The sequence below is a fragment of the Natator depressus genome, chromosome 11 (assembly GCF_965152275.1).
Source record: "Natator depressus isolate rNatDep1 chromosome 11, rNatDep2.hap1, whole genome shotgun sequence".
Lineage (NCBI taxonomy): Eukaryota > Metazoa > Chordata > Testudines > Cheloniidae > Natator > Natator depressus.
The window spans coordinates 31,318,181-31,800,589 of record NC_134244.1 but is presented as its reverse complement, the minus strand read 5'-3'; the positions used below and the strand labels follow the sequence as shown (position 1 = coordinate 31,800,589).

Genomic DNA, 482,409 nt, shown 5'->3' with positions numbered 1-482,409 from the left:
ATTTGTTTTATTCTTTTCTTGATTTTCAAATTTCCCTGCTCTCTAGTCACCCAGCATTTCCACTTTATATCATTAATACAAACACCGACAAACAGAGTGTTTGTCTTTATTATCTTCTTCACTTCTGAAGGTTAGTGAAAAGATGTGCAAAGCTATTGAGTGAGAGAACCACAAGAAGAGGATTTCAGTTACTAGCTTTAAAACAACGTAGACCTAGTTTAATGATTTACTTTCCTATACAGCACATTAGCACATGCAGTGATATGGACAGACAAATTACATGATCAAAACAGTGTAGCTGAAATCTTAGGGTAACAACCCAAACAAAATATGTGTTAGAGGGACATGTGATCATATATACTAAGCCAGTGTTAGACAAGCCCATCCCAAGCATCTGTGGTCCAAAGGAGTCCAAATCCCATCTGGGGTGCCTTTTTTTTTTTTTTAAAAATGAGCCATGGCTACGCACATTAATAGGCACCTTGCCACAGTCTCAGAGGACACAGAACCTGGGCTCTTCATCACCTAGCTCTCAGGCCTCTAGCACTTGAGCTAAAAAGAAAGTCTTTGATATGTAAGTAGCAGGCTGTCTTAGTCACTAAAACCTAAACTTGCTCGCACGCACTAAATCAGTGTATTACACTACTCTCACACTATTTTCAACTATGCCATCCTTAGACCAATATTATGAGATCGTCTAATAGCCTTGTCCTTCAAAAGTAAACAGTCCTGTGTGTTCCACATTACCCTTTATAGCCAACCAAAGAATGCCTCATTCACCATTGTCTTGTGCAGTCATTTACATCCCTGCTCAATGGGTGTAAAACATTCCCAAGATTAGAACTGTGGCATTTTATGGTCACTTAGCCTATGTGTAAATGGCTACACAAACCATGCGGTGCTGGTGAGTCAGGCACAGAAAATCTCGATCTGAGCCTTAACCAGACCAGACCCAGGACAACCCTTTTCAAACAGTCAGATCTCATATCAAACTCTGCTGCTTAGGGTGACGATAAGCTAGCCCTGAGCTGAAAAACAACCTCCAAACCCCATCAAATATCAGGAAATTAAAATGTTTGTGGTTTCCTATTGGCTGACCTCAGAAACAGGGTTGTTCATTTTTTCAATTTTTACAAGCTTATGTTGGAAATCCAGTGGGAAGCCACTTTTTGTATTTTTTTTTTAATTAAATGGGTATTTCTAGCGTTTTGTTTTATAAAGATAGATAAGCTGGTCCCATGCTTTGGTGTTATAGTCTGGTCCAACAAGGATTTTGATTCTGGTTTCCCTTTGTTGTTCTTAGTGTGACTGACTAGGAGTAGTCCAAGAAAGAATACATCTAGTGATTCTAGATAAACAATGGATTATTTCATACAGACTAATAAATCATTCAGAAAAAAACAACCCATCCCATTATTGGTAGTTGTTTCATGCTAACCATTAAAACAGATCACCAGGAACCTCAGTCTGCTTTGCTATTTGCTATACAGTATCTGGTTCAACATGACCTGCTGTCAGTTACTTTAGAAACTTTGGGCGCAATTCTGTCCTTGCAGGCATGGCTGGGATCCCACTGATTTCAGTAGATGCATGCTGGAGGCAGCAGAGTCTATTGGAAAAAGCAGCAGTCTATCTTCTAAATCCCAAGGTCACATACAATAAGCCAATGGTAGAGTTAGCGATAGAATTTCTGTATCAATCACATAAGGACACGATGCCTTTTTTTAAGGTGGTTTATTGGTCTGATGGTCACTGAATAGAAAAGAAAAATCAATTGGGGATCCACTTCAAAGTCACTTAACTTCTGTGTCCCACTTTTCCCATCTGTAAAATATAAAGATCTATGGCTGCAAAGTGCTATATAAATGCTAAGTATTATTAAAGGGCAGAATTTGACATTGTGTCTTAGACTCTTGCATATAAAGAAGAGAAAACGGCTATTATATCTGCTTTGGATTTAGTCATCCTGTCTGAGTACCCCACCATATTTTCTTCTAATTTAGTTCTCTGTGAAATGCTGTGGTGAAAAGATAGGTTGTATAATAAGTACTGAAGGTACAATGGTGAGATTATTCATAATTTATATCTTGGCTTTTTTAGTTCTTTTCTTGCAGACAAGCACAGCTGCTCTAGTGGGTTCCAGAGGGTACCTCTGTGATAACATGGGCCTATCCCATTCAGAGCTCTGTAAATCAGAAACAGGTCTTTAGAAATGGATCTTAGAAATGGCCAGAGCAAGTTGAAGCACACTGGTATAATATACTCTCATCCATTGAGAGGAGATTATACCTTCCTCATAGAGTATATCATTGACTAGAACAGAGGATGCTAGGGAGTCACAGTATTGCCAACCTCAGGCTTTCGAAAATTGTGAGTTTGGCTTAAAAATCAAAGTTTAAAAGTAATGTTACTTTTGGGTTCTTTTTGTCTTCTGGTTTCATAGGCTTTAGAGTTCCCATCAGTGATCCTGTCACAGTGATGGTTCTATATGTTACTATCTCAGAGATAGCTCATATTCATATAAATCCAGTGAAATACCAGCAGATGAAAGAAAATTAATAAGGGACCATATTTTCTGCTTTTAGACTGGGACACCTACATTCCAGTTCAAAGATATGCCTTCGCCAGAGAGTGGTGCAGTCTAATGTTCTGAAAACAAGACTAAGAACCAGAAACAACTCATTTCTGGTCTTGGCTCTGACAACAACTTCTTCCCTGACCCTGGCAAGTCATGTAGCCTTTCTGCTCTCAGTTTACCTATCTGCAAAATGAGGTTAATAATAATTGCTACACACCTATCTACATCAGTGAAAATGTGAGGATTAATCAGTGAGGGCTGAGTTCTGCTGCCTTTACTTATGTTGAATACTGCCATTGAAATCAACGATAAAACTCACTGTGTCAAGAGTGGCAGAATCTTTCCCTGAAAGTTTTAAAGGGCTAACAGGGGATGTTTATTTGGTGAGAGCTAATTAAAATTGCCTAATGCTTCAGCACTACTGGTTGATAAAAGTTTAAATAAAAAAGAAATCAAATTGTTCATATGTGCAATCAAAACATACACTCATAAGTATAAACCAGTGTCTGATAACAAAACACTTTACATCTTAAAGGCCCTGCACAGGCATAAACTGATTAGTCCTCAGAGCACTCCAATGAGGTAAAAAAGTCAGTATTATAATGACCATTTTACCGATGGAGAAAGAAAGAGAGAATCAATAGCAGAATCAGGATCGACACTTGATAGCTTCCCCATCACCTCCTGTTTAGTCCAGTAGGCCATTCTGCCTCTCGCTGGCTGAAGCAGCAAACAAGTCTGATTAAACCCAATCAGAATGCACCTGTTCAATAGCCCTGTGGTATGTAGCTGTCACTGCACCGACCTGCATCAACATTTTTTTTTTTTTTTTTTTTTACTGGACTGTGACTTTATAACAAGATATACTACAGTACCTGCTTGGTAGCATATAATTAACTACTTGAATGCCTGAGAATTGCAAATGCTTACAGAATTGCTCACTGGTCAAGTCAAACCATTCCTGCATGTGGGAAAAGGAACATTAAAAAAAGTCCTTTTATGAACATTGTGATCATTGTGAGAGCTGACAAGTTGTCCGTGGCCTAGAAACTCTGCCTGGGACTTAATGAAGGCCTTGAAATTACTGAAAAATGACACCATCAAAAGAAATTACATAGAAAAATTAATCAAAATCCTTTTTTAACGTATTTGGTGGAGACACCTTTATCTAGACCTTGCTTCTAACAACCTGCTCAGATATGTTTGAGTTAAATAGTTGTTTATATCCATTAGTGAATGAGGATTGTTAGAAGTGTAGATATATCCAAAGTACTCCGCAAATACCTGATTAATAGCTATAGAATCCATAATGACAGCACTGTCAAGAGCCTGAATGTCCTCAATAAATCTCCTCTCATCTGCCTTTTTTGGTTGCTGGGAGGAGTCAACTTGATTTATTCCCTGGTTCACATATTTCCACTTTATTATTATACCTTTGAGAATGCAGCTTTTTAATGGTTGGAGTTTAATTCTGGTCTAGTTTGCAACAAGTAACCTAAGACAAAATGTCCTCATAGAAAATAGGCTAAGTCTCCCAGATTGGCCAGACTTTTTGCTGCGTTCCTTTAATTCTCCCTTTTTCAGCAGCAGGTCTCCTCTTCTCATTCTGGAAACTACTCGTATTCCTCCTTGCCCTGGTCACCTGAGAGCTGATAGGCTTAGGGCACTGCCCTCCAACCTGTTAGGTAGAGGCAGCAGCTTCTCTAAGGCTGCTGTGTGCCGCATAGGAGAGTTTATCAGTCCCGATTAGGTTTGGAGTCTGTCTTTTGGAGGGTGGTGCCAGCACAAGTCTTAAAAATGGAGGGCCTCTCTGCTCAGCCTACACATGAACAGTTTCACGACACTGTTCTTAAAAAGGGCACTCAGTGCCCTTTTTTAAGCAGAATTCCTCAACACACATGTGTGCAGAATGTTGTGAAATGGCTGCTTCCCATCATCCCAGAGCATAAAGTCATTAAGTGATTCATGGAGATATAGTTCTGTGTATTGATAGACATATGACCAAATCCATAGAGCTTCTGCCTACCAGCAACTACTACTGGAATCAATGAGGGTTGCTGGAAATTAATGTTATTCAGAACTTGTCCCATTCTTTGCAAAGTGCTTTGAGATCCTTTGGGATGAATTAATGAAGATATCACTAATGTATATCCAGAAGCTCAGGTGCTCCTGCAGCGATGCAGTCAGAATCAGCAGTCTAGATACGCATTTCACTTTTGGAATGTCGTTCAGGAGCTTGGGGAGTAGGAATCTTGTGGTTGCTTTTAAACCTGACTGCCCGACACAACAGAATGACACACAGCTACCGTTTTCCCTGCACCACCGTTAAGTCCCACTGTTTTCTTGAAGCATAAATGATTACCCAGTGTGGAGTAAAAGCTTTAAATAACAACCTTAATGTAAGAAAAAAAAAGGAACCAAGAACTGTACTTAGACTGGAAGTGAATTTGTTCCGTAATAAACTTCTAAAATAAAGGTTTTAGTGAAAAGCAGACCATTGTTTTAGATGTACAATTCATGTAAAATCCATTAACAAATCATTTCAGGGACTGGTGGGAGATTGAAATAATTTAGAATAAAACATTTCCATGATCACTAGCTGAGAATGGCAAAGTGCAAATTAAGAACAGTTAATATCACAGAAATGCAATTCTTTTTTGGGAACTCTAACCCCAAAGCTTAGCTTTGTGCAATTATGCTTAATAATAATAATAATACAACCTCATTTGTCTCAAACAAAATCCCTCAAATGGATGCTTCATGGTTTGTTTTAAACACACACTGGGCAATCTGGTTTAGAAAACATAGCGCTTAGCTGACTGGTTAAGTTCATCCTGAATGAATGAATCCAAACATTGCTATGATGATGATTACATCATATTACATTCCGAGTGCCATAATGTGGTGTTCATAACGTGGTGGGTGTTGACACAGAGCAAATACAGATGAGATGCTCAGTACCACAAACATTTGAGCCACCACTAATGAACTAGAAATGATTCAATATAAAGTGGAAAATCCTGCACTGTTTTGCATTGGCAGTGCTAGGGAACTTGCAGAAAGATTCTTCCCAAGCATGTTCATGTAGGAGCTGGGAAGAATATGCACCTAGAACTCCACTGAAGGTCAACTAAGTTGTCTGGTGGTTTCACATAACCCCAAGGAGGGAAGGTCTTCCAGCCTGTGTGTGTGTGTGACCACACTCCCAGACCACATGTCTGGGAAACAATTATGTCGTCACAAACTGAGGTTTACCAGTGATTTTGCAAAGGTGCAAATACATTTTTAATCCTATTTTAAATGGCCTTGGCAACAAATAGGGGACAAGAGAAATAAGTACAGAAGCAGAAGTTTCTAAATAGATGATTCTTGTACTGTTTGGAAAGAGATGTCAGCAGCTTTTTAACAGCATTATGAACATTTCACCAGGAAGCACAGCAAGCAAACCAAAATCAGACTTTTAGATATGAAAATGTATAATTATCCATACAGCAGAAACCTCAGTGAAGCAGAGGTATTGTACACTCATCAAAAGAACTGAGAACTCCCAATAATTTAACTTTTGTATAAGACTTAATTCTCTCCAGGCAGCTGTTTGATTGGTGCACATGAACTCCACAAAAGAAAAAAAATCTTTTCAATGTTCTGCAAACAGCAACAACTTTGTGGTGTAGGTGGAAATAGGCATCATGAAATTTTATAATCACTGGGGGGAGAGGAGTTATTTCTAAAATTGCAGCACTGTCCAACAGTTGTAAACTAATTAAGTATTGGAGTACTTTCCCAGCTCTACCAGCAGCTTACAAGACTCTGCAAAAAAGTTGTAGTGTCCTGTAACATCTGATAGCATCTTAAAATTCACTCAAGTTTTTGCCTTTGCACCAAGCAGTCAGTTCTCCTGTAATATCTTTCTATTGTTCTTCTGAATGTTAGTTCTTTTTTATTTTTTAAATAGTGTGTGACAAAATGGCTTATAACATGAGGCTTGTAAATAAATAAAAAGATTTTCTTGTGGTTTCCCTCTAATTCAGTTAGCAGACTGAATATCAAGCACACTCGTTAAATTCTTCCAGATCCCACTCTTTCAGATTAACATGCTTCAGACTAATGACTGAAATCCTGTTTTCTCTCTCTGTAGAATAGTACCATAAAGAAATATGAACTTCATGCTGCTCGGTCCCCGCAGTTATCAGTTCTGTTGATGGCTCCTCATACCAGTGTGTTGACCATTGAATCATAGAAGTGTAGGACTGGAAGGGACCTAAATTGGTCATCTAGTCCAGTCCCCTGCACTCAAGGCAGGACTACTTAATAACTATACCATTCTTGACAGGTGTTTGTCTGACCTGTTCTTTAAAACCCTCCAATGACGGAGATTCCACAACCTCCCTGGACAATTTGTTCCACTGTTTAACTACTCTGACAGTTACGAAGTTTTTCCTAATGTCCAACCTAAATCTCCCTTGCTTCAATTTAAGCCTACTGCTTCTTGTTCTATCCTCAGAGTTTAATGAGAACAATTTTTCACTCTCATCCTTGAAACAAGCTTTTATGTACTTGAAAACTGTTATCAGGTCCCCCCTCAGTTGTCTCTTCTCCAGACTAAACAAACCCATTTTTTAAAAATCGTTCCTTATAGATCATATTTTCTAGACTTTTAATCATTTTTGTTGCTCTTCTCTGGACTTTCTCCAGCTTGTACACATCTTTCCTGATATATGGCACCCAGAACTGGACACAGTTCTCCTGCTGAGGCCTTGTCAGTGCCAAGTGGAAGAATTACTTCTCATGTCTTGCTTACAACACTCCTGCTAATACATCCCAGAATGACGTTCGCTTTTTTTTTCCAACAGTGTTACACATAGAAATATAGGGCTTGAATGGATCGGATGTCATCTAGTCCACCCTCCCTTGCTGAGGCATGAGTAAATATACCTAGACCATCCCTGACAGATGGTTGTCTAACCTTTTCTTAAAATCCTTCCAAGACAGGAATTCTACAACCTTCTTAGGTAACCTACACATGGGCCACATTTACTACAGTCCTGTTCTATATAAGCGGTGATTATTTTCTTACCAATGGTGGTGGATTATTTTAAGTAGGTAGAACTCAAGTTTCTCACCAGATTCTAATAGTTGTCAGGAAGGTGACACTGTGAGTGGAAAATATTTGACAATGTTCATAATTTTGAATTCTTAAATGCAGTAATTTCTATCCAGTTCCAAAGACTAAGAGAGGAATGAGAGGTAGGTCAGTGGAGAAGTAGAAGACATTGAACCCCTCATCTGAAAGAAGAAAGTCTAATACATAGCACTATAAATTATTGATTCTGGATGAAAACATTATAAGCCTGACATTCATTGATATGTAATATTTATAAGCTGAGAACATTCCTACTCCCACTTCATTTCAGAAAGAACATTTGGGAGGAGGGAATATTTCTACTTTTATCGTGGGCAGCCTCATTTGCTCTCAACATCAGACACCACCTTCATGCCCACACTGCACAAAGATTCCACTCTACTTTGAACTCTTCTTTTCTATCCAGACTCACATTTCAGACATTCCCAGATGTCCCATAGTTATTTCAAATTCCCCACACCAAAAACATGTCTTTTCCTCACCACTTGTTGATAACTGCACTAATTTATCCAGGACCACAACTCAGTTTAATTTTTTATTTCTCTTTCATTCATTGCTCACATCCAAACTCATTCCCAGCTGTTTTTGCTCCATCCCCATAAGAGTTCTAGAACCCATTAGTCTCTTTTACAATTGCTAAAATCATGGTCCTAAATTTTCAAACCTGACTAGATTTTACATAGTTCCCTGCATAATCTCTGACATGGGTTGGGGCAACACCCAAGAAAGGCCCAAGGTAACTCTGTGGTGAAGACAAATCCTAGGTTTGGAACAGCTCCCATCTAAGTGGAAGAAAAGCATTCTTCCTCTCCTTTGCAAAATCTATCCTTAAAACTCATGTTTTGTCTAGCCTTCCACGGACACTTGTTTATATGTAACTATTCCAATCAGACTAACTCCTTAGGGCAGGCATGGACATAAAACTGTATGCACAACTGTCACCTTATGTCCCTTAAATTTGGCTCTTGTCCATAATAAGCATTTCCCATGCAGACAGGACCACAGACCTGAAAGTGGTATCTTTTGTGGCCTTTTTAGTAAGAATCTCAAAATGGGAACCCTTCCTTGATTACCTCTCTAGACCCTTTGGCAGGACAGCATCAGACCCAGCCTACTGGTATCAGTTGTCTCTTCATTCTCCCCCACGTTGTCTCCCTAAGGGCCATCAGTAATACCTCAAACTATCCTTTGAATTGCCCCCTTCTTACTTATTCCACAAAAGTTATTTCCACATATGAATCCTCTGAAAGAGATGTGTATGTCTCTTACTCAGTTTCCACTGCATATCTTCTAAATCCATTCAGGATTATATTTGCTGCTTTGAATAAAGTTTTGGCTCCTGTTTCTCTTGTATCACGTTTACAATTTAATGCTGTGGAAGGTGTATACAAAAATGATAATTTCCCAGCTTCTTGGTGGCATTGAATTTCCAAATTTGCATCCCACTTCCCAAGGCTATCTGCTCTTTGTTCTAGTTAAGTATGCTTTTTCCATTTTTATTGTCCTCCCTGGAGATGTCAACCTGAATGCACCATTGTGAGCTTGATTCTCTTTAAAGGAATGCAGCTCATAATTGTGCACCTGACATTTTGAAACCAGACTGAAAGTCTAACTGGATCACAAAGATCAGTGTGCCAAAACGGAACAATCTAGCCCAATCATCATCTCTTTTCAACTCTCCCCACCAAGTCTCAAACAGTGTATGAAGGGAATTAGCCAACTAAGAGTTCATTTTAATTGGTATTACACCAAGACAAGACAACAATGTGTAAAGTACACAAGATCAATAAAAAACAAAAGTAAATGAACATAATGATATCTGTGCTATGGCACAGAAGAACCAGGCCTGGAGGGATTTCCTTGGTCTCTTGCTTCTGAACTCAACTGAACTCAGTCTCAGCAGAGGGGCAGAGTCACTTCAGCACACTACCGCTCAGTACTCAAGTGGCTTCCTCCATAGTCTTTCTTGGAGCACCACCTTTCTTGGATTCTGAGAAAAGAACACCATGGACTGTAGCCATCTGCAGAGGAAACATCTAGCTTCAGAAAGCAAAATTGTAAACTAAATCATAAATCCTCCCCTCAACAAGCAAATGATAAAATCCAAGCTAAAAAGATACAGACTGTAGGGGGTGGGAGATCGTGAAATATCTTGTTAATACTTCCTAATAAAAGTAAGTGCCACCTTTTAAGTTCTTTTATTATGTAGGTTAGGCTCTCAACACAGTATAGCACTGAGATATTATTATTTATTAGATATTTGTACAGAGCCCATCACCACACATTTAGATGTTTACAGTCAATTTTTTAAACAGACAATACATACAAACATATGAGTAACCCGTAGGCATGGTTTAGTGGAATTACCACCTTTTGGGCGGAACCTATATTCTCTGCACCCAAGAGTTGTAAATTGCTATGATGACAGTTAATTAACAGCCTGCTAAATGATCTGTTTGGAGGTGGCTCCTAATAACAATAGACTAAAAATGGAATAAATTAAGACATTCTGCATTAAAAATAGATCTTTTTGGAAACAGAAGGCACCGTCTGCAGACATGGGAGACAAATTGTGCCCATGATTATACGTATGCAACCATACGGTAATCTGTGAGGGGGATGGGCTCCAGAGCTGTCAGAGTTTGGCCTATAACTTGTTATTAATTTTGTTGGGAATTTTTCATTCACTAACACAGAGTCAGCGGTGTTCTAGGAGACAGAGTCAGGAGAACTGGATTCTATCTATTCGCTTGCTGTGTGATTCAGTTCACCTTTCTGTGCCGCAATTACCCCAACAGTGAAATGGGGATACTTGTAAAGCACTTTGAGCTCTATAAAGTGAAACAATGGCAAATGAATATTATAATAAACGCATAGAAGAAGGTTAATAGCATCAATAGCATGGGACAAATGCATAAAATTTATTACTGTTTTTTACACAAGAATTGTAAACGGAGCAAGTGGAATATGGGCCAGGTGGTCAGCTTGCTGGATGAAATTTCTGTGAAGTAAAAGAAGGGGCTTAAATCTATTCCAACTTTTTTTCTGGCAGAAACGCAATAAAACTGTGAAATATCCTGGATTCACTGAACAGAGAAAGTAAAAACACTAGGCTAGAGGAAAAAACAAGGGAGCCAAGTGCATAATTTCATGCTTTGGTATACCAGCTTGACAAATAATAAACGTATGAACGATAGAAAACTGGGAAAATGGCCAAAATGGTGTGAGATATTTAAACTTCTTACAACATGCAGTTAGAATTCATATTTGTTGTACTTATTTTTGTATATTACACACAGAAAATAAAAAATGAGCAAGGAAAAACTTTCCATGGATGAGACTTCCACATTTATTTTTCTTCCATGTGCACAGAAAATGGCAGTGAAGTATCCTATGAAAGAGGCAGGGAATGAGAAAAGTGTAGATATACGGACTGTACTTTGTGCTTCAAAATTACACTATTCATTTCAAAACCAAAAATGATATATTTTTAAATTTATAACAGTTCCTTGTTATTTTCTTTTTTTGTTTAAAGATGTCAGCTTTCCAAATCTGTTTTCAAATGACACACTGCATAACAAATGATGGCATTTTTAACCAATGTGGCGTTTCCATATTTACACCAATGAAAGAAATTTACAAGACGTAATAGCATACAATCCAACATTTAGTAATAGCAATAAAACAAGAAGGGCATCCATTTTATTTTTCTGTACAAACTATCATGACAAGACTTTTATTCACATTTTAAAAATCGGCTTTAATTTTATCTGACCTACACATTTTCCAAATTCATTTTACTCAATTCTCAAACCTTTCATCACATCGCCCACACCTTCACCAGACTACAGGAACTACAAGTAATTAGATCTAATGTCTAAACAGAGCAAGAAGTTCTCCCTTCCAATTTCTCTCTCACCTTCCTGATAAGTCCTTGAAAAATGCTCCTCCTTGTTCCTCCGTTCACTTCACTTTTACATTTCACCATCCAAACAGCAAACAGGCCATTCCATTTCTTCCCAAGCAAGATTAGAAGCTATAGCATCCCTCTGTGTGACTTTCTGATGCTACACCCAAGAATCAGGTGACCCTGGGTATTGTTCTGCTCTGTAAGAGGGCCGCCTAGTGGAATAGAAGTCTACGTAATTTGTGGTTGATTTCAGTCCATATTGAGTCATGTAATCTGTAGAAGCTGGAAAATGAACTCGATCATCAAAATAGGGGTCTTCATAGCTATGTGGGGACTGCAAATATAATCTGTATGCATCATAGTTCTTTCTGTTGGAGTCATCTTGACTGTAGTACAACTGCTGATGCTGTTGACAAAATAGACAAATAAATTATTTTTTAAAAATGAGATTTTAAGGGAAAAATATTTGAGTTTCTTTTTCTACCTTTGGGTAAGTTTTCAGAGTTGTTTGTATAATCGGCTTTATTGCATAGATGTAGCTATATATTATCCCAGGGGTTGGCAGCGAGCTGATTTTTACAGGTCAGCAGCGGGCTGAGCAGGGCCAGCAGCCAGGACCCCGGCTGGCAGGAGCCGGCGGACAGAATGCCAGACCGGTGGCGGGCTGAGCTGCTCAGCCCACTGCTGGTCTGGGGTTCTGTCCACCGGCCCCGCTCAGCCCGCTGCCAGCCTGGGTGAACAGAACCCTCGGCTGAGCGAGGCTGGCGGCTGGGACCCCGGCTGGCAGGAGCCGGTGGAACTCCAGACTGGTAGCGGGTGAGCTGCTGCCAGTCTGGGGTTCTGTCCGCCACCCCGCTGATGGTCTGGGGTTCCAGCCGCTGGCCCCCTGCCAGCCGGGGTTCAGGCCTCCAGCCCTGCTCACCCCTCCTGCCGGCCTGGGGTACCGGCAGCCAGCCCAGGGCTCTGCTCCTGGCCTGGGCCCAGCGTTCTGCAGCCCTTGTCAAAAATTACACAATTAGCTTAAAAACTTGAAAACTTAAAAACTTAGTTTGTATATTACAGTAATCGTTAAAAAATGTAGAATGTTAATAAATACATAGGTTTGATTAAACAAAGTAGTTGTACTTATGTGTCTGAGCTTAATTTGTGCTTTCGATGATTTACCTTCTAAAAAAATCTCGCATGTCTCGCACCCCCCAGGGGGTGCATGCACCCCAGGTTAAGAACCACTGCACTAAACTGATAAGATCTGCATTTTAATTTAATTTTAAATGAAGCTTCTTAAACAGTTTAAAAACCTTGTTTACTTTACATACAACAATAGTTTAGTTATATAATATAGACTTATAGAGAGAGACCTTCTAAAAACGTTAGAATGTATTACTGGCACGCAAAACCTTAAATTAGAGTGAATACATGAAGACTCGTCACACCACTTCTGAAAGGTTGCCGACCCCTGTATTATCCATTCAAGCAATGGAGTGGTGTGGCTACATCTTTGCATACTGATCTCTAAAACGTTACTCTTTTAAGCCACTATGATTTTTCAGACCCATAATTCTCAGTGGATGCAGTTCCACCAATTGGGTCAGTATCCCACAGAAGACACTTTTTTTTTTTTAAACGAGCGTGAAGTCTAACCAAAGGTTAGATGAGAAATTGGAAAAAATTCTTTCCCCCCGCATCTACTCTACACCCTCCACAACTGCAACTACACCCACTGGGAATCACAGGTCTGTGGGGGGAAAGAAGTAGACACAGCCATATTTACTATCAAACATCCAGATAACAAAAGTATCTTTAGACTGCATGGATTATAACTCTCCCTTCAGAAACTACAAAAAATGCAAATCAGGAGATGGGTCTCACAGCCAGCCACAACGAGAATAGATGAATAATTAAAGTCAAGGGATTAAAAAAAGGAAATGCAGAGGCAATAAACTGTTAAGTTATTTCCAGATACAATAACATTCTCTAAAACACCATTTATTAGAAGTGCTTTCTGCAAAGCATATGTATAACATGCAACGGTATACTCTCCTTTTAGTTCTATTAAAATAAGCAATACTATCATTACACGTGGAGCCTTGCTATCAGTATTCTTTTAAAATGAGATTTCAAAAGTTACCTGTAGCCGTCTATTTTGTTCTCTTGCTGGTGAGGAATAGGAACTGATGTAAATTGGTGAAGGTTTGCTGGACCCTGTAAAAAAATATAGTATTTTATCATTTAATGTCCGTCAATGTCTTTAGTTTTTACAGTACCTATAACAAATGAAAGTGGCACTTGTATATTTAGAAACTTTCACATCCTGCTAGTCCCTCACTGTGTTGAAATCAGTGGAACTGTTTTACAAGGGCCTGACATGGTCTACTATATCAAGATATTGTCATTACTCTCATGACATCTGAAGTATTAATGACATTGGCTAAACCGTGCACCTTGCAAATTATTATTTTTTTTTAAATAAAATCTACAAGCTTTCCTTCTAATTTATTTCCATGGCACTGGGATTGAAGCTTTCCTTATGCTGAACATGAAGGCAGAGTCCGTTGGAACATATTTAAGGTTACAGCTGGGAAATTTTTTTGTTTTCTGTGGCTACTTTAATAGATTTCCCTCCGTAAGTCTGAGGTGGAGAGAGATTAGGCGCCTGACCAGAGAGATAGGAGAAGCATGAGTATTTTCTGCTCTCCATTTATATCTATAAACAACTTAGAGTGAGGAATCTATGCCAGCTAGGAACTGAACCAAGATTTATGGGTCCAAAAGGAGAAGGTTTACTAGTTGGGGTAAAGGAGAATCTGTCAGCAGCAGCAGAACCTTAATCTTCTTCCTAGGGTGTTGCCACTAGAGGGCAAAATCATTACCCTGTGTGAAAATGAAAAATGAATCATCATAAAGAGTAGCAATAATTGAACAGTGGCAGTAAAATGACTCCCTTGGACTTGTACTCTGAGGGCTTGTACTCAGGACTTCTGATTGTAAAACATGAGCCTTTACTGCCTGAACTAAAAGATCAGGTAATTATCTAAACGCAGGAACAGACTCAAATAATCCTTTATATGTTTTAGCCACTACAGGGAACAAAACATCATGGTGTTAATGTGGGCTACAACAAGTTAAGTGAGAGCAGAAGTTTTGAGCTCAAGATAGACTGGAAGCCACGAATTTCTCAATTCTAATCTTTGCTCTGCCATCAACTCCACCTGTTGCTTTGAACAAATTACCTGACGATTAGCTTATACCTTAGATTCCCTTTATGTAAAATGGTGATATACCATCTATCATCTACCTCACAGGGGTGTTGTGGAGATAAATTAGTTAAAGTTTATAAATCAATTTACTATCATCTAAGTGCCATTTAAGTGTTAATTATTATGGTTAATGTACATTTTTGAGCACTCACAAAAGGGTGTTTTACCCACATAAAGATACAAACCGTGGTCACCATCTACAGTGTGTGATATTTTATCTATGAAGTTTAAGAAGCTACAAAAATAAGAATGTGAAATAAATAAGGTAATTTTCAGAAGGGGGCCTATACAGATTATTTTTGTAGTCACCTTTTCCTTCACTCTGCTAACCTTCTTTTAAAAAACTAATATACTATTTCAAAAGGAACAAACCCCATACCTATAACAAATTAGTTTGTTGATGCTGGAAAAAAAACAAACCAAAACAAAACAAGAACAAAAATAGTTATGTGATGTGTCTATGCAAAAAATGTTACTTTACAACAATGCGAGCAGGACAAATAAATCTCACAATATATGTTTTAACAGGCATTTCTTTAGAAAAGAAAATTGCATTTGCAATGTAGCATTCCTGATGTAAAACACCCATTTACTGCCATAGTAACCATACATCATTCGTAAACAGTAGTGTGAAATCACAGCTTAAAAGAAAACAGCACAAATGAGATCTGTCCCTCCGCAGCAGTTAAATTGCCCCAGGATTTTTGTTTTGTTTAATAAACCAGCTTTTTAAACAGGGAATTTGTGTTTTTGCCTGTTCACTCTGCCTTACTTGGGGAGCATAATAACGTGTAAGACAGCTGAGATCAGGGAGAATATGAAGTCTTGCATATTTCCCCCCCTAATATTTATGAATAAAGCCATAAAATAAAAATTAATATTCAACAACATGGTTTGATAATAAATGTTTACTTTGGTGTAATCAAAGATCACTTTTAAATGGGAAGTACCACACATTTTATTACTCACTGAACCACAACCTTTCCACATTTTTAAAGACAAACATGTAACCTGATCTCTTCTTTTTCGAGTAAATTGGGCATTTCTAAGAGAAACGGCAAAAAATAACCAAAACAAAAACCCCATTTCTGACACACACAGTAAAATTAATAATTAAAAATGAACACAAAAACAATGTAAAAAGTGAAGAAGCTTAAGTAATTGAAGCTTGGGGCAGCTGAGATGTCAAGATACATGCCAGGTTTTACTTATAAAAATTCCTTTGCAGCACAATATTTAAGTTGGCTTCAAATTTTATTACATTGATGCATTGTTTTTAAAACAACAAATGCAAAACAAAACAGTATAAAATGGTCATATCTGGGAGGAAAGTGATTTGCTCAAGGAATCAATGGTGAACAACTGACATAGCATCATTGTTCAAGACAATTTTGTTGCTGCTGAAGAATGCAACGAAAATAGTCCAATCACTAGTTTTTAACTGCACACACTACATTGTCCCAGGCCGAATGTGGACTACATAGAGTATTTTAGAAGCATTTTGTTTAGAATAAATCTAACTGGTCTCTTACCAGTATATATGTCTTTATGCGTAACGACATCACCTTGGCTATTGTAATACTGCATAGAAGGTTGTGTCCTATTGTATTCAGAACGAGGTTCTCTGATTCCTAACAGTGCTGGCGATGAAGATGTGCTGCCAACTGATGAAAAGGAGGTAAGAGAAAGAAAGAGCATCAGTGTTTGAAAAAACCTTAGGGAAATGAGAGTGATAGTTGGAAATATGACAATGAGTTTGGTTATAGAATTATCACCACTCTCAAAAATATTGTCTGTACGAGTGAGGCCAAATGTCTTCAACATCCCAAGAATCATAAGAACATATGAACGACCATACTGCATCAGACCAATGGTGCATCTAGCCCAGTACCCTATCTTCTGTCTGTGGCCAATGCCAGATGCTTCAGAGGGAATCAACAGAACAGGGCAATCATCAGCTTCTGGCAGTTAGATGCTTAGGACACCCAGAGCATGGGGTTGCATCCCATATCATCTTGGCTGATAGCCATTGATGGACCAATCCTCCAGGAACTTATCTAATTCTTTTTTAAAACCAGTTATACTTTTGGCCTTCACAACATCCCCTGGCAATGAGTTCCACAGGTAGATTGTGCATTGTGTGAAGAAGTACTTCCTTTTGTTTGTTTTAAACCTGCTACCTATTAATATCACTGGGTGACCTCTGGATCTTGTGTTATGTGAAGGGGTAGAAAATACTTATTAACTTTCTCCACACCATTCATGATTTTGTAGACCTCTATCATATGCCCCCTTTTTTTCAAGCTGAAAAGTCCCAGTCTTATTAATCGATCCTCACATGGAAGCTATTCCATACCCCTAATAATTTTTGTTGCCCTTTTCTGAACCTTTTCCAATTTCAATATATCTTTTTTGATATGGGGTGACCACATCTGCATGAGTATTCAAGGTGTAGGTGTACCAAGAATTTATATAGTGACCTTATGATATTTTCTCTTATCTCTCCCTTGCCTAATGGTTTCTAACATTTTTAGATTTTTTGACTGCTGCTGCACATTGAGTGGATGTTTTCAGAGAACTATCCACAATGACTCCAAGATCTTTCTTGAGTGGTAACAGCTAATTTAGACCCCATCATTTTATATGTATAGTTGGAGTACGTTTTCAAAGGTGCATCACTTTGCATTTATCAACAGTGAATTTCACCTGCCATTTTGTTGCCCAGTCATCTAGTTTTGAGAGATCCTTTTACTCCTTGCAGTCTGCTTTCGACTTAATTATCCAGAGTAATTTTATGTCATCTGCAAATTTTGCCACCTCACTATTTACCCCTTTTTCCAGATCACTGATGAATATGTTGAACAGCACTGGTTCCATACAGATCATTGGGGAACACCGCTATTTACCTCTCTACATTCTAAAAACTGACCATTTATTCCTACCGTTTCCTGTCTTTTCCTGTCATGAGAGGACCTTCCTTCTTATCTCACGACTGCTTTCTTTGCTTAAGAGCCTTTGGTGAGGGACCTTGTCAAAGGCTTTCTGAAAGTCAAAGTACATTATATCCACTGGATCACCCCTGTTTGTTCACTCCTTCAAAAAATTATAACAGATTGATGAGGCTTCATTTCCCTTTACAAAAGCTGTGTGGACTCTTCCCCAACAAACTGTGTTCATTTATGTATCTGGTAATTTTGTTCTTTACTATGGTGTCAACCTGGTCAATTTGCCTGCTACTGAAGTTAGGCTTACTGGCCTGTAATTGCTAGGATTGCTTCTGGAACCTTTTTAAAAATTTGCATCTAATTAATTATCTTCCAGTCATCTGGTACAGAAGCTGATTTAAGTAATAGGTTACATATCACAGTTAGTAGTTCTGCAACTTCATATCTGAGTGCTTTCAGAACTCTTGGGTGAAAACCACCTGGTCTGGGTGACTTATTACTGTTTATCAATTTGGTCAAAAACCTCTTCTAAAGATGCCTCTATCTGGGACAGTTCCATAGATTTGTTACACAAAAAAAATAGCTCAGGTGTAGGAATCTCCCTCACATCCTCTGCATTTAGCTTCTCTGCAATAACCTTGTCTTCTTTGAGTGCCCTTTAGCACCTTGATTGTCCAGTGGCCTCGATGATTGTTTAGCAGGTTTCCTGCTTCTGAGGTACTTAAAAATGTTTTTGCTGTTAAGTTTTTGTGTCTTTTGCTAGTTGCTCTTCAAATTCTTTTTTGACTTACCTAATTATACTTTTATGCTTGACTTGCAAGAATTTATGCTCCTTTCTATTTTCCTCAGCAGGATTTAACTTCCAATTTTTAAATGCTCCCTGTTTGCCTTTAACTGCTTCTTTTACTGGGTTGTTTAGCCAAGGTGGCACTTTTTTGGTCCTCTTATTATATTTTTTAATTTGGGGTATACATTTAAGATAAGCCTGTTAGGCTGTTCTAAAAAAGTTTCCACGCAGCTTACAGGCATTTCACTCTTGTGACTGTACCTTTTAATTTCCATTTAACTAGCTTCCTCATTTTTGTGTAGTTCCCCTGTCTGAAGTTAAATGCTACTGTGAAGGGGTTCTTTGGGATTTTCCCTCCCACAAGGATGTCAAATTTAATTACTTTACGGTTGCTACTACTGAGTGGTACAGCTATATGCACCTCTTGGACCAGATCCTGTGCTCCATTCAGGACTAAATCAAGGATTGCTCTCCCCTTGCGGGTTCCAGGACTAGCTGCTCCAAGAAGCAATCATTAATGCTGTCTTGAAACTTTATCTCAGCATCCTGTCCTGAGGTGACATGTACCCAGTCAATACAGGGATAGTTGAAATCCCCCATTATTATTGAGTTTTCTATTTTTGTAGCCTCTCTGATCTCCTGGAGAATTCATAATCATCATCACCATCCTAGTCAGGTGGTCAATACTATATTCCTACTGCTATACTCTATTATTCAAGCATGAAATTTCTATCCATAGAGATTCTATTGTACAATTTGATTCATTTAAGATTTTTTACTATATTTGACTCTATACTTTCTTTTACATATAGTGCCACTCCCCAATCAGCATGATCTACTCTGTCATTCCTATATATTTTGCACACTGGTATTACTGTGTCCCATTCATTCTTGTTGTTCCACCAAGTTTCTGTGATGTCTATTATATCAATATCCTCATTTAATACCAGGCATTCAAATTTACGCATCTTAATATTTAGACTCCTTGCATTTGTATACAAGCACTTATAAAATTTGTCACTTTTTAGTTGTCTACCATTATGTGACGCAATTGAATAGGGACTCTTTCATTTGACTGTTTCTCTTCAGTTCCTACCTGTACTTTATCTACTTCTATCTTCTCTTCTTTACTAGGATATAGAGTATCCCCATTAATAGAACCTCCCATATGAGATGTTTCTGTCCAAATTGTGTGCTCCTCCGCATCTGTCGGCTTTCCACCAGCCCCTTAGTTTAAAAACTCCTCTATGACCCTTTTTAATTTTACATGCCAGCAATCTGGTTCTGCTTTGGTTTAGGTAGAGCCCAACTTTCCAGTATAGGCACCTCCTTCACTAAAAGGTTTCCCAGATACTAATAAACCTAACCCCCTTCTCCCTATACCATTGTCTCATCCATGCATTGTGACCTTGTTGTTCTGCCTGTCTAACTGGCCCTGTGTGTGGAACTGGAAGCATTTCAGAGAATGCTACCGTGTGGGTCCTGGACTTCAGTGTCTTACCTAGCAGCCTAAATTTGGCCTCCAGGAACTCTCCTCCCCAGCACAGCACATATGCCTGTCTAGATGTCTTGAGAGAGTCACAACCTTCACATTTGGCAGGTAATTCACTAAGCAGTTCTCCTGGTCATCAGACATCCAGCTAACTATATTTCTAATGATCAAATCTCCCATTACTATTACCAGTCCCTTCCTAATAACTGAGATTCATGTCTCCTAACAACAAAAGTTTTGGAGAGTCTGTTTGAATTCATTGGTATGTGTAAAGCACTTTGAAGGAAGTATTATTATAGTATATAAATATTATATGCATAAATCATACTGTGTTTTGTTTTGTAACAAAATATAAAAGAAAAACCTTAATTCCAATGCACTGGTCTGAAAAGCAAGACTGATAAGTAACCCAAGGGCTAAAAACTGTAATATCACTGAAAGTAAGGTAAGGTAGGCACATTCAAAAGTACCCTGAAGTTCTAAAAGAGACATACTAGATCCACCTCAAGTGGAAAAGCCCTTCAGCCAACCTGTCCACAAAGAGGGAAAGGTTCATTAACTGACCTGACTGAATGATAGGTGACATTTGCTGATTTGTTGTAGACAAGGAGGGATGTGATTTGAATCTGTCTCGTTCTAATGTTGATACTGGTGTAATAAAATGATTCTGATTCCATCCATCCTGTGGAGTGGGAAAAGGAGTATGTCAAAATGAATTACATTTCATTAAAATAAATGATTCAGAATCATTGTGAAGTTGTTTCCAGATGAATGCTAATTTTGTCAGAACCATACTTGTAATTTACCTTTTTATAAATGCTACGGAGGTCTCGGTATTGCCATAATGTATTCAATACCTGAGCTGCTGCCTTGACCACTTTCAATGATGATCTAAGAAGATAAAGAATATTAGATTATTATACAGGATTGTCTCTTGTAAAGAAAGTGCACTTACACATTACAGCTTGAAACACTATGGGAAATGGGCTGGGTAGTCTCAGCCTAAGGCCCAGTGAACAGATTCCCATGTCACAAAAATTCCACTACTGCAATTAACAGTCATATTGGCAGTCTCAGCAAAGAGGCTGTATAGGATGGTAAGACACAGCTTTACACTTCCCTTCAGGTGAGCCTTGAAACACCTGAAAAGGCAGCATGTGTATGTCTACACCACAAAGAAAAAGCAGTGGCTAGCTTGGGCTCGTGAGGCTTGGGCAGTGGGGCCGTTTCATTGCTTTGTAGACTTCTGGCCTTCCCCTGGAGCCAGGCCTCAAAGTCCCAGAGCTCAGGTTCCAGCCCGAGCCCAGAAGTCTACACAGCAATGAAACAGCCCACAGCCCGAGCCCGAATCAGTTGGCCATGGGTTTTTCTTTGTTGTGTAGATATACCCTATGGGATAGTCAGGACTGCTAGTATCTCTGGTGTACATGTTTGTGAACAAACTCTTTCTCCAGGGCTGTCAATCCAGCACGCTTCATGAAAGCATATGCTATAGAAAATAAAATTAAAATATATCATAATAAATCATTTACACTCCTGCCTTTAAAGCAATCATCCAATACAAATATAAAGATTATTGTAGGAACGGCTGGTAGCCTGTCGCTTCCCATTATAAGATCCTGTTTTCGGTTTCTTATAACTTTGCAACACTCTACCACTTGGACTGAAATGTTCTGTGTCTGCCTCAGGCTATTTATTTATTTATTTATAATTTTCAGCAGTTTCCAGGAACAAGTCAAGGAAAAAATACACTTTTGCCATGTTAAAAAATTCTGGGGACTTTTTCTTTGACAAACAATAGCGCCCCCATGCATTGGAGCAGGAACTTGAAATATGGAAGGGGTACCCTTTGTATCAGGGATATGCCTTTTGCTGTCCCTGTAAAAATCTACCTCAGTTTAGCCAAGTTATAAACCTTGGAAAAAAACAAATCACAGTTCCCACATGCTCAGTAGAGACTTAGATTTTAGCAGCTAAATTCTCCAAAGATTTCATCTTCACTGAGCATGCTCCATCCCCTCATAGCTTCTAGTGCTGACAGGATTGTGCATGCATCATCCGCACAGAGTGACTAGAGGGGGATGGGAGAGAGAAACCATGACTGGTTGCTGGGATGGTGGAGGGAAAAAACACAGATTAGCTGGACAAGGAGGCTGAGACGAGGGACCAGTAGGGGTGAGGAACAGGGGCAGGAAACAGAGAAGACAGATCTGACAAGAAACAGCTACTTAACTAAAAGAATGAGGAGTACCTGTGGCACCTTAGAGACTAACAAATTTATTTGAGCATAAGCTTTCGTGGGCTAAAACCCACTTCATCGGATGCATGCAATGGAAAATACAGTAGGAAGATACAGATACACACACAGAGAAGATGAAAAAATGGGTGTTGCTATACACACTATAATGAGAGTGATCAATTCAGGTGAGCTATTATCAGCAGGAGAAAAAACCCTTTTGTAGTGATAATCAGGATGGCCCATTTCCAATAGTTGACAAGAAGGTGAGAGTAACAGTAGGGGGGAGAAATAAGCATGGGGAAATAGTTTTACTTTGTGTACTGACCCATCCACTCCCAGTCTTTATTCAAGCCAAGTTTAATGGTGTCCAGTTTGCAAATTAATTCCAATTCAGCAGTCTCTCGTTGGAGTCTGTTTTTGAAGTTTTTTTGTTGTAATATTGCAACTCTTAGGTCGGTAATCGAGTAACCAGGGAGACTGAACTCTGACGGGTTTTTGAATGTTATAATTCTTGACATGTGATTTGTGTCCATTTATTCTTTTATGTAGAGACTGTCCGGTTTGGCCAATGTACATGGCAGAGGGGCACTGCTGGCACATGACTGCATATATCACATTGGTAGATGTGCAGGTGAACGAGCCTCTGATAGTGTGGCTGATGTGATTAGGCCCTATGATGGTGTCCCCTGAATAGATATGTGGACATAGTTGGCAACGGGCTTTGTTGCAAGGATAGGTTCCTGGGTTAGTGTTTTTGTTGTGTGGTGTGTGGTTGCTGGTGAGTATTTGCTTCAGGTTGGGGGGCTGTCTGTAGGCAAGGACCGGCCTGTCTCCCAAGATCTGTGAGAGTGAGGGATCATCCTTCAGGATAGGTTGTAGACCCTGGATGATGTGCTGGAGAGGTTTTAGTTGGGGGCTGAAGGTGATGGCTAGTGGCGTTCTGTTACTTTCTTTGTTGGGCCTGTCCTGTAGTAGGTGACTTCTGGGTATTCTTCTGGCTCTGTCAATCTCTTTCTTCACTTCAGCAGGTGGGTATTGTAGTTGTAAGAACGCTTGATAGAGATCTTGTAGGTGTTTGTCTCTGTCTGAGGGGTTGGAGCAAATGCGGTTGTATCGCAGAGCTTGGCTGTAGACAATGGAGTGTGTGGTGTGGTCTGGATGAAAGCTGGAGGCATGTAGATAGGCATAGTGGTCAGTAGGTTTCCGGTATAGGGTGGTGTTTATGTGACCATTAGCACTGTAGTGTCTAGGAAGTGGATCTCTTGTGTGGACTGGTCCAGGCGGAAGTTGATGGTGGGATGGAAATTGTTGAACTCATGGTGGAATTCCTCAAGGGCTTCTTTTCATGGGTCCAGATGATAAAGATGTCATCAACGTAGTGCAAGCAGAGTCGGGACATTAGGGGACGAAAGCTGAGGAAGCGTTGTTCTAAGTCAGCCATAAAAATGTTGGCATACTGTGGGGCCATGCGGGTACCCATAGCAGTGGAAATTGGCCATCCTGATTATGACTACAAAAGGTTTTTTTCTCCTGTTGATAATAGCTCACCTTCATTGATCACTTTCATTATAGTGTGTATAGCAACACCCATTTTTTCCATGTTCTCTGTGTGTATATATATATATATCTATCTTCCTACTGTATTTTCCACTGCATGCATCCAATGAAGTGGGTTTTAGCCCACAAAAGCTTATGCTCAAATAAATTTGTTAGTCTCTAAGGTGCCATAAGTACTCCTTGTTCTTTTTGCTGATACAGACAAACACAACTACCACTCTGAAACCAGTTACTTAACTGCGGTTCTTTGAGGTGTGATGCAGATGTGAATTCCACTTAGGTGTGTGCACGGCCCAATGCAACAGAGTGACAATTTTGCCTAGCAGTATCTGTAGAACGGGATCATACGCACCTTGTGGCTGTAGCCTCCCCTGGCTATATAAGTCAGTGCTGCCCCAACCCCACTCAGATGCACTTTCAGTGAGCTAAGTGCAAGTCCCAATGACTGAAGGTGCAGCAGGCACCCCAAGATGTCATGGATAGAAGCTAGTGTTGGTTGAATTCTATGAGCCAATGACCACACCGAAAACCGCTTCCATTTAGCTGAATAGGCCATTCTGATAGAAGATTTTCTATTGTTAAGTTGGGCCTGTTCAACTATCGTCAAACACTGCTCTTCCTCCTCATTTAGCCACGTAGCAACTACCCCAAGAGATGTAGGGAACTGAATGCAATGTGTGACTATGATTCTTTGTGAGCAGGTCAGGATGGAGAAGATGGGGTATGGGAGACTGAACTGACAATGTGGAAAAGTCAGAGAACCAGCGCTACCTCATCCACGCCAGGACTGATCTGCTTTCAGCTTGAGGATGATATGTGGGATGATTGGGTTTGGGGGAAAAGCATACAGGCAAGCCAAATGCCAGCTGAGATGAAAAGCATCGGACAGGGAGCCCAGACTGAGGCTCCCTTGAGAGAAGAACAGGTGACGTTTCCTGTTGTCCCTTGTAGCAAACAGGTCGATTGTCAGAATGCCCCAAGCTGCGAAGATGACCCAGATAATGCCTGTTTTCATTAGTGACTCAGGGAAAAATTCCTGCTGAGATGGTCCATGAGATGATTTAGGACTCTGGGCAACTGGTCAGCTATTGGTTAGTGATCTCTGTAATGGGCTTCACTCACCACTGTGGCACCTCCTGATGGCTGTCTTGGGAATTAGCTCTGCATGTTAATGCGCCCTCTTTGGGTGGTGCCTTGCTGCTATCACTCCTGCTCTAGGACCCACGTCTCTCCAAGGACTGCAGCGTCCTCTTCAGCGACACACACTGTGCTCCCCCTTCCGGGGACCTGTAGTCTGCTGTTCAGCCATTTCCCTCAGTGGCTACTGCAGTGAATTGTCTGGTCACTTCCTCATGGCCCCAGCATCCTCTTTGCCTTGCCTCAGGGCGTCAGCCTGCAAACCTCAGCAGCCAGCCAAGGAGCTCTCTCACTCCCTCAGTCCCTGCTAGCAGCACTGCTCTGTCCAGGGTGCTGGCAGTCCTCTCAGCCCTCCAGAGACACAATCCTTTCTCCCTGGGCTCCCAGCAGAGAACTGCCAGCCTCTGCCCTGCAGCTCCCTTTTTATATGGGCTTGCTTGGCCCTGATTGGCTGCTCTCTTCATTCCTTCTCTAATTGGCTGCCTCCAGTGCAGTCTCCCTAGGTCTGCTTTTAACCTGTGCCAGTGAGGGGCAGCTGCCCCATCACCACTCTCCTTGATGTAGAACTGCCACAACCTGATTGCCTCGTGGGACAGAATCCTGGAACACATTCCCCCTTGCTTGTTCACATAATGCATTGTGGTGGTATCATTGTAACCACTGAGCCCAATATGGTCCAGGAAAGCATGACATGCATTGTAGAAGGCCTGAAGCTCCAGCAAATTGATAAGGACTCCTGCTCCAACCACAGAGCTTGAACTTTCATAAGCGCAGGTGTGCTGCCCAACCTATCAGGGAGGCATCAGTGACAGCAGACCTGGTTCACAAGTGCAAGAGGGAATGCCCTGGCAAATGTTCTCTGGACACATCCACCACGGCAAGGAGTCCAGGACCAGTTGAGAAAGATGAACCAATCTGTCTAGGGGGTGAAGAGTCGGATGGTAAACCATCCTGATCCACATTTGGAGAGGGGTGAAGGTTCAACTTTGCAAACTAGACCATCTGGATGCAAGCTATACTAAGGGTACTAATTAACTATATACAACTAGAAAAGTCACTAAAAATAGAGGGATTGCAAGGTGAAAATCACACAGAGCTGTGACTCCAGCAGGGGCAGAAGTAGTAACAGAGGGAGGTCAGGGTGGCATTGCCTCTGTGACAAAGGTCCTCCTCTACCTTGGTGGGTCTTGTGCTTATTGGCAGATTTACTCGTCTTGGAGCTTCATGGCAGCCCTCAGCTTGGCCGTTTTTATGAACCCACAGTCCAGGTCGACTCCTCCTGTGTCTGACCAGGAGTTGGGAGGTTTTGGGGGGAACCTGGGCCTGCCCTCTACTCTGGGTTCCAGCCCAGGGCCCCGTGGAATGCAGCTGTCTAGAGTGTCACCTGGAACAGCTGTGCGACAGCTACAACTCCGTGGGCTATTTCCCCATGGCCTCCCCGCAACACCTTCTTTATCCTCACCATAAGACCTTCCTCCTGGTGTCTGATAATGCTTGTACACCTCAGTCCTCCAACAGTATGCATTCTCACTCTCAGCTCCTAATGCCTCTTGCTCCCAGCTCCTTACACGCACACCACAAACTGAAGTGAGCTCCTTTTTAAAACCCGGGTGCCCTGATTAGCCTGCCTTAATTGATTCTAGCAGCTTCTTGATTGGCTGCAGGTGTTCTAATCAGCCTGTCTGTCTTAATTGTCTCCAGAAGGTTCCTGATTGTTCTAGAACCTTCCCTGTTATCTTACCCAGGGAAAAGGGACCTACTTAACCTGGGGCTAATATATCTGCCTTCTATTACTCTCCTGAAGCCATCTGGCCCGACCCTGTCACACCTCATATAGCTAAAGGAGGTGCTACGGCATAAAGGCCTCCCCTCTATGGGTTCTGAAAGGTAAAATTTCCAGCTCTGGTGCGCACACACCTAAGTGGAATACAGAGCTGCACCTACTTGAAGAAGAAGGAGCTGAGATTTAGGGGGGAGAACTGTGACTAACTGGTCAAAAAGACTGGGATAAGGAGCCAGGAGACTGAGATTGGATGAGAAACCTGGGCAGATAGATTGGGACTGGGTGTCAGTGGGGAGGGAGGAGGAATGTGAGCTGTAGAGTGGACAAGAAGCCCAGAGTAGGGAACAGGGACTGACTGGTCAAGGAGACTGGGACTGGGATAAGAAGCCATGAGAATGGGTAGGCAAGGGGACTGGGACAGGGCAAGGAGATAATGGTTAGGTAGAGACAAGATTGGGACAGGTTGGAGAGGATGGGACAGAAGGGGTCAAGCATGGAGGAAATGGTAGTGTCTGTGCCCACTAGATCACTGTCTCCTCCACAACCTGGACTGGAAACCAAGATCTGTGAGTCTCAATTCCTCTACTTTCAGCAAATATATATGAAACCCATAGGCAAAATGTCCCATACCCCTCTAGTGCTTGTAATTCGGCGTGCAGGATGGAACATCTCTGGAAATAAATCAGGTTGGTGTGGTAAAGGAGGCTCTTGTCTTTAGGATCCCTGCATCATTTGTTCCACAAATTGGAAGGTGTGTCATGAATGAGGCAGGAGACTGCTACAACAGATAGGAGGGCCTCATGGTAATAGCAGCTGAATGCTGCCCTGAAGAATTGGATGTTATCACTCCCTCTGCCACAGAGTTTCCATGTGATACTAGTAAGGTCATTTAATTCAAATTTTTCACAGTTGGTCATTACTTAGGCACCCCTCATTTTCTGGCTGCCCAACTTGATACCCTTGGAGTCTGATTTACAGATGTACTGTGTGCTCACAATTGCAACTAAAGGTAATGGGAGCTGGGCTTTGAGCATATAAAGTGCTATGTAATCGTAAATACTCTGAATAATTAGGCTGTAAGCATCTCATATTGGGCACCCAAAATTAGTGGATACTGTTGACCTTAATCTCTCTATGCTTTAGGTCCTCAGCTGTAAAAAGAGGATAATACCCCTTCATCTCACAGGATTATTATGAAAATAAAATTAATTAATTATTGGGAAGCACTCAGATATTACAGTGATGAGCACCATAGAAAAGCCCATGAAGAAATTAAGAATTCTTATTTCAGAGCAGGATTTGGGTAGTGTGCAGTAAGACCTAGAACCAAACACTGAACGATAAGGAGAAAACAAAATATTGAAGAGCTGCTCATTAAGTGAGCAACCTCCATGCTGTGCATGGATTGAGACAGAGGTCCTGTGGAAAAAATAATATGTGATCATATATAATTAAATACTTTATCATAATGTTATGCACAAGGGGGCCAGATTAGGGTTCCAAAGGCAATCTTAATTCTGGCATTTCCTAACTTCTAAGTGCCTGACTTTTCAATCTTAATAATGTTTTATTAACTTGTGTGTGTGTGTTTAATATTCATAACAGCATTTTCAGATACTTTTATCTTATAGGTCCAATTAATCTGACTATAATATATTACTGTACATCCCCTCGAAGCTTTATATGGAGAATACTGTACAAACGAAATGACTGGCAAGTACTATATGGAAATAATACAGTTTGCAGCTGTGGGAGACTACTTGTCTTATCAGCAAACCTGAACCGAAGGAACAAGTCCCTTTTCTGCAGGAAATTCACTTTAAAAGTTTTGTTTTCTTGTTTTTATCTGAAATGGATTAAAGAAACATTTTACTAGCAAATCTAGCTGCCTACTTGCCTGTCACCCCTTCCTTTTGTTATGTTCACCAGTTTTTCTATTCCTCCTGTGTCAGCCAAAGCTTTGGCATTTTCCATGTTTTTACTGGTGACCTCATGCAAAGCACAGCAGATTGCTGCTACAGTCTCATCAGACAATATGCTTGGGCCATTGCCTCCTGGAAGGCGATTCACCAGATCTCGCATAGCGTATTTACCTACAAAAAAACATAAACCAAGTTAGGAAATGTACTTTGCAATTTACATTTGAAACATAAGCACTCTGACAAGAAATATATAAGTCTAAAAGCAACAATGAGGAAAGTAGAATAAAAAATCAACACTAAGTGGAAAACTGAAATAATTCCGATTGCACACAGAGGCAAGAGACACTATAGTGTAATTTGCTAAATGAAAAATACATTGCATTTGTCTTCTGGATTAGCAAAAGCCTGATAAAAAATATTATGACCATATGCCAATGTACACAGACATACACTGATCTGTGAGCTTATTTATTTTAGTTAAGGATGTTTAGCAGAGCTGTTTTATAGCAAGAGATAAGCAATGTTACAAAAAGATTACTTAAGCATCTTTCAAACAACTTAAATTTTATAGAAATGTGTAAGATGTTACACTTGTGCATATTCCAATCTTCTTTAGGCAGGACTTGAATTTATAGGTGGTTATTGCATGATCACAGTTCATTGCTTCTGATTGTGATAGTTTAAAAACAATTGAATAAAGGAATAAAAAGGTTGAGAAAATGTTGGAACTTGCTATCACTTACTCTTTCCCGTAATTCAAGCCATACCTTAGTTGCTGACAGATATTATGATTATTTGAAACTCTTTATGCCTTTAGGTGGACACAAACCACCACTTTACCAGAAAATGGCACAAATAAAACTTTAAAGATGTTAATGTACACTGTAGGATATCTGCTGACGCATCCATATAGGAAGAGACTCAATAACGAATTTGGCTAAATAAAGTGGGATACAAGGCACAACTTGGCCTTAACACTGGATAGCTTAGAAACAGGAATTATTGATGGGAAGTAGAATTGCTACAGGAAAAATGACATTATTTCTCATCACTGGGGGAGCGGTGCTCATACTAAGGCTTCCTTTTAGAGAGGTGTGCAAAAGTCTTTCAGTAGTTTTGGAGGAATTACCAGACATTCTGTTCACCTCATTTATCACCCGTAAAAGATTAGATCTCAGCTCTTTCAGATTTCAATTACCAACTGACAAACAGGAATAATCACTTTGCAAACAAAGGAAATTAACTAAAGCTAAAGTAAATATATTTTTTTTGTTTAGCCTGCTTTGATAACTGAATGGCTATTAATGGATTTTTATTGAAGACATATATTTATATATAATTGTGAATAATGGATAGATGGGATAAATTTTACATAAAGGTATTAACTTTGTATTTACATAATGTGTCAGCGGAGAAATTCTGATCCTTAACCACAGAAGAAATGCTTCTGAAAGTACCTTCTTTTTAAGCATACTAGAAAACTGCAATATTTTTTAAAACCAGACAACTTGGGATATATTGGTACTGGGACCCCACCAGCCTTTGAGGGAGCTAACCAAAAGGTGAAAGTGGTGGCACCTTTGGTGTAGTACCTGCTAGGGTGTGGAACTCAATCTACCTTGACATTTGCTGGAGTGTTTATATCCCCACATTTAAAAACAAACAGATTTTTCCTCAAGGTTTTTATCTTAAAAAAACCCCTATATATAATCCTATTATTTCCATGATTAGACACTTTCTCCTCTTTCCTTGGTTGGATCTTTCTATCTACTTTTTGGAAGATTGTGATTATTATATTGTTTGTAGATATGTGCAAAACATTAGGTACACACATTTTCCAACTATAACAGGTCTATTTTAAAGTGAAACTTAATTTTTGCAAATATGGTTTTCAGAGCAAAAACATGCCAAACCTCATTGTTGTTAAACAAATATTTCTTCACATACAAATTTAGGAAATGCAGAATTATGTAAAACAAGGTGGCAGAAGTATATTACAAAATTCCAATTTTGATTTTATTTATTTAGATTGGATTTTATTTATTTAGATTGGAAAAAAAATTTAACTCTGGGGTCCACGTACAAGACTTAAAATTCCCAGTAGAATAATTATATTAGTCCAGTTAAATCTAGGTACGTCTATTCTGCAAAAAAAGACCTGTGACATCGAGTCTCAGAGCTCAGGTCAGCTGATTCAGGCTTGTGCTATGGAGTCAAAAATAGCAGAGTAGATGTTCAGGCTTGAGTCTGAACTCTAAGACCTGGCAAGAAAGGCGGGTCTCAGAGCCCCGGCTCCAGTCCAAGTCTGTGCATCTACATTGCTGTTTTTAGGCCATTGTGTGAGCCGCCCCATAAGCCTCAGTCAGTTGACCTGAGCTCTGAGACTTGGGGCCACAGGCCTTTTTTTGCAGTATAGATGTACCCTCCATTGCCATTTTGCAGTATAGATGTACCCACTATCATGGTCAAACCACACAAAAACATTATCCCATACCAATCAATACCCCATCCCCTTCTCAAAATTCTGTAGAAAACTAGATCAGTTTTGCAGCATGTCCAGAGGCTTAACAAATCCAGGCTCTGGTGGACAGAAGAGGGGGCCCATTCCAGAGTTGAACAGCCTCAGGAAGAATACTATGCCAGTATCTCTCTTTCCTACACTTAGAAAGATCCAGCTGGGTATCATCTGGATGCTACAGACATTGGAGCACACATCTTATTGCCTTCTTGTTCGCCTCATAGACATTGAGCAAGAGAGGGGAAAGAATAGAACCCTGCAGTACCTCCACACAATAAAGTCTCAGGGTGCATAAATGATAGCCCACAATCACCTGCTGGGTGCTCCAATGTAAAAAGGAGTAAAAACACTTAAAAAGGGGCTCCCATCTACTCCTGCCAAAACTTAGAGCCTTTTGATGCCTTATGATCAGCTGTATAGTATGATCAACTATATTTGACTGAAGACAACGTATAGGTCTAATAAAATCAACACAAACTCTATTTGTTCACTGTCAAGGTTCCTTCCTCACTCTGAACTCTAGGGTACAGATGTGGGGACCTGCATGAAAAGCCCCCTAAGCTTATTTTTACCAGCTTAGGTTAAAACTTCCCCAAGGTACAAACTATTTTACCTTTTGTCCCTGGACCTTATTGCTGCCACCACCAAGCGTCTAACAAATATAACAGGGAAAGAGCCCACTTGGAAACGTCTTTCCCCCCAAAATTCCCCCAAGCCCTACACCCCCTTGCATAGGTGAGGATTTTTAACAAACCTTCCCCAGGAAAGGGGGTGTAGGGCTTGGGCGGATTTTATCTCTAGAAGAGCAGCCCTGTCAATTACATATATATGTATACTTATACTGGAGCTGGTTTCTGGTGGAGTTGGGATTTTTATGGCAGGAGAAACAAAACAAAACAAATCTGATATTGTCAGAATAAAGCACTTATTTGTGTGTTGAGATATGAACTGTTAAATCCCTTTATGATACAGCACCTTGTAGCCCTTTGACAAAGTTACTAGTCAGCTTCAAGAAAGGGGAGTGGTATTTCTCATCATGTTCTACAATGAAACTTCCTGTCTGATTTAGTTTGAATTTAAGCAACTTCTTTCTGCTGTAAGGGGACTGGCTGCACAGGTTGACTAAAGACAAACAAATAAGACAATGTTGCTCCAAAAAGCTGTTTCTCCCAAGAAGATTAAAATGTATGTGACTCTAATGATGTGATATGATAAAAGGGACTACACAACTAGATCACATGGTGTATTCTCATCCTAAAATAAGTTTTCTCCCTACAAGCACTCAAGGAAAGATTGCCTTGTGCTGCTATCCCTGCATACTTAAGTATAGTTACGTATACTTACCAATTAGCTCTTTATTGCGAACATCTAAAGCCATATTCCTTAAGGCAGTTGCCACAGAAGAAACAACTCTATCATTATCCATTCTCAGAAGTTCCACGAGGATTGGAAGCCCTTTTTCTTTTCTGACAGCAGCTCGAATATATGCTGCAAACTATTACATAAAACTCAATTACTTACATACCTACCATTTTAAAACAGCACCAATATTATCTTTTACTGTATTACAATTCATACATATTTTAGTGGGACAGTTCCAAAGGCAGACACAAGACGTGGGTGCCCAGTTCCCATTACTTGGCGCTGGGAGTTAGGCCTGCCCTCTGGGCCACTGAAAATGTTCTCATTGTAGAACAATGTTTAAATATATGAATTAATAAAAGAAATGTACTGACAAAGGAGATTAAATCTATTAGAGAGGGAACAGTGTTTCAGGAAAAAGATTGATTAAAAAAGTCAGTCGCAAAAGCGTGAAAATCCCAAATGATATCGGTTAGCTATTTTTGTATAGCAAAGAAAGCAACTAATATTTTTATCTTTATGACAAATACATAAAAGTGATTAAAAAGAGATGTCATGTGCTGCCTTTGTAATGCACCATATATGAGGGCCACAAGCAGGAGTGCACAGTTGGCATATAGCAGCAAATAATAAAAATACTGCCTTGCTCTTGTTAATAACCAATTAGGTATGAACTACCATCATTTACTGTAATACCCATGTTCTGATACTTGGGAAGAGGTGGGACTTGCATCTATTATTTTGTACATTTTTAGTTGACATTGATCTTCAATTTTTGGCAGTCATTTTCCACCACAATTCAGTGTTCAAAGTTTTTTTTGGCACATGTATTCAATGGGAAAAACCTACACATTTTCATTTTTTTTCTAAATAGTGGTAACTGAATTTAATGCCATTCCCAATAAGCCACCCATTTTCTGCTGCTTGCTCTTCATTGCCTTTCACTGTGAAAGTGAAAAGGAGCAGAATGGAGAGGAGTGTAAGGGAATTGAGACCAAGAGAAGTGTACAAAGTTTTCTCTTTCTCATCTTTACCAATGTTTTCCCCCTCACATATTTTATTGGTAAATTTATTTAAAAATGAAAACCAGAAGAACTTTATATTTTTATATTTTGTATGACAACTACGAATACTATTAATGAAATAATGGATGTGGTACAGTTGGAGATTTAAGCCAATGCCCAGCAATCTTGAGCTCCTGAATGCCAAACCCAGGATTGTCATTAACATCATAAGTGGTTGTGGACAAATAGTTTAACTTCTTTCCCTCAGATTATACTTCTGTAAAATGACAATAGATTTGCTTATCTATTTCATAAGACAGTTGTGATTATTAGACAATTTTTGTAAGAGTTTAACAAGGGCTACAAAAATACAAAATATCAAACTACATGTTGTTGTTTCTCTAGACAATAGAATATCAAGGACAAACAGAATATGAAAATAATTAGATTAAAAAAACTGAACAAAATGGAATCTCCCTAAATTAATCGTAATTCCAAGTATGTGTGTCCACATCACAAAGACATCTTGAAATTTGGCACGTTTGGCTCTGTGTTCAGACAGGCATGGGACAGGAATTATGGAACTGCCAGAGGCACTGCCAGGGTGCCTGAATGCACTGTGCTTGACTCTAGTTTATGCTTTGACATTTCCTTTGCTTTTCTAAACTGAGGTCAGGCAAGTATTAAGGAAGTGATGCATTTGGAGCAGGATGCGGAGGATCCTCCATTTCCACTGACTTCAATGTGAGTTTAGGAAAATGCCCACATCAGAGGAGCCACTGAGCATCTCTCAGGACTTTGGGTTTCATGGAGAAACATAGGAGGGGTGCACTGTAGGACCACTAACAACACTGATTAATGGAGAAACACCATATGCACTTTAGGAAATGGCAACCCCTGCTCAGGTGTCATGATGTTGTTAAAGGAGAACAGTTAATTGAAATACAAGTGTAGTAGGAGAGGTGGAAATTCATTTGCCACAGGATTATGGGATGGGTTTAATAGAATACCTTCCAGTTGCCTGCAGAAAGATTCTGGAGAGATCCTGCAGAGCCCTCTAAAGTAGCTGGGTTGGAGCTTTCTGCTAGAAGTGTTAGATATGGTTTTACTACAGATGGGTGCCACAGCATTTCCACACCCTTAGGAGACTTTGAAAATCCTGGTATAGGGCCAACTCCATCCCACTGAGAAAGAAACACACATTAACTGTAAGTATATTGGTTTAAGCAAAATTGAAATCAACTCTTTATATCATAATTTAAAATACTGGATATAGTCACCATATTATTGGATATGGTCAGTTTTCTCCCGGACACAGTGTTTTACTATTGGAAAAACAATACTTGATGTTTTTATAATAGAAGAAAAATACAAACCTGATCTTCATGTGAAGTTCGTTTTTTCTTCTTCTTTTTTTTCCCCCAGCAGCTTGGCTCTGAATCTTTGCTGGGTGATTCTTTCCCTAACAAGTCATCCAATTCATTTATACCCAGCAGACGTGCCTGAGGTACCTCCAATTCTAGGCGATAGGACAAGTTTCTCAGTGTGCACACACAGTTCTCCACTGTCTGGAAACCAAAGTATGGAGATATCCTGTAATTAATATACTTTCACAAATGGTGAAACAGCATATAAAACAAATCAAGTACAGGTGAAAATATTTTTGGAGCACAGGACCGGGGAACAAGAACTCCCAAATTCTAATTGTCAGTCTCACAATGGCTCTCTCTATGGCTCTGGGTAAATTATAGTGTCTCTGCTTGTTTTCTCAACTATAAAATTAGTGATAATAGGGGCCTACCTCTCAGAGGTGGTATGAGGATTAATTAGGCATTTATTAAAAAGGATTAATTAGGCATTTATTAAAAAGTGTTTTCAAGAGAAAAAGCATGGTAACGGCTAATTATTATTTCCCCTCAATGGGTGCTTCATCATTGTGAGAATTAAACACACAGAATAAATAAATTTGTGTTCCACAACAGAATTTGATTTTGTGAATAAATAAATGTAGGGGTGGAAAAGGTTTTGTAAAAATAAGTAGAGCTCAAGAGTTTTGTGGCTGACTTGCACCATCCAAAACAAAAACGGCACATCAGACAACTAGTCTGATACCTAGAAATTACTTAGTTAAAATAAGCACACACCTTGCTGTCATAATCTGATGTGTTCACACATGTATGGATCACATATAGCAAAGAATCAACCAGCCCTTCACAAGACCTCATCTGCTTCCTTGCCTCTTCTCCTGCAGAGCTTAGATTCCTAAAGTGTTAAAATGCAATAAGAATGTCAATCAAAATACTCTGTATTTATGTATGGTATTCACTGTCATACATATATACAAGTAATGGTCTAATCAAATCATTTGCAGAAGGAAAGTCTTTTTATATAGTTGGTTGATAATCTACTTTGGGAAATTACAAGCAAATATGCCATTTGGCTCAATCTGGTGTGTTTCAAACACACACGAGACATTGTTCTTCAGAAAGTCTCTTTATGACTCAAGAGTAAAGCAGTAGTTGGCAGGGATAGGTTAGCGGTATTCCAGTATGTGAAACGGACACCACCAAATCCAGGGAAATCCCCCTGCTTCTATCGTAGCACTGTATACCAACTGTGTAGGTTAAAGCAGTGGTTTTCAAACGGAGTCGCAACCCAGTATTGGGTCGTGCAATGTAAGGCACTAGGACATGGCGGCCAGCAGCAAGTCTGGCTCCTGGGGGTGGGGGTGGGAAGACAGGGCTCCCTGTGCTGCCCCCGCCCTGAGCACTGGCTCTGCACTCCCATTGGCTGGTTCCTGGCCAGTGGAAGCTGAGGCGTGGCCGGGGGGGGCAGGGCTTGCAGGCGAGAGCCCTGCGGAGCCACTTGCGCACCTCTGCCTAGGAGCTGGACCTGTTGCTGGCCGCTTCCATGGTGCCAGGACAGGCAGGAAGCCTGCCTTAGAAACCCTTGCTGCACTGCTGACAGGGAGCCACCCAAGCTAAGCCTGTGCCCCAACCCCATGCCCCAATCCCCAGCCCTGAGCCCCCCACAAACCTAGAGCTCCTTCCTGCACCCCAAAACCCTCATCCCCAGCCCTACCCCAGAGCCTGCACCCCCAGCCCAGAGCTCTGACCCCCTCCCACACCCTGAACTCCTCATTCCAGACCCCACCCCACAGCCCTCACCTCTGCCCCAGCCCTGAGCCGCCCCCACACCCAAACCCCTCATCCCCAGCTCCATTGGGTCATGGGCATCAACAATTTTCTTCAACTGGGTGGCTGAAAAAAAGTTTGAAAACCACTGGATTAAAGGAACAAAGTCAACTTGAAATCTCATCAATTAAAAATAATAATAAAAAAAAAGTAGTCTATGTACTGCATGTGGCCCCTAAATTCCCTGCCATTTTTTGTGGTTTTATGTTTTCCTATTTTTAAAAGGGCTCTTTTTTTTTCTTACTGCTGTTTGAAACACCTGCTTAAACAAGAGATGAAACAGTGAATTGACTATACATAAAGTGTCAAATGCAGAAGGTAAATGGATAAAAAAATAGAAAAAAGAAAAAAAATATTTGTCTCTAATTGCTTTCGTTTATAGTAATCTCATGTATTACTTGTAACAATAGCAGGTAAAAAAAATTAATTCAATAGAACAATTTTTAACTTGATAGTGTCTATTTAATTTTTGTACATTGTTTGCTGTCAGTAATGTTTAAAATATTCAATCTAACAAAGTACTCCTAGTTTTCTTACTTAGGTTTTTCATTAAAAATAAATGTCTCTAAATAGTTGCATTTGCTTCAGAATTCAAATGTATTTTTCATCAAAATTAAGTTTTATATTTTATATAATCTTATTAGTGATGTGAATATTATCACATGATTTCTGTAGAGATGACTTTACTCAAGCTAATTCAATGTTTGAAAGAATAAGTTTAATGGACAGTACCCTCAGTATCAAGACAGTGGTGACTGATTAATAATGAAAAGATTAGCTATGAGCACAAAAACAATAGAAGCTTAATCCTTACCAAGTAGCAGCATTCATACATTCATAAAATAGTACCTCTGAGCTCCTAAGTTTGTATTTATGCTCTTTTCCTACTAATTGGCATGCGAGGAAGAACTAAGAGGGTTAAAAAGGATGTAACAACTATATTATTTAAGAATTTGCAATTTAAAAGGAATTTGAATAAATTGTTGTATAACTTGATTACTATGTTAACAGAGATCTTGAACATGGTGATTTACCTCAGGCATCCTGTAGTATTGCGCAGAACTAGAGAAGTCTGGAATTTAATTTTATGATCATCATCAAAGGAAGAATTATTCCATCCAGAATGTGGAACTATTACAGTGTTAGTTAGTGTTGATAGAGCATCTCGAATGATTGTCATCTTTACTGCATCACATGAGGACAAGTTCCAGAGAACTCCTAAAAAGGGAATTCCATTGTACTATTTAATGTCAAAAGATAACTTGTAACTTTGATTACAGTGAACAAATATAAACCAATAGTAACCACAAAATATCTATCTTCTTAAACATAGGGGAAAACTAATTTACCTATATACAACAAAAAGAAATATAGTGGATTAATTCTGCAATGCAACCTATATACTCCACATATGACCAACAGGTTGTCTGCAAAGTTGCCCTTAAAAGATTTATTTTACAGGCTGGGGAGACAAATCCCAAACTGTGGGATATGTTTTCCCCAACATTCCTCAGTCTGGCTGATCCATCAGGGAGCATGCCTGTAATTTCAGATCAGCAGAGTACCAATTAAACTTTCTGATGGAACAGACAGAACATGCAGTTATTATCACAATGGACCTAATGTTGGGTAAGCTGGTGGGTCCCTGGGGTGGGTGCGGGGGATGAGCGTGAGAGAGCAGGTGCACAAGTGAATGCAATATACTTTTCACATCAAGGAAAAAAGAACCTTAGAGAAACTCCCTCTATTGATTTGATGTGGTACAAAAGAAAGATTCACTGAGCAGGACAGAGCCCTGTTTCTGTTACCTGACAGGAGAGGGAAAAGTCCCCATCACATTCTAGAAGCCAGGAGGAAGATACTCCTGTGCTTCTTTAGTAACAATACAGAGACACCCAGAGTCCCAACATAGTTGCCAAATATTCCTACATGTTCCCCAGAGATATATACACCACAATCCTGAGACTTGTACCTCCAACTGCTAAACCCTTACACATCTCAACAACCAACCAAACTAGCAACTCCTCTCAGACAAAAATCTTCCCCGCACTCTCCACAAAATTACAAGCACCAACTCATACTTCTTTTTTTGGGGGGGGGGCAGAGAAAATGCTGTAAAGTTGGCAGAGGATGAGAAAGAACAGTGGTGGCCAACTGTGTAGAAAATTAACTTAGTACTAGGGTTCTAAGCAAAGTGGCATGCTGCATATATTTGCCACCCTGGAGATGCCATCTTGAGTGCAGAATCTAAGTTTTCAATTTTAAAAAATTGAATCTGTGAAGTAAACTGATCTGAGCTCACCTTAAGATGTTAACTCTGAAACTCAGTGATGATAACTTAAATGTCAACGTTAACTATTTCACTATTGACCAGAACATGTAAGAAAAGAGACTACAAAGGTCTGTACAATTTACTGTGAATTACATCTCATTTTGGAGTCAAGAATGAATATTGCTTAGGAGAATACTACCACTTTTCTTTTTTGCTGCAGTCATGAAAGAACTAAGCCCAAAGAGCCCAGCAGACTCCAAGGGTGTATATGAACCCAACAGGAGAAGCCAAGCCCTTGGAGTCCAGCAGAGCATACATGATGATATTTTGATCATCTCCACAATACACTGTAAGTGGTGTTTCATTTTGTGTCTCAAGTGTGTGGACCTTTGAAGAATATCACTTCTCCACATGCTCTGATATCCATATTTGACTTCTGGTTAATACTTGCATTTGGATAGTAGGTAAATATGTATGCAAGTTAGGTGCTCCTCTGCTTTTAGCAACATGCCAATACAACCTTTACTATTACAAAAGCTGACCTTCGCTACTCAGGGTTAAATTGAAATAATCCTAGACACAGGAGTAAATCCACTTATTCCTGTTCATAAAGACAAACACTTGGAATCAGATTTGCCAAATTCCATTCAGTGTACAAATAATTTACAGTAAAAGTTTTAAAACTGTATTTAAGCTTAGGTCATGGGTATTTGTTTTAGAACACAATTTACACCCAACATTATTTAAGATGCAATGTTCTGGTCAACTCCACTTCATCTAAGATGACTTATGGATTGGGACAGAAGTCTTAGGTTGCTTTCATTTCTGCTATTTGAAAAGAAATGGTCATTCTGTACTCAAACAAATGAAAGACTTTTTTTTTGTGTTAGACTCTATACAAAAAACATGCAGACAGCAACTTTATCGTCAGGAAGGGTGTTCCAAAAGTTGCATATCTAGTACCAAACTTCACCATAGAAAACAAAGAATCAAAACATACTAGATATAATTTAACAAACAATTTCTTGGCATCAAAGGGAATTGGAAAGAAACCAGTAATTTATTCCTTCCCCTCTTTAGCAAGGTTATAATAATGAAATAATATTATGAATAATAATTATAATAATATGAAATAATATTCTGCTGTACTAAGCACTTTGTTGGTGCTGCTGTAGTGGTTACACTCGACCAGCGCTGTATGAAAAATAATCATAAGAAAAAGCATTAGGAAGAGGCTGGTCAATTCTACTTATCCCTTTGCAGTGAAAAAATTTCTGGGACCAGCTAATGAAATTAATAATATCTGTGCACTCACTACCTCATTTAAAAAGTAATAAAGCACATCCCCTTCATCTTCACTGAAGGGATGACACTTGATGGGTCATAAAAAATGCTATTAAGAAAGTAGTAAACAGAAAAGACATCCACCCTAAGGGACAACAAGACAGATGAGAAGGCAGAGAATAGAAGAGTTATATCCTTTCATAACAGCTATACAACAAACAAGATAAAGTACATGCTCCTAGATTCTAATATGGCACAGACCCTTTTAATAGCAACAGCAATTACTTTCAATCATTTCAAGACAAAAGTTTTAAGAAAGAAGCAGAGTAAAGTTTATTCTTGTTACCAATACTATTTTGCACTTTTCTAATTCCGTTCGCTGTCAAAGTTCTACAGCTATTATAATCCTTACAGTACCCTCTTGAAAAAGGCAAGAATTACCAACCCCAGTTTTCAAGGAGTTAAGGTGGTGAGGGACTCATACAGGGCAGTTCAGGTTAAATTTTTCAAAAGTGGTTTCTGATTTTGGGTGACCAATTTGAGACCCCAAGCAACTCATTTTCAGGAATGCTGAGATCCATAACTCCAGCTGAATGCTGCTGGCCACCCAAAAATTGAGAGCCAGAAAATTTTTGTCAAGTATCAGGGAGTAGCTGTGTGAGTCTGTATCCACAAAAACAACAAGGAGTTAGTCTTTAAGGTACCACCGGACTCCTTGTTGTTTTAGAAAAATTTTGAAGCTTTTAAATTAAGCGTCTTTCCCAAGGCTGCAGAGCAATTCAGTGTGGCAGGAGCAGAGTTGAAATAAATTAATAGCCCTGTTTTGAAACAATTAGATTGGGGTGGGCAAACTGTGGCCCTGGGACCACAACCGGCCCCTCAGATGTTTTAATCTGGCCCTCAAGCTCCCGCCAGGAAGTGGGGTCCAGGGCTTGCCCTGCTCCATGTGTGTTGTGCCTCCGAGCGGCTCCCGGAAGCAGTGGCATGTCCCTCCTCCAGCTCCTATGCATAGGGACTGCCCCCGCCCCAAGCTCCACCTCTGCAGCTCCCATTGGCCAGGAACCTCATTTCTGGCCCCACCCCAGAGCCCTCACCCTCTAACCCCCAATTTCATGAGCATTAATGGCCCGCCATACAATTTCCATACCCAGATGTGGCCCTCAGGCCAAAAAATTTGCCCCTCCCTGCATTAGATTATATTCCTCCTCCTCATGAGTAAAGTAAATTAGGGTGACAGGCATGCCAAAGTAGAGAACAAAAAAGCTTCAAAACAAACAACTTCAGCCTAAACTTTCTCCCCAAACTTGGCAGTTCCCAGGGTTTGCCCTTGAGGACCTTTGCTGTCACAGCTTTTGTTGGAGCTAACAAGATCCACCTATTATGTGCGTCAACAGAAATTATTTTAGTTTTTATACTTATCCAGGGACCGATAGCTTGCCACCCTGCTACAGACATATAGTTTATAAAAAACGAAACCAAATCTGAAACCAAATCTAAGGAAAGACAGATGTATACACACATATTTGAGATCAGTTGGATTGATATAGTTTAGTAGATAATTTAAGCAGTATCTAGTCCACTGCATTTTTATCATATTTTTTTCCCCCACCAGGGAACACAGCTTGAAAATTCATCTAACTTCTCAGTTTGTATTCATCCAACTTCTCAGTTAGTATTCATCCTTCACCTGATGATTTTGTAATTTACTCTTCATGTATCATATTTCACTACTTATAGAGCAGAATAGAAGTGTACAAACCTCCAGAGAAAGTTATTAAACAGCATTTCCTCAATAGTCCATTACAACTATTATAAATGACATGATTAATTTTTCAATTTGACCAAACCCTTAAAACATTGTTAATTCTCCATTCATTATACAAACATTTCTGGTCACAGAGAAACGAGAAAGAACAAAACCTTCTGGGCATGCAGCAAAGCCCATCTTTTTCAAGGCTGTTGAGTAGGGGTTGGTGAAGGCAGATATATTTATGGGCAGTCCTCTGTTTTATGTTGTGATTTTCAATTATGAGATACTCAGTTGGGGCACTGGATGCATTCCTACACTGGCTTCCCATTGAACAATTGAGATTTTTCAAAAGCTTCTAATTCAGCAAATTTGAGTGGATTTTCACAGGAATGGCAAAAGGCAGATCCCTGAAACAAAGGCCACACCCTCTGCCAAATTTAAGGTTCCTGTTCCAAAGCACGTCTCAAATGTCTCAAAAAAACAACAAGAAAACAACAAAAAACCAAACCCCAAACCCACAAAATGGTTGCCAGTTGGAAGAAGAAATTGATGATTGAGCCTGGTATTTTCTTTTATGTGGTTTTGTTTATTTACAAGGAACGTACAAAGTCCTGCTGCTCCGAATGCAGGAGGAACTAAAAACAAAAGCAGTAGTTTCTTAGCTTACAAGCCCAAACTTCTTTCAGCCAGCAATCCCCACTCAGATGCTTTCTCTAGGTGTCTCTCGGGACCACATTGGGCCTATAGGTTGCTGTTTGGCTTTCTTGCTCTGCCTTTGAGTCTCTCAGCTCGCTTCTCAATTGTCATTGCAGCTGTCATTGTGGTGTCCCCGTGCTGAAGGGCAAGAGCAACCTTGGCAAACAGATCCAGGCATGTGGACTTTCACATCCAAAAGTTCTGCAACCACCGTTCAGTGTCCCAAACCCGCATTACAATGTGATCCCACCAGTCATGGGCCCAGAAGTGGCTCTCTGGCATCTGAAACTGCTCCATGAATGCCACCAATACCTTGAATTGTTTTTCACTGTGTCCCTTAGCAGCCTGTGTTGGAAGAAATCATCTCCCCCATTGTGTGGTTTTCCCTGTAGCTCTGCAAATATAGAACTGTGCATCCTGTATTTGCAACTTTCATGAGACTAATGCAGAGGTCTGCAGGCTCCATGCTTCTGTTAGATGGTGGACATCAAAAAGTGCCAGGCAGATTTGTGGGACTTTTTAAAGAAGCACAAAAATTATGGTATATGGATGGCATTATGGGATGGAGAAGGTTGCATGCTGGGAACTTGACCCCTAGCCTCAGGAGATCCCAGGGCAAGTCATTCTATCCCACAACACATTGCAAAAATTTCCCAAAAGGCACTGCAATGGACAGTGGTGCATGCCACACTGGGATACCTACCTATGGTGCACTGCACTTTGCACTGTGCAGCTGATTCTGTTGAAAAGCGCAGCTGATCCTGTCCACCTATCTTATCTATTTAAGTAGATAAACCCACTTATCTATTTAAGTAGATAAACCCCAGCTACTAGGGTGTAAATACTGCCCTGCTACTCCCAGTCTTTCCCTGTCTCTCTGGGATTCTGAAGAGAGGGGCACTATTGGGAGGAAGGAAAAAGGTGCCATGAGAGTGGGAGAGTCCAAGTGGAGAGGCAGAGACAGCTCATGGTATGGGGATGAGGCCATAGAAATGAAGCCAGAGGACTCCCCATCTCACAGTGTGGCTAGGTCTTGGATTACCTCAATCTGGCCCTGGGCTGTTGGTGTAAAGAGTCAGCCTCCTGCTGCCTTGTCCATATTTGAGCTACTGAAGTAGTGTGGGACGTATGCCTTCAGTTTGTGGAGTCTGAACTGTTCTTGAAGTCAGAAGAGGAGAAGGGGGCAAAGAATAGAGACAGAAAAGAAAAAAAAATCAGATTTAGAGAACTCAGCAAAACAGTGAAATACAGAGAATAAAGGATGGGTCATGTCTCAGCATTGGCAGCAGTGGGGGATTTAAGACAAGTAATGGAGCTGTGATGGGGGAAGAAACTCATTAGTGTGAAGAAATGAAGAAAAAATTCAGGAGAATGGGGAGGCCAGTAAAGTGGAACTGAAAAATAGAATCTCAGAATATTTCCCTTAGTTACATGAACAGCAGCCCTCTGCGAAATACCAAAAATATATAAAATGCAATATGAAAAGCAACAAAAAATAGCATTTTTCTATTCAGATATCAATGGTGTGTGTCCTTCTCATCCCCTGTCAACTTAGGCTAAAGGTTTTAACCATAGTTTCTAAAATGGTGTGAACACACTTTGTCCCTCACTATACTTGCAAGGACAAAATGTGTTCAGCAATCTGTTGTCAGCAACAGATGCTTTTTGTACAGGAGGTAAGATTTAACTGTATTATTTATAATTTACACATTTTTAGCTTTGTTTATACTAGGAAAATTACCTATTGCTGACAAAAGGTGCCTGCAGTAGTTGCAAGCTGAGTTGGTTTTTAGTGATTTAAATACAAACACAGACGAAAAGAAGCTCATACCAGCACAGTTTCAGAAACCATCAGTGAAACCTAAAACCGAAGTTTCGTAGTGGAGTCAAGGTTTATGACAAATGTAGAAAAAATCTTCGAGGTTTTTCTGTTCCTTTTAAAAGATATATTGTGACAGGGTCAGACCAGATGGCTACAGGAGAGTAATAGAAGGCAGATATATTAGCCCCAGGTTAAGTAGGTCCCTTTTCCCTGGGTAAGGTAACAGGGAAGGTTCCAGAACAATCAGGAACCTTCTGGAGACAATTAAGACAGGCTGATTAGAACACCTCCAGCCAATCAAGAAGCTGCTAGAATCAATTAAGGCAGGCTAATCAGGGCACCTGGGTTTAAAAAGGAGCTCACTTCAGTTTGTGGTGCGTATGAGGAGCTGGGAGCAAGAGGTGCTAGGAGCTGAGAGTGAGAACGTGTACTGTTGGAGGACTGAGGAGTACAAGCATTGTCAGACGCCAGGAGGAAGGTCCTATGGTGAGGATAAAGAAGGTGCTGGGAGGAGGCCATGGGGAAGTAGCCCAGAGAGTTGTAGCTATTGCACAGCTGTTCCAGGAGGCACTCTAGACAGCTGCATTCCACAGGGCCCTGGGCTGGAACCCGGAGTAGAGGGTGGGCCCCCAAACCTCCCAACTCCTGGTCAGACACAGGAGGAGTTGACCTGGACTGTGGGTTCAGAAAAACGGCCAAACTGAGGGCCGCCGTGAAGCTCCAAGGTGAGCAAATCCGCCAATAAGCACAAGACTCACCAAGCTAGAGGAGGAACTTTGTCACAATATATATTTTTAAAACTAAAGATATGTTGGAGAGTTGATTTGTTTTAAATGCAACCGGCAAAGGATTGATTAAATATGGGCTTGTGCACTTTTGCCTTCTTTATGGTGTAATAAGAATATCAGAGGGTGTTTTAATTTTTCCCTTTTTTATTTTTGGAAATATACAGAATGTCCACTCCTGTCTTCCTCTGTTCTGCTTGAGGACTACAAAATGCATGGAGTCTTGTCTGCCATATTTTTGGCAGAAGCTTACAACCATTGAAGCTTTCACTGTGATAATGGCAGGAATGGATAATGGATGAAAACTCTAATGTAGATGAAGTTTCTGCAAACACCATGTGGTCTAATCCTGCCCAGAGCAGAATTCAACAGCAAGCTAATGATATTAGCTACAGGAGCCTTTTCTGCACTAGAACTTCCATTGTTACGGTCTTTGGAAGAGCTGCATTGGTGTTAGCAACAAGGGGAATTTTTTGCCAAAATTTTGCTACTGTAGCCTCAGAGGGTGTATATTATTAGGGCCACTGAACAGTGAAGTCAGGATGGCTTAGAGCAGTGGTTCTCAACCCGTGGTCCAATCAGCACATGGCTGTGGCCCACGTGACATCCACAGGGTCATACAGGTAGTATTGGATGAAGCCCAGAATGGTAAATAGGTTGAAAAACACTGACTTAGAGACTGGATTTGGGCATTTCTATCTGAAATGAAGACTGACAAATCTTGAGATTGTGTAGGCAGAAGTTTAGAACAGGACAGAAAAAACCCACATAGAATTTCTCAGGGAGAACCTGCAGAAAAACTCCCTTTCTCTCCAACTGGAAAGAAATAGGCAGATAGCTCTTCTAGGATACTAGCTAAACAGTTGAGCAAAACTACAATGGATCCGAGTCTGGAAGGAATCTGATTGTACACTTGGAGCTGATCATGTTCCTTTCCTGGTATGTGAAGAGGAGGCCCCCGGACTCCAACACACGATATGAGATTTTCACCCACAGAAATGAAGCAGAAAGTATCAATCCTGGGCCAGCAGAAAGAGGTCTGCTTATTGGGACACTCTCTCTAACAGGATGAAAAGCATCCTCTAGATCAAAGGGACTTCCTGCAAGAAGAAGATGAGAACTAATGAAATTCCTCATTCTGGGAAGTAAAACTAAAGTGAGAGGATGATGATGACTACACAGAGGAGCAAGGAAACTGGGGAAGAAGGATCCTTAAGGGATTCAGTGTTCTAATATCACATTACCTTTCTGGAGGTTTAGAGACCTTTGTACTTAACTGACAGACCTTTCCTTACAAAGACAAACTTTGAGATCCCAATTATGGTGCCGCTTGTGGCACAAACTGACAGTGGAAACATACGTGGATCTTCCCACGTGTAGTGATATAACAAGAAGAGACTCTGAGGATGATTCAGCTCAGAAGAATGTGGCAAAAGGATGAAAACCCAATGACAATTACTGTGACCTCAAGCCTTGTGCAATGAGACCCACTTTCTGTTGGAAATGTCACTACAGCTATGATAATACGGGAAGATAAGGCCTTGGCATCAACCACGAGGAATGGAAAAATGGGCATTTCCATGCCATGGAATGGTGGCTAATGGGCTATGTACACTTGTTCCCATTTCTCAGAAGCCACATCCTGGATGACAGAGTGCAGCACTGAAGCCACTCCAGGGAGTTTGTAGGAGGGAGAAAGAATAAAATCAGCATGGCTCAGGAAAGGTCGCATTGCCAATGCCAACACTGCTCCTGCATCTGTGTTCAGACAGAAAAACTGACCATGGATACCACTACCCAGGTCTTGGTGTGGATTTGCAGAGACTTGTGGCCTGCATTTCCTCATCATAGAAAGCCTTGGTGGGGGTACCATCAAGTGAGAGAGGTGTCTACTGGTAGAATCTCTCCGAAAACAGGTGGGAGAACTACAGGAAGAGCTGGCTAGACTGAGCACATGAGAAATTCACTGAAAACATCCATACAGAGAACTCCAAGGCTGAGGAAGTAATCCAGCTGGAGGGGACTGTAGTAGCACTACCGGGGAGGAAATGGCTTCTTCAGAGGGAGGAGGCTGGCTGATGGTTACTTCTGGCAGCAGGCCGTGCTCCACTTCTGTTCTCAACCCACCATCCATAGAGAGAAAAAAATGGTATGCTGCCCTGTCAATGAGAGATGAGGAATCTTTCCCAAAGGTGGAAGAGGAGAAGCCATGTACCATCAGTGCTGGGAACATTATGGCCACCACTCTCAAGAGGAAACAAAGGGTGGTGGTGGTGATCGATGACTCCCTTCCAAGGATAACATAGGGATCCAGTGCTGGCCTGACCTGGTATCCTAGGAAGTTTGCTGCCTGCCAAGAGTCTTTATCTGACACATTATGGAAGGATTGGTGAGGATCATCCGACCCAGTGACTACTACCCTATACTGCTCATCCATGTGGGAACTAACGATACTGCGAGGTATGACCCTGAGCAGATCAGAAGTGACTCCAGGTCTCTGTGAATGAGGGTGGAGGAGTTGGGGGAGCAGGTGGTGTTCTCATCTATCCTTCCAGTCAAGGGTAAGGTCCCAGCCAGAGACAGACACATTCTGGAGGTGAATGCATGGTTGCACAGATGGTGTCACCAAGACTTCAGCATCCTCAGCCATGGGATGCTGTTCTAAGAAGAAGGACTGCTGAGCAAAGATGGAGGTCCGCTGATAAAGGAAGGGGAAGAATATCTTCAGATACAGCCTGGGTAACTTAGTGAGGTGGACTTTAAACTAGTTTGGTGGGGGCAGGAGACAAAAGCCCACAGATAAGTCCAAAACATGGAAATCTGGGTGAAGGATCCGAATCTGGGCAGCAATCATAACAGGGACAAAGAAAAGACAAGAGGGAACACACAGGGGAAATCTAATGAACATCTTAGATATCTGTATACTATTGCAAGACATATGGGGAATAAACAGGAAGAACTAGAAATACTAGTGAATAATCACAATTACAATATAGTTGGCATCTCAGAAAATTGGTGGTAGAACTCACTTGACTGGAATATTGGTACAGAAGAACACAGATTGTTCAGGAAGGACAGGCAGGGAAAAGAGGGAGATGGCATTGTCTTGCATATCAAAGATGTATACACTTGCACTGAGGTTGAGATAGAAGTGGGAGGCAGATGTGTTGAAAGTCTCTGGGTAAAGATAAAAGGGGTAAAAACAAGGGGTTACTACAGACCACCTAACAAGGAAGAAGAGATGGATGAGGCTTTTATTAAACAACTAAAAATCATCCAAAACACAGGACTTAGTGATGAAGGGGGACTTCAAACTAGCTAGACATCTACTGGAAAAATAATACAGCAGGGTGCAGATTATCCAACAAATTCTTGGAATACACTGGAGACAACTTTTTATTACAGAAGGTGGAAAAAGGGACTAGGGGAGAGACTGTTCTAGATTTGATTATGACAAATAGGGAGGAACTGGTTGAAAATTTCAAAGTGGAAGGCAGTTTGGGCGAAAGTGATCATGAAATGATAGAGCTAATGATTCTAAGGAATGGTAGGAGGGAAAACAGCAAAATATAGACAATGGACTTCAAGACGGCAGACTTTAGCAAAATCAAAGAATTGGTAGGTGAGATCCCATGTAAAGTAAATCTAAGGGAAAAAAGTTCAGGAGAGTGGGCAGTTTTTTGAGATTTTAATTGGAGCATAAGAGCAAATTATCCCAATGTGTAGGAAAGAGAGGAAGTCTGGTAAGAGAACACCCTTGCTACACCAGGAAAAAAGTGGAAACTACATCAAATTAGGAAGGCTGAATATAACAAACAACGCAAGCATGTACAGACAAAATTAAAGAGGCCAAGGCACACCATGAGATTGAACTAGGTTGAGACATAAAGGGCAACAAGAAAGCCTTTTACAAATACATGAGAAGCAAGAGGAATACCAAGGACAGGGCAGGCCCATTACTTGATGAGAAGGGAAAGACAGTAACAAAATACACAGCAATGGCCAAAGTATTAAATGACTTTTTGGTTTCAGTTTTCACCAAAAATGTTAGTAGTGATTGGATGGCTAACCTAGTGAACATCTCTGTAAAAAGGTTGGATCTGAAGCTCAAATAGGAAAAAGAGTTACTTAGACAAGTTAGGTGTCTTCAAGTTGACAGGTCCTGATGAAATACATCCCAGAATACTTAAGGAACAGGCTAAAAAGATCTCTAAGCCATTAACAATTATTTTTGAGACTCGTGGAGGATGGGACAGATCCCAGAGGACTGGAAAAGGGGCTGAGGTCCCTATCTATAAAAAAGGGAATAAAAACATCCCTTGGAATTATAGACCAATCGGCTTAATTTCGGTACCCTTGAAATAATGGAGTAAATAATCAAGCAATCTATTTGTAAGCACCTAGAAGAAAATAAGGTGATAAGTAACAGTCAACATGGATTTGTCAAGCACAAGTCAAACCAACCTAATATCTAGAGCCCTACCAAATTCACAGTCCAGTTTGGTCAATTTCATGGTCATAGGATTTAAAAAAAAAAATAGTAAATTTCCTTATTTCAGCTATTTAAATCTGAAATTTCACAGTGTTGTAGGGGTTCTGGCCAAAAAAGGAGCTGGGGGTGGCACAAGGTTATTGTAGAGGGGGTGCAGTACTGCTACCCTTACTTCTGCACTGCCGCTGGTGGTGACACTGCCTTCAGAGCTGAGCAGCTGGAGAGTGGTGGCTGCTGAGGGCCCAGCTCTGAAGGCAGAGCCACTGCCAGCAGCAGCGCAGAAGTAAGGACATCAAGATATGGTACTGTCACCCTTCTGTGCTGCACTAGCAGGGCGCTGCCTTCAGAGCTGGGTGCCCAGTCAACAGTCGCCACTCTCCAGCTACCGAGCTCTGAAGGCAGTGCAGAAATAAGGGAGGCAATACCGCAACCACCCCTAATATAACTTTGTGACACCCCTTGCAACTCCCTTTTGGGCAGGACCCCCAATTTGAGAAATGCTGGTCTCCCCCGTGAAATCTATATAATATGGGGCAAAATCACACAAAAGAGTGTCAGTGACGTGTTTTTCATGGCTGTGAATTTGGTAGGGCCCTACTAATATCCTTCTCTGATGGGGGGGAAGCAGTAGATGTGATCTTTCTTGACTTTAATAATGCTTTTGATACTGTCTGACATGACCTTCTCATAAACAAACTAGAGAAATATAGCCTAGATCAGAGGTGAGCAAACTACGGCCCGCGGGCCACATCCAGCCCATGGGACCATCCTGCCCGGCCCCTGAGCTCCCGTGGAGGCTAGCCCCCGGCCCCTCCCCCACAGCAGCGCTGCCGCACTGCGCTGCCAGCGCTCTGGCCCGCCGCTCCTGCTGGGCAGCGCGGGCAGCATGGCTGTGAGCTCCTGCTGCTCTGAGCAGCCTGGTAAGGGAGCGGGGGGGTTGGATAAGGGGCAGGGGGTCCCTGAGGGCAGTCAGGGGACAGAGAGCAGGGGGCGGTTGGATGGGGCAGAGGTTCGGGGGGAGGCAGTCAGGGGATGGGGTCCCCAGTGGGTGATTGGGGTGGGGGGGTCCCAGGAGGGGGTGGTCAGGGGACAAGGAGCCAGGGGGTTGCCTGGGACGGGGGTTCTGAGGGGGGCAGTCAGGGGGTGGGAAGTGGGAGGGGACAGATAGGGGCAGGGGCCAGGCTGTTTGGGGAGGCACAGCCTTCCCTACCTGGCCCTCCATACAGTTTTGCAACCCTGATGTGACCCCCGGGCCAAAAAGTTTGCCCACCCCGGCCTAGATGAACCTAGTATCAGCTGTGTGCACAAGTGTTTGGAAAAGCATATTCAGTGAGTAGTTATCAATGGTTCATAATCAAGCTGGAAGGTCATGTCTAGTGGGGTCCCGCAAGGATCTGTCCTGGGTCTGGTTCTATTCAATATCTTCATAAATGATTTGGACAATGGTATAGGGAGTACACTTATAAATTTGTAGAGGATACCAAGCTGGGAGTGGTTGCAAGCACTTTGGAGGACAGGATTAGAATTAAAAATGATCTTGACAAACTGGGAAAATGGTCTGAAATAACTGGTCTGAAATTCAATAAGGACAAAGGCAAAGTACTATACTTAGGAAGGAATAATCAATTGCACAAATGCAAAATGGGAAATGACTGACTGGGAAGGACTACTGGGGGATAAGGATCTGGGGGTTATAGTGGTTCTCATACTAAATATGAGCCAACAAGGTCAGGAAGTCAGACTAGATGACCATAACGGTCCCTTCTGACCTAAATATCTATGAATCTATGAATGTAATACCGCTGCAAAAAAAGCAAACATCATTCTGTGATGTATTAGCAGGAGTGCAATAAGCAAGACATGAGAAGTAATTCTTCCACTGTACTCAGCACTGATAAGGCCTCAGCTGGAATACCATGTCCAGTTCTGGGCACCACATTTCAGGAAAGATGTGGACAAACTGCAGAAAATCCAGAGTTAAGCAGTAAAAATGACTGAAGGTCTAGAAAACATGACCTATGAGGAAAGATTAAAATATTGGGTTTGTTTAGTCTGGAGAAGACTGAAGGGGGATATGATAACAGTCTTCAAGAACATAAAAGGTTGTTATAAAGAGGAGGGTGATAAATTTTTTATCCTTAACCATGGATGACAGGACAAGATGTAATGGGTTTAAATTGCAGCAAGGGATGTTTAGGTTAGACCTTAGGAAAAACAAATTACCTAGGGAGATTATGGAATCTCTGTCACTGGAGATATTTAAGAACAGGTTAGACAAATACCTGTCAGGGATGGTTTAAATAATACTTAGTCCTGCCTCAGTGCAGGGGACTGGACTAGATGATCTATCAAGGTCCCTTCCAATCCTACATTTCTATGACTCTATAATTCTGCTGAGTTCTTGAGGATTAAATATTGGTTGTGGAGTGTCTCCACTCATGTTGTAATGTGCCTTGGGAGGGAGAGAAGGACTATTTGGGCTTTTTGCAGGGGTCAGAATTTGGCTTAGGATCTTTAATGATAAAAGGAGAAAGGGAACAGATCCAGGTAATATATCACCATTTTCTCGAGTATGGTATGAGTGTGAAATGGATGTATTCACCATCAACTACTCCCTGCAAAACTTCTTTGTAATTTATTAATTTATATCTCAGATGTAATTAATAACATATTGTAGTGTTCTATACATCATATTTGCATAAATAAAGGTAAATTACAGCTCTGTGGACAAATGCCAGACAATACTACATCAGTGTTTAAAAGGTGTCTAGATCCTATCATAGTTTATAAAGAAAGGGCCAGATATTTACTTCTCATAACATTCTCCAGGATTTCTCTGGATCACTCCTTTTCAAAGAGCAACATCTCCAACAAACACTGTTTTAAAAGCATAATGATTTCAGACAGTTTGATGTTTTCTCACTTGCAATCATCAGTACTGGAAATGAAGGTTACTCAACTGTCTGGTAACAAATCAATGACATTTCTTCTGGGTTCAATACTCTCCTGCTTTTCATCCATGCATTTAAGACATCTCAGACATGCATTTCACAATGTTACTGGGACTTCAGACATCAAGTAAAAATAAAATTGAAACCAAAAGTATCTTTTGATTTAAAAAAATATTACCATAGCAATTGATAATTGTGAATTGTTAACAGAAAAATTCATTACGGTCATAGATTTCTACCAAGTCTTAACTCTTCAAATATAACAAAGAATACACAAGAATGTTCTCAAATGATAAGAAATGGTTGTGATTCATACTTGAGAGTTTTTACAAAACCTTTGGAAACATAATCAGGCCCAGCTTCTTTCAAAGGTAAAGATGCAACATAAAATGCAGGAATTTAACTGAATTGTATGGAGGAGTGTGGGAGCTTTTTAACCTATGGTTTACTAAATTAGTTAGAAAATAAAGCATTCAGTGAAATGTAGTAATAAATTAGATGAGGAGACAGAGTTTAAAAAAGTTATTTCAGTGAACCACAGTAGAATGAAACAACTATACAAGAATATTCATTCCTACTTTTTTTGGTCTGTCAGGCATAGAAATTCAGAAAATAACGTGCAGTTTGGGAGTGTTCTGGGATCCCAACCTTTTGTAGTTCCCTAGGCGGTGTCAGTCGCAAACACCACCTTGTTGAACATGTATCCAGTTATGTACTTTAGACCTTTCCCTTTGGTTTTGGACTTTGTTACTATAATACAGATTTTTGTGACTTCTAGAAAACACTACTAAAATGTGCTCGACTGGGCTACACTTGAAGACCATTTGAAAACTACAACTGTTGAAGAAGGAGGTTACTTACCTTATACAGTAACTGGAGTTCTTAGAGATGTGTCCCCCTATGGGTGCTTGATGTCAGGAAGTATGCACACCTGTGTGCTCTTGACTGAAGCTTTTAATTAGCAGTGTCTTCAGGGCCATGCCTGCGCCCTAGACATCCTCATACTCTGGTATGAGGGTATATGGGCAGTGGAATGGGAGGGCAGACCTGCCACCACTCCCATCTCTTTTCAACCACAAAAATGTGGTAAAACGATTACGAGGCAGATGGGAAGGAGGGTAGGTAGTAGAGCACCCAAAGGAGGACACAGCTTAAAGAACTCCAGTTACTGTACAAGGTAAGTAATCTCTCCTTCTTTGAGCAGTGCCCCTATGAGTGCTCCACATTAAGAGATTCCTGAGCAGTATCTCAGTTACGGAGGACGGTGTCGAGTAGGCAGATTCAGTACAGACCATAGAACAGTATCATCAAAAGCCACATCATATCTGTTTAATGGGATTAGGCACAGGGGTATTGTAAAATGGGACCCTACCCCTACCCTAAGTTATTCCTGTGGGATGGGAAACAACCAGTCTTTCATGACCCCCAATGTTATCAAGAGGAAGAGTCTGGGTGTAGTTTCCCACCTGTGAGAAGGTAAGACACTAGTAATTTTAGGGGACTTTCTTCCCCTGGATCTACCTAGTGAGGTTACACCAGCAGGACCTTGCCTACTAGGTCCTTAGAACACTCTGGAATTGGGTTTAAGGCTGCAACCAAATTACCAATTACCCTCCCTTTTGAGGGACATCACAGCTGCTTGTGAGATCCTGGGACTGAGTTTCAAAAGTGGAGACTATGGTGAAGGAGCTTCCAAATTGCCTCGCCCTTTCGTCACAGTACCTCCTCCCCAGTTGCTCCTCTTACCCACGTCAGATGTGTCTATGAGGTGGGGTGCTTCCAACCAGTTACTAGATAAGAGTTAACATACTCTTAACTGGGGTAGTAGCTATATCTTGAACTGAACTGTTTAAAATGGGGCACACACAAAATAGCAGATCAAAATCAAAGAGTTATCTTTCCCAGGAACAGCCTAAAAACAGGAGAAAATTTGTTAGCCAGCTTCAAAATATACTAAGCAGGTCAAAGGTTTTAAATATACTAAAGCAATCCTTATACTCTGTAGGTATACATACAACCCCCTCCATCCTTTAAACAGTAAGTCTCTTTCTCCCCAGTAGGTGTGGGTGAGTGAAGACCCACCTCCTAAGTGGGTGAATGCACTTGCTGAATACTCATTGGGGGAGTAGTCTGCTCACCGACCTGACAGTCCAGTGTCAAAAATGGGGAGAAAAAGAGAAAAGAAAAAAATATGTCCTCTTCTGACCTTAGGACTACCCGGCCTGCTGCAAGGTGGGGTTGCCTTTGTCTGGTGCACAGCTCATGCACATCTTTGCCTTGGGACTGGACTGGGAAAGCCTCCACAGATCTGGCTGCAGTTACCCCACAGGACTCTCCAGCCTCTCCCTGGCTCAGAGGCTGCTAGGAACTCCCCAGGCCGATTCTATTTACAACTCCCTGCCTGGCTGGTCTCAGAGCAGTATGGGGAGAGGGGTTACTGGGATCCCACAGCTTGGCCTCCTCCCACCTACTCCATTTACTCTCCCTAGCTAGGGTCTCTGTGACTGTCTCTCATTCCCTTTACAGCATGTCTCAGACACTCCCTATAGGCCCATCCTGTTTCTAGTACTGTTGTTCATGCCCCTTTATGGGGTCCTGCTTGGCTTGGTCTGTCACTGCTTCACAGTGGATTTTCCGCTTTCTGTACTGACCGTCTCTACTGTACTGTTCTGAGCTTGCTGGCTCTCACACACGTGTTGTTGTGTCTTTAGGCAGCTCCCCTCTGGCCTCTCACACTGCACTTCCCCTCCTGGCTTCTGGCCACAGCTCCTCACCCTCTCTGGTGCTGCTCTCTCTGTCTTTCCCACAGCACACACAGAGTCCGGGACAAAACACTACAATTAACACACCTTCAAAATCCACCAACCATTCACAGCCTCATAAAATACCAGTACTACTGCCCCTTTACAAACAAGCAAACATCCCCCACCTCCTGTCCCCAACAATCCATCACCCAAATGAATCAGACTACATAAAGTAGAAGTCTCAATTTATGATTTCTGTCACCCTCTTCATTCACTGACAGCCATCTCTCCCAGGCAGAAGCAGGGCTTCCTATCACAGTAATAATACGGGATAAGTAGAAGGGACTCAGTTTGTTGATGTTGCTACTGGCTGGCTCCCCTCTTGAGAAATTTTACACTAGTTCTCAGATTTGAATTGTCAGTTCATGGCAGAGCTCTCTTAGTGGATAAGTCAGTAATTATTAAAAACTGCATCTGGATTCTAATATATATAATCTGGATTTTGTACTCTTATGGATATTTTTCTACTGTATAAGACCCAAAAGCTCCTGAAATTCACAGGATAGCCCAACCTAGTGAGAGGTAAGTAAATTAAAATAGAATAGATTAGCCTGCCATTTCCAGGTGTCTAAGAAAGTATCTACACACATACTGTCTATGTGTGGGGAACTTGAGGACAGAAAGAGGAATTTCTGAGTATGATCAGCAGAGCCCCACCTGATATAGTTAATGCCTATTATGGAGGTTAAGCTGGAATGAGTCAAAGACTACACTTAGGAATAGTTGTTGCAGAATGCCTAATAAAATGTACTGCACTTACCAAAGAAGCACAACCCCCCTCCCCACCCAACTGACTAGCCTCTTTGACTGCAGAGCTTAAAAGGGCACCAAAGCAATGGGTCAGCAGCAATGGAGGCTGCATTCAGCTAGATCAAGACCTTTGTCACTCCTGCACTAAATGTTTCTGAATATTTTGAGGTTATTTTAAAAATAATTTATTTTCATATTTTGATTATTATAAATGATTTTGTACATTACTTATTTTATTTAATACATGTTACTATTTGATTAACCTAAAATTGATAAGGAAGTGATCAACAGCAGGCAAATGTAGTACTGAATACAACTGATAGAAGGATGGTCACATCACTCAATATTCAATTTACTTTTGAAAAAACAGAAAAACAACTAAGGCTGCTATATACATTTGAATAAAATTATATGTACTGCTTTAAAGATAAAGTGCTTAGGGCTAAAGTTATTTTGAAGTGCCACTTAACTATTTAAGATGAATACATCAAACTGTTTTATGAACAATAGCCATTTAACTAATATTTAAAAAAAACTAGTTTTTACCCATTGTCAAATACAAATTAAGGCCTTGATCCTGCAAATTCCTGCATGCAGGCAAGCCCTCGTACTCATGTACAATCCCAAACAAGTAAAAAATAAATAAAATAAAATAATAATAATAAAAAAAAAACCAAACCCCCACACCTCTGTATTTGTACTGCTTACGACTGACCCATGGCTCACAGGAGGTGGGGGAGAACATGGATAGGGTTACCTATCATACGTCCGAGTTTTCCTGGACAAAGGCTTTCTTCAGTCTCTGTTCTGTGTCTGGGGGAGATTTTAAATAGCAACAGGAAATGTCCAGGGGTTTTGCAGAGCAGACAAGGTGCAGCTCAGAAAGAGCCCTGATTTGTCTGCTCCCTGATTGAGGCCGTTATCCCCTTGCAGAGAACAGTGTGGGAAAGGGACTGGCCCAGGTCATACAGATGGGAAAGTCAGGAATAGAGAGCCTGATCTCCTGACCCAAGCTCTTCGCATTCTCCTGCAGGCTGGCCCAATGCCACGATACGAAGAGATTGCATTCTCGTATACCCCACTGAGCAATGACTCATTCTGAATTTGAGTGAATGAGCTTCCAAAGTGGAAGCAATTAATGTGGAAAGAGACACCAGATAATTAAGAAAACTTGTGTTCTTCCCAAAGTTTATCAGTGATATTTATCCTGAAAAACCTCAAGTTAATTCAAAATTCCATTCAAATGTAGATAAACCCAGAGAATGCCAATTTCTGTACTGTCAGCCTAACTCATAAGAGTCCACTAAATTCAAACCAAGCCCTGTCCTCACGACATCAACCCAGAGCCTCCACAGCCTGTCCCCTGCCCTCATGCTGACCTTCCCTACTGCCCCTTTAGCCTGGCCATTTGCTTTAATCCTCACCCTCGTCTTCCCATTCCCTTCTCTCCCCCATTTTCCTTCCAGCCCTTCTAGCAGAGCTGGAGCCTGCTCAGAATGAGCCCTGCCCCAGGACCCTCAGACCTAGTGGCCCACTCACCATTGGCTCCAGTCTCATGCAGAACCTGTTACTGAGTAACTCACCATAGACATCTGTTCCTTCTTGTGAGGGTTGAATACAGAGACCTCACACCCCTTGTGTTCACAGCAATTTCCTTCCCATTTCTTTGTGCCACAGGCTGAGAAGGGAGCAGGTTTTCAATTAACAGAGTCCAAGAAATTGGGACTCCGTCTTCCCAGGCCACCAGGTACCAGTATATGCCTGCTACTTTCTGAACGCTCCTCCAACTAAACTCCTAATGACTTTGGCTAACAGTAAACAGAGTGATTACAGGAAGATAAAGCTGAGACCCAAGAATCTTAGTGGACAGCCCTGTCCCTTCCACCTTGCCCTCTGAAACACCATCGTTAGTAAATACTAACCCTTTTAGTCCTCTTTTCCTTTTTGTATGTTAAATTCATTCACACATTAATTATTCTCAAAAAAATCTTTATGGTATTAGCAAAGAGTGTGTTTGAATAGTAAGGCCAGAGTGTTGGTTTATAACCTACGAGTGACCTGTATTCAGGAACTGTGTGTGATTGAGTGTTGAGCTGTATCTAATTATCCTCAGCATCTTCAGATGTGGGAATCCAGGTGTCCAGGGAAAAGACACCCTCAAACTACAAAAATGTCTACAGAAGTATGTAATAAACAAAACTGGGTGATTGATAAGGGATAATTTTTATGGCAGATGTTTTCTGTAATAGATGAAATAATGGCCCATTGAAAGATGTTTTTAACTCATTAAAAACTGTCCGTTTTTACAGCTCTTAGAAATAATGACCAGATTAGAGATTCCTTTTTACTCATCAATTAGGTAAACTGAGCACCATAAAAGAAATTTAATCAGTAATGTCAAAAACAAAGAATACATAGTGAAATTAATTATGGGGAAAAAATTTCTCTCCAAAAAGGAGTTTGTGTCTCATACCCTATAAAAAGAACAAAGGGCTTGAAAACTAGGTTGGGGAGTGAAAACTGCCATCTGTGAAAACTTACCAGTTATAGAGGGGAGACAGAAAGAGGCCAAGTCTTTACCTGACACCAAGAGTGATGTCTCTCTTCTTTCAGTATTCTGTATAGTACTATACTAATCTCTGATTGATAATATTTGATTAAATAATTCCATTTGAGCCTGTTATTTGACAGTCTTGAATTGTTATTAAATTCAAACATGCAACACCGACCTGAACCTGCTGATTCAGCACTATCGATCCATCCCTGTGTGATGCTTTCTCAGGGTGCCCAGAACCAGGAGCCAGTGTTACCCCTCTGCCTCAGGCAGAAAGAGTTTTGCTGGAGTTTAAACTGTGTGCCAGCTCCCTGACACACCAGTCTGTCTGCCTCCTCAGCACACTCCTTGAGACTCTGCTGGTCTTAAAAATGCCTTGCAGGTAACATTCAGGTCATCCCAGTTCCCAATCCCCCATGAAGAACGTTCCTCCTCAGCATCGAACCCATCACTGACCCCGTTTAAAATGCTTACTACTCTTAAAACAACATGATGTATTGAGCTTAAATAGTCAGTATAACTTTAGCCTGCAACATTATACATAAAGTATCTAGGGCCTTTTGAGGTCAGACAGAGCTTGAAGAAGAGCTCTGTGCAAGCTCAAAAGATTGTTTCATTTACCAACAGAAGTTGGTCCTATGATAGACATTATTTCACTCCCCACCCCGTCTCTCCATTTCTATAATTGTTATTTGTTATCTAATTAGTCTTTCAAGGTAAATACGTATCAAAGTAATTTCCAATTCCTTGTGTACTGATGAAATCTAGAACCTCCACAAAGCAGTTTATCAGAAACCCACACCACCTTTTTTGTTTACGTTAGCAAAAATGGCGAGGAATACAATAGTAGCAGAAATATCATGGTGAAAAGATCCTTAGATATCACTTGCAAAATCACCTTTTTCTTTCACTTCCTTGCTCCTGGAAAGTTTGCTGATATTCATTTCATTGTTTGCAAACTTCACTTTATTTTGTTTTTTATTAACTGTTGATGCTTAAAAATGAATCCCAGAGACTATAGATTGATTTAGAATCAATAACCGCTCCTAAGCGTATACTAATTCTTATTGCTCTAGCTTTTGTAACAGCATTAAAAGTATGCATTATAAATGAAATACACCTTGAAAATCATAGTGCTCATATCTAGTTTTGAATTAGTGTTGTAGTTTAGGTAAATGATGTTACTAATTTTTCCACCATAGGGTATTTAAATCACATGCAGTGGTTATGGTTTTGTCCCATTTTGAAGGCTCAAGAAAGGTCTGATATCCTTGAATTGTTTAATTCTTTATGGGGAGACTGTGACAGAGACACTTGTCTCTTGTGAGTGTCTCCTGTTAGCTGGGTGCGATGCTGCAGGTTCTTGTCTGCCAAGTGCTGCCCGTAGGTTGTTGACCTTACTAGATGGGTCTTCAGTGGCTCAGCCCTCCAGCCAAGTCATGCAGTCTAAAATGAATGAACTCCTTCTGGGGTAGCAAAGAGTTCAACACACTGTCTGCCATCTCCAGGGCCTTCACCCCATCTCTGGGCCCCTTTAAGTCCTGCCTTTCACTTGGGTTTTCCAACAGAGCTTTGTCCTTCCCAGGCCTTAGACCACTTTGCTCTTAGGCTGATTGGGGAGTGGGGGGCGGGGGAAGGCCCTGGGCCCGGTCCCTACCTGGAGTCCCAGCCCAGGGACCCTGCACACAGCAGCCATGTACTGCTTCCTTTAGTTTACTGCTGCTGTTCCCTGGGCCTTTTCCCAGGTGGCCTCTTTCTCTTCACCCTGACTTCAGGGCTGAAGTTCTCAAATCCTCTTCCTCCTCCCTGCATGCAAGTACCTCCAGAACATGTCTTCTCATTCTCTTCCTGAGCTCCTGGACCAGCAACAAGCACCCCATACCTACTCAGACCTGTATCTCCTTCTAGCAGAGCCTGCTGGGCCCTGATTGTCTGTGTCTATGCTGCCTCTCTAGGTAGGCCTCGAGGACTTACCTTCACTGCTCCTTTCCTGAGGCAGGGTGTGGTAGGACCCAGGGAGCCTCCAGCAGGGGGCCATGATGGCCTCGTACACCCCATCACAGAGATATATTAATGTGGCACAGAACATGCATATTTATTCCTAGGTTTTACTATTTTTCAGTATGCCCATGAGTCCTACCAATGATTTGAACATAGATGTACAAAACAGTTAAGTTTACATTGATACAGCAAACTTCCAGACCTCCAACAAAAATCTTTAATAAGGCTGATAACAGAAAATTTAACAATACTGCCAAAAACCTAAGTGTCTTAACTATCTCTAACACAGTAAAATTCCTTTGTATGAACATGCAAGTTTCTATATCCAGTTTGATGCCAAACCTTCCGTACGGTTACCTAGTTTAACAAAAAAGGAGACTTTTAAAATTAATTTTGAAAGAATGTTTGCATCTGAAGAACAGATGTTAATGTCTGAATGATCTGAAAGATCATAATGTCTGAATGATCTCCTGCAATGTCCCTCAATTTTAAGCATTCTGCAGAAAAATCTCTCCTTGGATATTTGTTTCAGTAAAATAATTGTTTTGATTAATTGATATCTTTATCAACTTTGCTACCACTATTTTAGGAATATTACTGTGCAATGTGTGCTTCAAACAAAACTCACACAATTTTCATAAACAACTCTGCACTAATATGAATAATGGGCTACTTTGGAACTCGTAGGAAGGATCCTTACACATCAACACAAAAGCAGATTCTGTATTTAGTTCTGGATATGGTTTCTATCTCCAAGTTTTTCTGCCTTTTCAATCACCTTATTGTATCACTTAATATTGTTTTTAAATAATGGCAGGTTCCAGTTATTCAACATTCAGCAATTTCTCCCCAGATCAGGTTGTTTTCCTGCGAGAAATTTTCTTTTCCTGAAATTTCAAGTTTTCAGAATTCAGATTTTAAAAATTTTGGATATGTTCTAGAAACTATTTGCACAGTCAAAGGCTTGCCTTTATCAGTGTGCCAAAAATCATAAGCCAATACCTCCTAGTGAAGAAAAAAAATCCAAACAGATAAAAAACATTCACTCTACATAATTCTTAAGTTTATCTGGAATAATAAGAAAATTTGCATCTATCCCATACCATAAGAAATGACACTGGAGAGTAGGATTTCATAACCAATTATGCTAGAACATATGTGCTGTAGTTAAAGACAGTAAACCACTGGCGATAGGAATCCTTTTAAAAAAAGGGAACAAACATAATTAGTGCTGAGAGATTGCTAATGAGACTGAATTTATTTGATGGAAAAAAACCAAGAAAACCCTTTTACGCATATGAAAAAATGCACACTTGTACTTCATTACAGAATGAAGGAAAGTGTTAAACTGAGAGGCACAGTATAATAAGAAATGTGATGAACACTTTGAAGCACTAATTAACAATGCTGGGATTTATCTGAAATTTAAGAGAGATCATAGCATTACCCAGTAGACCTGTACTACAGACATTTTTCAACATGTATCATGCTATGTGTAGGCAAGAATATATTGATGAGGCACTGCTAGGGTGTGGTTTGCCATCTATAGCTCTGTATTTCTAGGTTTTGCAATTGTTAACTGAATAATTGAAATTATTGGATATTTTTGCTTGAGCACTTTACATTATTTTTTTAATATACTGATACTTTTCAAAATGTCATAAAAAAATCTCTGACCTTCTACAGTCTATACGGTGGGTTTTTCAAAAGTGCTTAGCATTGATATAACTCTGCTCTAACTGAAGTCAATGCCATTAACTTCCACAGGGGCAGAATTAGCCCAACACTCAGCACTTTTGAAAATCCCACTTGTAGTTTTTTAAAAAAAGGAGCCTGAAGAATCTATGAGACTCAAGGTCACCTTTCTTAAAGCATCCACTTGAAATTAATTAAAACTGAAATGAATAGATTTATTTGAAAATTCTATTTTTACTCACAAATTACATGCTGTAATTTTGTGAAAGATTATAGTGTATTCTTCATACAAAATAAGATTGAATTCCTTCTATGACTGAAAATCTGAACCCATCCTTAACTTTGCAGTTCAGATGTATCCAGCACATATCTGATACAACATGACACACAAGCTGAACTCATTTTAGTTTAAGAATAATTAAATAACCTGTCTCCACTGGTAGAAAAAGCTCCTAAATCTGAAGGATAAGGAGTTTATATAGCTTAGGATATTTTTATTACCAGTTAACATGAAGCCCTATCAAGTTGTTATTGTATTTTGCAGGTATTTTAAATTGAACATTAAAATTTTAAATGGAAGAAAAAAATTGCATAGAAACAGAAGGGCTGTCAAATAGCAGAAACAAAAGCAGTTAAAGGAAAGTGAAACCTCTGTGGCTTTCTTATGCTCTTCTAATGTCTTTAACTCCATAAAATCAGCACGTAAATCATCTTTACATAAATAATAAATCATGTGTGTTTATTTTTTACTTGGCAATTTGTGCTGACAAAAATGGAGCTCCTTTGTATGATGTGACCACAAGATGCTGTGATTTATTAAATGTACAACCAGGTGTACTTACTTTCCATTTAGTGCATATAATGAAGTGAATATTTGTAGGAACATAACATTTTTAAAATAATTTCACTAGACTGCAAATGGAACATTTTGTCATATATCAAGCAATTTCTCAGAACATCTTTTTCCATGACAGTACTACATATTACAAAAGAGATATGCAGTCCAAAGTTTAGCTTCACATTCTGATTTGAACAATTGAATTGGTTACACAAAAGGCCAAGAGCCCTCTGATGCACACTGGACAACTAAATTTTTAAGCTGTCATAGAAATACACATCTAAGCAACTAGATTTAAGGCAATTAAATACCTCTGGATTTATGAATAGAGTGATGATTTAGACAACTGCGTTCTATTTTAGACAATGGAAGCTGATTTTTTAAAAACTAGATGCAAGAGAGTTTAAATTTTCATTGTTTAATTGCTCCAAAACAACTGATGCTTATTATCTCTCATGATATATTTAGAAGTGCACTGGCATATTGATAAGCATAATACATTTCCAGATGTAGTTGGCAAAAGTTGGAACATCTGTAGCTGAGACTCTAGAGCTACAGTATATACACCATAGTCAATCAGTTAAATAACTTACCATAGCTGTTGGTTAAGGTAACATTTCAACAACCTTTCACATCATTTTGCTGAATGCTTTATGTTTGTTTCACACACTGAACGCTAATGCTGTGTAAGTGTTATATGTGTTGAACACATTTTAACACTTACAGCCGCTTAGTGTATTTCAAATTGCATTTAATCACAGAAACAAATGTCTATAATAGTATGCCTCTACATATATTCAAGTATCTACCAATACAATTATAATATTTCTATAAGATTATCTTTAAGTATAAAATATAACTACTGTGGTACTGACAACAATAAACATCAGCAAGGAAGTGCTATATACTAAAAAAGCTAAATAATTCAGAATATCTAAACACTACGTCAAACAAGGAACCGGAATACCAAAATACATGCTTACTTCTGGGTCCATTTTTGGAATTCTACAAGATCAAGTTTAAAATAGTTGTCAGTAGAATCCTAAAAATGTAACAAGATCAACAATAGAGCTTAATACAGCAACAGTCACATGCAGGAATCGAGGACTGCATCTATGGATCAAATGTATCCACAAATTGGATGTTTAGTTATTCTACATTTTTCACAATGTATCTGTGGGTATATACAACTCATATTTAAGTAAGTGACAATAATCACAATGAAATGATCTAGATTGATATATTGACCAAATTAGTAATGCACAAAGAAAATTCTAATAGATATCCTGCAATGTTAGCATGCATTTTCCAGCCAAATAACTTAGCTTCAACTGCCACAGAGAAATATAATTTACTTCACCACATGCTATTTCCTTTCCAAAACATACCTGTTACGAGCTCTCTTATTTCTGCATCAATAGATTTTCTTAACAATCTCAAAAGGGCAGATATCCCACCAACATTCTTCATTGCTATTTTATTTTCGTCAGTCGACTTTCCATAAACGAGGTTTCTCAGTGCGCCACAAGCGTTCTTCTGAACTTCAAGGACTCTGTGATCCAAAAGGTCAACCAGATGCTTGATTCCTCCTAACCTACATACCTAGAAAATAATACTCAATATTAGTTCAAATTAATGGTTAAATAAGTTTCATTCTGTGCATAAAATGAAAAAAAATATATAAAGAAAATAAAAAATATCTTTCTATTCCAAGAAGAAATGCTGTTGTACATGGGGACTTATCAGTATAACACTCATATTTTATTGCACAGCTAAGTGTTTACTGGCACTTCCATTATACACAACTATTTTTAGACATTTATAAAGCAATTATTATTGAAATCTTTACATACTGTTTGCAAGTTACAATCCGTACCACAGTACTTCCCACATCTAAGAATACCTCTATAAGGAATTCCAAGAGTACCACAGTAATGCTAGAGAAGCAAAATTATAGAGTTTTAATACCAGCTATATAACTTCATTTCAATAAGAGTTTTGGCATAGAAAAGGTTCCTTCTTACAAGCAAGATTTAGTTGACAAAAATGTATTAAATAAATAACTACATAAAATAATAACTATAGTAGGAAAACCTTCATACCTGTTACTTAAAGAAAAACAGAAGAGAAAACTTAGGGTTAAATCTGGCTCAAAACAAGATTAATAGCATTGTTTACATAATAAATAATAAATTCTAATTAAAGCAATCTTTAAAAATCCCTCAGCACTGTTTGCAAGGCAAATATTGCAGCATTGTATTAGCATATGAGAACCAGAAAACGAAATTTACAAAGAGCAAAAATGAAATTGACTAGCCTCTTGTCTCTATTCAAGTTTCCCCTCATCAATTAGGACCTGAAACTGCTCCAACTATCCTTTATGAATTTGGTCAGCCTATTATAGATGGTAAAGTCGTACATGACCATCAGTGCCTGGCAGATTGAAACCCAGAACCAGAGGGAGGCCAGTGAGTGCTCTTTCCTCCCAAAGAGGTCTATCCTTTTAGCCTCCTTCTCATTAGATGTAGACCTGGCCTGTCACTGTCATCACCAGTGAGTCAAGGGCCAGGTCAAAGAAAATGTATCCTGATCACTTAATGAGCACAAATTAACTCTTCTCTGTTCACTTGAACCCCAGAGCTATGGTGGCCAGCATCTGCTAGAGTGTGTTGGCTGATTCAAGGATGGCCTCGTTAATTGGTAGAGCCACCCTGCTTGGGCCTGTGCTGTGCAGAATGTCCAGCAGTCTATATGGAGCCTCCTGGATATCTTCCAGAGGAATATAAAGGGTCTCCACCACAGATTTAACCAGATGTTGGAAGGCATTGAGTCATCTGGGCATGGTGGGGAAGCTTCACGCAGAGAGCATGGCTCTGGCTCTACCCCATCCTATCTTGGTAAGGGATTTGGCAATGGGTTTTGCACTGAGACTCGTACCAGCTGGCATCCCAGGCAGACCTCCCTCAACTGCTTTGTCATCCACAGAAATGACTTACAAATACTGAACCTGGAAGGAATATGGGCTTCCCCCAGGCGGAACACAGGGAGCGTGTGGGGTGTGAGCAGGATCACTAGCATACACAAGGGGGAGTCTCAGTGACAGCACCACACCCCAAAATACACTAATCTAAACTATAAACTAACCATTCCTAACTATTTACAGGAAAAAGGCCAAAGAGTTCCAGTGAGCACTGAGGCTCCATCCCAGACCACAAGTGGTGACAGAGAACTGAGATTGCGGCAGTACAGCAGCCCCTTTATACCCTCAGTGAATAGCACAAGGAGAGCAGGGGTGCATGTGTGGACCAAACAGATACTTCTCGGAAGAATTCTCTGGAACTGAGTGCATGGAGAACATGAGCTACTTAAAATGCACTACATATAAATTGCACTCCACATAGGGACAAACACTCAAAAAGATTGAAAATTTAATGAAAAGTTTTAGTATGTTGATTTATCCCAAGAGATTAACACAGTTCCGAAAAATACACAGTATTAGGGTCTAGCCAAATCTATCAAATGGAAATTTTTAAGATGGAACCTTATATGTCAAATTATCTAAGGGTGGTGCTTAGATTGCAAGATGATAGGAGTCTTTTATATACACACCCCTAAAATAAGCCGAAAAGGTTCAGAATGAATTCTGAAATGTAAAACCATCAGTAATATAATTCAAATTTTGTAACTGATCAGCTCAACTCTTCTTATGTAGAAAAAAAATAAATGAACGGCTGGTGAATTTGGACTTTTTTTTTATTCAGCTGTTTAACAAAAAAGTCTGTTTTTAAAATAATGCCCTAAAGTCAATCAATCCTTACTGTAATCTAGTTTACTATTGTTGGGGTTACTGTGCAATTGACAGTCTGGTATATACTTGTTTGTACTTCCACAACACAATATAGAGCTACCCTGCAAACTGGCACGACATATATGTATCACACTTACATATAGTGACACTATTATGAAACTGAAATAACAGTGATGAGGTATTAATCTATTATATGAAGTCATTACTATGTCAGCAATCTCTAATACTGTATCTGCAGTATACAAAAAGAAAAGGAGTACTAGTGGCACCTTAGAGACTAACCAATTTATTAGTCTCTAAGGTGCCACTAGTCCTCCTTTTCTTTTTGCGAATACAGACTAACACGGCTGCTACTCTGAAACCTGCAGTATACAAGAGATTGAATCAGTGCTTACAGTTATTTATATAACAAGATTCCTGTTGCTAGAACCTTGTCTCTTCTAAATGCTGTACTGCACCAAGCACACTGTCAATACCCAAATTATCTATTTATTTTGTATCCGTTACAAGTCTTTTTTACTTCTGCTCCTTTTGATGCAAAGAGCAACATTACAAAACATTATAGTTTTAGCTCCATCCAAGTAAGGCAAGAACATTCAGAGCAAAGATTTTTTTTTCCCCATTCTTAAATCTCCCTATTGTGCTTCCAACAATACAGCGCATGTGGTAACAAAATCTGAACACATGAGATTTCAATGACATCTAGACACATCAAAGTGAGTTAAGAAAAGAGTGATGATGGTTTTACGTCCATTTCCATGCCTTAGTCATAACTTGATTGAATGCTGTTTTGGGTATTTAATGTAAAATGAAATCTGAATCAAAAATCCATTCACAAGACCTTTTCACTGAACAACCATCCATCTATTCAAAGAACTATTCTAAACAAAACTATAACAATTGTCATTAATACCAATGGGCACTTTCTTTTCTAAATGAAAAAAAGAAAAAAACCCCAAACCCCCAAATAACAGTTCATGAAATGAAGTATCAGTAATTTAAAGTATTCAAAGAAAAATGCAAGTTGTTGATAGATGTTCTTTAAACATGTTCACTGCTTAATCGTTCTGTTTAGTTTCACAGGCAATTTAAATAGTAAAGATTGGTTCATTGTAGATAAGTAATTTGCATACCTTCATATGTTGCAGCAATGCAAGCATTTTAGTTCATTTTGCAAGGCTTTTAATACCCTTGATATTCTAGTAAATTAATCTGATCCTTATAATAGTGATAAAATAATGAGTCTAAATAATGAAAGATTCAAAGTTAAGGGAGCTTTAGATAAGGCTTTACTGATTTGGGTGGTAAAAGTAATTATGGGCCCTCTCCGATCCAAAATAGCCTCTTGGCTGCTTATCTCTGATTTGAAGGGGGCATTCTCCTCATTCATAGCTCCTTCCCAGGAGTCACAGACTCCATCAAGCTTCCTCAAGTTGAGTAAATTTCCATCCAGCATCCTAATTTAAGGGACAATTTCTCCTTGGCTGATTCAATGTTAGCCAGTCAGGGAAGAACTGATAAAGGCCTCATTGAAGCAGTCTCTTTTGAAAGATTTGAACACACTTCTCTCTCCTACTAGAGGCTGGCACAAACAAGTTATTTCAGCTCTAGTGCTACAGAAATTCCTAAGGGCTGCTTTGTCCCAGTGGAGTCTGAAGGGAAAGGAATGATGGATCCAGTATGTGGATCTCATTTGTGAGATTTTTCTTTTCTCAGAGTAGTTCTACAAACCCACAGCATGGAGCTGGAAGGACTGGGGTATTTTTGCCTTTTCATAAAGGGGACAAATATTTGTCCTTTTCTCTTGGATAGGCTGACCTAATAAATTCAGTCTTTGGCACCAAAAAATCATGGAGCAGGCCTTATGTGAATGGCTTTAATATATATATAATAATATTGACTTGGTTACTATATAAAGTTAAAAATATACATATATCACAAATATTCAGTGCTAACTGGAATTAAATAAACAAGCAGGAACTCAGCTTAATATGTATATGTGAATTGATACTACAGTCACGTTCAATAACTTTTTTCCTTTCCATTAAAAAATTATCTTAATTATGTATGCATTTAAAATAGGAGAAACAAAAACCAAACATTAAAAAGGCTACTTTTTATCATTTAAACATCAACCCAATAAAGACAAAATTGAAGCACTGTGTAACAAAAACAAAGACTTCATACAGATCAGTGAATGCAGATAAACACTATCCCAGAAATCCTTAAATATGTAGTCCTGCACCTCATATGAAGCAGTCTCACCAAAAGGAGTCAGATCGTCTATAAACTTCTCTATTTCACACTGCCAGCACAAACCCTAGCACAGAAACAGTCCCAAGATTTTAAAAAGTAAAAGTAAAAATAAAAATATATTTTAGCTGAGGGGATCCAAGAGCCATAAGCCAAAATACAGAATTCAACTACAAACTACACTTCTGAAACCTATTAAGGAAGGCATTACCTTCACCTACTACCTAAGGTCAACATTGTTACTATTACTAGTGCAACAGGATTGTGCTGGGGAGCAAGATATTTCACATTTCCCTGCCATGGCTACATCACAGGACTGGAGCACAACTTCTCTGGGCCTCCTACTGACCCTCAGGTGGTTGAGAGCTTGACTCTGCACTCCCCATGATGCACCATCCAGTATAATCTGTGACAGACAATAAATTGCTGCAGATTACTTCACTTCGACCTCCAGAGCAAGGTGAATGAAATTAGGGATTGAATTGCAACTCAGTCACAATTTAGTCCCTGGTCTGCTCCTGGGGCAGCGCACCTATGCACTCTCATTTCCTCGGAGCTAGTGGTAAATCCACAATCTAAGTCTTTATAATTATAAATCTAGTCAAAGAATATTATTACTTTATGCCCACAAATTTCTAATAATTGGACACAGTCAGAGGAAGTGGGTCCAAAACCCTAACAAAAGATTAATTTGGCTTGATCCCACACCCATTTTTCAAGTAAATGGTAAAACTCCCATTGACTGCAGGGAGAACAGGACTGAGCCTTTGATCTGCAGTGTAAGTTTTATTAAAGTTTATTTGCTGTTTTCAGACATATATGCTATAGAGAATTTTGAGCTGTCTCTCATGTAAATCAGTATTTATACTTAATCCTAGTGAAATAGGAATCCAATGCAAATATGATGAAACACAGGTGCAGGGGTCTGTGCCAGTTTCTTTACATGTGTGGGGCAAATAGATTCATAGATTCCAAGGCCAGAAGGAACCACTGTGATCATCTAGTCCGACCACCTATATAACACAGGCCATAGAACTTCCCCCAAATAATTCGTAGAGCATGTCTTTTAGAAACACAGCCAATCTCGATTTAAAAATTGTCAGTGATGGAGAATCCATCACAACCCTTGGTAAATTGTTCCAATGGTTAATTATCCTCACCGTTAAAAAATGTATGCCTCTTTTCCAGCATTATAAATGTCTTGTAAAGAGGTCAGTGTGTCTATTTCTTAGTAAGATTTGAAGTATTTTTCTCCTTAATATAATGAAGTCTTTTGATATTAGAAAAATTGCACAGTAACAACAATTATGGAAATTTTTAAATAAATGAAGAAAATTAAAAAGGAACTGTAATAGGACTGTTGTCTCCAACCTAGGTTTGGGGGCAATCCTCCTGTAAATCAGGGACCAAAAGAAGACCAGTCTCCACTTCCTTCAATGCAGTCCAAATAGGAACACAGTAAGAAAGTCTCTTCAGATTCATCTGGATGAGAACAGCTTCTCTGGGCAAGCAGGGAGACAAGTTCCACAGCTCTTCTGTGTCTCTGTTCTCTTCCCTTACTAGGAAGCCACTAGCTCTGTTCCCTCCCAAGTAGGAAAGAGACAGAACTTGTTTCTCCCTGTAAGGCCCCCAGGACCTCTAGAAATCTCAGAAATTGTATGGTTTCCCTGTTTGGGGGACACAGCTGTCAGCTCAACCTCTCAGTAGCCTAATAGATCAAAAGTGTTTGTTCCTATACCCCCTACTCCCTTCTCTCACCACCATAAGCACAATTCCATTTTACACACGAGAAATTAAAATGAAAAAGATCATCCTGCGCTCAAACACAGAACAGTAAAATACCTGGAGGAAATAGTACAGAACACAGAAAATTAATCTCAGTTGGGGATGTCAGGGGCTATCTTTCACTCCAATTTACAAGGAGAGGAATTTACAAGATTCTAAGTGAAATCAATTGCTGTCCACGAAGAAGAGCATTTTGTGATCTCATACAGTACAATAAATACTGCTGCTTCTTGTAATTTTCAATACTCTTTGAGGAGTATTGAAATTTACAAGAAGTTCAGGGCTCTCAAATCACACAAGTTAGCACATCACAGGAGGTGCTTAGCAACTTGCATGATTTGGATCTTTACCTCTACTGACAGATACAAGAAAAATAAAGTGCTGTCATCAAACGGAGTATTTTATCCACATAAGTCAGTTGCTTGCTGATATTTAAGAGTACATTTTTGGTACTTCTGGGTTCTGTTTCCAGGCTTTGCCACAGCCTTGCTTAGATGAGCCCGGGGTAAGTCACTTAATTTATCTGTTTCACTAATACTTTTAATGAATGTAAAGACACAATGAGATTATTGAAAGAAAAGTGCTATATAAATTAAACACAAACCAAATTTAGTGACAGCTAAGATTTCATCAGGACTCATCCACCCACCTAAATGGTTGAAAGCATGAAAATAAGTAGTCAAGGCAAATATCTCCTATTCTCCTTACCACTTTCACATCACCTATGACACTGTTGATAACAGACTCCAGTTTGCTCTGCTGCATTAAACCTTGATGATGACCACATGTTCTCTCATATCAACAGATCAACACATCTGACTGTCACAGATGTCACATCTCTACTGTCACTGGCCATTGTCGGAAGACAGGGTACTGGGCTAGATGGATCTTTGGTCTGACCCAGTATAGCCGTTCTTATGTTTACATAGCCCATTCATTTGGAAAGTTATTCTGCTTTAACATTGCTGTGGTTGTCAGTAAGCTTCTTCATGACAGAGTGAGTTGGATGAAGTGAGATATCTATTGCATTCCAGTATGTGTTGGAGATGGAGGTGAATGCTTCATGGAGTGTATTAGCAATTGTGTTGGAGGCAACATGGACATGACAAGGAACCCAGGAGACATTTAGTTTATTTCAGCACTTTCAAGGATTTGGATAGGTGGGCTGGGTCCCTAGCGCAATCCTGCCTTTAACAAACAGAAAAATATGTTTAGTCAATTTCCCTATTCCATCAAGCACTGTAAACTAAAACTCCCCAAGAGGCACTGCACCATGACATGGAAATGCAGTTTAATGTTGAAAGTACTCAAGGCTAAACTTTTTCTAGTTGACCCCTCACCCTCCTTTTTTTGCGCAAAATCAAAATTATCCTGTGGAAAATTGACATTTTGCAGAAACTACATTTTCTGTCAATAAATAATTCTCATGTAAAATTCCTAACCAACTGTTGTCAAGATCACATTATTTTTAGCAATAACAACCTGTCAGCTGCAGAGAACTTCTATGAGTGAATTTGTGTCACCATTCACTTCTTGAAAGATAGACTCAGACTCAGACTTTAAGGCTAGAAGGGACCATCATGATGATCTAGTCTGACCTCCTGCACATTGCAGGCCACAGAACCTCACTCACCCACCCCTGTAATAGGCCCATAACCTTTTGCTGAGTTATTGGAGTCCTCAAATCATGATTTAAAGACTTCAAGTTACAGAGAATCTACCATTTACACTAGTTTAAAACTGCACATGACTTGTGGCCCATTCTGCAGAAGAAGGCAAAAAACCCCATGGTCTCTGCTAATCTGACCCAGGAAAAATTCCTTCTCGACCCCAAAAAAGGATAATCAGTTAGACTCTGAGCATGTGGGCAAGACCCACTAGCCAGACACCCGGAAAAGAATTCTCTGTAGTAAGTCAGAGCCCTCTCCATCTAGTGTCCCTCACTGGCTGTTGGAGATACTTGCTATTAGCAGTCGAATATTGGCTACGTGCCATTGTAGGAAATCATGACATGCCCTCCATAAACTTATCAAACTCAGTCTTGAAGCCAGGTAGGTTTTTTGCCTCCACTATTCCCCTTGGAAGGCTGTTCCAGAACTTCACTCCTCTGATGGTTAGAAACTAGGGCCTGTTGATTCATTGCAGTTAACTCACACGATTAACTAAAAAAAAATTAATCGTGTTTAATCACAGTTTTAATCGCACTGTTAAACAACAGAATACCAATTGAAATTTATTAAATATTTTGGATGATTTTGTACATTTTTGAATATATTTATTTTAGTTACAACACAGAATACAAAGTGCTCACTTTATATATTTTTGATTACAAATATTTGTACTGTAAAAATAATAAAAGAAATAGTATTCTTCAATTCACCTAATGCACTCAAGTGCAATCTCTATTGTGAAAGTGCAATTTACAAATATAGATTTGTTTTGTTACATAACTGCACTCCAAAACAAAATAATGTAAAACTTTAGAGCCTACAAGTCCACTTAGTCCTACTTCTTATTCAGCCAATCGCTAAAACAAACAAGTGTGTTTACATTTAGAGGAGATAATGCTGCCCGCTTCTTATTTACAATGTCACCTGAAAGTTAGAACTGGCTTTTGCATGACACTTTTGTAGCTGGCATTGCAAGGTATTTACGTGCCAGATATGCTAAACATTTGCGTGCCCCCTCATGCTTCAGCCACCATTCCAGAGAACATGCTTCCATGCTGATGACGCTCGTTAAAAAAATGCATTAAATAAATTTGTGACTGAACTCCGTGGAGGAGAATTGTATGTCTCCTGCTCTGTTCTACCTACATTCTGCCATATATTTCATGTTATAGCAGTCTCGGATGTTGACCCAGCACATGCTGTTCATTTTAAAAACACCTACACCGCAGATTTGACAAAACTCAAAGGTACCAATGTGAGATTTCTAAAGATAGCTACAGCACACGGGGTCTGAGAGGGTTAGAAGTTAAAAGAGCAACACTCCAACATGGAAACTACAGAATCCAAACAACCAAAAAAGAAAATCAACTTTCTGCTGGTGGCATCTGACTAAGATGATGAAAATAAACATGAGTCAGTCCCCACTACTTTGGACTGTTATCAAGCAAAACCCATCATCAGCATGGACGCATGTCTTCTGGAATGGTGGCTGAAGCATGAAGGGACATATGAATCTTTAGCACATTGGGCACGTAAATATCTTGTGATGCTGGCTACAACAGTGCCATGTGAATGTCCGTTCTCACATTCAGGTGACACTGTAAACAAGAAGCGGGTAGCATTATCTCCTGCAAATGTAAACAAACTTGTTTGTCTGAGTGACTGGCTAAACAAGAAGTAGGAATGAGTGTACTTATAGGCTCTAAAGTTTTCCATAGTTTTATTTTTTAATGCAGTTATTTTTTGTACATAATTATACATTTGTAAGTTCAACTTTCATGATAACGAGATTGCACTACAGTACTTGCACTAGATGAATTGAAAAATAGTATTTCTTTTATCATTTTTACAGTGCAAATATTTGTAATCAAAATAAATATAAAGTGAGCACTCTACACTTTGTATGCTGTGTTGTAATTGAAATCAATATATTTGAAAATGTAGAAAACATCCACAAATATTTAAATAAATGGTATTTTATTATTGTTTAACAGTGTGATTAATCGCACAATTAATCGCACAGCCCTATTACAAACCTTTGTCTAATTTCAAGCCTAAACTTGTTGATGAAGTTTATATCCATTTGTTCTGTGTCAACATTGGTGCTTAAATTAAATAATTTAACTCCCACCCCTCCCTGGTACTTATCCCTCTGATGTATTGGTAGAAAGCAGTCCTATCTCCCCTCAACCTTCTTTTGGTTAGGCTAAACAAACCAAGCTTTTCTAAGTCTCCTGTCATAAGATAAGTTTTTCATTCCTCTGATCATCCTTGTAGCCCTCCTCTGTGCCCATTCCAGTTTGAATTCATATTTCTTAAACATGGGAGACCAGAACTGCACACAGTATTCCAGATGAGGTCTCACCAGTGCCTTATATAATGGTACTAATACTTCCTTGTCTCTACTGGAAATACCTCACCTGATGCATCCTTGGACTGCATTAGTCTTTTTCACAGCTGCATCACACTGGCGGCTCAGAGTCATCCTGTGATCAACCAATACACCTAAGTCTTTCTTCTCCTCTGTCACTTCCAACTGATACGTCCCAGGCTTATAGCAAAAATTCTTGTTAGTCCCTAAGTGTATGACCTTGCACTTTTCGCTATTAAATTTCATCCTATTTCTATCACTCCAGTTTTCAAGGTCATCCAGATCTTCTTGAATGATATTCCGGTCCTTCTCCGTATTGGTAATACCTCCCAACTTTGTGTCATCCACAAATTTTATCAACCCTCTCCCACTTTTTATACCAAGGTCATTAAATGTTAAATAAGATAGGTCCCATGACCAATCCCTGAGGAACTTGACTTGTAACCTCCCTCCAGCCTGACAGTTCACCTTTCAGTATGACCTGTTGTAGTCTCCCCTTTAACTGGTTCCTTATCCACCATTCAATTCTCATATTAATCCCCATCTTCTTCAATTTAACTAATTTCCCATGTGGAACTGTATCAAATTCCTTACTGAAATCCAGGCAGATTAGCTCTACTGCATTTCCTTTGTCAAAAAAATCAGTTATCTTCTCAAAGAAGGAGATCAGGTTGGTCACTGTCTACCTTTTGTAAAACCATATTTATTTTATCCCAAATACCGTTTACCTCTATGTCCTTAACTACTTTCTCTTTCAAAATTTGTTCCAAGACCTAGTATACAACTGAGGTCAAACTAACAGTTCTGTAGTTTCCTGGATCACTTTTCTCCCCTCTCTCAAAAAAAGGTACTACAGTAGCAATTCTCCAGTCACAGGGTACGACCCCTAATTTTACAGATTCAATAAATATCCTTGCTATTGGGCTTGCAATTTTATTTGCCAGTTCCTTTAATATTCTTGAATGGAGATTATCTGGGGCCCCCGAGTTAGTCCCGTTAAGATGACTTCCACCTTGATGTGCTAATTTTTACTTCCATATCCTCATTTCCATTAGCCACTCTACCACTATCCCAACATTCCTCATTACCTTCATTAGAAACTGAGGCAAAAAAATTGTTTAGGTGTTGGGCCATTCCTAGATTAGCTTTAATCTCCACCCCATCCTCAGTGTTTAGTACTTCTTTTTTCCTTGTTTTCTTTTTTATGTATATGACTAAAGAACCTTTTACTATTGGTTTTAAATCTCCTTTGCAAGGTCCAACTCTGCTTGGCTTTTGGCAGTTCTCACTTTATCCCTACACTTTCTGACCTCCAAGAGGTAGCTTTCTTTGCTGATCCCTCCCATCTTCCATTCCTTGTAGGCTTTCTGCTTTCTCTTAATAACATGTTTAAGATGCTTGCTCATCCAGCTTGGTGTGCAACCCTTCCCTATGAATTTTTCCCCTTTGTTTGGGTTGCAGACTTCTGATAGCTTCTGCAACTTTGATTGAAAGTAATTCCATGCATCCTCCACATTTAGATCCTTGAATTCTTCAGTCCAGTCCACTCCCTTCCCTAACTAATTCCCTTAATTTTTTTTAAAGTTTGCCCTTTTGAAATCAAGGTCCCTAATTGCAGATCTATTTTTGTTTATCCTTTCATTTAGTTTAAACTGAATTAGCTCATGATTACTCTCCTACAACCAGCTCTTCTATGAGGTCTTCATTACTCACCAATACCAAATCTAAAATGGTATTGCTTCTTATTGGTTCAGTGACTATGTGGTGAAGAAATCTGTTCGCTATCACATCCAGGAAAATCTGGGTTCTACTATTAATAGCAGCACTTGTCCTCCAATCAATATCTGGGAAGCTAAAGTCTCCCATAATCACACAATTTCCGGTACCATTTATTTAATTAAAAACATTCAAGAAGTCTCTCTCTATACCCAAATTGGATCCTGGGGGTCTGCAGCATACCCCAGGTATTATTCCAGGGGAACCTCTAGTAGCTTTCTTCCCCTAAGTGATTTTGACCCAAACAGACTATTTTATCTATTCCCTCACTTCTAATTTCTTTACAGTCTACATCATTATTAATATACAATGCTACTCGATCACTTTACCTTTATTTCTGTCTTTTCTGAACAGCATATATTCTTCAATACCTGTACTCCAGTCTACTACTATTCTACTATGTTTTGTTATCCCTATAACAGCTTGTTTCACTTCCTGTACCAATAGTTTTAGTTCCTCCATTTTGTTACCCAGGCTCCTTGTACTGGTATAAAAACATCATAGTTGTTTCTGCTTGCCTTCACCCAGATTCTGGTACATTCATTCCACTGCCAGTGTCACATACCAGACTGTTAGCTTCATTGGTATTGTCATTATCTTTCCTCTGGATGTCCATTCTCCTACCCATTGCTGTTCCTTTCTCCATTGCTGTATTCTTTCTTTCTGGATTTTCCTCCTGGTCATGTTAGAATTAGGCGTGGAGATTACATGAGCATCTTCCAGCCATCTCCCTTGAGTTCCTAGTTTAAAGCTCTTTTAATCAGTTGAGCCAACCTCCATCCCAGAAACCTATTTCCCTCCCTATTCAGGTGGAGTCCATCACATGAGAACAGTCCTCTGTTCATGAATGCCTCCCAGTGATAGAACACCCCAAAGCCCTCCTTATAGCATTGATGCCTGAGCCATCCGTTGATCATCATAATCTTGTCTCACCTTCGTTCTCCTCCTATAGGGATAGACAGAATCCCATTGAAGATCACCTGAGCCTCCATTTCTTTAAGCATCTTCCCCAGCCTGGCATAGTCTCCCTTGATGCATTCCAGCAAGAATCTAGCAGTATCATTTGTTTCCACATGAAGGACCATCAGTGGATTCTTTCCTGCTCCCATTAGGATTCTCTTCAGCTTCAGGTCCTACTGGCAGACCACACACTCTTCTGGATCAGCTCTGGTGACAGGCCTCTCTGTTCTTTTTAGTAGGGAGTCACCAATCATGTAGACCTGCCTCTTCCTGGTGTTTGTGTGATTCTTTGACCTACCTCCTGTTCTTTCTAACTGTAAGTCCTCGTCTTTTGTTCTCCCATGCAATCTTCTGTGAGTCATCTTGTATCTTCCTGAAAGATGCTACAAGATCTCCCGAACTTCTGGAAATTTAAGAAAGGCAGGAGCAACTGCAGTAACAGGATGAATACCTGCAATCCACCAGCAGGCCTGACTACTATGTTGACTCTTCCCTGACAGTCAGGGCCAGCATTAAATGACAAAAAATTATGATTTTTGCTAACGCATGATTGAAGTAGTGTCAATATTTAATACACTGGCCCCATCTTATACTCTGCCATTGTAAATTATAACTTATTCCAAAAGGCCTTGAACCACCAACTCTACTGAAAATATTGCATAAACCCACACTAACGCAGTGTGGCTCCACCTCAAACAAGCTTATGAATCTGCTACTGTCTGAGTTAATGACCATCATCCTTTAGCTCAGAAAGTAGAGGATCATGTTTTTAAAACCGGTCCTGGGGCCGGTTTTGTTCAATATCTTCATAAATGATCTGGAGGATGGTGTGGATTGCACTCTCAGCAAATTTGCAGATGATACTAAACTGGGAGGAGTGGTAGATACGCTGGAGGGGAGGGATAGGATACAGAAGGACCTAGACAAATTGGAGGATTGGGCCAAAAGAAATCTGATGAGGTTCAATAAGGATAAGTGCAGGGTCCTGCACTTAGGATGGAAGAATCCAATGCACCGCTACAGACTAGGGACCGAATGGCTAGGCAGCAGTTCTGCGGAAAAGGACCTAGGGGTGACAGTGGACGAGAAGCTGGATATGAGTCAACAGTGTGCCCTTGTTGCCAAGAAGGCCAATGGCATTTTGGGATGTATAAGTAGGGGCATAGCGAGCAGATCGAGGGACGTGATCGTTCCCCTCTATTCGACACTGGTGAGGCCTCATCTGGAGTACTGTGTCCAGTTTTGGGCCCCACACTACAAGAAGGATGTGGATAAATTGGAGAGAGTCCAGCGAAGGGCAACAAAAATGATTAGGGGTCTAGAGCACATGACTTATGAAGAGAGGCTGAGGGAGCTGGGATTGTTTACTCTGCAGAAGAGAAGAATGAGGGGGGATTTGATAGCTGCTTTCAACTACCTGAAAGGGGGTTCCAAAGAGGATGGCTCTAGACTGTTCTCAATGGTAGCAGATGACAGAACGAGGAGTAATGGTCTCAAGTTGCAATGGGGGAGGTTTAGATTGGATATTAGGAAAAACTTTTTCACTAAGAGGGTGGTGAAACACTGGAATGCGTTACCTAGGGAGGTGGTAGAATCTCCTTCCTTAGAGGTTTTTAAGGTCAGGCTTGACAAAGCCCTGGCTGGGATGATTTAACTGGGAATTGGTCCTGCTTCGAGCAGGGGGTTGGACTAGATGACCTTCTGGGGTCCCTTCCAACCCTGATATTCTATGATTCTATGATTCTATGATTCTAAATCCTCAGGTCCATGGTTCAGTCCCCTGCAGATGATCTGATTAGGGATGCATTACATATCATCTAGCCATGAGAGGGGGACAAGAAGCCACACTGTGTCAGCCTGGGTTATAAACTCCTCATGCCAGTGATGCTTGTTCTGAGCTTCAGGTAGTTTGCAGAAATTCAAATCTTCATGTGAGTCTGCCAGAATTAAACCTAGGATTCATGAAGCTAAAATTTTGAACCTCTTGTGCTTTGGTTGAAGGACTAAGTAAGGTCTGTTAACTTGGAGACAGTAGCAGTCTCGAACTTGTATATATGGTGCAGACATTTTGTGTAAGTGTGGGTTACACTCTGCTCCTATCTGGGGAAGCTTGTCCCATGCTTCAGGTGTCCATAGCTGTTCACTCCACATATGTAGCTCCCTGAAGAGTGAATCTGGAATCTCTGGATCTGAAAGAACAAACTACTGATGCTTTAACTGAAGTACTAGATCCAGGAGAATAAAGGGAGGAGCAAACTCATAAGCTACTACTTATGGTGTAGCCCTCAGAAGGACAAATCCATACAGTGTTAGGATGAGTTACAACTGCATCTTCTGAAGTCCTTTGGTGATTTGTTAAGCAGTATGTCTGATACACCACACGATTTTAAACTTTTTATCATTGTGTGGACATAGCTCCTATGCTACCATACCTTATATCCTTAGTAACACCGTATCAACATAACTTATATTAACATTTAAAACAGTAACTTTTTCAATATTAACTAATTAACTCCATTAAAAAATATTGCAACTTTTATCAAACATTCTTCCCAACTGGTCATTGCGAAGAATCACACACACTTAATTTCATATCTTGGACTACCATAGTATGTTTTCAAAAGGGGTCAGAAGAAACCATTAGACACTGGACATTCTTTTTTGTCACACAGTGCATTTCAAAATAGCAATATCTAACCTGTTTTTTTTTAAATAATGTCAAGCATTTCATGAACAACAATGAGCACTTAAAATTAGTTTTCTAACTCCAAACAAGAGATCGTATAGAACGTTTTCATCTCTTAAAATGAAAATCTGGGAGCAAATTTAACTATGAGAGTGCAAGTGCTCCATCATAACATGAAGTATTATTATTGATAATAAAACACTAAAAATTGAGTGAAGGGAGATCAAGGATCTCTACTAAAAGAGAGAATAGGACAAAAAACAAGGAAATACCAGATGTGCTCCCATATAATTTGCTGGTTGGGTTATTAGCTCCATCTCCATTTTTTCACCTAAATATTTAAAACGATGGCCAATAGCCCTTATATGTACAAAGTTTATATAAATTCTAGACATTAACTATGTTCTTCCATTTACCTATATCTTCCCTCCATATCACACTTGATAAACCCTGTCCATAGGTCCATAAATATTCAAGGTTGTTTTGATTAGTGCTTCATTGTACACCACAACTTTTGCTTAAAATGCTTGCATCAAAAAAGAGTGGAAGGCCTATGTAGATTTTTTTTGGAACCACTTAATCATCAGTAGTAGTTCTTTAAATGCTGATTTCATTAAGCCTACGTTTAAGAAATAATATAAGATTTGACATCAGGTTAAATACTAATAATACAATTTTGCTGGATTACCCTCTTTCAATGATTTTCACTTGATATTAAGAGAGAAGTGTTAATATATCTACAATTCTCAGAATTAACATGCCTCTAGTACAAACACATGCTTAAAAGCATCTAGACCAGGGGTTCTCACACTGGGGGTTGGGACCCCTCAGGGGGTCGCAAGATTATTACACGAGGGGGGTCACGAGCTGTCAGCCTCCACCCTAAACCCTGCTTTGCCTCCAGCATTTATAACGGTGTTATATATATATAAAGAAGTGTTTTTAGTTTATAAGAGGGGGGTGGCACTCAGAGGCTTGCTATGTGAAAGGGGTCACCAGTACTGAAGTTTGAGAACCACTGATCTAGATCCAAATGTTACAGTCACCTTTTGTGATCAAAATAAAAGGGAAAAGTGTGCTTGCTCTTTGTTTGCAGTTCTTTACGAAACAGAAAAAAAAAATATCAACACTGTACCTCAATTTTTACTTTGTTATCTCCAAAGCACAGGTGCTGAAGGTAGGCTGCTGCATTTGCTTGAACTGATGGGAACTGGTGCTGAAGCATGTGAATGACTTCAGGCAATTCTGGATCCCGCCATGCAAACTCCCTTCATTAGATAAACAAATTCAAGGGAAGGTGTTAGTTTATACGTACGTTTTACTCCCTATAGTTACTGGAGAGTCTTAGCAGTTTTCTAAAATATTTGCTGCCCTGAAGTATCAAAAGTAAAAGAGCAAACTAAATGTGTGGAAATGGTTCATTATTCCATTCCACCTTTCAGTTTTCCTATCAGTGGAGAAGCCTTTATATTCTTTATTCATCACAGCAAAAATATTATAAATGTCCATATTGCCTTCTTCAGTTAGATTGCTACTACAGATTGTATAGCTGGAGTGAAATATATGTACTTTAACTCTACTTACTGAATCACTGAAATCTATGTAAACCTCCTGAGCTTTAAAAAGAGAGTGGGGGAGGAAAGGAGAGGATGACCCATATGAAGATACCTAGTTCTTATTAATTTAATTCAGCAGAGGACAGGTGTAACTGAACATTTTTTTTCTGAACATTTAACACATTTTTACTGTTTTATAGTCAGTCAACTTGGACAAAAACAGGACTGATACGAGTGGCATTGTCAACCATATCAAAATAAAGTACCACGAGGCTGTAGCAGTTTGAAATGTCCAGTCACTGTGGACTTATAACTCGTTTTATTGTAACTGTTTCACCAAGGACACAGTTATTTTAGGTAGCCAAAAATCTGGCAAGTCATTAGACACAACCATGACATTTATAGCTTTAGGAACTGATTCAGTGATATTTGTTGGGCTATTTTCTCTTTCTAAAGAATTTTAAACAAAACAGTACAGAGAGCTTACTCTTGCTGAAAATCCAAATAAGTGAAGCAACTAAAGTTCCAAGAACAGAATGATAATGTTGTTCCAAAGTAATCCTTTCAAGCAGTTAAGACTCAGAATGTGACATATAATTCTATCAATTTGGTTGTTGACCTTCTAAATATCCTCTTTTAAAAGACACAAATTATGTAAGTTTGGGCTCAAATTTTAAATATTGCCTATATTAAGAAAGATGTGAACAAAAGCTAATAATAATTTATATTTTTAATTGCTATTTTATATTTCAAATTTCAATGGAAACAGTTGTTTGGATTCAAACATTTTGCGGCAGTAGAGGTTGCAGCAGTATGGTAGTACATATGAACCAGCAGTTAAAACGGACTAAACACAAGGTAAAACTGTTTCATTGTGAAAGCAAATTATAATGCAGAAAGCAAAGAAATAGTTCTAGTGGTGAAAAGTAAATTAGATTTTTTAAAGGTCTGTTTTAATAATAAAAGGATTTATTATTAACAATGGTATGGAATTTTAGGAGTGCTTTTTTTTGTAGGTTCTACACAAAACAGTAATACTGCACTTTTATTGGCTCAGCAGTAGTACTTAGCAAACAAACACTATTCCTAGAGCTACACTTATTCTTGCTGACATCATTAAGACAAGACTACAAGTGAGCCAGTTAAATTAAATGAACTGTCTCCATTAGAAACACAAGAACTATATCAAGATTCCCCAAATGGAAAAAATGACAAAACTGATGGAAAAAGATATTTCATTTTCAAGATTTAGGGATGTGATTGGATATACTAACCCCACACTGAGTCAACAAGGGTTAATGAGCTACAGTGGGCCCACTCAGCCCTGCCCTGCTATACCTGCACTTACTGTCACATAATGACGGGCCAGTTAAAAAGGGAAGAGGACAGCCCGGTAGGTACACTGACCAGGGAGAACAGGACCAGACAGGAACCTCCACAGAGACTCCTGACTGTCAGAGCCCTCTGGAAGAAGATAAGCCTGACACAGGCCTATTGCTTTTGGTTTTGTGACTATTCATTTTCTTTACTACAAAAAGACTATTAGGCTGTCTGTGCTGCCTCGGATAGCCCTGAGGGGCCTAATGCGACTGTTGCAGGGAAACCGTGTCCAGTCGGGGTGTCAGGAACTAAGTCAGTCAACTCTGTGGACTTTTGCATCATACTTGAGTTTGCCCTGTAGTTTGTCCCCCAAGAACCAGCGGTCACACAGGAGCCTTCCAAACAATGGAGTGTAACATAAACCATGTTTGTTAGTCTCTTTTAAAAACAGGGGTGTCTAAAACTTGTCAACCTTGCCATTGTAGCCTGACTATAACAGAGCAGATTTTTGGTTGTCCTCATTTTTAAATGGAGACAGGCCCATGGATTTTACAGGCTGCAATTTAAGATGCTCCATTTTAAATGGATTTTATAGAAGAACCAAAAGTGTGAAAGGTGTTTTAAAGACAGAGAGGGAATCTGGTAGCTGCCTCAATTACCTCACAATCCAAGGGCCAGATTATAATTTCCAGAGGTCACTCCACCAGATTAAAGATAAAATAGAAACAAACTGTACTGTAAAGCTCTCTTGGCTTTATCTAGCCACATGTCTGATAACCTTTAAAATGAAACAAGTGGCTATATGATGATAAAGATGTCATCCCCTAGCTGTTGGAGTAACATGCACATGCTGTTAATGTCTCTTTAAAACATTTTAAAGTCAGTTAGTGAATATTACAATTTTTATAAAAAAAAATCGAGATCAGGCATTGGAGATAACAAACAAATCAGGTGCATTTCTTGTTTTAATGATGAAACAATGAAGATGGGACTGACTACACTCAAGACAGCTTTATCTGTACCTACACACCTAATTGTTCACAAATATAAAGTAGGGTAGGCTACAATTTTTTTCAGAAGCATCGTTAACAGTGGGTGATAGTCTGTGAATAATGTCAGATATTGGACATAACAGAATAAATTTTCCTCAGTCCAGAGTCATAATAAGCAACTATTGTTGACTAAACTGCAAGAATAGAATCATGAAGAACCAGAGGAGTAATTCTGAAAATAGTATATTTCTTAAAAATAAAGAGAGTTTAGCATAAATTTTAAAGAGTTTCTTTAATATGGTTCTGAAACTCAGTCTGTGGGCTGCACTTTCAATAAGTGTGGTTGCTTCTACAATTTATATTATATATACACATTACTATAAAATGTTTTACAGAGAACATTTCAGATAATCAAACTAGTCATAATAGTTTAAAAACCATCAGACTATGAAATTATCATATTATACATAACATACTACAAAACATGAAAACATGATTCTTGATTTAGGCAGTTTCCACAATATGCATCCAATGAAGTGAGCTGTACCTCACGAAAGCTCGTGCTCAAATAAATTGGTTAGTCTCTAAGGTGCCACAAGTACTCCTTTTCTTTTTGAGGTTAATATTAGTTCTTTCTAACTAGATCTTCAATTGAATGCTCTCATTACTTTATATTTTATGGAATATTTATAACGCTGTTAAATTGCTAACAGTCAAGATACTACAGCATAGCAAATTTTAAGACATAAAACCTAACTTGTGCAATACTTTTTACCTTAAGAGGGGTCTGGCTGTCACAGGGAAAGACAAGATCTGGATAATGGATAAGAGATGGGAATTTTACACAGCATAAGAATTCTTCTTATGTTTCCCAAAGCATTTATTGCTCAGTGTACTGTAGCTCAGACTCCATTTTATATTTTGAATAATACAGTATTACAAGGCCATGGAGAAAGATGGTAATTAGCTTCCTATGAATACTGTGTCTACAACTTGTACAACAAATATACTAATGAGACAAAGAAAAAGATTTCTCACAGTCTCCCTCTTTTGTTCTAATATACAGATTAGAGAATAATGCATACCATTTCTTTATTTTCACCAAAATGAGTCTATGGGCTTGTCTACTCTTTGAAATTTACCAATATAATTATTCTGGAATAGCTATTTCAGTAAACTTTCAAGTGTAGACAAGCCCTTTGTCTTTCTGATACTTCTGAAGACCTGGTTCAGTCACCTTTACTCTGAAGAAACAGTACCTTACTCCTCAAATAGATCTTTTAAATCAGTGATACTCAGACCTCAGTGGTTCAGAAGCCAAATTAGCAATCACCATTACCCAAAAGAGCCACAGCAGTGTGAATTCATTGTTTCATTTACCATTTTATAGCTATACCTCTTCATTTACTATTTTATAGCTATAACTATATATTATTCTCACAGCAAAATGACTGACCAAGTATTCTACAATTGGTTAATAACATAGTAAAAGCATCCCAATTGGTTAATAATTAAATCACACAGCGTTTTAATATCATGTGCTGCAAAGAGCCACAGCAGACACATCAAAGAGCCACTTGCCCTCACAAAGAGTCACTTGTCTGAGTACAACTGTTGTAAATCAATATTTAGTATGTGGATCAAGCTAATGGGCTACATGTTAAAAATGCACCAGTGGCTAGATATCACAAACATGGCTTGTTAAAGTCTGTAGCACTATTAAGTTGACCCAAAGAAGTGGTCTGAAAGTTTACTAATAGGGGCCAAATCCCATTTGTTCTATGGGCAAGTAGGCCCATTACTGTCTACAGGACTACTTGAATAAGTAACGCCAGAAAAGCGGTCTCCATTTCCACTGTAAATGCATTTGTGCTCTGTTAATAGGAAGCAACTTTTTTCTATCTTTGCAAAATGGGACACTTCTGAAGATTTCCACGCAGCGTCCCGTGTAACGAAAGCTGTTCATAAATAGAATGATCTAGTATATTTAGATATGTACTTACTCATTTTCAAAACCTGGCAAACATGTGTGACAATTTAATTAAAAATACTCAATAAAACCAAATGAAACCTTCCAAGTTCACAAATGTTCCTCAAAGTATATGAAATTTCCTTTTAGACATCCTAAAATAAACTTGGAAGAGAATTACAATAATTGTTAACACAAATGTATGCAACAGTCAACTACTGTAGCAAAGTAAAAGCAAAGCACTTACTGGTTTAATTTCTGAATAATTTTATAAACTGTTACTCATTAAACCTAAATTAATCACAATGATCTGTATAAGACAGAAGTGAAAAATGCACTACTAAGTGTTTCTATTTAATCAAGGAACAATTTTAGAATCAGGTAATTCTTGCAATGGTACATGATTCTTGAAAGCTCAGTTGGACTTGCCTAGGATCTTTCTGTATGCTGTCTATGGATGGAGATCTTGTTGTACCATCATCTGCTGGCGTTGCATGTTGTAGCCTGTTATAACTGGACTCTGACAGTCGGTACTGCATTGACCTGTAGGGTTCCGCATAGGCAGCTGTTGTGTTCAGGGGATAATTATTTCTTTGGTATGCAAGTGTGCTACGCTGACTGGATGACCTTTGCAGATTTCCAACACCTAGTGTAAAATCAATATTAAAATATGCTAGATACCTTTTATAGACATTTGTTATGAGACAATTCTTGGTTTAAATAAAAAGCAAGCAAAATTAAAGTTGAAGTGAGACTGAAATATCCAGAGCTCTAAAAAGCTATCATTGGATAGGGCCCCAGCACCTCTCATATGATGAATCCTTACAGAAAAAGTTCCAAGTAAAGTTATTGTGGGATCGGGCCCAAGTTATTTCTAAATAAGATTAAGAGTTTCAGTATTTAATGTAGTAAGTACTACATGTGTCAAATATATTAGCAGTAAACCAGGAACTGAAGAGGAACCTGGTTACAAATAGAACAGCTTCAGAAGTGTTTAATAACATTCGATTGTATGCATCTATAGTACTGAAGAAAGAAAAATGGGAAACAAAACAAGAAGCTCTCCTGATATTAATGCCACTCCTTTTCATAAATTAGATGCAAGTCTGTCCTGCTTGCTTGGGCAAAATATTAATTGGGGATTGAATTAGATTTAAAGATTCTTTCAAGGCACTAATCTCAAATAGTTCAGAAAAACAAAAATGGGTCACTCGTGTGTGAAATGAGGTATGAATATGAACCTTTCTGATTAGAGTGTGTTCTTATGGTATTTTCTGCTCTTCTTAAAAAAACATAAGGATATTAACTGAACTAGAACTTTATTTTTCAGTTTCCCAATTGAGCTAAAACTTTGACAAACTTTACCTGGTTCAATTTTGCTTACATGAGTTTAGTTGTGGCAAGTGGGACAGGGAAACTGCAAAACTTGTGCCTGATTCATAGTACTCTGAATGCATCAGCTGGTGCAAAATTATTAACTAGCAATTTAAAAGGTTTAAAAACATTATTATAGGTATTGTGAACTGTTGCTCTGAAGACTTACACAGTAAAACCTTCCTAATTCAGTCTAATGATTGGGAGACCTATTGCAAACTACTAAATTGTGCAAATTAGTAAGTGAACAAGAGATCTAAAACCAGAATAATGCATCACAAATGTACCATACCTTTTCCTTTTATTTGAGAATTTCAGTTTTGCTGCAATTATTTATGACAGTACTTCAAAGTATGTCATTGTATATTCTGTCATATAGCATACAAAAGTAATTAGATTTTAATATTGGATCTTACAATATAGCATTCCAGTATTAAATCTTTGCGAAGTTGGGTGAGACCACGTGTTTTATGGTGCAAGATGTGAATTAGTGCAGTGCAATTTAGCAGGGTTCTACTGTATTGGTAAAACAGGAAAAAGTAAGAGGAAGGATATGATAAATATGGGTCAACAGCGTAACACTGTTGCAAAAAAAGCGACCGTCATTCTGGGATATAGTAGCAGGAGTATTGTAAGCAAGACATGGGAAGTAATTCTTCCACTCTACTCCATGTTGATAAGGCCTCAGCCAGACTATTGTGTCCAGTTCTGGGCACCACATTTCAGGAGAGATGTGGACAAACTGGAGAAAGTTAGAGGAGAGCAACAAAAACGATTTAAGGGCTAGAAAACATGACCTATGAAGAGAGATTGAAAAAAATTGGGTTTGTTTACTCTGGAGAAGAGAAGACTGAGTGGGGATATGCTAACAGCTTTCAAGTACATAAAACACTGTGACAAAGAAGAGGGTGAATAATTGTTCTAATTAACCTCTGAGGATAGGACAAGAAACAATGGGTTTAAATTGCAGCAAGGGAGGTTTAGGTTGGACATTAGGAAAAACTTCTTAACTGTCAGGGTAGTTAAGCACTGGAAAAAATTGCTCAAGAAGGTTGTGGAATCTCGGTCATTGGAGGTTTTAAAGAACAGGTCAGACAAACACCTGTCCAGAATGCTCTAGTTATTAAGTAGTGCAGGGAACAGGACTAGATGACCTACTGAGGCCCCTTCCAGAACTACACTTCCATGATTGGCTAGTGAGGGTTTAAACCAAGAAATACTGGCAGAACTACATAGGTTGTAAATTATTGGCCAATATGTCTTCAAAGAACTACAAAACCCACTCAAGGGGGAAGAATGCAGAAAAATTGTAATGCTTCAGTATGCTATAACATATAAATAGGAGACTGGAAAAGACAACGATCTTCTAAGCACTGGAAAAAAACAAAACAAAACACCCAATGTACAATCATGTGGCATATTCCTACCAGAACAACACTCAGTGCTTAATAGATAACTAAATAATAAATAATAATTTTTTTAAAAAACCTCCAAGTTCTCTACCATTATGTCCAGGAGAAAATCCACCCCAAATTTAGCATTCAGTTTAATCCTGTGAACATATACAAGAATACTATTGTATCCTGAAGTGTCACCAGTCTTAAGAGAAACAAAAATAAAGTAGACTCATAAAATGACATCAGTAATGAACCTTGTAATGGTGATATTTCATTTGATTAGAACAAATATTTCAAACAATTTGTTTTCAGAAATTTGGCAGGAGATATGAACAGCAGTTTTAGTCTATAAAATTTGAAAAACAAAAGTTTTTGTCTAGCTCTATCTCGGAAAACAGTGAGACACATGTATGCGTATGCACAAGGTCCGACATATGTAGATACTTTTTAATATTACTGTTAATGTTTGCCACCACATACAAATTTTATAATTCAGTGGGGGAGGTACATATCAAGTCTTGTCTGTATGCAAAGGACCGATCTTTATTTTGAGTTTATGACGTATATTACACTGAAAAGATTTTGAGTCTAGCTCAGGGGTTCCCAAACTTGGTTTGCGGCTTGTTCAGGGTAAGCCCCGGCGGGCCCCGAGACGTTTTGTTTACCCGAGCGTCTGCAGGTATGGCCGCTTGCAGCTCACAGGGGCCGCAGTTCGCTGTTCCCAGCCTGTGGGAGCTGTGAGAAGCAGCGCGGGCTGGGCCACTGCTTCCCGTAGCCCCCATTGGACGAGAACGGCAAACGGTGGCCACTGAGAGCTACAAGCAGTGGTACCTGCAGACGCTCAGGTAAACAAAGCATCTCAGGGACCGCCAGGGGCTTACCCTGAACAAGCCGCAAACCAAGTTTGGGAACCCCTGGTCTAGCTCAAAACTGACTTATCAGCATATAATCTTGAGTACTTGCTATAGGCATCACAAAAGAATAAAGAGCATTTTAAACTATTCTGTTTCTTACTCCTATCTGCCATTATTGTGCAAGTCTTTCAGATTTAGGTCTCTTCCTCTTCTTCACTGATTTATGGCTTCTATTCTATTATTTTAAATTAGCAACACATATCTATCATGCATACTGACAGCGTGGCAACAATTTACATTCTCTCAAGTCGAAAACAAATATGAAAATCAAGGAAGATTTTTGGAGCAAATCATCTTAATGTGTGAAACTCTGAAAAACCTCAATTCTATACCTACCTGACCCAGTTCGATATAGTGCTGTCTGGGACCCTTGGTGTAGCTCAACTGCTCCATGATTTGGACTGCGGTACACGGGACTGTAATAGGTTCTCCCTTCATATATGGGGGTGATATGTAGGTCAGGAGATATAGCTGAACGTAATTCTTGCCCAAGCTGACTGTTCTGACTAGCATACGAACTCCTCAAGCCTAGAAGCAAGAAAAAGGTAAATATGTATGATATGCAATTTGTAGCAATTTAAGTCAATTTAAGTCAACTGGAATTCAGAGGCTTTGTGGCAGTTCTGCCTAAACTTCGTAGAGTTGTTAGAATTAAAGCACAGCAGTGAAATCAGTATGGACTACTTTTAATAAGCAACAGCCTGGGTCTCCCCAAACATAACGGACATATATCTGCTCCACCTTCATCAGAAAATAGCCCCCATTGAGCAAGTGAATTGTGATGGTCCCTTAGCAATTTTACTGTTAGTCTTTTAATTAGCCAAATTGATTATATGTGCTCCACAGTAAAAAAGGAAGTAAAATGGAAAAATTATTCCTTGTTTTTAAGGTTTAAAAAAAAAAAAAAAACTAAGGAAATATGAAGTGCCCAGATTTTGCACAGTACTTTTCAGGAACATGATGACGACATCATTTTACCAGTAACTTCCATTTTTAACATTTTTTTAACCTGGGTTTTTATGTAATTTAGGCAAGCAGATAAATCAAATTGTTCCTGAAACTTTAACATTTATTCTGAAAGTTTCAAATGTTATTTGTAACTTTGCCTATTCACATCTTGAAAACAGTTCAAAACAAGAAAGAATAGAAATTTGTTTCATACTCCTATTTGATTTTCACTTGTTGCTTAACAAATGGTTTAGTTGTAATGTACTAAGTTTCTTAAATGTTTTGTATCAAAAACTTCAAAACAGTTCAAGATCATTATTTCTGGATTTGATGACTGCTCAGCAGAAAGGAACAGACTGTTAAACACCATTACATAACGTCTCTCTCTTTGATGACAAATGTAGCAGTTCCATTCCCCAATCTATACTGTGCTGCCAAGCAGATTACAAGATTCTGCAAAAACTATGCACAAATGAAATATTAAGTTCACCTCCTGCTGCTGCTGAAGTCAATGGGTGCAATATTCTCATTGGCTTCAATGAGAGCAGGATCATGCCACCTGCAAAAATATTACACTTTACAGCCAAGCTGTGTAATGGCTATTTCATTACCAAAAAAAAAAAAAAAAGAAGAAACATTTACAGGAAGATGCATTTTCTAAATGTAAAGGTCCTAGCCTCATTTTGTGTTCTCCTTCCAATATTTGAAGGGCTAACTGGAGAAATAACCAATTATAAGAAAGTATTTTCTTGGTATTTATTTAAATCATGACAAATTCATAGACTATTCAGTTAATGAGGTCCTCTCAAATGTTCTTAATTCACAGATTCCTAGGCCAGAAGGGACCATTGTGATCATTAGTCTGACCTTCTATATAATACAGACCAACGAGCTTCCCAAAATAATTCCAAGAGCATATCTCTTAAAAAAAAATCCAATCTTGGATTTAAAAATTGCCAGTGAGGGTAAATCCACCACGGCCCTTCATAAATTGTTTCAATGGTTAACTGTCCTCATTGCTAAAATGTTATGCCCATGTCCAGTCTGAATTTATCTTGCTTCAAATTTCAGCCATTGGATTGTGGTATAACTTTCTTTCTGCTAAACTGAAGAGCCCATTGTCAAATACTTGTTCCCCATGTGGTACAGACTGATCAAGTCACCCTCCCTTAACATTATCTTTGTTCATTCATCTGATTACCCACCATGAACCCCAATCTTTCTCAAAATCACAGAACAGGTGATTCTATCCCGGAAAGCAGCAAGTATGGCCTGCGTTCTTTGTTTCTAGATGTCCATGTTCACATTTATTTGTATTAAAAATGTATAGTTTGCCTATCTCAGTATATTTAAATACGTTGTGACAGGGTTGGGCCAGATGGCTACAGGAGAGTAATAGAAGGCAGATATATTAGCCCCAGGTTAAGTAGGTCCCTTTTCCCTGGGTAAGGTTCCAGAAGAATCAGGAACCTTCTGGAGACAATTAAGACAGACAGGCTGATTAGAACACCTGCAGCCAATCAAGAAGCTCCTAGAATCAATTAAGGCAGGCTAATCAGGGCACCTGGGTTTAAAAAAAGGAGCTCAGTTCAGTTTGTGGTGCACGTGTAAGGAGCTGGGAGCAAGAGGCGCTAGGAGCTGAGAGTGAGAACGCATACTGTTGGAGGACTGAGGAGTACAAGCATCATCAGACACCAAGAGGAAGGTCCTATGGTGAGGATAAAGAAGGTTTTGGGAGGAGGCCATGGGGAAGTAGCCCAGGGAGTTGTAGCTGTCGCACAGCTGTTCCAGGAGGCACTCTAGACAGCTGCATTCCACAGCTTGGCCCTTGGCTAGAACCCAGAGTAGAGGGCGGGCCCGGGTTCCCCACAAACCTCCCAACTCCTGGTCAGACACGGGAGGAGTCGACCTGGACTGTGGGTTCATGAAAACAGCCAAACTGAGGGCTACCGTGAAGCTCCAAGGCGAGCAAATCTGCCAATAAGCACAAGACCCACCAAGGTAGAGGAGGAACTTTGTCACAATGTGTTATAAGGAATAATTACTGTTAATAAAATAGATGGTAGTGATATATTAATAGTCTGCTACAGTAAATGCAGACAATTAGAAACAGAAGCTGATCATTACGGCAAAGAAGACAAGTGCATTTCAAAGGCAAGTATTTTTTCAGAATACAAACATCTTCTAATGTCCTTAGCTATAATATACCAAAGGATTACACCAAAAATACAATGGAATTAAATAAAATAGAAGATCCATCCAGCTAATTAATTATAAGTTATTTTTGAAAATGACTAATCCCATGGCAGTTCATATTGCCATAACTGTAAACATGCATTCCTCAGATTTATTCAATCCTTCAGCTAACTAGAAAAGGCCAGTTAATAAGGGTATGTTTAAAAGTCTACTGTAACTTTATTGGGAAGATAAATTATTTACTTTGTTTTTAACAATAAATTCAGTCATTCGGTAGTTTGACTGGCTGGTAAGATATATATGGCCAGATCTGCACATTTTCTAAGAACAAGATTTTGCCCAGGTACCACTATGCAAGCTTCCCCCTTATCCCTTGTAAATCCTGTATGGCAGTTTCTTGTCCTCCACACCAGAGATTCTGTTAAAGGTCAGCAATGCGGTATCTATAATTCTACCTAACCTAATACCCAACCCCTCTCTCTGTCTCCTAGGCCCTATTTTCTTTCTGGACTACTAACCTTCCTTCCTTTTCCTCTGGTAAAAGTGTATTGAAATATACCCTGGTATCTCCATCTTTTAAATATAAAACCTTGACTCTGCCTGTCCTTCCAACAACTATCCTGTCTTCGCTTATTCTCCTTTAGCTTCAAAGGCATTGAGTAGACTGTTTACAACTTATGTATTACCTCACTCATCTCAGACTCAGTATTTTATCCATTCCAATTTGGTTCTGCTCACTCCAATCTCTTGAAAGTGCTCTCAAAATTTGAAAAGACCTCTTTATGGCTAATTCTTGAGGCTTATATTCCATGCTCAAACTTTCTGCTGCCGTTGATACCAGACACACACCCCTCCTTTAGCTTCTGTGACTTGCCCTCCCTCCTTTGGTTCTCTTCCTCTCATTCTGGCCACTCTTTCAGCATCTTTCAATGACATCATCTTGTTTCCATTCTCTCTTTCTCTCTGTTGGAGCTCTCTCAAGTTTCCTTCCATTCTTGGCTCTCTCCTCTTTTCTTTTCGTCCCCAGACTTAGGGTCACTTCATTAGTTCCATGGGCTTAACTATATTCTTTAAGAGGATTACCCTCAAATATACTTTTTCTTTGCATACCTATCTCCCGTGGTTCAATCACATGCATCAGTTTCTCAGACGAGCTTTGCATCCTTTACTCTTCTTTCCCTGATTTGTTAATTTTGGTTCTCCCTCACAACCTTAGAGTTGCACTAATGCTAGATTCCCCCCCACCACAGGATTATAAACACAATTGATCCAAAATCCCTCCCTAAATACAAATAATTACACAAACACAAACTACAGAATTAATCAAGACTCATACAATAATAGTAAATAAAAGTGAAAATACAGGTACTGCAACTAGTCATACAGAAATATGATCAGATTTGTTCACAAAATCAGGTGGGGTTCAGGAGGAACAGTGAAAGGTTCCAGTCCACAGAAAGTTCATAGCCCAGAGAAAACAATGTTTTATTCACATTTCAATTCACACTTCAATTCAACACTTTATTCACACATTTTTTCCAATCCATTTTATAAAATTCACATGGAATGGCAATCATGCTTCCTGTATATAGGTCATAATTCTAGGCATTGCATTTTTAATAACTATTAATTATAGTTACACAAAATGTTAATATTTGGACTCAGATAAGGTAAAATGAGGGACATTATTACACAACTCCAAATCATGATTCTTAGAGAAAGAAGTGATATTATACCTTAACTTGTATTTTAATACCTTTCTCAAAAAATCTCAAACCTGCCCTACTATGATGTCTGAGAGGAAACTCTCTGGTCAGCATCAGGGCTTCTAGGGACATTAAAACTTGTTCAGAAAAAGTTATCTAGATGGTGGGGACAGAAAGCTTAAGTGACTCATCCAAAGTAAATCAGGAAGCTAGTCTCAGAACTAGGATTAAAATTCAGGTCTTCTAAATCTACGGTTAGGCCCACTAGATCACCATGTCACCTCCCAGGCAAGTCATTAAACCATTCTGCATATCAGTTTCCTCAGGACAATGGCATGTACCACACTGACCTTCTTCTGAGACCACAAACCCAGAGGAAAGAGGAGCTGATCAGCCATTCTACTAGCTCCTCTCTCAGCTTTTACAGCAGTGTGCATTTTTTGAATTGTGCTAGAGGCTGCTGCAGTACTAACCTTTTTCTCCCCTGTCCAAATTTCCTCCCCTAGAGTGGGTCCAGTAGGTGCATATAGTGTCAGTGGTCAGAAAACTGATCACATATAAATTTGAGTCTAAGGTTTCAGGTGTCACTGCAGGATCACACATGTGGCTCTTTTAGATGAAAATTAAGAGACGAGAAAGGGTAATACACAAGTACAACTTCAAGGTCTAAAGTAACTAACCTAACAAACATTTACCTTCTTCCCTTGGGGGAATTCTACACCATTGTGCATGCACAGCATTCATGTCTCCTGCAGATTTCTTTGCTTCCCCACAGAAAAACGACTTTCTGACAGGGAAGCAAAGGGAAGCTGCAAGAGCAGTCACACACCACACGCTTGCTGTGCAGGTACATCATTTCAGGCACTTGGAGCAGCTGGCAGAGAGGTAACTCACCCCAGGGCTGAGGACATCCCAGCCAGTGGCTCCTACCTTGAGCTGGGATCAGCTGCTAGTCCCAGCTGGGCTGGAGGCAGGAAAGGACGAGACTTCCTATTCCCCTGCAAGGAGTGGCTGGGGCTGTGTCAGACCCACTCCCAGAAACCTCCCCCAGCTGCAAGAAGCTCAGCATGCTCCCCTGCTTCCTGCCCCCATTGCTGCTCAGCTGCAAGGGAGGTGTCACTGTACGGGGAGCTGCTCCCCCATCTGCCCAACCTCCATACATCTAGATCTCCCATATCCAGACTCCCTGCCAAGCTTGACCCTCACCCAGAACTCCCCTAGCCCTCCATACTCAAACCCCATCCCATTGAACCTCAACCCCTGCATCTGGAGTCCCCCTGCACCCAGACCCCCTGCCTCTGGACCCCCACCCCTCCATCCACACCACCGCCGACTGAGCTCCCTACACTCATATCCCCACCCTGATGAGCCTGAGCTCCCATATCCAAGCCCCCACATCCAGACCCCCATGCCAGACCCCCAACTAGCTGCATCCAGACCCCCACCCCACCAAGCCCCACTCCCCCAGCTCTCAGGCCCCCCCGCTGAAACCCCCACACCCAGACTCCTCCGCTGAGCCCCAACCATTTTCACCTGGAAGCCCCTGCAGAGTCCCGTTGCCCCTGCACATGGAAACCCTCCAACGAGCCTCTGTGCATCCAGATCCTCCCACCCCTAGACTCCCCATTGAGGTACCTGCATCCAGATTGTCCCACACAGAGTACTCTTACCTCACACCTGGATCCTCCCCGCCCCCCCACAGAGCCCCTCCACACTTGGATCCTGCCTGGTTGAGCCTGCCTGCCCCACACTTGGGCAGGACCCCAGGGTGTCTCTGGGGCAGGCCCAGGACTTGTGCTGTGTCAGGGTCGGTTGCAGCCTCACTCTTCAGCCCATGTCCCACGGGTGCGGAGGCTGCAGGGTGATCTCTCATCTTCATACAGCCAGTGGCCTGTGTTCCCCATTGCTATGCTGGAGCCTCTGCATTTATTTACTGACAAATAAAACTTGCAGAATTTTTAATTTTTTGGCGCAGAATGCCCTCAAGAGTAATTGTCTCAAATAAACAGATTCTACTTTTCAAGGTTGTATATGAGCTATGTCTAAACATATAATAGCTGCTCCATTTGCCTACACAGTCACCATAATGCTAATATTTAATTTGTTGTGAAGTGCTTTGAGATTCATGAGCTAGAGTATGAAAAATACTACATAAAAATAAAATAATATTAATGACTTATTTAAAACAAAGTTAGGTTTAATATAAGTTCACCCGCACCACTTGTAACTTTGTATATAAGCTGTATATGTATTTAGATACAATTTAACTTCTAATCCAGTCCATATTTTTTGGAAGAATCTTACAACTTCATCCAAGTTTTGAAAATAAAAGTTCAGAAAGCATGCTATGTTGTACGTCACTATCATAATCTGTTAAACTGAGAGAAAATATGGCATTTGCTACAAAATTCCACGGTCACAAATATGAATGCAATACACCATTTGATACAGCTTTTGATACAGAAAGCAATTATAACTTGATAGAAGAACCTAGAATAATTGGTTTTTTACACAGTGTTTAATTTGTATATTTATAATTGCATTACCGATTTTCTACACATGAAAGTGTGCACCAAGTTTTAAGCAGTGTCTTTACCTTTTTACTAACCTGTAAGGCTATCTGGACGTGGTGGTACCATTCTCTCATAGATATCATATTGCTGTCCATACTGGTCAATGTCATGAATTGTTCTTTGTAATGTTGTTCCCAAATGCTGTGGAACTGCAGTCATGCCAGCGCGTTTTGGGGAAGAAGATCCCATCTGGGCTTGGGATGGAGAAGCTACTCCTGTCTGTGCATCAGTTAGGGCAAGAGGTGAGCCCACTCTGACAGACGCTTGGTATTGAGAAGTTCCTCCACTGGGGTTAGCTGCCTGCCTAGAAGTGACTGAACTGATCCTCCGTACAGCTGCTGGTGAAGCAGGTCTCTGTGTTGTATAGGGAGATGTTGCTCGCTGTACAGGTAATGTAGTGGATGAATATGCGCTAGAAGTAAGAGGTCGTGATTCAGTAACTGATGGAGAACCATAACCACTTCCTACAGAAGTTCTCAGTGACCCCCTTGAGGGAGAAACACCTGTGCTGATAACGTAAGAAGGAGACTGTGCTCTGGATGGAACTGAACTAACACGTCTCATCACTCGGTTGGCAGCAATACTTGCGGAGGGCTATTTAAGAAGAAAAAGAAAATGAGTTTTATTAATTTCAAATATTTTGGCCCTGTGATTATTTTCATTTTTTACTGAAACAGAAAAGCCAGTGGAAAAAGCACATCATTCAATACAGTATAAAAATGACCACACAAGTAAAGATTAAATTTACAGTAAATTTTCAGTCTCTCTACTTCTTACATTTCTTTTATATTATGTCTTTCTCCCTGGGAAAACACATTAGTTGAGTTCTTCACTTATTCTCCACCTCTTCTCCATCTAGAAATGTTCCATAATATCAGATCAAAATCTGAAGACTAATATTCCTCCATTCTGTACTTCTGAGTGCTTCTCTGCCTCTTTTTATGTTAACATACTAACACTTTTTCACACCCAGTTATAATAACTAATTAGTGTTGAATCCTATCTGTAGTTATATACATGGTTCTATTATAAAAGAGATAAAACTGAAAGGAAGTAGGACTGGTACCAGTCTGTGATTCAGGAAAGAGCTGAAAAAACAAAGGGTAGCAGAAGGAGATGAAACAAACATTGCCTGTCTTTAACATAAGACTTACACATAGGCATAAAACTATGATTAAGATTTTTGTCTCTCTAAAGTTAAATTGCTTCAATTGCGGTTTTATCGAGATAGGATACAAATAATGTACTCTTTTACCTGCTGTACTTAAGAGTTTATTGGGTTTCAGTTACAATGAATTACCAACACTAGATGCATAATAATTTTAGTAAATAAATACTCTTCTGGCTGTCTACCACCTAGACTACTATTTACCCAGAAAAATTTTACTATTTCATTAATTTGAAATGTTTCAAAGGAACTTTATTTATTCTTGCCTATAATAAAAAATCTAGAACTAGCCATATATTTCTGTTCAAAATGTATTTCGGAGCAATAACTAAGCTGAAAAAAGCATTTGCTATATTGCATACCTGAACTAACGTTTGTCCTTCAGCCCGTGAGTTTCTCACCAAATGATTACTAGTGGTTCCAGTAAGTGAATGCTGCTGTCTATTTTCTGACTTGCCCAAGTTCTGGCTGTTATGGAAACTGCTTACTTCCTGGTAACCACTGTCAGAATAAGAATTCATTTGTGTTGAACTTCTTGAGTTACCTACTGACCCTGCAGATATGAAACCAGTATGAGAAAAAAGCTATTACACAATTCTGACACAATCAATAAAGAAATAAACTTCCAGTATTTAAAATGAGTACAACAGACCCTCACTTTCATGGAGAGATGTCTGTTCTGGTGAGTAGAAGTTCCCTTGTTCTGGCTCTGTTCTAACCTGATAAGTATTGATATGGACACTGTCGGACACTCTGGGTTTGCTTACATCTGAGGTTGGCACATCTGAAAGCAGAGTTCAATTAGTTAAAGCTAATGTTGCTTATATAACTGCCAGTACTTTTCTAGTACTTTGTTATTGTCTTATACACCATCTGTTACAAAGAACTTAGATGCTATATAATAGGAGAAGCACAGTTCCATTGGTATGTCAGTACCAACTAATCATACACAATTTATCTGAACCTTACATGTGAGAAGCTCTTCAAGCTAGTTTCTTATACTTCTGAAGGTGGTATAAAATTTTGAGTTTTGTTATACTTCCCCTGCCTATTTTGATGCAGAATGCAGATTCACATCTCACAACTATGAAGCATATTATTTAAGATGTGATTCTACTCTGAAGTGACTGCAAAAATGGCACCTTCTAACTTAATGGATATCTACACCGGCACTTTTGTTGGTAAAACTTTTGTTAGTTAGGGTGTGAAAAAAATACACCCTCCCCAACCAGCATAAGTTTCATCAACAGAAGTGCTGGCGTGGACAGCGTCATGTTGCTGGGAGATGCTCTCCCGCTGACATAGCTACTGCTCTATGTTGAGGGTGATTTAATCATGTTGACAGGAGAGCTCTTTCCTGTTGGCAAAGAGCAGTTATATGGGAGGCCTTACAGCAGAGCAGCTGCAGCAGTACGGCTGTAGGGTCTCTAGTGTAGACATTGCCTTATTCTCTGTGTATTTCAATCTGCAGACTGTAGTGCAAAATAAGTTCTTATTTGTTAAGTCCTTTATCACTACAAGACCAGCACAATTAAAAGGCTGGCTGAATTCTATTCCTACTTTTCCATCACCAACATAAATGTTTATGAAGTCATTTACGCACATAAAAATCAGTTGAATACAATGAGCCTACACAAGTGCCTCTAAGAACCTTAATTTGGCCTGAATAACCTTTATTAGTATGAATGATAACATGTAAAGGAAAGAATCCAGCTTTACTTTCAGATCCCAACTTGAGACTGCAGAACAGAGTTAAAAAAACTATTTTTACATGTAAACTTTCACATTTGATAAGAATCATTGAGACACCACAAACATGGAAACCCATGACTATATTTTTAGTTACATTTCAGATCAGAACCACACTGCCTATCAGAAATCAATGAGAAATCTGAAACAATCCTTGAACAACTTTCCTTATTGTGTCTATTTTCCTCTGAGCACACAAGCTGTTTTGTCATTGAATGGTGCTTCACAAAAGATGTGTTACTAGTATTGATTTTAGTATTTTAACAAGAAAATAGAGCAGTTTGGGAAATCTATGCTATGTAAGAATTACATTGACTTTAATACATAACGAAAAGGTGTGTGTAATTTCATCCTTACACTATCCCTTCAAAGAATTCCTTCATTACATCTTGTTTTTTTTAAATTCTATTTGCATGACAAGATTATACTTCCAGTTTTGAGCAGCATAAGACCTTTTGTTCTGTAGATCTATTATTTTTGCCCCGACTTTTCACTCATGTGATCAGTTATCATTATAACAATATTCTCTCCTGCCAAAAAAGTACAGAATGCACCCTCCTCTAAACTTGCTATTAACATGGCTCCATTAAGTGACAGGCAAAGTGGAGAGGGTGCTCACATCTACAAGGGGGTATCCATTCCGACATAAATAAACGTCTATAGTTACACCAAAACCCAAATTTATTCTGTTTTGTAGAGCAGCTATTAGATGCTGAGACAATCACTAGTTCCTCTTCTGGGATCAGTTTTACTGTTTTGTATTTTAAAGACAAAATAATCTCTGCAGATATATTTCGAATAACAAGTTTCAAGTAGTATGTTTTCATTCCTTCAGAAGTGATTTTGCTTCCAATAAATGGATTTTACAAGATGCCAGCAACCCCTTTAGATTAATTTAATTTAAGATGGTTGCTGAATGGCTTCAAGATGTCAATGAATATTTTACACTCAATAAACATGATTTCTCCCAAAATATTGGATGCTTTTCCTTCATTATCTAAAAGTTTTTCAAGACCAGAGACAAATGTCGATGAAGTTTAAATGTGTAATGGAGTGTCAAATAAGAGGGACATTTTTTACGTTTGAATATGGTTTCTGAAACATTGGGCATCCAGCCATTCATGAGGCTGGCAACCAAGATGCAGACAACTTCTGTGACAGAGTGGGATATGTCTAGGTCAAACCACTGTGATCTCCATGTTGTATTGTAACCTCCATTTGATATTATGGGCTAAACCCATGTTGAACCTTGCACAAGGCAAGGTTTGTATGATGTATTCCAAAAAGGCACCCTGCCCAGGAAAGGTGCTTGACATGTCCTTGAAGGATGATCTCAGAAGTCATCATCAAGACAATAATTGAGGGCATTGACTCAATTACCAGCCCATAACCATGAAACAATCTACACCCTACACAAAAGCCTGACTGGGAGAAGGGGCTGGAGTTTCCTCGACCTGGAGACTATATTTAAGGAAAAGTGTTTCTCGGGGCAGAGGACAAATCCATTGCCACATGCAAGATGACTGGGCTGGAGAGACAGAAGGCAGGCAGGAAGAACTATGCCTAGCCACCAATGCTAACAAGAATGCAGATTCAAAGAAGGGGTAGATCAGTCTTAGGAGCCAGGGTCAGGCGGTGGGTGGAGCTCAGGACTTTTATTACTTTGCAAAGATCTGTAACTCTCTAGTGCTTAAGAGTAAAGTGACTGTAGTTAAGAAATTCCTTTGCTAGGCCTTTGCTACATGAACACCAATGTACATGGCAATGCTTTTTCATTGTTCTTAAGATCCAGTGGTGTGGGTCTGTGGTCACCTATGCAAATTGGTGAGGATTTTTACCAAACCTTTCCCAGGAAGTGGGGTGCAAGGGTTGGGAGGATTTTGGGGGGAAAGACGTTTCCAAACAACTCTTTCCCAGTAACCCGGTTAAACGTTTGGTGGTGGCAGCGGAAGTCCAAGGGCAAAGGGTAAAATAGTTTGTACCTTGGGGAAGTTTTAACCTAAGCTGGTAAAAGTAAGCTTAGGAGGTTTTCAAGCAGGTCCCCACATCTGTACCCTAGAGTTCAGAGTGGGGAAGGAACCTTGACATGTACATTGGTCAAACTGGACAGTCTTTACATAAAAGAATAAATGGACACAAATCAGACGTCAAGAATTATAACATTCAAAAGCCAGTTAGAGAACACTTCAATCTCTCTAGTCACTCGATTACAGACCTAAAAGTGGCAATACTTCAACAAAAAAACTTCAAAAACAGATTCCAACGAGAGACTGCTGAATTGGAATTAATTTTCAAACTGGATACAATTAACTTAGGCTTGAATAGAGACTGGGAGTGGATGGGTCATTACACAAAGTAAAACTATTTCCCCATGTTTATCTCCCCCCCCACTCCCCACTGTTCCTCAGACGTTCTTGTCAACTGCTGGAAATGGCCCACCTTGATTATCACTACAAAAGATTCCTCCCCACCCGGCTCTCCTGCTGGTAATAGCTCACCTTACCTGATCACTCTCGTTACAGTGTGTATGGTAACACCCATTGTTTCATGTTCTCTATGTATATAAATCTCCCCACTGTATTTTCCAGTGAATGCATCCGATGAAGTGAGCTGTAGCTCGCAAAAGCTTATGCTCAAATAAATTTGTTAGTCTCTAAAGGTGCCACAAGTACTCCTTTTCTTTTTGTGAATACAGACTAACACGGCTGCTACTCTGAAACCAGTTTAGAACAGGGGTTCTAAAGTCCCGAACCCATTTTAATGGGGTTGCCAGGGCTGGCTTAGGCTTGCTGGGGCTAAAACCAAAGCCTGAACCCTACTGTCTGGGACCGAAGCCCAAGCCCTAGGCTCAGGTTGTGTAATAATTCTTGTTGTCAGAAGGGGGTCGCGGTGCAATGAAGTTTGAGAACCCTTGGTTTAAAAAGTAGATTAAAAGTGACAATATTAGACTTAACGATTAAAGTAAATTGGGCTCTCCTATTTACACTGTCTCATAACACAAGAACAAGGGTACTTTCAATTTCAATGAATGGCAACATATTTTTTTTAAAAACCTTTTATTGGTTTTAAACGTAATGAATAATTAACCTTTGGAACTCAGTCACAAGCTATCATTGAGGCCAGGAACATAGCAGGATTCAGTCAAAGAAATGTTGGATATTTTAAAAAGCACAGTGATGGAGCGATAAAAACCTTCATCCTTCAGGGCATGAACCAACCTCTGTGAGGATTAAGACAAAATTTCCCATATTGGCATGTTATTCTCTAATTGAGAGAATTGGGGTTTTTAAACATTTTCCTCTGAAGTATCTATTACAGATACTGTCAGAGACCAGATATCTGACTAAATTGACAAAGGATCAGGTTTGACATGGCAATTTCTATGATTTAGGAAAGGCATTTTAAAATAAAGGTTCTCATTGCTTAAAAATTCTTCAGCTCTAATAAAAGGAACCATAAAGAGTCATCTCTCTCAACAAATATCAAAGGAAATTATGTTTCATATGATTATGTGATAAAGGATTCCAGAATGTGATCTTGTGGAATCCAAACTGGTTTGTCTTTCAAGAATTTTTCAGATAAATTGAAAATAAAGGCGATGAAAGTCACTATGATAATGTTGACACTTTGCAGAAATGTGGATTCACATACAGTAGGTTTCTATTCAATGTAACAGAACAAAGGTGGGGGCAGTGTGATTTTTACTCATTTCAAAAGAAATGCATGTAATTGTTTATGTCTTCAAAGAGTTCCAATATGAATCTTGAAGATAAAGGTCTAATATCTGCTATTTTTAAACCTACCCTTTCAATTCATCATCAAATCTTTAAGAGAGAAGGATATTTCAAACGTTTACTGTAATGGCATACATCACAAAATAACAGGATGGTCATAAAATGGTAGTGAAATAAAAGTATTAACTTTTCTCAGCAAAGACTGCTCTACTATTTTGAAGATGGTTCATTTCTTTAAATGCAGCATGACTTAGCCTCTTTCCCAGAACTACATTAAATACATAGCATTAAAGGGGTGCTGATTTATTAGAGGTACGAGCCTGAAAAAGGAATATTAAACCATCAACGTTAGCTCTCTAGTAAGAAATTAAAAATAAAACAAAGCAAAAGAAAATCTCTTGGCATTTTTCAAATACTGTGGGTTATCCCTAGTATCCTATACAAGATCCTCCCCAAGAAAATAATCTCAAAATCAAAGACCCTGACTGTGGCTAAGTGCATAATGCCTACTATATTATCAGTACCATTACATTTTAAAATTAATTTGTTTGTTCAGTACTTCAGTAATCTTGTTTCTCTTACTTCTGGTATCCCAAGCTGTAACTCTGAAGACTCTCTCTGAAAAGGCCATCTTAGGATCCTATGAATATTCTGGATATATATATATCTATATCTATAGATATATATAGGTTTGGACCTATGTCTTGTAAGGCTACAGGTTATTCGGAAATACAGTAGATGATATTTGATCTTTGGTTTTTTTTTTTTTTTTAAAAAAGGTAGCCTGATAAAATCTTTAAGGTATTTTGACATGCTATTTTATCACTTTATTTTGTCTCATACTGTAGTTTGTTAAAAATGTATAAACTTCAAATAAAAACACAAAACAGAAAGCCACTATTCAAAGAATAATTTCCATCTGGATACTGGTATTAGTACAGAAGCTGCATACAATATGAAACAAGGACCCCTCCTTCCTATTTTACTGCAGTAGCTAGATTCTTGGTTTGGAAGGACCTCACCATCTTGGTGCCATGTCTGAAGCAACACTTTTTTTCTGTGCTATTATCCGACTGTCTACTTTATTGAAGATTGGTTTTGTGAAAGGCATTTCCATGAGGATTGCTAAGAAAGCCAATGAAAATACAGGATTAACTACTGTGGGGAAAATTCATGTTAATTTTGCCAAATGCAGCAGTGTATATCTCCCCTCCTCACACCTAGCATGAGGTCATAATGTTATTATTAAATATTTATATTGCAATAGCACCTCAAGGATTGGGGCCTTGTTTGAGTGCTGGACAAACAAAGTTGCTGTTCACTGCCATGAAGAGCTTATGATTCTAAGATAAGGGGCATAAAGATGGGAAAGCGAAGGATACAGTTCTATATATACACACACACACACACACACACTAATGATAGACAGAGAAAATATGCCCATTTGCTCTTCAATTGAGCTATCATTAATTTATTGATTTCTTATAAGTATCACATCAGAGGTGGATCTTGAGATGAGAGCTGGAAGGGAAGATAATTTAGTGATCTTAGAGATAAGTAGAGGGAGGTCTTCCCATCCCTAAAAAGAACTGCAGAAGACAGCACGAAGAGGAACGTGTGTGCAAATGCACGTGTAGCTGACAGAAGGGCAGACAAGGCTGGAATCATTGGTGGAAAAGACAAGGAAGTGGGGAAATATGATATAAAAAGCAATGCAAGACAAGTGGTAGAGCACAATCTGAAGGGTCTTGAAGGAACTAGAACTTAATGTGGTGAATCAGGATAGGCCAGTGGAGGAATTCAATGGAACAGGTGATGTCAGAGCAATGGATGAAGAGGATGGTCTCAGTAGCTGTGTTCTGAATAATTTGGAGGGGCCAATATGAGTCTCAAGGAGGTTGGAGAGGAAGCAGGTACAGTAATCATGACAAGAGATAAGGGCTCGGATGAGAGTTTTGGCTGGCAGCACAGAAAGAAAGGGATCTTAGAAATACTATAGAGGAAAAAAGGCAAGTTCTGGACATAGCCTAGATGTGCAGGACAAATTGAAGGTGACCCCTAGTTTACGGTTTTAGGATACAGGGACAAAGTTGATGTGTGTTCAACTGCAACAGAAAATGGAGGGATGAGTGGGGTTCTGGAGGAAAGATTAAGTGTCATGTTAACGTTGATGGCAAATAGAGGTGCATTAGGATGGAGAGAAACAGAAATGTCAGTAATCAGTGTAGAAATGATAGGTGAATCATAACTGTGTGAGATCACCGAGACAGGGGAACCAGAGATAGAGCCCTGAGAAGCAGAAGTCAGGAAAGAGTTTTAAGAATGAAGTATCTAGTAAGAGTCTACGATTGTGGACGGGGACTCTAAGTCTGGATAAATGCTGTTTAGCAAGGAATATAGCAGAACTACAGGAGAGAACAAGTTCGTAGTTGAGAAAGTCCACATGGTCAAAAGATTTTCTTTCAGAGGCATTCACTGGCACAGGAGCATTGATAAGAAGTAAATCTTTAAAGTGAGCCAAAGTTTGGGCCTGGAGACTGAGGTGGCAGAGACGAGGAGGGAGTGCTAGAATATTTTAATTTCCTTTAAAAAAAAATCAAAATTCTATGTGCCAGCTAAAGGTAATGAAACTTCTCCCAAACCCTGGTAAAGGACTAATCAGGTATGTTAAACTGGTGGTACTCAGGATGAAAAACAGATTTGTTATGAAAGCAACTGCTATTACAATGTGCTTCAAATGACAACTCTAAAACACAGGCACAGTTTATTTGTGCCTAAACCTATGAAGCAAAAAAGAAACACATTGAGTTTTACTGGCACGTAGATCTAAATAAAATATAAAATGCCTCAATAATTGTGCAAGCAAACATAAAAGAAAATTCACATTACAAACTGTACTCCCTAATTTGCCTCTATGAGCAGGAAGTGTTTAATATCTTTCAAATTATAGATTAAAAACAATTAAAATTTCCCACTAACTGCTAACAAATTCACAGGATTGGTAGCCAATCAACACAATTACTTGATAGAAGAATATTTTTAGGTCAGAAACAACTGGGTTATTATGACATTGCAATCAATTCACTATAGCAACTATTATGACCATGTTGTAAGTAGAATTGACATGAAGTACTATTACATCTAATCATTTCAACATGAATGTTGCACAGAATATAGGATAATACATGGATGTTGAAATGTCTCCCTCCTACAGCTCTTTCAACATTGTCTGGATGACTGATTATGAGAGATCAATATTATTAACAGCCTTGAGTAATAAGTTTGCATGGATAGAACGCTACATTTAAATTATTGTACATTAGCCTCTAACTTACCCACTTTAATCTTTAATTTTAATTTCTTTTTGTCACAGAACAATACAAGGGGTGCCATCTATATAATATCAATGGACTGTACTAAATCAATTTCAATTGACAACAATAATCTTCACTATCTAAGGAGACACAGAGGAAGAATGAAGAGGGAATCAAAATAGCTTGTGCAGTGATACACAGGCATTACTATGATGGGGTTCAGAATCAACACTTAGCATCAGTCCCACATTCCTCACCTAGAAAACACTGACAGTTGTGATAAAAACTGGAAGATCCATAAGGCTTTGAAAGGAGTTCTGGGTGTTGATAGGAATGCACAATAAAATGGTTTGTTCCCTCTCTAGCTTTTTGTGTTACCATAAATCATGAGAACCAAAGTCCTCAATAGCTTTTTATACATGATTGCTGATCTAATATTCTATTTATGAGTATCTGCAAAACAACATACTTCATGTTATATCTCTGTTATAAATTCTGTTCAGTTGTACTGGTGCATAAAGAGTTTTTATTTAAGTTCACATCTTATCATGTGCTGATGTCTTTCTCTGTTGTAAATTACTAACTTCAGAGGAAAAAAGAAAAAATGATTTAAGGTGGCGTTCTCATTTATCTTTAACTTCAGTAGTTTTTTTCAAGTCTCTGTTTGTAAAGCATCCTGTGCTGACAAGTCTTCAAAATAAAGCTTAATAGTAAAAATATAAGAAAGCAAAATCTACCATAGTACTATTATTGCTTCAATTTAAAAGTAAACAATGTTAAATAAGATTTTTACATCAATTTACATTATAAGTAAATGATACAATTTGTTGTAATATATATTTTTTCCATTATTACTCAGGCTCAGCAATTGCTCTAGATCAGTGGTCCCCAAACTTTTTCAGTCACGCCCCTCTTGAGCGCTGTGGCCAGGAGCCAGGGCTGCGGCTGGGAGCGGGGCCATTGCTGGGTCCAGGAGCCAGGAACGGGGCTGGGGCCACTGCAAGGAGTGCAGTCGTGGTTGGGGCTGTGGCCAGTAGCATAGCTAAGGGGGGAGCGGGACAGTGGCCGCTCCCCCACTGAGCACAAGTGGCACCTTGTCAATGTCTTGGCACCTTTTAAATTTTCCCCTGTTGAGGGAACAGGGGGAGCAATGAAAAAAAAAAAAAAAAAAAAGGCGCCAGCGGCGGGACCTTCACTCGCTCCGGGTCTTCAGCGGCACCTTGGCGGCGGGAGCTACCAGTGCCACCGAAGACACCCGGAGTGAGCGAGCGCCCACCGCCGGAGCGCCGGGTGAGTAAAAGAGCTGCAGCGGGTGGCGTCTTTTTTTTGGATGGCTCCCCCTGTTCCCTCCACCTGGCTACGCGGCTGGCTGTGGCCAGGAGCAGAACTGCAGCTGGGAGCAGGGCTGGGAACTGGTGGTCGATGCTGGAGCTGTGCCTGCGGTGAAGGTGGGGCCAGGGCAAGAGCAGAACTGGGGACAGAGTGGGGTTGGGTGGAGCTCCCTCCAGCCCCCCATGGGGGCTGGGGCTGGCCTGAGCCCTGCCGCCCCTCCCCCAGAATATTCCTCCCCCCCCCCCAGGGGGCGTACCCCACAGTTTGGGGACCACTGCTCTCCATGATCTCTATTTAACAAACACTATCAGCCGCACAATATAGAAGGATGCGGGCAGCATCCTCCTGAGTCCTCAGCTTCAGTGAGATTTTAAACTGGGCATAATATTAGGGGAATCCCATGCAGCAGAAGCACTGTATTCCTAGGATCCTGCACAAGGCATAGAAGTAAAGATCACTTAGAGTCTCTCTGATGCTCCAGCTATTACAGCTGTGGATAAACCATTTTGATAAGTGCAACCCTCACTCCGGGGACACGGAGGAAGAGAAAAAGTCAGAAAAAGGGAAAGAAATATACGAATGGAAGGAGATTTGAGGGATGAGAAAAATAGAAAAAGACAGAAGAAAAACTAGGGCAGAACTGCTTAAAGAGAAGTCATGGAGACAAACAAGAAGAAATTTGCTACATGAGAAAACTGAGGAGGCAAAGAGATGACTAAGATGTGCGTGTGTGTGTGGAACACAGAGGAGGAGATGAGGACAGGACAAAGAATGAAACCTATTAAGTGACATCTCCTTTTTCAGCTATGAAGAGACACTGGAACATTAGATAAACAAAATGGGATAAAATATTAACAACAGAAAATATGAAAGGGAATAAGAGAAGAAAAAGTTAAATTTCTGATTACTTTAAAATCTTTCATATATTCCACAGGACAAAACTTAAACCTTCCTCCAATTAAAACTTCTGGTAAATTCAGCTTTTCACTTATCTCATCTCCTTCATCCTCACCTTAAATTGGGGGAGATATATATGAATGTTCATATAAAACTATATCCAACTTCTTGCCAGACCACAGAAGTCACTAAAAGTTGGATTCTGATGTACTGAGTGGAACAAGTTAGAAACATATTTGCTATCCCTGAAAAAGTGTTCTAAGAATGCCCATAAGCACTTCCGTGTTCCATAAAAATAATTGAAAAAACAAAACATAGGCTGTAGCGAGTATCAGCTTTGATTTTTGGTTTGTTTTTAATATAATATGCCTTCCACAAGTCACCTAGGCAGACAAACTGATTACCAGGACTACAGTTTAAACTAATTACAGTGGTGTAAATACTAAAATCTTAAATCTAATCTAGAAAAGGAAAAAAAGAGGGAAAGGACCACAATCTTAATTCAGAGCTGAGAGGGACATATCTTGTGAGAAGTATTGTGAGAAAAAGTCAAGCCCATTTTCCTCATTTTATGCCCTGCTTATTAGCACCCAACTTGAGAAAGGGCATAAAAAAAAAAAAGGGAAGTCCGAGGGTCTTATAATTAAGTATAAACCAAAGGAAGGGAAAAGGTTACTTTGTTCACTTCATAAGAAATTACATTCTGTGATGTCTCAATGCCTGGTTTAACTTTCTTTAGTAAACCCAGGAGGCAAAGGTCTTGCAATAATTTCACACAATATTTTTTCCTATCTTCAGCATAGGAAAAAAACAGAACAAACAACATATGTTCTTTAGGTATATTTTCTGAAATGATCTTGTGGCAGGTAACTGTTTTTGAAATCATTGTCTAACTTTGTCCCATTGGTAAATTGCTTCCTGAAAACCTATCACAGTAAGGAAAAACAAACCAAAGTCAATTTACCTTTAAATTACGTAATAAAATCTTGATTTCACACTTCAGGCATTACAACTGTCACCATGGTGATTTTAATGTCACACACACAAGACTGAGTTTATTGCAAGGAAGATTAGAAAAACATGGAAGCATATTCAATTATTACTATTTTATAGACAAAAACTGGTTGGTTACCTACCTACCGTAACTGTTGTTCTTCGAGATGTGTTGCTCATGTCCATTTGAAGTAGGTGTGTGCGCACCATGTGCACTGTCGTCAGAAGGTTTTTCCCCTACTGGTGCCCATCAGGTCGGCTGTGGAGCCCCCTGGAGTGGTGCCTTCATGGCTGTGTATAAAGGTCCCTGCCGACCTACCGCCTCTTCAGTTCCTTCTTGCTGGATACTCTGACAGAGGGGAGACAGGTGGGTCTTGGAACGGAAATGAGCAACACATCTCGAAGAACAACAGTTATGGAAGGTAGGTAACCATTTTTTCTTCAAGTGATGACTCATGTCAATTCCAAGTAGGTGACTCCCAAGCAGTCCCCAGAGGAGGGGTCGAAGTTCACCAAGTTCCAGATTGCAGCACTGCTCTACCAAATGAGGCATCGCCTCTAGCCTGCTGTGTGATGGCGTACCACGATGTAAAGGTGTGAACAGATGATCACGTCGACATCCTGCACTAGGTATCCTGAACAGGGACCTGCACTAGGACTGCTACAGATGAAGCTTGCGCTCTTGTGGAGTGCACCGTCAATGCTGGGGCTGGTATCTTTGCTAGGTCATAGCACGTCCTGATACAGGGTGTGATCTAAGAAGAGATTCGTGGATATGAGATTGGCAGGCCCTTCATTCTTTCAGCAATGGTGATGAAGAGTTGTGTCAACTTCCTAAACAGCTTTGTCCGCTCAATGTAAAAAGCCAGCGCCTGTCTAACATCTAGGGAATGGAGCACGTGTTCCCTGTCATTAGTATGAGGCTTTGGGAACAACACTGGTAGGAAGATGTGCTGATTTACATGAAATTGTGAGACTACTTTTAGGGAGAAAGGCTAGGTGTGGCTGCAACTGCACCATATCCTTATAAAAACACTGTATAAGGGGGCTCAGACATTAAAGCTTTGAGCTCAGACACTTCTGGCTGAAGTTATAGCCACGAGAAATGCCACTTTCCAAGAGAGGTAAAGCAGAGACCAAGTTGCTAGAGGGTTCAAAAGGAGGGCCCCCCCATCAGCCTTGAGAGGACCAGGTTAAGATCCCATGGAGGGACCGGTAGCCGCACCTAGGGGTACAGCCTGTCTAGCCCTTTAAGGAAGTGTCCAACCATGGGGTTAGTAAATAGTGACTGCCCCGCTGCACCCGGATGGAAAGAGAAATAGCAGCCAGGTGCATCTTGATTGACGAGACTGCTAGGCTTGCCTCCTGGGTTTACTAAAGAAAGTTAAACCAGGGAGCAGTACCATGGCAAAGGTAATCGGCACTGCATCATAATAGGCTTGCCCCTATGCCGAACTGGTGCCAGCGCACAGGCCAGTGGAACGGGGGTCTGTGCTGTCATGGCAATCAGTTCCTGGCTGCCTCGAACATGTCCACTGTTGAGGGAGCATCCAAGTCCTCCTCCAAATCTTCCTGCACCAGGGAGTCCACTGGGGCCGGACTCAACAGACCTGCCCGAAAGGCCAGAGTCGATGGCACCTGTCCAGGCGTCCCAACGCAGGACGCACCCCACTGGTGCCCGTATGCTCTGCTGCTCTAGTAGGGGAGCGCACCCTGTCAGCCCTCTTTTTCTTGTGTGGCACTGATCACTAGGGAATCGCTTGCTAACGGAAGAGAGAACTGCTCCAACGACCATCACAGGTGGTAAGAAGGAACTGAAGAGGCGGCGGGTCAGCAAGGACCTATATAGATGGCCATGAAAGCACCACTCCAGGGGGCTCCACAGCCGACCTGCCAGGTACTGCTAGGGGAAAATCCTTCCGATGATTGTGCATGCAGTGCGCGCACACCTACATGGAATTGACATAAGCAATCACTCAAAGAAGAATTAGGCATATTTAATCAAAGTCTAGGCACTTTTACTGTAAATATGTTGAAATAATTTTATGGTTCAAGATGGGCACTGTAAGTTACTTTTAGCCAAATGAATTACTATCTCACCAATTACGTATCATCAAATGTGAAATACAACCACACCATATTTCAAGATGTTGGGAGGAAAGGTAGGCTGAGTTCAAAGGATCTACGGTGGCCATAATGACAAATCAGCCTGAGGAAAATGAGGCAGTTATGCATCGTATTTTTTTTTTATAAATATCATATGCCCTTCAGCGTACCTGTGCGCTATTATCGTGCCTGAATGCAGTATTAAAAGGAGCCTGTAAGGGAGAAACCAACTGGAAATGAAACAATAACAAAGATAAGGGGCTATGATAAGGTGTACCAAGAGTCCTTTGGGAAACAATGAGGAAACCAATAATTGGGGGGGGAATACCCTGTGCCTAGCTCCAGGTAGTTTGGTGTGTTGTATTTTTCCCACACCAAAACCCCAGGAACAAACGGTATACTAAAACTGGTCTTAAGAAGAAGGAGAAACAGAGACAAGCAGGACAAACTGTTTATTCCAACCCAGAGATGGAGGTAACTGCACTCGATGGAACATACTAAAGTTTACAAGGAAAGTTTAAGGGTTAGGTGACAGGCATAGGTGTTCAGATCCTTTATTGGTTTTACCTCTTTGTGTGCTACATACCTTTGGGTAAAGGAATAAATAATGCCCTGTTTTGAAGAGCTGTTTGTCTCACTACACATTTATACTGTCACAGGCTCCTGAGGGGAAACTCATATAGGTGCCAAACTCAACTGGGCCTGTTGTGTTAACATGGCTGAAAAACAGAGGGACTGCAACCTAGAGATTCAGTTTGAGTGATTGGACCTGGAGTTCCACCCAGACTGATGTGCAGGAAGCCAGGCCAGTTACCCAACAGGGTGCACTTGAGAGAGACTAAAAGAACTCTGAAGGGCAGTTTATCCCCTAACCACGATGTAGCCTGAATAAATAATCAAATTTCTAAATCTAAATTTCTGAATCCTAAAACTGGATTCTTTCTACAGCAGAAACTGGAAAAGGGTGGGTCTACTTTCACATTCTATAGGAAGTAAAGGAATCCCTGATCTACAGAAGTGGTTCTTAAAAAAAAAAATGCAGCAAGGCAGTTATTAAACTGGCACCAATGTCTAACTGAAACTATAATTGGAATTTTATTTCACCAACAACTGTGCTTAAGATATAAACCTGTAATTAGAGGTAGCATGAACTAGTGCAAAGGGCACTGGACTGTGAGTCAGGAGATTTGGGTTCTGACCCTGGCTTTGACACTGTCCTCAGGCAAATAAATCTCTTGTGCACATTTCTTTTCCCATTCTGTCTTGTCTGTTTAGATTGTGAACTCTTCAGGGTAGGGACTGCCTCTTCAGTGATAAATTATTGAGTTTGATGGAGGAATTACTTATTGAAATTTTATTGGCTGTGTCATAAATATAAAGAGAAGGGTAGCATAAAATCTCTCCTTGGCAGCTGTACTAAATTGCTTTACCTGTAAGGGGTTAAGAAGCTCAGATAACCTAGCTGGCACCTGACCAGAAGGACCAATGAGGAAAGAAGATACTTTCAAACTTGGGAGGAGGGAAGGGAGAAAATTTGTTCGTGGTGGCTCTCTTTGTCGTTCCCTCTCCAGACAGAGCGGGAGATCAAGCAGATACAACATCTCCTGCAAATATACCTGGAATAATAGATCTAAAACCACAGAAATTGTAAGCAGGCAAGAAAATGCGTTAAGTTACCTTTTGTTTTGGCTTGTGAATTTTCCTATGCTACAGAGGTAGCTTTATTCCTATTTTTGTAACTGTGAAGATGAGCCAGAGGGGAATCCTCTGTTTTAAATCTTTTTATTTACCCTGTAAAGTTACCTTCCATCCTGATTTTGCAGGTGTGATTCTTTTACTTTTTTCTTTATAAAGTTCTTCTTTTAAGAGCCTGATTGATTTTCAGTGTCCTAAAGACAAAGGGTCTGTTCTGTGCTCACATTGCGAACCAACTGGTTGGTATATTATTCTCAAGCCTCCCCAGGAAAGGGGGTGAAGGGGCTTGGGGGGATATTTTGGGGGTATACGGATTCCAAGTGACCCTTCCCTGAAATTTTGTGTAAAAATACTTGGTGGTGGCAGCAATACTGTCCAAGGACAAGGAAAGGAATTTGTGCCTTAGGGAAGTTTTAACCTAAGCTGGTAAAATAGGGGGTCTTTCATGCGGGTCCTCACAGCTGTACCCCAGAGTTCAGAATGGGGGGGAACCCTAAAAGGCTGTTTTATGCAGGAAGTAAGATTCGATCATTATAATCTATAATCTTCTGATTTTAAAATCTATGTAGATTTCCACCCACTTTCACTGTCTAAGATTGATAAGAAGCAGAATACAACACACCACAGGACTAACTTTCCTTGTTTTAGGAAGGCAAGCTCCCATATGCACTGAAGAAAGTGAATAGAAAAAAAAGATTATTTTGACAAGTTTGCCTTTGCCTAAACAGGGAGGAGCTGCAAAAAGAAAAACAAACACTCTTCAAACTTAGACATCATGGTATAATTGTCACAGACATTATCAGCTATGAAGAGTAAATCTCTACAGTACATAATGGAATAATTGCAGACGAGACCCAATATACAAAAAAAGCTTCTCTTATAGTTTCACTTTTCTCTCAAGAAAATTCAAAGGCACAAGAAACTACCATACAGACAAAATTATAAATATTCTAATTGGAATACACTTTACAAAAACAAAAGGTAACACACAAGTGTAAACAAAAGTATATAATAAAAACACTACTTTTCACAAGATACTTTCAACAGATACATAGTATTTGTGCTATCAAGGTTAATATTCAGTTTGCTTTAGAACAGGTAGTAAATTATGAGAGAATGCTAGGAAAATAAATTGCTTTTTTAAAACATGAGATGAAAAGTTTACATAGAAAAAGATTGTACCTGCTGATCTCCAAGGAAATGACTTCTCAGTAGAGCTACAGAAAAAGGAAAAAGAAAGTTATATTTATTTCCTTTATCACTAAAGTTAAAAAGGGAGCTATTTTGGATTTATAAACTAAATATTTTTTCTTAATATGAAACTATCCAAAAACCAGCAAAGACTAAAAAAAAAAACCTCAGATGCTTCTCAAGTAAATGTTACTAATGTAGTGCTTTCTATTCTGCACAATTTAACATTCAGAATCATTTTTAGCTATACTCTGTTGTATTAATCAAAGGAAATTCCTCTAGGTATTTCACAACACGAAGTGGTATTAAACCTATCTGCAACAGGATTCATAAGTGCATGACTTGTGATATACACTGCATACCATAGGTGTGACATCTTCAATATAATGCTGTAAAACATTTTGCAAGATTCTGTATGAAGGACACTATATTGAAATAAATTACAACTAACAAAGGCTGATGACAATTTTAGTGGATGTATTCTATGTAACATTTTCCAAAGCAGTTTTTTTGATGTCTGGCACATGATCATGAAAAGTAAAACACTAGTTATATAACTGAATATGCATATTTTTGAAGGTTAAGACAGACAAAACAATTTTAGATGCTAAAGGATCTACACGACCTGTGCAATAAAGTCTCACCAGATAAGTATGTTATCAGTATTGTACATTCCTTCACATTGTGAATTTATTTATGATCATTTAAACTCTTCTCCCTCCCACATTAACATTTTCAGATGTTAATATATATTTGAATACTACCGCATTTGCAGGTGGATGAGAAATTCAGACTGGCATATATGTGTATTTCATTAGAAGAATTTATGCAAAATGAAAGTATTTCCACACACTAGGTACAACTGACAATCTTTTAAAAACAGTCAATGAAAATGATAGATTTAGTAGAGTATTGCAAAATATTCCAAAATATCCTTATGCTTGAAGACAAAAAGGACTCTCCCTAACATCAGTTTTCCATAATATTCTAGAAAACCAGGAAAATGGAAAGCTGCTCAGAATATTTCTGTTACATCATGTTACTTTCTAAATTGGCCCTCTTTTTTCCTTTACATCTCATCATCTCTGTCACATTACATAACAAAAATCTCAGCAACTCAGTTTGAATTGAGAAAGCTAGCTGGTTATCATATTTCAAAGTAAGCGTGTATACAGGACCTTTCTGGGTTCTTTTGTGAAGAAATACTGCCATTCATGCTCAACTGTGCCAACTTGTGTTTTGTGACACAAATGGGAACTATAATTAGAACCAAGTTTAACCAAAACCAGGATTCAAATCTGGAACTCAAGAAGATGAAAAGCTACTCTATCTATAGCTAGTATCTGCTTTTTTTTACTACTAGTCCCTCAATCCACAGCAAGTAATTTCTTGTACTTCTTGGAGGTATAGAAGCCAATGTTGTGTTAACCCTTACTTTTATTATTTTACAAAATGCCAAAAAAATTTATTAGACTGAAATTTAGCATGTAAGGTTACAGCTAAGGAGTGATCTGGGAAGGAAGATTGCCAGGTATTCTTTTCAGTCATTTGATGGTACAATAATAGAAGTTTAGGTTAAAATGTTTACTCAAGCTGCTCACTTGCCTTACATCTTTATTTACACTGTACCATATTTTCTATAAAGGCTGTGAAGAAAGAAGTGGTCTAACATAGCCTGTTGAAGGTCTGGGTATCTGAGATCTTGTAGACATTTCATGTTGCCTGAAAGGCAGCATTATGCCAGAATTAAATTGGGATAAAAAGGTTGGGTATACCTGAATTTAGATATGACAATCAGTCACCATACACCACCACTGCTACATGAGCTTAACTGTCAGAAAGGGTGAATGTACTGCTCTTTTCACAAACACTCCTTCCCCTGCTTGCAATTCCCATCTCTACCCCAATTCCAACTCATTTGTTTAAAGCCCCCTTACTCTAACAACATGTAAAGTACACTGCTATCTCGCTTCAAAAATAATTACCCTGAATAGTTTTTCCACAGCCAAGGAACTGAGTCCTTTAACTTTAAATAAAAATTAAGGGTATTTCAATTCTGAATATGACCTATGGGTTTATGCACAAGTTCAGAGTGTTTCTTCATGTAGACTTTGTGCCTAGACACAAAAATGTACAAGTCAGCAAAGTAAACTGTCGTCAATCCTGCTGGCTTTTAGCCTGCAAACTAAACTTTACAGCTGTATTTGAGTGCAAACATTAAAAATGATTTTCATAAGAACAAACATGAAAATCCACATTAAAATTGTGATTGAGTTTAGTCTAATACAAATCTGTTCACCCTGCACATGTGTATTATCCAGGACTGAATGCTGAAATCTAATCTTTCTTCATGCATTTGCTCTTTACTGTACACACTCACGTGGATTTATTGAGTTCTGTATCATTCATTGTCCTCAGCCTACACTCCAACACTTGCCTTCATCAAAACTCTAAGAAATATAAAGAAGTTATTCAGAATGACAGACATTGTAGCTATCAGTGTCATAATCCTAATATCTCCCTAAACATCAGAATACATCCCACCTATCAGGATCTCTAATTTTCCTACTGGAGATTAAGGCAGCTTCAGCCCTATTTATTGGGATTGCACTGATCATATTGTGGTGATGGGTGAGGGTGAAAAAAGCTTAATACAGAAAGCTGGACCCTTGTATATACAAGTTCATGAACGTGATTCCCCCCGCTCCCCTCAATGAGTACCTGGATAGCTGGGTTCTCTGCATTTGCAGGATTTGTGAGAATTTAAGGGCTTGTCTGCACATAAAACACTGCAGTGGCACTGCTGAACCACTACAGCACTTCAGTGAAGACACTACCTCTGCTGATGGGGGGCGTTCGCACATTGGCATAGGTTCTCTACCTCCCTGAGAGGCAGTAGCTGTGTCAATGGGAGAAGTCTTAAAAAGAATCCTTAAAAAGAGATTTTATACTTAAACATAATCTGTTGCTTATGGAGCAATATGAAAAAACAGGTATCACACACTGGTCATTTGTCACACGTTTTGATGGCTTGTCTCATATTGCCAAGCTTTAAGGTAGAGAGGTATGATTGCTCGTGATGATACATGAGCCAGGAAGAAACATATTACTTACTCTACAGTAACTGTGGTTCTTCGAGATGTTGTAGTCATTGTGGATCCCACTAGAGATATACATACACCTCATGAGTCCGAGTCACTTTCTTTTTTGGCTAGCAGTGTCCACTGTGCTTCCATAGGAGGAAATAAAGGGCAGGGAAGCCATGACCCTCCCTCAATTCCCTTACAGTTCAAACCCTGTGTTGCTGAGGACTCAGAAAAGTGGAGACAGAGGGCAGGTCATGGGACCTACACTGACTAAACATCTTGAAGAACCACAATTATTGTAGGGTAAGTAACCATTCATTCTTCAATTATGTGTCAGTGTAGATTCCACTATATGGCAACCAGTACCCCACCCCCACCCCGATGGTGGGAGTAAGAAGTTTCAGCTGTATCAGTCAGAGACTGAAGCCCTGCTCTTCCATATTTGGCATCTGCCCTGGCAGCCATGTCAAGGCCATAGTTCTTAATGGTCAGTGGGTTGCTCCACATGTTTGTTTTACAGACCTCAGGGCATGGCACATATCTGAAACTGGTTAAAGATGTCACCCTGGTAAAGTGAGCCTTGCTGTTCAGCGAGAGAGACCTGAACCAACTTACAGCACATGGAAATACACCATGATTCACTTCAAGAGTCTTTAGGACAAGATAGCTTGGCCTTTCGATGTAGCAGATACAGCTACAAAACGGCAGGGAGAGTCTGAAAGTTTTGATCCTGTTGAGACAGTGGAGCAGGACCCTGGAAACATCCAGGGCATGAAGCTTCTTTTCTCCTGGTGAAGAGTGCAGCTTTGGTAAGAATACTTGTCAGGTGGAATTCTGAGACCGCTTAAGGGATGAACACAGGGTGCGGTTTCATCACACTGTGTTCCTATGGAAGAACACGTATGGTGTGTTGGCCATCAGGGCCTAGAGCTTACTGACTCTCCCTGCTGACATGATGGCCACAAGAAGACCACCTTGATGGTGAGGTGGTATACGTACTCTGATAATGATTTGAAAGGAGGCTCCATAAGCTGTAGGAGGACAGTGTTTAGGTCCCATGTGGAAGTTGGGGCTCTCAGTGGAAGTGTCAGGAACTGTGATGGAGATGGTCATGCCTAGTGGTCGGAGCTGCAGCAGTCAGGCCTAGTGGTCAGTGCTGGATTCAGGAGTCCACGTGGGGTTGGAGCGAGGCTGGAGCAGGACTAGGAGCAGGACAGCAGCAAGAAAAGAGCTGGAGCAGGACTAGTATCAGGGCTGGAGGAAGAGCAAGACTAGAGCAGTCTAAGGCTTGAGGAGTCCATTGTCACCATCAGGCAGGAGTGAGTTCCAAGCCCCATAGAGACACTGACCTGCTTTCCTTCTGTGAGGCTTATATACCTGGTCTGGGAATTGCAAGACCAGTTCTTGGCTTGTGGATTGGCTGGAGCCTAGCACAGGGGTGACTTACCACCTTGAGGGAGGGCAGGTATGGAGATGGCTTTTGATGCACTTGCAAATATAGGGCATGAGACTTTTTTATTCCTTGGTTAGGCTTTTATCATTGGGACATGGCTTTGCTGTGTCAGATACTCAATATTCACATGGACTTGGGTTTGTTGCTTATACAGGGTTACTGTCAGTCAGAATTTCTTATGTGACTGTTAAGAATGAATATATCACTTCATCTGTCCTTTAATTTTCGTGTTAAACATCACATCTACAAGAATACATTTTAAATAATATAGTGCTTTTTATGCTTTCAAATTCTTGCTGTAGAGCATCTCCCAATAGAATGTCATATATTCAGCTCTAGATACCTGTAATATACATCAAAACGTTTGCAAAACATGAAAAGTTTTGGCTAAGTGCCAAAACATGAAACGTACAATATAATGGGGTCTTACATTTCTTCAGTTTTTTATTAAAACGTTACCCATGTTTTTCACTTCAATAATTTTCAACTGATTCATAGATTCATAGATATTTAGATCAGAAGGGACCATTATGATCATCTAGTCTGATCTCCTGCACAACGCAGGCCACAGAATTTCACCCACCACTCCTACAAAAATACCTCACACCTATATCTGTGCTATTGAAGTCCTCAAATCGTAGTTTAAAGACTTCAAGGAGCAGAGAATCCTCCAGCAAGTGACCCATGCCCCATGCTACAGAGGAAGGTGAAAAACCTCCAGGGCCTCTTCCAATCTGCCCTGGAGGAAAATTCCTTCCCGACCCCAAATATGGCGATCAGCTAAACCTTGAGCATATGGGTTTAAGATTCTTAAAGATTATTCATTAAGATTATGAGCATAAGATTCATCAGCCAGATACTACAGAAAATTCTTTCCTGGGTAACTCGGATCTTACCCCATCTAATAGCCCATCACAGGCCATTGGGCCTATTTACCATGAATATTTAATTACCAAAACCATGTTATACCATCATACCATCTCCTCCATAAACTTATCGAGTTTAATCTTAAAGCCAGATAGATCTTTTGCCCCCACTGCTTCCCTTGGAAGGCTACTCCAAAACTTCACTCCTCTGATGGTTAAAAACCTTCGTCTAATTTCTAGTCTAAATTTCCTAGTGGCCAGTTTATATCCATTTGTTCTTTTGTCCACATTGGTACTGAGCTTAAATAATTCCTCTCCCTCTCCGGTATTTATACCTCTGATATATTTATAGAGAGCAATCATATCTCCCCTCAACCTTCTTTTAGTTAGGCTAAACAAGCCCTGAGTCTCCTTTCATAAGACAAGTTTTCCATTCCTCGGATCATCCTAGTAGCCCTTCTCTGTACCTGTTCCAGTTTGAATTGATCCTTCTTAAACATGGGAGACCAGAACTGCACACAGTATTCCAGGTGAGGTCTCACCAGTGCCTTGTATAACGGTACTAAAACCTCCTTATCCCTACTGGAAATACGTCTCCTGATGCATCCCAAGACCGCATTAGCTTTTTTCACAGCCATATCACATTGGCGGCTCATAGTCATCCTATGATCAACCAATACTCCAAGGTCCTTTTCCTCCTCCGTTATTTCTAATTGATGCGTCCCCAGCTTATAACTAAAATTCTTGTTATTAATCCCTAAATGCATGACCTTACACTTCTCACTATTAAATTTCATCCTATTACTATTACTCCAGTTTACAAGGTCATCCAGATCCTCCTGTAGGATATCCCTGTCCTTTTCTAAATTGGCAATACCTCCCAGCTTTGTATCATCCGCAAACTTTATTAGCACACTCCCACTTTTTGTGCCGAGGTCAGTAATAAAAAGATTAAATAAGATTGGTCCCAAAACCGATCCTTGAGGAACTCCACTGGTAACCTCCCTCCAGCCTGACAGCTCACTTTTCAGGATGGACCCGTTGTAGTCTGCCCTTTAACCAATTCCTTATCCACCTTTCAATTTTCCTATTGATCCCCATCTTATCCAATTTAACTAATAATTCCCCAAGTGGCACAGTATCAAATGCCTTACTAAAATCTAGGTAAATTAGATCCACTGCGTTTCCTTTGTCTAAAAAATCTGTTACTTTCTCAGAGAAGGAGATCAGGTTGGTTTGGCACGATCTACCTTTTGTAAAACCATGTTGTATTTTGTCCCATTGACTTCAATGTCCTTAACTACCTTCTCCTTCAAAATTTTTTCCAAGACCTTGCATACTACAGATGTCAAACTAACAGGCCTATAATTACCCTGTCATAAATATAAAGGGAAGGGTAAACCCCTTTAAAATCCCTCCTGGCCAGAAGAAAAATCCTCTCACCTGTAAAGGGTTAAGAAGTTAAAGGTAACCTCGCTGGTACCTGACCAAAATGACCAATGAGGAGACAAGATACTTTCAAAAGCTGGGAGGAGGGAGAGAAACAAAGGGTCTGTGTCTCTCTGTTGGTATGCTGCTTTTGTCAGGGATAGAACAGGAATGGAGTCGTAGAACTTTTTGTAAGTAATCTAGCTAGGTATGCGTTAGATTATGATTTCTTTAAATGGCTGAGAAAAGAATTGTGATGAATAGAATGACTATTTCTGCCTGTGTGTCTTTTTTGTAACTTAAGGTTTTGCCTAGAGGGATTCTCTATGTTTTGAATCTAATTACCCTGTGAAGTACCTACCATCCTGATTTTACAGAGGTGATTCCTTTACTCCTATTTACTTCTATTTCTATTAAAAGTCTTCTTTAAGAAAACTGAATGTTTTTTCATTGTTCTCAGATCCAAGGGTTTGGGTCTGTGGTCACCTATGCAAATTGGTGAGGATTTATACCTAACCTTTCCCAGGAAGTGGGATGCAAGGGTTGGGAGGATTCTGGGGGGAAAGACGTGTCCAAACTACGTTTCCCAGTAAACCCAGTTAGAGTTTGGTGGTGGCAGTGGTTATTCCAAGGACAAAAGATAAAATTAATTTGTACCTTGGGGAAGTTTTAACCTAAGCTGGTAAAAGTAAGCTTAGGAGGTTTTCATGCAGGTCCCCACATCTGTACCCTAGAGTTCAGAGTGGGGAGGAACCTTGACATACCCAGATCACTTTTTTCCCCTTTCTTAAAAATAGGAACTATGTTAGTAATTCTCCAATCATACGGTACAACCCTTGAGTTTATAGATTCATTAAAAATTCTTGCTAATGGGCTTGCAATTTCTTGTGCCAATTCCTTTAATATTCTTGGATGAAGATTATCTGGGCCCCCCGATTTAGTCCCATTAAGCTGTTTGAGTTTCGCAGTGCCCTTTTTATTCTTCAGTTTTTTGGACAGGAAAGTCTGATGCAGGGAGTGTCTTCATGGTTATGGTGTTAGTAGAGTGCCTAGGATTATGGGGCTGGGAACTGACCAAGTCCTCTAGGTGCTACTGCAGGATAAATGTTAAATAAGGAAATAAATAAATGAATGAACTATTTGTGAAATCAGCATTTTAAATATTTCCAAAGATGAATTAAGAGTCCTTAAATGGCACTTTAGTAAAGCCTTATCTCACCATAATTATCATGGAATCCATTGTCCTTTTTACAGGGGAGTATGTTACATATGTAAATCTGATGCATATAAAGAGAAAAACAGAATCCTACAATATACTCTTGGTGTGTTTGCTGTGGGGATTGAATTTAGGATCTCAGGATCTGAAAGTATGAGCACTTATTGGTGGAACCAAAGGACCAGATCCATTGAACCTGGACGCAACAGTTTTACCAGTGATGTTGCATCTTCATTTAGCTAAAATTTGCAAAATAATAGCCATGGGGAAAACTGTGAAGCAATTAAATGTACATTACAAATATGCCTACAGATCATTGGCTGGAGAGAGACAAAATTTTCCCATACGAGAAATCCATTTGCATCCTGAAATTCTTTCTGAACACTTAAAAAAAAAAAAAAAAAGCAAACTATTTCAGTAGTGTTTTTCATAAGTGCCATAATTTAGAAAACAGAAAATTGCTGTTTCTCTCCATTAGTCTTGTCATTTTCCATTTGGCATTAACATATTTAGTGTTTGGAAACTTGCTTGTCTTTGTTTAGTTTACTTACTTAGTTACTGCTGTAGGCCCTGTCCTCCATCTGATTCCCCTCCACTCTGTTACCCTCACTTTTTGTAATTTAGCATTGCAAGACATTGTGGGGCAGAAATTTTTGTGCATTTCCACTTGTTTCTGTAAAGTCCTTAGTCTCCTTTTAGGTACAAAAAAAATAATAATTTGTTTATGCAGCAACATTGATGAAGTCAGCACAACTGGAAAGGAGTGATAGTTTATTGAGCAATACTACTTTGCAGTAAAGCACAATTTATTTTTGTGTCTATATAAACAGTTGCTATTTGGATTTGCTTTTAATATTTAAGAAAAGAAGAATTATATTTCAAACATATTTGGAATCCAAAAGACATATTCCCCTGTAAACAGAGCTAAAATACAGATTTGGAAGCTACCATAAACTATGTGACTACGTCCCTGAATTTGCAGCATCCGATTCCTGATTTAAAATTTGCAGCCCACACATCAACATGGCCTGAGATTAGAAAATATGGACCTGGTTCTTGTCTATAGTAAGGCCCCCTTTACACAGCTCTAGCAGTGTAGAGGGGCCTAAAGTATGTGTAAATGTAATACAAAACAGATCATGTAGTTTATTTGTTTTAAATACAAAAGAATTTGTGAAGACCTACATTATATGCTGTAATAACACTGAGCACCCTGTGTTTTGCAACCTAGACATATTTTCCATGCAAATTTAGCACATATATTTTAATATGTTTTTTATTTTAGTTTTTCATGGAAATCCTATTATTTGTAACGTATTCCATAAATATATAATTTTAAACAAGCACCATTAGAGAAAGTCAGGCTTACTTATAACTAGCGTTCAGAGCTCATCTTTTGAATGCTGTATTCAAAAAATCATCTACATCTACATGAAAATGTCCAGTAAATATGTAGAATAGATTTTGTTTTTTTAAAAATCAAGATAATATCCTCTGCCAATACATGTTAAACAAAATGACAAATTATACAGTTCCAATATATTCAAAATGTAAGAGTCTAAATTAGATCAAGAGGTGCCAAATTTTATTTTTGGCAGCCCTGAACTTCATGGCAACAGGTTAACAGTGAGGTGCTCCCAGAATCTGCATTAGGACCAGTGTTTTAAATATTTTTATTAATGATCTGGAAAAGAGGCGAACAGGGAGGTGAAAAAATATGCAGATGAGATTATTTAGATTAAGAACTTCAGAGGGACCTAAGAAAGCTAGATGAGTGGGCAGCATAATGGCAGATGAAATTCAGTGTCAACAATCACAGGGTAATGCACAATGGAAAGAATAATATGAACTACTCATACAACAGACTAGATCCTAAATTTACAGTAACCACTCAGAAAACAGACATGGGCATCATTCTGCAGTGGTTATTATGATTCACTATTTGTATTCCTAACAGTGTTTGAAGACCTCAATCAAAATCCAGGTTCTGCTGTGTTAAGCACTGTACAAACATATAAGAAGAGACATGCCAAAGAAAAATTCTGCTCAATTTGTAGATTATATATTACATTGTAGAAAGAATGGAACAAGAAAAGAACACTGAAGACTTTACAATGCCATTACATAAACCAATGGTACACACTCTCTGTCAGGGTTCCCTCCCCACTCTGAACTCTGGGGTACAGATGTGGGGACCCACATGAAAGACCCCCTAAGCTTATTTCTACCAGTTTAGGTTAAAAACTTCCCCAAATCCTTTCCTTGTCCTTGACGGTACTGCTGCCACCACCAAGTGATTCAGACAAAAATTCAAGAAAAGGGTCACCTGGAGTCCCTATTTCCCCAAAATATTCCCCCAACCCCCCTCACCTGGGGAGCCTTGGAAATAATATACCAACCAATTGGTTACAATGTGAGCACAGACCAAACCCCATGGTTTTTAGAACACTGAAAATCAATCAGGTTCTTAAAAGAAGAATTTTATTATAAAGAAAACAATAAAAGAATCACACCTGTAAAATCAGAATGGAAGGTAACTTTACAGGGTAAATAAAAAGATTTAAAACACAGAGGATTCCCCTCTGACTCTTCTTCCCAGTTACAAAACAGGAATGAAATTAGCTCTTAGCATAGTGAAAATTCACAAGCTAAAAAAAGATAAACGTATTTCATTGCCCTTACTTACAATTTCTGTAATTTTAGATGAGTCATTTCAGGTATGTTTTCAGGAGATGTTTTACCCGCCTGGTCTCTCTCTCCATCCAGAGAGGGAACAAACAAAGAGAGCACAAACAAAATCTCCCCCCCCCCCCCCCCCCCCCGATTTGAAAGTATCTTCTTTCCTTATTGGTCCTTTTGGTCAGATGCCAACCAGGTTATTTGAGCTTCTTAACCCCTTACAGGTAAAGATTCAATACAGCTGCTCAGGAGGGATTTTATGCTACCCGTAGCTGTATGTTTATGACACTCTCCCATAGAATATGGGTTCAATATTGGTCATCCTATTTATTAAAAATTTATCTGAGATGGAAGGGGTCCAGAGATGGGAGAGAAAAATAAGAGACTGCCACATGAAAAGACACTGAAGAGTGAGAACTGTTTATCTTAGCGATGCAATATAGAAAAGTGACAAAGGCACACAAAGCAATTAATGGTATAGGAAAAGGTAAATTGGATGCTATCTATTCTTAATACACAAAGAGGATATTCAATTAAATTGAAAATCAAAAGAAACTTTACACCATACATAGTTAATTTGTGGAACTCACTGTCACAAGATATTACTGAATCCTATAGCTTAGTAGGATTTCAATAATTATTTGGAAAATTGGAACATTCACAGTTACATTAGATACATTAACAAGTTTAAATAAGGGATTATAAATCCTCAAATGTATCAACCTCTAAATAATAGAGATTCAGGCAAGTCATTCCATAATTGTCCACTACAAGGTTTCTGGCATGTTCCTCTGAAATATCTTGTTCTGGTCAATGTGAGAGAATACTGGACTAGATGAACACCTGTTGGACCCAATATGGGAAGTCCTATATTGCAACTTCCGATAACCTGAAGAAATCTGATTCCTCCTAAACTTTTTGGATAATTGTGATCTTACTACTGTAATAAAATTCTTCCACCATGTACAAAAATGCCGGGTTCAGCTATTAGACCCGTCTGGGCTGGGGAGGATGGGACTTCCTCTTCCCCTGCATGGCATCTGGGGCCAGGTCAGACCCACCCCCAGATTTCTCCCCTGACTGTAGAAAGCTCTGCAAACTACCCCTCCACCCACTTCCTGCACCCATTGCTCCTCAGCTGCAGGGGGAGGGATCACTGCACAGGGAGCTGCTCCCTCATCTGCCTAACCCCCTTGTATCTAGACCCCTTATAACCAGACCTTCCTGCTGAGCCTCACCCCCCACACACCTAGAACCCCCCTGACAGGCCCCACTCTCCCTGCACCTGGACCACCCGCATGAGACACTCTACCGAGCCCCAACTAGCTGCACCTGGATCCCCATCCCACTGAGCCACACTCCCCCAGCATCTGGACTCCCCCTGCTGCGCTCTATCACTTGCACACCCAGACCCCCCCCGCTGAGCCCCAACCACCTTCACCTGGACCTCCCTGTAGAGTCCCATTTCTGTTGCACCCAGAACCCTCCAACAAGCCCTTGTGCATCCAGATCCGCCCCACACCCAGGCTGCTCCACAGAACCCTCTCAACCCACACTTGGATCCCCCCATACTAAGCCCTCCACACTTGGATCCTGCCTTGCTGAATCTGTCTGCCCACACCTGGTGCACCTGGCACGGAGGGGCAGGGCCCTGGGGTGTTTCTGGGGCACGCCCGGTCCTTGCTGTGTGTCAGGGTTGGGTGCAGCACTGAGTCCGTGTCCCAGGGGGGAGCTGCACAGTAATCTCCCATCTCTGTGCAGCCAGTGGCCTGTTCTCCCCAATGCCACGTTGGAGCCTCCACATTTATTTGAGAAATAAAATTTGCAGAATTTTAAATTATTGTGTGCAGAATTTTCATTTTTTTGGCACAGAATGCCCTCAGCAGTAAACTTTATCCTGAATTAATACAGAAATTAAACAATAACTATACTTTTAGATAGCTAGAATCTTTGAGGAAATCAGACCACCTGATATGCATGAATGCTTTTCAGGCAGAGACATCTTGCTGCATGCAGTGGAATGTCCTATACCAGCTAGGATGGCACAATCAGGTGAAGTCAGGAATGCCTTGTATGCTACTGCTTCTCAGATGGACCAAGATTTCCTTGACTTTGCCTTATAGTATACTTGCTCTCACCTATATTGCTCAACACATTGACACTCTTAGAGCAATGATACCATTAACACACACAGATATTTTATAAATGAAGAGTATCTTATGTTTCTTTGATAGAAAAATGTTTAATACCCAATTGATGGTGTGTAATATTTTACTGAATTCATCTGGAGGTTTTTTTTGTTTTTTGTTTTTACAATAAATCTGCACATTATATTTTATTTATATTGTGGAAAAGGAAATGATCTATTACACACAGCAGAGAAAACAAACCATTCTAGTAGTTATGAAAACCATTCCGTTTAAAATCAAAAGTTTTCATATAGCCACTGTATTAGATTGTTAGAGTTAGCTTGAATGCTTCAGTTTAATAGGAATGCTGGCTGAATTTCTGTCAGCATAAATGCCCTACAGGACTTTTAGATACACATTTTTAATTCCAGCTGGTGGGGACCATTACCATTGGGATTTTTGCATCTCAGAGGAAATTGACTTGTGGCAGAAATTGTTTGCAATCAGAATGGCAATGAGAAGTAATTAAAAATGGTTGCTTGAAGAGCTGTGCTTCAGTGAACTGCTCCAAATAAAACTACTTCTGGAGGTCTGTATCTCTACCATTCACTGCCTGCAAAGTTGATTTGACGACAATTTACTGTACTGTCACAGTGCAGCCAAAGTTTTATTTTCTTTTTGTTAAAAGGTTAAATTACACCTCGTGTTGTTACCAGTAACAAATGTGCATTCAGTACTTTACAGTTAAATACAAAAATATGTACGTGGTGTAATAAATTTAAGAGTTCTACTTTCTAACAGTACTCAATTTTCATCAGCTACATGGAAACAGTAACTAGTGAGGGGAGGTTTCAGAGTGGTAGCTGTGTTAGTCTGTGTCAGCAAAAACAACGGGGAGTCCTAGTGGCACCTTAGAGACGAACAAATTTATTTGGACATAACCACTTCATCAGCTGCATGGAGTGGAAAATACAGGAGCAGGTTTAAATACATGAAAAGATGGGAGTTGCCTTACCAAGTGTGAGGTCAGTCTAACAAAACAATTCAATTAATAGTAGGATACCAAAGGAGAAAAATAAATTTTGTAGTGGTAATGAGAGTGGCCCATTTCAGACAGTTGACAAGAAGATGTGAGTAACAGTAGGGGGAAATTAGATTTAGGTTTTGTAATGACCCAACCACTCCAAGTCTTTATTCAGGCCTAATTTGATGGTGAGCTGGCTACATGATGCAACAGGTTAATGCAACTAGCCTTCCACCTGGCAGCATAGGCAGCCTGTTTAATAAAAGTTTAATTATCTCTTCCTAGTATGTGTAGACTTCGGTCTGCATCACAGAATTATCACACAATCTGATAAAGCTGACAGACTCTGGTCAGGAGAAGCCCAGGGCTGAATTTGCAGTAGTAATGCAGGTTAGAAATGAGGTGCATTGATGGATGTATGATTATGGAAAACTGAATATCCTACCTGCTGCTGCACTGAAACAGTCTTTAAAGAACGAACAGGTACACTGAAAAGCTTATTACTATTCTTCCCAATCTATCATTTACAATATATTTCAATATCTTGTATTACTCATTTACACCATCAAAAACAAATTTTGCTGTACCATTTCTGTCTCTAAGGCTGTCTCTCCACACCAGAGCCTAACCCAGCAAAACTCTGTAGGCACAGCCTGGTACAGACACAGTGTAAGCTGACAGGAGTTCCTCTGTCAGTACAGTACAGTACAGTAATACCACTTCCCCAACCAACATTAGCTAAGCAGACAGAAGCACTCTTCTGCTGGCATAGATGGATCTGTACAGGGGTATGTGTGGGAAGGTGCCATGTTCCCTCTAATTTTTCCCACCCATGTGCAGAATGAATTTTGTTATGTGCACCAATATGGAGGTGATGTGTGGCACATCACCTTCATATTGGCGCACATAACAAAATTCATGTGGTGTGGGTGGGGCTGAGGGGTTTGGAGTGTGGGTTGGGGTGCAGGGGTGTGAGGGCTCCAGCTGGGGATGCAGGCTCTGGGGTGGGGCCGGGGAGGAGGGGCTCAGGGCTTGGGCAGAAGGTTGGGGTGCAGCCGTGTGAGGACTCCGGCTCGGGGTGTGGGCTCTGGGGTGCAGGAGGGTGCTCCAGGGCTATGGCAGGGAGAGAGGACTCCCCCCAGCTCTCTCTCTCCCCGCAGCAGCACCTGGGCTGGGGGAGAAAGGTGCCTCTCCCCACCAGGGCAGCTCCACGGCTGGGGCTGCAGGATAGGCGCCCTTCCCCCAGCCGGTCCGCGCCATGCCTGGGCACCCTGGCCGTGCCTGGGTCCAGGCTAGGCTGGACCACACCTGGGTCTGGGCCAGCCTGGGCCACGCCGGCCATGCCTGGGTCCGGTCCGGGTGCCCTAGCCATGCCTGGGTCCGGACTGGGCCACACTGCTCTGGCTGTAGCTGAGTCTGGTCCGGGCTGCGCAACCCAAGCCGTGACTGGGTTCTGGTGCCCCAGATGTGGCAGGTTTGGGCCGCAGCAGAGTTAGGGCCAGGGGAGGGCTGCCCAGACTGTGGTGGGTCCGGCCGCAGCAGGTTGGGGCTGGGGAGAGGGGCGTGCCTCCCCCAGCCATGGCAGGTCCCCGGGCGGGTTCCCTGAGTGCCTGCACAGTGCTAAATAGGCTGCTGCATGGCTGTGCAGCTTATAGGGAACTTACGGAAGGTGGGAGACGGTGTAGTTTCAGGCACAGCATTTTTTCCCTACATTCCTAGCCAACACAGCTATGTCAGCAAAACTTCATAGTGTGGGGAAGGAATAAATATTCTTGTAATTTCAGAGGGTGTCAATGAAAACCTGAAGACACTAACAGATTATCTATGTATAAATAAAACTATGGCAGAGGAAACTTTTTGACATGCAAGTGACATAATACTAATAAATTTGTGACTCTGAGATGCAGCTAAAATAGGGCTGCTCCTCTCGGTCATTGGCACACCACTGTGACTTAGGCCTGGTCTACACCACAAAGTTAGGTTGCATTGACCTAGTTGTGCATGTATTTACACTTAAATTGGTCTCCCACGATGTAAGCGCCCTGTTAAGACAATGCACCATCATCTCTCCAAGCGAGCCATGGTCAACATACTGAGGTTGACGCAGTACAAGAGCAGACACTAGGTTTCTTATGTTTACTTTGACATCCTCCAACAGTTGTCACACAATCCCAGACACTGAATACTCTGGTCACCCTTGTGAAATCAACTGCCCAGGGGTCACAATGCCCCCCTCTCCTTTAAAGCCCTTAGAATTTTTGAAATGCCTTTTCCTGATTGTCCAGTGTGGCAAGCACATCTAGCAGCTCTCCATTGTTGTGTGCAGCTGCCCATGCGGGCTCCAGATGCTCTCTGGCCTGGAGTACATAGGAGATATTAGATCTCCTGGGCCTGTGGGGAGAAGAGACTGTGCAGGCACAGCTATGGACCAGTAGAAACATGGACATCTATGAGTAGATTGTATGGGGGATGCAGGTGAAGGGGTACGAAAGAGATCAGCAACAAGTCTGCATAAAAGTGAAAGAACTGCATAAGGCATATCAAAAGACCAGAGAGGCCAACATGCAATCCCCTGCCAAGCTGCAGACCTGCCACTTTTACAAAGAATTCCATGCCATAGGTGGCAGAGACCCACTACCACCCTGCAGACTACCTAGGATATCTCCGAGGAGCCTGGAGTCACAGGCCACTGCCATGAATAGTGAGAAGGTGGAAGTGAAAGAGGAAGAGGATGGGGGGGATGTGACCAGGGAGACCAGTCAAGCATGGGTGAAATACAGGGGAAGAATCCTCGGATAAGTGTGTAATTTTATTTCCCATTACATGATGCACTGATGGTGCCAACTTTAACAGAATATATCTAGTTACTTCTAATTAATTTACTTGTACTAGGAGAGAGAGCGGTACAGAGAGAAGTAGCATTCTTATGTTTTTCATTCCTGGGGGGGTTGTGGAGGGAGGAACAGAGCAGTTTGTTTATGTACACAAGGATGTCCCTTGAATCCTCCCGAGACATCTCGATAAAATGGTCACGGAGGTACTCAGCAATCCTCTCCAGATGATTTCTTTCTAGGGAGGGCAGTCTTACTTCTTTCTTCATAAGACACTTTCCCCACCTCAGTTGGGGATAACTTTGGCAGGCACCATTGTACTTTTCAGGCTAGCAGCATATTGGCCTGGGCGACTTTGGGAGGCCAGCAGCACCTGTGCTCTGTATCTTTGTCACCCTCAGGAGTGAGATATTAGCTAAAATCATCACTGCCTGTGGCAAATGGTGCTCGTATTCAGTACCATTGCCCTAGATTCATAGTTTCATGCAACAGAGCAATTCCCTCCTCATTTCCTCATCCCTGGTGGGCCATACTCACCAGGGCTGGTGCTGTGAGTGGTGCCGTGCACAAGCACTGTGAAGCAGAAGCATCAATAAATATGTCTTGTTTAAAAGTTTAGGGAAGCAAAGGAAGGGAGTTCTGAATCTTAACTTTTACTTTCCATTATGACTATACTGACAATGGTACCTCTGTGTATTTTATCTACAGCTGTTGCAGCCTTGAGGGATTCCCCCTCTGTACTTGTGGAACCCCTGAAACAGAGGAGGAGGAGAAAGGAGAGGACTCGGGATGACATGTTCAATGAAATTTTGCAAGCCAGTGCTGCATCAGACCATGAGCAAAGGGCCTGGAGGTTGAACATTGCAGACAACCTGGAGAAGGAAAGAGTGGATTGGAGAAAAGCCCAGGTATCGCAGCAGGAAAAGGGAGAGAGATGCACCAGGACATAATGGGTCTTCTCTGGCAGGAAGCACAGATACTACCAACTCTTGGGGACCTACAGGTTCAACAATCACAAGCCTGCCCCCATTTGCAGTTCATGAAAACTCCATTACAGCACCTCCTTAAGCCCTCACTTCAATATTCCATATAGTATCAGTGGCTGCATCTCTACCCCGACCACTCCACCCCGGGGGGGATGTAAAGGAGAACCAGAGAGTCACATACACTGACCTGGAGAGCCAGGGTTGCTGTTTGTGTAGGTAAAATGCACATCAGTGTTCTTTCCACTTGTTAAGTTCTGTTCCATAAATTTATTAATGTATATGTATTTGCTTTTAACTTGCACAGAATTTTCTTTGCACAAAACAGCAAGGCCACGTAGAGCCCAATATACCACAATGCATTACTGTGGCTCACTATTAAAAGTGCTCTTTCAAAGCTTCTCTAATCCATATAGCTCTGTATTGAGTTCTTCTGACAGACCTTGTGTCTGGCTCTTTAAACTCTGCAGACAGCCGCACTACCTCCACGCAAGCAGTAACTTTTCCCCCTTTGCTTCACAGATATTATGAAGTACACAGCAGGCAGCTATAATCATTGGGATTTTTTTTTCCTCCACTCAGATCCAATCTTGTGACTAAACAACACCAGCAGCCCTTCAATCTACTGAAAGCACATTCAACTGTCATTCTGCACCTGCTGAGCCGGTAGTTGAATCTCTCCTTGGTGTGAGGCAAACCCACAGCCAAACTAGGGCTGCTCTCTCAGCTGCCCCTCCTCCAGTGCCCCTGCAGTAGGTGGACAGGGCCTGCTCTGCCTCCACAATCAGGTCCACATCTCCCGCTTCCAGGCCTTTCAGAGATTCCTTTGTGGGGTGGGTAGTCTGGCATGGAGTGTGTTGGTGCATACCTTCTTCAGCTGCCTCCAAGGGCACCGATATGACCACCAGCTCTTCTACCTCTATCCGAGGGGTCTCTCATGTGACCTCTCTGAGCTGCTGGTCTTCTACCAGGACCTCCTCAGAACCTGGAAGCTAGTCTTGGCAACAAGGCCAGTGGTACCTGCCGAGAGGGAGGATCTCCTCACAGAGCCCCTGCTACACAACCCCCATTTCGGTGTGCAGGTGGTGGTGTCCCCCTCGGTGCACCAGAGGTTGGTGCCACCAGGATCGGAGGCCTCCTGGACAATGCCTGGAGGGACTGGGTAGACCCCCTGGTGCTCGGTCAGCCCATGGGGCTCTCCACCCCTTGTGTCCACCAGGTATACTCCAGAAGGTGAGGGTAGCCTTACTGCTTACCTCTTGGGCTGTACTTGAGCAGTTCCTGTGGGAAGGTACTCCCTGGCCACCTTCTGGACCTCGCCATCGGGTCCCTACCTCGCGAGCTCCCCCGCCTCGCCACCCACTCTGTAACACCTGAGCCGGCTGCACGACCTGCAGCCAGTCTGTCTCTGAACCGTGCCTAGGAAACAACTGTATGCATTCGTGCTCCATACTCTTCATTTTCTCATCCTCGTGTCCTGTCTCAATACCAAGTGGTAGGACCTCCTATCAACTGTGGACAGTGAGGAGCCCTGGTGGGCCAGTCATTATTCTACCCTAGGCCCGCTGGGAATATTAGTTGGCAGCTCCTTCACGGATCCATGAGCATAGGCATGTATTTGGTGCAATTCACCCTCCTGCCCATACTTGCCCTTTTTGCAACGTGAGGGAGACCCTGGCACACATTTACATTGAGTGCTTAAGGTTGCAGCCCCTTTTCTGGCTCCTCCAGAACCTTCTTCTCCGGTTCTGGCTGCACTTCTCCCCACATCTCCTGATATTTGCACACCCCATCCATTGGCCCACGAAGTCGCGAGATCTCCTTGTCAACTTCCTCCTGGCATTGGCCAAGGTGGCTGTCCATCATACGAGAAGGAGGACTGTTGGATAGGGAGGTGCTCTGCGACTGTGGGGCCTATTTCTGCTCCTCCCTGAAGTCATGTATCAGGGTTATGTATCAGGGCAGAGTTCCTCTGGGCCGCATCTACTGGCTCCCTGAATGCCTTTGAGGAGCAGTGGGGTTCTCTGCTAGGAGTCCCCCCTCTGGCTCCCTGCTTTTGACCCTGTGACCCTCACTTCTGTCCCTGCTTTCTCATTTGTTGCCCCCTGAATTTACTCGAGTCTTGGGTTCGATAGTTCCTCCCCTTAGACTGGAGGAGAAGCCTTTAGATGTAGGTGGACACAACCTCAATAGTTGCCCCTCCAACAGAGCCGCAGTGAGTCATCACTCAGGCATGCAGCAATAACTCAACTGCACTGACTTACCTTTCCACACAGAGTCTCCAGTCATGTGGCAGCATCCTATCCCTGAGCAGAGCCTGTGTCAGATGACCGACAAGCTCAGGTATTTCCCCAACCCCACTAAAACTGCAAATCAGTCTGTTCAAACAGCACTACACAGCCAGGAACCCTCCTACTGCTTTGCAGTGTAACACTCTCTCTCGACTCCCAGCCTTGCCTAAGCCCTGTTCCAGCCTGTCCTAAGCCCCGTTCCAGCCTTGTCCTGGCCCTACTCTGACCTCCAGACCTATTATGGACTTGCTCCAGCCTTGCTTCTACCTCCTGACTCGCTAGCTTGGACTTTTGACTTGTATCAGGACTCTGGCTATAGTACTGACATGGCTTGTCCATGGCCTCTGACCTGGGTTCTGACCCTGGCCAGTCCCCAGAGTTTGGTTACTGCACTACCCTCAGCTCAATCCCGACCCTACATACAGACATATGTATGTAGTACATACATACATACTTACAAGAAATGGAAGGTTGGACATATGACCAGGGAAGAGTATAAAAATATTGCTCGGGCATGTAGGAAAGATATCAGGAGGGCCAAATCGCACCTGGAGCTGCAGCTAGCAAGAGATGTCAAGAGTAACAAGAAGGGTTTCTTCAGGTATGTTGGCAACAAGAAGAAAGCCAAGGAAAGTGTGGGCCCCTTACTGAATGAGGGAGGCAACCTAGTGACAGAGGATGTGGAAAAAGCTAATGTACTCAATGCTTTTTTTGCCTCTGTTTTCACTAACAAGGTCAGCTCCCAGACTGCTGCGCTGGGCATCACAGAATGGGGAAGAGATGGCCAGCCCTCTGTGGAGATAGAGGTGGTTAGGGACTATTTAGAAAAGCTGGACGTGCACAAGTCCATGGGGCCGGACGAGTTACATCCGAGAGTGCTGAAGGAATTGGCGGCTGTGATTGCAGAGCCCTTGGCCATTATCTTTGAAAACTCGTGGCGAACGGGGGAAGTCCCGGATGACTGGAAAAAGGCTAATGTAGTGCCAATCTTTAAAAAAGGGAAGAAGGAGGATCCTGGGAACTACAGGCCGGTCAGCCTCACCTCAGTCCCTGGAAAAATCATGGAGCAGGTCCTCAAAGAATCAATCCTGAAGCACTTACATGAGAGGAAAGTGATCAGGAACAGTCAGCATGGATTCACCAAGGGAAGGTCATGCCTGACTAATCTAATCGCCTTTTATGATGAGATTACTGGTTCTGTGGATGAAGGGAAAGCAGTGGATGTATTGTTTCTTGACTTTAGCAAAGCTTTTGACACGGTCTCCCACAGTATTCTTGTCAGCAAGTTAAAGAAGTATGGGCTGGATGAATGCACTATAAGGTGGGTAGAAAGCTGGCTAGATTGTCGGGCTCAACGGGTAGTGATCAATGGCTCCATGTCTAGTTGGCAGCCGGTGTCAAGTGGAGTGCCCCAGGGGTCGGTCCTGGGGCCGGTTTTGTTCAATATCTTCATAAATGATCTGGAGGATGGTGTGGATTGCACTCTCAGCAAATTTGCGGATGATACTAAACTGGGAGGAGTGGTAGATACGCTGGAGGGGAGGGATAGGATACAGAAGGACCTAGACAAATTGGAGGATTGGGCCAAAAGAAATCTGATGAGGTTCAATAAGGATAAGTGCAGGGTCCTACACTTAGGATGGAAGAATCCAATGCACCGCTACAGACTAGGGACCGAATGGCTAGGCAGCAGTTCTGCGGAAAAGGACCTAGGGGTGACAGTGGACGAGAAGCTGGATATGAGTCAACAGTGTGCCCTTGTTGCCAAGAAGGCCAATGGCATTTTGGGATGTATAAGTAGGGGCATAGCGAGCAGATCGAGGGACGTGATCGTTCCCCTCTATTCGACACTGGTGAGGCCTCATCTGGAGTACTGTGTCCAGTTTTGGGCCCCACACTACAAGAAGGATGTGGATAAATTGGAGAGAGTCCAGCGAAGGGCAACAAAAATGATTAGGGGTCTAGAGCACATGACTTATGAAGAGAGGCTGAGGGAGCTGGGATTGTTTACTCTGCAGAAGAGAAGAATGAGGGGGGATTTGATAGCTGCTTTCAACTACCTGAAAGGGGGTTCCAAAGAGGATGGCTCTAGACTGTTCTCAATGGTAGCAGATGACAGAACGAGGAGTAATGGTCTCAAGTTGCAATGGGGGAGGTTTAGATTGGATATTAGGAAAAACTTTTTCACTAAGAGGGTGGTGAAACACTGGAATGCGTTACCTAGGGAGGTGGTAGAATCTCCTTCCTTAGAGGTTTTTAAGGTCAGGCTTGACAAAGCCCTGGCTGGGATGATTTAACTGGGAATTGGTCCTGCTTCGAGCAGGGGGTTGGACTAGATGACCTTCTGGGGTCCCTTCCAACCCTGATATTCTATGATTCTACAGCTTTAATCTCAGCTCCAACCACTAAGCGTTACTTCCAGGAGGAAGCGCCTGGCACTTGGTGCTTATGAGGTGGCTAGTGTACAGCTTCACAAGTCAAGGGAACAAGGGGTGGGCTGGGTCCCCAGGATTACGAAAGGCATTTCAACATTGCCAATGGTAATCCTCTGGTCAGTGAAGAACGTCCCTGCATGTAGCTTTCTGAAGAGTCCTGCATTCTTTCTGAAGAGTCCTGCATTCTTAAAGATGTAAGTGTCATGCACTTTCCAAGTGTCACTAGAGATCTACCAACGCAAGCATGACAATAGAAAAGTAGCCCTGTGCTGATGCACTCTGTGGTTAGGTGATCTGGTGCCACAATAGGGATATGGGTATTGTCTATTGCTCTCCCACAGTTGGGGAAACCCATTGCTGCAAATCCATCCACTATGTCCTCCACATTGTCAAGACCATTGTCTACCAGGAGATGATTAATGGGCCTGCACATTTGCATGAAAACAGATCCACTTGGAAAATTCACTGTGGATTTTCCAACTTTAAAATGATATCCCACTGACTGCTAGCAATCCAGAGTTGCAAATTTCCACAGTGCAATGGCCACTTGCTTCTCCACTGTCAGTGTAACTCTCATTTGGGTGTCCCTGTGTTGGAGGATTGGGGCCAGCTCAGCATGCAGACCCAGGAATGTGGCCTTGAGCATCTGAAAGTTCTGCAACTATTACAAGTCATCCCAAGCCTACATTGCATGATCTCACTAGTCAGTGCTTATTTCTTGGCCCCCAAAACAGCTGGCTTTTGCATCTACAGCTGTTCTGTGAATGCCAACTACCTTGAATTGGGTCTCGCTAGGTCTCACAGGAATCTCCCCGCCAAGAAACAGTCATGCTCCCAACTGATTTTGTTCTTCTTATGGCTCTGCAAAAAGAAGAGGATTGTGCACCCCGTGCTTGCAATTCTTATGACAATAATGCAAAGCTGTGCAGGCTCCATGCATCTGTCAGAGATGGCGAATAGCAAGGAATGCCGCACAAGTCCTTGGGTTTTTTAAAAAAGGCACAACAATTATGGGATATAGATGACATTATGGGATGGAGACAGTTGCCTGCTAGGAAGTTGACCCTTGCTCCCAGTCACGCCTATGTGACTTGTTTCTGCCCCACCGATTTTAATCACGTCTTGCTTTTCTGCATGACCAGGATTTTACAGCCTCGATGTACAATAATACTGGGTCATGTGGAAATATTTATTAGCAGATAAATTGATTAGTTATGTATCTGTTTTAAGAATACTTTATTGTTAGTGACCAATTTAAAAGAAATGACACAGTAATATTCATAGGTTTATAAGGAGTTAATTAGAAAAAGTTTAATTGGAAGATGGTATTTTATGTAGCAAAAATGTGAAAGATTTGTTTTGGGCAGTCATACAGGACACTTTAGGACACTGCTAATAATTTGCTTAAGCTTAGTAAAATTGCATTTTACTGACACATGAAGACCTAGGTTAGGGAATGTTGTGTTCTGAATTAGTATAGAATTCACTAACCAGTGATGCTCTTAGTTGGTGGCTGGACTATGTGAGTAACTTCATTTAAATCACAAACTCAAGATACAAAGGCAATAGCTCTCGAAGGTGAACTAAAATTGGAGCTTTCCCCTGTCCAGGCCAGTAAAGACTAAGCTAATCTTGTCTAACCAAAAAATTGCTGCTTGTGTAAACCACACACCTCCTGGGTGTGGTGTTCTGTCCCATCTAGTGGCACCAAGACCACTTACAGCGAGAGAGATGAGTCTGCTCTACAGCCTTAATTAACAGGCAGTTGACTTTTAGCTCATGTGGTAGAGGCTCATGCACTAAGCTCCAGAGGTTCCCGGTTTGATCCTGCCCGCCAACAACCGGGGTCTGTTGGCGTTACACTTGCATCTCTTAGAAGCGGCATATTCTCAGTTTCATTGAATGGGTGATAGCAGAGAATAAATGAACCAAAGAAGTGGATCTCATAGGATCTAGGATGTAATAGCCAACCCACAATTTTTATCCAAGTGTCCTCTGTGAGCTGTAACATAGCATTACACTCTGAGTAGCAGCCGATTACCCCCTCAATCAGTGTCCAGTGCAATTGTAAAAGCAAGAAGAAAAGGGGTCAGAATGAAGCTTGGTGTTTGTGTAAATGTAAAATTTAAGACCAACACTCCTCTGATTTGATATCCATAACTGCCCTTGAAAGCTCCTTGGGGTATACCCTTGGACAGGTGATCTTGGATTCCATACTATGAAAATATGAAGCATTAATACCAAAAATCTTTAGATTACTATTCAATTAAGTTTTTTTTGTGAAGTATCAATCAAATATTTCAAATCAGACATCACAAGACTCATAAAATGTTTACAGTACCTTTACGGTTAGCTATGAAAAAACTATAGCACAAATACCCCCAGAAAATGTATGTGCTTGGAGATTTTTTACTAGACTCATTTACATATACCAAAAACAAGACAAACTGGCTTAATTTAAGTGCTAATTTCCCCCCCCCCCAGCCTCTTTAGCTTAATTATGTAAATGGTCATTTATTAAACCACAATGGAAAGAACCGAAAGATAAATAAAATTGCATTTATGTCTAATGCAGAATGTGATTTCATGTCTTGTAGGTGGTAGTAGGAGATAGAAGTATATTACCCTTTTGTCACTGCATAAATAATACCACATCAGTTCAACACCTGCACTGACATCCTGATTATTTTGGATGTAATGAAGGTATGGACTGTTTTTCTGCAAGACTCTTAAAGGCTTGAGCCTTCAACATTTAAGAGGCCTTACCTGTCTAAGAGACAATGTCTTTGCCTTTAAAATGGACTGGCAGCTGAGGTGAACTTGGACTTTAATGAGAGGTACCTGGAGGCAGGCCATTTTGAATGTGGGACCCTTAGAACTCATTCCCTCGTGTGGCAATAGAGCTCTAGTTGTTTAGCTTATAAGGCAGTGCAAAGACCCAGCTCTTTTTTTTTTTTTTGAACTTCCAGTTACAATGAACCTAATAATTAACACTCACCTAGAGAGCATCTTCTTAACACCTATTACTGTTTGTTTTGAATTCACCTTTGTGTTTCTCTGCTCTTCAAACAGTGGCTTCAGCTATGATTTGGCGTAATCTCCTTATATGGAGATAGTGTATTTAATGTGTAGAAATGCTAATTTATTCTATGGCTAGGGTGATCATACGTCCAGATTTGGCCGGGACAGTCTCCTTTTTAAGCTCTGTCTCTCACATCGTAACTTTTTTTCACAAAACTGGGCATTTGCCCCATTTGTTCTTGCCCTAAGAGGAACATTCAGACAACAGCAAATGGGACAAATGTCCATTTTTGCCAAAAAAGTCATGACAGCTGTGATATCAACTCGAGGTGAGCGGCAACACATGGTGGAGCTCAGGCAAGCTGGTGTCGCCACTTACCCGGTGTCCCTTTTTCAGTATGGGGAAATATGGTCCCATATCTATGGTCTTTCCAAATTGTTCTTGTGCCTGCCAAAAACACCTAGCCCAATGTAAGGCCAATTACACAGCTCATTTTAGATCATCTCTTATTTCATATTTGAAGTATTTCACCTGTCATTTGACAATATTGTTACTAACATAACATTAGTTTTTCTACTCTGTAAGGCTTTGATATATACAAAAACACCTTGCATGTGGAAATATATATCTTTTTCAACTGTCGCCATCTGTTTTCAGTTTCTCTCTCTCTCTTACATGTGCACACCTGAAGGAAAAAAAAAAAAGAGCTGGGTCTTTCCACTGCCTTATAAGATAAACAACTAGAGCTCTACTGCCACATGAGGGAATGAGTTCTCAGGGTCCCACATTCAAAATGGCCTTAGGTTCATTATTAAGTTCATTGTACCTGGACTTCCAGTTACAGTCATTTAATGAAAGAGCATGTTAAGAGCCTTAATAGTGAGTGCTGAATGTAACAGGCTTCAGTTTCAAGGGCTGCCAATCCCCTAATTTTCTGGAGGATGTGTAATTACCCACACATATTTATAACCAAAAACATTTCTAATTACACAAAAAAGTGTACTGTAATGACTGCAATTCTTCTATACACAGAATGAAATGTTTTTTAAAGATGACTGACAATGATTGATACATTGTGTTTTACACTAAAATATTCAAAAGTGTGCATATACAAGGAATTTTCAGGAACAAAATGCAAAGAAAATACTTTTTTAAAAAGGTGAATAAAATTAGATAACCTTATTCAGAAAAAATGTTGCAACACTATTACTGTACTATATGTGAGCATGCTGTCTAGATTTGTGTTGAAATAGCACCCTAACTTGGTTGCAAATATTTATAAATGAATTGTCCTGTTGGACAATTTCTGAGAAGTATTTGAAAAAACAAACTCAGTACAAATATTATGCCCTCATAAATTATATCAATAGTTAGTTATTGGAAACATTAGTTTACTGATTTGCTGCAAATAAATAAATTAGCATAATTGATTTTCAAGTCCATAAAATCAATGTGATAACTTCTCCCCGCTACTGTGTTATGACTTAGGATAACCCAAACAAAATTAAAGCTTTACTTACTGCTGAGAAAGATAATCAATGAAGCAAGAGGCCTTATTAATACAGCTCTAGTGAGACAGCATTTTTGAATGCTGAATACAGTAAAGAAAGCTGAACAACTTTTATAGAAAATAATTATGCGTAGCACCCAAGACAACTGAATAAAACATTTAACTTGGTGGTATGTGGAAAATAAAGCCATGAAGGCCCGTACCTTGTGCTGGCAATACTTGGTGATTCTGCGCCAAGCCTACATCTTTCTAGCTGACTGGCAACGATTTGCCTTTCCACCTCCAGCTCTCTGGTGAGTCTTTGAAACTGGAGCTCCTGTGATTCCAAAATAAAAAAATAAGGCATTCTAGAGTTAAAAGTACTTGGTGTACATCAATATTGGAACATTAATCATTATACATGAAAATTTTGCCTTGGTCTGACTCTTAACTACCTGAAATAATCTATAATCACAGTAATACACACAGTGTGATTTTATAGCTCTTTAATATTTGTAGTAACTTTTGGTTTAATCTTTTCTATTAAAAGGAGAAAGAAAAGATGCTCAGGTCTGCTTCTATCTAATCTGTGATTTCAACCCTTTCAATATCTTCCCCTGCTGCTGCACTTTAACAAATTGTGGTTTACAATACACCTTCCTCAATGGTGTCTATAACTGAGGCTTATCGCACAATAGCACAACTTATTCTCAACTGTAGAGCGTTAAAACATCAACTACAGCACACCGTGATTTTTCACTAAAAATCCCAAATAGATTAATTATTGTACAGTTTCCAGGCTGACAGAAATATGTTGCAGAGACAGTCTTTCACCTTTGAAAGCTATAAAAAAAGCATTCTAATTCTAGACAAAGTCTTGTTATAGTTCTCTACCGTATAAGCATCACTCCTCCCCCACTATCAAAAAGGCAGTCATGTGTAATGTAGTGCTAACAAGAGATAGCTGAAAATTCGGAAGGTTAAACCACAGCATTTTAGATTGTTATTACAAGCTAAAGAGATTTTCTATAGAAATTATACTCTGCAATCTGTACTTCATCAAGGGAAACAAACCATATTATAGGAAGAGACATTTTACTTGTATTTAGACAGCTTTGTAATCAAGCAAAGAGGCTGTATCTGAGCAATTGTACAGTATTTGCTATTCAAATTCCATATCCATTGTGCAGTCTTTAAATATGGAAATACTGTTTAAAAAGTGTTTAAGCATGCAAGTCAGACTATATAGAGGTGTTTTTTAAAAGGTAATTTATCAAATAACTGTAGCTCTTTGAATGTATTTTATAGTGCCAGACTATATATAGTTCCATACCTTGCTGTGTGACCACAGAATCATTTGAATAGTAGTTGGTAGTTAGGGGATGCATACAACTATCTCAAGTTCCATGCAGGATGGGTATATATACACTGCTCCACTAACAGTCCCAAAGTACCTCTCTACTATTTGAAGGCCTATTTCTAGCTGGACTCTTAGGCAGAAGGAAAGGTCAGTCTGATTCTGTGGAGGTAATATATTTCAATAAAAAGCATTATTACTGGGAAAACAAAAACAAAAAAACAGCTATTCACTTTCTCATAACAGTTGTTCTTTGAGGTGTGTTGCATATGTCCATTACACTGCAGGCAAATTGGCATCTCATGCCCAGGAGCTGGAAAGTTTTCCCTAACAGTACCCATAGGGGAGGCCCCACACACCCCAGGAACTTGTATGTTGAGTGGAGGGTGCAAAAGGGAGGATCACTCTAACCCCTTTCAGTTCCTTCACACTGGAAAGCTGATGATAGCCTCCAAGGCATTGGGGAAGGAGGGTGGTTTGTGTAATGGACAAATGCAACATCTCGAAGAACAACAGTTACAAGAAAGTGAGTAGCCATTTTGATTCTTTGAGTGCATGCATATGTCCATGAGACAGTAGGTAACTCCCAAGCAATTATCCTAGATGTTAGGGCTCTGAGTGTCATCAGAAGAGGGTCTGTAGGGTCTTCCTTCATTTGTGTCTTCCCTTGAAACAGCAAACAGTGCATGTCTGGTGAACGTAGTACAGAAGACCATGTTGCTGCTCTGCAGATGTCCACAGTAGGAACTTGTGTCACAGATGTTGCTGAGGCCGAATGTGCCCTGCTTGAGGGTGCTGTCATCTTTTCAGGAGGTCCTACACCTCAGGAAGCATAACACAAAGTGATGCAGCTGGTGATTCATTTTGAGAGTCGCTATGCTGTAACTGGTTGACCTATCACATATGTTCTGCATATGAAACAAGCACTGGGAAGACACCCCAAAGGACTTTGTCCTATCCAAGTAAACAGGCAAAGTTCAACGCATATCAAGAGCGTGCAGTCTTCATTCATCCTTGTGAGCATGCAGCTTTGGAAAGAAAACCAGTAAGTATATAGACTGATTCAGATAGAAATCAGATATCACCTTTGAGAGGAACTTTGAGTGTGACCTAAACCAAACCATATTTTTGTAGAAATGGGGTAAAGCAGGTAAGTGACAAATGCATTTAGCTCTCCCAAACACTGAGGTGACAGCCACTATACCTTCACTGAGAGGTACAGAAGCGAGCAGGAAGCTAAAGGTTCAAAAGGAACGTCAATAAGAGCAGACAACACTAAATTCAAATCCCAAGTTGGTGCTAGATCCCAGATAGGTGGGAACAACCCATTGAGACCTTTCAAAAACCCGGTCATGATAGGGTTAGTAAAAACAGTTCTAACCTGGATTCAAGGGTAGAAATGCTAAGATAGAAGCGAGATGCACCCTAAATGAGCTGAGGGCTTGACCTGACTCCTTAAAATGCAAGAGATAGTCCAGAATTGTTTCAATTTTAGTTGAGTTGGGAACACATTATAGGAGGCTGCCCAAATGGATAAGTGCTTCCACTTACTCAGGTGAGAAGTTTTTGTGAAAGAATTTCTGCTACTAAGGAGAACATTCTGGACTGCCACTGAGCAGTGTGCCTCCTCTGCATTTAGCCACTGAGGAACTTTGCTGTGAGGTGCAGTACTTGAGGATTCAGGTGCAATACCTGCCCATCTTTCTGAGTGATGAGGTCTATAGTTAGTGGCAACAGCAAGGTTCTCGAGTAGACAGCTTGCACAGTTGCAGTACTATGGCTACCTGGGCCAGGATGGAGCTATAAGGATCCATCTGCCTCCATCTCATTTCAGCTTGAGAATGACCCTAGGAATCAGGGGTACTGGTAGATATACATACAACAAGTTATTTTCCCATAGAAGCTGGAAAATGTCTGATATTGACCCAGGGCTGTGATCTTGCCTGGAATCGAACCAGGGACACTTCCTGTTCTGTTGAGCTGCAAACAGATCCACCACTGGAAATTCCCTATGAAGAATATCAAATCAAGAATTGCTGTGTTGAGACCACTTGTTGTGTAAGTTGAAGGACTTGCACAGGCAATCCACTCGGCCATTTTAAACACCCAGCAAGTGAGATGCCCTGAGACTAACCGAGCTCTATACTTACATTCCGCAGTTTGACTGCCTTCTGGCAGAGGATGTTTGACCTGGCACTTCTTTTACACGAACAAACGAGCACCGCTGTGGTGTTGTTGGTGACAGAATGGACAGTGTTGCCCTGAACACTAGGAGGGAGGTCGGAACTGCTGACACACAATATATTGCACACAACTCAAGAATGTTTATGTGTAACCTGGTCTCATGGACAGTTCACGAACTTTAAGCCTGATGATCACCCTGATGTACTTCTCACCCTAAGGCTGAAGAGTCCATTACCAAAGTCACAGAAAGGGAAGTTGGAGAGAAGGGAAATCCCCTGCACAGGTTGTCTTGGCTCATCCACCAGCCCAGAGATGGTAACACCACATCTGGGATGCACACTAGCTTGTTCAGATGGTGAATGTGAGAGAGAGAGACTGACTTGAACTGAGCCCACACCACTGTGAGGTGCAGCCTGTCACAAGGGGTCTCATATGTACATGCAGTCATGTAACCCAGAAGTCAGAGGCAATTCTTCGCAGTGGTTTGTGGCTGGTCCTTGAGGGACGCACAAAGATCCCATATCATCTGAAATCTGGAAAGAGACAGAAAGACTCAGGCAACATTTGAGTCCAGGACCACCTCAGTGAACTCTATTCTTTGTAGAGGTGATAACATTGACTTTCATTTGCTTATTTTCAGGCCCAGGATGCTGAACATGGCGTCTGATGGATAGCAGTCTCTACCTGGTGTTGGAGCGACCCTGAACTAACCAGTCATCTAGGTAAGAGTACACATGGATGTCTCTCTGGTGGAGGCAGACTATTACCACTGCTATGCATTTGATAAATAACTGTCAGCATTGATAAAAGGCCAAAAGGGCGGAACAGTGAATTGGCAATGATCTCTTAAGACAAACCTTGGGAACTTCCTGTGACCAAGACAGATCGCCACATGGAAGTAGGCATCTTGTAAATTGAGGGCAGAAAACCAGTGTCCTGGATGTAGGGAAGGGATAATCACAGCAAGGAACACCTTATGGAACTTGATTTTCTCGGTGTACTTTCTTGGTTCAGGTTTTGAAGGTCAAGAATGGGTCTGATGCCTTCTCTGGCTTTGGGTATTGGGAATAATCCCAATAAAGAGGAGGGACTTCTTCTGTAGTTCCCAAAGAATATAGAGTCTGCACTTGTCATAGTACAGACTCATAAGAGGGATGCCTGAGAGGGTCTTGAGGGCAGAGGGAGATTTTTAAAGAAATTGCAGGGTATATCCAGATTTCACCTTGTTTGGCACCCATTTGTCTGAGGTCATGGCCTGCCATGCACATAGGAAATGGGAAAACCTGTCCCAGAAAGGAGGGGAAGGTCCAGTAAGATCCAGGGTGGAAAGTATGCTGCCTTCATCTTAAGTGTCAAATCAACTGCTTCGAGGTCTATGGATGTCTGGATGAGGAGACTGAGGAAGCAGAAGGCAAAAATCTCCTTCTCTGAGATCTTTTCTTTTGGCCTGGTCAGCAGGATGGAAGGGGTAATATTACTGTCCAAACTGGAAGTATCCCCCCAAGTCCGACCTGTACCTCATCATGGTGGAAGGGGTGTAACATCTGAAGTAAGGCATAGCTCCAATGAGTAATCCCAACAAGGCATGGGCATTATGCAAGGTGGACAGATCCAAAGTGAATCCTGAAAATGATGGCTAACACAGGTGGCAAAGATGCAAGGCAGCAGTTGCACCTAGCCTACCTGAGGTGAAGAAAGTCACTGAGAAAGACTCAACGGCTCGGGTCGCACAGCGTGAAGCCAGTACTGGTGGACCAGGAAAAGGGTCACGTTATTGCACCTCATCTCGACCGCTGGGATGAGACGAGGTATTTCCTGGGATAGTCGTTTGCCTTTTTTTTTTTGACCTAGTACTCAGCACTGGGGTTAAAAACCCTGACTTACTTTCAGCTGTAGATGCCTTGTTGATGCCATCTACCCTTGGTGCAAACATGACGCGTTCGTGCCAAAGCCCCCTTGGGACGTGTGTCCTCTGATGTCGGCAGACACATCTGCAGTACATTGTGACAATGCATCCAATTGTATCTGGGATCTCCAACAGTTCACCAAAATTGCAACTTGGAATGTTGCAACTCTTCATAAAGTGGAATGATTTCATGTGTAATGCATGCAGATGTTTATGGTCACTTGGGTGTACAAACTACTGGGGCCATTGTCTGCAGGCGGTGCCTTACAACAAGATGTTCCAGCGAATGCTGTTCTCCAGGTGGCTTGTAACATCCAGGATAAAATTCCACCAACCGAGGTTTGGAGGCAGCCCAGAGGCAGACTCCCTATTACACGGGTTCATCAAGTCAGTTCTGATGTTGGACCCTCAGGCTGTGAAGCCTTTGCAGTTGTGCAGGAACTGAACAAATGTCGAACAATCACTGTAGCTGACTGTCTGGCTAAGCAATGAAGAAGAAGGAGAAGAAGCTGGAAGTGAGGATGATATTTTGTCCTCTTCATAGCTGGAGTGTAAAGGCCCAGGGATTTTAAAACTGCTCTAGAGTTCTTTACAGCATGTAAAGCCTCACCTGTTTTGGATAAGAACAAACCACAGCCCTCGAAGGGAAGTCCTCAGTTGTCTGCTGTACCTCTGCAGGAATCCCTGAGGACTGCAACCAGCAGGAACAGTGCATAGTCACTACCATAGCGATAGTCCTGGTGCAGAATTTGCAGCGTGCAAGTAAGCCTGCAGAGCTAATCGAGAGTCCAGACTGCTCTCTGCAGCACGGGACTGGAACTGCTCTCTGGAGCTTTCTGGCAATTTATTTATCAACTCAGTGACTGCTTCCAAGTTACAATCATTGTACCGGGACATTAAGGCCTCGCGAGTGGCAATTCCGGCCATGTAAATTTTCTGTAGAATGAATCTTTCTTCCAAAAAGATCATACTTTTGGTATCTTTCTTAAGAGGCAGACTTATCCCAGCCTTGATGACTCCTATTGTTCACATTGGTCACTACTAGTGAGCCCATCATAGCATGCAAATTAAACTGCTCAGACTCCCGAGACAGAACCCGATATTTACGTTCTACTTGGTCACAGCTGGATGGAGGAAGGGGTTTGCAGCAGTATCCTAATAGACTGCATAATGGCATGATTTATAGGCAGGGTTACTTTCCTGATATAGCCAGATGCAAAATGTTAATCACTTTGTGGGTATTCTCCTCCACTAGCTCCGCTTGAGGTAAATCCTGTAATTGTGAGTCTGCAGGTTGATTGGTACCAGCCATCACAAGCCTCTCGGTACCAGGAGAAGAAGGTTCCCTCCTATGGATCTGCTCCCACGAAGTAATAGCAATATTGATCTGGATGCTGGGGGCATTCCCCAGGGCAGCATTTCTCAAACTAGGGGTCCCAACCCAAAAGGGGGTCGCAATGCTATTGTAGGGGGATCATAAGATCATAAAAAATATTATCAGGGAGAGGATGAGCTGGAGGGGTGCGGGTACAGCAGCTGCTGCTCTCGGCCACCTAGCTCTGAAGGCAACACTGCCACCACTACCAGCACAGAAGCAGAGGTGGCAATATGATACGATGCCACCCTTATTTCTGCGCTGTTGCTGGTGGTGGTGCAGCCTTCAGAGCTGGGGGCCTGGCCAGTGGCCGCTGCTCTCTAGCCTCTGAACTCTGAAGGCAGTGCTGCCGTCACCAGTGCAGAAGTAAGGGTGGCAATACCATGAGTATGCTCCTGTGAGTATGTACAGTGGATCTAATTTGGCCAGTGAGGAGGCTGGTATGGTACCAGGCCCCAGTTGTGTTTGGCCCTACTCTCCTCAAATCTGCTTCACTGAGTGTAAGAAAAGGACCTGAAGAAGCTCTGGACTCTCAGTAGTGAGAGATTGAGAGCCAAAGATTCTGATGAAGAATGAATGAAAAAAGAAAAAAAGTATTACTAGTAAGAAAATAAGCAGCAAGTTCATTCGTTTACAGGAAACACAGAACTTTCCAACTACCAAGCTCGGACAGTAAGAAGGAATTGAAAGAGGGGAAAGGCAGCTCCATCCTTTATATCCTTGTGACATTCCAGGGTACAATTCAGACCAGTGGGGGACTGTGTCACCCATGCCCTGCAACCTTGGGTGCCTTACAATGCCTTGCTGAAGCAGCTCCAACCGGGCCACTCACAAACAGCTTTCCAGCATACAAGCTCCACCCGGAGTGTAATTCCAGCCTGCCAGTTACACTCTGGCTCTCACCAGCCTTGGAGGGTGACCCCAACAGACCCTCAGTCCCAAATTTCCCCCCTCAAAATGCATGTTGTGTACTGCCCAGACCTCTCCTGGATAGTACAAACATATTAAGTCCGTTATCCCAAAAGAAGTTACTAAGTGAATACAAGTAAGAAGGCATAAGAGTCAGAAATAGTTACAAGAAAAATAAAAGGTAAAATGCTTACTTGTGCCTAAATTAAACTATATTAGATTCAAGCATAATTTCTCACTACATGCTTCCAGCAAGGTTACTGACCAAACTCTTCAGGTCAGGACCCCTCCCGCAAAGTCCAACAGCTGTTTTCTTTTGTCTTCTCAGATGCAGAGAATGCGATGGGCAGAAAGAAAGAGAGGGGTGTCTTGGGGTGTTTGCCCCTTCCTTTTTATAGTTTCAGTCCCCTTTTTGAAAAACATTTCTAGTTGGGAACTCAGAGACAAAGAGTGTGTGTAAGGATGTTCCCTTCTGTTTCTTTTTCACCTGTTTGAGCTTCCTTTGTTTTCCCTTGCTGCTTGATGACTCTGTTTACTGCTAAAATACAAACCAATGCAAACACACTCCTTTGTTTAACACAGGCCTGTTTGACCACTTTGGTGCCTCATGAGTTTTTGAACATGCACTCTTATCATACAGGGAAAGCTTTTAACTTTACAACCATGTTGCCACACATTTTATCAGGACACTACTGACAAGCAAATGATGAGTTTTCAAATGATATCTTACAAAGCATACATTGTACAAAGATTATTACAATAATGTATTGTGTGTGTATTCTGTCACAATCCTCCACACAGAGCATGAAGAGCTGGGGTGTGGATGTGGCCACCCCTACAGGTACCATTAGGACAAACTCTCCAGCACCAGTGCACAAGACACCTACAGCATAATGGAAATTATATGTAAGGATTATAAGAAGAATTATCCCTTTTTCTCCTTTCATGAAATTGCTTCCATGAAGCTCCATTGTAGGAAACAAGCTAATAATAGCCTCTTTGAGGAAGTGGGCTAAAGGGCCCACTCAGTTGAAAAGTAATGCAGTGCAACCAGATTGATGCAGTGTCAAGAGCAAAGCAAGTTGTGAAGGTGTGAACCAAATTCCATGCAGCAACCTTACAGATTTCCAACAACTGCACCTTACAGACAAATGACACAGAAGCTATCATCCCCCTAGTAAAGTAAGACCCATTATCTACTTCATAACATAACTGAATGCACTATTATTCACTTAATTTTCTGTAGGCTGAGGTAGCGAGACATTTAGATTCCCCCCCCCCCCCATGTCTAAAAAGAGTATGGCTGGCTTACTAAATATCTTTGTCTTCTCTAAATACTAGCAAATAGCATTTTTATATTCAGGATGTGAAACTTCACTTACCCACTATGGCTATAAAATAACAACAGGAAGCAGTGGACTGATTAAGATGAAAATCCAATGCAGTTTTGGTCAGAAATTTGCGGTGAGGTCTATAACCATCCTGACTTGGCAGAAAATGGTAAAGAACAGGAGGGATTCTAACTCAGACCTGCATGACTGAGGTAATGGCAACGAACAAGACTAAAAAATCCTTTGGGCTCATATGAAGAGTTTATATAATACCAAATTCAAATCCAAAGTATCAGAAGACTCACAAACAGGATGGTATATGTTTGTAAGACCTTTTAAAAATTATTTCACCAGAGAATGGCCAAAATTATGGTCATTTTCACTGAGAAACAGGGTAGGCAGAAATCACAGGATGTAAACTGTAACAGTTTGCATAAACAGTACCTTGACAGCAGAAACACGAGAAAGTCTATATTAATCAGAACTGGATGAGAGAGGATATAAGGCCTCTATCTTGACCAAACTTTTAATGCCTTCCATTTGCCAGTGTGACACTCTCTAGTGGTAGATTTTCCCTAAGACGACCACCTTGACCGCTTCAGGCACGGGTCAGTCGTAAGACATCTTGACCAAGGAATCCAGTAGTCATTCTATCAGGTGCAGAGTCCCGAGGTCCAGGGGCATCATCCTGCAATTTTGCTGGGACAGGAGATTTTGACTCAGGGGAATAGTGGCTAGATGATCTTTGGATGGGGTTAGAAGCTCAGGGAGAGAGGTTGGTTACCAGTGACTGTTTTTCTTCGGAGTGTAGCTTCTGCATATTCACACTTATGGAATCAGCAGCTCCTAGCATTAAGCTGTGGAACCTTTTGGAGACTGTATCATCCGAACCACTTGCCCTGCCTTTCCCCTTTTCTTCAAGGAAAATTCAGTTGGTATAAAATTGGGAGTGGCCCCAACTGTCCTTCATTTTCTTTCCTAAGTTTGGAACTCTTGATCTGAGACTCTGAAGAAGTGGAGAAGATAGGCAAGGAGTCTGAATATGCATCATAGACAACACACTCTCAGAGAAGAACAGTTACAAATAAGTTTCAGAGTGGTAGCCGTGTTAGTCTGTATCAGCAAAAACAATGAGGAGTCCTTGTTCCACCTTAGAGACTAACAAATTTATTTCGGTATAAGCATCTGATGAAGTGGGCTTTAGCCCATGAAAGCTTAAGCCCAATTAAATTTGTTAGTCTCAAAGTGCCACAAGGACTCCTCGTTGTAGTTACTGATAAGTAACTTCTCTTTTTAGTTTGATTGACTTCTGAATACTCCCACTTGTGAGAGATTGACAAGTAGTCAGACGGTAGGGCAAGGAGCTGCAGGTGAAAAAGGGTAGCAAAACTACCAAAATGCACATCCGTTCTAGATCACAGGCCAAGAAAGTATTAGAAATTACTTAATTTCACTCTCCCAGATCAGACCTCAGTGAAGGACAAATTTTTGTTTCAAGCAATTACAGAGCTTCAAGTAAAAGCTGTGCAAATTCTATTAAAAGGATAGTATGAAATCATCCAGTGGATGTTACCTTCAGATTAGCTGAATACCATTTATCATCTCCAGATAAGTGAAGTAAGAAAGAGACTTGGCGATCTCTGAAGATCCAACTGATTGCACAGAATAGAGAATTCACCTGTGAATGGCTGCTTCACTCAACTCGTAAGCAAATCAAGTGTACCCACAAAGAGATGTACAATGGTGGATGGACATTCTGCAAGGAACAAGAGGACAAGATGGTGTGCTGTTTTCCCAAGCCAAGACATGAGACGTGACTATGACAGAATAATGTTCTGAAGCGCGGGTGTATAATTGGCACCTCTTCATGAGATACCTCACAGATTATAGACTACTGAAAGAGAAGACTGGCCAAGCACTGTTGGATATCATTCCTGACCTACCCAACAAAGGAAAACAGAGGGCAGAAGATTCTTGAAGTGAACTGCTGGCTAGGTAAATGGTTTAAGGTAGAGTGTTCATTTTGTAGAAGATTGGTCCACCTTCTCTGACGACAGGGGGTTGTACAGATTATCTCTATTTCAGTAGAAGGGGAACCAATCTCCTCAGGGATAGGCTGGCTAAAATAGTTAGGAGGGCATTAAACTAAACTCTTTAATCTAAACTAACTGAACCTCAAAAATGGGAAGGGTGACAAGAAGCAGCAAATAAGCACTCATTTAGCATGAAATCAAGATCTTAAGAAAAACATTAATCAAGACAACCAAGGAGGTGAAGAGAAGCAATTATTTAATTGCTATATACAATGCTAGGAGCCTGAGTAACAAACAAGAGGAATTGGAATTGCTTATTCAGGAGTATAAGTTTGACCTATTTGATATTACTAAAACTTGATGGGAAAAGTTGCATGTTTGGAATGTTAAAAACACCAATTAGAACCTATTTAAGGAAAAATCAAGTAGGCAAATGGAGAGAGGAAATAGCAGTATGTCAAAAATGGTATTTCCTGTTTCCGAAGCGCTGACAAATCAAGTAAATGATCTTGAATGCTTGTGGATCAATGTTCTAACAGATAAAGCAGAAGATGGAATACTAATTGGCGTCTGCCACAGACCACCAAATCACACTAGAGAACAGGATGACCGGAACCATAAGCACCTACCTATGTGTGTGTGTGTGAGGTGGGGGAGTGGGCAGGGGGGCAGGAGCTACCTTATCAAGGGGAACTTCAATCAGAATAACATATGCTGGAGATACCTGCTACTAGTGTTAAAACATCCATGGAATGTCTAAAAACTACTGTATTTTACTAGCTCAGAGAGTGTTGCGTCCAACAGGGGGAATTCTATATTAGATTTCATATTGACAGATAAAGAAATTATAACAGAACTAAAAATTAGTGCTAGCTTAGATACAAGTGATCGTGACTTGATCACGTGCAAATATATAAGTCCAGTGCTTTAAAAGGGCCATTTTCACAACACTGAAAACAATGATGAGATTTTTAAATCAACAGGCCAAAATAACTTGCATCCATGAGTTTAAAAAAGCCAACAGTGATGAAGCCTTAGAACACTAGAGAAGTTATAAAGGACTGGAAGAAAGCTAATATTATGCCAATATTTTAAAAGGGTAAATGGGACGACCCAGGTAATTATAGACCTATAAGCCGACATCTATCCAGCGCAAAGTAATGGAATGGCTGATATGAGACTTGATTAAGAAAGAATTAAAGGAAGATAATATAATTAATGCCAACCAACATGGTTTAGGGAAAGTAGACGATGTCAAACTAATTTTTTTTTTTAAACACAACATTGGTTTGATTAAGGTTGATTAAGGTAATAATGGTTGATTAAGGTAATAATGATGATGTAATATATTTATACTTCTGTAAGACATGTGACTTGGTATCATATGCCATTTTGATTAAGAACCTAGAATGATACAAAATCAACAAGGCACACATTAAACAGACACGAAAACTGGGAGACTGGTAAATAATGAAGAGGATAGATTATATATACAGAGCGATCTGGATCACTTGGTAAGCTGTGCAGCAACAATGAATGTGTGTTTGAACACAGCCAAATGTGAAATTATACATCTAGGAACAAAGAATGCTGAAGTAATTTATCAATAAAAGATTAAGATTTGTTCACACCAAAGGAGTTCTATGACTTAGCGAAACAGACCATACCATGATCTGTCTGACAGCATGATCCTTGTTGAAGTGCCTCTTTTTCCTACTGAGAGACTGCTCGGAACTATTGCCACTAAGGAACTTGTCTACATGCAGCTACTGCATGGTAAGCCAGGCGTGAATCTACAGATTGTTCAGTAACATCCTTTGTGGACATTGCTACGTGCACTGAAATGTCCCCGAGGGTGGTTTGGCTTACTACTTTGAAAACACAGTAAGCCAAGCTGCACTCTGGGACTTTCAGGGCACTATAGCAGTGTCCACATGGCACGTTACTGCACAGCAAGCTATAGATTCATGCCCTGGTTTGCCATGTAGACAAGTCCTAGGGATGCTGTCCCTCAGCTCCATCCTGACAACTTGGATACTTAGCTGTTGGAACCAGTTTTAATGTTTACTTACATGGTAGCCTTTATAAGGGTACGTCTACACTACCCGTAGTGATTGATCCCCGATCGCTCTGCCGTCAACGCCTGTACTCCACCGTGGCAAGAGGCGGAAACGGAGTCGATGGGGGAGTGGCGGCAGTCAACCCCACGCCGTGAGGACACGAGGTAAGTCAACCTAAGATATGTCGACTTCAGCTACACTATTCTCCCCCCCCCAAGTGTAGACCAGGCCTAAGAGAATGACCTTTTTCAGCAGTTTGGTATTTATTGTCAAGCTTCGGCACTGAGGGAGGCTTACTGGCTCCAATGCTTGTGCCTGGAACACCATTTTAAGAGATTATCTCCTCTTATACAATTGTATACAATACCAGACTTATACAATACCAGAGCCCTCTTGTAAAAGGAAATTCCAGAGCCAAGTCTTTTAGCCCTTTGCCCTTTTGCAGAAGTCCTTGCAAGCACCATAGCCATAGGATCAGAGCTACATCTCTTGAACCTAATTTTCCCACACTAGGAAACAAGTTTAGCAAAATATTTGATGACAGCCCAAAAACTACAACACATAAATTAAGAAAAACATCTATACTATTCTGACAACTTATGAACTATTTCATAAAACAAATATGACGGAGAAAGGGAGAGGCTTGTTCCATTATAGCTCCATCTGGAGGATTGGGGGGGGGGAATCTGTGGGATTTAAGGTATTTACACATTCAAGTCCATGGAATGTTTTGCTTCAAATAATTGCGAGCCTCCTAGCTGTCAGCTTCGGCTCAAAAAAGTTCTCTGACTTTGTGAGAAGGTGTGCAACTCCTAGAGTGGGTATGCAGCAACTATGTCATGAAAGAGAATTACCAAATACATCTTAAAATAAAATATTTGAAAAATCACCTTCACCTTGTTTTAACTTATTTGCCAAAAACAAGTTCAGAATTCTGTGTTTCCTCTACAAATGCTGATGACAACATCAGAAACATTTGAAGACTATAAGACAGCTGCATCTGCTGCAGAACAATATATAAATCTTGACGGTCTGAGATCAGGCAAAATGTATCCCATTGGGGTCTATCTATAATATTTTGTTCTACACACATATACTGTTAATGATTTAGAATCACAGATTTTGGGGTTTTTTTAAACCCCACACATTTTGTATTTTGGAAACCATTAAAGTACATTTATAAAGAAAAATATTTTTAGTCACAAAATTTTATTTTCTGTTTATAATTCTATATATAAAGCAGGTACCAAACTGGAAGTAGTTTCAGTAGTCATACACTATCAGTGCTATAAACCAGTGGCCTATTTTCTGAGATGTTATGAGGCTATTTGCTTATTAAAATGTATCTGACCACTGTTAATCTCCAAAACCACACTGGTTAAAAAGCATATTTTAAAATATCATTTTTGGTGACTGGTTTTCATTTCTATAGATTAAAATTATAGATTATGTAGAATGAAGAAGAAAGTGAATTCCATGATGCAGCTGTGGTTTATGAAAATGTGATATTAATTGAACTTTACTGGCTTGGCTTTGCTAACTTCAAACATTGCTTAAAGGAAAACTAGCAAACCTGAATCCATCAGTGCCCAGAGATCCATACTGTACAATCTATGTGAGTAAATCACACACAGTACTTTGGTAATGCTCATTTTGGCAAGGCACTAATCTGGTCATAAAGGGTAAATACATTACAATAATTTACCCTAATACACAAAGTAGATCCATACAAGGAAAACTCAGCAATAGTATCTGTATTACCAAAAGGGGGGGGGGGCCAAAATAAACCACCAAACCAAACCCCACAAACTGAGGTTTAAAAGAAGGCATAGCAAAGTACTCAACTACTCACAAATAATAATTAGTAAATTTTAGTGGAAAAGACTAAATATCTTCTGTACTGCAAAATCCAATTCTAGAAGAATTATACTCTCATCTAGGTTTTTTTTTTTTTTAAATCTATATTTTTTTGGTGAGAGAAAGAAAGCACGAGTGAGTGCATGTACATGCACACACTGAGAATTGGTATATCTGGTGCCAAAATTTTGGGTCATTGTTCACTGATGTTATGTCATGCTACAAATATATTACCTCCTAATGTTTTTGATTAGTTAAAAAAACCTGCACAAACTAGTCATGAATTGTAACAAGATATTCACCTCATTTCTTTTGCGGAAGCTGTTGATTTTATGCCAAATGTTGTTAGCTGTGTCTTGTGGCAAAGCTCTGTCCATTGCCTGAACCTGGGTGGCCTCCTGCTGTGCTACCATGGCTTGTACCAGAGCTCTTACCACCTCCTCCACTGTGGTACAAAGTAAACAAACAAAACAAAAAAACCCCAAAACCCCAGTGCACGTTTTTTTTAAACCTCTTTCTTCCACCATGCTGTGAACGATTATCCCACCCCTGACACCTTCTCTCTATAGAGGCAAGGGTCAGAGCCTACTGAGCCACTTTCACCATAAGCCAGCGAGGGAGGTGAGGAGAAGCTATCCTCCCATGAACAGTCTCTGTTGTCCACCATGTACTCCGGGCTCCAGCCCAGGGACCCTAATAGTATCAGCTACGGTAGCTGACTTTTTAGAAACAGGACTCGTACAATTCCCTGGGCTATTTCCCCACAGCAGCCCCCACTTCCTCAAGTTCCACTTCACCCTTACCTCAGGGCCTCCTTCCTTGTGCCTGATGTGGTGTATACTGCTCAGTCTCTCCAACAGCGCAACTTCCTCCTACAGCTGCTGACATCCATGCCCACCTGACTAACTGGGAGGCTTTTAACTAGTTTCAGCCAGCCCCTGATTGGCTCCAGGTGTCCCAATCAACCTAGCTGTCCTCCCTGCCTTCTGGAAAGACCTTAATTGGCCCCAGCTGTCTTAATTGACCTGGAGCAGCTGCCATTTGCTGGTAACAGGGATTTGTTTAGCCTGTGGCTAATGCATCTGTCTCCCATTACTTTACTATAGCCATCTGGCCTTGCCCCGTTCACAGTATTTTTAGCATTCTTGGTAACTTTTATATTTTGGGGCTGATTGATGGCAAGAGACAATAGTATGCAAATCAATAGGTGCTAAACATTAAAGTCATGAAAGGAAAATGACCAATTTGCCAATTTCAACGCACTATGATACACAGAAATTTTTGCACATGCAAGCAAGGAAGATAAAAATGGCTATAAAAGTCACAACAACCCCATATTTATTTTCTAAACTAAACAAACATTGCTTTTGTCTGTTTTCAGCATGTAACTCTTTAACAATAATCACAATGCATTACATGTTTTTTTAAAAATTGGATGCTGATGCAAATCCCAATTCTGCAATAAGGTAAGCAAAGTAATGTATATCATATTTACAGTAGTAGTGACTGATTTATGAAATTCAGAATTACATTAATACTGAACATTAACAAAAACAAATTGCCATATAGTATAACTAATGTGTATGTATTGATGTAAAGTTAGTTATCCCCAAGAAAGTATTAAAAAAGTGACCTATTAGCCTTCTGTAGCATAAAGTCATCCTGTACAGTTACTATCCAGTCAAACATACTATTTTTATTTTTTTACTATTACTAGCCATTATGTAAAGGTACCTAAGAAGGAGGTATATTCAGATTATTTTTAATTGCTCATCTGTTGATTCTTCTTCTTCTGAAGTGCAGTAAGAAAGCCAATAATCATTATAAAACTTGGTCAATGCAAATATTCTAAAAAATGTAGAGGTACATAAGAATACAGATAATATAATGCACTGTAGCCTAATCTTTACAAATTCTATTACTAAAAGGAAGTCATTTCATATAAACTGCTTAATAAATAGTTTTAGAATTTACCTAGCAATTGTGAAACTTTTCACTGTTTTCTAGTGTATCAAGTGATTCCATTTCTGTAGCATATTATCATTAGAGCTACGATTTGGTCACGGAATCTATGACTTCCAAAGACCTGCATGACTTTAGCTGATGGCGCCTGGGAGCTGGGACCTGTGGTAGCTGGAAACTGCGGGGGCCCCGAGCTCCCAGCCACTGCAGTGGGGGGTGGGATGCCCCAAGAGCTAAGAGCTGCTGCGAGCAGAGCTCCAAGCTGGGGCCCCCCCACAGCTCCCCATTTTGTCATACATATTTTTAGTAAAAGTCGGTCACTGCCTTCCATGAATTTTTCTTTATTGCCCGTGACCTGTCTGTGACTTTGCCTCTGCAGCTTCCTCTCTCCCGTTTCACTCCACACCTTGAATCTGACTATGTTGGGGGCGTTGAGCTTCTCCTCTCCATTTCTTTCTGCTTCCAATCTTTCCTTCCTCCCGCTTCCATTCTTTCTTTTTTGAAAAACACTGCATCCATCTTTTCTCTCCTCTCTCCTCCGTGTAGCTGTCATTTATTGTCCGCTTAACCCTTCCCCATCAGCTTCCTCTCCTACCAAGTTCTCATCCTCAGTGACTTCAGCTTCAATCTTGACTACCCATCCAACCCCTGGCTGCATCTTTCTTTGCCCTCATGTCTTCATTCAATCTGCAGCTCTTGCTCAGCTCTCCCACTCACCAAAAGGCCATTCACTTGACTTTGGATTTGATTTCTCTCTTGCTCCCTGTTCGACCACCACCTGGTCTCTTTTGTTACTGAGCCACTATTGCTTATAAAAGTTCAGACTGTCTCTGAAAACACTGGACAGACAGAGAACAGGTTGCCAGGGGCTCAAAAAGATGACCCATAGCCAGGACAGTATTAAGGTCCCACAGTAACTGGCTCTTTCACAGGCAGGTGGAGAAAAATGACTCTCCTTGGAAATAATCTCACCACCATAAAGGTTTGAGAAAACTGACTTCCCTTGGATAGGTGGATAAATGCAGAGATCATTGCCAAATGAACCCACAATGAACTGAGTGAGAGACCTGAAAACTGACGGTATAATAGGTAATCCAAAATATCCTGAATACAGGCCAGCATCAGCTGCATTTCCCAAGCAAGTGACCAAACTGAAAATCACTTTCACTTGGCCAAACAAACTGCCCTAGTAGAGGGCTTCCTGTTTTTAAGCAACACCTGTTGAACAGGTTCTGAACATTATTTCTCCTGTTCTCCTAGCAATGCAGCATCCATGCTGTGAGATACAGAGTGCTAGATGCAAAATTATCAAAGTGCTGAGTCAGTACACTGGGATAAAGAAGAGATATGAGAGGCCGAACAAATAGTCTGAGTAGCTTGGAGACCCAACGTTGCCTTGGATGAGCTGGAGCAATGAGACTGTTTGGCATTATTCAACTTCAGCTTAAGAATGACCTATAGGATGACTGGGGTTGGAGAGAAGGCATACATCAGAGCCAATGCCCAACTGAGATGGAAGATGTCGGTTAAGGAGCCTCGACTCAGACCCATCTGACAGCAAAACTGATGGCTTCAATGAACTTTATGTTTTGGTATTAACATCAACTTCTCTTCCTTCAATATGAGACCCAGATAATCAAAGAGAGACAGTTTGAATTAGACTTGTTCTCTGGACTTGCTTCTCACTAACCAATCATCCAGGTACAGGAAAACAGTAATTTCTCTTTTTCTGATATATGCTGACACTGCAATCATGCATTCTGTAAAAACATGGAGGTGCTGAGAACAGGCTGAAGGGAAACAGTGTGCTGATCGTGTTGGCCTGCCACAACAAATCTCAAACTTCCTGTGGCTCAGGAGAATCACTATGTGGAAATAAGCAACGTGAAGGTCTAGGGCAGCAAATCAATCACTGTGCTTCAGTGTGGAAAGGATAGTTGGTAGGGTGACCATATGGAATCTCAAGTATCTGCTGTATTCGTTGAGGCTGTGGAGATTGAGGATGGGTCTCATCCCTCCTTTGTATTCCTGGTATTTCCTGGTCCCCAAATCCAACCCCTTTCCCTGATACTCCTTTACAATTCTCCACGCAAGCAGAGTCTGGACCTACTGAAGGAGCAGTGTCTCGTGAGTGGGCTCCCTGAAGAGGGATGGGGTAGGTGGGTCAGGGGATGCACAGGAAATATGTGGCATAACTTATTTCTCACAGTGCTTTAGAATTTGATGGGGAGTAAAATTTATACCAAACTGAGGAGATGGAGACAGAGAGGTCAAACTGGAACACTTCCCTGGATATGCAAGTCAAAATGGCTGCTTTGACACCGGAGGACAACAAGCTGGCTGGTTGAAATTAGATCTAGAAGACCTCCTCCTCTGTGATCTGCGACTCATCCTGGAAAAATCTTGTTGTCTCACAGGAAAGGATAACTGATGGAAAAAACGCTGAAAGCTGTATTGCTGCTGCTTCTACTGACCTCCATATTGACTCCTATTTGTGGGTGGGGTATAAACATCCAAGGAATGCAAAGAAGCCTGGAAGTCTTTAAATGAATTTAAAGTCTCTTCAGTCTTCTCTGAAAACAAAAAGTGATCGTCAAAAAGGTAAGTCTTCTATGTTCTGCTGAACATTAGTAGCTATGCCGGAATTTTGCAACCACAAGCCCATCCTCATAGTCACAGCTGATGCTTCATCCAGAATTATGGCAACAAAGTCTTGGCCATCAGAAGGCCCTCTACAATGAACACCTTAGACCCCTCCCTGGAAACATCTGGTAACTTATCTGTGAATTTGGATATAGCATCCCAATTAAAGCCATATTTGGATAATAGCACCTGCTGATTTGCAATGAGCATCTGCAATAAAGTCATAAATTTTCCTCCCCATCAAGTCCAATCTCTTGGGCTCTTTGTCCTTCGGGATGGGCCTATATCTCCCTCATTTTGAACGTCTTTACTGCTGTTACACAGAGAGTTAGGAGCTGGATGGGAGTAAAAACACTCAAAGCCCTGCATGTGGACATAATACTGCTTTTCAGAATGTTTAGCTGTAGCTGGTAGTGAAGCTGCAATATTCCATGGGGACTTGGAGCTCCATTTATTGGGAAAACCATTCTCCCTGGAGTTGGAGTTGATGACTGGAGGATATCCAGCAACTTATGCATATTCTCCTGCACAAATGCAGCCTGAATTCCCAAGGTGGAACCCATATGCCTGAGAAGGCCTGGTGTTACTGAAAGTCACTGGGCACTGGTAAGGATGAGACCTGTACTGCACAATCATTCAGAGAGTAAGAATAAGTCTGTGGAACCAATGGGGGCTGCTGTGGGTGTGGAGTGGGGGGAAAGGGTAGGTTCATGTACGAGCAGGTCCAGCTGAGGAAGAATGACCTCAGACTATACTTGTAATAGAGGTGGCACAGGAAGAGAAACTGCAGGTGGAATCAATGATTTTACCCTGGACTCTGTCGAAGAACAGGATCTCTCAGACCAATGCACATCCCAAGGAGGCAATTGGGAATAGAGGTATGGCATTGGGGGTGGCCAGTAGGTACTAGACCGGGGTCCCTACCCCTCCACTAGGAACGTTGCTGATCCTGGTACTGATGGTTAGCTCAGGATGGTCTTGAATGCTTCTGAGAACAGTGTTTTGAAGGTGTTGGGGAACCAGATCTTAAGGAGCCTTGAAAGTCATCCAGTGGGAGCAAACAAATGATCAGCCTCATCCAGAGCCTAATATGGAGAAAGCATCAGTGCTGAAGATGAATGAATAGTTGATGCTGTCGGAACCAGAATAGGCATGTACGTCGGTACTGTAGCAAATGACATCTGAGACAGAGGTTAGCACCAAACTTAGTGATGGGTTCTGTAAAAAGGACATTGTTGGTACTGAAGACAACATCTGTGCCAATGTACTACAGGGTACCACAAAGGACGCTGGCTGCGACTCTGAAGTCTGAGCCCCTAAAGGTGCAGAATGTGATGCTGATGAGCGAGACAGCCTTGTGACCAGATCAGATAGCACAGCAGAAGATGATGATGTAGAAGCTATGCCCTGAAATATAGGGGAATCAGGAATGGAAAGGCAAAGAAGATCTGACACTGTGCGGAATGCCAATGGAATGATATGGTCCGTGCTGATGATGATAGCAAACTCACTGGATGCTCCATGGCCAGTACCATAGTAGACTGCAAAGAGTCCAGTTGATCTTGGTGCAGAACTGGAGAGTGGTTGAACATGCCAGCTCCATTGTGCATAGTGGAGGACTCATGGTGCTGATCAGCATTTCTCTTAGAAGATGAAGAGGAGTCTCTGAGTCCTGGAATGGTTCTGATTCATCTTGTGAGACCTCTTCTTTGGAGGACCCGAAGGAGGAGAATGAACCCTCCTCCTGTTAAGGGAAGTGCTGAATCTTGAGCCAGGAGCCACATCTTGTCTAGGCTCTAAAGGAGAGCATGGGGCCAGATGATCTGAATATGTTCAAGTGCCAAAGTGGGACTCAATCTGTTCTGAGAGATGCTGTTTCAGCAGCCCCAGTAGCTCCTCTCCTTAATGTTCTCTTCTCCCAGGTATAACAAACACCATGTATTGGGGTCACTATAATCCACACGATGGACAATGTTTAAACCCCAGCGAGGGGATCACCCAGGGCAAATATCTATCCATCCTCACTACTATAACTAGACCTAAGGGTACTAATAAATTACACTAACAATGAATTGTATGTAATAAAATCCCAGAGAAAATGGACATAAACAGTGTGAGGTAAATCACCACAAGAATGCTCTGACTCTAGCCATTGGCAGTAGGAAGGAACTGGGTGGGGGGTTTGGGGTGGTGCTGCCCTTAAATAGCTAGGGGAGGGGCTACAGCCCTGGGGTGCAAGTGCTGCCCCTACAAGTATTACTAGGCAAAGTTCTCTGACTTCGGTATGCTGGGCACATGCATAGCTGAATGGAATACAAGTCTGCAATAAATTAACAGACGAAACAGTTACATTCGGGCTGCATTTTCCCTACTCTGATCCTTAGTGTTTTGTGAAGCTAAACTTGGATGAAAAGCAATTTAAGAATTATTTCCTTACTGAAGACTTTTGTACATGTATATACAAAAGAGGAAGGTAGGATAAAGCATGGAGTTTCCACTATAATCCGTGTAACAGGGAAATGATTTGCTATGAAAATTATTCAAATAAGATTAAATACCTTAAGGAAAATGCTATTAACATTTATGAATAATTTTGTCCATATAGAGACATAGCTAGTATTTCTAGGTCCCTCACAGCACATTTACTATACAAAAGATGGTGAAAAATTATTTTCTTATCTATACAGATGAGCAATTATAACTGAAGGCAACAGCAAAGAAACTGATAGAATCAAAATCTGAAATTGCTGGAATTGCTTTTCTTCTAGAGTCAATCATGCTTGTACCGTTCTCTGTATTATTAAAAATCTTAAACTACCGCCAGGGGAAAGCTTTTTTCTGAAAATTTTTCCTCTCCAAAAACGATCACTGAAAAGCAAGAAATTCAATGCTGAGTGATCCAGCCATCCGTTTAATCTTGCTGAGTCAGCAGCAATTCATTTAAAATCCTATAGCATACCATTTGCATGTGCAAAGAAGTGATTCCACAGATCTATAATTTCATTCAGAGCAGCAGTTGGCAACTAGCTGCCTTTCAATTTCAAAAGAAGTTACAAATTTGAAAGGCATCATCATAACAGGGGATTTAAGTAATGACTTTATATTGACAATAAAAAGAGAAATGCAATATCTTCAAATGTGAATGAAAGGAACAGTTAACAAAGAACCACAATTGAAAAACCTCTATCCAAGTCTCTTGAAATTGTATCCCAGAGGAAAAAAGATAAACCAACAAACATTCTGGTGCATAGTTTTATGTAAATCCAGCTTCGGTACTTTCCTGATGATACCCCTCCCCATCAAAGTATGTAAACTTTAAAACTCTTTTGAAAGCATATTTGTGGTTTTCTTTTAATATCTCCAATTTCACAAGAGTAAAATAAATATTCGAAAGCCATGATTTGTTTTTTCCAGTTTCTCCAGAACTATGCACTTTTAAAGATCTTAATTACATTGCAGACATTTTGAATGTTCCACACTAAGCATTATTATTGTAATATCAGAAATTAGACACCACTAAAATTTCCCCTGACGTCTGTAAACATTCCCTCCATAAAGGGACTAAGGGCTTGTCTACACTACAAAATTAGTAGTAGTAGTAACTTAAATTAAGTCGACCTGCTGTCACCGCAGCAACTAAATCACACGGCCCTCCTTCAGCCGGTGGTACGTGTCCTCCCTGGAATGCTTGCACCGACTGAAGTAGGATATTGTGTGGTCACTGATAGTGTGGGAAACCAGCTGATGTGCGGGGCTCACAGCTGGAGCTCCCTGCCCCGGGACTGACTGCTAGAGCTGAAATGTGAAATCATAACAGCCAAGAACATCAATTTCACAGCTGGTAGGCTCCCTGCTGTGAAATTGAACCTATCACTGGGCTCAGGACTTTGGAGGTAAGCTCCGGGGCAGGGTGGGAGGACTCTAGTTGTCAGCCCCCTGCAGGACTGACTGCCAACAGGTGATGTAAGTAATGCATTGTCTACATGGACACAGTGTTGCCCTAACTACATTGACCGAAGCACTATGCCTCTTGCAAAGGTGGAGTTATAATGTGGCATAGTTTGTTTCATGGTAAATCCGCTCCTGAATCACGTTAAACAAATGAACTACTTTCATTATTTCTTCTTCAATGGTTAAATAAAAATAGTCAAGGTGTGGCAGCTTTAACTATTTTAAAGATAGAAACCCATTATAAATGAGAATGTTTACTTAGTAAAAGGGAGTTAAGCAGTAGCAAATAGTGTGTAGCAGTCTCGGTTTGAGTGGAATAAAGTAAATAATTGCACTGGAAAATGTTCAGTTCTTGGCTTTTTGCCCTATAGGAAGGGTGTTTAATTACTGACACTGGCATATCTATATCAACAGAAAACTGAATACCAAAAATTCCTACATTTAGATTTGTAAGATCCCTACTTTTATCAGTTCTAAGAAAGAGGAAAGACCGTTTTCTCTCTCTCATTTCTTCTCAATTCACTCTGTTAAGCTCAAGTACTACAGCGTATTCAGGAAAGTTGGCTGTTATACTGAAGTTTGTGTGCTTCAATAGCTACACAAACCATAAGAGGTCAGATTTCTTGCTTTGATCAGAAGACTATTATTCATATAGTTTAACATTCACATGCTTTCCTTTAATAAAAGTAGGAGAATGGTATATTTCTACATTTGTTTAAAAGAGGCTAAAACCTCTCTCTATTTGCTCCCCATAAAACAAACCAAGGTGTGGAGATTATAATATATGCATTTCACATAAGCACCTGGTATCAATCCATTGTAGACAATAACATAGTCCTAAAGTTAATATAGATAAATCAAGCATTATTGCTTTAAAAATATGAAAATGTTTTTATAATTGGATCTGGAAGTTTTCAAAATGTTAACTTCCTCAATGCGCACAAATCCACATTATAACTATTCAAGCATAATTAAGACTGCATTCATAGTTTTTAGCTTAAGTGAGATGTAAATCCTTTTATTAGGCATGAAAACAAATAATCACAATTAAACCACTTTATTCAAAGAGATTTAATTTTGTGAAAGTTACAAGAAAATTTATTCATTGTTTAGGATTCCAAAATTATTAAAAATTACATTGTGAAGTTTTCAGTACTTGTGTGTAAATGCTTCTCTGGAAACTCACCTATCTTACAAATGACTTTGCTTTTACTTCCAAAAGTTTAGGTAGATATAGATTATTGCAGAGTGGTAGCTCTGCTATAGTTAATGTTATGTAAGGGATGAGTCTCTCCTGTGAGAGGCTCCAGCCAACCCACAAATGAAGAACTGGCCCTGGGACTCCCAAACCACAGGAGGAACAGCAGCTCGATCTGCTCAATATCACTCCAGGGCTTGGAATGCTCTCCAGCTTGACGGTGGCAACAGACTTCCCAGGTCTTAGCCTGCTCCAGCCTTGTTCCCAGTCCTGCTCTTGCCGCTACTCTGCTTCTAGTCCTGCTCCAGCCTGCTCTTGCTGCTGCTCTGTACCTAGTCCTGCTCCAGCCTCACTCTGGACTTCTGATTCCAGCTCTGACCACTAGGCCTGACTGCGCCAGCACCAACCACTAGGCCTAACCATCTCCATCCCAGTTTGAGAAGTTGGGCATTTCTTACAGTTAAAAGGTGACTATTTTAAGTACTCTAAAATCCACATCTTATTCAGTTTGTCTCAAAGTTTGCTATGCCTCGTAGGGGTGCAGGATAGGGTTAGTGGTCCAAATTTGGAGTCATTTGAGCAAGGGGTTCCTGAGATACGATCCCTCTGCTGAAGCCACTGAACTTCAGGAAGACCCATGTACTGTGTATTTGAGCCCCTGGCAGCTTTCAGAGAATCTGTGCTGTGCATTAGGTGTTCTATGCATACATTATAAAGGGGCTCCTTTTGAAGCATTAAAGGTAGTAAACCTCACAATGAAACCTCAATGGCCCTTTTTAAGCAAAGCCTCCATATGCCAGTAACACACATAACAGCACTTTATCCTAACTAATGTTACAGTAGAGTTTGGGGAACAGAGCACATGAGCACTGTAGAAAAATCTAACATCTTCTCTTTGTTAAGGCAATGCTCTGATTTAGGTCAGGTGTAGCAAAGAGACGTTACTCCTGGCCTATCCAAACACTGAGCCTACTCCACATAACCCACCCAGACTTCCTAAATGTTACCACCTTTTCACTCTTTCCCAGAGAGTTATTTATGGCACCCCCCTTTCTAAGCCCTGGAAGCCACAGTCAAATATGCCAACAAACTGCTGACAATTACCGTGGCAACCGGATCCCAGTGTGCACAGCTGCTAACACAACCTACAGAATTCAGTACTGAAATGAGGCCTACTTGATTCCCTGAAGGTACACATGCACCTCTTCTCATATCACAATGAAGACTAAATTCCTCCACCACTTAACACAGTTACCCCTAACAGCTGGAGTGTATGCAGATAAATAATGGACTTCAAATCTGTGGAATTTAACATGCTCACACCTTTTCAGAATCCTTCTTCTCTACTTATTTCACCATCCCTACTGAACCATTCCTAGTACCTTTTGCTAGTGCTGGGGGTAGAGCTAAGATTGTATTGTGGGTTTGGTGTGTACCTTCACTCATATCAGAGGTTTTCAGAGGTTTGAGTGTAGCTGGACTCAACATTCTAGAAAGGCAAGACACACTGCTGGGCAATCGTAATTTTGCTTCAGTGAAGTTTTTGGGCAATGTTGATAAATGCAAAGTAATGCACATTGGAAAATATAATCCCAACTATACATATAAAAATGATGAGGGTCTAAATTAGCTGTTACCACTCCAGAAAGAGTTCTTGGAGCCATTATGGACAATTCTCTGAAAACATCCACTCAATGTGCAGCGGCAGTCAAAAAAGCAAACACAATGTTGGGAATCATTAAGAAAGGGATAGATAATAAGACAGAAAATAATATATTGCCTCTATATAAATCTATAGCACGCCCACATCTTGAATACTGCGTGCAGTTGTGGTCACCCCATCTCAAAAAAGCTATACTGGAATTGGGAAAAGGTTCAGAAAAGGGCAACAAAAATTATTAGGGGTTTGGAACAGCTGCCATATGAGGAGAGATTAATAAGACTGGGATTTATTATCTTGGAAAAGAGATGACAATGGGGGGGAGGGGATCTGAGAGGTCTATAAAATCATTATTCATGTGGAGAAAGTAAATAAGGAAGGTTTCAGAGTAACAGACGTGTTAGTCTGTATTCGCAAAAAGAAAAGGAGTACTTGTGGCACCTTAGAGACTAACCAATTTATTTGAGCATAAGCTTTCGTGAGCTACAGCTCACTTCATCGGATGCTGAAGTGAGCTGTAGCTCACGAAAGCTTATGCTCAAATAAATTGGTTAGTCTCTAAGGTGCCACAAGTACTCCTTTTCTTTTTGTAAATAAGGAAGTGTCATTTACTCCTCATAACACAAGAACTAGGGGCCACCAAATGAAATAGGCAGTAGGTTTAAAAAGAAGAAAAGGAATATTTCTTCATACAATGCACAGTCAACTTGTGGAACTCTTTGCCAGAGGATGTTGTGAAGGCCAAGACTATAACAGGGTTCAAAAAAGAACTAGATAAATTCATGGATTGGCCCATCAATGGCTATTAGCCAGGATGGGCAGGGATGGTGTCACTAGGTTGTGTTTGCCAAAAGCTGGGAACGGGCGACAGGATGGATCACTTGATACCTGTTCTGTTCATTCCCTCTGGGGCACCTGGCATTGGCCGCTGTCAGAAGACAGGATACTGGGCTAGATGGACCCTTTAAGGTGCAGGACAGAAATCCTTCTGCCATGGACCCACGAAAGCCTACCGGACCATAGATCTCCTCTATTACACACCGTACCAGTTGCATAGTAAGAAAGCTCCTGTCCCAGCAGAAGCTCTTGTAGTTCCAAAGGTCCTCAGGGGCTCTTGCACACTTTTTGCCATCTACAGAAAGAAGTTAGAGAAGGACAAATCTTGGAGCTCCTAGACACTGCAAGGAAAGAAATCATTCTGCTAGTTCCTAAATTCCACAGGGTTAAGGACAGAAGATGGTTTAAAAAGGAACAAACCCTGCAGAACCACCTAAATTTCACAGAACAGTTGGGATGATGGGAGGCCTTTGCTTTCGGAGAATTTTACACTTCTTTTCTCTAATACTGAGTAAGGACCCTTAATCCTCTTCATAATCCAGTGGAGCATCTTAGTGCTATGACATCCTTAAGCTGTCAAAATGAAGGGTTAGTAACCTTAGTTCAAGCCCCATGATTTGGCTATTATGAATTCTTCTTTAAAAAAATTAAGTTTTTGTATGTCCCATCTGAACTGCTGAGGTGGGAGCAGCAGGAAAGACTAGAGACACAATCTCAAAATGTTCCCCATTTTCAGAAGACTGCTGCTTGATGCTCTTCAGGAATGGCACAGAGATTTTACTACTCCTAGAAAGGAGCAGTAAATTATGAGTATGAGTGAGTACTGCAGCAGGAAGACAGCATTTGTGATCTCTTGGCACCAACTGTCAGAGGGCACAGGAGGTGCACAAAGTTTTACAGGAATCCCCTGGATCAGATATATGCATAATAATTCACTACAGTGTGGCATGTGAGGTTTCTACCGAGAGCCAGTGATCACAGTCACTGTGAAATGTATGTATGGATACTATCTAAGGAATTATGCATCTATACTGAAAGTTATATTTTATGACAGATAACAAGGAGGTGACCTGTCTTGGCCAGGTTCTATCAGGTAGGGAGTAACACAGACTTATTTCCCTGTCTAGTCATTGTGTATCCCAGTGTATGCCTCATCGTATACTGAGCCAGATGTTGATTAAAGAAACTGAAATCTACAAGAAAGGAGTAGACAGGAAAAAACCACCAGCGGGGGGATATCCTCTTTATGAATAAGGACAATGAATTGTTCTGATATACCTGTGGATGAAAACAGGCACCTGGGATCTTTCACCAAGGAAACAAGCAGACAGAGTGACTTGTCTCATGAGTGGAAGATCACAGCCAAGCCTGGACTTCGGGTGAGCATTGCGCTATAAGACAAGAAAGTATATTGTTAAGTAAGTTTAGGTTCTAGAATGTGGGTTATGATTTTATGGCATATGTAAAATTTGTTTCCAATACTTCTACTTGCTATCACTTGAATATTTGTACTTTGGGATTTTTTTTTTTATATTTATATACATATTTTCCAAAATACCAGATTCATCACAGTACACAAAATAAGTAAAGAGGGCTAGGACAAAGTGAGGGAATGGAAAGCAAAATATCTATCTTCAGGATCTACATTCATCACAGACCTCTAAAAAGTTAACCAAAATTGTTTTGAATGTTCTCCTTCTGCAGAATGCCAGTGTTCATTAGCTGCAAGGTCAGCCATATCACTAAGCCAGGCATCATTGTTTGGTGGAGATCGACTTTTCCATTTTTGCAGGATTTATTTTTTAGCAATTAAAGCTGCAAGTTGGAACCACACCACCTTGTTATCGGGTAACTTCCAGGTATCAGGAATATAGCCAAGAATAAAACTTAAGGAGGGAGGGCCCCAACATAGCATCCAATATAAAATTGGTCCTTTCACCCACCTCATATCAGAAATTCTTCATAGAGCGGCACTCCCCAAACATATCAGCCAATATAGCACCAAGGGAGTCACATTTTGAACAGTGGCCAGCATTTGAAGCCCATTAACCTACATCTCTGGTCTATAGCTGGTTTAACATTAGATACAACTGTATTCCATTGGGAGATTGGAGATTCCATTGGACATAAAGATTTGGCTACATGACTATTCCAAGCAACATTCTAATTATCAATCTTTGGCAGAGATTTTTTGGCCAGAAAGTCGTAAAAGGATTCTGCTAACTGAGTAAATCCAAATTTCCTCTAAAATAATAAAAGTTCTGGAGGTTCTGGTGTTCCTGGTGCATCTGGTTTAAATACATTCGTAAGTAAATGGTCAAATTGGAGGTATTTCCATGCTCTGGAGCAGGGCAAGCCAAATTGTTGCTGAAGATCTACAAATGGTTTAAAATGATCATTGTCAATTAACTGACAGTCATAATACCTCTCTCCAGCCAATCCCTCCACATCAAGGTTTTGCCACTGATTTTATGGACAGGACTGCTCCATAGGACCGCCTCTACATAGAAGAATGGATGGAAGCAGAACTTTCTTGCCAAGTTTGACCAAGCTTGCCTCTCAGCTGTTATTGTGGGAGCTCAGGAGCCATCAGATCTAAAATAATTAAATCCTATAATGCCTGAAAGGGATTCTCATTCAATCTGAACCCAAAATGGCGTTTGTGTGGTCATATCTAACAGCCAAAATGATGCCTGGCTTAATAAAAAGGAGAAATGATAATTTTCCAGGTTGAGAAAACACAATCCTCCCAGAGATGGTGGAAGCTGTAATTTGTTCAGATCCAGTTTAGGTTTCTTACCTGTGCATGAAAGGAATGCTCTGAAATTATTGTGGACTTTCTTAAAATAAATTTGAAGAACACAGAAAATTGTGGGAAGGATATTAATTTTCAGTACACTAATTTTACTCCACAAATGGAATTAAACTTCACCTCCCCAAATTGTTAGCCACTAGGGCTGGCTACCATTGGTTCTACATTTATCTTAGGAATGTCCTGAATATTATTGGGAATATTCCTAAATATTTTATGCAAGAGGATTGCCAGTAAAAGTCCCAATTTGAGAAAAGGCCTTTGTGGTCATACTTATTAATGACTAAGATTTTTGATTTACCCCAATTAATTTTATATCCTGAGAGGTGTCCAAACTTATTAATAGTGGTTAGATGGTTAGGAATGGTAGCCTTGGGCTTGGATATAAATACAAGATCATATTCAATAATCCAGGTGTAAAGTTTCAGAGAACTTTTTGTAAATTTCAGTTGGGAACCCATTTGTGCCAGGAGTCTTTCCAACCTTGTTTTCTTTTATAGCCTGAGTCAGTTCTGCTTTTTCTAATGGGGCAAATAAAAATTCCTTCTGAGAGTCAGAGATCTGTAGCACAGACAATCCACTAAAAAATTATCTAGGGCATCTTTAACTGATTCCTCTTCTGCTAAACATAAATTTGAATAAAACTGCTGACATTGTTCTTTTAATATCAAACTGCGTTGTATATAATTTATTGCTACTATCATGAATAGCAGCAATCTTACTTCTCTTAGCCTTTTGCTTAAGTCTATATGCCAACAGTTTGTCAGCTCTCACCAGATTCCCACTACTTGTGCTTCAAACAGAATAAAGCAAACTCAGCCTTTTGGAACAGAAGTTCATTGATTTCATATCTTAGATTGGTGAGCGTTCTGAGTTTCTCTGGGAGGGGGCAGAAGCATAGCCTACATCCAAGTTCTTAGTTTCTTCTGCAAGGGTATCAATTCTGTGCTCTCTCCATTTCTTTTTAAAGGTGGCATAAAAGATTATACGGCCTCTGAGGAAGGCTGTAAAGGCTTCCCGAAGGATGGCAGCTGATGAAACAGTGGAGCATTTGTTTTACAAAAATTTTTTTTAACTACTGCTGGATAGAGTTAACAAATGATATATCAAACAGCAGAGAAGTATTTAATCTCCACATCTTTGTTGGTATTGCATACCCTTGAGGGCCTAAAAGACATATGTACATACGGCCATACTGGATCAGACCAAAGGCCCATCTAGCCGAGTATCCTGTCCTCGCACAGTGGCCAATGCCAGGTGTCCTAGAGGGAATGATCATCAAGTGATCCATTCCCTGTCGCTCATTCCAGCTTCTGGCAACCAGAGGCTAGGGACACCATCCTTGCCCAATCCTGGCTAATAGCCATTGATGGACCTATCCTCCATGAATTTATCAAGTTCTTTTTTGAACAGAAGCATGGTCAGATATAACAATAGTATCAATGTCACCAATCAGTGACAGAATTTATCAAGTCTTGTGACCTAAGTTCCCTCTAAGCTGTATGGCTGCGCAGCAGCCTATTAAGCACCGCATAGGCGCTATTAAGCACCGCTGTGGCGGGGAGAGATGCCTCTCCCGCAGTCTTGTCCTGCCACTTCTCCGTGCCGGCCCTGGCCTGGCCCTGCCATCAGAGACTTGGAGTCTTCTTGCCATGCCTTAAAACTGGGGCAGCCTGCACCCCAAACCCCTTATTCCCTGCCCCACCCCAGAGCCCACACTCCCAGGCAGAGCCCTCATCTCCCCCCACACCCCAACCCTCTGCCCCAGCCCTGAGCCCCCTCCCACACTCCAAACCCCTCAGCCCCACCCCCACCAGATGAATTTTGTTATGTGCACCAATATGGAGGTGATGTGTCAAACATCAACTCCATATTGGTGCACATAAAATTCATTACGCACATGCATGGGAAAAATTAGAGGGAACACTGCTTGTGACACTAAGAAATAGTCACATCTTGAATATGTTGAAGAATCTCTGTATTGTGTTAAATTATATTGTTTTCACTGCAAACATATCTAAGTGCTGCATGTTAAGCAGCGTGGTAATCTAAGATGAAACTGGTAAAATGGGGAGTATGGTTTCTTTAGGAGCAGCAAATCTGAATATTGCTAGTTTCCAGTGGAACACAGGCTGGACACTTCAATGAGATGCTCGGAGGGCTCAGGGGTTGGAGTGTGCCTATTGCTACCTTGTAGAGAAACAGCAGGGCATGTGTAGACCTAGAGGGGAGTCCTTGTATTGTCTGTGGCTGGAGGAGTTGGGAGCTGACCCCCCCAGTAGGCAAAGACAAGGCTTCCTCATGCTAAAAGATAGGTTGTAGGGAGGAGCTTAACAATCTTTGGAACCCCTGGAAAGCATCACATTCTTTGGAAGCTCAAAAGGGGGCCCATCTGAATTTATATTTAAAAAAAACCTCAACACATTAGCAAAGTCACGGTCTCAGGACTCAAACCCAGTGCCATCTAAATGAAAGGAGTTGCAGCATTACCATTAAACTCACTTTTACAGAGAGAGTATTTACAGGCCCTGACTGACCACTTGAAGAAAAAACTTCAAGAGAAATAAGAGCAATAAGGCCTCTCAGCCCTTGGCTCTCAGGGCACCTTCTAAACTTATGAACCTGCCTTTCCTTCCTCTGGCAATAGCACACTGCAAAGTTTAGGTGCTCCACAGGAAAGCTTGCTCTCCCCCTAGCTCCAGTACCCCATACTCCACAGTGCCTAGCTCTTTAATTTCCCTTCCCCACAGTATCTTTAATTATACAGGCTTCCCTAATTATTCTATAGTTAAGGTTGAGTTTGGTTTTTCAGATAAAGCAAGGTTTAAATCCCCTGAAGTATGAAAACAAGTGTTCATCATAATCTACAACCCTCTCTCAACGATTTAAGTTTCAGTACAGTTAAAAGCTAATTGTTCAGTAGCTAAGTCATTTTGGAGTTCAAAGGATTTAACTGATTTTTAGAAAAGGCTTTGTTTATATGCTCAAAACTTAGGAATACGAAATACTAAACAAAATCTCTTGCACAAACTAGTTTAAACAGTTAAATAATGCTAAAAGACAGTTACCTTTTCCATAACTGGTGTTCTTCAAGATGTGTTGCTCATGTCTGTTCCACAATAGGTGTGCGTGCTCGCCATGTGCACTGGTGCCGGAAATTTTTCCCCTAGCAGTACCTGTAGGGGAGTGCTCCTAGCGACCCCTGGAGTGGCGGCTCCATGGCGCGGTATAAGGGGCACTGTCCACTCCCCCCATCCTCAGTTCCTTCTTGCCAGACAACTCTGACAGAGGGCGGGATGTGGAATAGACCTGAGAAACATATCTCAAAGAACACAAGTTATGGAAAAGGTAACTCTTTTCTTCTTCGAGTGATTGCTCAGATGTATTCCACAATAGGTGATTCCAAGCTATAACTGTTGGAGGTGGGTAAGAGTTCACAAGTTCCCAGGACGGAGGACAGCCCTGCCGAACCTGGTGTCATCCCTGGTTTGGGGAACGATCGCATAGTGCGAGGTGAGCGTATGAACTGAAGACCACGTGGTGGCCCTACAAGTGTCTTGGATGGACACGTGGGCCACGAAGGAAGCACGAGGCCTGTGCTTGAGTTGAGTGTGCCCTCACAATGGGTGGCGGGGGGACACCCACTAGCTCATAACAGGAGTGGATGCACAAAGTGATCTGATTGGAAAGCTGCTGAGTGGAAATTGGCTGGCCCCTTGTGCGCTCAGCCGAGGCGACGAATAGTTGAGAGAACTTTCTGAACGGCTTGGTCCACTCGACGTAGAAAGCCAGAGCCCGATGCACATCGAGCGCGTGGAGGCGGCGCTCCTCACTGGACGCATGAGGCTTGGGGCGGAGGACCGGTAGAAAAATGTCCTGACCTGTGTGGTAGAAGAACGCAGGTTGTGGGCAGAGCTGGACCGTGTCCTTATGAAAGACTGTGTACAGCAGCTCGGAGGTCAGGGCCCTGAGCTCTGACACGCCTGGCCGACACGATTGCAACCAGGAAGGCCACCTTCCACGAGAGGCGAGACCAGGAGCACGTGGCCAGTGGTTCAAACGGGGTCCCCGTGAGGCAAGCCAACACCAGGTTTAGGTCCCACTGTGGGACCGGGGATCTAGAATACGGAAAAAGACGGTCCAAACCCTTAAGGAACTGGCCAGTCATAGCATGGGAAAATACTGTGTGCCCTGGCACCAGCGGATGGAAGGCCGATATGGCTGCCAGGTGCACCTTGACTGACGAGGGCGACAGGCCCTGGGCCCTCAGATGAAAGAGGTAATCAAGGATAAGCTGGATCAGGGCGGCCACCGGGGAGACACCCTAGTCTGCCGCCCAGCTAGAGAACTGGGACCACTTTGCCAAATAAGCACGGCAAGTGGAGGATCGCCTACTTTCAAGAAGGATGCGCTGAACATGTTCTGAGCATGTCCTTTCCTCTCCACCTAACCACTGAGCAGCCACGCTGTGAGGTGAAGTGCCGCTAGGTTGGGATGGAGGAGGTGGTCCTGGTCCTGAGAGAGCAGGTCCGGGCAGAGCGGCAATGGCCACGGCGGAGCTACCGCCAGGCCCGCGAGGGTCCCATACCAATGCTGCCTGGGCCACGCCAGGGCAATCAGGAGGACCCAGGCCTTGTCCGTCTTTATCTTCTCCAGGACCCTGCTGATTAGAGGGAAAGGGGGAAAAGGCATAGAGAAGCCGGCCTGACCATGACAGGAGAAAGGCATCGGAGATAGCGCCCCTCCACAGACCCCTCCTGGAGCAGAACTGGGGGCATCGCCGGTTCTGCCGAGTCGCGAATAGGTCCACCTCGGGTGTTCCCCACCTTTGGAAGAGCCGGTGGGCCACTTCCAGGTGGAGGGAAGGAAGGAAGCAAGGAAAAGTCCCTGCTCAAGCTATCTGCCCTCTCGTTCCAGGAGCCTGGTAAGTGGAAGGCCTTCAGGTGGTTGTCGTGGGTTATACAGAAGTCCCACAGTCTGACGGTGTCGTGGCAGAGGGCTGAGGATTGGGCCCCGCCTTGCCTGTTGATATAGAATATTGAGGCCGTTTAGTCCGTGAGGACCCTGACTACCTTGCCCTCCATGTGCGAGAGGAAGGCCATGCACTCCAGCCACATCACCCTAAGCTCCTTGATGTTTATATGTAGGGTCAGGTCTTAAGCCGACTGTAGGCTCTGCGTCTGAAAGTTCCCCACATGGGCTCCCCAACCGAGATCCAACGCCAGCCCCAATGACGGGGCCCTGTCCCTGAATGGGACCCCTTGAAGCATGTTGTTTGGGGCGGACCACCACCATAGGGAGGTGATCACAGAGTCCGGCACAGTGAGGACCCTGTCCATCCTGTCCGTGGCCTGGGAGAACTTCGAGGCCAACCAGAGTTGGAGGGGCCTCATCCTGAGTCTGGCATGACGGACCACGTACATGCACGCTGACATGTGACCCAAGAGTTGCAGGCAAACCCTGGCTGTTGTCACCAGGAACCTTGTGATTGAGCCAATGAGACCTTTCAGGGTCTCGAATCTCTCTGGTGGGAGAGAGGCCCTGGCCGACACTGCATTCAGGAGCACCCCAATAAACTCTATGCATTGGACTGGGACGCACGTGGACTTGGTGTTGTTTACCAACAGGCCCAAAACAGTGCATGTGGACAGGAGGAGTGCCACATGATCCCTTACCTGTGACCAGGAGGTGCCCTTGACAAGCCAATCATCCAGACAGGGAAATATCTGGACCCCCCACTGTCTGAGGTAGGCTGCTACCACCGACATGCATTTTGTAAACCGTGAATTGGTAATGATTCTGTCCCACCACGAAACGGAGGAAGCGCCTGTGCCCCTTGAATATGTGGATGTGGAAGTACTCATCCTGCTGATCGAGGGCAGTGTACCAGTCCCCAGCATCCAGGGAGGGGATGATGGAGGCCAGGGAAACCAGGTGGAACTTGAGTTTCACCATGTTCTGGTTCAGACCTCGCAGGGCCAGGATGAGCCTGAGCCCCCCTTTGGCCTTCGGGATAAGGAAATAATGGGAGTGATGCCCATTGCCCATGAACTCCTCGGGCCCCGCCTCTATCATTCCTAGTTCTAGGAGCCACCCCACCCCCTGCTCGAGCAGAGCTTTGTGCGAGGGGTCCCCCAAGAGGGACGGGGGTGGGGCATGGTTGGGTGGGGAGGAAGTAAACTGGAGGGTGTAAGCCTGGGAGATGGTGTGGCAGACCCATCGGTCCAAGGTTAGCCGCGACCATTCCAGGAGGAAAGCACGCAACCGGTTGGAGAAGGGTAGCTTTATTGGGTGTGGATCCCTGGTGAGGACTGGCAGGGTGCCCCCGAGCATCCCATCAAAAACACCTTTTCCCCACCTGCTTGCCCTTGGAGGACCCAGGCTGTGGGGGCAGGCCAAGACTGCCTCTGAGTGCGCCTCTTATAGTCCCTCTTCTTATGGGTGGCCTCATACTTCGGGAGGGCGGCCTGGGCAGGAGTCTGCTGTAGCTTGAACGTAGGTTTTGCTGGAGACGGAACATAGAGGCCCAGAGTCTGGAGGGTTGTGCGGGAGTCTTTCATGCATGCAGCCTTGTATCTGTTTCCTCTGCAAACAGAGCTTTCCTGTCAAATGGGAGATCCTGCATGGAAGACTGTGCCTCGCTGGACAGCCCAGCGAGCAGGAGCCATGATGCCCGTTTCATGGACACCGCGGAGGCCATTGATGGTGTGGCCATGTCCGCAGCATCCGAAGCTGCCTGCAGGGATGCCCTAGCAGCTGCTGCCCCTTCCTCCACTAGCACCTTGAACTCCTTCCTATCGCGCTCCTGGAGGGAGTCCCCAAACTTGGGCAACTGCCCCACTACAGGCTCCCTGCCCCACTCCATGAGAAAAAGGGCTAGAACAGGCCAGAGAGGCTGAGCAAACCAGCAGCCAATCAGCAAGGGCCTGTGGAGAGCCAATCAGGGCAAAGGGAGAGGCAGCCAATCAGGGCCGGGATGGGCCCTATATAAAGGCTGCCTAGCAAAGGAGAGGGCAGTCTCTCCCTGACTAGCAAGGAAGGAGGACTGACTTCTGAGGCAAGGAGGTAGCACCTTGATAGAGCAGTGCTGGGCAGGCTCAGGGGAGCAGAGGAGAGCTCTGGCCTGGTTACCTGCCAGGCTTTGGCCCCTGCTAGAAAAGGTCGAGAAGGTGCATGGGGCCAAAGGGGAAGTGGCCCGGGAAGATAGGTGGACAAGAGGGGAGAGAAGGAGGGCAGAGAGGCTATCACTAGAGGGTCCCTGTATTGGGACCCAGAGTAGTGGGTGGGCCTGGGTCCTCCACTTCCCCCCTGCACTGCGCCTGGCCCCAGAGGAGTGTGGCCGAGACAGACTGCAACTTGCCCCTGAGGTGATGGGCTAGACTTTGGGGTTGTGGTTGGCCACCGAGGCAGGTGCAAACTGAAGGAATGCTGTTGGCCCCCCCCTGAAGGGGGTTAGAATGGAGTAGTGGGCACTGCCAGAGGGCAGCGTCCTGAAGTGGACACTGCCGAACGGGGAGCAAGGCGGTTCCCAGAGCAGACCAGACCAGACAACGGGCGAGTACTTGTATACTCACCCAGCGCCCAACTCCCTGATGATCGAGTTGGTCAGCCAGCCCCGACCCCAAAGTAGCTCAAAGATGCTCGGAGAGTAATTAAACATGGGGGAGGCCTCATTTCTTGGAAGACAGGATTAGGCAGATAAATAGATCAGCAAACTGAAAACAATGTTTGTGCTAACTAAGACAGGTAAATGGGTCAGTGAGCTAAGAGACAGAATGTCTGAACTAGCTAAGGCCTTGGCTACACTTGTAAGTTAGAGTACATTAAATCAGCTCCGGGAGCCCTAACTCCTGAGGTGTCCACACTCGTAAGGCACTTAAAGCGCCTGGACTATGCAGCTGGAGCTCTCTGGTAATCCACCTCCACGAGAAGCACAGAGCTTGCTGCGCCCCAGCTGAAATGCCCGGGTGTCAGTGTGGACGACGTGTTGCATTACTGCGCTGTGATTGGCCTCTGGAAATGTCCCATAATCACTTGAAGTCAAGTGGCTACTCTTGTCACTGTTTTGAACAGCGTGCTGACACTCTCTCCCCCCACATACACACAACACACTCCTTGTCACACTCCACCCCTAGCCCCCCATTTGAAAAGCATGCTGTAATCACTTGCACTCTGGGATAGCTACCAAATGCACTGCTCTCTGTGGCGTTGCAAGAGCTGCTAATGTGGCCACACCACTGCGCTTGCAGCTGACAGTGTAAACACACGGTAGCGCTTTCCCTGCTGCTGTCTCCGAGGGCTGGTTTAGCTCCCGGCACTCTACATCTGCAAGTGTAGCCACGCCCTAAGATAAGGGAAGGGAATACCCAGGGAAGCATTACAAAGAACAAAGTAACAACGGACAGATAAATGACGAATGTAAAGATGAGGTAAAGAGTAGATCGAACATGGGCAGTGCATGTATAGTACCCCTGCTGGAGGCCTTGTGGTCCTACCACACCCTGCCACAGGAAAGGAGCAGTGAAGGTGGGTCCTCCAGGCAATGCAAGAATGGCTGCAGGGAAACAGACAAAGCCAGCAGGCTCAGTTAAAAAGAGCTGCAGGGCTTGAGCTAGTCAGTTCCTGGCTGGGACCAGAGGAGCAAGGATGGGTGCTTGTTGCTGGTCACAGGAGCTCAAGAACAAGCTTAATCAGAAGGAAGATTCTGGAGATACTTGCATGTAGCAAGGAAGGAGAGGATTTGAGAACTTCAGTCCTGAGGTCAGGGTGAAGAGAAGGGGCAAGAGGGGAAAAGGCCCAGGGAATAGCAGCAGCAACCATGTAAAAGGAAGCAGTATATGGCTGCTGTGTGTAGGGTCCCTGGGCTGGGACCCAGAGCAGTGGGCAGGCCTGAGTCCCCCCACTGGCAAAGTTGCCAAAGCCCTGAGAAGGGGACAAGTTTAGTTTAGAAGCCCAAGCACAGGGCTGGAATTTAAAGGCTCAGGGATGGGGCTGAAGACACTGCAAAGGGACCTGGAGGCACTGTACTATATCAGGGCAGGCACGGACTTAAAGCTAACCCAGAAGGGGCTGAAAACTGAGCCCAGGGACAGGGCTAAAGACATTAATATGGGCATAGGGACAGACTTTGTCTCCATGCCCTGTTGAATCTTTTACCCCAGAAGCAGTTCGTCCATCCATTCACTTATTAACTGAGTGACTTAGCTGGAGGGCTGAGCCACTGAAGTCCCCCCGAGGAGGGAAACAGGGGGCACTGAGAGCAGAGAAAGGAAAGAGTGCACTATTGCATCCAGCTGACAGGAGATGCTTTCGAGGCAACTATGTACCATCACAAAATGCAATAAGCTGTGTAGATGTATATATAAATGAAGAGAGTTTCTTGTAACTTTGCATCTGTGACATATCCTGCATCCACCCCCTACATTGGAGTCTGATCAACTCAGCATAGAGCTGCCGTATGCCACATAAAGATACCCAAGTGACAAGCCTGGAGTCAAACTCAGTTCTTGGAAAGCTGAGTGGAAAGAGGTTTTGGAGGGAATTCATACAATACACAGAGCCCAGATTACTGAGGAAAGGAAGTAGGATATTTGTAAAACAGGATATGCTGTTTTGCAGAGCTTCAAGTTCTTCACTGCTGAGCTTAGGAACTCCATAAGGCAGACACTTTCCCAAACAGTGCTCTTCCTAATACTCACCGAAGTAGCGCTCCTCTCCTGCTCATCTCAGATGTATGTAGGAGGTGAGCCCATCTGTGGATCTTGGGAAGTTCACAGAAAATAGGGAATGAGCCCAGCAAGGAGCTGAATTGTCAGGGATATATGTGTATATGGGATATAAAGTTTTCTCAGACATATGGTCTATCAGGAAGACTGATACGGTGGCAGGCTGCCGAATGACTGGCCAATGGAGCTTCAAAACTCTGCAGAAGCAAGGTCTTTGTTGCACCAGAGTTTATGGTCTCTGCAAAGCAAACACTTACAAGCTACTTTCTAAGATCATTGGCATGGCATCTTCACAACTGTGCACCTCCTAATGTTTTTTCACATGATATTGTTAATCCCATATACTAACTGTAACATTAAATGAATGTTTAGGTAAATTAACTGATCATCCCCAAATCATTTTTTTCCTAATTTTGTTGTTGCACTGTATTTTCATAAGAGTATACTAATTACTTCACAAACTTTAGTTTTACATCAATGAAGTTTGTTTGGGAATACGGTATGGCTCCAGTTCTATTCCCAATTAAGTTGGTGCAATTTTCATTTAAATTAGTGGGCGCTGCACCTACATAATGGAGGACAGAATTCAACCCCAAATATCTTAATTTAGCAAGAGAGAAAGATAGACCAAAGAGCAAGGATAACACATTTTTTACTTATAGCAGAACAAAAATATCTGAAGCCACAAAATGGATTTAGTTCCCATTTGTTTTTCTTATATCTAATGATTACAAAGCAGAAGCAATTATTGAAATTTTGAGGAGGTAACAAATCAGTTATTCCATATAAATAATCTGTACACCAATTTATGGCAGACTGAATTTGTATCAGGGTCCAAAATATGTGGGTTTAGAAGTAAGCACGGACAAAACCTTAATCAAGTTTAGCTGTGCATGGGAAACCCACAAATATAAGTTTCACTAAAAAGTAAAAATGAACAAATACACAATAGTATTTTACTTTGGGGTATCCAAACACAGAAGAGGGTCATACAAAACTGTATAGAATTAGTATAGTACACATTTTTTACAATGAGAAAACTACTGTTCAATCTGCACTCTTCCATATAAATAGAACAAAACCCCCCCAGTGAAATACATGATTAACCCAATGAATGGGAATGCAAGGAGACCATAATCTCTGTTAAGACCTAGCCTTATAAACCTAGAACATACAAAGCAATCTTTCAATGCCATATCAAAAGCTATATGATGGCTGATAATTGAGTTTGCCTTCTTTTTTAAAATTCTTCCCTGTTCTTTAGAACTGATTTACATTAAATGAAATTTAGTGTTCACTTTGGCTACATTCTTTCATATTCAATAGACATTCTTTCAAACGGAAGTGTTTCCATATCTCTAATCACTCAATTCCTGAGTATTTCTTGTTCTTTTTTGCCTTCAGATGAGGAATCCAGAACTGAGCACAGTATCCAAACAAGGATTACCACTGATTTATATCATGTCATAACATTGTCAGTTATTTTATATCCTATTCTTATATATTTTAACATATGCTTTATCACCATTGAGCATGTTTTCACTGAACTGTCCACAAGGAAACCAGAACTTATACCTGAGTACTTTCAGTTAATTTAGAATCAGTCACAGAGTGGGTTCTAATGCTTTACAGAAGTGGTCCCAGAGCAAACAAACATGTATTCAGGACACAATACTAAACAAAACTGAAACACCCAAAACGTCAAGAAAATTTAAATAAGTCTGCCACTTCATCATACACATATCTCCACCCACCATATGCTACGGTGATATGCATTTGTTAAACTACAGAACCATGTAACAAACTGAACTTAACATGCATCTTAGACCACATCAGTATTCCTACTAATCCATCTTTGTCAGAATTACTAATTTTTCAAACCTCAGAGCATCTTCAAAAGCTGCCATTAAAAATGAACAAAAAGAACTGGTCACAGAAATGGTTTCTTTTTCCCCCTCTTCAAATGCAAAATGCTTTCCCCAAGTTAGTGATGTGAGATCCTGAATGGTAATACTGAGTCCTCTAACAGTGACAAGTTGACCATCCAATATCTTGTGACCCCAAGAGGCTGGCAACATGAGGCTTAAAGCAATCAAAAAACCCCAAATCCCCCACATCAATTCATACAAAGTATTTTTCAGGAAATAATACAATTTAAATTAAATTAGTCTAAACGGGTTGGATAATTTAGCATGCCAAAGCTCTCCAGAGTCAAGGGCTCCTCGGGCTGACATATTTAAGGCACATCCATTTCATAGCCAATAGTACACAAGGAAGCAATGTGACCAGCATCATATCTAACTGCCTTTGACTTCCCTAACCTAATGGATAGGGTACCATTTTACAGTTAGGTGAACTGAAGGTCGCATTTCAGTGTGACAGCAACTGAGACTTGAACCCACAACCTGCAGCATTTTAATCTACATCCTCAACAACTCAGCTACCTCATCTCCAAATAAGTTATTTTCATTCACTGATCTCTAGTTTTGAGTCATGTGTCTTCCTCATGGTTCCAGAATTTCCAGTTTTTAGCATGTCTTCAATGATAGCACTGTTTGGGGAAGGATTTATACTTGTGTGCACCGGTATCCAAATATAATTATTGGGCAAGTTAGATAATGTTGTGGCAGCCTCATATCACCTTCCCTGCTTTAATGTTTTTTTAAGTGCATTATGTTCTCCCGAAAGGTATAGGTCTGAGAGCTCTAAAAACTAAAGTCGGTTTATTCACAGAGCAGGCACAGACAGCAGCAGTGCAAACTTCTCCACAGGATTCTGCTAATGGGAATCAAATGTAACAAAGATAGTGGTTCTCAAACCGTGGGTCGGGACCCCAAAGTGCATCATGACCCATTTTAATGGGGGTAACCAGGGCTGGCGTTAGACCCAGCCGAGCCCCACCATCCAGCGCTGAAGCCCAAGCCCCACTGCCAGGGACTGAAGCTGACGCCCAAAGGCTTCAGCCCTGGGTGGTGGAGCTCAGGTTTCAGATCCCCTCATCCAGGGCTGAAGCCCTCAGGCTTTGGCTTTGGCTTCAACCCCTCACAGGTAGCAGGTCTTGGGCTTGGGCTCAGGCTTTGGTTCCCCTTCTTGGAGTCATTTAGTAATTTTTGTTGTCAGAAGGGGTTTACGGGGCAATGAAATTTGAGAACTGCTGGACTAGGATCACCTCTAAGGCTGAGAATGTAGTTTATTTTCCAGGTCCACACAGCCTTCTGCCTTTTTTCTAGCAAAATATTTATTAAACTTGCACTCGGGTTAAGACAAACGAACAGGTGAGCTGAAAACAATAGTATTAATTTTAATTTTGCTGGTTGAGGATTTGTAAGGTGGTATCTGTCCTCTAAGAACTAGACTGAGATCACCTTGGCATTACACATAGATCACTAGATAACGACTAAATGGCACAATTAACATCGGGTTCCTACTGTTCTGGGTTGGATTAGAACCATCAGCCTAGAGGTAGAAAAAACACCACAACACAAACAACTTCAATACAAATTGAATGGACATTTTTCTGATTTCATTTAAATAAATTTGTAAATCATAAAGTTTATTCTGTTCAGACTAGGAATATGTACTGGAAGTATGTGGTGGGATGACTTATCCCTGTGGTGCAGTAAAAGGAAAAGTTTCAGAATTAAACAACAAAGATTGCTTTAAAGTATGGGGTGGGAGGACTCCTCCCTGTGGCGCAGTACAGGAAAAGCTTCAGAATTAAACAATGAAGATTGCTTTAAAGCAGCCAATTTCTTGAAAGCAGCTACAGAACTTGAGGTGCGTTTATATTCAGTTTACATCACCACTGCCGTACATTCTCTTTTTTTTTTTGTCTTTTTGCTTCTCCCTCTTTTCAAAACCAACTGAGTAGGATGGTACAACTGCGGGTGGGGAAATGGAACCAAAAGAAATTCTGAGTTAAAACAGCTCTGGCATCATAATCTCAAAATTGTTTGCATAGGTATTGCAATTTGCAAAACATGGATTTTTGGAACAATGAGTGATCTTCTTGATTTTACATCTTCTCCCTAGCACTCTAAGAGCAAAGGATTAATTATTAACATGGGACAAACTATGACAACTGTTATGATAATTATTTGGATTCAAAGTTCTTAAATTGAATTGCATACTGAAGGGTTTTTTTTTTTTTAAATACAAAAATATTTTAATAAAGCTATCAAAAATCTACTTCTTTCGGAGAAGAAAGATTTCTAGGTTGCATTTTGTAAGTATAAATCCATGCTAGAGGGCTGTCTGCCTTGCAGGTATCAGTTCCTGTAACCAATTACTGCTTTTATTAATGTTAGCATTGTTTCAGTTCTGTATTCCAGTTAAAAGGTTTTCTTAAAAAAACCAAACCAAACCAAACCAAAACACACCCTTGTTTTTTTCAAAATGCTAATTCAAACTTATGCTGAACTTGATTTCAAACAAGCAAAATATTATATTCTGGAAACCTTGACTTCTATAGAAGAGTAGACAAAACTTTAACAAGAACAATGCATGATGATAAATATGAGATGTTTAAAGGAAAAATAGCATTCACATTTTTAATATTTATCTAAACTATGAATTTCAAAGTAAATCGCTAGCTCAACCAGTTAAAACCATCCTCTCAAAAAATGAAGTTAATATGACAAGACACTCACAAGAAGTCTGAACAAATCTGTTGTCTGCAAATTACTGAAACATTCCTGCACAACTACCTTAGGAACACATATGGTTCTTATAGTCATAAAGTTTTCCATTAGCTTTTTTGCATTCAATCCAAATTTCAAATCTGATTTAAAAAAAGATTTCAGGGTACAAATACAATGGGTACAGATTACTATACTATTTCTCTTGATTGTAGATAGATGAACACGTATCCTGCTTGTTCAGATTCTGACATGTACACTGCTGAGGTTTACATTTTCTGGGGGAATTCTGTGCTAAAAATTCTGCACACAATATTTTAAAATTCTGAATATTTTATTTGTCAAAATAACACAAAATAATCATGCCAGTTTCAATTATTTTGGTAATTTATTTCAAAATACCGGTCAGCAAGTATGTCTGCAACAATACAGATGACAAAAAAGATTCAAAAAATGTTTTTTTGGCAAATAGATCCTTACTAGGCATCCTAATACAGAATTTTGAGTAATAATTCATTTAAACTACAATACACATCCTGCAGAAGCAGTGCTAAGGCTTGGGGAAGTTAGGGGTAACAGAGGAGCTGAGGGAGAAGGAAGTAATTGCTGGGAAGGAGCCTGGAAGTGAACCTGGAAACAGATTGACAGAGCCAGAAGGGTACCCAGAAGTCACCTACTACAAGACAGGCCCAATAAAGTAATAGAACGTCACTAGCCATCACCTAAAGCCCCCAACTAAAACCTCTCCAACGCATCATCAAGGATCTGCAACCTATCCTGAAGGACGATCCCTCACTCTCACAGACCTTGGGAGACAGGCCAGTCCTCGCTTACAGACAGCCCCCCAACCTGAGGCAAATACTCACCAGCAACTACACACCACACAACAAAAACACCAATCCAGGAACCAAACCCTGCAACAAACCCCGGCGCAAACTCTGTCCACATATCTATTCAAGGGACACCATCATAGGACCTAACCACATCAGCCACACCATCAGGGGCTCATTCACCTGCACATCTACCAATGTGATATATGCCATCATGTGCCAGCAATGCCCCTCTGCCATGTACACTGGCCAAACCGGACAGTCTCTACACAAAAGAATAAATGGTCACAAATCTGACATCAGGAAACATAACATTAAAAAACCAGTAGGAGAACACTTCAATCTCCCCGGTCACTCAATAACAGACTTAAAAGTGGCAATTCTTCAACAAAAAAAACTTCAAAAACAGACTCAAACATGAAGCTGCAGAACTGGAATTAATGTGCAAACTGGATACCATCAGATTAGGCCTGAATAGAGACTGGGAGTGGTTGGGTCATTACAAAACCTAAACTTAATTTCCCACATACTAATTTCTCCCTCCTCTTACTCACAACTTTTTGTCAACGGTCTGTAATGGGCCACTCTCTTACGATTTCAAAAGTTATTTTTCCTCCCTTGGTATCCTGCTTTTAATTGATTTATCTCATTAGACTGACCTCAGACTTGGTAAAGCAACCCCTCCTTCCCAGGTGTCCTTGCACCCCCCTTCCATTCAGCACCTGGCTCAATGCTGTCACTCCACTAGCTCCTGTGCCCCTGCCCCAGTCTGTATCCCGCTCTAGCCCTTTTGAACCCAAGTCTATGTGACCCCCCCAGCAACCCCATGTGGCCAGCTCTGTCCATCCCCCCTCACCCGGCCCTGAAGGCATGTCGCTGTGAGAAAAGCGGTCTCTGTTCTCTCCCTCTCTGTGGCTGGCTGCTCCGGCTCGTGAGCCAGCTGCCCTCTCTTCTAGCACCATAGCAGCCCCTGCAGGGCAAATGGGGTAATTGAAGTGCCTCTCCAGCAGAATGTATTATTCTGCAGAGAAAAAAAAAATTTTTGTGGGGCACATAAATTGTGTGCGCGCGGTGGAGCAGAAGTCCCCCAGGAGTAGGAAAAGAAACATCTTTTAGAAATTCTTGAGTTGGCATGGATCAAGGAAACAAAACATAAACGAAGAGTAGAACATGCTTAATTCTGAAAAGCACAGTATACTTCTGAACTGATACAGAAGAAAATAAAAATACCTGCTCTTTTACAGAAGCTAGAATGGTAGTGGCAGTAGTCTCTGGCTCCATGCCTGGGCCTGTGGAGGTTTCCTGGGTGGTCTGCTGCAGCCCCTCCTCCACTAATGGGGTCTGTTCAGGAGCTGGCATATTGCCTACAACCAAACAACATTTAACTAGTTAATATTTTCAGCTGGTGATGTTTAAGTAAATGCAAGTCTTCTGGCACAGACTTTACTTCTCTAGGCTTTTTCAGGCTTTTTGGCAAAGGATTAACATGAAAAACCTAGAGAATTTTTCACATTCCGACTATCTGCATGTATTGCTATCAACACTGTGCTTCTCTACCAATTTTAAACTGGAATGTTGTGATGTTAGGTCACAAAGAAAACATTTCCGACAAAGAGCTTTAAAAAGTGCTTTAAAATGCTTAGAAAAATACTGCTTTATGGTACCACGTAGAGATAGCCAATGCAAGCAATTTTTATTATCAAATAAATGCTGAACAGCTAGAGTTAACATCAAACAAGTATAGGACCATTAGAAATTTAATCACACTTGCACTTTTCAACACTGAATAATAATAAAAAGCAGCATGTTCCATGAGTATTTTACAACTACAAACTACTACTCACAGGGCTCTTTAATTATTAATGAATAATTAATGCACACATTTTGCAGAAAGAAAAACTGCAAATTTCTCTTTGCAGATTAGGTGAATTGCCCAAGGCCTATACACAGTGAGACAGTGTGGCATAGCTGGGATTAGAACTCAAAAATTCTAAGCCTCATGATCAATGGAAAGGTATGGTCTAAAAGGCTGAAGACAAAAAAGATGCTATTAAGGAATGAGAATTATATTTTTTTAGTTAAAAAAGTTAATCAGTATGAACAGTACCAAAGTAAGCATCCAGTAACACACCATAAATAAAATGTTAAATGTACAGGAGACATATCATTCAAGAAATCAACTTTTATAAGTAAATGTTCTAAATAATCAATACATATTGCTGTGCCATCTGCATATGGTGCTCCCATCTTCCTTCACAAGCAAGAACAAAAAAAAAAAAAAAAAAAAGAGAATTAACTTGCTGAATTCTTTTCCAGAGCAAACAAGGTTTTATGCATAGTTGTATTAATACTCTGCATTCTTATAGCTCCTTCCAGTCTAGGCTCTCAGAATGCTTTACAAACATTTAATGAACTAAACCTCAACCACCACCCTATATAAAGGTAGATAAATATCTTCATTTTTACAGAGAACAAACCTTGGGCTTCATAGCAAACTTGCGGCAGTGCCAGGCACTGATCACAACACTCCTGAATTCCTGGTCAGTTTTTAATCACATCATCTCTCTCTTGCCTGCTGATTCAACCTTTAACTCTTGCTTAAAGGAAAAAGGATTACCTATGCAAGACTGTGTAAGTAAGGTATAAGAAATGGCAAATGTGTACAAGCAGCATAATTTTCCTGTAAAACCCTCAAAAGTTTTTTTTTTTCCTTTAAGAGGCGCGTTTTAGTGAATGTGCAAGTTAACTCTTGTGAAATGTTAGTTTTAACTGGACAGATATAGATCCTGAATGTGGTTTTTTCCTTCGCTTTGTAATCCTTGTAGAATTTGCACTTTTGAAAGAACCATTTTTCACTTTTAAATAACTATTCCTAAATGCATCCTCTTAAATTGTATGCATTCCCTATACTTGACTGCCAACTGTAGGACAGAAGAGTATCTTGTCCAAGATGAACTTTCACAAATGTATGAGCTAGATTCTGTGATTTTAAAAAACCTTAAAGAAATTAAAATAATTAAGAAAAATTAGAAGAGAAAGATGTGGAAAGTAGAAATGTAAAACCAAAGACTTTTAAACTTTTTATATGATACTGATCTGCTTCTGGTGAAACAGAATACTTTTGCTTACCTTTTCAAATTTAGAAAGTTTAGAAAAAAGCCAGAAACATTAGTACATGATGGTCTTTAATATTGTATGTAGCAACTTCCACAGAAGTTAAAGTTCTAGAAGTGCTTTAAGTAAAACCATGTAGAAACTAACTAAAATAATCTGGATTGTTTAAAAGTAAAAACAGAAATTAACGGTATTTACAGCAATGATAACGTAACGCATCTAAACTGAAGTAACATCAGAAGTTGAAATGAAGATGGGATGAGTGGGGAAAAACATGTTACATATATACACTATATTTTATTATAGTATTATATTCTTTGGCAATAAGAAACAAAGAAGGGATTGTTGCTTGAAGCGAATTAGTATAGACCGAAGTGTTTAGTAATCAGATTAAAGAAGAACAATTGTTGTTGCACTATTTTTATTGTATTCATTATTTTTCTATGCTGAAAGTAGCACTACAGAAAAAAGGGAATACCACTATAGTGTTTCAGTTCCCATTGACACCGTGTGAGTTGCCAACATCAAATGTTAAAAAGTCAGGAGTAAAACCCAAAGAATCATGAGGGGTTTTTTTTAAATAAAAATTTTAGGTTCTTACTATTTGCCTTCTGGATTTTGATATTTTTGTGGTATTTAATGGTCTTCACTCAGAGTATAGTTGGGAAGCGTGGCCTGGTGGTCACAGCCACAACCCCAGACTACCAGGTGGGTTGTGGGAAGGGGAACCAGGGCCCTCCCACTCTACTGGGCTCCGACCCAGGGCCCTTTTAGCTACCAATAACCTGGCAACCAAGACTATTTAAGGCTGTCCTCCCTGGGCCTCTTCCTCTTGTCTTCCCCCCCCCCCCCCCCCAGGGTCACCTCAGTCCAAGGCCTTCACCTGATGGGAAAATCCAAATCCCAAGAAAGCAAGAGGGAGTTGCAACTGCCCAGGGCCACAAAATACTTCCCTCTCTTCTTGTCTCAACGAAGGGTCCCCTCTTTCCTCACCGAGGGCTCCTTTAGGCAGCTGCATCAGAGCCTTTAGGTTTCACTCTGCTCTCCTGGAGCCGTGGGCTGCAGGTCTGTTTACCTTCAGCATTGCTCACCAACTGAGCTAATTTGCTGCCTTTTAATTCCTCCAGCAGATGGAGAATTTGCTGCAGGTTTGGCGGGGCAGGGCTGGCTGAGCCCCAAATGAGCCCTTAAGCCCTTGCTGCTCAGTGTGGGGTTTGTACACCCCATCACAGAGTACAATTTGGTCATATATGTAACCTTTTCTCTGTGACAATGAGGACTAGAAACTTTGCCATTTTTTTAAAAAAATGGCAATCATTTGTTTCTAGGAGCTGGGTCTTTTAAGTAAAACATCAGATATTATGAGATCCACAGTAGAAGTGAAGAGTTAGTAAAAGTGTATTAGCCAGAAGTAATTATTCATTCAAAGGCTATTTGCACATTAAGTGGGATATGATTGACCCAACTAAGAGATGGTGAATCCTAGAGCCACTGCCCTCCTCCAGTAACCTTTCAAATCAAAGTACTTAGTTAGGTCGTCTATATCAGTGGGTTAAATGAATAACTGAAGAAGATTATACAATATATGCAGATTGTGTGGTTTTAATAATAATATTGGTGCCATATGTCCACAGTCATCTAGGCAGTTTAAAACATAAATAAAAGCAAGTACCAAATTAGCAGCTAAGTCAATTTACCAAAACAAAGCAAATGAAATCCAGACCAAACAGAAAGAGATGCTCCTCTCCCTACACATATTCAAAAAAGTCTTCATTCCCACCTTGATTGATATTAGCTATATACTACAGCATATAACCAATTTGGTAATTAGAATTACTAATGCTCCGTGAACTTACTATCATTTCCGTGCAGTAGGTGGGCTGTGCTAGTTTTATTGAGCTTCTGCAAGAAGCACATTTCATAGAAAGCTTTGAGGAGGTCACAAGGGCAGGCATTTCTGAAATCCTTTCCATGTATTTATCCTTGCACATATTAAAAAAAGATTAAAAATACCAATCCTGATTGCTGCAAAAACTTGTACTTCCAGGTACTACTTCCATTAAAACTGAGCCCTAGTTGCCCATCTTTTATACTTGTGGCTAAGGCAGTCTTCCATTAAATAAAGCCACCACAGAACAGAAACATTGTTTAGTGATTCCTCTTCTCCACAACATATTTAATTCTGCAGTCCTATCGAACAAAGACTAGCCATCTCTCCGTCTGCAAGCTTTGACCAAAAAATGAGATCATGCAGACTGACTCACCAGCACAAAGATAATACAGACTTGGGTATTAGCAGCATGCTGACTATATCTCAGACCATGTATTGTATATTTAATATTAATGTAACTCAGCTTTCTGCTGTTCCAAATCTGCATCTCTAGTGAAGAGAAGCTTGCAAAATTTGTAAAATCACCAGCAGGAGTAACTTTCAACAACCCATAAAATAGAGAGGAAAAAAAGGTTAATTTTTGTCAGTCTCCCTTTGTCATTTGTGATTTCTTATGGCAATTCACTAGACAAAGCTCTCCCACTTGGAGAAAAAGTACCTTCTTAACTGGTGCCAATTTCTGTAGCACCAGACAACCTCACGAAAAGAGAATTAATACAAGACAGGGTCCAACAAGTTGTTTGTATTTCTTGCTCCTTCCCATTTATTCTTGAGAAACTGATTGTTTGTTAGATTCAACCTATTTGAATACCGTGTTATCAGTTTGATCAACTGCTCTTTTTTGGGCTTGCTTACACTTGAAATTTGTTGCAGGTCAACTTGAGCTATTTCATATGAAAGTGCCTTGTGACCACAGACAATTTTTTTGTTATGAATCATCTGGTTTTTTAATATGCATTATTAAATCCACTTTGAAAGTGGGTTGCTGAGATGTGGGATGAGATTACCTTCAGCAAAGTAGATGTGGATGCATACCCATCCCAAAACGAATAGTTGCCCATTGGCCAAGTTCTCCTACTGGTATCCCATACTGCTTTAACTGGCTAGCTGAGTGATCACGTCTGTTTACCTGTGTGCCCCCCACTGTCCCGGGTGTCATCCTGACCAGTATCACATCTCTGTTTAAATGGTGGCACCCAGCCAGGTTCTGTCTTTTGCAATTCCAGCTGCTGTAGAATTCATAGCCCATATTGAGCTAACTTCTTTCTCTCTCTCTCTCGTAGGCTTTTAACACCACTCCAACACCCACCCACTACTCAAAATGATGGCTGCGGCAGAGACTGTACAAACTCTCCACACCTTTATTTTATAAATATGCAAACACAGAAAGACCACTTCAGTTTGCTGTGTACTGCTCTCCCCACCACATTCGCCAGCATGGTGCTTATTGGTCTCATCTCCATGGTTAACACCCTCTTCCCTCTAGCATAATGGCAGCACCAGATGGGAAACTATTTGAAGAAATGGACTTTTACTCTAGCAGTAAATTCAGAAAAGAAAAAAAAAATTCATGTTTCTGGCTCTCAGTGTCATTAATGCACTTAGCTTTGAACAAACATGAGTCATTATAAGTTGAATCGCCAAATCATGCTGCACAGATATTTCCTAAAAGAACGATATTTTAAAGAATTTGGCCACGCTTTGAGTTACTGAAGAATTATTTATTTTGCTGTGTACTTTATGCTTATCCATGGGGTTAAATATGAGAAAAGGCACAAATAGTGCTCTAACTTGGCAACGAGACTGCACAGCAAAGCAGCTCTCTCAGCACTACCCAGGTACCTTGTGGTTCCCGTCCACTCCTGCACCAGCTCTGGGAGGAACCATCCAAGCAAACAGCATATCTTCCCAGTTTGCTCAATGAGTTTTTGAACAGAGTACTCTGTCTTTTGGGGACACGGCTCAGGTTAACATCCTCCAAAGTATGGTCAGAGTACAGAAGTTCACATGCAATTACTAGCCTGCTGCTGCTGCCCCCTCTTTAGTTAGCTACCACCTTCTCCCCAGTAACTCACAGCCCATCTAGAATTTAGTACTCCATTCCCCAAGTTTAGCAGGGAAGAGTTTGGTCTGCATCCACCTCACACCACAGGGCTGGGGGCTCCTAAAAAGGAGGAAAATATTGTAAATGTCTTACCATCTCCAAGCTCACTCAAGACTGGGAAGAACCAAAAGAAATGGAGTTTTGGCATGGAGACTACAATTCAAACAATAACTTGTTCTTTTTCTCCATACCACCAGATGGGGGGGGGAGGTGAGGGGAAAGAAGAAGAGAGAGAGAGACTGATAAGGGAAACGGTTAGCACCTCACAGACACAGCTGCTAGGGATGATGGGAGGCAAACAACCATCTTGGAATACATGGCCTTGAAACCTTCTCCTTTGCACAGCTTTATGAATTTTTTATAATTTTTTTTAAAGCTCACAGTGTTCATCTTGGTGTATTCTTGGTTAATGAAGTAGTGAAAATGTGCTTACAGTCATGGTTCCAAATCTTGCACAATTCATTGAAAAATTACAGCATCATGATCACAACAACCACATGTACCAAAAACAAATAACACACACACACAAGATTACAAGCGCTATCAAAATTCCCACAAAGTGCACTAAAACCTCAAAAATAAATGTTACAGCACACACATCATGATTCAGTCATTGTATTTAATACACGTACACAAGACACATTCAGTAATGCTGATAAATTTCTTACGCAAAGAGCTTATGTACTTTTGAAAGTGGCACCTAGACTTGAAGTATGGGTACAATGCATTCCTCACTGTGTCCCTGTCTTTGTATCATTTTGCAGAAGCCTCTAATATGGCTGTTGAAAGTTTTCACCAAATTGACTCATCTCCTGCTGTCATCCATTTGCAAGGCTCTTTCCCTGGCTCTCAAAGGCTGAGCAAAACACAGCAAACAGCTATCATAAGACGACGACAACGTTTCCAAGTCTCCACATCAGGATCCTGCATCTACTTTTCAGTCTTCCAAATACACCATCACAGTAATTCTGCAACTACTCAGCATATAAACACTATTCATAAAGACCACAGGAGCAAAATTCCTTTTTGCATTGCAAAAGACAGTCCAGAGTTTTTGAAGATCCTGGTGTTACGGACCTTTCCAGACCACCTCACATTAATATTAGAAAAATACCCTTTTCTACTGATGAATTCTGAGGCCTGGTGGGGTGGGTGGTTAAAGAATAGGCACGTGTCCAATCAATGACCCAATATAATTGGTGAACCCCAAGCCTGCAAATCCATTAATAACCTTCTATGCATTTCCCAGTCTTAAGATTTGGGGTCACGGGGGAAGGGAAGAATCACCAGAGTAGAGTGGAAAATCACCTTATTGCTAGCACCACACACCTCCACAACAGCTCTGACACTTGATTTACCAACCCCAAAATGTTTAGCTACTAACCAGTAGCATCAGGTGTGGCAAGCTTCCAGACAGCAACAGTCATGCATGTCTGCACGCTAAGGGGAGTTCTCATGTAGGTGGTCTGCTGTTGCAACTCTGACGCGAGCTTGGCACAGATCTTCAAGGAAGCTGCTTTCCTGTAGGTATCCCACAATGTGGCAGCAGAATAGAATAGAACAGATCTCAGAATGCATACAGCACACAAGTGGAGAAATGCACCATAAGGTCTGACAAGAATGCTGAGTGCTTTTTTTCAAAACATTGTTGTGTTGTGTGGTAGCAATGATATGAGGCAGTTGCAGGATAAAAGCATGGTGCATATGCTCTATTCATGCAAAATTTGTTGTGGATCACTTAACACGGGTACACAAAACCCGCAGGAAGTTTTATGTGCAGATATGCCCTACCCAACTGATCTGGCCAATTGTTTCACTTAGCTATGCATTTCCTTTTCTCACTCTGCTCTTCACCACACCTTCTTTTCTGCATCACTATATCCTCTTCTCCTTTAAAGGGCATCTTTAAGTTGATCAACTTGTTTTGTTTTTTTTTTGCAACCAAAGTTAAAGATTAACTCTTCGTCATTTTCCAACTCTGATGTTGTACTTACTGTAGGCGGAGCTGATAGTGACGCCTCTATTTAGGCTGCCCAACATTTTCCATTACAGAATATTCTTGCAACTTTTTTGAGAATCTTTAACACCTAAGTCTGTAGGAGGCCTTTGACATTCAACAGGAACAAGGTCCTAGGGCTTGAGATGTATCTTTCATGTGCCCCATGAAATTACATTAAAGTCTGGCTGAGATAAATTCTTGAAAAAAGAAATCCTTTCTGTTTCTTGCATTCCTTATGAAAACGTTGGCAATCTGCCAAAATAACTGAAAATGAACTTTCTAAAAAGGTGAAAGAGCCAGGCCAGACACCCCACAAATACACCTCTGGAAACACACACATCCCCAGTAGCCTACCTCCTCCCCACCTCGAGACACCACATTGGGCAGGAATCCTCCAGTTCTCGGATTAAGGAGAGAAAAGCCAGACTGGAATTTCTATCCAGTCACGACAAAACCTGACACATGGTTCCAAAGGCCCACCTCTCCCGCTTTGAGATAACAGCTTTTTTCTGCTGTCACCTAATTTAGCTCCTGTAGCTCAAGTGATGGCAGTCTGTGCTGCAATGCTGAAGATTCAAGGTTTAAACCCTGGTGATGCATGACAGAGGGGGTTGTAACAAATAGCATTTGTTTTTGCCTTTTTCCTTTAAAAGGGTTAGGGAAATCTGCAATCTAAATAACATTATACGTACAAAGTCAAGCACTTGTAAAGTAGAGCTGGTCAGGAATTTTTTGACAATTATTTTTACTGGAAAATGCCATTTCATCAAGACAAATCTTTTATAGAACAAAGCTTTTGTTGGGACGGTATTGCAGGCCCAGGATGGAATTTCTGAACAAAATGAGAGACACACTCCCTGTACACCTGCTCAATAGCCCAAAAAACTTAAGGTTGACTTCTTTTTTTTCCTTCTACATTGGAATAAAAACTAGACGTCTTGAAATTAGGTGGTTAGGGTACTCAGCTGGGATGTAGGAGGCACAGGTGCAAGTCCCTGCTCCATGTGAGGCAGAACAGGAACATGAACCTGTGTCTCCAACATCCCAAGTGAGAGTCATAATCAGATGGCTATAGAGTCACTCTCCCTCCCTCTCCTTCCCACTCTGCTGAAGCTTTTCCACTTTGTATAAATGATTAAGAATCCATTGGACCAGAGAGAGACTGACTCCACAGTCTGGTGGTTAGTCAGGTAAGTGCCCTAACCACCTAATTTCAAGACGTCTAGTTTTTATTCCAATGTAGAAGGAAAAAAAAGAAGTCAACCTTAAGTTTTTTTTTTATAGCAGAATTATTGGCTCTCCAGCCACCCCCACTTGAAAAATAGGAAGTGACAAATTTATGGTTGCCGATGCAACCTTAATTCGGCCCCCTTGTGCCCACACATTATGTTACAGTTTTTAAATTACATGATCACATGCTAGTTTTTCCACAAGATCCATCTCATTCAGTGTAAACATTGGACACAAGAGGTCAAAACAAAGGTTATATGAGCCAATCTTAAATTTGGCATTTTCTAACTTTCAAGTGCTTGACTTTGCAACCTAGGTATGTCTTATCGATGTCTTCTACTTAAAAAGTAATAGAACAGCATACAAAATGCAGAACAAAAATAAAAAATAAAAAATCATACCGTCATAGTAATGAGACAGCAGGATTAGGCAAAGTATGAAGTGTCAAAATGAAAAAAAATCCCAAAGACTTAATATTAAAATAATTTTAAAAAAATCAAGTTCAGAATAGACGATAATAAGTTTCAAGCGGATGAGAAACAAGATGTCACGTAACAATGTATTGATAAGAAAATTATACATTACTAAACAAATGGCACTCCAGTACTCTATTTGCATTATCTTTCACAAAGTGGCCAAGACATTCCAGAGGAAAATGAAATAATGAAGGTAAACAGGAAGTTATGAGAATGAGATATGAATTACATCCAGATCTAGTTGAAATTTATCCTAGAATCCTAAAAGAAAATCTTTCTCAAGCACAGGTGTTCAGTGGCCTGAATATCATTGACAGATTGACCTGTCCTTTTTACAGCAAATGGAGACATTCTAAAGCAGTGGTGGGCAACCTGCAGCCTGTCATGGTAATCCGCTGGCGGGCTATGAGACAGTGTTTACATTGACCGTCCGCAGGCACGGCTGCCCGCAGCTCCCAGTGGCCACAGTTTGCCGTTCCTGGCCAATGGGAACTGCGGGAAGGGTGGCCAGCATATCCCTGCAGCCATCGCAGCTTCCTGCAGCTTCCATTGGCCAGGAACGTCAAACTGCAGCCATGGGGAGCTGCGGGCAGCCGTGCCTGCGGACGGTCAATGTAAACACTGTCTCGCAGCCTGCCAGAGGATTAACCTGATGGGCTGCAGGTTGCCCACCACTGTTCTAAAGGCTGTATTACACCCATACAGAGACATTTCAGACTCCTTTGCTGCAGATCCAGTTCACCAATTATTACTAAAACATTGCTACTGAAGAAATGCCTAGATGAGATCTCAAACAAGCTGAGGTCCCATTAGGCTTGGCAAGATGTATAGTAAAATGACAGTCCCAGCTCCAAAAAAAATCTTACCAATCTAAGAAAATAGCTTATTAATGACTGTTCACCACTAGAAAGAATTTAGACGTGTAGAAGTCCTCTCACAAACCCCTCAAATCCAGATAACTGGATTTCCAAGTAACTGAAATTTGTTAACTGTATTGTCAGAGTAGCAGGAGGATTCTAAATTTGTATATTTTTGTCTTGCTTGACTGCATGTGCAAAAGTGGCTTAGTTAAGCCTGCCACCTTACCACATCTAACTCTGGTTTCCCTCAGCAACAGACCAGAGCAGTCTATCTTGGAGCTCCAGCCTGCCAGTACTAATAACTCATCCAAACAGCTGGAATCAAGCAAACCTTAGATCCCTGTGGTTTGAATTTCTTTCCTCTCAGTTTCTACAGAGATCTTGACAAACTGTTTTGATAGTATACTCATAGTAATTCTTACCTATTAAATAATTACATAGCTATTTATTTAGTTTTTCTTTTAAAGATTCAACCTTTGATGAAAGGTGTGCTGGTCTTGCTTTTCTTATTCCAGAAAAGGACACAGCTCCTATTTAAAGGAAAGGTTTTCTGAAAAACTGAAAGGCTTGTCATCTTCAAATAACTCATTTGTAGACTAACCCAACTAGATATGCCTGGTTGCAAGAAAGCCTGAATATCCCCCAAAACAGAAGTGATATCTGCAGACTGCTGATCTTGAACAAGGAGCTGGGACTAGAATAACTTTGTACTGTACTTGTTAACATTGAATCTCAGGTCTGGCAAAACGTTAAAAATCTTAGGAGGCAATTCTTTCTGGTAGAAAGGACTGACACCTCCAACAACAAAAATGCACACCCTCGACTTTTTCTTGAATTTCTCTTTCACTATACACATTTTATGAAAGATACTTTGATTTGTCCCTTGAACATTAAACACCCTAATGAAGAATCCTTTTATTCTATTTACACAAAGACTATTTTCACGCCTCAGGTGGCCTCATAAGAGATATTTTACTTCTTTTTTGTTTTTTTGCTTGCTAATAAGAGGTTCATGTTACATTTGTACAACTTGCAGATTGTACACAGACATACCTTGCAGGTTCTGAAGACTTGTTTCAGAAGAACTAGTATGTAATACTGTAGTTTTCCCTATTACGACACAGATAATCTGCTCTTTAGAACTTTTACTTCACAATCCACAAAATGGCTTCTCTTGATAAATTTCAGGCAATTCCACAGTTCACGTGCACTTGTTATAGCAGGGGTGGCCAACCAGAGCCTCAGAAGGACCCTAAATCTACCAATTGCCAAAGAGCAACAGTAATAAGTCAGCAGCCCCACATCAGCTCCCCCACCAGCCGCTCCCAGTGCCGCCCGCCGCTCCCAGTGCCTCCCAAGCACCAGCAGCCCCGAACAGCACCTCCTCCTCCCTCCCCGCACCTCCCAATCAGCTGTTTCATGGCATGCAGAAGGCTAGGAGGGGGAGGAGTGAGGGCACAGCAGGCCCCAGGGAGGGGGCAGGAAGGGGTGGAGTCGGGGTGGGGCAGGGCCTGTGGCAGAGCCAGGGGTTGAGCAGTGAGCACCTGCCGGCACATTGGAAAGTTGGTGCCTGTAGCTCCAGCCCCGAAGTCGGTGCCTATACCAGGAACTGCATATTTACTTCTGAAGAGACACATGTGACTCTGGAGCCACAGGTTGGCCACCCCTGTGTTATAGTATTCAGTAATCACTCAGACATTGACTGAAGCAGATCTCTATCAAGCTCCTTATCTCAGTTCCAGCTGCCTGTCAACTGCATATCCAAGCCCTTGAAAGGTACAGTTCCCCACATCTTCCTTTCCCAGCCCAACTTAACATCAACAATCAATCAACATTTACATAAATACTTATAACCAACTTACTAACAATGTTCAACTACTCATGCACCATTGCTTGGACTTGAGGGCACCTTGAGGATATCAATACAACTGTTGTCAGGAGGCGGTAAGTAGAGGTGGTTGGGAATTTACAGCAAAACAGTTTTGTCAAACTCTGCTGCCTTTCTCAGGAGGCACTTTATTATTTTGATTCTGTTTCCCACCAACCCATTGGACTGATGATAATGGGGACTAAGGGTTACATGTCCAAACCCAAACGTCACTGCAAATGGCTTGAACTCACGGCCACTAAAACTATGGCCCCTTGTAAGACATAGGCATGGTAAACCTGACATAGCAAACAAAAATACAATCAATGTGTACAATCACCTATTTAGCAGTAGTATCTTCTAGTAAAAACTAGAAAGTGAGAGTAATAGTCTAGAACAAGTACATCATTTTTTCTCATCAACATAAGCAAATCTGAATGTACTTTGCTCAAGGGGGACATTTTTTCCTGTGCAACTAACATGGTTATGCTTGACTTGGCTATATTTTTGGAATATACAACAAATCTTGACAGCCTCCTCAATGTGACTTTACATTTGAGATCAGTATAAAATGTATCTAGCTCTTCTAAGATTTTTCAATTCCTAAATGACCTTAATGTATCCTTAACATATTTTTCTGTAACACCTTAGGGATCACCATTTTGGTGCCTTCAAACAGAATAACATCTAGGACTGAGACTTCCCCCTTGAATGGGAGTATGGGGCTGGGCACCTGCTAACAGTCTTGATTACATTCTGTAGGGTCCCATTTTGAGCTATAGCTCTGACAAACACTGTCCACATTTCATTTGAGATAGGACAGAGTATTTTATTTTAAAATGTATTTTATTGTTTTTATGTTAAATACATACAAATACATGCACAAGATGGAAATAATATATACATAACAATTCAAATGTTCATTAGTTGCAAACCTAGGGGGTTTAAAAAACCCTGAACCTGTGGAGGTCATGCAGGGCATCAATTATTAAAGTGAATAAATAGATAAATGAAATGAGAATATAACCTATGAGAACCAGGAACAGTTTAGTTTTAAATCAAGCTGATATGTACAATTCTAGCTGTGGACTTTACTCCACTGCATTTTTGTCAAACACTCTACAGAGTATCTGTAATCATCATCACCACCTCCCTCAGGTTTGTATTCAAATTGCAAATTATACATTTGTAACTGAAAAAAACCCGAAATGCTATTCTAGGAGCAGGGGAATTACCAGGCCCCATTTGGTAATGGCATTAAGTCATTTGTACTTAGTTTCAGCTTAACATTGGCCTCCCATAAATAAAGACATGAAACTTTTTACAGCCATAAACTAAGGCTAAAGATTCCTTCTCTTTTTGAGCATACTGACATTCAGTTTTTGTTAGAAACTGATGCATAAGCCACTGGTCTCTAGATTTCACCATAATATTGTAAGAAAACTGCACTAACACCCTCCTTGGAAGCATCTGTGGAAAACTTAGCTTTGTCACAGTACCTTAGGACTGGAGCCTCTAACTATTTCAGTTTCTCAAACTCCTTATTAAGATTAGCATCTCATGTCCATTGGACATGTTGGCATGGTAGCACTCTCAGGTTGCTGGCTTGGACAGCTAGATTTGGCACAAAGTTCACCATTCCAAGGAATCTTTTGTACCCTTCCACCCTTCTTTGTCTGTTAGGGCAGTCATGCTGGTCAGCATCTCAACCTTGCTGTGGTCTACCTGTACACCTTACTGTGTTTACTTCTATAACAGAAATATTATTTCCATTACACAGTATTTACATTTTTCATTTGTTTACCTTTAGCCCAGCAGCTCTGGCTCTTTCCAAAGCTTCCCGATGCCTCTGATCATGCTCTTCTACTGTTTTTCCCCAGATCAAAACGTTATCTATGTTGACCTTAGCACTTGTTATACCATCAAAAAATGATTACATTTTCCAGTGAAACACCTCAGGTACCAAAACAATCCAAATGGCAGTCTGCACAAACACCCAAACCGGGGTGCTGAATCTGCACAAATGAGCACTGTTTTTCTAAGGGCACCTGCTAGAACCCTTGTAGAAAATATTTAGCATCTGCCATATCCCCAAATATTTCTCCCCTCATAGGTGATGGAAAGTTTTCCCTTTACACATATTTGTTTAATTATTTTGGACATAAATAATTCCTCTAGACATAAAGGAAAGGTTTTGTTCCCCTCCTCTTCCTCCTCCCCCCACCCCCCCGCCAACCCACACACAATAACCAATGAGTGTACCTACTCTGTTGGTTCTTCTACACTGGTACAGGTCTGTTTATAATTCTATAAAGATAAAATCTTCTCTCCCTAAAACAGCTCATGGTGGATTAAAGAAAAACCACACAAAACAATCCCTGTGATTTTTTTTAATAATTGATTTTTTTAAAATTTAAGTCAGATATTTTATTTGAATTAAATAGAGATTTATTTAAAAAAAATCTATTTAAAATTATGTTTGAAACGGACAACCTATGTTGAGGCTTAAATTTCTTATAATCAATTATAGTCATTTAAATTAAGTGCAAAAAATAATGTTACGTGGTACATGTTTGCTGCCAAGTTTTAAAGAAAGTCACAGGCTAAGCATCTGGAACCTGATTTGTTGAAGTGTTAAACCAGCTTTTGACAGCAATAACCTCTTCTGCAGATGCAGACAGATTATTTTCTTCATTACAGCTTATTTGCAGAGCTCAATTCAATGAGTAGTTCATTCAAAAGCTAAAAAAATCAATTAGAAACTGAAAAAGCAGGACAGCTTGTTTTCCTCTACTAATCTATGAATAAAAACAAGGTTTATTAGTTCTAATATCTTGAAGGACATGTTGATCAGAAATAATCAGTTCAATTCACTAACTTCAGATAATACTTCCTTTCTTTAAAGGATTTATTAATTTAAAATGCAAAATATGTTTTGATAAACTTTTATCTTCTTAAAAAGAAAAGGAGTACTTGTGGCACCTTAGAGACTAACCAATTTATTTGAGCATAAGCTTTCGTGAGCTACAGCTCACTTCATCGGATGCATACTGTGGAAAATACAGAAGATGCTTTTATACATACAAACCATGAAAAAATGGGTGTTTACCACTACAAAAGGTTTTCTCTCCCCCCACCCCACTCTCCTGCTGGTAATAGCTTATCTAAAGTGATCACTCTCCTTACAATGTATATGATAATCAAGGTGGGCCATTTCTAGCACAAATCCAGGGTTTAACAAGAACGTCCGAGGAAGCGGGGGGGGGGGGGGAGACGACAAGGGGAAATAGGTTACCTTGCATAATGACTTAGCCACTCCTAGTCTCTATTCAAGCCTAAGTTAATTGTATCCAATTTGCAAATGAATTCCAATTCAACAGTCTGTCGCTGGAGTCTGGTTTTGAAGTTTTTCTGTTGTAATCTTCTTATGTATCTAGCATATTTAAGGTAGTTTTATTTAATAAAAAAATAAATTGTAATTTCTGAACATTTTAATTGAATTTCCATCCAAATAGAGGTTGACACAAATCACAAGCAAAAAAAATGAATCTTCATTTAGTAAAAAGTTAAGATATAAAATTGCTTACATAAATTTGTACAGAAACAGTGTATCCCCTTTTGTCACAGGGTGCTTTACTCACTGCTGGAGTGCCTCCCTCTGGCCGCATCTGGGGTTTAGCTCTGCCAGGCTGACACCCATTCCTGCAGCTGCACTCTGTCACTTTCTCTGCATCTCGCTTTCTTGGGACTCAGCTGCTCCTGCTTCGGGCAGGTCACCTTCTGGGGGTGGGTTTGCGTTCATAAAGTCTCTTGAGACCCACTGTCCCAGGCAGTCTTTTACCTTGACGCCTCAGGTAAGTGGCCACTGGTGCCATACATTTTGTGAACACCTTTGGGGCCGATGAGAGGCCAAAGGGCAGCGCCATGATTTTAAAATGGGGTCTACCCACTATGAAACGGAGGAAATGTCTGACCTTGGAATATGGAAATAAGTGTTCTTCAAGTCGAGTGCGGCGTACTAGTCTCCCAGATCCAGGGAGGGGATAATGAAGGCCCGGGAGACCATGTGAAACTTCAACAGCTTGAGAGACTTGTTGAGACATCACAGGACCAGAATGGGAAAAAGGCCCCCTTTTGCTTTTGGGATTAGGAAGTAGCGGGAGTAGAACCCTTTTCCTTTCATGTCCTGAGGGACCTCCTCTACCGTCTCCATGTGCAGGAGGTTCTCAACCTCTTGGACGAGGAGTTGCTTGTGAGAAGTGTCCCTGAAGAGGGAGGGGGAAGAGAGGAGTAGGAGGGAGGGGCAGCCGAGAATTGCAGGGTATAGCCATGAGATACTATCTCTAGCCCCCAGTGGTCCGAGGTGACCTGCAACCAGGCCAAACAGGGGGATGAAGACAGCCGAGGAAAGAACAAGGTGGATCTGGGGAGATGACTGGGGTATCGTTCTTAGCATACCTTCAAAATGAGCGCTTCTGGCCTCCGGGATGCTTCGTTGGGCTGGGCTGCGTGGAAGAAGGGGAGAAGGAAGGGCGGCGACGACTAAAGATAGTGTCTCTGTCCCTTCTCCTCTCAGACCCCTGACGAGGCGGGCAGCCGGAACTGCTTCCTTGCCAATTGCAGCGTATGCAGACCCAGGGAGCAAAGGTGGCTTGAGTGTCCTTTAGGCCATGCAGCCATGCATCAGTCTACTCTGAGAAGAGACCATTTCCATTAAATGAGTGATCTTGAATTAAGGCCTGAATTTCTTGAGACAGCCCAGCGGTCTGAAGCCAAGAGCTTCAACTCTTGACCACCACCAATGAGACCTTTCTAGCCACTGAGTCAGCTGTGTCCCACGCCATTTGAAGGGAGCACCTGCTGCAGTACCCTCCTCCACCAGGGTGCCAAACTCCTGGGCCAAGTCCTGGTGCAAGGACTCCGTGAACTTACAGAGGGAGTCCCATAAATTAAATTTGTATCTTACCAAGAGAGCCTGGTGGTTCGCCACCCAGAACTGAAGGCTGACAGTTGAATAAATTTGCCTCCCAGCCTCTTGGCCTCTTTATTTTTGGGGGTCGAACTCGTGAGCCCCAGCTTGTCCTTTTTGTTGGCCACTGAGATGACCAGCGAGCCTAGAGGCGGGTGGGTATACAAGTACTTGAACCCCTTGGCTGGGATGAAGTACTTTTTCTCAGCCCTCTTGGAGGTGGGAGGGATGGAGGACGAGGTTTGCCAGAGGGCCTTGGCAATTTTCAAAACTCCATCATGCACTGGTAGTACAACATGGGCAGGGGTAGATGCCGAGAGCATACTGAATAGGGTGTCTGCCTGCTCAGCCATCTTCTCTACGTCTAAGACCAAGTTCTAGGCCACCTGTCGAAGCAGGGACTGGTGCTCCATAAAATCATCCAGCAGGCTGGCCCTCGAGATCCTGCCACTGCCTCGTCTAGGGATGAGGACGACGACTCTACCACCGGGGAGGCCCCGGGCCATCATTCCCTATGGGGGAAGGGGGTTTCGGGGTGGGTACTCACTCCTCTACCCTGACCTCTGAGTGTGCTTTGCACACCAAGCCCAGTGCTTCTGGTACCGTCAACTGTTGCTCCGAGGCAGCAGTTAACGAATGGTGCGAAGGGGACATCAGCATCACAGGCATGCCCATGCACTCCAATAGGGCCACTGCACTGGCCACTGGCTATGTTGCCAAGGAAGCATCACAAAGGTTGATGCAGCCTCAGGTGCCCAATCGCACTGGTGATGCCTCGGTGAGGGGCTGGGCTCTCTCTTTGTGCCAGAGGAATCCCCTTCCAGTGACCAATGTGGGGCTGTTGATGCCCGCATCTGTAGGCTAATCATCGGTGCTGGAGACCAGTGCTTCGAATAGGAGGACCAAAGCCAGAGCTGGGGGGGGGACCAGTACCGTGACACAGATCATTCCCATGGTGTGGAGGACAGGGATCCATGCCAAGAAGATGACTGGTGGGTGGGTGAACAGTGCTGGCGATATGGTGACTGGTGCTTCCCCTAGGCGACCTGTGTCGTGAGGACGGAGACTGCGATCACAGTGTCAATGATCTTGGGCAAGCTGCAGAGGACCGGGGCTGGGAAGCCGGAGATCTGTGGTGTGGGGTCAGGGAGCACTCCCTCGGCTCTGGGGATTGGCAGTGCTCAACTGCTCTCTGGGGAGCCCTAACAGCTGGCTTGCCCTTGTAGGGAGCCCTTGCCACTTCCTGTGGCACACACAGTGCTGGCGGCGCTGGTAGAGGCCTCTTCTCCCTAGGCACTGGGAGAATCTGAGAAGGCGTTGGTCCTGCCACAAGTCTGGGTCTCCTACCGTTCCCAGGAGTCGGGGGCGGATCTCTTGGGCACTAGGGGCCCTGACTGGAGAGGCAAATCCATGTGGCTCTGGTACGCATGGGCGGCCCAAACTGCGTCCTTTGCCCTGTACCCCATAGCCTTTCTTGCTGGTGAAGGACGCTGTGCTTCTTGGCCGCCTTTTTGGGTGCCAGCGATGGAGAGCAGTGCCAGGCAGAACCCAATGCCGGGAGTGCACTACGTACTAGGGGTAGAGTCTGGCCGGGAAGTCTCGGAAATTGGGAAGAGAGCAGCCTCCAAGAGGAGGGCCTTCAGACGGATGTCACACTCTTTCTGGGTCCTGGGTCTAAAATTTTTGCAAATGTGACACTTGTCCTTCATATCTGATTCCCCCAAGCACTTCAGGCAGCTGCTCTGGGGATCACTAACAGGCATAGGCCTGTTGCAGTCCCAGCGGGGCTTAAACCCCAGAGACTGGGGCATGCCTTGCCTTGGGACTCTAACTTCTAACAACACTTAATAAATACTTAACACTAACTACTATAAACAAACTATTTACAAGGCCCTAAGGCTCCAAGTCAGAAGAGATGAAAACCACGAGTCCTTGCTAAGCACCACAGGCAGTAAGAAGGAACTGAGAGGGTGTAGGGCAGGCAGAGCCTTGAGTGCGACACTCAAGAGGGTGCCACAGCTGCCCGTACGGATACCGCTAAGGCAAAAATATCTGACGGCCGCGCATGCAGGTGTGCGCACATCTAGAATGGAACTGACATGAGCAAGCACTTGAAAAAGCTCATTTTCCAGCGCGTGTAAAGCATGCTTAAAATCTTCTAAATAAAATTTTTAAACATCAGCATTGCCAACTCTCACAATTTTATGACAAGTCTTATATATATATATATATATATATATATATATATATATATATATATATATATATATATATATATGTTTTTAATGACATCGCAACCGGATGCAGGCATGTGAGAATCTCAACTCTGATTTTTTAAAGAAAGTCATTTCCTAGCCCTCATGATGGTAGAGGAAAAGTGTGAAAACATGACCCAAGTGTACCTTAAAGACTCAAGAGCCAGAAGACAACTAAAAAGAATGCAACATTTTAAAGATCTCATGGCTTTGAAGCCAATCTTGTAATTTTTGGCGGGTGACTTATGATTTGTACATGCTTGTGGTTGGCAGTACTGTGACAATCAATATTTTCTCCCACTTTTCACATACTGGAACACAATTTTAATTGTTTGAATTTATATGAAGCACTAGCCAATATAATTTTGGTTTATGCATCAGGATTATTATAGCGGCAGTTCAATTAATTTAAGCTTGATTGGGTTCAGCAGCACAGAAATAATTAAGAGACATAAAAGAACTAGCAAGGACACATTTCAGTAGTTTTAAAATAGTTGTAGAGCACAGTACACACTAAAAGCATCTGAACATTTACAATTATTTAGAACTATGGGGAAGATTCCTTCACATTAAACAGCTTAATCAAGACATTCTGGGTCAAGCCCAAAGATTAAATCATACAGCAGATAAACATTAGTTAAAAGATCTTATTTTAATGATAAATGTTTTGTACTTCTAGAGCTTCTTGCATCCAAGGATCTGAGAACACTAACAAATAATCAACCAATTAAACCTTTAAACATCCCTGTGAGGCAACGCATTATGGCTATTTTAAAATATGAGTAAAGGGAGGTTAACAGATTTATCCAATATCACACAGGAAGAGAATCCTGGAGGTCCAATTTGTAATCCAGACCTCTAATTAATATGATTAATATTAATAATAATTAATAGTTATTGCCTCCAGTATTAGAAACATCTAGTTTACTTTTGCCTGCTATGAAAAAGGCTTACTTACTTTCATCCTTATAAATTTGCAAGAGAACCAACATAAAGGATTCCCATCTGACAGATGCTCACACTACCAATAGATAAGATCTTTAGAGGAAGTGTACTGCTATATGTAATATGCTGAGAGACTCCAGACTCCAAGTATTTTCTAGAGATCTAGAAAATAACCGTCTACATGTAAATCTTTCACTTTAATAAGTTGCTTCTAAAACATATCCTGGTTCAGTCTGGTAACTTGAGGACCCATATCTCTATGGGTGAAATCCTCACATGATTTAAAATGTCTATTGATTTCAGCTGAGCAATGACTATTTATTAGGGCTGTCAAGAAATTAAAAATTAATTGCAATTAATCGCACTATTAAACAATAATGAATACCGTTTATTTAAATATTTTTGGATGTTTTCTATATTTTCAAATATATTGATTTTAATTACAACACAGAATACAAGGTGTACAGTGCTCACTTTATATTTTTAATTACAAGTATTTGCACTGTAAAAAAAACAAAAGAAATAGTATTTTTCAATTCACCTAATACAAGTACTTTAGTGCAATCTCTTTATCATGAAAGTTGAACTTATAAATGTAGAATGATGTAAAAAAACAAAACAAAACTGCATTCAAAAATAAAACAATGTAAAATTTTAAGAGCCTGCAAGTCCACTCAGTCCTCCTCCTTGTTCAGCCAAACAGGTTTGTTTACATTTGCAGGAGATAATGTTGCCTACTTCCTGTTTACAATGTCACCTGAAAGTGAGAACAGGTGTTCTCATGGCACTGTTGTAGCTGGCGTTGCAAGATATTTACGTGCCAGATGCACAAAAGATTCATATGCCCCTTCATACTTCAACCACCATTCCATGGGACATGCATCCATGCTGATGATGCGTTCTGCTCGATAACAATCCAAAGCAGTGCAGACAGACACATGTTCATTTTCATCATCTGAGTCAGATGCCACCAGCAGAACGTCGATTTTCTTTTTTGGTGGTTTGGGCTCTATAGTTTCCGCATTGGAGTGTTGCTCTGTTAAGACTTCTGAAAGCACAATCTACACCTCATCCCTCTCAGATTTTGGAAGGCACGTCAGATTCTTTAACCTTGGGTCAAGTGCTGTAGCTATCTTTAGAAATCTCACATTGGTACCTTCTTTGCGTTTTGTGAAATCTGCAGTGAGTGTTCCTAAAAGGAAAAACATGTGATGGATCATCATCCGAGACTGCTATAGCATGAAATATATGGCAGAATGTGGGTTAAACAGAGCAGGGGACATACAATTCTCCCCCAAGGAGTTCAGTCACAAATTTAATTAACATTTTTTTTTTAAATGAGCACCATAAGCACGGAGGCATGTCTCTGGAATGGTGGCCGAAGTGTGAAGGGGCATACGAATGTTTTGCACATGTGGCACGTAAATACTTTGCAATGCTGGCTACAAAAGTGTAATGCAAATACCTGTTGTCACTTTCTGGTGACACTGTAAATAAGAAGAGGGCAGCATTATCTCCTATAAATGTAAACAAAGTTGTTTGTCTGAGTGATTGGCTGAACCGAGTGGACTTGTAGACTCTGAAGAAGTTTTACATTGTTTGTTACATATCTGCACTCAAAAACAAAACAAACAAAATCTACATTGTAAATTGCACTTTCACGACAAAGATTACACTACAGTACTTGTATGAGGTGAATTGAAAAATACTATTTCTTTTATCATTTTTGCAGTGCAAATATTTGTCATAAAAATAATATACACTTTGATTTCAATTACAACACAGAACACAATATATATATATTAAAATGTAGAAAAACATCCAAAATATTTCATAAATACAAGTTGGTATTCTATTGCTTAACAGTGAGATTAATCGGGATTGATTTTTTAAATGGTGATTAATTTTTTTTTTTGCGATTGACAGCCCTGCTATTTATACAAGTTGAAAATCTGACCGTTTAACTTATTTCCACACTATGTACCCCATCTCATCTAACAGTGACTTCACCAGAATCTGGATGAGAGTCTCTGAAGAGACTATCATGGGAATGAAACCCATTTGCTGCATACAGTATTCTTTTATATATTGCGATCCTTATATAGATGGTAGTCAAATATAATTCTTAGTTCTTTTCCAGTCCAGTTATGGAAGTTATTTTCATTCATAAATTTTAAGTCCAGAAGGATCATTACAGGGTAAGAGTTGTACAAAGGCACATAGGGAACATCCTATTTGCCAAACACTCAAGTATCAAATTTATACTTAATAATGTTAATCTAATACAATTCTCTTCCCTAGAAAAGCTGGTTACACCATTTTTGCAGAGCTACTGTTTTGTTAAATGCATATATTTAAGAGAACTTTTTAGAAAAACAAAGGACAAAATTAAAAAGATGGTTTCTCCCATCTTCCTGGGCACCATCAACAATATCTAACATTACTGTTTTCTGAGTTTTTCCAAAGTGGGGAAAAAAAACCTTAGAAATTAAAATAAAATTCACTTTTTAAGTAGTGGACATAATGACACGATAATTACAGATATAAAAAAAGTGTAATTAAATGGGCATATTCAATTATTTAAACATGCCTAGAAACTAGCTATAGCATATTACACATGAATTTTAATAATCAGACGTGTTCTACCAAACCACACAAAAAGGTTAAGACTTCCATCAACTAAATGTTTTACTCTGTATTTTGATACAGATTTTCACAAAGCTAAAATGATGGTTTTAAAACAATGTTCACTAATCAAATTAACTAAATCCTTTCAAATATTCCATTTTATTAAGAAACTGCAAAAATTTTAAGACTTAAAAGATTATTTGCTGGTTTAGGTTTCCATTTTCATAATATATAAGCCTACTCTTGCTTCATTATACAAGTACAGGAAAACACTTATGTAATAACACAGGAAATACAGTCATACATGACAACTGTTGAAAAGAATGCATTTTCTAGAGCTCACTTGAATGATAATTTAGCTATGTTCACCAAATAAACATTATACAAGACTTAGTTAATTGTTAAAAGAAACTTGTTTTATAGAAGGAAACAATTTATAATTTCTGGTATCTGACTGGATGTTAGAGTACAGTATAAAGTAAGCAACAGGAAACAGGATAAGCACACACACACAAAAGGAGCTTACTTCCCTTTCAGAAGAAAACAGGTCTCAGTGTTCCTGAAATTCACCTACATAGAAGACAGAATAAAAACTTGTGCAGATGCAACATTTAAGTTACTGTGTCACATATCAAAAAATGTTACACAGTAACAAACATAGCCATTTATAGCCTCAGTTACTAGATTTAACCTTGGTTTGTAGATTTCATATGTTTGTACTAAAATATTCCATTACTATGAATACAAAACTATCTAGTACAGATAGTTTTTAAAAAATTGTTGAAATCTTTCTTTGATAAATTTTCTAAAAATTAGTTCAGCATATTTAGTCACTATCTAAAAAGAAATGAAATGTTATGGTTACTAGTTATATACACCTCTACCCCGATATAATGCGGTCCTCAGGAGCCAAAAAAAATCTTATTCCGTTATAGGTGAAACTGTTATATCGAACTTGTTTTGGCCTCAAGCATTTCCGTTATTAATAGTCACTTCCCGCCCCGACTGACCCCTCAGAATCCCCGACCCATCCAACCGCCCCAGCTCCTTGTCCCCTGACTACCCCCTCCAGAGACCACCACCCCAACCATCCCTCTCAAGACCCCACCCCCTATCTAAGCCCCCCTGCTCCTTGTCCCCTGACCGCCCCCTCCAGAGACCCCCCCGTCCCTAATCACCCCCAGGACCCCACCCCCTACCCAATCCCCCTGCTCCCTGTCCCCTGACTACCCCGCCCCCTATCCACACCCTCACCCCGACAGGCCGCCCAGGACTCCCACGCCCTATCTAACGCCCCCGTTCCCTGTCCCCTGACCGCCCCGCCCCCAGAACCTCCGAACCATCCAACCCCCACTGCTCCCTGACCACCCCGCGAGACCCTCTGCCCCTCATCCAACTCCTCAGCCCCAGCCCGGCACCCTTAACACGCCGCTCAGAGCAGCGTGTCAGAGCCAGACACGCTGATCTGCCGGAGTGCGCAGCCCCGCCCCCCAGAGCGCTGCTTTACCACATTATATCCGAATTTGTGTTATATCGGGTCGCATTATATCGGGGTAGAGGTGTATTTCAGCATTTGCTCCTCTACAATGTTAAATCAAGTTGATGAGTACAGTCTGTAGTCCTAAACAGCCCTAGAAATTAAATGGCTATTAGGATCCCTTTTGTTTTGTTTTCTACCTCTGGAAGAAAGCACAACTGTATTTAATTTTAGAACAGTTTAAACTATAGTCATTTGAGATCTGCAGTGTTGAATTTTTGATTATTTTTCAACAGTAATGCACACTAATGTTAAAAAACCAAACACCAAACCCCACTCTTATATTTTGCTTTCCGTAGCAGAAAATAATTTTGATTGTGACTCCCTAGCTCTCCTTTCACTGTTTTATCTTAATATTTCTGCTTGCTTGCTGCTTTTATGTTACTTTTGTCTTGATATATTTGTCTTTATTAAAAAATACTTTGCTTATCTCAGTAAATCTATGCTTCTGCTAAACTCTTCTTTAACAAGAATGCCCTGGGTAACTGGCATTTTTATCTGCAATTTTGATGTTATCTACCAGCTATCACACAACTACTACAGTACAAGTAAACTTACAACAGGAGTTTAAAGGAAAGGAAAATTTTGTTTCAATTTGACGAAACAAGAAGTCACACATTAAGAACTAGGCTTAATAGACTTTCCAGGCTTAATAGAGTTAACTAGGTTTAATAAGAGTTCTCTGAAAACTTGACAGCTTTTATAACTAGATTGTTCCAGGGGGTTGTTTGAAGTAGTGGTAACATTACTAGAGTTTTAGACATTTTTACAATCCCATCCCATCACCATTTCCCCCACTCACTCCAAAAAATGGTCAATTTGAAGAAACTTGGGAAGGGCTACACTACTTGGTAATGTGCTCATTTTCTGGAAGTATTCTCATTAGTTGCCAGTATTGGAATGGTTTGAGCTTTCAATCTGTGTTTCAGCTTTTCATGTACTCTTTCTAGCATATCTACTGCAGCAACATTGGGATAAAAATATTCCCAACAGAAAAGTGTCAAGTAAGAAAACATCTATACTACTGTTCGCTTTAACTCTTCGTGATTGAAACGGCTGCCACTGTAATCCAAGACCAAATATATTCAACATATTTTAAAATTCTGAACTGTTTGAATTGAGATGTCAGTCATATTGTAGAATTTTACTAATATTACCATTTTACACGAAGAAACATAATTCTCTGGAAGTTTCCTTCGTATGGTCAGTATAAAGAGAGGTTTCAGAGTAGCAGCCGTGTTAGTCTGTATTCGCAAAAAGAAAAGGAGTACGTGTGGCACCTTAGAGACTAACAAATTTATTTGAGCATAAGCTTTCATGAGCTACAGCTCACTTCATCGGATGCATGCAGTGGAAAATCCAGTAGGGAGATTATATATATATACAGAGAACATGAAACAATGCATGTTACCATACACACTGTAATGAGAGTGATCAGGTAAGGTGAGCTATTACCAGCAGGAGAGAAAAAATGTGTGTCCATTTATTGTGTACATTGACCAAACCGGACAGTCTCTACGTAAAAGAATAAATGGACACAAATCAGACGTCAAGAATTAGAACATTCAAAAACCAGTCGGAGAACACTTCAATCTCTCTGGTCACTCGATTACAGACCTAAAAGTGGCAATCCTTCAACCAAAAAAACTTCAAAAACAGACTCCAACAAGAGACTGCTGAATTGGAATTAATTTGCAAACTGGACACCATTAAATTAGGCTTGAATAAGGACTGGGAGTGGATGTGTCATTACACAAAGTACAACTATTTCCCCCCTACTGTTCCTCACACATTCCTGTCAGCTGCTGGAAATGCCCCACCTTGATTATCGCTACAAAAGGTTCTCCCCTCCCGCCCCCTCTCCTGCTGGTAATAGCTCACCTTACCTGATCACTCTCGTTACAGTGTGTATGGTAACACACATTGTTTCATGTTCTCTGTGTATATAAAATCTCCCTACTGGTTTTTCCACTGCATGCATCCGATAAAGTGAGCTGTATCTCATGAAAGCTTATACTCAGATAAATTTGTTAGTCTCTAAGGTGCCACACGTACTCCTTTTCTTTTTGAGTATATAGTATTTAGAGCATCTTTAAGGCTTAGGGTTCTGGATACCAGGGACTGCTGGGACACACACATTCACTGTGTCAGAACTGATAGGCAGGCAAGGGCATAGGAGCTGCTGCATAAGCTCTGCACTACCTGCAGATTCCCCCCACACAGGAGTATTCCTACAGTAGCAGGTTAAAATGGCTAAAGCAGCTTTTTGCTGCCAGAGTAGCACAAAGGTGCCACAACTTTGGGCAATATTTGGACTGTTACATATAATTTTAATTTGTTTCATCGATTGATATCTATTAAAAAAGTAATGTTCAAGCTTCAGATATATACCAAGTCATTAATTACTACAAGCATACATTCAAAGCCTGGATATAGCCTGAGGCAAACAATAATTTAGTGAAGGGAGAGTGCAACAGAGAAGTTTAGTACAAATATCCAGAACTTGTGCCAACCAAAAAACCCTCAAATATCTTTACTTTCATGTTGCAACACCTGACTCTCCTTCCTTCACCCTTTTACTGTCAAATTTAGATTGAAGAAAATATAGTTAAACGCTGGTGAGATGGCAATGTCTGAAAATTGCCTTGCACATCTATGGCATTAAGAAGAATAGTAAACAGTAAGCACATTGAATTTTTTGGCACACATTCAAAAATTAGCCATTGAAAGCCTAATCACAAGTTATTTAAAATACAGTTTACAGGGTTTCAAATAATAAAAAAAGTAAAATGATGGAAACAATACATTATAAAGTCGTTTATTTAAGGCTTGCCATATTATGTTTTCAATTCACAATTTGAGAGGTAGATAAGATGGGGAATGATTATACACAAGGCTTCTCAGTAACCCATTATAAACGTAATCTCATAGTATTTTTGCCATTTCAATAAAAGCCATGAGTAGGACATTTTATCACTGGACTTGAAACAGATGCACCTTCTGTTGACAAACGTATTTATGTATAGTTTTTAACATAGCTATAATTGTATTAGAAATGTAAATGTCAAGCACACAGAAAAGAAATTATTTGAAAGACCCATTGCTGTAAAGGCATAGAACAAAGGGTACCACAGAGAATTTAATGTGATAATACCCGATTAATGCAGTTCTCTGCCAGTTAAGTTCTTGTACAACTAGTCAGGTAAGGATACAAATGACAGAGCAAATATTGTTTCAACATGCCTAATATGGGCAGGGCGAAGGAGAAGCTGTTCCTCAAAGGCCTGCCTCAAACATATCTTGCCCAGAAAGTAATTTAACTCCACCTTAGTTTTTCTGACTGCCAGAAATACAGTGGAATCCTAGTAACTACATAGCCTCTGTGTAGATATCGTCTCTAATTACTTCTTTATTTCACACTTTTGTTTAAAATGTGACCTGCGAAGGAAAAAAAACTGAGTTGTGCCCTTTATTTCTCTATAGCAACACTTCCAAATTTTTTTTGCTGCTTTTTTATATTAAAAACATTAAAGTGACTGTCAATTCAATTTGAGATTGAGTAAAAAAACATTCAGATATAGATCTCTTCAAATATTTTTAAATTCCTTTAAAAATAATTTTCAGCCCTCTTGCCTTCTATCCAGGCAGAGATCAATCAACCAAATAAGCTCAGGTACCCTCTTCCCTCTAGCTGCACAAACCTTACTGCATCTTGTTGCCTATTCGTCCCCAGTTCAGTGATGGTGCTATTGTTACTGGTGAACACCCTCTTGAAGAGCTCAGGGAAGAAACCCAGCTCTGCCAAATACATGAACTAAACTAAGAAAAATTCTCTATTTTTTTTTTTCAGTTAGCATCCTGTTAGGAGATACCCATAACTTCGAATTTTCAAAAGATGGAAGCATGATTTCAAGTTCATAGCGTCCCTTCAGTACCTTGTTACTCAGTTACTCTGGCTGACTGGAAAATTAATAGCTTAGGACATTACAATTATCAAAGAAGGAAAACTCAAGCAACTAAGAGAATAGATTTTTATTTATATTACTATAATGCTTAGAGGGCACCAATCAAGCATCAGCGCAGCCAAGTGCTGTACAGACATATATTAGGAACAGACAGACTCTTCCCCAAAACGCTCTATGTTACAACAAGGCATAACAGATATATAAGAATCCAAAAAGGAGAGAAAGTAGGGGTAAAGCAGGTTATTGTATATTAAACAGAGGTCTGTGGCTCATCACCTGTCTAGCCATTTCAGCTAGTAATACTTCATAGGCATCATACTATAGGGGAGCTTTAAGGAGGAACCTGAAAGATAAGGTAGTGATTTTGTGGATTTTTTATGGGCACTTTTATTACATGGCATTTTATTCAGATTATTTAAACTTTGTATTTTATTAAAGCCTATTTTACTCAGACAGTTGACAAAAACAGTTGGGAGTAAAAATCTTTGTTAGAAATCCAGAAGCCTCAGTCTTTTAATTGAGATCTGAGAATGCTCTCAACTCCTTTTCTCTGGTTTTCCAAAGCAATAGCAAGCAAAGAAAAAAAGACAACTACATTTGATAGTCCTAATCTTTAAATCTTTTCAGGTTCCCCTCTGTATACAAATAATGGAGCAAAAAGCACAACTATTTTTCTTTTGCAGATCACCTTTAGTGATACCCACCATACTACTCACAAAATGTGTTAAAATCTTCAAATCAAGAGTTGAGGACTTCAGTAACTCAGACAGAGGTTATGGAGCTATTACAGGACTGGGTGGTTAAGGTTTTATGGCCCATGATGTGCAGGAGGTCGACTAGATGCCAGTCTATGATCTCTGGGGGAGTGATTGGATGTCAACTGTTTCTGATGAACTTTGCAGCCTACACTAAACTGTTCTTTATTTGGTCACCAAGCTGCCATGAGCTGTGTCCCTTCTATCACCACCTTATGGCGGCCAAGGAAGTTGAACAATGCTACTGTATGTTGGGAATATGGGTGACTCAGGAAGGATATCAGCAGCAAGACCTCTGGTACCTTATTTCCTGTGTTGGTGGACAAGGGAAGGAAGGGCAAGAAGAAAACATCATACATTTATTGATGCATAAGTGTAAATCAGGCCAAGTTGCCTAATTTCAGTTCCCCTGGGTTTTTTCCAGTAATAGTTTTCAGGAACATAGGATGTTTATAAACAGGATCCAGCTCTTCCCTTTAACGAAAGATAAGGTTTCACACTTTGCATGAAGAGACCTGGGAGGACCATTGTTGGCACAGCTGTCTCCAGTAAGAAATACAGTTCTATACACAAAATGAGGACTGGGAGTGCTGCTATAATTTTTGAAACTGACTTCAGGTATCTCTTGCCCCAATGCTAGGTCCAATTTAATGAGTCCATCTGGTGCGACAGTCTTAGGATATGGATAAGATAGGGTTCATGTATGTGGACAGAGTAGATTTCCCCATGTACTCACAAAGGCCATTACCCTCCACTATTTGCTACAGTGACCCCTAAACTTCCTCTTTACCAACTTCTTACTCATAGTTCACCATGGTTTATAGAAGACATGTGACAGATGAAGCAAGAGGGGAGAACAAATAGAACACCACTGGCTGAAGTCTTCTATCTGTATTGGAATTGGTCAGACTTGGCAGATTTTTTTTTTTTTTTAAAGAAATTGTGTGCTATGGTCATGCAGGAAGTAAAAAGATTTCTTTGCTTTCGCTCTAGCTTCTGCACAGCTGAACTATTTTGAGTAGTTGTCAGTTTAGTGAATCTGACATACCTTCACCTACTTATAGAGTCAAGCTTTTTTTGACTTAAAGAATTTCCCTGATATTTTTGCAGACTAAATTACTCTGATTTGGACTGAGCTTTCTAGTGGTATGGAAAACAAAACACTGTTTTGAGGGGACAAACACTGCATCTCCTCTGCATTTCAGCCAGTGCCACTCACTACTATAGAAGTGTTGCAACAGCTTCAGACTGCAAATTGGACTCATCCTTCTTTTGCTGGTAAAGGCCAGCATGGAAGTACTTGGTCCACTATTGTTGGCTGAGATGGTCAATATTTTTCTTACAGGATGAGAGAAAAAAGGGAGGCAAGGATTCCAGTGGCTCTCAGAGAATCTAAATGCTCAAGGAACCAAAACACTTCCTAGTGATAATTTAGTTACCAACTAGTTACCAATCACGCATTTTGGGGAAATTCATTGGGATGGTTGTGGCCAGGCAATTTTGGCATTTTCTTCATTCTGGGCAATCTGGTTATAGCCCTAGATAATGGGTAGCAACTACACTGTTTGTATTAATTGATTAGTTGCCTAAAAGATCTGACTCAAACACAAGCTATGGCTTGATACAGGAATCAAATGGTGAAATGCAAGAAGTCAAGCTAGATGATGACAATAGTGATTTCTGGACTTAAAATCTATTACCTGCTCCTAGGGATACATGAAGACAAAAAAAGTCTTTTGACCTGGTTGACAGTGAATTTTTGTTGCCTCCTTTGCAAACAACAGTGGAGGTGCTTGAATTTTTCTGAGAAAACCCAATAGGCAGTTGTGTGGAATTGTTCTTCTGTCTTGAGATGTCTTCCTTAAAGGATGCTATAGGAGACTATATTGCCATCTCATTTTCAAAGTAAATGACAGCTACTGAGTAGGCAGGTTAACAAGGAGACAAGGATTGTGAAGTACTGAGTATATAGATGACTCCCAGCTCTGTATCTCCATCATAGATATTAGGCCTGAGAAACAGAACAAAACTCCATTTATAAACATTTGAGGCTTGGACAAAGGCTAGCTGGCTGAGCAATAACATTGATGGGCTTCAGGAAGCAGCCAGAAATTATATATCAGCACTCTTCCCTGAGTGAGACCACCAATTGTACAAAACAGGTGCGCAATCTGAAGGTGCTAGAGACCAGGCTAGGGATCCAAATGGTGACTGTGGCCAAGAGCATTTTGTTTCCATCTGCACTTAGTGAGAAGAGAGGCCACCTATTCTCTCCGATATGGACCTTGCCAAAATTATCAATGCTTTTGTCACCTCAAGATTAGATTACTTTAACGAACTCTACATGAGGCTTCATATTGAGACCATTCAGAAGTTGAACCTAGTGCAGGATGTTGCAGCCTACTCAGTAAGTGGAACTGCATATTGACAGCATATTAAATGTGCTCTTGATCCAATAGCTTCCTATAAGCTTCTTGATGGATTCAAACTTTTGACTTTAGTTCAGGGGTCGGCAACTTTCAGCACATGGCCCATCAGGGTAATCCGCTGGCGGGCCGCGAGACATTTTGTTTACGTTTATCACCTGTGGGCCCGGCCCCCCCGCAGCTCCCAGGGTCCACGGTTCACAGTTCCCAGCCAGTGGGAGCTGCGGGAAGTGGCGGGCCGCAGGGATGTGCTGGCCGGCACTTCCCGCAGCTCTCATTAGCCGGGAACACCGAACTGCGGCCACTGGGAGCTGCAGGGCGCCATGCCTGTGGACGGTCAACGTAAATAAAATGTCTTGCGGCCTGCCAGCAGATTACCCTGATGGGCCGCATGCTGAAGGTTGCCGACCCCTGCTTTAGTCTATCAAGCCTAAAGTGGTTTGGGACCTAGCTACTCAATAAGCTGCTTTTCCCCTTATGACATACTGTCAGAATTAAGATCTGCAGAGGCATGCAAGGTGGAACCCCCTTAGTACAGATGAGAGGAAACTGATGCCAGGGTATTGAATGAAGAGTCCTTAACTATAGAATTTACTTCCATCCTTCACCAGAGCTTAGATTTGTTCTTTATTCAGGCATGCTGCTAATTCTGCTTTTATTTCTCAGGAAGGATGGGCTGCAAGTTGGGGAAGAATACATTTATGAGGAGTCGTTTTTGTATTTTGAGTTTAATTTGTGGCAGTGGGATACAGCTGAAAGGATGAGTACATATACATTTTATTTATAAATTTTTAAAAACCAAGCAAAATAAGTTAGATCATTTGTTCTTGCTTGCATTTTTGGGAAAGTGTGTCTTTCAAATTCATTTTGAACCTTGAGAAACCTTGAGTAGGGGTGGGAGCAGGAGAGGACAAAGAGTCAGCTCTTCTTGCTCCCCCCTCACCAGATACAGGGACAACCAGATTTTGAATCTGCACTATGGATGACAGCAAGGTCAAAGATGAGTCTTTAAATTGACAGAATGTTACTCTTTCCTCCTTCCTCCCAGCAAGATGCCTTTTTGCTGCTCAGAGTGATAGAGTACACACCGTGCCACATTTTTTTCCAAATTGCTAGTAGAAATGTTTAAATATCTTTTTTTTTTTTTGGTCACTGCTCAAGTCACCTGGATACAACAGAAACAAACAAATTATATAGTTTTATTACAGACATTTGTTAAGATAAGTCTTTGTACAATGTCCCTGAAGTTTTTATTGGATATGTTATCCACTTCCTGACAAAAACTGTTGGGTAGTGTTATCGCTGTCAAAGAATGTTTTTCAACTCAGAGGTAGATGCACTTAATAAATTATAAGGCCAGACAGGACCACTGTGATCATCTAGTTTGACTTCCTGCATAACACAGACCATGGTACTTCAGTGAAATAGTTCTTCGTTGAATTAAAGCACATCTTTTAGAAAAATATCCAATCTTGATTTAAAGCCAGTGACAGAGAATCCACCACAAGCCTGGGAAAGTTGTTCCAATGATTAATTACCCTCACTGTTTAAAACGTGCACCTTATTTCTTACCTGAATTTATCTAGCTTCAACGTCTAGCAATTGGATGTTGTTATAATTTTGTCTGCTAAATTAAAAAGCCCTCTGATCAAAATTTTCTGTGCCCCATGTAGGTATTTAGGACTGTAATCAAGTCACTTCTCTTTGCTAAACTAAACAGATTGAGCTCGTTGAGTATTTTACTATAAAAGTCATGTTTTCAAATCCTTTAATCATTCATGTGGCTCTTCTCTGAACCCTGTCCACTTTATCAACATCCCTCTTAAACTGAAGACCCCAAAACTGGACACAGTATTCCAGCAGCAGTCACACTAATCCCAAATACAGAGGTAATATAATCTCACTGTTTACATATCCAAGGACTACATTAGCCTTTCTGGACACAGTGCTGTACTGGGAGCACATATTCAGCCCATTATCCACCATGTTCACCAAGTCTCAAACCTGTACAACACTTTCAAAAGACAAGTCTGGGAGCTTAAATTCATCACTCTGCTAGATGCTAAAAACCATGGACTGAAGAGAGACATTGGATTTATGATTTATTATAATCTGTAACCCACTAACCACCTCTTTTTACTAACTAATGACTCAACCACTCCCAGTCTCTATTCAAGCCTAAGTTAAACTGTACCCAGTTTGCGAATTAATTCCAATTCAGCAGTCTCTCGTTGGAGTCTGTTTCTGAAGTTTTTTTGTCGAAGAATAGTCACTTTTAGGTCAGAAATCGAGTGACCAGAGAGATTGAAGTGTTCTCCGACTGGTTTATGAATGTTATAATCTTGACATCTGATTTGTGTCCATTTATTCTTTTACGTAGAGACTGTCCAGTTTGACCAATGTACATGGCAGAGGGGCATTGCTGGCACATATCACATTGGTAGATGTGCAGGTGAACAAGCCTCTGATAGTGTGGCTGATGTGATTAGGCCCTATGATGGTGTCCCCTGAATAGATATGTGGGCACAGTTGGCAACGGGCTTTGTTGCAAGGATAGGGTCCTGGGTTAGTGGTTCTGTTGTGTGATTGCTGGTGAGTATTTGCTTCAGATTGGGGGGCTGTGTGTAGGCAAGGACTGGCCTGTCTCCCAAGATCTGTGAGAGTGATGGGTCGACCTTCAGGATAGGTTGTAGATCCTTGATGATGCGTTGGAGAGGTTTTAGTTGGGGGCTGAAGGTGACGGCTAGTGGCGTTCTGTTATTTTCCTTGTTGAGCCTGTCCTGTAGTAGGTGACTTCTGGGTACTCTTCTGGCTCTGTCAATCTGTTTCTTCACTTCAGCAGGTGGGTATTGTAGTTGTAAGAATGCTTGATAGAGATCTTGTAGGTGTTTGTCTCTGTCTGAGGGGTTGGAGCAAATGCGGTTGTATCGTAGAGCTTGGCTGTAGACGATGGATCGTGTGGTGTGGTCTGGGTGAAAGCTGGAGGCATGTAGGTAGGAATAGCGGTCAGTAGGTTTCTGGTATAGGGTGGTGTTTATGTGACCATCGCTTATTAGCGCTGTAGTGTCCAGGAAGTGGATCTCTTGTGTGGACTGGTCCAGGTGGAGGTTGATGGTGGGATGGAAATTGTTGAAGTCATGGTGGAATTCCTCAAGGGCTTCTTTTCCATGGGTCCTGATGAAAAAGATGTCATCAATATAGCGCGAGTAGGGGCATTAGAGGACGAGAGCTGAGGAAGCGTTGTTCTAAGTCAGCCATAAAAATGTTGGCATACTGTGGGGCCATGCGGGTACCCATAGCAGTGCCGCTGATCTGAAGGTATACATTGTCCCCAAATGTGAAATAGTTATGGGTGAGGACAAAGTCACAAAGTTCAGCCACCAGGTTTGCCGTGACATTATCGGGGATAGTGTTCCTGACGGCTTGTAGTCCACCTTTGTGTGGAATGTTGGCGTAGAGGGCTTCTACATCCATAATGGCCAGGATTGTGTTTTCAGGGAGATCACCGATGGATTGTAGTTTCCTCAGGAAGTCAGTGGTGTCTCGAAGATAGCTGGGAGTGCTGGTAGTGTAGGGCTGAGGAGGGAGTCTACATAGTCAGACAATCCTGCTGTCAGGGTGCCAATGCCTGAGATGATGGGGCGCCCAGGATTTCCAGGTTTATGGATCTTGGGTAACAGATAGAATACCCCAGGTCAGGGTTCCAGGGGTGTGTCTGTGTGGATTTGTTCTTGTGCTTGTTCAGGGAGTTTCTTGAGCAAATGCTGTAGTTTCTTTTGGTAACCCTCAGTGGGATCAGAGGGTTATGGCTTGTAGAAAGTGCTGTTGGAGAGCTGCCTAGCAGCCTCTTGTTCATATTCCGACCTATTCATGATGACGATAGCACCTCCTTTGTCAGCCTTTTTGATTATGATGTCAGAGTTGTTTCTGAGGCTGTGGATGGCATTGTGTTCTGCACGGCTGAGGTTGTGGGGCAAGTGATGCTGCTTTTCCACAATTTCAGCCCGTGCACGTCGGCGGAAGCACTCTATGTAGAAGTCCAGTCTGTTGTTTCAACCTTCAGGAGGAGTCCACCCAGAATCCTTCTTTTTGTAGTCTTGGTAGGAAGGTCTCTGTGGGTTAGTATGTTGTTCAGAGGTGTGTTGGAAATATTCCTTGAGTCAGAGACGTCGAAAATAGGATTCTAGGTCACCACAGACTGTATCATGTTCATGGGGGTGGAGGGGCAGAAGGAGAGGCCCCGAGACAGGACAGATTCTTCTGCTGGGCTAAGAGTATAGTTGGATAGATTAACAATATTGCTGGGTGGGTTAAGGGAACCACTGTTGTGGCCCCTTGTGGCATGTAGTAGTTTAGATAGTTTAGTGTCCTTTTTCTTTTGTAGAGAAGCAAAGTGTGTGTTGTAAATGGCTTGTCTAGTTTTAGTAAAGTCCAGCCACGAGGAAGTTTGTGTGGAAGGTTGGTTCTTTATGAGAGTATCCAGTTTTGAGAGCTCATTCTTAATCTTTCCCTGTTTGCTGTAGAGGATGTTGATCAGGTGGTTCCGCAGTTTCTTCGAGAGCGTGTGGCACAAGCTGTCAGCATAGTCTGTGTGGTATGTAGATTGTAATGGATTTTTTACCTTCAGTCCTTTTGGTATGATGTCCATCTGTTTGCATTTGGAAAGGAAGATGATGTCTGTCTGCATCTGTATGATTTTTTCATGAAGTTGATAGATTTCCACTCCATACGGCTAAATACAGTGCCTTGCATAATGACAGGTTTCAGAGTAGCAGCCGTGTTAGTCTATATTCGCAAAAAGAAAAGGAGTACTTGTGGCACCTTAGAGACTAACCAATTTATTTGAGCATAAGCTTTCGTGAGCTACAGCCGGATGCATAAAGGGGAAAATACAGTGAGGAGATTTATATACACACAGACCATGAAAAAATGGGTGTTTATCATACACATTGTAAGGAGAGTGATCACTTAAGATGAGCCATTACCAGCAGGAGAGTGGGGTGGGGGGAGAGAAAACCTTTTAAAGTATAATCAAGGTGGGCCATTTCGAGCATATTTCCAGGAATTAACAAGAACGTCTGAGGAATGGGGGGGAGGGGGGGAAATAAACAAGGGGAAATAGTTTTACTTTGTATAATGACTCAACCACTCCCAGTCTCTATTCAAGCCTAAGTTAATTGTATCCAATTTGCAAATTAATTCCAATTCAGCAGTCTCTCGTTGGAGTCTGTTTCTGAAGTTTTTTTGTTGAAGAATAGTCACTTTTAGGTCAGAAATCGAGTGACCAGAGAGATTGAAGTATTCTCCGACTGGTTTATGAATGTTATAATTCTTGACATCTGATTTGTGTCCATTTATTTTTTTACGTAGAGACTGGGAGTGGTTGAGTCATTATACAAAGTAAAACTATTTCCCCTTGTTTATTCTCCCCCTCCCCCCCCAAACACTGTTCCTCAGACATTCTTGTTAACTCCTGGAAATGGCCCACCTTGATTATACTTCAAAAGGTTTTCTCTCCCCCCACCCCACTCACCTTATGCATCACTTTATGCATCCGATGAAGTGAGCTGTAGCTCACGAAAGCTTACGCTCAAATAAATTGGTTAGTCTCTAAGGTGCCACAAGTACTCCTTTTCTTTTTACTTACACTAAATAATCTGTTCCATCTCGCATTTAGCTGTGATGCTCGGAGTACCTTTCCCAGACCTGAAGAAGAGCTCTGTGTGGCTTGAAAGCTTGTCTCTCTCACCAACAGAAGCTGGTTCAATAGAAGATTTTACCTCAACCATCTTATGTGTCAATTTTATTTTTGCCACTTTCCCCAACAATATATTGGGTCATTCACATATTGATCTTGCCAACATCAAACCACTGTCTCTTTAAAACATGAATAGGTACAGCAAGACAAAATTCAGGTCAGCAAAGCAACCAGCTAAAGGTCTCTGTAGTTACAGCAAGAGAAGCAAAGCAGAGAATAGGAGTACTAATGGCACCTTAGAAACTAACCAATTTATTTGAGCATAAGCTTTCGTGAGCTACAGCTCACTTCATCGGATGCATTCAGTGGAAAATACAGTGAGGCGATTTATATACACATAGAACATGAAAAAATGGGTGTTATCATACACACTGTAAGGAGAGTTATCACTTAAGATGAGCTGTTTCAGAGTAGCAGCCATGTTAGTCTGAATTCGCAAAAAGAAAAGGAGTACTAGTGGCACCTTAGAGACTAACCAATTTATTTGAGCATAAGCTTTCATGAGCTACAGCTCACTTCATCGGATACATCATCGGCTACAATATGCCATCATGTGCCAGCAATGCCCCTCTGCCATGTGCATTGGGCAAACTGGACAGTCTCTACATAAAAGAATAAATGGACACAAATCAGATGTCAAGAATTATAACATTCATAAACCAGTCGGAGAACACTTCAGTCTCTCTGGTCACTCGATTTCAGACCTAAAGGTCGCAATATTAGAACAAAAAGACTTCAAAAACCAGACTCCAACGAGAGACTGCTGAATTGGAATTAATTTGCAAACTGGATACAATTAACTTAGGCTTGAATAGAGACTGGGAGTGGATGTGTCATTACACAAAGTAAAACTATTTCCCCATGTTTATTTCCCCCACTGCTCCTCGGACGTTCCTGTTAACTGCTGGAAATGGCCCACCTTGATTATCACTACAAAACGTTTCCCCCCCTCTCCCCTGCTGGTAATAGCTCATCTTAAGCGGTCACTCTCCTTACAGTGTGTATGATAACACCCATTTTTTCATTTTCTGTGGGTATATAAATCTCCTCACTGTATTTTCCACTGAATGCATCCGATGAAGTGAGCTGTAGCTCACGAAAGCTTATGCTCAAATAAATTGGTTAGTCTCTAAGGTGCCACTAGTACTCCTTTTCTTTTTGCGAATACAGACTAACACGGCTGCTACTCTGAAAGCAGAGAATGCAGATTTAATTAAAATGTGGACACGCTCTCCTAGTCACTGAGTATCCATGGAAGAGACTGGGTATTACAGAAGATACCTGCTACATTTCTAATATTAAATTGCAGGCTTTACAACACCATGGTGCACAGACAATTTAAACAGAAGTTCACCAAGTGAGCTGTGTGTCCAACCTCCATTGAATGTTTTCCTTTTATTTCTTAATCTCTCCTCTGAGGCAACTGCAAGGTTGAGGGAACAGAGATAATCCCAACCTTTTTCCAGCCAAGCGTAAACAAAATGTTTTTCTTTGTATTAGGATGGGCTCTTTGCTTAGTCATTTTTCAAAGAGCATGAGTGACCAGAAAAAATAATATTTTTAAAGTAAATTTTCTCCAGTTTATTCATAGCATTTTTATCTACATTAGAATATGCAGTCAACACTTTATTTAATGGTGCAGGAGAAGAGGTAGAATTCATACCTTTACAGCTGCTATCACTTAGGCCTGGTTACATAACATGTTTGTAACCAAAGTACCTAAGTTGTTAAGGGCAGGGTGAATAAAAATCAATTATTTAAAAAAATAATTATCAGTTTTTTTGATACAGTGCTTTTTGAGGAAAAAACCTATCTAAAGATCGTTTTAATTAAGATATCTTTGAGCTATAATGTATCTCATCGTGGAATAGGGATTATAAATTCTAATTCTATACTATGAGACAATATATTCTTGTAACATTTAAAAAAAAGTTGTGTAAATGAGTTCCAATAGTTCATGGATTAGGGACCCAATCTTATAGGGTTCCAGGGGCTTCTGTATAGATTATTTAGGTTAATCTTTCTATCTACCCAATGGGACTCACTGCTCAGTCGAGAAGATACCATTAGGGATGCTTAGTTTTGCAGTTCTCAAACTGTGGATTTGTGTATCCAGAGATAACATGCTTCTTAACAGCAAAAATGTTTTAAATAAATAAATAATATACAGAGGTGAGAAATAACAGACCTCAACCCTATTGTCTCTCTGCAAGTTTGTGTACACAGTCAATCCCTTCTCTCTCTTAAAAGTGCAAAGTTTCAAAAAGTTCAATGAATAGAAGATTGTTGGGGGCGGAATAGATCTGGACAAGGACAAGAAGTCTGGAGATATATGTGAGAAGGGAGGGACAGGCAGTAGAAACAAAAGTGAGACTGTTTGAGCAGCATATTCCAGAAGTCTTGAGGTCTTTCTGAGCATAGCCTTCATTGATTTGAGATCTACCATACCATTCTCTCACTAGAAGGGAAAACTTATAATGGCAGCAGGCTGTAAGAGAGACCCAATTTGGGAATATTTTAATGACGTTCCTCTACCCGTGGGTGAGACAGGCATGCGTGCAAAATGCAAACAGTGCAACAAAGAAATGCAAGGCCTGGTTGCCTGAAGGAAACTACATCATGAGAAGTGTTCCTTCTCAGGAGGAAGCTGTGTTGAAGATGATGAAAGGAACATGTCTCAACGTGCAGGATCTTCAGGTTGGTAAACTTTTTTATTTCATACTTCTTAAGGACTGCCTATCTTCCTTCTGGACTATTCTTGAATTCTCATGTTTGAGCAAAAAGTATAGTTCTTACTCTATGGTACTATCATTTTAGATGCAGTTGTGATATAAAACAGATAGCTGAAATAGGCAGATCTTCCTTTTACAATTTCACTTTTAAAGTAGTACTGAGTGTCAGTGAATGCAATGAGTAATACTAAATAAGGAGCATGGTAATATTTAAAATAACTGCATTGACTTATTTTGTTTAGGAGAATCCATCCTCAACATACAGGATTCTGAAGACTATTCACCTTCAAGATCACCATCATTTTCTATAGTTTCAGAGTTATCTGCCAATGATAGTGTTTCAGTCACATCATGTATGTCACATAGCCACAGTATATCACCTGTAGCAAAAAGAGAAAAAAATAAAAAACCAAACACACACACTCCATCATCCAGAAACAACCATAGCTAAGTTTGTGATAAGAACCAGCAGATTACAAAAAGAGGTAATTGAGGTAAACAAAACTGCCTGGTTTGTTTATGCAACAAACTCTCCTTTCCATATGATTGAGAACCAACAATTCATTAACATGGTTCATTCATTAAGACCAGGATACAGTCCACCCAACAGAGCATTTGTCGCAGACAAATTGCTGGATAAAGTGTACGAAGGAGAAATTGAGCAGTGTGCAAAGGTTCTAGAGGGTGAAATTGTTAACCTGAGTCTTGATGGTAACCTGAGTCTTGATGGGTGGAGCAATGTCCACAATGATCCTGTTGTATGTGCTTGTGTGACAACAGAAAAAGGGAATGTCTTCCTACAGAAACAATTGATACATCAGGAAATGCACATGCAGCAGAATATTTACAAGTAGCAGCAGTAAAAGCGATAACAAAAACTGTGAAAAAAAAATTCAAACGTGTAGTACGCAGCTTGGTCACAGACAATGCTGGAAATGTATCCAAGATGAGAAGAAATGTAGAAGAGAGTAAAGAGTCCCAAGTTAATAACATACTGTTGTAGTGCTCATTTGATGCACCTCCTAGCCAAAGACTTCAGTGTTCCAGAAATAAAGGCTAATGTTGTTGAAACTGCAAAATACTTTCGTAACAACCACTTTGCAGCAGTTGCTCTGAAAAAGGTGGGAGGAACCAAGCTAACTCGCCCACAAGATGTGCACTGGAACTCAGTAGGGGACTGTTTTGAGCACTGTATCAAGAACTGGACTAATTTGATGACAGTTTGTGAACAAAATCGTGAAAAAAATAGATGGCACTGTCACAGCCAAAGTTCTCAACATTGGGCTTAAGAGAAATGTTGAACACACGCTGAGTACCCTGAAGCCTAGTTCTGTAGCCTTGAACAAAATGCAGGGAAATACCTGCTTTATTGCTGACGCTGTTGAAATTTGGAAGGAACTGAGTGAGATCTTAAAAAGGGAAATAAGCAATGACAGAGTTAAATTACAAGCATTAAAAAAAAAAAAACGAATGGGACAAGCACTATTTTCAGCCCATTTTCTTGCACATATTTTCAGTACTCAGTACCAGGGTCAAACCTTAACTGTTGAAGAAGAGGAGTTGGTTAGGACATGGACATCCAGCAGTCATCCCTCCATAATGCCAGCTATAATAAACTTCAGGGTTAAGGGTGAACCATTCAAGAAATATGTTTGCTAATGATATTTTTAAAGCAAGTCACACCAGTGAACTGGTGGAAGTCACTTAAGCACTTGGATTCAGAGACCTTTGAAGTGATAATCTCACTTTTAACAGTAGTAGCTTCTTCTGCTGGTGTAGAAAGGATATTTTCTTCCTTTGGACTAATTCATTCCAAATTGAGAAATTGTTTGGGACCTGAAAAAGAAGGAAAGCTTGTTTTTCTTTTCCAGATTATGAACAAATAGGAAAATGAAGGTGAAGATGACTGAGCTAGCTGCAGAAGCCAATATTTTAAGTTTCTCATGTTGACCTGGCTGACATAGTCAATTTAATTTTTGTTTTTAAAAAAAATTTCATTTAACTATTTTAGTTTAAAACAGTTTTAACAAAAACAAACCTGATTTTAAAAAAACTGGAATGTTTAACTAAATTCAAAAATTCATATGCTTGTTTTGTTAAAATATTATATATTTGCCGCTGAAGAAAAAAAATCCAGGATACATGATGTGGTTTTAGTTAAATAAAACAATTTAAGTGTGTGTCTGGTGATGTTCTCCTCCTAATACAGCATGGCAAGAAAATCCTCCAAATATTAATGATTAACCTGTTGAAATGGAGATAGTTCACCTCCCAATGACTTCATAAATATCTGCTTCAATTACCTTTGGTAAATGAAATAACCAATCCTTCATTTTCTAATATAGCTTAAAACTAATCTGAAAAGTTTTCAAAATAAATCACTTAAAAAATGTATAGTGTGTATCTTCTAAAAATGAAACCTGCATCTACTTCTGAGTTGTGAAGAATATGTATTAAGGTTATAATAACCAATAAGAATGCACCTTTATATAGAAATCCATGATTAAAACGAGTCTTCCTGACTGGGTAAAAAGCCTTGTGGATGGGGGGGGAAGCAGTAGATGTGGTATATCTTGACTTTAGTAAAGCTTTTGATACTGTCCGACATGACCTTCTTATAAGCAAACTAGAGAAATATAGCCAAGACAAACCTACTATAAAGTGGATGCACAACTGACTGGAAACCCATACTCAGAGAGTAGTTATCAGTATTTCACAATCAAGCTGGAAGGGCATATCAAGTGGGATCCCACAGGAATCTGTCCTGGGTTTGATTCTATTCAATATCTTCATAAACGATTTGGATAATGGCATGGGGAATACACTTATAAACGTTGTGGACTATACCCAAACCCTTTGGAGGCTGGGATTGGAATGCAAAATGATTGTTTTTATATTCATCCTTCATAATATGATTTAGTTTCCACTCTTTTTAGGACTCTTTTCCTGCAGCCAGGATGGTCTCTCATACTTCCTATCTTTGCTATACATTGGGATAGTTTGCTCTTTACCCTCATTAATGTCTCTTTAAAAAAAAACTGCCAACTCTCCTGAACTCTTTTTTCCCTTAGAGTTTCTTCCCATGGGATCTTACCTACCAATTCTCTGAGTTTGCTAGAGTCTGCCTTTTTGAAGGCCACTGTCTTTATTCTGTTTCCCCTCCTACTATTCCTTAGAATCATGAACTCTGTCATTTCCTGATCACTTTCACCCAAGGTGCCTTCTACCTTCCAATTCTCAACCAGTTCCTCCCTATTGGTCAGAATAAAATCTGGAACAGCCTCTCTCCAGTTGCTTTCTGAATAAAAAAAAGTTGTCTCCAATGCATTCCAAGACCTTGTTGGATTATCTGTGCCCTGCTATATTATTTTCCCAGCAGATCTCTGGCTAGTTGAAATCCCCCATCACCTCGAAGATCTGTGCTTTGGATGATTTTGTTAATTTAAAAAGAGCCTCATCCACCTCTGCTTCCTGGTTAGGTGGTCTATAGTAGATGACTACCGTGACATCAGCTTTGGTTTTTTTACTTCTTTTATCCTTATCCAGAGACTTTCAACAGGTCTGCTTCCCACTTCTATCTCAACCACAGTGCAAGTATCTTTGATATACAAAGTAACACCTCCTCCTCCCTTTTTTCCCAGCCTGTTCTTCCTGAACAAGCTGTACCCTTCTCTAGCAATATTTCAATCATGTGAAATATCCCGCCAATTATGTCATAATTGTGATTATTCACTAATATTTTTAAATCTTTCTGTGTATTCTCCATACTTCTGGCATTAGTATACAAACATTTAAGATGTTCATTAGATTTCCCCTCTACATTCCCTTTTGTCTCTCCTTTGTCCCTGCTGTGATTGCCCATGTTCCTCCCAAATTGCGACCCTTCAACCAAGCCTCCATGTCCTGGACTTGGAGGGGCTTTTGTCTCCTGCCCTTGTCAAACCTAGTTCAAAGCCTGTCTCACTAGGTTAGCCAGGTTGTATCCAAAGATACTCTTCCCCTTCCTTGCTAGATAGACTCCATCTCTGCTCAGCAGTCCTTGGAACAACATTCCATGGTTGAGGAAGCCAAAGCCCTCCTGGCGACACCATCCACATAGTCATGCATTCATCTCCAGGATTTATGGACATGCTCAACTTTCAGATCATGAGTAATCCCCACTGAAATCACAGGGAGTAAAGTTATATACCTGTTTAACTGTTTGCAGAATCAGGGCTTAGTTTTCCAATATTTTGTTTTTTGCTTACAGCACTTTTGTAAAACTCAAATACCCTAATAGGAGTAGTGTTAAAAAAAAATCCCACAGCATTTATATTTTAGTTCAATCTAATGAGCTTTTAGTTTCAAATAAGACTTACAAAACCTCAACCTAATTCAACATCAATAACTTCAAAAGTGATTTAAATTATTTAAACCAATTATTTAAATTGCTCCACCCACCGTAATGTAGACAATGGGTGGAGAAATTGCTAGGAGGTGTTTCCTTGTGTGACAAGAATAATACTTAGAATCATCAATGTTCATCTGAATATTTGTCTACAATCACTAGTAGTACAATCAAAAAGTGGTAAGTGCCATGTCACTGATTTTTTTGACAGACAATGCAGGCAGTATAGCCAAGACGAGACTTGTGCAATTAACAGTTGGTATTAATATAACAGCATAGGGCTTTTCCACATATATTCCAAATTTATTATCCAAAGTCTTGGAAGGATAGATCAAATATCTACATGATTACATTTCTGCCCCCCCCGCCACTTTGCAGTTGATGAATACAAACAGGAAGGTGGCCAGACATTTCTCACGCCTCATGAAATACTTTTGCAAAGTGCCTAGAAGTTTGTTCAGAGTGGCCCAAATTAATGAAACCCTATGAAGGCCATTGGCAGAACTAAGTATTTGCCTAAGAGATCAAATATTGTCCTGAAGAGATGCACTGAAGAATTACTTCAAATACTGAAGCCAGTAGCAATGGCACTTGATTTTCGATACTCGGTTGCCTACAACAGCTTTGCAACAGTATAATAGGATACCTTACCATGAATAAAACTGAAATGTCAGTTTAAAATATTTGACAGTTATTTATGTTTATGCTGTGTATTTTATACATATATAATAGAATATCAATTAAAGTTCTTACTTTGCAATAGCACTGCTTTTCAAGTTAGGTTGAGACTTTGTAAATCTGACTTGAGTGATGGGCGGGGGGGGGAGAAATTTGACTTAAATCACCTTATTTTAAATCCCTTCACCTTAATTAAACAGACAACAACAAGATTAATCTTATTGTAACATGGGGTCATTCTGAAATTAAGGAAAGTATGTTTAGATCAAATAAAAGTAAGTGCTACCTTTAGACAGACAGTGCATAGTTAATTTGTGGAATTCACTAACACAGTAGCAACTGAGTCAAATACAATGGCTGAATAATTCTGTCTATGTTAATGCACCGGTTAGCTACTTTTGGACTTTTTAATTATTTACATACCCCCAGAGCCAGAAGGGGAGAAAACAGAAAAATAATCAAATCCTAAGTTGCGGGGCACAAAACTGAATATTTCGTTCTTCCCTCCTTTCTATGAGCGTTAAGTATTGGCCACTGACAAGTACAAGATTCAATGAACCAACAATTTGGCAAATCCTATATCCCCTTTAGCCTATTTATTTAGAAAATTTACCATATCTAAAGTTGTTGGGTTTTTAAAAAAAAAAAAAAAATCAATATCCAGCTTTGCAAATTACCTTTAAGGACTATTACAAATGTATCATGGCAACCATGCATGAGAACAAGACTCTGTTAATGCCATGCTAATGGCTTCAAACAAAAATGTACTGTATATACTCATTCATAAGCCAAAATTTTTTTAGTAAAAAAGGGAAGCATCAGAGAAGGCGGTCGGTTTCTGAACGGGTATAGAGAGGGGGGAGAGGTGGGACAAAGCCACTCCCGCGCAACAGAGGGAGCAAGGAGAGGCAGCAGAGCCAACAGAACCAGAAGGGAAGAGGCGGGACCAAAGACTCTCCGCTTCTGGCCATGCTGCTCTCCCCCCAGCCTCTGAAGCAGCTGCAGCTTCGGGGCTGGCAGGCTGCAGATGCGCCGCCCAGCCCCGCCCGCTGGAACATGCTGCGGCTGCGCCACCCGGTCTGGCCTGCCGGAGCAGGCTGCAGCAGCGCTGCCCAGCCTGCCGGAGCAGCTCCAGACAGGCCAGAGACATCCTCCCCTAGCCCTCCCCAGATAAGGTGGGAAGGGATGGGATGGGGAGAGTGTGGGGGTCCCGGGCTAGGGGTGGGGTCATGTGGGGGGTGGTCACAACTTCTCCCCCCAAAAAAATTTCCCCACCAGTTGCTGTCCTGGCCAGTCAAGGTAAGCAGCTGGTGCACCGGGACACTTTGTTTACTTAGGTTTATCTCTGTGCCTGCGGACACTCAAGGTAAACAAACCATCTCGGCCCGCCAGCAGCTTATCCTGATGGCCTGGGAGACAGTTTGCCAACCCCTGAATTATAGGGTCAGCTTATGAATGGGTCATAAAAATTTTCCATTTTTACTTATCCATCTTTGGTGGCGGGGGGGTCGACTTATAAATGAACCGGCTTATGATTGAGTATATACGGTAATAAAAACATTGTTCACAGTTCTTCAAATGCTCTGGAGTAACACTAAGATCATTTACATGTAAGTTTATCTAATAGAGTAGCAGGAACTGAATGTGTAGATTTTGAAGTTTCAAACATGAGAACTTATAGTACTCGAATTCTAAAATATAAAGACTGAAAAGCCCAATTAAAAAAATCATTGTCATTTGGCATTAATTTCCTATATAGAATTCAGATGATATTGTAAATTGACAAATCAACATAAAATGGCAGCTATATTTTCTGCTTCAATGAATGGCAAATGCTATATTTTTCTCTCTTGTATAATTACACCTCTACCCCGATATAACACGATCCAATATAACACGAATTCAGATATAACGTGGAAAAGCATTTCCCTTCCCCCCCGGCTTGCACAAGCTTGGGAGGGAGTGGGGAGAAGCGGAGCGGCGGCACACTCAGGGGAGGAAACGGAGCGGAGGTGAGCTGGGGCGGGGGGCGCAGCAAGTAACCGGGGGGGGGGGGGCAGAGGAACCACTCCCTGCCCCAGCTCACCTCTGCTCCTCCTCTACCTCCTCCCCCGAGTGCGCCGCCGCTCCACTTCTCCCCCCTCCCTCCCAGGCTTGCCGTGCCAAAACAGCTGATTCACATAGATTAACAATTTTTCTCTGTGGGTGCTCCAGTCCTGGAGTCGGCGCCTATAGTAGCAGCTCTGAGCGGAGTGTTAAGGGGGCCAGGCTGGGGGGCAGTCAGGGGACAGGGAGGGTTGGATGGGTCAGGGATTCTGAGGGGTTAATCAGGGGGTGGGAAGTAGGTCGGGGTCAGATAAGGGGTGGGGCCAGGCTGTTTGGGGAGGCACAGCCTTCCCTACCCAGCCCTCCACAGCAAGTTCGAGATAACGTGGTTTCACCTATAACACGGTAAGATTTTTTGGCTCCTGAGGACCGCGTTATATCGGGGTAGAGGTGTATGTTTATTTACTGTATGATCCAGATGGCAGGAGGGAAACTTACCAGGTAACATTCACTTAATTTTTGGCAACATATTTTTATTCACCTTCAAAACAATAAAAAGAAAATTCAGAGTAACTCAAACCTACAAAATCATTCAGTGTAGGCTGATATTTGATCTTTTGGCTAAAACAAAGTAGAATAGTATTTTGTTATCTAATACAGACTCAATCTGAGACATTATACCCTGGATTTGCAAGTAGATGGGCTTTTTCTATTTTTTTTTTTCTACCTACAACTCTGGCCTGATAGCTAACACTGTTGTATAAAATGCATAATGAAACTCCAGTTGTAACTATTGTACTTTTTTGTTTTAAGACAGCTCTGAATTGGCTAATTGCACCCCTGAATTTTACAGAAAACTAGCTGAAACATTCTATTATTGTTATCCCATCCTCTCTCCACTTGCTAATGTTGCCAACCTGTTACCTGTTGTACTTGGAGAGTAAGCGCTTTGGAGGAGGGACTATCATTTACTACGTATCAGTTCCATCCCAAGAATGACGGGGCCTCAGTCTGGTTGAGGTGTCTGAGCATGACTATAATACAACGATAAACTTGCTTTTACCAATGTTATCTCGAACTATTATTTGAATGTTTTGTATCTTATTTTCTTGTATTAATTGTTATGTTTCTCTGCTGATTTGTTTCAAAGAAAAATAAAGCACAAGATAACTATGTAACCTGACTTTTGAAAATAGTTTTTAGATAAAACTATAATATTTGAAGCAAGTGTGCAGCACACCATCAGGTCAACAACGATGTAGTGTAGATGCAGCAACTCTATGCTAGTAGACTATGAAGATTTCTTTTTGCATAGTCCTTTAACTGAAAACAGAACATTCAATAACACATGAAAATTTAAAAACACCTTTTAAAATGTTTCTTTCTATTAGGAATGATAAAAGTATATTATATACAAACCTCTTATATTTTGTTCTTTGGAGGAAACACCTTGTGAAATATATTTTGTTGTAATTTTTTTAAAAGGTATTTTTGAATAAAAGCAGCACAGAGGTCAAGTGCTTTTCCCTTCACTTATGACTTTTTTTTTTTAAACTATGACAGTTTGTCTAGTGCAAGTTTCTTAAATTGTGATGCTACAAAAAGTAGCTTTTTACAATTGAAGTGTTAACAAACTGAAGGAATGATACTAGTACGTCCTACTGCATTTCAGTACATTACATAATCAGTATCAATCTCATAAGTGCAACTGGCTCTAGAAGCAACTTCCCAAGTATAATTTTTCTTGCAGTTACACAGACAGCATTTACTTGATGCTCAAGAGAGCATCACTCCTACCCATCAAAAAGCGTAACTTATACCATATACACAGGCTTAGAAAGAGTAGATTTCTATTGGTATGTTGGTAAATGTTTATTTCACTGTATATAAAAAAACTGATGAAAAATACTTGCATCAATAATAATCAAAATTTACAGATAGGCAAAGTTAGAAAAATGCTGCTTGAGAGTTTATTTAAAGCTATTTACTTAGTATATTTTAAAATAGGATGCTGATAATTTGTGTTTTAATGGTTATAGTTTTACCTTTTTGAATCTCCAAGTCTACTGTAATTATAGTTGTCTGACCCCCAAAATTTCCTACAACTGAACATTTAAATAAATAAAAATTGAAAAAAGTACTTAAAAATAAACTTGTTGAAATTATAAGAAAAATATTGAATTCTGCCAAGCCTACCTATGTCCCAGCATCCCTATTGCAACACTAAAATAAAACTTCCATTAGGGCACACTACATTCCAACAGTACAGGTTAATGGATGTTCAATAAAAGGATTGCTTAAGTTAACAATTTAAAATCTACTTTGTATGAATGGATCTTCAATTAATCAGTCATACAATCAGGGAAAAGCTTGCCAATCCAAATAAATAAATACATATTTGCCAGGGTGGATTTGATTTAAATCACTGATCAGGAAGACTAGATTTAATAATGGTTTTCTACATAAAAGCAATCTTAATACATATTCTTCACAACTCAGAGATAGATGTAGGTTTCATTTTTAGAAGGTACACACTATACATTTTTAAAGTGATTTATTTTGAAAACTTTTCAGATTTGTTTTACAGCTATATCAGAAAATGAAGGATTGGTTATTTCATTTACCAAAGGTAATTGAAGCAGATATTTATGAAGTCATTGGCAGGTGAACTATCCCCAATTCAACAGGTTAATCATTAATATTTGGAGGATTTTCTTGCCATGCTATATTAGGAGGAGAACATCACCAGACAGACATTTACATTGTTTTAGTTAACTAAAACAACAACATTATGTATTCTGGATTTTTTTCTTCAAAAGCAAACATAATATTTTAACAAAACAAGCATATGTCCCTCGCTTCTCACATTTATCTCCAGACTTCTTGTCCTTGTCCAGATCTATTCTGCCCCCAACAATCTTCTATTCATTGAACTTTTTGAAACTTTGCACTTTTAGAGAGAGGTAAGGGATTGACTGTGTGTACACAAACTTGCAGAAGGACAATAGGGTTGAGGTCTGTTATTTCTCACCTCTATATATTATTTATTTAAAACATTTTTGCTGTTAAGAAGCATGTTATCTCTGGATACACAAATCCACAGTTTGAGAACTGCAAAACTTAGCATCCCTAATGGTATCTTCTCGACTGAGCAGTGAGTCCCATTGGGTAGATAGAAAGATTAACCTAAATAATCTATACAGAAGCCCCTGGAACCCTATAAGATTGGGTCCCTAATCCATGAACTATTGGAACTCATTTACACAACTTTTTTTAAATGTTACAAGAATACATTGTCTCATACTATAGAATTAGAATTTATAATCCCTATTCCACGATGAGATACATTATAGCTCAAAGATATCTTAATTCAAACCATCTTTAGATGTGTTTTTCCTCAAGAAGCATTTTATCAAAAAAATCTGATTTAAATAAAAAAATACAATTTTTATTTTATTTTTATTTTTAAATCATTGATTTTTATCCACCCCGATATTTGCAACAACTGAGCAATTACTGGAATTCAAGGAAAATTCAACTGGGAGTTCTCTGCTTAGATGCTTTTTTTGCAGGTAAGGGGGGAGTCGCGAACAGAGAGGCACAATAAACTGGAAACATTCTCTCACCCACTACATATTTTATATTTCTGGCACAGATGGCATAAGCAAAATCTCATCCCATCCGAATTTAAATTTGCCTTTAGTTAGTTTTCAGTTAAATTTAAACACGTAAGAATATAAGTCTTCAAATCAATATTTTTCAAAAATTTGTTCATAACAGGTAAAACTCACCTACATACAGACAGCCAGCCTAAAGCTTTCCATGCCACTTAAGCCCCATATAGTGCGACTGCATCAGAGGACATGAAAGGAAGAACTGTGTAAGCAGGCTTCTGTATTCTGTGTGCCTTGAGGGGAAAAGGAACCCAGGCCTCCAACCCCCTGTGGGAGATACATAGTGACATTGGTTGCAAACTATTCCCGTATACTATCATCTGCAGGGGGGCAGGCAATGCAGGCACAACAGCTAAAGGATAAACTTCATTCACCATCCCAACTACACTTAGTGCCCCACACAAAGAGCAAGTAATCAGAATTTGTTCAGCAGGAGTGAATTTCACCCATAATGCTTGTTAAATTAAGCATGGAACATTTTTTTCAGCATGCTGTGCTGCGGTAGACAAGTTTTAGCTTGCACAACTTCATATGATTTACAGTGCTTTTTTCTAAAGTCATAAGGAAAAAACTGCTTTCTGTACTTTGTAACTTAAAGCTAAGCACAATTTTTGATTCACAGAATAGTTAAATTCCAGATGAAGATATTAAATTAAATCAATATTATTCTCAATCACTTGGAACTATGTGACGTTTCATACAAAAACTGCTAGAAAAACCCATTAAGATTACGAAGTTAAGCACTCAAATGTTAGGAAATGCCAAAATTAAGGTTGCTTTCTATTAGTATGGATGCATTGTTCTGGACTGAAGTAATAAAATCATCAATATTTCTAGCCTATCCAGCAAAATGAAGGCAGAATTAAAAATAGGGGTTTGGCCTTGTTTTTTTTAAAATGACAAAACTGAGAGCTTATGGTACATTTTCTGAACCCCAAAGCCTTTTCAATACAACTATCTCCAGAACCAAGGAGAGACAAAACTAACCACAAGTTAAACTGGAAATAATCAATTACTGTGTTGACATGATTGTTACATTTAACTTTCCCTCTTTTTCTGACTTTAAGACAAGACAAAATACCAAACCTATTGAGGCTACTGGAGGGTCTGTGCAGGAGCAGTGGATTCAGGAGACTAAAACAAAAACTTAGGACATGTCTACACTTAAAATGCTGCATCGGCGCAGCTGTACCAATGCCATTGCACCGGTGTAGCATTTTAATGAAGATGCACCATACCAACAGGAGAGAGCTATCCCATCAGTGTAGTTAATCCACCTTCCTGAGAGGTGGTAGCTACGTCGATGGGAGAAGCTCTCCCATTGAAGTCAGAGCTCACAGGGACAGAAGGGGATGAAGGATAAACTGCAGACCACTTTTTCTGCAGAGCTGAAAATAAGGGACACTGAATGAAGTATAATAGTCACTGCTTGCTTAACCTTCTCACTAAAATGAAGTCATAAGAAGAATGATCTAGAGTCCAAAACACTAAGACCTTGCAATTTATTTTTTTTAAGTACCTTTGAGGGCTTTTAGTACTTCATTAGAAGACCCTTGGTCCCCAGGTTGCCTCATTAGTAACAACTCATGAGTCAAAACTACTAAGTGAGAAATATTTGGATGCAAGCAAAGGCTGAAGAATGAGGCATGGTGTTGCAATGTAATCTTAAATAAATTCCCTTCCAGAAGCTGTGGGGGGAAAATTCCAAGCTAGCTTTCATGGGGGGTGTGGGAGAAGTGGGAGGGAGAGGTGGGAGGGAGAAGTGGGGGGGAAAAAAAAACACCATAAAAGTAATGTTTTAGCCAAAACCCCATTTTGCCCAGAATCCCTGAATAACTCAGTAAGTCCAAGTTTACTAATGAAGCTGCAGACAATAGGAGTTTGAAGATGCCTTGCATTAGGTTCACTATGTTCTGAAGGTTCTATTTGATTCTGGACACCCACATCCAATTAACAGCATAAGGAAGTTGTGATCAGCAAAGATTAATAGTATGACTAACATCTGGACTTTGACTATTTTCTATCAGGTGGAAAAAAGTAGTAACACTTGATGTGGACCTCAGTTAATTACCAAGAAACCCTTGCTCAAGCTTCCGGACATCTATGTTGTTAATAGGATTTGTGAACTTTGCAAGACAGTGATGATCTAGTCTCCTTGAAGGAAACAGTAATTTTGTTATTATCTGTCAGAGGCTCTCCGGGGTTAGAGCCCTACTTGCTTGTTAGAAAGTGTCCAGGGTGAGGTTAGGAAAGGGGAAATAACTTTAACTTGGTGCGATATAAACTAGCTGGCCTCTTGCTAAGGGACTTGATGTAAGGTTGTTGTTTTTTTTTTTTTCCAACTGACCTTCCTTGAAGGTTTCTGTACATTACAGAATATTTTCATCTCTCTCAAACACCTGATGTTATAGTGTTTCTAACAGCAATTATAGTGAACCTCTTCCCTGAGCCAGGTGTGGGCTCCCCACCCAGGGTGACCAGATGTCCCGTGTTTATAGGGATAGTCCTGTTATTCAGCGCTTATGTAGGCACCTATTACGCTCCACACCCCGTCCCGATTTTTCATATTTGCTATCTGGTCAACCTATCCCCACCTCAAGATCTTCTCTACACTACAAGAGCTACCATTACTGACAATGAGTATCTGCAATAGGTGCAGCAAAAGTGATACTAACCACGGTTTAACTACAAGTGTAACCAAGGACAAATTGTTCATTTCAGAAATAGTAATAAAAACCTACGGTCTCCAAAAAGATGCTGAACATTGTTTGTAGTTAAAAGTAGGCTTGGCATAATTAGATTTTTCTTATACATGTATATAATTTTGACAGATAATATCTATGTTTATTTTTAAGCTTTTTTATTTTTATCTATTTAAATTTTCACAGTTGAGGAAAATAATGGCTGGGTCAGATAGTAATTCTTTAAGGACAGTGAGATTCAAAAGATTAAAGATTTAACACACAAATTGTCAACATTACATGTCAAAACTTACAAAGTAAATATCCTTATACCAAACTCTTAAGTTTTCAAGCAGCATTTTTCTTATTTTGCCTATCTGTAAATTTCAATTATTGATGGAAATATTTTTCATTAGTTTCTCTGTGTATGGTGAAATAGACATTTACAAACATTTACTTATAAAAAAACCTAATGCTTCCAAGCCTACCTGTAGTTAAGTCTTGGTCAGCACCAGTTCTGCTGCATCCACTGCCAGCAATGAGTACTTATTGAAGTGTAGAGAAGGCTCAAGAAACTAACCTCCCTAGGAAGTCATAAAGAGGGAGTGTTTGTTGGAAGTTTGTTACAGAACAAGTCGCCTATAAGTTTCCAAAGGAGAACGTCTGTACCTCATTCAGGACATCAATGTATAAATGGCCTACTTATTCAACCAGGATATTAAGATCACAACATATTAGACAAAACTTAATGGAGAGTTTGATATGCTGGATACCCTTTAAACTTTTAATTTAAATTCAGCTGGGATAGGCAAGGAAGGAAAAAATCTCCAGAAACCTCTCCCCCAATACAAGGAAATTTAGAAGTTACATGTAGGAAGTGGAAGCTTTTTCTGTCATACATATTAAATCAACAAATTTGCATTGTGATTGTCAGACACTGAAGGCAGATCTGAACTGGTACATGTCTTGTTAGAGTAAAACCTTTGTTCACATGAGGTAGGTGTCTTCAAGGACTGCTAGACAGAACTGTCCTGACACAATATGGGGAGGTGGGAAAGGTGGTGGGGACAGTCGTCTGTAAATACTGTACAAGATTTTTTTGGCTAGAAAGAGGAGTGGAGCAAAATCATGAGGAAGTCAGATATAAAGCTTACAGACCTTCTTCAATGAGACTTCACCTCCCAGACAGCTTAATCCCATTAAAAAAAGTGAGTGCTTCTTGACTGATATAAAACCAAAAACACTTAGCTAACTCTGGTATACTGAAGTATTATAGAACAAAAATAGGTTTTTCCAAGGATCTCAGAAACCCATGCACCCTGGATTAGAATTAGCATCTTTAAAGACTTTAAAGCCCCAACACATGGACTTTTGAAAGAAGATAGCAGAAGCAAAACATTCTTAAACTATTTCTACACCACTTAGCTAGTGGATTTCATTCACCTAGGATTCTCCTTTTTAGAGGACTCAACTTGGTTTCAATCCCCTAGTTCAGCTGTCTCCACTGGAGAAGATCTCAGATTCCTCTTGAGCTAAGCAAGGGGAAAGATGTTCCCTGCTCAAATACTCTAACATTTCTGTCCTAAAATCATCTTACCTAGGAATACTGAGATAAGTTAGAAGTAAATATAAAACTGCAGTGAAGGGTTAAAGAGAATTTGCTAAGCCGTACTGCCTTCTTTAAACCTGCTTTGAGCCTAAGGACATGGATGTAATGAGAGGGTCTTGTGGCTTTAAGGTAACCAAAGAGAGTCTTGGCCCCTGCACAGGCACACTGAACAGGAAGTTCCTCCCCCACTCCACCCTGGCTGGGATTGTAGCCAGAGAAGGAGCAGTCAATTCAGAAATGAAAGCATTTGGAGTGAGTGTGTGCGTGCGTGCGGGGGAGGAACATGGGTGTTGGTTGTCTACACAGAGCCTAGAGAGGCAACTAAACTTTCCTTACAAGATTTGTAGTTTGATACTAGTTATGGAGAGAATAAGGGAAATGCCAGCAAGTAAACTAACAGTGTTGGTTCAAAAACTGCTCTCCTGCTGTTCTTATGGTAATATTGTTTGTCAGAAGGTGGAGGATGGACTCACAACACAATGGAGGCATGAAGTGATCATGAAAGAAAAGCTGATCTCTGCTAAAGCTGGACCCCTTGCCATTTACCCAATTCACTGTACAGCAAAGCAAGAAGAAGCTGTGTTTGGTTCCAGGGAGGAGTGCTCTGCAATAGGGAGGTAAGCACTAACCAAGATTTTTTAGGCAAACAAATTGGCCTCCTATGCACCATACTGCTTTCTAAACAATTGCTGCTGGGGTGTTCAATTACTGATAAATGCTCGTCATCTACTGCTAATTTAGGGGAGTCCTCAACTGTCCCCAAAATGAATGTATAAAGACCTCCTCTCTCTTCCAGACAGAGACCAAACTAGAGGGGAAAGGAGAAAACTACTAAGAAAAAACAAAAACAGAGAAATACTTTTTCAGATGAAATAATTCTTTGGAAAAGGCTTTCATATCTCACACATAAAGAAATCTCCGCTTGCACAGAGCAGAATAGACACTCTGAAAAGGGCTGCCAGATTCAGATTTCAGCTGTCCTGGTCCCCACTTCCCACACCTCCACAAAGATAGAGGAACTGTCTCCTTCCAATTTGACTAGATCAAAATACCCATGGGTTATGTTTTCTGTCCAGAGCAGTGGATCCATCACAAGGAAACACAAGTAACAGAGAAAATAACAATTATCTGATCCTGGTAATGTGTAGTATTTAAAGATACACTGTACAATAGCACAACTTGGGTTTTAAAGATGAAGGAACACAAATACTCCACTTTTAGCATTTTTATATTAAACTTATAAAATTGAAAGATGAGTTAATAGGGCTTTTCAGTCTATATTATGTCAATATTGTAATTGACATACTTTTAAAACTAAAAATGACACTAATATCAGCTTGACACCCTCACCTTTCCCCCAGGAGGAGTGCCCTCAAGAACAGAAAAACTACCAACAAAGTGTTTCAATACAGTGTTTACAAAAGTCCTGTAAAACAACTAATTGAAAGTTAGAAAGGAGAGTTTCTTTTTCAGCTAAATACTCATTTGTATTTTTAAAGAAATATCTGTTCCTGTTACAACCAGGGCTATAAGAATTATGAGTTAAGTTCATTTGGTGATGTGTGACTGATCATCTTGTTTATATTTGAACATACCACAGTTATCCTTAGAGTTTACTCTTAGATTTAACAGTTAAAATCTTGTACAAGGGCAAATCTAAGTACAGAAACTTCTTGGTAAATAAGCAATTCAGTGTCGTACCACTAACACAGAGGTGGGAAAACATTTGGCCTGAGGGCCACATCTGGGTATTGAAGTTGTATGGTGGGCCATGAATGCTTATAAAATTGGGGGTTGGGGTGCAGGAGGGAGTGAGGGCTCTGGTGTGGGGCCAGTTATGAGGTGTTTAGAGTGCGGGAGGGGCCTCTAGGATTGGGGAGGGGTACGGGAAGGGGGTGAGGGCTCCAACCAGGAGTGCGGGCTCTGGGGTCGGGCTGGGGATGAGAATTTTGGAGGGCAGGAAGGGGGGGGGGGGAATCAGGGCTGGGGTGCAGGAGGGGGTCAGGGGTTCATGCTCCAAGCGGCGCTTACCTCAAAATAGCTCCCGGAAGCAGCAGCATGTCCCTCCTCTGGCTCCTACATGGAGGCGAGACCAGGCGGCTCTGCACGCTGCCCCATCTGCAGGCACCTCCCCTGCAGCTCCCATTGGCCGTGGTTCCCGGCCTATGGGAATTGCAGGGGCAGCACTTGGGGCGGGGACAGCATGTGGAACCTCCTGGCTACTCCTACGCATACGAGCCAGAGGGGAGACGTCGCAGCTACTGGGAGTCATGCAGAGCTACGGCATGAGCAGAGCGGAGAAAGCCCCCGACCCCGTTCGAGCACTGGAGCGGGGCAAGCCCTGGACTCCACTCCCCAGTGGGAGCTCTACAGCCGGATTAAAACGTCTGAAGGGCCGGATGCGGCCCTCAGGCCATAGTTTGCTCACCCCTGCTCTAACAGATTGGAATTTAAAGGGTGAGGGACTTTCTTCAAATATTCAAAAACTGAAATATAACCTTCTATTTTCAGAAATCTCAAGTAGGAAAGCATGTCAAAAGTCACCAAATGACTCCACATCACAAGATTTTTAAAAAAGATTAGAAGCAAAACTGCAACATGTTGCCCAGAAAATACTATTTAATGTGGCATTGAAGCAGTTAACCAAGTTTCCTACTAGACATTTATCCTGTTAGTGTTGCCAGCCTACTGAACACATTTTAACAAGTTTGTTATGTGAAGTTCCACTGTAAAGTTTGGATACAAGTTTAAAGGAATGCTTTGCAGTTTAAGTAAAGTAATCAGTTTATTCAATCTGTAATGCTCTATGATTAACTGTTAATCATCACGTACGTTTCCTGTGTGCCCTCACTATGATAATTTGCATTATATTAGTCACTACAGGTCACAAACAAAAATCAGAGAGTCAACTGTGGTAGGCACTGTACGCAATAGAAGATCAGGGCTGGTCCCAGAGATCTTGCAGTCTCAGGCTATGTCTTTATGCACAGTTGCACTGCCTTATCTAGATCATTTAAAAATTGATGTAGTTAAACAACTGCAGACCCTCTATTAGGTGTGCTTTGAATGGGCTTAAACTGGTTTAGCATCAGTCAGTAAATTATTAAATTAAGAAACAGTCTGCAAAATCATGTTATGAGCCCTGGAAGTACAGGTAATTTTGGAAGAAACACTGCAGGGGGAAAACTTGCCTCTGCAATAATGTTTATAAGTGCACTCACTGTCCTGCAGTGGTTAGGTAAGTGGCAAACTGAGATTTCTGTTCTAAACTCTTTGTTACCTCAGCCTCCCACTCCATTTTCTATTTCATCCACCTGTTGTATCATGACACATTGGTTCTGAACTCTGTGGGAAAGGGCCTGTGTTCTTTGTTATTCACCCATTTGCCTAGCAAAATAGGTCCTGAACATTGATAGGGGTTCCTAGGCGCTATGATAATACAAATGAAAATAAGCAAGGGTTAAACCAGTTCAATTGTTTCTACATGAGCGGTTTGCACCAATTTAACTAGTTTTAAAATCTATTTAGTTAAGAAAGTTCAACTTTTCTCCTACAGACAAGGTTGAAGTTAAATGCAAAAGTAGGTATAAAGTACAATAGGAAGGAGCTGAGGAAGAAGAATGAGGGACCTGTTTGGACAATAAAAAATACTGAGTAGTAGGTATCTAAATGCCTATGCTTTTCCAACAAGAATCTCAGACCCTCTTACTATTCCATTCAGTTGTTGGTCGTTTTGTTCTCTCAGCACATATAACAAGCATATCCTGGCAATAAAGCTAGTGATCATGGACATGTTTATTCTGCCTACAGCAATACACTCTACTATGATCACTAAGCTCCTTGGACTAGTCACAGTGCTTCTTATAATTACAGAATGTCACAACAGAATGTCAGAGGCATGCCTCAGAAGTTGATTCTTCTGTACTTAGTAATACAACAGATTTCTTTTACTGAGATGCTATTGGAAAAAGTCCCATATTCTGTGATCTCTTCATTACTGGTGAAGTACTAACGTGTTTAAATAATCCACATGCAAGTCTCAATAACATTGTGTCACCGTTAACTGTACTATCTGCTGCATAATACCTAATTAAAAGAGAGGTGAAACATTCAATTGTATCCAAGTAAAATGAAACAAAAAAGAGCACTTATGAATGACTCAAGTTGTGAATATGCATAGTTTTTTTCCCCAAAAGTTCACAGAATACATGCAGGGGTTTTTTATGCCTATCATTTGATATAGCACACATTAAAAACATACAACACAGCTCTTTTACAAGTTCTGTAGAGGTGCTTATTCTCATAATTTTCATAACTGTCTAATATAGGCAAAGTAAAAATAGAGAACTACTTGTTACATTAGATACCATTTTCAAGTTTTAAAAATTAACTTCAACAAAAGTCAATATTTTGCCAACATATGAAGCTGCTAGAACATTAATAAAATACTATATCATATTACTTTTTTTCTTTTACCTTTTAAATACATCTGCAGCACACAGAGCAGTAAATGAGAATGCTATGCTTCAAAAGAATGCCACACAAGGTATGTAACATTTCCAATCAGAAAACTGAGGTGAATTCTCTCCCTGTATAAAATGTATTTTCTCAACAAAAAAACAAAAACAAACAAACAGAAAACTTCCTTAAAGTGTACCAGTTTGATTAAAGCATATAACTTCTACTGTCAGGAGGAACAAACAAACAAAAAACCTCTTATCTTTTCATTTTCTGTTGAATTTGGAAGTTGTTTAAGCCAGAGGCCATGCTCTACAACCTCTGCCCCCTTCACCTTTGATTGGAAGATACACAGCATATTGTTCATGCTACCTACATGCAAACAAAAATAGTTTTAGTAGCATATTCCAATGGTCACACAGCACTTACAATTTTATCAAAGTGAACCAGTATTAACTGAACTTTTAAAGATAGATATTTTAGTTTCATTTGTTTCCTAATTTAAAAATACAGTTAAAATTGAGAGTTAAGTTCCAATATTTTAATTTTCAGAGGTATCAGAAATTCACCAAATGTCAATGTCTTTCCAAGACAAAAAGTGTACAGTCTACCTATTCAATAAGTCAAGAAAACTTTATTCTCCCTGCCCTTCCCAAGTCTTGTACAATGATTAATAAAAGGAGTGACAGCCTTCAGCAGAATCAAAAGCTAGCTATAAAGTATTATTATTCTGAGGCCACACCTGTCCCTGCAAACAGAAAGTTTCATTTTTAATTATATATCACATGTGCATTTGGACTGTTATTTAAAATGAATATGCAGTGGAAAATTAGAAGGACAACACAAGGCTTAATCTACCCTGGGCTACATACATATTTATTTCAACTGTAGTAAGATATTGTACATATTTTTATATCAAAGTAGAGTTGGCTTCTGAAAATTAGTGTTCCTATGAGAACAAATATATACAATGTTCCTGTACACAATTTAGGATTTCCAACTTTCTGCACAAACCAGTATTTCTATGGTCAATGAAACACCCCAGAATCCAAGAATTTTAAAATCCATTTTCACTCTTCCTATTCTGCACCTCTCAATACCTTCCCTCCAGACAGGATGGGCGTGTTGACTGCTAAATCATGTTTTCCAATTTCCTTATTCTTTTTGTGTGATTGTAGCAATATGTCCATGCACAGACAAGTTACTAAACTCAATCTATCCTCAGAGGCAAATGTGTTGGCTGTAAAACAGCTGCATGTATCATTACAGTCACCCAGAAATGCTCTTGTTTTGAAGATTTGTCACTTTTCTCCTATTTGTGTTGCTTATTGATCAAGCAAAAAGGCTGCCAAGTTACCAGATTCCCATAGCTGTGCTTCCTACCACCAGCAGTAGAGGATTTTAGGGCTTAGATAGTTTTCTTCATTTAAGGTTTGGGTACTGGTGTGCAATCTGAAATTTAGTTATATCAAAAGCATACCTAAGCTTTAAATTGTATTCAACATACATAATCAGTGACTGCAGATCACCTCATGGCTTGTGGACATAAGGCAGTTCAGTATAATAATCACAGTGGAGGAATACAATGCTGTTTCCATAGCTTAAAAAATACCTTCAAACAGATTTAACAGTTCAGCTTGATATCCTGATCATGGGGCCCTATTAACAAACCTGTCTCAAACAATGTTTGTCAAAGCAGCAGTTTACAGGATAGTTCTTGGACTTGATCAGTAACTACTACAGTTTCTTTAGCTAAGCATTGTGTAATTATTTTCTTTGATCTGACAGAGAAAAATAAGCCACAGACAGAAAATAATCACCACCAGACTAGGCACAGACACCCATTACTAGTATTCTGTTATTTTATCTACAGCTGGACTATTGTTTTCTAAAAGTTTTTTAAATCCCTTTTTCTCTCCCCATCACTCCCAAATCACTTCCTCACAAATATCAACTTAAATGGCTATGACAGTTTGAATAGAAGAATGAAAATTGCCCTGGTGCTAACAAATGTAAATCCGGGGAAAGACGTGGTGGCGATTGTTGCCTCCTGCTGGGTTTCTGTTCTGTTTCAGATGGTAATTGACACGCCCTGTAATTTAACAGTACCAGACCGCTCTATCTGTCCCATCTCTGGCAAAACACTGCCTCTCTGTTCCTTTTCATTACGTATTACGTGAGAGTATAAATACGAGCTGAGTATGATAAAGAGCGGTAGTTCATGTTAAACAAGAAGGATCCATGCACAGAAATATTTTCCAGATTAGATCGTCGTTCACAAGTATTAACAAAAACATATAGCGAAATGTGTGTTGCGGCAACACCACACACGACGAACATTTTTCTTCTCCCGCCCGCCCGCCCCCGCCGCTACCACCACCAAGCTTCTGCACCTCGGTTTAGGAACATACACCAAACAATTTAAATACCAATTGCACAAATGTTTCAGCAAAAACTTGGCGCAGAAATCAAAGGCCCTTGATAACGGGGAGGAAGTGAATATTCAGCCTTGCTCAACTCGGGTGCGGTGAGGGACAAGTAACCTTCAAACTGATCTCATCGCGGAGAAATGCAGCGAGAATCTAATCTGAACCTGTGCAATGCCATGCCGAAGGCATTAAGGCAAGCAGCCACCGCTCCTGCCCTCTCTGCAGCATGGAAACAGAGAGGTTCGCTAGCTCCCGGGTAGATGCTCTAGTGACCTTTGACTATTGGAGGAGAGCTGGGCAAGGAGCGATCTGTTGCAGCGGGCTGTGTGCGCGCTTCCCCTGGCGCATTCCTCGCATTCCAGCACAATCTAAAGCCCCAGGAACAAACAGCGTGTGTCCCCCTCGCCTCCGCCCGCCCCACACACAGTACGAGCCGCACACCTGCCTTCTCATCCGCCCTGCGCTCCGCTCCGCAAGCGCCCTGTTTGTCGCACTCCTGGAACATGCCGGCAAAAGCAGGCAGCCTTCTGCCCCCTCCCCACGGGGCTCCGTGACCGCAGAGGGGCAGTTCCGTGGGCCTGCCACCTAGACTCCTAGCGCGGGGAAGGCGTTAGAGGAGACGGTGGCTGCGTTCATACAGCCTAAGCCCAAGCAAAGCCAATTTTACAGGGAAACGGAAGGCTGAAAGGAAACACGAGCTTGGGAGGGCCGGGGGGAGAAGAGGTCTGGGCGATAGAGGTTAAGAATGGAGACGGCGTTAGGGGGAGAGTTTTGGGAAAGGAGTCAGGCCAAAGGCGGGGTGTTTTGGGGGCGATCAGACGAAGAGCCAGGCCTGGGGGGGGAGAAGATTTGGGGGGCTATGGGTAAGGCTGGGGGAGGGAAGCGAGACTAGTGCGGGAAGAGACAGGCTAAGGGGGGAAAGGATGGGGGGGATATGGAAAAGAGACAGACCAAAAAGGGGGAGGCTGGGGGTGGCCAAGTGGGGGCATGGGTTGTTAGGGGTGTAAAGACAGAGACCTCGAGGGGAAGGGATCTGGGGGTGAAGGGAGAGACAGGGAGCCACGACCCCCTCAGGGAGACTCAACCTGTCTCCTCGGCTCCCTACAGCTGGTTATGCTCCCTCCTGGCTCAGCCTCCCCTCTGATCCGGAGCCAGGTCCCCGCCCCAGGGTACCCCCCACCCTAGAGTGGCCCCCCGAGGCCTCCCATGTCCCCGGAGCCTCACTCACCGCGCAGATGACACCGCTGGCAAGGGCTGGAGGCGCGGAGGGGCCCCAGCTGTAGCCTCCCCGCTGGGCCGGGCCCTACCCCGGGGTCTCCATGGTGGTGCCGCCGCCACCGCCGAGTCCCGACCCCCTTTCAGCCTAGTCTCCCTAGTCCCTCCTCCCACCACGGACGTCAGCACACGGGCCTGCCTTGTGCTGCAATGTTATTGGAAGATCCCTGCTCAGGGCCGCACCCTATTGGTCACTGCCTCATATTAAACCACCCAATGAGCCGGCTACTTGAGGTTTCTATGGTTACCGATGCTGTGATGGGGCTGAGTGGAAGGACTTGGACTCGGAGCTGCAGTTCCTTGAGGCTCGGGTGTGTGCGACGGAAGGGGGGCGGGAAGCGGGAGTCACTAGGTCACTGGGGGAGAGGGAAGGCCCCGGGCGGAGAAAGGTCACTGGGCGGGAGGAGGGGAGTCGGTGGGACGGGGAGGGTAACTGGGTAAGGTAAGGTCCTTTTCCACGCTCTGGAGGCTTTTCAAGCAGAAGCACCTGCACTGCTAGGGATTTACACGGGAGCCAGCACGCTGCAGTCCTGCCCTGGCTTGGTGATTCAGACTCGCCTGTCCCGCTGGAAAGGTGAGGCGCGAGGAAAGGAAACGCATTGACAACATGGTGCAAAATCCCCAAAGCTCCCACCCTAGTAGTGAAGTTTGCCCCAGACCATTTCTGCTAGTAAGTAGGGGTGGGTGGGGGGGTCTCCTAAGATACCATCTAAAAATCCATCCTCCTCCTTCTGGTAACTGTGAATCCCAGCCTTGATTTCAACTCTAACTCCCCCCCTCTCTTCCCCTCCCTCCCCCATTAGACTTGGCTCCAGGTGAGCAGCTGCTGTTCCTGTATGTTGTATAAGTGGGCCTGGTGAGAGAATGGCTGTCCATAGCTATAGATATATTGGAATGGGCCATATATTTAGCTATGAGCAAGAGCAAATGTAATAGGAGTTAAGAATACTTCCTACCTGGAAGACAGGGAGATGCAGCAACTAGTCACAAAATGGCTACTTTAGAACTACAGCTGCTTGACTCTTCCAAATTTAAAGGGGCAGCCTGAGAAAAGTATGCTGGGAAAAATGCTCCTATTAAAGGGCAACCCTTTAGTAGAGTCAGCCAAGGCCAGCAAGTTACTAAGGAAATGGTGCCTGCTAAAGAAATAATATCTGCAGCATGCATCACTGCAGTCTTATGGGTACTAAACAGACCATACATAGCATTATCTGACTACTAAGTTTTTTGTTGTGTTACTGTCCTGCCTATGTGAGGTGAATGTAAAGATTCTTCTGTGAGCTCAAACTTTTGTGATGAGTTATTGCTTGTCTATGAAATCAGCTAGACTTCAGTTTCTGTGTTATTTATATAATATATACGTAAACCAGCTTTCAACCTATGTTTTGCTCTATGATAACTTTAATCTTGGTCTATTAATTGTGGTGCTGATAATGTGGGAAGCTAAATCATGTGATAAAATGCATTTATCATAGATCTTTAAGCATGTTGCCTGCTCCCTGTCTTCTGATCTTATATAAAACAGGTGACTTTAAAAATATTAGGAGTGAATCTGGCACTCTTGGAAAGTATTAACAAGACCTTGCTGGAGACTGAAGTTCTCTCTTCCCCCAGACCAGCTACAGTAGGGGTGGGCAACCTTTGTGGCCCGAGGGCTACATCTGGGTATGGAAACTGTATGGTGGGCCATGAAGGCTCATGAAATTTGGGGTTGGGGTGAGGGCTCCAGCTGGGGGGTGCAGGCTGTGGAGTGGGGCCAGAAACTAGGTATTCAGGGTGCAGGAGGGGGCTCTGGGCTGGGAAGGCAGGTTGGGGACTTGAACTGGGAGTGCGGGCTCTGGGGTGGGGCTGGGGATAAGGTGTTGGGGTGCAGCAGGGTGCTCTGTGCTGGGACAGAGGGGGATCAGGGTTGGGGCATGGGAGGGGTTTAGGGGTGCAGGCTCTAGGTGGCACTTACCTCAAGCAGCTCCTGGAAGCAGTGGCATGTTGCCCCTCTGGCTCCTATGCAGAGGCGCGGCCAGGCAGCTCTGCATACTGCCCCATCCACAGGCGCTGCCCCTGCAGCTCCTATTGGCCATGTTTCCTGGCCAATGGGAGCTGCGGAGGTGGCACTTGAGGTGGGGGCAACATGTGGAGCCCCCTGGCTGCCCCTACGCTTAGGACCTGGAGTAGGGACATGCCTCTGCTTCCAAGAGCTGTGCGGAGCCATGGCACACATGAAGTAGGGCAAGCCCCAGACCCTGCTCCCCAACGGGAGCTCGAGGGCTGGATTAAAACGTCTGAAGGGCCAGATGTGGCCCCTGGGCTGTAGTTTGCCCATGCCTGAGCTACAATATGGGAAATGACAGTACAAGCTTCCCTACAATGTACCACAACTCTGACCTGAGGGGATCACCTCTAGGTGTAGGAGGGGTATTCAGTCTCCAGTTCTACTTATTCTTTGACCACTTTGCTTATACGGTTGGTAAGGCTTTCAACTGTGACTTTGTGTTGGATACTTAGCAGTGACTAGTTGTAAAATGAGTTGGTGGTTTCATTTCACATGAATTACTAAGCAATCCTCAGGTAATCGGTTCTGTCACACACTAGTAACATGGGCCAAATTAAAACCTGTGACCTTCAGGTGAATGCTCCTTGGGCTTGATTCTGAACTCAAGGACACTGGTTTTATACTGGTATAACTTCATTTGGAACTGTTTCTGATTTTCACCAGTGTAAGTGAGATCAGAACAAGTCAATCTCATTTACTGGTCATGTAAGTCAGCCAGTGCTCTAAATAGGTGGTTTCTCAATATTTATTAAAGGACAATCCCTCCCATCAGTTACAGTAGGGAAAAATGGGGTCCAAATACAAGTTCAATATGCAACTTTTAGTGTAATAGTAATTACTATAATTCTCAATCTCTTCTCTATATGCAGTGAATTCACAATGATTGGGGGGTTAGTTCTGTGTTGTGCCGCTCAAGAGGCACAGCACAGAACTAACCCCCCAAAGAGAATGGCTTTTATGCCTCTTTGCCTCCTTTCAATTCTGAGTGACTCCAAGGACAGCTGCAACACCTAATATAAACTGGTTGTGGGGCAGCTGAAAATTCTTGAAGTCCCATGCTTTATGGGCCATCCCAGCATATCACTTGTGCTGGGGCTTCCAAGGGGGGGAAGCACGGTCTTGCTTACAGTGACTCTACACTGTACCTGCAGTGAGCTAGTTTCCACCCAGCCTATTTCAAGAACAGGGGATTGAGTCTGTCCAAGCTGGTTTTGGTAGTAACGGGAAGATGGAAAATGGCAAATTATTTGAGATCCTGCCAGATTTGAAAGCATGTTAAAGATCATTTTCTTTATCAGTGAAGCACAGTAATTTCAGACCTGTTCTTAGCCACAGATTCATACAAAGTAAGGGTAGAAGGGACCATTAGATCATCGACTTTGACCTTCTGTACATCACAAGTCATTAAATTTCACTAGTTACCTCTGTATTGACCCCAATAACTTGTGTTTGCTAAAGCATATCTTCCCAAAAGGTATCCAGTGTTGATCTGAAAACATCAAGAGGAAGAGAATCTACATTTCCCTTGGTAGTCTCTTCCAGTGGTTAATCACATTTGCTGTCAAATTTGTTCATAATTTCTAATTTGAATTTGTCTGGCTTCATCTTCCTTTGGTTTTTGTTATGCCTTTCCCAGGATTTGACTTGGGTGTAAAAGTATGGAGCCCCGCAGGAGCCCCAAACCCTCTCCCTCCCCCCCCCCCCGAGGCATCCAGGGCCAGCTGCAGCTGCGCCTCCTCTCCCCAGATGCCAAGCCACCCAGAGAAATGCGTGCGTTTCTCTTCTCCAGAAGACACTTTTGCTATGCCCCATGCAGGTTCTGGGGCAGCTGATGAGGCAGTAGCACAGGGGTTCTCAAACTGGGGGTCAGGAGCCCTCAGGGGCTTGCAACGTTATTACATGGGGGGGTTGCGAGTGTCAACCTCCACCCCAACCCCGCTTTGCCTCCAGCATTTATAATGGTGTTAAAAACAGTAAAAAGTGTTTTTAATTTATAAGGGGGGGGGGTGGGGTCGCACTCAGAGGCTTGCTATGTGAAAGGGGTCACCAGTAAAAAAGTGTGAGAACCACTGTGTAGCACATACTGCCTCCTCATTCACCCTGGAACCTGCATGGGGCATAATCAATCAGAAACTTCCCCCCCAAAATCCTACAACCAGGCTGAGCCTCTTCTGGCCTATTATACCTACCACCCATATGTAAAAGCATGATATACTTGCTTAATCTCAATGTCATTAACAGAGGACTCTGTCTCCAGTGCATTCACTAGTAAGTCCTAGAAGAATTTGATGTCATTTATTCCTTCTGAAGTCTGGGATTCCTATGGCTCTTAAATCTGGTCTCTTAAAAGTATTCTCTGGGTCTTCCAGTCTTTTGGATGAGCAGTTTAGTTCATTGATATCTGGTGACTGCTTTATTGGTGCTGTTATCCTCCTACCTTTCCAGTCATTAATGAGTTTCTGCTTAATTTCTCCTGTCCAAATTAGTCTAGCTTTTTCATAGAGGTTCTCAATACTTTCAAAATTCTACCATGCCTAGCTTTAATTTTGAGCTAATACTCTTATATTTGGGATCCTCTTACCTGGATGAGTGCAGAGGAGCACCTTTGGCTATTGGTAGAGTAGTGGGAACTGCAGAAGCAGAGGGCCTAATCTGTGAAATGTTGGATTATGGAGATAAACATCTGTGACCCTCAAACTGTACTGTACTTTTCTGGATTTTTTTAATCTTTACCTATTTTATCAGTAATCTCATTCAGATGCTGAGGTTACAGGACTTTGATTAGTTGGAGGAGAGAGTGTGAACCTCATGGAAAGAAAGCTGACCAAATGAGCATCTGCAAGATAAATCATTTAGATGTGTATGATTAAGTAGAAATGTTTTGATATCAAAATAGTTATTAAAAGTCTATTAGTTGATGTTTGTTTGAATTGCTCAGTGTCACGATCCCAATAGTGATACAATCGACTTGAGTTCATTTGTTTTCTGCAATCCCATTGGTTAAAATATAGTCAATTTCTCATACACTTAATAAAAGGCCTGTTTCTCAGTTCTAATGTCCTAGCAGTAAGGTGACATTGTTACTTGTCAGTCAGATCATTTTTTACTATAAAGAACACAGCTTTCATTCAAAAAAGCAGCATGACTTAATAGTATGCTTTAATACAGGTATAACTTTGTTTGTTTACCATATTACTCTTTAACTATGATAGTTGGGGGGGGGGGGGGGAGGAATGGTCTGGATACTGTCAAATAATTACGTTCACCTTTTTAATTAGTTTTTTCTTCTCCATTGCTTTGTTAAAGCATCAGTTTTGAGCATTTGGCTTTTGATCCTACAAGGTGCTGAGCATAGTTACTCAACACACGGTAGGATGCTGTTTATTACTGCAGCCAACTAAGCAGGGTTGTTCAGTACCCAAAGTGGGTATTCCAGTGAGAAGATCTGAGGCAGAATTAAGAGCCAAGTATGATCCTAAATGAGGAAAGAGGGTAATTAGCAACTATCTTGGCCTAAAGTTATTCCCAGTTCCATCCTTATAATAACTTTAAGAAAATACACTCAGCAGCAGGATATAATCAATTTTGGAGAGCACAGGCAGCAGTAACTCTTCATAGGCAAAGTTGTGCTAGGGTCCATTGCAGTGCCTCCCAATATGTCCACAAACCTACCTATCTGCTTGTTAAGATCTAGTTTTATATTGTGGTGTACAAATTTAAGCTATAGTGAGTAAATTACCAAATGCCAAAATTCTTCCCATTAGGCCAGGGATACAGAAGTCCAAGCTATGAGCCTTAACATGGAAGCTGCAAAAAGAAAATTGGATTCTAGCTATAAGTTTTCTTATTTACCACTCCTGGAAACCTAACCTCAGCCATAAAAATTATGTAACTAACAGTGTGGTAGCAGAGAGGACTATGCATTCATTCAGTTAGGTGTTCCATTTTGTTGTCACCAAATGCTGCTATGTACACAAATCAACAAAAATGTGTTCATCAGGAATAACTAAACTTATTACAGCATAAAACAATCGTAGGACTAGAAGGGACCTCAAGGGGTTGACCGGAAGGGACCTCAAGAGGTCTTCTAGTCCAGTCCCCTGCACTCAAGGCAGGACTGATTATATCTAGACCATCCCTGACAGGTGTTTGTCTAACCTGCTCTTCTTAATCTCCAATGATGGCGATTCCACAACCTCCTGAGGCAATTTGTTCCAGTGCTTAACTACCCTGACAGGAAGTTTTTCCTAATGTTCAACCTAAACTGCCTTTACTGCAATTTAAACCCACTGCTTCTTGTTCCATCCTCTGAGGTTAAGGAGAACCTTTTTTTTTTTCTTCTTCCTCCTTGTAACAACCTTTATGTACTTGATAACTGTTACGTCCCCTTTCACAGTCTTCTCTTCTCCAGACTAAACTGGACACAATACTCCAGTTGAGGCCTAATCAGTGTGGAGCAGAGTGGAAGAATTACTACTTGTGTTTGCTTACAACACTCCTGATAATTCATCCCAGAACGATGTTTGCGGGGTGCGTGGGTTTTTTATAGTTATTTAGCAACAGTCTTATGCTGACTCATAGTTAGCTTGTGATCCACTATAACTGCCAGATCTTTCTGCAGTACTCCTTCCTAGGTTAAAAGAAAAGGAGTACTTGTGGCACCTTAGAGACTAACAAATTTATTTGAGCATAAGCTTTCATGAGCTACAGCTCATATTTCTCATTTGTATGTGTGCAACTTTGGAGGATGGATCCCTCAAGTATAGTAACCAACTTCCCAAGTGGAGTACTATGCACTTTTCCTTATTGAATTTCATCCTATATACTTTCATTCTTGGTGCAGTACCCTTTAGGTAGGATCCAGTGACGCTTTGCTTCACAAGAGTGATTTAACTAACGTGCTCAGAAGTGGCAATTTTCAGATGGAACTGCTGAATAACTCATTCTGGGCTGCTTTAATTGTTCTATATCAAAAGGTACTATTGAATGTGTTTTTAGACTCCACTGGCTTTACAGGTGGTGCCAATGCACCCGTCTCAGATGTTTTATCAATGTTACATAAACTACACCAAGTATTCTGATGTGGCAAATGGCTTTAATTAAAAAAAAAAAAGCCATGTGACTTTAGGATTGTTTAAGTTTTTCTCAATGGCAGTGTTAACATGGACTTACCTAAAATGTTTATGAAAATTGCTTGTTTATTTTTATTTGTTAATAAAAGATTATTTGTAAAATATACATCATTATATAAACTAATGGATGTTTTGATAGCTATTTTAAAAATATTGCAGTTAAATTACTGCAGGTTAACTGCTTTATCATGTAAATCAATTGCTTCATGCAGGTAAATATTAATAAATATACTAATCTCTTTTTGGCATTCTCCTAGGTTTTTAATACTGAGAAACAGTTTTGATAGCAAATTCTATGTCTGATCCAAAGTCCTTTGGAGTCAATGGGAGTTTTATATTCTGGCCCTGTGAGCAGGGTTAGTTGGTGTGGTGGTAAAAACACCTGAGCCCTGGCTATACTAATGCTTCCACTACTCCTATTGCCAGTGGTGAATTACAGGACCAGTTTTGCTACCATAGACAATGCAGTTCTGCAAAGCTGAGCAAGGTGACTTAACTAAATCCTGATCCTATGAGATGTAGTAAAATTGTGCTCAACATCGTGCTTAATGTTCCTTCGCCTGCTTGAAAAGATCAAGCTACTTAAGCACCCCTGCAGTATAATGCCAGTGGTCCTCTTTCAAACTGTATGTAACCTCATTCTAGGCTACTTCTGTGCTCTTCTTTCCTCCTTACTCAAAGCTTCTGCATATTAGCTTCCTTGTTATCCTTCTCTCTCTCATCTTGATGCTTTCTTCCATGCTGCTTTTATACCTGGAACTCTCTCCTTCTCCTGGTGTACCAAGCAATCACCCTTTCATGCAAATCCCTACTGAAAACCCACTTCTGTGAAGCTCTTTAATGCTAATCCACCATATAACACTTTTTTTAATAACAGCACTATAACTGTAGAAATCCAATTCCTGGTAATCTATTTCATTACATGTATCTAAAGTATTGTTTGGTCTATCTAGACTAGAGTATTTGGGGAGGGAACTGTCTCTTCCATTATGTTCAGAATAACTCCAAGAATATACTTCATCTGTACTTTATCTTGGACAGTGCTGAGCACTCTGATGCCTACACAGCAAAACACTAACTTGTGGCTACATGCACTTAAAGTTAAGCATGGGAGTTAGTGCTTTGCTAGATTGGAGCTGAAGCGATCAGGACTTTGGAGGATGGATCCCTCAATTTAGACAAACCTTAAATATACAGACAGGACAAATATAGTAACCATATTTAAAAAGGGGAGTGAAGAGGACCCGAGTAATTCAGCCTAACTTTGATACCTAGAAAGATACCAGAATAATTATTAAACTCAGTTTGTAATCATCTGAAGGATAATAGGGCTATAAGGAATAGCCAATGTGAATTTCTCAAGAAAAAAGCATGTCACACCCACAGCGCTGACTTTCCAAAGTACTGGGGGTGCTCGACCCCCAGGTCCCGTCCCACTCCACTTTTCCAACAGCACCCCTGGAGTTGCCACTTATAGTTACACCAGTCTGATTTCCCTTTTTGTCAGGGTTACTGGCCTAGTGGATAGGGAGAAAGCAGTAGATATGAAAGAGCTGGGGGATTTTATTTTTATTTTATTTTATTTATTTATTTTGGTAAGGCTTTTGACAAGGTTCCACATGACCTTCTCAAAAGCAAACTAGGGAAATGTGGCCTAGATGTTGAAAGACTGTACTCAAAGATTAGTTGTCAGTGGTTGCTGTAAACTGGGAGGGCATATCTAGTTGGTTTCTGGGTCTGCTATTAGTCAATATTTTCATTTAATGACTTGGATAATGGAGGTGGAGAGTAGTTTATAAAATGTGGGGATTACACCAAGCTGAGAGGGGTTGCTAGCACTTTGGAGGACAGGACTAGAATTCAAAAGGACCTTGACAAACTGGAGAATTGATCTGAATTCAACAAGATGAAATTCAGTGAAGACTAGTGTGAAGTATTACATTTAAGAAGGAATAATCAAATGTACACAGCGGTGGATTAAGATATATTGGGGGCCTGGGGCACAGAACACTGGGGGGGGGCCCACATCCCTCCCAGCCATGGGAGCCTGGGCCACTGTGGGGAGCCCTGGACACCCTGAGAGGCAGTGATGCAGGCCAGGGCAGCTCTCAGGCACCCCAGCTGCCTGCCCAAGGCAGGTGCAGGGTCTGGGGCTCCCCACAGCTGCCTGGGCTCCCTGGGGCAGCTCTTACTACAGCCTAGGGCACCGGTCCCCAAACTGGGTGCACTGCCCTGGGGGGGCATGGAGGAACATTCAGTGGTGCGCAGAAGGGCCTAGCCCTACTCCCAGCTCTGCTCTGCTCTGCCCCCAGCCTGAGCTGTGGCTCTGCTCTTGGCCACACCCCCACTCAGTTCTTGACTGCAGGCCCTATCTCTGGGGACAGAGGGGGCATGGACTGAGTAGGGGGGAGGGCATGACTGGAAAAGTTTGGGGACCCCTGGCCTAGGGTAACCATACATCCTGTTTTGGCCCCAAGTGTCCTGACCCTTTTTGGCAAAACTGGGCATTTGTCCCATTTGCTCTTTCCAACTGATCACCAGTTGGAAAGAGCAAACAGGACAAATGCCCAGTTTTGCCAAAAAGGAGCTATCGGGGTGAGTGGTGGGCCTCGGGCCAGCCCTGGGAAGGGGGGCTTTGGCAAGTGGCTCATGCCAGCCTCATGCTGGCAAGGGGGAAAGGGAGAAGGGGCTTGGATGAGCTCCATGCTGCAGGGGGCAAGGGATAGGGGAGAGAGAGGGGCTTGCTCCAATGCCAGGTGGGGGACCCTCAGTTGAGTGCCATGCCAGGTGGGGGGGCCCTTGGTCCAGCATGGGGCGGGTGGGGGGGAGGACCGTGACCCAGCTCAGTGTGGGGCTTGGGCAAGCAGAGCTCAGCCAGCTCTGCCTGAGGAGGGGGAATATTGCTCACCACCCTTCCACAGGGTTCCGGTTGGGGTGGAGGCAGGGCCTCTGGGGGGGGGAGGGGGGGAGAGGGAGACGGGTAGCAGAGGGTGGGGCTAGAGTTCCATCTGCTCCTGTGTGGCCCCCAAATTGGCTGGGGCCCCTGGGCATGGGCCCTGTCACCACATTCAGTAATCCACCACTGAATGCACAAATACTGTACAAAATGGGAAATTCACTGATGAGGTAGTAGTACTACTGAAAAGGATCTGGGGGGTTATTGTGGATCACAAGCTGAATGTGAGCCAGCAATGTGGTACAGTTAAGAGAAAAAGGCTAATATTATTCTGTGGTGTATTTATTAACAGGGGAGTCCTATAAGACATGGGAGGTAAATATTCTGCTGTACTTGGTGTGACAGGTTCCCCCCAGGGTGCCACTTGGAACTGGGATATCACTGAGCCCTCTGACCCATCAGCCTGGGCTCCATGCTGTGATAAGTTGCCAGGCTCTCCAAGCTTGCTGTTTCACCTGCTCACACACAGATAGGGACACACCCAGTTGCAGCTTCATACACAGATGCTGAGATCAGCTCTGCATGGGAAGGCTCAGCTAAGGCACATCCCAGTTGATAAGACACACGCTCCCCTCTAAAGTATAAACACAATTATGCCATCTTGTGCTGCACAGGGAACTCTACAGCATAAGCTCATAAAATTCATCCCCTCCCTCAGTGTGGAGAGAGATGCAACAGTGTTTTGCTGCAAATTATAATTTCTGCACTAGTTTTAGACCAAACAAGTTTATTAACTAAAAAAGATATTTTAAGTGATTGCAAACAGATCAAAGCAGATTATCTTAGTAAATAAACGAAACTGCAAACTGAGCTTAACCTACTAGATAGGATATGAAATAAGCCAATTCTCACCCTGAGTGGTAAACAGGCTTGCAGATTCTTAAGGCACAAGTTGCCTTGGCTTTCCCAAGCTAAAAAGCCCTCTAGCCTGGGACCATAACTTCCAATAGTTCAGTCCTTGCCTCTCAGGTGTTGCCAGGTGTGTTGTAGGGAGAGTGAGGTCCCATCATGATGTCATAGTCCCCTTTTTATATCTACTTCCCACTTGCTGGAAAGCTCTTTTGTTGTGACCTGAGTCAAACAGTTCCCATTGTGTAGTGCTGTATCTGAGAGGTTTCTGTTGTACACAGTTCCTGGGGTAATCCTTGTGCTTGTGTGCATTTCCTCAGTAAGCTATTTACGTATTTGGCCTTTTTACTGTTATACCTGAAAGGCTGCTTGTGAGTGTATTCAACCTCACATCATGTTTCAGTAACACATACGTAGCCTAACTTCACATACGACGATAGCACATACAATCCAACTAGATATTACTGTCTAGAAGATTGATACCTCACAAGGCATACTTTGTACAAAACATATCTTAATTATATGACCGTGATTAAATATTGGGGTGTCACACTTGGTACTGCTGCAGCCTTAGTGTAGTATTTTTTCATTATATGTGCCACACTTTAGGTAAGATGTGGATAAATTGGAGAAAGACCAGAGGAGAGCAGAAGAATGATAAAAGGTTTAAAAAACATGATCTATGAGTGAAGACTTTGAGCATGTTTAATCTTGAGAAAAGAAAACTTGGGGGATCTGAGAAGAGTCTTCAAATATGTTAAGAACTGCTATAAAGAGGAGTGTGTTCAGTTGTTCTCCCTGTCCATTGAAGATAGGATTAGCAGTCCTCTTAATATGCAGCAAGGGAGATTTAGGTTAGCTATTAGGAAAAACTTTCTAACTACAAGGATGTTCAGCACTAGAATTAGGTAGCCTAGTGAGGTTTAAGTACAGCCTAGAAAGACCAATACCTATCAGGGATGTGGACTAGGTATGCTTGGTCTTGCCTCAGCATGGGAAGGCTGCACTAAAATAACTAGAGGACATCTTCAGGTCCCTTCCAGCCCTACATTTCTGTGAGTCTGTTTTTTCCTTCCCAATTTTGGCCTTTTCTATTTGACTAATATTTTGTTCTGAGTTACTTTACTAGCTTACAAAAAGAAAAGGAGTACTAGTGGCACCTTAGAGACTAACCAATTTATTTGAGCATAAGCTTTCATGAGCTACAGCTCACTTCCATGGATGCATTCAGTGGAAAATACAGTGAGTAGATTTATATACACACAGAAAATGAAAAAATGGGCGTTATCATACACACTGTAAGGAGAATGATCACTTAAGATGAGCTATTACCAGCAGGAGAGTGGGGGGGAGGAGGGGGGAAGAAAACCTTTTGTAGTGATCATCAAGGTGGGCCATTTCCAGCAGTTAACAGGAACGTCTGAGGAACAGGGGGGCGGGGGGGAAATAAACATGGGGAAATAGTTTTACTTTGAGTAATCACACATCCACTCCCAGTCTCTGTTCAAGCCTAAGTTAATTGTATCCAGTTTGCAAATTAATTCCAATTCAGCAGTCTCTCGTTGGAGTCTGTTTTTGAAGGTTTTTTGTTGTAATATTGCGACCTTTAGGTCTGAAATCGAATGACCAGAGAGATTGAAGTGTTCTCCGACTGGTTTATGAATGTTATAATTCTTGACATCTGATTTGTGTCCATTTATTCTTTTACGTAGAGACTGTCCAGTTTGACCAATGTACATGGCAGAGGGGCATTGCTGGCACATGACGGCATATATCACATTGGTAGATGTGCAGGTGAACGAGCCTCTGATAGTGTGGCTGATGTGATTCAGCCCTATGATGGTGTCCCCTGAATAGATATGTGGACACAGTTGGCAACAGGCTTTGTTGCAAGGATAGGTTCCTCGGTTAGTGGTTGCTGGTAAGTATCTGCTTCAGGTTGGGGAGCTCTCTGTAAGCAAGGACTGGCCTGTCTCCCAAGATCTGTGAGAGTGATGGGTCGTCCTTCAGGATAGGTTGTGGATCCTTGATGATGTGTTGGAGAGGTTTTAGTTGGGGGCTGAAGGTGACGGCTAGTGGCGTTCTGTTATTTTCTTTGTTAGGCCTGTCCTGTAGTAGGTGACTTCTGAGTACTCTTCTGGCTCTGTCAATCTGTTTCTTCACTTCAGCAGGTGGATATTGTAGTTGTAAGAAGGCTTGATAGAGATCTTGTAGGTGTTTGTCTCTGTCTGAGGGGTTGGAGCAAATGCAGTTGTATCGTAGAGCTTGGCTGTAGACAATGGACCGTGTGGTGTGGTCTGGGTGAAAGCTGGAGGCATGTAGGTAGGAATAGCGGTCAGTAGGTTTCTGGTATAGGGTGGTGGTTATGTGACCATTGCTTATTAGCACCGTAGTGTCCAGGAAGTGGATCTCTTGTGTGGACTGGACCAGGCTGAGGTTGATGGTAGGATGGAAATTGTTGAAATCACCCCCACCCTACCCACTCTCCTGCTGGTAAAAGCTCATCTTAAGTGATCACTCTCCTTACAGTGTGTATGATAACACCCATTTTTTTCATGTTCTGTATGTATATAAATCTCCTCACTGTGTTTTCCACTGAATGCATCCGATGAAGTAAGCTGTAGCTCACAAAAGCTTATGCTCAAATAAATTGGTTAGTCTCCTAAGGTGCCACTAGTACTCCTTTTTCTTTTTGCGAATACAGACTAACATGCTACTCTGAAACCTGTCGTTTTACTGTCATTTTGTCGTTGTTTTGTATGTTTTTCATACACATTAAACTTACTGTGCTTTGTGTCAGTCAGAGCTCTGGGAAGATGCCTACTACTACAAAGAGGACAAAACACTTCTTTTTTTGTTGGTCAGACAAAATGATGGTTTTATTTCTTCTTAACAGAAAGGTAGATATATTAATCTAAATATTTGGAAACTGGAAGATTTCCTCTTTTTTGAATTTAATAGATACAAGGCAGGTCAAGTTTTGGACCTTGACGATGTTTCATTAATGTTCTTAAAGTAGGAAATCCCAAGCAAATTTCAATTACTTGCTCTATGCTTATTTGCACTGTAACTTCAGTTCTTTGCTTTTATGGATTGAATGCTTTATAGTTCAAAACTGATCTAGTCGTCTCTGCCATCCCTTAAGAGGTATTTAGACTCAAAATGTGGGGCTGCAACAGATGAGATTTAAGCAGTGCTGCTGGAACTGGGAGTGCTGGAGGTACTCCTGCACCCTCTGACTTGAAGTAGTAATGACAAACACCAAATACATGGTTTCCATCATCAGCACCCCCACTATAAAAAAAAAAATTGGTCCAGCAACCCTGGATTTAAAAGCCAATATTAAAATAAAATATTGGACAAGCTCTTATTGGACCAACTTCCGTTGGTGTAATACAAGCTTTCGAGCTACACAGAGCTCTTGTTCAGGTCCTGGTTCACCTTGTCTCTCACAGCCTGGAACCAACACTGCTACAACAACACTGAAAACACAAGAGAACACTTGCATAGGATAGTGGTTTCCAGCTGGTAGATAAATGCCTTGGTTTTGTTTTACATTTATCAAAAATAAATATCCAGGCAAAGCCAAGATGTCGGTTTTTAATGCATCAAGCATTGGTTCTATGGTAGTCATTGTAATAGGACACTATTTCTGTTGTACTAAATGAGCGATGCAGATTTAATCGGATGGATGCTGGTGCAATAGAGTTATAGCTGTTCAATGTACTGGTATGGTAAAGCGGGTTTTCATGTGGGTTGGAGAACAAGCGAGATCTATTATCTGAGTAAATCTAAAGGTCTGTTTATCAACAACTTTAGTGTTGTGGGGTTTTTTGGTTGTTTTGTTTTTAAATCAAGCAGCTGTAAGTGTCTGATGTATAACTGAGGCTCTAGGCTGAAGGCACCTTACCACTTGAAGTGTGGCTGTTACTTCAAGATGTGCAGTTAAGGATGTTCTACTTGTAATTTATTTATCTTTCACATTTTACAGAGAAATATTTAGGGCGAGGAGTAAAGGCAAATTTCTTTTTTTAATTTAAAAAGTTATTGTTAAAATACTACTTTTTTAATATACTGAATCCTAAAATCTAGGGGTGAAATCCTGACCCTATTAAAGTCAATGGGAGTTTTGCCATTGACTTCTAAGGGTTCATCTACACTGCAATTAAAAAAACCCACTGCACTGAGTCTCAAAGCCTGGGCCAATTGACTTGGAATTGTGGGGCTAAGATTGTAGTGTAGGTGTTCAGGCTTGGGCAGGAGCCCTGGCTCTAAAACCCTGCGATGGCAGTGCGTCTCAAGAGCCTGGGCTCAAGCTTAAGCCTACACTGTAATTTTTAGCCCTGAACCTCACAAGCCCAAGTCAGCTGACGTGGACGAGCAGCAGTCTTTCATTGTAGTGTAGATATACATTAAAGGGCCAGGATTTCACCCAAAATGTGTATGAGGAACTTACAGGAAATGTCTGCACTGAAACCAGCAGCTTTTGTTAGAGCAGTACTTTCTCTCTGCTGAGCCTTTGAGACTGACAGGCATACTGTCTGCTGCTGGCTAACTTCTAAATGGATGCATTTGGTCAGCAGAAATTGGCTGTATAGGGGGTTTGTTTTTTTAGAAAAACAAAGCACCAGCTGAATCGTGAGATTCAAAGTAGCTTGGCAGACATAGGTGACTTCAGTTCCTGCTTTTTCATGTCCCCTTTCAGCTCTTTTTAAACCAATAGTCTTGTTTGTTTTTTTTGCCTTATTTGTTAATTCTCAGTGTATGATGTTGACTTTAGATTCATTTATTTCAGATGTGATATTTCAAAAATTTCAGATGTGACATTACAATATGCTGATATGAAGGATATGAGCTCATTTTTGTTTGTATTGTGTACAAAGTATCCCATAAATCCAACCAGCTTCATATTTAAATGTTACTGATCTTGATCTTTAGATTAAATTTCATTTAACAAAGACTTAATGAGATCAGAGACAAAGGACAGCTTCTGTTTTGGGAGATGTGATTTCTGATATCTGACTTTATTTCTACCAATACTTCATCCTTTTTTGTTTAAAGACTGCACATTTGCATGATATTGAGAGGGGAATTTTCCATAGATGTTTTACTACTAGAGCATAAAACTATCTATTTGTAATAGTGTGTTCCTCTCTGTGAAGAGGCGGATGTGTGTCTGAGACTGTTGGTAGCACTTGTGAAGAGAAATACTGTGAATGGATGTTCTCAGGTAGCTAGTTGAATTGACAGAAGGGAATGACTGTGATTAAGGATAATATGTATTTCGTTCTCTTTTTACTCCCAGCCTTGCATCAAGAAGTGGTTCTTCCCCATTTTTCCTCATTTATTCTGATTTCCCTTCTTAATCCATCGTTTGTTTTCTCAATATAATTATCAGAGAACCGCCACAATTATACATTCATATCCTCTTCTGAATCGCAACATGCAAATGGTAAGTAATTGACAGGTCCTTTAAACCTGAACAATCAGACCAAAAGTTCAGTAAACCAGATAAACATACTCAAAGCCCCTGAAAGAAATGGTACTGAAGAAAAAGAGGCTTCCTGAACATCAGGAATCTTTTTTTTTTATTTGAACACCACATGCATATAAGCAGTGTCTACATTCAAAAAATCATCAGCTAAGTTCCCACTGGTGCTCCATTGGGAACCTTAAGGGTAGACAAACCTCTAGTGGCATCTGGTATTTTTAGTTCTGTATGTTAAGCTATTTGCAATAGTGGTAGCACTGGTGGAGAGTAGACAAGTCTATAATATAGTATCTTCAGTGACACATGCCAGTGTGAATTACACAGCCTTCAACCACCCAGATAGTACAGATACACACTACAATGCCACTGCTTGATATGCTATTAATTTTTGTATTAAAAATTTTACTCTTTTTTGTATCAACGTTTTCATATTGCTATATAACAGGACATTTCTGGCTTTGTATTAAAAGGAAACTATCCATTTTACCTTTTTTAGTCAGTTTCTGAGATTACCTTTTTGAATAGTATGTCCTGAAAACTATTTAATATTCCTTTTCTTGAAAAAAGGAATTTTTTGATCTCCTGATGGATTTGAACCAAGATAGAAACTGACAAACTACAGGCTGATTCTGCAAATATTTGTTCCGTTGAATTAAATAGGTGAAATCCTTGTCCCATTAAAGTCAATGGCAAAACTCTCATGCATTCAATGACCCCCATGGGTTATGTAGACTTCAGCCACCCAAGAAGTGCTTATAACAATTTACCCAAATTAAGGGCCCAGTCTTGCTCCCATCAAAGTCATTCGTAAAACTTCTCAGTTGCAGCAGGATGAATCCTTCAGAGTATATCCATCCCAGTTCAGAAAATATTTAGATGTGCTTAAGTTCTGTTTACTTCAGTGGGATATAGATGTGTATTAAGCATGTGCTTTAATTGCTTTGTTGAATAGGGGACATAATCCTGCACTCTTTTCAGACAGGCCATTTAGTCATTGGGAGCTTATCTAAAGAAGGAATTTTGGGTCAGGCCTGGACTTTGTATACAATGAAACCTTTTCCACATGAAGACTCGGAATAGTATCGTAATTAAACAAATACCTGTAGTAAGTAATCTGAATGAAAAGTCATATATGAAGTAGTAATAAAACATTAAAATTATCAACATGAACAGGAATTCAGGATTAGTAATTTTTACTGTTAACTAAAAAGTTCAGTTACGGCTGACTGTAGATGTGGCTGACTTGGCAGTACTTCAAAACATATAATTTTCTGTGTATGGAAGACTTCTGTTCAGTGTCTATTTCCTTTATTCACCCTGTGTAATTTTTCTTTCTAAGATGCATCAAGGCTTCCAGCTTTGAGGCTTTATTGAAGTTTCAACAAATCCTTGAAACTGAGTCTGAATTTGCAGTCATAGGGACTCTCATAGTGGAGGAAAGTTTCAGATGTATCAAATTTAAAACAGAAATCCATTTTAATTTTCATTTCTTTAATCATTTGTCTTGCTACATTTTCTAGTTATTGAAGACAAAACAGAGGCTTAAACAAGGGCTTGCTCTTTCTCAACCCCATCATATTTTCTTTAGAGAAATCACAAATTCAACATTATGACATTAGAATAATTTTCATTGAAAGAGATTGAGATCAAACAAGCTTATAACCTCATTATAGGATAGAGGAACAGCTAGGCTGGGAGGGAATAAGCTCTTACCTAATCATATCTGAAACAATAGCAACAAAAATACTGAAAACAGGCCAGTTAAATTGCTTTTATATAAATTCTTCTCCCTCAAGTTTGCTCTGATATTCCTTTCTCAAAGGAATGAAGGCTACTGAAACCTTATTAAAACACTGACAGTGTGTTAGAAGTATGAGATAATGGCATTAAAAAAATAAATCTGAGGATGGAGACCATCTTGAGTTAAGACGGTCTTATTAGTGGCCTCGTTAGGCTTTCCAAACAAAGAAGCGCCACCACAATGATGTTTCCAATGAAAGCCATCACCTTCCACATGGATAGGGCGCAGAAGATGGAGTCCAGCCAGCCCATCACCGAGAGCGCCATGTCCAAGTTCTGGAGCCCTGCTGAGGCCATGATTGAGTGGGAAGGCACCTGTCTCTCCGCAGTAACTCTCTCTCCAAGGTCCAGCTCCCACCCCTAAGCCCCAGTACACTGGCTCCGCAAAGGCATGGTTCCTGTCATTAGAAGCTCAAGGTATAAAGTCAGGCAGACATTTAGAGGGAAGGGGTACAAATATATAGAATAAAACAGCCAAGGTGGTGTTGGCCTCAACTGGGTAAGGTTGTATATAAGGTTATATGACAGTTGTGTGGTTTTTGGGAATAATTTTATAATAAAACAATTATTCCTCAAACTTTTCCTCCATCAGCTAATTTCCTGTAGATCTTGAATATGGAGAGTAGGCTTGCAGATGAGCTTAGGAAGACTATTGTATAAATAGTGGATAATAAGGTTGGACAGAAAATAAGAGGATGAAGCTGAGCTGCCCAGACTAGAGTAACAATTTCTCTTTATCTAGGCTTGGTGAGAGAGTAGGCAGCTTGGTCCTTGTGCTCTATATACAGTCAGAAAGGACACTTCGCATAGCAGTTAGGAGCAACTGGAAGAGAGAGGGAAGTGTCTTATAAGCCCCCAGAGAAACTTTTTTCCTCTGAACCAACCAATCACTTTCCCCCCTCAAACTAGGATGTTCTCCCTGAAGCAAGAGGTTGCCCCATTTATGCACTAATTTTGACATCTGAGATTGATAACTAGCTTATTGTTGATCTGTTGACTTGATACTGTCAGAGGACAAGACTATTTATTTGACTCTCAGAGGAAGTATGTTTATGGTTGTAGGAAAAAATAACTACATCCCCCAATGGTCCCTAATTACATACTATTTTCAAATGTTAACACTGAGCATTTAAGTAAAACTTTTTAATTTCCTGACTTGAGAGCTTTATTGTGCAATGGTGTTTGGTTTTTGGTACATTTTTAAAATTTTCACTGCACTTTTATCCATAGATTTCAAAGCACATCTTGATGGGAAAATAACCCTTTGGTTACTATTTTCAAAATGGGCGCTAATTTTGGACTCTTTGGTTCTGATTGCCCAACTTGAGACACTCTTGGGCTGATATTCAAATGTGGTGATCCTGAGGAGTTTTGGTAGCCCTTTACTTCAGCAGATTGGGGCCACCATGTCTCAAGTTGGGCAGTGGCCTCTTTATATTTAAAAAAAAAAATCTGACCTTCATTTCTGCTGGACCTCCATTTTCTCCTCTGTAAAATGGAAGAGTGATATCTGCCCTCCTTTATTAAATACTACTTATGAATTAAAAGTCCATTACCCAATGAGGCCTATGATCTCTTCCTTGGCTCCCCTTATGTTAGCAAACTTGGTGGATCTCTGTACAGAAACCAGCTCCATGCTTCCCTCTGACCTACTGAAAACCCCTATACTCCAATCCATGGGTATCCGGATACATGGATCTGCGTGGCCAGGAAGATAGAAAGGGTGAAGCAGGCTGGCAACTCTCCATAACATCCCCCTGAAACCTTCAGAAATTTCCCTATGGATAATGCTTACTTTGTCAGTAACAATTTTCTATGCTGTTGACCTCCAGACCTCAAGTTCTCTTCATTCTTCTTTCCACCATAATGAAAGTCATGTTGCCAGAGGAGTAGCAAGGGAGTAATGAAGAGCTGGGCATCAGGATCTCTACAGGACTGCACCATAATGCAGAGTGATATGTTGTGCATCTTAGGACACCCATATGTATGTTTGAGTCTTGCCCCTGCCTTTACAAGGATGAGTGGGATGATATGATTAAGTTGAAACTCCCTTATGTGCCTAACTAAACGTGTATAAATGTTCCTTTTGAAACATAAAAAAATAAAAGAAAAACTAATTTCATGTTACCTATGTCTCTGGAATTTTTTTCATAAAGATTTAGGACCAAACTTTCTAAATCTAGAGCCAGACCTCTGATTTTAATTAAATCAGTGCCAGGCTTTCCACACTCTTAGATCAAACTTTTTTTTAATGTTGTCAAGGTTCCTTCCCCACTCTGAACTCTAGGGTAAAGATGTGGGGACCTGCATGAAAAACCCCCTAAGCTTATTTTTACCAGCTTAGGTTAAAACTTCCCCAAGGTACTAACTATTACCTTTTTGTCCCTGGACTTTATTGCTGCCACCACCAAGCGTCTAACAAATATAACAGGGAAAGAGCCCACTTGGAAATGTCTTCCCCCCCCCCAAAAAATGCCCCCAAGCCCTACACCCCCTTTCCTGGGGAAGGCTTGATAAAAATCCTCACCAATTTGCATAGGTGAACACAGACCCAAACCCTTGGATCTTAAGAACAAGGAAAAAGCAATCAGGGTCTTAAAAGAAGAATTTTAATGAAAGAAAAAGTAAAAGAATCACCTCTGTAAAATCAGGATGGTAAATACCTTACAGGGTAATCCGATTCAAAACATAGAGAATCCCTCTAGGCAAAACCTTAAGTTACAAAAAGACACAAACAGGAATATACATTCCATTCAGCACAACTTATTTTATCAGCCATTTAAACAAAACAGAATCTAACGCATATCTAACTAGATTGCGTATTCACCCTTTATGTGAATTCTAACCTACATTCCTGCTCTGGTCCCGGCAAAAGACAACACAAACAGAGAGAACCCTTTGTTTTCTCCCCCCCCCTCCTAGCTTTGAAAGTATTTTGTCTCCTCATTGGTCATTTTGGTAAGGTGCCAGCGAGTTTGTCTTAGCTTCTTAACCCTTTACAGGTGAAAGGGTTTTTCCTCTGACCAGGAGGGATTTAAAGGTGTTTACCCTTCCCTTTATATTTATGACAAATGTCAATATGCTCAAATCTAGGTCAGATGGTACAATGCGAGGAAATATTAAGTTTGCAGCATTTTGAAAAAAACATAAGATTCAGATCACAATTTCTCTGAAAAAGAATGCAAGAAAGAAGTGGCCAGCATAGCTTCACAAGGGACTGCTTACAGAACTGAGGACAAAGTAAACCCACTGCTGAAAATGGAAGTGTGGAAGGAACCAAATATGGAGATTCAAGTAAAGCCTGACTAGCAAAAAATTTGGGTAGTGGTTAATTAAAAAACAAAACAAAGTAATGCTAGTCAAAAGCGAATAAGAAAAGGTATTTACAAACATGTTGGGGCAAAATAAAGAGAAATTAGGCCCATTAATAAATCAGGAGAGAGATTTAATCAACATTACTTTAAAAATGGCTGAGGTACTTAACTGTCTTCTGAATTTGATCAACTGAAATAATAATAATAAAAAAGCTAGTACAAAAGTTTCTGGCTGCAATAAGTTCTAAACATGTCTCAGTTAAATCTATAATACAAACGTAGTTAGGAATTGTGTGTACGCAGGGGGCTTCCTGAAAAACTTAAGCCAATAAAGCATAAGATTTTTCCAAATCATCCAAGTGACTTAAGCATCTGAGTCCCATTGAAAGTTGATGGGACTTATGCTCTTAAAGTACTGAGATGCATTGGAAAATCCCATCCAAAGAAATTACTATAATGCTTAAATATATTTTTCTTTTTTATATATTAAAAATCTATACTGTTCTACCACTAACTCAGCCTAGCAGAACAAGCAGCCTCAAAATTTAAAGATGAATAACTTTCAGCATATAACTGAAAACTCTGGGTCATACCATGCAGTTCTTATGCAATACTGAGGCCTTGTCTACACTATACAGTTTTGCTGACAAAACAGTGGAGGTGTACATTGTGCAATGCTTCTCCCGCCAATGTAACTCTTGCTACATCGACGCAACAAAACCACCTTGACGAGCAGCATAAAGCTTTTTGCGACTAAGTTAGAACAATGGAGTGTCAGTGTAGATGATGCACTTGCTTATGTCACCCTAAGTGGCCTTCAGGAGGTGTCCCACAGTGCCCATCATGACTGCTCTGGTCAGTGGTTTTGACTCTGCTGCCCTGAGCCAGGTACACAAGCATATGCTTCTCCCCTTTTACAGCTCCAGCAATTTTTGAAATTCTACTTCCTGTTCGCTTTGTATGGAGAGTTCACATAGCATTTTCTCAGCTGATCACGCCAGCTTTCTGCAGAAAATGCATCCCCTACCTAGTGTACACAACAGTTGTTACTTTATGGGGAGAGGAGGCTGTGCAGTCGGAGCTCCAATCTAGCTGCAGGCACTTTGACACTTACCAGCAGATTGCTCATGGCATGGAGGAGGGAACAAAAGGGACACACAGCAGCGCCATGCTAAGATCAAGGAGCTGAGGGAGGCATAGCGGAAGGCAAGGGAGGCCAACCATTGCTCTGGTGCAGCATGGAAAACATGCCTCTCCTACAAGGAGCTGCACACCATCCTCTGCAGCGGCCCCACCACCAAGAGCCCCATGGATACTTCAAGGAGACTGGAGGCAGCAGCCGGCAGAGTCCACCCCGAGGACAAAGTGGTGGTCAAGGAGGTCAAGTTGGAGGAGGATCTGGGACAGGTAGGCGACAGGGTGTCCAGGGCCACGATGAGCCAGGACCTCTCTTTGACTCTGGAGCGGTCTAGCCAGTCCCAGCAGTCTGGCTCTGGTGTGCTTGAAGCAGGAGAAAGGAGCTCTGGTAAGTACTCATTTTGCTTTGATACTGCACAGTTACACGAGGTAGAGGTGTCCTTTATTTTGTTACATGGTGCATGTAAAAGAGATGCAAACAGTACCTCGTGTTAGTTTCTATCTGCTTCTCATTCCCCAGTGCAGCTACGCAGTGGGGGCCCTGCAGAAAAGTTTAATGCACACCATGATCTCCTGGGAGTCCTCCCTAGAGATCTCTAGGAAACTTTGCTGAAGGTACTTTGCAATCCTCTGCCGACAGTTCCGTGGCAGGCCTGCTTTGTTTCTTCCCCCCACTGTAGGAAACTTTGCTGTGCCAATCAGCAGTTACTTCTGCAGGAACCAAGGCAGCACATACGTGAGCAGCAGAAGGACCTAGTCTGAAGCTGCATGTATGCAGGAGACGCATCCTTGGTTAGTGAGATACCAGCTTCGATCACCCCCTGCCTGAGGAAAACAGTGCCAGTATTCAGAATAGTGTCCCTACGTGTTCGTAGTGATCCCCTTATGAAACCACCCAGACCCTTTTCCCATCTTGCACCTCACACCCTTCTGCCTCAGACCTAACATCATTTTTAGTGCTCTCACTGTGCTGCATGCTTGCCAAGGGGAAGTGAGAAAGAAGTGTATGTAGCTTTTTATGATTCAAGACTGAGTGCACTCACTATACTGACTCTGTGAATTTTCTTTTGCCTCTGCAGATGTACCCTTAAAGGCCAGTCCCCACACACCAGTGGAGTGCCTCCATTAGCTAAGGAAGCAAATGAAGAGTAAGGAGGACCTGTTTTGAGAAGTGCTGCAATCATCTGGTCACGCAAATAGCGAGCACAGAACGTGGAAAGAGACAATAAACAAAAAACTAAAAATGGATAGCCAGGAGAGGAGACAACGGCAGGAGCAGATGATAAAGCTCAAGGAGGACCAAACAGAGATGCTCAGGTCCCTGATTTCTCTGCAGCCAGAACATATTGATGCTGGACTGCCCCTGCAGCCCATATAGAAGTGCATTCCATGACCTCCCCAAACTCCTCCCTCTCACATGTTCCTTTTATATTACTGGCACTTTGCAGTACCCCTTGCTCTCCACCCCTAAAAACATATTCCATAGTGACAGCTGAACTTACACAAATGAGGTGCTCTCAGCTTTGAGAGAGTGCCACTCAGTGTCATTGTCCCTTTGTAAGAAATGTAAATCTATATATTGTTTCATAAAAGTTTAGTCTTACAAATACAATGATTCTTTTATTTGTGTCCTACATACAGTGGTTGCAGCAGAAATTAATACACAATGGCAATTGGCACTTTTGCAGACTACAATTTATACTCAGGCAGCAATCATTACAAGAGTCATTCAAGGCAGCAAGTAAACCATGTCTGGCTGAATGCATTACAGAAAGACATAGGTTTCCGGTGTAAGGCTTCATGAGCCACTGGAGCAAGGGGTAGGCAAGGTCTCCCTGGATCACTATGGGCATTTCAACATACCCTATTGGTATCTTCTGGTTTGGAAAGAGTCCCTGCATACAGCTTTCTATACAGGCCCATGTTCTTGATGTGTGCACCATGCACTTTCCCTTACACCCTGCATTGATGACAGTGAAACAACCCCACTGATCCACCAGCACCTGCAAAACCATAAAGAGGTAGTCCTTTCTGTCAATTTACTCCATTGTAAGGTAGTCCGAGGCCAAAGTTGGGATGTGCCTTCCACCTATTGCCCTGCTGCATTGAGGGAATCCCAATGCAGCAAAGCCATCCACTATTTTTCCTGCACATTGCTCAGAGTCAGCCTTTCACAGCAGGAGGCAATTAATGGCCCTGCACGCTTGCATTAATGCAGCCTTCATGGTGGACTTCCCAACTTCAAACTGATTTGTGACTTACTGGTAGCAGTCTGTAGTTATCAGCTGCCATGTAGCAATTGCCACATGCTTTTTCCACCATGAGGGCAGCTCTCATTTTGGTGTTCTTGGGCTGCAGGGCAGGAGCAAGCTCCACACACTGTTCCAGGAAGGTGGCTTTGAGCATCCGAAAGTTCTGCAGCCACTGCTCCTCATCCCATATCTGCATCACAAGCCATTCCCACCACTCAGTACTTTGGGGGGGGGGGAGTGATCCAGGTAACTACAGGCCTATTAGTTTGACATCTGTAGTATGCACGGTCTTGGAAAAAAATTTGAAGGAGAAAGTAGTTAAGGACATTGAGGTCAATGGTAATTGGGACAAAATAAAATATGATTTTACAAAAGGTGGTTCATGTCAAACCAACCTGATCTCCTCCTTTGAGAAGGTAACAGATTTCCTTTAGACAAAGGAAATGCAGTGGATCTAATTTACCTTTATTTCAGGAAGGAATTTGATAGTTCCACATGGGGAATTATTAGCTAAATTGGAAAAGGTGGGGATCAATATGAAAATTGAAAGGTGGATAAGGAACTGGTTAAAGGGGAGACTACAACGGGTCAAACTGAAAGGTGAACTGTCAGGCTGGAAGGAGGTTACTAGTGGAGTTCCTCAGGGATCAGTTTTGGGACCAATCTTATTTAATCTTTTTCTTACTGACTTTGGCACAAAAAGCAGGAATGTGCTAGTAAAGTTTGCGGATGACATGAAGCTGGGAGGTATTTCCAATACAGAGAAGGACCGGGATATCCTACAGGAAGATCTGGATGACCTTGTAAACTGGAGTAATAGGATGAAATTTAATAGTGAAAAGTGCAAGGTCATGCATTTAGGGATTAATGACAAGAATTTTTGTTATAAACTGGGGACGCATCACTTGGAAGTAACAGAGGAGGAGAAGGACCTTGTAGTATTGGTTGATCACAGGATGACTGTTACAGCTGTGAAAAAGCTAATGCAGTCCTTGGATGCATCAGGCGAGGTAGTTCCAGTAGAGATAAGGAGGTGTTAGTACTGTTATACAAGGCACTGGTGAGACCTCATCTGGAATATTGTGTGCAGTTCTGGTCTCCCCGGTTTAAAAAAAGATTAATTCAAACTGGAACAGATACAGAGAAGGGCTACTAGGATGATTCGAGAAATGGAAAACCTGTCTTATGAAAGGAGACTCAAAGAGCTTGGCTTGTTTAGCCTAACCAAAAGAAGGCTATGGGGAGATATGATTGCTCTCTATAAATCTATCAGAGGGCTATATACCACGGAGGGAGAAGAATTATTTTAAGCTCAGTTCTAATGTGGACGCAAGAACAAAGGGATATAAACTGGCCATCAGGAAGCTTAGGCTTGAAATTAGACGAAGGTTTCCAACCATCAGAGGAGTGAAGTTCTGGAACAGCCTTCCAAGGGAAGCAGTGGGGGCAAAAGACATATCTGGCTTCAAGACTAAGCTTGATAAGTTTATGGAAGGGATGATATGATGGGATAGCCTAATTTTTGCAATTAATTGATCTTCAACTATTAGCAGTAGATATGCCCAGTGGCCCGTGATGGGATGTAAGATGGGGTGGGATCTGAGTTACTACAGAGAATTCTTTCCTGGGTGTCTGGCTGGTGAGTCTTGCCCACCATATTTGGGGTTGGGAAGGAATTTTCCTCCAGGGCAGATTGGCAGAGGCCCTGGGGGGTTTTCGCCTTCCTCTGCAGAGTGGGGCACAGGTCACTAGCTGGAGGATTCTCTGCACCTTGAAGTCTTTAAACCATAATTTGAGGATTTCAATAGCTCAGACATAGGTTAGAGGTTTGTTACAGGAGTGGGTGGGTGAGATTCTGTGGCTTGCATTGTGCAGAAGGTCAGACTAAATGATCATAATGGTCCCTTCTGACCTTAAAGTCTATGATTTTGTGATAGTCTGAAGCCCATGGAAAGATGGGATGGAGAAAACTGCCTCATGGGTTGGTGAGCCCAGCCTCATGATGCACTGCAATCCATTCCCAGAACTCCTAGCAGCAGAAGGTGGTGATTCTGCACAGTGGGATAGCTACCCACAGTGCGCTGCTCTGTCAGTGTAAGAGTACCAGCTGTGGACATGCTCCGCTGATAAGGAACATTGGGTGAATGTGCACAAACGATGTAATTACAGTGGTCTATGATCATCAATTTAACTGAGGTCGACTTAACTCTGTAGTGTAGACATGGCCTTATTCACACAAAGTACCCACTGAAATTAATGGGAGTTTTGCCTGGGTAGTTCTTGAGTAAGCAGGATTTGACCCACAGTTAATCTTTAGAATTGTTATCTCTAAAACTACTATTGATGGTAAATATTTTTGGTTTTCATAAAAGTGACATTTTGTGATTTAAAAACTGCATGAAGCCTTACGTCAAACTGTAAACCATCCCACTTTAATTGAAGACTGGTTCTGCAACCAACAAATATTGGCAGTTTTAAAGTATTATGTAAGAGTGCATAATTGAATGGAAATTACTTTTTATAAGATTACAGAATACCTATTCCTACACAGCATAATACAAATGCAAATTATACCTGTTAAAGAAAGGGTGGAATATTGCTGAAAACTGCTTTCAAGATATATTCTTTGCTGTGGTTGTTGTAACCGTATTGGTCCCAGGATATTAGAGAGAGAAGCTGTTAAGTGTTATGCAAGTTTACTTCAAAAGATGAGCCTGGAAACTTAAATTCATAACTCTGCTAGACACCAAACATCATGAATTTAATAGAGACACTGGATTTATAGATTACAACAATCTGTATCCCACTAATCCTCCTTTGTCCTACAACTGTAGAGGCGTTAACTGCCCACTTCACCTTGAATGATCTTTTGCAAGTTGCAATGTATTAACTCCTTTATCTTTAAAAAGAACTTGTGGCACCTAAGAGACTAATACATTTATTTGAGCATAAACTTTCGTGGGCTACAGCACACTTCATCAGATGCATAGAATGGAACATATAGTAAGAGGATATATATACATACAGAAAATATGAAAAGGTGGAAGTTGCCAGACCAACTCTAAGAGGCTAATTAATTAAGATGCGCTATTATCAGCAGGAGAAAAAAAAACTTTTGTAGTGATAATCAAGATGACCCATTTCAGACAGTTGACAAGAGGTGTGAGGATGCTTAACATGGAGAAATAGATTCAATTAGTGTAATGACCCAGCCACTCCCAGTTTCTATTCAAGCCTGAGTTAATGGTATCTAGTTTGCAAATCAATTCAAGTTCAGCAGTTTCTCATTGGAGTCTGTTTTTGAAGTTTTTCTGTTGCAAAATTGCCACCTTTAAGTCTGTTACTGAGTGGCCAGAGAGGTTGAAGTGTTCTCCGACTGGTTTTTGAATGTTATGTTTCCTGATGTCAGATTTGTGTCCATTTATTCTTTTGCGTAGAGACTGTCCGGTTTGGCCAATGTACATGGCAGAGGGGCATTGCTGGCACATGATGGCATATATATCACATTGGTAGATGTGCAGATGAACGAGCCCCTGATGGCGTGGCTAATGTAATTAGGTCCTATGATGGTGGCACTTGAATAGACATGTGGACAGAGTTGGCATCAGGCTTTGTTGCAAGGCTAGGTTCCTGGGTTAGTGTTTTTGGTGTGTGGTTTCTAGAGAGTATTTGCTTCAGGTTAGGGGGTGTCAAGGTTCCTCCCCCACTCAGAACTCTAGGGTACAGATGTGGGGACCTGCATGAAAAACCTCCTAAGCTTATCTTTACCAGCTTAGGTCAAAACTTCCCCAAGGTACAAAATATTCCACCCTTTGTCCTTGGATTGGCCGCTAACACCACCAAACTAATACTGGTTACTGGGGAAGAGCTGTTTGGACACGTCTTTCCCCCCAAAATACTTCCCAAAACCTTGCACCCCACTTCCTGGACAAGGTTTGGTAAAAAGCCTCACCAATTTGCCTAGGTGATTACAGACCTAGACCCTTGGATCTTAAGAACAATGAACAATCCTCCCAACACTTGCATCCCCCCTTTCCTGGGAAATGTTGGATAAAAAGCCTCACCAATTTGCATAGGTGACCACAGACCCAAACCCTTGGATCTGAGAACAATGAAAAAGCATTCAGTTTTCTTACAAGAAGACTTTTAATAAAAATAGAAGTAATTAGAAATAAGAAATCCCCCCTGTAAAATCAGGATGGTAGATACCTTACAGGGTAATTAGATTCAAAACATAGAGAACCCCTCTAGGCAAAACCTTAAGTTACAAAAAAGATACACAGACAGAAATAGTTATTCTATTCAGCACAGTTCTTTTCTCAGCCATTTAAAGAAATCATAATCAAACACGTACCTAACTAGATTACTTACTAAAAGTTCTAAGACTCCATTCCTGGTCTATCCCCGGCAATGACAGAATATAGACAGACACACAGACCCTTTGTTTCTCTCCCTCCTCCCAGCTTTTGAAAGTATCTTGTCTCCTCATTGGTCATTTTGGTCAGGTGCCAGCGAGGTTACCTTTAGCTTCTTAACCCTTTACAGGTGAGAGGAGCTTTCCCCTGGCCAGGAGGGATTTCAAAGGGGTTTACCCTTCCCTTTATATTTATGACAGGGGGCTGTCTGTAAGCGAGGACTGGTCTGTCTCCTAAGATCTGTGAGAGTGAGGGATCGTCTTTCAGGATAGGTTGCAGATCTTTGATGCGCTGGAGAGGTTTTAGTTGGGGACTGAAGGTGACGGCTAGTGGCGTTCTGTTATTCTCTTTGTTGGGCCTGTCCTGTAGTAGGTGGCTTCTGGGTACTCTTTTGGCTCTATCAATTTGTTTTTTCACTTCAGCAAGGTATTATAGTTTTAAGAATGCTTGATAGAGATCTTGTAGGTGTTTGTCTCTGTCTGAGGGATTGGAGCAAATGCGGTTGTATCTTAGAGCTTGGCTGTAGACAACGGATTGTGTGGTGTGTCCTGGATGGAAGCTGGAGGCATGTGGGTAAGTATAGCAGTCAGTAGGTTTCTGGTATTGGGTGGTGGTTATGGGATCATCGCTTATTAGCACAGTAGTGTCCAGGAAATGGACCGCTTGTGTGGATTGGTCCAAGCTGAGGTTGATGGTGGGATGGAAATTGTTGAAATCATGGTGGAATTCCTCAAGGGCTTCTTTCCCATGGGTCCAGATGATGAAGATGTCATCAATGTAGTGCAAGTAGAGTAGAGGCGTTCGGGGACAAGAGCTAAAGAAGCGTTGTTCTAAGTCAGCCATAAAAATGATGGCATACTGTGGAGCCATGCAGGTACCTATAGCAGTGTCTTTATCTTCGTCACAGATAGATACAAGGATGGAAATCTGAGTACCTTTCCCAGAACTGAAGAAGAGAGCTTGTCTCTTTCACCAACAGAAGTTGATCCAATAAAATATATTACTTCACTGTAGCCTGATCTATAAATTAAGTTTTAATTGAATTGATTACTTAAGAAGTCCCAGTTATCACTTTGAGGGTTAACAGGTTCTTGTCCCAAGATCAGGCCCACTATTCTTAAAATTACTATATAGTTGGGAACCCCTATGTGTACAGTTGCAACACTCACACTATATGAACTGTTCTATATTTACAATCATTCATTAATACATTTAGCAAAGTCACAAACACTCATTAAGGTAGATAGAGATAATATAAATTGTACATCTGACCATCCATATACTCACACCATTCCTTGCAGAGCAACCTGAAATGTTAGCCATTATCTTCTTCATCACCATCACCTTCACCTTCCTCATCATCATCAATCGTCATCATCCTGGCACCTCCCAAGGGGCTACATCTCTCTGTCTTCACACACAATTTGATAACTTTTATAATATGTTATGCTGATGCCTCTATGTCTAATGCATATCCAGTATGGGTTTCCCTCCTCTTCCTTACTTGTATTTCTTCACCCTACTAATGTTGGGGTGTCATTCTCTGACCTATATGTTGGTATATTAATGATCTCAGCTTCTTATGTATGTCAACTTGTTGCCATTGCACTCTTGTGGTCAGGTATCTGCAGATGTGAGCTCGTGTTCCTGTGGTTGGCTGATGTCATTATGGATAAAATTCCCCCTCACACTCTATTTCCAGTTCCCCATAACTTAGGGGTGACCACTAGGTCATTTATCTGTGCCAAAGTTAATAGGCCTCAAGTCTTATGCTAACTGCTCAAGCCAGTGTCTTACAGGATACAGGCCTGTAGGTTCCTTGCATTACTGCTGAATATAGTAAAGGCAAGCTAGCCCTCTGACACCCACCTTGTCAATGAGACATGTTGAAATAGAAAATTCAGTGGCTATCCTTCAGAATAAAAAACAATAAGAAATTACTTCAGTGTCTGTGAACTAAGACAGAGGTACAAGATAAAGTAAGCAATATTTCTGCCACTTATAATTTCCTTGAGTTATGTTTGTCAGAATGGAAATGGAAATGAAAAGGAAAGTAGATTTTTTTGCTTTCTGAAATTGCTGAATCACTGTTCCTCCACTGACTCAATTGTGCAGACTGTTCAGCACAGTGGGGATTTCCTTAATACTAGTGATTAAAAACCCTATGCTATCAAAGTACTTTCAGATAGCAGAATGCCCATACTAATACAAAATAGTTGCACTGTAATGTAACTGACCAATACATACATTTATATGCAGTGGTGTTGTGGCTGTGTTTGGTCTCAGGATTTAGAGACAAGGTGGGTGAGGTAATATCTTTATTGGACCAACTTCTGTTGATGAGAGAGGCAAGGTTTCAAGCTTACACAGAGCTCTACTTAGAAGAGCAGCACTAATTTCTCTTTGGCTGGGGGAGCAGTACAGAGCTCTGGGGGAATGCTATGGCATCAGAGCACCTTAAGAAGCCATGGTGAGATGTTTCAAGCTACAATTTTTAGCCTGTGGTTTTGCCTTCTGTGCATGCTAATGAACAGCTCCCTCATGCCAGATTCTCCCACACTGAAGTCAAAGGGAGTGTCCTCAGGTGCAGGAGTGGGGAGCATGAGTAGGAAACTATAAGGGTACATCTACACTGCAACGTAAGCCCAGGGTTAGTTGGACTTGAGACAGCTGACCCAAGTTAGGGAACCCTGGGCTTGAGCATCTTCATTGTATTTTAACCTGATGTTAAGATTTATCTAACCTGTGCTCAAACCTGAGGCTCTGGCTTCCACACTGCAGTGTGCAGACCCACGTCAAAGAAGCCATATCCTAGAGTCCCTAGCGCCCCTCCCCCCAAAATGTGGCTGCTTTAGCCCTAGAACTGGGTGCACTGTGGGAAAACTTTACTGCCTGCCCTGCATGTTACAGGAAATTTGAAACAGCTTGGCTTGCAAAGGGCATGATCGGTTCATTCTCCCTTGCAAATCCAGGAGGCTCTGTGATAGTGTGCTTGCCGATCGGTGATCAGAACAGATACTGGCGCCAGCTTCCTCCGGGGGTGTTCAACCCCCACTCCAGCCCTGCCCCCATCCACTCCGTTCCTCCAAGCCCCCACCCTGGCCAATGTGAACTGTGGAGCCAGCAGTTGGGCGGGAGGGGCAGGGAGTGGAGCGCACGGAGCCCCTGTGGCCATCCCTACACCTAAGGGCCAGAGGGACATGCTGGCAGCTTCCGGGGTGCCGCGTAGGGAGCCTGCCAGCCCAATGCCAACTGGACTTTTAACCGCCTGGTTAGGAGTGCTGACTGGAACCGACAGGGTCCCTTTTCAACCAGGCGTTCCAATCAAAAACTGGACACCTCGTAACCCTACCTGGGAAGCATCTTGTCTTTCAAATAGAGAATTCGGTCTGTTCTTCCTAGTGCATATGTGTTACGTAGAATACCATTACTATGCTAATATGTCACTTCAGCTGAATATTGTTTTTCATTTCCATAAAGCTAGTAACTAACTGTGATAACCAAAGATATTTCTGACTGAGAAATTAGTAGAAAGCCTGTTATAGACTGGCCAATCAGAGCAAAGCACATAGTAACACATTTGAGGGGTTTATTCTCTTGAAGCCTGCATGATTGATAGGAATTATAGGTACCTACACAGGGGAGAATATAATTGAATATGATACATTTATAAGCTAAACACTACCCCATATTTGGTACAAGTGCAAATCCTTTTTTTAAATTCTGACAGATAGGATTATTCTCCAAGTTCATGTCACACCTGTCTTTTGTTCTTAATTGTGATCCCTGGTTAATAACTTCCCCTTTTTCTTTTGGAGGACTAAGCAAAGGAAAAATGGGTTTGTTCTCCGTTCTGCTGCTTTATGAAGTTCTAAAAGATTTTCAAAAAAGATTTTCAATATCACTAAAAAATGAGTTGGGTTTAAAAATAAAAATTATAAAAAAAATATTGTCAGTATTTTTGTCTTCTGTTTTATAGGCCAATAGGATTCATGTCTTCATGCTTTCCTATACTACAGTGATGGCTGTAAACTTAATGAAAGCTTAATTCCCATGTAACCACACTACTTAAGGAACTGGGGGCTTTTAGGAAAAATAAATATCGTAAGATTTGTAATAAAATTATGAAAGTTGGCAACCTTAGATTTTGTCTTTTTAGACTATTCTTTTTCCTTCTGCTTGTTGTCTGTCTTAGGAATTCATGTCTTGTCTTGTCTATACTGCTGTCTGGGGGAGTAGGAAGGTGGGAGGAGAGAGAAGACTCTTGGTGATTGAAAATGCGGTAGGATATAGTATCAAAAATACGAGGTGAAGGCCCAAGAAGCAAAATTATTTTTATTCAGAAAGACCTTCCTCAACAATATATATGCTATTAAAGACATCTTACTTAAAACATCCAATGACTCCTCCAAGAAAACATGGAAGATAAGACTAGGCATTCTTGATATTACTAAAATTTAAAAACAGGCAGAAAATATATGTGGATTTTGAAAAATGCAGGGCTTCTTTATGCATCAAAAATAAAAAGACACAGACAAATCCAATTTTTGTCCCTTTGCAGGTCACCTTTAACTTCTCACCCATCATCGGCACTGATAAATGTTTGGAACAGTCTTATGCACTTTTGTCTAAATTTCATGTAGGAGAAAGGAATAGTAGTGGAAATCTCAGGAGAGGAATAGAGGGAGAGAGGATATGTATGACCAGCAATTGTCTGATCCAGTATGGCAAATTGAATGAAACTTGTGTACTGGATGTGGGGATTGGGTTGAGTGGGTGATGGAGAGGGAGTTGTTTAGGGGATAGGTAGTTTGGGAGAAGAATGGATTTCTTCTGGGTTAATGGAGGTATAGATATAAGTGGTTGGGCAGGTGACTTGTAGAGAAGAGTCCTGAGGGACTAATAATGGTGTTTAGTCTGTCCTGCTCAGACTACAATCAGCCAGCTATCATGTCTTGGCCTAGACCCTTTTGTTAGTTAAGCACTGCACTACCTTGTCAACCTTTTGAATAATCTCTCTCCTTTAGGATTGTTTTGTTTTGCCAGGAGCCTAGATGCTTGTCAGAGATCTCATTTTTCAGATGGGATTTAGTGTTCTGTGTTAAATTATGGGAGGAAGAAAATACATGGCTGATGAGCGGGCAACATGGCAGTGAGATACCCATAGGATTGATTCGTTATTCCTGGAGAGGGATCTGTGATGAGTTTGTCTCTGTAGTGTGGGAAAGGTTCGAGCAGAGAAATTTGGTGATTGGCTGGGAGTAGCTGGTTTGTATGGACTTTGCATCCTGCCCTGGAATTCTAATTTGGATATCCTGCTGCAATACCAGCATCCCTTTAATAACCACCGTAGGGCTCGTCTGGACATCTAAGATGTTCTGCTTTAACTACATCTGTATAAAAGTGCTTTTTCGAGTATAATTTATTACTCGAAAAGTAAAGGAAGGCAAATAAGCTGTATCAGTGTATTATATCTTTATACTGGAATAATTCTGTCCACACTGAGGATTGTACTGGTATAACTATAATCTTTAAATATTTTGGTTAGGAGTGTGATTTTTTTTTTTTACTAGTACAAAAATGGTGTGTAGATGAAGCCTTAGTGTGGCTAGAAGGTTGAACAAAGCTGCTGCATAATGGAGAGGTAGAGTGTTTACTCAGTGGGCATGGGCATGGATGACTGCTAGATTGCTGCATCTTAAAACCAAGATAATGTTCGTAAGTTGAGGGAAGCAATTAGAAGAGTTTGTGAAACTAAAATTGGCACCTTTGATTGAGAGACTGCCATTTGTAGAATAGGTGGACAACTTAGACTGGGCTCTGCCTGAATGCCCAGACAGCATCTGTGGGCAACAACCCACAGACCCACTGCATCTGGTAAAAAGGGACCTTTTGTCATGGATGCAGATTATGCCACAATTATCTATGCTTTTGTCATCTCAAGATTAGATTTCTGTAGTGGTTTCTACATAAGAGTACACCTTAAGACCACTCAAACTGAAGCTTGTACAGAATGCCATGGCTGCTTAAGCACATTTTAGGTCAGGAGTACACTAAACCAGTGTTCTCAGATGAGCACCGGCAGCAAATAGGCTTCTGTATAAAATTCAGTGTGTAGGTGTTAACCTACAAAACTAGATTTCAGATGATCTAGGGCTATTTGAGAGACTGTCTATCCCTGGCACAGTTTCAATCAACAGAAATATTCAAGCTGGAGTTCCCTCACTAGACAAAATAGAGCTGCTGATCTAGTATTCTCCATTAAGGTCTTCCCTTTCGTTTGTACTCCTCTTGGTCCTTCGGAGCCTAGATTTGCTATGCTTTTGGGCAAAATGCAGAGCTCATCTTTTTGCTCAGACTTCTGTGGGGGAGCTGGGATCTAGTTTGGAATGAGAGTTTATTTTATATTTAGCTGTCAAGTGGGATGAGTAATTTTGTTTACATTGTATTTTTAATTTGTCTGTTTACGCTCTTATGACACCCATCACTGTAGTTTGACTGACTAACATAATGTATTTGTCTTCAAAACAACCCTGTGAAATGGATGTATTACTTCTGGAACAGACATGTGATGGAAGCCTATTGACGCTTTTAGAAATATAAATAAATATTTTTCTGACTTCGAGTACTTCCATTCTTTTTGTTCAATGCAAGGGTCTATTTCATGATAACAGCAAAGAAGACTGAAGAACATAAATCAAGGAGTACTGAGGAAGGTCAGACTTGATCAACAGGCCTTAGCTGTTTTCTGTTTGATGTGACTATGTAACATCAAATGTACAAAACCTATTCAGCCTGAATCTACACTGTCTTTTAACTTGTGTCGTCATACCTATGCAAAATGGGTATAAAACTAACTCTCAGTCATATGGTTAGTAGTCTGTGTGCTATGCTACAGTCGTGATTCAAATTTGAATAGTATTGACTGTTTGTTTGCAGTGATAATGGAACTTATTTGCAGAATTTTAAACTTCTCGAACAAAGATGTGACTTCCCAATGGCCTTTGATGTTTTACTGTGCAGAGTATTGTCATTAAGGAACATAATAGCTATAACCATCAGATATATTTCAGTACATACTTTAAGAATGTACTGAACTAGGCATCTTGGTTCCCTCATTTATTCTGCTACAGAACATCATGTGCAGGATCTATCATAGTGTCCATAAATTCTTAACTGAGGTCAAAGTGAATTACAAATAGTTTATTCTAGTTTGTATTATATGTTAAATGTCAAGTTTCCTAATGGAACCTGTGACAAAGCTCTGTCCTTGTCTCAGTGGGTCCTGCGCTTCCTGGTGGATTTCGCTAGTCTCAGAGGCTCACTGTGACCCTCCACATAGCCCTTCTCTCTCTAGAGGCAAGGATCATAGCCTACTGAGCCATTTTCATCATAAGCCAGCAAGGGAGGTGAGGAGAAGCCACACTTCCTTGCACAGTCTCTGTTGTCTCCCAGTCTCAGTGATTAATCAGGGAGGGGAGGGGGGATCCCTGGCCCACCCTCTACTCCGGGCTCCAGCCCAGGGACCCTAATAGTAGCAGCTATGGTAGCTGACTTTTTGGAAATAGGACATGTGAAATTCCCTGGGCCACTTCCCCACAGCAGCCCCCACTCAATATCTCCTTCACCGTTACCTCAGGGCCTCCTTCCTTGCGCCTGATATGGTTTGTACTGCTTAGTTCCTCCAACAGCATGGCTTCCTCCCACAGCTCCTGACACACGTGCCCAACAGACTAACTGGGAGGCTTTTACTTAGTTTCAGCCAGCCCCTAATTGGCTTCAGGTATCCCAATCAACCTAGCTATCTTCCCTGCCTTCTGGAAAGATCTTAATTGGCCCCAGGTGTCTTAATTGACCTAGAGCAGCTGCCATTTACTTATCCTGGTACCAGGGATTTGTTTAGCCTGGGGCTAATATATCTGTCTCCCACTACTTTTCTATAGCCATCTGGCCTTGCCCTGTCACAAACCCTACAGACAACTATATACAAGAAACTCCATGTATCACCACACCTACCTTTAGAAATCCTGTAACCACCCCAAACACACCAAGAAATATGTTATCTCCAGCCAGGCACTCGGATACCACAGAATATGCTGTGAGGAAAATGTCTAGAATACACACCTTAACAGACTCAAAACCCCATTCACCAAACAAGGACTCTCCACCAAAGAAGTAGAACCAGCCACCCAAATACCCCGAGAGAACTTGCTTCAACACAGAAATAAAATCTCCTCTGACCACACATCCCTAGTTGTCATCTACCAATCCACACTGGAACCCATACAGGGCATCATCAAACAACTGCAACCCATAGTCAAGGGGGACTCCATCCTGTAAAATCTTTTCTGAACCCCCTTCAAACAACCTTCCAACCTCCTCTATCAGACTAGGAAACACTCATACAAAGTGGTATCAGACCCTGCCAGAACAGATGCAAAACCTGCAGACATATCTTCACTGCTACAATGATCAATGGTTCCCACAACACACATTTCAAGATCTCTGGGTCCTACACATGCCTATCACAACATTTGGTGTACCTCATCCAGTGCACTAAATACCCCAATAGCAACTGTGGGTGAAACCATGCAATCAATATACTCTCAAGTGAACTCACACAGGAAAATGATAAAAGACAAAAACCCCACTTCACCTGTGTGTGAACACTTTTCACAAAAGTGATCACTCTATATCTGATCTCACAGTACTCATCCTTTAAGGATACCTGCAGCACGCTTTCAAAAGATGAGCCTGGGAGGTTAAATTCATAACTTTGCTAGATACTAAAAATCATGGACTGAATAGAGACACTGGATTTCTGGCTCATTACAACAATCTGTAAACTACTAACCACCTCGCCTCAGCTGCTTTCCCCACTCTCTCCTCCCCCTTAGAATCATAGAATATCAGGGTTAGAAGGGACCTCAGGAGGTCATCTAGTCCAACCCCTTGCTCAAAGCAGGACCAATCCCCAACTGACCTTAAAAACGTCTAAGGAAGGAGATTGCACCACCTCCCTAGGTAACCCATTCCAGTGTTTCACCACCATCCTAGTGAAAAAGTTTTTCCTAATATCCAACCTAAACCTCCCCCACTGCAACTTGAGACCATTAACCCTTGTTCTGTCATCAACTACCACTGAGAACAGACTAGATCCATCCTCTTTGGAACCCCCTTTCAGGTAGCTGAAAGCAGCTTTCAAATCCCCCCTCATTCTTCTCTTCCGCAGACTAAACAATCCCAGTTCCCTCAGCCTCTCCTCATATGTCATGTGTTCCAGTCCACTAATCATTTTTGTTGCACTCCGCTGGACGTTTTCCAATTTTTCCACAACCTTCTTGTAGTGTGGGGCCCCAAACTGGACACAGTACTCCAGATGAGGCCTCACCAGTGTCAAATAGAGGGGAACGATCACGTCCCTCGATCTGCTGGCAATGCCCCTACTTATACATCCCAAAATGCCATTGGCCTTCTTGGCAACAAGGGCACACTGTTGACTCATATCCAGCTTCTCGTCCACTGTAACCCCTAGGTCCTTTTCTGCAGAACTGCTACCGAGCCATTCGGTCCCTAGTCTGTAGCGGTGCATGGGATTCTTCCGTCCTATGTGCAGGACTCTGCACTTGTCCTTGCTGAACCTCATCAGATTTCTTTTGGCCCAATCCTCCAATTTGTCTAGGTCCCTCTGTATCCTATCCTTACCCTCCAGCATATCTACCTCTCCTCCCAGTTTAGTGTCATCTGCAAACTTGCTGAGGGTGCAATCCACACCATCCTCCAGATCATTTATGAAGATATTGAACAAAACCGGCCCCAGGACCGATCCTTGGGGCACTCCACTTGATACCAGCTGCCAACTAGACATGGAGCCATTGATCACTACCTGTTGAGCCCGACGATCTAGCCAACTTTCTAACCACCTTATAGTCCATTCATCCAGCCCATACTTCTTTAACTTGCTGGCAAGAATACTGTGGGAGACTGTGTCAAAAGCTTTGCTAAAGTCAAGGAACAACACGTCCACTGCTTTCCCCTCATCCACAGAGCCAGTTATCTCGTCATAGAAGGCAATTACATTAGTCAGGCATGACTTGCTCTTGGTGAATCCATGCTGACTGTTGCTGATCACTTTCCTCTCCTCTAAGTGCTTCAGAATGGATTCCTTGAGGACCTGCTCCATGATTTTTCCAGGGACTGAGGTGAGGCTGACTGGCCTGTAGTTCCCAGGATCCTCCTTCCCTTTTTTAAAGATGGGCACTACATTAGCCTTTTTCCAGTCGTCCAGGACTTCCCCCAATCGCCATGAGTTTTCAAAGATAATGGCCAATGGCTCTGCAATCATATCCGCCAACTCCTTTAGCACTCTCGGATGCAGCGCATCCGGCCCCATGGACTTGTGCTCGTCCAGCTTTTCTAAATAGTCCCGAACCACTTCTTTCTCCACAGAGGGCTGGTCACCTCCTCCCCATGCTGTGCTGCCCAGTGCAGCAGTCTGGGAACTGACCTTGCTTGTGAAGACAGAGGCAAAAAAAGCATTGAGTACATTAGCTTTTTCCACATCCTCTGTCACTAGGTTGCCTCCCTCATTCAGTAAGGGGCCCACACTTTCCTTGACTTTCTTCTTGTTGCTAACATACCTGAAGAAACCCTTCTTGTTACTCTTAACATCTCTTGCTAGCTGCAACTCCACGTGTGATTTGGCCTTCCTGATTTCACTCCTGCATGCCCGAGCAATATTTTTATACTCTTCCCTGGTCATTTGTCCAATCTTCCACTTCTTGTAAGCTTCTTTTTTGTGTTCAAGATCAGCAAGGATTTCACTGTTAAGCCAAGCTGGTCACCTGCCATATTTTCTATTCTTTCTGTACATCGGGATGGTTTGTCCCTGTAACCTCAGTAAGGATTCTTTAAAATACAGCCAGCTCTCCTGGACTCCTTTCCCCCTCATGTTATTCTCCCAGGGGATCCTGCCCATCAGTTCCCTGAGGGAGTCAAAGTCTGCTTTTCTGAAGTCCAGGGTCCGTATTCTGCTGCTCTCCTTTCTTCCCTGTGTCAGGATCCTGAACTCGACCATCTCATGGTCACTGCCTCCCAGTTTCCCATCCTTCCTTTCCTCCCTGTGACTGGAGGGGTGTTAATGGGCCTCTTCACCTTGAATGTTCCCTTGAGGTGTGTTAACTACTATGCTAAACAATCTGTTCCACCTTGCGTTTAGTAGGGACACTCTGAGTTACTTTCTGAGACCTGAAGAAGAGCCCCGTGTAAGCTTGAAAGCTTGTCTCTCTCACTAACAAAGTTGGTCCAATAAAATACTACCTCATCCCCTAGTCTCCTTAATATCCTGGCACAACCGCACTGCATATAAGTTTCCTACAAAGCCTTCTACTCCTATTCTATTCTTGGGATGATTTTAATAATGCTAATAAGTTTTGAAAAGCATTATCTACATAATAGGTGACAATCCTGGAATCTTATCTTTGTGACACTCTGAAGTCTAGAATGTCTCTCAGTGTGAAGCAATGGAAAGAGCTACGAGCATGGTTGAGAGCTTTTTTTTGTTCAGAATATCAGCAAATTCAATCATCGCTGGGATTCACAGTCCATTAACATCAAGTTCTTAACTTATCAGGCATTTTGATTTTACAAAATATATCCAAGCAACAGCAAATCATGTATCTATGCCATGATTGGTTGAGTTATCTCTGACCTATTACTACTCCTACTCTACAGCTAACTTGCATGCAACAGTTTCATTGGTCGTATGAGGAAGGCTGAACAGCTGGCAGATTACTTGGCCCAAATGCTGCACCCAGCGGCGCTGACTTTATAATCTGCTGGGGGATGCTCAACCCCCCAGCTCTGCCTCAGGCCAGGCCCCCACTCCACCCCTTCCCACCCACCCTCCACTCCACCCCCACCCTGCCTCTTCCTGCCCCCTCCCCTGAGCATGCCCGGCCCTCGCTCCTTTCCTCCCCCCCCCCAGCACCTCTTGCACGCCGCAGAACAGCTGATTGTGGCAGGCAGGACAGGGAGTGGAGGGGAGCTGGCTGCCGGTGGGTACTCAGCGCCCACCATTTTTTCCCCATGGGTGCTCCAGCCTTGGAGCACTCATGGAGTCGGTGCCTATGGCTGCACCCATGCAACAGCACTGGCTTTCAGCTATTAGTACGTGTATAATGAGTGGATGACTTCATGTTTGACTGTATTTTTCTGAGTAACATAGATCTACCACAGAGTGGGTACTTTTTCTGTTTCTTCTAATGTCATCAATATAATATAAAAGGGATTTTGCTAGTGTTTCACAAAGCGATTCATGAAGTCTGTCCTAAAACAAAAGATGAACCCTTATAATTTATTATCTGGTTAGAAGGTAGTTTCAACCATATGACACTAGCTTTCCTGTCCCAGTGTACAAACAAAATAAGAGCATTACAATTTCTTAGCTAAATTGGTTTTTAGAATATCAAAACTTTTATTTCTCAACAGATGTAAGAAACATGAGCGGAAGGGACCTTCGAACGTTCATTACAACTCACAGGACTAGTGACATAGGTATATATATTTGAATTTTTATTAGTTTAACTGTTCTATCACAGTCTACAATAGAACAATATTTATAAGCTACTGTGTACAATTACATACATATGAATGGCACTATAACATTCTGATCTTTGGTATTAAAAAAACCCTCCTTCATGATAGAAGGTATCATCTGGCATCATTTTGGAAGCCACTGTTTTTTTTCTTTCACATTTTATTTATTGTGCTCCTTTGCCCGCTGTAATATGTAAATGTCATAACGTCTGGTTTGTTACTAGGTAAATGTTGTTCATAACATTATTTGTATTACCTTAGCACCTGGAAGATAGGTACTAAGATACAAACAGAACAAAAAGAAGGTCTCTGCCCCCCAAAAGCAAAGTATAAGGGACAACAGATGGATACTGATAGGGGAGTACTAGAAAACAATATGAAAATATTTGTCAGTATTGTATAGTAGGCAATGGTCTCAGCATACTACTGGCCTAACCATTGTCAGGTTTTCTGTAGGCGTCACAGCAAAGGAGAGTGCTAAGGAGGATAATGAGGTAGCTTTGCAGATGTTTACAACACATACTCAATATTGGAAGTATCACCCCATGTCATTTTATTTTCAGTAATCAATCAGAAGGTATGTTGACACCAAAACATAAGAGCAAGTTTTGCTAAATAAGGTAACCTAGTGGGATAGGCCTTTTCTTTCCAATCCCTCCTGCATTCAAATCTTGTGTAGGCAGATCGCATTGACTTTACGAGCCTCCTTGAAGGAGTGATTTTTTTGAAGCATGATTAAAAGAAGAAGGTGAAACTAGGTTCAGAAGAGAGTTCCAGGCATAAGCTACATGACAGAAGGCACAAAGAAAAGTGTAGAAGAAGGACATGAATAACACAACCTTCTTAGGATGAGCAGCGAGAACGTGTAGACTCGTGTAGAAAGGAAATGTGGGTAGAGATATAAAATGGGAGTAAGTTGTGAAGAACTAGGAAAAGATTACTTCAGTCTCCTCCACTGTCATTCTGGTCCCTGTCTTGAGCACATGAAAAAATATATTTAGAAAGAAAATTTCCAGGATGATGGAGACTTATTACCTGGGGAGGACATACAGTATTACTGCCTTTACCAAACATTGGTAATGGAACAAATATTTTTCAGGTGTTTTAATGTAGATACTGCTAAGTAATTATTTCATGGTTGACAGAAGCATATGGACCTTTATATGTTTACTTAGTGATCTCTTTTAATGTATCTTTCTGTGTGAAATGGGTGTCTGTTAAAATTCCAAAAAATGAGTGTAGTCTCTCCCATTTTCCCCTGTTCCCTTTCTTTATCCTCTCGGTTTTCTGCCTGTCTGTTAAGTTTCTCCATTGACTCACTTTCTGTTCTTATTCATCTGATTCTCCACATTCATTGTTGCCTCCTCTGCTATTTTCTCTCTTTTTACTTGCCCACTCACACTGTCCTCATCCCAGATACCCTCTCCCTCACTTAGATTGTGTAGGTGTGAGAGAGATGAGAGACTGAAGAGAGGGTATTATTTCATTGAAGTTGAGTTGTTCCAGGGATGTGTTTTTGCCATCAGTGTCTAAAACTGATTTGCGGTACCACAAGACACCAGGCAGTGGCTGACATTTTTCAAAGGAGCCTAAGGAAGTTAGATGCCTAATTCCCTTAAGCTTCCACTCCCATAGGCTCATTTGAAAATCCCAGTCAATCTGTCTTGTATCTACCTGCTTGTCCAGATGTTTTAAACAGTGACCGTAGGAATCCAGAAGTAAGATGTTATAACTTATGTTGCATGCAGTAGGAACTAATTATGTTGTCCTTGAAGTCTGTTGTCCTTAGCAAAGCTTTTGACACAGTGTCCCACAGTATTCTTGCCAGCAAATTAAAGAAGTATGGGCTGGATGAATGGACTATAAGGTGGATAAAAAGCTGGCTAGATTGTCGGGCTCAATGGTTAGTGATCAATGGCTCCATGTCTAGTTGGCAGCCGGTATCAAGTGGAGTGCCCCAAGGATCGATCCTGGGGCCGGTTTTGTTCAATATCTTCATAAATGATCTGGAGGATGGTGTGGATTGCACCCTCAGCAAGTTTGCAGATGACACTAAACTGGGAGGAGAGGTAGATACGCTGGAGGGTAGGGATAGGATACAGAGGGACCTAGACAAATTGGAGGATTGGGCCAAAAGAAATCTGATGAGGTTCAGCAAGGACAAGTGCAGAGTCCTGCACATAGGACGGAAGAATCCCATGCACCGCTACAGACTAGGGACCGAATGGCTCGGTAGCAGTTCTGCAGAAAAGGACCTAGGGGTTACAGTGGACGAGAAGCTGGATATGAGTCAACAGTGTGCCCTTGTTGCCAAGAAGGCCAATGGCATTTTGGGATGTATAAGTAGGGGCATTGCCAGCAGATCGAGGGACGTGATCGTTCCCCTCTATTCGACATTGGTGAGGCCTCATCTGGAGTACTGTGTCCAGTTTGGGGCCCCACACTACAAGAAGGTTGTGGAAAAATTGGAAAACGTCCAGCGGAGTGCAACAAAAATGATTAGGGGACTGGAACACATGACTTATGAGGAGAGGCTGAGGGAACTGGGATTGTTTAGTCTGCGGAAGAGAAGAATGAGGGGGGATTTGAAAGCTGCTTTCAGCTACCTGAAAGGGGGTTCCAAAGAGGATGGCTCTAGACTGTTCTCAGTGGTAGCAGATGACAGAACGAGGAGTAATGGTCTCAAGTTGCAGTGGGGGAGGTTTAGGTTGGATATTAGGAAAAACTTTTTCACTAGGAGGGTAGTGAAACACTGAAATGTGTTACCTATGGAGGTTGCGGAATCTCCTTCCTTAGAAATTTTTAAGGTCAGGTGTCATAAATATAAAGGGAAGGGTAAACCCCTTTAAAATCCCTCCTGGCCAGAGGAAAAATCCTCTCACCTGTAAAGGGTTAAGAAGCTAAAGGTAACCTCGCTGGCACCTGACCAAAATGACCAATGAGGAGACAAGATACTTTCAAAAGCTGGGAAGAGGGAGAGAAACAAAGGGTCTGTGTCTGTCTATATGCTGCTTTTGCCGGGGATAGAACAGGAATGGAGTCTTAGAACTTTTAGTAAGTAATCTAGCTAGGTATGTGTTAGATTATGATTTCTTTAAATGGCTGAGAAAAGAATTGTGCTGAATAGAATGACTATTTCTGTCTATGTGTCTTTTTTGTAACTTAAGGTTTTGCCTAGAGGGATTCTCTATGTTTTGAATCTAATTACCCTGTAAGGTATCTACCATCCTGATTTTACAGAGGTGATTCCTTTACTTCTATTTACTTCTTTTTCTATTAAAAGTCTTCTTGTAAGAAAACTGAATGCTTTTTCATTGTTCTCAGATCCCAGGGTTTGGGTCTGTGGTCACCTATGCAAATTGGTGAGGATTTTTACCAAACCTTTCCCAGGAAGTGGGGTGCAAGGGTTGGGAGGATTTTGGGGGGAAAGACATGTCCAAACTACGTTTCCCAGTAAACCCAGTTAGAGTTTGGTGGTGGCAGTGGATATTCCAAGGACAAAGGATAAAATTAATTTGTACCTTGGAGTAGTTTTAACCTAAGCTGGTAAAAATAAGCTTAGGAGGTTTTCATGCAGGTCCCCACATCTGTACCCTAGAGTTCAGAGGGGGGGGAGGAACCTTGACATCAGGCTTGACAAAGCCCTGGCTGGGATGATTTAGTTGGGGATTGGTCCTGCTTTGAGCAGGGGGTTGGACTAGATGACCTCCTGAGGTCCCTTCGAACCCTGATATTCTATGATTCTATGATGGCTTCCCATATATTTAAAGAAAGTAAGTTTATTCCCCTCCTCTCCGAGCCTACATAATTCAGAATGATGAATTAAATATAGAGGAAAATATTTTCTGTTCTTGTATTGGAAAATCAGTCTGATATATAGCTGAAATAACTGAGTTTCTACAGTTCGTTCCATTCATATGTAAATAGAACTATTCATCTGACATCTTAGAAGTGATACTGGTTCCTTAATTCAGAGTTCATGATAAATATGTCTGAGTAGTTATCATAGAATCTTGGAGTTGGAAGGGACCTCAGGAGATGATCTAGTCCAACCCCCTGCTCAAAGTAGGACCAAACCCCAACTAAATCATCCCAGCAATGGCTTTGTCAAGCCTGATCTTAAAAACCTCAAAGGAAGGCGATTCCACCACCTCCCTAGGTGTAACCCATTCCAGTGCTTCACCACTTGAGACCATTTCTCCTTGTTCTGTCATCTGCTACCACTGAGAACAGTCTAGATCCAGCCTCTTTGGAACCAGGAATAACTAAAAGTACATTGTAGCCTGTGTTTTTCTATTATTTTATCAGAATTTACTAAAATTCCAGCAAACCCAATTTAAATTTAATATTATTTATTTAAACTGAATATTATTTATTTATCTGCATTCCTGTAGAGCTTAGGAACTGTAGTCATGAACCATGACTCCACTGTGCTCCTTATGTTAATTTTTGGTGTTGATTGCCAATATCATTGATTGACTGAGATAGTTGCAAAATAGACAAATTGTGAAACTGTTTATGAGATCATTTTTACCAGTTTAGAGCTCAGTTTATTTCAGTAGTTACTCCTGATTTGACACTAAAGTGGAATGAAAATCAGATCCACTGAACACAAATTACTTTTAATGTGTAACTATTTTCCTAATATTTTCTTAGCAAAATCATATGTTTTTAAGTACAATACTCTGTCATCCTGTGAATTAAGCTTTAATTTTGTGTCCAACATTTAAAAAATGTTTCTATACAGTTTGAAATGACTTTTTTATGTTAAATATAGATAATCTGGTTGTTCGTATGAAAAATGGTCTTTTCAGCCAGAAGTATAAACCTGTTGACTACAAACAACTACATGCACTTACTGAAGAAAAGAAAAAAGCATCTGCTAATATACAATTAAAGGTAAAGATTTTTTATTCCTAGAAGAATTAATTTTTTATGTATAATAATCTTCATTTAGTTGCTTCAGTTTATTATTTGTATTGTGGTGTGCTTAGAGGTTTGTATCAGGGACTGGGCCCCATTGTTAAGCACCTTGCTTGTGTATAATGAATAGAAGGTTCCTGCCCCAACAAGCTTACAGTCTAAGTATATGACAAGGGACAACAAATGCAAAGGAGGAGGAGAAAGGTAACAGTGTGTTGTTATGATTAGTGCAATAAACAGTGGTCACAGCATTCTGAATCTGAAGAAGGACAATATGCTGATTTTCTTTTTATGTGGCGCTTCCCCATGCATAAAGGTCTGCATGGAAGAAAATGCAAAGAAGGGGTATTAAGGAAAGTTGGACTGATGGGTAGTAAAGGCTGGTATCCTTGGCAGAGCAGAGGTGAGGGTTGACAGCTTGATATCTAATGAGAAATGTTCAGTAGACTCAAATCATGAAAGGTCTTAAAAGTGAAAACAATTACCTGTGTTTGTCATGAAAAAGGAGAAACTCATGGAGAAGTACCTGTATTTGTGGTGGAACAGGAGGAGCTCATGGAGAGATGCAAAGAGAGGGAAGGAGACAACATAGTCAATGTGATGAACCAGGTAGATGAGAATTACAAAAGTGTTGTAAATGGTTTTAAGAGCAAGATGGCATTTGTTGGAAGGCCAGAAAAGAGGCAGTGACTTCATATCTTAACTACTGCAATGAGGACGTGGGCCTGAGTTTTAGCTTTGGAATGAGAGATGCCATTGTGTAAGAAGAAGTGGCAAGGGTTAGACATGACCTGCATGTGTCTAATTCCAGAATAGGCACTCACATGTTATGGTGAGGAGGGATATATAATACAGGTAAAATGTAGGGTGGGGGCAGAGACTTAGTGTAACATTTTAAGGACTTCCTGACTAGAAATATTGTAAACTGAACATTCACTATATGTTAATATATGCTTTACTTAACAAGTAAGTGGATAAGTGGTTTCTAACAATTTGAAAACAGCATTAGCTGCAGTTAAACAAGGTTCATGTATAAATAAGTAGCAATATCTTGCTTTAAGATGCCTCTAGACAGACAGGGAAAGCTGGCTAGTATAAAAACCATTAAAGAGAGAAAAAGAGTTAAAAAATACTAGACATCAATATCAGAGCAGGTTTTTCCCCCAAAAAACATAAAGAAGGTGTTGGTATCCTGCATTTGTCTTTTCTTTTCTTTTCTTGAAAACTTTCCTCATCTGTACCTTAATGTAATAGTAACATCAATAATTTAATGTACAGCTCTACTCTGAAGAATGACTTAGTAAAAATGGTACTTTATTCTCCCAAAGCTGTATTAGAGTGGGAATGTATTTTTCACAAAAATAAGTTATTGCTCTGAATACATAGGATGCAGATCTGCTGATCAAGATATCAATTTTTTCAGTCACTTTTCAGAGTAGAACCACACTCAGCCCTGCACTATACATTTCTACATTTCTCCCATTTTGGAGGTGCATATTAAGACTATATTTTGGCTTTCTCCCAACATTCCCTAAAATCTTACAGAGGAAACTCAGGACATTTTGGTGAATTAGCCCCAAAAGACTACAAGGACAGCTGAGTTTAAAAATAGTGGCTAAATTAAGTTCTAATCCCACTGTGTAGCTACAGTATGATTTGTTCTGGCTTCTGTTGATGGGTCCGAATCGTCTTATAAAGAGGATAAAAATGTAGCTGAGTCTGTAGACCTCTACTTCGACTAAAGCACTTCTTACAAACCTACTTGAAATGTGGTTTGGTCTTTTCTACAAAGGTTCAAGTAAACCATATTATATCACTAGAAAGCCACAATAAATCTTAAACATTGTTATATTTGGTTTCATAAGGTTGCTGAGACATGGAAATTGTCTTGCACTGTATTGTGGTTAATTGTGCATGGTTTTTTTGTACTCAAGTAATTTAGGGAGATTCTTGGATTCATGAGATATCAAGGGTGTCCAGACATACCTGGTTTGATTTTTAGCTTGTAAAGAACTTGGCATAAAAGGAAAAACTGCTTTCTCTGAGGAAAAGAAAATATACCAGACTCCATAATGTTTTTAAAAAATAACCTTTTAAGAAAATGACTTTTAATCCTGGAGAGATGTGGATACTATGGAAGACTCCTGGCTGCCATTCAGGAGAATTTGCTGCTCGTACTATATGGCTTCCTTCTTTCCTTTGCAGTTGCTAATAGAATCTTCAGCACAAATATAAAGGTCAGGTTTAGAAAAACACAGAAGTTATAATTCCTTGTAAAAGTAGGGCTGTTCTTGGTTTATGGCAGTTTTCACTGATTATTGGTAGGTAATAAAGGTAATACAGTTAACAAATTTCAAAAGAAACTGACATCAATCATTCACTGTAATTGTTTCGTTTGGGTAAGGACTATCATTACATAGAGCACAAAAGAAAACTAAATCATTATGAACTATGATCACCCTCTCCTCCCACAGTAACATCCAATGTGGCTATATTATTTTTTCCCAGATAACAGCAAGTGCAGTGGAAGGACAGCACATCCCTGGGTTTCATCCCTCCTAATGTGGCCTGCTCATTGTCTGCCCAAACCTCACCCATTACTCTGCATAAATCCCAGTCTCATGGAGGACCTTCCATTGAGTTCTTGGGAAGGGTAGGGGAGATGCCATGGTGCAGAAGCAGCTGATTCCCAACTTGTATGTGGGAGGGACGTGCCCACGTGAGTGGATCTTGTTTGGCAAATGCAAGGCCTGATTTTGGGTCTTTTTTGGGGAAAACTCCCAAAGAAGTCAATGGGAAATTTTGCCTAAGGATTTCAGGATCAGACCCAAAGTCCTGTTTGGAAGATTAAGGAGTTCTTGTAGATTGCAGTTCAGAATTTCAGTGAACCGCACTTAATAAATGTAATACGTTACTTAGGTCTGGTCTACAGTAGGAGTTGAGGTCGAATTTAACAGCGTTAAATCGATTTAACCCTGCACCCGTCCACACAACGTAGCCCTTTTTTTCTATTTAAAGGGCTCTTAAAATAGATTTCTTTACTCCACCCCCGACAAGGGGATTAGCACTGAAATCGACCTTGCCGGGTCGAATTTGGGGTAGTGTGGATGCAATTCAACGGTATTGGCCTCCAGGAGCTAACCCAGAGTGCTCCATTGTGACCACTCTGGACAGCACTCTCAACTCAGATGCGCTGGCCAGGTAGACAGGAAAAGGCCCGCGAACTTTTGAATCTCATTTCCTGTTTGGCCAGCGTGGCAAGCTGCAGGTGAGTGCAGAGCTAATCAGCAGAGGTGACCATAACGGAGTCCCAGAATCGCAAAAGAGCTCCAGCATGGACCGAACGGGAGGTACGGGATCTGATCGCTGTATGGGAAGAGGAATCCGTGTTATCAGAACTCAGTTCCAGTTTTCGAAATGCCAAAACATTTGTCAAAAACTCCCAGGGCATGAAGGACAGAGGCCATAACAGGGACCCGAAGCAGTGCCGCGTGAAACTTAAGGAGCTGAGGCAAGCCTACCAGAAAACCTGAGAGGCAAACGGCCGCTCTGGGTCAAAACCCCTAACATGCCACTTCTATGATGAACTGCATGCCGTTTTAGGGGTTCAGCCACCACTACCCCAACCCTGTGCTTTGGCTCCTTCAGTGGAGATGGAGGCAACACGGAAGCAGGTTTTGGGGACGAGGAAGATAGCTCACAGCAAGCCAGCGGAGAAAGCAGTTTTCCCGACAGCCAGGAACTGTTTCTCACGCTGGACCTGGAGCCAGTACCCCCCGAACCCACCCAAGTTTGCCTCCTGGACCCACCAGGCAGAGAAGGGACCTCTGGTGAGTGTACCTTTTTAAATAGTATACAGGGTTTCAAAGCAAGCATGTTTAATGATTAATTTGCCCTGGCATTCGCGGCCAGTACAGCTACTGGAAAAGTCTGTTACCTTGTCTGGGGATGGAGCAGAAATCCTCCAGGGACATCTCCATAAAGCTCTCCTGGATGTACTCCCAAAGCCTTTGCAAAAGGTTTCTGGGGAGGACAGCCTTATTCCGTCCACCATGGTAGGACACTTTACCATGCCAGGCCAGTAGCACGTAGTCGGGAATCATTGCAGAACAAAGCATTGCAGCGTATGTTTGCTGGCGTTCAAACAACATCCGTTCTTTATCTCTTTGTGTTATCCTCAGGAGAGTGATATCATTCATGGTCACCTGGTTGAAATAGGGTGCTTTTCTTAAGGGGACATTCAGAGGTGCCCGTTCCTGCCTGGCTGTTTGCCTGTGGCTCAACAGAAATGTTCCCCGCTGTTAGCCACGCAGTAGTGGGAGGGGGGAGGGATTAGCCACGTGGTGGGAGGAGGCAAAACGCCACCTTGTAATGAAAGCACATGTACTATGTATGTAATGTTAACCGCAAGGTTTACCGTGAAAGAGTGTACCCATTGTTCTATAAAATATGTCTTTTTTAAATACCACTGTCCCTTTTTTTTTCTCCACCAGCTGCATGTGTTTCAAGGATCACAGGATTTTCTCCTTCCCAGAGGCTAGCAAAGATTAGAAGGTGAAAAAAACGCAGTCTCAATGAAATGTTTTCTGATGTCATGCTGTCCTCCCACACTGACAGAGCACAGACAAATGCGTGGAGGCAGACAATGTCAGAGTGCAGGAAAGCACAACATGAACACGAGGAGAGGTGGCGGGCTGAAGATGATAGGTGGCGGCAGCGTGATGACAGGAGGCAGGATTCAATGCTGAGGCTGCTGGAGGATCAAACTAATATGCTCCAGCATATGGTTGAGCTGCAGGAAAGGCAGCTGGAGCACAGACCGCCGCTACAGCCCCTGTGTAACCAATTGCCCTCCTCCCCAAGTTCCATAGCCTCCTCAGCCAGATGCCCAAGAACGCGGTGGGGGGGCCTCTGGCCTCTCAGCCACTTTACCCCAGAGGATTGCCCAAGCAACAGAAGGCTGGCATTCAATAAGTTTTTAAGTTTTAAAGTGCAGTGTAGCCTTGTCCTTCCCTCCTCCACCACCCCTCCCGGGCTACCTTGGCAGTTATCCCCCTATTCGTGTGATGAATTAATAAAGAATGCATGAATGTAAAGCAGCAATGACTTTATTGCCTCTGAAAGCCGTGATTGAAGGGGGGAGGGGAGGGTGGTTAGCTTACAGGGAAGTAGAGTGAACCAAGGGGCGGGGGGTTTCATCAAGGAGAAACAAACAGAACTTTCACACCATAGCCTGGCCAGTCACGAAACTGGTTTTCAAAGCTTCTCTGATGCGCACCGCACCTTCCTGTGCTCTTCTAACTGCCCTGGTATCTGGCTGCGTGTAACCTGCAGCAAGGCCATTTGCCTCAACCTCCCACCCCGCCATAAATGTCTCCCCCTTACTCTCACAGATATTGTGGAGCGCACAGCAAGCAAAATAACAACGGGAATATTGGTTTTGCTGGGGTCTAAGCGAGTCAGTAAACTGTGCCAGCGCGCTTTTAAATGTCCAAATGCACATTCTACCACCATTCTGCACTTGCTCAGCCTGTTGTTGAACAGCTCCTGACTACTGTCCAGGCTGCCTGTGTACAGCTTCATGAGCCATGGCATTGAGGGGTAGGCTGGATCCCCCAGGGTAACTATAGCGATTTCAACATCCCCAACGGTTATTTTCTGGTCTGGGAATAAAGTCCCTTCCTGCAGCTTTTGAAACAGACCAGAGTTCCTGAAGATGTGAGCGTCATGAACCTTTCCTGGCCATCCCATGTTGATGTTGGTGAAATGTCCCTTGTGATCCACCAGTGCTTGCAGCACCATTGAAAAGTGCCCCTTGCGGTTTATGTTCTCGCCGGTTTGGTGCTCCGGTGCCAAGATAGGGATATGGCTTCCGTCTATGGCCCCACCACAGTTAGGGAATCCCATTGCAGCAAAGCCATCCAATATGACCTACACGTTTCCCAGACTCACTACCCTTGATATCAGCAGATCTTTGATTGCGTTGGTTACTTGCATCACAGCAGCCCCCACAGTAGATTTGCCCACTCCAAATTGATTCCCGACTGACTGGTAGCTGTCTGACATTGCAGGCTTCCACAGGGCTATTGCCACTCGCTTGTGAACTGCGAGGGCTGCTCTCATCTTGGTATTCTTGCGTTTTAGGGCAGGGGAAAGCAAATCACAAAGTGCCTTACACATGCGAAAGTTTTGCAGCCACGGGGAATCGTCCCAGATCTGCAACACTCTGTGCTTGTTTCCTGGGCCCAGAATCGGCGTTCCACCGCATGAACCTGCCCCATTAGCACCACGAAGCCCACATTGCCAGGGCCCATGCTTTGAGAGAAGTCTGTGTCCATGTCCTCATCACTCTCGTCACAGTGCTGACGTCGCTTACTTGCCCGGTTTCGTTTGCCAGGTTCTGGTGCTTCATATACTGCTGGATAATACGCGTGGTGTTTAATGTGCTCCTAATTGCCAAAGTGATCTGAGTGGGCTCCATGCTTGCCGTGGTATGGCATCTGCACAGAAAAAAGGCGCGGAACGATTGTCTGCCATTGCTCTGACGGATGGAGGGGCGACTGACAAGATGGCTTACAGGGAATTAAAATCAACAAAGGGGGTGGCTTTACATCAAGGAGAAACAAAAACAACTGTCACACAGAATGTCCCCCTCAAGGTTTGAACTGAAAACCCTGGGTTTAGCAGGCCAATGCTCAACCCACTGAGCTATCCTTCCCCCCGGTATTCCAGGCAGGATTGAATCTCTATTAAAGTTTTCAAGGTGCCCCGACAGACCTCACCGAAACGATTGTCGGCCGTTGATTTCACGGAGAGAGGGAGGGAGGGAGGGAAGGGGGAGCAAATGAATACAAAACAAATCTGGTCTAATTCTTGTTTTGATCCCCTCCATCTATCTTTTACATCTTAGGCTGGCAGCTGACAGTGCAGAAAGACTGCTAGCCATCCTCATCTCTTGGCTGCTTGCCAGAAGATGGTACAATACGACTGCCAGCAGGACTAAAGAGAATTACCTGCTTGAGTCACTCCTATTTATGTCCCTGCGCCCATGTCTGCCCAGGCGCTCCTGACTGACCTCACCGAGGCAGCCAAGAGCACCTAGGTGATGATGATGGTGGTTATCAGGCCTATTGTACTATCTGCTGCCACAAGGCAATGAGTCGCTGCTGTGTAGCAATGCAATACCGTGTCTGCCAGCACCCAGGAGATGTACAGTGACAGTGAGCTGAGCGGGCTCCAGGCTTGCCGTGGTGTGGGATCTGCACAGGTAACCCAGGAAAAAGGGTGCGAAATGATTGTCTGCGTTGCTTTCACGGAGGGAGGGAGAGAGGGCCTGATGACATGTACCCAGAACCACCCGCGACAATGTTTTTGCCCCATTAGGCATTGGGATCTCAACCCAGAATTCCAATGGGCGGCGGAGACTGCGGGAACTGTGGGATAGCTACCCACAGTGCAATGCTCCGGAAGTTGACGCTAGCCTCGGTACTGTGGAAGCACTCCACCGAATTAATGCACTTAATGCACTTAGAGCATTTTGTGTGGGGACACACACACTCGAATATATAAAAACGATTTCTAAAAAACCAACTTCTATAAATTCGACCTAATTTCGTAGTGTAGACATACCCTTAGGAAAGTAACCTTAGGTTTTTATGTGGTATGTTCTATTTTTGCTTTATGCATTTTAGTTATCTTTTGTTGATGTTATTTATGAAACCTTAATCAGAATATATGCAGTATTGACAGGTTTTTTGATATTCATGATACTGTCTGTTGGACCTCAGGACAAAGAAAGGAATCTTGCAAAAAGAAGTTGTGAGCAATCGAGGTGACATTGAATGAGAGCAGGAATACTTGTCTCCTTTATAGTATAGTTTCCTTTAATGGTACAGGTATAATTTATCAAAAGAGTTGTCAGATATTATTTCTTCATGAGCTGGTAGCATAGAATTCTGCTGAGCTCATTCAAGCTTTAAAACTAAATTTTAGTCTTATGTCTTTTGGTATTTCATTTTTCACAAGTCTCTTCCAGCCAAGTAGGCAGTAAAACTGTACATTGAAACCTGCACAATTTCAAAAAGGTGTTCCCATATGTTGCTTTTTTTGTTAAGGGCTATGAATGTTTAAGTTGTGGTCTCCCGGCTCTCAGCTCATTGTACCTTTTCCTTACTTGATAGGGGGGTCTCTTTTTTCCCCTTTTTAGGTCTGTCAGAGGAGAAGTGGTTGAGGCTCCCAGAGGAAAGGAGATAGAAGCTCCAGTGATGGTAGCTCATCAGACTGTCAAAGTTGTCTGATTTTGACAAAGGGCCCTTTGCTTTGAGCAGCCATGGCTGGAACAGTGGAATAAATATGTTTGACAAGCTGACCCTGTCCCAAGAATGTGGGCACTGTTGTGCTGGAGTTAAAGAGGGTAATAACAGACACACTGAGGCCCCCTTTCCACTATAATTTGCTTCTCCTGGTCCTCTGTACTCTGCTGTCTCCCTTTCCTCCATATCCCACAACACAGAGAAGCTGAGGGAAATTTTGTCTCCCATTCCATCCCAAACCTCCCTACTCTTGCTGTATTCAGTCCTCCCCCCCACCCCCCAAGAAAACTCCATACACAAAAAAATTATTTAAAAGGAATGAATGTTGGTTAAATTTGACATCCACTCCCCAGGACAAATCATTAAAAGCAAGGAAACGCCAAATTCTGGGACACTTCTTACTATATCCTAATCCCCACTGAGCACATTTCTTTTGACAGCGACAGGCTCTGCACCTTCACAATGAGCTTCCTTCTTCCTCCAACAGATGATGGAAAACATAACATGTTTATTTACTTCACCTTTGTCACAGATCCTAGTGAGTGCTCCTTCCTGGCCATCCATTAGGACTGCTGTGAGGGGAATCCAAGGTCTAGGGTGTTTCAAGCCCCAATCTCAGGGTCCATAGGCACACTCTCAAGGTATAGACCTTCTATTTGGCCCCTCCTCCTCCCCCCCCCCCCCCGCCGTGTGTCTTACTGTTTAGCTGCCTGACCCTCTGGGTGCAGCACTAACCCTTCAGACCAGGGCCTGCCCACAACATTTTGGCACCTGAGGTGGGGAGCTCAAATGACGCCCCCATGCCCCTTGCTTCGGCCAAAACTTTGAAAAGTCTCAATTCTGCCTTCTTCCTGTTCTACTCCTCTCATGGTACTGCTCTGCTACCTACCCCAATAAAGGAGAACTAACAACTTAAAATGCCTTCAAAAATTTTAAGTAACACTTAACTTTCAAACGCCTGAACAGCAAATGTAACTTTTCTTGTCTGCATAGTAAACACTGGCATTGTGATGGTTGCAAGGCCGACCAGCATCTCCTGTGTCATTGTGGAGCGTAGATGTGTTTTTATTAACTGCAGCTTGGAGAAGCTGCATTCTCCACTGGCAACTGTTACAGGAAGTGTTAGAAGTATGCGCAGAGCTACAAAAGCATTTGGAAAGAGGGAGGTCATTTTATTTGTGCACATATATTCCAGAACAGCCTTTGGAGTTGATCCTGCTGAAATGTATTTTGAAAGGGCTTTCAGTTCATCACCTAAATCACTTGCATCAATATTGCGCACGTCATCATGTGTCAACACTGTCTCTAGTGCCCTGTATTGCTGGTGTAGGTCTTCTTCAGGTATAGTGAGGAGTTTTGGAATATCATACAACATCCCAAATATAGTGCTGTGTTCCTTGAGCTTCATGAAACGTTTTTCAACTGACTGTATTGCACAATCTAGCACCTCGTTAAAGAATTCAACTTTGAATTGTTGTTTGGGGTCTCTTATGGGATTATCTCATACCTTGTAATCAAAATGTCTTCTTCTTCTTCGGTGACTCTTGTATTCTTGAATGGGTGGGAAAATAGCTTCAGTGTGAAGTTCCTCTGCCAGCTTCTGTGCACTCTTCAGAACGTTTTGAAATCCCTCATCTGACCAGTAAGACTGTAGGTATGACTTCGCTTTGTCCAGTTGTTCCATTGCTCCAGATATGTCAAGGTCAACACCCTGGAGTCTCTTGCTTACAACATTTATTTCAAACAGTATGTCATGCCACAACACTAAGCCACGCAGAAATTTGAAGTTATGTATGTTTCTAGTGATTCCATTTCCCTCTGCCACTGTTCTCCTACGAACAGTTCCTGTCATAGCATTATCCTCCATAATGGCAACTAGGCATCATCTATCTTCCCAATTTGGCGTTTGATAGGCTTTATCGCCTCCACTCGACTTTCCCATCTTGTGGCACTCAGTGGTTTCAGTGTCAGAGAGGATGTTCGCAGATGTTGCTTCTAAATTTGCCATTGATGAGTTGATGCAGAGAAAAATACATAGATGCTTTGAATTACATGAAAAAATTCAGCAGCCTCACTAGAAGCTGATGCTGCATCACTGACCACCAAGTTCAATGAGAACTTCATGGGACAAAAAAAGCTTGAGGGTTTCACTCTTGGATCCATGTCTGCACTCCTCTGTTCTTTCTTCTCATGTTGGCACCATTATCGTAGCCCTGACCTCTCATGTCAACTATCGCAATTCCCGTATCTTCCAGCTTTTTAAGAAGCACATTTGTCATACCAGCTCCTGTAATATCATCAATGTCAATAAATTCTAGAAAATGCTCTCTGACAGTCACCATTGCAGGGACATTTTCACTCGTTTCTGTTACAAAACACACCATTAAAGTAATTTGTTCCGTATGGCTGATGTCAGGTGTGTAGTCCAGAATAACAGAGTAATATCTTGCTGACTTCAGATCTGCCACAATCTTGTTTGACTTTTGTTCCCAGTAACTGTATGATCTCATTTTGAATTGTTTTTCCAAGGTAGTGGTGTGTGTACATTTCTTGGGTGGTGACTCTTCTTAGATGCTCCTGGAGTACAACATCAAACTCAGCCATCAGCTCCACAATTTTAAGGAAGTTTCCATTGTTTGGCACATACAGCTGATCTGAAGTGCCATGCGGTGCTAGGTTTTGGGTAGCAAGCATTCTCACAATGGCAATGTACCTTTTCAGAACATTTTGTCAGTAAAGAGACTCTGATGCAATCTTCTCTTGATGCTGATCATCTATGGGGGCCTTTAACCTTAGTCTCATCTCAAGCTCTTTCCACCTGTGGAATGCTCTCTGGTGATTTGCTGCCTTCTCATGGCATGCCAGATTTCTAGCCAGATTTTTCCAGTCCTTTGTTCCTGAAGAACCCAATGTGGCTGGAACATTAGACTGGAAGAGTTTACAACAAAAACAGTATGCAGCATTCTGGTTTTTGAGTACATAAGTCCATGGCCTCTCCACTTTGTCACCATTGGGGATTTCATACCAGTAATGTGTTGGATGGAAACTTCTATTTTCATTGTCTTTGGGGAACGTGAAGTTTTTCACTTACTGTGGCCCCTGTAGTACAAGGAGGTCCCTCAGGCTACTGCTCAAGTGGGTCCACAGTCCTGGATCATCTAGACTTAAGGAACTAAACTCAGCAGCAGCTGTTTCTTGCACCTCCACCACACTTTTTTCTGATCTACACTTTTCTTCAGGAATGTGCATGGTTACATCCATTTGACGTGGAGATCTGGATGCTGCTGTAGCTGCCAGGTCACCTGAACTCTGACTAACTGGAAGATCAGGTATCTCCTCACCACTCACATCCTCACCGGAAGGCTCACCATGAACGTTTGTGTCTATGTATCTCAGGAGAGCTCTTTCCTGCTTAGATAGAAAAACTTCCTTTGCTTTCTTTCTTTTTCTGAATGCTGCCCCAGAGGGGCGTTTTCTTCTTTCACTCACGACTACTGTTCTGTGCCAGCTATAGTGGCTCTTAACACTCAATTGAAGGGGACAAATAAGCAGGCTGGTAGCAGGACCTGAGTGAGGGAAAATATCAGCATCTTAAGGGCCTAACTGGTTCCTACTACTTCAGTTGACTGCCTGTTCTCCTCAAGTGCGTTCAGGGAAGCAGCAGGAAACAGGAAGCTCCCTGAGAAGCTGGTTTTAATCAGTCCAGGCTCCTGGGGGTGCTAGAGAGGTACATAAGAGGCTCCTCCTCCTCTCTGTCCCTGCAGCTCCTCCTGCTTTCTGTTATTCCCTCTCACCTTTTCTCCTGCCTGCCTGTTATGTTTCTTGTGCCCTCCTTCCTCCAGCACAGCACTCCATCATTTCTGTGCATCTAAAGCAGAGAGAATACATATGCACCAGCAGCAGACACAATTTTCTACACTCTGGGTCCTAGTGGCACCCCCCCACAGTCTGGCACCTGAAGCGGCCGCCTCAGTTCACCTCACGGTAAGGCCAGTCCTGCTTCAGATTCCTCAGTACTTAAACACCCCTCTCTCCCAGAGCTCCACCCCAGAAGTGTGAAGCTTTCGTTTACAGTTTAACTCTCAAGGGTGCAGAGTAGTTGTGAAGACATTAACACATGTTGCCCAGTCTAACACCTTTATGCTCTTTTATATTGAATCATGTAAAGCACAGGAGAGTACAGATCATAGAAAACAATAAAACATCCTTAACATATTGTCCATCACTAGCTCACCCTTCCCTTGGGAGTCCTTGAGAGATCATCTGTGTTCCATCAGGCAGGATCCTCCATTGAGTATCCCTAGCCTCTGTTTGCCAGGAGCTGAAAATGGGTGACAGGGAATGGAACACTGGATGATTACCTGTTCTGTTAATTCCCTGTGGGACACTTGACATTGGCCACTGTCAGAAGACAGGGTACTGGGCTAGATGGAACTTTGGTCTGACCCAGTATGGCCGTTCTTATGAGTGGGCTACCCTGCTCCTGCAGGAGCCTCTCATATCTTAATCTGGTGCAAAATGGTTCTCTCCGCATTCCCCCCAGCACCCCGAGTTACTTTATAGATTCCTGCTGAGTTACCTGCTTCTTTTTTCTCCTCCTGGTAGTTTTCCTTTACTCTCAAACCCTGCTCCCTTCAGACAAGAAGAGGAAGTGTCGTCTTCCAGCTAAAGCAAACCCATTGTCCCAAGGTGTTTTACTTTGAATAAATTATCATTGAGTGGTGATCACACACCATTGTTTCTGACCTGGAGGAGACACGGCACAACCCTACTAACTCATGGTGGATCCACATACATATAGGCTTTCCATAACACAGTAATTTCATAAAATAATCCACAATTCAGAAGTGGTACGCACAGAACCCCCAATTCATGCCAACACTATAATACAAAACTCTAATTACAGCCTTACACTTTCCTGACCAACACAGAACACACCACATACTTAGTCTGAGCACATATCTCGACACTGAATATTCGCTTATGTTGTTCAGATTATACTAAATAGCATATTAAATAAACTAATTGTGGCCCAACCCAGCAAAGCACTTTAGAAATATGAGTAATCCTATGGTCATCCAAAGTCAATGGGATGCTCACTGTCAAATTGGAGGACATATGAAGTAGGGTCTCACAGGGGTCTGTTCTTGGTTTGGTACTAGACAATATTTTCATTAATGTCTTGGATAATGGAGTGGAAGATGTGTTTATAAAATCTGCGGATGATACCAACCTGGGAGGAATATGGTGCATTTTGGAGAACAGGATCAGAATTCAAAAGGACCTTGATAAATTGGAGAATTGGTCTAAAATCAACAACATGAAATGCAATAGACAAGTGCAAACTACTACTTAAATACAAAATGGGGAATAACTGGCTAGGTGGTAGCACTGCAGAAAAGGATCTAGAGATTATAGTTAAGGCTACAATTTTGGCACAGGCATTTTTATTAAAAGTCACAGACAGGACGTGTGTAATAAACAATAAATCACAGAATGAACCCTGGAGCCCCACTGTCCAGGGCTGAATTTATTGGAATTTTGTACAAGTCATAGAGGTCTTTGTAAAATCATGGAATCCATAACCTCTGTGACAGAGTTGTAGCCTTAATTATAGTGGATCACAAACTGAATATGACCTAACAATGTGATGTAGTTCCAAAAAAAGACAAATATCATTCTGGGATGTATTAATAGGAATCATATGTAAGACATGGAAGGTAACTGTTCATTCTGTTTGGCACTGGGAAGGCCTCATCTGGAATACTGTGTCCAGTTTTGGGTGCCATACGTCAACAAAGATTTGGAAAAATTGGAGAGTCCAGAGGAGAGGAACAAAAATGACGAAAGGTTTAGAAAACCTGACCTAAGAGGAAAGGTGGAAAGAATTGGACATGTTTAGTCTAGAGAAGAGAAGGCTTAGGGGGGAACCTGATAAGTCTTCAAATACGTTAAGCACTGTTATAAAAAGGATCGTGATCAATTGTTCTCCATGGCAATAAAGGATAGGACAAGAAGTATTCTGCTTAGTTTGCAGCAAGGGAGGCTTAGGTTAGACGTTAATAAAAACTTCCTAATTATTAGAATATTTCAGCACTGGAACAGGTTATCTAGGGAGGTTTTAGAATCCCTGTTATTAATGGTTTATAAGAACAGATTAGACAAACATCTGTTAGGGATGATCTATATCAGTGGCTCTCAAACTTTTGTATTGGTGACCCCTTTCACACAGCAAGCCTCTGAGTGCGACACCCCCCCCCCCATATATTAAAAACACATTTTTCAAATTTAATGCTATTCTAAATGCTGTAGGCAAAGCGGATCTTGGTGGTGGAGGCTGACAGCTTGCAACCCCCACATAATAACCTCGTGACCCCTGAGAGGTCATGACCCCCAGTTTAGAGCCCCTCAGCTTTGTGTACTTGGTCCTGCCTCAGTGCAGGGGGCTGGACTAGATGATCTCATGTGGTCCCTTCTCACCCTACATTTCCATGATTTTTATGTACTTAAAGTATGTCGTATTGTACTTCATCTTTTATATTATCCTGAGGATGATGAAGATATCACTCCTTTATATCATTGTTTATATTAGGGTTTGTCTATGTCAGGGGTCTCAAACTCAGTTTATCTTAGGGCCAGTGCCAGTCCTCAAATCCTCCCAGTGGGCCAATAATGTCACTGAAGATGGTGTTCAGAAAAGAAAACGTTTAAATTGTATTTTTTTATTTCAAATTTCTTAGAAATAATAACACTGTCATACAACTTTATACAATTCTTCTCCTGCCAGAGAGTGTTTAGTGTTTGCCAGACACCTGGCAACACTTCAGTTCTGTCAGTTTGTTGATGTTTGGCCTCCGTGACTGAGCAGTTGAAACCTTCAGGATTGCAGCAAGGTGTGCATCAGATAGTTGTGTTCGGTATTTTGATTTGTTTATATTCATTGTGGAAAAAAGTGACACTGCCTCCATGGCTGACTCTGCCCTGCGACTAGTGATGGTATCTCTGTCCCTCTCCCCCAGCCAATGGGAGCTGCGGGGGGCGTCGCCTGCAGCCGACATTGCTGGCAGTGTGTCTACATGCGTCTCTCCTCCGCAGGCCGCAGTGGGGAGGTTCTCGGGCTGCAGATAGCCCATGGGCCAAGATTTTGAGACCCCTGGTCTATGTGTTGCTTTCGTTTGCATTAGAAGGATGTAAATTTTAGTCCATACTAGCACATTGCACACTAACTGGTCTATGCAGATTCTGCTGGCACATACTAAAAGTTCCCTAGTACATGTTAACTGTTTGAAATGTGAGTCCATTAATGTGCACTAGGGAACTTTTAGTGCCTGCCAGTAGGGTCGACACAGGTCAGTTAGCGTGCAATACTAGCATGCTAGTATGGACTAAAATGTACACCCCTCAGGTGCAGACAAAAGCACTGTGTAGACAAGCCTTATGTGTATTAAATTAGGGCAGTTCTCATTAGTAAGCCTTCTTTTGGGACAGATTGTGAAGCCCTTGGTGATGTTAGTAATCACTCATAAGTAGCCCCTCTGACGGGTTCGGTCACAGAGACCCCCTTGAGACTGTCATCTGATGTGCTGGAATTACCTCTGAGCCCATTTTCCCTGATGGCTTGGGTCTTCAGAACCTTGCCTTGTTGAGCCAGACACCCCAGTCTGCAACACAGACCCAGGTTTGAACCACGCCCCCAAAGCTGCAGGCTTTAACTGAAAACCACTCAGCTGGTTACCTATCTCCAGCACCCAGACACCCAGCTCCCAATGGGATCCAAACCCCAAATACATCCGTTTTACTCTGTATAAAGCTTATAGAGGGTAAACTCATAAATTGTCCGCTCTCTATATAGAGATATATGCACAGCTGTTTGCTCCCCCAGGCATTAATCACTTACTCTGGGTTTGTTAATAAACAAAAGCGATTTTATTAAATATAAAAGTAGAATTTAAGTGGTTTCAAGTAGTAACAGTCAGAACAAAATAAGTTACCAAGCAAAATAAAACAAAACATGCAAGTCTAAGCCTAATACATTAAGAAACTGAATACAGGTAAATCTCACCCTCAGAGATGTTCCAATAAGCTTCTTTCACTGACTAGACTCCTTCCTAGTCTGGGCCCATTCCTTTCCCCTGGTACAATTCTTGTTAGTTCCAGCTCAGGTGGTAACTAGGTTTTTTTCCATGACTGCAGTCCCCTTTGTTCTCTTTCACCACCTTTTTTTATCTTTGGTACAAGGCGGGAATCCTTTGTCTTTTTCTGGGTTCCCACCCTTCCTTCTAAATGGAAAAGCACCAGGTTTAAGATGGATTCCAGTGTCATGTGACATGTTCACATGTCCTGTGAGACTTCATTACTCACTGGCTGGCACCCGCGTATACAGGAAGGCTTACAAGTAAACAGAGCCATCAACAACCAATTGTCCTGGTCAATGGGAGCCATCAAGATTCGAAACCACCATTAATGGCCAACACTTTGCATAATTACAATATGACTTCAGAGTAATATTTCATATTTCTAGCTTCAGATACAAGAATGATACATTCATACAAATAGGATGAACATCCTCAGTAGATTATAAGCTTTGTAATGATACCTTACAAGAGACCTTTTGCATAAAGCATAGTTCAGTTACATTATATTCACCCTCATAAGCATATTTCCATAAACATATGGAGTGCAACGTCACAGCCCCATTCATTTCAATAAGATTACATAAGTGCTCATAAATGTAAGAAAAAGCTCAACAATCTGGCATTATATGAGGTGAAGGTAACTTGTAGAAAACTAAAAGTGACTCTGCTCAAAGATATTTTGAACTCAGCTACGTTTGAAAGACTTAAATATTTGCTAGTTTTTAAAGTGAAAAATATTAGTTTTAAAATAGGGTTTTTACTTTATCACTGGATGGGTAAAAAGTTATGCTAGTTAGCAAAGGGCTAAATTATCATTTGCCTTATCCGCCCTTGCAGGGACGGAAGAGTTATATATTTCCTCCTTCCTCCCTTATGTGGATTGCTTGTATCACTGGTCCAGTTGTGTGCACTGGGGAGGAGGAAGAGAACAAGCGTCTAGGAGATAGGAGCAATTTCTCAATTTAGATCAAAATGTTGTTTCTCACTAGAGTTGGTTGAAAAGTAGAAATAATGTTTTGTGAAAAATTTGGAAATTTTCATTTTTTTGTTCTACATATTTCCAATAGAAATGATTTTTCATTCATCAAAATTCTTTGAACATTTTCAGCTAAAAAAAATTATTTTACATTGGCTGGGGGTGGGGGTGTCAACTTCCCTTCTTCCCCCCCCCCCTCTTTTGTCGCCCCTTCCCTTTTTCCATTTTGCCACTGAATAAGGGGAGGGGGAGCAGAAAGATTTAAAGGTGTGTGTGTGGGGGGATAATTTTTAGAAAGCACTGACCTTTTTTTTGCTTTTCCTTTGTTTAATTTTCATCCAAAAATGGGAAAACTAAAGTAAAGTCTTCATGAAAATTTCCAAGGTCATTTTTTATAAGAAAAATTTGTTTGAAATTTTCAGTCAGCTCCATTCCTCACAAAGATGTGCTTGCAGAGGCACATAGGTTCATACAACCTAGTATTAAAAGTTTATTTGGAGAAGCCATTTTGTAAATATACCAAACTAATTTGAATACTAATAAGAATTTTTTCTTTTTCCTTTTTCACATAGGTTAAAAAAGTAGAACAAGCTTCAAAAACTAACAAAGAACAAATGCTGCTGAAACAGCACCACCAGATCTGGTGGCAAGAGCATAAACGATTGAGTGAGAACAGGTAAGAACTGGGGAATCTTAGAGATTATAAAAGAAATGCTTTGATAGCAAAAATGTTGGTATAGACTGCTTGTTTGAAAGAAAAAGATAAAGTAATCGAACAGCAGTAGATGCAGAGTATTTGAAAAGAGTGGGAGATTGTAACTGTCCACATCTAAACTGAGTTTACAGATAAGAAGAAGATAGGTAAAGAGGGGGAGGGTGGGGTGTTCTGTCTCAGTCTCATACTCACAGCCAGTGATGAGCTGCCAGAAGCTGAAGAACTGGTTCTTTCAGTCGCTCCGGGTCTTTGGCGGCACTGAAGGGCCTGCCACTGAAGACCCGGAGCGAGTGAATGACGTGCCGCTGAAGACCTGGAGTGACTGAAGGGCCTGCCGCTGAAGGACTGCAGGCCGCCGGGTGACTGCAGGCCGCTCAGGGGAGCCTCCCCAGCCGAGAGCTCAGGCGGGACAGACAGGACGGTCCCGGGGGTTGCAAATGGCCCGTGGGCCGGAGTTTGCCGAACCCCTTTAACAACCGGTTCTAAACCGGCTTCAAAATTTAACAACCGGTTTGCGCGAACCAGTGTGAACTGGCTCCAGCTCACCACTGCTCACAGCCAAATATTTGGCTATCAATCAATATCTGAGCAGCCTAGAACCTACTGGAATATTGGCCCACCCCAGAGCCTCTAATGTTTAATTCTTTATAAATGGTCACATTCCGTCCTCAGATATGATAACTCTCACTTATTTCAAAAAGAGTGGTATGGCCATTACTTATGTCTGAAGGCATGATTTGGCCCTAATTAATAATGGTAAATAAGCTTCTTGCTGCCACTGCACTGCTAATGTACTTCAGAAGCTATTTCTTCGTTTTGTTGAGGTAAAATATGGAAATACCATCAGGTTTTTCCTTGAAAATATATATTTGACTGCCTGCTAGGTTTTATTTTCCCACCAAAGTGTTTAGATGACATTATGCCTGATCCTGCAAGCACTTTGGATACAAAACTCAAGTAGAAATGAACCCTTAATGCTTTCAGGGTGTGCATTCATCACCACACTCCACTGATCAGTACCATCACTCTTGTCCAAGGGATGGTAGCTTCCATAACCAACCTCAGATCAGTTTTTAATCCTGGAAATCTCTTGTAGGAGAGTGTAGTTCAAGTTGTCTTCCCAACCCTTTCCCCGCACATGTTGAATGCAAAGGAGACTTATTCTATTCTTCTATTGTAGAGCAGCCTAAAGTTAAAGTATCCTACTGCTGTTGTAGAATACTTTCATTTTTGTCTAGCAAGGTCGCTGAATGACTAGTAGAGGGTCTTATTGTGGATCATAGAGAATCAGTGGGAGGTCCCATGCCATCTGTATGGAGACGACATGCCTACTCTCCAATTCTGTGTCCCCAAGCCTTGCTCCTGTCACTCAGAAACCGTGCAGCCCCAGAGTTGCAGTATCAGGGACCCCTCTGGATGGGGCTGCCTCCAGGGATTGCCATGACAGAGGGGAATCCAAAGGAAGGCAGTCTATTCTTTGGAATAGGCATGGTGCCAGAGGGCCTGATATGTATCTTGTATTCTGCTGACTTGCCTCGTCTCTGCCCCAGCTCACCTAGTTGCCTTCTATACAGAGTCTTCCCCCTATTCAGTTATCACATGAATTGCGTGTAGGGCGGTGGTTGTTTTCTATCTTTGTTTATATGAGTAAGAAATTAAAGTTTTTGCATAAATTCCAATTACACATTTCAGACATAATGTGGAAGCAGAAATACAAACTTTCCTTGATGAAGGGAGCCTTGAATGTGAACTTCTTTTGGATATGTCGGACTTGGGTAAGAATTTTCACTTGATTTCTTGATTAATTTAAGTGGGGTTTTTAAAAACAAATGTATTCACCATTTCAGATAAATTACAGAACAATTTAGCAAATATTTGTCTTTTCTTTTTTGAGAAAGCTTTCTGTTTAACTATCTATAGCACATAAATTATCAAAGGAACTGGATACATATCAAACAAATACAGTAGATCCCATCTGGCAACTGAGAGAGGATTTGAAAGGCAGGCTGTCTGAAATTCAGTGCTACCCTTCACAGAAATCCTGCATGGAATATGAGTTCATTCCAGTCAAGGTGTTAGAGCAGGTTGGTAACTTCACTTCTACAGTTTGTTGGTGTTTTGAATTTTATAATATTTTCTTTTGCTTATTATTTTTTTGAGGGAGGGAAACAAAAGTTTCACAGCCTTTTAAAAGAAGTGTGAAATGTAACCTTAAGATGCATATACTATCTGAAAATATTGTAGCTATTAATTTTTAAGGCCATGATCAACCTCCGTGCATCTGATTATCCCCTCACTTACATCAGTGTAAATCTGGATTAATTCTGGGGAAGTTACACTTGTGTAAAACTGGTGTATGGTAGAAGAAAATTAGGCTTTGCTTCTAAATGACAGTTTTGATATGAAAAATATCAGTCTTAACTGTTAATATTTCATAAAACTAGGTAGACTTTGTGAAGAAACAACAGAAAACAATTTTGGAATTACTTAATCAAGAAAAATTGGCTTTGGAAAAAGAGCTTGAAGACTGTAAGAATAAAGTAAGAGAATGGTCACATTTCCAAATTAATTGAGTTACTCCACAACATAAAAAATGTATTAGACTGCTGATAACTGATTTTTTTTCTTTCAGGTACTAATATACTCTTTTGAAGAGAAAACTGGCCTTTTTCATGAAGTTCCTACACAGTTACTGGCCTTGGAATGCCCATACCCCGATCTGAAGTCTTCAGTCCTTAATGAATTCCATAAATTTGCAGATGAATATTGGTCTAAACTTCAAGAGATTGATCAACAGTTAAACGTAATATCCAGGTAATAAAATCTGTTTTGATTCATTTTTTGAGGGCAGGATAACAAACTGTTCTGTGTTCTGTTATCTCCAGAGACTGTAGTTCCTTTTAGCAGGAGAATTATTTCTTTTGTTGAGTACAATACATAGTTGACTCATTATCCAGTTCTATGGGATTAAATAGTCAATAACTATTTGCACAGCAGAGAGAATTGCAACTCTTTTCAAAAGAACTTACTGAAATAATAAGCAAAATTCTTTATGGATTAATGAACCAACAGTATGACGTATAGCAAATGTTATCTCCACTGACTTTGTCATTATATGGATAGAAATTTCTTTGAACATTATTTTTGTATGGTAATTACTTCACATTAGGAAAAAACATTTGCACTTCCTTCCTTAGGGAAATCTAAAATATAAACACACGTGTACAGCAGAGTCCTAATCTTTTCATGAAGTGCAGCAATAGATTACCATGAAGACATATTATAAAAGCTAGTTTGGAGCTATTTTAAAGGGACCATTAAAAAATGAGAATCAGCTGCCCCCAAGAGGGAGGGCTTTAAGACTGTTTTTGTTTTGTTTTGGTAGAGCACCTAGCACAGTGGAGTCCTGGTCCATGTCTAAAACTTGTACGGGCTACAGATGGTAAAAATAGTAACAACAAAAATGGCAAGAATTGGCAACATTGGTACTGTATAACTTTTTTTAGAAATATTATTTTATTTTAGGGATAGTAGAGACCAAATGTTTAATTACAAGCTATAATTTTGTTTCAAAATTCTGATAACTATAGAGTACTTTGTAAAGGGTTTGTCTACATGAACAATTAGACTGTGGCAAGCTGGTGTGTGAATCTACCCTGCACTAGCGTGCCATACTCTAACTGCTCATGTGCACCCTGCTGATGCACATTAATAGTTCATTAGAGTGCTTTGAGCTAGTCCTGTTTCAGCAGGGTGCACATAAACAGTTAGAGCTTGGCAGGCTAGTGTTCACCCACACCCCAGCTTGCCATGGTCTGATGTGTAGAGAAGCCCTCAGTTTACTCTCATCTGACTTTGAGAACCCTGAAATAGAATTATGGAGTCTTAAAATGTAGATAGCTGTTCCAAACATAGTTCAGAATTATGTGTGTTCCCCCTTTTTTCATATAAGTGTGTGTGTGTGCATCTTATATTTAGTTATTCACTAACTCCAAGGAAAGGGTAAAATCTCCCTGTCAGTGGATGGATGAAAGAGATTTATAAGAGTAAAAGTCAGGCTCAGATGGTGAGGTGGCTGTTATTCCTTATCTTGGTAGAGTTTGAATAAATGAGTGTTTTGTTTCTTATTTAAGAAATGAAAAAATAAGTAAATATTACAGATAATGAAAACTACCAAACTGCATAGTTGAGGAAACAGCAAATTATGAAATTGAGGCTGCTATTGGTAGGTAGCATTTTTAATTTGAGATGCTGGATTATGGAGTTTTATTCAATTAAATCCCCCTCTTTACTGCTGCTGGGACATCTATTTTGTTATAGAAAATCCTGAAATATGCCACAATCCGACTGCTGAGTCTGTAAACACCTTTTAAACCTCAACTTCTAAGGATACAGGCAAATGTCTAAATTATCTAAATAATTGAAAGAGGAATTGAGTATTAAACTACTTATTTGTATATTCAAAATGTGCATACTGTGCAGTGTCCTTTCAAATGAATAAAATATCACAGTATATCAAGTAAATCTAGCCCCTCTGTATAAGCACATTAGTTGCATGTGTCTGGTACAACAATCAGCAATCATATGGTTGACATGCTGGGGAAGTTGACATCTCATTCAGTGGTATTGCAGTCTGTCTGTCTGTCTGTGCAGATTCAACAGCGCATGCAGTTTACATTGTTGTGGCTATTGTAAAGGATATCTGGGGATTATGAGTTGAAGAGGGTAACTTCCCTTATGAGTTGTTTATATTCTTTAGAAGATATAAAGCTAGGGATTAACTCTTGGTAAACCTGCTTCAGAGGAAGCAGCTGCCTGAGAGGAGTTATTATGTATAGGACAATTGCCATGTTTCAATTCTGAAACCAAATAATGGTTATAGACACTTCTGTGGAGGAAAGATATGTATGAAAGCAAGTGCCACATTTATAATTTGGGCCATGTTTTCACCGTGGTGAAAGTCTGACATCTCTTGGCATCTGGAGAGGTGTGGTATCTGTTTAAATATTATTTGTAGTGTATTCAAACTCTCACATTTTAGATGATATGTTGGATATTTACAGAAGCTAAACTAAAACTATATGTTCCAGGATATTTTGCCTGGCTATGTGCAACACCCCTAGTGTATATGAAGGGAAAAGTATGAATCCCCAGAGGCTGAATCACACTTTCTCTGACTGTTTGTCTATGAGAAACTGGTGAACCTTGGCATGGAGCTATGAAACTGGCAGTTGAAAGTCATAAGTGGATCAGGAAGGTCCTCCAGATCCCTTTTTGGAGTCCTAAAGAACTTCTCCATCTCTCTCCTCATGAAGGTGGAGATTCATCAGTGAGAGTAACTTGTCATTGGAACAATTTGCCTAGAGACATGGTGGATTCTTGTCACTTGAAATATTGAAATCAAGACTGGATATTTTTCTGAAAGATATATTTAGAGTTATGAGATTGATGGAGATATTATTGTGTGTGGTTCTATGGCCAGCTATGTAGATGGTCAGACTAGATGATCATAATGTTCCCTTCTAACAATAGAATCTGAGAGTGATTTTATTTAAAATAAATAAAATTGGCAGGTCTTAAAATCTTTCTTTACCAAGAATGAAGATGAATCTTGGGTTTTTTTTCTCCTCTTGTATCCCATGCAAAATTGTCAGCTTTAGCACTATAAATAGTCAAATTAGTCAATTATAGTAGCCTACAAATGCAGGAAAATGTGAACAAGTACCTCTGGGAAGGTACAAAAAGCTTCCTTTATCTCCATCATATGACAACAATTTGAACCCTAGCAATAAGCTACCAAACACGATTACCAGCTATCATGGTGGGAACACTTTGTGTCTATTAGAGCTGGGCAAACTAATTGTAGCAAACAACTTTCTGATTAATGTAGCCCTTTTTACTCTTTGAATAATTACAAATATATTTGCAGAATTGCAGATAATTTGCAAACACTGTAATAGAAACTCTTATAGCCTCTAGTTTTGCAAAGTATTTACCTCAATTACAACATGAACTATTGGTCACTAACTTCAGATGGTACTGTTTCTACTCCCAGACATAATGGCTAGAGTATTATAAGCAGGGGAGGTCACTTCCTGTGGTATTCTTATGCAGACACTCAAATTTGTGTATGAATATGGATATTCACACCCAAAGTAGCCTCAAACATTCATGTGATGAAAAACAGTGTCTGAGAAAAAGTGAAACAAAAAGATCAAGGACAAAGAGTTATTCTGAAGGTTTGTAAACAACTGTTTTGTCTCGCTCTAGTGTTCTTCTTTAATATACTATTGCAACCATGCTATAGTCATAACTAGGGATCTTTGCCACTGTTTCCACATAGCCATTTTTAATTTAATGGTACACTAGAAAATTCTCTTGTTACATGAAAGCTAGGGAGGAAGAAAAGCAACTTTTAGTCACTGGTCTTCATCCACCGGGTGAATGAGAACAATAGTTCCCCATTCTTCTTCAAGTAATGTACCTTTGGGTCTTCCACTTCAGGTGTGCATGGTCTTTGATCAGAGAGACTTTTGGTAGCGGTGCCTGTTGGTCCATACATGTGCCCTAGCTATCCTCATGCCCTATGAATTTTGGACAAAATGCCCTCAGTTCCTTCTCAATCGCCTCTGCCTGAGAGGAGGGTATTGTATTACCTTCTTCTAGCTCGATTACCCTTTAAGGATAGCTTTAGTCTTCATTTATTGTTAGGTTTTGTTATCTTTAGTTTTCAGTAACTTTTAGTTTTGTTTGTGGAGATTTCTTTGTCAGATCTTTCCCTCCTTCCCCAAGGGAGCTTTTCCCCTTTGGGAGTTTTTATCCTCAGGATATGCCTAAATGCTTGAGATTTAAACATTGCCTCACTTGCTGGGATTCTATTCCACTTAGTGACTATCACTCTTACTGTATCCACTGCTTAGGGGACACTCATGTCCCATGAGCATAAAATCTGTTTGGGGTTTAAGACTGGGTCTAGAAAAAATAGGGAGATTAAGATTAGACTTCTCATGATGGAGCTCTCCCTTCAACCTGCCTCCAATATGGGTCCAGACACCCCACAACCACCCCTGTACAGCTCTCCTCCAGTGAGCACAGTATGCTATCAACCTCCTCAGTATGCTCACCTGCTATATTTTTGCGGGACATAACCACAGTGTACAACACCAAGACTTTGGAGAAGAGTTCCAGGTCTCCTCAAAGAAAAGTTGGTGTCAAGAAACCTAGGTCACCACAAAGACCTACTGTTCTGGAGACCTCACATCCCACCAGGTTCCCTTGAACTGAGGATTCTTCAGCTAAGGCCAGGATCTTCTGAGCCACATGGTACCCAGTATTCCTTAGTACCAAAGTCAGCTTCAGTACCTCTCTGAAACTATCAAGATATTAGTGATCCCAAGAACTCTGCTTCAAAGAGGTTGGCACTGACTGTGGGTTCTCCTCCCATGTTACCGCAGGTATTCAATCTGCATTACAAGGTGATAGATCCGTACCATAGAAGCAAAGGTCATCCTCAGTGCCACTGCCTACCACCACAGAGCCTCGCTAGGTTTCAGCTCAGATCCACCGAGCACCACAGGAGTTTAGATTCTCCAGAGACTTGTTTGTCTCAGATGAACCCGAGTACCTTCAACTAATGGGCACTGAATGATTCTGTACGAGAACCTTGTACATAACCAATACCACATCTTTCTTTGGTACCATCTAGCTCTCTGGTACTCATGAAAAGAGACAGACAACTTCCGTCATCACAACCCCTGTCCATGAAGAGGATACAAGCCTCTGACTGCCAGCTACTGCAATAATTGCCCGGTTGTGTTCATTCTCTCTGAAGCATCTGGCAAGGGCCACTGTCGGAAGACAGGATACTGGGCTAAATGGACCATTGGTCTGACCCAATATGGCCATTCTTATCTTCTTACTTACACAGTTCAGGGCAACTGCACATGTATTTTTTCTCTTCTGTGGTCCAGAAAAGGCACCTACTTTTAGGCTTCCAGCTGCCAACTGTCACCTCTCTCTCCTTCCTGATGGGTTTTTCCAGGCTGCTCCATTCCCTGCCTATACTATCATTTCCAGCAAGCCAGACCACCTAAACAGACCAGCGTCTGTGCTTTGCTCTCTCTTCAGGGGCTATAAAGAGCATAATTGTCCACTGTAATAAGTTACCACACAGTCCTTATAAGTAAGCATGTTTATTCTTAAGGTGAAAGCATTACAGAGAAAACATATTCAAAAGAATTAAAGAACCTACACTCATGCTAAAAAGCTTATCAAAGGTCACCCCAACTCCAGTCTCTGGCTCTGTCAGTTGTCAGGGTAAGGTTGGAAGGACTACGGGTGGGGGCCCTCCCTTGGGACATTAGGTTCTATCCATTTGCTGTATCAAAAAGAAAGCCCTGAGTCAATTTAAAGACTGGCTATTTATCCAAGAGACCTTTCTTTTTGTGGTCTCCAGAGAATCCAGTTTGAACCAGTATATGTGAGCCTCTCCAGATGGCGAAACCACTCGAGAGATGTTACAACCTGAGTGAATCTGCCTAATCACCCCCTAACGTTCTTAGTTCCTGGAGGGCTGTGATCACCCTCCCGCATGGAATTACATACAATCCCTGGCCCACAGTGATATATAAACTTACTATATTAGGATCTCCCAACGATATTGCAGGAAAATTCTATATCTGTGACACCTTCTTCTGACTCTCAGATTTCAGTATGAGGCTTGCTCGATTACCAACCCAAAGCTGCCTCTCTTGACATTTTTTTCTGAAAGAAATGCTTCAAGGCATGGGCTGCCTATCAGCAACAATTTTCCAGAGCACCCAGTTACGCCCAGGGGGAGTGCCACAGACAGCAGTCAGCAATCCCATGTTCCTGCCAACCTACTTCCATTTCACAAGGAGTCTTTTGAGGAACGAGAGCAAGGACTGATGAGAACATGACACCACAAACTAACATATCTTCCTCCTCATCATCTGATGAAGCAGTGATACTCCCTCAGCCCGCTTATGTGTATTCTTTTAAACAGTTCCAGGAGCTGATGAAGAGGATGACTAGCTCCAGATTCTCTTAGAGGAGGGTTGCAAGACTTAACATAAACTTTTGGACATTCTTCACACTGCAATGTCTGGTCAGGTAACCTTGTCTGAATGAGAATCTATTTGAACCTGCCAAAACAATCTGGCAGACCCCGATCACCTTCAACATATAGAAGAGCAGACAAAAAGTATTATGTTCCAACTAAGGGCTCTGAATTTTTGTTCACCCAACAATTTTTGTTCATTGATGCTGCGAATGAGCATGGCAGGCAACACAATAAAAGCAATCCTATATGATAAGGACGAAAACCACATGGATCTCTTTGGTTGCAAACGGTACTCTTCTATGACATTGCAATTTAGGATCAGCAACTACCAAGTTTTTATGGCCAAGTATAATTGCACAAACTACAACAAATATAAGTCTTTTGTTGACTATATCCTTCTCAAACTTTTTTGAAGCAATTTCAGGCAATTATCATTGAGGGCCATTTACTAGTGAGGACTTTGATGTAGCGAACAGAGTAGCTTGCTCTGTTTCTACAGTGATTGTCATGCATAGTGCCTCTTGGCCCCAATCCTTGGGATTCCTGAGGGAGGTCCAGAACACACTGAGAGCCTTCCTTTTGAGAGGCTCAAGCTTTTCAGTGAGTCCTTGGATGAATTTTGCACACTGTCGAGAATTCAAGAACAACGCTCTGGTCCCTTGGTATCTACACACCTGCAAATAAAAAGATTCAGATGGTCAAAGATGGCTGAGAGATCACAGTCCAATTCCTTGTCTAGCGTAGGTCTTCAGAAGCGTCTAAGAAGAGACCTAGGCTCCAGAAGAGCGAACCATCCACTACTTCTACTACTACTAGTCATCTTTCCTAATTAATGTTTAGACAATTTTGATGTATTCGTTCATGGTCAAAAACTGTTCACCTTCAGGATCTAAAGCTGGGCCTCCCAACCTTTATGGATTTTCTCTCCCATTTCTAAACCTCATGGGTGGAGATTACTTCCAACAGATGGGTATTGGAGGTCATAATATCAGGCTATTCCACCCATTACACCTTTATTCCTCCACCCAAACCCTCTTCCCTATTCCTTTTCAGGGACCAATGTTGTGAACATCTATTGAGACAAGAAGTCCTCTCCTTTCTCCACATAAGAACCATAGACACGGTTCCTGCCCAACACAGAGGGAAGGGGTTCTATTCCAGGTACTTTCTGGTTCACCGCAAAAAGGGTGGATGGAGGCCCATCTTGGATCTCAAATTGCTGAATGTTTTCTTCAAAACTCATGTTCAGAATGGTAATTATTGCAGCTATAATTCCATCTCTAGATCCAAGAGACTACTTTGTGGCCCTCTACCTACAAAATGTATACATTAACATCACAAAGCATCAATCTCATGAGATTTCTTTATATTGTAGTTGGCACTTTCAATATTGAGTGCTCCCTTTCAGAATCTCTGCCACCATCAGGGTCTTTATGAAGATTCTGGAGATAGTGGCCACTCAGTTACATTAGTCAGAAATAATGATCTTCCCTTACTTCAGTGATTGGCTCCTCAAGGGCTGCTTGTACAATGAAGTTGTTTCCATGGTAAGGGAAACTATTGTATTAAACAGTACCATGCTTTTTGTTGGGTTTCTTTTAATGGTTATAGGTAGCACATTTGGGTGTTCATTGGTAGAGATGATAAAAAAGGGAATTTATCAGGAAGCCTAATCTAATATGGATATATTTTAGCATCTTGGGTCATAGAAGCCCATTTGTCTGTTTTGCCAAAACTTCACTGACATTCCTGACTGGCTAAAAATTGCTTAATTTTGTTTTTATCATTTAGGTGAGTATATCCTGAACACACAAACTTCTCTGTGTTGCAGACTAACTGAGTTTCTGCTTTTTGGGATTTCTTCAAGAAAACAGTGGAGTAATCAAATCAGTGGTTTTCAGTGCATTAGAATTTCTGGTGTTTGTTTTAGGTCCTTGCATAACATTAAATATAATATGAATCATCCTTATCAAACATGCTTAGTCTACTGAGGTCTGTTGCACCAGCTCGACTGGCCACAGTTGAGGGCATCATACTAATATTGTATATACATAATTAGTAGTAAACATACCGTTTAGCTTTTAGTTTTATCTTTCAAGTACTGGTGGGAGGGAGCAATCTGCATAATCATGGGTTGTTTGAAAGATGTATTGAAATATAAATCCATTAAATTCAATGAGGGGGCAAAAATGGACTTGAGGTCAGTGATATCTGTTCATGGAACACATGTTCTGAGATGGACATTTATACATTATACTGTCATTTCATGTGTATCTGAATTACATTTTAATGTTGACACTAAATCTGCACCTAATTAATACTGTCACACAATATATAAGTGTTAGAATTTTATGGCATTAAATGCACTTTATGTGAAGCAAGATGTATTACTTTCTAGTATTTTGATTCAAAAACCCCTTATAACTCTTGGCACTTCCTCTGTTAGGGAAGCATTAGTCTTAATTTACTGTGGGTGATCTTTGAATGCAAATATATCAAAGTTGTCATAACAGATTATTTTTTTCTTTTTTTCTGATATGAAAATGTTGTTTTTAATCTCTAATGGAGTGTAAGAAAACTAAACAGCCATCTGTCACATTACATGCTATTTTTAAAAATTCTATTTGGAATATTATCTTTATTCTTATTAATGCATCTCCATATGACACTTAAGTAATAAGTAACACTATATACAAAATATTTTCCTCTTAATTCCTGGTTGCCTTGCACCTTATGTAGTCAATTATATCTTCAAAACAGTGGATATAAAATGCTACCAAGCAGAAATCTCACTTACCTTAATGGTGGTGGTTTTATACCAGTTTCGTATTTACTTGTCAGAAGTGTTAATTGCTACACAAGGTGCAAGGCAAAAAAGAACCATCCTTTCAATTTGTATTTCCATTCTGCCTTCAAGGGTCACTTTACAGTTCTGATAAGCAGGGGGACAACAGATCTGCATATATGTTGTCCTTTCCTCATTCCAATGAATTGTAAATTAAGCTTCCCTTGTTAAAATGAGAGTACGGTACTTACCATAAAAAGAAAAGGAGGACTTGTGGCACCTTAGAGACTAACAAATTTATTTGAGCATAAGCTTTCGTGAGCTACAGCTCACTTCATTGGATGCATTCAGTGGAAAATACAGTGCGGAGATTTATATACACAGAGAACATGAAACTATGGGTGTTACCATACATACTGTAACGAGAGTGATCAGGTAAGGTTATCCTTTTGCAGTCATAATCAAGGTGGGCCATTTCCAGCAGTTGACAAGAACGTCTGAGGAACAGCGGGGGAGGGAATAAACACGAGGAAATAGTTTTACTTTGTGTAATGACCCATCCACTCCCAGTCTTTATTCAAGCCTAAGGGTATGTCTACACTACGAAATTAGGTCGAATTTATAGAAGTCGTTTTTTTAGAAATCGTTTTTATATAGTTGATTGTGTGTGTCCCCACACAAAATGCTCTAAGTGCATTAAGCGCATTAACTCGGCGGAGTGCTTCCACAGTACCGAGGCTAGCATCGACTTCTGGCGTGTTGCACTGTGGGTAGCTATCCCACATGTCCCGCAGTCTCCGCTGCCCATTGGAATTCTGGGTTAAGATCCCAATGCCTGATGGGGAAAAAAAATTGTCACAGGTGGTGCTGGGTACATGTCGTCAGGCCCTTCCTCCCTCTGTGAAAGCAATGGCAGACAATCATTTTGCACCTTTTTTCCTGAGTTACCTGTGCAGACGCCATACCACGGCAAGCATGGAGCCCGCTCAGCTCACTGTCACCATACATCTCCTGGGTGCTGGCAGACGCGGTACTGCATTGCTACACAGCAGCAGCAACCCATTGCCTTGTGGCAGCAGAGGGTGCAATAGGCCTGAAAACCATCCTCACCGTGTCCGAGGTGCTCATGGCGCCTTGGTAAGGTCGGTCAGGAGCGCTTGGGCAGACATGGATGCAGGGACTAAATTAGGAGTGACTCGACCAGGTCATTCTCTTTAGTCCTGCAGGCAGTCCTATTGTATCATCTTATGGTGAGCAGGCAGGAGATGAGGATGGCTAGCAGTCCTATTGCACCATCTTCTGCCGGGCAGGCAGGAGATGAGGATGGCTAGCAGTCCTGTTGCACCGTCTGCTGCCAGCCAAAGATGTAAAAGATAGATGGAGTGGATCAAAACAAGAAATAGACCAGATTTGTTTTGTATTCATTTGCTCCCACCTCCGTGAAATCAACAGCCAACAATCATTTTGGTGAGGTCTGTCGGGGCACCTTGCAAACTTTAATGGAGATTCAGTCCTGCCTGAAATACCAGAGGGAGGGATATCTTAGTGGGTTGACCATTGGCCTGCTAAACCCAGGGTTTTCAGTTCAAACCTTGAGCGGGACATTCTGTGTGACAGTTGCTTTTGTTTCTCCTTGATGAAAAGCCACCCCCTTTGTTGATTTTAATTCCCTGTAAGCCAACCCTGTAAGCCATCTCGTCAGTCGCCCCTCCCTCCGTCAGAGCAACAGCAGACAATCGTTCCGCACCTTTTTTCTGTGCAGACGCCATACCACAGCAAGCATGGAGCCCGCTCAGATCACTTTGGCAATTAGGAGCACATTAAACACCACGTGCATTATCCAGCAGTATATGCAGCACCAGAACCTGGCAAAGCGAAACCGGGCGAGTAGGCGACGTCAGCGCGGTGATGAGAGTGATGAGTACATGGACACAGACTTCTCTCAAAGCACAGGCCCTGGCAATGCGGGCATCATGGTGCTAATGGGGCAGGCTCATGTAGTGGAACACCAATTCTGGGCCTGGGAAACAAGCACAGAGTGGTGGGACTGCATAGTGTGGCAGGTCTGGGACGATTGCCCGTGGCTGCAAAACTTTCGCATGTGTAAGGGCACTTTCATGGAACTTTTGTGATTTGCTTTCCCCTGCCCTGAAGCACATGAATACCAAGATGAGAGCAGCCCTCACAGTTCACAAGCGAGTGGCAATAGCCCTGTGGAAGCTTGCAATGCCAGACAGCTACTGGTCAATCGGGAATCAATTTGGAGTGGGCAAATCTACTGTGGGGGCTGCTGTGATGCAACTAGCCAACACAATCAAAGATCTGTTGATATCAAGGGTAGTGACCCTGGGAAATGTGCAGGTCATAGTGGATGGCTTTGCTGCAATAGGATTCCCTAACTGTGGTGGGGCCATCGATGGAATCCATATCCCTATCTTGGCACCGGAGCACTAAGCCAGCGAGTATATAAACTGCAAGGGGTACTTTTCAATGGTGCTGCAAGCACTGGTGGATCACAAGGGACATTTCACCAACATCAACGTGGGATGGCCGGGAAAGGTACATGACGCTCTCATCTTCAGGAACTCTGGTCTGTTTCAAAAGCTGCAGTAAGGGACTTCCTTCCCAGACCAGAAAATAACCATTGGGTATGTTGAGATGCCAATAGTTATCCTTGGGGACCCAGCCTACCCCTTAATGCCATGGCTCATGAAGCCGTACACAGGCAGCCTGGACAGTAATCAGGAGCTGTTCAATTATAGGCTGAGCAAGTGCTGAATGGTGGTAGAATATGCATTTGGACGTTTAAAAGTGTGCTGGTGCAGTTTACTGACTCTGTTAGACCTCAGCAAAACCAATATTCCCACTATTATTACTGCTTGCTGTGTGCTCCACAATATCTGTGAGAGTAAGGGGGAGACATTTATGGCGGGGTGGGAGGTTGAGGCAAATCGCCTGGCTGCAGGTTACATGCAGCCAGACACCAGCGCGGTTAGAAGAGCACAGGCGGGCGCAGTGCGCATCAGAGAAGCTTTGAAAACCAGTTTCATGACTGGCCAGGCTACGGTGTGAAAGTTCTGTTTGTTTCTCCTTGATGAAACTCCCCGCCCCTTGGTTCACTCTACTTCCCTGTAAGTTAACCACCCTCCCCTCCTCCCTTTGATCACAGCTTGCAGAGGCAATAAAGTCATTGTTGCTTCACATTCATGCATTCTTTAGTAATTCATCACACAAATAGGGGGACAACTGCCAAGGTAGCCCGGGAGGGGTGGTGGAGGAGAGAAGCACCGGGAGGAAGGAGGGAAGGACAAGGCCGCACAGCACTTTAAAAGTTTAAAACTTTAAAACTTATTGAATGCCAGCCTTCTGTTGCTTGGGCAATCCTCTGGGGTGGAGTGGCTGGGTGGCCGAAGGCCCCCTCACCGCGTTCTTGGGTGTCTGGCTGAGGAGGCTATGGAACTTGGGGAGCAGGGCAGTTGGTTACACAGGGGCTGTAGCGGCAGTCTGTGCTCCTGCTGCCTTTCCTGCAGCTCAACCATATGCTGGAGCACATTAGTTTGATCTTCCAGCAGCCTCAGCATTGAATCCTGCCTCCTCTCATCATGTTGCCGCCACCTTTCAGCTTCAGCCCTCTCTTCAGCCCGCCACCTCTCCTCGCGTTCATGTTGTGCTTTCCTGCATTCTGACATTGTCTGCCTCCACGCATTTGTCTGTGCTCTGTCAGTGTGGGAGGACAGCATGACATCAGAGAACATTTCATTGAGACTACTTTTTTTTCGCCTTCTAATTTTTGCTAGCCTCTGGGAAGGAGAAGATACTGTGATCCTTGAAACACATGCAGCTGGTGGAGAAGAAAAAGGGACAATGGTATTTAAAAAGACACATTTTATAGAACAATGGGTACACTCTTTCACGGTAAACCTTGCTGTTAACATTACATACAAAGCACATGTGCTTTCATTCCAAGGTCACATTTTGCCTCCCCCCACCACATGGGTAGCCCCTCACCCCTCCCCATGGCTAACAGCGGGGAACATTTCTGTTGAGCCACAGGCAAACAGCCCAGCAGGAACGGGCACCTCTGAATGTCCCCTTAAGAAAAGCACCCTATTGCAACCAGGTGACCATGAATGATATCACTCTCCTGAGGATAACACAGAGAGATAAAGAACGGATGTTGTTTGAACGCCAGCAAACATACACTGCAATACCTTTTTCTACAATGATTCCCAAGTACGTGCTACCGGCTTGGAGTGGTAAAGTGTCTGTCATAAATATAAAGGGAAGGGTAAACACCTTTAAATCCCTCCTGGCCAAAGGAAAAACGCTTTCACCTGTAAAGGGTTAAGAAGCTAAGACAACCTCGCTGGCACCTGACCAAAATGACCAATGAGGAGACAAGATACTTTCAAAGCTGGGGGCGGGGGGGCGGGAAACAAAGGGTTCTCTCTGTCTGTGTTGTCTTTTGCTTATTAACCTGTAAAGGGTTAATAAGCAATCTAGTTAGATATGCGGTAGATTCTGTTTTGTTTAAATGGCTGATAAAATAAGTTGTGCTGAATGGAATGTATATTCCTGTTTTTGTGTCTTTTTGTAACTTACGGTTTAGCCTAGAGGGATTCTCTATGTTTTGAATCGGATTACCCTGTAAGGTATTTACCATCCTGATTTTACAGAGGTGATTCTTTTACTTTTTCTTTCATTAAAATTCTTCTTTTAAGACCCTGATTGCTTTTTCATTGTTCTTAAGATCCAAGGGTTTGGGTCTGTGTTCACCTATGCAAATTGGTGAGGATTTTTATCAAGCCTTCCCCAGGAAAGGGGGTGTAGGGCTTGGGGGCATTTTGGGAGGGGAAAGACATTTCCAAGTGGGCTCTTTCCCTGTTATATTTGTTAGACGCTTGGTGGTGGCAGCAATAAGGTCCAGGGACAAAAGGTAAAATAGATAGTACCTTGGGGAAGTTTTAACCTAAGCTGGTAAAAATAAGCTTGCTTTTAAACCATGTATACTATTTTAAAAGGTACGCTCCCCAGAGGTCCCTTCTCCGCCTAGCAGGTCCAGGAGGCAGCCTTGGGTGGGTTCGGGGGGTACTGGCTCCAGGTCCAGGGTGAGAAAGTTCCTGGCTTTCAGGAAAACCGGTTTCTCCACTTGCTTGCTGTGAGCTATCTACAACTTCATCATCATCATCTTCCTCGTCCTCAAAACCTGCTTCCCTGTTGCCTCCATCTCCATTGAAGGAGTTAAACAACACGGCTGGGGTAGTGGTGGCTGAACCCCCTAAAATGGCATGCAGCTCATCATAAAAGCTGCAGGTTAGGGGTTTTGACCCGGAGCGGCCGTTTGTGTCTCTGGTTTTCTGGTAGGCTTGCCTCAGCTCCTTAAGTTTCACGTGGCACTGCTTCGGGTCCCTGTTATGGCCTCTGTCCTTCATGCCCTGGGAGATTTTGACAAATGTTTTGGCATTTCAAAAACTGGAACTGAGTTCTGAGAGCATGGATTCCTCTCCCCATACAGCGATCAGATCCCGTACCTCCTGTTCGGTCCATGCTGGAGCTCTTTTGCAATTCTGGGACTCCACCATGGTCACCGCTGCTGATAAGCTCTGCATGTTCATTTCTGCTGATGAGCTCTGCACTCACCTGCAGCTTGCCACGCTGGCCAAACAGGAAATTGAAATTCAAAAGTTCGCGGGCCTTTTCCTGTCTACCTGGCCAGTGCATCTGAGTTGAGAGTGCTGTCCAGAGCGGTCACAATGGAGCACTCTGGCATATCTCCCGGAGGCCAATACCATCTGATTGCGTCCACACTACCCCATATTCGACCCGGCAAGGCTGATTTCAGCGCTAATCCCCTTGTCGGGGGTGGAGTAAGGAAATCAATTTTAAGAGCCTTTTAAGTCGAAAAAAGGGCTTCGTTGTGTGGTCGGGTGCAGGGTTAAATCGATTTAATGCTGTTAAATTCGACCTCAACTCCTAGTGTAGACCAAGGCTAAGTTAATTGTATCCAGTTTGCAAATTAATTCCAATTCAACAGTCTCTCGTTGGAGTCTGGTTTTGAAGTTTTTTTGTTGAAGAATTGCCACTTTTAGGTCTGTAATCGAGTGACCAAAGAGATTGAAGTGTTCTCTGACTGGTTTTTGAATGTTATAATTCTTGACATTTGATTTGTGTCCATTTATTCTTTTACGTAGAGACTGTCCAGTTTGGCCAATGTACATTGCAGAGGGGCATTGCTGGCACACATCACATTGGTAGATGCGCTGGTGAACGAGCCTCTGAAAGTGTGGCTGATGTGATTAGGCCCTATGATGGTGTCCCCTGAATAGATATGTGGACACAGTTGGCAACGGGTTCCTGGGTTAGTGGTTCTTTTGTGTGGTGTGTGGTTGCTGGTGAGTATTTGCTTCAGGCTGGGGGGCTGTCTGTAGGAAAGGACTGGCCTGTCTCCCAAGATCTGTGAGAGTGATGGGTCATCCTTCAGGATCGGTTGTAGATCCTTGATGATGCGTTGGAGAGGTTTTAGTTGGGGGTTGAAGGTGATGGCTAGTGGCATTCTGTTATTTTCTTTGTTGGGCCTGTCCTGTAGTAGGTGACTTCTGGGTACTCTTCTGGCTCCGTCAATCTGTTTCTTAACTTCAGCAGGTGGATATTGTAGTTGTAAGAACGCTTGATAGAGATCTTGTAGGTGTTTGTCTCTGTCTGAGGGGTTGGAGCAAATGCGGTTGTATTGTAGAGCTTGGCTGTAGACAACGGATCGTGTGGTGTGGTCTGGATGAAAGCTGAAGGCATGTAGGTAGGCATAGCGGTCAGTAGGTTTCCGGTATAGGGTGGTGGTTATGTGACCATGTGCCAGCAATGCCCGTCTGCTATGTACATTGGCCGAACTGGACAGTCTCTACATAAAAGAAAATAAATGGACACAAATCAGACGTCAAGAATTACAACATTCAAAAACCAGTCGGAGAACACTTCAATCTCTTTGGTCACTCGATTACAGACCTAAAAGTGGCAATTCTTCACCAAAAAAACTTCAAAAACAGACTTCAAGGAGAGACTACTGAATTGGAATTAATTTGCAAACTGGACACCATTAAACTAGGCTTGAATAAAGACTGGGAGTGGATGGGTCATTACAGAAAGTAAAACTATTTCCCATGTTTATTCCCTCTCCAGCTGTTCCTCAGACGTTCTTGTCAACTGCTGGAAATGGCCCACCTTGATTATCGCTACAAAAGGTTGTTCCCCCATCCCCCGCTTTCCTGCTGGTAGTAGCTCACCTTACCTGATCACTCTCGTTACAGTGTGTATGGTAACACCCATTGTTTCATGTGCTCTGTGTATATAAATCTCCACACTGTATTTTCCACTGAATGCATCCGATGAAGTGAGCTGTAGCTCACGAAAGCTTATGCTCAAATAAATTTGTTAGTCTCTAAGGTGCCACAAGTACTCCTTTTATTTTTGTGGCTACAGACTAACACGGCTGCTACTCTGATACTTACCATAAGGTACTCTCTTGCCTTAAGGTCCCTTTACATTGCTAGATTGATGGAAAGTGATCTTAGTATAAATGAAAATCAAGGCAAACCCGGTTGCTTTTTTTCACTTTAATTTTGAAGTTTTAACTTAGTGGGGTTTTGTTTATATAATCACAAATGCATATCAGTCCAAATATCTCTGGAATGCCATGCAGATGCTTTTAACAGCAATAACACTACAACGATTTTGAGAAAGGAAATAAATGAAAAATGTTTGCTTGTTAAATACATTCTGATCACTTTTTTAAAATATGTAAATATTTAAAATATAATTTTGAAAATGACAAAGGGTAACAACCCCAATAGAGACAAAAGAACTTAAAGTTAAAGCTGACATTTTATCTCTTAAACTATGATACTGTGTTTTGGACTTTTGTTAAATCTTAGTATTTCAGTTTTCTGACATCCGTGCATGGTGGTCACTGTACTGGGTCAGTTGTTGCCTGAATGCATGAATAGCTTTGATGACCTCATAAAGAGAAATGTAAAAATAAGCCACAAATGACTAGCTTCTTGCTCACTGCCACAGGAGGAAGGCTGGATGCAAGGAAAAAAAGTGGAACGTAAAATGCATGAAAAAGCAAAATCAACAGAGGCACCAGAAATATCTTTCATGTTCCATACCACTGATTCAGAGAGGAGTGATAGGTCAAAGGTCCGTGTGCTGAGAGATCATCAGAGACCCAATAGAGTAAGACCTATGCATAGATTGATATGGATAGAGCTAGATTGGATAATATGGGTCATTGCCTGTTGAGCTGCTACTGTGCAACAACAGCTGCAAGCACGGTGCAAACCAGAAAGCATGTACCAAAAGTAGCAAGGGAACCCAGGCACTAGCAATGAATGCTTGTTATAGCTCCACTAACCACAGCAGTGTGGTCTGATGCAGTGTGGACTGATTTTAAATCAAAGCCATTTCAATCACTGATTGTCATTATTTAAATCAACAGACAGGATACCTTGATTTAAATAATCGATTTTAGTCTTGTTTTGCATTGGTACTTTAGTTATTTCCCTAAAGAGAGGTTGATTCTCATTCAGTGGTAATCATTAGTACTGTGAAAAGAACAAAAATAACACAATAACATTATTGTAAAAGACTCTAAGATTTTGCTTGAAATGCTCCATTCTGTCTGTTGGTATTGATCTTCCTGGGAAAGGATTAAGTCAGTTCTACTGCCTAAGTGAAGCAGGTTACTCATTTATCTTGCCCAAAAATAAGGAGGGTGGGACTGACTAATCTTTATTCTCCGATGAAAACTGGTCTGAAATGTTTTGGATAGCATAGCAATTATGTTACGGAGCAGAAAGATGATTTGTGAGGCGATTGGTTTCCTTGCACTTATGTCATGTCATAGTTCTTTCAAGAGAGTCAATCCAGGGAGAAGCTGAGTAATCTTGAGTGAGGAACCCTATAAGGAGCCAAGCTTTGGGAAAGGTGTGAGGTGACCTTGGTTACATTATTGCTTCCTTTATTGTTAAAGCCAAATCCTGGAAGAGGTTATTTTGGACTTCCCATAGTGTATATGGAATATACTTGTAAAGGAGGCTAGGAAAGATGTCTTTGTAACCCAGTGGTGAATGTATGGTATGAGTTCCCTCTGTGCTGATCCACAGATGATATGAATTGTTACAGCCCCTTGCTACAGAACCCTGGCTCTTTAGCTCAAGCTGTAGTAGCTTATATTTTAGCTCTGGAGATCCCTGGTTTGGTCCCCAGTATGTTGGCCGAGAGGGCGGCTGTCATACCTTCTCACAACTACATATCCAGCAGTGATGAGCAACAATAAATCACTCAAGTATGAGTGAGTATACATGGATAGTCAGTCAGTGAATGTAATAAAATGAAGGTACAGTAGATTAGTGCTTCTCAAATGTTTTAATGCTGCAGATCACTTTGTAAGAGAAAATCATCTCAATCTACCACTCCCTTCCAGGCTCATCATTCCTACTTCTTGATTCTCAAAATATTTCATTCTACAGATGTCAACAAGGGCCCTGACCCATTGGTGGTTCATGGACCAGAGCTTAAAATCGGGGGGTGTGGGTGGTAGAGGGGATTGTGTGTTATTTTTTTAAAGCATCACATTCCATCAGTTGCACATAAAACACCATAAATAGGACACAGTGACATCTCTGCATTACCCATCAGTGCCAAACATAGCTGACAACTGTGCAGACAGCAGCAATCTCTGTGTGACAGCAGTGGATTGCTAACTAGCAAACACTACCTATGCACAAAGGGAAAGCTGTGTGCAGGCTAAGAATGAGGCAGTTGGTCATGGCTTCATTGACCAGGAAATGTGGTGAAGGCTTACATGGCAAAAAAAATTGTACTCTTTTTGAAGTAATTGCACAGAGTAAGAGCCACCTCATAGAAAGAAGATTTAGCACATGATGTGTGCTAAGGGTGCTTAAGCACTGGAATAAATTGCCTATGTAGGTTGTGGAATCTCCATCGTTGGAGATTTGATCATCTAGATAATACTTGTCCTGCCATGAGTGCAAGGGACTGGACTAGATGACCTCTCGAGGTTCCTTCCGGTCCTACAATTCTATGATTTAATGAAATTAGTACCAGGCCCATGTTAAACTAGTTTGGGATTTTTTTAGGTCTCTCACCACCGTAATATTTGACTACCTCACAATATTAAAAATATGCCACATAATCTCGAGAAAGCCAAGCTGTCCATGTGTCTCCTTTAATCCGTTTTCTTATAGCAATATGGTTAATGGATGATTCCTTCTGTAATGAGTTATGTTACAGTTTGGTTGTTTAAATAGGTGGGTCTTACAGCCTATGCTGAAAAGAGATCAGCACTCATTCAGCCTAATGTCTTGCACAGGTTTGTTCCATAATTTTGGGCCTCTGACTGCACATACTTCCTCTGCCATTCTAATATTTATTCTCAGATGAAAGTTGGGCTGAAATGTTCTGGATGAGCATAGCAATTTTGTTAAGGAGAAGAAAGAGATGATTTGTGAGGTAACTGGTCCCCTTGCACTTACATCATGTCATAGTTCTTTGTGTTGGAGTGACAGTGAATACATACCATCTTTAAAAATCACAGACTTACTCCTAAACCATTCAGTACAATAGTGTGTATAGTCACTGTTAACATGCAAGACATCTGATCTGGCTGCACATTTAGCCATGTGATCTGCAAAACTTCCATAAACAGTAACCAATCATCCCTATAAGTCTAATTTCTGTGAGAGTGGGTAGTGGGAGGCAAATTGCTTAGCATCTTGTAAGATCAAGGCCCCTTCAGCTGCCTGGGTTCAGCTGTAATCAGTGTTCAAGTCCTTTAAAAAAAAAAAGTGCCAGAATGTACTTCCAGTTAGTACTGGAACACCATTCTGGCTTCCAAAAGAGTTTGAATTGTGTTTCAGTATGACTCAAGCCACAAATTGCATACAGGCATAAAGAGATTAATGGTGACTAAACAGTTGGTGTGCTGAGACTTCTATCAATACTTATTTTTTTTATCATTTGTATTACTGTAGTATCCAGAGGCCCTAGTCATGGACCAGAACCCCAGTGTGCCAGGCGCTGTACAAACACAGAACAAAAAAACAGTCCTTACAAGGCATCCATGTTCCACATGTTTTCTACTGAGTCACATTGGTGCCCCTACTCAACAAAAGGGGGAAAACTTTATGAGTGATGATGAGAGTTTGAGTCATAATAGGCTTATGCTGTATTTTGCACATATTAATCCAGAGTTTGGATAAGCCACACACCTTTTTGGCAATTCACACCTTTGTATCTGCATAATTACTTTCATGTGTCACCTCTCTTTTTCTCCCCTTCTTTCTTTTTTTATTTAAATTAGAATCTGTCTGCTAGTTTCATACCATATGTTCATTTCATACTCAGTTAAATTTTGCCTACTGGGACTAGATATGAACTCAGGCATTCTTAACTGCCTCGGAAATCAAGCAATAAACATGTATGGCCCTTTAAAAAAAAAACTGTATTCTTCTTCACCAGTGGAAATTTCCTGAGCCACCTCGACTTAGTGAATGAAAATAAAATATTTTTACAACACTCATTGTAGAGGAAATAACAGCCAGAAGTGACATTTTTGAACCAATTATATTTCACTTGGGATCTTTTACACAATGTCATTTCTTGAGTACTTTCACATATGTTAGCACTGTATCTTGTCTCTCTCTCAATCTTATTTTCTTTCTCTCTGTAATGGCCTTTTAGGGCCTGAAGGGACCCCTTTGGGTCAGCACTACCCTATTCCAGGAACAATACCTGTGGAATAGAAAAATATCCTTACTGAGAGGCTTCAGGGAAGCAGTTTAGGGTTTGGGAAAATCAATACAACTATCACTGTTTCTGGGGATGAGGCCAGAGTTCCAGGAACAAGGTAGGGTTGCCTCCTGGCTAGGTTTTCCCAAGATCAGCCCTTTTCTGAGAGAGCTGTCCTGAGAAATCTGTCCAGATTTATGGGCTCAGGATCATCCTAGATGTCTTGTGGGGTTTTTGCACCTCAGAGGTGGCAACCCTAAAGCAAGGAGGGCTGGAATTCCCATCTCTTTGTAGTGGTAAGCTGGTCCTTTATGGTTCTAGCCAGCGTCTTGCTCTTTCATGCGGCCAAGTGAACACAGTCGGCTGGAAATTATGGTCTTCAGGGCAGCCAGAAATGTAGTTCAGGGTTCTGGTGAAGCCTGTTGAAGAATGGCTCCAGATACACAGGAACCACCTTCCAGCAGTTAGGGAGAGACATGGAAGAAAATAGGAGTACTGACTGCTCTCCTCAAAGTTTTGGCAAACTACCCTCTGCTGTCTTTATTTTACTTTATGTAACTGTGTTTCTTCTTTATAGCCTTAAGGTTGGGGAGGGGCTGAACTCATTAAAGAAGGACTAGGACGAAGTCCAGGACAAAAAAAAAATGTGGTTTTGTTATTTTCTGTTTTCCCCAAGAACAATTCACAAGCATGGATTTATTTTGTCGTGTTTGTCCTAGCATGCACCTTTTCCATTTTCTCTATAAGTCTAGTCATACCTGACCTGTGTATGGGCAACATTTTTGTATCCTTTGCGCACCTGTACAGGGGCTAAGCATAATCTGACCTTGAATGCAGACTTAATTACTATGTCATCCTATTTTAAAAGGTTGTACATTTCTATGTCTCTCTGAGTCTCTGTACCTTGGTCATGCCATTTTGGCGAATGAAGTTTATAAAATCAATTTAAGTGTGGCCTTAAGCCATACTCGTATACTATAGGATCATCTCATTGGTGCACAGATACGCTGTTAAAGAATGCTATGAAAGAACCTAGATAGATATGAGCTCCTTCCTTCTTTACCCCATATTTTCCATCTCTTGTAAAATATTATATTATTGTAATTACTTTAGGAAAAACAATATAGTTCTATGCTCTTTTACTATAAAGCCAAGTTAGGAAAAAAACAGTTCACTGTTATAAAGACATGATAAACAGCCATGTTTAGAAATGCCATTTACTGTAATTAAGACAATTTATATATCTGTTCCCTGACCCTGCAATGAGTTCCATGAAGGAAGACCCTAGTATCAATGCAGAACTCCTTTGATGTTAACAGGACTCCACTCAGGTGCAGGAGTATGCTCACTCAGAGCCCATTGCGGGGAGAGGCCTTAGAGAAAGAAATCAAATGCAAATTTTATGATTTTCATATCTAATCCATTTAAAATTTATGTTGGATTTGATTGCTTACAGGAACTTTGGCTGGAGTGAAGAAGATCACTGGGTTTATCAGACTGTTATAAATCAGTATCCAAGTGACCTTCAGAGCAGAAGAACTCTGTACTTGGATATGCTACAGAGACATCTGCCTCACAAATCTAGGCATGATCTGGTCAGTGCCACTTCATATGCTAGAAAGTTCCCTTTTCAAAAAATTGATTAAAAATAGTACTAGACTAATACACTTTATTACCAAAGCTTAGGAGAAAAAAAATTATATTTTGAAATTAATTCCACTTACAGTGGTTAAAAGAAAGGTTTTGTGTTTATAAATACAGTCAAGACTTAGTTGCTCAGTTACCTGTAAGAGAATTCTGAAAATTTATCACCTCTCCAAAACAAGGCCTGTGGCACTTTTCTAATTGCATCTGCTCTTCTGGACAACCCAACAACAACAATTCAGCTTGCTAGGATAGTTTGTACTTATAAGTGTTGATGTGCACACCATACTATCCTTGCACTCTGCCTCCCTATTCTCTTCTCATGAGCAGACATAGTATTGTTACACTCTGGGACCAATCATTCAACTATTCCAAAGAATACAGTTGAGGGGAAAAGGGGGGAAGGTTTTCCCGAACTGTTAAAAAGAGTATATTTTAGCAAAAGAGATGTACCGAAAATGCCTTCAGTAAGCGTAATGCCTTACAAAACGGATTGCTGGGGGGGGGGGGGGGGGTTGCGCTCTATAGTAGTTTATGGAATCCGTAAATCTTTTCAGGGCAGAGTGAAAAAATGTGCAAAAAGTGAGCATCTTTTTTTCTCTGCATGCTCTTTTGCAACAAAAAGGGATGATGATCAATCCCTCTAGGATAATTTATTGTGAATTTCAATACTTCTCCTGCTCCCAGGAACTGAGCTGGAAGATACAATGAGAGAACATGGGCCTCGTGTCACATATATGAAAATAAAATGTGCAGGTCTAGTTTTAGGCCTGCCAGCCTTGAAAGGGTCCATTTTTAAAAATCCAAAACTATTATTCTCTTAACCAACTATATTTCAGCATTCTAAATATAGAAATGTTACAACAGTGCTAAAACTAATTCTTAAAATAGTTACATAATATTAGCATAACTAAACTGGGTTTGTTTAATTCTGCATTAGTGATTGGCAGCATATTTTAGAAGCTTGTATATTTGTTTCTTTTTTGAATGTTTGGCAGGTGTGAAATTAGCATATATTAGGCTTTATGAAACACAGGTAAAATGCTAACAGTTGGATATTAGACGAAAGTATTTTAAAAATTAAAGTGCTTCATAGTGGGAAAGTCTTTGAATAATGAACTAAAATCTGATGGGTTTTAACATATGGGATATTTCAGATACATATATATTTTTAAAAAATTTGTTGAATGTTTTCCTTTTTCCTCCTAAGAGTTGTTGCCTGTTTTGGTACTTTGCATCCACTTTAAGATGGGCATGCTTGTCAAATATTGTGTCATTTTGTGGATAAATGCAAGGGGCAATTGTAGCATTATTATTTACATGATAGTGTCTAGAAATCCTGACAGAGATTTGGGGCCCTGTTGTGCTAGTAATGGAACATAAACGGTGTAAGAGACAGTCCCTGTCCCGAAAATGATACAATCTGAGCATCTGACTCTGTTAGTCTTCCTCACACCATCATGCCTTATTATGATAGTAGTCCCGTTGATTTCAATGGATTTTTGTGGAGTAAGGCCCTGATCCTGTTCTCACAGAAGCCTCAAGCCTTGAATAGATGAGGCAAATGAAGAGTGGGTGAGGGGAAGTAATGGTACAGCTCCTGGACTCTTTGAGGAGATTAAAGATTCATCTCCTCTTTTTTTGACATACGTTGTTGGAAGAACCAAAATTTATTCCTAGTATTTTATGGATTGGGTTAAAACATGTTGAAGCTAATGGTTGTAACAGCTGCCCTTCCTTTGGGATAAATGTAAGAATGAGTTAAGCTCCTTTATGGAACCAGATAGCTGAAACAGCAGCGTCCGTCCAAAACAAAGGCACATATGGGCAAAGGGGTTTTGCTAGTATTGTTTGTGAAGATGTGTGTGTCTGTGAAAGATGGGCATAAAGACCAGAGAAGCGGAGCCAGAGAAGGAGGGGAAAGCCAAGGATACAGCCTGAACAAGTGCTGGGAGCATAGCCCTGAGGAAAGCCTAAAGAGAGACCTTTTGGCTGAATGCTCACAGTTCCAAGCCTTTTTCAGCAGCAAAGAAACGATCTCCTATTTGTCTGATTCCTTCTGTGTCCAGAGAAACAGGACTTTGTACATTTTTGTAAATAAACGGGATTGCATCAAAGTGATCTGGCTCCATCATCAATTTCTCCTCCTAACCAAAACAATCGGCAGGACCCTTAATTTTGAACAACTGCCGGGGTCAAAAAAGGATAACAGTAGATTTCACATTAGGAGAAATAGTGAGGCAAATTAAATTCTCTTTTATGCTACATTATTGCAACTCTATTGACTTCAGTAGAGCTATGCTACCATAAAGGAGCACAGAAATTTGTCACTAAGGATCTGATTTTGTAAGGTGTTTAGTATTTCCTGTGAAGTCAACTCAAATCCTGCTGAAGTTAGGAAAATTGAGGGTGCTGAGCACCTCACAGAAGACTCTCAGCACCTACCAAAATCAAAACCTACATTTTCACTTCCATGGAAATATTGTTAATTTACTTTAAATTTACAAGTCATTAAAATTAATTTCAGAATTATTTATTCTTTTATCTATGGTTTTAAATCTCTTTGAAATTTTACTTTTTAGGTTGCTCATGAAAAGGCTTGGGACCAGTATCATTTTGCTAGGAATCAACGTAGAGCTTTGATTCTAAACTGGGCTCAGGCTAGAAAAGCCTTTTTACTGAAAGCAGTAATGACTATTGCTGAAGCCTGTGCTGCTCATGAGACAGAAGTGATGTTGGCTAATAATAGAAGAAAGCAACAGGAAATCTGTGCTGATCTGAAAGGAAAGGTAAGCTCAATTACAAGACCACACATAAATATATTGATAGTTGTATCCTGGTGGATTCAAAATTAACTCAAGCAAAAATCTTGCATAACCAATAGTATTAAGATAAAAAATCCTAATGGAGACTGGTTGTCATATTCTTAAAAAGAAAAGGAGTACTTGTGGCACCTCAGAGACTAACCAATGTATTTGAGCATAAGCTTTCGTGAGCTACAGCTCACTTCATCGGAAAGCTTATGCTCAAATTTTCTTTTTTTGAGGTTACGCTATTTTATACCAGAGCTCCCGTTTGGCTTCTTTGGAGCTCATGCATGCTTGAATAGCTTTACAAAGATATTTTCTTATGCTAATAGAGGTTATTTAAAAATACATGCTGAGCACCTTAGCTAGTATAAATCAGTGCAGCTCACTGAAGTAAATGGTGCTATGCCAATTTATACCAGCTATGGATCTGGCCTATCAAGAATAGGCATATATGAATAATAACCTCGACATGAGAAAAGGTGAAAGTTTTCATTCCAGAACTTCACCTTCCTTTCCTAAGTGCCCTTTTTCCACTGGTGCTGGACTTCCTTATTATAACTCTCTAAAGCTGTATCTACACTCGCAATGTGAGTGGTTTAATAAGATCGAGAGAAGGCGAGATAAAGTGTTTTGACATAAGAGGCTAAAAGTGGGGACAACTGGAACCAGGTTGAGAACAAATGGGTTAGGGTTAGAGGGAAAACCTGGAATAACATCAGTGCAGTGAGAAACAACACTCATTGGACTAAGCACCCCAGAGACAGGTGAGGCCATTCAGGAAGCTCTTGCCCTTGGACCTACCACACTGCTTTTACATGTTAAGGGCAGCTCTACTCGGATGGATGGGCACAGAGAAGAAAATAGAGAATTGGGGAAGGCCAAAAGTAGAAAAGGAAACAAAATAAAAATTTAACACATGTGCTAAGCATCACTTTGCTTGTATGATCACCTGCCTTCCCCTGCTTTTTCTTTTCTACTTAGTGTGAATAATAAATAATGGAAGAAAGTAGAACTGGATAAAAAATAGAAAACATTTTTGTGAAAAATTTCATCAGCAGTTTATGAACTTTTTTGGTTGATTAGAAACTATTAGTTCAAAAATGTTTGGTTTTGAAAGTTTGTTTTCCTTTTCTGCCCTTTTATCTTCCCCTTCCTCCCCCTCTCCCCCATTTTGCCACTCGATGGCTGAAGGTGGGGAAGCTTGGAAAGGAGGGGGGCGGGAAAGGAAAAGATCAAAGTATTTGTTTTTCTATTTGTCAAAAAGAAAAATTCCAATTTTGAAAATGGCTGATGAAAATTGATATTTTCATGGAAAAAAAATCAAGTAATTCTAGAAAAAAGGGGCCCAAAAGGGCCAAATAAAGGAGCAGTTAGGATGAACAGATGGACAAAGAAAAGCAACAAACATGAAAATAAGATCTGTGCCAAGCATCGTCCTGATCTCCTTGCTTGTATTTTGTATCCCTCTTACAATTCTTCATTGAATTTTTGGTTTTTTAGACTGTATACTCTTGGGGGAAGGGATCAAGTTTTCCATCATGACAGTACAGTGCCTAGCACATTTTGGGGCAGTAGTGTAATACTAGTCATAAATAAAAGAAATAAATTGAGTATTCACTACTCTGTGATTCATACTTATGAGAATTCGCATCTTCTAGAATGTGGAAAAGTTGATGCTATGGCTTGCTTGTCCCTATCAGAGGGCTTCTAGTAATGGTTCACAAATATTCTGGAAGGCGTAACTGTGTTAACAGAATACTGGAGATGGTAACACTTCTTTTTCTGTAGAGAGTAGGATGGGAAGGAAGGATCTGAAAACAAAAGAGGAAAGTGATACCATGTTGATGTATAATGGGGAAAGTCTCACATTTCTGAGAATGAAAGATCGATAAAAGGCATGTTAAAAGTTGTTTGAACTGGGCTCTGATTTTTCCAGTTACACAGAAATTAACATTTGAAAGCATGCTGCATTATTCTCACTCTTCTAATGTTATCTCTCTTGAACTCTTACTGGTTAGCAAGTACTTGTCAGTTGCTTTTGGTTCTATCCAAAAGGTATTATAAAACAAGAAACATTAAATTGGATCAAATTTTTCAGTTACTCTGGATTTACAGGAGTATAACTGAGAGCAGAATTTGGTTCTTTAAATGAATCTATTTTTCTATGTTAGCTTGGTGCACCTGATGGCCCAGATCCTCTGTTTTGCTGAACTTTTGTTTGGCACAGCAGTGGGTCTGGGTGCGTGGTTATTAGGGAATTAGGGTTATTAGTTATGTCTCCAAGACTAGTGGATCAGCTTAGTGCCCTGGCTTTGGGTAACGCAGCCTGGGCCTGTCCTAACATATTCCAGACAGCAGCTGTCCATAGGGGACCATTTGCCAGCTGAGTATTGGTAAAGTACAGAACTCTGGCCACACTCCTTTCTGCACCTCACACCCTTCCCAAGCAGTGGCCAAATGGAGGAAGTGATGCACAAGCCAAGTGTTCTGTCTCTGCACCAGCTGAGAGCTCCCCTATGTTGCAGGAATTCTCAGCTGGTCAGATCTGGCACCTTTCCAACTGTGATGAGGTCCCCAGGGTGCAACCTGGACTGTGGGACTGCTGAGCCCTCCAAATGCACCAGCCTGGGCTGCCGCTCACACTGTAATGCTGATGTCAACCTACAGACCTCTGACAGGCACTGCACTTACACAGACATCCACCGGCAGGGACACACCCAACTGAGTTACATGAATGATTTTCCAGTCACTCATGAACCATCAATAGCAAGGCTCCAACCAGTTCCCCCCAGCTCTAACCTTACACCCCAGGCTGTCCCCTGTTACGCTGTTCAAGGCTGTCTTGGACAGTGCACATTCATTAAAGTAGTTCACCACTGCCAGAGTGTCAAGTGGACACATACTCACCTTTGTAAACTAAGCTGAGATTTCCCAAGCACTTCAACCAAACACTCTGTTTTAAGTAAAATATAAAACAGATTTATTAACTACAGAAAGACAGACTTTTACTGATTATAAGTGGTAGGCATAAAGGTCAGAAATAGTTCCCTTAAGAAAATAAAAAGTAAACATGGTTTCTAAATCCTAAACTTCTAATCTAAGCAAGAGTTGAATCATACAGCTTTTCTCATCCTGACAGATGGTACAAGCAGGTTACAGTTCTTTAATACACAGGCTGGGACTATTTTCCAGCCTGGGACCATCTTTTCCCAGTTTAAAGTCTTTGTCCTCCAGATGTTCTTCCAGGTGTTGAATTGGAGGGGGAGAGAGGCCAAGTGATGATGTCATTTCCCCTCTTATATTTTCTTCCAGCTTGCTGGAGAGATCTTTCCTGTAACATGGGGATCCTGCAGTTCCCATTGGTCAAGCAGTCTCTACTGCATACGTGCTCTCTCTGAGAAGTCTCTGGGATGGCATTGGGAGAATAGATTCCCTTTAATGGGCCATCAGCACATGTCTGGCTGGTCCTTTGTTGCAGCTGAAGGATTGGCTGTGTGCATCAGTAACACATACAACAATCTACAGGTGAAGAAATGCAAAGACTTATCACCCCCATTTGCAGACAGGAAATCTGGAGCATAGAAAAGCCAAATGACTTGCCTAGGAGTTATTAGCTGTAGGTTTGTGGGTTAAGCCTGGGCCTGGGAATCTGAAGGCTTAAATGTAAGACCTAGGAGTTGTATGTATATACTCTGTGAACTTAAGCAAGCCAGTTAATCCATTTCACTTACTCTTTCTGGTGCTTGTTTAAGAGATTTTTTTTCCCCTTCCTCTAGGTGAGAAGTTTTATGTTTGTTCATATTTGTAGTGCAGGTCCAGCAAGCCAATGGGCAAAGTAAAGGACTTGAATCATGTATACAAGGCTAGGGTAAGGACATATTTTACAAAATAATAATACCCTAAGTCTGATTCCAGTCTATATCAGAGATAGGCCAGAAGGGACTATTGTGTTAATCTAGTCTGACCTTCTGAATAACACAGGCCATAGCACTTCCCCGCAATAATTTATTTGGAACTAGAGCATGTCTTCTAGAACATCCAATCTTTAACAGCCAGTGATAGAGAATCCATCATGATCCTTGGTCAGTTGTTCTTCAAGTGATTGCACATGTGCATTCCGCTCAGTATCTGTGCACCCCAGCACATAGCTGTTGGAAACTTTTTCTCTCAGCTGGGCAACTCACCCTCCTCCTGCTGCTGCACACCACTGCATGCAGCTGAAGGGCAGAGACACTTCTAGCCCCCTTTCACTCTTCCTTACCACTCACAATGGTCATTGGAACTCTGTTAATACCAGAAGAGTTGTCTCTGATTGGGTATAACAGTGTATGTACTGTAGTTAGTCTAGTGATTTTAGTATAGTTTGTAAGTTTTTGGACTTGTTTTCCCCATTTTGAGGTCTTTCTGCTTATGGTACCAAGATAAACCCTGCTCACCATGTTTCAAGCTGTGTGCTTCTTGCTCAAGGCCTCTGCCATTGAACCTCACAATATCTCCCTGAAGTGCTTGGGTGAAGCCCATGTAAGAGACTGGTACTAGAGTTGCTAGTACTAGTTGAAGGCTAGGCTGAAATTTCTGCTGGTGGAGGGCCTGCTCAAGCCACCATAAGAGCCACCTCAGGCTGACTGCTGCCAAGTGCTGCAGCTTCACTGAGAAGCACACCTCCAGCTTTAGCGGAATCCCAGCACCACTCTCCATTGCCCATACCAAGGAAGGAATAAGACATCTTCCCCTGGTAGAGGCCTCTTTGGGTCTCCACCCCCTAAATCTGATAAGAAGTGCAAAAAGGAGAGGAGTAGAGTGCACCTGAAACCAAAGTGCTCCTCCAACAAATCCATGCCTAAGGCTTTAGCGCAGCCAAGTCCACCATTGAGCCTAGTGCCAGAAGCAGCACAGTCATCTTCTTCAACAGGATGCCATCTCAGTGCCAACTACCCTGGAGCTGTTTGTGGCAGCAAGAAATCTGCTCTGCCTCTTGGTGCCCGTGTCTCCATCATTACAAGAGTTGGCTCCCTCTGCACCATTTCCCCATCCACTACCAGCAGTTGCCTGCTTCCCACTCAAGTGGCCATTCAATACCATCCTAAGGGAAGCCTGCAATGCCCCACCCATCAGCACATTCTTGGCACCGGTCCCCGGTCCTGAGTGGATCAGCCCCTCTATGATCAGAGGAAGGGAAGTCTTCATTGTCACATTGTGAGGCGGGATCTTACATCTCGTAAGTCTGAAGCAGGACATGCCAGTATTCTCACAGATCCTGTCTTCCAGTCTACCTCCTCAGCCCCTCAGTGGAAACTGCTATGGGAATGTGGGCTGACTAGTGGTGTCCGGCCTTATATCAGTGGCTGTTTTGGAACCCTTGAGCTTTCCCCCCAGTTTCCAGGTATTTCCCTCACTGTGCTTACTCACTGCCCTGGTCTAGAAGGGCAATGTCTGCGCACCAGGTGGCTCCATCTCCAAAATCTGGTACCAGGCCCGATACCAGGCATCAAGAAGAGGTCCCAGAGGCAGAAGAGCAGCCAGTAGAAGAAATTCTATCCCTTCCCATCTTGGCTTCCTCGCCAGATGAAGTTGCTTTATCCAGAACCTCACCTGATGATTTTAAAGTGTATCAGGAGTTGTTAGAGAGAGGCTGCAGACTTCAGCATAGAGGTTGAGGTGGTCAGGGAGTCCTCACCTAGCCTGGTTGACATCTTATCTGTGGGTACCTCCAGAGTGGCTCTGCCAATTATTGGGGCAATACTAGAGCCTGTAAAGGCTCTATGGCAGACTCCAACTTCATTGCCTCCCACCTTTAAAAGGGCAGAAAGAAAATACTATGAACCCTCCTGAGGTTTTGAGGACCTTTATACTTACCCACCAGTGGGCTGATTAGTTATGATAGCAGCTAATGAGAGTGTGCACGTGATAGGGGCACTAGATTGTCACCCCCAAATCAAAACACAAAGAGGCTGGTCTTCTTTGGCAGGAAGATTTGACAGGGGGGTGCAGCTGCATATTACTAACGAACAGGCTCAGCTGGGGTTGTATGATTTATAGGGCTCCATGGAGAAGTTCAGAGAACAGCTTCTGGAGAAAACTAGGCAGGACTTCTCTTCCCCGGATAATGAAGGCAGACTAGTCGTGAGACCATCACTGCAGGCAGGGCTGGACGCAGCAGACTCAGCAGCTAGAATTATGGCTTCTGCAGTTGCCATGAACAGCTCATCCTGGTTGTAGTCTTCTGGTCTTCCCTATGAAGTCCAGAATATTATCCAGGACATGCTGTTTGAGGGTCCTTCTCTATTCTCAGACCAAATGAACAGAAAGCTCCATGGGCTCACTCTGTTTTCCTTAGAATCACGAACTTATCATTTCATGATCACTTTTACCCAAATTGCTTTCAACCTTCAGATCTTCAAGCAATTCTTCCCTGTCAGTCAGAATCAAGTCTAAAATGGTTGTCCTCCTGCGAAACAAACTGTCCCAGACATTCAAATAACTTATTGGACATTTCATTTTGCCATTACTTTTCCAACAGATATCTGGGTAGTTCAAGTCCCCCATTACCACCAGTCTTGAGTTTTGGATATTTGTCTTTTTTTTTTTTTTCCAAGAAATGCCTCATCCACCACCTCCACTGATTTGGTAGTCTGCAGTAGACCCCCTATCGTGATGGCTGTCAAAGCTGAATCCCCACTCTGGCACTTTGAGTGCAGAAGGTGGGGGCCCGCAAGGATTTTAAAAATTAATACTTGCCACTCCAGTTCTGTATTACACTCCCAAAATTACAGCTTTTCTCTGACCTTAGGCTTGGTAAACGCTGCCAGCACCCAAATGCAAAAAACGCCCTTGAACCCAGGAAGGAGCACTTGGGAATTCCTCCCTGTGAGGTACCCTCAAGTCCTTTCAGCCCCCTACGGGGAAGAACTGAGAAAGGAAACAAAGGAAATTAGCTGTTGCCACCAGTTAATCAAACAACATGCACAAACTTCTTAGGACACCAAAAATCCAATCCTGTCCTTAAAAAAGGTAAATTTTATTAAAAACAAAATGGAAGAAAATACATCTGGAACTTAGGCTTTTGCTAGATTTTAAAACAGCAATTCCAAAAATTAAGCAGCCAAAATAGCTTTCTTGGGGGTTCAGCTTAAAGGTTACAAGCAAACAAAAGCATCTGGGGTTAGCACAGAGGAGATCCACAAGCCAAAATAAAGAAATAAACCTGATTGAGTCTATCTAAACATTCCCTGTCCCAATGATTCCTTCTAGGTATGGAAGATAATTTTTCATACGTGGTTCAAACCTTACACAGCATTCCTGCTTATAGCATTGCTGCTCCGTGTTCGTGCAGCCCAGAGAAAACAGACAAAGGGAAAGTTTCTTTCCCAATTTTAAAAAGTTCTACCTTCCCATTGGCTCTTTTGGTCAGGTGCCCACTTCCTTTTCTTTACCTGGGGGAACTTTTAACCCTTTACAGGTAAAGCAAGCAGAGAACAGCTACCAAGAGGGATTTTACAGCTAACTGGCTGGTTGGGTGTTCATAAAAGGGAGATACCCCCTCCCCCACTTCATTTATCACAATGGCATTCTTGTCTTCTTTCTATCCCACTCAGACTTTCAGCTGGTCTACCTCTCACCTCCGTTTGCATCTCAGAACAAGTATTTATTTTCTTGATGTATCATGCAACATCTCTTCCCTCTTTTTCCTGCCTGTCCTTCCTGAATAAAGCTATATCCCACCAAGTCTTAGCGATGCCAATTAAGTAATTTAGCTTATGTATGAACTACTTCCATTTGTGTATAGGCATCCAAGATATTGAGCAGATTCATCTACTTTCCTTCTTGTTCTCCTATGACCCTACTGTAATTTGTTTCCCCTGCAAGATCTAGCCCTCTGTTAGATTTTTTTTAATACTTACCTGTGGTCTTTTGTCATCTGCCCCTTTGACTAGTTTAAAACCCTCCTCACTAGGTTGGAGGATCAGTGTCCGAAGACGCTCTTACCTTTCTTGGTCAGGTGGACCCTATTTCTTCTAAGCAGTCTGCCTTCCTGGAAGAGCATCCCGTGATTGAGAAAGCCAAAGCCCTCTAATAGACATCACTGTACAAGTTACTTAAATGTTTACATGCCAATCACTATTTTAGTTTCTCCTTTTACAAATATAAAAAATACAAACTTTTCCCGGGGTTTAATCTGGAAGTCAAATTGTTGGTTTTTTGTAATTAAGACAGTTATTAGCAAATTACAAGCTAAGTTACCAAATGCTCATTTTGTTAACCCGATTCTCACATTGCAGGTTTCAGAAATTGTTTGTACCACATATAGACAGAAATTCTTTCCAATCAGTTGTCCTGCTACTGATGACTTAGTTATGTCGTTAACACCACACATGACTGTAAGCACGATGAATGTTACTTCACTGTTGGAGCTATCACCATCGCACACTAACCCACTTATGGAAGCAGCAGGAAATAGGTCTCTGTAGCTGGTGGGGGATCTTGATGTAATGTGCTTCCCCTGCCCTGACACTCCTTGGCAGTGGCAGTGAGCCTGTGCTAGAGCTTCAGGTGCTACATACAGGAGAAGCTCAGTGCTATCTTGGTTGTGGGTGATGGGTAGGTCTGGAAAGTGTTTTTAAAAGAGTCAGAGCGAAAGTACATTGAGATTAATAAAGGCCTAGTTCCTCAAAGGTATTTAGGGCCCTAACTCCTATTGATTTAAATGGAAATTAAGAACCTAAATACCTTTTAATCTGAGCCAAAATGAGACAAAAAGGATGGGTGAGAAAATATTAAGTTAATTTTTTTAAGCATTTTGCTAAAATCTGAGTAGGCGCTTAAACTGTATCTGTTCCCTTCCTCCTTTGATTGAGCTGAACCACCATCTATGATGGCTCAGAAAACTTAGGTAAAAGGAAAATGGGCAATATTACAGATTCAGTTGCATAATTTCCTCACATTATTTGCCAAGTTTATATATGCTGAAGTGTGGTTTTATTCTGAAAATTGACTGTACATTTTTATGGGGTTTTGTGACAGCTTTTAATATACTTTTTCCTTAAAAACTGTAGACATGGTGAATCAGAATGCTTGTGCAGATAGAGAGTTTGGCACTTCAGGGAGAGAATGTCGATTTTATATTCGAAGTTTCTTCCCAAAGAAAGCATATTTACCTAGAGCAGAACAGGGAGGGGATGCAGTTTGCAGAAGTAATAAAGGATCAAAAGAACTGTTCATACAATTATAGAAGGACATATACAAGATTGTACTGTTTCAAGCAGTAGCAAACAATCAAAGAATTGATAAATGGAGATACAGTTTAGGTATAGGTAGGTGCAAATATCTGAGACAGACAGCATATATAATGTTTGAGCATGCTAATAAAAACTTTGACATTCCATGTATCAAAAACAAAAAAGTTCTTCTGTATAAAAACAGAACACTGACTGAAAAGGGAGGACGTACAAGGACAGGCCATGAAAGCTGACATACATTGATACATTGTCTTGCGCTAAGATGCTGTGACAAGCTTTCAGCTCCAAGGAACTGAGATGGGTCCCATATTTGAGAGTTTTATAGCTACCAGACTATGACTGAGTTTCCTAACTGACTGTGAATATTCCCACACTGACTCTTTACACTCTGGGTCTAGACAAGATTAAATCTTTTTGTAAAGACAAAATTCTCCTCTACTTGTTACAGTCATGTGTTTAAATGCAACTATAATATGAACATAACCTGAAATTGAAAGGCTGCACATTCAAAATTGAGGTAAGGAAATATTTTGTGTACAACACATGATTAATCAATGGAACTCCTGGCCACCAAATATCATAGCCAAGAGTTTAGCAGAATTCAAGGAAGGATTAGATGTTTATATGGATAATGAAAACATCCAGTTACATGAATAGAATAAAACTACAAGTGATGTAAACCTTCATGCTTCAGGGCATAAGTTCACTGCAAACTGTTGGGAGTTAGAATGAAGCTTCCCCTATGAACAGATTGTTCCATAATTGTCTGTTTCCAAAAGTTATAATGTCTTTGAAGTTTCCAGTACTGATCACAGTCAGAGACAGGATACTGGACTAACTGGATCACTTGTCTGATTTGTTATGGCAACTTTTAGGTAAACTGAATTTGACTTCAGGTGCTATCTGAAAGTCCCACAGGATGAAATAATCACTACCCTCCAGGGAGGCACAGACTTAAGTGGCTTGCCCAAGGTCACATGAAGGAAATCTGTTTCAGAGCAGGGCATTGAATCTGGGTCTCCTAGGCTGTCACCCTAACAATTGAACCATCTTTTCTCTCTAACTCCCATTGTCTGTAAAGGATGTTTGTACTGTACAGGTGAAACTAAGGACAGAATTTGGCCCTGAAACGGGAGTTTAATTAACCATTCTATTGATGCTGCATGAGCTAGAATAGAATCCAGATCTATGGTGTATTGGCTCTCAGTGCTAAGACATAAAAAAAAAAGCCCTTAAATTGTCACTAAGGTAAACAGATATTATGCTGATCAGCAGTCAGATCTTTGAAGTAAAAAGATGTGACTTTCACATAGCTACTTTTCTGAACATAACCACACTTCATCTTCTGACTATTTTAACATGCAAACTTCAGTTTGTAGCAATTAAAACAGTAAGCAGATCCCAGATTGTCATATTAAAGACCCAAAACGTGTACGTATACTACTATCTAATATAGCTTGCTGTGTAGAAAATTGAATCAAATATTATGCTAATGTCACTGTAAACATACTGAAGCTTTGCTCAGAATAAAAATACTCTGATCTAAAAAAGTATCTAAAAACAAACTATTGATGCATTACTCTGAAATGAGCAATTTTCTTAAGCTACGAAAACAGAACTGAGAAGTTTTAAAGGAAAAGATATCCTGCAACACACTATTTAAAAAATAAATATTTAAAAACTGTTTACACTAGAGAAATTTTTTTAAAAAACAAAAAACGCATCATTGCTAAATTTGGTCAACCCCCCAATTATAGCAATGTTAAGATCCCTAGTGTAAATGCAGAGTTTCCAACTCTTGTCATTTTTATCATAAGTCTTCAAATAGTAGTAGTTTAAGTTTCTCATGATCTCCCAATTTCTGGCATCAAGCTTGTGAAACTTTGCCCTTCTTCAAGATGGACATGATTTCTCTACAGCCTTTGCATATGAAAGTGGTTGCCTCTAGTAAAAATGGCTGCTGACTCCCATTGTTTTCAATGAGACTGTACCCAGGCTACTCTTAGGAAAGATGAGAGGATATAGGAGGGAAACTACATGTATAAGCGAATGTGGCGAGCCATGAGAAAACGTAAAAGAACCAGAGGAAGCAGAAGGGAGACTGAAGACATGAAAAAGGCTAGAGGATGTGTAACAGGGCCTCTTGGTCCCACTTCTGTCTTGATCAACAAACTACGCAGAGACCCTTGTTCTGGTCCAACATCTTGTGCAGTTTATTTATAAAGGAGTCCCACCACCTTCCTATCATTACTCCTGAGGGCATTCTGCATCAAAAAATTAAAAATTCTGCACACAATATTTTAAAATTCTGCAAGTGTTATTTGTCAATAAATAAATGCAGAGGCTCCAGCAGGGCAGTGGGGAGCACAGGCCACTGGCTGCATGAAGATGGGAGATCACCCTGCAGCCTCCCCGTCCGGGGGACAGACTTCACCCAACCCTGACACAGCACAAGGCCTGGGCCTGGGTCTGCCCCAGAAACACCTTGGGGCCCTGCCCCTCTATGCCAGGTACACCAGATGTGGGGCAGGCAGGATCCAAATGTGGAGGGGCTAAGTGTTGGGGGATCTAGGTGTGGGATGAAAGGATTCTGTATGGGACAGTCTGGGTACAGGCAGCTCAGTGGGGTATCTGGGTGTGGGGGGATCCAGATGCACAGAGGCTTGTTGGGGAGGTTCCAGGTGCAGGGGAAGGGGCTTCCAGGTGAAAGTGATTGGGGCTCAGCGGAAGGGTCTGGGTGTGGGGGAGTGGGGCGGAGGTCTGTGTGCAGCTAAGTGGGGGGTCTGAATGTGGGGCTCAGGGTGGTGGGGCTCATCAGAGGGGGTTTGAGTGCAGGGAGCTCAGTGGGGGGGTGGTCTGGGTGCAGGGCTGGGGGTCTGGAGACAGGGAATCTGGGTGTGAGGGGACTCTAGATGTAGGGGTTGAGGTTCAATGGGGTGGGGTTTGGGTATGGAGGGGCTTAGGGAGGTTCTGGATGTACGGGGTGAGGCTTGGCCGGGCTGTCTGGGTATGGGAGGTCTGGATGCACGGGTTGTGTGGATGGGCAGAATTCTCTTCTGCTGAGCCGTTTGTGCTTGGCTAAACGGGATCATCCCAGGCAAAGGATATGTTCGGATGGGCAGAATTCGGTTTCCATGCAGCCATGGTAAGGCAAAGGGTATGTGGGGTTGGCTTCTTACGCATAACATGTGGGAATGGTTTCAAACTTCAGTGACATCCTTTCCCATAGCAAGCAATGGGTTGGGTTTCACATTTGAAAGGACGGGCTTTGGTTTTCGGGTGGATGTGCAGCACACATCCCTTCCCCCACCCCACCGCATGGCTATTCTCTGGGATGATCCCGTTTAGCCAAGCACAAACAGCCCAGCATGAACAGGGTCCTTTTACTGTTCCCTTACAAAAATTCCCCTATTTCAACCAGGTGACCATGAATGATATCACTCTCCTAAGGCTAACACAGGAAGATATAAACTGAATGTTGCTTGAATGCAACCAAAACCCAGAACCATTTGCTGCCATGCTTTGTGCTGCAATGATTCCAGAATGCTTTCAGAGTACCTCCAGGAGAGCTTCATAGAGATGTCCCTGGAGTATTCCCGCTCCATCCCCAGACATGTGAACAGACTTTTCCAGTAGGTGTATTGGCTGCGAATGTATCCCAATTCTTCAGGGCAAATCAAACATTACACACTATTGCTTTTAAACCCTGTACTGTAGTTACAAATGTGCACTCACCAGGGGTGCCTTCTCCAGCTTCAGGGTCAGGGATCCCACCTTCGGAGGGTATTGGCTCCAGGGTGATGAAAAGGTCCTGGCTGCCGGGGAGAACGGATTCACCACTTGCCTGCTGCACATCCTCCTCCTCCTCTTCCTCATCCACAAAATCCTCCTCCCTGTTGCATGAGACTCCCTCCTTGCAGGTGTCCACGGACAGTGGTGGGATAGTGGTAAGGTCCCCTCCTAGAATGGCATGCAGCTGATCATAGAAGTGGCATATATGGGGCTCTGACCCAGAGTGACTGTTTGCCTCCTTTGTCTTTTGGTGGGCTTGCCTCAGCGCCTTAACTTTCACGCGGCACTGCTGTGTGTTTCTGTTGTAGCCTCTCTCCAACATGCCCTGTGAGATTTTGGCAAATATATTTGCATTCCTCCTTTTTGATCAGAGTTCTGCCTGCACAGATGCTTCTCCCCATACAGCAATCAGATCCAGTGTCTCCCTTTCGGTCCATGCTGGAGCTCATTTGTGATTCTGAGGGGACTGCATGGTCACCTGTGCTACTGAGTTCGCCCCACTGACCAAACAGGAAATGAAATTTAAAAGTTCCTGGGGCTTTTCCTGTGTGCCTGGCTAGTGCATCGGAGTTCAAAATGCTGTCCAGAGCGGTCACAATGGAGCACTCTGGGATAGTTCCCAGAGGCCAATACCATCAATTTGTGTCCACACTACCCCAAATTCAACTCAGCAAGGTCGATTTTAGTGCTACTCCCCTCGCCGGGGAGGAGTACAGAAGTCGATTTTAAGAGCCCTTTAAGTTGATGGAACGGGGTTGGTTGTGTGGAAGCATTCATTTGAAAATCAACCTAACGCAGCCAAATTCGACCTAACCCCATAGTGTAGACCAGGCCAGGGTGTGGGAAAGGAGACTGAGGAAGAAAGGAGGGAAAAATATAGGGGCAGGTGAATGTGAGGAACAGGAAACCATATGTAAGTGGAGCAGGAATTAACTCACAATGGAGAAAGACAATAGAACCTTCCACACCTCAGCAGTTGAGACGGTAAATAAGTCCCCCTGTAACGGCATGCACTCACTGCTACCTTCTCCTGGCTGTTCTGGGGATTAGTTCTGTCCAGGTCTTACATCCCCTTCTGCTACTTGTTCACATACCCTACCAGCTCTATTTCTCTCTTTTCAACTCAGGTTGCTCTTGCTTCATAGCTTGGCCTTCCAGTCAGGTCACTATAGTCTTCTCCTTCCAGGGTGTCAAAGGACTATTGGGAAATTGTCCCAGGCAGTGTTCAATTTCACTGTCCAGCCTGCACCACTTACCCCAAGTAACTAGTAGGGGAACCTGGACCTGCCCTCTACTCTGGGTTCTAGTCCAGGGACCCTCTGCCTAGCAACTGTGGTCTGTTTCCTCCCAGATGCTGCTCTTTCCTTGGCTTCCATCCTATGTCTTGTGGCTCCTCCCTCTCTCCATTTACAAGCCAAAACTCCTTCCTCTCAGGGAGTAACTTGAGACTACTCAACTCCATAGCCCACGAACACCTTTTCCCAAGGGATGATTGCAGACTACTTCCTTTGTAGCCCCTTTCTGCTGTCAACTTCCTGGCTTTATTCCAACCCCACCTATTCTCAGCTGGGCTCCATCAATCAATTGTTTAAAATCCTGGCTCTTCCACAGGTGTAGTCTATCAGGTTAATTAACCTAATTTAAACTGTTCTGCCTTGTGTGAGGTTTGGGATTTGCAAATTACGTCACTCCACACTCCCTCTGAACAGTTAACAGGGAGGCTCTGTTTAAAATTGAATTCTGAACATGAAATGACCATAAATTGGGGACAAGTGGTTTCCATCTAAAGTCTCAAAAATGAAACACGCTAGAAATCCAACAGTTTATTTTCTAAAAAAATCCATGACTTTTAAGCCAACCTCATGAGTTTTGGGAATTGAATACAAATTTTCCCTACTGAAGACCTGACTTAAAAAGGGGGCACCTTATCCCTCGGTATCACCGTGGTAGGTAATAGACATACACAGAGCTTTCAAGCATTACTGCCACTCTATAGGGAGGGGTTATAGATACAAACAGGAAAGGCAAAACAGCATTGTTTGGAGACCGTACTGATAAATTAACAGAACTGATTGATTCTTTTAAAAATTCATCCTCATTAACACTTTGAAATCTAAGGGGCTGTCATTCATTTGTCATATTAAGTAGGTCCTGTTGTAACCTCTAGTATCTCATACCCAAAGATAGTTAACTGAATATCTTTCAAACAGGAGATGCAAGTATAGATTTCACTTTCTTGGTTTCTTTCCAAGAATAACGTCTAATTTTAGATTTTAATGTACAGTAATTAAGTGAACAAAATTATACTCTAGGTTTCAGTATTTTTCTTATTTTTTGAAACAGAGCTACTATTTTGGGCGCTTGGGAGACCTTTTTTCATAACTTGCATCCATTTCATTCCTTCGTGTTCATCATGAACAGTCTTCTATTAAAACCTTTTAGCTACTCTTCAAAGTAACACATGTAGAGTTAAAGAGGAGAAAAAAAAAAGCTTATGAAGAGAGTGGGGTGGGAGAGAAAAATGCATGTATTTGCAAATCCTTATTTTAAAAAGGAATGAAAAATACCAAATCCCTAATATCATTTGTGTATATTATATTTATTTTTAAAGTAGGTCTGCTTGTAACCAATTTTGCAAAACTTTGTCTCACAAAGTGCTGTTAGACTATTGTACTTATAAAATATTTGAAACTAAGGGATTTATTCCCTCATTAATACAATAGCAATTTATGTGCTTAACTTCCATTAGCCTTAATGGAAATTATCTGTGTAAATCCCTGCATGTTGATAAGAGACTAGATCTTTAATTTTGTATTTTCCTCTCCATTTCCTTCCTCTTTTTCTTTCTTTTTCCGCTCTTTGGACTGGAGGGAGTCATTCAGGCAAGAGACATAGATCAGCACACACTACTTCTATTTGAAATATTCATTACTGAATTGTATTGCAAGTGAAGAGGCTGCTCTGCTGGTAATGAAAGTCACCTTTTTATGAGTTTTCCATGTTAATCTTCTAGCGATCTCAGTTTGACTTCACACTTTGGCCTATGGTATTGTAGGTAAGACATAATGATCTTTTCTATAAAGAGATTAAAACTTCTGCCAAATTCACTAAATCAGCTGTGTTATGTGATGTGTCTGATTGGAACTGAGTTGAAAAGAATAGTCTCACTGAAGACCTCCTTTTGGAATCCTATAAACCACTTAGTTCATAAACTTTATTAACTTTATCACCTTTTACATACATTTTGCTTAATTCTTGTCTTCAGAAATCCCCAGAGTTTGATGGCTCCAAAATGGCCTCTTCTCGGTAAATAGAATTCCTGTAGTTTTGAGTCTGAATCCCTGTCATAAATATAAAGGGAAGGGTAAACCCCTTTAAAATCCCTCCTGGCCAGAGGAAATCTCCTCTCACCTGTAAAGGGTTAAGAAGCTAAAGGTAACCTCGCTGGCACCTGACCAAAATGACCAATGAGGAGACAAGATACTTTCAAAAGCTGGGAGGAGGGAGAGAAACAAAGGGTCTGTGTGTCTGTCTATATTCTGTCTTTGCTGGGGATAGACCAGGAATGGAGTCTTAGAACTTTTAGTAAGTAATCTAGCTAGGTACATGTTAGATTATGATTTCTTTAAATGGCTGAGAAAAGAATTGTGCTGAATAGAATAACTATTTCTGTCTGTGTATCTTTTTTGTAACTTAAGGTTTTGCCTAGAGGGGTTCTCTATGTTTTGAATCTAATTACCCTGTAAGGTATCTACCATCCTGATTTTACAGGGGGGATTTCTTATTTCTAATTACTTCTATTTTTATTAAACGTCTTCTTATAAGAAAACTGAATGCTTTTTCATTGTTCTCAGATCCAAGGGTTTGGGTCTGTGATCACCTATGCAAATTGGTGAGGCGCTTTTTATCCAACATTTCCCAGGAAAGGGGGGTGCAAGTATTGGGAGGATTGTTCATTGTTCTTAGGATCCAAGGGTCTGGGTCTGTAGTCACCTAGGCAAATTGGTGAGGCTTTTTACCAAACCTTGTCCAGGAAGTGGGGTGCAAGGTTTTGGGAAGTATTTTGGGGGGAAAGACGTGTCCAAACAGCTCTTCCCCAGTAACCAGTATTAGTTTGGTGGTGGTAGCGGCCAATCCAAGGACAAAGGGTGGAATATTTTGTACCTTGGGGAAGTTTTGACCTAAGCTGGTAAAGATAAGCTTAGGAGGCTTTTCATGAAGGTCCCCACATCTGTACCCTAGAGTTCAGAGTGGGGGAGGAACCTTGACAATCCCTGATCTTAAAAACATGAAGGAGAAACTTACTGAGTGGTTTTGGATCTAAATTGGAAATTAAGAGGCAACTTCCTTCCCCTAACCTATGTGATTTGTTTCTGTTAAAATGTAAAGGGAGCCTCAGATTTACCATGAAGCAGATTCCAGACTCTTACTGACCGCCTGCTTCTCACGTGGTGAGAGACAGAATAGAGTGTGGGTCAGGGGCTGAGAAGGAGCAGACGATGGAATAGGGCTCAGGTAGAACCCTGGGCCAGGGAAACAGAGGAATGTGAGAGAGGGGAGGAGCAGTCAGTAAGTGGAGAGAGATTGGACAATGTTGGCTAGCAGGACCTAGTGTAGTTCATTCCTAATGCTGCTTTCTGGACTTCTCCTGGCTGGGATTTCCCTCAAACCTCCCTTCTCTTCTCTACTTACTCCATAGGTCCTTCCCCTATCGCATGAGCCTGCACCCAGGAAGTAGAAATAACTAAGGCAAATGGGTAAAAATAATTTGCTATATCCTCCGCTCTGGCTGAAATGTGATTGGTGCAGAACCAGCAGGGGAAGCACCTTTCTGCTTCCCTGATCCTGGGGCCACTGCAAACTTGATTGGTCCCTGAAGTACATTAGATTATCCTAAAAACTACACTAACTTAGAACTAGCTGCTTACAGCCTCAAAGGGCCATTACAGCAGCTAGGGATAAGCTGGGCACATTAGTGCCCCAGCAATACTCCTACACTGGGGGCCAGGATTTGGATTGGTATAGAAGTAGTAGGCTGTTACCTTCTTTGTAAACTCACCCCTACTTAACCAGTGGTTTATGCAACTATTTGTGAGACATTAGTTTTCCACTGTTTATAAGGATTCCTGGGTCCTAGTCCTGGATTTGTGAATGGAATGTTGTCTAGGGGTTAGAGCAATAGTTACAGACAGCAGAGCCCCACGCAGAGCTTTGGCAAGTGGGTGAGGCTTGGCTCTGTCATATTAGAGACCTGGATATGTCATGTTAAAGACCTGGGTTCTATTTCCTGATCTACCTGAAGTGACCTCGTGTAACCCTTCAATTATCTTATTTGTAAACTGGGATGAATGATATCTGCCTGTCTCCTTGGGTAGAAGAATGAGGCTTTGATCAGTAATAAGGCTGTGAACTCTACTAACATGTCAGTAGAAGAGGTGAGACCAGAGCCCATGTTCCCCTGGGCCAAAGAGTATTCTGTGGCATGGTGTCTCTTTGCCCCGGAGATGCAAGCAGTTGTGACAGGGTTAAATGAAATGAGACGTAGCAAAATGTTTGCTTAAAAAGGAAATGTTCTGAATTTTTCAACAGTTGCTCTCCTGGAGGTACTCTGAAAGCATTCTGGAATCATTGCAGCACAAAGCAATTTTTCAACAGTAGCCTCAAAATTAAATTACATGTTTGAATCTCACAGATCTAAACCTCAACTTTTTCATTCCAGTTCAGAAAATCCCAGTCCTGCTATTTTTCTGAGAATTTAGATTTACTTAGACCGTTTCAGTAGTTTACCTTAGCCCTAATGTAAAAGTAATATTGTTAAGCTGATACTGTCAGCATTAACAGGCTTCATTCATTCACTGTCTATTGTTAGAATGTTTTAAGGTCTCCTTGTACTTCTTTGTTTCCTTCAGTCTTCTCAGGGTGACTTAAATATGACCATGTCCTTCACTGTCTCATTTTAAAAACAATCCTGTTTCAGCTTATTAAAAGAGCACACAAAGCAACCGAAACTAAACCTTTTTATTTTATAGTCCTATCCTGCTGAAACAGTTGAACAGATTACTTCCAAAATTTCTTTTAAAAAAAATACCCATTTAGTCAAAGACACTGTATTACATGTTTCACACTGGGAGGGAATTTCCATCAAGGTATTATATATAACTAAGCTGCAGAAAATAGTCTTAGAATGGAAATTCGGACATCTTTACTATAAGGTTCTACCAAGTGTCACTATAATGATTTTACCTAATCCTTGTCCATCATTATTATTGTTTCACATATCTATTCAGATACACTGGTTTAAGACTATAATGAAGAACATAAGAATGCCCATACTAGGTCAGACTAAAGGTCCATCCAGCCCAGTATCCTGTGTGCCAACAGTGACCAATGCCAGGTGCCCCAGAGGGAGTGAACCTAACAGGTAATGATCAATTGATCTCTCTCCTGCCATCCATCTCCACCCTCTGAGAAACAGAGACTAGGGACACCATTCCTTACCCATCCTGGCTAATAGCCATTAATGGATTTAACCTCCATGAATTTATCTAGTTCTCTTTTAAACCCTGTTATAGTCCTAGCCTTCACAACCTCCTCAGGCAAGGAGTTCGACAGGTTGACTGTGCACTGTGTGAAGAAGAACTTCCTTTTATTTGTTTTAAACCTGCTGCCCATTAATTTCATTTGGTGGCCCCTAGTTTTTATATTAGTAAACAAGTAAATAACTTTTCCTTGCTCACTTTCTCCACACCACTCATGATTTTATATACCTCTATCATATCCCACCTTAGTCTCCTTTTTTCCAAGCTGAAAAGTCCTAGCCTCTTTAATCTCTCCTCATATGGGATCCGTTCCAAACCCCTAATCATTTTAGTTGCCCTTCTCTGAACCTTTTCTAATGCCAGTATATCTTTTTTTGAGATGAGGAGACCACATCTGTACGCAGTATTCAAGATGTGAGCGTACCATGGATTTATATAAGGGCAATAAGAGATTCTGTCTTATTCTCTATCTCTTTTTAAATAATTCCTCACATCCTGTTCGCTTTTTTGACTGCCGCTGTCACTGCGTGGACATCTTCAGAGAACTCTCCACGATGACTCCAAGATTTCTTTCCTGATTAGTTGTAGCTAAATTAGCCCCTATCATATTATACGTATAGTTATTTTTTCCAATGTGCATTACTTTACATTTATCCACATTAAATTTAATTTGCCATTTTGTTGCCCACTCACTTAATTTTGTGAGATCTTTTTGAAGTTCTTCACTGTCTGCTTTGGTCTTAACTATCTTGAACAGTTTAGTATCATCGGCAAACTTTGCCACCTCACTGTTTACCCATTTCTCCAGATCATTTATGAATAAGTTGAATAGGATTGGTCCTAGGACTGACCCTTGGGGAACACCACTAGTTACCCCTCTCCATTCTGAAAATTTACGATTTATTCCTACCCTTTGTTCCCTGTCTTTTAACCAGTTCTCAGTCCATGAAAGGATCTTCCCTCTTATCCCATGACAACTTAATTTACATAAGAGTCTTTGGTGAGGGACCTTGTCAGAGGCTTTCTGGAAATCTAAATACACTATATCCACTGGATCCCCCTTGTCTACATGTTTTTTTGTCCCCTTCAAAGAACTCTAATAGACTGGTCAGACATAATTTCCCTTTACAGAAACCATGTTGACTTTTGCCCAACAATTTATGTTCTTCTATGTGTCTGACAATTTTATTCTTTACTATTGTTTCAACTAATTTGCCCAGTACTGACGTTAGCTATTTTAAATTAAGAAGGATACTATACAGTTCTTATAGGCCATTCTTTCTTCTGTTGACATTTTACTTGGAAGCCTATCTGCTGTAGAATATTGCTCTGCTACTGCTTTCTTTGCCCACCTATTGGTTATCTTATTCTTGTACAGCTCAGAAATACTGTAATTAGATTCTCATTCTATCTGCATGAGACATGCCCAAACCCCTTGGCTTCCTCGGTGGGATCATCAGATAAACATCTGTTAAATAGCATTTTCTACTCAAGCCTTCAGATGTTAAATTCTTTTCAAGCTGAGCAGGCTCTTGTAGGCAGCATCACATTACTTACACTCCCTCTAGTGTTAAATTTACTATCAGGATGTCACAACTAGAGTGAGCTATGAAATGAATGTGTCTTGGTGAAACTTAGCTGTTTTAGCTTTTGACATTTTGAATACCTCTCTTTCTTTATGAATGAATTTGCAGTTGAGTGTTACTTCCCTTCCATGGCTCTTTCCAGAACCTCCACAATACTAAGACAATATTCACTTTTGACACTTTCTGTAATGGATCTTGTTTGGTTATCTTGCTTTGACAACGCCCCTGAATGTTGAACAGCCTTCCTGGGCTGGTTCACAAAGTCACTGCCTTCTATAGCCCTCCTGAAGATGCATTTCTGAGATGCCTACAAGAAAACTAGCTGGCTTAGGGGCCTGCTCCTTCTGACATTGGTGGCAATGGGAGTTTTGCCACTGACTTCAATAGAAACAGGGTCAGATCATAAGTCATCTACTTCATTTATTTATCTTGTGAATAACCTGCTTTATATGGAGGGATGAAGTCAAATGGGAAGGAAAAGGACAAGGATATTGGAATTGAAGCTGGGAATTGGTGTGGGGGAAAGATGTGTGGGCTGAAATATGGAGGAAGGGTGCAAGGAGGGGAAAGCAGTGTGTTTAATTTAAAGGAGAGATAGAAGGATGGATGTGGGGAACACAAACAGGCCAGTGAATTACCAGTGACTTATCATGAATTTTGTCTGTGATTACACCTATTACATGTTTTTATAGATTTCTCATTGTACCAGAGAAAAGGATAATTTTGTCAGTAAACATCCTAGATCATTCAGCACCAATTTCACAGCTACTCGCTGTTGTTCACATTGTCCCCTCAGCATGCATACAGCACATATTATAAAGGGGTGGGGGGGTGGGGGAATCAACCTTACCAAGGCAATCCTGTACTCCAATGTTAAACATCTCTGTTCTACTTTTGGTTCAGATTGTTTACAAGCAATTGTTAGGAAGATTGGTGTAAGCTACTCCAATAACCTTTTCTTAGGAACTTCAGGTGAATGATTTTTTTATGCAATATATATTCTAGTGGAATAAATCATATTTAGTTCTCTTTTATAAAAAAAATTAAAATGATTCATCACTGATGCTTACAGTTTTTTATAGTACAGTACTTAACATAAGAGTTATGTTAATGTGTCATTCTCATTAACAGTAAATCACAAAAACAGGTGTCTAATGAGTTGCATAAGTACTAAGACTGGCCCCCTGACACTGTAGGTCAGACAGTTTAGGGGTTTGCTTTGGGTTTCTTTTCTTGAGAATCACTGTATTTAGTTTACTTTTTCAATTGAGGTTACTTCTTGAATTATGCAGCCATGAAACAGATGGTATGGCAATTGAGAGTCTGTTAAGAGAACATTCTCAAAGTTTTGGGAAGAAAGACCATGAAAAGTAACAAGTATACTCTGAGAATATTGCAGTGATATTTTTCTTCTCAAAGGTTACAGTTGTGAATTCCAGGCTAATATCTCAGTGTAAGAATAATTTCAAAGAAAATAGCTTCTTGCCTGCCTGCTGCTGCAGTGCAGCCATCCTCCTACACACTATTTGCTACCTGCGTGTCTGATCACATGCCCTCATTTACAACTCCCCTCTTCCACAAATACACACACCCATCAGTCCCCACACATACATATCCGTCCATGCTCTCTCCTCACAAACAACCCACTTTCCACATTCTCATTCACACTTAACCACACTCTTACTCAGAGGCACATATATGCTCATTCTTTGCTCCCATCCTGCTTCCTGGTAAAACAGCTGGTAGTTCTCACCCAGCAGGGAAGAGCTAACTGTTTCACAGGAGGGGGAAGGAGGAAGAGAAGAGCCCCAGCTCCTCAACAGCTCCCTGTTCCTTGGACCTAGCTTCCCTATTGCTGTCCACTTCCTCCTCTCTCTCCATAAAAAGAACTAGTGGCTCAAGCCTCGCTAGTTCCCGCTCCCTTTCATCTTATTATTGAAAAAATTCTATATGACTTTCCCATTCCCCTCAGATCACTTTCTCCCCTCCTCCCCCCAACTCTCTTCTCCTTCTCCCTGGTCACAGATGTTGAAGTTTCTTATTTGATCTCCTCCTCTTACCCTCCACTTGTCCCAGTGACCCCAACTCATCCTATCTCCTGATTTTTCTTCAAGCCTGTCCACATCATCTGCCTTATACTTTTCCCTAACCTCTCAGTCTTCTCTGGTTTTCCCTTCACAATAAAAACTTGTTGTAATTTCCCATCTTAAAAATACCCATCCTTGACCCCAATTGCCTCTCTACCTATTGCCCTGCTTCTCCAAGGTTTGCCCAATCTCCTTTCTCATCTCTAAGCTCATTGAACACACTGTCTGCAATTGCTGTCTGGAGTTCCTCTCCACCAGTTCATCCTAGACCTTCTCCAATCTGGCTTTCAGCTCTTGCACTCACTGAAACCCCTCTTCCTCAAGTCTCTAATGTCCTCTTCTTAGCCAAATCTCAGAACTAGTACTCCGTCCTCATCCACCACAACCTGTTAACCACCTTTGACACAATCAACCATAGTCCTCTTTTTGAAATCTTGTCCTCTCTTGTTTTTCATGACTCTGTCATCTCCTGGTTTTTATCCTGCCTCTCTAATTGCTCCTTCAATGTGTCCTTCAGAGGATCCTCTTCTTTTGCTCTTCAGCTTTTTGGGGAGGCTTCACAGGGTTCTGAACTTGGTCCCCTTCTCTTCTTCCTCCAAACCTTATCTCTGGGTAGTATCAGTAAACACAAATTGAACTCTATTTTTATGTAGATAATTCACAGAGCTACTTCTGTACTCCAGACCATCTCCTTCTGTCCAAACTAAAATCTCAGTCTGTCTCTCTGATGTCTCCTTATGGATGTATAACTGTCAGCTCAAGCTCAACATGGCTAAAAAAAGCGCTCTTAATCTCTGACCTCCAAGCCTTCCCGCTACCTTGTTTCTTGATCACTGTGGTCAAAACCACCATCCTGCCTGCCACTCAGGCCTGTAAATTCTCCCTAGGTCTTCACATATGTTCGCAGATTCCAAGGCTAGAAGGAACCACTGTGATTATCTAGTCTGACCTCTATATCACAGGCCATAGAACTTCCCCAAAATAATTTCTAGAGCATGTCTTTTAGAAAAACATCCAATCTTGATTTATAAATTGTCAATGATGGAGAATCTACCATGACCCTTGGTAAATTGTTCCAGTTGTAAATGGTGAGAATAATTAACACTTTATTTTCAGTCTAAATTTGTGTAGCTTCAACTTCCAGCCATTGGATTCTCTCTGCTAGACTGACAAGCCCATTATCAAATATTTGTTCCCCATGTAGGTACTTATAGATGATGATCAAATCACCCCTTAATTTTCTCTTGTTAAACTAAATAAATTGAGCTCCTAGAGTCACTAATAGTACATGTTTTCTAATCCTTTAATCATTCTCATGGCTCTTCTCTGAAAAGTCCCTAGTTGGTCAACTTCCTCCTGGAATTGTGGACAAGTATTCCAGCAGCAACTGCACCAGTTCCAGATTCAGAGGATTGCCCTCTTTATGCATCCAAGAATCTCATTAGCCCTTTAGCCACAGCATCACAGTGGGAGCTCATGTTCAGCTGATTTTCTACCACAACCCTCAGATCTTGTTCAGAGTAACTGCTTTCCACACTAGAATCGCCCATCATGTACTTGTCGTCTATATTCTTTGTTCCTAGATGTATACATTTACATTTAGATGTATTAAAACACACATTGTTTGCTTGCACCTAACTTACCAAATGATCCAGATCACTCTGTATTAGTGACTTATCCTCTTCATTATTTACCATTACCCCAATTTTTCTGTCATCTGTAAACTTTATCGGTGATTATTTTATGTTTTTTTCCAAGTCATTGATAAAAAATGTTAAATAGCGTAGGACCAAGAACTGATTCTTATAGGAACCCATTGGAAATATACCCACTCAGTGGTGATTGCTGTTTACAATTACATTTGGAGACATATCAGCCAGCTTTTAAGCCATTTAATGTGTGTCATGTTAATTTTACATTGTTCTAGTATTTTTAATCAAAATATCACGCGGTACCAGAAATCTATTACATCAATTACCTTTATCAACCAAAGTTGTAATCTCAGAAAAATAAATAAATAAAAATAAAGTAAGTTTGACAGGATCTGTTTTCCATAAATCTACGTTGACTGGCGTTAATTATGTTATCCTCCTTTTAGTTCTTTACTAATTGAGTCCCATATCAGCTGCTCCATTATCTTCCCAGACTGACTGGCCTTTAACTACCTGGGTCATCCATTTTACCCTTTTTAAAAATTGGCTCAACATTTAGCTTTCTTCCAGTCTTCTGGAACTTCTGCAGAACTTCCAAGATTTATTGAAAAATCAACATTAATGGTCCAGCAAGCTCCTCAGCAGCTCTTTTAAAATTCTTGGATGCAAGTTATATGGACCTAATATTTAAACATATCTAACTTTAGTAGCTGTCTAACATCCTCTTCAGGTGGAAAGAGTGTTATCATATGGTATGACTACATCTGTTTTTCCCTCAAATGCAGAACAGAAATATTTATTTAACACTTCTTTTTCTGCATTATTATTAATTCTACCATTTCCATCTTGTAATGGACCAGTATCATTTGTGACAAAGTTCCGAGCTTGTAATTGTGGGTCCCGCGCTTTCTGGAAGATCCAGGGGCCCCACTAAGGCCCCAATGTGACCTTCCTTTCACAGTGTAGTGGCCAGAGTCACAGCCTATTGAGTTACTTTCATCACAGGCCAGTATGGGAGATGGAAAGGGGAAATACTCCACAATCTTTGTTGCTCCATAGAGCTTAGTAGGCACAGTTCACCCTCCTAAATGGACTGAGTCTTGCTTCCCATCTCAAGGGGATCTCTGTAGAGTATGGGGGGGGGGGGAGAGCACGACCTAGGCCCACCCTCTACTCCAGGTTCCAGCCCAGGGACCCTAAGGGTAGCAGCTGTTAGTAGCTTTCCCTCCACCTCTAAATGCTGCTTTGATTCCCTGGGCCACTTCCTCCATGGTCCCCTCTTCCTAGCTTCACCCTTATCTCAGGATACAGCAATATTAATACCACTTCCACTTCTTCCTCCTTTCACTTGGGCTCTCTCCAGGGAACTGAAAAGGAGAGCTTTTAAGCAGTCTGAGTGAGACCTTGATTGGTTCCACCTGTCTCCATTAGCCTAAACCTTAATTGGTTAATTGGCATTAGATGTCTTGATTGGCCTGGAATAGCCTTTGTTTGGCTATCCAGGGAACAGGGACCTGCTCATTGTGAGGCTGATAGACCTGCCTTCACCTGTAGCCCTCTGGCCTGGAGGGAGAGGGTTGCTGCTCCTACTGGGAGGCCCTAGGCACTCCCTGCTGCTTTTCCAGCTGCTTCCCTGGCAGGGCCAGACACATACACACCCCCTTCTCTGCTACCTGGTTGCTGGCCAGCTGCTGACCCCCCCACCCTTGGGTACTGCTACTGCTCCAACTACATCCCCTTGGGGGGGCCTGCTGGCCTGCTCCCCGGAGGCGGGGAGTGAGGGACCCCAGCCTCAGCCGTTGCTGCTGTGGCCACCCCCACCACCTGAGAGGGGTCCTTTCTGCCTGCCTGAACCACCATTTGGAGTTCCTGGAGCTGCTGCTGTGGAGTTTGCTGCTTGGAGCTGCTGGAGCCCCAAGGAGGAGAAGAAGAGGACCACTTACCAGTGAGGGAGCACCTAGAGACTCTGTAGACCACTGTGGAGCTCTGAAAGACTGAGTAACTTCCGAACTGTGCTCTTGTGGTGGGGGTTTTTGACTGTGTTTGTGGTGACACAAGGGGTGTGGCATGGCGCCTGCCCCCCGATCCATCTGTGTGTCCCCCAACCACCACCACTGCCCCCTCCACCACCCCCACTGGCTGTTTACCATCTGCCTCTGCTTCTGCCTCTGGACTCAGCTGCTTGCTTGGCTTGCCATGCCCTGTTTCCACGGTCTGGGCCTGAAGCAGCAGTCAGCCCACACTGACTTTTTTTGTGCAAGTGCACGTGGGTGCATGTGCCCCCTGCCTAGGACTGACCCCCCACAGCTTTGCCCCTTGCTACCTGCAGCCTTTTGCCCCTCCTTTTTGCCCCAGCCCCCCCTTACTAGCTTCAGTTTGTTTGCCTGCCTCACCCTTTTCCTTCTGCAGCTTTGTTTTTTTTTTTTTTTTTTTTTTGCCCCTCCCCAGCCTCTGAAGCTAGCCCCTCGGTTTCCCTGTCCTACCTCCAGCCTGTTTAGCCCCTAGCTCTGTGCACCCATGCCCCCTCCCATGCGCTTGTACCTCTCCCCATTTTAGTTTGAACCCCTTTCACTGCACCCCCAATGCTGTTGTATTCCCCCCTCCCCTAGTGCAACTAGAGTAGCTGGAATCCCACCCCTGTGTCAGTGACTGGCCTACCCCTTTTGTCACCCTCCTCTCCTGCCTGCAGCCTAGCGGGAAGGAGTGGTTGACCTGCTTCCGCTTTCCCCTCCTCTCTCCCTCCCTGCTCATTATGGCGGGGGACAAGGCAGGTGGGGCCCCTCCAGCAGACCCAGTTGCCCCTCCTGCACCTGCCCCTCCGTCATCCCCCCCCCCCCCCCCAAGCCTCTACCTCAACCGCTGCTGCCGAACCACCTGCTAATGCCCCTGCTGGGGCACCGGCAGCAGCGGACACCGAGGTGACCTCCTCTGCTGCCACATTCCTCGCCCTCTCCGACCCTAGGGAAGTCCCCCCAGCTGGTGGGAAGGGTCAGGGTAAAAAGAAGGGGAAGGGCCCTGCAAAAAAGACCAAGCTCTCCATGGCGGGGGCTGCCCCCACTGTCACGTCCCCACCACCAGCCGCAGCATCCATCCTCCCTGTTCCCTCCACCAGCTCTGCGGGTGCCCTTCCCCAAGCCCCCAGGGCGTACGCCCTGGTGGTGGCAGCCCCCCCGCCTGCTGCTACATCATCTCTCCCGCCCACCGCCTCTGCTACCATCTATAGTGGCCGGGGCCCCTTCCCCACCGTGACCAGGAAGCATGGCGTCCGTTGCCCGCCTCACCCCACGTAGAAACCTACGTGCGGGCACTGGCGTGGGTGGTGGGGCCCACGGCCATGGTGGCGGCCTCTAAGATGTTTGGGAAGGTGGTGTTCTTCCTGGCATCGGAGGCTGCCGCCTAGGAGGTGGTGGAGAGAGGCTTGGTGGTGGGGGGGTGTTCACGTCCCCCTCAAGCCTTTGGAGGACCTGGGTGTACAGTGGTGTTTTCCTCTGTTCCTCCCTTCCTCCCCAATGCCGCCCTTTTGCCGTTCCTCTTCACCTTGGGGAAGCCCCTGTCTGTCCTCAACCCCCTTCCGTTTGGGCTGTAAGGACCCAGCCCTCTGCCACGTTTTATCATTCTGCCGGCAGGTGCAGATTCAAGTGCTGCTGGCGGCGCATGATTGGGGGGCTGTGGAGGGGTCCTTTCTGGTGCCCCATTGAGGGGCACAGTACCGGGTTTACTATTCTTCGGGGGAGGCCCGGTGCTTTCTCTGCCAGATGGCAGGGCACATCCAGAGGGACTGCCCCCTGGCCTGGCTCAGAGGGGCATCTGGGACCCCCAATACCCGGAAGGGCGTCGGCTTTACCATCGCTGAGGGCCCTGATCGCCTGGACCCTGGGGTCACCCCTCCTCCATCTGTGACCGATGTCAACTCCGCTCGGATCTTGGGGGTGGCCCCCCCAACATGCCCAGGTGAGCGTACGGGCCCCGTTGCTGTGGTGGGTGTTAGACCAGGGCCCGCGGAGGAGAGGGTGACAGGGCCGGACTTGGCAGGACTTGAGCAGGGCTTGCCTTCGGGGGGAGTCTGTCCCTTTCCCCATTGTCCTGCCCTCCTCTTCCCTTACCCTCCCGTCAACGCCCTCACTCCCTGGCTCTGACCCGGCTGGCCAGCTCCGCCCTTCGGAGAGCTGGGAGCTTGTGCGAGGGAGGCACCGAAAGCGGGGAGTGCGGTCCCAGCACCCCCCCCTCGTTGGCAAGGGGGAGGGACACCCCCCGTAAAACTATGACGGGGGTTGCTGGCGCTGGGCTTTCCGTTGACTCCCCTGCTGCCGTTCATCGTCTGGAGTTGGCCGAGGCTGCTGCAGCTGCAGCAGCAGGTAGCACCGTCTCTGCTATGGAGTTCCTCCCTGAGGGCGTTGCGGAAGTGTCCCCCCTGCTGATTTGCCATCTGTGCCCCCTGTAGGCGCCGCAGTGGCGACTGCCCCGGCTGCTGTCAAGGGGGGCCCCGTAGAGGCAGGTGGGGAGTTTACCTCTATTTTTGGTGAGATCGAGGCCCTAGGCTTGACCCCAACCACCGAGCGGGTGGATGCTCCTCTGCTAGGGGGCCTCGGTCAGGGCGCCTGTGATCTGTTGCCCTCCCCTCCCCTTTTTCCCCCGCCTCAGGCGGTTCTCCCTGTTTTGGCCATTACACCGCCCCGGGACCTGACCATCTGCCCGGCAGCAAACAGTAATTGGGCTGGTGCCGCTGTGCTCAGTGAGGTGACGGCTGACGCCAAGTGGCCGGGCTCTGAGCCTATGGGTGCCCTGCCCTATGAAGCGGGGCCGCAGCCCTCACCCCCCCCTCCAGTGCTGTAATCGTGGGTGCCTCGTTAAGTGGGGCACCTGAGCCTGCTGTTGTGGGGGTACCCCAATCCCTTGCTGCCCCTTTGCCCATCATGCCGGGTGGAGGGGCATCGTGCCCCGCTGGCTCTGCCACTCGGGCCCCTGATTTTGTCCTTGTTTCCATCCTAGATTTGTGTCCTGCCCCTTCCCTGTCTCTGACCCTGTTCCAGCCCCTGTTCCTGTCCTTAACTTCTATTCCTTTCCTCCTCCTGTTGCTGCCATCCCTGGGGTTGCCTCTTTTTCTTTTTATGAGGTCCCCCGGGAGGCGATTTTTTTTTTTCCCTCTCCTGGCCCATCCGGGGCTGCAGTTCTCCCTCCGCCAATGTCCCTAGAGCCAAGTGCTGAGTTGGGTGGCCAGAGGGATGGGCACCGCGGCGGGGATCTGATCCCTGCTTGCCCATCTCGATAGGCAATGGGGCTGGCAGGGGGATCCAATCGGGGGATGCCCTGGGGTCCGTGACCTGCCACGCAGAGGAACGAGATGTACTGTTTCTTGGAAGACACTCGTGGCTCCATGAACAGAGTGCCTCTCACTCTTCAGCGCTGGGGCAATTTCCATCTTGTTCTCCAGACCGAGAGGGCCATTATGGGGGAGGGCAAATGGACCAGGATTCGGGACGCTGCGGGTTACCAGTGACGCCCTGATGCCTTTTGGGGTTGGTCACGGTTTGCTGCAGGGTCCAATGGGAACCGCTAGCACCCCGACCATGAGGATCATCCCCAGCCCTCTACATGTCGCCGTCCATCTTTGCCACTTTAAACACCCGGGGCTGTAGGTTGGGTCTCCGCAGGTGCCAGGTGCTCTCGTTCCTTTGGGAGGGGGGTACTTGGTTATTTTCCTGCAGGAAATCCACACATACCCAGCCACCAAAGCTAGCTGGTGGCTGGAGTGGGGGGACAGGGTCTACTTTAGCCACCTTTTGGCCCGTCAGGCCTGGATGGCGACCCTGTTCTCCCTGCACCCACAGCCCGAGGTGCTGGGGATTACCGAGGTCATGTCGGGTCGCCTACTGCACCTCTGGGCTCGGGTTGAGGGGCTGACGTTGCATCTTGTCAACATCTATGTCCCGGCTTCCGGCCCGGAGCGAGCGTGTTTCTTTTGGCAGGCGTCTGCCTTCCTCGGTTCTCTGGATCCTCGCGAGTGCCTGGTCCTGGGCGGAGATTTCAACTGCACCCTTGAGGAGCGGGACCGAACAGGGATCGAGCCGAGCCCGATCACTGCAGACGTCCTTATGGAGATCGTAGCACATCACTCCCTGGTGGATGTCTGGCGTGACCACCACCCGGACGATGACTCCATGTTCACTTTTGTCCGGGAGGAGGAACAACGGTCAAACCACTCCTGGTTGGATCGCATCTATTTTTCTCAATGTCATCTTTCACAGGCCCACTACTCCAGCGTCCGGCGGGCCCTGTTCTCGGACCACCATTTGGTGGCCATGATGGCCTCTCTTTCTTCAGCCTATTGGCACTTTAATAACAGCCTGCTGGAGGATGTGGGATTTGTGGCATCCTTCTGGGAGTTCTGGCTGGCCTGGCAGGACCAGAGGTGTGCCCTTCCCTCGGCGCAGTGGTGGTGGGATGTGGGGAAGGTGCGTGCCCAGCTCTTCTGCCATAGCCACACCCAGGATGCCAGCCGGTGGACGGATGTGATGATGGAGCTAGAGAGGCATCTGGCCACCAGCCCCGGTGATCCACCCCTCTGTGGAGCGAAGCGGGAGGAGCTCCAGGCCCTTGACGATCTTCGGGCCCGGGGCGTCTTCGATCGATCCTGCATCCACCTCCTGCGGGAGATGGACCGCAGCTCCCACTTCTTCTACTCCCTGGGGAAGAAGGGGGGGGGGGGGGCGAAAAAACACGTCCTCTGCCTCCTGGTGGAGGATGGCGCCCCCCTCATGGATCCGGTGGAGATGCACGAGAGGGCCAGGGCCTTCTACGCTGGCCTTTTCTCCCCAGATCCAACCGATGCTGATGCCTGAGGAGTAGTTTGGGACGGACTCCCGACAGTCAGCACGGGCGACCGGGACCGGCTGGAGCTGCCTCTCACTCTGGCCGAGTTCTCGGAAGCCCTCTGCCACGTGCCCACCAATAAATCTCCGGGCATGGACAGGCTGACTGTGGAGTTCTACCGCGTGTTCTGGGATGTCCTCAGGCCGGACCTTGCCATCGTCTGGGCCGAGTCTCTGGAGAGCGGGGTCCTCCCTCTGTCATGCAGGCGAGCGCTGCCTGCCTTGCTCCCAAAGAAGGGGGACCTCCGCAATCTCCGGAATTGGTGTCCTGTCTCGCTCCTCAGCATGGACTATAAGGTCATGGTGAAGGCCATCTCTCTGCGGCTGCGGTCCGTGCTGGCAGACGTGGTCCATCCAGACCAGACCTACACTGTCCCAGGCCGTACCATCTTTATTTGGTCTGGGATCTCTTGGAGCTTGGTTGTAGGAATGGTCTGTTGTTCGCCCTCCTGTCCTTGGATCAGGAAAAGACGTTCGACCAGATGGACCATGGGTATCTCCTGGGCACTGTGCGGGCATTCGGCTTCGGGCCCCAGTTTGTGGGGTTTCTCCAGGTGCTGTACGCTTCTGCAGAGTGTCTGGTCAGGCTCAACTGGACCCTGACCATACATGTCAGCTTTGGGTGAGGGGTGCATCAAGGCTGCCCGCTGTTGGGTCAGCTGTACAATGTGGCCATTAAGCCATTCCTTAGGCTCCTTCGCAAGTTGACGGAGTTAGTGCTGCATGAGCCGGAGGTGCAGCTGGTCCTGGCAGCGTACGCTGATGACATGCTTCTTGTGGTCCAGGACCCGTATGATCTGGTGCAGGTGGAGGCCTGTAAAGCTGTTTATTCAGCGGCCTCCTCTGCCTGGGTCAACTGGGTCAAGAGCTCTTGCCTGGTGGTCGGGGCCGGGTGGCGGACGAGCTCCCTCCCACCCACTCTTTAGGCCATCCTGTGGAGCATGGGTCTGCTGCTCTATCTTGGCGTTTACCTTTCTGCCACGCATCTGTCTCTGCCAGAGAACTGGCATGGTTTAAAGGGCAGGGTGACTGGGCGGTTGCAGGGCTGGACAGGACTGCCCTGGTACCTCTCCCTCCGGGGGAGAGTGCTGATGCTTAACCAACTGGTCCTGTCAATGCTCTGACCCCGACTCAATACACTGTGCCCACCCCCGGTGTTCCTGGCCAATCTCCAGAGACTGGTCCTGGAGTTTTTTTGGCCGGGACTGCACTGGGTCTCTGCAGGGGTTCTCCATCTCCCCCTGGAAGAGGGAGGACAGGGCCTGACGTGTATGCGCACGCAGGTCCATGTCTTCCACCTCCAGGGCCTGCAGAGGCTCCTTTATAGTGCGGGTGGCTCGGTGTGGAGCGTATGGGCACACGCCTTCCTCCTCCTCCGCCGCCTGCGAGGGCTCCGATATGACTGGCAGCTCTCTTTTTCTCCATCCGAGAGGTCTTCCGCGAGACCTCTTCAAGCTGCTGGTCTTCTACCAGGACCTCCTCCGGGCCTGGAGACTGGTTTCAGCAACCAGGTCCTTTGTAGCCACTGAGAAGGTAGATCTCCTCGCAGAGCCCCTGCTACACAATCCCCATCTTCGTGTGCAGGTGGCGGAGTCCCCCTTGGTGTGCCAGAGGTTGGTCCTGGCAGGAGTCACGAAGATTGGAGACCTCCTGGACTACGACCTGGGAGGTTGGGTGGATCCCCAGGCACTCAGTTGGTGCATGGGGCTCTCTACCCTTACAACCCCCCCCGCCCCCCCCCGGCACGTACTCCAGTAGGTGGAGGCAGCCCTGCCTCCCGCGGCTCGTTTTTTTCCTTGAGCAGGTCCTGCGAGAGGGTGCACCTCGCCCGCCCCTCCAGGCCCTCCAGATCTTTCCATCGGCCCCCTGCCCCGTGAGCCTTCCCGGCCTCCCCCCTCCTTGTACCTCGAGTTGGCTGCGTACAATGCAGCCAGTTCGTTTCCAAACCTCACCAAGGGACCACCTATACATGCTCATGTTGCACACGCTTCACTACCCCATCCTCGTGTCGTGCACTGATCCCAAGTGGCGGGACCTTTTACCAGCAGTGGAGGGTGGGGAACCGGTGGGCCGGTTTGTATTCCATCTTAGTCCTGCGGCCTGCCGGGGATATCAGCTGGCAGCTCCTTCATGGAGCCGTGAGCACAGGTATGTACTTGGTGCAGTTCACCTCTGTCCCTGAAGCCTGTCCCTTTTGTGGCATGAGAGAGACCCTGGCGCGCACACATCTTCAGTGCACCAGACTGCAGCCCCTTTTCCAGCTCCTCCAGAACCTCTTATTGTGGTTCTGGCTGCACTTTTTCCCGCACTTGTTTGTTTATGCACACCCAATTCGAAGCCCCACAAAGTCGTGGGACCACCTCGTCAACCTCCTCCTAGCCATGGCCAAGGTGGCCATTCGTAACACCAGGGAGAGGAGGTTGGCAGAGAGGGGGGGCCTGCGACTGTGGGGCTGTTTTTTCGTTCCTTTATCCATTCATACATCCGGGCAGAGTTCCTCTGGGCAGCGTCCGCCGGCTCTCTTGACGCCTTCGAGGAGCAGTGGGCGCTGTCTGGGGTTCTCTGCTTGGTGTCCCCTTCTGGTTCCCTAGTTTTGGCCCTTTGACCCCCACACCTGTTCCCGTTATTGCATTTGTTGTCCCCCAAACTCGATTGAGTTCTAGGTTTAGTAGCCCCTCCCTAGGCTGGGGGAGGGGCCTTTAGCAGTAGGCGAGCTAGCGCTCGCCCATGTGCTGGTGCTCAAAAGGACCACTCTCTCACATCCTTCTGGTCTGACTCCATCACACATTGTTAAGATTCTTTTTGTTCCTAAAGTATTTAACAAAACTCCTTTTTCTTGTCTTATTCAACCTTGCAGCATTGCTCCAGGAAGACAGTACAACCATCCAGGCTATTTCTAAGTCTTGCCAAATCTTTCTGTATCATATCTCTAAGATATAGCCTTTCCTATCTATCCATCCAGCTAATACTCTTGTTGAGGTTCTCATCATGTTGCATCTCAGTTAGTGCAACATCCTTCACAAGCCTTGACAAATGCCATCATTCCCCAATTATATCTGTTCATAATGATGCTGCAAAAATCATCTTCATTGCTCATCACTTTGATCATGTCATTGTTCCCTTTGCATCCCTCCACTGCTCTGTTGCATCAAACATAAGCTACTTGGCTTCACTTTCGCCGTGCAGTGGAGACGAAACCAAAGACAACTACACAGTAGTGGCAGATAGCTGTCCAAGGCCAGGACCAGGAGGACATAGAGACTCAGCCATCAGCTGGCCTGATGTAGAAAGGAGGTATATGAGACTAACAGAGGACCAACAGGACACCACCCAATAGAATGAAGGCAGCAACAGTGTGAAAGCAAGCCCTGCACCAAGAGTGGTAACACAAACAAGAAGTCAGAGACTGGTTTAAAGGCCAACACCCTTGAAGTCTAACAGGCTACAATGGGCTGGTGCTAAAGGCTATGTCTCTATGGTGGGCTGTATACTAGTAACCTCTGGCCCCAGCAAGACAGCAAACACTTGCACAAAAGACACAACAACAAAAGCTGTTAAAAGGAAAGCTGTAACAACCTGCTTGGAACTTGAAAGGAGGAGCACAGATTGCAGGAGGAAAGAATTTGAAGGAGTCATCAGAAAATCAGACATTGTGCACATGGCTAGAATGCTAGCTACAGTTGCAGCATCTCTAAATAGCTCATAGTAAAAAGAGCTCAGTTGAGTTTTACAAGCCTGGAGTCCTTTCATGTTATTACTCAGCACATGGCACATGAAAGAAATACACAGGCCACACTTCTGCAGCAAAATAAATCTCTATCTACCAAAATGATTTTGACTATTACATTTCATAATGTTCCCATATTGTGGCTTTTTATGTTCCATGTTGTTATGCCTAGTATAATTTCTCTGGAGTCATTTAACACTTAATCTTACTTTCTGAGAGATGGAAAAAATAGGAATGGTTTAGGCATTTGCAAAATCTCATTGGTTGGGTTTTTGCTTTACAAACCAAAAACTGGGGTGTTTTGGATCCCTGACTTTAAGGGGGACGTGGGTTTGGATAAATGATTTCAATTATGGCTTGTATGTGCTTTTCAGTATTATTATTTTATAACTGGAGGGTCATACGCTTTGTTATAACTGGAGGGTCATACACATGCTGCACAAACAATGAGAGAGTAGCATATAAAGCTGCTGCTTGTGATATGTGCAGGAAGCAGCATGAGGCATCAGAGAGATTTATCTGCCTGTAGCAATATAGTGGGGGGGGGGGAGGGGAGGGAAGGGGGTATATAGGGAGGGATAAGAGGGATCAGCAAGGTGGGGGGGGTCAAAGAATGAGATGATGAGGGCATTGGATACTCCCAACCCCTGCACTCAGAGCTGCTTTGTCCTTTACCTTCTATATATGTGTTAACCTGCTCTACCAATCCCTTCTACCTGACCTCAGAAATTCACATACCTTCCCCACCAGAACCCTCCATTACCCCAGCCCCAAGCCCTGGCTGGGAACTGCACACGCGCGCACACTTGCTTTGTGTGCTCCTTTTCCTTCCAGAGTCAATATTTGCAGGGGCTGGTGCCCCCTCTCTATATCTCCCCCACCTTGGACCGAGTTTTGGGGAAGGAGCGCACTAGGAGGGAAGAAGGAATTAGGCCTCCTTCACTTTTCTCTCCCTCTGGCTCCTCCTGATGTTCTCTCTGGGAGTTAGACCGTTCAGTGTGTCAGCATTTAAAACTCTATTGAGAGATGGGCAGAGCTGAGATTAGCTTCGTGGACAAGTTCTTTGATCTATAGATAATTACAAAGCTGGTTAAACCTGCTAAGCAAATGTGTCGGGGCTCTGTGTGTTGTCCCCGATTTCCCCTTCCGGGTTTCTGACTTTTCCACAGAATCAATAGGACAGCATTGATGTCTAGAACTTTCCCTGAAAATTTGGAATTGATGGGATGTGCTGTTTCAAAGTTATCACATTACAGACAGACAAACAGAAATGCCATCAAGTTGAATGTAGGCCTCACTTTGCTTGGCCAAGCTAATAATAATCATTATTATTATTACTAATAATATAATGATTTAAAGCAATATATGGTAAATAATAAAATAAAAATATGCATACCATGTAAGATAAAGAGTAACATTTTTTAAAGCACCTAAGTGAAATAAGAGCCTCAAGCCCATTTTCAGAAGTGACTTAGGCATTTAGGAGCTCAAATATTATTGAAAGTCTTTAACTTTTCATGTGGGACTTTGTTCTTAAATTATACACCAGTTAATAGAGAATGACTGACTTATTACTAAGTGAAAGTAATGTTTATTTAAACAATAGTTGTTCTTCCCCACTCTGAACTCTAGGGTACAGATGTGGGGACCCTCATAAAAGACCCCCTAAGCTTATTCTTACCAGCTTAGGTTAAAAACTTCCCCAAGATACAAACTTTGCCTTATCCTTGAACAGTATGCTGCTACCACCAAGCGTTTTAAACAAAGAACAGGGAAAGAGGCCACTTGGAGATGTTTTCCCCCAAAATATTCCCCCCAAGCCCTACACACACCCTTTCCTGGGGAGGCTTGAGAATAATATCCTAACCAATGTGTTACAAAATCATCAAAGACCCAAACCCCTGGATCTTGGAACAATGGAAAAATCAGTCAGGTTCTTAAAAGAAGGATTTTATTTAAAAAAAAAAAAAAAAAAAAAAAAGGTAAAAATCATCTCTGTAAAATCAGGATGGAAAATAGTTTACAGGGTATTCAGTTTCAAAACACAGAGGATCCCCGTCTGGGCAAAACCTTAAAGTTACAGAAAACAGGAATAACACAGGGAAAATTCACATAAAACAAAAGATAAACTAATCCGCCTTGCCTGGTTTGCCTATACTGGTTGCGATATTGGAGACTTGGATTAGGATGGGTTGGAGAAGATGGATTTCTGTCTGGCCTCTCTCAGTCCCAAGAACAACCACGTAAACAAAGAGCACAAACAAAAGCCTTCCCCCCTCAAGATTTGAAAGTATCTTGTTCCCTTATTGGTCCTTTGGGTTAGGTGCCAGCCAGGTTAACTGAGCTTCTTAACCCTTTACAGGTAACAGGATGTTGCCTCTGGCCAGGAGGGATTTTATAGTTCTGTATACAGAAAGGTGGTTACCCTTCCCTTTATATTTATGACAATAGTATATTGCTGATTGAATCAGAACACCTAATTGATAAACAGACTACTTGTGTTTCTTCACTATATTCAGTTTTTCAGGCCCACAATGTTACACTTACCATGTTAAGGGATTGACTAAACAGGAAGACTTTCTCAATCTTTTATTTCAGGTTCTACAGTGGAGAGCACACCAGGAGGAGACAGCCAGACTGGAAGCTGCTGTAGCTGTCAGAAGAAAAGAAAAGGAAGATGAAAGAGAAAAGATACAGAAAGAAAAGGAAATGATTCAGAGAGCAGAGGAAAAAGAAAAAGTATGGAAAATGTGCTATTTGAATGATTTATTGTCTAATTGCTTTTAAAAGCTTTAAGTAATCTCAATACTTTACATTATTGTAAATAGTCTTTTTGTTATTAGTTCAGAGATTAGCAAGTGGTTAGTGGAATGTTGCTAATACCCATTTCAGCTTTAAAGCTGCATGTACTTGTGCAGCAATTATTCTACTTTCTTATTTTTCTAAAAAGACACCAATATAGGCATATACGCTGTGGTTGCCACACAGACGCAAGGAAAATCAGTGCAGAGAAACTACTGCATTTCTAGCTGTCTTACAGATTTATGCTATCAAGTAATATGGCAAACACCACTGAAGCTACCAAAGCTGCAGCAAGATATGCTGCATTGCAGCAAATGAGCCTCACAATATATTGGCTACAGTGTTTAAGCACACTGCACTTAGACCAACACAGGGAACTTTCAAATAGGCTTCCAAGAACAGGTGCACATTACCTCTTTCAAGACAAAAGAAAAGGAGTACTTGTGGCACCTTAGAGACTAACCAGTTTATTTGAGCATGAGCTTTCGTGAGCTACAGCTCACTTCGTCGGATGCATAGCATATCGTGGAAACTGCATCCGATGAAGTGAGCTGTAGCTCACGAAAGCTCATGCTCAAATAAACTGGTTAGTCTCTAAGGTGCCACAAGTACTCCTTTTCTTTTTTCTTTTTACGAATACAGACTAACACGGCTGTTACTCTGAAATCTTTCAAGACAGCAGACTTCTATGTTTACATTGTGCTAAGCATCGTTTGACTGACTGGGAAATGTATGCAGTGTTGTAGCCTTATTGGTCCCAGGATATTAGAGCGACAAGGTGGGTGAGGTACTATATTTTATTGGACCAGCTTCTGTTGGCAACAGAGAGAGAAGCTTTTGAGATTACACAGAGCGCTTCTTTAGATCTGGGAAATGTACTCGGAGTGTCACAGCTAAATACAAGATGGAACAGATAATTGTTTAGCATATGTTGTTAACACATATTTCAACGTGAAGTGGCCCATTAACACCTCTCAGTCAAGGATTTCCTCTAAGGAAACCTGCACAGCCCCTTCAAGAGATGAGCCTAGGAGCTTAAATTCATAACGTCACTAGACACTAAAAATCATGGACTGAATAGTGCACTGGAATTATGGTTTATTACAATCTGTAACCCTGTTAATACCCCCATCACTCCCCGGCTTTCCCCCTTCCCCATAACTGGAGAGGTGTTAACGCGCCACTTCACCTTGAATAGTCCCTTGAAATATGTGTTAACTGCTAGTGTTAAATAATCTGTTCCACCTTGTATTTATCTGTGACACTCTGGGTATGTTTACACTGCAATTAGATACTGGTGGCTGGCTCATGCCAGCTGACTCAAACTCACAGGACTTTGGCTAAGGGGCTGTTTCATTGCAGTGTATATGTTCCTGCTGGGGCTGCAGCCCAAGCTCTGGGACCCGCCTACTTTCAAGGTCGTAGAGCCCGGGCTGCAGCCTGAGCCTCAACATCTACATTGCAATGAAACAGCCTCTTAAAAGACCCCAGAGCCAGAGTCAGCTGGCACGGGCCAGCCACCGGTGTCTAACTGCAGTGTAAACATATCCTCTGAATAAATTTCCCAGATGTAAAGAAGAGCTTTGTGTAAGCTGGAAAGCTTTTCTCTCTCTCTCCAACAGAAATTAGTCCAATAAAAGATATTATCTCACCTACCTTGTCTCTCTGTGGGGAAATAACATTGTTCTAACTAAAGTCTAAACAGTACTTTGTGGAAAAACTTTGGAGAATAAGTTTTTTTTTTTTTTTTTTTTTTACTGCTTATAGAAAAATCTGCTTATGTGTCACATACTAGCTATATTTTTCTACACTAGTTTGTATTATTAATGTAATTTATACAAAAACAGGAACCTTTTGATTTTGAGAATTTACCTATTTTTTTTTACTTATTTCTCATTCTGAAATCTTACACTCAGAGGATTAACATCACAACTGATTTATGTGGAATTTTTATATTAAAAATGCATAATTATTATTTCAAGTCAGCAATAAGCAGCAAGAGCAAATGAATGTTTATAGGGTGGTCCTGCAGATCCTTCAGCACATGAGTAACTTTACTCACATAAGCTGTCCCATTAACTTCTATGAGACTGTTTGTGCTCACATGCTTGCAGGATTGGGCCACTGACTAGTAGGTTTTTATGTATACATCTGTTGAAAGCAATGAGTGTGTGTGGGGGGGGGGACAAAATCAGATAGGCAGAATTGTTTCAAAATAGAATATTTTCATGATGTGTATTTGAAGGGTTTAGTGAAGTCCAGGGACCCCAGCCCACAAGGAGGATTTAAGTTAACAGTTGATCAGCCAGTGGTGAAGGCTGGAAAATGAAAAAATAGTACCTTGCCAACCGATGTCTCCTCTGTCCTTAGGCTTCTCCCCAGGTAAATACCTGTCATAGTCCTTTGTAACATACCTTAATGGAAATGAACATAAACTCTGTTCATGCCCCATCTGACTGAGAGCATGAATGGGGGAGTTCGGCTCCAGAAATGCCTTATCCTTCTCTACCTCTACTTAGATGTTTGAAGTCTTGTCTCTTTCAGACCATCTGCATGGCATTATCCATATTGCAGTAATGTTCTTGAAAACAAGATTTATTAAAACTAAACAGAATATGGTAGTAAAGCAAAAGAAATGGTTTACAAAATTGAGTGATGTAGGGGTCCTTTAGCTTAATTACAAAGAAAAGAAAAAAGAAAATCCTAGATCTTTAGAAAGTCCTCTTATCAACTCCTCTTTAGGCCTGACGTAGCCTTTCCCTATTGTGTCCAAAGAAATTTCCCCTTATCTCTTACCTACAGTTCATTATCATATCTGTGTGGCTATATCAACCATTCCACACAGGAGTATTTGAACAAGAGTGCTGCCTAGAGAAAGTGCCAGTCTTTGTGTCCCATATGAGGACTTTACCTCTGGGATGTTTCCACACTTTCCTATCTCCAAGCCCACCTTGATCTCCCCTTCCTTAGACACGCCTCACTAGTTGAGGTGATGGACTTGATTTGCATGGCCATCATTCTTTGCTGTGGATGTTAGGTTGTGCCCATGTACAGTCTGTATCTAGTTTCCTTCTTCGCTGGTTATAGAGGTAGCATGGATTTGTCTCTTTTTAATTCTCTCATCGATTTTTCCATTGCTATTAAATTTAAATTATTGCCAGACCCTGTTCCCTCAGTCACACTACCACTAAAAAAATAGAATGAATGAAATGACTACAGAGATTGGCATGTAGTTAGTGTAACAGTGGGACAAAAGCACTTGAAAAAATGTTTTCCCTCTTGTCTCATATCCTTTAACTTTTTTCTTTTATTCTGGGAACTTGTCATTTTCAGTTGTGGTTATGAGGTCATATTTATAAGCATGTAAAATATGCACTTTGAGCCAAATCCTGGTGCTGTTTAAGTCCAGACAAGTTTTGCCTTTGACTTCGATGAGACAGGATTATATATACACTGTGTAGGCATGTTCTAGTCATTATCTGTAGATATTTTAAGCATATTTCAAAGATGTACAAGATGAACTTTTCAAGATTCTCTATACTGTGCGATTCCTGCATTCTTTCACATTGGCTCTGGCAGATGTTTTCTGATATTTGTTCCCAGAGGCTAGGTTATTATTGCTTTTAGGTATTGGTTTAGTCTTTTTAAACTACAGACTTCTGCTGGCATAACTGTTGGTCACAGGTATGAAGAGGTGTGATCCCTGATTGACATATAACGTGCCAACTGAAGCTCCTAGTATAGACACAAAGCTGTGTTTATACCAATTTGTTTCATTCATGGGGAGTGATTTTACTATACCAGTATGATACAGTTGTGTTTAAACTAGGAGAACTTTGTCAGGAAAAGTGCTCCTAGTTTCGAGACAGCCTTTGAGGGGGTAAATGTGTATAATTTCCAGCCATTACAAAAATTGTATTTGCTTTCTGATCCCCTGCCATCTGAATGCCTCTTTAGTATCAAAAAAAGAACGGGAGTACTTGTGACACCTTAGAGACTAACCAATTTATTTGAGCATAAGCTTTCATGAGCTACAGCTCACTTCATCGGATGCTCACTTTGCATGATGAAGTGAGCTGTAGCTCACGAAAGCTTTGCTCAAATAAATTGGTTAGTCTCTAAGGTGTCACAAATACTCCTTTTCTTTTTGCGAATACAGACTAACACGGCTGCTACTCTGAAACCTGTCTTTAGTATCAGCGGTTTACCGCTAGTTCAGGATGCAACATGAAGAAATTTTGATTGACGTTTCAGAGTTGTCTGACAAGTTGTCTCTATTGGTGGCTTTGGCCATCTAGTTTTATTTTCTCCTATATCACAGGAGGAGTGGTTGGGTTACTGGGTAGATTGGATCACATCTTTTGCTAATAATTAATAAAAATATTCTAATAACCAGAGTTGTACAGTTGTCCTTGGTTTTGGAGTGTGCATATAAAAATGGCCTAAATAAAGTTATGATTTGCTATTAAATTTTAACCCTGTGGAGCAGGAAACTGGGATTAATGAAATAGCAACATTTTCTGAAAATCTACTTTTTCCTGAACCACAGCACCTAAAGGATTGTTTGCAAAAATGGAACAGCTCATTTTAAAGGGGCTAATGCTCTGAAAACCATTGCAAACTGGAGCCTTCTACAAAAGCTTAAAACTAGAGTATTTCTGTGACATATAATGTATTCCTTTTATTGCCATTTCATAGAGGTTCTGTTGCAAGGAATGGTCATCTAAACTATTTCCTTTTTAAGTTAGCGCCTTCCACACTGGGGATTGGGCGGGGGAAGGGGTGAATTTAGAGATTTTCTTCCTCTTTATCCAGGGACTTGATGTACTTTGAAATGAATAACATTTATTTTAGATGTTTTAGTTATGAGGACTTTAAAAATGTATATAATAACTAAAAGTCTGTGTCCCAAGCTGTATGGATATTCTGTGGAGCTCCTAAGATCCATGACTGGAACTCTTTTGTGTAATCTGTTTTGTGGAGTTCCTAAGCTACACAGAACTTGGCTCTTGCTTGCACCGAAGTCCATAGCAAAACTCCCATTCACCTTGAGATGGTGCAGAAGCAGGACTCTGGTACACAGCTGATGCACAGAATATCTGCAGATCGGAGCCCTTTTGAGGTTCATTCCCATGGAGCCTCAGAGTATAAGATACATATGAACTTTACATGGAGAGTTCTCACAGTGAAGTGCACAAGAGAGCAAAGCTAAAGTTATTTGGGATACCTTAGCTCTGTATTTCCATAATTTTAAAATAATTTTATTTAAAATGCACCCTTAACTTTGAATTTCCTTGTTTTCAGACAGTTGTGTGTTTATATAAAGATTCTATGATTTATTAATTTTCCTTCATTAAATTATTGATACATATTTACAATTTTAATTTCAGTTTAATGTCTAAGGGGTCTGTGAAGGGTTGTTGTTACTATTGAACAGTGGTTTTCAAGATTGGTGTAACCATAGAACAGTGGTTTCAGGGATCCGCAGACTATGTCTAAGATTTCCAAAGGGGTCCGCATCGCCATTTGAAATTTTATAGGGGTCCGCAAATGAAAAAAGTTTTGAAAACCACTGGTGTTGATGGTTAATGCAACAATGGACTGTAGGACACAAAAACCTCTGTGGATCAGACATTATCCTATTTAGCCTTTGACTAGGACAAAATAATATATCCGAAGTTACTAAATGCTGTTCAGCGAGGCAAGGTGGATGAGGTAATATCTTTTATTGTACCAACTTCTGTTGGTGAAAGAGGTCAGCTTTCACGCTTACACAGAGCTGATCTTCATTCATGCTAATTTTCTGCATCATTGAAATTCCAGTTCTGTACCTAAATTTGAAAGACTGTTGTCTATTCCTTTCATCTTTATCTGGCATTACCAGTCAGACCAAAATCAATGTCAGTGAGGACATGTCTGACGCTTCAAGCATCTGAAGAAAGCCCATCCATCTTCTTTAGTTATTTCATGGGATGTCTGCTTTCTGTAATTGCTATTGCTGGGCAGAACAGATGAAGAGGGCCATAGTAACAAGAAAAAATTACTCACTGGTAATTCTGTTTGTCGTAGCTCTCATCCTATACTCCTTGCTCCTCCCCTGGAGGACTGCCACTTGGAGCTATACTTGATACAAACTGGAAATGAGGTGCTCTGATTGCCATGTATTTTGTTTCCTTGCTCCCTGGTAGGGGGAGCAACAATGTTGTCTGTAGTTGCTGTTGTTGGATAGGATGGAAAAAGAAAGGAAACACATACCAGTTGGAAATTTTTCTCTTCATGCATGGGGGGTTCCCACAAACTCTCTTCTGCTCCTACTACATCTCAAAAGCAGTTTTTGCAGCTTCCATTTAGAGTGTAGTTTGTTAATATTTCCTAACATAGGCAAATATGCTTTTCTAAAATATACATATTATTACAAAACCCAAGATGTCAGGTTTTCCCTGGCATTACTCTTGCTTTGCTGGCCTGTATCTTGGTTTATAAGTGTTCAGTTGTTTTAATCTGTATATTTCATTCATACAAACTCCAGGTGAGAATATACTGGGCTGAAAAACAACGCAAGTGGCAAGAAATGGAAGAGAAAGATCTACATCGTCTGGCAGAACTGAAGAAATTAATGATTGAACAAGCAACTAAAGATAAAGAAAGGTATTAAAACAAAACAAAACAAAACAAAAAACCTTGAAAAGTGAATAGATGATCAACAGGCAAGAATGAGTAACTCTTCCTGATCTGATTTGCTCAATTGCCTCAAATTTGGGATAAATTGATTGTTCTTTTTTTTCTTTCCCATTATGCAATGGAACCCTGTCCTGCCATATAGTTACAACCGGATTATGGAACCCAATAGCAACACAGTTCCCTGGCCCAATTTGTGTCTACATATGAACTAAACCATATTATACAAGGCTTTATACTGTTGCGAACTGCAAATTGTTGCAACTAGAACAGGATTCAACAATTTATAACTGAGTCCTTTGACTCCATTGTAGTTTCGTGTAGATGACACCTTTCATTCCTCCATCTCATAGAACTGTTTCTAATCTATTTGAGAGACAGGTAATGGGAGACATTTTATATAGAATTGATTTCCTGCCTTAAAGATACATTATTTAACGTATACATACTTGTGGCTTACATTTTCAAAAGTGACTAGTGATTTTGTATAGTTTTGATTTTTGGGGCATTGTTTTTAGGCACTCAAAAAGGGGGAAGTGTCTGATTTTCAGAAAATGTTGAGCCTCAACACTCTGAAAGTCAGGGTGATAGTCTTTTAAGGTGTTTCAAGCTGGATGCCCAAGAGTTAAGACACTCAAAATTACTAGCTCCTTTTGAAAATTTAGACTTACAATGTTACGTATGTAAAGACTATTAACAATATGAATCTTGATATTTATTGTGTTCATATATGATACTATACCACTCCAAAGAGAGGTTTTCAGTAGATCTGGGTAGATTTCCCCATCCAAAAAGAATTATTTTAGCATTTTCAACATATAGAAAAAAGAGCATCTTGTTTATAGTTTCTCCACAATTTGGAACTAGTATAGTTCAAAATGAGAAAAGAAAATATGTCTGACATGCATTGCAATTTATTAGTTTGATAGTATAGACAACTTTGCCCTAAGGATTAGGGCCCTCTGTGGACCAGGGTCCTGTTCGTTTTCTGGAACAGGAAGAAAGCCAGGAGCCAGTTTAAAACCAGGCTATTTATCTAAAACCCCCTTTCTTTGTCTGTTGGTTCCTGGGGAATCCAATTTGAATTAGTATATGTTCACCTTCCACAGCGGTGGCTTCTCTGGAGATGCTAAAACCTGAGTGAATTTGCCAAATTACCCCCCTGCTGTTCTCCTATTTACCCTTTCCATGGAAATTCATACAATTCCACAATAACATTCAACTGCATTTTCAATACAATGAACTCCAAAGATGTTAAGTTAAACCGTACTGAATTAGTTTTATTTCAATACATTTCATGCAGGATATTGTCAGTCTGTCACAGTATGAGAACCATTCTGTCCTCTGTTCCACATCCTCAGTGTTCTTTACTTATGTATATTTATTTGCCGCCCCTTTAACACACCTGCAATGGCTTTTCATTTAATTGACTGCACTGAAGCCATTAATCTTGTGCTTTACCTAAGGCCATGAATGTTTGAGATTGAGATCCAGTTGAAATTTATTGCCTGAGGCTATTTAAGGGTCAAGGGCAGAGAGGCTGTATTCTGTTTTCCAGCAGTAGTTAAAAAACAAAACCACAAGAAGGTGGATGTGTTGACTCTGTGCTATACGAGGACCGCTGTACAATGAGGTGATCCTGCTAAGGCCAGCTATGTCAGTGATGCAGCCTGATTCCAGTGATAGTGCAGTATAAAACAGCCACACAACATACCAGAATCTAGTCCTTGTATTTATGAGCAATTTACTATCCATTACAAAAGATACATAAGCAGTGCATGAGTTATTTTCTAATGTGTTTTTAAAAGCTACAGATATTAGGTTATATAGCATCATACAGTAGGAAAGGATTATGCTAATAACATATAAAATAAACAAATGGCACAATACAGTAAAGAAATAATAGAGGTGAGATTATGAATCAAAAGTAAGTAAACGCTCATCTTTACGTTTACCAGACTTGTCAAACTATACATGATAAAACAGTGTAAGGAAAGGAAAAATTACTTACTCTTTGTTGAGGATACTCATTCTTTGGAATTGTGTAGTTCTTTTCCTCTTCAGACTTCTTCACTAACATTAATCAAAGAAGGAAAGAGAGGTGTTACTGTTATTAGGTACTGTAGTGCCGCATGTGTGCTGCCTGGCACTCTACAGTATAAGTACGCCAAGCTAAAATGAAATACATGCCCCAGTGAGCTTACAGTTAAGGGTCACAATGCTGTGAAGACTTAGGTATGTGCTTAATTATAAGCAGGAGTAGTCCTAGAGTCTTTGTAGGACTGGGCTTTAAAAAACTAAGAATGGGGACAATACAGAGCAATACAGTACTAGACAGACATAGTGGTCATTAAGGTGGCATGTTTTGCTGATCTAATGGATTTTCAGTAGATTTTTAAGAAGGACAGGAAAGGTGTTTGGCATACACAAATTGTCTGGCTATTCTAAATACAAGAGGTGGCAAAGAAGAAGACATGAAAATAGGAGCAGGCAAATGGGATGGGAAAAGTTTTTAAAACTAAAGTTTTCTGAATTAAAGTTAAAATTGGATAACTGGGCCTATGAAATTATCATTGAGAGGGAGAAGGGCTAGATCAGTCTTTTTCATCTCAAACATGGATGATCCTGTACCATGTTAAGACTATATTCCAGGGGTTTACTTGTGTGCTGTAGCTGCTTGTATTGCAAAGCACGAGTAAACCAGATTTACAGCTGCTTTGCATTACCAGAGAGTGCCAGTGAATCTGACCGTAAATAAGATTTTTTTTCCTCTTTAAGACTAAGTACTTCACTTTTGAAGCTTATTGAGGTTACAATTTCTGACTTTATGAAGAAATGTAAAATTATTGCTGTACTATTTAAAACTTTTAAAAAATCCATGATGTGGGGTAGTGTCAATTATTCGTACCTCGTTTGATAGTTTTCTGTTCTGATAGAAAATCAAAGTGTAATTCACTGCAGCAGACTGCTGAATCATTCATTGTTTGAAGCTCTAAACTTTTGATGTTCATTCTACACAAATGCTCTAAAAAGACCGGAAAGTAAAGGAATGTGAAAGAGATTATAGAACAATAGTGCACAGCTACTGACTACTAAACTTTAATAGTCTTATTTAATTTTTTAAGGAAGACAGTAGCTTCGTTTTGTAAGTAATAGTCTGTTGAAGGGTAACTATCCCACAATGAGAGAGACTCCCACCATAAATACAGAAACCTAATAAGAAAAATGTTCAAGTGGAGACTGAGTTGCATACCCACATTTGCCCAGACAAAACCTGCATTTGCATATACTTGTGAGATAAATGGGGTAGGTTATGCTTGTAGACATTGAATAGTATCGTTCTCCACAAGTAGTCCCATTGAAACCAATAGGAACCACTTGTGGAGCAATGGGTATCAGCATTTGGTCCATTGAAAGTGCAAATGGGTACTTGTATGTGCAAATACTGTACTGATTTCCCTGTACACACATCGGGCCGAATCCTCAGCTCATGTAAATTGTCATACCTCCATTGACTTCAATTGACAATTTACACCAGTTGAAGATTTGGCCCATAAATTTTATGGATGCTAGCAAGGGGCTACTTATGGAAAACCTGTCCCGACATGTGATGTATTTTAGGGCCAGATATCCAAGGACTTGGCAAGGTCATAAAAGTGAGTGTCAGATATGGAAACATCTTCTGAGCTACTGTCCTTTTGTATAAACACTACATGTACCCACAGTATACATGACATATTTATACTAATCACAGTAACAAACAATAACTGATTATAGTCTGAAAAAAACATGTTACAAACATTTTTAAAAGTGTTGTTAAAACTTTTATAATAAGCATGTTAGTTTTTTCCTCTTCAATAGTTATGACAGTGTCTGAAAGCAGAATTTTAATGAAATTATGCTTATCAGAAATTACATAAGTGTGTACCCACAATACTTCAAGAGGTAGCTCTGCTGAAACTAATTAGCTAATCTCATTTGTCAGCTTGTTGCTTATTAAAATTGTTATTTACTAAATTGTTATTTACTATTTTATTAAAGTCAAAATTGAGTATTAAAACATTAAAGTGTTTTGCTGTAAAATTAAAGTTTACTTTGAAATAACAGTAGTTAAAATGTTAAGTATAATATAGTAAGTATAACAAATATTACAGTATCATGTGGATACTGTGAAGTTACAGCAGAAGTGAAACACTTAAAGCCAACTATAAAATATTGATTAAGCTGTTCTAAACTTGGTATACTATTTGCAACTGAGAATATATTTACAAATTAAAACTCCTCCCTGTTGTGTATGTAGCTTTCATATCTCTACTGTTATCCTCTGACCAGGAAGATCTTTGTTAATGCTGCTCCTGACTGGACAGCATGAACAACATGATGATCTTCTCAAGATAATATGATCATGAAAATATGATGATCTTCTTTCTTCTTCTCATGAGCTAGGAGTGCCACTTCTTCAACACTTTCAGCCCTTGCTTGGTCAGCAAACAAGAAACAGAAACTTTGGGCCTGATTCTCCACTGCTTTGCACATTATGTAATAATTTACACCTGTGCAAAGTGAATGGTAGATTCTTACATGAATTTTGCATTCTGCTGTGATAGTGTTTCACACTCGCTTTATACATGTGTAAATGACTACAGTAGGGACAAGTCACTTAAAAATCAGGCCTTGATACATGTCTCTTAAGTTTTTAATTTGGTAGTTCCTGGCAACTTCCAGGTCATTGAGCCTCATTTTTAATAGCACTGGATAATTTTAGAAACCGTATGGTAGTGCAAGCATTTAAAGCTGCATGAAAGGCTTTCAATAAAATGCTAATTTTATCATTTGCCATTTTTCATAAAAAAATAAAAATTCTGAATTTTTGTGAAGAGATTTTCCTGTCATCTCACTTTATGCAAGAAGCAGATTAGGCTTTCACCTTGAAACAAAAATATTGCCAAGGCCTGTGTTGTGAGTCTGAACCTATTTAAAATACAGGAACAACAAGAACAAATTTGTCCAAATAAACAAATAATGCCCAAATAAATGTGTTAGTCTCTAAGGTGCCATAAGGACTCCTCGTTATTTTTGCTGATACAGACTAACACGGCTATCACTCTGAAACAAATTTAGAGAGTGTCTTGTGCATCCTTGAGTAATATTGTACCATCTTCTTGGGTCGTACCAGTTTGTCCTGTTAATTGCTCTCAGATCATTGCAGCCATGGTCTTTTGTAACTGTCTGGTTAACTGGCTGCTTGTTCCAAATCCTTGCAATTTACACTACAAGTTACGCTCTCCTTTGAGTTTAATAAACTCTTTCTTTTTCTAAGAGTAAAAGTATTAAAAATCCCCACTTTTTTTTTTTTTTGCGGTGCTTCCTACTGCATATCCCAAAAGGAAGTTAAAAGTTTTGAGGAAGAGGGGGTGTGTCTGTCTGTCCCATGAATAAAGGGGAGGGAAAAGGCTACCTCATGCAAAAAGACAAAGCAGGTTTCTGCTGTTTTAGGGCAATACAATCAGTAGCTTTACTTACTTCTACAAGAAGCAAGATTAGAGGTCTTGCCTATTTATTGAATGGAAAGAGGAAGGATAGGGAGAGTCATGTTTTTGCTACCATGTCTGGATGTCAGAGTGCATTTCTTTTAAGGTTGTTAGTGAAGAAAATGGAAGAAAAATAATACATTATAGAGAATATTGGACAAAAATTAGCATCCATAAATGTGTTCTAATAATTGTGAGAATATTCATGGATAATTATCCATTCTTTAAACTCTGGTAAAATAGTTAAATGAGTTAGTTTCAGGTGTTTTGAGGAAACCTCATATTATTCATGAAACAGAGATAAAGAATTTCACCCTGGTTTTCAAGCAGAAATGTTGAAACCACAGTTTGATACAACTTGCCCAATGTTTTCATCATATATATATATATATATATATATAGTGTGTGTGTGTGTATATGTGTATGTATATGTATATGTATATGTATATGTATATATATATATATATATATATATATATATATATATATATATATATGCATATATATATGCTCTATTGTACAGGATTAAGTTTAGACAAGAACTGTTGGAAAAACGCCTGATGGAGAGAAAAGAACTGTCCCTTCAAGAAGCCCATGAGAAAGAAGAAAGAGACAGACGTCTTGAAGCCCTCAGGCAACAGGTGATTTTGTTTCCTGTGCATAGTATTTAGATATACAATTAAGCTACATAAAATTACATTAATATAACACATTACAAAAGCAATCCTTCCGCAATCAAGGAATGAAAAAGTTAAGGTTTTCACAGTAACATGATCTCTGCCACATTACACACCCTTTGTGTTTTGTACTTCTGACAATATGATCGTTAACATATTAAATGACACAGTGGAATCTGTTGACATTTGGAAGTGGATAGTCATTAATTTCTCTGAGTTGGGACCCTTTTTTCCTTCTGTTGCTGTTCCTTTTAATTTCAATCCTGTGTAGAGGACCAGCACGAGGCTTATGAACCACTTAAGCCCCCAAAATGAGCGTAAGTGGTTCATAGGCCCTGGGTTGGCTCTCTGCACAGGACTGAGTTTAACTCTCTATGAAGTTGGTGCAGTTCATGAAAAAACTGTATTCCAGACAGCACTTATCCAAGGTGGCCAAGTAAAATTTACTATGATAACTTTATTTTTTTCTTTTCCTAACCTTTGAACATATGTCTTTGAAACATTTATGTTACATTTAATTTTATTTTTAATTTAATTTCCCTCCGTTGTTTTTTGTCTTCAGGGAATAAAAGGGAAATCCAGTACTTGAGATTCTATGCTGTACTCCTGGAAGTGCAGCTTAGAATGTGCAACCCAGAGTGTGGGTGGGGAGCAGGAAAAAGTTTATTTAAACCACTTTTTGTGTCTTTCCAGTTGTGGGCTACTCTGGGGGCCAAAACAGCACCCAGTGTAACTCAGATAGCCCTAGTGTTAGAGCAGCCTCCCCAGGGTAGCCTGCGATTGCAATGCAAGCCAGAATGACCATAGCAGAATTTCCTATGACCCCACCCCCAGCACATGCTCTGTACTGGGGCATAGGCAGCCCAATGCAGTGTGTGAGCCAGGCCTGAGTGGCCTGTTTATGGCCTTATAAATTCTTTGAATTAAGACTTTGGAATTGCAGGGTTTACAAAGTCTAAAAGGAAGGAAGATCCTGCAGAGTTGATGGTCTGTAAATAAGGCTCTGAGGGTATGTCTACACTGCAAATAAAAACCCACAGCTGGCCTGTGCGAGCTGACTCAAGCTCGCAGGGCTCTGGATAAGGGGCTGTTTCATAGCAGTGTAGACTTCTGGGATCGGGCTGCAGCCCAAGCTCTGGGACCCTCCCACCTCGCAGGTCTTAAAGCCTGGGCTCCAGCCTGAGCCCAGAATTCTACACTGCAATAAAACAGCCCCTTAGCCCAAGCCCTGCAAGCCCTAGTCAGCTGGCACAGGCCAACCAAGGGTTTTTAATTGCAGTGTAGACATTCCTGTGCATTTCTCTGCCTCAGGTAAGGTTATTTACTGAAAAATTAAATCTGTCTGTCTGCACAGATGCAAGCTGTGATACTAATCTTGCAAACAGTTATGTACAAAAGTAACTTGACTGACATTAGTGGTTTAATTTATTTCAAATGGAATGTTTTCAGCTCCTTTTGGACCTCCTGCAGAACTTTAGTAATGTAGGGATATTATCAACTTAAACTGTCAGACCTCCTCTGTCCTACTCCTTAGTTGTCTCTACTCAGAGCAACAGCCCAAAATCTTCTTACGTCTTGATCTAAGTTAGCAAGACCCCTTTGCCAGCATGAGTACACTTTATGCATGGTTCTAGCACTAGAGTTTAGGGTAACTCAGACGAGCACTGCCTTTCTGTACAGGTTTCTGGAACCTGCCAGCTAGTTACAGAGATACAGATTGAATTTACTTTCTTGAGTTTAAAAGGGCAGGCCTAGGCTAGATTGTTCTCTTCTGGCCAAAATGTCCTCATTACATTCCTTTTACATTTTTCAGAGCTGGTTTACAGATAAATGAGCCTCAAAGTTCAATTGGCTGCTATTTCAGTCTTTTTTTTTTTTTTTTTTTAAACCTGTTGAAGTTTTTTTAAGATTGAGTTAAAATATTCTGCTAGAATAACCATATTATTTTGCAAAAAGAAAAGGAGGACTTGTGGCACCTTAGAGACTAACCAATTTATTTGAGCATAAGCTTTCGTGAGCTACAGCTCACTTCATCGGATGCATACTGTGGAAAGTGTAGAAGATCTTTTATACACACAAAGCATGAAAAAATACCTCCCCCCACCCCACTCTCCTGCTGGCAATAGCTTATCTAAAGTGATCACTCTCCTTACAATGTGTATGATAATCAAGGTGGGCCATTTCCAGCACCAATCTAGGGTTTAACAAGAATGTCTGAGGGGGGGGTTAGGAAAAAACAAGGGGAAATAGGTTACCTTGCATAATGACTTAGCCACTCCCAGTCTCTATTCAAGCCTAAGTTAATTGTATCCAATTTGCAAATGAATTCCAATTCAACAGTCTCTCGCTGGAGTCTGGATTTGAAGTTTTTTTTGTTGAAGAATTGCAACTTTCATGTCTGTAATCGCGTGACCAGAGAGATTGAAGTGTTCTCCGACTGGTTTATGAATGTTATAATTCTTGACATCTGATTTTGTGTCCATTTATTCTTTTATGTAGAGACTGTCCAGTTTGACCAATGTACATGGCAGAGGGGCATTGCTGGCACATGATGGCATATATCACATTGGTGGATGTGCAGGTGAACGAGCCTCTGCTGGCACATGATGGCATATATTACATTGGTGGATGTGCAGGTGAACGAGCCTCTGATAGTGTGTGCTTTGTGTGTATAAAAGATCTTCTACACTTTCGTGAGCTACAGCTCACTTCATCGGATGCATACTGTGGAAAGCTTGTGCTCAAATAAATTGGTTAGTCTCTAAGGTGCCACAAGTACTCCTTTTCTTTTTGTGAATACAGACTAACACGGCTGTTACTCTGAAACACATTATTTTGGGATATCAATACAGTAGAACCTCAGAGTTACGAACACCAGAGTTCTGAACTGACCGGTCAACCACACACCTCCTTTGGAACCGGAAGTACACAATCATGCAGCAGCAGAGAGCCGCAAAAAAAGCGCAAATTCAGTACACTATTGTGTTAAACATATACTACTAAAAAAATAAAGGGAAAGTTTTTAAAAAAAAAAAAAGATTTGACAAGGTAAGGAAACTGTTTCTGTGCTTGTTTCATTTAAATTAAGATGGTTAAAAGCAGCATTTTTCTTCTGCATAGTAAAGTTTCAAAACTGTATTAAGTCAATGTTCAGTTGTAAACTTTTGAAAGAACCACCATAACATTTTGTTTAGAGTTACGAATATTTCAGAGTTAGGAACAATCTCTGTTCCCGAGGGGATCATTACTCTGGCGTTCTACTGTATGTTCCAAACACACTTGATTAAATCCGTTGAATCATATTGGCATTGGTTACATACAAGAAAGTATATTTTCTTGGTGGCAGTAACTCTCTGAGCTACCACCATGCTTGTGACTGGTACATCAAAGTTAAAATGTCTCCAAAAAGGCTTTTGATGACGATGACACAGTTCCACCTTAACTATTCCTCTAATCAATCATTTTTCTCCATCATCACCCAATATTGGTAGGGTCTTACTCCATGAAACAGATCCCTTAGTTTTTATCTGGAGCAGATAAATATATTTAGAAAGTCCATTCAGTAGTTTATCTTTTTGACATGGTGAAACTGGAATCACCTTTTGGTTAAAGAGAGATGTACAGTTTTAATATTTTTGCTTGCATTAGTTATCTGATTAGGTGTCAGCAATTATATGATACTTCAGATTGACTTTTCTTCATGCAGTTTGCTGTATTTTTACAAAACAGTATTAGACCACTTGTATATACTACAGCACAAAGAAACTACATAAAAATTGTCTAGAAACTGTTATTTATACTGCCTTGCAAGAAGAATTAGATTTGACTCTTTAATAAAGTAGGGACTAACATAACGAGGAGTCCTTGTGGCACTTTAGAGACTAACAAATTTATTTGGGCATAAGCTTTCATGGGTTAGAACCCACTTCATCAGATGCATGGAGTGAAAATACAGGAGCAGGTATAAATACATGAAAGGATGGGGGTTGCTTTACCAAGTCTGAGGTCAGTCTAACAAGATAAATCAATTAACAGCAGGATACCAAGGGAAGAAAAATAACTTTTGAAGTGGTAAGAGAGTGGCCTATTACAGACAGTTGACAAAAAGGTGTGAGTAACTGTACGGAGAAATTAGTATTGGGGAAATTAAGTTTAGGTTTTGTAATGACCAACCACTCCCAGTCTTTATTCAGGCCTAATCTGATGGGATCCAGTTTGCAAATTAATTCCAGTTCCGTAGCTTCACGTTGGAGTCTGTTTTTGAAGTTTTTTTGTTGAAGAATTGCCACTTTTAGGTCTGTTATTGAGTGACCAGAGAGATTGAAGTGTTCTCCTGCTGTTTTTTGCATGTTATGATTCCTGATGTCAGTTTTGCGCCCATTTATTCTTTTGCATAGAGACTGTCCGGTTTGGCCAGTGTACATGGCAGAGGGGCATTGCTGGCACATGATGGCATATATCACGTTGGTAGATGTGCAGGTGAACGAACCTCTGATAGTGTGGCTGATGTGATTAGACCCTATGATGGTGTCCCCTGAATAGATATATGGACACAGTTGGCAACGGGCTTTGTTGCAAGGATAGGTTCCTGGGTTAGTGGTTCTGTTGGGTGGTGTGTGGTTGCTGGTGAGTATTTGCTTCAGGTTGGGGGGCTGTCTGTAAGCAAGGACTGGCCTGTCTCCCAAGGTCTGTGAGAGTGAGGGATCGTCCTTCAGGATAGGTTGTAGATCCTTGATGATGCACTGGAGAGGTTTTAGTTGGGGGCTGTAGGTGACGGCTAGTGACGTTCTGTTACTTTCTTTATTGGGCTTGTCTTGTAGTAGGTGACTTCTGGGTACCCTTCTGGCTCTGTCAATCTGTTTCTTCACTTCACCGGGTGGGTATTGCAGTTTTAAGAATGCTTGATAGAGATTCTGTAGGTGTTTGTCTCTGTCTGAGGGATCAGAGCAAATGCGGTTGTATCTTAGAGCGTGGCTGTAGACAGTGGATCATGTGATGTGGTCTGGATTAAAGCTGGAGACATGTAGGGAAGTAGGGACTGTTACTTAGTAGTTATATTAAGTTATTAGTCCACTTCTTTCATCTCCTTCATCACTTTTTGGTTGTTGGTTTTGATTGGGAAGAGTCCCTACATCTTCCTTAGAGCTCTAAGGACACCATCATTTCCCCTCATATATATACAATGCACTCACTCAGTTGAGGGCATTGTATATATGAAATACATAAAATAAAAGTAAAATAAATAATAAAATACTGAGGTGCTAGGTCTTCTCTTGGCTGCCCAAGAACAAGATCTGGTTTAGATGAGTTGTCTCAGCACCAGGTGGTGGTGCTGCCATCCAAATGCTATAAGAAGCATCATGGATCCAAGGAGAGGCCTCTATGGTTGAGTAGTTTTGATCTGAGGAGACTGTCCTAAAAACGAGATTGATTTGCTGCCCAGATCTGTAGGTACATCACATAGTGGCCTAGATAGTGACAGATTGCTGAGAACAGGTGCTCAGTGCTGTGAAGGACTGCAGACAAACTACTACAGTGCAGGAAGGAGTCTATGGGAGCCTGCTGTTCGTTGAAGTGGACAATGATCTCTGCATAAGCTGTAATCAATAGGTTATTTCTTTTGTGAATGCCTATGTTGAAATTTTGGACTAGTCAATTCAGTTCAGAGGAGTCAGGGGATCTATGCTATTATCCCTTAGCAGCTATTTCTGCTCAATAAGATTCTTCTATTGTCATCTTATGATGGATCTTGAAGGGACATACGTATGTATTTCTGTCAGTCCAATAAGCTGTTCCATCTTTTGACTTGAACTTGAACAAGATTGACTGCCACTGTGTTCAGGACTCCTGTCAGACTGCTGCCTGCCTTATATATCACATTTGAATTTCTGCGAAATTTTCATGAATCCTCTTACCCTCTACCAAAAGCTCCAGCCAGTACTGCTCCCATTGCGGAGATTAAGCAAAGCTATCATTTGTGGGTATCTAGACATATCTTTCTGCAGGACCACTCTTTTGATTTGGAATCTCACCCTGCTGCCTGTTCTAGGAGATCAGCTCTGCAATCATTGTTTGTTTAACCCTTCTCAGTCCCCCTCCTGGGGGATTGTAGTGCTAGTTTCTCTCTCTTAAATAGCTAGTTTACTAGTCATAATGAGAGGAAATTATTGGAGAAAGGAGTTATTTGTCAATAACTCTTGTTTTGCTCCTGCATTTCCACATTTCTCACTTCCTGTGGCTGCCCCATTTCTCTGCTTCTTCAGAGTTTTCTGAGATTGTTGGATTCAGTGGAAGGAACTGAGGGCAGCTGAGGTCACACATCCTTTTTATAGCCTGGAGACAAATCATTTAGACCCACAGAGGTTGCATTGCTTTTCAGAGTGGTTCAAAGTTTGTCATGGGCACACTTACATCTCACAAATGTGGAGCTGCACAAGGACTATGTTTAAAGGACAACTGTTATTGGTAAGGAACTTTTCTCCACACCAGTCCACTTCATTCCAACTTCATTCCAGTTAGATAGTATCAACTATTTGACTAATAAGTATTTTCATGTAATGTTATTTAGGTTGCTATTGTTGCTGAAATTGATCCAGCAAGAATGATGGCTGATACAGTGGCATCTAAAGCTAAAATGGGCATTGGAACTGAAGAAGAATGTGTTCTTCAAAGACCACTGTTTACATTACGTACATACAGTGAAGAACAGGTAATTGCCTATCTTGTATAGTCTGTGTACAAATGAATATTCCATTAACAGAAAGATTAATAATAGAAAGTTATTGTCACGTATGAAACCAGAAATACTGGAGAGAAACTAGTAGGGCTGTTGATTAACTGCAATTAAACTCATGCGATTAACTCTAAAAAATTAATCGCGATTAAAAAAATTTATCATGATTAATCGCAGTTTAATTACACTGTTAAAAATAGAATACCAATTGAAATTTATTAAATATTTTGGATGTTTTTCTACATTTTCAAATATTTTGATTTCAGTTACAACACAGAATACAAAGTATACAGTGCTTACTTTATATTATTTTTATTACAAGTATTTGCACTGTAAAAATGATAAACAAAATAAATATATTTTTCAGTTCACCTCATATAAGTACTATAGTGCAATCTCTTTATCGTGGAAAGCGCAATTTGTGAATGTAGATTATTTTTGTTACATAACTGCACTGAAAAACAAAACCATGTAAAACTTTAGAACCTACAAGTCCACTGAGTCCTACTTCTTGTTCAGCCAATCACTCAGACAAACAGGTCTGTTTACATTTGCAGGAGATAATGCTGCCCGCTTATTGTTTACAATGTCACCTGAAAGTAATGGCACTGTTGTAGCCAGCGTTGCAAGATATTTACGTGCCAGATGCGCTAAAGATATGTTACACAAATATATATGTTACATTTTTGAGAAAGTATTAATACTAATATTTTGTTTCTGTTCCTCATTATGATATTTTATTTTAACAGATCATTTCTGACCCTAGAGTTCGTGTGGAGCTAGCTCTTCGAGAAGCTGGACTTCATAAAAGTCTTTATGCTAAAGAGATTTTACCAAAAATTCCTCCACTGAAACTTCCAAGAAGGGACATGGAATCTACAGTCTTTAAAATGTAGGATCCAGCATGGATTTCAGAACTCTTTGACTATCCTCAGGACTATAATAGGAAAATTTTTAATAAACTTCTTTAATTTAGATAACTTTGTGAATTTAGGATACTACATAGAATTATTTAGTTCTCAGTCAGTATGGTCATTTAAAAGTAAATGTATTTCCTATGGAATGCGCAGTAGGCCATTTAATACTCCCCCACAATCTTGAATAAAGTTTTGGAACATCATGTTCTTTAAGAGATTGTAATCTAATTATCTGGAGCCAAATCAACCTCCTATGTAAAAGCTTAAGGAAGAGTTTCTGTGCATGGAACCCTCTGTTAAGGTTCCCACACAGCATCATGTCTGGGATGCAGTTTATGATAAACACTGTGGGGCCCAACCCCAAACCTGGTGGATCTCTGGGGATCCATGGGAGGCATATCCCTTCACTGGTTCTGATCCTTGGAAGCCTGCTCCCCATTCCCGCCATGGCAGTGTGGTTCCTTTGGGGCTACAATTGTAGGTACTCTCCCCCTGGCCCACAGTAGCGTCTGAGCATTCCCCATGAAACTCTGTGGGAAAGGTTATATAATATGGGATCCTGCCCCCAGATTTACTCTTTTTTCAGTCCCCTGGAGAGGGCTCCACTGGGTGTGTGATAGTGTTGAGTCTCTTCCCTGCAGAAGATGTGTGATCTGTGTGTGGAGGGCTCTCCACACACAGATCACACAGAATACAATTTGGCACTTGGTAAACAATATTTTGAAGAAATATTTTTTGTGTTACTTTAAATTTGTGCTGCAAATTAACTTCACAAAACAGTCATTTTAGATGGTAATATAGTACATAGATGCATCCCACATAACTTTCATATCAGGTTATATTACCTGAGAATTTGATTTTTTTAATTATAAAAACCTCATTATCATAAATGCTTCTGTTATTTCTTCATTATTATAAGAGGAAACTTAACCTTTCTCTAAAATTAGAAACCAATTGGGTGCATCATGTTTACTGCAAACTAATCATCCAAACAATTTCATTTTGCAACTTAGTCCTTCAGAATACATTATAAAATTAGAAATAACATTTTAGCTCTAAGAAAAGGAGTACTTGTGGCACCTTAGAGATGAACCAATTTATTTGAGCATAAGCTTTCGTGAGCTACAGCTCACTTCATCGGATGCATACTGTATGCATCCGATGAAGTGAGCTGTAGCTCAAGAAAGCTTATGCTCAAATAAATTGGTTAGTCTTTAAGGTGCCACAAGTCCTCCTTTTCTTTTTGCGAATACAGACTAACACGTCTGTTACTCTGAAACCTGTCATTTTAGCTCTAGGATCTGTATTTTGGTATTAAAAAAACTGAATGTTTCATTTACGTGAAAGGGAAATTGAAAGGTAATTTTTTTATAACTCTTCACTTTTTCTAACCGTATATAACATGCACTGTGACAGGGTCAGGCCAGATGGCTACAGGAGAGTAATAGAAGGCAGATATATTAGCCCCAGGTTAAGTAGGACCCTTTTCCCTGGGTAAGGTAACAGGGAAGGTTCCAGAACAATCAGGAACATTCTGGAGACAATTAAGACGAAAGGCTGATTAGAACACCTGCAGCCAATCAAGAAGCTGCTAGAATCAATTAAGGCAGGCTAATCGGGGCACCTGGGTTTAAAAAGGAGCTCACTTCAGTTTGTGGTGCGTATGTAAGGAGCTGGGAGCAAGAGGCACTAGGAGCTGAGAGTGAGAATGCATACTGTTGGAGGACTGAGGAGTACAAGCATTATCAGACACCAGGAGGAAGGTCCTATGGTGAGGATAAAGAAGGTGTTGGGAGGAGGCCATGGGGAAGTAGCCCAGGGAGTTGTAGCTGTCGCACAGCTGTTCCAGGAGGCACTCTAGACAGCTACATTCCACAGGGTCCTGGGCTGGAACCCAGAGTAGAGGGCGGGCCCAGGTTCCCCCCAAACCTCCCAGCTCCTGGTCAGACACAGGAGGAGTTGTCCTGGACTGCCGGTTCATGAAAACGGCCAAACTGAGGGCTGCCGTGAAGCTCCAAGGCGAGCAAATCTGCCAATAAGCACAAGACCCACCAAGATAGAGGAGGAACTTTGTCACAGCATGTAACATATGAAATCAAGAAGTATCAAATATGCAGCTAGCAACTTAATCACCATTCAAGAAACCGTTTGCATATGACTGAGAATATGGTCTTTTTATTTCATTTTACGTTACTTGTCAAATAATATATACACATTGAAATTTCTTACTCAGCCTTACATAAAATACATATACTGTATGGATCATGCTGTTTTAAAGGGCAATAAATATTAGAATAAAATTAGGATGTATGCAATTTCCTATCGATCTGGTTACGTATGTCCCTAATCACCATAGTCTCTGAATGCCTCAGTCATTAATGGATTGTACACTCACAATGCCCCAATGAGGTGGGAAGTACTTCCCCATTATACAGATGAGGAACTAAGGCACAGTGCAGATTAAGTGACTTGCACAAATTCATACTGGAAGTCTGCGTCTGAGCCAGGAGCTGTACCTGGGTCCTTTTGGGACCCAGTCCAGTGCCTTAGTCGTTTCTTCCTACTCCAGTATCTATGCTCTCCTATTGTTAGCATGTTGTACATGTAATGTTTGGATTTGACTGCTGAGTGTTTGTGCCCAAATTACAATTCTGTGTTTATTTGTGCAACGGATGACTCCTAGAATCATAGAAATGTAGGACTGGAAGGACCTTGATAGGTCATCTAGTCCAGTCCCCTGCCCTCAGGCAGGACTAAGTATTATCTAGACCAGTTCTTCTCAACCTGGGGTTGGGAATATGTATAGAGAGGTTGCAAGTGAAGGTAAGAAAAAACATTTGTGTGCCAGATCAAAGTTTATTTTTACATAGAAACAAACTATAAATTCACTTTTTATGAATTACAAGTGTTACAGTCCTGATATAGCATATTTTTGGGGTAAGAAATTTCTCTGCTAACATAGGAACTGAAATTACTCAATATATTTGCGAAGATTTAAAAGATTCATTTATCAATGCTGGTGGGCCAGTATTATTAATATTTTACTTAAAGATATTTAAGGTAGTGGGCTTCAATTTTTTCAAGTCTTAATATAGGGACTCACAATATTATTTTTTTTAAGTCCAAAGGGTGTTGCTTCCACAAAAAGTTTGAGAAAAGGCTGATCTAGGCCATCCCTGACAAGTGTTCTTAAACACCGTCAATGATGGTGATTCCACAACTTCCCTATGTAATTTGTTCCAGAGCTTAACTACCCTTACAGTCAGGGCTGGTGTAACCACTAGGTGAACTAGGTGGCCGCCTAGGGCGCCAAGATTTGGGGGCGCCAAAAAGCACTGCCCCCCAATTTTTTTTTTTTTTACACTATTGCTTAGGGGCAGGTACCTGTCAGTCTCCAGCGCTCGGGCCACACCAGGGCTAGCAGCCTCTTCACCTCGGAGTCTCCCCCGCTTGCCCGGGAGCCACTCCTCCTCTCAGGCTCCTTGGCCCTGCCACGTGGCGCAGGAGCCTTTGAAACAGCAGCAGCAGCACGGCCTCTCCTGCCCCATGGCGGGCTACACTCCCCGCCTGCCCCTGCTGCTGCGGAGGCTGCCACTGCCCTGGTCTCAGGCCGCCTGGCTCCCCCCGGGCGGCACCCGGTTCTTGCTGCTTTCAGCCAGTAGATGCGGGGCCCCAGGTGAGCCCGGCCCCTTGCGTCTCCTCCACGGCAACACCCCCCGCCCACGTCCTCCTGGGCGGCCGGGGTGGCAGCAGCCGGGGAGCCTGAGAGGAGAAGTGGCCCCCGGGCAAGCGGGGGAGATTCCGAGGTGAAGAGGCTGCTGGCTCTGGTGCGGCCCGAGCCCTGGAGACTGACAGGTACCTGCCCCTGCCCCATCCCAGCACCACCTGCCCCCCAGCCCAGTGAGTGTTACCTGCCCCACCAGCCTCAGTGCCCTGCCCCATGCTGTCAGCCACCCCAAGCTCACTGTGACACCAGGGCCCCCTGATCTTCACAAACAGCTGTCACCGCAGGCCTGACAAACTCACTGCACCCACACATGTCTTACAGGGCACTTACCCACAAAGAGGAACGTGGAAGGGATCTACTCAAGGCTGGTAACTTGTCAAGAGTGAGAATCTTTGTGAGATGTGTGCATGGGTAATATTGAAGGAATAATGTATTTACCTTAAAAGTCTGCTTTATAGACTTGGAGTAGAAATTAGTCACCAGGGGATAATGTCCCTTTGGGGCAAGGGGGATTTGTCACCCTGCCTAACCTGGATGGTGATGCAATGCAAGGCTCAATTGTTTAGCTTTGCACAATAGTAAGACTTTGAATGGGACACCATCAGAGGCAATGGCAAACAATTGAAAAGCCTTAAAGGTAAAAAAGAAACATTACAACAGCCGTTACCCTTTCTGACAGGCTGTTTATAATGCTAAATTTACTAGTTTTTGGCGGTTGGCGGGGGCGGGGGAGGGGGCGCAAGGTAGAAGTTTCGCTTAGGGCGCAAAATATCCTTGCACCAGCCCTGCTTACAGTTAGGAAGTTACCTAAATCTTCCTTTCTGCAATAATAACCCATTACTTCTTGTCCTGTCCTCAGTGATTAATGAAAACAATTTATCACCCTCCTCTTTATAACAATCTTTTATGTAGTTGAAGACTGTTATCATGTCCCCCTTCAGTCTTCTCTTCTCCAGACTAAACAAACCCAATTTTTTCAGTCTTTTGTTGAAAGCCATGTTTTCTAGACCTTTAATCATTTTTGTTGCTCTCATCTGGGCTTTCTCCAACTTGTCCATATTTTTCCCAAAATGTGGTGCCCAGAACTCGACATAATACTTCAGCTGAGGCCTTATCAGCGCGAGTACAGTGATAGAATTACTTCTCTTGTCTTGCTAATAGCACTCCTACTAATACATCACAGCATAAAGTTTGTGTTTTTTGCAACAGTTTTATATTGTCGTCTTGTATTTAGTTTGTGATCCATTGTAACCCCCAGATCCTTTTCTGCAGTACTCCTTCCTAGGCAATCATTTCCCATTTTGTTTTTGTGCAACTGATTATTCCTTCCTAACTATAGTACTTTGCATTTGTCCTTATTGAATTTCATCCCATTTATTTCAGACCATTTCTCCAGTTTGTCAAGATCACTTTGAATTCTAATCCCATCCTCCAAAGCACTTGCAACCTCTCCCAGCTTGGTATCATCTGCAAACTTTAAAAGTGTACACTCTGTGTGCCATTATTCTAATCATTTATGAAGATATTGAATAGAAGTGGACCTATAACAGATCCCAGTGAGATCCCAGTAGACATGCCCTTTCAGCTTGATTGTGAATCACTGATAACTACTCTCTGAGTATGCTTTTCCAATCAGTTGTGCACTCACCTTATAGTAGGTTCATCTAGGTTATATTTCTCTAGTTTGTTTATGAGAAGGTCATGCAAGATAGTACTAAAAGTAGGGCGGTCAATTGATCAGTTAACACCTGTGATTAATTGAAAACAAAATAAACATGTTAATCAGATACCTCTCTGTGGGGAGTGGGGGAGGGCTAAAGGCGCAGCCCACAGCTCCAGAGGTGGCGAGGGAGAGGCTGAAACCCCAGCTCAGAGCTCTGCTGGCAGCGGTGGCGGCAGGGCTGAAGCCCCAGCCTGGAGCTCTGCGGACAGCAACAGGGCTGAAGCCCCAGCCCAGAGCTCTGCGGGCAGCAGTGGCCTGAGGAGCCCCAAGGGGGACTGAAACCCTAAGCCCCGCACCCTGAGGGGGCTGAAACCCGGAGCCCTGTGCCCCAAGCCTCCCACCCCAAGCAGGGCTGAAGGTAGGGGGTCACAACTTTTTTTTAAGTCTAAATGGGGTCCCCAGCAGAAAAAGTTTGAGAAACACTGCCATAGGGAATGGGCCTGGCAAGCTCAGCCTCCCTGCACCAGCCTCTCCTCCCCTGCTACATGCCGAGTCCCTGAGGTAAAGCCCATCCTCCCTTGCAAACAAGGGCTCACTGAGCTGAAAGGAGTTATGTAAAAATAATAATAATTCTACATTTGTAAGTTCAACTTTCATGATAAAGAGATTGCACTAAGTACTTGTATGAGGTGATTTGAAATACTATTTCTTTTGTTTATCTTTTTTACAATGCAAATGTCTGTAATCAAAAATAATATAAGGTGAGCACTGTACACGTTGTATTCTTTGTTGTAATTGAAATCAATATATTTGAAAATATAGAACACATCCAAAAATATTTAAATAATGATATTCTATTATTTTTTAACAGTGCGATTTAAAACTGAGATTAATTGTGATTAATTTTTTTAGTCGCTTGACAGCCCTAATTAAAAGTCTTACTAAAGTTGAGCTGTATCACATCTATTGCTTCCCCCCATCCACAAGACTTGTTACCCAGCCAAAGAAAATTAGGTTGGTTTGACATGATTTGTTTGTGACAAATCCATGTTGACTGTTACTTACCACCTTATTTTCTTCTAGGTGCTTACAAATGTATTGCTTTCTTATTTGCTCCATTATCTTTCGGGGTCCTGATGTTAAGTTGACTGGTCTATAATTCCCTGGGTTGTCCTTATTCCCCTTTTTATAGATTGGTACTATATTTGCCCATTATTGTTCTTGTTTTTTCTGTTTAAACTGTAAAGGGCCAACCCCCACACATTGGTAGGCCCTAAAGCTCCTCAAGGAGGAATCTGGCCTTGTGTTTCATCACTGTGGTCCCAGAGAGATTGGGTTGGTGTGTCTGTGAGTTGCTGAGTCCACGTGGGGTTTCAAAAAGCCTAGGACCTCAAGCAGTCATTTGTTTTCTTTGTGCTCAAGGTAGGCCCAGAAGGTAATTTCAGTGGAGTAAAATGTTGTCACAGCATTATCATCTCTTACTCCTGCATAAATGCTGAGGAAAATAAATGTTAAGTGAAGCAGAGATTGACTTTTGAGGCACAGGAGATTGATCCTGTGACAACAGTCTGTTACGGTTTCTGTTTCTGTTATACCACAGAGAACTTGGTCTTTTCTGGAATAAATGAATGCAACACCCTTGAAATCAACAGGGCTGTACCAGGTTATGCCAGCAGAGAATTGGGCCCACTGGTTGATGTTTTATGTAATCGTTTAAAACTATTTCTGTATGAGGGTGGAGCCTGAAGGTGATCCACATCTGGGACAATGACTGCAGACATTTTGCCTGCAGTGAACACAGACGGACAGAAAATGTTTGCAGGCATGCTGTGGGGTGCATACACAGGAGCAATAACTGCTGCACCCTATAACATTGTGCAACTTGTTCTTCACCCCAACACTGCCTGTAGGGAAGGGAGCAGGACAGTATCACCTCATTCAGGCAAGCTCCCAAGAGGTACAAATAGAGGAGGTTGAATTGTTTTTGATGAAATGGAAATTTTCACATAAATATCATCAATTGTTTTCACTTTTGTAGAAACAAACCGCACCCCCAAAATGAAAGAATTTCCAGTTTTCAGTTTTTTGAAATTTTTTTAATTCTGTGAAATTTTGATGAAGAAAAACATCTTTCACAAATTTTCACAGGAAATAAAATATTTCCCAACCAGCTCTAGTGCTGAAGTTCCCGCCAACCGTGCTAACTTTCTCTCCTCTTACATTTGAGTAGAACAAGGTGTGGGATTCTAGCTGATCCCTGTTTACGAGCATAAGGTGTCTGAGTAAATACTGCCCAGATAGGCCCTTAGTTTGTTAATGGTAGATTTGAGTTTGTGATAGTTTGTTGTACCATTGTTGACTTGCTGAAATTTGGCTGACAGAATTTGTTTTCTCAGCCTGAGAACAACTTATTTGTTACAGTCAAGTCTTGTAATATACTATATTTCTATGAATAAAAAAATTAGCCAGTCAGTAAATAGCTTAAATGTTAATCAGTGATTTAAAGGTCAAGTATCCAACTGGCACAGAATCTTTTTGGCAGAGAATTCTACATATGCCCATGTACACTTTGTCAGTCTATTACCATTTGCAGGCAAAAAGGAAAGTGTGAGTGATTGTGATGTGAGTTGTAATGATCCCTTCCAAAAACAGAAAGGCCTTTACAGTAATTGTTAACATTTTGAAAATGAACTTCCCAAGGACATAGTTTTCTGAACTCTGTAAACTGTTAACTGAAAGCATTATAGAGCATCAAACTTTGCATTTGCAACAGAAAAATCATTTTACTCTAATCGTTAAGCTGAAAGCAAAATAGACAAAACAATGTTCTTGCTAACTACAAAGCACTCTGGAAAAATGAAGAATTCACTATAATTGTTTAGCTTAATAATTAAGTATATGGTTTTCTAAGCTATAACATACTCCCCTTAACAATTTTGGGGATAAATTAAATTATTGCATGCATTTTGGTAGTGTGGTTTTAGATTAATCCTGTAAGGAAATTACAATAGTGGTTGCTAGGTGGTACAGGGGTCACTGCAATAGTCTTTAACCTCTTCAGAACTGAATTCAAATTCTCGTGGGAAACTGTTAATAATGGTCTAATTTCTATTCCTAGAGGACATTGGTCCACGTCCCATTATCCATTCGCTTAAATCCAAGGTATGATGACAGACTGAAAACTAAGGACCAGTCTGCGCCCACTGGAGTTGATGGGATTTGGGGAACCATAGAAATGTAGGGCTGGAAGGGAACTCAGAGTCATCAAGTCTAGCCTTCTGTGCTGTGGCAGGACCAAGTAAACCTAGACCATCCCTGACAGTTATTTGTCCAGCCTGTTTTTAAAAACCTCCAATGCTAGGGATTCCACAACCTCCTTTGGAAACCTTATAGTGCTTAACTACCCTTATAGTTTTTCCTAATATTTAGTCTAAATTTCCCTTGTTGCAGATTAAGCCCACTACTTCTTGTCCTACCTTCAGTGGGCATGGAGAACAATTGATCCCCATCCTCTTTATAGCAGCCCTTAACATATCTGAAGACTGTTATCAGGTCTCTCTGTCTTCTTTTCTCAAGACTAAACATGCCAAGTTTTTTTAACCTTTCCTCATAGGTTTCCTATATAAGGTATGGTTTCAGAGTAGCAGCCGTGTTAGTCTGTATCTGCAAAAAGAACAGGAGTACTTGTGGCACCTTAGAGACTAACCAATTTATTTGAGCATAAGCTTTCGTGGGCTACAGCCAACTTCATTGGATGCATAGAATGGAACATATAGTAAGAAGATATATATATACATACAGAGAACATGAAAAGGTGGACTAAGAGGCTAATTAATTAAGATGAGCTATGATCAGCAGGAGAAAAAAACTTTTGTAGTGATAATCAAGATGGCCCATTTAGACAGTTGACAAGAAGGTGTGAGGATACTTAACATGGGGAAATAGATTCAATATGTGTAATGACCCAAAAGAAACGACACCATCTGCTCAGGAAACTCCCTAAAAAAGCACAGGAACAGATCTGTGCAGACACATGCCTAGAACCCTGACCAGAGGTATTCTATTTTGCTACCCAAGATCCATAAACCTGGAAATCCTGGATGCCCCATCATCTCAGGTGTTGGCACCCTGATTGTCTGGCTATTTGGACTCTCTCCTCAGGCCCTATGCTACCAGCACTCCCAGCTATCTTCGAGACACCACTGACTTTTTGAGGAAACTATAATCCATCTGTGATCTTCCAGAAAACACCATCCTGGCCACTATGGATGTAGAAGCCCTCTATACCAACATTCCACACAAAGATAGACTAAAAGCTATCAGGAACAGTATCCCCGATAATGTCACGGCAAACCTGGTGGCTGAGCTTTGTGACTTTGTCCTCACCCACAACTATTTCACATTTGGGGACAATGTATACCTTCAAGTCAGCGGCACTGCTATGGGGTACCCTCATGGCCCCACAGTATGCCAACATTTTTATGACGGACTTAGAACAACACTTCCTCAGCTCTAGTCCCCTAACACCCCTACTCTACTTGCGCTACATTGATGACATCCTCATCATCTGGACCCATGGAAAAGAAGCCCTTGAGGAATTCCATCATGATTTCAACAATTTCCATCCCACCATCAACCTCAGCCTAGACCAATCCACAGAAGCAGTCCGTTTCCTGGACACCACTGTGCTAATAAGCGATGGTCACATAAACACCACCCTATACCGGAAGCCTACTGACTGCTATATTACCTACATGCCTCCAGCTTTCATCCAGACCACACCACACGATCCATTGTCTACAGCCAAGCTCTGTGATACAACCGCATTTGCTCCAACCCCTCAGACAGAAGACAAACACCAACAAGATCTCTATCAAGCGTTCTTACAACTACAATACCCACCTGCTGAAGTGAACAAACAGACTGACAGAGCCAGAAGAGTACCCAGAAGTTACCTACTACAGGACAGGCTCAACAAAGAGAATAACAGAACACCACTAGCTGTCACCTTCAGCCCCCAACTAAAACCTCTCCAGTGTATCATCAAAGATCTACAGCCTATCCTGAAAAATGATCCCTCACTCTCACAGATCTTGGGAGACAGACCAGTCCTCGCTTACAGACAGCCCCCCAACCTGAAGCAAATACTCGCCAGCAACCACACACTGCACAACAAAAACACTAACCCAGGAACCTAGCCTTGCAACAAAGCCTGATGCCAACTTTGTAAACATATTTAATCAAGTGACACTATCATAGGACCTAATCACATTAGCCGCACCATCAGGGGCTCGTTCACCTGCACATCTACCAATGTGATATATGCCATCATGTGCCAGCAATGCCCCTCTGCCATGTACATTGGCCAAACTGGATAGTCTCTAAGCAAAAGAATAAATGGACACAAATCTGACATCAGGAATCCTAACATTAAAAACCAGTAGGAGAACACTTAAACCTCTCTGGCCACTCAGTAACAGACTTTAAGATGGCAATTTTGCAACAGAAAAGCTTAAAAACAGACTCCAATGAGAAACCACGGATCTTGAATTAATATGCAAACTAGATACCATTAACTTGGCTTGGAATAGAGACTTGGAGTGGCTGGGTCATTACACATATTGAATCTATTTCCCCACGTTAAGTATCCTCACACCTTCTTGTTAACTGTCTAAATGGGCCATCTTGATTGTCACTACAAAAGTTTTTTTTCTCCTGCTGATAATAGCTCATCTTAATTAATTAGCCTCTTACTCTACCTTTTCATGTTCTCTGTATGTGTGTATATATATATATCTTCTTACTATATGTTCCATTCTATGCATCTGAGGAAGTGGGTTGTAGCTCACGAAAACTTATGCTCAAATAAATTTGTTAGTTTCTAAGGTGCCACAAGTACTCCTGTTCTTTTTGCAGATACAGACTAACACGGTTGCTGCTCTGAAACCATACCTTATATAGAAGTCTCTTATTAATACACCTCAGAATGATATTAGCTTTATTTTTCAGCTTTATCACATTGTTGGCTCATGTTCAGTTTTTCATCCACTATAACCTGCAGATTCTTTTTCAGCAATCCTACTGCCTCGCCAGTTACTCCCCATTTTGTAGGTGTGCATTTGATTTTTCCTTCCTAAGTGAAGTACATTCCACTTGTCTATACTGAATTTCATCTTGTTGTTTTCAGACCAATTCTCCAATTTGTCAAGGTCATTTTGAATTCTAATCCTAACCTCCTAAATTTTTTAAACTTAGTGTCATCTGCAGATTTTATAAATATACTTTCCACCAGTGTTCCCTCTAATTTTTTACATCCATGTACGGAACGAATTTTGTTATGTGCAACAATATGGATGTGATGTATAGCACATCACCTTCATATTGGTGCACATAACAAAATTCATGTGGTGGGGGTGGGGCCGAGGGGCCTGGAGTGTGGCAGGGGGCTCAGGGCTGGGGCAGAGGGTTGGGTGCAGGGGCTGAGGGCTCCAGCTAGGGGTGAAGGTTCTGGGGTGGGGCTGGGGATGAGTGGTTTGGGGTGCAGGCTGCCCTGGGGCTGCAGTGGGGAGAGAGGACTCCCCCCACCACTCTCTCACCACAGCAGCTTGGCACTGGGGGAGAGGCGCTTCTCCCTGGCTGCGGCAGCTCCGGCGGGGCTGGGCGGACCGGGGAAGGGGCTCCTCTCCCCCAGGCCCGGCAAGTCAGGGGCAAGTCTGTGTTGGGGCCTGGGGAGGGGCGCCTCTCCCCACTGCGGCAGGTCTATGGTGGGGCCGGCAGGGAAAGGCACCTCTCCCTGCCACGGCAGGTCCACACTGGCACTGGCTGGGAGGAACACCTCTCCGCGCCATGGCAAGTCCATGCTGGGGGAGGGACACCTCTCTCCACTGCAGCCCTGAGCCCCTGCACGGGCTTAATAGGCAGCTGTGCGGCCATACAGCCATGCAGCTTATAGAGAACTTAGCTTTCCACTCCCTTATCCAAGTCCTTAACTAAAATATGGAATAGTATTGGCCCAAGATTGACCCTTTGGGAGCCCACTAGATATGCCCTCCCAGTTTGACAGTGAACTATTGATAATTGCTCTTTGATTACTGTCTTTCAGCCAGTTGTGCTCCCACCTTATAGTAATTTCATCTAGATCACATTTCCCAAATTTGCTTATGAGAATGTCATGTGGGAGTGTGTCAAATGCTTTACTAAAATCAAGACATATCACATCATCATCTTCTCCTCTCCCCCATCCACTCAGCCAGTAACCCTATCAAAGAACGAAATTAGTTTGGTTTGGCATGATTTGTTCTTCACAAATCCATGCTCGCTAGTCTTTATCACCCTATTCTCCTCCAAGTGCTTACAAATTGACTATTTAATAATTTGTTCCAGTATCTTTCTAGGTACCAAAGTTCGGCTGACTGGTCTGTAATTCCCTGGGTCCTCTTTGTTCCCCTTTTTAAAGACAGATATTATGTTTGCCCTTCTCCAGGCTTCTTGGACCATCCCTGTGTCACCGTGCCATAGTGGGTCACAACTGAGAATACCAAATTCAGGACAAACTGCTGAGAAATAGGGCAGACACACCCCAAAACTGGTGGTTATTCTCCCGTAAGATATACCAGACCGACAACCAGACCAGAGTAAACTTCTGTTTTACCACACTGGCTAACAAGAAGTCAGAAAAGCAGTCTCCTTAGGTATTCCAGTCCTTGTATCACCACCAAAAACACTAGACTTAATGACGAGTGGTTATTTAAAACCGATTTCATCAATCAAAGGGTTCTTCTGATCCCCAAGGACCAGCCGCATACCCAGGTCAATATATAACTTAGCTCTTTCCCAATAATCACGCTGTTGCCAATCCTTTAATATCTAAAGATTTATTTATAAAAGGAAAGAAAGGTGAGAGTTAAAATTGGTTAAAGGAATCAAATACATACAATAATTACAAAGTTCTTAGATCAGACTTGTAGCCGTGATGGAATAAACTGCTGGCTTGTTAAGTCTCTGGTTGCTTCCAAATCATTGGAAGACCTCAGTCCCTTGGTCAGAATGCTCCCATTAGTATAAGTCCATAGTACAGAGGTATGAGCAGGAAAGAGGCAAAATGGAGATGTTTCCAGGGCCTTTTATAGCTTCTGCCAAGTGAAGGGAAACCCATTGTTCTAGTTTGTGAAAAAGTACAGGTAACAAGATGGAGTTTGGAGTCACATGGGCAAGTCACATGTCCATGCATGCTTCACTTAGTTATAGCAGAGGCCATTAACCATACTCTAGTTAGAATGTCCCCAGGAAAGTCCATTAAATGTCAATAGGTGTCTTCTAGGGTCCATTGTAAGTTAAGTGTTCTTTAATGGGCCATTCAACTTGAATAGTTCCTTCACATTGTGCTGACTAAATACCTTGTTGGTGTTACCACAGGAGCAAACATTTGAAATACAGGTACATAGTTACTATTCATAACTTCAGATACAAAAATGATACATGCATACAAACAGGATAATCATATTGAGTAAATCATAACTTTTTTATAGACGCCTTACTTGACATACTTTGTACAAGATCTGTTGTAATTATATAACAGTGGTAGCAACAATGATCTACCTGGTCATGTTTTAATCATATAACATCTCATCCTGTCCTCCAGGAGTTCTCAAAGTTAATTGCTAATGGTCATAATAATTGCTAAGATTGCTTCAGCTGGTTCCTTAAGTTACCCTAGGATGAATTTTATCAACCCAATCTAATTTATCTAAATATTCTTTAACCTGTTCTTTCCCTATTTTGGCTTGCATTCCTTCTCCTGTGTTGTTAATATTAATTCTGTCGAGTATCTGGTTACCATTAACTTTTTTAGTGAAGACTGAAGCAAAATAGGCATTAAACACTTCAGCTTTCTTGATGTCATTTGTCATTACCTCTCCTTCCCCACTAAATAGGGGACCTACACTCTCTTTCATCTTTCTCTTGCTCCTAATGTGTGTTCAGAACCTTTTCTTGTTGCCTTTTATGTCCCTTGCTAGCTCTAACTCATTTTGTGCCATAATCTTTCTGATTTTGCTCCTACATGCTTGTGCTATTCTTGTGTACTTCTCCTTAGCAATTTGTCCATGTTTCCATTTTTTGTAGGATTCCTTTAAAGAGCTCCTGGAAGAGCCATATTGGCCTCTTACAATTCTTCCCGTCTTTCTCTCACAGCAGGATGGTTTGCAGTTGTGCCTTTAACATTGTCTCGCAGAGAAGCTGCCAGCTCTCCTGAACTCCTTTTTCCCATAGAGTTTCTTCCAAAAGGACCTTGCCTACCAGTTCTTAAAGTTTGTTAAGGTCTGCTTTTTTGAAGTCCATTGTCCTTATTCTGTTACTCTCACTCATTAGAATCATAAAATCTATCATTTCATGATCACTTCCCCCAGATTGCTTTCCATCATCAGATTTGCTACCAATTACTCCCTGTTGGTCAGAATCAAGGGTAAAATGTCTGTCACCTTAGTTATTTCCTCCACTTTCTGGAACAAAAATTGTCCTCAGTATATTCCATGAACTTACTGGAAATTGTGTTTTTCCATATTACTTTCTGGCAACAGGATCAAGCCAAAAGGTATCATGGATCAAGAAGTTAATTAATTGGAAGAGTGATGCACGGAAGCCTGAACAGCACTGGTCCATGCTAAGCCTTGCTCTAGCAAGTGCTATTAAACTCACTTGCATTAACAGCAAATTCAAACTAATGTTTAAAAACATTGTAAAAAAGACCTGTAATGAATTGTTCGCTAAAAGCTCCAATGGTGCTATACTGGTACTGTTATTTGTGTGTGGACTGGTGCGTTTAGAGGATTGGTAATGGAATATTAAACCATTTGACCCATTTCAGTCTGTTGCTACTATTTGAAGCCAATAATGTTTTTTTTTCTGTTGCCTACATAGAATCAGTTGGTAGTCACTGTCCACAAAGACATCCCCACAAGTTACATAATTCAATACAGTTTTAATTAAAAGTAAGAAATTCAGACTTGCCGTCTGTTAACTATGATGTCATCTATAGGATTTATGGTGACAATCTCAGCAGAGAACATAAGAACAGCCATACTGGATCAGACCAATGGTCCATCCAGTCCAGTATCCTGTCTTCCAACAGTGGCCAATGCTAAATGCTTCAGAAGGAATTAACAGAACAGAACAGCAATTATTGAGTGATAATCCTAGCTTCTGTCGTTTACTCCCAGCTTCTGGCAGTTAGAGGCTTAAGACACCCACAGCTTGGGGTTGCACCTCTGACTATCTTGACTAATATCCATTGATGGACCTATCCTCCATGAACTTATCTAATTCTTTTTTGAATCCAGTTGTAGTTCTGGCCTTTATAAGATCCCCTGGCAATGAGTTCCACAGGTTGACTGTGTGTGGTGTGAAGTAGTACTTCCTTTTGTTTTTTTTTTAAACTGCTGCCTATTAATTTCATTGGGTGACTCCTTGTTCTTGTGTTATGTGAAGGGATAAATAACACTGCCTTATTCACTTTCTCCACACCATTCATTATTTTATAGACTTCTATCATATCCCCGCTTAGTCATCTCTTTTGCAAGCTGAATAGTCTGTCTTTTTAATCTTTCCTCATATGGAAGTTGTTCTATATGCCTAATCACTTTTGTTGCCCTTCTCTGCACCTTTTCCCATTCTAATACATCTTTTCTGAGATGGGGGTGACTAGAGCTGCACAAAGTATTCAAGGTGTAGGCATACTATGGATTTATATATTGGCATTATATTTTCTGTCTTATTTATCTCTTTCCTAATGGTTCCTACATTGTTAGCCTTTCTGACTGCTGCTTCACATTGAGTGGATGTTTTCAGAGAACTATCCCCAATGTTTCCATGATCTCTTTTGTGAGTGATAACGGCAAATTTAGACCTCATCATTTTGTATGCATAGTTGGGATTCTGTTTTCCAATGTGCATTACTTTGCATTTATCAACATTGAATTGCATCTGCTATTTTGTTGCTGAGTTGCCCAGTTTTGTGAGATCCGTTTGTAACTCGTTGCAGTCTACTTTGGACTTTACTATCTTGAGTAATTTTGTATCATCTGCAAATTTTCCCACCTCACTGTTTATCCCTTTTTCCAGATCATTTATGAATATGTTGAACAGCACTGCGCCCAAAACAGATCCCTTGGGGACACTGTTGTTTAGGGGTTTAAAGATTTAGGGATGGATTTGACATGAAACATGAACTACCCATAACTCCTAGAGGTGAGACCTCCAGCTCAGGCTGAGGTATACTAATGGGACAATGGTGGGGAAGCCTGTCCCGGATCTGTTCTATAATTAAATAAAAGACTTCAGATCAAATGCCTGAGTAGTGAGCACTACAGGCCTGATTCCCTTCTCACACCAGTGAGAAACAGGAATAATTACAGTGAACCCAATGTAAAATAGCATAGGTGAGAGGAGCATCAGACCTTAAATTCATTAAACAGATTTTTAAAAGTATTATTTTCTGGACTTAAAGTTGTTGTAGTAAAAAAAAAAAAAAAAAAAAAAAAAGATACAGTATGACCTCAAATTATGAACATCAATGTTAGGACACTTTTCTTGATGGGAGTGCAGAGGAAGTCATATAACTAATGTGATGTCAGTGAAGAATAGGTCGACATCTTTTCATATTCTGATCTCTTCAGTGCATTGGGAATTGCTTTGCAGGGGTTTGAAGGGCAAGAAGAAAAAAATGCAGTGCACCATGCTGCAATTTATGCACTATACCTGCTGTAATTTTGAGATGTTCAATTTTATGAATTTGTTTATTTAATGACCTCCTTGATCCCCAAATAGCTGATAAAATGGGGATTCTCCTATATTTGATGAAGATTTCATGAATATTAGTCATACAATTGTGGGTCTAGGCTAGCCCATGAAAAAAACCTTTTTGTAACAGTTTCTTCTGATTCTATTTTCTGTTTAAAATTATAAGAACATGTTCATTTTGCTGACCTGTTCTCTATTTAATGTGATATATTAAGTTTATAATATTTAAAATAACAGTTAAACTTCTATAAATTACTGTTACAAGATTGTAAGATTCAAACAAGACTTTGAATGGATCGTAAAAATAGGGCCTGAGTCAGAGCCCATTGAAGTCCTGGGAAAGTGAAAGAAGTGGACTCTGGATCAGGCCATAAGTTAAGTAAAAAATCCAAACGACAAAGAACCTTTTAGCCATTTACAAAGTTAGAGATCATGATTCGTATTTCTATGTGCTGATTAGCAAACACATAGGAAGGATACAGGACTTGTTAGTAATTTACAGTAAAATTAAATTTGTATCAATAATATTTATTCTCTCTTTATAAGCTGCCTATCACCTGTGTTTGCTGAAACTTAATGAAGAACAATAATGCCACAAATGCTGATTGGTTTGAGTTTGCCTAATTTTGGCTTTCTAAATAATCACCTTGGGGCCCAAACCTGCACCCACTTAGTGAACAGTTCCACCATGATGATAATTTTATTTTTGCTATAAGAAGGATTTCTGTGGCCTACCCTTTTGTGTTATAGCAATACTTACATCCTTTCCATTTCAGACCTTTTCTCAGATATATAAATATGTAAAATTTAAACAAAACCAAGTCCTAGCTAGGTCTGGATCCTGGAACACTACAGGGCCAGATGTTCAGAGGTGCTGAACACCCACAGGCCCTGCTGGAATTTTGGATGCTCAGCACCTTATAAATCAGGTTCACTGAGTCCCACTAAAGCTACTTGTGATTACACTCCACGCATCTTTATGCCTGTCGAGGGATCTGATGTGGAAAGTATATGTTTTATAGATAAGGCGTTAATTTTTTATGAACGTGTATGTCGTAAAATCCCCTTATAGGACAAAATAACTACATTATAACTGGCTTTAATGTTTTCACTAACTATGCGTTGAAACAATTTGGAACTTTCATTCTGTTTTTCTTATAAATGATTTCATTTATATATGAATTCACTACACATTGTATTTGTCTACCTCTGTATCAATATAGAGAGATAAATACATAAGACATTCATTTTGTGTATTGGCAGGGTATATTTTTCCTTAGTTATTAAGGAAAAATGCATTGTCTAGTAATTCCATTTGGTTATATAACCCAAGACGCTTTTTGATAAAAAGTGAGATCAGATGCTGAGGCCATCGCTGATATTCTACTAGAACTTCATGGGGTGCCTTGATCTGGTCACCTTCAAGCCGGTTAAGGACACAGACAACACACAGACAACAGCAGCTATAAGAAAAACAAAAACGCCCTTTTAAGTAACTTATGATACACCAAATATGCACGTAAAGGATACATCAAATATGCAGTAAAGGATTATATTCCTAGCACACATAGATAATGCAGGTTTATTGCGAGAGGGGTTAAATGAAGGGCTCAATATACCTCCCTGGGAAGGTGTAAGCTGCACTTCCTGGAACTTACAAGGGCAGCTATACTGGAGAAGCAGAGGCAGTGTCATCATAACTGCCCGCCCTTTGCAGTTCTGCAGCTGCAATCTTTAAGCTTTATCGAGAGCTCCTTAGGAGCTCAATTGCCAGAGGTTGCCTGGAAAATTCATGCACCACATGCACTGAAAGTATGCCCCACAATATGTTAGCAAGAGACAAGTGATCTTTGCAGCCAGTAAAAGAAAACCAGAGACAGGGGCATAGCCAGGAAACTTTTCAGAGCTGGGCTGAGTGAAATTTTGGTTTTGCCAAGACAGTTAATTGTTTTTTCGATACACTGCACTTCTAAACAAGCAGTTTCAGGTAAACATTTTATGAAGCCACTGGATTTGTGTTAATATACTTTTTAGTGAAAGAAGCTTGGAATACATTTTTAGTTTTCACATTGTATAAATCCCAGAGCTGACCAAATCCATATGTAGATTAAATTAGGAAGTGCAAAGGTGTACGAAAACAAACATGAAAAGGAAATGGATTGTGACAAGAAATCTTACCTTTTAGACCACAAAAAGTCCACATATAGCAGCAAATACAGTTGACTCCATTTCAATATTTCTAACACCAGCATCGTAAGCTCTCTTCAAGTACGCCAACTTCTTTTCATTGGAAAAAGAACACAATGCTCCACCTAATTGTCCTTGACCTGGAAAGAAAAAAACCTGTGACTGCTCATCCTTCTATACAATATGGGGTTTACAGTCATAGTAAAACTGGCTGCGGTCTCAGGCAGTGTCTCTCAAAGTGCAGAATTTGTCTAAATTCTACTTAAAACCGCATTAAATTGTTATTTTAATAGGGCTCATTAAATTATTTATTTCATATTCCATTTGTCATGTATTTTTAAAGCCAATCCACTATGACAAAATACAGCTGAGTTCACTATAGAAGTTTTAACAAAACCGAGACCAAAATAACACAAGTGCATAGAGATATGGTGGCAGATTCTCAGCTGTGTAAATTGGCATAGCTCTGTGAGGCTCTGGCAGATGAAATCTACAACATACTAAGTTGCTTTAGAAAAGGATTAACAAATTTAGGTACATATGCCCCTTCCATTATGTGGAGAAAATGGAGATGGAAAAGACCTTTTAATCTTAGTTTTAACTCATTTTTTTAAAGGGAGATGGTTAATTATAGGAAATCAAAATGGTTTACGAAAATTTTTCCTTGGCAACTTTGTTTTCTACCAGGGGCTCACACCTCTGTTCTCACTTCTCCAAATCTCTTAGACTCAGGATCAATTTAGAAAAACAATTAACTCTCACTCATACTCTCAAATATTCTAAGGGCCCAATTCTTGGATCTGGCCAAGCTGCCTACTTCACAGGATGCAGGACCTGAGGGCAAGTGGGCAAAGATACTCTTGCACTGCTCTGTCCCCAGGGCAGCTGAGGGCAGTCGCGTCCTCCCACATAATGCAGCACTTAGATTAGGAAATGGCCTTCAAAATGATCTATAAGGACTGCATTCCTGGTGGTTGTAACATTTGCAAAGAAAGCGGGTGAGATCCATGCTGCAAAACCAAGCCCTCCTTCAACAGTGTGCTGTAAGGATAGGTGACCTATGGGATGATTCAGTTTACTTGACTCAATCTATCAGTCTATCACTGTTGGTCCCTAATCTTCCTAATTTAGCAGGTGAGGCTAGATAGTTATCTTCAAAATGTTCTAAGTTGCTGTTGAGAAAGGACAAAGCTTTTTTGCAAATCCCAGAGATTATTTGTAGCAGATGGAGACCAGTCAAGAGGGCTGATAAACTTTGCTTTGAAAATAAGTGAATCATTCATTACGTTCAAGCCTGCTGTGACTTTACATGTCTTTAATTGAGGTCTTTGGCTTATCCATACTTAAACCTGTACAGCTGTGCTGCTGCAGCTCTAGCGCTTTAGTGTAGACACCCCCTGCACCGATGAGATGGATTCTCCTGTCAGTGTTGGTAATCCACCTCCCCAAGAGGCAGTAGCTAGGTCGATGAAGAATTCTTCCATCAACCTAGCACTTTCTACATGGGGACTTAGGTTGGCCTAACTCCACCGTTCAGGGTTGTAGATTTTTCACATCCCTGTGCAACGTAGTTATGACGAGCTAATTTTCTTCTGCAGACCAGGTCTCGGAAACTTTCTAGTAGATCCGAAACAGCCTCTACACAATTGCTTAGAAAAGTCTCTGCAACAGAGATGTGTAAGGTTGCTATATGGAGCTCAATTCACACATCTTTGTGGCATCATTCTCTTGAGTTAGCTTGTAGGGCTGATGTCCAATGAGGAAGAGTAGTCTTGCAATCATTAACTCAGTTAATACTCCTTTAGTGGAACGGGGTTGGGTTTGTTATCATTAGCTAATCTTCAAATGGGGCAATTCTCAAAGGACAAAAAAAGGCTGCTTAGTAGCTACTGGATCCATATTGCCCAGCCACCTTCCCTGCTTCTGAGTCTTTAGATGATTTTTTGACTAAGTAGGAAAATAATTGAGTTTGGATACAGAGGGTTGAAGCACTTTGTATGCCTTTGGGTCTGAAAGTCTGGATCTGTGCAGAAGCATGTGTACAACGGTGGGCACAATTCCTCTAGAGGGTTCTGGCTGTATACTGAGGGCATATGCACATTTCTACAAGTCTGGATGTATTCAGGCAATTGACTCATAGAATTACAGTTCCTGGTAAGTGACCTATCTTGCTAACATCACTGATTTGTTTTTACTAGTATTTTGGAATTGAATTTTGATCTTCAGTGAACCCCTTCTCACTTGTGCTTATGTTTCTCACTTTGATGTTATGTCCTCACCACAGGCAAATGTACACCTATAACTTTACTACCCCGGACAAACCTTTTAATATCATTGTCGTTCCGACTGTTAATCCTCTCAAATGGCTTTTTATTTAAGTAAAACATGGCCTTGAGAAACACAGATGGCTGCATTTGCAAGCAGATCCAAAGGATTATAAATAGTCCTCCAATTATTAATTCTTCATTTATTCTGTTTAATCCACTTTGCAATCAGCATTTAATTTTGTAAAGGAAACAGTTCCAGGATATTTCCAAGGATCTAAGGTTTATTTACACAAATGCCATACACTTACAGACATTTTTCTTCTGTTTGGTAATTCTGAAGCTATAATCCTGTCATAGCAAGTAACTTAGTGTAACCTATCTGTTAAAATTATGTTAAGATTATAGACAAGGGGATATTTACTTTAACTGCTTAATGTTATGTGCCTATTGCTTTCAGAGATTCACTGAGTATATGCTGATTTCTGTGACTCAGGAGGGCTGAGGGACAGCAGGAAGTGCTATCCAGGGAATCCTATACTTTCCTAAGGGAGTGAATGTTTTCCAGAATGAATTGTCATGCTTGATTCACTGCCATGGTTATAATAATATTTTCTTTGCAGATGTGATGTTGTCACAAAATTTGACTAAGTGGCAGATGCAATAGAGGCCAATTACACTATGGTTAATGGTTCTGCAAATTGGTATGACATATTATGAAAGTAGTTCTGTTTCTGACCTGTAAACAAGTCTCTAAAATATATGGTGGGTCAAATCCTAAAGTCCTTCCTTGCTTTTTACTCAGTACTTACTCAGGCAACTCTCCTGCTGACTACACTGGTCATTTTGCCTGAGCAAGGGTTTCAGGATCTGGTCTTATGTTTGAAAAAAAATGAATTAGAGATATTCCTCACCCTCGTAAAAATCATAGGTGCACATAGTATGCCTAATAAGTGTTGGAAAGTCATGAATCTCTTTGCTGCAGTTCAGTAGCTCCTCAACAAGGTCCTTATCAAGTTCAGTGCTTCGTACAACTATATTATCCAGTATCACCTGCTCAAACCGAGCCTTAAGAAATGAATCCACTGCAATGTCTGTTATTACAACAGTTCCAGGGTCAATGCCTGCAGAAGTGGGGATCGGGGATAGGTTAGTGCTACGTAATTTTTATAATTTAGATTATAACCTAATTTATTACAGTAAAATCTTAATTAATATGAATATTTATTAGCAAAATATATATATATATATATGAGAGAACCATTCAAATACATACAAAGTAAAACTCAGTAAGTGCACATGTATGGATATGAAGGGTTGCAAAGGGAATATGCTGGCTAAAGGGTATTTATTTCTTCTGACACATAGGTGGTGCAAGGAAAGTTCACATGTAGCTATTGGTTTGTATGTATGATTTGTCTATGTTTTTATGAATATTTGCTTAGGGTGAAAAGATAGGCATATCTATTTTGATTTCTAACCCTCCCTAACCCTCCCCCCCCAAAACGGTGCATCTTAGGCCCTGTACTCCTAAAAGGTAAAGGAGATTCTTGGTTAGCTAATTCACTGGGGGCTGTGGGTGTTTTGAGGAGAAGATTAGCTTTCTGTCCCATTACTGTCACGACGTTCCAAATGACCTTCTATGGAGGTGCAGCAGAGTGACAAATGTGAAGTCCTAAGGTGTCCATGGATTGGTTAAAATACCTTTTTGTGCTCCTCAATTTGGGTTTAATCCTGAAGGGTTTATGCAGTCAGAGCTCGCATTGGAGGAAATGGGAGTTTTGCCTGCATCCAGACTGAATGATCAGGCCTGCTTTATTTCCATTACATAGTTATTCCAATTCCTCTCTGAGAGTTAATCTGAATGTATATTTTCCGAACTTCAAGTTAATGGGGTCATTCATATTGACTGAACACTTCCATTATAAGAGAGAGATTTCTTAGTCCCCATTCCTTGCCTATCTTTTCCTTTCATCCTTAGACTGTAAGTTCTCTGGGATAGGAACTGTCTCTCCATTCATATTTGTATAGCACCCTGCACAATGGAGCCCCAATCCTGATTAGGACCTATGGGCTTGCCGTACAGAAACAATTGATTATACTTATTATTATTAACTGAGTGAAAGATGTTCCATTAGGGCTGAAACTTTCCATGCATGGTATCAGTTTATGGGTGAGTATTTTAGGAAATAAGAGTAAACTTCTGTCAGCTGGTTTGTGTCTGAAAAGAGTATTATTCAGATGTATTAGATTTCAAGATTTCATGTATTATGAAAATGTATGTTTCTGCTAAACCAGCCATTAGAAGTTTGATATTTGTTGACCTGAAATAAAATCTCATGTTTTGTTAGATGTTTGCAGACCTGAAAAAAATAAAAAATATGAAAAGCTCCTAATAACTTGACCTATTGCTTAGCTGTGTTTTATTAAACATCCTTTCCATCTGGCAGTAGTAAAGCTGGTAGCTCACCTAAGCCCCCAGAAGTACTGATGCGTATAATAGTAACATCACGGCATTTTGCATGGTGTAGTAATTTGATTAGTTCATGAAGCATAATAGAAATGCAAGGAATACCCATCCCGTGTTGTTGAGAGGAAAGAAAATGAAGGCATCATTAATCATCATTTTTGTTCAAGCTGATACATATTTATAAAATTACTTCAGAATATTAGTACATAGCCAGAGGTATCCTGTTCCCATTGATGTCAATGGGATATTTCTGTGGGAGAAGCATCAGACTCTGAATCATACCTTCATGGATTGGGGCAGCCATGTGAGCGGCCAGCTTCTCTGAACTGCTCTCTCTGATCCCACCTGACAGCATGGCACCAGGTGAAGTTGTACTGCTGGTGGCACTCTGTGTGCACCGACCGTGCTCCCTATCCTCTTACCGAGCTGGCAGCACAGAGTTGGAGCCCACATGAATGAACGGTGTCAGGTTAAGCATTAGTTCCCACAGGTGTTTTTCTCCAGGTAAATTAGGGAATGATGCCATATAGAAAGCTCTTTGGAGCAGGGACTGTCTCTTGTTCTGTCATGCTTGGGAGGAGCTCCCGATAAACATCTGCAAATCTACCTCATTATCCACCTTCGCATCCCTCCTCAAAACTCTCCTACGAAAACATAACAATGGTTAGGCTGCCAGTGTGCTGAGACCACTGCCTAGTATGGTGACCAACATTGTCTCATTGTTTCCTTTCACTCCTCGGTCTGTGTCCATCTGTTGTCTCTTGTCTTATTCTGAGACTGAAAACTGGTTTGGGCAGGGACTGTCTTCCTGTTCTGTGTTTGTATCTAGCACAGTGGTGTCCTGGTCCATGGCTAGAGCTCCTAGGTGCTATAGCAAGACAAAAAAATCAACAGTAAATATAATAATATGTTTGTGAAGTGCCAGGCACAACAGGGCCCCAATATCAGTTGGGGTCCCTACGTGCTATTGTAATGCAAATAATAAGGATGATTATTGTAATAATGGAGAGACTACAACCAACCCAGAATTGCTCTCACCCCATGGAGCCCCAAACACATCACAGGTCCAGTTTCTTCCATACCCTGTAGCTGCAATACAAAGTATCCCTGCAGCCGACATGACAATGGCTGCAGATCACCTTATGTGTAGGCGCAGTGTTGCAGGCCCTATGCCACATCCAAACAGTCAATCACTTTACAACACAAGAGTCCAAAGGAGCAAGGTCCTGCAAGTTCTCAAATGGGATGGTGGTTGGAGAAGGCACTGCCTGAGGGGCTTACCTGCTCTGTAGTCTCTTCTCTGGCTCACTCTTCTGTCTGACTTCCTGGAAAAGAGTTTATTTCTCCTGCAACCTGTCCACCACCCTCTGCCTCGGTTTCTGAGCTCTTTTTAACCCATTCCTTCAGTCAGTGCATGCTCAGCAGGTCTGGAGGGGCGGGGCTAGCTGGGTCCAGTATTGCCTTTTAAACCCTTCGGGTCCAGTGTGATGTTTGCACTACTCATCACACAGTTCCTCGGGCCACTGGCAACCATCATAATTTAGAGCATGATTTGGGCTGCTCTAAGGTACACCACAGGAACAAGATCAACCTACAGTTCTCCTGGCATAGCTATTCTGAGCTGCACTGTGCAGCCAAGGATGTAGGTCACCGTGCGCACAGGAGAGGTTCTGCAGGGTGGGAAAGTGTCTGCTGCTTTGGCTCACCTTGCCTCTCTGGGTACGTCTACACTCAAAAAAAGCCAAACAACAACAACAAAAACAAAACCCCCACAACCCCAAACCCTGCAGCAGCAACTCTCAGAGCCTGGGTTCTCTGAGTTGGGGGAGCTAAAAATAGCAGCTCCAAAAACCTCCCCCATACCTGGATTTCAGAGCCTGGGCTTCAGCCTGAGCCTGAATGTCTACATTGCTATTTTTAGTCCTGTAGTGCAAGCCCAATTGACCTGGGCTCTGAGATGTGCTGCCATAGGTCTTTTTTTGCAGTTTCCTACTACTTTCATCCCCTTTGCCTTAAGTCAGTACAGAGAGAATGTCCTTTCCCTAAATCTGTCTTGTCAGTAAATCAGTTCTGCTTTCAAAAACCCAGAGGCAGGTGTTTCCAAAGGGGTAGGATTTATTCTGGTCCAATGGGAACATCATTAGTTCCATCATTTCTTTTTTCCATTTGCAGTGTGTCCCATCTTTTTCTCTTTTTGTTATAGGAAGATGGTCGTATTATGTTTTATTGCATTTTAAGTTTTAACATATTTTTCTGTTATTATTATTCTTGTACGGCTGCCTGAGTTCCTTGTCAGTGCTTTAAACATTTTATTCTTATTAAAAATAGCCAAGGCAGAAATCTCATAAATACCCCTAGCATGGTGACAGGTTTCAGAGTGGTAGCCGTGTTAGTCTGTATCAGCAAAAACAACGAGGAGTCCTTGTGGCACTTTAGAGACTAACAAATTTATTTGGGCATAAGCTTTGGTGGTCTAAACCCCACTTTGTTAGTCTCTAAAATGCCACAAGGACTCCTCGTTTTTTTATAAATACACCTAGTATTTCTGAGCCTGTTTGCATCTTGCTAAAGCATGACATCAGCAGCAACTCATAACAAATCATCTAATGTGGCACTGGCCAGAAATTTTATCCTACTTACCATCAGAATCATGCTGTGTTCAATGCACAGTGGAAAGTTGCTCCTGACCTAGCCATCATTAATTGGCTGGTTTCTTGATGCCTGAAAGATATCAGTCAACTAATGATGTCTAGGTCAGGAGATTTAAAACAAGAACAAATAATTTAGAATTGACAAGTTGTGCACGCAGGTAGCCCATGAAACTGTGAAGTTATTACTGTTCTTTTGTCTTATCTTCTCTTTACTTCCTATTGTTTGGCTCAGTCACATGATACATCTTGTCTTAGGCCTTGTCCACACACAGACTTCCATTGGTTTAACGAACAGTGTGTTTTAAAACTAATTTAGCTAAAATAGTATAAGTTTGTGTGTAGACAAGGCCTTATATTAGGATTGTATCCTGATAGTGTCACAGTTGTCACTGAATTTTAGACTGATCGAGCAAAAATAAAAATGTCATTATTTCCTCTTGTTTTTCCCAGAGACCTGTCTTTTCTGTGTCTGCTTTTTAGGCTCCAGTCCTGCAAACACAAGTGTGTAACTTCACTCAGGTGAGTGGTCTCCTTAACTTCTCATGTGAGTAAAGTTAGGACTACTCAGATGAGTAAAATGACATATGTAGGTGATTGCAGGATTAAGATTTTATACCATGCCAAAAGTGTTGTTGACATTTAAAGAATAATAACAAAATAAGATTGCCACCATAAGGCTTTTAGGGAATGGTTGTAATATTTTCAACTATATTTCATCATTTGGGCATGGTATGAAATGATCTTACCTCTTGAACTTTCAGGTTGCTGAGCTGAGCAAAATGTGCCCACTTTCTGTTGTAACACAGGGACCTTGCAAATTGAATACACAGGATGCCAAGAAATATGACAAGACTCAAACATAAGAATCTTTTTTTTTTTATTAATCATAATTCTCAGTCCTTATCTGGCTCCTATTGAAATCCATGGCAAAACTCCCACTGGCATCCTTGGGAACAGGAGAGGGTTCCATGCCTATTAATCTTTTGTCCACATGTTTACTAGAAGTGTGAAAAAGGGAAATTCATGAGCAGGCATGAGCATGTGCTCTAGTCCAAGTATGAAAGTAAGGGGAAATAATTTATAGAAACCAAAAGATCAAGCAACAGCAGATTTTCACTAGGCTTATTAAAATTTTAAATGTAGCTTTATGAGTGACTGAAAGATTTTACTGGTGATAACCGCTGAAAATTTTTTTAGGGTAAAGGGAAAATTTGCCACTGGATTAGTCCATTATGAATTAAAAGCACATGCATGGGAATCAGGGCATCTCTAGAGAGTAGGAGATGTGACCTTGTGTAAGTCACTTAACCTCTGTGCCTTGGTCTCGCCGTAAAATGAGGATAATTACCTTTTCCTACCTCATAGAATATTGAGAAGTTTAATCAATTAGCACTTTTGGATGCTCTGATGGCAGACACAACAGAAATGCAAAGTGACTGGGAGTGGAATTGTTGATATTTCCAGCTTGTCAACCCCTGAGGCAATGAGGCCATGTCTACATCCACTACAGCAGCACAGCTACAGTGCTGTAGCTATGCCTCTATAACCCCATAAACACACTATCATGACAGAAGGGATTTTCCCATTGCCGTAGGAACTCCACCTCCCCAAGCGAAGATAGCTTAGTCAATAGAAGCTGTGTCTACACCAGGGTTTAGATCGGCGTAGCCACGGTGCTCAGGCATGGATTTTTCAACCTAAGTCTATGCCAACCTAAGTTTTAAGCATAGATCAGGCCTAAGAGATGTGATGGAAGAAAATTACCTGCTGTGGTAATCACAATGTTTAAACCATTGGCCAACCTGCTGGCTTGTTGAACTATGCTGTTATTTCTATATGCACTACCTCTAGGAAATAGCAAATAGGGAACAATGTAACAGTGCTGGCTGTAGAATTTTTTGGAAGAATCCAATACTTTTCCCATCAGTTAAAAGTGGGGTCTTTATGGCTTGGGAGATAGGAGCCTTTTATCTCTAGGTCACAGATTTGAATCCAGCTCAGGTCAGCAGTGCATGGAAGTTATGATCTGATGGCTTATTGACAGCCAACATAAAATTAACATGATAGATTATCCAATAATTAGTGGATAGGTGTCCAAACAAAAAATTACCACCATAACTGACACCCATCTTGGCAGTCTCAACACAGAGACCAAGAACTGAAGGGCAAGAAGACTTAACTAGCCTCTCACTCCACGAGGCAGTTCCTCTAGGTCAACATACTGAGGCTGTTCTTGCAATGCTGTTCTTCATAGTATGTTCCCTATTCAGTGTCCAGGGCTCTCAATCCAGCAGCTTTCAGAAGCGCTAAGTCCATATGAAACATTAAAAAGAGAAATACAAACAATGTGCTAAATTCTTCAGCTATTGTTGGGCTGAAAATGGAAGTATTTTAAGTACACTGTAAAGTATGTACACTGATGGAGAGCACTGGTCCAACCTTGTACATAGAGTACCGATCTGTCCCAGCACAAATATCTTTCAAGTCTTTCCCATCTCCTTCAAGTCCAAGTTCTTTGTGCATGAGCTGAGCAAAAGCTTTCATTCTGTTAGGGCTGCCACCAACACAGACAAACTAGAAATAGAATGTAAGATTATCTGTACCATTCTAGCTAAAGCAGGGATCAAGACTCAGTCTGCACTTCTAATGTTACACTCAATTGCTCTAGTGGAATCTTATACACAAAGGGAGCAGATGTGAAAGTAAAGCAACCACAAGACACAATTATCTAGTCTTGTAATTCTTACATGGAAATTCTTTTTAGAAACATGTGGCATTTTATAATTCCAACCCCATCACAAATCTACTGTATATTTTTTAAAAAAATATGCCAACACCGTGTTTTAGGAGGACTAACAGTCTGATTTATAAAACCCATATTCTAGCTAGAATAACCATTGTTCATGTTGTAACCTTGTTAATGGATCTGGACTTGTGCTGATACTGAGGCCATGTCTACACTACGAAAGTACTCCGATTTTACAGAAGTCGATTTTTGGGAACAGATTGTATAAAGTCGAGTGCATGAGTCCACACTAAGCACATTAATTCAGCGGTGTGTGTCCACAGTACCATGGCAAACGTCGACATTCCTAGCGGTGCACTGTGGGTAGCTATCCCACAGTTTCCACAGTCCCCACTGCCCACTGGAATTCTGGGCTGAGCTCCCAATGCCTGATGGGGCCAAAAATTTGTCGCGGATGGTTATGGGTAAATGTCGTCAGTCAACCCTCCCTCCCTCCTTGAAAGCAACAGCAGAAAATCATTTTGCGCCCTTTTCCCTTGATTGCCCGAGCAGACACCATAGCATGGCAAGCATGGAGCCCGTTCAGCTCACCCCAGCAGTTATGACCATTGTAAACACCTCACACATTATCGTGCAGTTTATGCAGAACCAGCACCTGAAAAACCAGGCGAGGAGGCGACAGCAGCGCGGTGATGAGGACATGAACACAGATTTCTCTAAAACTGCGGTCACCAGCAATTTGGAGATCATGGTGTTACTAGGGCAGGCTCATGCCATGGAACGCTGATTCTGGGCCCGGAAAACAAGCACAGAGTGTTGTGACCACATAGTGTTGCAGGTTTGGGATGATTCCCAGTGGCTCCGAAACTTTTGCATGTGTAAGGGCACTTACAGGAAATTTTGTGATTTGCTTTCCCCTGCCCTGAAGTGCAAGAATACCAAGAAGATAGCAGCCCTGTGGAAGCCTGCAACGCCAGACAGCTACTGGTCAGTCAGTAATTAATTTGGAGTGGGCAAATCTGTGCGGGCTGCTGCGATGCAAGTAGCTGATGCAATCACTGAGCTGCTGCTATCAAAGGTAGTGACTCTGGGAAATGTGCAGGTCATACTAGATGGCTTTGCTGCAATGGGATTCCCTAACTGTGGTGGGGCTATAGACGGAACGCATATCCCTATCTTGGGACCGGACCACCAGGGCAGCCAGTACATAAACTGCAAGGGGTCCTTTTCAATGGTGCTGCAAGCACTGGTGGATCACAAGGGACATTTCACCAACTTCAACTTGGGATGGCCGGGAAAGGTTCATGATGCTCGCGTCTTCAGGAACTCTGATCTGTTTAAATGGCTGCAGGAAGGGATTTATTTCCCAGACCAGAAAATAACTGTTGGGGATGTTGAAATGCCTATAGTTATCCTTGGGGACCCGGCCTACCCCTCAATGCCCTGGCTCATGAAGCTGTACACAGGCAGCCTGGACAGTAATAAGGAGTAGTTCAACTATAGGCTGAGCAAGTGCAGAATGGTGGTAGAGTGTGCGTTTAGACGTTTAAAGGGTTGCTGGCGCAGTTTACTGACTTGCTCAGACCTCAGCGAAACCAATATTCCCATTGTTATTGCTGCTTGCTGTGTGCTCCACAATCTCTGTGAGAGTAAGGGGGAGATGTTTATGGTGGGGTGGGAGGTTGAGGCAAATCGCCTGGCTGCTGAATACGCACAGCCGGACACCAGGGTGGTTAGAAGAGCACAGCAGGAAGTGCTGCACATCAGAGAAGCTTTGAAAACCAGTTTCATGAATGGCCAGGGTACTGTGTGACACTTCTGTTTGTTTCTCCTTGATGAAAACCCTCCCCGTTGGTTGCCTATAAATTCCCTGTAAGCCACCCGCCCTCTCCACTTTGATCACAGTTTGCTTGCAAAGGAAATAAAGTCACTATCGTTTAAAAAACATGTATTCTTTATTAATTGATTATAAAAATAGGGAGATAACTCACAAGGTAGCCCGGGTGGGGTGTGGGAGGAGGGTTGGAGGGAAGGAAAAGGCCACTTCAAAACTTGTTGAATGACAGCCTTCTGTTGCTTGGGCTGTCCACTGGGGTGGAGTGGTTGGGTGCCCGGAGCCTCCTCCCCCACCGCGTTCTTGGGTGTCTGGGTGAGGAGGCTATGGAACTTGGGGAGGAGGGAGGGCAGTTAAACAGGGGCTACAGCAGCTGTCTGTGATCCTGCTGCCATTCATGAACCTCCACCAGACGCCGGAGCATGTCCGTTTGATCCCACAGTAGCACCAGCATTGCCTCATGCCTCCTCTAATCTTCCTGCTACCACCTCTCCTCACGTTCATTGGCCACTTTCCTGTACTCTGCTATTGTGTCCTTCCACACATTCTGCTGAGCTCTGCCAGTGCCAGATGACTGCATGAGCTCAGACAATATTTCATCAAACGTGCGTTTTTTTCACCGCCTTATCTGAGATAGCCTTTGGGACAGAGGGGAGAGGCTTGAAACATTTGCAGGTGCTGGAGGAAAAAAAGGGAGTGAAGTATTTAAAAAGATACATTTTACAGAACAATGACTATACTCTTTCATGGTGAACAACACTATTCACATTACATAGCACATGTGATTTTGGTACAAGGTCGCATTTTGCATCTTATATTGAGTGCCTGCGGCTTTGGTATTAAAGATCACACACGCAGTGCTGGGCAACAGAATTCAGCTTGCAGGTGGCCATGGTAAGCCATAGTCTTTCAGCTTCTACAACCTTCATAACAGCAGTGCCCTCCTCTCCCATACCAAGCAAAGCCCGTTGAGTTGGCCATTTAGTGCTGTTAACGTGCAGCAGCAGAAACCAAACTAACCCCCCATCCAATTCTCGGGGATGATTGCTTTACCCCTCACCCCACCGCTTGGCTGGGGGGTATCAGGGAAGATCCCTGCTAGCCAAACTTAAGCAGCCCAGCGCCAATACCCCCCCCCCCCCGCGTGGCTAACTGTGGGGAGGATTTCTTTTCAGCCACAGGCAAACAGCCCAGTAGGAACAGCCACCTCTGAATGTTCCCTTAATTAAATTCCCCTATTTCAACCAGGTTACCATGAACAATATCACTCTCCTGAGGATAACACAGAGAGATAAAGAATGGATGTTGCTTGCAAACTCTGGGACCATACGCTGCCAGGCTTTGTCATGCAATGATACCAGATTACTTGCTACTAGCATGGCGTTGTAAAGTGTCCCACCATGGAGGATGGAATAAGGCTGCTCTCCCCAGAAACCTTCTGCAAAGGCTTTTAGTGTACCTCCAGGAGAGCTTCATGGAGATGTCCCTGGAGGATTTCTGCTCCATCCCCAGACACGTTAACAGACTTTTCCAGTAGCTGTACTGGCCATGAATGCATCCCAAGTCCTCAGGGTTACATAATCATTAAAAAACGCTTGCTTTTATAACATGTATTATATTTAAAAAGGTACACTCACTAGAGGTCCCCTCTCTGGCTTGGTTGGGTTGGGAGGGTATTTCAGTCAGGGTGATAAAAAGATCCTAGCTGTCAGGGAGAATGGTGTGCTGTGTGCTCTCCTCAAGCTTGTCCTCCTCCTCCTCATCTTCCCCGTCCACAAAATCCTCAGGCATGGCAGAGAGTACCCCATCATCGGAGTCCACGGACAGGGGTGGGGTAGTGGTGGCGCCCCCCCCTAGAATTGCATGCAGCTCAGCTTAGAAGCGGCATGTCTGGGGGTCTGTCCCGGAGCATCCGTTTGATTCTTTGGTTTTCTGGTACACTTGTCTGAGCTCCTTAAGTTTCACGTGGCACTGTGTTGCGTCCCTGCTGTAGCCTCTGTCCCTCATGGCCTCGGAGATTTTTTGAAATGTTTTGGCGTTTCGTCTTTTGGAACGTAGTTCTGATAGCACAGATTCCTCTCCCCATAGAGCGATCAGATCCAATACCTCCCGTTCGGTCCATGCTGGAGCTCTTTTTTGATTCTGGGACTGCATGGTCACCTGTGCTGATGAGCTCGCCTGGCCAAACAGGAAATGAGATTCAAAAGTTCCCAGGGCTTTTCCTGTACACCTGGCCAGTGCATCCGAGTTCAGAGTGCTGTCCAGAGCGGTCACAATGGTGCACTGTGGGATAGCTCCCGGAGGCGAATACCTTTGAATTGCGTCCACACTAACCCTAATTCGAAACAGCGATGTCGATTTCAGCGCTAATCCCCTCATTGGGGAGGAGTACAGAAATCAGTTTTAAGAGCCCTTTATCTCCAAAAAAATGGCTTCATTGTGTGGACAGGTGCAGGATTAATTCGATTTAACGCTGCTAAATCCGACATAAGCTTGTAGTGTAGACCAGGCCTGAGTATCAAGTGTTTATTTGGATGGCTTTGTGATTAGAGGATGGAACTCAGATTCGATTCCTATTTATGTCAGGCTTTTCTAAGATATATTGTCCACATGTCCTGGTGTTGCCACAGGCTTCCTTCCTGACTTCCTAGGCAAGTTACTTAATCTTTTTGTGCCTCACATTATCCCTCTAAAATGGGAATAAGAACTCTTACTTCCCTCGCAGAATGATTGTGACGCTTATGTTTGTAAAAGTGCATTGAAATACTCAGATGGAAGGTGCAGTGAGAGTACATAAATGGAAAATATTATTGTTACTTGTTAGGTTTCTGACTGTTGCTCATGGGAATGAACAAACTAGGCTCTCTCTTTCTTTTAGCGAGGACTGTAGAGGATCAGATTAGTTCAAGGATCTAAAAACATAGGAAATAACATTAAAAATTACATATGGTGTTACTATAGGATTTCACTACTGTACAGCTGCAAATACTTGGATATTAATTCCTGGCCAAGTAAATGCAAAATAACATCAGTGTAATATATGCACTGAATTTAAGTTGTTACTATTCCTACAGACAGCAAAGCAGAAACAGATGTTAGAGTAGCTAATGGTCTAATTTGTTCTATCAATAGTGTCAACAAGAATTACTGAGCACTGCTGTAGACATAAAAACAATGAGGGGGGGAGAGACAATGTTTCACAAATGACATTTTCAAAAATCTAACTCTACATTTAAAATGTAACTAAATGTTCCCCTCTGCCAACCTGATTTCAAATCTGGCTGCTGAGGTCAGAAGTAACATGAGGTTTCAGACCACCAACACAGTCTCTAGTGGATACTTATTTACATTGTAAAACTATTGCACAATTTCACACACCGTGCTCAGGAAAAAGAGAGGTCTGGGACAGTTGCAGGTCAGAAATGAGGTGTTTGGCAGAGCTGTGGGGAGAGCTTAACTGCCAGTGTTACTGCTAGGCCCTCACTTTCAGGTGTACCACACTTGTCCCCCAAAAATGTGTTTTAGGAAATTTTAGGGCTTGTCTACATGGGGACCCACGGCTTTTGAAGTTAATCCACTTTGAAAACGCTTGTGTACACACACTGACTCCTCATGTATTGTGAACGCTGCAGTCCTCTTTCAAAATGAACTAACTTTTCTGTGAAGCGAGTTAGTCCAGTCTAGCATTCGTGTGTAAGCAATAATGCTGCAAATTACGTTGGCTGTCCTTCAACAGCTGTCTCACTCTGCTTTGTGACCATTACTGACCTGTCTGTTTAGCTGTGTGCCCTCCCCTGCTCTGGGGTCAAATTGACCAGGTGTCCCCTACCCCATTTGTAAGCTGGCACAGTGCCAGATTTTGTCCATTTGCTCCTAGATTCCAGTTTATCACAATACCTGTGATAATACTCCAGAAGCTCCATTATATGCCTTAGACAACCACTTGGCTGCATTGAGACCCCCAATCTAATCACTATCTGGAGAGAAACATCAAGGCAGGAAGCTCTTGTGGCCAGCCATCAGAATAAAGACCTTTTTGTGGACATTGCTCAGCAGATTTCTCCAAGAAGCCATGACCAGCATACTGAACAGTGCCAGATAAAGAGCAAACAGCTCAGGGGCACCTACATTACATGGACGGACAATAGGAAAAATCCTTCGGACATGTAACCTGTCAATTTTTTTGCGGAACCGGACAGGATTTTGCATAGCTGCATGACCACCCAACCCAGGCAGCTTGTGGAGTCTTCTGGCCACCTTCTCTCTTCCCTTCTAGCCCGCCCCCCCATAGGGATGACATGTAAGATACATTGGGGTATAACATGAAGAGGCCGGTAAAGAGATCTCCCCATAAAGCCAGGATCAGTTCAGGATCCAGGACCCTGATGCTGGCCAGGTAGAACATGAGCCCAATTCCTGCGCTGTAGCAACCAACCTCAATCCTCAGGCAGCCACCAAGACCAGGACTGAGATTGATCCTAAGGAGGGAAACTCAGCATGTAAGTTTTTTTAAAATTATTTTTAATGATTTACTATTTAACTTTTAATTGATGATGATGCTGTACTGTTATACTGACTTCTGTTTTGAGCATCCCATGGCCACGGCCATTGATAACCCCATGGTCCCTGCCTGCCAGCCTCCCTAGACAAACATTGTCCATTGAACCTCCTAGCCCTGTAAACCTTTCCAAAATGGTGCCTACCCTGGCCAGGCCTTTGTCTCATGCTAAAGCCCCAACTACTGACCAATTTCAGGCCTATGCCATGGGAAGACACATGCCCGTGCTCCGATCTCCCTTTCCTTCCCTCAGCTGGTAACAGTGAATGCTTCAGGCAATTATTGCAGAACTCTGTCTGTTTTTTCTTTTCACTTTCTACATGCCTGCAGGGGAGATATCTAATCACAATCTAAGAGAAATGGCTCAATTTTTGTTCTGAGATTATGAGGAACAGCTGCACGGCCATCCTCACTGGTATAGCTAGTGACTCCCCTCCACTCCTGCAGCTCTTTTGGAGGGACCATCTTGGTGATTAACTTCACAGCGTATCTCACTGGTCTGCCTTTTGCCTTTTTGAATAAGGGGAGGCATTCTCTGCCTCCTAGTCACCCACCTCAGCATAACCTCAGCCAGAGTCAGGACAGCCTAAAAGAGATGGAGAAGGGATTACTATACGGCTCACCCCCAGATTCACCCTGCTAACTCCTTTGATACCATATAAGCACTTAAAAGGCACAGCAAAACTAGGCAGGGGACTTAATTCCCAAGCCCGCCCCACTCAACCCCACCCTCCAAGGAACAATGGTAAAGCCACACAGATATACTGTACAGACAAAAATCCCAACACAAACACCATGTACCATCTTCAAGGTCCCCCAAGACTGGGAAGAATTGCAGAGAGGTAAAGTTAGAAACGCTTATTAAAAAAATAGCTATCACAGCCTTCCTAGAATGTGAACAATAACTGCTTGCCATTTTTTTAATACCCGCAACTGCTGTGTGCCTGCACTGGTCAGACCCTCAAGGACAGGGCCTTTATCAACAGCAGAATAAACCTGAGAGGGAGAAAAGGGAAAAGTCCTGTGGAAATGTTCATGGACATCAATACAGAGTCCTCCAAAACTCTCAAAAAATGCAGAGGGAGGAGGCAGTATCTGAGAATTGAAAATGAAACTGACAAGGAGCTTTCTGGGAGATGGTTGCAGTAGCAAAGGACAGTATGGCAATTGACAGGGAAAGCAGTGCATTAGTCGAAGACAGTATAGAAAGAGACAGGGAGATGTAGAGGCAACTCCTGGAGGCAATATAAAGCCAAAATGTCCTGTTGCGGCGCATATTACTCTTAGGGCAGCAAGCAATGTTTTCTTTCTGCTGCTTCCAACCTATTCTGCAAACAGCACCATCTCCCTTTCAAACAAACAAATGCACACTCCGCTGTCATTCTGATGCTACTAAGGTATTGGGTAAACAGTTCCTTCCTTCCTTCTGTCCAAGTGGCCTGGGAATGGCTTCATTAACCCGGGGAGCAGAGGGTAAACAGGAGCAATATCCACACCATTAATGTCCGTAGTGTTCTCAGGGGCAAAAGATCCTTGAATTGTGGACCCTTCTAAACCACCCTGCATTTATGTGTGTAACCCTGCCAAAATGGTTGACAAGCCCTGGAGAGCACCATGGAGAAATACCCCTGAGCCCTGATCGGGGGAAAATAACAGGTACATGAGTCCCATAAGTTGCCCAGTACAATTAAGGAATCCCTTGCATGTAAAACCATCAATAACCTCCTAAGCATTACAAGCTTTATAACCTGGTGCAACAGTACCTCTTCCATGGCATCACACACAATGGCCCCAACAACTGATCTCCCCATGCTGAATTGGTTCACAACAAAGCAGTAGCATTCAGGGGTGGCCAGCTTCCAGATAGCAATGGCAGCCTGCAATCTGCCTGTTCACAGGTATGAGGCACAGCAAATTGGCATGCTACCTCTGCAGCGCTGGAATTAGTTCAGCATGTCTCTCACCAAAGGTTGCCTTCCCCATCCTGAAATTCTCTCATCACAGCTGGCTGTCCCAGGTTTGCAGATCAAGCCGTTCCCTCCAATCTATGCTGGTTCCCTGAGCCCAGAAGCCACATTGCATGCTGTGAAGCTGCTCAAGGAACAAGTCCTCCACCGCCAGTTGGTCAGTATCTTCCTCTTCATCCTCATCTACGTCCCAGTTCCACCACCGTTGAGGACGCTCCTGTTGCTGGAGGAGCTGCCACCGCCACCATGTCATCTGCTCAGAGGCGTGGGAGGCAAAGTCCCAAGTCGAATTCATCCAGCTTTGAATCCTGAAATACTGCCCAAGCAGCCTCTGCACATTTGAGGTTGCCAGCATAGCAGAGCAGGGCATTGTTGGGTCCAGGTTGACTGGCAGCAGTTCAAAAGTGGCACAAGCCTGCCCAGAAAAGAAGCAAAGGCAGATGAATCATGACTTTTTAAAATTGTTGAACTAGCTTGGCTTCTGCTCTGCATCCCACAAGACAGCAAGAAAAGTCCCAGAATAAACACCGCTCAGCAGTGAAGCATGGGAATGCCACACCCTCAGTTTACAGCAAACTGTTGCCGTGTGTACACACTGATGTGCATCAACAGAGGATACATCATCCCATATGTACACTATTATGTGGCATGTGTATGGTGTGTTACCTGATGCTCAGCAAAAGGTTGTGCTTTAACCTCCTTCCCCGACATGTAGACAATCCCTTAGTCAGTAAACAGAAAAGATTTGTAATCATGATAAGATGCATTTTGACCTCAGATCTCAATCGGAAACATGAAGTCTTATGTCACTTGCCTCAAGTAGATGATGGCCAGATACTTCAGGCCAAATATTCCACCCCTGTGTAACTCCACTGATGTCATGGCAGATTGGAAACTAGATTTTACCAAGGTGGGTTTTATTAAAGAAAACTTTTTGTTTGGGTTTCTGGCCATATGATGAACTGCAGATCTTTGTAGATTTGAGGCAGAAAGAATCTTTGCATATATACATCTCTGTATAACATCTTACCTTTGGCTAGAGGATGAGTAGAAATTCCTTGAGAAATTGAGGTGAAAGCCAGTCTCTGAAGTAATTTAGAATCCGTGCTGCTGGTGCAGCATTAAGCACATCCGTCTTTCCTCAGTAATAAAATACGTAGACTTGGAACTGACAGCTATCACCGTCACGATGAGCCAAATTCATCCTTTGAAGTCAATATACTCTCTCAGTTCTGAAGTCAGTGGAACTCCACCAGGGAGGATTTTACCTCATTATGTATGTGAAAGGTTTAGGTTTTGAGTCTACATATTTTATTGAGAAAAGAAGGGTAATCTCCACTGCTCTATCTGCAGTACAGGTTTTGTAAGTTGCTTCAGAGAATGGCATTGGCCTATGGGACGTTTAACTCATCTTCCTTGTCAGAGCTAAGACGACACTAGATAAAGGTAACAGTAAGAGATGTTTGAAGAAAGGCGAGTACGAAGGAAATTATTTGTATTTAGAGCTATTGTAACCTTTGCATTTTTTGTTTACCTTTATGTCACCAAACATCACTGTTAGGTTGTGTGTTTTAGTTCCTAAATTTAAGTGATAAAGAACATCTTCGTCCATTGAATCCAAGTGAGGGTTTTTAACATGAACAAGCCCATTTCTGAAAAAAAGTTTTGAGAGGTTTTATGGACAAGTCAGATCAAACAAAGAAGGGAATTCATGACACAAGAGACAGTATCTGAGTGTTCGGTTGGTAACTTAGATTCATTATTAGAATGTTATGCTCATGACATCAGGGCTATGTGTCATAGACCCAACCACTGGGGATGGCGACAGCTTGTCCTCTTCCCATTCAATTTTTACTGTTCTGTAGATGCCCCCTTGATGCAGCTGTGGGACTCGAGCACCTTCACACTCACTACTTTCCTCAACATTTTTTATGTAATTGCATCTCTGTTATTGGTCATGTGACTGAAACTGGCAAGTGAGAAGGAAGGTTGTACTAGAGAGCCTCTGATTTTTGCCACTGATATAAAACATGGAGAGTGGGGTCTGGTACCACCACCTGTAAGGTGTAGACTTGGGTGACTGAAGAGGAATCCATCAGAGAGATTATTATGTCTCACGAGCAAACCATTACCCCCGTAGGAATGGAGTGAGCTGTGTAGGCTCCTTCCCAAAATAATGCAAAGCGAGAGGAGAAGGAAGAGGATAGGATCGGCAGGGGAAGAAAAAGTATAAAAGTGTAGGGGAAAGGACAGATGGGATAGGAGGAGAGAGTGTGGGGAAGTTTTGTGGGGGATTGGAGTGAAGAAGTAAATAAGGAAAGAGGGTATCACTGGTGGTGGAATTAAAGGAAAAGGGGACAGATCATACAGTGAGTGGAGAGGTGTGAGTGTAGGACAGACAGACTACAGAGGAGAAAGAACAAGAAAGAAAACCTGGGAGGACACAAGAGGGAGGGAGGGAGGGAGAGAAACAAGAGGAGAGGCAGAGCTAGAAGAGCTGGAAAAATCCATTCTGTCAGAACTGAGAAAAGCTCCTTAGGAAGAACCGGTGCAAACATCAGGAAATACAGAGAGCAACAAGGAAAGAGCTAATGGCTCAATTTAGGTAGGAAAACAAAGGGAGGATGGGAGGCAAGGCTGCCCCGTTGCATTCAGCATTAAAGTGCTTGCATACTGCATCTGTTCCAAATAATTTGTTTCCTGGGTTGGTCCTTCCAGACAGCCAGCTGGATTGGGATTCATATCCAACTTCTTCCCCACTAACTCCACTAGCCTTTTTATTTAATTCTGAATTGGCTGCAGTGCCAGCATCTGCCTATAGTTTTCTGCCAAGGCTTTGTGGCTGGGTCCCTTCATGGGTTCTAAGCAGCTGGCCAGCTCAGGCTCCTGTTAAAAACTATTTCAGCAGGTGGACCCAGCATTCCCACACTTCCAGTATTACCACTGCAGTCACTGGCTGTTAATGTTTAGGGAAAGTCTTACCGTTCTATGTCTTGCCAAAGGCATGTCTCTGGAAATGTTTAATGTAATATTAACCATTTTTTGCAGCTATTACATAATCGTTAGAAACCTTAAATACTTTGTAACTGTTATCTCCATAAAGTTTAGCAAAAAAGTCAGTATTTTCCACTAACCTTAGCAATGGGAAGAACCGTAACTCTTTCTTTAATACAGTTATCCCAGAAATGATGGATAAATAATGCACTTAAACACTGACTCTATATTATCTTAGATACAGGAGTTCACTGAAATTTTAACAGAAGTTGTGATTTTCATATTGTCCCAACATCTTGATAAATCACTGAGCAATAATCTGCATTTAAAGTACAGTGAGATTCATAAGACAATGGGGTTTCAGTTTGCATTCCTTTTCCAATTGTATAATAAATGCAAGAGGATTAAACAGCAGTGTAGTTCAATGTTCAAAATAAAAGCTAAAACAAAGAAAATAGCTATCTTATCAAAACAAATTCAAAACTCAATTGCTTACCCAGCACAACCCTTCCTTTCAGTCATAACGGGTTTACTGGAGTCCGCTAAAAGGGATATTATGACTTCCCCCCTTTCTGAAAAACACTCCTTGGTTGACACCAGGTAAGGACAACACTCTTCTGTTGCAACAGCTGCTAATTTATAGGATCTAATATGAATATTTGAAGAAGCTTGGCAGTGAGTTAAATACCCTCTTTTCACTTAGTGTTATTTCTAAGAACAATGGAACTTTTTCTCTTATGTTTTCTATTCAACCAGTCAGATGCAAAATATTCCTCTTCCTGTAGATGCATTGCTATTTGTTTCAGTAGATCATCATCAGATCAGTGTTACAGGATTCAGATTGGCTATTTCTGAAGGAGTGTCACTTCTCACCTTAACTCACCTCCCATTCTTACGGTAAAGCCTCAGATTGACTATTTTGGAAGGAGTGTCATTTCGAACTTTAACTTACCTCCCATCATTATGCTGAGGTAACCTAAGGGCCAGGGCTAGATAACCTCCTGCTGTTAATACACTTACTCTTTGATCAGGGTCCCTGGTTCTCACACCTGGCAGTCATCCAAGCGTGAGGCTCATGTAGCACATGTACATTCTGAAAACAAAAGGGGTGGAGAATGCAAATTGTCTGCCTAGCTTCATAATTCCATCGGGTTCTGTTGAAAATGCATGTAAGGTACACGTGACAGCCAGAGCCAGGAGAACCTTGATGTTTTTGGATCACAAGGATTTGTGCAAACTGGAGCTGCTCAGAAATGTTTGTGTGGCAAAACATTTATAAGGAATGCATCTATCTGAAGAAAGATTGTGTGGAAAAAATATTGAAAAACAGCATTTTGGTAAGGTTGAAATGGAATGTTTCAATTCTTCTGTAATGGGACATTTTGATTTTCTGTTTCAAAATTACTTTTTGTTTCAATTGCTAATTTTCTATAATATAACACAAAATAAAAGCTGGAAACAGAACAAAAGGTTTTGAGCTACCCAACCTTTTGACAAATCTGCTCTGGGTTTCAAATTTATAACAGAAGCCTGAAGCACAACAGAGATTTCAGACTGGACTCTGAACATTTCGAACAGCTCCCATGACACAACTCTTTTTATACTCCTCCGAAACTCTTCCCCCCCCCCTTTTTTTTTTCGGTCATCCAAATCATTCGTAGAGCTAGAAACCTATTTCGTATTATCTGGTCACTTCTCGACCAGGGCTCTGGCACAACGAAAGAAGAGCTTGCTCACAGAGAATCTACCCTAGGTTTTACTCTGAGCCAGTGCATGCTGGAGAAGGACAGTGGGAGTGGTGTGTGAATACTCCTGCAGTGCAGACGAGTTTGATAAAGCCTAGTTATGTGTCTCACTGCTTTGATTTAAGGAGCTTTGTTGCTTGGGACGCAACAGTGTTCAAGTGAGTATTTTAATATCTGGGCTGTGTTCTGAATTTTGTTCATGCAGATGTAAAATAGAAGTCTGGTATGAAATGAACATTTCTGGGGCAATAGGAACAAGAATTTTCTGTTGTTAGGCCCTCTGGCTGTGGAACTGGCCAGACTCACCTGGTTGAATTTAGTGACTAGAAATCATCTTTATTATTATTTATTTGTATTGTGCTAGCACCTAACAGCCCCAGTCATGGACCACGTCCCCACTGTGCTAGGTGCGGCACAAACACAACAAAAAGATAGTCCCTGCTTCAAAGAGCTTACAGTATAGGGCTGAGTCTGCCACCCGTACTCAAGCTCCGTTCCTTCAGTGAGATGTCTCATGGGAGTGAGTATTGCAAGACAGAGTCCCTAAGGCAGTTTGAGGCTTGATTCCAATAAATGTCTAAAATTGCAGATCCTCATCTCATCTACATTAGAGACACCTGAGTGAGTCTCACAAAACCAAGCTCTGTTACAAAGTGTCTACTACCACCTGTTTCCATAAGGATATGATTCTCCCAGGAGAGGAGGAAGTGAACAGTACATCTCAAATCATTCAGAAAGGAGTAATAGGAGAAATTATTCCCAAACTATGCTGGTTTAGCAGAGATTAATCCATTGGTGCATTGAGGGGTTAACACAGAAACACTTTCCGTACCAATCTGCAGATGATTTTAGCTATTTATGGTTTAAAAGATTTTTCTGACAAAAATAAAAAAAATAAAAACATAATCAGGAATGACTGTCTTGCTATCTATTCAAAAATTGCTTCTAACAGGTTAAATTGAAAACCACTCGGACACTGACACTATAGATATTTATAGGAGAAACATCTATCAAAGAAAGAAATGTTGGCTGCACTTGAATCTATTTGAGATGGCTCTGCGTGTGCACTGACTTTTCCGACATGTGTACTGTCTTTTAGGTACATGAAAAAAATAAACGGAGGGTGCTAGGGCTGCTGCCTAGAATGAGCTCCTCTGAGTCTGTTGTTACATGCAATAATTTTTAAAGTGGTTTAAAGTATTGATTGGAGGGGCCCAAAGCTCCCATTTGGCATTTACATCTAGCTGTGGCAGATGAAAGTATTGGCTAATTAGGTAAGTATTAGGTAATTACTCCAGTGAATTAAACTGGAATAGCTAATTAACATGTCTGCTTCTGGTGCAGATTTTGTTAGCCAACACTTTTGATCTGCAGCAGTCACAGACAACTGGGTGTGAGATTTATGTGCCCTAAGTAGCAGCTCTCCTGGTTATTATGGCAAGTGCTGGTTATCTTAGTGAGAGATCCCCACAAGGCTGGGTAGAAAATCGGAGCATAGCAGCTTTTCCCGGAGACTGATCATAGCTGTTGATCAGAGATGACTGGCAAAGCAGTAGGTGTTGCTAGGGCTGCTTTTTAACTACTATAAAAATACGTGCAAGCAGCAGCCATCTCTTTCACAGGCAGATCTGGCAATCATGATAATTCCTCTGTTACACTATGGCAAGACTAACTGCAATATACTCTAGGGTGGATCACCAAAAAAGCAGATCCATCGCCAGCCACTCTTACAGCACATAGTAGCTGTACTGCTGTTGTAGGCAGTGGTGATTTTGTCTTCCTGCCACTGGGTTTACTTCTGCGCTTTGACTGCGTGGCCACAACTTCAGTATGAGTTGAATATTTTGCCTAACTATTAAGGCGCTCATTTAGCTGGGCTGGGACCCACCATTCTTTCTGATCTTCTGCTTCATTCTGTGTTATCACTCTGGCTGTGGCCACAGAGACTAGAGCTTTTGGCCTCTGGGATGGGTAAAGCCAGCAGGGCTACTATATGCTTACCTCCCTCTCCTCCCCGTGCTGTGAAATGCCCCTGCCTTTCTTTTGACCTATAATTAACCAAGATACTGGTCTCTTTTAAAATGGGTTTAAAGGCTTTTTCACATATGTGGTGGTTTTATTCTTGTACAACGGTCAATTAACTTGTACTTTAAAAAAAATAATCAAAGTATTATGTGAGTATCTGGCCATTCAGATGAACCATCATCCCCTGTTAAAAACACATTACAGATGGCATCATTTTTGTAAGTAATAAAATCTAAGCTACAATCTCATATATCACTCACTCATTCCTCCAAGGCTAGTTCTCATACATGACTCACATGTTTTATTTTCCTAGCTTATAAGAAGTAAAAAAAACACTAAATAGCTGGAGTAATTATGGAGCAATGTGTATGAAGAGAAGTAACCTAATAACATATTAACCTTGTAGGCTGAGTTCAGGTCATCTATTAAGAATCCCATGGAAGCTTGAGAATATTGATCTCCAGGGTATATGCTTCATATAAAGTCTTGCCTTGGAGTGGAGAACATATGCTACTGAAGCTGCTCTAGCCCGAGGTGCACTTCCAGGATGTTGAGACAAGGCATAGTTTGGACTGAATTGGGCTGTAAGAAAGAAGATTGAAAAGACAAGGGGAAAAAATCCTAGAGCAGAATTCTGCTCTTGGATGTGTGTTTGGTGACCTTTGACTTGACTGTCCCTTTTCCAGATGATAAGCAAAGCACATCTGTAGTGCGGCAGCTAAAACAGAAAGAGTCTGGGTTCAGATCTTTGGTTTTTTAAATCCTGGTGTAACAGAGTCCTTGGTGGTTCATCTGTCAGGGGTGGGGGAACCTGACCATGCCCAATTAGCTACATTGGGTGGTCACAATAGCGCCCCATTTCCTCACTATTTGCAGTGGGGTTCTACCCTTTGTGGGCCTCCTTAAGTCTCTCTGCCTGGGGGATCAAAATGAAAGTCACAAACCCCCACATGTTCAGGGATACTCCCTCCCTGCAGTCCCAGCAAAGGGTGGTGGTGGTGGTGAGTCTTAGTGCTGCCAACAATCCAGCCCCAGCTCAATGGGTTTGGGGAAATCACTCTGGCTGGATTCCTGAGGCAGTCTCAGCCTGTCTGTCTCACTCTGAAAGTCCGCTGTACTCTCCTCAGAGTGAGGTGAAAGTTCCCTGTCTAGGAGCTCTCTGCCCAGATTGAGGAGCTGCTCTTGCAGTCTGCTTTTTAGGTCAATCCCACAATCCCAATCCCAGTCCTAGTCCTTTCCCTTTCCCTTTCCCTCTCCCTCACTGACCACTGTTTCCTCCCATTTACAGATCTCCTCCTGATCATGCATGATTGACAGGGCTGGATGGGTTGAGCCCTGCTGCCAGGGCCTCTCACGTCCCTTCCTCATCCGTGTGGGCCTCATCTACCCCATCATACATGGAATCTTATTTTATAGGAATAGTCCCTAAAAGATCACTTTAGTTTTAGCAGCTAATGTCACCATCATTATTCAGTTCTTTTACTTTACTGGAAACGTGTGCTAGGGGACAGGACAGCTTGGAGTAGAGATAATAGGATACAGAGCTGTTCCCGACTGCCATATGTTGCAGGTTTGGAGCTCAGTTAGAACTAAGCTGAAATACGCACTGTTTTACCCCACCAAGATCTTGGATACATTTCAGATACATCGTCTTCATATTATAAGGATACCTTGTTCTTTTCAGCACTTTTCATCCAATGATCTCAAAGCATTTTACAAAGGTGAGTAAGCATTATGAGCCAATATTACAGAAACACATAGGTTATGTGATTTACTCTTGGTAAGCTAGAAGCACTGGGAATGGAACCAGTGATGCACTGGAGGGAGCTTGTCCTAACTCCTTGTTAAAATTCCAGTCCCCAAATGATCAAGATAGTTATAACATGGTGGGGTTGGGGAGATTTCTCATGCGATGGAGCTCTTCCCTCTCTGGATACTACTAAAATATTCCTGCCTTAGATGATTTACTTCTGAGCCTCTAAAATACTCATAAAGAGCAAGATTTTTGCCTTTGGAATGCAGCAGTTTTCACTGCCAGGTATTTAAAAAACATTCCCTGAGGAGTCTATGTGCATCTTTTTTCTCCCCAATCTTAAATTGCAGAAGTCAATCAACATAATCAGTACACTTCTCAGAACAAAGCTATAAATGTTTCAGGCACTTTCCACTTAACACAGTGATTGCCATTAAAATCTTTACAGTTTTGCCTAATTAACATTACTTGATAGAGGGAATTCAATAGTAATGTTACTTGCAAATAGCAGTTGTACAGATTTTAATTGAGATGAGATCACAGTCTAAGCTTGCCAAATGGGTTTGCGCTATTCCTTTGGAGCGTTTTTGTTTGTCAAACTGAAGTGGGGTTCATCTTATTCCACAGACCTGTTCCTGGTGTGTTATTCAGAGTCTTCTGTTCAGTGACTAACGTTTCACCCCTCCCCAGCTTTTTAGCCCTGCCGAGGAAACATAGCTGTGGGGCAGTGAGCTGGATTCTACGCCTTCTTGTGTGTCAAACAGAATTGCTTATTGTGTTCCAATTGGTTACATGTGTGCAAGTGAAGTCAGTGGGATTACACAGCTATTGCTAGGGGAATAATTTGGTCGGCAGAAACCTTATTACCAGTGATGATGGATCGATTGGAAAGAATGCAGCTTGGGTGCCAGAACCCAGGTGAGCTAGCAGGACTAACAAGTAGAAAAAGCAATCTCTGCTTGCAGATGGAACACATGTGGTACAGAAATCATTGGGAGACAGCAGAGAGGAAACCCCACCGTCACTTTTTTTTTTTTTTAACCTTTTCCAACTAGTACGACAATTCAAAAGATTGCAACCTGGTACCAGTGAAAAAGTTTGCAGTCTTCCCTTGTGGTGTCTGACAGTTTAGAGACGGCTGTATGTATGGTCTCACTTTTACCTGAAGATACAGTGGTTCCTGAGAGATGTCCTCTTTTGCTGCTTTGTGCACCCTCTCTCCTACCCCATCAGTGAAGTCCCTTCCGTGTCGCAGTGGGCTGCCAAGTTGCAAAGTCAGCCAACACCTATGCACTTAAAACTGAGCTATTTGTAGTGAACACTGCAGTTTCAGTGAAGACAATGTGATGGGATTTTGCCTTTATAGCAGGGTGATCCAGTCAGTGGGGATTTGGAGGGAAGAGGTGGGATGTGGGTGGGTTTTTATATTATTCTGCTTTCTAGTGTTGTTGTTTGTTTTAAGAGTTCGCTTAGATAAAGCTAGTTAGGGTGGATCACTTGCCGCCTGTGGTTTTATGCTTGGATTTTCCTGGGAGACTAAGAAAATTAGATGCCCAGCTCCCATTGACATTTAGTGGCTGTTGGATGCCTAACTCCCTTGGGCTGCGCAGCCTTATAATCTGCTTGACAGGAGGCAGTGTTTTCTAGTTAGTGCACTGGCCTGGGACTCATAAGAGTGAGGTTCAATTCCTAGCTCTGCCACTGGTTTGCTGGGTGACCTTGGACAAGTCACTTTCCCTCTCTGAACCTTGGTTTCCCCATCTGTAAAACTGGGATAATGATACTGATGTCCTTTGTAAAGCATTTTGGGATCTAGGGATGAAAAGTGCCATCTGTTTAACAGCTGTGTCAGATTGCTGTTGTTGTGTTTTGTTGGCCTCCCACTGTACAAACAGCCGCCACTAATGTAAGCGAGTTACCCTGGCTTTTCTCTGTACAGCTTCCTGGGGGACAGTAGCCTGCACTCACTATTTCCCCGGGGGGGAAGCACTGTGCATTCTTTATCCTCTGTATCCAGACTTATCCTCTTGGAGAGCCCCCACATGGCTCCAGCAGTCCCATCGCTCTGCTTAAAGCCTGGGGACTACTGTCCTGAAGAGGGTCCCCTTGTGCCAAAGGCAAGTGGATGGGATCTCTTTGAGGGAGGCATTGCATTTCCATTTTCACAACAGTTTTAAAATACTTGGCATGAACTTGCTGTGGCTGCTAGTGAGCATTGTCATTTTACTGACTGTTTTCAACAGCAAACCCAGTCTAAGGGCAGTTCAACTACCGGCACTATAGCAGTGGTTCTCAACCAGGGGGACACGTACCCCTGGGGGTACGCAGAGGTCTTCCGGGGGTACATCAACTCATCTAGATAGTTGCCTAGTTTTACAACAGGCTACATAAAAAGCACTAGTGAAGTCAGTACAAAGTCACATTTCATACAGACAATGACTTGTTTACGCTGCTCCATATACCCTACACGGAAAAGTAAGTACAGTATTTATATTCCAACTGATTTATTTTATAACTATATGGTAAAAATGAGAAAGTCAGCAATTTTTTCAGTAAGAGTGTTCTGTGACACTTTTGTATTTTTATGTCTGATTTTGTAAGCAAGTAGTTTTTAAGTGAGGTGAAACTTGGGGGTATGCAAGACAAATCAGACTCCTGAAAGAGGTACAGGAGTCTAAAAAGGTTGAGAGCCACTGCACTATAGCACCTCTTAGGAAAGGAAGAGGGGAAGTTGGGGCGGGGGGAGCTCTTTTCTTCAAACCATTGTTGCCTTATCTAAAAATGGAATCAGTTGCACTGTCTATAAAACATGGATTATTGGACAATTTCATGGTTTGTATGCTGATGAGCTGTTTGTGCTTCTTGAGCCTCAGGCTGTCACAATGGCACTTTCCTTCTTCACAGTAAATGTTGTTTTCATTGATGCTACATCAATACTCCTTTGTAAGCAGTTGCAATGATTACAGTCTCACACTTTTTTTTTAAGCCCACCTGCAAGTATTGAAACTTTTTGCTGATCATTTTTTTATTAGAGTTAATAAAGGCTGACTGCTATACCCTCTGCAGTGGGCTACCAAAAAGACAGATCCAGCAGAAGCAGCTCTTACAGTGCATGGTAGCTCTGTGGTTGGGGTAGGCAACATATAGTTGCTTTAGCAGGATAAACATGGTTTAATACTCAAAACTGGGATCAGGAACCTGAGTGTTCTGTTCCTAGCTCTGTCATTGACTCTGTGTAGCAATAATGGAAATCAATTAAACCCTTCTATAAAGGGGGATGCTTTCCTAGCTCAGACAGAGAAAGAGTTAATGTGACCATTATTGAAGTTACATAACATATTTGCTTGCGTGTACCAAAAATTCAAAGCAACCTTTCGAAGGTATCTGCCTTTAAGCAGGTCATGCTGAGGAACAGGGTTTTGACTGCTTCTGCATTTGGTCAGAGAGTAGTTCCTAAAGTTTCTCTGGGTCTGGGGTTAAAGAAGCCACCCCAAATGCTTATCTCAGAAGATCTGCAACTCAGATCCTATGGAGAGCTGCATGAGCAGATCAGATGTACGTTAATGGAGGCATCTTTTACTTCATGAGTTAGGAAGGTCAGGTTAGTTTACAGATATTGTCATGCTGGAAGTTGTTAATGGCTGCCAGCAAGCATGTGTTTGACCTGTGGGGAATCACAGACATCGTTAAAGCTGATGAACATCCTAGCCACCCTTAATTCAGGATAAATGGAAGACTCTATTAAACTCCTTTATGGAGTAAGATAGCTGAAATAATAGAAACTGCTACAAAAGGTGCTGGGTCACAGGATGGCCTGAGCAAGAACTAACTCTGGAGAATAGGAGGTGTTTCCCTGGGGACTAGTAGCAAGCGCAGTGGATGGGTAACTGATGGGTTGGAGCTGTGTTATTCCTGGGGGAATTCTGTGCCAAAAAATTAAAAATTCTGCTAAAAAAAAAAATCCCGCGTACAATATTTTAAAATTCTGCAAATTTTATTTGTCAAAATAACACTACATAATCACACCAGTTTCAATTATTTTGGTAATTTATTTCAAAATACCTGTCAGCAAGTATGTGTGTAACAATACAGACACACACAAAATTTCCCCCGGAGTAGAAAGTTAAAGAAACCCCTATGACAACCCATTTCCTGTTTCTCTGCCCTCTCTCCCTCAGAGCCCAGCCGCAGGGTTCCCCCTTGCCCAAACACACGCCCCCTCCCCTACCAGAGCCCAGACATCGCCCTCCCTAGCCCAGACAGCCACCCCTGTACCCCTCAGAGCCCAGGGATCCAGAGGGAGAAATAGCCTGATGCTTGGTCCCAGGCTTGAATGGAGTTTCCTGCATATCTGCTGTCTCCTTCCCTCAGGGTGCTTGGGGAACTGCAGCTGCCGGAAACCCTCTAACTCCCTCCCACTCCCCCCAGCAGTGTCTTCTATGTGCGAGCAGGGCTCTGCTGGGTCATGGTGGCCAGCAGCACTGCAGCCCATTTTGAGGGTGGGGGGAGAATTCTGCACGCAAAACATTAATTTCTACAAATTTCTGCATTGCGCAATGGCACAGAATTCCCCCAGGAATACTGTGTGCGTCTGATACAACAGTGATGAGTGCAGTATAAGAACCTGTATAGAATAGAATAGATCAGTGGTTCTCAAACTTCATTGCACTGTGACCCCTTCTCACAACAAAAATTACTACATGACCCCAGGACAGGGGACCAAAGCCTGAGCCTGCCTGAGCCCTGCCACTCTGAATGGGGGCGGGGGCAAAGCCAAAACTCGAGCCCCACCACCCTAGGTGTGTGTGGGGCAAAGCTGAAGCCCAAGTGCTTCAACCACAGGCAGGGGGCCTGTACCCTGAGCCGCGCCACCCAGGGCTGAAGCTGAAGCCTGAGCCCCACCACCCAAGGCTGAAGCTCTCAGGCTTTGGCTTCGGTCTCAGGTGGTAGGGCTCGAGCTTCGGCCCTGGACACCAGCTAGTCTAGACACCAGCCCTGGTGACCCCACTAAAATGGGGCAGCGACCCACTTTGGTGTCCCAGCCCACAGTATGAGAACCCCTGGAACAGATTAAGCAGAAAGCCAGAGAAGCAGCTGTGAGTATGGCCCTGAGAGGGAGCTCTAGGGCACAGGAGTGGCTGGAAAGGCAGTTTGGAAACTGTAAGCAAGGAAGCTCGCTGCTGTTGTTTGTTCCTATTGCATTCAGGGAAACAAGACTTTGAGTACATTCTTTGTAAATAAACAGGACTGCACTTAAAAAAACCCCCTGACTGTTATCGATTTCTCCTGCTAACTGAAACAGTCCAGCAGGGCCCTGAATATTGGCCAGCTGTTCAAGCCAAGGAGCAACAATACCCACAGAGAGAGTCACACACATTTTTTTTAGCATCTAGATGGAAAATAATGGAATCTGCTTTCACTGTCTGGGACTGACTCTGAGCTGTGATAAGGACTCTTTGTGTCTGTTCTGTTCCAGAGACAGACAAATCATGATTCTCTTTGTCAGGGCCATTCTTCTTTAGACCTCCTTTAACGGCAGCCTCAAGTTAAACCCAGTCACTATTTTCTGAATTAGCTTATTGTACAGCTGTCCAATACAGCTATAGATAGACTTTGCTGTGGTGCTTTGTAGACTCTAATAGGGCAGTATTTTATCCTTGTTTTACACATGGGGGTGAGGGGTGGAGGGAATAGGAAAATGAGGTACAGAGAACCCTTGCCCAAACATGGGGTTTGTAGCAGAGCCAGGAATAAAGCTCAGATCTGCTGCATTCCAGTTAGTAGAGTTTTAACCATCTGTGTTGAAAGATGAATTATAAAGCAGAAATGCATATGTAATTCTATTTCTAGTATAGGTGTAATCGAGAAAAGCTCAGCAATATAGGGCTCTGGAGTGCTAGTGTCCTTGGGTTCATCTAACACCTTAATTCATATTAAATGCCATTTTAAAATGCTGTTAGCTGCACCTCAACCTTTGTCCAGAAGAAAGAGATTCTACCCACTGTAGTCTGTCCAGTCAGCAGCGATCTGTTTTGGACAAGTCTGAACTCTGGACCATTACTGATTTTTATCTTCTGATACTTCTGCTGCAATATTATGAAACTGCTGCACTGTTTGAAACCGCTAAGCAAGATATTACACTTGCAGAGCAGGTCCCGGTCAGGGCCGGCTCTAGGGTTTTTGCCACCCAAAGCAAAAAATTGCCGCCCCAAACTCCGAGAGCACAACTGCCCAAGCCAAAAAAAAAAAGGGTGGCCGGATTGTGCCGCCCCTGGAATTGTGCCGCCCCACGCACGTGCTTACTTTGCTGGTGCCTAGAGCCGGCCCTGGTCCCGGTACAGTGAATGAGGACAGACAGCCTACTGTGAGTCCTTTGAGACTGAAGGTCCCTGTTGCTGTGAAGAAACAGAGAGCTTGTATTCATAGGAGGAGCACACTGTTTCATTGTATTTACAATGGCATATCCAAGCCCATGCTCACATGAGTGAGTTATTGTCAGATTTTAAATTAACAGTTGTGCTTCATTAGTGCAAGGCTGATGTTAATACACCTTGTAGGTGATACCTGCTATATTCTTCTAGTAATGATTTCTAGCATTAGTCATAAAAACAGAGTAAAAGCACTTGGAAAACTTTTGGCATCGAGGAAATAAGGCTGTTTGCTAATGGTTGGCTGCTTTTAAAAAATATTTATGTTTAAAATACAGACACAGAATAGCAAAGAGGATGGGGAAAATGTAGATTTTTATCAACTGTTTCATTTGTGTCTGTATTGCCTTGTTTTATTGTTGGCATAAATTTGATCCAGGCTGTGTGAGAAGAAAGTAAAATGCTGTAGGAAGGAATGAACTGCCACTAATCTTTAGAGACATGCAAAGAATTAGGAGCTTGTCAAGACATGTCTTTCCCTGAGGTGAAACTGTCACTAAACCTACTCAATAATGTTTCAAATCTTCAAAAATAGAATCAACCCCCTCATCCCCTACCGCTTTACCCCTTCTGCATCCCCCCATCCCCAACTTGTACTGTTGAAGGACTAATCCCCCTCCACATCCCTGCTATCTACCCTGCCCCTGGCATCCTCACTATGTATTATTAAAGCCCTTCCCTCCCCAGCCCCTTCCCCGCTATGTATTGTTAAAGGCCTAAACATCTTGATTGCTTCATTTTCTGCACCCCTCAGCTAGCCCGTGGTGCTTCCTCCTTAGCCCACAACCCTTTGGGAAATGTTGGGGTGGGGGTAGATCTTAGTAATATACTTCTCCTTTCTTATATGCTTTAAAATATGTTACACATCAACATCATTAACTATCATTGATGGCATTTAAATGAAAGAGGCAGTTCATACCTCAAAGAGCTATTGTTTTAGGCTCCATGCAGACTCAGGTAGGGCTCTCTGCACAGGTCACACTCACTTCATTTTTGGAAATTTTTCTTCCCAACCATTAAAGCTATAATCTTTTTTTTTTTTTCAAAAGCTGAGACTCAGGAGAAGAATTTAAAGGCCGGTCTGCCCTCCTCCAGCTAGTCCTTATACCCTCTATACCCTTCAGTTCCCTCTCACCATCACCCCACCCTTATACTTTGGGAAACATTGTTCTAGTATGACCTTATAACCTCTAGTTTCTGGTAGCAGTGAGCATGCATTGAAAAACCCCAAACTTGAAATGAAAGAACACCAGCTGTAGTGGTTTCTGGATTGCAGTTATCACTTATCACTTCATAACTGGAACGGTCCCTGTGGTCCAGTTCACTTATGGCACACGTGGGCATAACTCCATTGAAATGAATGAGTTGTACCTGTTCACGCCAGGGATGTTGCCTCTGTGCATATGTCGACACAGCAACCAGGAGGTCTGATTGCAGCACATATAGACATGTCCGCGCTAACTTTGATCAAGCTAGATTGAATAACAATAGTAGTGAAGCTGTGGCAGCATTGGAAGTGGCATGGGCTAGCCCCTTGGAGTACGTATCCAGGATATTGGGCAAACTTGTACTCAAGTGGCTAGGCCATGCTGCTGTGACTTCACTGCTATTTTTAGTGAGCTACGTAATGGGGTTCACTCACCCCTCTGGGGTCTCCTGCCGGCTGCACTGGGAATTAGCTCTGCATGTTAGTGCACCCTCTTTGGGTTGTGCTTCGGCACTGTCACTTCTCCTCTAGGATCCACATCTCTCCAAGGACCGCGGCGTCCTTTTCAGGGACACAGCCCTCCGGCCGTGCCGCACACTGTGCTCCAGTGGCGTAGCCAGGATGGGACATTTGGGTGGGACCCAACTTTGGATGGGCTGGGCAACGATGGGGGGGGGAGGAGGGGTCGGGGCCCCCCAGGGCCCAAAGTGTGCACCCAGCTCCAGGAGGAGACACTGCTCTCCAGCAGCAACAGCTGCAATCCCACTGCCCCATGCTGGGCCTGGCTCCCCAAGTGGCAGGCCTATCTTTTTTGAGGATTCCTCTGCCGCCACTGGGTCACCTGAAGCTCGCCCTCCTCCCAGTAGCAGATTAGCCACTGAGCCAAAGGTGTGCCCAGGGGCTCCAGCCAATTGGGGGACCCCGGCAAAATGGGCACCCTGACCCCGCTCGCTGGCTGGAGTGCTGGGCGGGTGGATGGAGCTGGGCAAGCCCGTGACCGCACTCCCTGGCTGGAGCACCATGCGGGTGGACAGAGCTGGGCAAGCCCCTGACCACACTCCCCGGCTGGAGCACTGGGCGGGTGGATGAAGCTGGGCAAGCCTCCACGCCCTGATCCAGCTCATGGCTGGAGCGCCGGGCAGAGCAGGGCAAGCTGGGGTCGGAGCAGAGTCGGGGCTGGGGGCCTGGATGCTAAATGGGTGGGCCGCAGCCCAACCAGGCCCACCCCTGGCTATGCCCCTGCTGTGCTCCCCCATTCTGGGGGACCTGCAGTCCACTGTTCAGCCACTTCCCTTAGTGGCATCTCCAACAAATTGTCTGGCCACTTCCTCGTGGCCCCAGCATCCTCTTTGCCCTTGCTTCAGGGTCTAGCCATGAGCTCTCTGGCTCCCCCAGTCCCTGCTCTGTCCTGGGTGCTGGCAGTTCTCTTAGCCCTCCAGAGACTGCCCTCCTCTGCCCTGCAGCTCCCTTTTTATATGGGCCTGCTTGGTCCTGATTGGCAGCTCTCTTCAGCCCTTCTGTGATTGGCTGCCCCTTAGATCCCAGTATGGGGCAGGTGCCCCATCACAAGCTGGTTTTGTGAAAGCTAGTCTGGGTATGCCCACATGTGCTGCAGTCATTGCAGCTTGTGCTAGAGGGAGGAGTAAAAGCGACTCTAAGCAACTTCTTGATACCAATCCCCCATTCCTGAGCCAAACAGATGCCAAATTGGCCCCCAGACCAAGTTCGAATGGACATCAGTAGGAAGGGTCCCAAAAGAATAGTTCTGCTGGCTGGGGATCAGGAGAACACATTGCATGGCAGCTCTCCCCGCTCCAGCCCCTGTCACAACTCAAGAAGCCTCAACACACCTGCATCAAGAAGTGGCTGGTTGAGAGCTGGGGGAATCTTTAGTGTCCCCCGCTTTAAATACCTTTAAGGCTTGTTCTGGCAGTGCAAAGTGACCTTACAGATCAACCCCTGAGGCTGTAAGCCTGCTGGCACAGGGCCTTTTAGTATGTTTATTTGTCTGTACAATGCCTAGCACAACAAGGCCTTAGGATGCTACTAGAATACAAATAATAGGGATGTGGGATAGCAAGGCTATTTTCAAGCATCAGCTTTAAGCAGATTCTACTGGAAAGGTGTTCCATCACCTCTGGCTAAAGTCTGCTGGGAAATGCCATAATGTAACCATGTAATGCAACCTAGAACCCTGTATCAAACAGGCAATAACATTTTATCCTCCAGTGTGGTCAGTTCCCATTATTAAATATTGATAACGATTTTGTATGGGACTCTACATATAAAGTCTGTAAACTTTAAGCTAGGGTCAAATTATATCAGCCAAATGTAGAAGAGGAGAATGAATAAGGAAAATTAAAGAGCAGAAACAGAAAGGCCAGGGTGAGACTTAAGAATAAATGTACTGTGTATTGAGTGCATTTATAGTCTGACCTTTTCAAATGAGAGCTACATATGAGCAAAGTGGAGGAGTCAGCACAGGAGTGGTACCCTGCAGTGGCAAGCAATGCTACAGAACTCTGTTTTGAGGCAGGATTTATAGAATGATGGAAAGACACTTGGCCCACTGGAAGAGTGAAATCAGGGCAAAGTCTGCCATGGAACTTCGATAGAAGTTAGACCAGACCCATAGAGGGCAGTTGACAAGACTGGAAGGAAGAGATTAAAGGAACAAAGTGAAGAGAGTGGGAAGAGCACAGGGTGTGAGGTAGAGAGTGACAGGAGAGGAAAAGAAGCTGTAGGCTGGGCAGAATTGTACAGAGCCTTAAATTAGGACAATCTGATTTGTATATGGAAAGAGACGAGTCTGGGGAGAGGTTGTAGAGAGGAAGGGGAGAGGGAGAGGGAAGGGTGCCCTGGTAAGAAGTGGGAAAGAATGATTGCTTTTGCTGGGAAGAACTGATAAAAGGACACAGTAGTCCAGAGGGAGTGTTCCCTGGCCTGCACCAGGTTTTTGCTGTGGAGATGGGGAGGAAGGTGTGAATTTTAGATGATTTATAGAAGAAGAAGAAATAAAAGGTATCAAGGGCTTGGAGGTGAGGAGAGAAAGAAAGAGAGTTGTCCAGAATAATCCTAACTTGTGAGATTGTATGACTGGGAGGATATGATACATGATAAAATGTTTATGAAGCCTATGAGGAAAGGTTAAGAAAACAGAGCAGGTTTAGCCTTGAGAAAAGGAGACAGAGGGGGGACCTTCAAATATGTTAAGGAATGTTATAAAGAGGACAGTGATCAATTGTTCTCCATGTCCACTGAAGGGAGGACAAGAAGTAATAACCTATATCTCCCTTGCTGGGGATTTAGCTCATCTATTAGAAATACCTTTCTAACTATAAGGACAGGTAAGCACAGGAATAGGCTTCCAAGGGAGGTTGTGGAATCCCCATCATTGGAGGTTTTTAAGAACAGGTTAGACACACTCCTGCCAGGGATGGTCTAGGTTTACTTGGTCTTGTCTCAGCACAGGGGGGATGGACTAGATGACCAAGGTCCATTTCAGCCCTACATTTCTCTGAGGCAGAACAAGGAAAGGTGAGAAGTTCCATTTTGCTACCCTTAGTTCAAGGAAGGGGCAGGACATTCTTGAGGACATATTGGATGGTCAGAAAAATATGTGATGAGGCAAGGAGTGAGCAAGGGATGGTAGGGGGTGGATGAGATGGGGTAAAGTTGTCAAAGTAAGGGGTCTGAAGCAGACAAAAGATCAAAGAGCTCAATGGCAGATATATGAATAAAGGACAAATCAAGGGGCAGGATGGGGGAAGGAAGGAGAAGTGGGTGGAGAGCTCCTGCTGAACCCTGACAATTTTGCTTTAACGAAGTTAGCAATAGCTTGAGCAGAAAAGCGGGAAGGGGCAGGAGTGGAAGGGAAATATGTCTTGAGTGGGCATTAAAAATCTGCTATGGATTAGAGTCATGAGTGGCTAAAGGCTTGGCTGTACCATTGCACTTGGCTGGCACACAGGTGAACAGTCCTTATTCCTACCTAGCATTACTCGGGATGGAATCTTTCCTCCTCTCTCATCCTGTGTCAGACAACTGCGCTTTCACCATCCCTCAGATCATAATTCTACAATCCAGAGCCCAGTGCTCTGGATTAACACATTTAAAGCAAGACAGCTCCCTCATGGAGACTCTTCAGTGCTGCTCAGTGCTGCAGAACTTATTCTTCCTCCCATCTGCCCCACAATCTCTCTTGAGAATTCTCTTTTCATTCCAGTGTATCTACCAGCTCTGCAGCTGTTCCTCTGGATTAGGATGGCACCTTCTTGGCCTCAATGGAACATAATCTGCATCCTGCCCACACATTGTTCCACTCCTGTGTCTGCCTTACTCCAGGCAATGAAATTTGAGTGTCCATTCCGTCTTCTTTGCACACCTGGATTTCCACTTTCCAAATGTTCACAGATGGAGCCACTTTTTTCTGTAGCCTCTTAGATCCTTCATCAGCGAGGAATTCCTTACAGGCCTGGAAACTGATCTGCTACTGCGTTCCTCATCGAGAGATGCCTATTCATCTTAATCACAGAATTATTTAGTTACCCTTACCTTCCATATATCTTCCCCCTTAATCCATCCAGGCTGAAGTTCCCTGCAGGTTCTTTCTGGAGATGAGCTAAATTGTTCAGCCACTTAGTTCAGCTTTTAGTTCATGTCTGATGTTCACATCCAAGTGGGAGGAAATGATCCGTTTTCTCCTCAAATTCTTTGAATGAAGCAATGCTAATCTTATACCAATTACAGTAATACTTGCTAACTGCAGGATCTTTCTCACCACTTGGACTCCTAAACATGGTTAGGTTTTCCTAGTCAAAATATTTAAAATAAAAACTAAACCCTCTGCACCTCCACCCCATTCGGTGCTCTGTTTCTGTAATAACTATTGCATTCCCTGTCACCTCATAATGGTAAAATAGTTAATGTAAGAGTAGCTAGAAAGAGGGACCAGTAGTATAAGTATTATGCTTATAGAATAATTATTTTTTAATAGTGAGACCAGGCTCTCTGATTTAGTTGGAGTATTCTTTACTTGCATTAGAAAACTGTCACTGGACACCACTTAAAAGTCCTTTTTTTTTTTTTTGAAAGCAAAGAGTTTGTGGATCCAGTCGCATAAACATTCCTCCTTCCAAAAGGAAAATCTATAGCATGAGGATCTGCTAATGGAAAACCTTTAATATTCTTAAGGTTTACCACATCCCAGGCACTGCTCATTCAACCAATCACAACACAGTGCTGCAAAAAGAAAATGTTTATTACAAGGCAGCACCAGTCTATCAGTTATCTAACCAGCACCAGTTATCACCCTGTATCAGTGTCTGAGATTAATCCTAATTTGTTAGTCTCTAAGGTGCCACAAGTACTCTTTTTCCTTTTGAGGATACAGACTAACGCGGCTGCTACCCTGAAACCTTATTAACTTGTAATGCTCTGATGTTGTCCACCACACCAAACAGAAGATTTTGAGCTTTGCCTCTTATTGAATACAAAAAGGATTTAGATGAAAAGACTACAAGAGACTTGCAAGATAATTCCTCTCTTCTTTGCTTCTGATAGATTAACTGCCATCATTAGAGAATCAGACATGGATTTAAAAAAAGTATTTTATTAAACACTTGATAGGAATTGAGAAGTGTCCAGTTAGCCAAAACATATAAAATAATATAAATGTTTCACAAATAGTGGCAGCAAGAGAAAAGACACCAGGATTAGTGGCCTAAATAAGTATGATTATGGTTACACACTTCCATATTTGAAAACAGAGTTCAAAGGGCCAGATTTTTAAAGGTGTTTAGGCATTGCTCCATTCTTACTGTATTGAGTTTATGTATCATTGTGAGTCAAGGACTATATGTAATTCCTGGGATTAGTAGCCACATAGATTTCCACTGCAGTGCTGTGATGAGTGCTGCATATGGGTCTCAAACTGCTTTGACAACTTCTTGATCTAGTGGACAGAATTAGGCAATTAAGATATAGTGTCATTGTTCCTCTCACCTTTCTCTTGCCACACAACACCCATAGTTACCACAATTGAATTGTATTCAGCATCAGCCATGGAACCAGCAAGTGGCCCAATTGCCATACATGGGCTTGGGCTATTTATAATGACATTCTTCAGCTTAGCCAGCACTTCAGAATGGAGGAGCCTCTGTTCTGCTACCAATGAGAGCTTCCTGTGCATGCCAACACTCGGCCATCACCCTGAGCGTCATTTATCAACCTCTCTTCATTCCAGCCAGTAGCTCAAAAAATAAGGTTGTTTTAACCAGTTAAGTGCTATTGTTAGAAAAAGGCAATTTTCTTAAGTGCTTTATAAATAATGTTCTTTTGTTCTAATACTATGACAGGTTTCAGAGTAACAGCCGTGTTAGTCTGTATTCGCAAAAAGAAAAGGAGTACTTGTGGCACCTTAGAGACTAACCAATTTATTTGAGCATGAGCTTTCGTGAGCTACAGCTCACTGGATGCATCCGATGAAGTGAGCTGTAGCTCACAAAAGCTCATGCTCAAATAAATTGGTTAGTCTCTAAGGTGCCACAAGTCCTCCTTTTCTTTTTGCGAATACTATAACAGTAGCCACTAGAACCTGTGTCACATAACAGAGATAGCAACCTTTGTGACCCTGACCCATGGATGGCTGAATAAAGTTCAGGCTTGTACATCCAGACATCTTTATTACAAATTCTACTCTTTTTATTAATACAGCAAATAAGCTTTGTTTAATATAATTCATTCAAAATAAAACTATAGTTGTGAAGCCATTTGTAGAACATGTATATAGCTTCTTTCATCCCAGGAAGTTCAAATGTCAAAATATTTTGATATTTTAGGATCTAGGGTGCACTCTCCAAAAATGCAGTGGATTTCAAACCCGATAGTTTGCACCAGGGGGAGGGAGTGGAGCTCGGGGTGGGGTGGGGGAATAGGTGGGTGTTTAAAAACAACAACAGCAACAAAAAACACTTGGACAGCTGCTGCAACTGGACTTTTCTTTTCTCCACATCCACGCAGGCACGTGGGAATGCATCTAACATTATCATAGATTTATAACTCCACAAGCCCAAGAAATTAGAGAAAACTCTGCAGAGAAGAGACATGAGGCCTCATTAACAGATGCTCTCTCCTCCTTGGTGTTACTGCAGCCCAGAAATTGGAGTGAAAACAAAACAGGCTCTTGCAGGCTGTCTGGCCTTACCGCTGAGTATGTCAGTAACCCATGGAAAAGACTTGCACAGCCTTCATCAAACAAAAGGGCCTACTTTAAATTGCATTTGAACAAACAGAGATCTCATTGTGTCACTTCATTTCCTTCTGTAGATATTGTGCATGCTCTTAAAAAACTGAGAATACAAGAAAGTAAGTGACCTTGGATCCAAGTACGTTACTACTGGAAATTACAAATTGGCTCAATAATGTTTTAAAAGAGAGAGAGGAAAAAAATAGTAAAAGACATAACTGATTCTTTTATACAGTAGAAAAATAGGCCCAGACTCTGCCTTCCTTAATCCAAGCAAGCAGAGAGTTCACTGTGGAGGTCAAGCATATGATTTCCTTTCTTTACAGAAACATCAGAGTTTGTAGATGATAAAAGGCTGGACTGTAATGAAAACGGTAGGAAGAAATGGTTTCAGAGAACATACATGAGTTACCATGTAGTGATGTAAGCTCCAGTTGGCTTTTTGTTTCCTGTCTAAAAAGTCCTTGTACAAACTTCCCGCAGAGATTGTAGTTATGCTGAGATTTGGGTGAACCCTTGTTAAAGAAGGTAATAGCCGCCCTTCATTCAGGATAAATGTAAGGAGCAGTTAAACTCTTTTTTGGAGTAAGCTAGCTGAAACAATTGGAGCCACCACCCAAAACACAGGCCATGTGCAAAGCCAGTCAGGAGCTAGCTATGTTGGAGGAGGTGGTTCACTGGGGGCTGATTGGAAAATCAGGGAGCTGGGTATTGTTTTGGTGGAGCTATGTGAAGAGGTTCAGTCAGAAATCTCACAGAAGCAGACAGGGAAGTCAGCAGAAAGCCAAGAGAAGCACTTGTAGCATATATATGAGAGACAGCTAGCTAGCTAGCTCGCTTGCTTGCTCTTGGGTAGAGTGCTGCCTGGGAAAAATGGCTTAGAATTTTGAGCAAGGAAACTGTCTCCTGCTGTTTGAATCCTTCTGTGTTTAGGGAAATGGTACTTTGTACATTCTTTTTTTGTAAATAACAAAGGATTGCATCAAAGATACATGGCTCCCTCATCAATTTTTCTCCCAACAGAAACAACCTGCAAACCCCTGAACATTGGCTAACCGCTTGAATCAAAAGGGGTAACATTATAGTTAGTCTGATCCCAAATGGAAGAGGATTTCTGTGGTGGTCTAAAAATTATTTGTTAAGGTTTTCATTATTCTTCGAGATTAATTCTGCTCGGGCCAGAAAACTGTATGTCCCCTCCTGGGCAGGCATGTTTTCATGTGTTTGTGATATTGATGCATAATTTAATTCCGCAAGAAATTTAGTAGTAGGGAATGAGATTGAGGCATCTGGGACAGGGGATGTGTTCAGTGACAAATGGAAGATTGGTTGGAAGCATCTGGTGAAGGGGCTGAGTCTTACAATGCTCCAGGACAGGTATGAGATAACTAGAGAGGCTTGGGGGCCAGAGGCTGCCATATCCTTTTTGGCTGTACTCAATCCGAATACAAACATAGCTGGGGTTATTTTGTTTCCTTTTCAGATAGCCCATCTGCTGGTGCTCTCCTTTGGAGAGGGCTCCTGTATAAAAGGTGAACCTAGTTATCATCTGTAACTGAAGATTTCTAGTGTTATGACATTTTTCCATTATGTTCCTTTAGGCCCTATCAATCCACTAAGTACCATTGTGTTTTTCTACCCAGCTCATCTGACCCATTTACAACAAACACAGCTGGGGAGTATCCACAGAGCAGCTTTCCCCTGCCCCCCCAGCTCAGCTATGTATCTGCTATGTCTATACAACCACACCTGCCATGCTGCCTAATCCTATTTGAATGAGTGCTTTCTGGGAAAATCCAGGCAGCTATCCCATAATATGTCAGCAGGGCAACAGAGTGCCCATACAACATCCAACAGTGCTTGGGGCAGTGTGGAGAGGCAACCATGTCATGATGTACTTACAAAGACAGTTAAAGACTGTAGTGCAGACAGGACCTTACCCTTAGTTCCATCAGTCTTTGAATTTGAACAAAGACTTCACCTTTATTTGTCACAACTTTATGTGTCATTTCTAACTAGGAAGTTACTTTGTGAGCTTTCCAGTGAAATCCTGGCCATGCTGAAGTTGACAACAAAATTCCCTTTGACTCCAATGGGGCCAGGATTTCACTGTTCATCTTTAAACTGGTGTCATGCATATGCCATCAGCTATGTTTTCAAAAATAGGTGCCTTTAGGCTGATTGCAAAATGTTTCTGTGTGTCCTTCGATATGATCTTTCTCCTATGGACTAAACCTCCCTTCATCTATGAAACAAGAAGCTATGCTATAATTTATTATTAAACTCATTTTTCCCCTTATCCATCACTGGTTAGCTTTGGTCCTTTATGAAACATTGTGGCATCATTGCCACCAGACTGTTGGCTTGCACTGCTATGCCTTGCAACAGGCATGAGTTCTTTTCCTTTGGCCACATGTCCTCCCTTTGAAAACTGCTTACTTTCTGTGTGAATGGCAATTATTCCTTTTCTAAATCCTTGGACCAAGGGAAGTCTCTCCCGACCCCACACCCAATGAATTCCCACTCACGGAAGCCACTAGAGCAGACATGCAAAACAGGCTTACTTAAATTGGAAATAGCAACTCCTAAAATGCTGCGTGCTTGGCTTTATAGTGAATGGATCAGACAACCTGGTATAAACTGGTTTTACAATTCAACAATGCAATCAGTGACATAGCTATCAACTTTCCAAGGGATCTGCAGCATAGTTTCTTTTCAGTTTAGGTATCACTGATCCGCTGCCCACCCCAAAAAATCCCTGAACACCGCTTCCTGCTCGTCTGTCTTTGTTACAATACAATTTCATACCAATAAGCTTTACAGTCTGTTCAATGAGTCCTACAGTAGGGTCATCCAACCCTGATTCAGCTCCTTTGGAAAAGAGTTTGGCAGTGGTTTCCAAATTTCATAAAAACTCAGCACTTCATCTCTCTCCAAAGCTGCATATTTATCCCTGTTTAGATCTCCACAAAGTTATTAGTGTGGGTGGATGTCTCCAAAGTCCAGGATTAGACATTTCCAGGCAACAACAAGCCACATGCTGATGCCATTACCCAGATGCAAGAGTATAAACAGAAGGAAGGTATGTTAATTTCAAAGCAATCAGAGCCCAGTCCTGCAGCCCTTACTGGACAGCTCCAGAGCAACTTTTCATTGGGTTACAATTGATGGACATGTGACCCACCAATGCAGTCAGCTGGCTCTCTTTTTTGCATTTCAATTAACTTGGGTGTAAATTTGGAACAAACATTCTAGGCAAAGCTGGAGTAGTAACACATGGTAGGTGTGATGCAAAAGATCATCTAGGGCTCTTACATTTCAAATGCATCAGAAATGTTTCTAAGGTCCAAAAATTTCCTGCTACATTAATCATGCACACTTTCATCTCTGCTCCTAGAGCTTCTCTGCTTGTCCCCGTCAATTGAAACAGACTTACTTAACTTTTTCATCTTCTAAAAATATTTGTTTTTTTCTCTTAAAGATGTATTTAATTTCTGCCCCTGTTTATACTGTCATTGCTTCCCCTCATTTCCTCTCTCTTCTCTAATCTTTATCTTCCATCACCTTTTACTCCCCCTCCTTCATCCATTGATCCTCTCTGATCCACTTTCCCCTTCCTTTGGGTCTTCTCTCTGCTCCTTTTCTCTCTCCTTATCCCTTAAGCCTCTTTGAACAGAGCCAGGGGATTAGTCTTTTCACCTCACAATCAGTGCTGTGTTAAATGATTTTGCCACAACTGCAGCTATTGATGGCTGCTTGTTATGTAGGCCCATCTGCACTAGTGTGACATTTGCTACTCGTGGTCCTAAGCCAGAAGTGGGCAACCTGCAGCCTGCAGGCCGCATGCGGCCCGTCAGGGTAATCCGCGGATGGGCCATGAGACAGTTTGTTTAACTGACCGTCCCCAGGCATGGCTGCCCACAGCTCCCAGTGGCCATGGTTCGCCATTCCCGGCCAATGGGAACTGCGGGAAGCGGCAGCCAGCATGTCCCTGCAGCCCACGCCACTTCCTGCAGCTCCCATTGGCCAGGAACGGTGAACTGCGGCCACTGGGAGTGGCGGGCGGCCATGCCTGTGGACAGTCAATGTAAACAAACTGTTTCACGGCCTGCCAGCGGATTACCCTGACAGGTTGTGCCTGGCCGCAGGTTGCCAACCACTGTCCTAAGCTATGCCACATGGTATGGAGGGGATTTGCTTTGTGCAAAATGAACACCATGTTCAACCTGAGCTATTTAGGGAATCAGAATGTCACAGTTTCTACTGTGGCTCTGGCTAGCGTATGTTGCAGGATCACTCCTTGTGTTTAATAGGGAATCTCTATTCACTATTCTCTTACCCCTTTCAGAAACACTCAGTAGACACCAGTTCTGCAATTCAGGATGCATTACTTATTCCCCTGTTCATTAGGTTGCATGGCATAGGAGCTGTATTGCCAATTCCAAGCATTCAAAAATCAGAGTCCAGCCCAAAAGAATCATGTGATTAGTTTAGAAGTCAGGGGATTAAAAAAAACCCCCAAAGTCTCATTCTTTTTCTTTGCCTTCCATTTTTAAGCCTTCAGGGCACACTTGAGTCATATTCTCCTAGCTTTTCTCTGCAACTATGAGGATGAGAAACCAACTTTATATATATATTTTTTTAATGAAAGCTGAGATTCTCCCTGAGGCCCATGGCTGTAGGAGCTGGGTCTTTAAGAAAAACAGCAAATATTGAAAGCCTCTTGATAAAATCTCAAAAGTTGTCAACACTCAACTTTGAAGAGAGTTTGAAGAGAGATGGGCTAGAAAGTCACACACTCAATCTTGGGCTTTGATTTGGGTGAGGGCCATCAAAGGGCTTTTCAACCCCTCCCTCCTGGTCTGATTGATCTGACCGGGATCAAAACGCAGATGAAAAGTGTGCTTTGGAGGGAGCAAAAGTAACATTGTGAATTTAGATCACCAGACCCATTTTCTTCCATGCTTCACTTGTTTAAGTTTCTGCTGCTGCAATTACATTGGAATTTTTCTGTCTTGTGGCCTGATCCAAAGCCCATTTGAGTCAGTGAGAGTCTTTTGACTAGTTCAATGGACGTTGGATCAGATGCTAGGTGGGGAGGTGTTTCCTCTTAGTTCTACTTTAAAAGGAAATGTTAATAATTAAGGCCAGCTCTGTCGCTGACTTCATAAATGACTGACAAGATATTTTTTCATAAGGATGACATGACAAATCATGTGTGTGCAATTTTCCTGTATACATTGTTAATGAAAATCACAAGTTCTCAGTGACTAGGGCTGTTTCTTTTGTGCCTTGTTTACAAATTTAATGTGTAGGGTTGTGAAGCTGCATATCTGAGTGGCACACTTTAGTATAGATCCAAACTATTTACAGATGAAGGGCTCGAAGACCCACAGGTCCCTTCCAAATCGAGTCCTAATGCCTCTGGCTACTGTAGATTTTCAGCACTGGGAGACACTGTTCATGCCTCATTTAAGCAATAAGATAAGACAGACAATACATTTCACAAACAGCTGAAAATGTGACCTTATCTCTACTAGAGTCTCCCTCTCATCCATCTACCTGACATCCCTGAATGGGTCAAACATAAGTGTTAAAATGAACTGTGAGTGTCACCAAAATAAAACCATTTTTAAGACTGGAGGTACAGTAGATATTTTGCTGTCAGCGGTGATGACTTTTCAGAACATTCTGGCTACCACTAGCACTCCCAGGAATGGGGCACTGCAATATCAGAAACACTAACATAGTTAAAACCAAAATGGCATTCTTGGTGCAATTGACTTCCAGAGGGAATAAGGCCACACTCTTCTAGTCTGGTTTGCCCATATTTTTTTAATACCCAAAGGTACCAGGTTAGCAGCTGTTTAGATTCCATCTTCTCGCTAATGTTAATGGTATTTGCATCAGCGTATAAAACAGAAATCTGTAACCCGGGATTCCCAAGCTGCATGCAGCTCTTTCAATGTGTCTGGCTCAGTGGAATGTTGGCAAATGGTCGAACACATTGTGTTTGTAGCATCTGCTGGCATCTTTACTGTGTGCAACCAGCTGCTGAGATGTAATTCTTTATACAGCAAAACAAAACAAAGAAAACCTCAACCCAAAAGAACTTTACTGTATATATATATATATATATATATATATATATATATATAATGTTAAAACATTGTAGTGATTTGTTTATCCTTTCAATTAATTCACAGAAACCTTTTAAAACTCTACTTGAAATCAAACTCTATCTACATTTTTAAAAAGTGATAATGCAATTCTACTGGCACTAATGCGTCTGTTCCATGCACAGGTGTAAGGCAGATGTGGAAATAAGTGGTATTGCGCCAAAAAAGAGATGTTTCAAACTCCTGATGTGAACAGAGCTTGGGTGGGAATGCACTGGTTTGACTCCAGCTTTTGATTCTAGGTGCAATGGATTTGATCTTAACCCAGCACCTATTTAGAGTATTTACATCACAATGAATCATTTGTTACAGTTGGGGTAGCTGCCAATTTCAGTTTAGAAGATACCCAGGAGAAGGTAAGTATGGAAACTGAATTGCTGTTTACCTGTTTCTCAAGTCTCAGCTATGGATGTTTTGCAGTTACTGATGCTGCAGCTGACAATACAGCCATCTGGACTTTTGTTAATGACAAAATGTCATAGCAGTCCTCTCTATTCCCTTTTATCATAAAAAACACAGCCACCCCATCTATGTCTAAGTATAGGCCAGATCCTGCTTTTGTTAAATCAATGGAAAATGTCAAGTTAAAAAAAAAAGAAGCAAAGCAGTTTTATTCAGCATGGTTTTGGTTAGCTGATTCTAGTGGTGTCTGAATGCAACTCGCTAAAGAAAATTACATGTATAAGCGGGCAAAGGTGGCTTATGCAGTGGAGCTGCTGCTTTTGGACAATGAAGTTCCCAGCTGGAATGTCAGCTGTGATCATATTTAAGATACACAAGCAGTGAATGGCCGGGGAATGGGGGAAAGACACAATTGAAGAAGACCTCATTTTTCAAAATGGCCACCGATTTTGAATGCCTATCAAGAAACATTTTGAGGACTGGAAAAGATGCCTCACCATGAGAGGTGTAAGGTGACCAGTCTATTTAGCTTAGTTTTGAAGGAAAGCTTAATAGGTAACTTGATAATGGTATGTAAGTGTCTTCTTCTTCTTCTTAGCATATGCGTGACATGCCTCAGATGGCATGTGACCAGAATACATCACCGAATTTGGTCTGCTGGTTGGATCATTTGTTTCCCTGGTTTGGGCCAGGTACTGATGGGGAGTGCTACATGAACTCTGATCCATGCCCACCCACATAAGTATCTACATGGTGAGATGATTTCTGAGATGATTGATTTTAATTCCCTGTAACCCAACCACATTCCCCCCTTCGAAATAAAGTAACTATTGTTTTCTTTCTAGTAGGAAAAGGCAGTAGTACCTACATGGTGAGATGAAACCATGCATTCTTTCTTTATTAATTAAAAAAAAATGAGATAACAGACAAGGTAGCCCGGGTGGGGTGGGGGAGGAGGGAAGGACAAGGCCACATTGCTTATTGTAGCCACACTACAAATCAAACTGTTTGAATGACAGACTTCTGTTGCTTGGGCCATCCTCTGGAGTGGAGTGGCTGGGTGCCTGGAGCCTCGCCCCTTCCCCCCCCCCGCATTCTTGGGCATCTGGGTGAGGACGCTATGGAACATGGGGAGGAGGGTAGGCGGTTATACAGTGGATGCAGCAAGGGTCTGTGCTCTTGTTGGATTTCCTGCAACTCCAACAGACACTTCATCATGTCTGTTTGCTCCTGCATTAGCCTCAGCATTGCGTCCTGCCTCCGCTCTTCGTGCTCACTTAATTCTTTCCTGGCCTCTGCCACTGAATGCCTCCATGCATTAAGCTGTGCCCTATCAGTGCGGGAGGACTGCATGACCTCGGAAAACATGTCATCGCGAGTACGGTTTTTTCGCCTTCTAATCTGCGATAACCTCAGGGACGGAGATGATAGGGGGAGCATAGAAACATTCTACGCTCTACGATTCGGGGGACTGCATCGTCACCTGTGCTGCTGAGTGCTGCTGCGTTCACCGCGCTGACCAAACAGGAAATGAAATTCAAAAGTTCCCGGGGCTTTTCCTGTGTACCTGGCTAGTGCATCGGAGTTGAAAGTGCTGTCCAGAGCGGTCACAATGGAGCACTCTGGGATAGCTCCTAGAGGCCAATACCATCGATTTGCATCCGCAGTATCCCAAATTCGACCCAGCAAGGTTGATTTTAGTGCAACTCCCTCATTGAGAAGGAGTACAGAAGTTGATTTTAAGAACCCTTTAGGTCAATGGAACGGAGTTGGTTGTGTGGACGCAGTCATTTTTAAATCGACCTAACACGATTAAATTCGACATAACCCTGTAGTGTAGACAAGGCCTTAGAAATCTATGTGTTTTCAGAGGTGCTGAGTATCTGCAACTCCCATTGACTTCAGTTATAGTTTTCTCTGCTCAGTACCTCAAGTCTTTAGGCCCAAGTTCTCAAGCCAGGCATCCAAAATCAGTGGCCATTAGAAAACTATAATAATAATAATATTGGCCTAAAACCTCTTTAGACTCTATAGTGGTTCAGACAGAACACAAAATATTTGGGAGAAGCTGTCAGCTGGTGCAAAGCTGATGTTCTGGTTCATGCACCATTACATTCACCCCAAACTGATGCTCATATATCAGGGAAAGTGGTGTGTCAGGCAGGCAGCTGGATCATGCTGAGCATAGGTTATCCCCAACTGGTGTATGGCCCTGTGAGGCCCATTGACCATGAGCTTAGGTCAGAGCAGCTCCAGGCTGCTCTAACCCATGCCCTGAGAATCAGGGAGCCATAACCACATCCCTGATGTCTTCATTTCTCCCACTTCTCTCCCCCTCTGCTAAATGTAAACTCTTCAAGGCAGAGAATCTGTGCCACAGATTTTATTCAGGCACTAAGTGAAGAGGATGGATCTGGCAAAAGAGATCCATTTTTTCTCCATTGACAATATTTCCCAGATCACAGTTTCACAGATCAGGAGCATTTTAACCCCATTACTGCTAGTGATACCTTCTGACCTTTGAAGATGAATACAGTGAAAGTGTCTCTCAAAGTCTGGTTCTACAAATATGGTGGCTAATTGCTTCTCTTCAGTGACATGAGATTGTTCCTTTTTAAATTATTTCAGGAGCAGTAAAAGAAAAGGGGGCATACCTTGCCTACAATAGTGCTGAGAAATATGCAGCTTGGGATACAATATTTCAGTCCTGCAGGGCAGGTGGCGGGTATGTCCTTCACAATGGACTGTCAGCGAGCCAAATTCTGTGCTCTATTAAATGGGTGTGCAATCAGACTAACTTCACTGACTTCCAGAGATTCCTTCCTATCTAACTGCAAGCAGAATTTGGCTCTGTACCATCATTTCTGGGGAGCATAAAGGGTAAAATATTACTTAACATTCTCAGATAAACTAAAACATTAATGACAGGTTTCAGAGTAGCAGCTGTGTTAGTCTGTATCCGCAAAAAGAACAGGAGTACTTGTGGCACCTTAGAGACTAACAAATTCATTAGAGCATAAGCTTTCGTGGGCTACAGCCCACTTCATTGGATGCATAGAATGGAACATATAGTAAGACGATATATATACATACAGAGAAGGTGGAAGTTGCCATACAAACTGTAAGAGGCTAATTAATTAAAATGAGCTATTATCAGCAGGAGAAAAACAAAAACAAAAAAACCACTGGCCAAACCAGACAGTCTCTACGTGAAAGAATAAATGGACACAAATCTGACATCAGGAATCATAACATTCAAAAACCGGTAGGAGAACACTTCAATCTCTCTGGCCACTCAGTAAAAGACTTAAGGGTGGCAATTTTGCAACAGAAAAGCTTCAAAAACAGACTCCAATGAGAAACCGCTGAGCTTGAATTAATATGCAAACTAGATACCATTAACTTGGGTTTGAATAGAGCCTGGGAGTGGCTGGGTCATTACACATATTGAATCTATTTTCCCATGTTAAGTATCCTCACACCTTCTTGTCAACTGTCTAAATGGGCCATCTTGATTATCACCTACAAAAGTTTTTTCTTCTGCTGATAATAGCTCATCTTAATTAATTATCCTTTTACAGTTTGTATGGCAACTTCCACCTTCTCTGTATGTGTGTGTGTGTGTATATATATACATATATATACACACACACACATATATATATCTATATATATATCTTCTTACTATATATTCCATTCTATGCATCCGATGAAGTGGGCTGTAGCCCACGAAAGCTTATGCTCTAATAAATTTGTTAGTCTCTAAGGTGCCACAAGTACTCCTGTTCTTAAAACATTAATGTACATTTAAATATTCAAATACTTTAGCAAATCAATGTAATCAATCAATGTAATGTCATCACTCAAACACTTTTGCAAAATATGTATGTTAGTTAAATATGCATGCACAATTTTGAAAACTCATTACATTCACAGGTTGCAGTGGGCTAGAAAGCAGATACAGAGTTCAGTTGATCCATGTAAAAAATTGTGATTTTTTTTTCAGGTGAAATTTTTGTTATTCTGTTCTAGGTTATTTTACAATTCATAAATTTAGTTTTTTCATGAAATCTTAAAGAACTGGTCATTCACACACTGAAAGGATGCAAAATATTAAACCTGGTAAGTTTTGCTGTAATTTTTGTTAAGCGTTTGAACAGGATCGAAGCAAAACATTTTGCTGCCAGGAGGAAAAACATTTTTGGTGCCTCTCCCTGCCCCCTCCCAAAGCAGCTGAGCCACAAAAAAAAAAAAAAAGCTGAGCTGCACAGCAATTCAGCACCCCCTGTGAGTTGGTTCCCAGGATGTCCACCCTGCTTACCTGCTTCTAAAACCGTCCCTAAATTTGCAAAAGGAATAATCAACAACTGGTGGAAGTCTGAAAAAGGAATTTGAAAAAGGAACAATTAACGATTGGTGGAAGTCTGTCTAACTTAATACTTAAGGCTAAAATCAGATCTCACTTAAACCAGTTTAAATATAGAATCAGAGTACCAAAGGGTTAGAAGGGACTGCAAGGGTCATCTTGTCTAACCCACTGCCAAGATGCAGGATTTGTTGTATATGAGCAATCCAAGTCAGATGGCTATCCAGCCTCTTTTTTTAAAACCTCCAGTGAAGGAGCTTCCACAACCTCCTTAGGCAAACTGGTCAGAAGATCTCTGACGTGTTCTTTACTTATCCCGATCTTCATCCCTTCTCCTTTATTGTCTATGGTAACTTCGCTAGTCATCTGGTCATGTGTTATTTTTTGTGAGAAAACTGAAGCAAAGTTAGGCATTGAGCAACTCTGCCTTCCTATCATCTTCCATTACTAGCTCACCTTCTGCATTGAGTAGCAGACCCACACAATCTCTGATCTTTCTTTTTTGTCTGACGTATTTGACGAACCCATTCTTGTTGTCTCTAACGTTCCTTGCCAGCTGTAACTCATTCTTTGCCTTGGCTTTCCTGATTTTGTCCCTACATGCTCGTGCGATTCCCATGTATACTTCATTGGTGACATGCCCTTCCTTCGATTCCCTATATGTATCCCTTTTTGGGTTATAGATAGCTAAAAAGCTCCTTGTGCAGCCACATTAGCCTCCTGTAGCTTTTTAAAAAAAATTTCCTCTGCATCGGAATAGCTTGATGTTGAGACTCTAGTATTACATCTTTTAGGAACTGCCAGCCCCCTTCGACTCCTTTTCTTCCTAATTGGTCTTTCCATGGGACCTTGCCTACTATTTCTCTGAGGTGGCTGAAATCCGCCTTTCAGAAGTCCAGTGTTCTTGTTTTGCTGTTCTCATGTCCTCCTTTCCATAGGATCTTGAATTCTATCAGATCAAGATCACTTCCTCCAAAGTTCCTGACCACCTTCATGTTCACAACTAATTCATCCCTGTTGCTGAAAACCAGATCCAAAAGGGATGATCCCCAAGTTGTTTCCTCTACTTTCTCAATCAGAAAGTTATCCCCTACACATGCTAAGAATTTGTAGGACATATTATATTTTGCTGTAATAGTCTTCCAACGGATAACAGGGAAGTCAAAATCCCTCATTAATACTATCTCAAGTGTGTTAGCTAATCTTGTTACTTGCTTGTAGAATGACTCATCCACTTCCTCTTCCTGATTTGGTGATCTATAATAGACCTCCACCATAACATTGCTACTGTTCTTTTCCCTTTTTATCTTTACCCAGAGACTCTCAGTAGGTCTATTGCTCACTTCCTCTTGGACCTCAGAGCAAGAGTATACATTCTTGACAGACAGCTCAACACCTTCTCCTTTTCCCATACCAATCCTTCTAGAACAATTTATATCCCTCAATGCTGGTACTCTAATCAGGGGAGTTGTTCCACCAAGTCTCAGAAATGCAGATTAAGTCAATTTTTTTCATATACCATGACTTCCAGTTCATCTTGCTTGTTCCCCATACTCCTTGCATTTGTATAAAGGCATCGAAGATATTTTGCAGACTGCCCTGTTACTTTTCTTCTTGCCTTTGTAATGCAGCTGTGGTTTCTAGTCCCTTCTCCAGAAATTAACTCCTTCCCCTTGTCTTCGTTACTTGAGCCTAGATGCTCATTGGCCAGATTTTTGTCACCATCCCCCATAAGACCTAGTTTAAAGCCAGTGTCCAAAAATGGTTAGCCAGCCAATGTCCAAAAATGTTCTTCCCAGTATTTGGTAGATGGAGCCCATCCCAGCACAGTAGTCCTTTCCTGGAACATCAGCTCATTGTCAAAGAAGCCAAAGTCCTCTCTCGGACACCACCTGTGTAGCCACACATTTACTTCCATGATTTGATGGTCCCTGCCTGGGCCTTTTCCTTCAACAGGGATGATGAACGAGAACACCACTTGTACTCCAAACTCTTTTATCCTTCTTGCCAGAGCCACATAGTCTGCAATGATCTGCTCCAGGTTATTCTTTGCAATATTGTTGGTGCCCACATGGAGAAGTAGGAAGAAATAGCGGTCCAAGGGGTTGATGAGTCTCGGCAGACCCAGTTGCATCCTAAATTCTAGCTCCAAGCAAGCAGCACACTTCTCAGGATTCCCGTTCTGGACAGCAGGTGGATGACATTCCCCCTTAGAAGGGAGTCCCCAATAATCACCAACCTTCTTTTTCTCTTGGAAGTGGTGGTTGTAGAACCCCCATCCCTAGGACAATGACATGCCTTCTAGTCAATGGGGTCTCCTTCTGATCCCTTACCCCAGATAACTCTTCCAAGGCATTCGCAACAGTAGTACCTGTGCAGAGTGCCTGAGACTGGTTGTTTACCTCTATCTATACTGGGGGTATATTGGTTCTTGTAGGGAGCCAGGGTGGCTCCCCTCCGAACCAGAGGGTAAAGAGCCACCCTCTGAGCCTGAGTGGGCGGGGCCAGGCCAAGCTTCCGCCAATCCCCGGAAGGGGAACGGTGGGACAGGAAGTACAAAGGGCGGGGCCCTCTGCCCAGTGAGGAGAGCACCAGGGAGGGAGACAGACACAGGCTGCTGGCTGCTCCCTCGCGATCCTGCTGCTGACCCAGGCGAAGCCCTGGGCAAGGAGGAGCCTGACCGGGGGGAAGGCCTGTGGCAACCAGGGCTGCCGGCCACTGAATACCCAGAGGACCTGGAGGGGCCTGACTGCAGCCCAGGCCTGCATGAGTCCAACACCGAGGAGGAGCGGGGGTGGCCCGCAGCGGAATACCCGGAGGAACCGGAGCTGCCCGCAGCGGATTACCCGGAGGAGATGGAGGATCCAGAGCTGCCCGCAGCGGAATACCCAGAGAAGATGGAGGGACCGGAGCGACCCGCCTGAGAGAGACCGGGTAGGAAGTAGCCCAGGGGCCCAACTACACCGTGGGGTGGGTGTGTTTGGTCAGTGGGTGCGGATCGCCCCGCTGACCCAGCAGCGGGCCCTTCACCTCCCGCCACTGTCAGGGCCCTGGGCTGGAACGCAGTGGAGTTGGGTGGGCCTGTGTTCCCCTACCCCGGCTCTCCCCTGCCTGTGGGGCGCGCTACTGACTCTTGCCGGCGCTCCCCTGCCTGTGGGGCACGCTACTGACTCTTGCCGGCGCTCCCCTGCCTGTGGGGCGCGCTACTGACTCTTGCCGGCGCTCCCCTGCCTGAGGGGCGCGCTACTGACTCTTGCCGGCGCTCCCCTGCCTGAGGGGCGCGCTACTGACTCCGGCCGGCACACCTTCCTGCTAATTCCCCAACGCACGGGAGGTGGGGCCGAGGCCTGCCATGGAGACCCTTGCTCTCCATCGCCCCTAGTGGCTCAGAGGACCGACCGACGCCTGTCACAAGTGGTGGAGAATGCGGGCAGGCAATCCCAACCCCTGCCGAAAGGGGTGAGTGCGAGGGCGCCTCTGAAGCTCCCCTACTGGAAAGATGGAGATGGAAAGGCTTATCAAGTTCCTGGCTGAGAGTCAGCAACAGCAGCAGCACCAACTCGTGCAACAGCTGGGCACCCACCAGCAGCAGTTGCTCCAAACCCTGGGGGCCCAGCACCAGGAACAACAAACCCAGGGCTTCCAGCAGCTTGCAACCCTGCGGTCGGGCCATGGTGGCGCTCAAAGGGAGGATCCTACGCTCCGGTTTGCCTACGAGCAGCTGGCCCGGGTGGATGGTGAGGTCGTGGAGGCGCAGTGCACCACACAGTGGCCCAGGTTTGAACTCAACCGCGAGTGGCTCTACCGCATTGACCGAGACCCCCAGACCCACGAGATCCAGACCCAACTCGTGGTCCCCCGCATCCATCGTCGGGCTGTCCTGAAGCTTGCACATGACATCCTGGCTGCCAGCCATTTAGGGCAGGAAAAAACTGTGGCCAGGGTCCTGGCCAGGTTCTTCTGGCCCGGCGTCCACCATGAGGTAAAGGAGTATTGTGCGTCGTGCCCGGACTGCCGACATGCGGCCCCGGCCGGGGTACGGAAGGCCCCCCTGGTCCCGTTACCAGTCGTAGGTGTGCCATTTGAGCGGGTAGCAATGGACCTGGTCGGGCCTTTCCCAAAAAGCAAGGCGGGCCATCAATACATCCTCGTCCTGATGGACTATGCCACCCGCTTCCCGGAGGCCATCCCCTTAAGAAGTATCACCGCCCGCACTATCGCTGCGGAGCTCGTGAAGATCTTCGCAAGGGTGGGCCTCCCACGGGAGATACTCTCGGATCAAGGGACCAACTTCACATCTAAGCTGTTCCGCCAGGTATGTGCCCTATTGGGGATTAAGAAATTGCAGACCTTGGTCTACCACCCCCAGACTGACGGATTGGTCGAGCGGTTCAACCGGACCCTGAAGGGGATGTTGCGGCGTTTCCCCACCCAGGATCTCCGCCAGTGGGACCAGCTGCTCCCTCCTTTACTACTGGCGATTCGAGAAGTCCCACAGGCGTCCACGAAGTTCTCCCCATTCGAGCTCCTCTATGGGCGGCAACCCCGCGGAGTGTTGGACCTCTTGAGGGAGACTTGGGAACACAACCCGTCCACAACACAGGGTCTCTTGCAATATGTCTTACAACTGCAGGGGCAGCTGGCGCGGGCGGGCGAGCTCGCGAGGGAGAACTTAAACACCGCCCAAAGAGCCCAGGAGCAACACTACAATCGGGGCACCCAGGCTCGATCATTCGGGCCAGGGGACCGAGTACTCCTCCTGCTCTCCTCGGAGGAATCAAAGCTTTTTGCCCGCTGGCAGGGTCCGTATGAGGTCCTCCGCCAGGTAGGGCCGGTAACTTATGAGATTCGGCAACCTGGTCGCCGTAAGGAAAAGCAGATTTATCATGTGAACCTCTTAAAACCTTGGCAGGACCGGGAAGGGCTCATAGTGGCCCCATATCCCCCCGAACCGGAACTGGGGCCCCAACCACCCAAGGAGTCGGATAATAGTGAACCCCAGCTAGCAAAGACACTCACCGTCGAGCAGCAAGAACAGGCACTCTGCTTAGTGAGGGCGTTCCCCAAGACGTTCACCACGAAACCCGGGCGGACTACGCTCACCTACCATGTGATCCAGACGGAACCCGGGGTGGTGGTCCGAGAGACAACCCGGCCATTGCCGAGGTGAATGCGGGAGGCCGTAGAGGAGGAAGTCCAGGCGATGTTGGAGCTGGGTGTTATTGAGCCCTCCCAGAGCGAGTGGCGGAGCCCCGTCATCCTCGTACCGAAGCCCGATGGGAGCTGGCGGTTT

The 482,409-nt window shown here is 41.8% G+C and overlaps 3 protein-coding genes across 10 annotated transcripts; 1 reads left to right on the top strand and 2 right to left on the bottom strand.

The window, feature by feature from the left end:
* Positions 1 to 10,060: 10,060 nt before the first annotated feature.
* PKP4 (plakophilin 4) lies at positions 10,061 to 252,995 on the bottom strand. 7 transcript variants are annotated; one of them, XM_074967386.1, is made up of 22 exons: positions 252,856 to 252,995; positions 189,385 to 189,518; positions 143,112 to 143,224; positions 115,947 to 115,981; positions 99,597 to 99,728; positions 99,307 to 99,497; positions 97,812 to 98,370; positions 90,690 to 90,881; positions 87,094 to 87,314; positions 81,967 to 82,095; positions 64,911 to 65,124; positions 37,863 to 38,046; positions 35,779 to 35,896; positions 35,011 to 35,202; positions 34,645 to 34,818; positions 32,613 to 32,763; positions 28,726 to 28,921; positions 20,919 to 21,003; positions 20,677 to 20,794; positions 16,421 to 16,552; positions 13,760 to 13,833; positions 10,062 to 12,037 (listed from the first exon to the last, which is right to left on the bottom strand). In XM_074967386.1, exons 2-22 carry the CDS (start codon positions 189,511 to 189,513, stop codon positions 11,789 to 11,791), a joined length of 3,588 nt encoding a protein of 1,195 aa, XP_074823487.1. In that variant the 5' UTR covers positions 189,514 to 189,518; positions 252,856 to 252,995; the 3' UTR covers positions 10,062 to 11,788. The 7 variants fall into 7 exon arrangements, with proteins under 7 accessions (XP_074823490.1, XP_074823487.1, XP_074823488.1 ...); XM_074967387.1 differs by having other exon boundaries at positions 99,603 to 99,728; XM_074967391.1 differs by lacking the exon at positions 189,385 to 189,518 and adding an exon at positions 118,336 to 118,405 and having other exon boundaries at positions 10,067 to 12,037; positions 252,856 to 252,986.
* Positions 252,996 to 253,322: 327 nt separating this feature from the next.
* CCDC148 (coiled-coil domain containing 148) lies at positions 253,323 to 404,902 on the top strand. Of its 2 annotated transcripts, XM_074966824.1 has the most exons (15): positions 253,323 to 253,476; positions 294,788 to 294,853; positions 299,673 to 299,794; positions 317,814 to 317,917; positions 319,649 to 319,731; positions 319,877 to 320,040; positions 320,401 to 320,496; positions 320,589 to 320,770; positions 343,085 to 343,223; positions 345,855 to 346,061; positions 384,169 to 384,309; positions 390,902 to 391,020; positions 397,105 to 397,222; positions 403,827 to 403,967; positions 404,741 to 404,902. In XM_074966824.1, the coding sequence occupies exons 2-15, from the start codon at positions 294,799 to 294,801 to the stop codon at positions 404,885 to 404,887; spliced, it is 1,818 nt and encodes a 605-aa protein (XP_074822925.1). In that variant the 5' UTR covers positions 253,323 to 253,476; positions 294,788 to 294,798; the 3' UTR covers positions 404,888 to 404,902. The 2 variants fall into 2 exon arrangements, with proteins under 2 accessions (XP_074822925.1, XP_074822926.1); XM_074966825.1 differs by lacking the exons at positions 403,827 to 403,967; positions 404,741 to 404,902 and adding an exon at positions 399,758 to 400,278 and having other exon boundaries at positions 253,324 to 253,476.
* Positions 404,903 to 423,370: 18,468 nt separating this feature from the next.
* Positions 423,371 to 446,287, bottom strand: UPP2 (uridine phosphorylase 2). The gene is given in 9 exon segments (XM_074966822.1): positions 423,371 to 423,541; positions 423,544 to 423,557; positions 424,273 to 424,285; positions 424,288 to 424,421; positions 427,460 to 427,669; positions 429,016 to 429,130; positions 434,082 to 434,240; positions 444,306 to 444,423; positions 446,262 to 446,287. Coding segments are annotated over 9 exon segments (960 nt in total).
* Between the last annotated feature and the right edge of the window lie 36,122 nt (positions 446,288 to 482,409).

What these genes read in the sequence shown, in the direction of transcription:
- PKP4 (XM_074967386.1), bottom strand. Translation starts at nt 189,513, where the DNA reads ATGCCAGCTCCTGAACAGACCCCATTAGTGGAGGAGGGGCTGCAGCAG. An exon ending in TTTCTGCAGGCAACTGGAAG is followed by an intron (nt 32,764 to 34,644) that starts GTATTCTATTAA and finishes TTTATGTAATAG; the next exon opens with TTTGCAGCATATATTCGAGC. An exon ending in GTCACCTATCATTCAGTCAG is followed by an intron (nt 16,553 to 20,676) that starts GTCAGTTAATGA and finishes CCTTTTCATCAG; the next exon opens with TTGGCAGCACATCTTCATCG.
- CCDC148 (XM_074966824.1), top strand. Translation starts at nt 294,799, where the DNA reads ATGAGCGGAAGGGACCTTCGAACGTTCATTACAACTCACAGGACTAGT. An exon ending in TTTGGATATGTCGGACTTGG is followed by an intron (nt 319,732 to 319,876) that starts GTAAGAATTTTC and finishes AACTATCTATAG; the next exon opens with CACATAAATTATCAAAGGAA. An exon ending in GTGCTGATCTGAAAGGAAAG is followed by an intron (nt 346,062 to 384,168) that starts GTAAGCTCAATT and finishes CTTTTATTTCAG; the next exon opens with GTTCTACAGTGGAGAGCACA.